The sequence below is a fragment of the Somniosus microcephalus genome, chromosome 11, assembly GCF_052327205.1.
Source record: "Somniosus microcephalus isolate GS21.2 chromosome 11, FLI_Smic_1.0, whole genome shotgun sequence".
Taxonomy (NCBI): Eukaryota; Metazoa; Chordata; class Chondrichthyes; order Squaliformes; family Somniosidae; genus Somniosus; species Somniosus microcephalus.
In genome coordinates, this window is record NC_140997.1 from 10315569 (window position 1) to 10797652 (window position 482084).

Genomic DNA, 482084 nt, shown 5'->3' on the forward strand with positions numbered 1-482084 from the left:
CAGACGCTCCTCCGATTGGTCAGTGAAGCTGCCCATCAGCCGTCGGGGGGGGGGGAGGAGGAGACGGTTGAGCCGTTTTTGAATGGCGTGAGCGCGCTACTTCCGGTTCCTGTTGCCAAGGGTTTCCTGCCGGCGGTAGGGCCGAGGCTGGCGACCAGAGCCCCGGTCTCGGAGTTTCGGGGCCTTGCCCGCCCTCCCCGGACAAATCACATCCTAGCCCCCCCTCTAACTACCTCGGGGCCTCGGCAATTAATCACCATCCCGCTTCTTCTCCCACCATTATGACTGGTTGCTGCGGCGACCCGGTCCCGGCCGGCGCCGCCGGATTTGCCCCCGTTGCTTCCTCCGCCGCCGCACTGCAGGCCTCGGTGTACCTGAGCACCTCGCTACCTCCCGGAATCTTCCTGTCTCTCTGGTTGGCCTGAAGCTGCTGCAGGGACCAGGATCTGGCATTTTGCGACCTGTGCGCCCCCCCTCCTCAAACCTTTTTTTTAACTGTTTTATTCTTTAAATTGCCCCATTGCATCTCCGCCCTGATTTGTATTGGTGTTTCCTTCCAGCAGTTTTATCTGAAAGAATGGATGGGACTTTCATTCATTTATATAGCACCTTTTCCTAACATCAGGACGTCCCCGAAACGCTGTACAGCCAATGAAGTGCTTTTGAAGTGTAATCACTTATCATGTAGGAATCACAGCAGCCAATTTGTGCACAGCAAGCTCCCACAAATAGCAATGAGATAACGATCAAATAACCTGGTTTTAGGTGTTTAGGCGGAGGGCTAATTATTAGCCAGGACAGCAGGGAGAACTCCCCTGCTCTTTGAATACAGCCATGGAATATTTTATTCTGAGAGAGCAGCTGGGGCCTTGGTTTAACATCTCATCCGAAAGACGACACCTCCAACAGTGCAGCAACCCCCTCAGTACTGCGCCGGAGTGTCAGCCTGGACTATGTACTTAAATCTCTGGAGTGGGGCCTGAACTTCCAACCTTCTGAGCCAGAGGCAAGAGTGCTACCCACTGAGCCATGGATCTGCTTATAATACAGCTTCCCCTTCAAGTTTACTGCACAACTAGTGTATGTGGACCCATGGCCAATATGAACTACCATGAGATGGTCCGCTGCCATCAACTGATTTCATTCAGAACCAAGTATGCATATGAATTTGACAGAGCAATACCAGTGATTGACCTTCTGTCAAGTTTAAAGCTTGCCCAAAATGCTTTTTTTTAAAGCAGCTCCAGTTTCAAGGTTGCACTTGCTGTTTCTGTTAAATAAATCCTGTTCTGCATGGTGCATAATTTTGTCCACTGGGAGATATTTACATATCTTCTTGCCTCTCAGATTTGTAGAGAAATGGCTCATGTTGGCAACTTGCCGCACAACCAATTCCTTATTTTCTTCACTCAGTGAGGGGAGGAATTGCAGGATAATCCTGCATCTTCTGCTGGCTCAACAAAATCTTCCCTTCCTCTTCCCTCGCCATCCCATAGGTGGGGATGTTAACTTTGGAGAAAGCTAATGAGCTGTGTGAAATGACTGGTAGAAGAGTTAAATCAGAAGTTAACGGTATTGAATGGTGCTGGAAAAGTCTTGGGTGGCCGCGAGTTGAGGTAGAGATTTTTAGCACATCAAATGTTCTGCCGTTCAATAAGATCATGGCTGATCTAAGACCTCCACTCCACTTTCACACCCGATCCCCATATTCCTTGATTCCCCTAGAGTCCAAAAATCTTATCTATCTCAGCCTTGAATATACTCAACAACTGAGCATCCACAGCCCTTTGGGGTAGAGAATTCCAAAGATTCACAACTCTCTGATTTTGTGATTACTGTGAGTTTGGGGAGGGACCTGATTATAACACAGGACAATATAGAAATAGGGAATGGTCTACTCCTGTTCCTATGTTCCTAGAAATAGGAATAGAAAGATTTAACATTCCTTTTGTATACCACCTTGTAACACCTCAGGAATAAGATAAGATGCCTGACATACAATGAATCACTTTCAGATGTAGTGGCTGCTGTCATGTAGGCAAAGGAAAATTCCAAACACGAAGAACAGCCGTGTTCCAATCATGAAGACCGTTACTCACCAGCAACTAAGTCGTGAGCAAGTTATACAATCCTTCACAAGTGAGCATGGAGTGTTTGACAGCTTCATAAACAGTGTCCCACAATGTATATGTGGGACTTTTGTGTTCGCAAGAATGGAGTGGAGGTTTCACCTTGGTACTGTATGGTGATTTTTTTTCTGTAGATGCGTTAGAGGCAGTCGCAGCAAGGGGGTGGTTTCCATGGTTACAGCTACCATTCAATGACCATGTAAGGAAGCACATGACTGCTTCAGATTTTTTTCAAACTATTGGTTTGTGTACAAGAAAGTAGTCCTAGCTTTAGTATCATATTGACGAGACAATCTCCATAGATGAGATAAGAAGTATGCATTGAATCCTAAACATTGTATAAAGAGCGTTGTCAATTTTCGAAATTCTGCCTTTTTATGGGACAGTTTAATTGATGGAGCCACTGGTACCTGAGTGGTTGAGTCTCACAGGAAACATCCAAATCTGTGGGAGTAGTGCAGAGAAAGGCCACAAGGCTGATGGTCCTTAGTCTCAGAGGACTGTGTTGTCCAGATAGGTTAAGAGAACCTGACATTCTACAACCTCGAAAGGAGGTGTCAGAGAGGATGTCTTATAGCAGTGCATAACATACCAAATGGAATGGAAAAGGTTCATTCAAAGCACTGTTTCAAGTTAAAGCATGACTGTAGGACAAGGGAACATAAAAAAAAAGAAACAACTTGCATTTATACAGCGCCTTTCACAATCTCAGGATGCCCAAATACTCTTTACAGCCAATGAAGTACTTTTGAAGTGTAGTCACTGTTGTAATGTAGGAAACGCGGCAACCAATTTGCGCGCACCAAGGTCCCACAAACAGCAATGTGTTAATGACCAGATAATCTGTTTTTTAGTGATATTGGTTGAGGGATAAATATTAGCCAGAAAACCGGGGAGAACTCCCCGCTACTCTTCTTCGAAATAGTGCCATGGGATGTTTTACGTCCACCTGAGAGGTCAGACGGGGACTCGGTTTAACGTCTCATCCGAAAGATGGCACCTCCAACAGTATAGCACTCCCTCAGTTCTGCACTAGAGTGTCAGCTTAGGTTTTGTGCTCAAGTCTCTGGAGTGAGACTTGAACATAAGTGCCAATTGGTAAAAGGCAAGTTCAGGACTGATGTTGGGAAGCACTTCAGACAAAGAGCATTTAATACCTGGGATGGTTTCCCAGATTGGGTAGCAGAGGCAAATACTTTGGAGTCATTCAATGGGCAGTTGGATGCTACGACAGAGAGACAGTAGGTTTCTGTGCAAGGATGAGCCAAATGGCCTTCCTCATTTTTTTTTCCATTCATGGGATGTGGGCGTCGCTAGCAAGGCCAGCGTTTATTGCTCATCCCTAATTGCCCTTGAGAAGATGGTGGTGAGCCACCTTCTTGAACTGCTTGAACATATAAATTGGCCAGAAAAAGCAGCAAACCTGAGGATTGGGAGCAGTTTAGGATTCAGCAAAGGAGGACAAAGGGATTAATTAAGAGGGGGAAATAGAATATGAGAGTAAGTTTGCAGGGAACATAAAAACTGACTGTAAAAGCTTCTATAGCTATCTGAAGAGAAAAAGATTGGGGAAGTCAAGTGTAGGTCCATTGCAGTCAGAATCAGGGGAATTTATAATGGGGAACAAAGAAATGGCAGACCAATTAAATACATACTTTGGTTCTGTCTTCACAAAGCAGGACACAAATAACCTCCCAGAGATGTCGGGGAACACAGGGTCTAATGAGAGGGAGGAATTGAATTAAATCAGTATTTGTAGGGAAATGGTGTTAGGGAAATTGACGGCATTGAAGGCCGATAAATCCCCAGGGCCTGATAATCTACATCCGAGGGTACTTAAGGAAGTGGCCGTAGAAATAGTAGATGCATTGCTGGTCATCTTCCAAAATTCTATAGACTCTGGAACAGTTCCCATGGATTGGAGGGTAGCTAATGTAACCCCACTATTTAAAAAAGGTGGTAGAGAGAAAATGGGGAATTATAGACCGGTAAGCCTGACATCGGTAGTGGGGAAAATGCTAGAGTCCATTATAAAAGATGTAATAGCACAGCACTTGGAAAACAGTGACAGGATCGGACAAAGTCAACATGGATTTACAAAAGGTAAATCATGCTTGACTAATCTACTGGAATTTTTTGAGGATGTAACTGGTGGAATAGATAAGGGAGAACCAGTGGATGTGGTGTATTTGGACTTTCAGAAGGCTTTCGATAAGGTCCCACATAAGAGATTGGCATGCAAAGTTAAAGCACATGGGATTGGGGATAAGGTACTGACTTGGATAGAGAACTGGTTGGCAGACAGGAAGCAAAGAGTTGGAATAAATGGGTCTTTTTCCGAGTGGCAGGCAGTGACTAGCAGGGATCGGTGCTAGGACCCCAACTATTCACAATATATATTAATGATCTAGACAAGGGAACTAGATGTAATATCTCCAAATTTGCAGACGACTCAAAGCTGGGTGGGCGTGTGTGCTGTGAGGAGGATGCAGAGAAACTCCAGTATGATTTGGATAGGTTGGGTGATTGGGCAGATGCAGTATAATGTGGATAAATGCGAGGTTATCCACTTTGGTGGCAAAAACAGGAAGACAGATTATTATCTGAATGGCAATAGATTGGGAAAAGGGGAAGTGCAACGAGACCTGGGTATCCTTGTGCACCAGTCGCTGAAGGTAAGCATGCAGGTGCAGCAGGCGGTTAAGAAGGCAAATGGTATGTTGGCCTTCATAACGAGAGGATTCGAGTACAGGAGCAAGGATGTCTTGCTGCAGTTGTACATGGCCTTGGTGAGACCATACCTTGAGTAATGTGTGCAGTTTTGGTCGCCTTATCTGAGGAAGAATGTTCTTGCCATGGAGGGAGTTCAGTGAAGATTCACCAGACTGATACCTGGGATGGCAGGAATGACGTATGAAGAGAGATTGGGTCGATTGGGCTTATATTCGCTAGAGTTTAGAAGAATGAGAGGGGATCTCATTGAAACTTATAAAATTCTAACAGGACTAGACAGACTAGATGCAGGAAGGATGTTCCCGATGGCGGGGGAGTCCAGAACCAGGGGTCACAGTCTAAGGATAAGGGGTAAGCCATTTAGGACTGAGATAAGGAGGAATTTCTTCACCCAGAGAGTGGTGAACCTGTGGAATTCTCTACCACAGAAGGCAGTTGAGGCCAACTTATTAAATATATTCAAGAAGGAGTTAGATATATTTCTTAAGGCCAAAGGGATATGGGGAGAAAGCAGGGACAGGGTACTGAATTTGGATGATCTGCCATGATCTCATTAAATGGCGGAACTGGCTCGAGGGGCCGAATGGCCTACTCCTGCTCCTATCTTCTATGTTTCTATGCTGCAGTCCGTGTGGTGAAGATATTCCCACAGTGCGATGAGGTAGGTCCAGGATTTTGACCAAGCGACGATGAAGAATCGGTGATATATTTACAAGTCAGGATGGAGTGTGACTTGGAGGGGAACTTGGAGGTGGTGGTGTTCCCATGCGCCTGCTGCCCTTGTCCTTCCAGGTGGAAGAGGTCACGGGTTTGGGAGGTGCTGCCGAAGCAGCCTTGGCGAGTTGCTGCAGTGCATCTTGTAGCTGGTGCACATTGCAGCCACGGTACGCCGGTGGTGGAGGGAGTGAATGTTTAAGGTGGTGGATGGGGTGCCAATCAATCGGGTTGCTTTGTCCTGGATGGTGTTGAGCTTCTTGAGTGTTGTTGGAGTTGCACTCATCCAGGCAAGTGGAGAGTATTCCATCACACTCCTTACTTGTGCTTTGTAGATGGTGGAAAGGCTTTGGGGAGTCAGGAGGTGAGACAGCCGCCACAGAATACCTAGCCTCTGACCTGCTCTTGTTGCCACAGTATTTATGTAGCTGGTCCAGTTAAGTTTCTGGTCAATTGTGACCCCCAGGACGTTGATGGTGGGGGATTCGGCAATGGTAATGCCGTTGAATGTCAAGGGGTGGTGGTTAGACTCTCGCTTGTTGGAGATAGTCATTGCCTGGCGCGAATGTTACCTGCCACTTATCAGCCCAGGCCTGAATGTCGCCCAGGTCTTGTTGCATGCGGGCATGGACTGCTTCATTATCTGAGGAGTTGTGAATGGCTCTGAACACTGTGCAGTCATCGGTGAACATCCCCATTTCTGACCTTATGTTGGAGGGAAGGTCATTGATGAAGCAGCTGAAGATGGTTGGGCCTAGGACACTGCCCTGGGGAACTTCTGCAGCGATGTCCTGGGGCTGTGATGATTGACCTCCAACCAGCACAACTATCTTCCTTTGTGCTAGGTATGACTCCAGCCAGTGGAGAGTTTTCCCCCCCCGATTCAGTTTTACTTGGATTCCTTCATGCCACACTTGGTCAAATGCTGCCTTGATGTCAAGGGAAGTCACTCTCACCTCACCTCTGGAATTCAGCTCCATTGTCCATGTTTGGACCAAGGCTGTAATGAGTTCGGGAGCCGAGTGGTCTTGGCGGAACCCAAACTGGGAATCAGTGAGCAAGTTATTGGTGAGTAAGTGTCGCTTGATAGCACTGTCGATGACACCTTCCATCACTTTGCTGATGATTGAGAGTAGACTGATGGGGCGGTAATTGGCTGGATTGGATTTGTTCTGCTTTTTGTAGACAGGACATACCTGGGCAGTTTTCCACATTGTCGGATAGATGCCAGTGTTGTAGCTGTACTGGAACAGCTTGGCTAGAGGCGCGGCTAGTTCTGGAGCACAAGTCTTCAACACGACAGCTGGGATGTTGTAGGGGCCCATAGCCTTTGCTGTATCCAGTGCGCTCAGCCGTTTCTTGATATCACGTGGAGTGAATCGAATTGGCTGAAGACTGGCTTCTGTGATGGTGGGGACCTCAGGAAGAGGCCGATATGGATCCATACCTTTGCGATGTGCATTAATACTAAGGAAAGGGCAAGTCTGCAACAAGGAAAAGTGGGGCGTGAGGTAAAAAGAAAAACAAATGGGGGGAAATAAAACTGAAGAGCTAAGTATTGTGTACACATGTTCAGAACATGTGAAACAAACGGTAATTGGAAACCTAGATGCTAAATGAAAAGTGTAATGCAATAGGAATAACAGTGCCTAAGGTGACCAAGGACATTGAGCAGATCAAAACAGAGACGCGTGGAGCCTACAGAAGGGATAGGATAGAACACTGCATAGAAAGAAATTATATGAGTAACCTGGGAGATGCAGCATAAACAAAATGGATTGAGGTCATTGATGCAAAAGAAAGTCATTGTTGGATGTTGGACAAGGAACAAGAGAAGATGAAATATGTTTAACAGATCAGGAAGGGTTGTAAACAGGCTAAAATATAAAAAGGAGAATCTCCACTATCCATTTAAGATGTAGGAAAACAGTGGAAGAAAAGTTAAGGTGTAGTGTTGGTTTCTTGAGGTAGTGCAGGATTGCTTCCCTACTCAATTTGCCAAAGAGTGAATGCAGGTGAAGGTTATTCTAGATGTAACCTTTAGTAATGGTTAATAACCAGGGGTCATAGATTAAAAGTAATTGGTAGAAGGTTCAGAGGGGAATTGAGGAGAATGTTTTTCACCTAGCGGGTGGTGAGGGTCTGGAAAGTTTTGAAAAAGGGTTTCGACCCGAAACGTCAACTCAAATTTCTCTCCACGGATGTTGCCTGACCTGCTGAGTTTTTCCAGCATTTTCTGTTGTTATTTCCTATAAAGATAGATCCTTTTCCGCCATTCTTTCGCTCTTTCACTCTCGCTCCACCAAGATCGACTTTACAAGAAGTACCAGAGGAAGAAGCCGCTAAGCGGAGCGATCGAGACTGACTGTGTGTGGTGGTAAGCATGGTCTCGAGTGTCCTAAGCCAGTAACCCGATATCCCAGGCGAGCTGGGTGAGCTGTAAGGGCTCAGAGTTTTTCTGAGAAGTGAAGTTTTTGGGCTATTCCGGGGTGGAAGCTTCGTTGGGTTCAGCCAGGCGAAGGGGCTTATGCGACTGGGTAATCCGTTGGTAGGGGTGGAGTTAGAGTCCACCATAGCAACAAGGGAATTACTGCATGTTATAGTCTTCTTCTTCTTCTTCTTCTTCTTAGGCAGTCCCTCGGAACCGAGGATGACTTGCTTCCACATTAAAAATGAGCTCGCATGTGACTGATTAGTCCAATGCGGGACCTACAGTCTCTGTCACAGATGGGGCAGACGGTGGTTGAAGGGGGCGGGTGGGTGGGGTGCTTGGGTTGACGTGCGCTCCTTGCGCTGCCTGCGCTTGGCTTCCGCTTGCTCCCGGCAAAGAGACTCAAGGTGTTCGGCGCCTTCCCGGATGCTTCTCCAGTTATAGTCCCCAGTTGTGTATTGTATGTACAGTATGTTGTTTGTAACCTGGATCTTATTCTCCACAGAGACAGTGATTTCGTTTAGTAGTGCATGTTTTAGCCAGTGTATGTTAGACCAAATAAATATAAGTGCGATTTTTTCAGCGAAGCATTCTTGTCCATGACTTATTCCATTTACACTCTGAATAATAATTCTCGGGTATAGAACTTTCGTAAGGCGGGGGCGATTCGAACCGTCCATCTAGCAATTGGGCTAGGATCAAAACCGCTTACAGAACTAGTCTGATAACCCAGCTCATTAACATCCCCAAGGATCAATCGCTGGACCTTTGTTATTCACAATGTATATCAATCATTTGAAAGTGGCAATCGAGAGAAAACTTTGCCAAAACTCCAAAATGGGAGGGTGCAGAGAATCAAGAGCAGGCTGATCAGGTGCAGTGGGGAGTTGGATTTAAATATTGCAAATGAAATTCACTGTCAACTAATGAAAGTTTAATAATGCCAAGGCTCAGAAACCCTGAGCCTTATAACCCTAAATCTGATCATCCTCAATCTAATAACTCTGATCCTCATACTCCAGAATCTGACTACCCACAACCTGATATTCATGAGGCTGGTAACCTTGTGCCCAAATACCCTGAACCTAATAACTCTAAGCCTGATACCGATGAGCCTAATATGCCTAACTAATGGTAGCACTCTCACCTCCCAGTCAGCAGGTCATGAATTCAAGGTTGACACTCCCTGTGCAGTACTGAGGGAGTGCCACACTGTTGGAGATGGCGTCTCTTGGATGAGATGTTAAACCAAGGCCCTGCCTGTCCTCAGGTGGACGTAAAAGATCCCACGGGCACTGTCAGAAAAAGAACAGGTGAGTTCTCCCCGGTGTCCTGGCCAAAAGTTAACCTTCAACCAACGTCACTTAAAAAAAACAGGTTATCTGGTCATTATTTCATTGTTGTTTGTGGGATCTTGCTGTGTGCAAATTGGCTGCTGTGTTTCCTACATTACAACAGTGACTACACTTCAAAAGTAATTCATTGGCTGTAAAGTGCTTTGGGACGTCCTGAGGTCATGAAAGGCGCTATATAAGTATAGTAGCTGAAGTGCCCGGCGGTGCCGAGGCTTTTTCGAGGGCATGTTGTTGTTGGAAGAGAGAGAGAGAGCGACTGGGGGGAAGAGAGAGAGCGACTGGGGGGAAGAGAGAGAGAGCGACTGGGGGGAAGAGAGGGCGGGGAGGGAGAGGGTGGGGAGGGGGAGAGGGCGGGGAGGGGGAGAGGGCGGGGGGGAGGGCGGGGAGGGGGGAGGGGAGGGGAGGAGGGCGGGGAGAGCGGGGAGGAGGGAGGGGAGGAGGGGAGGAGAGCGGGGAGGGAGGAGGGGAGGGAGGGGGGGAGGAGGGCGGGGAGGGAGGGGGGGAGGAGGGCGGGGAGGAGGGGAGGGGGAGGAGAGGAGGGGGGAGAGAGGAGGGGGGAGAGGAGGGGGAGGAGAGGAGGGGGGAGAGAGGAGGGGGGGAGAGAGACAGAGGGAAGGAGAGAGAGAGGGCGAGTGGCCCGCGGCCGCAAATGGAGCCAAGCCCCGAGAACAGGCGTGAGCCGGCTTGAGGCTGAGAGACGGCCACGCCCGGTTGCCGGGGTAACCCTTCCCCCCCTTCCGAGCCCCCGCCGCCCCGCACTCCACTCCCGAGAGCCCCGCCCGCCCCGCAGTCCCGAGAGCCCCGCTCTCCAAGCCCCACCCCGCCCCGCCCCGCCCCACACTCCCGAGAGCCCCGCCCACCCCGCACTCCCGAGAGCCCCGCTCTCCAAGCCCCGCCCCCCCCGGCCGAGCCGGCTTGAAGTCCGCCGATTGCGTCTGTGAGAGACGGCCGGCGGGCCCGGTTGCCGGGGTAACCCCGCTCACCAAGCCCTGGCCGAGATCCGCACTCCCGAGAGCCCCGCCCCCCCCGCCCGAGCCGAGCGCGGAACAGAGAGAGACGCCGCGTCTCAGCTGCTCCTGCTGCGCGCGCACCCTGACCCTCGTGGCTGACGCCGTTGCCCCGGGTAACGTGACACGGGGGGGGGCGGGGTGAGGAGCTTAGCAGACGCCGTGGGAGAATTACCTAGGTCGGGCCTGGTTGGGCAAGAAACACCCAGGCTTTCAGGCCTAACAAAAACGGGGAAAGGTAGGAAAAAGAATCTTCAGGTTAGAGAAAATATTTACAAATGAATGAAGTTTTTTTTTAAACAATGTAATAAATTCAATTTTATTTTGCTGGAAATGTATATTTGAAAAGAAAGACGCAGAAAGCAGGAAAAAGAATGGAAGCAAGATGGCGGCTACTCACCTCGGTTCAGAACGATAAGACCTCGAGGTTACTCTGTCGCTAATGAGCGGATAATGAGATGCTAATGAGCGGAATGTTGAAGGTTTTTCGGATACCGCGGGCGCGATTTTAGCCCGGCCGAAACGTAAATACGCTTAAGACCGTTTTGGAAAGGTAAGCTTTCTTTCGACGTAACGCACGCGTAGGTACGCTCTGTAACTTTCGAGCGCATAGCCCGACAGACGCACACGTGAGGATAGACAGACAGAAGGACAGACAGACAGAAGCATCCGTTTATATATATATAGATAGATGGCTTTCTTTTTTTTTCTAAATTTGACTCTTTTTTTCAATTAGCATTCATAATTCTTTGCATTTTGTTCCATATATTGGTCATAATTGCTAGAGAATGTGCCATTTTGCATTTTCTCTGTTGTTTGTTTCCTGTTGCCGATACTTTCCTGCAGTTTTCATGATTGTTGCTGCAATTTAAATAGCACCAAAGTGATGAAGATAGAAATTCCTTTTTGAGGTTCCGATAGCGCTGCATGAGTTGGATGGTTTCATGAGGTAGGCAACATATGATGGCGCAACTACATCATTATGTCCACCCCCATCACTATCCCAAGACCCACCTTTAGAGACATAACCCCACCTACCTGTATATGTCACAAGAGACCTGCCTTTGCTGCCTCCATTTCACAGGTGAATCTACCGGCTCCGACAAGCTGAGCTGCAGATAATCATCGCACAGGGGCAGGCTCAGCCCTTGGGCAAACATTAAACATTTCTGCCAGGGGATCCTTCCAAGCCTCCATCAAATGCCAAATCTAGTTGCCCCCATATGCAGCCACTTACCTTTAAGTGAACGCGTCCCTTTAAATCTGAGCTGCAGACGCAATGAGTTCCACGTCCGTTGTTGATTTTGATAAGAAAACTTTGCACACCACAACTTGCATTTATATAGCGCCTTTAACGTAGTAAAACGCCCCAACACACTTCACAGGAGCGATTATCAAACAAAATTTGACATCGAGCCACATAAGGAGATATTAGGATAGATGACCAAAAGCTTGGTCAAAGAGGTAGGTTTTAATGAGAGCTTTAAAAGGAGGAGAGAGAAGTGGAGAGGTTTAAGGCGGGAATTCCAGAGCTTAGGTATTAGACAGCTGAAGGCACAGGGTGATGAAAATCGGTGATTTGCAAAAGATCAGAATTGGAGGAACACAGAGATCTCGGAGGCAATGTTTCCTCCTAATTTCTTTTGGGTGCGTGGTCCCATTCACAGTTTCGTGCATGTGCGAAATTTAACATGGGAAAAGCTGGTCCCAGGCTGTGCGGGGACAGCAGAGAGCTGCCCGGCCGCTCAACTGCGCAACTTAGAGGGAACGTTGCTCGGAAGATTGTGGGGCTGGAGGAGGTTATAGAGATAGGGAGGGGCAAGGCCATGGAGGAATTTGAAAACAAGGATAATAATTTTAAAATCGAGCAAGATAAGATAGGTTGTTGGCACTGTGTGGAAGGATGCTGCCAACTGTGGGAGTGCGAGCGAGGAACAGGCCCAAGCAGATGGATCTAGAGAGCAGACTGAGGTAGAGGAACCAGCCATGGCATCCAATTATGTGTGATTGCTAAGGAAGTGGCTGATAACTAAAGCAGAATTGGGCGATCGCTTTGCACAACACCTCAGTTCAATCCGCAAGCGTGACCCTGAGCTTCCGATCGCTTGCCATTTTAATTCTCGGTCCCACTCCCACTCTGACATCTCTGTCCTCGGCCTCCTACACTGTTCCAATGAAGCTCGAGGAACAGCACCTCATCTTTCGATTAGGCACTTTACAACCTTCTGGACTCAACATTGAGATCAACAATTTCAGACCATAACCGCTGCTCCCATTGTTTCAGACAGCAACTGGTAATGATTCTGCTGTTGACATTTGCACCTCCTCTAGACCCATCAACTTGTCCCATTACCATCTCCTTTTACCTTGCACCATCATCCCTTTAGTCATTTACTCTCTCCTGCCTTCCAGCCACTCACAGACCATCCCTTTTGTTCTTTCCTCCCCGCTTTCCCTGCCCCTACACTTGCTTAAAAAACCTGTTCCATCTCCAACATTTTCCAGTTCTGACGAAGGGTCATCGACCTGAAACATTATCTCTTGTTTCTCTCTCCACAGATGTTGCCTGACCTGCTGAATGTTTCCAGCATTTTCTGTTCTTATGGCTAATAACTAAACCAGATGTCCAGCTGGAACTTTTCTCTGTGCTGAACAGAGTTGGCAGTTCCGGGGACCAACAGTTGGCACAAATCAAACCACAGCCAGAGATTATTTTGTGAAATGACTGAACTTTGTGCTGGACAGCTTGTACAGTACAGTCGTTTTGACTTTTAATAGTTGTTGTTTGATGTTTTATGGCATTTTAAGTGCTGCTGTGCCGTTTCATTGAAACACCGTTCAACTCAATTTATTCCCACTGCCAGCTAATTTCAATTTTATTTATATTTTTGCACAATAAGCCGCTTCAAATTAGAAGGAATAGACTGTGCTGTCCAAGCCTTTTGCAGTTCATTCAGGGAGAAAGGAAATCAAATATGTATCTCTCAAAATTCAAAAAATCCACAAGATTCAAAAACAGGGGCTGAGTGGGGAGGATATACCTGACATGCTTTCAAGTTAAAACTTCAGATAAATGTAAAGATTCTTTCCACATTGGAAACAAAGTTTATCAATTTAACGCAAGAGTTTCCTGAATTTCCTTTAGCTGTGATCGGACTGTCCGTTTGCATGGGTTACCAAACACGTTACCGTAAGCTGACAGATTTCAGGACAAAACCCCAAATCTGTGGTAAAAGATTTCTCCTTGCTGTGCATTTAAAATACATTTGCATAGAATAGCGCCTTTGAAATTTAACTCTTTCGCGTACCAGATTGTAATACATATTTTCTGCAACCTGAGGAAAATAAAGACTTGCATTTCTATCGTGCCTTTCACGACCCCAGGACGTCCCAAAGCGCTTCACGGCCAATGAATTACGCGGCAGCCAATATGCGCACAGCAAGCTCCCACAAACAGCAATGTGACCATTATAAATCTCATCATTCATCAAGAAACTACTCATGAAATAACACTGGACGGCCAGATGGTGGCGCCGTCCAAGGAGTATAAATACTCGGGCGTGGGCCCAGCTTGCCAGGGACATTTTGTAAGACAAGGAACTAGTGAAGTACAACTAGACCTCCATGTTCTGAAACAAGTTGATTAAAGCCTTGCTTTCTGCTCAAACCAAGTGCGAAGTGAGTTTTATTACATCAGTGACAATGACCAGATAATTTGTTTTTAGGAGCTGGTCGAGGGGTAAATATTGGCCCCAGGACACCTCCCCTGCTCTCCTTTGCAATCATGCTGTGGGATCTTTTACATCCACCTGAGAGGCTGAATCTGAAAGACAGCACCTCTGACAGTGCAGTACTCCCTCAGTACCACACGAGGAGCATCAGCCTAGAGTTTGTGCTCAAGTCTCTGGAGTGGGGCTTGAACACCCAATCTTCTGACTCGGAGACGAGAGTGCCACCCACTGAGCCACGGCCGACACCAACAAACTAGCAAGGTAACCAGTCACATCTCATATTTAAAATACATAAGCCCCAATATTAACCGAGCACTCCTCCCCGCAGCGAGAATGGGGTGAGTTCGAGTCGGATGCCCGATTTATACCCCGCCTGATTTTATGTTCTGTTGAACTCATATTCAGCACACATCCTTATTCCTCTCATAGATGCCAACCATCTGTGTTTGACATGGACAGTTAGCATTTTGGAGGCATTGTCTGCTTGTCGATGTTGGTGGGTGAAAATCAGGGTACAGAGCACCTCCCCACAAAGCATCCTTCCCAAACTCCCACCTCCTGTTATCACTGCGGCTGTAAGTGATTAACAACAACTTGTATTTATATAGCACCTTTAACATTGTAAAACATCCCAAGACGCTACACGTGAGCGATTCTCAAACAACATTTGACACTGATCCACAAAGAAATATTAGGGCAGGTGACCAAAAGCTTGGTCAAAGAGGTAGGTTTTAAGGAGCGTCTTAAAGGAGGAAAGAGAGGTTGGGAGGTTTAGGGAGGGAATTCCAGAGATCAGGGTCTAGGCAACTGAAGGCACATCCACCAATGGTGGAGCGATGAAAATCGAGACGATGCAAGAGGCCAGATTAAACATCACTGTACACTGGGTGGAGAAACTGGGAGCAACATATTTGTTTCGGGGGTGGGGGGGGAGGGAAGGGGAGAATTGTTGTGGGTGTGTGGCAGGATTGTGGAAAGGACAGGGGAAAAGTCAGGAGTAGTGCTTTCAGTGGAGGGCATGTGGGAAGAGAGGGAGAAGCTGAGGGCAGTGCCTGGGGGGAAGGGAAAAGGAAAGAAGGTGGTTTGGAAGGAGAAGGAATGCCAACATCCCATCATGTCTCTGAGAAAGGTCCCAAAACAGTTCACCCAAATTACTTTTGAAGTGCAGGCACTGTTGTGATGTAGGCAAGTACAGCAGCCAATTTACACACAGCAAGATCCCACAAATAGAAATAAGGTGAATGAACATCTAGATTATTCTGTTACATCTCTAACTTTTTCCAGTTCTGACGAAAGGTCACTGACCTGAAACGTTAACTCTGTTTCTCTCTCCACAGATGCTGCCTGACTTGCTGAGTATTTCCAGCATTTTCTGTTTCTATTTTAGATTTCCAGCATCTGCAGTATTTTGATTTTGTATTTTTTTTGTGTGTGTGTTTTTGGTTGAGGGAAGAACATTGGCCAGAGCACTTTTCCTATTCCTGTTCGGATAATGGTGTGGGATTTTTAACTTTCACCTGAACAGGTAGGGAGAACTTCAGTTTAACGTCTCATGCAAAACTTCCTCAGTACTGCCCCTCCGACAGTGCAGCGCTCCCTCAGTACTACTCCTCCAACAGTGCAGCACTCTCTCAGTATTGCCCCTTTGACAGTGCGACATTCCCTCAGTACCATCCCACCCACAATGCAGCACTCCTTCAGTATTGCCCTTCTGACAGCGCAGCACTCCCTCAGTATTGGCCCCTCTGACAGTGCAGCACTCCCTCAGTACTGTCCCTCCAACAGTGCAGCACTTGCTCAGTTTTGGGAGTCTCGTATCGGGCATGCAGACAATGTGACCTGTCCATCGGAGCTGATCGAGCGTGGTCAAAGCTTCAATGCTGGGGATGTTGGCCTGAGCAAGAACACTGACGTTGGTGTGCCTTTCCTGCCAATGGATTTGCAGGATCTTGCGGAGGCAGCGTTGGTACGAGACACCTCAACAAACGCTCTACTCAGAGCTCCGGCATGGCAAGAGAGCCCCAGGTGTGCAGAGGAAATGCTTCAAGGACACCCTCAAAGCCTCCTTGAAAAAGTGTAACATCCCCACCGACACCTGGGAACCCCTGGCCCAAGACCGCACAAAGTGGAGGAGAAGCATCTGGGAAGTCGCCGAACACCTCGAGTCTCTTCGCTGGGAGCAAGCGGAAGCCAAGCGCAGGCAGCGCAAGGAGCGCACATCAACCCAAGCACCCCACCCACCCGCCCCTTCAACCACCGTCTGCCCCACCTGTGACAGAGACTGTAGGTCCCGCATTGGACTCATCAGTCACCTGCGAACTCATTTTTAATGTGGATACAAGTCATCCTTGTTGTGTATGTAATATGTATGTTACTTTAAACCTATGGCCAGGGCGGCACTACTTTGTAGGGTGTAGTGATACCATAGTACCACTCCTGGCCATAGGGGTATAAATAGTACTGTGGGTACTGATCTCCCCTCAGTTCCCGCCTGTTGGTATTAAGTAAAGACCTACGTTGAATCTTCCAAGCTGTCTCTTCATTATTGGATTAAGTATAGACGCATACTTTACACTGGCGACAAGTAAGGTTCGAACTCACCAGTACACGGTGCAACAAAGGAACGGCAGCAGTACGGAGAGAGAAGGAGAGAGGCTTCTTACCAGCCAGCCTGCAGAGTCCACCGTCGACCAAAGGAAACCGCCCAGCACTCCAGGTTCGGGAGGAGCAGCAGCAACAGAGAGAGAGAGGGTTCCAACAGAAGCTGCAGCAGCTGAGAGAAGAGGCTGAACGGGCGCTCCAGCCACGGGGCAAAAGTCCACCCAGGGCCAGGTAAACTGAAATCCTTCCCGGGGAACGGGAGCTGCAAGGGCCAGAACGGGCAGGCGATCTGGGGAACAAACGGAGCCACGAGGACTAGCAAGCCACGAGAGGGGAAGGTCATTGTTAATAGCGGCGGTGGCAATAACGGGAGCTGCAAGGGCCAAAAATAACGACGCTGGAGAGAGGTCGTTAGCAGCAGCAGGAGAAAAGGCAGGAAAAACGCCATCTAGTGGACAAAGGCGGGAAAAGCTCTTCAGCAGTTTAAAATGTCTAAAGAAGGTTGGTTGTCAGAATTTGTTGAGGACACAGAAGAGTGGGATGCCTATGTCGAAAGGCATGAACTTTATTGCATAGTACACAAGGTGAAAGATGACGAAAAGGCAGCAACCTTATTAAATTTTATGGGGGCAAAAACATACGGTCTGCTGAGGAATCTTCTTACTCCAGAAAAGCCAGCAGACAAAACGTATGCCCAAATTGTTGATACGTTAAGGGAACATTTAAACCCTAAGCCACCATTTATAGCGGAAAGGTACCGCTTGTACAGACGCGGCCAAAGGAATGATGAGTCGCAGGCAGCCTATTTGGCTGAGCTCAGAAGGTTGTCCAAACATTGCCAGTTTGGAGCCTTTTTGGCGGATGCGATCAGAGACAGATTTGTCTGTGGCATGTTAAATAAGAGTACATGAAAACGGTTGCTAGCCAAGGAACAGCTCAGCCTAGATCAGGCGATTGAAATAGCATCGTCCCATGAAGCAGCAGCACAGGGTGCTGCTCAAATGCGACAAAACACAACCTGCTATGACACCCATGAGGTGACATTTCACAAAGGTAAATGCTACCGTTGTGGCAAAACCACCCACGACCAAAGTAATTGTTGGTTTCATGATAAAATATGCCGGCAGTGTGGGAAAAAGGGGCATATAGCGAAAGTTTGTCGGTCGGGTACGAAACCCAATAGTGGGGGCAGTCCGAGCAGTACCAAGGCAAGGACAAAAATACATAAGATGTCTGACAGTAGCTCAGACGAGTCACAGGAAGGCACAAAAGCAGAGTCTAAAGGTCTGGGATGTCTCAAGTTATATGGTGTAGACAAAACGGAGGACCACAGCACAATGTGGGTTAAAATGAAGGTAGCAGGCGTCGAAGTTAATATGGAGCTGGACACGGGTTCAGCCCTATCAGTAATTAATGAACAAGATTATAACAGGCTGTTCAAACGCATTCCCTTAAAGGATACGGAAATTAAATTAAAAACATATACGGGACAAAAAGTTTACCCGAAGGGAAAAATGCAAGTAACAGTTAAATACAACGGCAGAAAAGTGCCAGGACTTTATTTATACGTCCTACCAAACGGTGGACCACCACTTTTGGGTAGGGAATGGATAAGAAAAATCCATTTCGACTGGAAGTCAATACACGAGTTAAAAGTAGAGACCACCAAGGATGATACAACCATTACAAGCAGGCTGTCGAAAATATTGGCAAAAACGCCAGAGGTATTCCAACAAGGGCTGGGGACCTTAAAGGACATTAGAGCAAAAATAACTATTGCTCAAGACGCAAACCCCAAGTTTTGTAAGGCCAGACCGGTGCCTTACGCCATTCGGCCAGCTGTGGAAGCAGAACTGGATGCCTTAGAGAGTGCAGGTGTCCTTACAAGGAGTGAGTGGGCCACGCCCATCGTCCCAGTTATAAAGAAATCTGCAAATAACACACCGGGGGAACCAAAGAAGGTTCGCATTTGCGGGGATTTTAAGATAACTATTAACCCAGTCCTGCACATGGTACAGTATCCGCTGCCGCGGATAGAGGACATATTCGCATCGTTAGCTGGGGGTAGACACTTTACGAAGATTGACCTTTGTCAAGCTTATTTACAGATGGAGGTGGAACAGGACTCGAAAAAGCTCCTAACGATTAACACACACAAGGGATTGTACCAGTACAATCGCCTGGTATTTGGTGTGGCGTCCGCCCCGGCAATATGGCAGAGGACCATGGAACAGGTCTTACAGGGCATTCCAGGAACGCAATGCTACCTGGATGACATCCTGGTGACAGGACAAATGGATAACGACCACCTCGCTAACCTGGAGCGAGTACTTCTGCGGTTACAACAATACGGACTCAGGCGAACAAGCAGAAATGTGAGTTTTTCCAGGAACGTATCTCATACTGTGGTCACATTATAGACAAGGAAGGCCTGCATAAGTCCCCGGAAAAGATCAAGGCAGTAGTGAAGGCCCCGCCCCCTGAGAATGTATCTCAGTTACGATCATTCTTAGGCCTTATAAACTATTACCATAAGTTCCTCCCGAACTTATCGTCCATTTTACATCCACTAAATTCATTGCTGCAAAGGGGTGTCTCCTGGAATTGGGACGAAGCGTGTGAGGCTGCTTTTAAAAAGGGTAAACAACTCATTACATCAAAGGAAGTGCTCGCACACTTTGACCCAAAAATGCCAATGAGGTTGGCATGTGACGCCTCCCCATATGGTATAGGGGCAGTGTTGTCACACAAATTTCCCAATGGGACGGAGAGGCCAATAGCATTTGCCTCAAGGTTGTTAACTACAGCTGAAAGAAACTATGCGCAAATCGACAGGGAGGCCCTCAGTCTGGTGTGGGGTGTAAAAAAATTCCACCACTACCTACATGGGCAACGTTTCACACTACTGACTGATCATCAACCGTTGGTGTCGATATTTAATCCAACAAAAGGGGTGCCCCTGATGACGGGCCAAAGGCTACAGAGATGGTCACTGTTCTTAGGCGCACACCAGTACCTTATCGAATATAAGGGTACCAAACAGCATGGCAATGCGGATGGCCTGTCGCGGCTACCATTGCCTGCCGAGATCGAAGAGATAGTACAGGATCCCGTGGAAATATATCATACGGCTGTTATGGAACACTTGCCCATCACCAGCCAATGTATCGAGCGGGAAACACAGAACGACCCGACACTGGCAAGGGTTTACGAATTGACCGTGAAAGGCTGGCCGGCGCAGGGTGACGCATCATTGCCGGCGTTTTCGGCAAGGAAGGACCAGTTGTCCGTTTGCCGGGGCACATTGATGTGCGGAGCCAGGGTGGTGGTCCCTCAAAAATTACAACATAAAGTGTTGCGGGACTTACACGAAGGTCATCTGGGGGGTGTCAAAATGAAAAGCCTCGCCAGAGCCTACGTCTGGTGGCCCGGCATTGACAGGGACATCGAGGAAGTAGCAAAAGTGTGCCAAGGGTGCCAGATGGTACAGAACGTACCACCCCAAGCCCCACTACATCCGTGGGAGTGGCCCTCAAGGCCGTGGCAAAGGATCCACGTGGACTTCGCTGGGCCCTTCCTTGATGCGATGTTCCTTATTGTAGTGGACGCCCACTCAAAATGGCCGGAGGTCATAAAGATGTCATCAACGACAGCCGAAAAGACGGTCGCAGTCTTAAGGACCATTTTTGCCCGAAACGGGGTGCCCGAGCAAGTCTGTTCGGACAATGGGCCACAATTTGTGGCAGAAGAATTTCAAGCATTCCTAAAAAGGAATGGAGTGCGACATTATACGTCCGCACCATATCATCCGTCTACAAATGGGCTGGCAGAGCGCTTTGTACAGACTTTTAAAAAGGCCATCAAGGCGATGGGGGAGGAAAGGTTGCCACTACAACACAAGGTGGACAATTTCCTATTCGCGTACCATAATGCTGCACATACGGTGACCAACCAGGCCCCCGCCGTCATGTTCTTTAATAGAAGGTTAAGGTCTCACCTTGAATTGCTCAGACCAAACATCCGGAGAGATGTGGAAAACCGAGTATTTCGTAGGGCTCCTGACAGACAGACACGGAGCTTCGAGGTGGGGCAGCAAGTGTTGGCCCGTGATTATAGAAATGAAAAGTGGCGGTCTGGAACGATAAAGGCCCGCCAGGGACCTTTGATGTACACAGTGGATACAGGGGAAGGCATAATCAGACGACATGCTGATCAACTTGTGGAGTCCAGAAACCCAACTGATTCACTACCTCAAACGTCTCAGCACATTGCTAAAGCGGAATCACGGCCCAGCTCGTCGTTACAGAGGTCTCAGGATTGCGAGGAGTTCAGCACTCCAGTGATCTCCACGGCACAGGATGTGCCATCAGACACCGACGACTCCAGCGATGAAGTGGTGACGGAAGTACCGCCGCCTACACCGAGACCGACTAGAGAAAGACGTTATCCTAGTCGAGACAGGAGGCCTCCTCAGAGACTGAATCTATAACATGTTTCTTTTTATATATATATATATAGGTAGACAACTCTGATGTAAATATGTTATGTATATTGTGTTACCAAATGTTATTAGCCCTAGTTATGGTGCATCTGTTGACTTAATTGCACGGGTACGTTTTAATTAAAAGGGGAGGAATGTTGTGTATGTAATATGTATGTTACTTTAAACCTATGGCCAGGGCGGCACTACTTTGTAGGGCGTAGTGATACCATAGTACCACTCCTGGCCATAGGGGTATAAATAGTACTGTGGGTACTGATCTCCCCTCAGTTCCCGCCTGTTGGTATTAAGTAAAGACCTACGTTGAATCTTCCAAGCTGTCTCTTCATTATTGGATTAAGTATAGACGCATACTTTACAATCCTCGGTTCCGCCTAAGAAGGAGATAAGAAGAAGAAGACTTGCTCAGTACTGGCCCTCCGACAGTGCAGCACTCCCTCAGTACTGCCCCTCCGACAGTGCAGCACTACTTCAGTACTGCCCCTCCGATTGTGCAGCACTCCCTCAGTACAACCCCTCCGACATTGCAACACTCCCTCAGTACTGCCCCTCCATCAGTGCAACACTCCCTCAATACTGCCCCACTGGCATTGCAGCACTCCTTCAGTACTGCCCCACCGACAGTGTAGCGCTCCCTCAGTGCTGCCCCAAGGACATTACAGCACTCCCTCAGTACTGCAATCTGACAGTGCAGCACTCCCTCTGTACTGGCCATCCGACAGTGTAGCACTTCCTCAGCACTGCCCCACCGACAGTGCAGCGCTCTCTCAGTACTGCCCCTCCGATGGTGCAGCACTGCCTCAGCACTGCCCCCTCTGACAGTGCAACACTCCCTCAGTACAACCCATCCGACAGTGTAGTACTCCCTCAGTACAGCCACTCCGACAGTGCGGCACTCCCTCAGTACTATCCCTCCGACAATGTAGCACCCCCTCAGTACTGCAACACCGACAGTGCAGCACTTCATCTGTACTGGCCTCCGACAGTGAAGCACTCCCTCAGTACTGCCCCTCCGACAGTGTAGCGCTCCCTCAGTACTTCCCCTCCAACAGTGTAGCACTCCCTCAGTACTGCCCCTCCGAAAGTGCATCATCCCCTCAGAACTGCCCCTCCGACAGTGAAGCACACCTTCAGTTCTACCCCTCCAACTGTGCAGCACTCCCTCAGTACTGCCCCTCCGATAGTGCCGCACTCCCTCAGTACTACCCCTCCGACAGTGTAGCACTTTCTCAGTACTGCCCCACCGACAGTAGAGCAGAACCTCAATACTGCCACTCCGACAATTCAGCAGAGGCTCCCTCAGTACTGCCCCTCCAACATTGCAGCCCTCCCTCAGTACTACCCCTCCAACAGTGCAGCCCTCCCTCAGTACTGCCCCTCTGACAATGTTGCACTCCTTCAGTACTGACCCTCCGACATTGCAGCCCTCCCTCCGTACTTCTCCTCCGACAGTGCGGCGCTCCCTCAGTACTGCCCCTCCGACAATGTTGCACTCCCTCAGTACTGACCCTCTGACATTGCAGCGTTCCCTCAGTACTGCCCCTCCGACAGTGCAGCCCTCCCTCAGTACTGACCCTCCGACAGTGCAGCTCTCCCTCAGTACTGCCCCTCCGACAGTGCAGCTCTCCCTCAGTACAGCCCCTCCGACAGTGCAGCCCTCCCTCAGTACTGCCCCTCCGACAGTGCAGCGCTCCCTCAGTACTGACCCTCCGACAGTGCAGCCCTCCCTCAGTACTGCACTGAAGTGTCATCTTAGGTTATATGCCCAAAATCTAGAGAGGGATGTGAACACACAAACTTCTGACTTCGAAGTAAGAGCGGCACCCACTGAGACAAACAAATGGTTAATAACAGGCAATAATAGGCAATTTAGATTTTTTTAAATAAAAATAATTAAGACTTTTCTCACGCAGTAATAAATGATTTGCTGCAATTGGGAAAAATAAGCTTTAAACATTAAGGAAATAAATTAATTCACAAATGGTAAGTAGAAATTTATTTCAATAATATTGAGGGAAATCCATTTTTAGATGAAAAATGCACCAAATAAAGTGTCCAAGATCAACATTTGTGGAGGTTATATTGCAGATACTCTCACCTCAAAATCCTGTTCCTTTAAAACACAGACCTCACTTTTGGCTTTTACCTATTTAGGTTACAAGCCCGTGTCCCACTGCATTTTCAGTGTGGTTATATGTTTCCACATGCGGTAGGCTTCCATTCAGGGTAATTTTTGAGTTGGCAGCTTTTGGTGGTTTTGTAGTTTGGCACAAATGTCCTTTATGTACTTTTAAATTGTGTAGCACATAGCAAATATGGTTACTTCGAACACCTTTGGTAAATTATAGAGGAGGACCTATTGGAAAACATTCTGAGGGACAGGATAAATCTTCATTTAGAAAGACACGGATTAATCAGGGACAGTCAGCATGGATTTGTTAAGGGAAGGTCGTGTCTGATTAAACTTGATTGAATTTTTTGAGGAGGTAACAAGGAGGGTCGATGAGAGTAGCGCGTTTGATGTAGTCTGTATGGATTTTAGCAAGGCTTTTGATAAGGTCCCGCACGGCAGACTGGTCACGAAAGGAAAAGCCCATGGGATCCAAGGCAAAGTGTAATGGTCGAAGAATGTTTTGTGACTGGAAGGCTGTTTCCAGTGGGGTTCCGCAGGGCTCAGTACTGGGTCCTTTGCTTTTTGTAGTATATATCAATGATTTGGACTTGAATGTAGGAAGTATGATTAAGAAATTTGCAGATGATACAAAAATTGGCCGTGTGGTTGATAATGAAGAAGAAAGCTGCAGACTGCAGGAAGATATCAATGGACTGGTCAGGTGGGCAGAGAAGTGGCAAATGGAATTAAATCTGGAGAAGTGTGAGGTAATGCATTTGAGGAGGGCTAACAAGGCGAGGGAGTACACAATAAATGGTAGGACACTGAGAAGTTCAGAGGATCAGAGGGACCTTGGAGTGCATGTCCACAGATCCCTGAAGGTAGCAGGACAGGTCGATAAGGTGGTTAAGAAGGCATACAGGATACTTGCCTTTATTGGCCAAGGCAAAGAATATAAGAGCAGGGAGGTTATGCTTGAACTGTATAAAACACTAGTTAGGCCACAGCTGGAATACTGCGTGCAGTTCTGGTCACCACATTACAAGAAGGATGTCATAGAGTCAGAATGGCATAGAAGGTGGCCATTCGGCTCATCGAGTCTGTGCCAGCTCTCTGTAGAGCAATCCAGTCAGTCCCATTCCCCCGCTCTATCCCCGTAGCCCTGCAAGTTTATTTCCCTCAAGTGCCTATCCAGTCTCCCCTTGAAAACATTGAGTGACTCCGCTTCCACCACTTCCGTCGGCAGCGAGTTCCAGGTCCTCACCACTCGCTGCGTAAAAACGTTTCTCCTCACGTCCCCCCCTTTATTTCTTGCCCAAAACCTTAAATCTGTGTCTCCTAGTCCTTGTACCATCAACTAGCGGGAACAGCCTTTCCCTGTCTAGCCTATCCAAACCCGTCATAATCTTGTACACCTCTATCAAATCACCCCTCAACCTCCTTTGCTCTGATGAAAACAAATCCAGCTTCTCCAACCTGTCCTTGTAGCTAAGATCCCCCATCCCTGGAGCCATTCTGGTAAATCTCCTCTGCACCCTCTCAAGGGCCTTCACATCCTTCCTAAAGTGTGGTGACCAGAACTGGATGCAATACTCCAGTTGTGGCCTCACCAGCGCTTTATAAAGGTTCAGCATAACTTCTCTACTTTTGTACTCAATACCTCTATTTATGAAGCCCAAGATCCCATATGCTTTGCTAACCACTCTCTCAATATGACCTGCCACCTTCAGGGACATTAACTCCCAGGTCCCTCTGTCCCTGCACACTGTTTAAAACTGTGCCATTAAGTGTATATTGCCTCTCCCTGTTCCTTCTGCCAAAATGCATCACCTCACACTTCTCTGTATTAAATTCCACCTGCCCATTCTGCTAGCCTTTCTATGTCCTGTTGCAGTCAATTGATATCATCATCACTGTTTGCCACACCCCCAAGTTTGGTGTCATCGGCAAATTTAGAAATTCTACTCTATATTCCAATATCTAGGTCATTATATAATCAAAAAAAGCAGTGACCCCAGCACTGACCCTTGGGGAACACTACTGTCTACATCCTCCAGTCTGAAAAACAGCCATTTACCACAACTCGCTGTTTTCTGTCCTTAAGCCAATTCCTTATCCAAGCTGCCACTGATCCACCTATTCCATGAGCCTCAATTTTGTTAACCAGCCTTCTATGTGGTACTTTGTCAAACGCCTTCCGAAAATCCATGTAGACAACATCCATTGCATTTCCTTCATCAATCCTGTCTGTAATTCAATTAGATTTGTCAAACACAATTTGCCTTTTACAAATCCGTGTTGGCTCTCCTTAATTAGCTTAAACCTCTCCAGTGCCCGTTAATTTTTTCCTTGATTATTGTTTCTAAAACTTTACCCACCACTGATGTTAAACTGACTGGCCTGTAGTTACTAGGATTGTCCTTACACCCTTTCTTGAACAATGGTGTCACATTTGCCACTTTCCAATCCTCAGGCATCTAGGGAAGATTGGAAAATTATGGCAAGCCCTTCCGCTATCTCCTCCCCCAATTCCCTTAGCAACCTGGGATGCAAGCCAACTGGACCAGGCGACTTGTCCACTCTAAGCATACACAGCCTTTCTAGTACATCCTGTCTTATAAATTTTCACCCTTTCCATTGCTTCTACCTTTTCCACTTCTACCGATATTTTGTCAGCATCCTTATTAAACACCGATACAAAGTATTCATTGACTATTCTAGCCTTGCCCTGCACCTCTAAGCATATATCACCTTCTTTGTCTCTAATAGGCCCCACCCTGCCTCTTACTACCCGCTTACTGTTTACATGCCGGTAGAAGATTTTTGGGTTCCCTTTTATGTTAACCGTCATTCTACCTTCATATTCTCTCTTTGCCAATCTTATTTTCATCTTCACTTCCCCTCTCAACTTATTGTATTTGGTCTGGTTCTCCCTTGAAGAATTCACCTGACATGCATCATACACCCTTTTTTTGTTTCATCATCTTCTCTATCTCCCTCGTCATCCAAGGAGCCCTTGCTTTGGTTCCCTTACCCTTCCCTCTTGTTGGAATGTCCCTAGCCTGTACTTGGAACATCTCCTCCTTAAAGATCACCCATTGTTCCATTACAGTTTTTCCTGTCAGTCTTTGGTTCCATTTTACTCTGGCTAGATCCTTTCACATCCCATTTAGCCCTATTCCAGTTTAGAAGTTCCACTCTAGATTGTTCCTTGCTCCTCTCCATTGCTAATCTAAATCTTAGATTACAACGATCACTCATACTCAAGTGTTCTCCCACAGACACTTGGTCATAGAAACATAGAAGATAGGGGCAGGAGTAGGCCATTCGGCCCCTTGAGCCTGCTCCGCCATTTAATGAGATCATGGCTGATCATCCAAGTTCAGTACCCTGTCCCTGCTTTCTCCCCATATCCCTTGATCCCTTTAGCCTCAAGAAATATATCCAACTCCTTCTTGAATATATTTAATGAATTGGCCTCAACTGCCCTGTGTGGCAGAGAATTCCACAGGTTCACCACTCTCTGGGTGAAGAAATTCCTCCTCATCTCAGTCCTAAATGGCTTACCCCTTATCCTTAGACTGTGAGCCCTGGTTCTGGAATCCCCCGCCATCGGGAACATCCTTCCTGCATCTAGTCTGTCTAGTCCTGTTAGAATTTTATAAGTTTCAATGAGATCCCCTCTCATTCTTCTAAACTCTAGCGAATATAAGCCTAATCGACCCAATCTCTCCTCATACGTCATTCCTGGCATCCCAGGTATCAGTCTGGTGAATCTTCACTGCACTCTCTCCATGGCAAGAACATCCCTCCTCAGATAAGGCGACCAAAACTACACACAATACTCAAGGTATGGTCTCACCAAGGCCCTGTACAACTGCAGCAAGACATCCTTGCTCCTGTACTCGAATCCTCTTGCTATGAAGGCCAACATACCATTTGCCTTCTTAACCGCCTGCTGCACCTGCATGCTTACCTTCAGCGACTGGTGCACAAGGATACCCAGGTCTCGTTGCACTTCCCCTTTTCCCAATCTATTGCCATTCAGATAATAATCTGTCTTCCTGTTTTTGCCACCGAAGTGGATAACCTTGCATTTATCCACATTATACTGCATCTGCCATGCATCTGCCCAATCACCCAACCTGTCCAAATCATACTGGAGTTTCTCTGCATCCTCCAGGTCAACCTGGCCCACCTCATTCCCCAGCACCAGATTCAGCAATGCCTCCTTCCTAGTTGGGTCAAGAACATATTGGTCAAGGAAATTCTCCTGAACTCATTTCAGAAATTTCTCCCCCTCCTTTCCCTTTACCCTAGCATTATCCCAATTGATATTTGGGTAATTAAAGTCCCCCAATATCATCACTCTATAGTTCTTGCATATCTCTGCGATTTCCCTGCAGATTTGCTCCTCTACCCCCCTCTCACTATTTGGAGGCCTATAGAATATCCCCAATAGCGTGATCATACCCTTTTTGCTCCTCAACTCTAACCAAATGGATTCTGTCCTTGTCCCCTCAAGAACATCCTCCCATTCCAACACTACAATGTCTTCCTTAATCAGCACTGCCACCCCACCTCCCTTTTTTCCTTCCCTATCTTTTCTGAACACCTTGTACCCTTGAATACTATGTGCCCAGTCCTCACCATTTTTAAGCCACGTTTCTGTTATTGCCACACGGCTAATTGTGCTTGTAACTCACCAACCTTATTCACCACACTTTGTGCGTTTACGTACATGCATTTTAAACCCATTTTTGAATTTTTCGTAGTCTTTCTTAGTTTGCTCCTATCTAATATGGTACTACTTCCACCTCTAGTACTACTTTCTTCTCTAGTACTATCCAACACACTCACTATTTTATGCACCTTATTCCTCTTTTCTACTCCTATATGCTGGTGCCCATCCCCGTACTAAGCTAGTTTAAACCCTCCCCAACAGCACTAGCAAACCTCACCGCGAGAATATTGGTCCCGGCTCTGTTGAGGTGTAACCCGTCCGGCTTGTACAAGTCCCACCTTCCCCAGAAACGGTCCCAATGCCTCAGGAATCTAAAGCCCTCCCTCCTGCACCATCTCTCCAGCCACACATTCATCTGCTCTATCCTCCTATTCCTGTACTCACTAACATGTGGCACCGGGAGTAATCCGGAGATTACTACCTTTGAGGTCCTGCTTTTTAATCTCTTTCCTAGCTCCCTAAACTCTGCCTGCAGGACCTCATCACTCTTTCTACCTATGTCGTTGGTACCGATGTGGACCACGACCTCTGGCTGTTCACTCTCCCCCCTCAGAGTGTCCTGCAGCCGTTTAGTGACATCCTTGACCCTGGCACCAGGGAGGCAACATACCATCCTGGAGTTACGTCTACGGCCGCAGAAACGCCTGTCTGCTCCCCTAACCATCGAATCCCCTACCACTATCACTCTTCCACTCTTTTTCCCCCTCCCCGTGCAGCTGAGCTACCCATGGACTTGACTCTGGCTGCACTCCCCATCGCCCTCACCAGTACTCAGAAGAGAATACTGGTTGGAGAGCGCGATGCACTCTGGGGACTCCTGCACTACCTGCCTGGTCCTCCTCTTCTGACTGGGGGTCACCCATTCCCTCTCTGCCTGCATACTCTTAAGCTGCAGGGTGACCACCTCTAGAAACGTGCTATCCATGTAACTCTCAGCCTCGCGGATGCACCGCAGTGACTCCAGCCGCCGCTCAAGCTCCAAAATCCGGAACTCGAGTTGCTGTAGTTGGTGACACATCCCACACAAGGTTGGATAGGCTGGGATTGTTTTCTTTGGAACAGAAGAGGCTGAGGGGAGACCTAATTGAGGTGTATAAAATTATGAGGGGCCCAGATAGAGTGGATAGGAAGGATCTATTTCCCTTAGCAGAGGGGTCGATAACCAGGAGGCAGAGGTTTAAAGTAATTGGCAGGAGGTTTAGAGGGGATTTGAGGAGAAACTTTTTCACCCAGAGGGTGGTGGGGGTCTGGAACTCACTGCCTGAAAGGATGGTAGAGGCAGAAACCCTCGTCACATTTAAAAAGTACTTGGATATGCACTTGAAGCGCCATAACCGACAAGGCTACGGATCAAGTGCTGGAAAGTGGGATTATGTTGCAGAGCTCTTTATCGGCCGGCACAGACAAGATGGGCCGAATGGTCTCCTTCTGTGCTGTAAATTTCTATCATTCTATGATTCTATGATGAACCCTGATATTTAAAGTAAAGCTAAAACCCTTTAAAAATAAAACCCGCAGTACCACCCATTTCCTACTGGTGACGCTGTCGAGCTACTCGCCGCAGATCTCTGATACAATTGCGCCACTCACAGACACTCGGTGGTACTGCAGGACTGATATCAACCGCAAGATCCATTCAGAAAGAAGTTCCTCCATTACAGCATACAATTGTTGTATAAATGATTCCAATCATTTTCACCTCCACTACTCTATCTGGAAGTCCATTCCAAATGTTAGTTCTCTCTGTGAAGAACTGCCTAATATGTCCCACCTTTTATTTGTTTGCACCTGCGTCGCCTTGTGCTACAGCTGGAGTTTATAATAAAACCATGCTGTTGTTTTTAACATTGCAGCCAATAGAGATTCACAGCAGTTAAATGTCAGAAATCCATTGCAATAATCACTTTTAAAGCTGCAGCAACCACTTTTTTTGTGTACCGACCTGTTACTTGTCGATTTATAGCCGCACCAACAGGTGGCAGCAGAGTCTCAGTCTGTACCACCCGAAGCCACGCAGGTCCAGCAGGCTCAATCTGCAGAGAACCCTGCAACAACCTGTAAAACAACGTACAGTTTTTTTTTAATGCAATTGCAGCAACCTTTTATAAACTCTATCATTTAACTAACAGACAGCATCAAAGAGAAATAACAGAAAATGCTGGAAACAGCGAAATCCAGTTATGGTATAATCTCCAAAGCAAAACTATAGCGGTCACCCCGTAAGCAGCTTCTGTTTCCATCACATTATTCAGAAAACCTGTGAGGAGAGTCAGCCTGGCAGCAGCAATTATCTGCTGCCCTAGTGAAGAAAGAACTTGCATTTATATAGCGCCTTTCACAACCTCAGGGCGTCCCAAAGCGCTTTACAGCCAATGAAGTACTTTTGAAGTGCAGTCACTGTTGTAAATGTAGCAAAGGCGGTAGCCAATTTGTGCACAGCAAGCTCCCACAAACAGCAATGTGATAATGACCAGATACAGTAATCCCTCCCCAACCGCGGGGGGATACGTCCCTGAAAACCCCCCGTGGTTAGTAAAACCGCAGTTGGCAAATACTGTATAAATGTTCAAATAACACAATAAAAAAGAATATAAAAGCAATAAAATCATGTTATTTACCTTAATCCTAAATTAAAAACCGCGTATACGCAAAATTTACTGCCGCGGTTGGCAAAAGTTGTCGCAGAGAGGAAACCGTGTATACTTGAAATCCGCGTATGGCAAAACCGCGGTTGGGGCAGGATTCCTGTAATCTGTTTTTGTTATGTTGGTTGAAGGATAACTATTGGCCAGGATACTGGGGATAACACCCCTGCTCTTCTTCGAAATAGTGCCGCGGGATCTTTTACTTCCATCTGAGAGCGAAGACGAGGCCCTTTGTTTAACGTCTCATCCGCGAGAGTGCAGCACTCCCTCAGCGCTGCACTGGAGTGTCAGCCTAGATTTTTGTGCTATCTGGAGTGGGACTATGAACCCACGACCTTTTGACTCAGAGGTGAGGGTGCTACCCACTGAGCCACTGCTGACACTTAAAGGCTCAATCAGCACAAGATTTGGGTCACAAAAAAAAAAGTCAAATTTAAAAGGGGAAGAAAGGCATCTGAAAATCACGCAGGGAAAATATTTTTTTTAAGGAATAGAGAGGGTAAAAACCAGATACAAATTTATTCAGAACGAAAAAAACCTTAATGACGTACGGAAATATTTAAATTAAATTAGAAGCAGACATTGAAAGATATCAAAAAGCACTCAAAAAATCAACAGAGTTTGCATTTTTAATTTTATTTTTTAAAAAGGCGATGTATATTTTGGGTCAGTTACTTTAAGCATAACGTTAGACAGGAAGATTTTTCCAATGCCATCAAAGCAAAGTGCTTTCACTCTGACATAAAGTGAGTTTATGACCTGCAGTTTAAGTGAACAGTGCTCTTTCCAGTAACAGGATATGTGAGGAACCTTACAAGCAGCATGCATATTCAACCAGCTAGCACTCAGCTAATGGGCTGCTGATAAATTAGGAACGAGGGAGTGGAATTGATTTAGATGGCTATTATTTAAGATACTGAAGCAGATGCACAAGACATACATTATTCCAACAACTACTGAGTGGCTGTGTATCATTTTCTGCCACTTCACTACACAGTTCTGCCACTACGGAGGTGGGATCAGTGCAGTGCTGCTGCTGTTTTGGTGCGATCAACTAAAACTGTAATTGAACAAAAATACAACAAATGAACCTGAACAAATTAAATTAAAATTCCATTGCTGAGGGTGATGATGCTCTCCAGTCCCCGCGGTGCCCACCGGTCACGGATGGCCTCAAGCATGCCGGCGGACACCGCGTGCTCCATCTCCAAGGCCACCTGGACACGAACGTGGCTGCGGAATAGAGGCAGGGCAGTCGGACCAAATGACCCCCCCTCGACCGCCCGCTGCCTGGACCAGTTGATGGCCTCTTTGGCCAGGCCCAGGAGCAGTCCCTACGAGGAGGTCCCCCGACCTGCCCGCTCCCCTCCGCACCGGGGGCAGTGCAGTGCTGCTAATTGACCACCTACCAGAGAGCGATTAACTCATTTTACCGAGGCTTCTGACGGACATCCAGTGATACGCTGGGAATGCGCCAGAGTTTGAGGTCAGCGGCTTTTCAAGGGCTGCTCTTAAAGCTAGCCTGCTACTGAGGGCGGAGGAGAAATGGCTCCACCACCAGGACAAAGGGACCTGTCCTCTCTTGATGCTGTAGCTTGCATGGTCCTCCTGCAGAAGGTCCTCTATAGAAGGGCACTCTTATTTGGAGCAGAGGAGCATCAATCCAGTTAAGCGAAGTGCCAGAGCAGCCAGGATAATCGGTTGCAGAAAGCAAGACCTGCATTTCTGTAGCGCCTTTTAGGACATCAGGACATCCCAAAGTGCTTTACAGGCAGAAAAATACTTTTGAAGTGTGGTCACCCAATTTGTGCACAGTAAGGTCTCACAAACAGCAATGTGATAATGACCAGATCATGATCTGTTTTAGTGATGTTGGTTGAAGGATAAATATTGGCCCCAGGACACCGGGGAGAACTCCCCCTGCTCTTCCAGAACCAGGGGTCACAGTCTAAGGATAAGGGGTAAGCCATTTAGGACAGAAATGAGGAGGAATTTCTTCACCCAGAGAGTGGTGAACCTGTGGAATTCTCTACCACAGAAGACAGTAGAGGCCAATTCATTAAATATATTCAAGAAGGAGTTGGATATATTTCTTAAGGCTAAAGGGATCAAGGGATATGGGGAGAAAGCAGGGACCGGGTACTGAATTTGGATGATCAGCCATGATCTCATTGAATGGCGGAGCAGGCTCGAGGGGCTGAATGGCCTACTCCTGCTCCTATCTTCTATGTTTCTATGTTTCTTTGAATAGTGCCATTGGATCTTTTACGTCCACCTGAGAGGGCAGACGGGGCCTCGGTTTAACGTCTCATCCAAAAGACAGCACTTCCTACAGTGCGGCGCTCCCTCAGCACTGCACTGGGAGTGTTCATCTAGATTTTATGCTCAAGTCTTATGGAGTGGGACTGGAACCCATGACCTTCTGACTTAGAGGCAAAAGTGCTACCACTGAGCCACAGCTGACACCTGGTATAAGCAAAGATGAGTCTATGGGGACAGATGAGGAGGTAATTTGCTGGTATTAGAAAGTTTGTTACGGTAGATTTATATACCTACTTTATATAGTACTAGCTGAAGTGCCCGGCAGTGCCGAGGGATTTTTGAGGGTATGTTGTTGTTGGAAGAGAGAGAGAGAGAGAGCGGCTGGGGGGACGAGGGGGGGAAGAGAGAGAGCGACTGGGGGAAGGTGGGGGGGAAGGGGCGGGGAGGGGGGAAGGGAGGGGAGGGGGGAAGGGAGGGGAGAGGGAAGGGGGGAAAAGGGGGGAGGGGGAGGAGTGGGGGGGAAGGGAGGGGGGAGGGGGAGGGGGGAGGGGGGAGGGGAGGGGGAGAGGGGGGAGGGGAGGGGGAGGGGGGGAGGGGGGAGGGGAGGGGGAGAGGAGGGGAGGGGGAAGGGAGGGGAGAGGGAAGGGGGGAAAAGGGGGGAGGGGGGAGGAGTGGGGGGGAAGGGAGGGGGGAGTGGAGGGGGGGAGGGGGGAGGGGAGGGGGAGAGGGGGGAGGGGAGGGGGAGGGGGGGAGGGGGGAGGGGAAGGGGGGAGGGGAGGGGGGAGGGGAGGGGGAGAGGAGGGGAGGGGTGTGGGAGGTGGGGGAAGGAGAGGGGGTGAAAGGGAGGGGGGAGCCAGCAGACCCTCTCCCCTCTGCCGGCGATGGCTCCGCTGAGCTCCGTGCCGCCCCACGCACTGACATGCCGAGCGCAGCGCCCCGGTCAGCCCGAGCCCCGCCCTCCCGAGGCCAGGCCTGAGGCGGCTTGAGACGGCCGATTGCGGCTGGCCGGGCCCGATTGCGGCTGGCCGGGCCCGGTTGCCTTGGTAACCCTCCTCCCCTCTCCGCCTCCCGATCTCCGGGACTGGGCCTGAGCGGCTTGAGACGGCCGATTGCGGCTGGCGAGCCCGGTTGCCGGGGTAACCCTCTCCACTCCCCCTCCCCTCCCGAGCCCCGCCCCCCCCCCCCCGCTAACCTGCTCGCTTCCCTCTGGCCGCGCTCTGTGTGGAGGTGCGCGTGCGCTGTGCAGCGCAAGCACGAGGAGCTTGCAGTGAGCCCAGCCAGCCTTTACCAAGATGGCTGGCCGCTGGTTCGGAATCGGGCCCAGCGGGGGGGTGGGGGGTGAGGGGTGGGAGGAGCTTGCCACAAAACAATTGCCTAGGGTCCAGCATGGCTGGCAACAGACGCCCAGGCTTCGAGGCCTACCTGCAAAAACGGGGAAAGGTAGGAAAATTTATGAGATTAGATAAAAGATTTAGAAAGTAATTAACTTTTTTAAAAAACAATATGTGTTTTAAAAGCAACTTTTTTTTAAAGACGCAGAAAGCGGGAAAAAGAAATGAAAAGTTTGGAATCAAGATGGTGGCGACTCACCTCGGTTCAGAACGATAAGGCCCGCCCACACACGCACCGATTGGTCGGCCGTCAGGTCGCTCGACCGTACGATTGGTCGACCTCAACGTCACTCAATGCTAATGAGCAGATAATGAGCGAAATTGTGAACGTTTTTTGGATACCGCGAGCACAATTTTTGTCTCACCGAAACGTAAATACGCTTACAACCGTTCTGGAATCGTAAGCTTTCTTTTGATGTAACACACGTGTAGGTACGCTCTATAACTTTTGATTGTATAGCCGGACAGAGAGACAGAAAGACAGACAGAGAGCCATACCGTTTTATATATATAGGTTTCTTTACAATGAAAGCAAATAGCACTGTCAGCTTGGTTCAGCATCACAGAGGAAACTTGCCCAGCAGTCAGTCAACTATTCACCCACTTTCCAAATGCCCATGTTTTAATAGAGCACCTTGCACTAGTGCCAGATTTTTAAAAATAATAATTCTCGGGATATGGGCATCGCAGGCAAGGCCAGCATTTATTGCCCATCTCTAATTGCCCTTGAGAAGGTGGTGGTGAGCCACCTTCTTGAACCGCTGCAGTCCGTGTGGTGAAGGTACTCCCACAGTGCTGTTAGGGAGGGAGTTCCAGGATTTGACCCAGCGACGATGAAGGATCGGTGATATATTTCCAAGTCAGGATGATGTGTGACTTGGAGGGGAACTTGGAGGTGGTGGTGTTCCCATGCGCCTGCTGCTCTTGTCCTTCTAGGTGGTAGAGGTCGCAGGTTTGGGAGGTGCTGTCGAAGAACGCTCTGCAAACTCATGTCTAGTTCCCTACTCATGCATTCATTCACTTTCTCACACACATTCTCATCACTGCAGCTGAACACACTGGAACAATCTCACCATACAAGCTCCGACAATCCATGGCTGCTTTGGTGGCCGTGCCTTCTGTTGCCTAGGTCCTAAGCTCTGGAATTCCCTGCCTAAACCTCTCCGTCTCTCTACCTCTCTCTCCTCCTTTAAGACGCTCCTTAAAACCTACCTCTTTGACCAAGCTTTTGGTTACCTGCCCTAACTTATCCTTATGTGGATCGGTGTCAAATTTTTTTGTCTCAAAATACTCCTGTGCAGCACCTTGGGACGTTTTACTACGTTAAAGTCATAGTCATAGAGTTTTACAGCACAGAAAGAGGCCCTTCGGCCCATCGTGTCTGCGCCGCCCCTCCATCCCTGTCCAGTCTAATCCCATTTTCCAGCATTTGGTCCATAGCCTTGTATGCAATGGCATTTCAAGTGCTCATCCAAATGCTTCTTGAATGTTGTGAGGGTTCCTGCCTCTACCACCCTTTCAGGCATTGAATTCCACATTCCAACCACCCTCTGGGTGAAGAAGTTCCTCCTCAAATCCCCTCTAAATCTCCTGCCCCTTACCCTGAATCTATGCCCCCTTGTTATTGACCCCCCCACTAAGGGGAAAAGTTCCTCTTTATCTACCCTATCTATGCCCCTCATCATTTTGTACACCTCAATCAGGTCCCCCCTCAGCCTTCTCTGCTCCAAGGAAAACAACCCCAGCCTGTCCAGCCTCTCTTCATAGCTGAGGCGCTCCATCCCAGGTAACATCCTGGTGAATCTTCTCTGCACCCTCTCCAAAGCAATCACATCCTTCCTATAATGAGGCGACCAGAACTGCACACAGTACTCCAGCTGTGGCCTCACCAGCGTTTTGTACAGCTCCATCATAACCTCCCTGCTCTTATATTCTATGCCTCGGCTAATGAAGGCAAGTATCCCATATGCCTTTTTAACCACCTTATCTACCTGCTCCGCTGCCTTCAGGGATCTATGTACATGTACACCAAGGTCCCTCTGACCCTCTGTACTTCCTAGGGTCCTACCACTCATTGTGTATTCCCTTGCCTTATTTGTCCGTCCAAAATGCATCACCTCGCACTTTTCAGGGTTAAATTCCATTTGCCACTTTTCCGCCCATCTGACCAACCCGTTTATATCGTCCTGTAGCCTGAGGCTTTCCTCCTCGCAATTTACCACCCCACCAATTTTCGTGTCATCTGCGAACTTACTGATCATACCTTTTACATTCTCATCCAAATCATTTATGTAGATCACAAACAACACGGGACCCAGCACCGATCCCTGAGGTACCCCACTGGACACAGGCTTCCAGTCACAAAAGCAACCTTCGACCATCACCCTCCGCCTCCTGCCACTCAGCCAGTTTAGGATCCAACGCGCCAAGGCACCCTGGATCCCATGGGCTCTTACCTTCTTGACCAGTCTCCTATGCGGGACTTTGTCAAAAGCTTTACTGAAGGCGCTATATAAATACAAGTTGTTGTTGATTCTGCGATAGGTTTAGTGGGAGTCGGCAGGAATGGTCAATTATCCCATCACTGTCTGTGGGAGCTTGCTGTGCGTAATGTGGCTGCCGCGTTTCCTACATTACAACAGCGACTTCAGAAAGTACATCACCGGCTGTAAAGCGCTTTGGGACGTCCTGAGTCGTGAAAGGCGCCATATGAATGCAGATTCTTTCTTTATTTAATCTTAATTTCTATCTTTATACAGAGATTAAGCTGCATCCTGTAATCTGAGAGGCAAAGTCAGGGAGCAGACAGAAACACCCACGTGTTGCAGTAGCAGCTCAGACTGGGGGGGCGGGGAGGAAGATTCAAACCCGAGCCCCGCCTTCCAGCAGCTTGATTGACAGACAGGGCCCGCGGCGTGATTGGATACGGAAAACGTCAATCAATTGCGCGATGACGCAGGCGGGGTTTGCGTAGGGTGAAAGGTCGGAAAGATGGCGGCGCCCTGAGGCTGTCTTTCAGCGCCGCTGGAATAAAATAACCGGCGAGCGGTACCGGGCACGGGAGGGTGAATTTATTTTCTGTGACTGCGGGACGATGCTGGGGCGCCTCTGGGTGCGGGCCCGGGCTCCCGCCGCGCTCAGGCCCGGGCTTGGCTGCCAGGTGATGGCGGAGTGGAGGCGGCGCTACTCGAGGGCAGGTGAGCGAGTGGCACCGACAGACCGAGGGCCCGGAATCGAAGACAAGCTGCCAGCCCGGGCTCAGTGGGCAGCGCTCTCTCTCGCCTCTGAGTCAGAAGGTCGCGGGTTCAAGTCCCACTCCAGAGGTTTGAGTGCAAAATTCCAGGCCGACATTCCCAGTGCAGTGCTGAGGGAGCGCCGCACTGTCGGAGGTGCCGTGTTTCGGATGAGACGTTAAACCGAGGGCCTGTCTGTCCTCTCAGGTGAGCATAAAATCCCGCGGCACTATTTTGAAGAGGAGCAAGAAAGTTCTCCTCAGACTCCTGGTCAATATTTATCCCTCAACGAACATCACTAAAGCAGATTACCTGGACATCGTGGGACCTTACTGTGCAAAAAATGTCTTAAAATTGCATTTCTATAGCGCTCTTCATGACCACCGGACGTCCCAAAGCGCTTTAAACATAGAAACATAGAAGATAGGAACAGGAGTAGGCCATTCGGCCCCTCGAGCCTGCTCCGCCATTTAATGAGATCATGGCTGATCATCCAAATTCAGTACCCGGTCCCTGCTTTCTCCCCATATCCCTTGATCCCTTTAGCCTTAAGAAATATATCCAACTCATTCTTGAAAATATTTAATGAATTGGCCTCAACTGCCTTCTGTGGTAGAGAATTCCACAGGTTCACCACTCTCTGGGTGAAGAAATTCCTCCTCATCTCTGTCCTAAATGGCTTACCCCGTATTCTTGGACTGTGACCCCTGGTTCTGGACTCCCCCGCCATCGGGAACATCCTTCCTGCATCTAGTAGCAGCCAATGAAGTACTTTTGAAATGTAGTCACTATTGTAATGTAGGAAACGCGGCAGCCAAGTTGTGCACAGCAAGATCCCACAAACAGCAATGTGATAATGACCAGATAATCTGTTTTTTAGTGATGTTGATTGAGGGATAAATATTGGCCAGGACACCGAGGATAACTCCCCTACTTTTCTCCGGAATAGTGCCGTGGGATCTTTTATGTCCACCAGAGAGGGCAGATGGGGCCTCGGTTTAACATCTCATCCAAAAGACAACTCCTCTGGCAGTGCAGCACTCCCTCAGTAATGCAAAGGAGTGTCAGCTGAGGATTTTTGCGCTCAAGTCACTGGACCCACAATCTTCTGACTCCGAGGCGAGGGTGCTACCCACTGAGCCACGGCTGCCCACTTCAAAAGGACTTAATTGGCTGTAAAATGCTTTTGCCCGACCTGAGGTTGTGAAAGGTGTTATAGAAATGCAAGGCCTTTCATTCTATCCAAATCGACGTTGAGGGATGTGTAGAGTTGTCTCCTGTGCTGCACAGGATCATTACCAGTTGCAGTCTGTGCTTAGCATAAAAATGTCAGCCAGGGGGCAATCTGTACATGCCTGGCTGTCAGAACACTAATCTTATTACTTATTTGAGATTTAAGATTTCAATAAATGTTACTCATGGGCAATCTGGTGAGCAATTGAATAAGTTACTGATCCTGAGCCCTCCAACGCCATTCTGCATTGGTCTGAGTGACTGCGACGATCAGAATGCTGTTAATTCGGCAAACCCGATCTCCTTGATGATTTTAATCGGGGCAGAGGTATGTTAATTAGTTGTTCAACCGTTTCTCCGAGGGTCTCCGGGAATCAGCACAGAAGTCCCAGGAAATTATGGCTTGACTTGTGTAATGGGGTGTAAGTCACTCCCGCCATAATTTCATGTAGAGTTTTTGCGCCGTACGTCGTAGATAAGCTGTTGCTAGGGCGCAAGTTTTCAGCAGATTCAGGCCCGTATTTGTCTGATTGCTCTCTTGAATTTTGCTCTTTTCTAGGACGGAAGAAATTTTATCAGGACGTTGGCATTTCTCAAGGGGAAGGTAAGATTTCTGTTTACATGTCTGGTGCTTACGAATGAAGATTGTTTTTTTTTTAATGTTGAATCCCTTTCGTCCACATAACAGAATGACCCCAACCCCCCATCGTAAGCAAGTTCTCGGCAACTGTGCAGTATGATCGGACATAGAAACACGTCCATTCAGCCCAGCAAGCCTGTTCCGCCATTCAATTAGATCGGGGTGAGCTGTGGAGGGCCGCACACCAACGTTCCCGTTAAGCTGCACTGTCGTACAGTGGTTTGGAGGTTCTGCGCAGGCTGCTCAGTGGCTTTTAAATTAATAGCTGTGTAATTAGTACAATAATAAGCACACTTAAATTGCTCACCGATTGCCTAATGAGCGGAGGGTGTTCAGTTAGTGAATAAATGTGTTAACTAATTTACTAATTATCAGTTAGTATAAATAATCAGTGTTAAATAAATACATTTGAGATAATTAAAATGCTAATTGGTCAACACAAATCAGTTTTGCATTAATTAGTTAGGCGGTAGTTAATACCTGGTTAACAGGTATCATCCATCAGTCACCCCATTACTGGGGGTTGGGCCTGGGCTGGGGAGGGCTGGCCCTGCGCCCTCCTCGCTGCTGAACTCACCGGTTTCGGGGCCACGCTACCATCCGTAGAAGGCACTCACCCGGGGGGGGGGGGCTGTATTGGCGGGCTGTATTTTGCCTGCCACTGCTTTAGATCATGACTTATCTGTACCTCGACTGCATTTATCAGCCTTTGATCCACATCTCTCGTTACTTGTACCTAATAAAAATCTATTGATCGCAATCTTGAAAATTTCAACTGACCCCCCAGCATCCACATCCTTTTGGGGGAAATGTTCCAGATTTCCACTCCCCTTTATGCCGAGGGAGTGCAGTGTGTCCTCTGGAGTGCAGTGACGCTGTCCTATGGATGACGTTAAAACTGCCTATGGGCAGTGATAACCCAGGGAAATGTTCACGGAGGAGCAGGGTGCTCTTTCAGTGTCTCGGCCAACTTTCTTCCCGCAACAACATCAAAAATAGACTAACTGAGCCATTTATCTCATTGCTGTTTCTGGGACCTTGCCATGTACAAAGTGACGCTGTGTGTACCTGCATAATTTGCTCTGTGAAGCTCTTGAGGCCATTTCTAAGATATGATAGGGTGCTGTGTAAATGCTCTCAGTGTTGGGCACGTTACTCAGGAGCAATGTTCCCGCTAAGGTGCGCGCGTGTGCAGACCCGCAGTGATCTGAAAGGTCCCACGCAGGCCGCTCACCGGCTTTTCATTGTAAACACCCGGCATGCGCTGGAATTTAAAGGGACCACGCATTAAAAGAAACAGGCCACATGGAACAAAGCGCACCTTAGCAGGAACATTGCTCACACGTGCGACTAACCTGTCCGCAGAAATGTAACTAAAAGTGGTCAAAAACAAATATCTACATGGCCAGTCGGGTTTCTGCCTCTGCCACAGTACCGAAACGGCCCTCATCAGGGCCACAAATTACATCCTATGTGACTGTGGCCATGATAAACTATCCCTCCTCGACCTTTTCGACCTGTCTGCAGCCTTTGACCACACTATTCTCCCCCCAATGTCTCTCCTCTGTCGTCCAACAGGGTGGGACTGCACTCGCCTGGTTCCATTCTTACCTATTCAGTCGTAGCCAGGGAATCAGCTGCAATGGCTTCTCTTCCCACTCCCGCACCATTACCTCTGGTGTCCCCCAAGGATCTATCCTTGGCCCCCCTTCCTATTTCTCATCTATATGCTGCCTGTCATGAATCTGTAATTCATGAAGAAATGACTCATGAAATAACACTGGGCGGCCAGCTGGTGGCGCCGTCCAAGGAGTATAAATACTTGGGCATGGGCCCAGCTTGCCCAGGACGTTATTGTAACCAGGAACTAGTGATGTACTGTAACTAGAATCTCATGGTTGTGAAACAGTTGATTAAAGCCTTGTTTTATACTCAACCAAGTGCTTAGTGAATTTTCTTACATCACTGCCCCTTGGCAATATCATCCAAAAACACAACCTCAGGTTCCACGTGTATGCTGACGACACCCAGCTCTACCTCGCCACCGACTCCATCCCTCTCCCTGGCAACTGTCTGAGGCTAAACCAGACTGTTCGCAACCTTGGTATCATGTTTGACCCCGAGATGAGCTTCTGACACATCCGCACCATCACTAAGACCGCCTACTTCCACCTCCGTAAGTCACCCGACTCCGCCCCTGCCTCAGCTCATCTGCTGCTGAAACCCTCATCCATGCCTTTGTTACCTCTAGACTTGACTGTTTCAACGCTCCCCTGGCTGGCATCCCACACTCCACCCTCCATAAACTTAAGCTCATCCAAAACTTGGCTGCCCGTATCCTAACTCGCACCGAGTCCCGTTCACCCATCACCCCTGTGCTCGCAGACCTGCATTGGTTCCCGGTTAAGCAATGCCTCGATTTTAAAATTCTCATCCTTGTTTTCAAATCCCTCCATGGCCTCGCCCCTCCCTATCTCTGTAACCCCCCCCTACAGCCCTTCGATATTTGCGCTCCTCCAATTCTGGCCTCTTGCGAACCCCCGATTTTAATCGCTCCACCATTGGCGGCTGTGCCTTCAGCTGCCTAGGCCCTAAGCTATGGAATTCCCTTCCTAAACCTCTCCATCTGTCTTTTCTCTTTTTAAACACTCCTTAATACCTACGTCTTTGACCAAGCTTTTGGTCATCTGCCCTAACAAGGGCAGCAGACGCATGGGAACACCACCACCTCCAAGTTCCCCTCCAAGTCACACACCACCCTGACTTGGAAGTATATCGCCGATCCTTCATCGTCGTTGGGTCAAAATCCTGGAGCTCCCTCCCTCACAGCACTGTGGGAGTACCTTCACCTCACGGACTGCAGCGGTTCAAGAAGGCGGCTCACCACCACCTTCTCGAGGGCAATTAGGGATGGACAATAAATGCTGGCCTTGCCAGCGACACCCAGATACCATGAACGAATTTATAAAAAATAAAAAAATAAAAAATAAAAAAATCTCCTTATGTGGCTCGGTGTCAAGTTTTGTTTGATAGCACTCCTGTGAAGCTCCTTGGTATGTTTTACTACCTTAAAAGTGCTGTATAAATACAAGTAGTTGTTGTTGAACGTGCCAAGCAGGGTATGTGCAGTTAGTCAGCTGAAGGATACTTGCATCGTTGGTTAATCCTGAAAGCCCTGAAACACAATACTGAGCTGATTACTGAACTATTACCACAACCCCAGTACACTTGGTCTCGGGTATGAACAGAGCAAGTGACTTATTCTGGGAACTGGATTTATGAATCGTATTCCCTCAGAAAAGGATGTGTCCAAGGTCTATAATGGAAAATTGCATTATTAGAGTAGTCGCGTCAAGCTACACAGCAAGTGTAGAAGTTTATGGGATTTATTTCTGTGTAAATGGTAGCGTAGTGGTAATGTCACTGGGCTAGTAATCCAGAGGCCTGGACTAATGATCCAGAGACGGGAGTTCAAATCCCATCACGGCAGCTGGGGAATTTATATTCAGTTAATTAAATAGCTCTCTGGAATAAAAAGCTAGTATCAGTATTGGTGACCATGAAACTATTGGATTGTCATAAAAAAGCATCTGGTTCACTAATGTCCTTTTGTCAAAGGAAATCTGCCGTCCTTACCCGGTCTGGCCTATATGTGACTCCAGACCTACAGCAATGTGGTTGACTCTTAATGGCCCTCTGAAATGGCCCAGCAAGCCACTCAGTTGTAACAAACCGCTACGACACAAAATAATAAAAATGAAACGGACCACCCGGCAGCGACCTCTGCAAAGTCCTCCCTCACCAACATCTGGGGACTTGTGCCAAAATTGGGAGAGCTGTTCCACAGACTAGTCAAGCAACAGCCTGACATAGTCATACTCACAGAATCATACCTTTCAGCCAATGTCCCGAACTCCTCCATCACCATCCCTGGGTATGTCCTGTCCTACTCGCAGGACAGATCCACCAGGGGTGGTGGCACAGTGGTATACAGTCAGGAAGGAGTGGCCCTGGGAGTCCTCAGCATTGACTCCGGACTACATGAAGTCTCATGGCTTCAGGTCAAGCATAGGCAAGGAAACCTGCTGATTACCACCTACTGCCCTCCCTCAGCTGATGAATCAGTACTCCTCCATGTTGAACACCACTTGGAAGAAGCACTGAAAGTAGCAAGGGCACAGAATGGACTCTGGGTGGGGGGGACTTCAGTGTCCACCACCAAGAGTGGCTCGGTAGCACCACTACTGACCGAGCTGGCCGAGTCCTGAAGGACATAACTGCTAGTCTGGGCCTGCGATAGGTGGTGAGAGAACCAACACGCGGGAAAAACCTACTTGACCTCGTCCTACCTGTCGCAGATGCATCTGTCCATGGCAGTATTGGTAGCAGTGACCACCGCACAGTCATTGTGGCGACGAAGTCCCGTCTTCACACTGAGGACACCCTCCATCGTGTTGTGTGGCACGACCACTGTGCTAAATGGGATAGATTCAGAACAGATCTAGCAGCTCAAAACTGGGCATCCATGAGGCGCTGTGGGCCATCAGCAGCAACAGAATTGTATTCCACCACAATCTGTAACCTCATGGCCCGGCATATCCCTCACTCTACCATTACCATCAAGCCAGGGGACCAACCCTGGTTCAATGAGGAGTGTAGAAGAGCATGCCAGGAGCAGCACCAGGCGTACCTAAAAATGAGGTGCCAACCTGGGGAAGCTGCAACACAGGACTACATGCATGCTAAAAAGCAGAAGCAGCATGCTGTCGGCAGGGCTAAACGATCCTACAATCAACAGATCAGATCAAAGCTCTGTAGTCCTGCCACATCCAGACGTGAATGGTGGTGGACCATTAAACAACTAACGGGAGGAGGAGGCGGCTCCATGAATATCCCCATCCTCAATGATGGTGGAGCCCAGCACGTGAATGCAAAAGACAAGGCTGAAGCGTTTGCAACCATCTTCAGTCAGAAGTGCCGAGTGGATGATCCATATCTGCCTCCTCCTGAGGTCTCCACCATCACCGAAGCCAGTCTTCAGCCAATTCGATTCACTCCACGTGATATCAAGAAATGGCTGAGTGCACTGGATACAACAAAGACTAAGGGCCCTGACAACATCCCAGCTATCGTGCTGAAAACTTGTGCTCCAGAACTAGCCACACCTCTAGCCAAGCTGTTCCAGTACAACTACAACACTGGCATCTATCCGACAATGTGGAAAACTGCCCAGGTATGTCCTGTCCACAAAAAGCAGGACAAATCTAATCCGGCCAATTACTGCCCCATCAGTCTACTCTCAATTATCAGCAAAGTGATGGAAGGTGTCATCGACAGTGCTATCGAGCGGCACTTACTCACCAATAACTTGCTCACTGATTTCCAGTTTGGGTTCTGCCAGGACCACTCGGCTCCAGACCTCATTACAGCCTTGGTCCAACTATGGACAAAGGAGCTGAATTCCAGAGGTGAGAGTGACTGCCCTTGAAATCAAGGCAGCATTTGATCGAGTGTGGCATCAAGGAGCCCTAGTAAATCTGAAGTCAATGGGAATCGGGGGGGGGGGTGGAATTCTCCACTGGCTGGAGTCACACCTAACACAAAGAAAGATAGTTGTGCTGCTGGGGGGATCAATCATCACAGCCCCAGGACATCGCTGCAGGAGTTCCTCAGGGCAGTGTCCTAGGCCCAACCATCTTCAGCTGCTTCATCAATGACCTTCCCTCCAACATAAGGTCAGAAGTGGGGAAGTTCGCTGATGACTGCACAGTGTTCAGTGCCATTCACAACTCCTCAGATAATGAAGCAGTCCATGCCCGCATGCAACAAGACCTGGACGATGTTCAGGCTTGGGCTGATAAGTGGCAGGTAACATTCATAGAAACATAGAAGATAGGAGTAGGCCATTCGGCCCCTCGAGCCTGTTCCGCCATTTAATGAGATCATGGCTGATCATCCAAATTCAGTACCCTGTCCCTGCTTTCTCCCCATATCCCTTTAGCCTTAAGAAATATATCTAACTCCTTCTTGAATATATTTAATGAATTGGCCTCAACTGCCTTCTGTGGTAGAGAATTCCACAGGTTCACCACTCTCTGGGTGAAGAAATTCCTCCTCAATTCGCACCACAGAAGTGCCAGGCAATGACTATCTCCCAACAAGCGAGAGTCTAACCACCTCCCCTTGACATTCAACGGTATTACCATCACCGAATCCCCCACCATCAACATTCTGGGGGTCACCATTGATCAGAAACTTAACTGGACCAGCCACATAAATACAGTGGCAACAAGAGCAGGTCAGAGGCTGGGTGTTCTGCGGCGAGTGTCTCACCTCCTGACTCCCCAAAGCCTTTCCACCATCTACAAGGCACAAGTAAGGAGTGTGATGGAATACTCTCCACTTGCCTGGATGAGTGCAGCTCCAACAACAAGCTCGACACCATCCAGGACAAAGCAGCCCGCTTGATTGGCACTTCATCCACCACCTTAAACATTCACTCTCTCCACCACCGGCACACCGTGGCTGCAGTGTGTACCATCTACAAGGTGCACTGCAGCAACTCGCCAAGGTTTCTTCGGCAGCACCTCCCAAACCTAGAAGGACAAAGGCAGCAGGCACATGGGAACACCACCACCTCCACGTTCCCCTCCAAGTCACACACCATCCTGACTTAGTATATCGCCGATCCTTCGTCGTCGCTGGGTCAAAATCCTGGAACTCCCTACCTAACAGCACTGTGGGAGCACCTTCACCACACGGACTGCAGCGGTTCAAGAAGACAGCTCACCACCACCTTCTCAAGGGTAATTAGGGATGGGCAATAAATGCTGGCCTTGCCAGCGATGCCCACATCCTATAAACCAATTTAAAAAAAGGAAAAATGTACCGGGCTATGGGGAAAGAGCGGGGGAGTGGGACTAATTGGATAGTTTTTTCAGAGAGCCAGCACAGGCACGATGGGCTGAATGGCCTCCTCTAATGCTCTGATTCTCTGTGTCATACCGTTCCAAATTGCTTCCCCCGCCCCCGGCACATTAACAAGTTCCTGGAACGTAGTCTGGAGACACTGGTAGATGCAGATGTGGGGTTTGGACAGTTTGTTAACCTTTCCTCTTTTTGCTAAGGCAGATTCCTGCCTTTATGCACTGCTGCAGCACCAACCGCTGCGAGAACAATGCTCCGTTAAGATGTAAATCCGGGCAACAGGACCACACCCACAGAAAAAATGTTAATTGAAGTCTTCAGTATCACGGTTGGCTTCAGCTGTTGACAGATTTCAAGCTGAGTCAGACCAAAGTAACTTAATCTGCTCATATCTGATTTAAGCATTTGTATTCTATTCTACTTAAAATAATTCATATGAATTAGCCAGACCTGTGTTACGCTATAAAAAAAATATACAGATTCCTTTATTTCAGCGAGTTAATTAAAGCTCCAACAAGGGAACTATCAGTGAAAGAAAAGAAAGACTTGCATTTCTATAGCACCTTTCATGACCACCAGATGCCCCAAAGCACTTTACAGCCAATGAAGTACTTTTTGAAGTGTAATCACTGTTGTAATGTAGGAAATGCGGCAGCCAGTTGCGCACAGCAAGCTCCCACAAACAGCAATGTGATAATGACCAGATCATTATTTTTTTGTTATGTTGATTGAGGGATAAATATTGGCCAGGGCACCGGGGAGAATGCCCCTGTTCTTCTTCAAAATGGTGCCACAGGATCTTTTATGTCCACCTGAGAGGGCAGACGGGACCTCAGTTTAACGTCTCATTCGAAAGACGGCATCTTTGACAGTGCAGCGCTCCCTCAGCACTGCACTGGGAGTGTCAGCCTAGATTTTTGTGCTCAAGTCTCTGGAGTGGGACTTGAACCCACAACCTTGTGACTCCGAGGCGAGGGTGCTGCCCACTGAGCCATGGCTGACAGTAAACATATTTCTTGAAAGGCTAAAACCTGTCGTTGGGTGCAGTAGTGTAGTGGTCATGTTACCGAAATTAGTTTATTTGTTAAACTGTCTGAGCGTATGCATCAAGGATCAATGTTTACAACAAGAGAACTCTTGTGCTCACTGAACTATTTTTTCCACGGAGGCTGAATATTCCTGGTGAAGGTCTAACCCACCCCGTTATAGGATGGCTATTCCTCTGATTTTTGTAAGGGACCGTGTTTTTTGCTGTTGCAGGAGGAGCATTTGAGATAAACCTGGACTGCAGGAAGCTGAAGACGCCTCAGGGCAAGTTGTTCACGGTCCCCAGTGAAGCTCTGGCAATCGCTGTCGCCACAGAATGGGACTCTCAGCGAGACACGCTGCAGTTTTTCACCATGCACCTGGTAGAGTCCGGTTTTAATTGGGGTTTTTTTATCGACTGGAGTTCAGGAACTTCTTAAACCTGGCAATGTGGGCAGGTGAACTCATTGAAATAAAAACAGAAAATGCTGGAAACACTCGGCCGGTCAGGGCAGCATCGGTGGAGCGAGAAACTAGAGTTAACGTTTCAGGTTGATGACCTTTCATCAGAACTGGAAAAAGTTAGAGATGTAACAGATTTTAAGCAAGTGCAGAGGCAGGGAAAGAGAGGGGAGGAGAGGAAAGAACAAAAGGGAAGGTCTGTGATAGGGTGGAAGGCAGGAGAGATTAAATGACAAATGGGATGATGGTGCAAGGCAATAGGGGTTGGTAAAGAAACAAAAGGTGGGCCGAGAGGAGCTGTAAATGGCAACAGCAGAACCATTACCAGCACCTGCTGTCCAAAACAGTGAGAGCAGTGGCTATTGATCTGAAATTGTTGAACTCCATGCCCAGTGTGGTACGGAGCCACAAAGACCCAGGAAGGTCCCTGGTCTGTACTGATACCTGGGATGGCAGGAATGATGTATGAGGAGAGATTGGGTCGATTGGGCTTATACTCACTGGAGTTTAGAAGAATGAGAGGGGATCTCATTGAAACTTATAAAATTCTAATAGGACTAGACAGACTAGATGCTGGAAGGATGTTCCCGATGGCCGAGGAGTCCAGAACCAGGGGTCACAGTCTAAGGATAAGGAGTAAGCCATTTAGGACAGAGATGAGGAGGAATTTCTTCACCCAGAGAGTGGTGAACCTGTGGAATTCTCTACCACAGAAGGCAGTTGAGGCCAATTCATTAAATATTTTCAAGAAGGAGTTGGATATATTTCTTAAGGCTAAAGGGATCAAGGGGTATGGGGAGAAGGCAGGGACCGGGTACTGAGTTTGGATGATCAGCCATGATCTCATTGAATGGCGGAGCAGGCTCGAGGGGCCGAATGGCCTACTCCTGCTCCTATCTTCTATGTTTCTATGAGTTAGCCAATTGCACCAGGGCAGCGGTGGGGACATTATAATCGGCCGCAGTGTCCACGGACTGGGGAAGGGAATCAACCAGATGCCTGCAGGAAATAAAATACGCATTGGTGGTGGGTTAGGACAGGTTCAAGGTTGTGAGCGTTTCTGCTGCCTCTCCAGTTGGATAACCTGCCACGTGGGTGCGCTAGCATCTGCAACTCGTGGCCGTGTCAGCCGTGGCTCAGTGGGCAGCACCCTCGCCTCTGAGTCAGAAGGTTGTGGGTTCAAGACCCACTCCAGGGACTTGAGCACAAAAATATAAGCTGACACTTCAGTGCTGTACTGAACTGTCAGAGGTGCCATCTTTCGGATGAGACGTTAAACCGAGGCCCCGTCTGCTCTCAGGTGGACGTAAAAGATCCCATGGCACTATTTCAAAGAAGAGCAGGAGAGTTATCCCTGGTGTCCTGGCCAATATTTATCCCTCAATCAGCATCGCTAAAAACACATTATCTAGTCATTATCACATTGTTGTTTGTGGGAGCTTGCTGTGTGCAAATTGGCTGCTGCATTTCCTACATTACAACAGTGACTACACTTCAGAAAGTACTTCATTGGCTGTAATGCGCTTTGGGACGTCTGGTGGTCATGAAAGGCGCTGTAGAAATGCAAGTCTTTCTTTATCAGCAAGAGTCAGCGGCATCAGGGAAAGACGAGAGGATCGGGTTAGGGAAAAAAGGGTTCTACTATCAGAAGCATAAGTCTTTTTTAATAAAAAGAAGCCGGTTATCACTAATTTTTTTCAGGTGATCCCAAAGTGTAAGGGATAAGGTTTGAGAAAAGATTAACTATTGCAGTCCAGAGAGAAGATGTTGGGGGAAATCTTATTGAGATGTATTTCTCTAATTATTGTTACTATATAAAGGGTATGTCTAGCATGTGTTTATGTCTGCCACACCTTGGGTGCCATGCATGCAAATTTGCTGTATCACATTTCTTTATTATAAAAGTATAAGGAAAGCCAATCATTTGAAATGTGCAAAGAAACTTGACGGCAATTCAAAATATCTCACTGACACTGGAGTCAGAATGTCTGTAACCTCTGACCAATCTTACAAATCGCACTCTTGAAAAAGGTAAAGAAAGCCAGGCATTGCAACCTAGTTCTGACCTGTGGTCTGAAGAGCGCCTAAAGTCTGACTGGCGTTACTCAGTGTATACTGAATATGCTTAACAGCAATTAGACATTATGCATTCCATGACTTAATGGTCCTGTTCTTATAAAACAGTGCATCATCCAACTTACTGTGTCTGTGATTTTTCCCTCCACTCCTGATTTCATTCATGCCACTCGTGGTAGTTGCAGAGTGAAGGCCAGGAAAGGGGGAATTCACCACATTTATACGGTGCCGCACTAAGGGAGCGCTGCACTGTCGCAGGTGCCGTCTTTCAGGTGAGACATTAAACCAAGTTTGCCCTCTCAGGTGGACGTAAAATATCCCACGGCACTATTTTGAAGAAGAGCAGGGGCGTTCTCCCTGGTGTCTCTGGCCAATATTTATCGCTCAACCAACACCTAAAAACACATTATCTGGTCATTATCACATTGCTGTTTGTGGGACCTTGCTGTGCGCAAATTGACTGCTGCATTTCCTACATTACAACAGTGGCTACACTTCTAAAAAGTACTTAATTGGCTGTACAACACTTTGGGATGTCTTGAGTTGTGAAAGGCGCTATATAAATGCCAGTTTTCTTTCTTTCCTTACCACATCTTAACATCTCAAAGGCTTCACACTGTGACTATTATGTAGGAAAATTATGATAACCTGAAGCTAAACTGGGCAATATTCTCTTTGCTTAGACAACTTTATGCAACACCGCACTGGATAATCCCACACAAAGAACAAAAGAGCAGTTGATTAGTTCAGCTCTTAAGTACCTGGACACAGACACCGTCTGGTAAGTCATTTTTGCTGTGGGCAAGATTGTCGAATTTCTGCGAGCACTAATTGACTATACGCATAACTGATCTGGACTTGGGAATTGAAGGAACTATATTGAAATTTGCTTCTGCCACCAATTCCATTTTGGTTGATTAATTGTGAGGAGGACTGTGGAAAAACTGCAGGAGGACACAGATAGGGTGGGCAGATAGGTGACCAATGCAGTTCAATGGAGAAAAATGTGAATGAATATATTTTGAAAGTAAGACTTGGGAATGGAAAGGCATAGGAACAGGAGTAGGCCATTCGGCACCTCGAGCCCATTCCGCCATTCAGTTTAATCCATGCCCCAACTCCATTTACCTGTCTTTGTTCCCCTTGATACCCTTACGCAGCAAAAAGTACACTTTAAATGGTGAGATGTTAAATTAAGTAGTGGTGTGCAGACACATTGGTCATTAAAGGCGCCAACTTCAAGTAGATAAGGCCATTAGTTTTGTATCTGGGACACCGAATACAAAGCAAGGAGGTAATGTTGTACTTGTACAAGGCCTTAGCTAGGCTGCCGTTGGACTATTGTGTACAGTTTTAGGCACCCCATTATAGGAAGGATCTAAAGGGGATAGAAAGGATCTAGTGTATATTCTTGAGGACATTGCCAGGGATGCAGGGTTACAGTTATAGAAGAGAGACTTGAGAGGTTTGGGCTTTTCTGGTCTAGGACTGAGAAGGTTAGAGGGTGACCTGATAGAGGTCTTCAAGATTCAGATGGGTTACGTTAAAGTAAACCGTGATCGAGTGTTTCCACAGGTCAATGAGACGGTAGCAAGAGGGTAAGAATTTAAGAGAACCACAAAAAGAATAAAGGACAAAAGTTAGACTAAACATTTTTTACAGAGTATGTTTAGAATGTGAAATTCCCTGCCGCAAACTTTTGTTACAGCAGACTCCGTAAATCATTTTGGAAGGGTATTGGATGGTTGCTTAAATAAGAGAGTTGTTAAACGGTTTGGAGAGTGGGATTAGTCTGAACAACTCATGGAGAAAAACATTGGCACAGACTTGATGATCCGAATGGCTGGTTTCTGAGCTGTAATGTTCGGTGATCCCACGTTGTACCTTACAGTCAGGCTCTCGGCCAATATTTGACTCCCAAGCTTGGAAGGTTTTTGCATAGTGTTCTCGACAGGGTGTGGCATTGCACGTGTAAATGCCAGCACCCAGCTCACGGCGGGGTTGGGGGGTCTAGTCGGCCAGAATCCAGCCTAAACAAGTGGTGCGATAAAAGTGGCCGACTCGCAGTTATCGGTTTGAACCCTGGTCAAGGTTGACCCCTACAAATCCTGTAGGGAGAAGGGGTTCACTGGGATGAACATACGAACATGCAGACACAAGGTTAGGAGGGTGGTCAGAGGAGCAAAAAGACCTGGGGGGGGGGCGGAGGGTGTGGAAGAAGCAGAGTTGAAGAGACAAAACGTAAAGATAAAAAATTGTTTCAGTACTTGAATAGTAAGAGGGCAGCGAAAACCATAAAGATTTGCAAACAGCATGAGATCCAGTTGGATGCAGCATTGAGGTGCAGGGCCTTTCTTATATGGATGAGCTTAAACTGGACCTTCCTCGTCCACCCTTATTTGTGTTTGTTGATGTGCAGTTACAGAGTGGAGGAACCACCCGGCTTAGTGGAGATCCAGAGAAATGAATGGGATCCAGTCATCGAATGGATAGAAAAGAGGTGAGTGGAAGGGGTCGTCCTGGGTGCTCAATGTGGGACAGCAGTGGATCAATAGCACATCTCGTCTGCAACAAGGTAACCCCGTGTGCCGTGCCTGTTGAAGGGGAGAGCATAACGGGTCACGCAATTGGCGTATTAGTTAAGAGCTTTGGCGGGGAATTGCTTCAGCTGGTCAGCGGCCATACTGAGACAGAAGTCCTGCGATAGATTTCGGCCACTTTTGTCAGACAGAGACCGGGAGTCGCCCAGAGTAAAATGCAACCAGACATAGAAGCATAGAAGATAGGAGCAGGAGTAGGCCATTTGGCCCCTCGAGCCTGCTCCGCCATTCAATGCGATCATGGCTGATCATCCAAACTCAGTACCCGGTCCCTGCTTTCTCCCCATATCCCTTGATCCCTTTAGCCTTAAGAAATATATCTAACTCCTTCTTGAATATATTTAATGAATTGGCCTCTACTGCCTTCTGTGGTAGAGAATTCCACAGGTTCACCACTCACTGGGTGAAGAAATTCCTCCTCATCTCAGTCCTAAATGGCTTACCCCTTATCCTTAGACTGTGACCCCTGGTTCTGGACTCCCTGACCATCGGGGACATCCTTCCTGCATCTAGTCTGTCTAGTCCTGTTAGAATTTTATAAGTTTCAATGAGATCCCCTCTCATTCTTCTAAACTCCAGCGAGTACAAGCCCAATCGACCCAATCTCTCCTCATACGTCATTCCTGCCATCCCAGGTATCAGCCTGGTGAATCTTCGCTGCACTCCTTCCATGGCAAGAACATTCTTCCTCAGATAAGGTGACCAAAACTGCACACAATACTCAAGATGTGGTCTCACCAAGGCCCTGTACAACTGCAGCAAGACATCCTTGTTCCTGTACTCAAATCCTCTCGCTACGAAGGCCAACATACTATTTGCCTTCTTAACCACCTACTGCACCTGCATGCTTACCTTCAACGACTGGTGCACAAGCACACCCAGGTCTCGTTGCACTTCCCTTTCTCCCAATCTATTGCCATTCAGATAATAATCTGCCTCCTTGTTTTTGACGCCAAAGTGGATAACCTCGCATTTATCCACGTTATATTACATCTGCCATGCTTCTGCCCAATCACCCAACCTGTCCAAATCATACTGGAGTTTCTCGGCATCCTCCTCACAGCACACACGCCCACCCAGCTTTGTGTCGTGACATTAATACACTCAACTCGCTGATTTGTTTTGTTCAATACTAATCTATGTTTTTTCGAACAGATATAATGTTGTGATTGGCTCCTCCACAAATATCTTGGGACCGAACATTCCAAAGAAGTCCAAGGAGACCATTGAGCAACACCTCTCCTCGTACAATTCCTGGGCACTAGTAGGTGTGTGTGATCACTTGAGTCTTTGTCATAGCCGAATACTCTGGACCAAAAGGTAAAACTTAAAATAATGTTTCTCTTTCCCTTGCTCTAATGCAATGGCCTAATTGTCCTTGTAGCTAGGGCAGCAACCTCAACTTGCATTTCTGTGGTGCTTCACCTACAGCAAGATATCTCGAGGCATATTGCTTTGAGGAGGAGAAACAATAGACGGCTAGCGAGAGGGAAAATGGTGAGGATTCCAAACAGTGATGGACAGGAAAAGACCCTCTGGTCCATCCGGCCTGTCCCACGCAATTGTGATACCTTGTGTCTCACAATATATACACTCTCCACCCCACCCAAATGGGATGTAATGGGCTGGTGGTATGGTCGGAGGATTTTGAAAGGAAAGAGATGGGCTGAAAGGTGGGCAGGAGTCCAGTGGCTGAATGAGTGGCCACCAGGACTGGGCTGGAGTGGAGAGTAAGTAGTCACCCAGTGTCCGAGGAGTGGAGGGTACATACAAGCACGTAGGCTGGAGGAAAGCACTAAAGTTTTCATGTCTTCACGCTCTTCCCGTGGGGAGTAGTGTGAAGTAGAGGAAGGATTTGTAGGCTGATTAAATCTGACATGGACACTCCTTCCATGGTCGTAACCATCTTTATATAGGCTGATGGGCGGGTGGGAGGGTGGTGTTAGTCCTATACGGCAGGAGGGTTGTATGATCTCCCACAACCCATACAATGAGGAGGTCCTCTCCCTCAACCCCTCTGTTGTGTCGGTACCTTTCTACCTAGACACAATTTAGGACTCAGAACTCAGAGATTCAAACATGAAGTGCTTTATTGGAAGGAAAGGAAGTTCTGGAAAGTTCCGAACAAAGAGAGCTAAACTTAACCGAGAACACCCAACCATTTATCTCCTGTGACAGTGCCGCCACAGGTGGGAGGAGAACACACAATAGAACACAAAATACATAACACCCTACAACTGTAAATATTTTTGTTTGACTAGTTAGAGATTCCCATCTAAAGGATTGCACTATGGTTGAGGAATGAGGGATATTTGAGTGCAAAGTATTCACTCCTCACTTCTTTTCTGGTATGCCTTGTAATTTCAAATAAATGAGTAATTGACAATTGGGAGAAATCCTTGTTGAAATTACTGCCCTGCTTCTCCCTCCATGATGGTTTTGTTTTTGTAGGTCTGGAGTATGTCATCCATCAGCTGAAATCAGTGGTTCTTTCGTTAAATCTAATCGACCGAAACTTGGACGTAGAGAAGGCCGTGCTGCTGTCTCGACTAGAGGAACAATATCAGGTGTGGAATATGCCGCTTCCTCCCTCCCTGACTGACGTTGGTTTGGCTTTCTGTTTCTGCTTGCTGTGAAACAAAGCTTGGGTTGCATGTGGGCTGTTTCCAGGCTTTTGTGAATTCCCTCACCAAACCCGCGGTGCGATGGCTGTTTGGGTTTACAGTCATGACGACCCAGTGGAGAAGAGCGGGATTCTTTCTGGGTCGGTTTCACCGCGAGCTGCTCGGCCTGAAGTCTGGAGGTGTTGTGAGCAAGCTGAGGCCACACTCGCTTCTTGCGGGGTAACTGGGGATGCAGCTCGGTTTCTGATGAGAGATTAGCTTTTTTTAGCGCAGTTTTATTTGTTTTTTGAGGAGATATAAAATCTCACCACATCCTCCCTGGCTCGGCAGGTAAAGATCCCTGCCTGGTGTGGAACTGAACTATACAGCCCAGGAAGATCCCATGATTGATTTTTATTTATTCATTCATTCTTGTGATATGGGTGTCGCTGGCATTTATTACCCATCCTAGTTGCCCCTTGAGAAGGTGGTGGTGAGCCTTCTTCCTGAGCCGCTACGGTCCGTGTGGTGAAGTTACTCCCACAATGCTGTTAGGGAGGGAGTTCCAGGATTTCGACCCAGAGATGATGAATGAACAGCGATACATGTCCAAGTCGGGATGGGGTTAAAGGGTTTTGATAAAGGGTTTTGACCCGAAACGTTGACTCTAATTTCTCTCCACGGATGTTGCCTGGCCTGCTGAGTTTTTCCAGCATTTTCTGTTGTCAAGTCGGGATGGTGTGTGACTTGGAGGATCCCCAGTCTGTTGGGGCGAGGGAAGGGGGAAACAAATCAAGCCAGGAGCCTGCTCCTAACTCGCTGTCCCATGACCCCTGCTGGAAAGTGCACGGTGAGTTCAGGATCGCCCGCGGCTTTGGTGCCCCACCCACGGTTGAATAGCCTGTCAACACCCGCTGCCTAGGCTCATGCATAAATGATGCCAACTTGGATGGTGGCACCACTGGAATAGGAACCCAGTGGGAGTCAGGCCATACATGCTGAGACATGGGGATGGTAGTTATATAAAAATTCATCAGTATGTGTAAACTTTGAGAGTTGAATCGCAAATGTCAATTTCAACAGTGCAATCTTGTTAGACCTGCTCCTTTTAAGGCAAGCGTGTGGGGATGACCTTGGGTCTCAAACCTTGTGGCTGTGAATTGTGCCCTTCAGTGGTTGAGTGAGCAGGTTCCGTGTATTTAAACCGTAAACATACCCAGCCAACAAGCAAGTGCACTTGTTTGCTAATGTCCTTTATCTCGCACAGACTCTGCTAATCTTTCACACTGGTTGAGACTGTAACGTCTCTGTTATAAGCATAGAGGTGACTCTGTTTCTCAACCCGCCCTTTCTCTGTAGATCGAGTTTTGGGGAAACGTTGAATGGGCGCACGACTACGACCTCTATGAACTTCGATCCCGCACGGCTGCGGGAACCTTGTTCATCCATCTGTGTTCAGAGAGCTCCACCGTCAAACACAAACTGCTGCAGGACTGAAGCGACTGACTGTATGTTTGGCTCTTTCCTGTAATTGCTGGATTCTTTTCCCTGATGGGTACATAATAGTCTGTAATTTAAAAATATTAAAAATAAAAACATGTTTTGCCTGTTGAACAGTCCTGTTCATTGACTGAGGGAGTTGATGCCTCCTTTTTAAAAAAAAAAATCCTGTAAATGTTGAATTCATTAACTGATTTCATGAAACTTTAGAGATTAATTAATGATCATAAAGGGAAAAAAATTAACCTCAAGCTAACAAACGGTACTTCTATTCACGTGAACATGAATTTTAAAATAGTTTTGCACAGAATTTAAGGATTAAATGATTTTTCATAAGATTTTCTTCTCCTGCCAGTCCAGTACAGCAACACCCTGCCAGATTTTAAAATAGTGATCTAGGAAACATCATGCATCATTCTTAAGATAAGTGACAGTTGTGTGACTTGTTTTTGTCATTTTCCAATCACAGCAGCAGGTGGTGCATTCCACAGAGGGAACAGTCAGTTTTTCACCTTCCATTTTCATCCCAAGTATTATATGTTTTATTAATGTTCAGTGCATTCGCAGCAGGAACTCCACTTTGTCCCTTTCAGTCCATGTTAGCGTCCAGCGATGCACAGTCCCTCCATTAGCTGATTTTTGGGGGGGAATTTGGTGCTTACCACTGTTTGCAAATTTAAAAGGCACTTTCACTCCAGAAAGCTTGAAAATTGCTGTTTGGAATTCTCTTCCTAAACCCCTTAGTATTTTACAACTCTTCCCCGGCACCAAACCTACATCTTTGACTTTGCTTCAGCTACTTCCTCTAACTCTACTGTCACTTGGTGTCCAATTCCCCGCCCCCCCCCCCCCGGCCCCTTTTGTAAAGTGCTTTGAGAAGTTTTGCCATATTGTAGTCTCTATATAAAAGTGCCTTTTTTGGCATTGAGATCCAGCAACAGTACAGCAGGTTGGTTTCACGAGTTAACTTCACATTGAACTTGAGCACAGTGACAAACATGTGTTAGATGTGCTCCATATTGGTTCTGTGAAAGGGTAAGAGATTGGCTCCTGGAGATGGTAGGATTGTCGTCTGCTTGCCCACATTCCCATGAGACTGGGTCATGGTACAGAACAATTGTGAACAGAGAGCTCAGAAATCCTACGAAAATTACTGGGGTGCTCCATATCATCATAGAATGGGTTTGCTATTCCATCTCATCACTTCCTTTATACACACACTCTTCCCCAGTTTTCTTTTTCTCTTTCTATCGAGCTCTTGCTGAAGTGGGCTAGGGTTTCATCGGCACCCCCCACTGGTTCCTATCTAAATGACCACTGTTCACATGAGAGGGAATGTTGGCAGGCTATTCCACCTTGGGGTGATGCCATGCACCATTATGCTGTCACACACTTTAAACATGATAGTAATCTAGACTGGGAACTGACTCGTTCTCTCCCCGACCACCCACCCAAAAGAACCAGGAGATCAGCAAACTCGGCAAAGAGTGTTGATTCTCCTGTTCTGTGTAGCTTAGTGCCGCAGAGGGCGATGTGTGTGCGTGCGTGGTCAGTGTTAAGTTGATCCTTGAACCTGTTGCTGTGTACCAGGTCATTTTAAGATTTTCAAACATAAAAAATATTGCATTTACAAAACAGAAATGGAAACATTTTCTGTAATTTGAAGTTTTGCATCCTTTTAAAACAAAGCAGTCAATGCATTTGACTGATAATAAATGTCAATATACACAGATACTCAATCGAGCATTAAGTGTTGCAAAATGAGGGGCAGCAAGGTCAATAAAAGAAACCAATGGTCCTTTTTAGGTTTTTGAAAAATGTATAGGTTTTATTTTATTCACATTCTGATGTTTGAAGAAAACTCCAGACAATATTTGTCATTTTAAAATATGCCACTCTCTTGCCACAGAACAAAACGCGAGGATTGTGGGTTTTTAAAAAATGAGAAAACCAGGTCAAGGGACAAGGCTCATAGTTCAGGACTCCACCAAGGCTGAAAGGAGTAGGAGAGTATAGATGGGATAAATGAAGTACTGGTTAAGAAAGCAGCACCAAACCTGGGTTTTAAAAGCCTGCAGATTGTAGAAGGAAGGGAAGAATGAGGGAGGGGAGGAGTACTGGGAAGGAATGAGATAGAATAGATGTGCATGTGAAGTAATGCATGTTCTCCGGTACAATAACAAATGGTAATTTGCTAAAAGAGATGTGGCTTTAGAGGCTGCTACAAATACAGTCAGTTCGCGGGCCTGGGGAATTCCAGGAAAAAGGCTAACCAGGCAGGTTATGGTCAAGTCCCAGGGACACCTGCTATACTTTTGATGAGATAAGATTGTTTTGCAGCATGGGGTGCAGTGGGGTCATTGATGGGGAAGTATTGATTCTGCAATATCTCTATATCATAATTACTGATCAGAGAGGGGCAGTGATGGGAGTAGGGTAGCTGTACAGCCACCTTCATGTCGTGAGGGGGGAGGAAACAAAATTTAAAAAAATATTCCAAGTTAAATCTGGTTATACCAAAGCCTAGACAATAATATCAGAAGCTGTCGAAAGAATACAACACTCTCGCAGCAACACAAGGTTCTGGCAGCCACAGTCTACCACTCCCTCCCTCTTCACGTTACATGTAGGGATTAAGGCATGTCCTGAAGTTCAAGGAAATCCAGCTCATCACGCCAGTGGTTGACATAGATGTTAATTTCCAAAACTCGCTTGCGGTTACGGGTTATTTCGTCTACACGCAGCTGCAAACAAATATAAATAAGCACGTTACTGCGTTGCAAATGAAAACGTTTATCCGTTTATTCCCCACTCAAGGTATATTCTTTCCTGTGTAACCCTCCCTTCTCCAACCCCATAGTAAGAAAGACTTACATTTCTACAGCGCTTTTCACGACCACCGGACATTCCAAAGCGCTTTACAGCCAATGAAGTACTTTTTGAAATGTAATCACTGTTGTTAGGAAACGTGGCAGCTTATTTGTGCACAGCAAGCTCCCACAAACAGCAATGTGATAATGACCAGATAATTTGTTTTAGGGTTGAAGGATAAATATTGGCTAGAACACTGCGGATAACTCCCCTGCTCTTCTTGGAATCAGTGCCATGGGATCTTTTACTTCCACCTGAGAGAGCAGACTTGGTTTAATGTCTCATCCGAAAGATGGCACTTCTGACAGTGCAGCACTCCCTCAGTACTACACTGGAGTGTTAGCCTAGATTTTTGTGCTCAAGTCTCTGGAGTGGGACTTGAACCCACAACCTCCGACTCAGGCGAGGGTGATACCTACTGAGCCACAGCTGACACTGTACTCGCCTCTAATTGAGAAGGTGCTCAGAGACCTGTTCGGCCCATGTGATCGCCTGGTCTGGTTTTGATCGCCTGAGGGGGATGGAGAAGTAGTTTCCAGAGCATTTTTCCCTTATAGGCCTGGGTTCTTTGCCTCCCCCAGGAGATTACATGGCTGTGAGAGGAGAAAGTGTTTAGTAATGATGCTCCGACCATCATGAGGCTTGATGGAGCAGCTTGTCTTTTCCTGGCTGTCCCACTTTGTATGTTCTGTGTCCTACTAAAGATGCCCAGGTGTCAGTAAGGGATGTCCATACACAAAGGTGAGTTGACAGTTTTCCTGATTTGCCCCTTATTCCTCTCCTGCTATGGAAAGCACATGGCTTCCAGTTGGTGCCTGTCTAAACAGCTTCAGCTGAGATTGGAAACTAACTGGCTCATGGGAAGAAAAACAGCAGCATAGCCTTGATGTAGCTGCAAAAACATATGGATGAGACGTTAAACTGAGGCCCTGTCTAATCTCAGGTGGACGTAAAAGATCCCATGGCACTATTTCAAAGACAAGCAGGGGGAGTTCTCCCCAGTGTCCTGGCCAATATTTATCCCTCAGTCAACATCACTAAATCAGATTATCTGGTCATTAGCACATTTTTGTGGGAGCTTGCTGTGCGCAAATTGGCTGCTGCGTCTCCTACATTACAACAGTGACTACACTTCAAAAGTACTTCATTGGCTGTAAAGTGCTTTGGAACATCCTGAGGTCGTGAAAGGCGCTATATAAATGCAAGCTCTTTCTTTAAATCTAGGGCATTTATGGACATGATAGTCCCATGTCATGTATTTACTTTTCTGAGCTATCAGTAGTTACCCTATAGCTATTTTACGTAACTGGAAGTAATGTTCAATCACCATGCATTTTGAAGAGATGCTGGTTGCCGTAGTACAAATCAAGCTGGAGGGCTGTGCCTGTTCATCTGAACCGTACATAAAAACAAACGCACAGCTAAAGCACTCGGATTGTCCTTACCTTCTCGATCATATCCATGACCCAGCTATTTGCCCTCGTCACCATTGTGTCTTCTTGGTTGTCAATCTTAAGCAGGTGCAGGTCATGTGAAGCATTAACTGTATTGATGACTGTATCCTTATCTATGAAAAGCTGTAGAAAGAAACAAAGAAAACATTTTATGTGCTGAGAAAGCATCTCTTTGGAAATAAAAAAAAATATTTGCATTTATATAGTGCTTTTTAACATCTTCGGCATGTCCCAACGTGCTTCTCGACGAATGAATTACTTTTGAAGTGCAGGAGGAACTAATGATCGCTGCAGAAATGAACTGGTCTTTCTCTGGGAACAGTCGCTTGGCACTTAGTTTGTCATGTTGCCTTGACATGAGCTGTGGGCCGAGAGAGAGTTGGGTGGGTGGTGTTGGCTGTAAAATGATGACCAGAACAGGAGTGGCAGATTGGTCCCTGGTAATCATGTGAACAACACTGATTACCTGTCACATGGTTAGCACGGACCAATCAAAGCTGTGGGACATAGAAACATAGAAGATAGGAGCAGGAGTAGGCCATTCGGCCCTTCGAGCCTGCTCTGCCATTCAATGAGATCATGGCTGATCATCCAAATTCAGTACCCTGTCCCTGCCTTCTCCCCATATACCTTGATCCCTTTAGCCTCAAGAAATATATCCAACTCTTTCTTGAATATATTTAATGAACTGGCCTCCACCGCCCTCTGTGGCAGAGAATTCCACAGGTTCACCACTCTCTGGGTGAAGAAGTTCCTCCTCATTTCAGTCCTAAATGGCTTACCCCTTATCCTTAGACTATGACCCCTGGTTCTGGACTCCCCGGCCATCAGAAACATCCTTTCTGCATCTAGTCTGTCCAGACCTGACAGAATTTTATAGGTTTCGATGAGATCCCCTCTCAATCTTCTAAACTCCAGTGAGTATAAGCCCAATCGACACAATCTCTCCTCATACGTCATTCCTGCCATCCCAGGTATCAGCCTGGTGAATCTTCGCTGCACTCCCTCCATGGCAAGAACGTCCTTCCTCAGGTAAGGTGACCAAAACTGCACACAATACTCAAGGTGCGGTCTCACCAAGGCCCTGTACAACTGTAGCAAGACATCCTTGTTCCTGTACTCGAACCCTCTTGTTACGAAGGCCAACATACCATTTGCCTTCTTAACCGCCTGCTGCACCTGCATGCTTACCTTCAGCGACTGGTGCACAATAACACCCAGGTCTCGTTGCACTTCCCCTTCTCCCAATCTATTGTCATTCAAATAATAATCTGCCTTCCTGTTTTTGCCACCAAAGTGGATAACCTCACATTTATCCACATTATAGTGCATTTGCCATGTTTCTGCCCAATCACCCAACCTGTCCAAATCGTACTGGAGTTTCACGACATCCTCCTCACAGCTTACCCTCCCACCCAGCTTTGTGTCGTCTGCAAATTTGGAGATATTACATCCAATTCCCTCGTCCAGATCATTAATATATATTGTGAACAGCTGGGGTCCTAGGACTGATCCTTGCGGTACCCCACTAGTCACTGCCTGCCACTCGGAAAACGACCTGTTTATTCCAACTCTTTGCTTTCTGTCTGCCAACCAGTTCTCTATCCAAGTCAATACCTTGCCCCCAATCCCATGTGCCTTAATTTTGCACGCTAATCTCTTATGTGGGACCTTATTGAAAGCCTTCTGAAAGTCCAAATACACCACATCCACTGGTTCTCCCTTATCTATTTTACCAGTTACATCCTCAAAAAATTCCATAAATAAAATCTTATTAGCAGATCTCCCGTGATGTTGCTCATGAAGGGTTGCTGTTTTATAACAATAAATAATAATAGGGTTGTTAGTAAAAAAAAGCAAGAGGGAAAGTATTGTAGGAATTATGACATTTAAAGGAAGTGTGCTATATGCAAGACTTCCATTGAATAGTTGAATTATTCCAATATTGTAAATTGCTACATAATCACCCAACAGATTAATGTTGTAAATTATATAAACTTTAAAATTACAATGCAAGTACCTCAAAGGACAAAAAGTGTGCGTCTAATACAAAATGAAAAACATTCAACAGCATTTAAATGGTCATCCAATGTTTAACCTCTACCGACCTTTGAGTGGGACCAGGCAGACTGGCTGTACTTGAAGTCATGTGGAAGCTGGCTGCTGCATTTGGGATTGGGCGGGTCAGCGAGCTAACGGTTGGGCTTGGGATCGGTGGTGGGGGCGTGGCCGGAGCTGCAATACTGGGGTGAGCCTTAGTGGGAGGGAGCACGCAGAGCAGGATGGACCTTGTTGGCAGGAAAGGAGGCTGGGTAGAATAAGGGTTGGGGTGGAGTGTGTACTTGTAATGGTGGCTGAAACAAGGCTGAATTGTTATCTCATTGATCTGTGGCATCACATCAGATTGGAGCTGCTGGAGAGGCGGGTGTGTGGAGTGGAAGTGTCACAGACTTGCATAGCGTCTACAGCACAGAAACAGGCCATTCGGCCCAAAAGGTCCATGCCGGTGTTTATGCTCCTCCCACCCCTCTTCATCTAACCCCATCAGCATATCCTTCTGTTCCTTTCTCTCTCATGTCTTTAGCTAGCTTCACCGTAAATGCATCTAAGCTATTTGCCTCAACTACTGCTTGTGATAGTGCATTCCACATTTTCCCCACTCTTTGGGTAAAGAAGTTTCTCCTGAATTCCTTATTGGATTGATTCATGACTATCTTATATTTATGGCCCCTAGTTTTGAACTCTCCCATCACACCTGATGCCAGGGAGGGAAAGGGGAAACGAGATGGAGTTGGGCAAGTGGTGTTGGTTGTAAAATGATGCTCTCACACATCTCCAAGGAATCAGTTTCAGAGGAGCATTGGCAGAGCCTGTGTTCATGCCACCCACCCATGCTCCTGTAGGAGGCCAAGGGAATGGGAGAGAAAAAATATCTTTCAGAAATATCGAACGTTGCATTTTCTGAAGAATGCTCATCGCTCAAGGCTATAGAAAATAACATTTTTGCTTTTTCAAATATAAACATGGAACGTCATTGTGCAGGAAAAGCCCTAATCTTACTGCTCGGAGTTCATCTGGCATTTCCTCTTCCCCCTCATTCTTTCCCATCTTGTCATAACTGCTCATGGCGATTTCCAACATGTTCTCGTTGTAACGGTTCTCCATGTCGCGACATTGAGCTATTGTAGGTTATGTTAAGGTTCCAAGGACAGAAGTGGATTCTCATTTCATTCAGAAATGTATTGAAGACTTCTTCTGAAGGCACTGACTTTTGCTGGGTACTGTTTTGGGTTAGACCTCACCTAGGTGGCTACTTTTCACGAACGGCAGTGTGTCAGCGTGCTGCTGATCATGGAGGGTACAGATCCTGCCTGATCCTGTTCTAACCTGACATCCACACTTTCCAGCAGGAATCAACGGACAGCGATCAGACGTAGGAACCCTGACTGATCTTTCCCTTCCATAGCCTACACGGCCAATTGTAGTGTCTTAACTGTTGCCCCTGCTGAGACCAGATACTTCCACACCTGAGGTTTGAACCTAGGATCTTCTTGGTCTGTGTGGTTTAGTACTAGACTATATGGCCCACCTTCCTACTGAATATTGGGGGGAGCTCTGGTTGTAAGATACCCTAGTCATGTATATACATATATATATATACGTACGATTAGGATTTGGTTTAAACTCATATGATTAAGGCAAAAGCAAAATACTGCGGATGCTGGGAATCTGAAATAAAAACAGAAAATGCTGGAAATACTCACCAGGTCAGGCAGCATCTGTAGGGAGAGAAACAGAGTTAACGTTTCAGGTCGATGACCCTTCGTCAGAGTTCTGACGAAGGGTCATCGACCTGAAATGTTAACTCTGTTTCTCTCTCTCTCTACAGATGCTGCCTGACCTGTTGAGTATTTCCAGCATTTTTGGGTTTTATTTCATATGATTAAGGTTTCTGCTCTCTTTTTACTTATAACTGGCTTGTGGATTTGTACTGTAGCTAGAAATAATGAAATGGTTAAAGTTGTTCATTCCCAGGATGCTTTAGATCTTAATGTGTCAGGGTACAATTTAGCTGACTGCTGTTTAGCTTCTGCTGAAAGTGCAAGATTCGTGTCGGTTTGACTAAACTTTGTCAATAAATTGTGAAATGAGATGGGCCCAAGATAGCGATAGGATGCGGGTCAATGGGCCAAGATGATACCAAACTCGTGTTTTGTAGGAACTACCTCAGTTCTGGGGGTCTTGTTTACAACAAACTCTTGTCAGGCCACAATGAATCACCTCGGACAGTGTGCGTGACTAGAGGTCTATAAAGACCTTGAGCTTTTCTTCACAATTTATAGAGACAGGATCGAAAGATTCGATGAAGGTTACATCTCTACCTGGGGAAAAACGGGTTAGTTGCATTTATTTCTCTGTACAACTGCTGCTTAGAGACATTGCAAGTGCCAAAGACTTGGTTGAACAAATGAAAGGTTTACGTTGCAACCATATTTGGTGTCAGATTTGAATTCTCTTGCACTGTGTGGATTTTAACATAGCCATTTTGGAGGATACACAAAAGGTAGCTGCTGCATTGCATTTCTATGGGAAGAGAATGTGATGTTCCACAGAAAATGCTCCACATTTCACCCAATATGTGGCTAAATTAAAATGTAAGTTAATTGTCTGAAGAATCATATTAAATGTAGTTTGATATTGTATATATTATAGTACAAGCGAGTTTTTCATTGAAGGGCAGAAAATTGGAAGGAAGATTTGATGCAAGTCTAAAATTCTGAGCGGTGTGGATAATGTCCACATAAGCAGATTATTTAACTTGGACTGTGAGCGCAGAATCAGAGAATATAGCTTCAAAATCAGTAGGCCTCAAGGAAGACTAGAGATTAGACACACCTGGAGGACTGTGTACAGTTTTAGTTTCCTTAACTAAGGAAGGATATACTTGCCTTAGAGGGAGTGCAACGAAGGTTCACTGGACAGATTCCTGGGATGGGGGGATTGTCCTATGAGGAGAGATTGAGTAGACTAGGCCTATATTCCCGAGAGTTTAGAAGAATGAGAGGGGATTCATTGAAACATATAAAATTCTTAAGGGGCTTGACAGGGTAGATGATGGGAGGATGTTTCCCCTGGCTGGGGAGTCTAGAACTAGGGGTCACAGTCTCAGAATAAGGGATCGGCCATTTAGGACTGAGATGAGGAGAAATTTCTTCACTCAGAGGGTTTTGAATCTTTGGAATTCTGTACTCGAGAGAGCTGTGAATGCTCAGTCGCTGAGTATATTCAAGACAGAGATCGATAGATCTTTGGATACGAAGGGAATCGGGATATAGGGGATAGTTGAGGCAGAAGATCTTACTGAATGGCGGAGCAGGCTCGAAGGCCTACTCCTCCTATTTCTTGTGTTCTTAGTAGATTTTTTTTGTCTCAGACTAGTGGACACTTGGCAATAGTCGCTGATACTATGTCAATTAACATTCAAAAAAATTCTTTTTCCAGTTTTGAAGAAGGGTTCAACCCGAAACGTCAACTTAAATTTCTCTCCACGGATGTTGCCTGACCTGCTGAGTTTTTCCAGCATTTTCTGTTGTTATTTCAAAAAAATAAATATCTGATTAGGATCAGGATTAAAGGTTATAAGGATATGCTGAGATGACTATGCCACAGTTTTGCTGGAATATCTTTTGAGGATCAAGGAGCATTTATGCAGAACATTCCCTCAGGTGTCTAAATGGAATGGGTAGAGTCCATGACAGGGTAGCTTGTACCTGTCTTAATGGGATCAATGACCTTTTCTCATTCCACGCTTTCTTATGTACTGAAGTTAACTTTTGCTGACAATGAAGTGTTTACGTCAAAGGATATAGAGCTTGTACATTTTCAATGTAAGTTGAAACCATTTCTGAAATATTTCGTTCAAACTCCCTGGTTGTTTCCTGCAAAACCAAACAAAAAAACAAGGCATTAAAACCAGCAGCTGAAACACAAATATTGCAAACTGACAAGCATTTTGCTCCCCTCTCAAGAATCTCCCTAATACACTGACCTCACTGTATTGAAATCAAGACTCAGTCTTCTACTCTCTCTCATTCTGCCCAAGGGCTTCAAAACAGTGGAACTCCTTCACCTCCTTTAGCCCATTCCCCCTTCCTCCTACAATCATAGCTTTAAATCCCAAGCTTGGTCTTACCTAGTCACTACCCTCTGATGAGCAGGTCTTCTCTCTTACTCTTCAACCTTGATTTAGTCCTGCATTGGGGCTTTAGCCATTCACTTGCGTTTCTCAATAAAACATATATTTTTCCACTCGTTTATGGGAAATTTCAAGAGGCATGAAGAAAAAAAAAAACAAGCACCCAACAGCAAAACACTGCAGTGTGAGCCACAAGCACAGAGCTGCTGGAAATTCCCTGCAATGTCATGCCGCCAACTCCTACTCAAGCAAATAGAGTGGCCAGGTTCTGTTCATTTTTTATTGGGCGACAGTTAATGAGAAGGTTCAACATAAAATAAATACAGAATACTATACGTCGAGTACCTTGGTTTTATCTCCCTCCAGTTTCTGCCCCCACCTTGATAGTGGTGACTTATGCTGGGGTACTTCACAAGCACCAGCAACCCTCTGCTACCTCACCCAGCGGACATTGTTCAGGGGAATTCCAGACAATGCAGGTTGGCAATTCCGCCCCCCACCCCCATATCCTGGGTTTCAATCCTGTCCACGTCTGAAATCTGCACACTTGCACTTTCCAGTTGGAGGTCATTCAGGAACAGGGACCCTGGCTCATTGTTGCCCTCCCTAGTTCAAGGACACTGAGATCACCTTACCTCTGCCCTGCCATGATCAGCTCACTCAGAACAGAGCTCCTCAGTACCACACCATTGGTTGGTTTTAATATAATTAGATATTTGGGGGGATACACAAGACAAAGGGTAACTTTTATACTGAGTTTCTATGGGGAGAGATCGTGATGTTCCAGAATGTATTTGTAATTGCAGGTTGCTGATTTTATAGCAGGAATTATTTATTATCTGATTCAGTGAATGATACGAGGGCATGTCATTTGCTGAACCAAAGTACTGTACATTAGGGAAAGATAAGTGATTTGTTTTCCTAACTCGTTTATAACCTGCGGGCTATGTAGGATTAGATTTTACACCAATAAGCTAGTAAATTAAATCTTTGATAAAAAGAGACTTCTCGGGCATAAAAGGCGGCTGCCACAATGCCTCACACAGGAGTTGGATCCAGATTCACGCTTGTTCCCTCCACATGTTGAGCTCACAACTTGGAAGTATAGTGAACAGTGAGGAGGAGCGTGATAGACTTCAGGAAGACATAGACAGGCTGGTGAAATGGGCGGACACGTGGCAGATGAAGTTTAATGCAGAAAAGTGTGAAGTGATACATTTATTTGGTAGAAAGAATGAGGAGAGGACATATAAACTAAATGGTACAATCCTGAAGGGGATGCACAAACAGAGAGACCTGAAGGTGGCAGGGCAAGTTGAGAAAGCAGTTAAAAAGGCTTACGGGATCCTGGGCTTCATAAATAGAGGTATAGAGTACAAAAGTGTGGAAATTATGATGAACCTGTATAAAACACTGGTTCGGCCCCAACTGGAGTACTGTGTCCAATTCTGGGCACCACACTTTAGGAAGGAAGTGAAGGCCTTAGAGAGGGTGCAGAAAGGATTTACGAGAATGATTCCAGGAATGAGGGACTTCAGTTACTTTGATAGACTGGAGAAGCTGGGGTTGTTCTCCTTGGAGCAGAGAAGGTTGAGAGGAGATTTGATAGAGGTGTTCAAATTCATGAGGGATCTGGACAGAGTAGATAGAGAAACTGTTCCCATTGGCAGAAGGGTCGAGAACCAGAGGACACAGATTTAAGGTGATTGGCAAAAGAACCAAAGGAGACGTAAGAAAAAACTTTTTTACGCAGCGAGTGGTTAGGATCTGGAATGCGCTGCCTGAAAGGGTGGTGTCGGCAGACTCAATCACGGCTTTCAAAAGGGAGTTGCATAAGTATCTGAAGGAAAGAAATTTGCAGGGCTATGGGGAAAGGGCGGGGGAGTGGGACTAGCTGAAGTGCTCTTGCAGAGAGCCGGCACAGGCTCAATGGGCCGAATGGCCTTCTTCCATGCTGTAACCATTCTACGATTCTATGACAATCTTGGCCAGGTTGCTGAGGGCAGGGTGCTGCAGATGTCGTCTCAAAAATGAGGCATGCGAACCAACCTTTGAGCCAACAAGCAAGAAAACCAGCAAACATACTGCAAAAAACAAAATGCTAAATAAAGGTTGAAAGCCAAGGAACTGGTGCTCGATAACTGGGGCAAGTGCCTGAGATCCTGCGATTTTTCTGCACTTGCTGTGTGGACACAAATTGCCCGAGTACCACAACTTTGCATAACAAGTCTTGGAAGCAGTGAAAATGGCATTTTCTGAACATACTTGAATGACAACAAATCACTTCTCCTAACTAAAACCAGGCAGAAGGTGGTGTGGGCCGAGTCTCGAACTTTTCAGTTATAAGATGGCTCAGCTAAGAGTGGAAATTCAGAGTGTGAAGAATTATTGCTTCCAGCAATGTGTGAAGCAGCGAAGTAGTGACCAGACACTGTATTTTCTTCACGTTTAACCATCTCACTCATAACTGCAGTAAGGAATCAAATCTGATCCCTGGTCTGTCCTGAGTTCGCTGATTTCAGCTGGGACACCAGTGGGGTCACTACAATTGACCTGAGTGTTCCTGGACTGAAGAGGGGGGAAAAAACATCCAGGAATCCAATTCTCCATTGTCATCCTGACGTTCCTGCTGGGAAGTGCACATGTACATGTCGGGCAAGGGCAGGATCAGAGTTGGCTGTGACCACCTCATGGTTGAACAGCTCGTCAATGCTCAATGTGTCTTAGTTCACGCATGGAGAAAGTCCTTATGACTGAGGTGCTAGAGGCCAGCTAGCACCTGTAGACCTGTGGAACAGTACCTCAGTAAGCAATTAGCAGTGGAGGTTTAAACTTTTGTCATTTAATCACTCCTGTCCACCGCCCTATCAATGACCTTCCCCATTGGTTCGTTCCTCCCCCCACCCCCTTCTCCCTGACTCTGTACTTGCTTATAAACTGTTAAATCTCTAATTCTTCTAGTTCTGATGAAAGGTCATCGATCTGAAACATCAGCTCTGTTTCTCTCTCCACAGGTGCTGCCTGACCTGCTGAGTATTTCCAGCATTTTCTGTTCTTATTTTAAACTCTGTGGTAAACCACTGTCATACCTGTCTGTGTCTGTATGTGTATTCCACTAGGTACAGGTCTGGACATGCCTCGGCTGACTCCTCCCACTATTCCAGGTATATAAGTGACTACCTCCCAGTCCCTTAGTATTCTGGACGGGTCGACCACTCGAGACAAGACCTTCATTCTTTAGTTAATAAAAGCCTGATTGTTACTCGCTCAACTTCAGTCTTTTGAGTAATTGATGGCGCATCAATTTTATTAACTAAATTTTTTATAATGGAGAAGATCCTCACACCAGCATGCCTGGACCTGGACAGTCGGGAAGCGGACGCTTCCACCAAGTTTGCTCACTGGCTCACGTGCTTCGAGACATTCCTGACTGCCTCCACTGCGGTCGAAACGGATGCGGACAAACTGTCTGTCCTGTTCTCCAAGGTGAACCACCGAGTGTACTCAGTCATCCGGGATGCGACCTCGTACACAGCCGCCCTCCAGCTCCTCAAGACCCAGTACACGCGCCCTGTGAACGAAGTATACGCTAGGCACCTTCTGGGGAGTCGCAAGCAACAACCTGGGGAATCGACTGAGGAATACCTCCAAGCACTGTCCGTGCTTGGCCGGGCCTGTGGGTGTAAGGCGGTAACGCCCACTAAGTACACGGAGGAACTGATCCGGGATGCCTTCGTAGCGGGCCACAGGTCCAACTACACCAGACAGCGACTGCTGGAGCAGAGTGACCTCACCCTCGACAAAGCCTCCGACATCGCACTAACGCTGGACGCAGCCTTCCGGGGCATGGATGCCTACTCCTCTGCACCGTGGACGCCGCGGGGAACGACAACCTGGGACACGGTAGGACAGCCCCATAGCACCGTGCCACCCCAGCCACAGCCCAACAACGGCCCAACTACCGCAGCAGTGTCCCAAAGCCAGACAGCAGTATCCCAAGGCCAGAAATGCTACTTCTGTGGCCAGGCCAAACACCCCAGAGCGCGCTGCCCGGCGAAGAATGCAACCTGCTCGGGCTGCGGGAAAAAGGGACACTACGCCAGCGTCTGCAAGGCCAAAGCCACCCCGAACGCCAGCAGCGCCGCGTGTGGGCCGTGCGAGCCGCCATCTTGGGCCTCCCCAGCCATGTGCGAACCACCGCAGCAGCAGCCATCTTGGACGACTCCAGCCACATGGGAATCATGGGCGCCGCCATCTTGGACACCAGCCGGGACGCAGCAGACCGCCAACCCCCCCCCATCTGATACTCGCAGCGACACACCGACCCCTACGCTGGCCTCTGTGACGCTGGACCAAACGAGACCGCACCAGCTAGCTCGGTCCAAAATGGACGTTAAGGTAAACGGCCATGCAATAAACTGCCTTTTTGACTCCGGGAGCACAGAGAGCTTCATCCACCCCGACACGGTGCGGCGTTGCTCTCTCCCAGTCCTGCCTGCGCACCAGCGGATTTCTATGGCCTCCGAGTCCCAGTCAGCGGACATTGGCGGCTACTGCGTGGTGACACTAGTAGTAGACGGGACTGTGTTCAATAATTTTAAACTCCTGGTCCTGCCCGACCTCTGCGCTGCCGTTCTACTGGGGTTGGATTTCCAGTGCCACCTCAAAAGCGTTACGATGGCGTACGGTGGCCCCCTCCCCCCACTCACAGTCCGCAGCCAGCAGCCTCCAAATTGCCCGCCGCGCACTAGATGCAACCTCTCCACACTCAGAGTCCCACCCCCCCCACTGTTTGCTAACCTCACCCCCGACTGTAAGCCCATCGCCACAAAGAGCAGGCGATACAGTGCCGGGGACAGGGTTTTCATCAAAACCGAAGTGGAACGGCTCCTGAAGGAGGGGATTATTGAGGGCAGCTCCAGCCCCTGGCGAGCCCAGGTTGTGGTCGTTAAGACCGGCGAGAAACAACGCCTGGTCATCGACTACAGCCAAACAATAAACCGCTACACCCTGCTGGACGCCTACCCACTCCCCCGCATAGCTGACATGGTCAACCAGATCGCGCAGTACCGCGTCTTTTCGACCATTGACCTGAAATCAGCGTACCACCAGCTCCCCATCAGCCCTGAAGACCGCCAGTATACTGCTTTTGAGGCAAACGGCCGCCTCTATCACTTCCTTAGGGTTCCCTTCGGCGTTACCAACGGGGTCTCCGTCTTCCAAAGGGAGATGGACCGGATGGTCGATCAAAACGAGCTGCAGGCCACTTTCCCTTACCTAGATAATGTGACCATCTGCGGCCATGACTTGCAGGACCATGACGCAAACCTCGAGAAATTCCTCCGCACCGCCCAACTCCTGAACCTGACATATAACAAGGAGAAGTGCATATTCCGCACAGACCGCCTCGCCATCCTTGGCTGTGTTGTAGAACACGGGGTCATCGGTCCCGACCCGGACCGGATGCGTCCCCTTATGGAACTCCCACTGCCCCACTGCCTAAAAGCTCTGAAGAGGTGCCTAGGGTTTTTTTCCTACTACGCTCAGTGGGTCCCCTACTATGCAGACAAAGCCCGTCCGCTGATCAAGTCCACCTCTTTTCCCGTGACGGCAGAGGCCCGCTTAGCCTTCCACCGTATCAAGGAAGACATTGCCAAAGCCACCATGCACGCAGTGGACGAATCCATCCCCTTCCAGGTGGAAAGCGATGCGTCCGACTTCGCTCTGGCCGCCACCCTTAATCAGGCGGGGAGACCTGTGGCATTCTTCTCACGAACCCTCCAGGGCCCGGAGACCAGACACTCCGCGGTCGAGAAGGAGGCCCAGGCTATCGTGGAGGCTGTGCGTCATTGGAGGCACTACCTGGCCGGAAAACGATTTACCCTGCTCACTGACCAGCGTTCAGTTGCTTTTATGTTCAACAACAAGCAGAGGGGCAAAATCAAAAATGACAAGATCTTGAGGTGGAGAATCGAACTTTCCACCTACAATTACGAGATCTTGTACCGGCCTGGGAAGCTCAATGAACCCCCAGATGCCCTATCGCGTGGCACCTGCGCCAGCGCGCAGATCGATAGGCTGAGGGCCCTCCACAATGACCTCTGCCACCCGGGGGTCACCAGGTTCTTCCACTTCATCAAGGCCCGCAACCTGCCTTACTCCATTGAGGAGGTCAGGACCATGACCAAGAACTGCCAAGTCTGCGCTGAGTGCAAACCGCACTTTTATAGACCAGACAGAGCCCACCTGATAAAAGCCACTCGCCCTTTCGAACGCCTGAGCGTCGATTTTAAAGGGCCTCTCCCCTCCTCCGACCGCAATGTGTACTTCCTCAACATCATTGACGAGTACTCCCGGTTCCCGTTCGCTATCCCCTGCCCGGACATGACCAGTGCCACGGTCATTAAATGTCTGAACAGCCTCTTCACCCTGTTCGGTTTCCCCAGCTATATCCATAGCGACCGGGGCTCATCGTTTATGAGCGACGAACTCCGCCAGTACCTGCTCGCTAGGGGTATAGCCACAAGCAGGACCACCAGTTACAACCCCCGGGGGAACGGACAGGTGGAAAGAGAGAATGCAACTGTTTGGAAGGCTGCCCTACTAGCCTTAAAGTCTAGGGGCCTTCTGACCTCCCGCTGGCAGGAGGTGCTCCCCGATGCGCTCCACTCGATTCGGTCACTTCTCTGCACTGCCACCAATGCCACCCCTCACGAGAAAATGTTTGTCTTCCCAAGGAAGTCCACATCGGGGACATCGTTACCGCCATGGCTGACGTCCCCAGGGCCGGTACTACTGAGAAGACACGTGAGGGCCAATAAAACGGACCCCCTGGTCGAGAGGGTCGACCTCCTCCACGCCAACCCCCAGTACGCTTACATTGCGTACCCGGACGGGCGGGAGGACACAGTCTCCATACGAGACCTCGCACCCTCGGGGACCGCTGTAACCCACTACCCATTACCACCCCCCCCCACGACCCGATATCCAACCCCAGCAGCCGGCTCGCCTTGGACCGTCACCCATGAGGACTACACTCCAGGGCCCCAGCCTACACGGGACGCGACGCCGGAAGCTCCACCACCCCTGCCGTCGCCACGTCGATCACAGCGGCAGACAAGACCTCCGGAGAGACTCCAATACACGAACTTTTAAATACACTTCACCCCGCCGGACTCATTTTTAAACAAGGGGTGAATGTGGTAAACCACTGTCATACCTGTCTGTGTCTGTATGTGTATTCCACTAGGTACAGGTCTGGACATGCCTCGGCTGACTCCTCCCACTATTCCAGGTATATAAGTGACTACCTCCCAGTCCCTTAGTATTCTGGACGGGTCGACCACTCGAGACAAGACCTTCATTCTTTAGTTAATAAAAGCCTGATTGTTACTCGCTCAACTTCAGTCTTTTGAGTAATTGATGGCGCATCAAACTCCTCTGTTGGCCATAATATATCTTCTTTGAATTATAACAGGAAATGGTTTGCTACAATGAGAAATCAGTTTCTTACCTCCAGCTGGTCAACCAGTTGCATCTCCAGGCTCATCAGTTTGCTCCACAGCACATCAATCTCTGCCCTAAAATGCTTGATTTTACTCTCTAGAATTTGGGACTCGGTGATGTGTTGCATTTCATTAAAATGCTGCGGAGAAAATTGCAGTCAGCAGTTACCTTTGGACCAGAATATACTGGCTACTAAGAACATAAGAGCATAAGAATTAGGAGTGGGAGTCGGCCATTTGGCCCCTCGAGCCTGCTCCGCCATTCAATAAGATCATGGCTGATTTTCGACCTCAGCTCCACTTTCCCACCCGTTACCCATGACATAATAAAACTCACTACGCACTTGGTTCGAGTATAAAGCAAGGCTTTAATCAATTTGTTTCAGAACATGGAGGTCTAGTTGTACTTCACCAGTTCCTGTCTTACAAAATGTCCCTGGGCAAGCTGTGCCCACGCCCGAGTATTTATACTCCTTGGACGGTGCCACCAGCTGGCCGTCCAGTGTTATTTCATGAGTCGTTTCTTCATGATGATGAGATTTATAACAACCCACATCCCTTGATTCCCCAGGAGTCCAAAAATCTATCAATCTCAGACTTGAATATACTCAATGATTCAGTACTCTTTTACTTAAGAGCAAGTTTGATATATAAATCTCCAATCTGCAAAATAAATTGGATTCAATTGCAGATACAGGAAAGAAGAGCGTTTCTATGTATTAAAAAGTACACACTGCTGATTGCCACTAATTCCAACCACTATTGAGGTGGCAGGGCTTTGAAAAGTAAAGTAAGAGACCATACACAAAGAAAAACTGGAAAAGATGAAAGCGAGAGAAATAAAAAGCAAGCAGGAGAAAAAGTAAATGTACAGATATAGCAATGCGAAAGGAAGTGAAAGGAAAATAAAAATAGTTAAGGGAGAGGGAGAGAAAGAAAAGAGAAAAGAAACTACAAAAGAAAGCAAAAGAAAAAGAGGAGACAAAGCAAAGACAAACAAAAACATTGTAAATATTATTAAAGCACTGTCTTTGAATAAAGGAGCTCACATCAGGACCCCTGTTAAAATTCAACAACAATTTGTGTTTATATAGCATCTTTAACCTAGTAAAACGTCCCAAGGCGCTTCACAGGAGCGATTATCAAACAGAATTTGACACTGAGCCACATAAGGAGATCCTAGGACAGGTGACCAAAAGCTTGGTCAAAGAGGTAGTTTTTAAGGAGCGTCTTAAAGGAGGAGAGAGAGGTGGAGAGGTTTAGGGAGAGAATTCCAGAGCTTAGGGCCTAGGCAGTTGAAGGCACGGCCGCCAATGGTGGAGCGATTAAAATCAGGGATGCTCAAGAGGCCAGAATTGGCGGAGCGCTGAGATCTTGTGGGGTTGTAGGGCTGGAGGAGATTACAGAGATAGGGAGGGGCATGGAGGGATCTGAAAATAAATCAACCGGCAGCAAAGAATTATTATGAACATCTTTCTGCTTTGCTAGATCTAGTTTTGTATTTGTTTTAAACTGGCATCAGAGGAATATTTATTGGCTTTAAGAAGTGGACAATGAGAGGCAGTAATAGCCTATGCATATTTTAAGAGACTAAATTGAGGCTTGATGTACAAGGTGCTGAATACAGAATTTATCCCATACTTTTGGACATTAGAAAAGTTGATATAAAAAAAAAAATCACTCCCTTGAGTACCAATAAAATGGGCCTGTATAAAAGCAGGGCACTCATCTCCTGATGTAATATAATATTTATAAAAGTCATGGAGCTAAATGTGCATTACACACGTGACTATTGCTTGTCTTACAGGATCAGTTACTGTTACTTGTCTTACAGAATCTTATAAATATTGTATTGCATTGACAGCAATGCAGTAATCGTATGTCACAGAAAACATCTCATAGGGCATGGTATAGTATTAGGAAAGGAAAGGACTTGCATTTATATAGCATCTTTCACCGCCTCAGGAGATCCCAAAGTGCTTTACAGCCAATTAACTACTTTATGAAGTGTAGTCATTGTTGTAATGTAGGGAAATGTATTATTGAGGTTTCTGGTTTTAAGTTTAAACTGATAACACCTGACCCCTCCTCCACCCCCATTGAAGTTGGTGTTTGTTTCAATAACAGACAAAACACTAGGGGGTGATTTTGTCAACGGGGGCGCGGTTGGAGGCGGGACTGCTGCTTGTCAGGTTTTAGTCCCGCCTCCATCGACTTCTGGCCAACCCACGCTATTTTCCCTTGATTGACTTTGTTAAGCCCGCCCTGTGGGCTTAGCATGCCAATTAAGGGGAAGCCAGTTACAGAGAACGTCAGCGTATGACATTTCATCTGTCAAAAATTTTTGACAGATGAATTGTCATTGTTTGACAGCTCTGTGAAGCTGTCAAACACTGACATTCTATGTTGTTTGATGAGTCCTTGTATTCAAGACTCCTCAAACCTCTTTTGTTAGCAGAAATTAGAAGGTTGTTGCATCAGCGAATGCAGCAGCCATCTGACATCTCTGCCGGTGAGATGCGAGACTCTCCGCTTCCCCAACTGTTGAAGCCTGCAGGAAGAAACAAAGGTAAGTAACCATTTTCTATCACTTTTCACTCACCTCACATACTTACCTCTCCACACTTGCACCCATCACTTACCTTCACAGCGCACTTTTGCACCCATCCGACCCTCGCAGACCCACTGCTCGCCTCGGTGACCCTGGCGGGGTTCCCGACGTCGGGATGCCCGTGCCTCTGATGGAAAAATGGGGATAATCCCCTTCCCGCCTCCAGGAGACGGGACCCAGTGCAGGTTGGCTACCCGCCTCCTGGGAAGATGGCACGGAGGCGGGTTGGGGGCAGGATGGACACCCTCCCTCAGATTCTGCCATTTTCCCGGCAGTCCCGCCTCCCCAGGGCTGGCAAGATCGCACCCATAAAGTCAGAACAAAAAGCCCAAAGTGAGAAAAGGCCATTTGGACCATCAAGCCTACTCCATCCAGATCCATGTATGATCACTGCAGACTGGGCTTCCTACCCATGCCACCTGTGGATCTCCTTAACTCAAGAATAATAAGTTCCTTCCTTTAATTCCCCTGGGAAAAGATCAAGCAGGGCTGCTCATATCTCAGAGCTCTTTCTCAATAGATATTGACCCAGCTTCTTTGTAAAGGTGTCTTTTGACCCTTGTCTTGGGAGTCTACACTGCATCCTGTGGGGAAAAAGTTTATTAAAAGAAATTTGCTCAGAACTTGTTAATTTTGTACTTGTGTTCTCTAAAGAAAGACTTGCATTTACATAGCACCTTTCACATCCTCAGGATGTCCCAAAGCGCTTTACAGCCAATGAAGTACTTTTGTGGTGTAGTCACTGTTGTAATGTAGGAAATGCGGCAGTCAATTTGCGCACAGCAAAGTCTCACAAACAGCAATGTGATAATGACCAAATAGTCTGTTTTTAGGTGTTGGTTGAGGGATAAATATTGGACAAGACACTGGGGAGAATGCCCCTGCTCTTCTTCAAAAAAGTGCCATGGGATCTTTTACTTCCATCTGACAGTGCAGCGCTCCCTCAGTACTGCACTGGAGTGCAGCCTAGATTTTGTATTCAAGTCTCTGGGACTTGAACCCACGACCTTCTGATTCAGAGGCGAGAGTGCTACAGCTGAGCCACAGCTGATACCTCTAATTCTGTGTTCAGCAACCAAATCAAAAAGCTGGTTTACTTTAACTTATCTATGCCATTCAATATTTTAAAGCCCTGCATCATGTCTCCCTTCTGTCTTGTTCAACAAAAATAGGTTCAGCAGAAGACCATGTCAGCACATCGTCCCCTGTGGCCTATTGGGTAATAGCGCTGCCTAGTTGGGTTAAGAACCTACGGCAACCAAGAAGTTGCCAGGTGCGGTTTCTAGCCTGTGTCATGAATCTTATCATGACTCATGAAGTAACACTGGGTGGCCAGCTGGTGGCGCCGTCCAAGGAGTATGAATACTCGGGCGTGGGCCCAGCTTGCTCAGGATGTTTCTGTAACCAGGAACTAGTGATGTAACTAGAACTCATGGTTTTGAAACAGTTGATTAAAGCCTTGTTTTATACTCAAACCAAGCGCTCAGTAGTCTTTTTACATCAGCCTGTATTGCCTTAAGTGACCTCAGCTGAGACAGCAGTGCGGTTGCTACAAATGGCCTCAGTAGCTCAGTAGTAGGGGAAAAAAATTAACCAAGGCTCAGTCCCGATTGCTATCCAGTGATCCCTGTTGGAACGGGTACTAAGGCCAATTTAGTGTCCCAAATTCTGCCTTGGTTGAGATCTGCAAGCTCAGCATAGGCGTGGGTCAAACTTGGGATCTTGCTGGTTTGTATGGTTCAGTATCACGCCACCTGGTGCCTTTATCCATCAAGGGAGCCTGCAGACCTTTCAGAAAACTAATTGTATAAATTAAATACTTGATGGAAACTGGTTGAAAGTCTGTTTGTTTTACTTTGTGATTTTCCTCCTACCTCTTTGTTCATGTCCTCAAATTCCTTGATGATTTTTACTCCTCGTCGCTGGTTATCTTCATTTGCTTCTCGCAAGCATTCCAAAAAATGTTCCACTTCCTTCTCGCGCGTATCAAACCCTTTGAGTCCGTAGTCAAAGAGCTTCTGGCAAACATCGGTGAACCCAATCTTGTATGTGCCAAATCGTCAAGGATGCTGTCATGTGTGGATTATAAAGGATATCATATCGCAGGCCACATTTCTTTTTCTGAAATGTGACTGAAGCTAATAATTAAATTAATTGCCGTTCATTTTTTTTTGTGCCCATGCTACATTTTACTGCAACCATGCTGCACATCTTTGAGTTTCTGCGGAGTGGGTTCTCTGCCACAACAAACGATGAGCAGTATAATTGCAACTGGACCAGTGTCAGTTCAGCATTTGCATCAGGTGTAATACAGGGGGGTACCAGCTATTTTTGGTATTGTTTGCCAGTCACCTTCCAATGCCTCATCCAAGTGGTCACACTTTACGCATGAGTCTGGACAGTGAATGTTTGCAGCTTATTCCACCACACGGAGCAACCTTAGCTGAAACCGATCTTGTCTCCATCTGGCATCCACACACACCCACCTCTAACGGGGATCTCTGGGTAATGATCAGGAATAGGAACCCTGGCCGATTCTCTTCTCCCTAACCCAGGGCACAGAGACAGATTGTACGACTGCCCCTGCCGAGATCAGCTAACTCAGCACAGAGCGGTTATCACACGTGGGACTTTCCTGTTCTATAAAGGCTTGGCTACTCCATGTCGTAACCTGCTAACAGGCTGTAAAGTTAAAATTTAAAGAGCCGCTGGACTGTTAAAAAAGAGCAAGTGGCTCAGTTAATTCCTTTCCAACATTAGAAATGTCACCAGTGGAGGTTGCCCCAATAGCTCAGCAAGTTAATCTAATCAGCAGCCAAGTCATTTGAATCAGGCAAGTTTGAACGCAGTTCAGTCCTGAGCCAGAGCAACAGTAGAGGCGTTACGATTGCTCTCAGCACTCCTGATTAGGGAAGGTGCAATGATGCCCTGCTGGAAGACGACTGGGCTCAATGGGAGTGCTTGGAATTGTTTTGGTGGCATTGGGCTTTACTAACCACCTGCACAAAACTGTTCTTGTGTGTGACTTTGTAAACTCCAGTACGTTACCCATAGCTGTAAATATTAAATGAAGAGGGAGCAAACATAATAAGTTGGAGGTAACAGCAGTGCCCCTTTAACGTGCTCAATACATAAATAACACTTCAAAAGGGATATGTTTCCAGGAATTCTGTCACTCCAGGTAGCAGTAAAAGCTTTGGTGCTTCAGGATCTTCTGCGAACATACTGTTAAACAGACCGGGTCCATTCAGATATTCTACATAGGCGGCCTTAAGTAAAGAAAGGAGTTATTAAACCAAGAAAAACTCGCTCCACCGCAAGAGGAGACACAGACCAATTCTGAGCACAACTTCAACTTCTAGTGGAGTGATTAAAGAATCGCAGTGTGAGTGTTTACATTAGCAGTCTGGGTGTTCCTTGCTTGTAGAACAATTCTAGTACAGCGGAAAGCGCTTACCCCAACTGAGTGGTTAGACAAACCCACTGGACCTCCCAGCATGCCCTGTGTGCATAATTCTGCCACCATACTTTATGTTTTTGTGCAGAATTAATACCATTTATGCAGTATATAAAACATTGGGCTTAACGAGTTATCCAAATTATTTTTTTATCCAAACTGGATAATTGGATCCCTTTATGTAACATTTCCAATTTCTACACTTGATTTTTACTCTTAATCTTTTTCCCTTAGCTCTTAACTTAATATAGGAAAGCTACAAAATGGAAGCTTAGAAAGGCAAAAGAGGCAGTATGATGAACTTCACTTCAGTTTTCACAGAGAAGGTGCATATTGAAATTGTAGAACGAGAGGTGGGTTAGTGGAAGTTATTATTCAAGGCGCGATGGTACAAAAGAAGTTACTTCAACTTAAGGGACCTGACCTGGGATCAAACCAAGAATGTTCTTGGTCAGTAACAAACCATGCTGTACATTTATCTGCGCAGCCATCAGGTGAGGTGTTTTCATTAGCTGAGCTGACACGTGCAGGCAGGCATTACCCGGTTCAAGAATCTCCAAATTAAACTCCTGAGGAATCCACACAGATGCTTCTGTTTGTCCAATAATCGAGTGCACATTCTCTCCCCGTAGGGACACTGCCCACTTTGCCAAGTAAAGAGAGTTTAGGTGTCGGTCAGCAGAAGGTGCAGGCTTAAGGATCTCAAAAGGTAGTGTTGGAGTTTAATACGCTAACACTGCACAGTTTACCTGCACAGAGCACTGGTAAGTTTCCCACTGCTTGTCCAGGCAGGACCCCTACCCACTCAGGCTTTGGCTTTTAGGATTATCTGAACTGTGGGGGAGGAATCCCAGCCAGCGTTGATAGGTCTGCCCCTCCGGGTTCCATTAGTGAGCCACATCGGCTGGTCAATTAACAGTTGCCTGGTTACTGCAGACTCACCTGGCTCAGGTACCAGATTGTTTAAATCTACCACAGAGGGTGGTCTTAGTTCTCAACTTCCATTGCCAGACATGTCATCTTGGGGACCCCAAAGAGACCCGGCCTCCCCCCTGACCCCGACCCCATTAGGAGGGGAATTACATATGGCGGGCTACAGAACTTGAATTTCCATTGGAAGTGGCGAATTTGTAAATGCTCTGTAGCTTGTTCTGTTTTTAGTATAATCACAGAGATCCTGCCAATATGCAGGGTGATAGTCAGCAGCAGCATTTTTTTGATCTTTATGAAGAGTTTGCAGAAATTAGTTGGAAGAAAATAAATGATAAAATGCAAAATTAGACAGAACTCCAGTCTCTCATCAATATTGCAAAGTATCTGGTGAGGTTTGGAATTTCCAGTGTGATCATGGGATACGCAATAATGTAATACACGGGGAAGATGCCCGGCGACAACTCTGCCTCCAGATTCTCCACTCTGCACCTCCCTGTGAGAGGAAGTGAATCTGCTACCTGCAGAATGTTGCTGTGCATCAGTGCTCCAACTGGTTATGTCTCCACTTAATCCCAAATGCCTTTAATTTTCTCCCCTGAAGGTGCCGAATCATGCTGGAGTACAGTCAGTCCTCCCAAATTACCCTTCTTCGTGTGCGAGCCTAAACTGGGCATCGACAGGTTATTCAACTGTGGGGAGGCGCCACAACGGTGTCCGGTCCTGTCTGCACACAACATCCACACACAGGTGTAGTTTCCAGCAGAAAGAAGAGTAGAGGAGCTCTCCCCGGTAGGGAGGACTTAGGGGTGGAAAGTGTACTTGATTTAATTTCCCCTTCCAAGCCAATTTTAGTGCCTCCTTGATCAGTTGACGCAAACATTTATCGAAAATAAAGTAACCGTTACAAGGAACTGAACCTTTAAGAAAAATACTTAAGTGAAGATTTGATTGCCAATTGCACAGCTTAATTTACGATACAAGAAGTTTGCTTACCTTATGTAAAGCCAGCTCTTCTTCTTCCAACCTAATCTTTTCGTGCTTTTTAAATGTCGCATTTTCACGGTGCACCAAATTCGCAACAGCACTGTGATGCATTCCTAAAGCCATTTCTTTCTTTAATAAATAGAGATTTTTCAATTCATGACTTTTGCAAAACACATTTTCTTCTCTTCCACAATCTTTGATCTGCACGTGAGGCAGGTAATTGCTCCCAGATCTCTGCCAGTGTCATTGTAAAACTAGCTACCTCAAAAATGAAAGACTTGCATTTAAATAGCGCTTTTCATGACCTTAAGACGTCCCGAAGCACTTTATAGCCAATGAAGTGCTTTTGAAGATTAGTCATTGTTGTAATGTAGGAAATGTGGCAGCCAATTTGCGCACAGCAAGGTCCCACAAGGCGGCAGCGGTGACTGCAAGAGGCAGCAGAGACCAGGTAGGCCTCAGAGCGGCGGCGGCGGACCTGCGGGAAACTCGGCGGCGGCGGTGGCTACAAGAGGCAGCAGAGACCAGGTAGGCCTCAGGGTGGTGGCGGCAGACCTGCGGGAAACTCGGCGGCGGCGGTGACTACAAGAGGCAGCAGAGACCAGGTAGGCCTCAGAGCGGTGGTGGCGGACCTGCGGGAAACTCGGCAGCGGCGGTGACTACAGGAGGTGGCAGAGACCAGGTAGGCCTCAGAGCGGCGGCGGCGGACCTGCGGGAAACTTGGCGGCGGCGGTGACTACAGGAGGTGGCAGAGACCAGGTAGGCCTCAGAGCGGCGGCGGCGGACCTGCGGGAAACTTGGCGGCGGCGGTGACTACAGGAGGTGGCGAGGACCAGGTAGGCCTCAGAGCAGCGGTGGTAACTACAGGAGGTGGCGAGGACCAGGTAGGCCTCAGAGCGGCGGCGGCGGTGACTACAGGAGGCGGCGAGGACCAGGTAGGCTTACCAATCTCCAATCTCAGAGAGAGGGAGAGAAGTAAAAAGTAATCGAAGTGTGACGTCACCAGAAAGCAGGTAAGTGATTGGTTGGTGAGTATTTCTCGCTTTTTAAACTTTAACTCTGTGGTTTATAGTTTCTAAGCTCTCTGTGGTGTAGCGGGGACTGTTTGTAAACCAGGGCCCTTAAATATATCATTTAACTGTAGTGTAATTGGTGGGATTGATTTGATTTAATTTATTTTGAATGAATTAAAGGGTAAGTCATGACAGGAGAGCTCGGCCCCGTGGCATGCTCCTCCTGCGCTATGTGGGAACTCAGGAACATTTCCTGTGTCCCTGACAACCATGTGTGCAGGAAGTGTATCCAGCTGCAGCTATTGGCAGACCGCACTGCGGTGCTGGAGCTGCGATTGGATGCATACTGGACCATTCGCGATGCTGAGGACGTCGCGGATATCACATTTAAGCAGTTGGTCACACTGCAGGCAAAGGTTCCACAGGCAGAAAGAGAATGGGTGACCAACAGGCAGAGTAGTAGGCGCAGGCAGGTAGTGCAGGACTCCCCTGTGGCCATCCCCCTCTCAAACAGATATACCACTTTGGATACTGATGGGGGGGATGGCTTACCAAGGGAAGGCAGCAGCAGCCAACTTCCTGGCACCAGGGGTGGTTCTGCTGCACAGGACGGGAGGAAAAAGAGTGGGAGAGCTATAGTGATACGGGATTCTATTGTAAGGGGAATAGATAGGCGTTTCTGCGGCCGCAAACGAGACTCCAGGATGGTGTGTTGCCTCCCTGGTACAAGGGTCAAGGATGTCTCAGAGCGGCTGCAGAACATTTTGGAAGGGGAGGGTGAACAGCCAGTTGTCGTGGTACATATAGGTACCAACGATATAGGTAAAAACTGGGATGAGGTCCTAAAAGCTAATAGGGAGTTAGGAGGTAAATTAAAAAATAGGACCTCAAAGGTAGTAATCTCAGGTTTGCTACCAGTGCCATGTGCTAGTCAGAGTAGAAATAGAAGGATATTTCAGATGAATACGTGGCTAGAGGAATGGTGCAAGGGGGAGGGATTCAAATTCCTGGGACATTGGAACCAGTTCTGGGGGAGGTGGGACCAGTACAAAATGGACGGTTTGCACCTGGGCAGGGCCGGGACCAATGTCCTAGGGGGAGTGTTTGCTAGTGCTCTGGGGGAGGGTTTAAACTAAAATGGCAGGGGGTTGGGAACCTGAGCGGGGAGACAGAGGAAAGGGAAACGAGGATAAAAGCAAAAGACAGGAAGGAGAAAAACAAAAGTGGCAGACAGAGAAATCAAGGGTTTAAATCAAACATGGCCACAGTAAATAATAATTCTAAAAGATCTAAGAGCGTTAAAAAAACAAGCCTGAAGGCTTTGTGTCTTAATGTGAGGAGCATTCGTAATAAGGTGGATGAATTAGCTGCGCAAATAGAGGTAAACGAATATGATATGATTGGGATTATGGAAACCTGGCTCCAGGGTGGCCAAGGCTAGGAACTCAACATCAGGGGTATTCAATATTCAGGAAAGATAGGCAAAAAGGAAAAGGAGGTGGGGTAGCATTGCTGGTTAAAGAGGGGATCAACACAATTGTAAGGAAGGATATTAGCTCTGATGATGTGGAATCTGTATGGGTAGAACTGAGAAATACCAAGGGGCAGAAAACGTTAGTGGGAGTGGTATGTAGACCTCCAAACAGTAATGCGGAGGTCGGGGATAACATTAAAAGGGAAATTAGAGAAGCATGCAATAAGGGCACAGCAGTTATCATGGGTGACTTTAATCTACATATAGATTGGGCTAACCAAATTAGTAACAATACTGTGGAGGAGGAATTCCTGGAGTGTATACGGGATGGTTTCCTGGACCAATATGTCGAGGAACCAACTAGAGATCAGGCCATCTTAGACTGGGTATTATGTAATTAGAAAGGATTAATTAGCAATCTTGTTGTGCGAGGCCCCTTGGGTCGGAGCGATCATAATATGATAGAATTCTTCATTAAGATGGAGAGTGAAGTAGTTGACTCAGAGACTAGGGTCCTGAATTTAAATAAAGGAAACTACGATGGTATGAGGTGCGAGTTGGGTAGGATTGATTGGGGAATGTCACTCAAAGGGTTGACGGTGGATAGGCAATGGCAAACATTCAAAGATCACATGGATGAACTACAGAATTTGTTCATCCCAGTTTGGCATAAAAATAAAACAAAAAAGGTGACTCAACCGTGGCTAACAAGGGAAATTAGAGATAACATAAGATCCAAGGAGAGGACATATAAATTGGCCAGAAAAAGCAGTAAACCTGAGGATTGGGAGCAGTTTAGGATTCAACAAAGGAGGACAAAGGGATTAATTAAGAGGGGGAAAATAGAGTATGAGAGTAAGCTTTCAGGGAACATAAAACTGACTGTAAAAGCTTCTATAGATATGTGAAGAGAAAAAGATTGGTGAAGTCAAGAGTAGGTCCCTTGCAGTCAGAATCAGGGGAATTTATAATGGGGAACAAAGAAATGGCAGACCAATTAAATACATACTTTGGTTCTGTCTTCACAAAGGAGGACACAAATAACCTCCCAGAGATGTCGGGGAACATAGGGTCTAATGAAAGGGAGGAACTGATAGAAATCAGTATTTGTAGGGAAATGGTGTTAGAGAAATTGACGGGATTGAAGGCCGATAAATCCCCAGGGCCTGATAATCTACATCCTAGGGTACTTAAGGAAGTGGCCCTAGAAATAGTAGATGCATGGCTGGTCATCTTCCAAAATTCAATAGACTCTGGAACAGTGCCCATGGATTGGCGGGTAGCTAATGTTACCTCACTGTTCAAAAAAGGTGGTAGAGAGAAAACGGGGAATTTTGATAAGGTCCCGCGTAAGAGATTAGTGTGTAAAGTTAAGGCACATGGGATTGGGGGCAAGGTATTGACTTGGATAGAGAACTGGTTGGCAGACAGAAAGCAAAGAGTTGGAATAAACGGCTCTTTTTCCAAATGGCAGGCAGTGACTAGTGAGGTACCGCAGGGATTGGTCCTTGGGCCCTAGCTATTCACAATATATATTAATGATCTGGACAAGGGAACTAGATGTAATATCTCCAAGTTTGCAGATGACACAAAGCTGGGTGGGCATATGTGCCATGACGAGGATGCCGAGAAACTCCAGTATGATTTGGACAGGTTGGGTGATTGGGCAGAAGCATGGCAGGTGCAATATAACGTGGATAAATGCGAGGTGGTGTCAAAAACAAGAAGGCAGATTATTATCTGAATGGCAATAGATTGGGAGAAGGGGAAGTGCAATGAGACCTGGGTGTCCTTGTGCACCAGTCGCTGAAGGTAAGCATGCAGGTGCAGCAGGCGGTTAAGAAGGCAAATGGTATGTTGGCCTTCGTAGTGAGAGGGTTTGAGTACAGGAACAAGGATGTCTTGCTGCAGTTGTACAGGGCCTTGGTGAGACCACATCTTGAGTATTGTGTGCAGTTTTGGTCGCCTTATCTGAGGAAGGATGTTCTTGCCAAGGAGGGAGTGCAGCGAAGATTCACCAGGCTGATACCTGGGATGGCATGAATGACGTATGAGGAGAGATTGGGTCGGTTGGGCTTGTACTCGCTGGAGTTTAGAAGAATGAGAGGGGATCTCATTGAAACTTATAAAATTCTAACAGGACTGGACAGACTAGATGCAGGAAGGATGTTCCCGATGGTCGGGGAGTCCAAAACCAGGGGTCACAGTCTAAGGATAAGGGGTAAGCCATTTAGGACAGAGATGAGGAGGAATTTCTTCACCCAGAGAGTGGTGAACCTGTGGAATTCTCTACCACAGAAGGCAGTAGAGACCAATTCATTAAATATATTCAAGAAGGAGTTGGATATATTTCTTAAGGCTAAAGGGATAAAGGGATATGGGGAGAAAGCAGGGACAGGGTACTGAATTTGGATGATCAGCCATGATGGCGGAGCAGGCTCGAGGGGCCGAATGGCCTACTCTTACTCCTATCTTCTATGTTTCTAAACAGCAATGTGATAATGACCAGCTAATCTGTTTTAGTGACGTTGGTTAAGGGATAAATGTTGACCAAGACACCATTGAGAACTCCTTTGCTCTTCTTCGAAATAGTGGTTTGGGAACTTTAAAGTCCACCTGAGAGGGCAGACGGGGCATCGGTTTAACGTCTCATCCAAAAGACGGCACCCCTGACAGTGCTGCACTCCCTCAGTACTGCACTGGGAGTGTCAGCCGAGACTTTGTGCTCAAGTCTCTGGAGTGGGGCTTGAACCCACAATCTTCTGATTCAGAGGCGTTAGAGCCACGGCTGACACCTAAAAGGTGCGGGACGAGATTATCTCCTTCCCTGTGAGTTCCTGGCACCTCCCCACAGAGGCACGGCTGAGGTCTGGAATTCTGGATGGCAGATCCTTACGTGTTTGTCCACATTCCACGACCCCTCAGCACAGCATGTTGCATCTCTAATACTCTGCACCCTTTCAAAAACATGTTTTATTTATTTCCCTTCTCTGTCCTGCTTATAATAGTGATGGTGTATAGAAAGCATCATTACTTGCATCAAATGGTGTTATTAAAGCCCAGAATACAGTACAGCTGACTTAAAAATACTGCTCCTTTTCCTGTTCATTTCTCCCTGCCCTTCTTCATTGCCGAAAGATGTGGACTCCTTGCTGGGGTTACAGGTGCACAGTGGCCATCCATTTGTGAGCCTGGACATTGAATGTCAACAACAACAACAACAACAATAACTTGTATTTATATGGCGCCTTTAACGTAGTAAAACGTCCCAAGGTGCTGCACAGGAGTATTTTAAGACAAAAAATTTGACACTGAGCCACATAAGGATAAATTAGGGAAGGTGACCAAATGCTTGGTTAAAGAGGTAGGTTTTATGGAGCGTTGTAAAGGAAGAAGGAGAAGTATCGAGGTGGAGAGGTTTAGGCAGGGATTTCCAGAGCTTAGGGCCTAGGCAGCTGAAGGCACGGCCACCAAAGGTTGAGCGATTATTATCAGGGATGCTCAAGAGGGCAGAATTAGAGGAGCACAGGGGGTTGTGGGGCTGAAGGAGATTATAGAGATAGGGAGGGGTTTGAAAACAAGGATGAGAATTTTGAAATCGAGGCACTGCTTAACTGGGAGCCAATGTAGGTCAGCAAGCACAGGGGAGATGGGCGAACGGGACTTGGTGCGAGTTAGGACATGGGCTGCCGAGTTTTGGATGACCTCGAGTTTACGTAGGATGGAATATGGGAGGCCAGCCAGGAGTGCGTTGGAATAGTCAAGTCTAGAGGTAACAAAGGAATGGATGAGGGTTTCAGCAGAGGATGAGCTGAGGCAAGAGCGGAGACGGGCGATGTTACGGAGGTAGAAGTAGGCGGTCTTTGTTATGCTGCGGATATGTGGTCGGAAGCTCATTTCAGGGTCAAATATGACACCAAGGTTGCAAACAGTGGTTCAGCTTCAGACAGATGTTAGGGAGAGGGATGGAGTCAGTGGCTAGGGAATGGAGTTGGTGGCGGGGACCGAAAACAATGGCTTCGGTTTTCCCAATATTTAATTGGAGGAAATAGACTATTTGATCACAGGAGACATCACAGCTGAGCCCAACTTTCATCTTCCCTCATCAATGCCCATCCCCGGGGTTGTTGGAGAGCGATCAGGAGCTTTATTTCCTTTATTAGCCGAGGCATAGAATATAACAGCAAGGAGGTTATGCTGGAACTGTATAAAACACTAGTTAGGCCACAGCTAGAGTACTACGTACAGTTCTGCTCACCACATTACAGGAAAGATGTGATTGCACTATAGAGGGTACAGAGGAGATTTACGAGGATGTTGCACTGGAGAATTTTAGCTATGAGGAAAGATTGGATAGGCTGGGGTTGTTTTCTTTGGAACAGAGGAGGCTGAGGGGAGACTTAATTGAGGTGTATAAAATTATGAGGGGCCTGGATAGAGCGGATAGGAAGGACCTATTTCCCTTAGCAGAGAGATCAATAACCCAGGGGCATAGATTTAAAGTAATTGGTAGAAAGATTAGAGGGTAGTTGAGGAAGAGTTTTTTCCACTGAGGGTGGTAGGGGTCTGGAACTCACTGCCTGAAAGGGTGGTAGAGGCAGAAACCCTCATCGTATTTAAAAGATGATTGGATGTGCACTTAAAGTGCTGTAACATGCAAGGCTACAGACCACGTGCTGGAAAGTGGGATTGGGCTGGATCACTCTTTCTCGGCCGGCACAAACATAATGGGCCGAATGGCCTCCTTCTGTGTAAATGTCTATCATTCTATGAGGAGCTGGCCAATTTCTTTCCTTCTTAACTCGGGGCGCTGAGGCCAGTTGCAGCGTTCCACCGCTGCCGTGGCTGAGATCAGCTAACTCAGCGTAGACTGAGGATGGAACCTGGGCCCTTCCTGTTCTGAGTGGCTCATTTATTCACAGCCTGACCAACTGAGCCATTGGGGGAGCCTTTTCTTCTTCTTTAGAAGGACTGTTATCAAATCAGGCATGGCTGGAGTTGTGTGATTGGTGGCCCAGAAATCTAATTAGAGTGTTTACAAAGCATTTGGGGGTGGTGTTTGTAAAGAAAGTATTTATTGCATGTAGCCTGCAGTTTGGGCTTGGCTAGGGTTCCTCCTGCACCCAAATGGCCTGCGGTCTGGCCTCACATGAAGAATGGCGACCTGGGTGAGGCACTGGAGAATGGCTGCCATTGTTAGAACTGTACCTCAGCAAGGATTCAATGCAATTAGGAGAGGAGGAGGTTAGGGGAGAAAACTGGTGGAAACTTCGAGCTGCGAGTTTCTTGAATGCTAAAGATTTACATCATGCTTTCAACACAGAATATATTATCTAAATTACTCAGATTAGTACTACAGTACTTGGAATGCAAGACTGGTGGTTTAAAGTATTCATTAAATGGTCACGATGGAAATTCTTAAGACTAATGGCCTTCGTGTAGTTTGTTTTCCTTAATGGTACAAAAAGATTGGAACCCATGTAGAGATGCATAGACCTGAAGCCCTTCCATATCACTGCATGACAAAGAACATTGGGCACCATAATCCAAATTTATCACCCAAGATTTGGCTGCAATTCATTTTGTTTGAATAATTTCCCAAACTTACAAAGTTGGGTGTCAAATGTGTATTATGTTCAATCAAACAAATCCTTAATTGTACACAAGCAGCATCTCATTACAACATCAATTTCACCTCTGGCCCAGTGCTATTAAACACTTACTGTGGTCTTATCTATTAATCTGAAGTCCAGGTACATCAGATTAGGCAGGTAGGCAGGAATGTACATACTATACCGTTCATCTTCATAGATAGGATTCCCAGTCAGGTTCAGTGTGCGCAGCCTCTTAAATCTCCTTAGGTAGATAATCTGTAAGAATAACATTATTGTAATCTAGAAAACTGTGCAGAAATACTAAGTACTAAAAATGAAAAAGAAAACACAGACAAACCAGACAGAATATTGGGGGTACGATAGCAAAATACTGCGGATGCTGGAAATCCAAAATAACAACAGAAAATGCTGGAAAAACTCAGCAGGCCAGGCAACATCCGTGGAGAGAGAAATAGAGTCAACGTTTCAGGTCGAAGCCCTTCGTCAAGACTGAAAAAGCACAGGAAATGAAACAGATTAAAAGGCCAGTTTGGGGGCTGGGAAATGGGGATGAGATTGGAGGTGGTGGGAGGGAAGGATGAGCGCCACTTAAATCAACTTGCTTACCGATTCCAGATTACTGATGTGATTTTTTCCAATAGAGAAGATTTGCAGGTTTACTAACGAGTCCATGTTTTCAAAATTGGAAATTCTGTTACTGTACAGACTGAGGTCTTCCAGCTTAACCAGTTCATCCAGGCCTTCAATCATCTCAATGTTATTAAAGGACAAATCTAGAAGAAAAAAACCCACAATCGGGCATTTTTTTTTCCAATTATCCCCTCTTCTCTCCTTTGTGTACAGTTTAAGGGGCACTGTCAGCGATCCAGTATCTTGGCCAGGTGGCTCCTCTTCATGTGTGGAATTAGACAGTTACTAACCTCCATACTGTTAATCGACAGGATTGCTTTCTATCTTTGACTTTGCAATCTGATTGCTCCTGGACCAATCAGAAAGCAAAGAAGCATCGTACAATCGTACAAATACAAAAAAATATTTATTTTAGTGATTTTTTTTTCTTCCAAATTTTCCCTCCTTCACTTTCCCTCCCTCCTCTCAGAAGGCGTAACTCATGTTGGGGTTCGCTTTAATGGGCATTGGGTGCCCTCCTTGCCCAAGTGGCCTTTTTGCATGAACCTAAGCAGGAAGTGTTGGTTGGCTATCCCACCATAGAGGACGCAACAGTGAAGCCCAATTCGGTCTTCACTTGACGGACATATATACCCACTTTCCTGCAGGAACACATCAGTGTAACCTGATTGTAATGCTCCTGACTCACAGGAACAGGAATAGGTCATTCAGCACCTTGAGCCTGTTCCGCCATTCAATTAGATCATGGCTGATCTGTGATGTCCCTGGCTGAATATATATTTTTTTAAGTAAAAATATAGCTGAATGAAAACAAAGTCAAGGTGTGTGATATACTGAGTTCTCCAGCACTTACCTAGCCACACTAGGTTGGTCAGCGTGTTCAGTCCCTCAATCTTTTCAATTACGTTATTGTCCAGCTGGAGTTTGGTCAGTGTTTTGAACTGCCACAGATTATCAATCTTCAGTATATCTATACCAGGGAGATCAATCGGAGATTTTACATTAATAACATTTTTGAAACAACATAAAATGACAATGTAAAAATGAATACCTACGCAAATATTTTCTTTGAAGGCAAGACTCCTTTTCAAGGTAATTTCCGTTTACAATTTCTTCCAGTTGATTGACTGGATGTACATTTCAACGTTTCTGTTTTTATTTCAGATATCTAGTTGTTCTAAACTTATTTCCAGTTGTTCTCAATGCAGCATGCCTATGCAACCTCCTCCAGCCTTAAATTCCCACCCATGCCCCAAGTCCTTTGAGACTGGCTCTCCTTCACCTCACTGTTGGTGGTAGAGCCTTCAGCCACTTGGGCCCTACTATCTGAGACCTCTCCCTAAACCCCTCCACCTCGCGGTCTTTTAAAGCCTTCTTAAAAACCCATTTCTTAAATCAAGCTTTGGGTCACCAACTCTAACTCTCCGACTATGGTTCAGACTCTGTTCCTTCTCCCTCATGCCTCCCCCTCTATGCAACACTTTGAGACATTTTCTATGTTAAGTCTACTTTATAAATACAACTTGTTATTAACAATCACATGATAATCACAGGCCCTTCAGATCCAAGTGGGCTTCAGCAGAGGAATACATTTTTCATAATATATATATATATACATCTATATATATAAAAGGATACTTCTGTCTGTCATTCCGTCTGTCTGTCTGTCTGTCTTGAATTAACTCGAAAGTTATTGAGCGTACCTACACGTGCGTTACGTCAAAAGAAAGCTGACGATTCCAGAACCGTCCTAAGCGTATTTACGTTTCGGCCGGACAAAAATTGCGCCCGCGGTATCCAAAAAACGTTCAACATTCCGCTCATTATCCGCTCATTAGCATCGAGTGACGTCGAGGTTGACCAATCGTACGGCGGGTTCCTGGTGCGTGCGGCCGGGCCCTCCTACGGTCAAGTGACGGGACGATTGACCAATCCTACACTTCGGTGACCTGACGGTCCACCAATCGGTGCCTGTGTGGGCGGGCCTTATCGTTCTGAACCGAGGTGAGTCGCCGCCATCTTGATTCCAAACTTTTCCTTTCTTTTTCCCGCTTTCTGCGTGTTTCTTTTCAAATCTACATTTCCAGCAAAAAAAAAGTTGCTTTTAAAAGACAAATTGTTTTTTAAAAAAGTTAATTAATTTGTAAATCTTTTGTCTAACCTCTATAATTTTCCTACCTTTCACCGTTTTTCCAGGCCTCAAAGCCTGGGCGTCTGTTGGCCAGCCACGCCCGAGCTAGGCGCCTCCCGTCGCGATCGACAAAAGGCCAGCGATCGCCGCCATCTTTGTGAAGGCTGGAGGGGGCGGGCCTGAGCCGAGCGTCGCCACCGCCGCCATCTTAGTAAAGGCGGGCGGGGCGGGAGTCAGCTTCCGCGTCATCTTCTGCCCGGAGCGCGACTTGAGTCCGGCCGGGCCTCACACGGTAGGTTGCGCGGCGGCATCTCTCTGGTCTTGAAGCCGGCTCGGGCAGGGACATCGGGAGATCGCGGGGGCGGGACATCGGGAGATCGGGGGGCGGGACATCAGGAGATCGGGGACGGGAGATCGGGGGGCGGGAGATCGGGGGGCGGCACATCGGGAGATCGCGGGGCGGGACATCGGGAGATCGGGGGGCGGGACATCGGGAGATCGGGGGCGGGACATCGGGAGATCGGGGGCGGGAGATCGGGAGATCAGGGGGCGGGGCTCGGGGACTCCCCCTCCTCCTCCTCCCTCCCCTTCCTCGCCCCCTCCCTCCCCCTCCCCCTCCCCCCCTTCCTCCCCCCCTCCCCCTTCTCCCCCCCTCCCCTCCCCCCTCCCCTCCCCTCCCCCCTCCCTCCCCCCCAGTCGCTGTCTCTCTTCCCCCCAGTCGCTCTCCCTCTTCCCCCCCAGTCGCGCGCTCTCTCTCTCTCTCTCTCTCTCTTCCAACAACAACATGCCCTCGAAAAAGCCTCGGCACCGCCGGGCACTCCAGCTAGTAATATATATATAGCGCATTCTCTGGCAATCAACTGCAGATTGTTTATCAGTATACCTCCAGTAATTATACCACAAACTATAAACATCTTGTTCATCAAGGTCATGAAGGACAGTCACTGGTGCAGACCTAAAACATACTTTGGAAATCAAGTTGAAGATGAAGTACATCTTTGAAGTCAATGCCTTCCAATTGGGCTATCTGTCCTGCTTTTCCTGGTGGTCCCTGTTTCTTCACTGCCTCTTCAAGCATTTTATCATCTATGACGCTGGGCTCAATTGTTTTATACAGCCGGCTCATTTTGAATGGTTGTGTTCACTTAAAAAGAACACATTTTTTTTTAAACATACATATCAGAACAAATACTCAATTTTTGTATAACAGTATAATGAACAAACTACAAATGTCTGATGCTGCTGCGACTGTCGGAGGTTGTCACCTAGGATTAGGCTCAAACTCTGCCCTTCTGTGCAGAGGGGTAAAGCTGAAGGGCGGGTCACCCTCAGCTACTCTCACACGCCTCTCAGTGGATGATTGCACAACTCTATTTATAAGAGGCTCTGCACTCCACTTGCTTGTGGATAGGGTCTTGTGAAAATAAATGGTGTATCCTGTTTTTGTAAATGAGGCAATAAACAGGCAGAAGCAAATTACAAGGGGTCCAGATGATGCTTGAAATTTTTACGTGTTGCTATCGCATCCAGCAGATTTGTCTGCCTTCAATTTCCTGCGTTATCTCGATTAAGGAATGGAGATATACGTCTTTTGCTGCAGCCTTGCTGCTGAACTCTTACAAGTATTCACTGGCTCGATTGATAACTGCACCATGTAATGTAGTACTGACACGAAAGCAAAATACTGCAGATACGGGATATCAGAAATAAAAATAGAAAATGCTGGAAATACTCTGAATGCTGGAGTTTCTCCCTCTACAGATGCTGCCTGACCTGCTGAGTATTTCCAGCATTTTCTGTTTTTATTAATGTAGTTCTGAGCTGTACAGACCGGGAAGAATTGAGAAATTAAAACAAACGATGGAGTGATCAGTTTTTGAAGCAAGATTATTGACAACATGACTAAAATCAAATGTAGATCAGAATGTGTTATAAGGCAATAACATATTGAAGTGTTTAGATGGCGCTGTAAACCTTATTACTTTGTATATTACATCCATAAATTTATGTCTCAGCCAAACGGACTGAAATAAATTATGTAATTCACAGGATATAGTAGGGCAGGACATTATCTTTTCACCTCTGAAACCTCGGTTTCAATCCAGCCCAGACTCCTTTCTCTGCTATGTGTAACAAGCCTCTATGAAATGAGTTTGGGGTACATAGCCCATCTTCCAATAGGTCTGGATACACAGCACAAAACTACAACAACTTGAATTTATGTAGTAAAAGAAATCCCGGAGGCGCTTCAGAGAGGCAGGAGCAGACAGAAATGGCTGCCGAGCTAAAGGAGTTATTAGGAAGGGTAACCAAAAGCTTGGTCAAAGAGATGGGTTTTAAGGAGGGTCTTAAAGGAGGAGGGTTTAGGGAGAGAATTCCACAGCGTGAAGCTTAGATGGCTGAAGGGACAGACGTCAATGGTGGAGCGAAGGAAGTCGGTGGGGGAATGCCTTCTTCTTCTTCTTCTCTTAGGCAGTCCCTCGGAACCGAGGATGACTTGCTTCCACACTAAAAATTAGTTCTCGGGTGACTGATGAGTCCAATGCGGGACCTACAGTTTCTGTCACAGGTGGGGCAGACGGTGGTTGAAGGGGTGGGTGGGTGGGTGGGGTGCTTGGGTTGACGTGCGCGCCTTCCGTTGTTTGTGCTTGGCTTCCGCTTGCTCCCGGCGAAGAGACTCGAGGTGTTCGGCGCCTTCCTGGATGCTTCTCCTCCACTTTGTGCGGTCTTGGGCCAGGGATTCCCAGGTGTCGGTGGGGATGTTACACTTTTTCAAGGAGGCTTTGAGGGTGCCCTTGAAGCGTTTCCTCTGCCCACCTGGGGCTCTCTTGCCGTGCCGGAGCTCCGAGTAGAGCGCTTGTTTTGGGAGTCTCGTATCGGGCATGCGGACAATGTGACCCGTCCATCGGAGCTGATCGAGCGTGGTCAAAGCTTCGATGCTGGGGATGTTGGCCTGAGCAAGAACACTGACGTTGGTGCGCCTATCCTGCCAATGGATTTGCAGGATCTTGCGGAGGCAGCGTTGGTGGTACCTCTCCAGTGCTTTGAGGTGCCTGCTGTACATGGTCCATGTCTCTGAGGCATACAGCAGGGGGGGGGGGGATGCATGAGGCCAGTGTCGTAGGAATGGACAGTTCTGGAAGAGATGGTTGTAAGGCTGGAGGAGGTTACAGAGACAGGGACCCACAAGGCTGTGAAAGAATTTAAATGAGGGTGCTAATTTTATACTGCAGGTGTTGGGGTCCGGGACAATGTTCCCCCGAAGGTGTGCGGACGCGCATCAGTTGGGAGGTCCCACACAGGCCGCTCATGCAGTGGCCATGAAGCAAATTTAAAAGGGACCGCGCATGAAAAAAAAAATTGAGGGAACATTGGTCCAGGAGCCAATGTAGGTCAGCAAGAACAGGGTGATGGATGAGGCCATTATCATCTCTTTTCTGTCTTGGTGCCAGGCATGTGTTAAATCATGATTCTATAAATGTATTTTTTGAATATTGTACTGGGCCACAGCCATTCCATGGACTAACAACTAAGCGCAAAGTACTCATGTTTAGATCATAAGCTTCCTAATTTTAACATTACATTCCCTGGTATCATTCTTCTGGCTCCGCACAACACCACACACAATATTTCAAGTATCTTTTCTCCTCATTATTTTCCTTTTTTGCAATTAAAAGTCTAAGATAATATCACATGGGCTGAACAACGCAGAGTTGTATAAATGCATAATGCTGTAATTCCGTCATGTCCTTGACGGAGACCTGGCTATGGGGTGATGATATCGTCCCCCTAAATGAAGACCCCCGCCTGGCTATACCTTCCACCACTTGCCCCGCCCAAACCATCGCGATGGCGGTATGGCTCTTATCACCAAATCACACCTTGGTCTGTCCCCCTACTCCTCTGGCACTTTGTTATGTTCATAAATAAATAGACGTTTTCATTATGAACAGCTAGCTTGAGCTAGTCATTTATTCAGCCATGTGGACTAGTGTACAGGCATCCATCTTGACTAGTGCCTTGTGGGTAGCCCCTTACTAAACATACAGCTCCACCTAGTGTACCATTCTAGAATGATATGTTACTGATCATTACATCCTCCTTCCTTTGAGGTTAAACAAAATCAATATCAATCAATATCAATCAATCATAACGACATAAACATCTTCACAACAGTCAACACATTTTCAAAGCTTTACTTTATGAACTCTAAGCTTTTCATTCTTTTATTATAGTTTTCTTTGTACTCAAAGATTAAGTCTATCAGGCTTTTTTACTTCACGTGTGGATCTTCTCAGCACAGGTAAGTCTGATGTGTTTTCATGAGAGCCTGTATGTGTGTTTGTGTTAGATTGTTCTGGTGGTGAGTGACAAGATTCAGTTGCGGCATTGTCATCGATTTGCTCTTGGATAGTTTCTTGTGTTTTCAGGAGGGAACGGCGGTTCCTCCTGAGAATCTGTCCTTCCTCAGTTCTAACAGTGTATGACCTTGGTCCTACTTCCTCAAGAACTGTAGCTTTCCTGTTCCATGCATCTGGATCCTCAATCCTGACAACATCATCCCTTGTCAATGGTTTCAGAGTTTTGGATGACTTGTCATAGTGTGATTTCTGTTTCAGCTTTAACAGTTGAAGTCTCTGTCTCAGTTCCTTACTCTGCTTTTCTTTTGCACAGCAGGGTAGCATGGTGCGCAACTTGCGACCCATTAGGAGTTCAGCAGGTGAAGAACTACAGTCTAAAGGGGAGGCTCGGTAGCTCAGCAGGGCGAGATAAGGATCAGACTTGCTTTCTGTCGCTTTCTTCAGTAGCTGTTTGAGAACTTGAACACCTTTCTCTGCCTTACCATTCGACTGAGCATAGAGAGGACTGGATGTGATGTGTTGAAAGTCATAATGTGCTGTAAACTGTTGCCACTCCTTACAGTTGAAGCACGGACCATTGTCGCTAACGGCAATCCTGGGAATTCCATGTCTGGCGAAGATGGATTTAACATGCATTATGACACTGCTTGCTGATGTGCTTGAGAGCAGCGCCATCTCAGGATAGTTAAAATAGTAGTCAATCACTATTAGATAGTCCTTACCATTCAAATGAAAGAGGTCCATACCAACCTTTTGCCATGGTGCTGTTGGTAAGTCAGCTACTATCATTGGTTCCTTTGCTTGTTTGTTTTGGTGTTTCTGACATGTCTCACATATGCCTATCATGTTCTCAATGTCCTTATTTATGCCAGGCCAATAAACAGTGTCTCTTGCTCTCCTTTTGCATTTTTCAATTCCGAGGTGTCCCTCATGAATCCTTTTGAGCATGTCTTGACGTAGAGCCTGTGGAATAACTATTCTGTTCTGTTTTAGTAATAGTCCACTTGCGACACTTAACTCTGACCTGATGTGATAGTACTTTGGACAGGAACCTTTTGGCCAACCATGATGAATGTTCTCTATTACTGTTTGTAACACTGTATCTTTTACTGTTTCTTCTGCTATTTGCTTTGATTTTGTGTCTGACACGGGCAGCGCAGCAGTGACCATACTCACATGAACATCCACGTCTTCCTCAGTAGAGCTCACATGACTCATTGTGGGTGCTCGGGATAGTGCATCTGCTAACACTGTGTTTGCCTGGTGTGTAGATCAGTTCAAAGTCATATCTTTGCAGCTTCATCATGAGTCGTTGAATCCTTGGAGACATCTCATTCAGATTTTTTTTTTATGATGGCAACTGTGAAGGTGGGAAGTCCATATATGTAACCATGGAACTTTTCTAGTTCAACTACCAAGCCTAGACATTCCTTTTCAATCTGGGCGTATCGACACTCAGAATCAGTCATAGACCTGGAGGCATAGGCAACAGGCTTCCAATCTTCACCCTCTGCTTGTAGCAAGACCGCGCCTAGGCCATCTTCTGATGCATCCATTGACACTTTGATTCTCTTTGTTGGGTCAAAGAAGGTGAGTACAGGTATGGTTGTCAGCACTGTTTTGAGGTTCATCCACTCTTGTTCATGTCTTTCTGTCCATGCAAACTCATTTGTTTTATGTAGCAGGTCTCGCAGACAGGCTGTCTTGGCTGACAAGTTAGGAATGAATTTTCCAATGAAGTTTATCATCCCCATGATGCATAGCACTCCTTTTTTGTCAGTGGGTCGGGGCATTTTGAGTATGGCGTTTACTTTTTCCATATCTGGCTCTATTCCTTTACCAGATAGATTATCTCCTAGGAAAGTGACTTCCTGGACGCCAAACTGACACTTGGCTTTGTTGAGCTTCAGTCCATTCCGGCGTATGCTCTGTAGCACTTTAGTCAGTCTCTCATTGTGTTCTTTCAGTGTGGAGCCCCAGATGATGATGTCATCAACATAGACCCGAACTCCTTCCAGACCTTCAATTATGTGTTCCATCGCTCTATGAAAGATTTCAGATGCAGATATTATCCCGAAAGGCATTCTGAGGAAACAATATGGTGTGTTGAAGGTACAGTATTTGGTGCTCTCTTCATCCAGTTTTAGTTGCCAAAATCCTTGTGAGGCATCAAGCTTTGTGAAGTATCTGGCACCTGACATTTCACTGGTGATTTCTTCTCGCTTGGGAATCTGGTAGTGTTCACGTTTTATGTTTGCATTTAAGTCCTTTGGATCCATGCATACTCTTAGATCATTGTTCTTTTTCTTTACACATACCATGGAGTTAACCCAGTCTGTTGGCTCTTCGACTTTCCTGATGACTCCTAGTGTGGTCATTCTGTCTAGTTCTTTCTTGAGCCGTTCACGCAGGGGTGCTGGAACTCTCCGTGGAGCATGTACCACTGGTTGAGCATCCTCCTTTAGCTGGATCTTGTAAGTGAATGGTAGAACTCCAAATCCTTTGAACACATCCTGGAAATTACTCACTACAGAATCCACTGAGTCATCTGGTCTGCTTATGGCACAGTTTATACGGTAGACTCTCTTGACCCATTCTAAGTCCTCACAAGCTTTGTCACCTAGTAGTGAATCAAGTCCTTCAGCCACAACAGAAAACATGAGATGATGCACTTTGTCTTTGACTGTCACTTTAAGTCTGCATACACCTAAGCTATCTATTTTCTGTCCATTATAGTTCTTCAGTAGTACTGACTTTTTTTGTATTTTGGGCTTTTCTTTCATATTTTTAATGTCACTCATACTGATTAAGTTTGCTTTTGCCCCAGTGTCTAGTTTCAATGTAACTAATGCTCCATTTACCTGCAGTGGCATTATCCATTTGTCCTCTTTTACTGCATTAACTTTATGTTCAGCATTGTCCATACCTGAGGGCTGCACATTTTCTGTATCCTTTTCTATATTGTCACATGACACCATTCCTACAAAAAATGTCTCACTTAAATCAGTGCCCTCAATCACATTGACTTGTTGCCCTTTCTTTGTTTTTACTTTTGAAAAGCATTGTTTGGCAAAGTGATTCTTTCCATTACATTTTGTGCACATTTTCCCAAACGCTGGGCATTGTCTTGACTGGTGCTGGTAACCACAGCGTTTACAATTTTAAAATTCCATCCTCCGATTGCTTTGCATTTCTGTTCTGCCCATGTTTCTTCCCCTTGTAGGACACAGCACCGACAGCAGCACAGTCACTCATTACAGTCGCATCATTATTAATTTCACTGAAAGTCTTTGCGTGCTGCCGAGCTAGCTCACTGGCATGGCATATTTTCACAGCATCCTCCAATGTTAGTTTGGTTTCTCTCAACAAACGTTCCCTGACCTTTTTATCATGAATACCAAACACAATCTGGTCACGAATCATGGATGATTTCAGTTCAGAGAAATTACATGTCTGTGCTTTCAGTTTCAGATCAGTCACAAAGCTATCATTTTGCTGCTGTGTCCGTGAACGGAACATGTACCTCTCATAGGTCTCGTTCTTTTTGGGAGAACAATGTGTATCAAACTTCTTTAGCACATCATCCATTTTTTCTCTGTCCTCCTCTTGATCAAATACAAACGTATTAAATACTTCTATTGCCTGTGGGCCTGCAACCGTGAGCAGTAACGCTATTTTCCTTGCATCTGGCATCGTACCGAACCCGATGGCAGCAATATAGAGTTCGAATTGTTGTTTGAAAGTCCGCCAATTGCAGTCGACATTCCCCGTGAGTTTTAAACCCTCCGGTGGCTTCAAATTCTCCATGTCGCGTTTCACAGTATTCAGCAGATATTACCAATCCTGGTACCATGTTATGTTCATAAATAAATAGACATTTTCATTATGAACAGCTAGCTTGAGCTAGTCATTTATTCAGCCATGTGGACTAGTGTACAGGCATCCATCTTGACTAGTGCCTTGTGGGTAGCCCCTTACTAAACATACAGCTCCACCTAGTGTACCATTCTAGAATGACATGTTACTGATCATTACACTTTCTCCTCCTTTGAGCACCTCACTTTGTTCCACCCCTCTCATTTAAAATCCTCGTTCTCTACCGCCCACCCAAGTAACACGCCAAATTTCTCACCGAGATATCTTCACTGCTTTCCCCCCTCAGCCTCTGCACCGAGCGACTTCTCATCCTCGGTGATTTCAACCTCCATCTCAACTCATCATCTTCTCTCTCCTGAGTTCACTGCCCTCCTATGCTCCCTTAATCTCTCCCTCTATATAAACTCCCCAACCCATATTCACAGCCACCCCCTTGACCTTGCCATCTCATGTGGCCTCGTTAGTCCCATCGTGTAAATCACAGATAAAGCCATCTCTGATCACATCCTTGTATCGCTCTCCACCCACATCTTTCTCCCAATCCCATTTCCTTCTGTGTCTGCCCCTGGAAAAAACTCTCCCCCAAGTCACTTACAACTGCACTTCCAAATTCCCAACTGTCTAGCCTTTGGCCCTCCATTCACCTCGACATTTCTGCAGCTAGCAATCTGCTCAATCACACCCTCACCTCCACCTTTGATGCCCTTCTCCCCATAAAAACCATTACTCTCTCTCACCATGGTTATTCCCCTGGTACGGCCCTCATCTCCGCTCCCTTAAGTCCAAGGGACGCAGACTTGAACGTTTATGGCGGACAACTAGTTCAACCATTCATCGCCAGACCTGGCTGGACCAGATAAAGCACTATCGGGTCTCGGCCAAAACTGTTTACTTTTCCAGGATCATCGTGGATTGCAAAGATAACCTCCGGCTTCTATTCTCCACTACAAACCATCTTCCTGAACCCCTCTCCCCTGCCTCCTCTACCCTCACCTCCAACAATAAATGCGAGGAGCTCAGGGTTTTCTTTGTCACTAAGATTGAGACCATCCGTTCATCGGCCTCTGCCGCTTCCCTCCCTTCCCCTAGTCCACCGGGCCAAACTTCCCCTAAGGGTTCCCTCTTCAATAGCCCTGAACTCGCATCTTTCTCTAGTTTATTTTCTATCTCCCCTCATGCCTTCTCTGAGCTTAGCTTGAGACCCACCTCCTACTCCCTCGACCCTATTCCCACTAAACTGCTGACCACCCAACTTCCCATCCTGGGCGTTCTGACGAAGGGTCATTGATCTGAAACGTTAACTCTCTGTTTCTCTCTCTACAGATGCTGCCTGACCTGCTGAGTATTTCCAGCATTTTCTGTTTTTATTTCAGATTTCCAGCATCCGCAGTATTTTGCTTTTGTGTTTCCATCCTGGTCCCCATGTTAGTTGATATTGTTAATGGTTCTCTCCCCTCAGGTACTGTACCCCTCCCCTTCAAATCTGCCATCATCTCCTCTCTCCTCAAAAAACCTACCCCTGAGCTCCCTGTCCTTGCAAACTACTGCCTCATCTCTAATCTCCTTTTCCTCTCAAAAGTCCTTGAACGTACTGTCACCTCGCAAATCTGTGCCCATCTTTTCCGCAACTCCATGTTTGAATCCCTCCAATCAGGTTGCTGCCCCTGCCACAGTACTGAAGCGGCCCTTATCAAAGTCACAAATGGCATCCCTTGTGACCATGGTAAATAATCCCTCCTTGTCCTTCTCGACCTGTCTGAAGCCTTTGACATGGTGGACCACACCATCCTCCTCCCAACACCTCTCCTCTGTCGTCCAGCTGGGTGGGACAGCAATCACCTGGTTCCATTCGTATCTATCCAGTCGTAGCCAGAGAATCACCTGCAATGGCTTCTCTTCCCGCTCCCGCAGCATTACCTCTGGAGTCCCCCAAGGATATGTCCATAGTCCCCTCCTATTTCTCATTTACATGCTGCCCCTCGGCGACATCATCCGAAAATAAAACATCAGGTTCCACATGTATGCCAATGACACCCAGCTCTAACTCACCACCACCTCTCTCAACCCCTCCACTGTCTCTAATTTGTCATACGGCTTGTTTTTTGGATGAGCAGAAATTTCCTTCAACTAAATATTGGGAAGACCGAAGCCATTCTCTTCAGTCCCTGCCACAAACTCCATTCCCTAGCCACCTACTTCATCCCGCTCCTTGACACCTGTCAGAGGCTGAACCAGACCGTTCGCAAACTTGTTGTCATAGTTGACCGAGATGAGCTTCCCATCACATATCCGCTTCATCACCAAGGCCGCCTACTTCTACCTCTGTAACATTGCCTGACTCCGCCCCTTAGCTCATCTGCTGCTGAAACCCTCATCCATGCATTTTTTCTTCTAGGCTTGACTATTCCAACACTTCTCTGGCCGGCCTTCCATCTTCCACCATCCATAAACCTGAGCTTATCCAAAACTCTGCTACCTGTACCGTAAGTCGTACAAGTCCCGTTCACCCATCACCCCCGTGCTCGTTCACCTACATTGGCTCCCGGTCCTGCAACACCTCAATTTTAAAATTCTCAACCTTGTTTTCAAATCCCTCCATGGCCTAGCCCCTCCCTATTTCTGTAACTTCCACCAGCCCTACAACTCTCTGAACTCCTCCAATTCTGACCTCTTGAGCATCGCCGATTTTCATCGCGCCACCATTGCCAGCCATGCCATTTCAGCTGCCTGGGCCCTAAGCCCTGAAATTCCCTCCCTAAACCTCTCTACCTCTCTCTCCTCCTTTAAGACGCTCCTTAAAACCTACCTATTTGACCAAGCTATTGCTCATCTGTCCTAACATCTCCTTATGTGGCTTGGTGTCAAATTTTGTTTGCTAGCACTCCTGTGAAACACCTTGGGACGTTTTACATCGTTAAAAGGCGCTATATAAATGCAAGTTGTTGTTGTTGCAAATAACAGGTAAACTCTCCTGTCCCAGACATTAGCATCTACCACCTACCTGCAAATTGAAAAATTAATGAAGACATAATCACCTGATATTCAAATTCTGTGGTAGTTAGAATCAATACTTACCTTCACCATAGTTTTATTTTATTAATTTGACTGGAAATAACCATCTCATGTGTATTCCTCCTGCCTGGGCCCAAGCTTCACTTGGTTGCTAGGATACACATCACGTGACTGCAGCAGCATCGTATGGATTTCGCAGTGGGGTTTAATTAGTATATTTAAAAAAAAATTGAAATAAAAAACAAGCGACTTGAAACATAATTTTAACGGAGAGGAGGGTGGGCAAAAATAATTAAACTCCCCCTCCCTCTTCCTTCTCCTTCTTCTTTAAGACGAAGGCGAACTAACCTGATGAAAGGTTTGATTGACGTGGATGCCGACCAATAGATGTAAGGGAAAGGGCGGAGGAGGCGGCGTCCTGCGGGCCGCGAGCCAATCAACGTGGAGGATGGAGCGGGGGCGTGCCCGCGCCATCAAGCTGGGTTGAGGTCGGTGTTGACGTCACCGGCGTCCATTGGGTGCTCGGGGCGGGGAAGCGTCAAGATGGAGTTCTTCGTCGGCAACCCGTACAGTACTCCTGTCGGACAATGTATAGGTGAGCGCTTCACACCGCAGTCAGCCCCAACACCTCGCTCTGTCACCCTTCACTTTATTCCTGAAGTTAAAACAAAATATATGTTTGTTTTTGTTTTTAAAAATCAATCCCCTCACGCGGATGTCGCGTCATCTTTTTGCTATTTAATTTGCTTCTCGGTCTTTCTGGATTTAGTTTGGTTTTTTTTTTCTTTTTGTTAATTAAAAAAAATAACGAGGAAAGTACTCATTAGAGTGTTAAAATATTCTTGTCAGGGTGACGTAAAGGTTGCGGGTCTCCGCCCAAAGGAAAAAAATGTTTGTTTACATTTTTTTGCAATGTCATTCGAAAGCTAATCGGCCCAAAGTGGTTTATTTACATATATATATTTTTTTTTACAAATTAATTGATCAAGTTTTGCAGCTACTTAAGCGATTGAGGAGTTCAGAAGTAATCAGATTGCCCTCTCCGCCTTGGTCCTTGTTGGATGCTGGTCGCTCCTGACACCAGCTTGAACCATTTGTGTCAATGCATTCTTTTAGTCGTTTTGATTTTATTCTTCTACTTATGTCAACTTTACAAAAAAGCCTAATTCGTGTCGGTGTAGCAGCCGAATGAACGCAAGCGCTCATCCAAGATTAGAATTGCAACATATCATTCGTTTACTCCCAATTTTGAGAAATGCTGAGTCGTTGCAAAATGTCTTGGTGGATGACACACGCGTTTGGATGGTTGGACTGGATGTAAACTAAAGAACAGGTCCAAGATGCCTAAAGCAAAGACGACTGTAGTCATCACAGTGATTTGTTTTGGTTGCGCAAAGCTACCGCCAACCTTGTTGCACTTACCAAACGAGCTTTAATAAGCACCACAAGTGTGATACAGAATGCAAACATATAAAATTTTCCCTTTTCTCCCCCCAAAATTGAAGCATTAAAATCTGTTAAATAATACATCAAAATGAATACTTTAGGAGTGTCTGTTGTCTTGTGTGCTATACATTTCAGTGTGATTGTTGTATTATGTCAGCAAAATGCATAATTAATAATTTGCTATATTTTTATCATCAGTGGATAACAACTGTGATCTAAATAGGTATTGCTTAAAGGAAGTGTATATTTTTAGAGCTTGAAGGGATGTGTTTGGGTTTTGAATGCAAATTTTGTGTCCACATTAAGGAATTGTAGACCTTGTTAGTACTGCTGTTTTGGGGGGTGTAAGAGTCCTTTTTAAAAAAAAATGTTTGTCATGTTCTTTTTCTTTAAGCTATCTTTTCTCCTCTTAGTCTTGCTATGCTGTGCACCACACCTAATTGTGAGGGCTGGTGGGGAAGTAAGCTGACTCCAGGTCACTCCCTAGGACACTAACATGTTGTGTCACAGTGTAAAATGGCAGTGTTGGACCCGTAATGGCTGCCAGAGGGAGAAAAGGCGCATCCCACATTACTGTGCTAGATCCAAACTGTAGCCAGTGGTGAAAGGACAGTGTTAGCTGTTCAACTCTTTGTACTACCTAATGATCCCCTATGGAGAAGTGTTTCAGTTCTTCTCTATCTCTGCTACAGATACAGCATTGTGGGCACTAGTTTGCATTGCACTTTGTGGCACACCTTGTTGGTGCTCCAATACATCATGAAAATTGCTATTCTAAACTTGGAAATTATGTTTTTCTACAGATTTAATTGCCTAAGGAGACACATTAATCTGAAGGGAGCTTTCCTTTTTTTTTGCCAATTTGCTCCCACATCTCCTGAAGGTGTTGACTCCTTACTCGGGTATGGTTCCACAGGTACAGTCGCCCTCCCATACTGCCACTCAAGTGCCCATTGTTTATATGTGAGACTTGATGGTAAGTGTTGGCAGGCTTTTAGGCTGTTCAGGTCCTCACCTTGCATCTGCACACACATGCACTTCCAGTGGGCGTGAGTGGCCAGTAATTAGGAGTGGAAGCCTGGACAGCTTTTCCCCCTCTAACCCAGGAATGCTGATGTCAATTGTAGTTCAGATCAGCTCACTTTACACTGGTGTGGAACCTTTATAGTCTGCATAACCCAGCTACTCAGTAGATAACAGAAAATGCTGGAAATACTCAGCAGGCCAGGCAGCATCCGTGGAGAGAGAAACAGAGTTAACGTTGATGGGTCCCAGATCTGAAACGTTAACTCTGTTTCTCTCTCCACGGATGCTGCCTGGCCTGCTGAGTATTTCCAGCATTTTCTGTTATTTCAGATTTCCAGTATCCGCAGTATTTTGCAATTATACTCAGTAGATAAACTTGATCTATTGTAAAAGCTTACTTTTATGAGACCCAATAGTTTTATATAGAATGTGCCTTTTAGAATATATTCAGACGTGTTACCATAAAGGCAGTGCAGAGCAAAGACTTTCAAAATTCATACTTGTGCATTGGTTAAAGTTTTAATGTGAAGGCTTCCAAATGTCTAAATATAGCAACTGTATCTCTGTTTCTATACCTCATGAAAATAAATTTTCATCAAAATACGCTGCTTTTTGTGGTATATATCAATGATTTAGGCTTCAGTGTAGGGAGCATGATTAAGAAGTTTGCAGATGATACAAAAATTGGCCGTGTGCTTGATAAGAAAGAAAGACTTGCATTTATATAGCGCCTTTCATGACCACCAGATGTCCCAAAGTGCTTTACAGCCAATTAAGTGCTTTTTGAAGTGTAGTCACGGTTGTAATGTAGGCAGCCAATTTGCGCACAACAAGCTCCCACAAACAGCAATGTGATAATGACCAGATAATCTAGTTTTTTTTAGTGATGTTGAGATGGAGGGATAAATATTGGCAGGACACTGGGGATAACTCCCCTGCTCTTCTTTGAAATAGTGCCATAGGATCATTTACGTCCACCTGAGTGGGCAGACAGGTCCTTGGTTTAACGTCTCAGCACTGCATTGGAGTGTCAGCCTAGATTTAGTGAGGAAGATAGCTGTAGAATGCAGAAAGATATCAATGGACTAGTCAGGTGGGCAGAAAAGTGGCAAATGGAATTCAATCCGGAGAAGTGTGAGGTAATGCATTTGGGGAGGGCTAACAAGGCGAGGGAGTACACAATAAATGGCAGGATACTGAGAAGTGTAGAGGAACAAAGGGACCTTGGGAGTGCATGTCCACAGATCCTTGAAGGTAGCAGGACAGGTAGATAAGGTGGTTAAGAAGGGATACTTTCTTTTATTAGCCAAGGCATAGAATATAAGAGCAGGGTGGTTATGCTAGAACTGTACAAAACACTAGTTCGACCACAGTTGAGTACTGTGTGCAATTCTGGTTACTACATTACAAGAAAGATGTGATTGCACTAGAGAGGGTACAGAGGAGATTTACGAGGATGTTGCCAGGACTGGAGAATTTTAGCTATGAGGAAAGATTGGATAGGCTGGGGTTGTTGTCTTTGAAACAGAGGCGGTTGAGGGGAGACTTGATTGAGGTGTATAAAATTGAGGGGCCTACATACAGTGGATAGGAAGGACCTATTAGTTTTGTATTAGAATTGCTGATGTGAGAAATGGAAAATTCCCAGTGGAGGAGTTTGGGGAAGAATTGATTTCAAACAGCAATGCATAAAAAGGGGGGAAAAACTTGCTGCACTTGATCTTAGATCCCTCAAGATGCGGGTAGAAGGAGATTTATTTAGCATCTAACTCATAGCTGACCCACAAGCTTGATATTGACACTGGATGCCAAAAAGAACTCTTGAAATAATGGAGGCTTGTAAGAAAGGTACAGCAATAATCATGGGCAAATTTAATCTTCATATTGATTGGACAAATCAAATTGGCCAAGGTAGCCTCGAGGAAGAGTTCATAGAATGTATCCGGGATGGTTTCCTAGAACAATACGTTGTGGAACCAACCAGGGAGCAGGGTATCTTAGATCTGGTACTGTGCAATGAGACAGGATTAATAAATTATCTCATCGTAAAGGATCCTCTCGGAACGAGTGATCCTAGCATGGTTGAATTTCAAATTCAATTGGAAAGTGAGAAAGTTGGGTCTCAAACCAGTGTCCTGATTTTAAATAAGGGCAATTACAAAGGTATGAAGGCAAAGTTGGCTAAAGTGGACTGGGAAAATAGATTAAAGGGTAAGACGGTTGATGAGCAATGGCAGACATTTAAGGAGATATTTCATAACTCTCAACAAAAATATATTCCAGTGACAAGGAAAGACTTTGAGAAGGGAGAACCATCCGTGGCTAACTAAGGAAGTAAAAGATGGTATCAAACTGAAAACAAAGGCATACAATGTTACCAAGATTAGTGGAAGGCCAGAGGATTGGGAAATTTTTAAAAACCAGCAAAGGATGACTTAAAAAAACCGGAGAAGCTGGATTATGAGAGTAAGCTAGCAAGAAATATAAAAACAGATAGTAAGAGCTTCTACAGGTATATAAAAAGGAAGAGAGTAGATCAGTCTTCACGGTAGAAGACACTAAAAGCATCCCAATAACACATAATCAAGGGGCTATGGGGAGGGGGAAACTTAAAACAATCACTATCACTAAAGAAAAAGTATTCGGTAAAATAATGGGACTAAAGGTGGACAAGTCCCCTGGACTTGATGGCCTGCATCTTAGGGTCTTAAAAGAAGTGACTGCAGAGATAGTCGATACGTTGGTTGCATTCTGCCAAAATTCCCTGGATTCTGGAGAGGTCCCAGTGGATTGGAAAACCGCAAATGTAATGCCCCTATTTAAGAAGGGAGGGAGACAGAAAGCAGGAAACTATAGACCAGTTAGCCTAACATCTGTCATTGGGAAAATGCTGGAGTCCATTATTAAGGAAGCAGTAGCAGGACATTTAGAAAATCATAATACAGTCAAGCAGAGTCAGCGTGGTTTTATGAAAGGGAAATCATGTTTGACAAATTTGCTGGAGTTCTTTGAGGATGTAATGAGCAGCGTGGATAAAGGGGAACCAGTGGATGTGGTGTATTTGGATTTCCAGAAGGCATTCGATAAGGTGCCACATAAAAGGTTACTGCACAAGATAAGAGCGAACGGGTTGGGGGTAATATATTAGCATGGATAGGGGATTGGCTAACTAACAGAAAACAGGGAGTCAGGATAAATGGGTCATTTTCCGGTTGGCAAATAGTAACTAGTGGGGTGTCACAGGGATCAGTGCTGGGGCCTCAACTATTTACAATCTCTATATTAATGACTTGGATGAAGGGACCGAGTATAATGTAGACAAATTTGCTGATGATACAAAGATGGGTGGGAAAGCAAGTTGTGAAGAGGACACAAAGAATCTGCAAAGGGATATAGACAGGCTAAGTGAGTGGGCAAAAATTTGGCAGATGGAGTGTAATGTGGAAAAGTGTAAGGTTATCCACTTTGGTAAGAAAAAGAAAAAAGCAAATTATTATTTAAATGGAGAGAGATTACAAAATGCTGCAGTACAGAGGGACCTGGTGGTCCTTGTGCATGAAACAGAAAAAATTAGCATGTGGGCACAGCAAGTAATCAGGAAGGCAAATGGAATGTTGGCCTTTATTGCAAGGGGGCTGGAGTATAAAAGCAGGGAAGTCCCGCTACAACTGTACTGGGTATTGGTGAGACCACACCTGGAGTACTGCGTACAGTTTTGGTCTCCTTATTTAAGGAGGGATATACTTGCATTGGAGGCAGTTCAGAGAAGGTTCACGAGGTTGATCCCTGAGATGAAGGGGTTTACTTATGAAGAAAGGTTGAGTTTGGAGTTTAGAAGAATGAGAGGTGATCTTATTGAAACATATAAGATACTGAGGGGGCTTGACAAGGTAGATGCAGAGAAGATGTTTCCCCTCGTGTGGGAATCTAGAGCTCGGGGGCATAGTTTCAGAATAAGGGATTGCCCATTTAAAACTGAGATGAGCAGGAATTTCTTCTCTGAAGGTCATAAATCTGTGGAATTCTCTGCCCCAGAGACCTCTGGAGGCTGGGTCATTGAATATATTTAAGGTGAAGAAAGACAGATTTTTAAACAATATGGGAGTGATGGGTTATGGGGCGCGGGCAGGGAAATGGAGCTTGAGCCCAAGATCAGATCAGCCATGATCTCATTAAATGGTGGAGCAGGCTCAAGGGGCCAGATGGTCAACTCCTGCTCCTATTTCTTATGTTACCTGGCAGCGACATTCTTTAGTTTAACGAAAATCTGAGTACAAAAGCTTACTGAAAAAAATTGAAGGAAACTCTGAAATTTGTCTCCGCCTCATGAAAACGATTGAGCAAAATTTGATCCAGCATCCAGTGTACACTATTCCACATTGACCAGTTGCACATATGACAGTTTACATGATATCCCCATGACTCCGAACAGGACAGTGTTGTAGCAAGCATTTGATCATCTGTGTCTCTACTATGAATGAATGAGCTTGCATTTATATAGCTCCTTTCACGATCTCAGGACGTCCCAAAGCACTTAACAGCCAATGAACTACTGTTAAAGTGTAGTCACTGTTGTAATGTAGGAAACGTGGCAACCAATCTGCGCACAGCAAGGTCCCACAAACAGTAATGAGATAATGACTAGCTAATCTGTTCTGGTGATATTGCTTGAGGTATAAATATTGGTCAGGACACTGGGGACAACTCACCTGGTCTTCATCGAAATAGTACCATGGGTTCTTTTACGTCCACTTGAGAGGGCAGACAGGGTATCGGTTTAAAATCTCATCTGAAAGACAGCACCTCCCTCAGAACTGCACTGAAGTATCAGCTTAGATTTGTGCTCAAGTGGGACCTGAACCCACGACTTTCTGACTCGGAGGTGAGAGTGCTACCACTAAGCCACAGCTGATGCTGAAGTCTTCAATCCACTTCTTAACTAAGTACAGTTGTCTGCAAATGAGCAAATGTTTAACTTTATCTCACAGTGCTGTAAAGTAAATGATGTGAAGCTGTTACCTCTAGAGATAACTAAAAAGGTGGGTTTCTCTGGCTTCTCTGTGGGAGCACCACCCTAGCCTCAAATATACACACTTGTGATGACAGAAACCATTTTAGTTGGACAGAGACAGGCTAAATGTCTGATCTGTTCATACAGGTTAGAGAGAGTTTCCCTATATAGTTTTTTTTTTCTTAGGTCCTTCAATATATAGCAACTACGGTGGCTGCATATAGTTTTCCAGGATAGTAATATCGCTGATCCACGGGTGACTATTTAAAAAGTAAAGTTACTACTGGTGCCATAGTATTATGCAACACCTATCTCCTCCGAGTTTGAAGTTATAGTAAGTGAAGGAACTGAAAACAAATATGTTTTTAGTTTTGTTGGAAAATTATTTCTCTTGCAGTCATTTGCTACTATATTCACCTGCCCATAGATTTTGTAGTTATCTGCAACTTGTTTATAACTTGCAGTAACAGCATCACAACTGTCAAACCTGCAGTGCGAACAGTCTTGTTGAGGACACGAGTTGTTGTCTGCTACCAGAGGTGACCTCGGAGCAGATATTTGTAAAAATTCCATTACTAGTGATATTAAGAGGTTCTGCTGCAGTGAATTGGGATCGTGTTCCGCACTTCTAATTTATTATGCCAATGATAAACTTAGGATTTCACTTGGAGGGAAAGAGATTCTATCTGAAATGCTTGCTTCAAGGCTGTCTCTGACCAGCATGCTAACCTGACAGGTCTGAAGGCTGTTGTAAATGTACCGAATTTTCTGATTTTAAAAGCTTTATGCAGCAATTTAGATCCATGCAGTTACAAATAGAGATTCTTTGCAAACAATGACTCTTGTGCCAGAAATCCTTAATAATGACAGCACTAATGACTTACTCCAGTAAATCTGCCCACCAGTTTACAGAAAACAAGGCAACAATTGAATGGAGCTGTGCATGGGCTGGATTATCAGTTGACACGACTGTGCCTGCCATAGAACAGACTGTCTCATTTCTTTTGGCATTTACTTGATTTGTATTAAAAGAAGTAAGTGTAAAATCAACATGGCATTGGAAACTTTTATTCCTCCACAAAAACTTTTTGCATGTTTGTTAACAGATGTGACTTATTTTAAAGTAACTCGGTAGCTTAGTTTGTTAGCGCCCTTGTTACATAGTGCCAGAAAGTAGGCTTGTGCTGGTGAATGCACACTGCACTTGCAATTTTATAATTTGCTTGTAGGTTGAAACTGGAGCTGCATTGGCAAAAAATAAGAGGCTGTTGTGTTGAGCCAGTTTTGGTGGGTTTCATTTGATTAAAATCGGAACTTCCACTGATGTAATGGCAAGCAGCATAGCAGGATTTGTAATGGCAGAAAGACATGGCCACCACAAATATTCTAACATCCTTTATGGAATTTTTATTCGCCCTCAGTCATGGTTCTCCTCCCATCGTATCAACGTCCGTGTAGATTTGGGAGAGGGAGTAGTTCCCCAGTGCACCACATGTAAAACAGTAAATCATGTGCATGCACACTTTATTTTACATTAAGTTTTGATATACTGTTTGATTTGAAGAGCTTAATGAAAACTGCAGCAGCGACCTCCCTGCTGGCTTAATGGGTAATTGTGTGATGTGATACTAAACTGTACAGACCAGAAAGTCTGTGTTGAGTTACTTGATTTTAGCAGTTGGAGTGCTGAAGATTGCCTCCCCTCCATGGGCTAGGGAGAAGAAATAAAATCAGCCATGTGTTTCACTCTTGCTTGCTATCCAGTAACTCCTTATTAGATTGTGTGTGGACTTCAGGTGAGGACAAGATTGCGCTTGGCTGTGATGCCCGCTGCCATATGCTGTATAGGCAAGAATGGTAACTTGGTTGAGATATTGGAGGGCTGAACCCTCATCCCAGCAAGAAACTGAGCCTAAGGGAGAACAGGAAAGAGGTTTGGGGTTGGGGGAAATTGCATATGGTTGTGGCAGACTGTTGCATCCATTCACTCCTTTTTCTTGATTTGTTAACTGCTCTGGAGTATCTACCAGTGGTCTGTTTACGAAGGGGAATGCCGGGGGTCAGGAAGCAGATTGGCAGCCTACCCTCTTATCCAGAGACGGTGCACAAAATATCAAGGCAGCAGAAAATAGCTTTCGGAACAAGGATATTTCAACGATGATGATGCATCAATTCTCATTGCATGGGACTAATCTAATGTTTATATGACCTAGATTTTTCAGGACATTTCATAAAAGCATTTTCCCTTAGAGATGGGGGTGGGGAGGAAACTAGTTTATTTGATAGCATGTTCAAGACTAACCCACTCCACATTTTGTTGAAACATGGAGTATTCTGTACTAAATTTTTAAAAATTGCTGTCAATATGCCTGTAATAAATTAACAACCTGCAGTGTACAGCGTCTCTTTGATCTCTTATGTAGGTGAAGGAAAATCACAGCTTCAAAATAGCAGTTACTTTGACCGTGATTTGTTCCTCTACTCACGTATACACACGTCGTCCCTCCACCCAGGAGTCTAACATACTTTCTATTTATATATGAGGTTTATGACCTGTACCTGCTACATGAAGTTTTGTCACATCTGTTTGCAACCATGAGTTTTTAAACATTCAAGGACTTGAGAGGGCATAGACTTGATATTTAGAGCCCAAGTGTTGGATTACTAAAGGCATGTGATCTGTGTGTTCTTCGTCACACATTATTGTGCCAAACCGTGCAGTGTGTCTAGTTATACCAATATCAGAAGGTGCCAAATGGGAACTGAAACCTCTTATCAAAGCTATTCCATATATTAATTCCAGGACTGAAGCCTCAGCCCTAGTGCAGAATCAAGGACTCCAGATTCGATTCACTTGTGTCAATTTGATTTGGTGGTTGCCCTCATGTCTTTGAGCCATAAGGCGGTGGGTTCAAGCTCCACTCCAGGACTTGAACACGTTATCTAGCCTGACACTTCGGTGCAGTACCGAGAGAGTGTATCACCGTCAGAGCACATCTTTTGGATGCGACATTAAACCGAAGGCCCATCTGCCCATGTCATAAAAGATCCCATGACTGAAGAACAGGGTGTGCTCGCCTTCATTTATCCCAGAACTAACACCAAAACAGAGCAACTGATCATATATCTAACTCTGTTTGTGGGACCTAACAATATGCAAACTTGCTGACACGTTTGCACAACAGTGGCTACACTTCAAAAGTTAATTAATTGACTGTCAAATGATGAGATGGTTTAAAAAGTGCAAGTTATTATTTTTCTTTGCTGTGTTAGCTGATCTCGGCACCTTTTGGGATAGGGAGGGAAAAATCAACCACTTCTGATCATGATCCAGTGACCCCTGGTGAAAAGTGCGAATATGTGAAGAGGACTGGCGGTTCAGATGGCCTGCTGATACCTACTGTTTAAAGAAAGAAAGACTTGCATTTCTGTAGCGCCTTTCACGACCACCAGACATCCCAAAGCGCTTTACAGCCAATGAAGTACTTTTGAAGTGTAGTCACTATTGTAATGTAGGAAACACAGAAGCCAATTTGCATACAGCAAGCTCCCACAAACAGCAGTGTGATAATGACCAGATAATCTGTTTTAGTGATGTTGATTGACGGATAAATATTGGCCAGGGCACTGGGGATAACTCCTTGACTCTTCTTCGAAATAGTGCCATGGGATCTTTTTACGTCCACCTGAGAGCAGACGGGGCCTCGATTTTAACGTCTCATCCAAAAGACGGCACCTCAGGCAGTGCAGCACTCCCTCAGCACTGCACGGGAGTGTCAGCCTAGATTTTTGTGCTCCAGCCTCTGGAGTGGGACCTGAACCCACAACCTCTGACTCCGAGGCAAGGGTGCTACAAACTGAGCCACTGGCTGCAGGTACTAGAGGGTTGCCAGTGCCCACGGAACTGTACCCCATCAAGAGTCGGTGCCTTCTGAAGATGAGGGGGGAAAAGAAGAGAATGCAAAAATTAATTCCATCCATACTCATTCTGCAGGAAATTCTGTGGCATGGTTAATTTCTTAGTGATCCCACTGCATTCTTGCAAACCTCTGCACTGATTATATATTGATGATAACATCACTCTGAAATTAGTTTAGCTGAAGAAACAAAATTAAATGAAATGAAATAAAAGCTATCCGTCACTAAATTTGAAGTATAAAGACTGCAGTATAATTGAAATCAACAGAATGATCCATGAGCAACTGAATAGTCTTTCCAGAATAGATTGCAGATTATAGATGAGCCAACAGTGTAAAATGTGCTTTTGTCATTGACTTTGTCTCCATATATTTATTTGGATATTTAATTTCCCCTTTTAAAATAATAATATGCTCAACAGGTTCAACGTTCGAACTAAGACCCAGAAAGACTAGTGTGTAATCCATAAATCTAATATGCATATGTAGCATAAATTGAATTGTTATTACTCCTGTTAATGGAGTACATGACTTCTGTATTATTAATTAAAATCTGACATTTATTTATCTTAAATTCTCATCCCAATACTGTATGAGCCATCACTCCAGCACAGCAGAGACAAGATGATGAGAAAATGTGGATAAAGAAAAACCATTTCGCCATCCGGCCTTTTCCCTCAACAGACCTGTTCCATCATGGACTCTGCCCAATCTGTTTAATCTCCTTGACACAGCGTATGGACAATGGCTGGTTTGAGTTGCACGTTAACAATATTTTGCTTGAACTTTTAATTTGGAGTGATTCTGATCCCTGCTGTGCAGTGTAACCAGCGTATTACACCCAAACTTGCAATAGTCCTTTCAAATCAGAGTCTTGTTGGTCTTTTAGATTTCACTTATCAGGCTGGTGGACTGACCTATGTGTACAGGCAACCTTAAGATAAATAACCTCACCGATATTTGTTTTATTTACAGTCTTATTCTTATGGCACCTGTTTTCTTTATTAACAGAACGAGCTACAGATGGATCCCTGCAGACAGAAGACTGGGCTCTGAATATGGAAATCTGTGATATTATTAACGAGACTGAAGAAGGGTAAGAATTAAGCAGGGGTGCAGTAATATTTTACGATCCTTTTGTGTATCAGACAGGGAAAGTAATAAATGCTTGAATATATGAGTATTAAATATTTGGGAGAAGGAATGTATAATACAGTACCTAGGTGAGCTAACTTATGTGCTGCCTGTGGTATTTCTAATCCCTTCAAATACCCGATGGAGTGAACGTGCTCCCACTTGCAGAATTTGTTCCATTATTTCACATTGTTTGAATGTTCGATCTTTCTTCTGTTATGAGAACAATAGCTTAAATATTTCATACAGTTTCTCACTTACATTGAAATAGTTTTGCCACCCATCCAATTTTGGACAAGACAGTTTTTTAATTAGGCTGACTAGAAATTTCTAAAATACAAGCTGGTCATGTAGTCCTCTTTGAACGAAAGACCATTTTTCCAATTACTTCCATCATTTGCAACAATAATTAGTAATGTTAAGGTTTTCAATGACTTTTCCACCGTAACAAAGCAAACCTCAGAACTACAGCAATTATCCCACTTTATGCTTTTGCCCCTATCCCTTTTCTGTCAGTTTTAGACTTAACCAAAGGTGGGATCTCTACAATGATCAAAAAAGTCAATTTTTTCTTTCAGGTTGTAGATGGTTTAGCCTGGTTAAAGGAAACTTGATTTAAAAAAAATAGTTTTTAGTTCCTTCTTCCTAGCAGCTAGCTAAGAAACCATTTTACTTGGCCTATACCTGGTATGTTAGTTTATACTCTGCAAGGCTTGTTTTTCTGTACTGGCTTGTCTTTGGCCACCAATAGACCTTCTGTACACATTGTTCATAACAAAAATACATATTGCTGTAGTAACGAGGCCAAAGAATGCAGCACCACTGGTATAATTCCTCAAGACCATTCCTAATTGTTCTGGGTTACTGTTAAGGCTCTCTGATATTGCTTGTAATTTTGCTGTTCCTGTCTGGGGAGAGCACCTCCATGCATTATTCTCCATCTTTCACTTTGTTGGGTGCTGGTGGGCTGGGTTCCACCAGCAACGTGGAGACCCAGTTGCTGAATTAATCGAAACAAAAGGGACTGGCTGCTCGAGTTTACTCTTGTGATGTCAATTCCCCCAATCCAGCACATCCTTAGAACCACATTTTCCCCATATTTAGAGCCCCATTCAGGCTCGTACATGAGAAATAACAATGTGGGTAAGGTGCTGGCAGTGCTCATGCAAGTATACCCCAGAAACGATGAGAAAATTTGAATTTTTATTAAAATCCAGAATAAGAAACTCGTATTCCAAAAAGAAAATGCTCTTTCTGTGTTCTTGAAAGAACAATTGTGGTAGTTCAGAACTAAAGTAGGGTGGATGGAAGAATCCACAGTTTGGTTCCTTGTTATTTGTATCAAACTCATTCTGGACAGTTGGTTACAAGGCAAATGTTCAAGACCTTAAAAGTAACAAAAAATAAGCATAGTTAAGCGGGTTTGATGATATAAAATAATCCTATTACACGTTTAAATGACTCGGACTGTTTGGATTTTGCTATTGCCTAAGCCACTAACTGCTGTATTACTTGTTATCTGCCACCTGAAGTCACTGGTGCGTTTGCACTGTGCATTTCTTCGTTCCCAGAGTGTGGGATGAGTTGAAGAGACGGCCATAATATTTATTTTTGTCAACTGCTTCCACTATTAAAATTGATGTGCTGCATCCTGCTTAGGAGAATTGACCATTTTTTTTAAAGATTAAAAAATCCTCCCTTTTGTAGGCCAAAGGATGCAATCAGGGCTCTCAAAAAAAGGCTGAGTGGAAACAAAAACTACCGGGAAGTGATGCTTGCTTTAACGGTGAGTGGAAAAGAAAGAGTTGTATTTCTATACATCTGAGAAACATCTTAAGTGTTTGGCACAAAGTACTTTTGAAGTGCAGTCGCTGTTGTGTAGGCAAACGCAGCAGTTAATATGTGTAAGATTCTCACCTGCAACAATGAGGTGAATGACCAGTAAATCTGTTTTTGGGGGTGTTAGTTGAAGGACAATTGGTGGCCAGAACACCAAGAGGATTCCTGCATTGCATTGAATAGAGCCCTAGGATCTTTAACATCCAGGTGGACAGGGCCTCAGTATAACGCCTCGTTGGCATGATGGATGAGTAGCAATACTTTGTCCAATACACTCACTATTCCACGTGTGTGTGAAAATATTTTCTGCTTTTACACATGCAGGTACCCTTTCCACTGCAGTAACTCGGTGTATTTCAATGCTAGTCAGCCTTTCTCTCTCCCCTCCCACCCTGTTTCAGCAGCTACTGTTTCCCCCCCCCCAATAGCCCCTTGTAATAAAGTTGATTTTTACGAAACACAAGGGTTCTTAGATGACATGTGAGCCAGTGCTTGTTTGGATAATTACTATATGTGCCCAATAGGCTAAAGACATTTAAGACCAACTGTTTCTCCACTTGGGATTCCTTGAACTCTAAAATTAGTCTTTTGCAGATTGAATGTGGGAGTCTGAATGGGCTTTCAGAATCCAAGCTCTTGCAGTAGTTGCCAACATTAACAGCCTCCACTTATAGTGTCCTGAAACCCAATGAATAAAAAGTCGATTGTGTAACTTATTTGTCAGGGTTTTCAGTAAGATTCTTAAGAGTGGCATTGCAACTGGCAACTAACAGAATTATTGGCCCAGAAATTCGGGTCTCCGCGGGTGAGTACGCACTGGGTACTCACCCGTGGCCCCGATGGAAGTGCCGGTTTCCTGCATGCACTGCGCTGTGCGCGGGAAACCGGCACTTCCATTCCTCTGAAAGCAGGGGTTCAGAGGTCGAACGCGTGCGCGGGGGAGTCTGCGCGTGCGTTTTGAACTTACGTTTTTTTTACAGGTTTCTCCGGGAGGGTAAGTCTTTAGAATTTAGAAATGTAAAAAGCAGGCGTAAGGCCTGCTTTTTACAAGGTAAGTGGTCAATTAATTAAAATTAAAATATTTTTTCCACAGGTTTATTATTTTTAAATACTTTAAAGCAAGGTAAGTTTATTTTTAGCCCCGTTAGAATATAAAATTATTTTTTTCAAAAATTTAAATTATTGTTTAAAATAGTTATTTAATGTAATTTATAGTTTATTTAAAAAATGTGATTTAAAAAAAAATGTATTTGAAGGTTTACTGCTATTTTGGGGCCGTAGTATTTATAAGTCTTGACAGGTCTTCCTGTCAAGACTTATGAATGGGCTTTTCCCTCCTCTGATTGGCTGCCCATGGCCCACGTGATCCCAGGGGATGCATCGAACTAACTGCGCCCCTGGGACACGCAAGCACTGCGCGCCAGCAGCTGGGCCAGGCCCCGGATCGGAATTCCACAGGGCCCTACAGCTCAACTGCCGGCGCGCGAGGTAAGTGCAGGTCGGGGGCTTACTCCTGCGGGAAGCCCCCGACCCGAATTTCTGGGCCAATAGCTAATTCTACCACCAGCAATCTCTCAGAAGAACTTTGAGCATTTAAACAAAAAAAAAGCTGCTTCTACACCAGCACGTTTTATCGGTTAAGGTCAGAAGAAATGTTCTATCACGTGCTTGCTCTCAGATTAACCTGCTGCAAGATATTGAGTGAATGCTCTATGTTTAAGTTCAACAGATATCTTCATTTGTCTCCCTTTCATAATTAGATTTTGGAGACGTGTGTTAAGAACTGTGGTCATCGTTTCCACGTCCTCGTAGCCAGCCGTGACTTCATTGATGGCGTATTGGTAAAAATTGTCTTACCCAAGAATAATCCACCAGCTATTGTGCAGGATAAAGTTCTTGGATTGATACAGGTGTGACACAACATTTGCTTCTTCATTGTGTAAATATCTATTTATTCAAATACAAATAAATGTTTTGAGGACATCTTTCCCATTCGTGATGTTATATTTGGTACAAAGTATCAACAAAACACGACTAACTTTTTTTTAATAAAGTATAAAGATAAAGAAATCTAGTTGTTTACTGCAGTTACAGGAAACGTTGTTATATCCGGCACCGACGGGACCGAGCTGTTGCCGATCTATCAGAACTGCCGGACATACAAAGTTAATGTTGAAGCATACGGAGGTTTTCATCGCCGTATCTGACAACAAACACTGTTGCTTAGCAACAGCTTGTAAACAGTCGGTCCGTACCTTGGAAGCGTCTCTGTAGCTTAGCAACAGCTTCAGAGAGACTTTCCAGAGCCCGACTGTTGAAAACAAAGCCACGAGAAGAAAAAAAACCTAACAAAACGGCTCCTGATTTCTGCCGGTAGATCGAGGTTTCTGGACATACAACCTCCGGATAAACCAAAATTTCCTGTATTGTGAACTTGAGATAATCAGCTGAGGGGCCAACAGCCACCATTGTATAGAATTAGCCTCTAATGGACTTCAGGCCCAATTTAGACCATCTTTCCTGGGAATACCTGAGCAATAGATTTAAAGTGATAGACCAGGTTATCAGATAAATACAGGAAACTCTCGATTTACCGGCACCCAAACAACCGGAAATCTTGGTTAACCGGCAAAATTCAGGAGTAGGTTCAGTTAAGTTTTTCTTCATATTAATGGCCGTTTCTTGATTCTTGGCTGTGTAATCGGGCATTCCTGCACTTGTTGCTAAGCAACAGGGACGCTTGGTCTGCGGCCGAGGTTCCTGCACCTGTTGCTAAGCAACAGGGAAGCCTGGATTTGTTGCTGTGTACGGAGCTCTCGTACCTTTTAACTATAACTCTCTGTAATCCGGACTTTTTGATAAACCGGCACCACGCCGGTCCCGTTGGTGCCGGATAATAAAGAGGTTCCTGTAGTACAACTGCACATCAGACCCCATATTACTCACAAGAAACACCACGAGTGATCAGCTGGTGTGTCGTATACGTGGTTCATTGTTCAATGAAAGCCTTTAATTTAACTGCTCTTTAGCGAGTGCTAATTGGGTAATATTAGAATGGTCAAAGTGGCATTTCATCGACAGTTGCAGTGTTCTGCCACTGAGCTCCCTGTAAATGTGCAGTAGTGTGATACTGTACTAAGACATCATGGCCAGAAGGTCCCACGTTTGGGGGCTGATTTTTCTGGCGCCCCATCCCCCTCATTTTCTGCCTGGCTGCTGAACAGGCAAGGCATGCCCAAAGTGTACTGCGCTGTCAAGCTGAGCTGTACCCGGACTTCGTGTCGGCCCCTGTGCCAGGCCCACCACCAACTGCTTGGGACAGCCCTGCATTTCTGTGCCCCGAAACTGCAATCACACACAATTTTAGATGCAAGACTGGGAACATCCCCTGCAGCCTCATTAACAGCAGAATACTGGGTCTACACCTGTTGCAGAGGCAGGCCCTGCTCTGCTCCTTGGATGAAGCCGGGAATTCCCAGGCAACTTAAAAGGAGCAGAGATCTGACATAACAGGTCATCATAGGAAAATGTGCAGTCGCAATTATTAATCTTCCTTGTGTGTTGGAAAGATTCTGATGCATTGCTTGGTGTCTTCACTCCTAGGCTTGGGCTGATGCTTTCAGGAGTAGTCCAGATCTGACTGGAGTAGTTCATATTTATGAAGAGTTAAAGAGAAAAGGGATGGAGTTCCCAATGGCAGACCTGGATGCACTGTCTCCAATACACACACCAGGGAGAGTAAGCGTTAACATATGCCAGTGTGTTATCAGCTGGATGCTTCCACATACTGTATTGATTTGCGCATAGACTGCATTTTGTTAAAGGCAATTATGATCAGTTGTTGAAGCTGAGCATGCAGCCTATAGGTGAATTAATAGGTTACTTATGGCCTGGAAATGAGGCAAAAGAATGATACAAATGATTAGTACGTATATTTGTATCAAACTCCCTTCTCACTATTTCAATGGGAACATTAATGGGACGGGAGGCTGGCTTTTTTTTAATGGGAGAGGGATTTAGCTCAGTGTGCAGCCTATATGCGTGTCAATATGGTAATAATGCCTTCTGTGGTGTAGATTACATATTGCATCCAGTTATTTAAGAAAATTCACCAATCTGTGTTTATTCTATGGACATATCTGTTCCCCAGTTTATCTCCACCTTGATATTTTCAGAATAATGAAAATTATATTCTATCTGCTTGCAGAATTCCTCATAAGGACTAACTCTGCCTTTCATAATGGGGACAGTTGATAATCTTGGTTTGTGTGTAGAAGGCTCGAGTCGGTGATTTCCTTTTGAAGTGAGAAGGATCTGTTTCCAGATTGGTTGCCAAATTTCAAGTTATGTTTTAAAAAACCCATAGAATAAAGGCTGTTGCACTGCAATTGTTGAGCTTATCTTCAACTGGGGAAAAGATTTTTCTATTTACAAGTCTTGGGTCTTGGACATTTCTGAAATACAGTAACTGATGTTGCTTCTATGCATCCCTGGTGTAGCTAGAAATCCTCATCGTTCTCTGTACTCCAGAGGTTCTGTGCATTCCACGTTTGCTTAGGGATGCCTCCCCTTTCGATTTATGTCAGCATCATTGTAACTGGTCTGTTCTGTGCGTGTTTGTTCAGGATTTTTGGTAGATTTGATGCTGTGCTTTGAAAGTTTATTATGTCATTGCTGAAACACTTAATTAAAAAAGAGCACTCATTTTAAGAATGCACAGTGATTAAGCTGGACCAATGAGGGAATAAGGTTGCTTTGCTAGAAATTGGAAAATGTTTGTTAATGTTCATTCTGAACTTCATCCAAAAATGAAAGCTATTGGGGTTCAAAGTATTGTTACATGTTGCACTGAATATGTGTATATATGTATATATTTTTTCAATTGCAGGGTATTCCTGAAGTTGATCCTGCAATGAACAAACCGATACCTCCATCCCTGCAGAAAACCACTTCCACAAACAGCTATCCGCCTGCACCATCCACACTGACCGCCTATTCAATCCCTCAAGGCCTTCCAGCTGGACCAATTACTGCGAATGTTGAACAGGTGCAAAAATTGAGACTATCATGCCAAAGTTTGCTTACTTCAGTGTTTGTAGGACTCTCGGCTCTCTATCCACTCAGAGAGCAGAATAGTGGAGTATTTACTATTTTCAAAATCAGTGCAAATAATAATTGTATATTTTGACAGTTAACGAAACATTGTACATTCTGCCTCGGGCACCAATGGGTCACACATACTTTTAGTTTTAACCCCTCCTGTGGGGAAGGCACTACAGGGGTTGTTTTGAGTAGCACATTCAAACCATATCTTCCTGCTGGCTTTTGTAGTGGACAGCTCCGAAGATGTGATGCTGGGCCCATCATGTCTGTCTGTTACGATGCAATGTCAGAAAAATCTAGGTATGACTGGGGTGGTGCAGTAGGTTAGACCACCTCCTTCTGGTTTTTTAATTGTGAGTCTATTGTGTTTGCAATGTAACCTGTGTTGGCTAATCTAAGGGTTTACCCTTTGTTTTAAGTTGAGCCTTTTGTATGGCAGCTTGCCAGGTTGCGCAGCGAGCTGGACGTTGTCCGTGGAAATACAAAAGTCATGTCCGAGATGTTGACCGAAACAGTCCCTGGGCAGGAAAATCAATCGGACTTTGAGTTGCTGCAGGTGAGAATACTGAAGTTATTTGTGAGTTGCATTTTACACCACAGAGTGTTTCTACAGCATGGTACCAAACTGTAATTAAACAGAGATCCACATCTGGTTAATATCAAGGCTATTTCTCTAAATTTTAGATTGCTTCTAACTCATGAAATTTTCAAACTATCTACAGGTTCTCCAGTAAGACAACTTGGTAGTGCCTGCCGTACAATCTGCATGTGACCTTGTGGCTTATTCAGGAGTTTAAGCCATCTTTTCATACTGTTAGAATAAGTGACCTGAGGTTGCTGTTTTATTGAAGGGTGGCTGTTGTAAGTGCATTGGAACACTCTAGCATCTGAATCCAGTCCACACTGAAAGTCATAGAAATTAAAGCACAGAAGGAAGCCATTTGGCCTACGCTTGAACTGTTGCTGACTCTTAAAGTAGAGCTATCTACTCTAATTCCATTGCCTTGTCTTTTGCCAGTATCATTTACATTCATCCTTTTCAAATGCTTATCCAATTAAGATGAATGTCTTCTGTACTGTCAGCTGTTAGGGTCCCACAAAAATGGAGTCCGAAGCAGTCTTGCCCTCTGAGCCCATAGAGCAGAAATGCCCCATAATTCAGTACAGATCGTCACTAAATTGACAGGCTAACTCCAAAGCCAAAGGGTGACTGGTGTGAGAAATGAAAAAAATTCACACAGGTGGTTTGGAGTTGAGCGTTTTAGAGGCCATTCCTAATAGGTTTGACCCGACCCGGGACTGCTTGATATGATACCAAGAGAAGTTTAAAAAAAAAAGAAAACCCCACCTATTTTCAATTCCCTGTCGCTGATCTTCATTCAGCAAAATTCTTTTTTAAAGAAGCCTTTGTTTTATTGTGCATCAAGTGACAAAGAACTGGTTAACATGTCCTGTGCTCTTTCAACAAGGAACTGAACCGTACGTGCCGAGCGATGCAGCAACGGGTTGTAGAACTTCTCTCCAACGTAACCAATGAAGAGATCACAGAGGAACTTCTGCACGTTAACGATGATCTTAATAATGTCTTCATTCGGTATGAGAGGTGAGCGATTAGCTACCTGTTTTGTGCCAGTGATTTTCCTCATTTGCGACAGGTTGAGCATGAAACTAAACTATGTGTTGCACTTTGTTAGATCCGTGTGTTAATGAAGACACGGAATGCAGGAGTTGATTTAACAAGTGTTTACTGAACAAAGTCTGGAGGTGAACTAACTACACAAGACGCTACACAGGCTTATATACCCGAGTGGTCACTACTGGTACTACAGTATACAGGGGCTTCAAAAACATAGTTCCTCTTAAAGGTACATACACTGCACACTTCACCTCTGTAGTTCCCAAGTGTCACTAGCTAGTTCTGCCCTGCACACCGTGTGTGATGGTTTGTAGCCGCAACCATTAGAACTGCCAAACTTTCATGTTTTAAGACGTGATTACAAGAGAAGCTGCAACTATGAAACTATTTCCTCTGGAGCCGAGATGGACAAAAGGAGATTTGAGGGTTTAAAAAAAATTATTAACGTATTTCTGTATGGTGAATAGGAAAAGACTATTTTCTCTGGTTGGGGTGTCAGTGATGAGGGGTTATCAATGTAAAATAGTCACTAAGAGAACAAGGAGAGGTTAGCAGAAATTTCTTGACAGTGAGTTGTTGGAGCACGAAATGCTTTGCCACAGGGAGTAGTTAAGGCAGAGACCACTGCCTCTTTTAAGGGGAGGTGAATAAATATTTGAAGCGGAGGAAAATACAGGGTGATGGGGAGACAGCAGAGCAGTGGGATTTGTTTTTTATTGCTCCAGCAAAGAGCTCGCACAGATGTAATGAGCTAAATGCCCTCCTGCTGTGCTGTAACTGTTTACAGTTCTAAATCTCTCCCAGTCAGTATTCATATTTAGTCCTCTGTCCCTTGTGTGGAGAAGTTCAGATGCAGAATTAGTTAGCACCAGGGCAAGTTATTTGTTGTGACAACAAATTTCTTGTTTCGATCTATTCCGAAACCAGCATTTACACTGTCTCCTTGATATTAATGTGAAATACAGTAGTTGGGCAACAAATCTTTCTATATGTAGTAAGTGTAAGCATTTACAAGATTTGATATGGGATTTTGCACTCTGCCAAATTTTTCCCAATGATTTGCTGAACTGCAAGATGCAGAAATCTGACATGCCTGTTGGCACCCTGTTATAATGTCATCACATTTCTCTGCTCCCAACTACCAGATACAAATTGTGAGCGATCTCACTTTGTCTCTAGCTGAATTTTTTTTATGTCACCAAAGAAGCCTTACTGGTTTGCTTGTCAACATCTGCATAGATATTTTTGAAAATGCATGTGTTACTGTGGCATGATGGCACAGTGTATGGGTGTACCAACTAGCTGTGCCACATTATGCTGGGGAAGAATTTCCTAGAGGAGGTTTCCACTAAGTTGAGGCCAGAGCTTTCCTCCCAAGGTGTAGGGTCGGGGTGAAGGAACAGTGGTAAGCAAGATACACTGGTACAATAGTTACTGAGTTCCAGTCTATAAATGACGATTCAAGACAGGCAGAAACCTACGATAGGCTTTGTGGTTACTTATTTTTAGGGAACGTTGCGGGGCACTTGGGAACATAACCAAATGCGGGGGGGAGGTGTGGAGAGATATGTTGGGAGGAAAGAAGCAAAAAACAACATTGATATTATAGCCCAAGTGGAAGAAAGAAGAAAGAGTTGTATTTCTATAGCACCTTTCACGACCACCAGACATCCCAAAGCGCTTTACAGCCAATTAAGTATTTTTTGAAGTGTAGTCACTGTTGTCATGTATGAAACATGGCAGCCAATTTGTGCACCGCAAGCTCCCACAGACAGCAATGTGATGATGACCAGATAATCTGTTTTAGTGATGTTGATTGAGGGATAAATATCGGCCAGGACGCCGGGGAGAACTCCCCTGCTCTTCTTCGAAATAGTGCCATGGGATCTTTTACATCCACTTGAGAGAGCAGACGGCTTCGGTTTAACATCTCGTCTGAAAGACGGCACCTCTGACTGTGCAGCACTCCCTCCGTACTGCCTAGATTTTTGTGCTCGAGTCCCTGGAGTGGGACTTGAACCCACAACCTTCTGACTCAGAGGCAAGAGTGCTACCCACTGAGCCACAACTGACACTAGTGGTTCAGATCCTGTATCTAGTTTTGGTGTTTTATAAGGCACCAATGTGAGAAATGCCACTGCAAACTGAAACTCTTAACACTAAATAACCAAGCACAAGGATGCTGGGTTCGCGATTTCAGGTGCACATCCATGGGGACATGCTGGAGCCTTTGGCGCTAACAGCAGATAGATAGCCAAATGGCGCTTTGTAATTTTCCATGTCTTTTGTGCAGATTTGAACGATGCAGATCAGGACGTGGAACTCAGGACACAGAAGATGATGTAAGTGATGACCACACACTTTTTTTAAAAGCTGGTTTAAACGCAGTCATCTGCTGAACCAGGGTTGTTGGAGTTGGCATTAGGCTGTGTACTGCTTAATGGAACCCAATGTAATTTCTTCTGAATCTGTCTGTGTTTCCAGCAACCACAGGGAATTAATTTTGTGAGACATCTGTCCTTATCAGCTATCTCCAACTGCACCCTGTTACACTACCTGTTATATATGATCAATATTAAAGGTTTAATGCCTGTGTAAATTTTTGTGAATGCAGGGCTAAAGGGTTCTGGAGTTCTTTTGACCAAAATAAGTGAAAAGTGAAAGTCAAGTTAAATACAGATGCCAATTGTAATCAGAAAAATCTACAGAAGCTTTCAACAGGTGTAAGTTTTTAAGACGTCACACATTCTGTTTATTTCTCTCTTATTTCATCAGGTATTGAACGAGGTCACAGACACGGATAATCTAATAGACTTGGGCCCAGGGTCTCCAGCAGTTGTGAGTCCGATGGCTGGAAATACGACCGCTCCCACGCTGTCCTCACAGCTCGCCGGACTAGGTAAGGAGGCTGTTTCATTGTCTTTTAATTCAGATTCTCTAACCCGGCCAAGACTGGCCTGAATTCCCTGATTCCTGCTTGGAATCCAGTAAATAAAGCATTAGAATATGATCACTGTAGCCAAATGCAAAGAATTGCTGTGAAGAGTTGTTTGTCTGTCAGCTGATAACTTCAGGATTCGTGACTCCTTATGTGGATTAACCAATAACCCCAACTTGAGTTTAACATAATCTGACTGTGAGTTCCCTTGCAACCTTTTCCAGGGTGTTGGGCGGTTGGCACGTTGATCAGATTTCAGCAGACAAGGTTAGCCTGTGCAACCTCAAGGTCATCTGTGTTTCATTACTATCTGCAGCATAAAAAAAGGGTTGTGAACATTTTTTTTAAAAAAGACCCAAACCGATTGGTATTGTTATCTCAGTGTGCTAGAGGAGGCCTGTAGAGAAAATGTCTTGTGCCGAAGAGCCTACACTGACTTGCTCAATCATTTACTCTGTCTCTGTCTATCGATGGTGATCAGAAGCTGGATCCCTGTCTGATTTCCTCTCCAACCCAGGGATATTGTCCAATTATTGCACCCCTATAGGAACCCCAGCAGAGTTTGACTAACTCAGCCGAGACTGAAGATTAAACCTGGAGCCTTCTGGTTTGTTAAGCTTCGTACTTTGTCAGACGGTGTTTTTACTCCAGGCTATTAGTGAGCATTATGAAGCAATTTCCTCTAGTCCCTCTGTGTAGCAACATTGTAAACAATTGCTTGGTATTACTAGTGAGCACATTAGGTAAGGCATCTGACATCGGAATTAATTGCCATGTTATCAAAGAAAGAAAGAACTTGCATTTATATAGTGCCTTCCACAGCCACAGGACGTCCCAAAGCTCTTTACAGTCAATGAAGTACTTTTTGAATTGTAGCCACTGTTGTAACATAGGAAACGCGGCAGCCAATTTCCACACAGCAAGATCCCACAAACAGCGATGTGATAATGACAAGATAATCTGTATTAATGATGTTGGTTGAGGGCTAAATATTGGCCAGGGAACCGAGGAGCACTTCTCTGCTCTTCAAAATAGTGCCGTGGGATCTTTTTACTTCCACCTGAGAGGGCAGACGGGGCATCGGTTTAACGTCTCATTTGAAAGACGGCGCCTATATTTTTGTGCTCAAGTCTCTGGGGTAGGACTAGAACCCACAACCTTCTGACTCGGAGGTGAGGGTGCTAACAACTGAGCCATGGCCAGGTCCCCGCAGAGGAAATAATCTCTCATTTGTTTACAAATTCGCTACAAATAGCAATTGGAGGAAATGCTCCTCGCTGATGTCTTTTTTTTTAAAAACCTGAATTTCTGCCTATTTGACAAATTACATTGAGAGGCCCTAAAAACATAGAAACATAGAAGATATGAGTAGGAGTAGGCCATTCGGCCCCTCGAGCCAGTTCCGCCATTTAATGAGATCATGGCTGACCATCCAAACTCAGTACCCTGTCCCTGCTTTCTCCCCATATCCCTTGATCCCTTTAGCCTTAAGAAATATATCTAACTCCTTCTTGAATATATTTAATAAGTTGGCCTCAACTGCCTTCTGTGGTAGAGAATTCCACAGGTTCACCACTCTCTGGGTGAAGAAATTCCTCCTCATCTCTGTCCTAAATGGCCTACCCCTTATCCTTAGACTGTGACCCCTGGTTCTGGACTCCCCTGCCATCGGGAACATCCTGCATCTAGTCTGTCTAGTCCTGTTAGAATTTTATAAGTTTCGATGAGATCCCCTCTCATTCTTCTAAACTCGAGCGAATACAAGCCCAATCGACCCAACCTCTCTTCATACGTCATTCCTGCCATTCCAGGTATCAGTCTGGTGAATCTTCGCTGCACTCCCTCCTTGGCAAGAACATCCTTCCTCAGATAAGGCAACCAAAACTGCACACAATGCTCAAGGTGTGGTCTCACCAAGGCCCTGTACAACTGCAGCAAGACATCCTTGCTCCTGTACTCGAATCCTCTCGTTATGAAAGCCAACATACCATTTGCCTTCTTAACCGCCTGCTGCACCTGCATGCTTACCTTCAGCGACTGGTGCACAAGCACACCCAGGTCTCGTTGCACTTCGCCTTTTCCCAATCTGTTGCCGTTCAGATAATAATCTGCCTTCCTGTTTTTGCCACCAAAGTGGATAACCTCGCATTTATCCACATTATACTGCATCTCCCATGCATCTGCCCAATCACCCAACCTGTCCAAATCATACTGGAGTTTCTCTGCATCCTCCTCACAGCACACACGCCCACCCAGCTTTGTGTTGTTGCAAACTTGGGGATATTACATCTAGTTCCCTCATCTAGATCATTAATATATATTGTGAATAACTGGGGTCCTAGCACCGATCCCTGCGGTACCCCACTAGTCACTGCCTCCCACTCGGAAAAAGACCCGTTTATTCCAACTCTTTGCTTCCTGTCTGCCAACCAGTTCTCCACAAGATTGAATAAAGTTTGTTTTATTAGCTCTACCCTGATATTGGTGTAACTGCCACTGGAATATTAAATTTTTTTCAGACCTGGGTACAGATAGTGTTAGTGGCACCCTGAGCTCATTGCCCAACTGCAATCCGAATGCTCGCGATCCAGCTAACTTTGATATGTTTGCACAGACCAGAAGCAGTTCCCTGGCTGACCAGCGCAAAAAGTAAGTCTCTTGCTGACGTGTACCTGAGCATTTTACAGTCTGAACATGTGTGCGATGCTAGCTCCGTGTTAGTGCTGTAACTTCCCACCGGGTGCCTATGTACTGTGAATATTTGAAATGTTTATTTCTTGCTTGTAGTGTAACATATGAGGACCCACAGTCAATTGGAGGATTGGCAACTGCCCTTGATGTTCGGCAAAACAATGCAGCAGTGGTAAGAGTTTTAACTTTTTTATCTGAGTTGAAATAAACAGTTTTTTCCGTGTAAATGGTTGTTTTACTCATAGTGGTAAACTATTTTGGTATCGCAACTGAAAGACGGGTGATGTAAGCCATCCATACATAGTTTACTAGTGGTGCCAAATGTAAATGAAAACTGTAGTTGAGGAATTAGATTTAAAAGACGACCTTTTGTACCTTCAGAATTAGACCGTTGTTATTGCCTTGCATGTTGTGTGCTACTACAACTGGCAGCTGTAGTTTGCTTTCAGTTTAACCAATCATCCCAAAGATGCCACTAGATGTTGCTTTATTCATATTATTCATTCTGCTCAAAGTATGAAGCTCAGCTATTGAGTACTAAATAACCATGGCACTTCAATAAAATATCTTCTCCATTTGTACTGCTCTTGAGGCATAGGGCAGGTGAACAGTTTTAAGGCCACTGACTATTCTGTCTGAAGATTGCTGCTCGTAGCTAGAATCACAGAATCACATCACAGAATCCCCACAGTGCAGATAGAGGCCATTTCGGCCCATCGAGCCTGCACCGACACATATCCCACCCTATCCCCATAACCCCACGTATTTAATCCCCTAACACCGAGGGTCAATTTATCATAGCCATATCAACCTAACCCGCACATCTTTGGACTAAATCTTTGGAATAAATCAGCACAGGGTGAATGTCCCTTTCCTATACTCATGGGCTGTCTGGGAAGCACTGAGGCCTTCTCTTGACACCTGCCCAGTGTTACGGGTGAGATTGGTGCAAGGTTTGGAAAATGAAGGATGTAAACTCACCATTCCGTGGCACAGCACATAAATCTCCAATATATCAAACCGCTAGATAGTTCGTCATTTCTAAACACACGTGGTTTCTGTAATGTAACACCTGCAAAATTAAAGTATGTCTAATGGCTAAATATAATACAGCTGGAGAAATATGAGTAGCAGTGGGCTTTATGCTGTAGATTACAGAGCAGTAGGCTGCAGTTTTGAGTTGGTGATTCCCTAATTTTGACTGACTTGTCACAGGGGAGTTCAAGGGAGGAAAAAAATGTCTGTCAAATGCCTCTCCTCAGTTTATCCCCAACTCCCAGTTTCAAAGTGACAGCAACAATTACTGCTCACATTTATATAGCATCTTCCACATAATTAAACATCCCAAGACACTACATGTGAACAGTACTCGCCGAGCAGGAAGTAGGAGAGAAGTTAGGGGAGGGACTGAAGGTGCAATTGAAAGTTTTGAGGCGGCTTTTGAATGTAGGGAGAGAAGATGATGAGACTTGGGAAGATTGCAGGGGCATGCAGCAAAAGCTCTGCCACTGGTGGTGGAGCAGATGAAGAGGAGAATGTGGAGGGAGTGAGCTGCAACATAGGGCTGGAGAAGAATGCAGAGGTAGGGTATAGGGAGGTTAGACGACTGCTTGGCTTTTGGATGGTACGGGATATCTAATAGGAGAAAGTTGATGTGAAACAAAAATCTTATCGCCCCATTATTCTGACCCCAAACCTCCCGTATTAATTGATGTGTTTCTAAAGTCAAAACAGATTGTCGATCCAGCTTACGTGCAAGCTTTTATTTTGCCACCACGCACCCCTCGCCACTCCCCATGGGGGCAGGATCAAGTTTGGCGTGTGATCTATATGCAGGGTTGGCTTACTTGTTTTGTCAGTAAATAGTACTCCCATCAGCCCTTAAAGGATTAATGATGGCTTGTTCTGGGTTTCAGATTAGAGTTGGGTGCAATACTTTTGAGAACTTTTACTCCAAACCTACTTTTCTCTAACTTTATCTGTGCATTGTGTTGGCTATAGTAGACTTTGACTTTAGGTGAAAATAAGAATTGTGTAATTTGTACAATTTGATATGGTTTATTCAGTTCTACATCTACTTTATTACTTTAATAGAACCAAGGGTCAACAGTCTCAGGATAAGGGGTCGGCCATTTAGGACTGAGATGAGGAGAAATTTCTTCACTGAGGGTTGTGAATCTTTGGAATTCTCTCCCCCAGAGGGCTGTGGAGGCTCAGTCGTTGAGTATATTCAAGACAGAGATCGATAGATTTTTGGATATTAAGGGATATGGGGATAATGCAGGAAAGTGGAGTTGAGGTAGAAGATCAGCCATGATCTTATTGAATGGCAGAGCAGGCTCGAGGGGCCGAATGGCCTACTCCTGCTCCTATTTCTTAAGTTCTTATGTTCTTAATCAATGTGTGAAACTCCAGACATCTGAATGGACAGATTTGGATTTGAATATGAAAACTGGTCACTACAAATTCAATTTCTAGTTGTGTCAGCACTTAACATCACAGATCATCTACTCTTGGGGGGGTGCTGCTATTGATCTTGTACAGTATTCTGTCCACATGCCAGTTTTTAATTTTTAAAAATCTGATGGGCACTGGCTCTGTGACATCACAAGAAAACGATCACCTCACATGAATGATCCCAGTGATACAGTCTTTCCATCCTTATGGAATGTTCATTCTGGAACCGTATATATCGTTCTAATAGATTTAGGATCCCAGAGTAATTGTATGAAATTACATGCAAAAGTACAACTTCGCAAACTTTGTTTCTGGATAATTACCTGTGTCCTTCTTACGGATTGGTGAAGTTTTTTTTATGTGGATCATCATTACGCTTGAAGTGTTAATAATTGTTGCTCTAATTTTTCTGTCTGTGTTTCACTAACTGGCCGTTGTGTTTGTGGTTGTCTACTTACCCCCAGTTCACCAGCTGCTGTCAAAGCTGTTTAGATGAGCTTGACTTTAACCCATTATAATAATTTGTTGCTTAGGCAACCATAGTTTTTATCTGTTGGTAGTTGTCATGACAGGTGTTGAGATTTCATAGAATCATTGAATGGCTACAGCACGGAAGAAGGCCATTCGGCCTGTCGAGCCCGTGCCGGCTCTCTGCAAGAGCACTTCAGCTAGTCCCACTCCCCCGCCCTTTCCCCGTAGCCCTGCAAATTTCTTTCCTTCATATACTTATCCAACTCCCTTTTGAAAGCCGTGATTGAATCTGCCTCCACCACTCTTTCAGGCAGTGCATTCCAGATCTTAACCACTCGCTGCGTAAAAAAGGTTTTTCTTACGTCGCCTTTGGTTCTTTTGCCAATCACCTTAAATCTGTGTCCTCTGGTTCTCGACCCTTCTGCCAATGGGAACAGTTTCTCTCTACTCTGTCCAGACCCCTCATGATTTTGAACACCTCTATCAAATCTCCTCTCAATCTTCTCTGCTCCAGGGAGAACAACCCCAGCTTCTCCAGTCTATCAAAGTAACTGAAGTCCCTCATTCCTGGAATCATTCTCATAAATCTTTTCTGCAACCTCTCCAAGGTCTTCACATCCTTCCTAAAGTGTGGTGCCCAGAACTCGACACAATACTCCAGTTGGGGCCGAACCAGTGTTTTATACAGGTTCATCATAATTTCCACACTTTTGTACTCTATACCTCTATTTATGAAGCCCAGGATCCCGTAAGTCTTTTTAACTGCTTTCTCAACCTGCCCTGCCACCTTCAACGATTTGTGCACACATACCCCCAGGTGTCTCTGTTCGTGCACCCCCTTCAGGATTGTACCATTTATTTTATATGTCCTCTCCCCATTCTTTCTACCAAAATGTATCACTTTACACTTTTCTGCGTTAAATTTCATCTGCCACGTGTCCGTCCATGTCTTCCTGAAGTCTGTCGCTCTCCTCACTGTTCACTATACTTCCAAGTTTTGTATCGTCTACAGATTCTGAAATTGTGCCCTGTACACCCAAGTCCAAGTCATTAATATATATCAAGAAAAGCAGTGGTCCTTTCAGTCTGAAAAATAACCGTTCACTGCTACTCTGTTTCCTATCACTTAGCCAACTCCGTATCCATGCTGCCCCTGTCCCTTTTATTCCATGGGCTTCAACTTTGCTGGCAAGCCTATTATGTGGCACTTTGTCGAACGCCTTTTGGAAATCCATGTACACAACGTCAACTGCATTACCCTCATCAACCCTCTCTGTTACCTCATCAAAGAACTCAATCAAGTTAAACACGATTTGCCTTTAATAAATCCATGCTGGCTTTCCTTAATTAATCCACACTTTGTCCCTGATTACTGTTTCTAAAAGCTTCCCCACTACCGAGGTCAAACTGACTGGCCTGTAGTTGCTGGGTTTATCCTTACACCCTTTTTTGAACAATGGTGTAACATTTGCAATTCTCCAGTCCTCTGGCACCACCCCCGTATCTAAGGAGGATTGGAATATTATGGCCAGTACCTCTGCGATTTCCTCCCTCAATTCCCTCCGCATCCTAGGATGCATCTCATTGTCTTTGTAGAGGTTATTTACTGCAATGGCTCCATTTTTTCATTTTACATTTTTTATATTCAGAAATTGAGAAGGACCAAATGGATAAAGTAGAATGTTCAGACATGAAAGAGGAAATCACTGTGATGTGTGTGTGTCTCTGAAATGACCACAGTCCTCCCAGACCAACAAATAATGATGATGTTTGAAATACATCAGCATTTTAAGAATAATGGATAGATTTTTGGAGGCAGAGGGGAAGCAAAGTAATGGAAGAGAACAGCAAAATCTAAGGCTGATGCCACAGTGCGTACATAAGCCATCTGAACCATGAGGTTATATTAGTATCCCTCTCCACTTGTATCAATTAGATTGAACAGTTTTAATGCTTCAGAGTGTGCTTTATTATGTAATGCTGTTTAAAAAATATATATATATAATTTATTCAGAAAATCTGACATTTATTTTCCTAGTTGCAAGGACTTTTTGAGCTCTTCTCCCCTCCCTCATACTTTCTCCCCTTACCTCACCTCTCCTAAACACGTCAACTAGTGCTGGGGTAGTGGCAGCTCTCTGATACCTCACCCAAGTAACAATTCTCTACGTATGAGAAGTGAGTCCTGGCAGATTACTTGATTTGTGGAGGGGAGGGCAACACCATACTATCCTCCCAGCAGAGGTCACTAGATAGTGAACAGACGGGAGGAACTGTGGCTGACTTGCTCCTCCCCTTCCCCCCGCAAGCCCAGGAACAAATGCACTTGGGCTCATTGTAGTGTTCACACCACTTCGCCAGCTGAGTTAGTAACACATTAGAGAACTAAACAGAATGTGCTTGGTCTGTGCAGATCACGTTGTGATGCACTTACCTACTGAATAATAGGGGATGTGAATCTTAGCAGTGTTGAACGTGCTAAAGTGAAACTTGAATCATTTGAGTAAACTGGTAATGTGAACACTATTTGGTACAGAAATGCTCCTGTAGTCCTCGAGGGTTAATGGGAGCACAGAACTGTATTCAAGTACAACTTTTAATATCCTAGACCACGCCAGCTGCTATGTTGAGGTATGCAAGCATGACTTGGTAACGCGCTCCTCGGCACATGAAGATGCACTATAAGATCTGTCCCTGGCACAGTTATATAAGAATGCACATATGTGCAAACTTTTTCATCAGTCTCTCACTGGGAATTGCTTAGATTTTTGTTCTCAATAGTGATTGAGAACCAGCACTTCACCTTCAAAAGGAAACTTTTACCACAGCAATTTGCAATAAAAAATTTTATAGGGGACATGTATGTATTTGGGAAAAAAATATACACACACTAAAGCCCGGTTAAATGCACAGCCCGGTTAAATCCGCACTTTTGGAGTCCTGATTCTTCTGCTATTAACCAATGTTGAAATATACTGGTTAAGTGCACGTTGGTTGAAAGCACATCCTGTTCAAGTGCACAAATTTGTACTGTTTCTGATGGATGTTTAGAAGCTTACGTGCGTGCATTTGTGTCTCAATTCATTGTTCTGCTCGACCATGTAATCTGCTTATTACGTCAGTCAGCTTTCGCACTGAATCTCGGTCAGCTCATCGTTTTGCCAGTGGGTAGGGCTAGATAAATGATGGCTAGGGGATGTTACTTAGGCGAATAAGAGGCTGTTTATTTTTGATCTTGTATCAAATACAAACTAGCGAATGACCTTTTGTAATCCATGCATGACCATCCATTATTTTTATTACTTTGGGGTTTAAGGCCATTACTTTTGTGCAAGAATTTAAGGTTTTTTTTCAAAAAAGCTTAGCAGTGTGCAGCAAGGGTGTGCTAAAAGTATTCTGCGGTAATCTTATGTGGACTTCTCTTTAATTTGTCTTCTCCTTTCTTGGCTTTATCCTGATTTTTGTTACTGCTGGGCCTGTGGGAATGTTCTGTTACTGATGCAGCTGGACATTAGAGCTGGCAATCCAGACATCGAGCCTATAGACAAGTGGCTCATGACACAAGGAATGGTGAGCTTTCACCACATTGATCTGCTGTACCCCGCTAAACAACCACCCTGCCCTAACCACATCCTTACTGATCCTGCACTGCACAGTAAAAGACCAAGCTTCAGCATCAGACAGATGTGTGTTTCCTTACAGTGTAACATGCATAGATCTGAACTTATTTTGTGCCAGGGTACCATTCATTGAATAAGAGCTGTTTGTATTGAAGATTGCAGTGAGCTGAAGAAAAAAAGAAAAAAGTCTTGCATTTCATGACCACCGGACATCTCCAAGCACTTTACAGCCTATGAAGTAATTTTGAAGTGTAGTCACTGTTGTAATGTAGGAAACGCGGCAGCCAATTGGCGCTTGGCACGCTCCCACAGGCAGCAATGTGATCATGACCAGATAATCTATTTTTGTTGTTGATTGAGGGCTAAATATTGGCCAGGACACCAGGGATAACTCCCCTGCTCTTCTTCAAAATAGTGCCATGGGTTCTTTTATGTCCACCTGAGAGAGCACACGGGGCCTCGGGTTAAAGTCTCATCTGAAAGACTGCACCTCTGACCGTGCAGCACTCCCTCAATCCTGCACTGGAGTCCCACCTCAAATTTTTGTGCTCCAATCTCTGGAGTGAGACTTGAACCCACAACCTTCTGACTCCGAGGCGAGAGTGCTACCAACTGAGCCACTGGCTGACATGTTCGAGGTACAGTACATGAATTGTATGGCTTCTGTACTTGTACCAATGAATACTGACTCTTCCAATAGGAAAGACAGCTTGTCCCAGTCTTGGATACCACTTACGATAGCCCCACAGCAAACTGTGATACATGAGATGTTCATGAGGCATTACAGTACCAAATGAGAGTTTATTTTTCCTGTGTTTTCTCCTCTATTTTAGGGTTCAGTTTTACACAGCTTGACGTGAAGGACCTTGCAGTGGAAGATTTCTTGCAGTTAGTCACCCGGTGTCAGCATCAAGCATTTCCAAGTTAAGAATAGCGCAGCCCACTGCCAAGTCACCTTCCCTTTACCTTACCCCAACAATGTGTCTTAGCACCACCTGGTTGAATGTTTCCACTTCCCACGTCAGCAGTCCTTGTGGTCTCTGAGGGTGAGATTAGTGCCTAAATTAAAAAGAAAGCCTTTCATTTATATAGGGCCTTTCACAACCTCCGGACATCCCAAAACACTTTACAGCCAAATAAGTACTTTTGAAGTCGGAGTTATAACGGCACAGAAGGAGGCCATTCGGCCCAACGAGTCCATGTCGGCTCTCTGTAGAGCAGTCCAGTCAGTCCCATTCCCCCGCTCTATCCCTGTAGCCCTAGAAGTTTATTTCCCTCAAGTGCCTATCCAGTCTCCCCTTGAAAACATTGAGTGTCTCTGCTTCCACCATTTCCGTCGGCAGCGTTCCAAGTCCTCACCACTCGTGTAAAAAAAAAAAAAAAAAAAAGTTTTTCCTCACATCCCCCCACCCCCCCCCCCCCCCCATATCTCTTGCCCAAAACTTTAAATCTGTGTCCCCTAATCCTTGTACCATCAACTAGTGGGAACAGCCTTTCCCCGTCTAGCCTATCCAAACCTGTCATAATCTTGTACACCTCTATCAAATCACCCCTCAACCTCCTTTGCTCTGATGAAAACAAATCCAGCTTCTCTAACCTGTCCTTGTAACTAACATCCCCCATCCCCGGAACCATTCTGGTAAATCTCCTCTGCTCCCTCTCAATGGCCTTCACATCCTTCCTAAAGTGTGGTGACCAGAACTGGACGCAATACTCCAGTTGTGGCCGAACCAGCGCTTTATAAAGTTTTAGCAGAACTTCTCCACTTTTGTACTCAATACCTCTATTTATGAAGCCCAAGATCCCAAATGCTTTGCTAACCACTCTCTCAATATGTCCCGCCACCTTCAGAGACCTATGTGCATTAACTCCCAGATTCCTCTGTCCCTGTACTCTTTAAAACTGTGCCATTAAGTGTATATTGCCTTTCCCTATTCCTTCTGCCAAAATGCATCACCTCACACGTCTCTGTATTAAATTCCATCTGCCACTTGTCTGCCCATTCTGCTAGCCTTTCTATGTCCTGTTGCAGTCGATTGGTATCATCCTCACCGTTTGCCACACCCCCAAGTTTGGTGTCATCGGCAAATTTAGAAATTCTACTCTGTATCCCATTATCCAGGTCATATGTGGCCCCAGCACTGACCCTTGGGGAACACCACTATCTACCATCCTCCAGTCTGAAAAACAGCCATTTACCACAACTCGCTGTTTTCTGTCCTTAAGCCAATTCCTTATCCAAGCTGCCACTGACCCACTTATTCCATGAGCCTCAATTTTGTTAACCAGCCTTCTATGTGGTACTTTGTCAAACGCCTTCCTAACATCCATTAGACAACATCCATTGCATTCCCATCATCAATCCTCCCTGTTACTTCATCAAAAAATTCAATTAAATTAGTCAAACACGATCTGCCTTTTACAAATCCATGTTGGCTCTCCTTAATTAGCTTAAACCTCTCCAGTGCCCGTTAATTTTTTCCTTGATTATTGTTTCTAAAACTTTACCCACCACTGATGTTAAACTGACCGGCCTGTAGTTACTAGGATTGTCCTTACACCCTTTCTTGAACAATGGTGTCACATTTGTCATTTTCCAATCCTCGGGCACCTCCCCCGCATCTAGGGAAGATTGGAAAATTATGGCAAGCCTTTCTGCTATCTCCTCCCCCAATTCCCTTAGCAACCTGGGATGCAAGCCATCTGGATCAGGTGACTTATCCACTTTAAGCATACCCAGCCTTTCTAGTACAGCCTGTCTATCAATTTTCACCCCTTCCATTGCTTCTACCTTTTCCACTTCTACTGATATTTTGTCAGCATCCACCTCCTTAGTAAACACCGATACAAAGTGCTAATTGAGTATTCTAGCCTTGTCCTGCGATTCTAAGCATATATCATCTTCTTTGTCCCTAATAGGCGCCACCTCGCCTCTTACTACCTGCTTACTGTTTACATACCAGTAGAAGATTTTTGGGTTCCCTTTTATGTTAACTGCCGTTCTACTCTCATTCTCTCTTTGCCAATCTTATTTTCATCTTCACTTCCCCTCTCAACTTATTGTATTTGGTCTGGTTCTCCCTTGAAGAATTCACCTGACATGCATCATACACCCTCTTTTTTTGTTTCATCATCTTCTCTGTCTCCCTCGTCATCCAAGGAGCCCTGGCTTTGGTTCCCTTACCCTTCCCTCTTGTTGGAATGTACCTAGCCTGTAATTGGAACATCTCCTCCTTAAAGATTACCCATTGTTCTGTTACAGTTTTTCCTGTCAGTCTTTGGTTCCATTTTACTCTGGCTAGATCCTTTCACATCCCATTGAAGTTAGCCCTATTCCAGTTTAGAAGTTCCACTCTAGATTGTTCCTTGCTCCTCTCCATTGCTAATCTAAATCTTATAATACAATGATCACTCATACCCAATTGTTCTCCCACAGATATTTGATCGACCTGGCCCACCTCATTCCCCGGCACCAGATCCAGCAATGCCTCCTTCCTAGTTGGGCCAAGAACATACTGGTCAAGGAAATTCTCCTGAACACATTTCAGAAATTCTTCCCCGTCCTTTCCCTTTACTCTAGCATTATCCCAATTGATATTTGGGTAATTAAAGTCCCCCAATATTACCACTGTATAGCTTTTACATGTCTCTGTGATTTCCCTACCGATTTGCTCCTCTACCTCCCTCTCACTATTTGGAGGCCTATAGAATACCCCCAATAGCGTGATCATACCATTTTTGCTATCAACGCTAACCAAATGGATTCTGTCCTTGTCCCCTCAAGAACATCTTCCCTTTCCAACACTACAATGTCTTCCTTAATCAGCACTGCCACCCCACCTCCCTTTTTTCCTTCCCTATCTTTTCTGAACACCTTGTACCCTTGAATACTATGTGCCCAGTCCTCACCATTTTTAAGCCACGTTTCCGTTATTGCCACACGGCTAATTGTGCTTGTAACTCACCAACCTTATTCACCACACTTTGTGCGTTTACGTACATGCATTCTAAACCCATTTTTGAATTTTTCGTAGCCTTTCTTAGTTTGCTCCTATCTAATATGGTACTACTTCCACCTCTAGTACTACTTTCTTCTCTAGTACTATCCAACACGCTCACTATTTTATGCACCTTATTCCTCTTTTCTACTCCTATATGCTGGTGCCCATCCCCCTGCCAAGCTAGTTTAAACCCTCCCCAACAGCACTAGCAAACCTCACCGCGAGAATATTGGTCCCGGCTCTGTTGAGGTGTAACCCGTCCGGCTTGTACAAGTCCCACCTTCCCCAGAAACGGTACCAATACCTCAGGAATCTAAAGCCCTCCCTCCTGCACCATCTCTCCAGCCACTCATTCATCTGTTCTATCCTCCTATTCCTGTACTCACTAGAATGTGGCACCGGGAGTAATCTGGAGATTACTACCTTTGAGGTTCTGTTTTTTAATCTCTCTCCTAGCTCCCTAAACTGCTTGCAGGACCTCATCCCTCTTTCTGCCTATGTCTTTGGTACCGATATGGACCATGACCTCTGGCTGTTCACCCTCTTCCCCCCCCAGAATGCCCTGCAGCTGCTTGGTGACATCCTTGACCCTGGCACCAGGGAGGCAACATGCCATCCTGGAGACCCGTCTATGGCCGCAGAAACACCTGTCTGTTCCCCTAACTATCGAATCCCCTACCACTATTGCTCTTCCATTCTTCTTCCTCCCCCCGTGTAATGTAGGAAACGCGGAAGCCAATTTGCACACAGCAAGCTCCCACAAACAGCAGTGTGATAATGACCAGATAATCTGATTTTTTTGTGATGTTGATTGAGGGATAAATATTGACCAAGGACACCGGGGGTAACTCCGCTGCTCTTCTTCGAAATAGTGCCACGGGATCTTCTACATCCACTTGAGACATTAAACGGGGACGTTGGCTTAATGTCTCCTCTGAACTCACAACCTTCTGACTCCGAGGCGAGAGTGCTACCAACTGAGCCACAGCTGACGCATTACAGGGAGCCTTGTGCTGTCCGCCCATGCCCACTAAGGACTACCCAAACTCATTTCACATAGAACCATAAAGACCAACAAACAGGCTCTTATCCGAGTGCATAGATATTTGGGAAAACTAATAAAAGTCAACTGTCGGGTGCAGATTAGCCAACAGAAAATGCAGAAACCTATGTTCATTTTTCTGAGGGGGAGGAGAGAATGTTCTTTGCCAGACTTTGTGTTGGGCACCCTGCTCTCCACATTCATTTTGTGCAGTGATTGCAGTCATCTTCTGATTTAGGCTATGAATCAATTGGTCTTTTACTACCCAGTTTGGAATATAATTTAACAAGATTCCTTTTAACATCGTATTTATTAACTGTGTTAAGCCTACTAATTGTCTCAGTCCTAGTAGTAAATAAATAAAATAACATATTTTACATTATTTCAATAATAATTAACAATACATTTCTCATATTTGGGGGGAAAAAATGTTATTTCCTGTTGTATTTGATTGCAACCTATTTTGTTTTCTACTCCCCTGTGTCGTATGACTATGGCCCAGGTATCTTTATCTTCCCCACTCCTATCATTAATCAGCCCTCAGCTTCTCTAGCTCTCACCTCTTTCTGCTTTATATTCAGTGATGCTGTGTTCTTCACAATTCAACAGTGTAATTTAAATTGGACTTTTTTTGTTTCCTTCCCAAAAGATCATTCTTCATAATCATGTGCGTAGACGGAATCTGGGCCAGTTCTCGCACACGAGCACAGACCTTGCATTTCCTTCATACAGGAGTCATTGCAATGAACCTGATGTACACCTAAATCTGATTCCCGATTGCTAGTGTAACCATAGCTGCTTCTGCATTCCAAATCTGTCCCGGTAGAGTATCTGTGCCCCCAGTGTTGGATTTATGCTGGGAAAAATTTGAAGGCAGAACAATGTGAACTCTGGCTGGATTTGTTGCCGAATCCACTTCACAAAATTGGAATAATGGCATAGATAATGGATATTTGTGTGTATGGGCAGAGCCTTGTGATGTGTATGAGTACAAAGAAGATCACTGTGGAGGTGCCCTTCTGCAAGCCAGTGTAAATGGATCAGGTCCACTGGAGTCCACAATGTTGAATTGCTTTAACGAGCCTTGCTTAAGGTGGCAGCATACCAATGGCCTAGTAGTAGGTAAACACAGCACTCTGTACCCTACACCATATAGACCAGAAGGTCCCAAGTTTGATTTCTGGTCTCTGCAGTAGCTGGTCTCAGCTGAAGTAGTAGTTGAGGGTGCCACAACTTGCCTTTGATGCCCCCCATGCCTGAATAGCATGCCAACACTATGTCTAGGTTCACACATAAAGAAGGACCACTTGGTTGAGGCACTGGGGGCTTCAGTCACTGTCTTCAGAAGAGGAGAAAATTAAAGGGGGAGGGAGGAGATGATGTATAAATAAGTTGACTACAACAGATCCTTACAAACCTGGGACATGTAATATGCTCAAAATATTGTGCATTGTAGTGCTCTAATTACAAACCCAAGCTTTTAATTAAATTAATGTGACTTGGTCTAAACATATTTGAAAGCCTGAATTATTCAATCAAATTTTCTGGGCCTTTTGAATCTAAAACAGTGGTGCTCCAGTCATAATGTTAAGTTATCCCAAGTGCTATAGATTGGTCTATTTTGTGAAAGTGATAAAGAATTAAATTAATTTAATTCTTGAAGAATGCATGCATTCAGAATGTGTGTTTGTTTCTAGTATTTAATTGCGGGATGCACAACATTTCATTGGCCTCGAGCGGCAACGATCACTTGCCAGTTATTGTTTCCTCATTACTGAGTTTAATTTGTGTTTACGTGGGTGTTGTTCTGCACCAGCGTGCTGAGTGCAGGGATGAAGGCTTGTCTCCCCATTCCACTGGATTCCCAATCTCCAGCAGTGCTGTACTGGGAGATGCTGAGAGCAGGCCAGGCATCTCTCCACAAACAGAACAGAGGGAGAATGGGGCAGGGTGATTTTTACCAGCCGCTCTTGTGTATCTCCAAGCATCTAGCTAATAACGGTGGTGATCTGGGCTAAAACTGTTCTTGGTCGCAGAGGTACACAGCTGGTGTGTGAACCTGAATGGAAAGGAAGGGGTTGCCGGGGTGGGGGGAGGAAGAGATTCCATAACCCTTGATCGTTTGATACCCTCACCAAAAAACATCAGTGTTTGACAAGTGGAACAGTGCATCTGTAAGCTTTGCCATTCAAAAGAAAAGTTAATGGGTGGCTAATGTGACGTAACAGCTGTGTTGAAAGTTGCCGTCCCGGGAAGGTGTGAATCTGAGTTTAAACTGATGTGATAGCTAAACATGGGACAAAAATGGTAACTCTTTGTGGTGACTAACAATTTCCGCTTCAAAAACTCTCTGGCCTTTTGAATCATCTTCTATCTGGTGCTGTCTTTTGTTCCTCATATGCCAGGTGAATTCCGTACCCAACCTGCAATAGCATGTTGCTGTTTACCCCGTCTTTACTGCTCATGCTTCCTTTTGTTTTTGGTCCCCTCTAGCTAAAGCTACCGATTGAATGAAGGCTAAAATTTCCCCTTTTGTAGGCTGTGATTTTTCAAAAGTGCTTACAAATCTACTCAATGGTGGTGAAATTGGCCTTGGCCAGTAGCATGAAACGCGCCCCTAGCGAATCGGCAGTCCATTTTATGCTGCATTGAAGTCGATGGAAAAGACAATTGAGCGTCGTGTAAAACGGACTATCAGCGAGTTTCGTCTTACAGCCCAAGACCAGTTTCACCGCCAAAATCTTAATTCATTGATTTGAGAAGCACTGATTTGGCTGCAAAAGAAAAAATTGCTGTGAGCTTTCATTTTTTTTTCCAATAATACTGAATAATTGCAATAAGGTAATTCTGTCCTCCAGGGCAGGATCTGCTCAGAAATTTGTCTGGCCTACACTGTGTTTGTCCCCTTATTGCCATTTTGTGCAGCTGTGCAAAAGGGGGATACCACAACTTCACATTGTCGGTGATGAATTGTAGCTTGGTGCTGCTGCGACGCAGCTTTAAATCTTGGTGCATCTGAAATCCTGAATGAAGGAGCCTTGTCTGTGTGATGGTCGTTTAATTCCTGCTTTTGTAAAACCTCTTCAATGATGAACGTCAAGATGAAAGAACTATAGTAATTCAAGTCTTGAAACGGCACAGTGTAAACTTTAGTGTACAATTATTTTAATTGGGTTAATCTCCATGAAAATAGCGGAAAAAGGAATTTCATGGTAACGTATTCATTCATGTGCTAATATTCGCACAGCTTAGTAAACTAATTGTTTAAAAGATAAATAAGAGTGAAAACTCCCTGAATTTGAAGAGCTCTGTATTTTTATTACAGTTAAACACTGAGGTCTATTTCTTGAATTGATGCTCATCTCCATGAGGAGCAGATTATTAAGATCTTTGGAACAAAGTTTATATATTGTTTTTTTCCTATACATTCACTGTAGCTACCTGCATATGCGGTAACCTTCAATAATTGTTTATGGCTCCATCTTGGGAGAAAGTGTGTAAAACTTCCATATAACCCACCCCACACTACAAAGTTCTGACGTTAGACACATTGGGGGGAAAATTCATTAGCGACCATTTTGGGTCGCTAACATCGCCTGGGCGCTAAATTTAGTGCTTGGCAAAAAATAGCGCCAGCGATTGCTAACTTCAGTTTTAGTACCCCAAGAGGGAGGTGGAGCGCTAATTCAAGTGCTCCACTTCCTTCTTGGAGCGCTAACCCCGACTGTCGGGGCGGTGCGTTTTGCAGCGCTACGCACTGGGCTACTTAGCGCTGCCGCATGGAAGGACTCCTCCCCTCATTAAAGGGGCGGGCCCAAGCCCACAGCTCTGCAGGGCCTTACCTGGACCACCGGGGAGCGGGGTGCTGTGCCAGCATCCGGCTGCCAGATCACAGCACTGACCCCGCATTGAAAGACGCAACGGGCTGCGACAACTAAGTCTGTCGATTTTATTTTATTTTTTTTAAACTTTTCCCCGCCCACCACCTCCCCTTTACTTACCCCGCAAGCCTCCTGTTGCTCCATTGCTGCCCCCTGAATCGGTCGCTATCATCGCCTGCTGCAGATTCCGGGGACGCAGGCCAATTTTGCAAGCGGGGTGAAAACGGGGCACTGCACACAGTGATGAAGTCGTCATTGCCAGTGGAGCGGGGCGCTACCAGTTACCGCCACCGCTAAACTCCTGCTGAATTTAGCGGGAGTCATTAGCCGCGCCCGGGCGAAAAGTCGTTTGCGACCCGTTAGCGCCCCCCGAGGCACGAACAGAAGGTGCAAATGCACTGAATTTGTAGCCCATTCTCTTCTAATTTGCTCACTTTTTTAACAGAAATTGCCCCCTTTCTGTCAGAAAGTGCCTTAGTGCTCCATCATGCCTCTCCAAACATCATGGCTGACATTGGAACCTCGCTGTGTGGGGATCTGAGAGTGCATGCCATGCACGGTATTTTTAGAGCCTCAAAGTGCTGTACCACTCGCATTCCCTTTAGGAGTGTGCACTGATTGATTGACCCTTATAACACAGACTCCACCTGCAACTCGGGGCCATTCCCCGGAACAAAGCTACAAGCTAACACCAAGAGCAATGACCTAATTCTAGAAAGCCCATCATTAAGACGGCAGGGGACTCGATATCCCCCAACACAACTAAACCCCCACGGACTATTGGCAAAGCATCCCAGCTCCCAATCAATGCGCTGCTCCCCACACGTGTACTGATGGCGACCATATATTCTCATATAAATACTGAATGGATATATATATTTTGTGAAGCCATTCTCTTTTCTGAAGAAAACTTTTTTTAAAAAGAGTAGCCATATAAAATGTTTTCTCGAACGTATTCCTCATTATGAGGGTCCGCTCTGTGTGCGTCTCTCTAAAAGATGCCATTCGTTGGTTCATGTACATTCCATTTTCATAGCTGGATCTTGGTGTGTTTTTAATATAAATCCTGTTATTGCTGTGTTTATATTACTGTGCAGTGTTATCCTTTTTTTAAAATATATTTTGAATTTTTGCATTCCCATTTTAAGTTTTGTTCTATTTTCTGTGTTGTGTTGTACTTTGGTTGTCCGCTTTGGTTTGCCCGTCGCTGTGTAGATTCCTGTCGCACAGTCTCTCATGGACGACGTTGAAGAATGGCTCAGCACTGACGTGGTGAGGGGCTTTTTGCTTTTTTTTTTGTTTTGGTTTGAACTTTTCTCACTACCACTTTTTTCTCTTCCTTCCCCCCACCCCCCTCACCCACTTGCTACATCAGGAGTGAATACACATCATGAATGGTGCTTCTAGTAAAATTGTGTTTTTTTTCCTTCCTCCCTTTTTATTAAAAAAAAGAACTAAAATTCACTAGAATGTGAAATACATAGACTTACGATTTGAATTACATCCTGTTCTTTAAGTATTGGTCTGCAAAAGGATGTCCGGTCACTCGCTGGAATTTTGCCCAGCTGTCTGTAGGGAATGGGGAAGTCTGCCCCTGCCATGTGTGTGCATTCCGGAAGACCAATCTACAGTGTTCATGATGTCTCCAGGAGAAATTATGGGCTGTGCTGTGGGGGGAAGGGGGAGAGAAGAAGTGAGATCTATAGAAATACCAAATTAATTTGCTTACTGGCTCCAGTGCATTTGCACAATTGAGTATTGAAATATTTCCTACTGCAGACCAATTTTTCTTGTTGCAAAATGCTGTGGGCTCCCGCTTGATTTAATTGTATAAATCAGCACCACTCAACAAATCAAAAAATTGTACAGTCCATTGGGCGGGGGAAATTATTATTTGGATTTTTTTCAAAGTTAAAATTTCATTATTTTGTAAACAAAGGTCCCGTTTATGTCCGGTCCAAAGAGCTGCTGATTGACAATTGTGCATGGTGCTTTGGCAATATAATTGCTTCAAAACAAAAAAGCAGAGGCTTGAAGTGCTGACGTAATCTAATCGGAGAGATTTAATCTGATCCGAGATGTATTGTGCACAATACTTTCAGAACTGGAGCCAGTAATGATCAGAAAGTTGATTCTGATTTCAGCTATTGGGGGTGGGGGGCTAGAATTGGCCTCCGCACCCCAGAGTTAGGGATTAAACAGGGTTCCTGACTCCTATCCATCGACTCCTGGAAAGTGCATGTGTGTGGAAGTTCATTGTAAACAGGATCTGGTTCAACTGTGATGGATTCCATGATGAAATAGTCGATTGATATGGAGCGAGGCATGAAGCCATGGCCTTTTGGGTGAGGTACTGGAAGGCTCTTGGTGCCTGTGGAATTGTACCCCAGGAAGAAGCTGTGCCATGGGGATATAGAGATAGGGGAAGTGGATTTTAAAATATATCTGCGTCACATAATGTGTTACATTGTCCCGATCACCATGTGAGTTTAAACCAAGGGGTCATTAATTCAGGGGATAAGCCCAAGTCCCCAGAATAAACCCAACTTACCTCATTTTAGTATTGACATCTCTTTTGAGTGATTCACACTGTTGCAGCCTGCTTTATTCTAGGAGAGTAGATGTGCTAATACAGATTTAAAAATTCTGTGTAGCTCATTCTGTAATCAAGGTAATGCATATTAAAATATTTGTTTGAATTATCAGAAAGTTACAATTCAGTTGTAAATTGGGTGCACACTCTGGGGGCAGGTGGGAAAGTTGACGTGCAAGAGCATTATTTTTGGCAATGTCTTGTGGAGGAGAGTAATATTTGACATCTGGCTCCCGGGTGATGTATCACAACAGTTGGAGATTAGATCTCTAGTAGTGGCACCACAAAGTGGTGAGTTGTAGGTTTAACCTCTGTCTTTTTTCTCCCATTCACTCTGGACTACCACCACCCTCCTCTGAGTTCCCAATCCCAGCTGAGCTGTTGCAGGGAAATCCTTTGGAGATCGGGTGCATCTCTATTGTGGGGGTGGAGAGAGAGAGAGGAAAAATTGGAAAGAGTTTTCATGATGGGGCTGCTCTTGCATGTGTTTCCTGGGGGTGAATATGGGCCCAATATCCTCATATTGCAATCACGGCGTATAGAGTGGTGATGGATTATAGCCATAATCAGGCTGGAGACCTAAAACTGTGGCTTGGGAACAGGCTATATCCGTCTGCTTTTAAGCCCACAGGAAGAATGTGTCCTGGGAGGAAACCTTAAGCATGCGAAAGAGGGCAACATGCCCGCCAACCTTAAACTCAAGTATGGAATAATTAATGGCAGAACTGAACAAAGGAGTTCACGCTGATAAATATTGTACTATTTGTGTTGAATCAGTTTTGTTTCCAGCATATCTATTGATCATTGTTGTCTTAAAAACTGAATGAGCCGGGAGGTTTGTGTAACTAGATTTGATTTGCTAGTAGCCATTGGTGCCCTAGAATAACTTCCATCCTTGTACCCCAATTTCCTGCTACAGTCCCAGTCTTTAATTCACTCTCCCTATTTCATGGCTACTATTTTGCTTTTAAAAAAAATCCTATTATGTCTTACTGATATACAAGGCACTCCTATATAGTTAGACATTCAAAAAGCATGCATGAATGTTGCTGTGTACCCCCCTAGATTTTAATTATCGATGCAACATAAATTGCATCTGCTTGTAATTGCCTGTGTGAGAGAGAGAGAGATTACAACACCCTCACCCCAAAGTGAGATCCAGGTGAAAACCCCTGTTTCTCCTCGTATTGCATCCACTGTTCACAGACTGACTTTGGCTAATTGTAAACATAATTAGACCAAAGTCCTAAAACTAATGCCAAGGTATTTGTAACACGTCCTGTTGGAAGTTTCTGATAATAAAAGGGATTTGTTGATTTCATTTTTTTATTGGGGGTTGGTGGAAGAGAAAGAGTGACTCACACAGTGCTTGAGGCACAGAAACAGCCAGTATTGCTGCTTCCTGCCCCCATTATTTCGGAGCACAAATAAACACGGGGACATTATCTTGCCCTGGAACAAAATAAGTCATTTGGAATGAGATTTGCTCAGTCTGGTTTAAAAATGTGAGATGCGTCAATATAGATCACTCTGAACAGAATACAGCATTTAAATGAGATCTGATCTTGTCTCACTCTCTTTGATCATACAAGTCTCACCCTCTTACATTTCCCCAATATTAACAGTTTGTCCTTGTACTCTTGCTCAGTGGAGATCACATGCAGGGATGTGTGACAAAGATTGTACCCCAGCAATGTTGCTTTGTCCTTCTTGGAAGGTGAAAATAACAGACTGTAAAATACCTCCAAATTTACCCTCTGGTTTCCAAAAGCAGAAGCTTTCAATACGTTATCCCTACTTTAAAAAAGTGGCTGCAAATTTTAGCGTTGTCACTTAGTCTCTCAAATCTACCTACACTGGTTTGCTTGCAATGTGTGTGTGCATGCTTTTGTGGGATGCCTTGAACCAGTTGGTGGTATTACATTCTTTTGTCACACATTCTCTAAACAATCATGTAGGGTGAGGGTAATAAGAAGTCATTTAAATATTCAAAAGAAAACTCAAATTGCGGATTTTTTTCCAAGAAAATATACTAAATTCTGTTTCAGATTTTCGAGGGAGGGGGAGAGGTTAGACTGAAATGTTCTAGACATGTCTAATTTTGTTGATATCCGTGGGATATCCTCTAGCTGTGGGCAGGCCAGCTACTGGTGTTCTAATGACTGACTTTTTAATTTCAGAAGGGAGATGATGTAGAAGAAGGAGTAACAAGTGAAGGTGAGTTTCTGATCTGGTATCTTCATAGCTGTAATTTGTTAGCAAAAGCAGTATGTTGTAGATCAGCCTTTAATATACTAAGCTCATAAAGTGTGTTAATACATACGTTCAGGATTTCTTATCATGTTGTCTGTTCATAAACCCTAGAAATAATCAGTGAGGGCGGAGAGGTTGGAGCACCAACATGCTGCTCTGGTGATTCTCCACAGAGGTGAGTTCACAGGCTTGGCTGTGCCATTGGCAAAGAGGCTAAACAGAGTCAACACACTTTCCCAAAGGGAAGGAAAACTGGCAGGTGAGTCTCACTGGGCGACTCTCCCGTGCCCTCTGGCAGCTGCCTTGAGGGACATTTGCAGTGGCGTGGGAGCAGGTCACCTGCCCATGTTCTCACTGAGGGATGATGCATGGCAACGGGTTGAACCAACAAGAAAGAGCTAGCTGTCTTCAAGAGCACATCAAATCTTGCGTGGGTTTTATATATATATACATACTTTTTTTTTCAGAATTTGAAAAATTTTTGGAAGAAAGAGCGAAAGCAGCAGAGAGAGTCCCAAACCTGCCCTCCCCTCCCTCGAGCAACTCCACCCCTCCACCAGTGCCTGCTGCAAGTGTAAAGAAACCGGACCGTTCCAAGGATGTCCTCTTCGCTTTGTAAATAACATGCGTGTGTTTTTTTGCGTGTATGTATGTGGGTGTGGTTCATCTGTTATTGGGCAGGGTGCTGCTGCTGTACAGTTTGCTATGGCTTCTCAATATGCAGCTGGTGATGCACTTGAGGTATTTTGTGCATTTCCTTTATCCCCCCCCCACTCACTAATTCATAAACTGCCTTATTTTGGTGTGCACTCTTTGGTTTAAAACTGACAGACTGCTTTTTTTTTCTTCAAACCACTGGCTTTTAACGTTTTCCACAGTACAACGTATTATGTGCATATATAGCTAGACATGCAACATGTCCCTGCAGTTCATGATTATATATTGTTTTAAACCCACTACCTCCTGGAACAGTACGAGCCCAAAGGACCTACTTTCTGGTTAACCTGTGTCTCGCCAAAGGGAATTGAAAAAACTGGCTGCTTTGGCATTATTACAAAATGTTCATTCTTAAAACAATAACATTTCAACAAGTGTGCTTTTTAAAAAAATAAATTAAATTTTTTTTTAATCTTATAGTAAACTAGTTCCTCTGGCCAGAGTTCGTGCTGTTGGGACGTGGCACCTTGTACAGTGCAATAGGTATCTTAGAAGCTGTCTGTATTATAAGAGACATTAGAGAAATTCTGAAGTTTATTCTAATCTATAGTTTAGTGTATTGAACTATAGTAATTGTATTACACGTGTAACACTAAAATGCAGTGTGCTGCAGCTAGAACTGCACTGGGAAATATGCATTAAATGCAGTATGAACTCTGATGTAGCCCAAGAGAAGATACTGATTGTTGCGCGAGTAGTCACTTGTGCGTGCGTTCTATGAAGCCAAGTGGTGAGTTGGCAATTTCTGGATTTTGTGTGTATGTGTGTGGTCTTGTTTTATTTAGTTAAACCCTACTATCCTGGTGTGTGTCCGGGGCTGACGATTTTAGAGTAACTGAAAAGCATGTTTGTGCTACCTAGGAGCAGTGTTCCCTGTAAGCTACGCTTTGTTCTGCCGGCCTGTTTCTTTTAGTGCTCTGTTCCTTTAAATTTCAGCGCATGCGCAGTATTTACAATGGAGAAGCCGGAGAGCGACCAGCACGGGACCTTTTCCATTATCCGGCCACGCAGCTTAAAAGGAACATTGCCTAGGAGCTGTGTTATTTTCCTGGAGCCACTGTTGAAAAGACTCATCAATCCCTAGAAGGCACGGTTATAGGTTGTTAGACAAGATAACCATTTACACAGGGAGGCTTCACTGAGAAGTAGTCCACCTCCTGAAGTCAGGCCTATGTAAATCCTGCTGCTTACTTCAGGTTTGTTTGGTGGGGATAAGACAGAATGTAGGTCTGTGCCACTTCTACCGTCAAGTTTAAATGAGCTATGTACAGGGAAGGGAGGCCATTCATTCCATCGAGCTCACTTTTCCATAAAAACGTAGAGCCCTACTGCCGCAGCATCTAACTGTCTCTTGAATGATGAGGCCAGAGTTTTGTCCTCCATATCTGAAAGACAATTCCAAATATTAATCACTCATTAAGTGCTTCCTGACCTCAGTCCTGAACCTGCCTTTACCATTTTGTATCCCTGTCTCCTTGTCCCGTAGCTGTGCACCAGATTTGCCTTCTCTATTTTCTATAAGGTCCCCTCTCAGTCACCTCTTTTCAAGGCTGGAGAGTCAGAGCCTTTTCCTGCACCTCAGTCCTTTGGTGCTAGGATCAGACCTGTGTGTATTTTTTGAAGTTCAATGCTTTGGCAACTCCAGCCGTACATTTGTCCTTTGAATGAGTTGACCATAAGGTGACCGTCACAGTAGTAAGAGCGACAAGTGATGTAGGTAGAATGTTGGAGTATTTAATGCATTATCTTGCTGTTGATGATGGCCCTAATGCCTTTTATATTTTGACATGCTTTCAGGCTTTCTCTTTTTTTTCCCCAGTTTGTATAGTGATAACAGTACCTGAGGAAAGGTGTGCTGCTAAAAGCTGGTAATTATATATTCCAGTGGTATCACTAAGATTTCAGTAAAAGTTAACGATTGGTATGAATTTTTTCTACGGTGCCCCTTGGAACTGTGGAAAAACACCAGCACAGCAATTAGAGATTTTCTCTTTCCCAAATGTGGGTTGTTTCTACAGTGAGTATTTTGAACTTCAAAGCAAAAAGGGTGAAGTATTGGTCATTGATGGTGGGAGCAAGTTGAGCTGATGAAGTAAGAGTTTCACACATTAAAGTGCATTGGCTGAAAGTTTTTTATTTTTCCCCCCTAGTCTATTGGTAGCAGTGTCCTAAATATGTCGAGTGACAACACTGGATGCAGCCATCTGGGCCCTAAGCTCTGGAATTCTCCCCCTAAACCTGTCCACCACTTCACCTCTCTCTCCTCCTGTCAGAGCCTACTTGAAACTTACCAAGCTTTTATCTCACCTGTCCTAATATCTCCTCATTTTGGCTTGGAGGCAATTTTTGTCTTATTACATTCCTTGGGATGTTTTCCTACATTAAAGGCGCTATTTAAATGCAAGTTATTGTTGTTCAGTCTAATGAATAACGCTGCCTCTGGCACTTAAATTTATTTCCTGAAAAATCCATGGCATTCTACCTTCTTTGTCTAATACACTAAGAACCTTTTCGATTTCCCCCTCTTGCCCACCCCCCACCTTGTAAATCCAGGAAGCCATTTAACATCTGCAGGTGCTTTTACATTTGGTGCTTCTGTAGTTCGGATTGTGGGAGAGTGAGGTTCATGTGGTGAAACAATTCATCACTGCAACTTCACACACCTAGCTCCGTGGCAACTGCATCTGCTGGCTCCATTTTTACATTCACCTGTTTGTTCATTGTAAGATACAGACTTGGCCCACTTCACTGTCATATTCCTTGTCCTGTGGGGTGGGTAAAGAGCAGTCCATAATTTTTCTCACCACTGACGCAGTGCTGCATTTAATGTAATTTGACCAATTTTTGTCGACAGCCAGGTTTGCCAAATGCTGCTTCAAGATGACAAGCAGTGGGGAAGATGAAAGGCCCAACCTTTCACAGTGTTATAATTTTGAAAAGTTTATTTCTCCACAAACCTCTCAACTATTTTTAAATCAAAAATGAAATACTATGGATGCTGGATATCAGAAATAAAAACAAAGAATGCTAGAAACATTCAGCAGCTGGTCAGACAGCATCTGTGGAGAGAGAAAGAATCAACGTTTCTAATGAAAGGTCATCGACCTGAAACGTTATCTCTTGTTTCTCTCTCCACAGATGCTGCCTGACCTCCTGAGGGCTTCCAGCATTTTCTGTTTTATTTGAACTATTTTAAATGTTACCTTTACTGTTTTACACATTCTCATGCCCTAAATATTCTTCATTGCCAGAATATTTTGAACACCGAACAATACAAAGTAAAACAAAATAATTCAGAATCTCAGTTATTGAGTCTATACCCTCATACACAAATTAATGCAGTTGTGTGATGATTCAGTGTCTGGCTTGCATTGCAATTAAAAGTATATGTATCTGTGTATGGTATGGGTTAGTATATGTATGTTATGCATGGTTAGGTGGTTAGTAGTGTCCTCCTTTTGTAATGAAAAATCAACTCGTGAATCATATTTTTCACAATCCAGAATTACTAAGCTTAGTAATAAAAATAAATCCAAGGTTTTTTTTTCCTTCTATTGATCAGTGCTCAGACCCATCAAGAACTGTTGTAAGACTGACAAACTGTAGTTATGTGAGTATCTAACTCGCTGGTCTTGTTGTGTTTTTCATAGCTGAGGCACCAGTGTTTCAGGTACTGGTCTGTTGTTGAACACTATGGCTGTTAAGTTAGAGTTGTGTTGGGTTTTCGGACTTGGGTCTATTTCACCGTAGAAATACAAACACTAAGGAGGGCCATGTGGTTACTTATATTAAGCACCTTTATAATATGAAAGGGATTAGGATTAGGGAAGTTGCGAGATCTCTTTGCAGAGCTTTTTCCAATTAAAAATTGTCCAAATAACATTAACAGGCTTTGCTGGTAGAAGCTCTGTTTGTTGCGTCCCAGACTCAAAGGATCCAGGTGTACGTTGCTCAGCTTTTTGTGCGTCCTAGTTAATGTTTTGAGGGGCATGGGTGATGTAACTTCTGGAAAAATGGGTCAAAGCTAATAAAGCAGCAGAAGGAATCACCACAGTGACGGTGTGAATATTGTTTGATCCCATCCAGATCTGTTAAACTGAGGCCTTGGAGCCGTTTTGATCAGTGCAGATTCTTTACTCCCCATCTACAAGTTTGCTCCATCTCTCAGTTGAGCTGAGGGATGATTTAGAACGCAACCTCGTTTCTTTCCCCTTTCCGGGTGAGTGGGGTGGATTAAATTGGCATGGGATGCATAATCTACTCCCCGGTTTGCGAATTAAGCGCTCAGCCACATGAGCTGTCCAGGAGCTTAAAAAGAAATCGAGTTGCTTCAGTTTCCTTCCCATAACATTACATCACTGTAAAGTAATGATTATAGGGAAAAAAAGCTGGAAAAACAGCCCTGCAGATCTAGATAGAGTATTATACCATCCTGGAGGAACGCTGTTCAAATGTGTATAAAGAGGTTAGTAACTGTTAAATATTAATGTACAGTTCAATGGATTTATTGTAAAAAAAAATAACTCGGTTACAAAAAAAATTCTCAATGATACTTTGATAAGTAGACAATGTGTTGGTAGTATAAGGTATGTATAATTTGATAGCCTGCCAAACATGTTAATGTAACAAAAATGTGATGTGCACAAGCAACTAGCTACAATGGAATTCAAATGTACTGTTTCTGTTATTGTAGGGTAGTATAGTGTGTAACAGTGACACTTGTAGCATTAAACTCCTTTCGATCAATGGTGTTTAGTAACACCTATCTGATCATCTCAAACGGTGTAGTAATTACTAATGACATCAAGCGAATGGAGTTAACGTTGCCTCCTTAGTCATAGCCCCTCTAGGTGTTGCCATTTGCATAGTACGTAGCAGAAAAGTCCTTCTGATTTGCAAATCACTTCAATCGAGTGCTTGTTAAAGGAATAGGTTGAAAATGTGAGCATTTTGGAACAGTTAAAATGTACTTTCGCAAATCCTCATGAGTGCAGTGGTGAGTTTTCGATGCCAGCCTTTCAGCTTGGAAAATGGTTAGATGGTTTGGGGTTTTCTTTCATTTTTATCTGTTGAGATACACATTTCTTGAGTTGGTACCTTAAATCTACTGTAAATTTTCAGCTACTGTTAAAATACAAGGATTACCAATACTGCAAATAACGATTGGTTATCGTTACTAACCACTGAACGTAATGTAATGAGACGATAATGTGGGATAAACATTGTAAATATGGAACTAAATTGTTCACTTGTGTCTTGTGACTTCCTTAAAACAAAAACATACACCAGTGTCTAAAATTCATTTTACTGTTCACCATTTATAACCTTATTCAGAAATGCTGCTTAGCCAGAGAACATTGTCCTGTGGATGAGTTGGGACAAAAAGCGTTGTTTCTTATTGGGTACTGAGTAGCATACTTCCCTTTCTCCTCTGGATTTGGGGGGTGGGGTGGGGGGAAGAGATGGATATGACTGTTACCGGTAATAAGCAAAATGAATATCGATTGGACACCCTATTCAAAATAGTCACCAAGCTGCAACACAATCCTTCCCTACACCACCACCACCACCTTCCCCCCCCAACCAAAAAAACAGCACGTAGATTGTAGGTGAGGCGGATGGAAACGTTAGCTGGTAGGGGGTTCTTTTCTGAAGATGGGGTTGACTTGGCAGGGCAGTGCAAAGGGAGTTCTGAACTGGATTGGATCCAGTGGGAGTATTTGATCGTCCAGAATTCCAAGGGAGAATGGAGTGCTCAGATATCCAAAAGTAACACACTTTCCCTCCCCCCACATGATGAACTGTTGCTTTAGATGTTACGTCTAATCACAATGTTCTTTGTCAGGATGTGTAAATGGGGAAACAAATGTATAAACTGTAATTATTTACTAATGAATAAAATCATTTACAAATGCTCAGTAACTAAAGAACATCAAAGATGTGATGATGTGATATGTTATTCCACTTGTTTAGTTAAGTTTAGAAGAGGATGAGGAGGGACTGCAGTGTGAAATTCCCCCCACCCCTCCTTCCCCAAACAGACTGCAGTGAACACTCTTCTTCCACCACCCCCGCCCCCCCCCTCCCCCGAACATATAAAAATTATTGTGGCTTCTTAACTCTTCCCCAGTGGCATTTAATGCACACTCACTGCCTCCAGGTGTGTAATCCTGTTTTTTTTTTTTTACTATGAGGCTTAAAATTATAGACGATAGATTTTGGTGTGCATTTTTTCCCATTTTTGTGAAGAGGTATATTGTCCTTGTAACTCCTGGCTTAACCAGCCAGATTGTGAAATAAAACCTATTTCTATTTGAGGGTGTTCATTTGGACAGGTCTGGCCAGGGGTTTTACTTCTTCCTCTGCACACACATTTGGAGTTACCATAAGCATGCATGTGCAGTCGCTCCTGGGCAGCAGAGAATTAATCAGGGTACTACTTGACTAAAGTCCAAACTGTAGTGATCCCCGACCAGAAGCTGCAGTGTAAATGCAACCTCAGACTCCAATGTCCCACATAATTCTGTCAGGAAAGGCTTGACCCTTCATAAATAAGCACCCGTACTTCTTTAATGAAGCTGTCCCAGTGCAAGGAGTGTTTAGCTATCCATTTTTAAAAATTAATTTTCTCGAACTATCAGTTCTCAAGTTTTCCCTTTTAGTAAATGAAAACAGGAGGGGGATGAATTAAAGTATTAACCCGGTTTAGATCCGGGATCTCGTTCATTACAAGTAAGGTTCATGATCATCATTGACATTCGATGGTGGGTTGTTACTGCAGGGAAGTGATTGCTTTTTACAAAGGCTCGGTATACATATAACCAACTCAAAATTATGCAGCTTAACAGTGTAACCTCTTCAATTATACATTCATATAACACTATACATAACCGTGTAGGCTGTAAGAGCGAAACCCCTGTATGTTAGTCAATCAGCACAGGAGTGTGGTTTAATATTTATTTATGAAAATTTTAGCTTTTTGGGTTTAGTTTCTACATACGAGAATACACTTCTCATATACTTGTCCGTAACCTGGCGTTTCACTGACTTTGTGTTTCTGCAGACTTGTGAATTATGTCAGCCATCTGTGCAAGAATGGTATGAATGTGTGGTTTGTACTGAACTGTCCCTACTGCTTAAATTCTGTAGTGCTTGACCCTTGCATGTAATGTTATAAATAAACACTACTGGTGTGTGTACCCGTTATTTTTTTGCCCTAGTGTTCTGTTCATTGCTTAATTGTGGCACAGACCTGCGGTTGGAGCTGGTGCATTGTATTCTGAACGAGAAGGTTGATGTTTGAATCCAGTCTTTAGCAGATATTCAAGCTTTGCTGTTTCATTGAGGGGGTTTCAGCGGTTCTTAGCCCTGTATCTTACACTGTGGGCACGAGAGAGACGAAAAGGTATCTGGTGTCCATACTTCAAGCACCATTCAACCACAGTGTTTAACTTACCCGAAGGAGAACAGCATCAAGATGACAGTGTTGGAGATATGAATTGGAGAGGGATTGCGGTAAGTGATGGTATTCTCTCATTACCACACACGGGCATTTTCCCTTTACCTTCCTCTGGAAGGCAGTGACTCATCCTGGGGAGGGTTTAAAGTAAAATGGCAGGGGGTTGGGAACCTGTGCAGGGAGACAGAGAAAAGGGAAGCAAGGATAGAAACAAAAGACAGGAAGGAAAAAAGCAAAAGTGGAAGGCACAGAAATCAAACCGGGCCACAGTAAATAATAATTCTAAAAGGGCTAAGAGTGTTAAAAAATCAAGCCTGAAGGCTTTGTGTCTTAATGCGAAGAGCATTCGTAATAAGGTGGATGAATTAGCTGTGCAAATAGATGTAAACAGATATGATATAATTGGGATTACGGAGATATGGCTCCAGGGTGACCAAGACTGGGAATTCAACATCCAGGACTATTCAATATTCAGGAAGGACAGGAATAAACGAAAAGGAGGCGGGGTAGCATTGCTGGTTAAAGAGGAGATTAACACAATAGTAAGGAAGGATATTAGCTCTGATGATGTGGGATCTGTATGGGCAGAGCTGAGAAATACCAAGGGGCAGAAAACGTTAGTGGGTTGTATACAGACCCCCAAACAGTAATGCTGAGGTCGGGGATGGCATTAAACGGGAAATTAGAGACGCGTGCAATAAGGGCACAGCAGTTATCATGGGTGACTTTAATCTACATATAGATTGGGCTAACCAAATTAGTAACAATACTGTGGAAGAGGAATTCCTAGAGTATATACGGGATGGTTTCCTGGACCAATATGTCAAGGAACCAACTAGAGATCAGGCCATCTTAGACTGGGTATTATGTAATGAGAGGATTAATTAGCAATCTTGTGTGAGGCCCCTTGGGGAGGAGCGATCATAATATGATAGAATTCTTCATTAAAATGGAAAGTGAAGTAGTTGACTCAGAGACTAGGGTCCTGAATTTAAATAAAGGAAACTACGATGGTATGAGGCACGAGGTGGCTAGGATTGATTGGGGAATGTCACTCAAAGGGTTGACGGTGGATAGGCAATGGCAAACATTTAAAGATCGCATGGATGAACTACAGAATTTGTTCATCCCAGTTTGGCATAAAAATAAAACAAAAAAGGTGACTCAACCGTGGCTAACAAGGGAAATTAGGGATAGCATAAGATCCAAGTAGAGGACATATAAATTGGCCAGAAAAAGCAGCAAACCTGAGGATTGGGAGCAGTTTAGGATTCAGAAAAGGAGGACAAAGGGATTAATTAAGAGGGGGAAAATAGAATATGAGAGTAAGCTTGCAGGGAACATAAAAACTGACTGTAAAAGCTTCTATAGATATGTGAAGAGAAAAAGATTGGTGATGTGTAGGTCCCTTACAGTCCGAATCAGGGGAATTTATAATGGGGAACAAAGAAATGGCAGACCAATTAAATACATACTTTGGTTCTGTCTTCACAAAGGAAGACACAAATAACTTCCCAGAGATGTCAGGGAACATAGGTTCTAATGAGAGGGAGGAATTGAACGAAATCAGTATTTGTAGAGAAACGGTGTTCGGGAAATTGACGGGATTGAAGGCCGATAAATCCCCAGGGCCTGATAATCTGCATCCTAGGGTATTTAAGGAAGTGGCCCTAGAAATAGTAGATGCATTGCTGGTCATCTTCCAAAATTCTATAGACCCTGGAACAGTTCCCATGGATTGGAGGATAGCTAATGTAACCCCATTATAAAAGATGTAATAGCAGAGCACTTGGAAAACAGTGACATGATCAGACAAAGTCAACATGGATTTACAAAAGGTAAATCATGCTTGACTAATCTACGGGAATTTTTTGAGGATGTAACTGGTAGACTAGATAAGGGAGAACCAGTGGATGTGGTGTATTTGGACTTTCAGAAGGCTTTCGATAAGGTCCCACATAAGAGTTTAGCGTGCAAAGTTAAAGCACATGGGATTGGGGGTAAGGTACTGACTTGGATAGAGAACTGGTTGGCAGACAGGAGGCAAAGAGTTGGAATAAATGGGTCTTTTTCCCGAGTGGCAGGCAGTGACTTGTGGGGTACTGCAGGGATCGGTGCTAGGACCCCAGTGATGCGCCATCAATTACTCAAAAGACTGAGGTTAAGCGAGTAACAACCAGGCTTTTATTAACTAAAGAATGAAGGTCTAGTCTCGAGTGGTCGACCCGTCCAGAATACTAAGGGACTGGGAGGTAGTCACTTATATACCTGGAATAGTGGGAGGAGTCAGCCGAGGCATGTCCAGACCTGTACCTAGTGGAATACACATACACATACAGACAGGTATAACAGTGGTTTACCACACCCAGCTAGTCACATTTATATATATATATATATGATGATCTAGACGAGGGAACTAGATGTAATATCGCCAAGTTTGCAGACGACACAAAACTGGGTGTGCGTGTGTGCTGTGAGGAGGATGCAGAGAAACTCCAGTATGATTTGGACAGGTTGGGTGATTGGGCAGATGCATGGCAAATGCGAGGTTATCCACTTCAGTGGCAAAAACAGGAAGACAGATTATTATCTGAACGGCAATAGATTGGGAAAAGGGGAAGTGCAACGAGACCTGGGTGTTCTTGTGCACCAGTCGCTGAAGGTAAGCATGCAGGTGCAGCAGGCGGTTAAGAAGGCAAATGGCATGTTGGCCTTCATAGTGAGAGGATTCGAGTACAGGAGCAAGGATGTCTTGCTGCAGTTGTACAAGGCCTTGGTGAGACCACACCTTGAGTATTGTGTGCAGTTTTGGTCGCCTTATCTGAGGAAGGATGTTTTTGCCATGGAGAGAGTGCAGCGAAGATTCACCAGACTGATACCTGGGATGGCAGGAATGACGTATGAGGAGAGATTGGGTCGATTAGGCTTATATTCGCTAGAGTTTAGAAGAATGAGAGGGGATCTCATTGAAACTTATAAAATTCTAACCGGAGTAGACAGACTAGATGCAGGAAGGATGTTCCCAATGGTGAGGGAGTCCAGAACCAGGGCTCACAGCCTAAGGATAAGGGGTAAGCCATTTAGGACAGAGATGAGGAGGAATTTCTTCACCCAGAGAGTGGTGAACCTGTGGAATTCTCTACCACAGAAGGCAGTTGAGGCAAATTCATTAAATATATTCAAGAAGGAGTTAGATATATTTCTTAAGGCTAAAGGGATCAAGGGATATGGGGAGAGAGCAGGGACAGAGTACTGAATTTGGATGATCAGCCATGATCTCATTAAATGGTGGAACAGGCTCGAGGGACCGAATGGCCTACTCCTCCTCCTATCTTCTATGATATGGTTCCAAAACCACCACCAACTCTGTTACCTTGCCCAGTAGGCAGTTCTTTATGCATGAGCAGAACAGCAAGTGCTTGCAGGCAATTAGATCATGGGGGCATCACAATAGAGCTGGATCCTGCCCTGACCTAACATTCACATATGCCAGTGGTGCACTGACCATTTTAGAAGTGGGTAGGCCACACCTCGTGGGATTCAAGGACATGCTCCCCCAGGAAATCATTTTTGGCACTTCATTTGATGCATTTTGGAGTAGAATATAATATATTCTTCATAACGTGATGATTTAATCCAGTGGACTGAAGATAAAATCACTATAATGGTGGCTGTTATGTGTTGTAATTATTAGCAAAATATACATTAATTTCTTGATTTTACTTAAAGTTGTTTCTTGTTATAACACTTTTTTGGTTTCCGAATGAATGAATCATTGAACAACTACCCCATATCCATTCTGCATCAAATTAGATATCTAAACAAATTCACCTTGTTCTCTTTTCTGGCATCTTTAAAATTATTTTACGGCAGCCTTAAAAATATGCAGCCAATAAAAATGTAGAAGACAATGTTTTGTACATTGTACCTATTCGTATCCAGCAAATGGATTTACAACATGCAGCGTCACTTTCTCCAAGAGCACTTCTGGCCATTATTTGTGTTGCAAGCTCCTGATAAAGACTTACATAACACGATTACTGTGATCATAGTTTTGTATGGAATGGTCTATGCCGCACAGTCCAGGGCTATTTACCCTAACTTCAGCTTCCTGCAACTGCGTTTGAGCTTTGACAGAGCAGTCAATTAACATACCTGTGTCTTTCTCCTTCAGACACTATAGAGCACATTTCTCGTTACAAACTATAGAAATGATGCCAACATCTTGTTATAGGCTATGCTGTTATTATTTACACTGTGTGTATAACTCCACATCTGTCTGTATTAAAGGCCATTTGTCAATCTTGGACCCACTTTACCCAATCTATCCAAATCCAGTTGCAATGTTTTACTCTCAAGGTCCTGATTACCACACGATTTGGAGTCATCTGAAATTTAATTACCGTGCTGTCTGTACCCTCCACATCATTAATGGACAGCAAGGAACCAAACACTGACCCTTGGCACCCCATTTATGACTACTCTGTTGGCAAGCTACCTCAATTAAAACTACTCTTTGTTTATGGTTCAATAGTCCTATAATTACTTTGACAATGCCTGATTGTGTTGTGTGAAAAAAGCACATACTGATCCATGATTTTAATAGCAAATGTGGAACCCCCAATCCTGCAAATGTTGCAATTCTACAGTAATTGAAACTTGAATATTCTTAGATACATGCAGGTATGTTTCTTTCTAATGCATGTCTGTGTGTCAGTAAGAGATAAATGACTGATGCAAAGCAGAACCAAATGTTAAACAAGGGGGGCGATTTTATGACTGGGGGCGAGTTGGAGGCAGGACTGCTGCTTGTCGGGTTGATGTCCCGCCTCCATCGATTTGTGGCCAACCCATGCTATTTTCCCTTAATTGACCTTGTTAAGCCCGCCCAGCAGGCTTAGCAGGCCAATCGAGGGAAAGCCGGTTGCAGAACACATGAACGTATGACATTTCATCTGTCAAAAAATTTTGACAGATGAATTGTCATTGTTTGACAGCTCTGTGAAGCTGTCAAACAGTGACTGTGATAAATCCATGTAGTGAGACAAGGACTCAAAGAGGTGATATCGTAGAATTAGCACAAGTACTTTATTAACAGAGTAACAAACCTCATGCCTGCATCCTGGCATTTCACCTTTGCTGACCTTGACAGGAAGCAAACCTCTGACCTTAACAGGAAGCAAACCTCTGACCTTAGCAGCGGCATTGGCTATAGCACCACCTGGTGGATAACCTTAATCATAACATCCCAGATTACTATATCCCTCCCCCCTTCAGATTTCAGTATGAACTTCTTAACAAACAACCATTCCTGAGGGTCACATAAGGAGTCTCCATTCATCATGTTCCATACTTGACGAATCTAACAGTTCAGTATCAATCTCTCTGGTGGCTTGCAAGACCTTTGTGAACGTCTAACAGTAAAGTCCCTGCTCGTTTGTGGTGAAGCCACCAGCTGCTCCTGAGCAGTGCTCAGAGTATCTGACTCTGCAACGATGGTTTCCTCTTGATGAATAGGTTCCTGTGGAATTGGCTCTGTCCCTGGTGGTGGCACCAGAGATGCACTTGGATAACTGGGGGCAACCCTGTCTTCAGTCATTGCATCTGGAACCTTCATTTCAATTTCCCCTTGTCTGGGAATTATCTGATCTACATGTCTGCGTACTACCCTACCATCTCCCAACATGACCTTGTATGATACTGGACCTGTCATTGAGTCTATGAAGCCAGGAATCCACTTTGGTCCATAACTGAAATTCCTGGTAAGGACCGCATCTCCTTCTCCAAAACTTCGGCTCTTTGTTCTTTTGTCATGGTTCTCTTTTTGTTTGTTTTGTCTGTTTTCCATTTTCCTTTTTAGGTCTGGGTGGACAAGGTCAAGAGTGGAGCGTAGTCTACGACCTAATAACATCTTAGCAGGAGAGAGTCCTGTGGTAGATTGAGGTGTTATTCTGTAGCTGAACAGAACCCGTGACACTTTGGCTGCTAAACTCCCTTCTGCACTTTTTTTCATCATCTCCTTAAATGTTTGTACGGCTCCGCAAGTCCATTCGAGGACGGATGATATGGAGCCGAGGTCACCTGCACTATGCCATTTTTTCTCAAGAACTCTTTTGTTTCTGTACTCACAAAACAAGTGGCATTGTCACTCACCACGATCTCCAGTAGCCCTTGATTACTGAAGCTCCGACACAGGCAGTCTATAGTAGTAGTGGCGGAAGCAGAATTTACAGGTTAAACATCCATCCATTTGGAATGTGCATCAATGATTATGAGGAACATCTTCCCCATGAATGGACCCGCATAATCTAAGTGCAATCTTCTCCATGGTTTATCCGGCCACTCCCAGGGGTGGAGAGGAGCCGCTGCTGGTGCCTTCCGGTGTTCCTGACAAGTGCTGCATGTCTTGACTAGATTTTCTATCTCCTCATCTAGCTTTGGCCACCACAAGTAACTCCTAGCCAAGGCTTTCATACGCGAGACCCCAGGATGACACTGATGATGTTGCTCTAGGATAGACTGTCGTGCTGGCTGTGGAATAATCACTCGTGCTCCCCACAACACGCAACCATCCTGCACACTCAGCTCTGTTTTCCTGACACTGTAGGGTGTGAAGCCAGCCCCTTCCGGATGCTGTGGCCATCCCCTCACCACATATTCTCGAACTCTAGACAGTACTGGATCTTTACCTGTCCATGTTCTTACTTGCTCTGCAGTCACAAGTGACGTGTCAGTGTCCTCCAATGTCAAAACTCTGTCCTCTGGAGCTGCACGGATAGGTGTGCCTGGCAGTGGAAGATGGCTCAAGGCATCTGCGTTCCCATGGTACTTGTCCACCTTATAGACGATGACATACTCATATGCCCTCAATGTCACTGCCCACCTCTGGATCCGGGGTGACACCATCTGTGGAACTGCTTTCATTTCATTGAAAAGAGAGAGAAGAGGTTTATGATCGGTGCATATGGTGAACTTCTTGCCATATATGTACTTGTGGAACCTCTGTAACCCAAACATTACTGCTAACCCCTCTTTGTCTAACTGGGAATAGTTTCTTTCCGCTGGTGTTAGAGTTCGGGACATAAACCCTATTGGTCTTTCAGTTCCATCTTCCATGCAGTGTGAAAGAACTGCCCCCACCCCATAAGGTGAAGCATCACAAGAGAGAATGATGTCTTTCTCTGCATTGTAGTGAACCAGCACATCTGACGACAGCATCAGTTTCTTGGACTGTTCAAATGAAACCCCCTGCTCCTCTCCCCACTGCCACTGTGTCTCCTTGCGCAGTAGTTTGTGAAGAGGTGCTAACACAGTTGATAAGTTTGGTAAAAACCTGTTATAATAGTTCAGCAGTCCCAGGTAAGCTTTTAACTCAGCCACATTTGTAGGAGCAGGGGCGTCCTGCAGTGCTTGTACCTTCTCCTTGAGTGGATGGAGCCCAGTGGCGTCCACTCTGTGTCCCAGGAACACTGCCCCATTCCCCAGGAAAGTGCACTTACTCCTCTTGAGCCAGAACCCTGCCCTCTCCAATCTCTGTAGTACCTCTCTCAGAGTGCTCAGATGCTCCTGGTCGGTTCTTCCCGTCACCAGAATGTCATCCGGATAGATGGAAACATGTGGAATCCCTTGCAGTACACCTTCGATTGTCCTCTGGAAGATAGCTGGACTAGATGAGACACCAAACGGTAAGCGGTTATATGTAAACAAGCCCTTGTGTGTATTTATGGTGACATACTTCTTTGATTCGTCATCCAGTGTAATCTGCAAGTAGGCATGATTCATATCCAACTTTGTGAATTTCTTTCCTCCAGCCAGGTTTGCAAAGAGATCCTCTGTTTTGGGAATAGGATACTGCTCTAGTTTGGACACCCGATTGACTGTCAATTTATAGTCTCCACAGAGTCTTACCGAATTGTCCGGTTTTAAAACAGGTACTATGGGAGCTGCCCATTCCGAACATTTCACTGGCTCCAGTATGTTCTCTCTCAATAGACGGTCAAGCTCAGCCTCTACCTTTGGCTTCATGGCATAAGGCACAGGTCGTTGTTTAAAAAACCTTGGCGGTGCCTCCTTGTCTACATAAATCTTAGCTGGGGGCCATTAAATGTGCCAAGTTCCTCCTTGAACACATTTTCATGTTCACTCAACACTTCTTGCAAAGTCAACTGTTTGCCCGCATCTATTTGATGTACTGCTCCCCAGTCTAATTTAAGTTCTTTTATCCAGCCCCGACCTAACAGGTTTGGTCCAGTATCTGATACTATAACTACAGGTAGCTGTTCCACTGTGTCCCTGTGTTGCACAGTTACATTAGCTGTACCTAATGTCGCTATTTGTTCACCTGTATATGTTTTAAGATGCAGGGAGCAAGGCTTTAACTCTGGAACTTTTGCACGGTTCCACAATTTTGAGTACTCTACCTTGTTCATTATGGTCACACCGCACCCTGTATCCACTTCAAAGTTCACCTTAGAGTCATTTACTGTCAGTTGCAATGTGATAGGAGCCACTTTTGGAATGTTCTCTAACATGCTATACATTATGAACATGTCCTCTTCTTCCTCAGCTTCCCCGCTGATGTGGTGTGCTCCATGTTTTTTCACTTCTCTCGCTTGGTTTTGCTGTCCTCCCCCTTTTGGTTTGGATTCCTCCACAGGTGATTTCACCCTGCAAGCTCGTTTTATGTGTCCTTGTTTTCCACACTTGTAGCACTTTTCCTCCAGAAACCGGCATTCACTCGCCAGGTGATCGCCCTTGCATCTATAACATGCCTTCACATGCTCATGTTGTGGTTTCTGATGCATGTTCAACTTGTGCACAACAACCTGACCTGCAACTTGCGTAGCATTAGCTCTGTCTGAACCCTGTATTTCTTTTACATCTCGGTTCGCTGTCTCTATGGCTTGAGCAAGTTCCAATGCTTTTTCATAAGTAAGCCCAGTCTCGGATAATAATCTACGTTGCATTCGGTCATCCATAATTCCGCAAACTAGCCTATCTCGCAGCATTTCCTTCAGGTTGTTCCCATAATTGCAACCTTGTGCTAATTTACGCAATACCACTACATAGTCCATTACGCTCTCTTCCTCTTTCCTGTTCCTTGAATTAAACTTGAACTGCTGTACAATCTCACTAGGCTTAGGGTTGAAATGTTCTTTTAGCAAAGCCACTAATTCAACAAATGATTTGTCTCCAGGCTTTTCAGGACTGAGCAGATTCTTCATCAAACTGTAGGTTTGGCTTCCCACTGAACTAAGCAGAATGGTTTTCCTTTTTCCGGCATCATTTATTTCATTTGCTTCGAAAAAATAACCCAACACATCACAGTATTCCTCCCAGGTTTGTGCTTGACTATCAAAAGCGGAAACCGTTCCTACCGTGGCAGCCATGCTCTCTTCCAGCTGGTAGCTAACCGTAGCTCGTAATTTTGTTGTTTAAACGTCCTGGCAGACTTTTCTTCTTTATTCAGGGTCCTTTAGTTTTCTCATCGCCAAATGTGATAAATCCATGTAGTGAGACAAGGACTCGAAGAGGTGATATCGCAGAATTAGCACGAGTACTTTATTAACAAACAGAGTAACAAACATCTGAGAGAGGTACTACAGAGGTTGGAGAGGGTAGGGTTCCGGCTCAAGAGGAGTAAGTGCACTTTCCTGGGGATTGAGGCAGTATTCCTGGGACACAGAGTGGACGCCACTGGGCTCCATCCACTCAAGGAGAAGGTACAAGCACTGCAGGACGCCCCTGCTCCTACAAATGTGGCTGAGTTAAAAGCTTACCTGGGACTGCTGAACTATTATAACAGGTTTTTACCAAACTTGTCAACTGTGTTAGCACCTCTTCACAAACTACTGCGCAAGGAGACACAGTGGCAGTGGGGAGAGGAGCAGGGGGTTTCACTTGAACAGTCCAAGAAACTAATGCTGTCGTCGGATGTGCTGGTTCACTACAGTGACATTCTCTGCAGTTTGATGAGGTCTTGAATACAAGACCCCACCAAACTTCTTTCTTTAACAGAATTGAGATGGTTGTTGCATCTGTGAATGCAACGACCATCTGTTAATCCCAATGCGAAGGTCCGAGAGTCTCCGCATTCAAACCGACTGAAGCCTGCAGGAAGAAACAAAGGTAAGTACACTTTTAAAAACACTTTGCACTTACCTCAGATACTCACCTCTGTTGTGTCCGTGTGTTAATAGAGACACTGAAGGCAGGAGTTGGTTTCACAGGTGTTTACTGAACAAAGTCTGGAGGTGAACTAACTGATACAACACAATATACAGGCTTATATAGCCCGAGTGGCCATTACCGGCATTACAGTACACAGGGGGCTCTTAAAGGCACATACACTACAATTCCTCCCCTTTTAGCCAACCAGTACATAATATTTTAAGTAATCATTAATTACATGTTACAAGAACAATAATCTACACATTGCTGCAGTTAATCAATTATAAGTCAGTCTCTCTGGAGGCTTCCTGACTCGGTCCGGATAACGCCTCGGTGGTGTAGTAGTTTCTGGTGGTGTAGTAGGTTCTTTTAGCAAGGCTGATTCGGCTTGAATGCCAGTGTCGGGTTCATCGGGTTCCAGTATCACCGGATCGGAGGTAGATACTATGGGTATCTCTACTTCATCATTAGGCGTATAGAGTTGTGGTGTAGGTTGTCTCTTTTCAGATGACTCTATGATTTGGTCAGCATGGCGCCTTATTATGCTTTCTCCAATGTCCACGGTATACATCAGCGGTCCTAGTCGTGTGCAGATAGTTCCAGGCTGCCATTTCTCGGTACGGTAGTCCCGGGCCAAAACTTGTTGACCTATCTGGAAGGTTCTAGTTGGCCTTTCATTCATGCCTTGAAATTGCCGGTTCTCCACGTCTCTTCTGATGTTTGGCTTGATCAAATCCAGCCGGCATCTTAGGCTTCTATTGAAGAACATCATGGCGGGAGTTTGGTTTGTAACCATATGTGTTGCATTCCTGTATGCAAACAAGAAGTTATCCACCTTGTGCTGAAGTTTTATGTCTTCATTACCCATGGCATTTATGGCCTTCTTGAAGGTCTGGACAAACCTTTCAGCTAATCCATTGGTGGCGGGATGGTATGGGGCGGACGTGTAGTGCTTAACCCCATTGTTTTTTAAGAACTTCCTGAATTCTTCGGACACAAATTGCGGTCCATTATCAGAACAGATCTGTTCAGGCAGCCCATTCCTGGCAAATATGGTCCTTAATACTGTGATGGTTTTTTCCGTGGTGGTGGAGGACATCTTTATTACCTCCGGCCACTTGGAGTGTGCATCAACCGCGATTAAGAACATTGAGTCCATAAATGGACCAGCAAGTCGATGTGTACCCTTTGCCATGGAGATGAGGGCCACTCCCATGGATGTAGAGGGGCTTGTGGTGGAGCGTTTTGGACTTTCTGGCATCCTAGGCAGCTCTTGGTCATTTCTTCGATGTCTCCATCGATACCTGGCCACCATACAAACGCCCTGGCTAGGTTCTTCATTTTCACTCCACCCAGATGCCCCTCGTGAAGCTCCTTTAGAACTTTATCCTGGAGTTTGGGTGGAATCACCACTCTGGATCCACACATCAAGGTTCCTCGGCACACTGACAGCTGTTCTCTTCTTTGCGAGAATGCTGGCAACAGTCGTTCGCCATGTGCTGGCCATCCCTTCACTGTTAAATCGTAGACTCGTGAGAGAGTCGGGTCATTTCTAGTTTCCCTTTCAATGGCAGGATTTGTTACTGGTAGACATTCGACTATGGTAGAGTGGAACATCGCCACTGGGTCTACGGTAGGTGCCTCTTCTACCGTTGGCAACGGTAGGCGCGATAAACCATCAGCATTCCCATGCTGTTTTGATCCTTTGTATTCTATGTTATATTGGTGTGCCCCTAGAAAAAGGGACCACCTCTGTAGCCTTTGCGCTGTCATAATGGGAACACCCTTTTTAGAGTTGAATATGGAGATGAGGGGTTGATGGTCAGTCAACAAGGTAAAATTTTGTCCGTGTAGGTAATGGTTGAATTTCTTCACCCCCCACACCAGGTTGAGTGCCTCCCTGTCGATTTGGGCATAGTTACGCTCAGCTGAGTTCAATGAGCATGACGCAAAAGCTATCGGCCGTTCCAAGCCATCAGGGAATCTATGTGATAATACCGCTCCCACGCCGTAAGGGGATGCATCGCACGCCAGTCTGATTGGCAGTGATGGGTTGTAATGAGCCAAAACTTCCTTGGACGTGATTAAGTCTTTGCATTTATGGAAGGCACGTTTACAGTCTTCGCTCCATTTCCAAATTACTCCTGTTTGTAGCAGTTCATTAAGAGGGTGCAGAAGAGTTGATTAGTTCGGTAAAAATTTATGATAGTAATTTATTAATCCCAGGAACGACCTTAATTGTGAAACATTTTCAGGTGCTGGGGCTTTTATGACCGCTTCAATTTTTTCAGGTGACTTATGCAACCCTTCCTTATTAATTATGTGGCCACAATATGATATTTGATTCTGGAAAAATTCGCACTTGGGGCGATTTGCTCGTAGGCCCCGTTCTCTCAGCCTAGTGAGCACCTGCTCCAAATTGGCAAGGTGCTCGTTGTCGTTTTCTCCTGTTACAAGGATGTCGTCTAGGTAGCATTGAGTCCCCGGAATCCCTTGGAGGACTTGCTCCATAGCTCTTTGCCAGATAGCTGGAGCGGATGCCACTCCGAAAACCAGTCGATTGTACTGGTACAGGCCTTTGTGTGTATTTATCGTGAGATACTTTTTAGAGGCCTCTTCAACCTCCATCTGTAGATATGCCTGTGCCAAGTCAATTTTGGTGAAATGTTTCCCTCCGGATAGTGAGGCGAAAATATCTTCTATCCTCTGTACCGTGTGAAGGACTGGGTTTACAGTCACCTTGAAGTCTCCACAGATGCGAATTTTTCTCTGTTCTTCAGATTTATCATTATTCAACGTTTTCTTCATGACCGGGACGATGGGTGTTGCCCACTCGCTCCAATCTATTTTGGATAATACGCCTGCCTTTTCCAAATTCTCCCGCTCTGCCTCGACTGCTGGACGAATTGCGTATGGCACCGGTCTTGCCTTAAAAAACTTGGGAATTGCCGCATCTTCCACTTTTATTGAGGCGGTGATGCCTTTCAAGGTTCCTAGTTTCTCTTGAAACACTTCCTTGGCGTTGGCCAAGATGTCTTTTAATCGTTCAGGTATGACGTCATCATCATTTTTTTCCTTACTGGTTACCGTCAGTGCCTGAATGGAGTGCCAGTCTAAACGTATTTTCCTGATCCATTCACGTCCCAACAGCGGTGGACCACCATCTTGTAGAACGTATAAATACAACTTCTGTATTTCCTTGCCGTTGTATACAACAGGCACCCTTATTTTTCCTTTGGGGTATACTTTCTGCCCCATATATGTTTTCAAGATAATGGATGTGTCTTTTAAAGGTATATGCGGAAATAGCCGCTCGCAATCCCGTCGATTTATGATGGTCAGAGCTGATCCTGTATCTAGCTCCATTTTAACTGGGGACCCTGCTATCGTGAGGGTAACCCAAATGGTCTGGTAATCTTCTTTGGCAATTACATTATGTAATTTGAGACAGTTTAGTCTCTTGTTTCCGGAGTCGCTATCGCTCTTCTGGTCTTCGGAGCTACTGTCCATCATCAATTGTACCTTTCTGTACTTTTCTTTATTGATTTTTTTTTTCCTGTCCGTGGATTTTTTTTGTCCAGATCGGCATACCCGTGCAATGTGTCCAATCTTTCCGCATTGCCTGCATGCTTTGTCCTTGAACCAGCAGTCCCTCTGGTCATGGGTGGATCTGCCGCAGCGATAACATCTCTCGAAACCCTGTGTCATTTCATGGGTGCCGAAGTCCTGTGTCTTTTGCTGTATCTCTGCAGCTCCTCTTGCGGCTGCTTCGTATGATACAGCCATACTGAAAGCCTTGTCCAGTGTCAAATCTTTCTCAGAAAGCAGCCTTTTCTGTGTTCCTTCACTTAGGAGACCGCAGACGAATTTGTCTCGAAGATAATCTGCCAGTCCTGCCCCGAATTGGCAGTGCTTTGATAGCTTTCTTAATTCGGTGAGGTAATCAGCGTTACTTTCATTCTTGTGTTGATTCCTCTTGAAGAATTTGAATCGTTCCGCTATCAGCAGCGGTGTTGGGTTTAAGTGCTCCTGTAGGGTATCAACAATTTCCTTAAAATTCTTGTCCTTTGGTTTGGCTGGAGTGATTAAGTTTCGTAACAGCCCGTATGTCTTTGCGCCCATTAGATTTAGAAGTACTGACGCCTTTTTATCATTTTCTATTCATTTGCGGTGCAATATACCTCCACTCTTTCCACATATGTGGTCCAATCCTCTATATCGTTATCAAAAGCATCAATATTGCCAGCCTTAGGCATCCTGAAAAAAAAATGGCGCTTCCCGCGCTTTTCTTTCTTTCCTGCAGAAAAGATATGGCGCTTCCCCGCCGCTGCTGCCAATGACAACGCTGTTTTCCGCGTTTTTTTTTATTTACAGGTGGAGACTCGTTCCCGCCGGACTCTCTCTGCTAGGTCCGAACGCCGACCTGCTTGCAGCGCCGGCCGTCTCCCGAGTGCTCCCTCCCCGTCTGTTACTGCTTGCCTCCGCCTTCGCTGCTTGGCCTCGCTGCAGAGCCAGCCGATGGAGCCCCAGCCCGCCGCCCAGAAAGGATTATTGTAGTACCTGCCACCAGCTCGGCTAGCTGGCGAAACCACAGCTTTTTCCTTTTCTTGCTTTTCTTCGACTTTGGACGTCTGAGGAATCGATGTCCTTGAGGTGCTGCCGAATTGCAGGTAAGTCCATTTCCAATTCGTCGCCACTGTTGTGTCCGTGTGTTAATAGAGACACTAAAGGCAGGAGTTGGTTTCACAGGTGTTTACTGAACAAAGTCTGGAGGTGAACTAACTGATACAACACAATATACAGGCTTATATAGCCCGAGTGGCCATTACCGGCATTACAGTACACAGGGGGCTCTTAAAGGCACATACACTACAACCTCTACACTCTTGCACCCATCACTTACCTTCACACCACACTTTTGCACCGACCACACTTTTGCACCGACCCCCGCAGACCCACTACTCGCCTCGGTGACCATGGCGGGTTTTGGAGCCTTTGGGAAGCCCGCACTTGAGGGAAAAAAGGGGATAATCCTATTTTCTGCCTGTTTAACTACCTGTCAACAGGCAGTTGATAGGCTTTAATCCCTTCCCGCCTCCAAGGAGACGGGACCCGGCGCGGGACGGCTACCCACCTCCTGGGAATATGGCATAGAGGTCGTTTGGGGGCAGGTTTGCCACCCGCTCCCAAATTCTGCCATTTCCCTGGCAGTCCCACCTCCATACCCGCCTTCCCAGGGTTGACAAAAACGCCCCCATCGTTCCCTTCAGGTGTTTAAAATCATGAAGGGTTTAGTTAGAGTAAATAAAGAGAAACCATTTCCAATGGCTGAAGGGTGGATAACGAGAGGTCAGAGATTTAAGGTGGTTGTCAAAAGAACCGTACTCGTGGTTAGAATTTCGAATGCACTACCTGATAGGGTGGTGGATACAGATTGCCTTCAAAAGGGAATTGGATAAATACTTGAAGGAGAAAAAAAATGCAGGGATATGGGGAAAGAGCGGGCAAGTGGGACTAACTGAATTACTCTTCGAATGAGCTGGCACAGACTCTGGGCCGAATGGCCTCCTTCTGTGCTGTACTATTCGGTAATATTGCATCATGAAAAAGGTCAGCATGATGGCTGGACTGTGATGCAATATTGAGCTGCAGACTCACTCAAGAAACATGGAGTTTCACCACTAGCGAATGCCCTGAGCCACTAGGATGGGAAGGATTTAATACTGGTGACCAACGTGTATTCACAGTGGGGCTGTGCACATTAAAGGAATGGAATATAAACGGATCTCGCCCAGTTATGGAATGAAAGTGCAGGTGTTCGTGTTGTTTTGCAAAAGTAATTGGAAGGGAAAACAAGCTCAGTGCTACAAGGAACTCGTCAGACTCCAGACACACATGGACTAGCTTTTCTTTCCCCCTTCAATCACACCAGCATTTATTTTTATCTCGGCTCTAAAGTTAAAAAGAAATTTAAATTCAGACAGCCTTGTATTGCAAAGCAAACGCCATTCCCATAGAGTGACCTCGCAAGTCTTATTCTGAAATGTTGCTGCTTCAAGCTGACTGAAGTCTTTAACAATTATTAAGATTTTCACTATCCGCAGCATATTTTGCCTTTTGTTGAAATCTTCAACATAAGAACATGAAATAGGAGCAGGAGTAGGTCATTTGGCCCTTCGAGCCTGCTCCGCCATTCAATAAGATCATGGCTGATCTTCTACCTGAACTCCACTTTCCTGCACTATCCCCATGTCTCTAGATTCCCCTAATATTCAAAAATCTATCGATCTCTGTCTTGAATATACTCAATTGAACATCCACAGCCCTCTGGGGTAGAGAATTCTAAAGATTCACCACCCTCTGAGTGAAGACATTTCTCCTCATCTCAGTCCTAAATGGCCGACCTCTTATTCTGAGACTGACCCCTGGTTCTAGACTCTCCAGCCAGAGGAAACATCCTCCCTGCATCTACCCTGTCAAGCCCTGTAAGAATTTTGTATGTTTCAATGAGATCACCTCTCGTTCTTCTAAACTCTAGAGAATATAGGCCGAGTCTACTCAATCTCTCCTCATAGGACAATCCCCCCATCCCAGGAACCAGTCTGGTGAACTTTCGTTGCACTCCCTCTATGCCAAGGATATCCTTCCTTAGGTAAGGAGACCAAAACTGTACACAGTACTCCAGGTGTGGTCTCACCAGGGCCCTATATAATTGCAGTACAATATCTTTACTCTTATACTCAAAACCTCTTGTAATAAAGGCCAACATACCATTTACTTTCCTAATTGCTTGTTGTACCTGCATGTTAACTTTCAGTGATTCATGTACAAGGACACCGAGGTCCTTCTGAACACCAACATTTCCCAATCTCTCACCATTGTAAAAAATAGTCTGCTTTTCTATTTTTCCTACCAAGTGGATAACTTCACATTTCTCCACATTATTTTCCATTTGCCATGTTCTTGCCCACTCACTTAGCCTGTCTATATCCCCTTGAAGCCTCCTTGCATCCTCCTCACAACTTACATTACCACCCAGCTTTGTATCATCAGCAAACTTGGATATATTACATTTGGTCCTCTCATCCAAATTATTGATGTAGATTGTGAATAGCTGAGGCCCAAGCACTGAGCCTTGCGGTGCCCCACTAGTTACAGTCAGCCAACCCGAAAATGATCTGTTTATACCTACTCTCTGATTCTGTTTGTTAACCAATCCTCAATCCATGCTAATATATTGCCCCCAATCCCATGAACCCTAATTTTGTTTAATAACCTCTTGTCTGGCACCTTATCGAATGCCTTCATGAAAATCCAAATACACCACATCTACTGGTTCCCCCTTATCTATTCTGCTAGTTACAACCTCAAAAATCTCTTAACAGATTTGTCAAACACGATTTCCCTTTCATAAATCTGTGTTGACTCTGCCCAATCCTATTATTATTTTCCAAGTGTCCTGTTACCACGTTCTTAATAAAAGATTCTAGTATTTTCCCTACTACTGATGTCAGGCTAACTGGTCTGTAATTCCCCGTTTTCTCTCTCCTTCCTTTCTTAAAGAGTGGGGTTACATTTACTACCTTCCATTCCGCAGGAAACGTTCCAGAATCTATGGAATTTTGGAAAATGACAACCAATGCATCCACTATCTCTATAGCCTCCTGTTTCAAAACCCTAGAATGTAGGCCATCAGGTCCAGAGGATTTATCGGCTTTCAGTCCCATTAATTTCTCCAGTACTATTTTTTTTTTTTACTAATACTAATTTCTTTCAGTTCCTCATTCTCGCTAAACCCTTGATTCTCCACTATTTCTGGGAAGTTTTTTGCATCATCTTCCATGAAGATAGACACAAAGGGGTCGATTTTCCTGGAGCCATCAGGCGGGGTTTCAGGCGTGTGGGGGGGGGGAAATCCCAAATTCGGGGGTCCCGACACCATCCCGCCCAAAACCCCGCTCCACGCAAGTTTCAGAGGCGGCAGGTACCCGCCCCGCACTGGGACCCGCCGACCCCAGGCGGGAAGGGATTAGTGCCAATTAACTGCCTGTTAACAGGTAGTTAACAGGCAGTTTTTAGCCTAATCCCTATTTTGAGGGGTGTCGTGTGGGATTCCCGATGGCTCCAAACCACGCCAGGTTAGAGCAGGCGGGCCGTCGGGTTGAAGGAGTTGGAGGGGTCGCGATGTCGGTGTTCAGGTGAGTGATGGGTGCATGAGTGCAAAGGTAAGTGTGTTTGGTGTGTCTAAAGTGTGTAAAGAACTTTTACTTACCTGTACTTACCTTAACAGCCTTTCTTCCTGTAGGCGTCGGGAGCGCATCACTCAGCCGGCACTTAAAGCTGAATGGCTGCGATCTGTGAAAAGTGGCAGCCTTCAGCTTTGAGTGCTGCTGAGAGTTCTAACTGAGTCTGTGCAGAAGGACTCATGTTAGAACTCAGACTGTCAATGTTTGGCAGCTTCAAACAGCTGTGAAACACTGATATTTCATCTGTCAAGAACTCTTGACAGATGAAATTGCAGTCTGTGACATCACCTGTTGCCGGGTGGCCCTTAATTGGCCTGCTGAGCCCGCTGGGCGGGCTCAACAAGGTCAATCAAGGGAAAATCGCGCGGATTGGCCGGACGTCTATGTAGGTGGGTCTAAAACCCGAAAGTTGTAGTCCCGCCTTCTTCCCGACAGCTTCAGGAAAATCGACCCCCCAGTATTTTTTTAATTTCTCAGCCATTTCCTTATTCCCCATTATAATTTTTCCTGTCTCAGCCTGTAAGGGACCCACATTTACTTTCACTAATCTTTTCCTTTTTACATACCTATCGAAGCTTTTACAGACTGTTTTTATGTCTCTCGCTAGTTTACTCTCATATTCTATTTTCCTTTTAAGAACATAAGAACATAAGAAATAGGAGCAGGAGTAGGCCAATCGGCCCCTCGAGCCTGCTCCACCATTCAATAAGATCATGGCTGATCTGATCCTAACCTCAAATCTACGATCACTCTGCATCCACCCGAACCCATGTGATCTCCCGGGAGAGGCGAAAAACCAGATAAAGACCCAATGGCCAATTTGGGAGAAAAAAATCTGGGAAATTCCTCTCCGACCCATCTAGGCGATCGAAATTCTTCCAGGAGATCACTCTGTCCCTATATTTTCTACAGTACTTACCTTCTGTAAAGGCGATCTCCACCCCAGCCAGGAACAGGAATAAAACCATCTCCTGAAATCTAACAGAATTAGAACACAGTAGGAGCAGAACAAGGCTACACGGCCCCTGGGCCCACTCCACTACCCACAGGGCCATGACCATTCCGAACCCAGACTCATGTCCAATTTCCTGCCCGCTCCCCGTAACCCTTAATTCCCTTTACTTCTAGGAAACTATCTATTTCTGTTTTAAATTTATTTAATGATGTAGCTTCCACAGCTTTCTGGGGCAGCAAATTCCACAAACCTACCACCCTCTGAGTGAAGAAGTTTCTCCTCATCTCAGTTTTGAATGAGCAGCCCCTTATTTTAAGATTATGCCCCCTAGTTCTAGTTTCACCCATCATTGGGAACATCCTCACCGCATCCACCCGATCAAGCCCCTTCACAATCTTATATGTTTCAATAAGATCGCCTCTCATTCTTCTGAACTCCAATGAGTAGAGTCCCAATCTACTCAACCTCTCCTCATATGACCACCCCCTCATCCCCAGGATTAACCGAGTGAACCTTCTTTGTACTGACTCGAGAGCAAGTATGTCTTTTCTTAAGTATGGACACCAAAACTGTATGCAGTATTCCAGGTGCGGCCTCACCAATACCTTGTACAACTGCAGCAATACCGCCCTGTTTTTATATTCCAACCCCCTAGCAATAAAAGCCAACATTCCATTGGCCTTCTTAATCACTTGCTGCACCTGCATACTAACTTTTTGAGTTTCGTGCACCAGGACCCCCAGATCCCTTTGTACTACAGTACTTTCCAGTTTCTTGCCATTAAGATAATAACTTGCTCTATGATTTTTCCTGCCAAAGTGCATAACCTCACACTTTCCAGTATTGTATTCCATCTGCCAAATCTCTGCCCACTTACTTAGCCTGTCTATGTCCCTTTGCAGGTTTTTTATGTCCTCCTCACTCACTACTTTCCGTCCCATCTTTGTATCATCTGCAAACTTTGATATGTTACACTCGGTCCCCTCCTCCAAATCGTTAATATAGATTGTAAAGAGTTGGGGACCCAGCACTGACCCCTGCGGAACACCACTAGTTACTGGTTGCCAATCTGAGAACGAACCATTTATCCCAACTCTCTGCTTTCTGTTAGAGAGCCAATCCTCCACCCACGCCAGAATATTACCCCCAATCCCGTGATTTTTTATCTTGAGCAATAATCTTTTGTGTGGCACCTTGTCAAATGCCTTTTGGAAGTCTAAATACACTACGTCCACTGGTTCCCCTTTATCCACCCTGTATGTTACTTCCTCAAAAAACTCAAGCAAATTTGTTAAACATGACTTCCCCTTCATGAAACCATGCTGAGTTTGCCCTATTAAATTATGTTTATCCAAATGTCCCGTTACTGTCTCCTTAATAATGGACTCTAACATTTTACCAACCACAGATGTTAGGCTAACAGGTCTATAGTTTCCAGCCTTCTGCCTACTACCCTTTTTAAATAAGGGTGTTACATTAGCAGTTTTCCAATCTGCCGGGACCTTTGCTGAGTCCAGTGAGTTTTGGAATATTATTACCAATGCATCCACAATCCCTACCGCTACTTCCCTCAAGACCCTAGGATGCAAGCCATCAGGTCCAGGGGATTTATCCGCCTTGAGTCCCATTATTTTACCAAGTACCACTTCCTTAGTGATTTTAATTGTATTTAGTTCCTCCCCCCCTAGAGCCCCCTGTTTGTCCAGTGTTGGGATATTCTTAGTGTCCTCTACTGTAAAGACTGATACAAAATAATTGTTCAGTGTTTTTGCCATCTCCATGTTTCCCACCATTAATTTCCCGGTCTCATCCTCTAAGGGACCAACATTTACTTTAGCCACCCTTTTTCTTTTTATATAACTATAGAAACTTTTACTGTCTGTTTTTATATTTTTTGCTAATTTACTTTCATAATCTATCTTCCCTTTCTTAATCAATCTTTTAGTTATTTTTTGCTGTCTTTTAAAGACTTCCCAATCTTCCATTCTCCCACTAGATTTGGCTACCTTATATGCCCTTGTTTTTAGTCGGATACTATCCTTAATTACTTTACTTAGCCACGGATGGCTATCTTTTCTTTTACACCCTTTTTGCCTCAGTGGAATATATTTTTTTTGGAAGTTGTAAAATAACTCCTTAAATGTACACCACTGGTCATGTACCGTCTTACCCTTTAATCTATTTTCCCAGTCCACTCTAATTAATTCCGCTCTCATACCTTCATAGTCTCCTTTATTCAAGCTCAGCACGCTTGTTTGAGATCCAACCTTCTCACCCTCTAATTGAATATGGAACTCAACCATGTTATGGTCACTCATTCCAAGGGGATCCTTTACTAGGACATTTTTAATTAATCCTGTCTCATTACACAGGACCAAATCTAAGTTTGCTTGTCCCCTGGTCGGTTCAGTTACATACTGCTCAAGAAACCCATCCCGAATACACTCAATGAACTCTTCCTGAAGGCTGCCCTGCCCAATTTGATTTGTCCAGTTAATATGATAATTAAAATCCCCCATAATTATAGCTGTTCCCTTATTACAAGCCTCAACTATTTCCTGATTAATACTCTGTCCAACAGAGTTGCAACTGTTCGGAGGCCTATAGACTACACCCACTAGTGTTTTTTTCCCCTTATTATTCCTTACCTCCACCCAAACTGTTTCACTATCCTGCTCCTTTGACCCAATATCATTTCTCTGTATTATAGTGATTCCTTCCTTTATTAACATAGCCACCCCACCTCCTCTCCCTTCCTGCCTGTCCTTCCTGATTGTTAAATAACCTGGTATGTTTAATTCCCAGTCATGGTCACCCTGCAGCCATGTTTCTGTAATGGCCACAAGATCATACCCATGTGTCATTATTTGTGCCGTTAACTCATTCATTTTGTTACGAATGCTATGTGCATTCAGATAAAGAACTTTCAAATATGTTTTGTAACACTTAGTTCCTGTTTTTTCCCTTTTTAGTACTTTACTTTTTACTCCATACCTTCTGTCCCTTCCTGACACATTCTGTTTTTTAATTCCCCCACTGCTACCTAAGTCTATGACCTTCTCTGTTGTCATTTCTATTATTTGCTCTCTAGAAACCTCCCCCCCACTAATTAGTTTAAAGCCCTCTCTACAGCCCTAGTTATATGATTCGCCAGGACTCTAGTCCCAGCACTGGCCAAGTGGAGTCCGTCCCAACAGAACAGCTCCCTCCTGTCCCAGTACTGGTGCCAGTGTCCCAAGAAGCAAAACCCATTTCTCCCACACCAGTCTTTGAGCCACGCATTTAACTCTTTAATTTTATTTATCCTAGCCAAATTCGCTCGTGGCTCAGGTAATAACCCAGAGATTATTACCCTTGAGGTTCTGTTTTTTAATTTGACCCCTAGCTGCTCATACTCCTTTAACAGAACTGTCTTCCTTGTCCTATCTACGTCGTTTGTACCAACATGGACCACGACAACTGGATCCTCCCCCTCCCACTGCAAGTTTCTTTCCAGCCCAGAAGAGATGTCCTTAACCCTGGCACCAGGCAGGCAACACAGCCTTCGGGACTCCTGCTCTTGACTGCAGAGAACCCTATCTATCCCCCTAATGATACTATCCCCTACCACTACAACATTTCTTTTTACTCCCTCCACTTGAATGGCCCCCTGTACCACGGTGCTGTGGCCAGGTTGCTCATCCTCCCTGCAGTCCCCGCTCCCGCCCTCACAGGGAGTAAGAACCTCGATCCTGCTGGACAAGAACAAGGGCTGCGTCTCCTTCAACACTACATCCTGGATCCCTGTACCTTCCTCACTCGTAGTCACACCGTCCTGTCCCTGACCACGGACTACATCTGCAGTAATTAACTTCATAGGTGTGACCATCTCCTGAAACATAGAGTCCAGGAACTTCTCCCCCTCCCTGATGTGTCGCAGTGTCCGAAGCTCGGTCTCAAGCTCCATAACATGGAACTTGAGTTCCTCTAGCAGCAAACACTTGTCGCAGATGTAATCACCGTTAGCCTCAATGGGGTTCACCGGCTCCCACATCTCGCAACAGTAACACATCACCTGCTCCATTCTATATAATTAATTTAATTTCTTATTATTAGTTATGAAGACCCTGCCCGGATATATATGATAATATCACACCACTATTCAATAGGACTTACCAACTTAAAGGTATGAAAGAGAAGAGAAGGAAGAAAACCAACCAACCAGCTGATCACCAACCTCTTCCTTGAATACTGTCTGTGCAGCCTGTTTGGTTGACTCGTCTCGCTGCTCCGCCTCCGCAGTGCTGTCTAAGCCTGGGAGTGGGGAATAAAACAGAGCAAAAAACACACCCTCACCTCCCACTTGTCCGAACTCTCCCACTTAGCAAAACTCCAACAGCACTCAATGCACAAAGCACTCCGTGCACTGCACTAGCCCCTCCCCTTTTATACCCGGATTCTACTTCCTGTTTAAACTGCCCAAGAGTTTAAAAAACCCTTAAAAATTAAACTTACTTCAAATAATTGACTTCTTAACACACTAAAATTCACAAAATACACTTAAATGATTTTTCTCCCACTTAGCAAAACTCCAACAGCACTCAATGCACAAAGCACTCCGTGCACTGCACTAGCCCCTCCCCTTTTATACCCGGATTCTACTTCCTGTTTAAACTGCCCAAGAGTTTAAAAAACCCTTAAAAATTAAACTTACTTCAAATAATTGACTTCTTAACACACTAAAATTCACAAAATACACTTAAATGATTTTTCTCCCACTTAGCAAAACTCCAACAGCACTCAATGCACAAAGCACTCCGTGCACTGCACTAGCCCCTCCCCTTTTATACCCGGATTCTACTTCCTGTTTAAACTGCCCAAGAGTTTAAAAAACCCTTAAAAATTAAACTTACTTCAAATAATTGACTTCTTAACACACTAAAATTCACAAAATACACTTAAATGATTTTTCTCCCACTTAGCAAAACTCCAACAGCACTCAATGCACAAAGCACTCCGTGCACTGCACTAGCCCCTCCCCTTTTATACCCGGATTCTACTTCCTGTTTAAACTGCCCAAGAGTTTAAAAAACCCTTAAAAATTAAACTTACTTCAAATAATTGACTTCTTAACACACTAAAATTCACAAAATACACTTAAATGATTTTTCTCCCACTTAGCAAAACTCCAACAGCACTCAATGCACAAAGCACTCCGTGCACTGCACTAGCCCCTCCCCTTTTATACCCGGATTCTACTTCCTGTTTAAACTGCCCAAGAGTTTAAAAAGCCCTTAAAAATTAAACTTACTTCAAATAATTGACTTCTTAACACACTAAAATTCACAAAATACACTTAAATGATTTTTCTCCCACTTAGCAAAACTCCAACAGCACTCAATGCACAAAGCACTTTATCAATTTCTTGGTCCTCCTCTGCTGAATTCTAAAATCATCCCAATTCTCAGGCTTACTATTTTTGGCAACATTTTTAGCCTCTTCCTTGGATCTAATACTATCTTTAACTTCTTTTAGCCACAGTTGGACCACTTTTCCTGTGGGTATTTTGTGTCTTAAAGGAATGTATATTTATTGTAAATTATGTATTAATTCTTTAAATGCTAGCCATTGCTTGTCATACTTTTTTAATGTAATTCCCAATCTACTGTAGGCAACTCACCCCTCATACCTACGTAGTTTGCTTTGTTTAGATTTAAGACCCTATTTTCAGATTTAACTAAATCACTTTCAAACGATATATAAAATTCTATCATGTTATGGTCGCTCTTCCCTAAAGGCCCCTTTACTACAAGATTATTAATTAACCCTTTCTCATGGCACAATACTAGATCTAAAATAGCCTGTTCCCTAGTTGATTCCTCAACAAACTATCTTGCATGCATTCCATGAATTCATCCTCCACACTATTACTGTAAATTTGGTTTGCCCAGTCTATATGTAGATTAAAGTCCCCCATGATCACTGTATTACCGTTACGTGTGCCTCTAATTTCCTGATTTATACTCTGCCCTACATTACAACTGCTGTTTGGGGGCCTATAAACAACACCCACCAATGTTTTCTGCCCCTTGCTGTTTCTTAGCTCCACCCAAACTGATTCTACTTGATTTTCGGAGCTAAGATCCTTTCTCTCTACTGTCTTTATTCCATCCTTTATCAGAGCTACCCCTCCTCCTTTTCCATTTTGCCTATCCTAAAAGTTAAGTATCCTGGAATATTTAGTTCCCAACCTTGGCCACTTTGCAACCACGTCTCCGTTATGGCTATTAGATCAAATCTGTTCATTTCTATCTGAGCTATTCATCTATTTTGTTACGAATGCTTTGTGCATTCAGATATAGTGCCTTTAGCTTTGACATATTTCTATTTTTTCCTGACGTCACTGATGCCTTATTACCTTTGTTACTCTCGCTCCCTTCCTGACTCACACTACTTATTTTTACCCAAAACTCTGCTCTAGAGCCTTGCCATTTCTCTCGCTGCTTTTAAATTTACTCTTTCCTGAATCCTCCCATCCCCACCCCCTTCATTAGTTTAAAGCCGTCTACTGCCCTAGTTATTTGGTTTGGCGGGACACTGGTTTAAGTGGAGCTCGTCCCAACATAACAGCTCCCTCTTTCCCCAGTACTGCTGCTAGTGCCCCGTGAACTGAAACCCCTTCCTCCCACACCACTCTTTGAGCTATACATTTAAACCTCTAATTTGTTTGTCCCTATGCCAATTTGTGCGTGGCTTAGGTAACAATCCAGAGATTATTACCTTTTGAAGTTCTGCTTTTTAATTTGGATCCTAGCTCCTCAAACTCCTTCAGCGGAACCTGAAAGGTAACAACTTGTTTTATTTTGATCAGATGATCTTGGCGTGAGTTCTGGCAACAACGAGCGTGTATACACACCCCTTAGACAGATGTAGTTCAAAATCATTCTCACAGCAGGACCAGCTGGCTAACACTGGGCGACTTTCCCACAAGTGATGCAGCTAAATTTGGGAATTCGGTTTCCAGAGAGGCTGGTGGGAGGGAACCAACCCCCTCGATTCCACAGCATGTTGGAGCTTGGACTGTTCTGAGTTTCAAACACAGTATTATCTTTGGTTGACAAGTCACTGAAATCAGCCTTCTCAGAAATATCAAAAGACTGGGTCGGAAATCTTAAATTGTGTCAACAAGGAAATGCACCCCTGGGCAGATCGCATTGTACTTACAAGAGGAAGCTTTAATGAGACACACAAAGAAGAATGCACGTGGAAAGTTAACGACCTAAATGACTAATCTTTTTAGATAAGCTCATTATCAAGTCATGTGCACCCACTTAGTTCTGCTTCGTGTCTTACCACAGTGCAGAGTATTAGATGATCAAGATATCTTATCTGTTTTTTGGCTTGTAGAAATGAAAATAAATGTTCAATAGATTGTCACATATTAAGAAATGGATAGTTAACTGGACTACTGAGAATCATAATTTGGTGGCTTGAGAAATATCTTGGTCGCCTAAATTTACTGGCATTTTGATCCCTGCTCCTGCATAATTTGCGTTTCATGTTTCGCATTACGTTCAGGGCGACCAAGAATTTTTTTTTTTTTAAGTTTAAACTGGTTGCCACATGCCGAGGCCTCACTGTACTAACTGAGCAATGTCCTTGCTGCAATTTTACTGATTGATGGTTGAATGGGATGAAGCCGCTCTCTGGAATACATTGTTCGATCTATGATTTGTCCAATTTGCTCTGCCTTCTTGAAGCTCTGGGCTGTTGCTGGGACACAGTTCCACGTGTGCCAGTGGCCCTCTGATACTTTGAACAATTGGGCCATTCTTCACATGCCAGCTTGGATGTTGTGCGTCGTCAGAATATTTGAAGGGGGGTGGGAGGGGGGGCATCATAGTCCCAAATAGATACGTTCTAGTGGGAGGAGGGGGGGTCACTGACTAGCAGTTGGGACTGAGAACACGAGCTGACCACCCCATCCCCCAAACCAACCACCCTTCCTGTTCTTGGCCTGGAGGTGCTGAGTCCAAGTGCTGCACATTGACACAATTAAATTGGGCCAGAAATTCGGGTCGGAGGCTTCCCGCGGGTGCAAGCCCCCGACCTGCACCTACCTAGCGCGCCGGCCGTTGTGCTGAGGGCCCACGTGGGTTTCCGATCCTGGGCCTCCTCCAACTGCCGGCGTGCAGTGCTTGCGTATCCCAGGGGCGCAGTTAGTTCGAAACGTCCCCTGGAATCACGTGGACCATGGAGAGCCAATCGTAGCAGGGAATCTCTATCCATAGATTTGACAGGAAGACCTGTCAAATCTATGAAATAGAGATCGGCCCCAAAACATAACTAAAACTTCAAATAATATTTTTTTTAAATCACATTTTAAAAATAACTATAAATTACATAAAATAACTATTTTAAACAATAATTTAAATTTTGGAAAGAATTAATTACAGTTTTTAACAGGGCTAAAAATAAACTTACCTTTCTTTAAAGTATTTAAAAATAACAAACCTGTGGAAAAAATGTTTTAATTTTACTTAATTCACCACTTACCTTGTTAAAAGCAGGCCTTGCGACTGCTTTTTAAAAGCGTAGCTGCTGGAGACTTACCCTCCCGGAGAAACCTGTAAAAAATAATGGAAGTTCCAGGCGTACGCGCTGCCTCTCCGGCACACGCGTTCGACCTGTGAACTCCTTCTTTAAAGGGAACAGAAGTTCCGGTTTCCCGTGCATGCGCAGTGCATGCTCGAAACCGGCACTTTCGTTGGCCCTACGTGTGAGTACCCAGTGCGTACTCACCCGTGGGGACCCGAATTTCTGGCCCGATAATTGCAGATCCTTGTTACAAACTATCCGATGTAACAAAACCATGCACATTATCATGGTCCCTCACTAACGAACACAATATGTGAAATATCTGCACCCCTCATTTTATTGCGTATGTCTCCCACCACAAACTTATTATACCAAGAGGCTTCTAAGAGTGTCATTAAAGTAACTATTTCATCTAATTTAATATAAAACTTTTTCTTTTGAAATGCTACCTTTTGCTGCTGTATATTTAACTTCTTTCAATTCAGAACTGGGCAACCCCTATTTATTTTCAAAGATCCATTAAAATAACTAGTCTGTAAACAGCTCTGTAATTCACCTCCTAACTGTCAGTTATTCTAAAATATGGGACGTTGCACCAAAACAAGTCTTTTAAGTATATGATACGTTTGACTTACAGGTTGTGGGGTGGAATACGGAATAAAGTAGCAGTTGATCATTGAACAAAAGCTGTATGTGTATTGGACTTAACTCTGAGAATTGTATGCTTTGGAGTTCATTATCACCGTTAGATCCCATGCTGAACAGAGGCTGGCCCTTCTATGCAATCTTAAGTATATTTTACTGATTTAACTGGACAGCAAATGGAGTTTCAAATTACCAAGACAGCCTCAGCAATGGTGAGTAGAATCTTTTATGGAGAGGTATAAGGAGGGACAGCAATAAAACTGAAATTAATATGCTAAGTAATTGTACCCCAGGGTATTACAACAGTGCGATGGGCAATTATAGCACAGATACTGATTGTATAGTGATCTAATGTAGAACTGTTTACACTGTATCCATTGCAATAAGTGTTAGTCTTACCATTATGTAAGTGTGTAAATGATACAGCATTGATGAAATGGTCAGTCCATTGCAGCTCTGAGATTCATGTATTAGGGTAAAGTATTCATGAGATTCATGTATTAGGTCCAGTCATAGCAACATAAAATCTCAGATTCAAAGCTTGCAAATCTTATATGCCATTTGTAGACTAAAGGGGAAAAAATAACTATTATTTATATCGCACCTTCTCAGTCTGTCCAAAAAACACTTCAGAACTAATGGATTACTTTTCAATTGCAGTCAATTCAATTCAATTCAATTCAAATTGCTTTATTGGCATGACAAGGTACGTCTTATGTTGCCAAAGCACCGAACCCTGTCATGTAGGGAAACATGGCAGCCAAGTTGCGCACAGCAAGGTCCTACATGAATGACCAGTTTTTAGTGATGTTGGTTGAGGGATAAATACTGTCCAGGACACCGGAAGAACTTCCTGCTCTTCTTCGAAATTGTGCATGGAATCTTTTACGTCCACCTGAGAGGGCAGACGGGGCCTCAGTTTTACGTCTCATCCGAAAGGCGGCACCTCCGACAATCAGAGACCCACGTGTCTTGAGTCTTGTATGCTGCCATCATGCCTGCATTTAAAACTAAAAGCGCAATGCCAGACTCCCTCCCTGTGGGAATCGTAGGTCACCAGGCTTGATTGGAGGCAGCAGTGTGGAGGTCGCAGGTCTCGGGTCTTGGGAGAGTGGCCTAAGCGCACCACAGTTGGTGTTACATGCTGGTGCTCCAAGGCACGTCAGCAGCTTGCTAATTCAAATCGATGAATCCCTGTTACTTGAGCTGTCTCTAGGTTGTAGGTTGGGGTGCTGGGAGGGCAGCAGAGAAGCACATCCAAGACCTACAAGCACCACTGTCCCCTTTTTTCTTTTGAAATGTGCCAGCGACCCTTATCGAGCCCATCATGATGACAGGAATCATAGAATCTTACAGCTGAGAAGGAGGCCATTTGGCCCCTCGTGCCTGTGCCGGCTCTTTGTACGAGCTATCCAATTAGTCCCACTCCCCCACTCTTTCCCCATAGCCCTGCAATTTTTTTCCTTTTCAAGTACATATCCAATTCTCTTTTGAAAGTTATTATTGAATCTGTTTCCACCACCCTTTCAGGCAGTGCATTCCAGATCATAACAACTCACTGCGTCCAAAAAATTCTCCTCACCTCCCCTCTGGTTCTTTTGCCAATTATCTTAAATCTGTGTCCTCTGGTTACTAACCTTACTGCCAGTGGAAACAGTGTCTCCCTATCTACTCTATAAAAACCCCATATAAATTTAAGAACATAGGGACAGGAGTAGGCCATTCAGCCCCTCGAGTCTGGGCTTAACTGGTCTTGTTGGCTGTACAAAAACTGCCCCAAAAACAATCACAATTGCATGCTGTAAAACTTCTGAGATATTGTTAGTAAAAGAAAGAAAGAACTTACATTTCTATAACGCCTTTCATGACCTCAGGATGTCCCAAAGCGCTTTACAGCCAATTAAGTACTTTTGAAATGTAGACACTGTTGTAATGTGAGAAACGTGACAGCCAATTTGCGCACAGCAAGGTCCCACAAACAGCAATGTAATAATGAGCAGATCATCTGTTTTTCAGTGATGTTGGTTGAGAGATAAATATTGGCCAGGACACCGGGGAGAACTCCCCTGCTCTTCTTCAATATAGTTGCCATGAGATTTTTTTTTATGCCCATCTGCGAGAGCAGACGGGGCCTTGGATTATCGTCTCATCTGAAAGACGGCACCTCCAACAGTACAGCACTCCCTCAGTACTGCACTTAACTGTCAGCCTGGATTTTGTGTTGTCGCCTCTAGAGTGGGGCTCGGAGGTGAGAGTGCTACCCACTCTCTAGACACACCTGACATCTAGGATAAATTCAAAATAATTTTCCTCCCTCTCTAGCCTTGTCTCATCTCTCTAAATCATGGGACGTGTTCTTGCGGATTAAATGGTGCAATTAACTTAATTTATGCACGTACCCTGCAGGGGTTAACTCTCTAGTGACTCTACAGTGTAGATTTTAACCCGTGAGCCACCCGCCCGATTCTGCTGGTGGGAGGCCCGGTCCACTTTGAGGGCCAGGCAGCTCAGAGGTCAACCTGGCCAGCACGGAGGTAGGTCCAGGATTGGGGGGGTGGGAGGAAAGTGGCAGAGTACCCACATTATTCTTGTGGGGCCCGGAGGAGAATTCTTGCTCCTACTGGCCTCAGAACAATAATTCTTCACTTACCTTTTTGGGGTTCTCTTCCTGTTCGTCATTGGTCCGCCCAATTGTCCCTCGAAATTGCTTTGGGGTCCTGTGTATGTCCTGGGACCCTGATTTGCATACAGTAATGAGGCTCTCCTTTAAATCAGATGGGCACTAGAGCCATTCAGCAGAAGGCTTCAGTAAATATAAACAACAACTTGCATTTATATAGCGACTTTAAAGCAGTATAAAATCCCAAGGTGCTTCACAGGAGCATTATCCGTCAAAATGTGACACCGAGACACATAAAGAGATGTTAGGACAGGTGACCTAAAGCTTGGAGCATCTTAAAGAAGGAGAGAGAGGCGGAGAGGTTTAAGGAGGGAATTCCAGAGTTTATGGCCTAGGCAGCTGAAGGCACGGCCACCAGTGGTGGAACGATGGAAGTTGGGGATGTGCAAGGGGCCAGAAACGGAGGAGCGCAGAAATTTCTGAGGGTTGTAGGGCTAGAGGAGGTTACAGAGATAGGGAGGGGCGAGGGCATGGATTTTAACACAAGGGTGAGCATTTTAAAATTGAGGCGTTGCCGGACCGATTGGGAGCAGGGCGGTAAATTCACCACAGCAATTTTGACTCCATTCCCTGCCCTGTTACCACGAGATGGGTCGATTTTAAATTGGCCCTTATATTTGTAAACTGCACAATACTTCGGGAACTTGTGAGACATTGTCCAATTTTACAATCACCTAGTTATTTCAGAAATCCAGATTAGATGATGCAATCTGTGAGAGAGATTAGCTAACTCACTAGTTCTGGCCTGAGTGACAGACGAGATTGATTCCTGGGATGGCGGGACTGTCGTATGGGAAGAGATTGAGTAAACTAGGCCTGAATTCTCTTGAATTCAGAAGAATGAGAGGGGATCTCATTGAAGCATACAAAATTATTACAGGGCTTGATAGGATGGATGCTGGGAGAATGTTTCCCTTGGCTGGGGTCTTTAGAACCAGGGGCCACACCCTCAAGATAAAGAGTAGGCCATTTAGGACTGAGATGAGAAGAAATTTCTTCACACAGAGGGTGGTGAATCTTTGGAATTCTTTACCCCAGAGGGCTGTGGAGGCTCAGTCATTGGGTATATTCAAAACAGAAGTCGATAGATTTCTGACTAGTAAGGGCATCAAGAAATATGGCGATCGGGCCGGTGAATCTAGCTGAGGCAGAAGATCAGCCATGATCTCATTGAATGGCGGAGCAGGCTCAAGGGGCTGAATGGCCGACTCCTGCTCCTATTTCTTATATTCTTATGTCAAAGCAGTTCCACAGATAATTGTTCAAATACAGGAAATCATTGCTGGACATTTAGGCAAACATTGAAGGTCAATGCATGCCGTTGGACTTTATACACCGATTGGTATCACTGTAGGTTAAGGGAACAGAGCCACAAAGAAAGAAAAATACTGCGAATATTGGAAATCTGATTTTGTTAAAGGCACTATATAAATGCAAGCAATGTTCCCGCTAAGCCGCACGGCTAAGCATCTGCAAGGTCCCGCGCAGGCCACTCACCGGCTTTTCCACTGTAGATCATGCGCAAAAATGTGAGTGGGCCACGCAGTGGGGGAGGCAGGAGTCAGTGCAGCTTACGGGGGACGTTGAACGCGAGGTGTTGTTGTTGTTGAGGTTTGAGAAGTTTGGGCCTTTTTTTAACTGGAGTTGAGAAGGTTAAGAGGTGACCTAACAGATATGTTCAAGATTATGAAGGGTTTTGATAAAGTAAATAGTGAAAGATTGTTTCACCTGGTCTGTGAGACAGTAATGAAGCCACAAATTTAAAGTAATTACAGAAAGAATTAAGGGGCGGGGGCGGGAGTTAGAACATACATCTTTCCACACCGTGTGGTTAGAGTGTGGAATTCTCGACAACAAGTGTTGCTGAAGCAGATTCCATAAATTCTTTCAACTCAGAATTAAATAGTTGCTAGAAAAAATGAGCAATTTTAAAAGGCGTGTGCAGAACTAGGTAGCTCATGAGTTGAAAAACTTGTGCAGACTTGATGAGCTAAATATCAGGAAAGATTGAACAGGTTGGGGCTCTTTTCTCTGGAAAAGAGAAGGCTGAGGGGTGACCTAATAGAGGCTTTTAACATAATGAAAAGGTTTGATAGGGTAGACGTAGAGAAAGTCCAAAATTAGGGGCCATAAATATAAGATAGTGACCAATAAATCCAATAAGGAATTTGTAGAATTTACAGCACAGAAACAGGCCATTCAGCCCAACTGCTGCATGCCGGTGTTTACGCTTCACTCCTTTACCTGAAAAGTGGCGCGAATGTGGAACTTGCTGCCACATGAAGTAGCTGAGACAAATGACATTTAAGGGGAAGCTAGAAAAACACATGAGGGAGAAAGGATTAGAAGGCTATGCTGTCATGGTGAGATATAATAGGGTGGGAGGAGGCTGGTGTGCAGCATAAACACTGACATAGAGCAATTGGGCCGAACGGCCTGTTTCTGTGCTGTATATTCTAAGAAAGACTTGCATTTCTATAGCGCCTTTCACGACCACCGGATTTCCCAAAGCACTTTACAGCCAATGAAGTACTTTTGAAGTGGAGCCACTGTTGTAATGTGGGAAACGCGGCAGCCAATTTGCGCACAGCAAGCTCCCACAAACAGCAATGTGATAATGACCAGATAATCTGTTTTAGTGATGTTGGTTGAGGGACAAGTATTGGCCCCAGGACACTGGGGAGAACTCCCCTGCTCTTCTTCGAAATAGTGTCGTGGGATCTTTTACGTCCACTTGAGAGGGCAGATGGGGCCTCGGTTTAACATTTATGTAAATAGCCTCTTTTCTGCGTTGCACCATTTTGTGATTCCAAGGAATCAAGTTCATAGAATGGTTACAGCACAGAAGGAGGCCATTCTGCCCGTCGAGCCCGTGCCCTGGGTGAAACAAAAACCTACGCCCTCCCACTTCCGATTGCAGAAAGACACTCGATCGTTAACCATAAAAACCATCGAGCCCCAGACACCACGTGGGGCGGGTAAATCGGCGCGATGATGTAATCGCCACAGCCAAAAAAAAAGGGGGCGGGGCCCTCGGGGCGATGACGACCGATCACCCCACGCCGCAGCCGGCGCTGTGATTGGCTGCTTCACGCTGGTTCTAGCGGCACGCGGCCCAGTCCCGCCTCCCCCACCCCCCCGCGCGCTGGTGCCCACTCAACCGAACCTTGGGGCGAGCTGACGGCTGATTGGTGGGATCGGGCGGCCCGCGCGCGCCGCGCCCTCCGCGCCTCTGATCGCTGATTGGCCCGGCCAGCTGTCAATCAGGCGTATAGCGGTTTGGTGTGGGGGTGGGGCGGGGTCTGGTCGGGGTGCCGCCCCTTTCTATTTCCGCTAGCGAGTTAGGTTTGTCCTGGCGTTTATTGACATGGAGCCACGGCGGGTGAGCTCGGTGTAAACACGGAATCCAGCCTCCGCCCCCCGGGCCGGTTACACACACACACACACACACACACACACCCCTCCCCCCACTGTCCCCGCCGCAAACATGCCGTTTAACATGAATAACGGCGGGCAGCCACACACAGCCCCCGAGACGGCAATGATGTTCGAGGACTCGTCCCTGGACAACCTGGACCCGTCCCTGACCGAGAGCAGCGAGATCGACAGCGCGCTGCTCAGTGACATTGATGGTGAGTGGTCGGCAGGGCCTATGGGGGGCTGGGAAGGATCAATGGGTGTTGGGAAGGATCGGTGGGGGTTGGGAAGGATCCATGAGTGTTGGGAAGGATCCATGGGATTGGGAAGGATCAATGGGGGTTGGTGGGTGTTGGGAAGGATCGGTGGGGGTTGGTGGGTGTTGGGAAGGATCCATGGGGTTGGGAAGGAGCAATGGGGGTTGGTGGGTGTTGGGAAGGATCCAGGGGGGGTTGGGAAGGATTAATGGGAGTTGGTGGGTGTTGGGAAGGATCCATGGGTGTCGGATGGGCAGGTCCCATGGTGGTGTTGGGCAGAGCCTGGCAGCTGTGGGTATGTCAAGGCATCTATGGGCATAGTCTGGCAGTGTTGGCTGGCACCTGTGGGCATTGCCTGGTAAAACTGGGCACTGCCTAATGAGCTTTTTGGAGCATCCTAGGGATGAGCCTGGCATCTCTGGAACTTGGGCCCCGTGGCCATTGCCTGATGGGCATGGGCAGTCGTGGGTAGAATTAGGAATGTGTGGAATCGCTTAGCGAAACAATTGAAAGCATTTGCTTATCACTGGTTTAAAATTTGAGAGTGCTGTTCAAGTTATGCTAATATGTATAAAAAAATGTTATTTCTTGTACTTTCATGATTTTCGATAGATGTACATTATTTCAAATGGCATGTATTTCTATACAACTGTAAATGACTCCTGTAAATCCCGTGTCAGTACTGCTTCACCCATTTACTGATGTGCTTTTTTAGTCAATGTTGCTTGGCAGGCTTCTCCTTCTAATTTATAGCAATAACTTCGATAAACTTTTGAATGATACTGTATTCAATTTGAAATGAAATGTAGTTTAAGCAATGTCACAAAGCACAGACCGTTTTCAAAAGAAAGAAATAAGTTTACGAAAAATAATATTTAGAACTGAACTCTACCTTGAATTGCTGTGGGGCATTGGGCAAGGAAGAAAATGGTTTATATGTACACTTAATAATTAATATATTTATCTTGCCAAAACTTTTGACTTTTATATGAATCTTTTTTCAAAGTGGTGGGCGAGCATGCTGTTTGCCCAGTAGCATTGGCACTCTGCAGCTCTGGCATGGTTGCATTTGCTGAGTTGCGTGTTCAGTTTGAACCAAACCCCTTTCAGCCTCTCGGGCAGTGATGTCACGCCAGGGTTACTAGCGGTTATTGCCTTCTGCTGCTGGGGAATTCTCAAGTTCATCTACACGCTGATCTACTCTCAGACACGTACAGCATCTAGGAAACTTGGTGCTGGTGTAAATCAAAAGGGGCACTTTGTTTTTTGTATTTGCGTCTAATCCTTAATAAAATGTCAATTTTGTGGAGCCCTTTCTGATAATATTTTTAAAGCAAGAAATGTTAGGATGGTTCAGTATTTTAATTTAAAAAAAATCTTTTAATTTTCTGAAACTGTAATCATGTCGCAGTATTAGATGATAATTTTAAATGTCTCGAGTGTAGTTTGAAGGCTGGCAACTGATGGAATGAGCTTTAGGAGCAGGTGTCCGATAGTAACCTCCGGTTATTCACCTTTCTGAATTAATCAGTGCTCCTGGCATGTAGACTGTTAAAACAAATCCTTTCTGTCATGTCTGAGTGGTAAACCAAACATAGCGAGCGACCAGGGCACTGCAGCGATTGGTTCAACCAGATCACCTCATGAGGAAAAAAAAGATTCCAAAATCCGCCCCTCAATTTGAATACAGTCGGGGGATTTTTTTCCTTTGAGGGAGGAGGAGTAGGCAAGGAGTAAAGCAGTTGTGTTTCCTTACTGCTCTGCAATGTGGTTTCGCACTCGCACTGTTCCAAGAGGCTAAGCAGATAAGATCTTAGTGTTCTTGTGCATGACTGAAAATATTGCTCTTAACGTCGCAACTTAAACCTTGTGTGAAGTTTTGAACAGATGAGGTGTTGCAATGGACTGCACATTTGAAGGTAATGTAGTTTTACTGTTAAGTAAACTACACTAAGAGTGTAGTTTTACTGTTAAGGTTGAGGTGTATTGGTATATAAGTGACCTAAAGTTAACTTTATTATGATTGTGCTTTAACTTATGCAGGATAATATATTTTAAAACACTTTTTTAAAACTAGGTTGGTTTCTATTCCCTCAGCATATTTTACAAGATTGCTATATTTGATTTTAGATGTAGTTATTTCAGTTTTAGTATGTACAGGAAACTCTTTTAATTGGCACCTAAATATCCGGAAATCTCTCTTAACCGGCAAAATTCAGGAGTAGGTTCAGGTAAGTTTTACTTTATATTAGTGGCCGTGTAACCGGGGTTCCTGGATCTGTGGCCGTGTAACTGGGGTTCCTGCACCTGTGGCCGTGCAACAGGGACTCCTGGATCTGTGGCCGTGTAACTGGGGTTCCTGCACAAGTGCCGTGTAACCGGGGCTCCTGTACCTGTGGCCGTGTACGGGGCTCTCATACCTTGGTAAGTATACCTCTCTGTAATCCGGACTTTTTGATCAACCGGCACCGCGCCGGTCCTGTCGGTGCCAGATAAAAAAGAGTTTCCTGTAGTACTGAATGGCGTCAAAAACGCAATTAACTTTATTTTGAAAATGCAAGGCATTAAGCAATGCATTTGTGAAAGCGGACAGATTAATATTAAGGATAATATTTGTGCTGTTTGCTTGCAGTTGCAAAGTAAATTAATACTTGATTCAAGATCTGAAATACGGAGCATTGGCAGTAATCCAAAATACATGGGAGCCATGGAGTTAGGACAGTTAATGGCAATGGTATCCCCTGATACGGTTTAGGAATTGATTGTATTGAAAGAGCTGCCCTAATTTTAATTCTAAATTTAAGATGATTCAGATTTTTCTAATGTAGATTTTAATGAACAGAAACTACCTGCATTTATATAGCGCCTTATCACAACCTCAGGATGTCCCAAGACACATCGCAATTAATTAATTAGTTTTGAACTGCAGTCACCATTGTTGTGTCGGCAACTCTTTAAGTTTACGAAATTATTTTAGTGGAGCCCATCTGTAATTAGGGCAGAGTAAATGCTCCATTGTGTCTATGATAACTGCCATCAGCCCCCTTTTTTCTTCGCCATGTACCATAAGTAAAGTTAGCAACTTACTTATTCATGTAATTTGTGTTCTGCTTGATTTACAGATATGTTGCAGCTGATTAGCAACCAGGATGGAGAGTTCCCCGGGTTGTTTGACAACCACTTTGCCAGCACCCCACTGCAGGTTAGCAGTCCCCCCGTCCTGCCTAACCAGGGCTCGCTGAACTTGTCCCTCGACAGCCTCTTGGGGGATAGCGACAAGGCGCCAACCCCTGTGAAAATGTACCAGGGGCCTCCGCTCCATCCGCAGCTTCAGCAACCGCAGCTCCTTCAGGCCCCCGCTCCACAACATGTCAAGCAAGAGACTGCTCAGATGCCACAGGGCCAACAGCAGCAGCCTCTCAGGATGTCACAGAGTTTTACAGCCTCCCCGCAATCACAGGCAGAGTTTGTGCAGCAGCAGCAGCCCTTGCTGAGCTATCAGAATACCAATGGATTTACGGGTAATTGATTCTCATTTAGAATCGCATTGAACAAAGCTTGTCTGATACTTTATGGTTTGGGACTTTGATGCATAAGATTTGTATTTAACTGCCCCTTATCAGTTGAAATGTAATCATCTTTGCACGCTCATAAATGTGTGTGTTTTTCCTCACTATCTTAATCCTATTGTAAGATACAGTAATCCATAAACTATAGACATGATACTTTTAAACTGGGCTCACACTAATATTTGCTATTTCTTATCTGATGTGCAGTTAGCATGAATTAAAAGGCAAACATCAGCTTCAGATAGGTTCATCATAGTTGTGAAGAGGCAAGAAGTGTTGGCGAAGTAAAGATGCCCTGCTACTTGTTTTAGATGTTGGGTGTAACATAGAGCTGTACAGAATTGCAAATTATAGTCACTTATATTTTTCCTCTCATTTTCTTCCTCTTCTGAAGGCACTGAATTGTTCTGGCGTACAGTTCCATGGGCACATGCTACCCTCCGCTATGGTGCTTAAATGGTCATTCTTCATCTCTGAGCTTACCCTATTGGCAGGGTATTCGATTATTGCAGGGGTGGAGGGGGGCATTACAGCCGAGTCCAGTCTTTCTGGTCCTGGTGCTCCCTAATGTGAGGTTTCCAGCATCGGCCACTTGATGTGATCAGCAGTGGGAAATAAGACTGACTTTCCTATTTTTTTTTTGTCACCTCCTTAGTCCAAGAACAGTTAGACTGCCCCCTACTGACACCAACTAACTCAGCACCGACCAGGGTTGAACCTGGGGCCCTCTGGTCTGCACAGTTCACTTGCACAATAGGCAGTGCACTTACCAAAGAGGTAAGGTTAAACCTACATGAATAGTTAGTTAGGCCACAGTGAGAATACTGTGTCCGGTTTTTGGGTCCTTCGCTTTAGGAAGGATGTCAAGGTGGTGGAAATGGTGCGGAAGAGATTCACTCGGGTCATACCAGGGATGAGGGGCTTTAGTTATGAGGACACTAGAGAAACTAAGGGCTCTCTTCATTAGGACAAAGAAGGTTAAGCGGAGACCTTGAGGATAACGCGGGAATATCTATTTTCACTGCTTGGTGAGTTGGTAACTAAAGGGGCTACATTTAAGATTGTCAAAAGAATGAAGGGAGAAGATAGGAGAATTTTTCTTAAATAGTTGTCCCACCAGAAACAATGGAGGGAGCAGAATCCATGATGGATTTTAAAAAGGAAGTGGGTAATTATTTGAAGAAGAGATTTTTTAAAAGTATATAGGGAAAGGTCGTGGGAATAGGACCAAGTGAGAGGTGCGATGGGCTGAATGGCCGCTTTTCCTACCACCATAAAATTCTACCACAGACTGAGGCATCTCCTGAATAGGTATGATTTATTGAACTGCATGGGGTGAAAAACTTCATAGGTCTGAGGACTGTTGTCTCCAGAATATAATTTAATAAGTCTTGCAGTATAGGTATTTTGCCACTCCAGGAGCTGCTATTTCCAGTGCTCACTGAGGGGCTCCAGAGTCAGAAACTCAGTCCTTCACCAATGAACTTTGGCAGTGCATGCCAGGCTGTGGGGCCAGTCACAACAGGCTTGTTTCCGGTTACACATGCCCCCTTTCTAACAGGGGGTTGCCATCAGAAGCTCAGCCCCTGATGGATGGATATATATATTTTTGAAACCCGCACCGTCCCCCCTCATCTAACGCTGTTTGAGACCGACTGTAGCACCCGTGCCTCCGCTCTATCCGAGATCAGTGGTGATTGAATCTGGGGCCTTTCTGTTCTGTTGGGGCCCCAGTTCACAGTGAGCAAGCGTGTTTACCAACTGAGGTATGGGAGCAGTTGAGCCGACTGCATTGGGTGGTGTGTCTTGTATTTCCTTAGAGCTGTTTGACCTTAGCTTGCGTGGTCAGTTCCTGACGTGTGGGACTGGTGCACCCAGCAGCGACCCTAATATAACCATGCCACGTTGATTAAATCTGGCTGCTGGAAGACCTTTTTTTTTTTTACTGTGTCATCCTGGCAGCCTGTCTCACTAAATTTGTAAGTTTACACCAGGTGCCACCCCATATGCAAGTCCAGCGTGTCCGGGACTGGCAGCCGAAGCTGTCTTCTAAAGTCAACGTAAAAACAGCTTAAAATGGATTAGAAAGTTAAGGCTAAATATTAATTACAAATTTTCAGAGTGAGGTGCATCCTAGTGAGATTAAGATCGCTGTTTCACTAAACCCAGCATGCATTAATTGTAGACTGTTGAGTAATGTAGGCTATTAGTTACAGTGTTGCTAAACAAAATGCACGAACAAAAATCTTTTCTTTGTAGGAATAGTCCTGGTGTGGGAGGATCTGCTGTGTTGGAACGTGCTGCTTTTTTTGTTTCAGTAGCACTGGCTGAATTAAATATTTCGTTTGTCACTTTACTTGAGCAGAATTATTTTGAAAATGGGAATGAAACTGTTGTGCTGTGTGACTTTTGGTCGAGGGGGTCACCAACATCTGAATCCTCCCCACTACCATCAGAATCTAGCTAACTTAAATGGGCAAGAAAGGGTAGAAAATGGGTAGTTTCTCACATATATATCCTGTTACTGCCTTTAAGGAAAAATAAACACAATTTATACAGCTTGCATTTTTAAATGCTGGGAGCGGGCCCCAGGATTTTGCCTTTTAATTTGGTGACCATCACAATGCCACCTATCACTGGGAGCAACGCTAACATTCAGCTGTTGAAGTGCTCCCGATTAAAGGCGCCCAGACTAACAGTAACGGCGCATTCATGCGGGAAAGTCCTGTTTCCTGCACTTTTAAGTTTATCTTACTTGATAGAGTAAATGAGGAGACACTGTTTCCGGTGGCAGGAGGGCCAGTAACCAGAGGGCACAGATTCAAGATCATTAGAGAAAGGACCAGAGGGGAATTATTTTTTTACGCAGCGAGTTGTTGTGAACTGGAATGCGCTGCGTGAAAAGGTGGTGGAAGCGGATTCAATAATAGCTTTCAAAAACGAATTGGATGTACTTGAAAAGGAAAAAGTTGCTGGGCTATGGGGAAAGAGCAGTGGGGCGGGACTAATTGAATAGCTCTTTCAAAGAGCCAGCACTGTTACAATGGGCCGAATGGTCTCTTTCTGTGCTGTATGATTCTGTCTATGCCTTGAGACTTTTTACGATTCAGACTAGTATAGTTCAGCAGCATTTCAGAACCTGTCAGCATAAAAGACATTCAGAGAAATTCACCACTTTACAATTTGCATGAGGGCTTGGGTGAGCGCCAGACTTGTCAGAGTGGGACTAGACTACAGAGGGTTGAGGAGCAATGCCCCAATGTACAAAGCTGTTTTAAACTAGGTAAATGGACTGGAAAAAATTATCAGTGAAAGATTTCTTTTTGACAAGGTTAAACAGTCAGAGACCATTGAAAAATCCAACTGCATGCAAATAAAAAGAGCTTGTTTGGTCAGAACTTACTGCATAATTACGTTTTCCTGGCACGAACCTTGCAGTGTTTGTAAGTCACTGCGATTGATCAACCCACCATTGCTGATTCCAATCTGTAGCTGTGCTTTACACCCCACAAAACCTTGTTAAATACTGGTTTACCTAACGCAACCTTTATTTCCAGACAACCCGTGATTTTTCTTTTTGCCTTTTTGAAAGAAAAGACACTGTATTCTTGAAAGGTGTTTGAAAGAAAACATAAGTCTTTCCTCTTGACAGTTTCAAAAAATGTCAGTGATGACAGTCCGCTGGCCTGACGTCCAGGGCTTGCTTCTGAGTTCAGGCCACTTAAAGAAAAGATTCTGGTGCTGGTTGGAGCATTGGGCTCGGACAATTCAAGTTCAAATCCCAATGGTCTGATGCTTGCACCCAGGTTTCCCCCTTGGAGAGGGGTGGGTTTCAGCATAGAATCATACAGCACAGAAGGAGCCTGTTCAGGCTGTTGTGCCTCTGAAAGAGCTTTCCATTTAGTCCCATTCACATGCCCTTTTACATTTTCTTTTTCGGAAGCTGTTGTGGTTTCTGCTTGCAGTAGTGTTATAGGGCATTCCATATCGTAACAACCCTCTGAGTAAAAGGAATTCTCCTAACTTCTCTTGTACAAGCCTCCGAATAAAGACTGACTGGAGTGCATCTACAGTACAAGGGTGCCTCCTGGTGGATCAGCCAAGGAAGAGCTTCCTTGCCAACTCACCCCTGACTCTGAAATAATGGGGACTCATTACAAAAAGTATGCTTTTCAATTTTCCTTCCCCCAAGCAATGTGGGCCATTCATGGACTGAGGGAATGGGCAAGCAGCCTGCTGTAGAAGTGCCTTACTTCTTAGCTCTGGGTAATGACTCAATACACACTTGGATTCGTCAGATGGACAGGCCTTTTATTTAACTTGCAAGGGGAATCAGTACCTCCACTCAAGGGGTGAGGCTACTATTCCAATGATACGGCGTAAGCGTTCCATATTTATACAGTGTAACAAACAAGTTTGATTGACATTCCTTTGTTCCTCTATCAGGATACATTTTAGATTAATCATCAGGTAGAAATAACATATTGACAGAAGGATCCTGGACACATAAGTCAACCGTTAATCTATAACAGGGCATGAATCGTGTAACCGGAGGTCCTCTTTAATCATATATTGGGAGGCTAGCTTTGCTTACGGTCACAAGTTATCAGGTCATTGGTACATCAAAGGAACTCATTATTTCACTTCTACATTCTCATTAGGTGGGCAGACATCTGTTCTTGGCTGTAGTTCGAGTACGTGCAATAGCTCTAGTTACACATCGACACTTGCCCAGTGTCAAGTCTGAAAACTTTTACCCAGCAAGCACTTGAAATTAACCCCTTATATCATGTAGATTTCCTCACTGCTAGCATGCTTTCGTCAGTCTGTTTTGCACCTGGTCACTAGGAATGGCACAAGATTAGATTGGGTTGCTTTTCTCCAACTTTAAATAAAATGCTTAGGACTTTTTATATTTGAAGAAAATAAAACTGGTTGGCTTTTGGTCGGTGCTTAGCCAGAATCAACTAGGCAATGGTTGACAATTGATTGATCTCATCCGGTTCCCACCTTCAGTGAAATGGGCAGCCTGTGGGCCTTCGTGCCTTTTCAGAGGACATTGGGAGGAACTTTAACCTTAAAAAAAGAGTGGGTTTGGAGTGTGGAGGTAGTTAAATTGTTAAAAATGGGATTCTCAACCTGATCCCACCTCCAACCTGCCCACTTCCGGTTTTAACGGAGGCGAGACGGGAAGCAGGAAGGGGACGAGCGACCAACCCGCTCCCAGGGGGCGGAACGCCAATTTATTTAATTATTATAATAATGAGGCTGGAAGCCTCTGGTTTTTTTTAACCTCCACTTTGTTCTTAACGGCATGTGGAGGGATTTCACACAATTTGTGAAACCCGGCAGTTAAAGCAAGACGGGGACTGCTGGATCCAGGAGGTAAGTGCTGTTATATCTACCTCCTGGATCCAGGGTCCCTGCCTACCCCACGTCCTGCCATCGGAGACACCCCCCCCCCCCAGTGAGGGCTCCGATCTCCCCCCACCGATGATGGTGTAGCTGGCCCCGATCGTCTCTTCACCCACCCCGATCATCCGGCCCTGATCTCTGCCCAACCCCCCCCCCCCGCCCCCCCCCCGATCCTTTTAACAGCACGGCCAAATCGCTGGCCAACGCCCCCTCCCCCCGATCCTTTCCCCGGCTCGATCCCTGATTCCCCCCCCCCGCACAAAATTCCGGCCAATGCTCTTGGTAGATCAGGGAATTTCTTTTAAAACATGGGCTCTGAGACTCCTCAAAGTAAAGAGCTTGCATTGATACGGCACCGTTCACAACCTGAGGACATCCCAAGCATTTCACATCCAATTAGGTACTTGTGAAGTGTAATCACCGTTGTAATGTAGGGATGCGCGGCACCCAATTTGCGCACAGCAAGCTCCCACAAGTAGCAGTGTGATAATCTGTTTTACCGGCGATAGTTGAGGGATTAATGTTGGCCAAGAGAACGCCCCTACTCTTTGAAGAGCACCAAGGGTTCTTTCTCGTCTACCTGAGAGGGCAGACGGGGCCTCAGTTTAATGTCTCATGTGAAAGGCATTGCTTTTAACACTGCAGCATTCCCTCATTACTGCACTAATGTTCCGTGCTGAAGTCCCTGGAGTGGGGCTTGCACCCACGGTCTTCTGACTCACTGACGAGAGTGCTACTCCTGAGCCAAGGCTGGCACCTAACCAGGTCGTTTTACCCCCAGTAAAGTATCTTAAATTGAAGTTTAATTTTCCTTTTGGTTTTATTTTGTGTAGCACTACCACAGGGGATGGCTACCCAGCAGCTCCAGAGCCTGGCAGTCCCTCAGCAGATGCAGCCCATGACCATCCAGGCCCAGGCCCAGAATGTTTCTGCCCAGCACCTTTTGACTGCTGCAACAGCCAGTTCTATTCAGACAGTCTCGTCACAGCTCCAGCAAATACCGGTAAGTAACTTCAGTTGCTGGGAAAGACAAACCCGAGAGGGGAAGGAGGAGGAGGAGAAGAGTTGAATGTTGCAGAACCCAGATTCTGATTTCTGACTTAACAACTTGTACAGCAAGTGTAGAGAATTTTACAGGAAACTTTGTGCTATCCGGCACCGACGGCACCGAGCTGTTGCCGTTCCCTCAAAACTGCCGGACAAACCAGCGTTAATGTTGAAGCATACGGAGCTTTTCATCTCCGTATCTGACAACAAACACTGTTGCTTAGCAACAGCTTCTAAACAGTCGGCCCGTACCTTGGATAGTGTCTCTCTCAAGCTGTTGCTAAGCTACAGAGACTTTGCAGAGCCTGACTGTTGGGGGAAAAAAAGCCACGAGAAGAAAAAAAACCTAACAAAACGGCTCCTGATTTTTGCCGGTGGCTCGAGCTTGCCGGACATTTAGCCTCCAGATAACACAAAGTTTCCTGTAATTTGAAAATGACATTTGCATGTCTAGTCCCAACGGTTAGAAAAGTTATCACTGGTGAATTTCTGAATGTTGATCTCTTTCCCCCACAAGTCTGTCTTTTGGTGAGGTATGTCACCTCCACTCTCTACTGCAGCTTGGTTGACATTGGGAGTATGTCAGGAGCAAGATTGCCCCTATCCTAGCACTTCTGTTATAAAAAATGAAGACATCCTGTATTAATTGAGTGCACAATTCAGTTCCAGATGGGGAGTCGGCCGGGTGGGATGTGCACATTCTGGCACGAGGCCTGCCTCTAGGAATAGCTGACAGTTTATCTTTTGTGGATTCCCTGGAAGTACTGAAAGGAATATTGTGTAAAAGTTGGATTGTGAAATGAACCACGGCTACAATGGTAGCAAGTGAATGAAATAATAAACTGTGGATTGATGGCATTAAATCCAAGGGTAAAATCTGTTGTTTGGCTGTAATTCACGTTTTGATCGGCAGTTCAGTCACAATTCAATAATAATCAAATTATAGCAGCTTCTGAAAAACAAAGCTTTTTACAACAAGCTGTACATCTGAGAGTACTTTGTATACATGTTCAGTGAGTGATTTGTGCAGCTATTTGTCTGCTGTTATTGCTAGGTTGGAGACGGACAAAGCAACTGAGGACCTTTTGTTTGTCACGGGGAACTGGACAACAACAACGGCTTGTATTTATGTAGCGCCTTTAATGTAGTAAAACGTCCCAAGGTGCTTCACAGGAGTGTTATAAAACAAAGTTTGACACTGAGTCACGTAAGGAGAAATTAGGGCGGGTGACCAAAAGCTTGGTCAAAGAGGTAGGTTTTAAGGAGCGTCTTAAAGGAGGAAGGAGGCAGAGAGGTTATGGGAGGGAATTCCAGAGCTTCGGGCCCAGGGAGCTGAAGACACGGCCGCCAGTGGTTTGGCGATTAAAATCAGGGATGCTCAAGAGGGCAGAGTTCGAGGAGCACAGATAGCTCTTGAGGGTTGTGGGGCTGGAAGGAGATTAGAAATAGCTTCACACATGAAGACTTGCCATTTGACAGTGTACAGGAGGACATCCAAGACTTGTGGAATCCAACTTCAGCAAGCGTAAATACCTTCAGGTGACGGGGAGGGGAGAACATTTGCAAAAAGTCCTCCTGAAAACCATTTTTTCACAATTCCCTCACGAAATTTGGAACTGCTCGACTGACATGTCATCGATCATAGAACGCAGCCCAGAGAAAATGTTGCAACGGAGGGAAGTGGTGAAGCGATCGAGCAGAAATATAAAAATGTGGGTTGGTCTTGATTTTGTATCTGTATTTTTCTGCAGGTAATTTTCCAGCCTCAGTTCATTAAGGCTGACTCGTTGCTTCTGACAGCCCTGAAGCCGGACGGAAGTACTGTTCTGACATCAGTAAAGTCTCCTACCATATCGACTCTAGCAACTGCCACTACTCCCATTCAAACTGCATCCCTGCAAATGCCGGTAGGTAGACCACAGCTATCGGTATCATTGTGTTACATTGACTAGGAGACTAGATTTTGGTAGATCTTGTTAGTTAAAGGTCGAATTATTCCAAGTAAATGAATCTCAACCGTTTTAAATGCTTCTAAACCTTTAAAATAAGATTACTGTCTTCAGTTCACTTATAGGTATTTGTCATTGCTAATATGTGATGAGAGACTAAATAATTGTTCTTGAAATTACTGCTCTGGCATTCTGTTTGAGGAGATTTTCTACGATCTACAGGTGAAAGTAGTGCTGTATAATTTAGCAAAGGCGTATGATTTGATGTGGCAGTGGGAGGAGACCTGCATGATTGCACGTTAAACCCATATCAAAGTGTGTTTAGTGTTGGATTTGTTGCTATTTCATGCATACAAAATTTGAGACAATTAGGTGCAAGTGTGACACAGATTTGTGTATTTACAGTTGTGATAGTTTTAAGAGTGTTGGTAATCCAAATATCACACTTTGGACCAAACACCAACAAATCACAATTCCCTAAAATAAAGTACACAAAGAGGGAGAGCAAACCAGTCATTTCCTGCTAGTTTTTCTGAGCTTGAGATAGTCTGGCCCTTTAAGGAAAGCAGCAACCCAGCTGAAAAGCTAAAGAAACATTCAACCACAACAATAATTAGGCTTTTCTTGATCTTGGGGCCTATTTAGATCACTTGCCCCACAGAGGAGAGCAATGGCCTTAAATGGACAGGCCAAGTTAGCTGCTAAGTATCACAGCCAGGGGTCTGGAACATGTTATCAGTGGGCAACATCACAAGCGATCCACCAGCATGTTCTTAAATTGCGACAGTTGCGTGAAGGGCCAAAGATCACAGTGCACGCTACCTAAAGTTGAAATTGATTTCAGCACAAGACACAATGGTGTATTTAGAGTTTAGGTGGAACAAGGAGGCAAAGGATTTTTATTTAAATAATCTATAATACAAAGCTGACTTTATGTTGATTTAATAAAAAAAATGAAATATAGTGTAAATTTGTTCTCCTTATTGTCAGAATCTGTCCTGAGTTTGTTTATAAATTTTATATTCTCCAGGCTCTGGTCAGTGGAAACACAATTTTGACAACAGTCCCTCTGCTGGTAGATGCAGACAAACTTCCTATCAATCGCATGCCAGTAACTGGTAGACCTTGCAACGCACCGAACAAGGGGGAAAAACGCACGGCACATAACGCTATTGAGAAACGCTACAGGTCATCCATCAATGACAAGATTGTGGAGCTGAAAGACCTTGTCGTTGGCACTGAAGGCAAGGTAAAATACTCTTACTAAACTAAGAATCTGACCATTAACTGGAAAAATAGATGCATTAATCACACGTTGATGATACTTGATTAAATGGTCCCTTTTGTCTGTAATTTTTTGAAAAATAACAACAGTTTCCTTGTTGGATAAATATATTGCTTGATGGGGTGATGCTGAGCCATGCCAACCACTAAAGTCAGATCCCTGGTCTGTGCGGAGTTTGCCGCAATTAATTAGTTAGCGCATCCTTGGGTTAGAGTGTGGAAAGATAAGCCAGCGTTCCCATTTCTAATCACTATCCTGTGACCCATGCTGAAAAGTACACATTTGGATGCCACTTGAGGGCACAGTCCGGCTCCGCTATGATGCACCTGCTGTCAAATATCCTGCTGGCACTTGCTGTCGAGCCTTCTGTATCAAGAATGACCATTTGCGTGAAGCACCAGAGGGGTGCTGACACTTGTGGAACTAGACACTAGTGTGAATCAAGACCTTTAGGAAAGGAGGGGAAAACTAATAACATTCAAAAAACAAATCTTCAGCTCCTTTTTTGACCTTGTTGTACCTTCCCTTCCCCCACCCAGCCCTGATTGAAGGAGGCGTAAGGCAAGCAGGCAATCTGCAGCTACCTCTCGACTGATGCTGGTCAGTAACTATCTGGCAGTAGGTGCACAATAATAGTCTGGGCTGAAGCTTTCTCCAAGCTGTCCTTCCTTGCAAGGAAGAACGTTGCCTTCTTGTTAGGAGCTGCTCGGAATCTGACCCTCCCCGTGTGAGGAGTGGCGAAGGTGCAGTCGTGCATCCTAAGAAGCTGCGAGACTGGCTCACTGCGTGTGCCACAGGCCATCTGCTTCTTAGCCACCATTTTAATTTGTAAAATGTGAATTTGTAATATTTTGAAAACTGTTTTTTTTGTTTTCTTGCTTTGCCCTGACAGTTGAACAAGTCGGCAATACTGAGGAAAGCTGTCGATTATATTCGCTTCTTGCAACAAACCAATCAGAAGTTGAAACAGGAGAACCTGGTGCTGAGAATGGCCACCCAGAAAAACCGTAAGTGCTCAGTGACATGAATCTTGTCATTCATGTGGAAATGACTTATGAAATAATACTGGGCGGCCTGCTGGTGGCGCTGTCCAGGGAGAGTATAAATACTCGGGCACGGGCCCAGCTTGCTCAGGACATTCTTTAACAGGAACTAGTGAAGGACACAACTAGATCTCCAGGTTGAAAAACAGTTGATTAAAGCTTTGTTTAATGCTTCGACCGAGTGCCTAGTAGTTTTCTTAGTCACTCAGCGTGTCGCACACACATCAGATGGTTGGGACAGGGTGAAACTAGAATCTCGAGCAATTTGTTGTACTAATTAGGTGCAAATAAAATAATACCCGTTTCTATTTTGCTGTGGTTTGGGAGTTGGGCCATGAGCATGCTGGTAGCACACTGGTTGGTGTTTGTGATGCCCTCTCACACAAAGCGTTCACAGGTCTCAGGCCCCCCCCCCACCCCTCTCTCTCTGTCTCGGCACAGAAATTACAGAGACTGCGGAATACTTGGTCTGCCTATTTACCGAATAACACCAAAGTGGGGGGAGTAAACGGCAGGAACCTAAATAGTGGCTAAAAACGTAAATTATTAGTCACACTAAAACAAATATGATCTTAATTGGGTTTTGATTGGAAACTGTTTCTTAACAAGGCATATTTTCCTTTGATACTTGTATATTATTTGAAATAGATTAGCTACAGATTCCCAACATAGCAGATATTATACTATAGTCAATGTCCCGTGGTGTTGCACACTGGGCGTGAAGACCAAGTGTTGTCTTTAGGTTAGATAGCGGCGGATAATTGGAGCTGGCTGCGCAGATATAATTATTCCCCCTTTTTAAAGTCACACATTTTGCCCTTATTTTTATATTTCCATTGTAAATTCCTATGTCCACATTTTTGATGGCTGCTGCTTATGTAAGCTTGTCACACTGTAACTACACACTCTGGCCAGTGGCGACACTGCAGTGCCTCCAGTGGGGAGGATGGTGTAATTACAGCGTGACAAGTTTCATAGGCAGTTTCCATTGTAAAATGTGGACATAGAAATTTATAATGGGGGAAAGTTGACAGGAAGTGTGAGCAGGCATAAGATTTTTAATATATAGATTAGTGACATTTTAGTTGTAATATTATCAATCTTTGCTCTGATTTTCTTCTGTTCTTAAGGCAAAGTATACATCTTTGAGAAATGGTGTTTTGAATTGGTAGCTGTGTACTTCAGAGTTAGATGTTGCTGTTTGAATGAGTCTCACTTACACCAAGTATTATGTCCAATTTCAGAGTCTCTGAAAGACATTGTGGCTTCCCACGGAATAAATCTGGATGCAACGACGAATGGGTTCAAGCAGGACCCTGACCTGCTCACTCCACCACCGTCCGATGTCGGTTCACCGCCTCAGAACAGCCCATTCTCTGTGAGCAGCAGTGATTCGGAGCCAGACAGCCCATTTTTTGATGACACTAAGGTACTTGCGATTGCTGTCAGGGCGCTCTGTTATTTTCCCATTCTCAATTCAAACACAAAACTGCCACTTGATTTTTCTCCCTGCTTTTTCTAGCTTTGTGTTTCTTGTACCTCACTGCTTCTTTCCCCCACTGCTTGCTGGACTTGAGTTTCATGGTTGCCCATTGCCCTTTAGTGCCTTGGCCAGGCAGCCATTGAGCCTGGCGAGTGAGTGTCGGCAGGCTGTTTGGTTATAGGGCATTTCAGAGCTGAGCCTGATCTTGCCCTCCCCCAGAATAGCACATAGCAACAGGAGAAGACCATTCGGCCCGTCGAGCCTTCCTTCACCACTTTGTTATCCATAGTACAGGAAATTCTGGTTTAAACGGCACCTAAAATATCCGAAATTCTCTATTAACCGGCAAAATTCATACTCCGAAAACAACACCTCAATAACCAGAAATGTTGCCGAGTCCGAGTCTCCCGCGGTGGCCGAGTTAGTCAGTGGGGGGTAGTTCTCCAAACTGCCACTACTCAGCTTCTTGGCGCTGTCGGCAGTCCGAACACCTCAATAACAGGAGTCTGACTCTCCCGCACTGTATACAGTCGTTTACTGTATAAGTTTTGTTTTATTGTTAGGTAATTAAAGAGTTATGGATTACCGTACTGTACTTAAGCACCTTCCACCATCCATTTAACACAACATTCTGTAGGTGAGTACCCAATTACTGTATATTGCACATTTCTTGATTTTTTAAAATTTTTTTGTTAAAAATAGCCTTGGTAGATAACCCTCTCCGTCATCCGGAATTTTTAATCAACCGGCAACATCCTGGTCCCGTCGGTGCCGGATACCAAAGAGTTTCCTGTGACTGCCTTTTTTCCATGTCCCTTAATACCTTTACTTTTTAAAAAATATTCATTCACGGGATGTGGGCGTCGCTTGCAAGGCCAGCATTATTGCCCATTCCTAATTGCCCTTGAGAAAGTGTGGTGAGCCGCCTTCTTGAACTGCTGCAGTCCATGTGTGGTGAAGGTACTCCTACAGTTCTGTTAGGCAGGGAATTCCAGGATTTTGACCCAGCAATGATGAAGGAATGCTGGACGATATATTTCCAAGTCAGAATGGTGTGTGACTTGGAGGTGATGGTGTTCCCATGCGCCTGCTGCCCTTGTCCTTCTAGGTGGTAGAGGTCGGGGGTTTGGGAGGTGCTGTCAAAGAAGCCTTGGTGACTTGCTGCAATGGTGGTGGAGGGAGTGAATGTTTAAGGTGGTGGATGGGGTGCCAATCAAGCGGGATGCTTTGTCCTGGATGGTGTCGAGCTTCTTGAGTGTTGTTGGAGCTGCACTCATCCAGGCAAGTGGAGAGTATTCCATCACACTGCTTACTTGTGCCTTGTAGATGGTGGAACGACTTCCCAAGTAAGTATCTCCTATTTATAGACCTCACTTGACTGCATGTATGGCCTTCTGAGGCTGGGCATGCCACATTCTCACAACCTTATGCATGAAGCAGTTTTTCAACTGAACATCGAGATCGGGAGCAGGAATCTGGTTGGAATATTTTTCCTTTCCTTGACTTCGAGAGGCAGAGGGCAATTGTAGTACTTTAAATGCCCCAGCTGAGATCCGCTGTGGATTGATTACTAACGTAAAAAAAAAGTTCTCATTTCTCCTTGCCTGGTCAAACAGTGTCTCTGGGTTTCTTCCAGTCAAGCAGTCAGTAGGAATTTAAGCCACAAATGTCTTCACAACTTGTCTCACATTTCTGGAATGAGCTGGTGTTTTTTTGTTCCATCTCCATCTGGCAGCCCATCCAGTGCCCTAACAGCAAGCAAAACTCGACCAGCTCCTCTCAAAATCACAAGTACTGAAAATACAGTGAAAATCCATTGAGAGCACATCATTATAGAAAGAGGAAAGGGGCTAGAGTTGCTTGCACTTAAACCACTGCCCCACAAAGATTCCCAAAACAGTTTTAGCTTGGCTTGGTGTTCGCATTCTGGCCTCTGAGTCTCGCTGACCTACATTGGCTCCCGGTTAAGCAGCGCCTCGATTTCAAAATTCTCATCCTTGTTTTCAAATCCCTCCATGGCCTCGCCCCTTCCTATCTCTGTAATCTCCTCCAGCCCCGCAACCCCCCCGAGATATCCGCACTCCTCTAATTCTGTCCTCTTGAGCATCCCTGATAATAATCGCTCAACCTTTGGTGGTCGTGCCTTCTGTTGTCTAGGCCCTGAGCTCTGGAATTCCCTGCCTAAACCTGTCCGCCTCTTTCCTCCTTTAAGACGCTCCTTAAAACCTACCTCTTTGACCAAGCTTTTGATCACCTGCTCTAATTTATCCTTATGTGGATCGGTGTCAAATATTTTGTCTCAAAATACTCCTGTGCAGCGCCTTGGGACGTTTTACTACGTTAAAGGCACTACATAAATACACAAGTTGTTGTTGTTGAGTCAGAGGACTATGGGTTCAAGCCCCATTGCAGGGCTTGGGCATGTAATCTGCCCAAGACGAGGGCTGACAATTCAGTGCAGTACTGAGGGAGTGCTACATTCTCGGAGGTGCCATTTTTTTTTTGCATTGATGTTAAACCTAGGCCCTGTCTGCCTGTTCAAGTTGGATGTAAAAGATCCCATGACATTATCTGAAGAGGACCAGGGAAGTTCTGGCCAACATTTATCCCTCAACCAATGCCATCAAAATCAAATGAACTTGTGATTTATCCCGTTGATGTTTCTGGGACTTTGCTGTGAGCAAATTGGCTGCTGTATTTGTCCACATAACAACAGGGACTACACTTCGAAAGTAATCGGGACTTCCTGGGGACGTGAGAGGCGCTATATAAGTGCAAGTTCGTCCTTTCTCCACGAGGCGCGCCCTCAGTGTTGACCAGCGGGAGGAGAAGGACAATTGGAGGATTAAGGAGTCTGCGTCCGCTCACAACCCTGGTCTGATTTAAAAGCTGATGGTCTGAGAACCGGCCAACTGCACCCTCTCAGCTGGTAGAGTGAATCATTTGAATCCTTTAGGTAGCTGCTGTTGCAGTAAGGTATTTTTTTTTTTTTTTTAATGATATAATTTAACCTCAATTTGACCAGTGTGAGCACGGTGTAGCCATTTTGATTAGTTTGTTCAGGGGCTATCAGATGATTGATTTGCTTCATTTTTTTTTAAAAGCCCTGAAATATGAACTATTTTTAATAAGTTTATTCTCTAAGCAACGGTTATGTGCACTGCTGAAAAGTATAATCCTGACAAACTTGAACTTGTTCAGCGTGACATTCAAGCGCTGCCGAGGAAAATACCGAATCATTTGGTTACATGATGGTTCTTAATTTTTTTGAGCAATCTCCTCTGTTGCTGACGGGGGTGGGGGGGTTATTTAGAATGTTGTCTGTGGAGGCCAGCAGACCAGGGCTGAATAATGAGGATGGTCAATAATTCTGGCATTTGCCTAATAACATTTGGGAATTGGGGACCACTTATATAAATGGGCGCAGTGGAGTCCATGATATTGTGCATTACAGGAAACTCTCATTTAAACGGCACCTAAATATCCGGAATTCTATATTAACTGGCAAAATTCTCACTCCGAAAACAACACCTCAATAACCGGCAATGTTGCCGAGTCCGATCTCCTGCGGTGGCCGAGTTAGTCAGCGGGGGTAGTTCTCCAAACTGCCACTACTCGGCTTCTTGGCGCTGTCGGAAGTCAGAACGCCTCAATACCCTTGTAACAGGAGTCTGACTCTCCCGCACTGCCAGTAGTCTCTTCTGATCCGCCATTTTACAGGGGTAGTGTGTGTCTCCCGCGCTGCTGGTAGTCATTGCATTGCATTACCCTCAACTGGCAGTACTGTACTTAATCAAGCATCTTCCACCATCCATTTAACACAACATTCTGCCAGGTGAGTACCCAATTACTGTATACTGCACATTTCTTGATTTTTTAATTTTTCTTTGTTAAAAATAGCCTCGGTAGATAACCCGCGCCGTCATCCGGAATTTTTGATCAACCGGCAACACGCCGGTCCCGTCGGTGCCGGATACCAAAGAGTTTCCTGTATATACGGTTTCACAGAATCACAGAAACCCCACAGTGCAGATAGAGGCCATTTCGGCCCATCGAGCCTGCACCGACACATATCCCACCCGATCCCCGTAACCCCTACACCATCACATATCCCACCCTATCCCCATAACCCCACGTATTTAATCCCCCTAACACTAAGGGTCAATTTATCATAGCCAATCAACCTAACCCGCACATCTTTGGACTGTGGGAGGAAACCGGAGCACCCGGAGGAAACCCACGCAAACACGGGGAGAATGTGCAAACTCCACACAGACAGTCACCCGAGGCCGGATTCGAACCCGGGTCTCGGTTTGTGGAAGATGGGAATTTAATAGGTTGAAAGGCCTATTCTTGTTCTGTACTTTGTTCTTTATCTTGATAGTCTGCCCTGGGAGTGTGCATCAGTGCAGTGATTAGTCTGATTTACATTTTAAACTGATGGTGCATCCTATTGATTCTAGGTGTCCGTTAAACAAGAGCAGACGCTGCCAACCAGCGTTGGCATGTTGGATCGATCCAGGATGGTATTGTGCACCTTTGTGTTCCTTTGCCTCTCCTTTAACCCTCTGGCGTCGTTGATGGGTGGGGCGGATATCAGCAGGCCTGTGGAGGGTGGAGAATACTACGGAGCAGGCAGAAGCATATTGGGGCTTTCTGTAGAAGGTAGGTGTCTGAATGGACAAAGACAAATAATGAATCTATTCCAAGGGTTCCTTTATCTCTGTAGTCTAGGTTTGCACGCGAAAATTGGCCATTTGGGGGAAGCACCAGAGTGCAGGCAGCACCCATGGATCCCAAAACAAGCCAGTAAAAGAGAAGAGTATGAAAACTGGTGGTAGCATTGTATTCACAAATGTGACTAATTTGTAATATGATTTTTTATTCAATGCGTTTTCATTTCTATGTGATTAATAAATATCTGAGAAAATACACTAGTATCTGAGTCAGAGAGGTAGATGTGTGTGTGTGGTTTTTTTAGAATCAAGCTGAAAATGATTAAAGTGTCTCGCCCCACAAAGTAAACTTTCTGAATTGAAAGTATATCCAGCTGAGATTCCATTAAACCCAGAAATGGGAAAACAACCGGATATGAGGCCAGATGTGCTGGGAATGTGAGCGGAAAAGCAGATGAATGGAACCCGTGAGTGGTTCCAGGTACCGCACAGTGAAAGCAGGACTGCAGAAGGTTTTTAGAGATCATAGAGGGGAATTGGTGGTCAAATTGCACCCAGAATCTGCTGCTGTCCCACTTCTAGTCGGCAGTATAAAATGTCTGTCTCTGCACTGTTAATCAGCTGTGGCTTCCAGTAAACCATCTCGGGACTATGTTTCCTCTGAAGACCAGTTTGGAGGTGGTGCAAACTCAGTGACCATTTAGTACACCGCACGACCTGCTGTCTAATAGTTCCCATCAAAAAGGAAACCCAGTGTAGGAACAGTGTTTTATTGGCAGAGGTGTTCCTTCAGCTCAGGCTTAGTAAACAGGACAGCTCCTCTCGCAACATCTCAGATCAGAGTACTGCACCAGGTCCCATAGTGGTCCTGATGATTACTAAACCCAGTCCTGGCTATAGTAGGTGAAGTGCTTGCACAGTAATGAATACAGCACTGATATAAAGATGGTATTTTGGACTGATGGGCACTTAGCCCTGGAGGATTTAAGTAAAAGAAGAACATGTGTCCAAGGGAAGGTTAAAACAGAACAGTTTTAACTTAATATGGCGTTCTATAGGAAGAAAGGAATCGAAGGTTATGCCGATAGGGTTAGATGAAAAGGGGTGGGAGGAAGCTCATGTGGAGCATAGACACAGGCATGGACCAGTGGGGCCGCATGCTGTATATTCTATTGTAATGGGTACATTGCTGCTTCATGCTTGGCCTGAAGCTTAGAGCTAAGAGAATGGACACACCTCCTACTCTTAGCCACTGTCCCCTGTAACTAGCCAGGTGGCGTTGGGCACCATCCAGGGATGATTCTGCCCTGTAGTCTTCCTGTATCTTCCTGCTGGGACAGTCCACTCATGAAATTCAGGTTGGGAGGAAGTCGGAAGAGTGCAATTAGAGCCTGCAGCAGTCTCTGTTCTGTGGTACTGAACATGACGTCCTAATGCTCAGCATCACTGTATTATCATTTCAATTTAAAAACTCTTGACTGTTCTTAGTGTTAGTAGAAAGGGCTTGATTTGTGTTTCCAGTATAACAGAGAAGGGTTGCAATTCATATCACTTTATATATGGGGGGATAAAAATAAAGCTTATATCACAATTAGTTTTAATTTAAATGCCTTACTTTGCACTGTCTAGCTCAGAGACTCCTCAATGCCAGGTCCCTGTTAGTATTTTTTTTACAATCTTCTAATAAGTGGTAATTGACAACAGCAGTTTAAGTCAAGCGCCCTGCTCCTTCACATCCTGCTTTCCCTCTGCATGTCCCTCAGTGTTTAATTCTGCACCCTCCCTGTTATTTCCCTGTAGACAGTTTAAAAGAACGACAGAGAGGATATGAAAAAAATCAACCTATTTGATTTCAGCTTTCCCTTTTCACATTATGTGGAGTTGGATTAAAGATGGTGTTTTTCTGCATTTGCAGACTAAACTCCTCAAACACTCCCCGTAACACAGTGGCTCGTACGCTGCTGAAGGGCAGCAGGCATCGGATTGAATGGTGGAGATGCGAGGATGGATGAACATTCCACATTTTTGTTCTGAAACCTTTGGGGGAGGAATCGGGAATATTTGTGCAGGTTTCCCCTCAGTGGATTAAAGTACGAGTTGGGGTAGATTTTCCTTGGTCGGTCAAAGAATGGGCCGAATGACCCCTTGTTTTGTTCAGTGGTGCCTTACGTTAACGCTCTTGGAAATAACCCCACTGCCTAGCAAATAATGTTTTAATTTTTTTTTCTGGCAGATTCTTCCAGCTGGTTTGATTGGGTCTGGCCAACATTGATCCTCTGGCTAATTAATGGAATCATTGTCCTGCTCGTATTTATTAAGATCTTTGTCTACGGTGAACCTGTCACTAGGCTGCACTCCGAATCATCTGTCCTATTTTGGAGGCATCGCAAGCAGGCTGATCTGGACCTGGCAAGGGTAAGGATGATTTACCCTGGATAAGCAAACGGCTTAGGTTTGATGTGTCCCCTTTTTTATGGTGAAATTGCTTAAACACAAAGGGCTGAGGCGAATACAGATTTAGCATTCACTGCACGCTGTAAAGCCTGGGCCTTCTGCTTGTTTTTTTTTTCTCTGGAACGAGGTTGAAATTTTTGGTTCAATTCACAAAGTCGACATAATCCAAAAAGGATAACATTTCATTGTCCCTTCACAGATTCAAGTGCGGTTCTCTGAAAGTCCACACTGAGACAATTCCGCTGTTTCCCTTTTACTTCATTCAGTCCCCGGCCTTGCTCCTGGCATGTAAATCGCTCAATTGCCACCAGCAGTATTTTCCTTTTCTGTTTGTGTGAAGAATAGCTGTCTTGAACCATTTCCGAAATTTTCAGCAGCTAATTTACCCCATGGACACACATCAAGCCAGACCAGAATCCCGTGATAGGCACGTGGAGTTATTTTATGCCTGTTATGGTATCAGTATCTCTCTTACCAATAGATCCACAGTCTGAGGAAGTAAGTTAGTAGTGGGCATTAAAGGCTTGACATGTTGCACTTAAATTAATGGTATCTATTTCTATCGTATTGCACTCCAAAAAATCCCAAATACTATTTTTTTCATTAGGACTCCCTCTCCAAGGATTCATGACTCAATGCATCTCCCGTGCAGAGTTACAAACTTCATTATGATCACTCATTTCTAACTTCACTAATGCTGGTTGCCTTGGTGTTTAGATTCTAAATCATTTGACTCACATTGTAAAGTATTTCCAGTTAAGACATATCATGGTGAGCCAAACAGTTTGTGTGCCGGTCAGAAATAAAGTTTTGTAAGTTGCAACAGTGAGCCTCTATGGAGTCTATAGAGAGAAAATCAGCCGGGGTTTCTGCTCCTGATCGCAGTCCAGAATCCTACGTGCTGGAAAAGGTGTGCCCAGGTGCAGGGCGAGGCCAGAATCCGCCTCAGCTACAATGCCGCCTAGGGGTGATTAGCCTGCTGACACGCACTGTCTTTGGTCACGTGTGAAGGCTGTTCACTTGGAGGGATTCCAGCCCCCATGGAACTGCACACTGGCGGATCCAGTGGTTTCAGTTGAGATGGGGAGAAAATCGAGGATTTTTTTCTTAAAAAGAGAAGTAATGTTTTGAAATCTCAGTGGGGAAAAATAACAGTATGTTTTCCTTGTTTATTTTATTTAGGGAGATTTTGCTCAAGCTTCCCAGAACCTCTGGACCTGCTTGAAGGCGTTGGGGCGCACTCTGCCTACATCTAACTTGGATTTTGCCTGCAGCCTGATGTGGACTGTCATCCGGCACATTCTGCAGCGGCTGTGGGTCGGCCGCTGGTTCGCAGCACGGGCCGGAGGCTTCAGGCGGGACAAGGAGCTGAAGGACGACATGAGGAAGAGCACCCGGGATGCTGCGCTGGTCTACCACAAGCTGCAGCAGCTCCACATGACCGGTGTGTGTTCCGTGCAGAATTGAAAGCCTTTTGGAATAGCGACATTTGCATTGCGTGTGCAGTAACCAAAGCTAACGTAATGTTACACCAGATTAGTCTCAGCAGTTGGCACGGCAATCATTCTGACAACCAGACGGCTTCAGTAGTTCAGAGCAACACGAGAGAAAGAATAGAACTGACGGCTGGTTTACTTCACTGCGTGCTGCATCCGTTCGCAAGATGCTAGATAGCATCGAGACTGAGCTGGTTCAGCTGATAATGAATAGCACTACCCCTGCGCTACAGAGTCACACAGATCAGGACGATGCCAGGTTCAGGCCCTGGTCTGTGCTGAGTTCACTGGTCCTGGTTAGAATGACCCCTGCAGTGCTACAGCTGGCCTCAGTAAAGCTGGAGTGAGCAGGTTAAAAGTCCGCTAGGGTTCCCACTCGTGTTTACCCGTCCAGTGATCCCTGCTAGAAAATGCACACGTGGGTGAACTTTAGGTCAGGACCAGTTTGGGTTTGTTCGTGAAAGAAAGAAAATACTTGCATTTATACAGCGTCTTTCACGACTTTAGGACCTCCCCGAGTGCTTCACAGCCAGTGAAGTACTTTTTGAAATGTAGTCGCTGTTGGCTGTTGTAATGTAGGAAATGCAGCAGCCAAGTTGCACACAAGGTCCCAGAAGCAACAGAGCCGATGACCAGATAATTTTTTTTAGTGATGTTGATCGAGGAATGAAAATTGGCCAGGACACTGGGGAGAACTCCCCTGCTCTTCTTCGAATAGTGCTGTGGGATCTTTTACGTCCACCTGAGAGGGCAGACGGGGCCTCGGTTTAACGTCTCATCCGAAAGACGGCAGTGCAGCACTCCCTTCTGCAGCGGCTGTGTTTAGGTGGTCAGAACTGTACACAGTACCCCAGATAGACAGCAAAAGGCTTTCAAGTCAATGGCTGCATTTTGGTTTTTTTAAAGTAAGGGTACGGATCCTGTTCCTTTTGTCCCCAGTCTCTTGCTGGGCCGCATGCCCCAGACAGCTGGCAGGACTGACGGTCGACCGATGCCGGACGGGCATGTGACCGATAACAACTCTGCTCCAGACCTTCCCCCTGCTCGGCATGCCGTGGTAGCTGGCCTGGTATTGGAGCTTCAGTGGAGTGGCCAGGAAGCGGGGAAGAGTTCTAACCTACGTCCCTCCTCCCCACAGTACAGTGCACTGCACTGCCAACCAGTGCCTTGCTATTTGAAAAATCGAGACATCTAATTAAAGAGATAGAAAAGTTTAGAGGTGGGAGAACATTTGTTTGAAGTATTTCACCCTTATAGAAGAAAATAACTGTTACCAGGAATTTGTTTTTTTTTTTACAAGTATCAATTTTATTGTTGACATTCAGACTCTTCAGTATGGAGGTACAATTTTAAATGGACCCAAAGAAACCAAGCTGCAAGCTGCCTCCCGGTGTTGAGTGGCTCTAGAAAAGATTGCAGACTAGTTTCACCCTCCCCCTTTGCTGTTTGCAGTGAATCCACTCTGGATTACAGTGGGACGGATCCTGTAATTGAACTCATTGGAATGGCGTAGCACAAGGGAGACCCAGGTCAATGTCTGGTCTGATAGCTCAGTGGGTTAAATGATCCATGCAATGTGTTCCTGAGACATGCAGACCAGGAAGGTTCCCAGCATCGATCCCTGGGCTCTGTTCTCTGGGGTGAATCCCTTGGCCGCAGAGGGCAAAAATAGCAGCCAGGGTATCCGTTGGTTCCTGGCGGATGCTTCTTGAATGTGGGTGGGGACAGGATCAAGCACGGCTATGATGGCCCACTGAAAGATAAATAGCCTGTCAACGCTCGCTGCCCAGACATGCACACAGAGAGTGAGGGGGTCTACCAGAGGGAGGTCAGCACCTGTAGAACAGTACCCCAACATGAGCCTTCAAGAGTGGAGAGCAGAAATAAACTGTTTCTTCTTGAGGCCCTGCTATTACATATGGAAAGCTAACAGACAATCTACGTGCAGTGATTGCCAGCTACTGTGGGCTTTATTGGTGAGAGATGAGGTCATAGTCATAGAGCCATTAGGGCACAAAAGGAGGCCATTCGGCTCATCGAGTCCCTGCTGGTGTCTGCAGCAGACTAATAATTCGAGTGCCAGTACACTTGCCTCCGGAGCAAAGGATTGGGTTGGAGGGCCTGTCTGTCGCCCCAAACTACCTGCTTGAATGAAACTGGAGTCCATCCTCACGCTCAAACCTTAGCAGAGTTGCATAGAGAGCAGCTTGGCATCAGAGCTTCACCGCCTCCCCACAAGAAGAGTGGCGGGGAGGGGGAGAAAGGAAGGTAGTAAGTTGTAATTTTTTTAAATTAAAAGTCTTTTTGTGATCTCTCCATGTCGTTTTCTTCTGTATTGCCTCATTCACACACATGGATTTGTTATTGACGGCTGTCATTTCCCATAACTCTTAGGCAAACTGGGTGGCAGCCACTTGTCTGCGATTAACATGGCGCTGAGTGCAGTGAACCTTGCCGAATGTGCCGGCGATGCTGTCTCTGTCGCTACCATGGCAGAGATGTACGTGGCGGCGGCAATCCGCATCAAAACCAGCCTGCACAGGAGGTTCCACTTCTTGACCGTGAGTAGCATCTCGATAATCGTGCATTTCTCTCGTCTCTAACCCGAGCTTGTTGGAGTCTTTAAAATATCCTGTATTGAAAATTTTAAAGCAATAAGCACGAAGTCCCAGGTTCGATTCCCAGTGAGTACTGAGTTAGCTGGAACCTTCCCTGGCCTAGACAGAAGAAAAATCAGCCATGGTTCCTGCTTCTGTTTGCTGTGCAATGCGTTCTGCTGCCATGCGTGTGTGTGCATGCAGCGGATGGGGACAAGATTGGTCCGGCTGTGATGCCCCCCCATAGTTGGCCTGCTGAGGAGAGCAGGGAACAAAACTTGTAAGTAAAGCAGACAGCTCGTGACATGAATCAGTCATTCATGAAAGAAAGACTTAGGAAATAATACTGAGCGGCCTACGGGTGGCGCTGTCCAGGGAGAGTATAATTACTCGGGCACGGGCCCAGCTTGCGCAGGACACTCTTAACAGGAACTAGTGAAGGACACAACTGGACCTCCATGTTGTAAAACAGTTGATTAAAGCTTTGTTTAACGCTTAGACCAAGTGCCTAGTAGCTTTCTTACGTCACCTCGTACTATAGGTTTGAAGATAACTGCATCCAGCCCCATCACTGCTGTCAAATGAGAGGGACGGGGGGACCAGGTAAAGCACACCTGGAAGGAATAGGAGCAAGTGGATAATAGAATCATACAGCACAGAAGGAGACCATTTGACCCATTGTTCCTGTGCCGGCTCTCTGAAAGAGCGATCCAATTAGTTCCACTCCCCTCAGCCCTGTAAAAGGGAAAGACGTGAAAATGCAGGGGAGGTGGGGAAAGGGAAAGATATGCACGCAAGTAATGAGTGACGTAGATGTAAAGCCAGAAAAAAGGAGTGCAGCAGCATTCCCTCATTGTGCTATGTCTACCACACAATGCAAAATAAACCCCTGAGAGTAACTGTTCAGCTGGGGCACCAGAGAGGAGCAGCTGGACTGACCTCGAGCGCAATGGGCTAAAGATTGGAGATGCTTTATGGTCTGGGCAGTTGAGAGAGAGAGAAAGAAAGCAGTTAAGGGGGACCCTTTTTGAGAAATGTAAACTGGTAGATGGGGAAAACCAAAAATACATGACTTTAAAGTAAGATAGCAAAATACTGCAGATGTTGGAAATCCGAAATAACAACAGAAAATGCTGGAAAAACTCAGCAGGTCAGGCAACATCCGAAGAAGGGTCCAACCCGAAACGTCAACTCAAATTTCTCTCCACGGATGTTGCCTGACCTGCTGAGTTTTTCCAGCATTTTCTGTTGTTTTTGACTTTAAAGTAAGACAGGAGAGTAGGACCAGAGAACAAAACTTTAAATTATTGGAAAGTAAATTTAAAACTTGTATTGGGAAGGTCTGCTTTGCTGAAAAGTAACCCGCCAGGGAAGATAAAGGAGACAAAAATATTAAGGATGTTCAGAATGCAGCTGGATGCTATGGGATTGGAGGGATGGGAGACAATCGACTGGCTTTTTTCATCCATAATAATTTCTTTATCTAATGTTATTTAAAGTGATATTCAGGTAAATATTAGTCTTTTTGGACTGATTTATGGGGATGAGGATCCTCTCCACCAGAGAGGGTTAGAACTGAGCATATTTGCCTCCGCGACCATTGCAGGTAAAGACAAAGTGGCCTTTCTCGAGTCTGTGGCTGACACACTTCTTATGAAGGGTTCCACCCAAGCGTTAGTGAACCAGTCTTTTTCTTTCAAATGCTAAACAACCTGCAAGTGGCATTCAAAAGATAAGTGTGCAAAGTAATCCTAAAATCTGAATATCACAGCTGTCAAGTGCCGTACTGTGCTTGAATCCCTGCGCAAAATGCTTGCCCCATATACATGCTTAAGAGCAGCCACTGCACTTCAGAGTAATTCATTGTACGTGAAACGATTTGAGAGACGTGATGCGGCACTGAATAAATGTATATCTTTCTCAATTACATGTGTTAAATAGCACATGGGCTCCCATTAATGCACAGAAAAACACAGCAAATGTGGAGAAAATGGGTATGAGCTACAACTGGAGGATAGCAAATTAGGAAAGTAAATCGAAATGATAGCAAGACCGCACGAGTAACCTGCTTGTCTGAGAGAATGATGCTCCCTTCACCCCCGCCTCCATCTGTCTCCTGTTACAGTGGTCAGCGCTGTACTGTTCCTGTCCATCCGAGGGAGCCAGTGTGCACTTCACTGCATACGTTGTGATGGTGAAGGTTCTGTTATACTTACAGGGTAATAGTTGAGCTTTCTGAGTAGTCTAGCGGGTTTGTCAGAAATGGAAGCTCTCATTTTCTCGCCTATATCTATTTAGTGTTTTGGAAGAAATCTTTTTAGTGTTTTGATGGTATGTACCATTATCAGATGTACAGCCATTCCACCCCTCTCCCCCATATACGCCTGTACTTTCCCCTCACAGGCCCACCTGCTGTGGCTGAGGGGCAGAGAGACCTATTCCCAGACAGTGACTGATCCTCGTCAATGGATAGATGCCATGAGAATCGCAAGAACGGCCCTGACCAATTCCTCCACCTCCTAATGACCTTCCCCCACGACTGGCCTCTGCTCAGTGCCTCCCTGGTTAGTGTCAGGAACTCGGCAGAAAGTGGGGAATTAAACAGGACATCCCTCTGCTCTGCAACAGGTGGCTCTGTGGCAGAGGGATGCAGTAAACAGTGTTTCCTGTAGAGGCCTCTAGCAAAGTGGTTAAAGAAATGATCATATCTACAGAGCGATCGGAAGGTTTCACTCCTCATGAAATGCTCCCTGCTAGCTTACAGTGTTGGAGTCTAATACAGAGAGGTACGTTGGGTACATGAAAGTTTCATGTGTAATTCATTTTAAATTTTCTTGTGTCACTGCTGAAGGCACTGACATATACTGGGGTGCAGTTCTAAGGGCACTCGCACATCGTAAGTGTGCCCAAACGAGGAGTGCCAAGAGGCTGTTCAACTGAGGGGGGTGGGGGGTGGTAAAGCAGCACATCACAGCCGAGGCCTGTCTTATCCGAACACACGGGCGCTTTGCAGCAGCTGTTGCTGGATAGCGATCAGGAGCAGGAACCTTGACTGACTCCCCCTTGCCACTGTCGGCTAACTCAGCACAGATGGGGTCATTCAACATTTTATTCAGTGGCGTTTAGGGAGGTTATTCTCTGCTTTTATTGGTTAATTTGGTTATTATTCTTTCCTTATTTAAAGTTTGTATTTACCGTTGTATCGCAGCGCTTCTTCCTGAGCAGTGCTAGGCAGATCTGCCTGTCCCAAAGTGGTACCATACCACCTGCAATGAAATGGCTGTGCCACCCTCTGGGCCATCGATTCTTTGTCGATGAAGACTGGACTGTAAAAAGCGCCCCTAAAGACAGCATTTACAGTGTTACTGGAAACCCAGGTAACGATTTTGTTTGTTGGCAGAACAGCCAGTTCGGTGTAATGCTGTGTGTCACACGACAGGAGGGGGGTGTAATGGCACCTAGAGCTTTGTTATTTGTACGTTGTTTCTTTCTGGGTTTATTCCCCCCCTTCCTTTCCTGAAGGTCCTGACTCGTGCTGGGGTACAGTTCCATAGGCATCAGCGACCTTCCAGTACCTCACCTAAGTGGCGATTCTTGTGTGCGCCTCGACAGTGAGTGGCGGCAGGTTATTCGGGTGTGAAGGTTACCACAGCTGAGCAGGACCCTTACCTCCCCTGATGCACGCACACGTACACACACGGCATATACACACACACGTACATACACACACGGCATATACACACACACACACGTACATACACACACGGCATGTACACGTACACACACGGCGTGTACACGCACACACACACGTACACACACAGCATGTACACACACGGCATGTACACGTACACACGGCATGTACACGTACACACATGGCATGTACACATACATACACACAGCATGTACACACACACGGCATGTACACACACACACATATACACACACACATGTACACGTATACACACACACGTACATACCAGCAGAGCTCACTGGGACAGGAAGCCGAGTTGAATTTTTTTTTCATACTGTCATATCATCTTGTTTAATTTGGTATCGGAGCGAGTAAAGGAATGACAGAATTAAGACTGCATGAAAGAAGTACGGCCAAATATGCAGGCCTGCAAATACCAGATTTGTAACAACAGCATATAGTAGTATTAACCTAGAAGATGACCCAAGGCCCCTTACAGGGAAAATATAAATACAAAAGGAACGATCGGCAGGGAGGGGAGATTAGGAGGGGTGATTGAAGGTTTGGTCCACAATGATCAGCAGCGAGAACTTACTACCCACTATCCTTGAATTATCAGCCGCAGGTTGTTGCATTATTAAATGTCTGATGCAAAGCTATTTATGTTTCTCTCCTAGTCGATCCGTTGGCTCAGGTGACTCAGGCTTTCCGTGAACACCTGCTGGAAAAAGCGTTGTATTGCATTGCCAAACCAGAGAACAGCGAGCCAGTGACGGGAGAGAGAGGGTGAGTAACAATTATTACAGCTGGCGTAGTCTGCTGGTGTGTTGCATTGTTACACTGATGGGAAGAGAGGATGTAAGATGAAAAATAAAACTCAGCAGCTCCACCATCTGAAAAATGAAAAGACAGATCAATGCTTTATAAGATTTTTCAGCGTGCAGCTCATCAATTTCTTAGATTTTGTAAGCTGTCGCACTGATTTCTGGCCAAACTGCCTGTCGACGCATGCATGAAGAATGGACAACAACAACTTATATTTATATAGCACCTTTAATGTAATAAAATGTCCCAACTCGACTCCATTACCTGCTGAGCTATCGGGAGAGGTTTGTACCTCCTCCCAGACACGGTTTGTTTCGTATCAGTTTGTTCAATTTGGTTTTAGTCTAACCCTTTTGGAGTTCTGTGAGTTTGTATTTTGTGTTGCGGATAACCATATGGCCACTGAGACTTTACATCATGTGAAAGCAAGGGAAGGGTTTTGCTTCATCTGTCACTCAATCAGGGATATAATAGTTAGCAGGCAAAGAGTTTCAGGATTGGCACTCCTTGTATATATCTATCTTCTATCTATCTATATATATATAAACCGGTCTGTCTGTCCGGCTATACAATCAAAAGTTATAGAGCGTACCTACACGTATGTTATATCGAAAGAAACCTTATCATTAGGGGACTCTCGTAGGCGTATTTACTTTTTCGTCAGACAAAAATTGTTTGGACAGTATACAAAAAACGTTCAAAAATCCACTCATTAGCGGTTGACCAATCCTACCTCTCATTAGCGTTGAGTGACCTGCTGCTTGACCAATCCTACAGTTCACTCACCTGATGGTTGACCAATCAGTGCGTCACGGGCGGGTCCTAATCCTCCAGTCTCCCTAAACTTCGCCGCCATTTTTTCCATCCCCACAGGGACAGCAACAGCAAAAGAAACCCCCACATTGCGGCTCCCGATCCCGCTCCCGCCCCGCCGGAGCGGCAGGTAAGTTGGGCTCACTTGGGCCGTGCCTCGCAACCACTCGGCCCGACACACACAGCGGTCGGGGGAGCGGCAGCGGCCGGCCGTCAGCCGCGCGATCCGCGGGGGAGCTCAGCTCGGGTCCATCTCGGCCCTGAAGCGCTAGGCCCCGCATGGCCAGTATCACAACGGCACCGGGCCTCAGGCGCTAGGCAGGGAGAGGGGAGGGTGGGACAGAGAGAGGGGGACGGACGGGAGGGAGTGACACAAGAGGAGAGGGAGGGAGAGAGAGAGGGGACAGACACAGGCATGGAGACCGCGCCGCCCAAAATTGCCCTGGCAACGCTGGGCACCCCTGCTAGTATATATAAATAGCAGTCTTGTGTGAATTATATAATGTGCTCAGTTTTACAGAAGTGTATCAGTCTAGTCTCATTTTATAGTAATTCAGTAATCCTGTGTATTTATTAAATTAAATGTTCTTGCAGAATAGAGCAAGATCTTGTGCAGATGTTTACTATTTTCCCCCCAACTTTCTGTCACAGCGAATTTGCGGACGCTCTCGAGTACTTACAGTTGCTGAATGGTTGCTCTGACGCTGCTGCAATCACCATGCAGACCTTTGCTATCGGTTCCAGTATGGCAACTGTCACAGGTCAGCCTGCACACTTTCTTCTAAATCATATATTACAATTCTTGGCTCTTGGGTGTCACCCGAATGATAACCATTCCATTTCATCCAGTGTGTTACCGAGCCCTACGAATCGGGGCCGTGCTGCCCTGTGCCACCTTGCCCAAGAGACTCTTCTTCATGTGTGACTCTAGACAGCTAATGTTGGCAGGCTATTTGACATCAAAGGCTGTGCCTGGTCTTGCCTTCGCCCAATGTCGATACACATACACTTTCCAGCAGGAGACGGCAAATAGAAATGCTTGAATTTATTTTCTGGCCACATCCCAAGTCCAGGACTTTGATGGCAATTGTTGCATCCTTCCGGTCACCCGGCCTGAGATTAGCTATCTCCACACACACCAGGGTTGAACCTGGTACCCTCTGGTCCGTATAGCTTAGTACCACACCAGGCTATGCTAGTTCTGATGATTTTAATGCTGTCTATTCATTGTATGTACAGGCACTGATCCAGTAGCCAAGTGGTGGGCTTCCATGATTGTAGTTGCTATCAACTGGCTGCAAGGTGACGACGAGGCAGCAGAGCGACTTTACCCGGTGGTGGAATACATGCCGAAGACACTTCATGCAACAGAGTAAGTATCATGACCTGAATTCTCTCCATATAATCTCTTTTACAGTACATCCACTCAAAATATCTTCAACCATGTTGTTTTAGCTGAGAGTATTACCAGGCGAGCCAAACTGACACCTTAAATGCCTCACAGTTTAAAACCTGGTGCCTCATTTTATTTTGTGGGAGATGGATCTGAATCAGCACAAACTGCGCTGCACCAAAGCCACTAACTTCAGCTTGTGTGTTGTTGCAGTACTGGGTTGCTACCACTAAGTGGCTCTCTAACCGTACGATGCTGTTAACATTTCCTCTAGTGTCGGAAACCCAGTATTACTGAGTGGGATTGTTCATTCTCTCAAATTGGGTGAGTGATGGGGGGCGGAGTTACTCACCTGTGATCTTTTTGGAATGTGGTCAGAATTCTAGGCAGTGGATCCTTCTGCAGCGGATCAACATCTTGTTTATAGTTTGACTGCCAACCAGTAATGAGAATTGTGTGATTTTTAGCTACGCTTCTGTTTTGTTCTTGAAAACACTAGATAACTACAAGAACATTGTGTTTAACAGATTAGGGCCATCATATAACACAAGCTACATAATGATACAAGTACAGGTGGGAAAAGGAAAATCATTGGTTAAAAATATTTCCTACACAATTCGAAACCATCATTTCAATCTTGTTAAAGGCGTGGAGCTGGGCAACTGAGTGTTTAACCTGTGGACTTTTCATAGGTTACCTGCACCAGCTGGACAGATAAATGATACGCTATCTCCAGCAGAGTTTATTCGATGCACCCATCTGCATTATTAGTCGTGTGCCTCCTTGGAGAACCTTGCCTGATTCTTAAACGCTAATCTCTTGCAGGAGCCAGTTGCCAAAAGCAGCACTGTTCGCATTCAAGGCCGTGCGTGCCATGCTGGGTAAACAGGACGGTAGCCAGATGAGCCTCGTGCACTGTGAGAAGGCCGGTGGATACCTGAGGGACAGCCTCAATATGGCCTCTCCCACCAGCAACAGTATTGATAAGGTACGGAGACTCCTAGTGCGTGTGGGATAGATGATTGCAATAAAAGCAGAGAAAATACTGGACATACTCGGATTCTAGCGCTAACATCCTTCATTATGATGAGCAGCAGAATCATCATGGGCGTTGACAAACCTCGCTGTACGTTTTTAATATGCTCCCTAAACATCTTGTTATCAATGTGACGTACTTACTTTCTCTCTAATTAACCCCCTGGCCCGAAAAAATAAAAGTGTTCTCTTTTGGCAATCTAATAAATGATCAGCATTTTTGTGTTTGTAAACGTTATTTATATGGGGGAATTTGTGGGTAAGTTGCCCGCTGTATTTTTTAAAAAATTCCTCTCCTTTTTCCCAACTCCCTGCGTGTACAGGCTGCACCCAGGCTGGCTGCCAAGTGGTGTTTGGAGACCGCTCAGGCGTGACTCAGCCTTGCAATCTTCCCTCCTCCCTGCTGGGACACACTGCAGCCTCCACTCAACACCTTTCCATTTAAGCCTTTAAACAGCTTGCAGTTGCCATTAAGGGGTGAGTGCTCCTTATCTACTGATGCGTTTAGGCAGGAAAGTGTTAAAGAGCGTTTTGGTGTGGGAGGAAGCACTTGCAGTGTAAAGTACTTATCCCCTAATGTCTTGTACTAGCTGCATTTAAAATCTTTAAATCTGCCGTCACTTTCCTCTGGAGTATTTCTGCAGCTGATGATGAGAGGACATTTTATCTGAATACAGATGGAAAGGGGAGATGGGGGGGAAGGAAATCTAATCTCAGTGGGAGGTGTCTGCCTAGAAATAGTGATACTACTCCACACCAACCAGGAACTGCTGCTCTGTGCTTTTTAAAGCAGTGCCAGGCATGTCTTGCTGCTGCTGTACAGTAAGCCCAGAATACTGTGACAAACACTCCAGTGGGCAATGAGGGATCATAATTCAGTGTTTGTAGGCAGCTGCCTTCCCTTGCCATTCTCTTCCCCCCCCCCCCCCCACATCCTTGTCCCCAGTTTGACATCTTTGTTCCAGTTAAACATTGCCTAAGCTCACTCGATTCTGGCAGAAATTTGAAAGGCAGTGCGTTTCGTGCATGCGTGGGATGAGGGGGCTAGGCAGTTACTGGCATCCCTTGAGAGTATAATGGACATTGGGTTATATTTTCTACAGGGGCTAGGGAAGGTGGTTTTTTCAGATCAATGTGTTTAATTTCCCCCATGCGCCACCTGCTTTTTTTTCTGGCTGGCATATGCTGGGCTTTGGTTCCACAGATACCTTAGCTCTCTTGGTGCATTGTCCAAGGTCACTGTTCAGGTGTGAGCAAAGACGGTAAGTATCATCAACAACAGCAACAACGTGTATTTATATAGCGCCTTTAACGTAGTAAAATGTCCCAAGATGCTTCACAGGAGTATTATAAAACAAAATTTGACACTGAGCCACATAAGGAGAAATTAGGGCAGATGAAAGAGGTAGGTTTTAAGGAGCGTCTTAAAGGAGGAGAGAGAAGTGGAGAGGTCTATGGAGGGAATTCCAGAACTTAGGGCCCAGGCAGCTGAAGGCACGGCTGCCAATGGATGAGCAATTAAAATCAGGGATGCTGAAGAGGCCAGAATTAGAGAAGTGCAGAGTTCTCGGGGTGGGGGTTGCTGGAAAAGATTACAGAGATAGGGAGGGGCAAGGCCATGGGGGATTTGAAAACAAGGATGAGAATTTTAAAATCGATCAACAGGCTGTTCTAGCATAGAGCGGCATCACAGCACACTCTGATCCTGTCCTCACCGTGACGTCCCTATGTAAAACCAGCAGAAGTCACTGGGCATAATCAGCAGCAGGAGCCAGGGGCACTGTAGTCGAGCGTAGCACTCCCAACGCCGTCACAGCTGAGATCCGCTAACTTGGCACAGACCAGAGACCTTCCTGAACAGTGTGGCTCAAGACACATCACTGAGCTGTCAGTTACAGTCCCTGTCAGCTCGTCTGAAGCGGGGGAGAGGGGAGTAAACTTTGTTTTATGTACATCCCTGTACACTAGTATCCCCTGGAGTGTAATTCAAATCAGCTGTGCTGTCTGCACAGTTTATAATTCATTTCTACCCTAATGAGATGTAAGTATGGCATAGGCATGTAGTCAAGACCACTATATATGTAGTCACAGTTATGTATCTCGTATTCTGTGGTAATAACACAGCATTTTTTCCCTGCAAGTTTTTCAAACAAAAGGAGAAAGGACAAAAACATCACCGAGAAGTAGAATCCACTTGGTAATGGTCAAAACGCTCAGTGTATTTGTTTTTGCCTCATCGACCCCACTCTACTGAATGAATGGCTGCAGCTGTGGTGCATTGTAGTTGCATTGCATGTGTCCTCGATGTGCAATGCACCTGCAATGCAATACAGAGCCAGACCCTGACACCAGTTCAACAGAGCGTCCAAGAGGAAAAGCTGCAAACCTTAAAATCAGAGCTGACCAGTGTGTCATGATTGATATGTATTGTTTTTTGAGTGGTTTATTTCTGCCATTATTCATCTTTTCCCCTCTCTCTTGTCTGTCTGTGTATGTGTTTCTCTCTCTATATTAATGTTTTTATATACTGTTCTCTCATCTCCCTTCTTGGGTTCTTTCTGCTGGTTGTCAAGTGACTGAAATAGGCAACTTGCATGTGGAGAATCGTAGCTGCAACCTTGTGTCCCCACTACCCTGTACTGGGCCCCGAAATCAACAGCTTCTTTTACATGTTGGGTTTTGGGTCATGTTGAAAATGGTCACATTCATTGACTAAAAGAAGTTTTGAGTAAAGCAGCTATAAACTAAAATACATTAGCGTGAATATATGGAGCTGGCTATCTAGGAACCGTGGCTAAATAATTACGGAGCGTTAAGATACGCCCGTCACTTCAGTTACCACAGCAGCAGAGAGGTTTGTGAGTCTGAGCTTGTCTATTCTTTTTTCAGGCAGTGCAGCTCTTGCTGTGCGATCTCTTGCTCATCACCAGAACCAGCACGTGGCAGCAACAGATCAACGGGAGTCAGCCTGTGAGCTGCACGCACCAAGCATCCCCGTTAGAGCTGAGAGGCTTTCAACAGGACCTTAGCAGCCTCAGGAAGCTGTCCCAGACTTTCAGACCTGCCCTCCGTAGGGTAAGTAGGTTGTGAGATGGTAATTGCGGGGTGGGGAATGGGGTACTGGTGGGATTTATTTTTGAGGGACTTTACTAATCAAGAAGAGTAGCACTGGATTCTGCAGTGGAATTGTGGATTGCGTTCAGTGATCTTCCACTAGTTGAGTTACTGATCTTGGCCATGGTGCTGAGGGGAGAAATACTCAACGGAGGTTAATTGCTACTTAGAGGGAGGGAAAATCAAAGAGAGAGGCATCCTAAGAAGCCTATTTCAGGGCATTAATGGCAATGATTCAGTTGGAAGCTCTCAACCTCTGCGTCAGTAGGTTTGGAGGTTAATGTCCCATTTGAATGGAGAATATAATCTCTGCCAACACTTCAGTGCCATACTGAGGGAGTGCCAATTGTCAAAGGTGCATCTTTTGGATGAGATGTTAAACCAAGGCCCTGTCTACCTGTTCAGGTGGATGTCAAAGAAGCTGTGGCTCTGTTCGAAGAGCATGGGGTGTTCTCCCAGCGTCCTGGCCAAGACTCCTCCCTCAGCCAACATTACCAAAAACCGATTAACTGCTCAGTCATCTCATTTGTTAATTTTGAGATCTTGCTGTGCATAATATTGCTGCCAAATTTGCTTATCGAACAGTGACTACACTTTAAAAGTAATATTTTGGATATGAAACACTTTGGGAAGTCGCGATTAGGAGCTTCTTTTCACCCGTGCCACCCTCTGGGAGTGGAGTACGTTCCAGGTAAATAATTGTTTTTCCAAAGTAATATTTTGGATATGAAACACTAATTCAGAGGATAGTTTGATTTTTAACGGCAGGGTTTGTCCTAGACCTGATCAGTACTTGATTTAACAGTGAGTTATAGAACTAGTAAGAGAATCAGCTGTGACTCCGTGAAAACAAAAACACAAAAATCAACAGTGGGGAATCAATTGCTTATCATTAAATATTTTTTTAAAGATAACTTCCATCTAACTATGAATTATAATTGAACTGAAAGCAAATAGCGAGCAATACTGTTGGTATAGCAAGCTCCCAGTTCCACACCTTTCTTTTGGGTCTAGGATGCTGCAGCTTGTCTTCTTAATCCTGCCATTTGCTTGGACTCCGGGTAGTTTGGCCTCTTAATCTGGGATCCAGCGCTTATTAATTGGATCTTGTACTGGAAGGAATCCAGTCCACAGTTGACGTCTAGATACAGAGTGCAGGAATTGTTGGTCAGACCCTGGTGTAGGGCCAAGGGACATGATATATGGTCCCACCAAGGAAGAAAAGCCAAGGTTAAAAAAAACTTTTTTTTTTCATTCGTTTATGGGATCTGGGCATTGCTGGCAAGGCCAGCATTTATTGCCCATCCCTAGTTGCCCTCGAGAAGGTGGTGGTGAGCTGCCGCCTTGAACTGCTGCAGTCCATGTGGTGAAGGTACTCCCACAGTGCTGTTAGGGTGTGAGTTCCAGGATTTTGACCCAGCGACGATGAAGGATCGGCGATGTACTTCCAAGTCAGGATGGTGTGTGACCTCAGGGCGTCCCAAAGTGCTTTTCAGCCAGTGAAGTACTTTAAGTGTAGTCACTGTTTTAATGTAGGAAACGTGACAATTTGCGCACAGCAAGCTCCCACAAACAGCAATGTGTGATAATGACCAGATAATCTGTTTTAGTGATGTTGATTGAGGGAGAAATATTAACCAGGACACTAGGGGAAAACCCCCGTTCTTTGAAGTAGTGCCATGGGATCTTTTATGATGGGGCCTCGGTTTAACGTATCATTTTAAAGATGGCACCACCGACAGTGCAGCACTTCCTCAGGTCTTCAGGTTGTGAGGGGAAAGGCGCTCCACAGTCAATCTTCCCTTTAAGCTGCATGGCCGCACAGCACTCCAAGGAACCTGGCTTCTTGTCTTTTCAATGTAAAAAAACACATGCACGATATTTTGAATGGCCTGCACAGCCCCTTAAAGGGGCCACGCAGGGCCAAAAGAAATTACAGAGAACGTTGTCCACAGTTTTGAGGGAAGATGAGCTGGAATCGGAGATGATGTAACGAGTCTTAATTTCAACCCAATGACGAGACAGGGAGAAGGAAGAGAGTTATTTGGAGCTGAGGTGGAACAAGAGACGGAGGTTCAGAGGAGCACGGAGCACCGTAATGTTGATGAAATGCAATGTAATGATTAAGCTTTATTTATCTTTCAGGTGTTTCTGCACGAAGCGACAGCCAGGTTAATGGCTGGAGCCAGTCCAACCCGTACTCACCAGTTATTGGACCGCAGTCTCCGGAGGCGGGTCACGACCCCAGTACCCAAAGGTGGTAAGTAGCAGCATTTAGGGAGCAGTCATTTTGGCGTAGTCTTTTAATCCAATTTGTTACACCCTGTCTTCAAACAATTAGGTGTAAAAAATTAATTTCCACCCTTCAAATCGGTAAACTATAAACATGAATGTTGATGCTCAGCAGACTTCTGCGTTACAAAGACATTTGGGATTCAAGCTCGAGCTTTTTGTTTGGGGCCAGGTGCTCAGCCTCTTGGACTGTCATGTGTTCAGAAAAGTTCTTCTGCATAGTGGGTCATAAGGGTGATGCTTAGAGCATTGGGTACGGTAGCATCATGGTTATGTTACTGGACTAGTAATCCAGAGGTCCTAGACTATCGGAGACTATGGAGACATGAGTTCAAATCCCACCATGACAGCTGGGGAATTTAAATTCAGTTAATTAAATAAATTTGGAATTTAAAAAAAAGCTAGTGACTATGAAACTGGATTGTCGCAAAAACCCAATGTTCTTTCTGCCATCCTTACCTGGTCTGGTATATATGTGTTAGCCAGTGGCTCAGTTTGTAGCACCTTGAGTTAGAATGGTTGTGGGTTTAAGTCCCACTCCAGAGGCTTGAGTACAAAAGTCTAGGTTGACACTCCAGTGCAGTACTGAGAGAGTTGGCGGTGCCGTCTTTCGGATGAGACGTCCGCTCTCTCAGGTGGACGTAAAAGATCCCATGGCACTATTTTGAAGAGCAGGGGGAGTTATCCCTGGTGTCCTGGCCAATATTTATCCCTCAATCAACATAACAAAAAAACTGGTTATCTGGTCATTATCACATTGCTGTTTGTCAGAGTTTGCTGAGTGCAAATTGGCTGCCGGGTTTCCTACATTACAACAGTGACTACACATCAGAAAGTACTTCATTGGGTGTAAAGTGGTTTGGGACACCCAGTGGTCGTGAAAGGCGCTATAGAAATGCAAGTTTTTTTTTCTTAACTGCCCGCTGCAGTTCAAGAAGGCGGCTCACCACCACCGTCAAGGATTAGGGATGGGCAATAAATACCAGCCTTGCCATCAATGCCCACATCCCATGGACGAATAAAAAAAAAAAGCATGCAGCTCTTGGTGAGAGCAGTTTGCAGCCCTGCAGTACCTTGCTCAAATGGCTGTTCGTGGACACCAGAGTGTCAGAAGACTATTGAACCATAGAGGGTAGTACGATTTTACCAGACGTCCAACAGGATGGTGATCAGTACAGGAAACTCTCGATTTACCGGCACCCAAACAACTGGAAATCTTGGTTAACCGGCAAAATTCGGGAGTAGGTTCAGTTAAGTTTTTCTTCATATTAGTGGCCGTTTCTTGATTCTTGGCTGTGTAATCGGGGGTTCCTGCACTTGTTGCTAAGCAACAGGGACACTTGGTTTGTGGGCGGGCTTCTTGCACCTGTTGCTAAGCAACAGGGAAACTTGGATTTGTTACTGTGTACGGAGCTCTCGTACCTTTTAACTATAACTCTCTGTAATCCTGACTTTTTGATAAACCGGCACCACGCCGGTCCCGTCGGTGCCGGATAAAAAAGAGTTTCCTGTAGTGGGAGACCTGGCTGATTTTCCTTTCTCTCTGCTCACTGGTCCAGAGCCACTGAGGCAATTGTACCTGTCCCACCACCCCCTAGCTAATTCAGCCTAAAATGGGAATTGAAGCTGGGATCTCCCTGTTCTCTCTGCCTCAGTACCATACCCCATGGCTCATTTGTCCATCGAGAGGGCTTTATTTATTAATCAATTGGGTTGAATCTCTGTGCCCCCCAGGGGTTAACTGTCGGCTTATTTCTGTATTTCCTGCTCTGTTCGACAGGCGAGGCCGAGACGGACCCTGGCCGGCGGGAGCACGCTGAAGCACTCCTACTGGCATGTCGCTACCTCCCCCCGAGCTTCCTGTCTGCACCGGGGCAGCGAGTCGGCATGCTGGCAGAGGCAGCCCGCACACTGGAAAAGATCGGCGACAAAAGGACTCTCCACGACTGCCAGCAGATGATTATGAAACTGGGCAGCGGCACCACAGTCACCACGAGCTGAAGTGGATGTATTTTTTTTTAAAAGCGCCCACCCACACCCTAAAAGCACGGTGACTGTACATAGTATGCGCGCCCCCGGGTGAAGCAGCACTGCCCTTTTTATTTCGTATTAAAATAATGACCTGGTGAAATAAAAATCGTATTTTCATAGTTTAAAGAAACTGTACATATAAAAAATATTTATAATTTTTTAAAAAGACAGAAGTTGGGATGCAGCAAATTCATTTTTGTAGAATTAAAAGCACTTGTCTCTCTAGAAGCTTAGCTTCCCTTGTACTACTGCACCAATGATAAAGCCATTCTGGGCTGTATTCTGTGCAATATACTTTTATATGATTAAAATAACCCAAATGAAAGAATTATGAAAACAAAATCTAACGTGTCTTTTTTTACACTCGTATTTGCATAATTGTTTTTCAGAGCACTCGGGATTTTTCTGTCGTTTGGAAGGATGGGGTACTTGCAAGCAGAGTGCTCATTTTCAGTTTGGCTCAGTCAGTCGCACTTTTGGCTCTCGAGTTCAAGCCCCGCACCAGGATTTGAACACCGAGAGTGTGTTACTGAGGGAGTGCTGCATTGTTAGAGCTGCAGTCTTTGGGTGAGGCATTAAACTGAGGTTCTGTTTGGCTGGTTTTAGAGATGCACTGAGGAAGACGTTAAATGCCTATCTGCAACATCACACCTGCGCTGGTTTCCTAAGTTAGGTTACACTCCTACTGAGTATGTGTATCATTTGAAGACATTACTCTTGTCAAATTTCTACCCTAGCACAAACCTGTGTTTGGATATGCTGCATAGTTAGCAAACTGCCTTGGGGTTAGGCCACTGCAGATCAGCTTGTAGACCAATCCAAAGTTGTGGTCACCCCATCCCAATTCACATGAATGGAGCTGTAGGTGGCTTGCCTATGTCAGTTATATCATGGGAGCAGCCTAGAGGTAAGACTCTGTCACGATGGGCTGAATGGCCTCCTGTGCTGTATCATTCTATGACAACAACCATCAGAGTAGAAAATGGGCACAATTATTTAACATGAGCTTGAGAGTACGTTGGACAAAATGTACTACCCTCAACTTCCTGTCCCCTTTAAGGTAACAGAGAGTCCTGGCTTCTTCATCTCTTATTTTTGTACAATTACCTCTACATCCACATTAGCAATTCCCTTCATTATTTTGAAAAGTTCGATCAGACCTCTCAATTTATCTCTCCCACGAGACCGGGCATAGCTTCTCTTCATTGCTGAATAATCAAAACCCTACAATTGCCTTTGTCGCCTCTCTTTGGCTCCTTTCCACAGCCTCTGTATCTTTCCGTATACATCTTAAGGAGATGTGACAGTGGGGAGTTAGTGCTGTACAAAGTGCCTTCAGTTTTCAAGAGAAAGGCCTGCCTGCTCAGGGGACTGGGATTATTGTGCTGCAGTTTATATTTTAGCTTTAGTCAGGAAATGGTATGTCATTTGCACACTAATGTGGGCCAGTGGCTAAATGAGAGAGTTAAGAAACATGCTGTTTGCCAAAAAGCTAATAGTGCAGCACAGAACTTTCTGCTTCTACTCCGTTCCAAATTAGTTTTTACACTATTCTCTGTCTACTGATGCTTGGAGCCCATTTTTCTGATCCATTTCTTTCCCCCTCTGCCCCTCCCAGTGCTGGGCTAGGGTTCCACTGGTGTCATCTAGTCCTGCCCCCAAGAGGAGTCTTCATGTGTGAGCCTGGTCAGGGACCGATAGCAGCCTTATCGATTAGAGCATAGCCCAGCCCAATCCTGTCCTCACCACCACCTAATGGCCACACATGTTTGTTCCCAGCAGGAGTCACTGGATAGCGATCAAGGAAACCTGGAACAGGGAGGAGGCCATTCAGCCTCTCGAGCCTGTTCCGCCATTCAATTAGATCATGGCTGATCTTGTACTTCCAACTCCATATCCCTCGATACCCTTACCTAACAAAAATACATCAATCTCAGTCTCGAATATTTTAATTGACCCCCCCGCCGCCGGCCTTTTGGGAAAGGAAATTCCAAATTTCCAGTACAACCCAAGGATGTATCCTGTACCACTCCTTAATCCAGTGACAAAAAAATCGTGCAGGAGAAAAGACCTGTTCAATTATCCCAATTGGCCAGATTGCTTTCTGCAGCTTTTTATTCCTAAAAAGTGGCATTGCATTACAGGTACATGTACAGTACATTACATTACACATTGAAAGAAGGAGCTTAAAGTTGTGGGTCTCTTCCCAGTAGGTATCAGACTATCCAGACACCTCCGGTCCCATTAATTTTCAATAATTATCTTTATCACACTCGGGCCTACTGACAATTGCAGGAAAAACAATTCCTCCCCATCTCACATTTCCAGAGTTGACATTGGGAGTGTATCCATGACGATGCCTCCTTTGTGTTTTAAAAAAAATGTTACAAAAATTAATTTTGCAAACTCTAAATAAATAAACACTGCCAAGTGTGATAAAGGGAATACTCGCTGCCTCGTGAGTTACACAGTCAATCTCCCGCAGTACTTCACTTGGGAGACACGTGAGTATCCCCCCCTTTCCCTACTGTATAAAACAACCGGTGAAATGAAACATTTTTTAAAAACCCATGGCAAGGCAATCAGCTGTGTCCTTGTTTCAAAACGTATTTCATTACCTACTTTAACAAATTAGACTTTGTTTGCTCATCCATGAAGTTTTCTTTTATCATTTAATAGCAGTCTGCAGATTGGTATCATTTTCCCCTCCTCCCCCTCCTCTTGCATTCCCAGCAAAACACCCTGGATCCCACTTTGTAAGATTATCTACACAGCAACATTAAGACAATTGATGGTTTGGCGCTTCTCGAATTATCAGTGTTTACACAGGAGTCTTGCAGTTCAGAAAAACTCAGAACCAATTTATATTTACCCACCCAACCCCCAACCCACCCCCAGGAAAAAAATGCAGCGAAGATTCAATGGGGGAGAATGTACATTGACTGAGTCAATCCATTGGTGTCCTCTTGGTATTTCAGGATAGGTGATGCTGCTTCAGGGCGTCTAATCCTTCCATTCCTTTAACTGCACGATTCCATAATACATTCATTGACTGTTCTCAGTTTGCAGTCTGTATTTAACACCTTCTTGTGGGGTAATGTCACTTATCTTGGCACAGTGGAGCTTTCCTGCTGTTATAGTGTTTTAGACAATACACTCTAAAAGGAGAGGAACAAGAAATCAGTTACAATTTATGAATGACTAATAAATACAGGAGCATTTTAATACACGGTGGGCTGTGTACAGGAGCATTGTACCTAAACACTGTACTGCATGTAGGAGCATAATACCCCAGTAAGTATGGTGTGTTACTGTAAAGTGTTCACAGGATTCGTATCCCAATAATGTATGAAGGAATGCCAGTAACATTCTGAATCGATCCCATAGCACTATTGGAAGAAGAGCAGGGAGTTCTCCCCAGTGTCCTGGCCAATATTTAACCCTCAACCAACAACACTAAAACGTTTATCTGATCATTGCTGTTTGTGGGATCTTGCTGTGTGCACATTAGCTGCTGCGTTCCCCTACATTACAACAGTGGCTGCACTGCAAAGTGCAGACCCAACAGCAGCTCTCGAGACCCAAAGAAATCTGGTACTTAACATGAACAAGAGTCATCGAAGGCAGGAGCACTGTGCTTCGGTCGACAGTCCGCCCTCAGTGTAAAAGGACCGCCAGCCACCGGTACTCTACTCACTAAGTCCCGTGAGAGGCCGCTTTCTGTTAGTACACTGATGAACAGGCTGGGTTTCTTTTCTCTTGGAAAAAAGGCTGAGGGGTGACCTAATAGAGGTCTTTAAAATGATGCAAGATTTTGATAGAGTGGATACAGAGAGAATGTTTCCACTTGTGGGGAAAGAGCATAACTAGAGACCATCAATATAAGATAGTCACCAAGAAATCCAATAGGGAATTCAGAAGAAACTTCTTTACCCAGAGAGTGGTGAGAATGTGCAACTCGCTACCACAGGGAGTGGTTGAAGCGAATAGTATCGATGCATTTAAGGGGAGGCTGGACAAGCATATGAGGGAGAAGGGAATAGAGGGTTATGCTGATAGATTTAGATGAGGAAAGATGGGAGGAGGCTTGAGTGGAACATAAATGCCGGCACTGGCTGGGCCGAATGGCCTGTTTCTGTGCCGTATATCCTATGTAATCCTATGTAACTGTCAATTCCTGCACGGAACATTGATGAGGCTGGGAAAAGCTAGAGGTGACCCTGCAGCTCCTGATCTGGAACATTAAATTGTTGATTTCATCAATGAAAGCATCCGAGCTTTATTACCTCCGATGCGAGTTGCAAGTTCCAAATCTTTGATTAAAATGAACAACGGTATATAGGGCACACTGTAAGTAACTGCATACAATTCCTATTTTCTACATAAAACATATAAAAGTATTTCACCCTTTGGTGAACTTTCTGGCCAGTTTGCCTCAGTACCACACCAATCATTGCACTGAGCCATCAGAGGGAGCAACAGTTTTATTTTTAAAAAGGTCCTGCCGACAATCCCTTTTTACTTTTCAGCTTTTCTTTAATAAATTTACAGGCACTGCACGGTAATATTAAAATGAAGAGCAATTTGAACACTAGCAGTTTACTTTCTCTCCTGCAGTTTGGTGCTACAAGGTCGCCTTCTGTTTATACTGTAATTTTCACTTGGAAAAAAAGCTAAAAGGAAATCGTGCTGCTTTTGAAGCACAGCTCCCCAAACACATTTCTTTCCTACCTTATGCTTCGAGCACTTCATTGAAAAATTCTCCTCACTTAATTGGCAACCTGCGGGGAGAAGGGATGTGTGAAAACAGAAAGGAGAGCAATAATTATCGTAGGTCCGTCAGCATTTACAAAGAGACAAGATGAGGTAACGTTTTCGGGGCAGAGGGTCAGCCGTGGCTCAGCTTGCATCACTCGTGCCTCAGAGTGAGAAGGTTGTGGGTGCAAGGCCTACTCCAGGGACTTGAGCACATAATCTAGGCTGACACTCCAGTACAGTAGTGAGGGAGTGCCGCACTCTGAGGTGCCGTCCTTCAGATGAGATGTTGAACTGAGGCCCTGTCTGCCCTCCCAAGTAGACCGAAAAGATCCCAGGTGTCCTGGCCAATAATTATCCCTCAGACAACACCACTAATAAAATAGATTATCTGGCCATTATCACATTGCTGTTTGTGGGAGCTTGATGTGGAATAATTGGCTGCCACATTTCCTACATTACAACAGTGATTACACTTCAAAAAAGTACTTCATTGGCTGTAAAGCGTTTGGGGCATCCTGAGGTCGTGAAAGGCGCTGTATATGTGCAAGTTCTTCTTTCTATCAATATGCTCCATGCCTGCTAAACACTTATCTCTATTCTGACGTAGTTTGGTACCGAAGATGCACAGAAAATATCAGTGTTTAGGGTTAACAAGGCATAGAATGTATTATTGTGATTAGTTACAGATAACTTAATCTCTAAATGTAAACAATGTGTAACCTGGCCTAGAAAGCAGGTTGGTCTGACCTCTGTACAGACACAGTTAACTGCATTTGCAGGTTTAGGCTTTTTATTCTAGAAATAATGTAAAATGGAACCTAATATCAATAGATTCTTTTATTATTTTTCAATCATATAGTCCAGGAGGAGGCCATTCATCCCATTGTGCCTGTGTCGACTCCTTGAAAGAGCTATCCAATTAGTCCAATCCTCCCCCACCCTTTCCTCATAGCTCTGTGAATTTTTCCTTTACAAGTATACATCCAATTCCCTATTGAAAGTTATTATTGAATCTGCTTCCAACACCCTTTCAGGCAGCGCATTCCAGATCGCTGCATAAAAAAAAAAATCTCATCTCCCCTTCTGGTTCTTTTGCCAATTATCTTCAATCTGTGTCCTCTGGTTACCGAACCTCCTGCCAGTGGAAACAGTTTCTCCCCATCTGCTCTATCAAAACCCCTCACAATTTTGAACACCTCTATTTAGTTAGACAGAAAGGCACAGTGAGGATTAACCAACTTTGACAGTCGCTGTGAGATGGCGGTCTCCTTACCGGACTCAATGGCACAGATGTAATGGTATTTCTGATTGCACCCCTTGGTGTAGCAGCCCAGTGTGGCACCTGCCCGCTCGCACATAGAGCACCTCTGCAGAGAAAGAATAAATACAGGCCCGTAACGTTAATGATGTCCAGGTTTGTCTCCAATTCATCTTTCCTCTTTTACTGGAGCGAACGGATCTAAACATCACGTTCCAAAAAAAAAATTAACAAGTTAACAGCCTTGTTCTTTAGCCCTACAACCCGCCAAGATCGGCGTTCCTCTGACTCTGGCCTCTTCTGCATCTCCCACTTCCTTCGTCCCACCACTGGCGGCCGTGCCTTCAGCTGTCTAGGCCCGAAGCTCTGGAATTCCCTCCCTAAAACTCTCCCCCTTCTCCCTACTCCTTTAAATGCAGCTTAAAACCTACCTCTTTGACCAAGTTTTTCACACTTGTCCTAATGTCTCCTTATGGGGCTCGGTATCAAATTTTGTTCGATAATTGCTCCTGTGAAGCACCTTGGGACATTTTACAACATTAAACTTGCTATATAACTGCAAGTTGTTGTTGTTGCTGCCCCATGACTCAGCAGTGTTGCTAATGTCTCCCCCTTTGCCTCGGCCTCCAATTTCTGTCTGATTACGCCTCTGAAGAACCTTGGGACCTTTTTCTACACGAAATGGGCTATATAAAGTCGTTGTTATTGCCAACTCGCAGGATCCTACTGTGAGAATCGTGATTTTTGGCTGTTCGGCGAGTGTATCGAGAGATGATCAGTGTTAGATGGGCTGGGATCATTACTGTGGAAAGGACTCGCAGTCCAAAAGCAGTGATGGAGCAGAATGATACACTTGCCACCTAGCAGACGAATAATTCAAAGTGGCCTCAATCAAACATCCGCAACACAGGTGCAAGAACCGATATATTTAGAAAAAAATATTTCTTTAGCGTCTCTTGTTGACGCCAGATCTGATTTTTTTAAATCACTTTTTGATCACAAATTTCATCCCCAACCCCCTTTCCCTTACGATAGCAAAATACTGCAGATGCTGGAAATCCAAAATAACAACAGAGAATGCTGGAAAAACTCAGCAGGTCAGGCAACATCCGTGGAGAGAAATTTGAGTTGACGTTTCGGGTTGAAACCCTTCTTCAAAACTGGAAAGAAAATAAAAAGATCGAAGGCAAAGCTGCGATCGAACAAAAGAAGAAAAAGAGACAATAAAAGGTATGCGAAGCCAGATGAGATGGTAATGGGCCCGTGGAGACAAAAGGCAGCTAAGATTAGGTGTGAAGTGTACTGGCAGGATAAGGACAGCTGGCAGGTGAGAGAAACAAAAGGAAAGGAGGGGGGGGCGGGGGGGGGGAGAAAAAAAGGACCCAAAACAAAAGGGTGGAAAAAATTTAAAGGAAAAAAGTAATAGGGGCCAAGGTTATAATCTGAAATTATTGAACTCGATATTGAGTCCGGAAGGCTGCAAAGTGCCTAATCGGAAGATGAGGTGCTGTTCCTCGAGTTTACGTTGAGCTTCTGTGGAACAATACAAGAGGCCAAGGACGGTGAGGTCCGAGTGGGAATGGAGCGGTGAATTAAAATGACAGGCGACCGGAAGCTCGGGGTCACCCTTACGGACTGAACGGAGGTTGTCCGCAAAGCGGTCACCCAATCTGCGTTTGGTCTCCCCAATGTAGAGGAGACCGCATCGTGAGCAGCAAATACAGTATACTAGATTGCAAGAAGTACAAGTGAATCGCTGTTTCACCTGGAAGGGGTGTTTGGGGCCCTGGACAGTGGGAAGGGGGGAGGTATAGGGGCAGGTGTTACATCTCCTGCGCTTGCACGGGAAGGTGCCAGGCGAAGGGGAAGGGCTGTTAGGGGTGATAGAGGAGTGGACTAGGGTGTCTCGGAGGGAGCGGTCCCTACGGAATGCTGAAAGGGGAGGGGAAGATGTGTTTGGTGGTGGGATCACTGGAGGTAGTGGAAATGGCGGAGGATGATCCGTTGAATGTGGAGGCTGGTGGGGTGAAAGGTGGGGACAAGGGGAACCCTATCGTGGTTCCGGGAGGGAGGGGCAGGGGTGAGGGCAGAAGTGCGGGAGATGGAACGGACACGGTCGAGGGCCGTGTCGACCACGGTAGAGGGGAATCCTCGGTTGCGGAAAAAGGAAGACACATCGGAAGCACTGGTGTGGAAGGTGGCATCGTCGGAGCAGATACGGCGGAGGCGGAGAAACTGGGAGAATGGAATAGAGTCCTTACAGGAGGCGGGGTGGGAGGAAGTGTAATCCAGGTAGCTGTGGGAGTCAGTGGGCTTGTAGTGAATATTGGTCGATAACCTATTCCCAGAGATGGAGACGGAGAAGTCGAGGAAGGGAAGGGAGGAGTCAGAGATGGACCATGTGAAAGTGAGGGAAGGGTGGAAATTGGAGGCAAAGTGAATGAAATTGTCTAGTTCGGGGCGAGAGCAGGAAACGGCACCGATACAGTCATCAATGTATCGGAAAAAGAGGTGAGGGAGGGGACCCGAGTAGGACTGGAACAAAGATTGTTCCACATAGCCCACGAAAAGGCAGGCATAGCTAGGACCCATGCAGGTACCCATAGCAACACCTTTAATTTGGAGGAAATGAGTGGAGTTAAAGGAGAAGTTGTTCAATGTGAGAACAAGCTTCTGGCTTCGCATACCTTTTATTGTCTCTTTTTCTTCTTTTGTTCGATCGCAGCTTTGCCTTCGATCTTTTTATTTTCTTTCCAGTTTTGAAGAAGGGTTTCAACCTGAAACGTCAACTCAAATTTCTCTTCACAGATGTTGCCTGACCTGCTGAGTTTTTCCAGCATTCTCTGTTGTTATTCCCCTTTCCCTTACCACTGATACTTAATCAAAACCCAAGGGCCTACTAAATGTGACAATTTAATGAATCAGTGTTGATGAAAGGTCAGTTTGTTAAAAGACTTGGGGAAAATATTTGGACGTTCTTAGAAATTAATGAAATGGCTCCAAGTAAAACTACATCTCCTCTGCAGGAAATGTTAACACCATCTCGGGGTTTGGTGGGGGGGGGGGGGGGTTCGTGCTGTGGGAAGGGGGGTGTGAAAAGTAATCTGCGGTAAATCATTTTGGAAGCAGATTCAAAAATAACTTTAAAAAGGGAATTGGATAAATACTTGAAGAGGAAAATTTGCAGGGCTATGGGGAATGAGCAGGGGGGAGCGGGAGTAATTGGATAGCTCTTTCAGAGAGCCGGCACAGGCACAATGGGCCGAATGGCCGCCTTCTGTGCTATGTCATTCTATGATTCTATGAGGTGGAACAAAACCATGGCTCTGGAAGCAAGAAGATTTAACTTTAAAAAATTCATCAGAGCTCAAGACTATAGGACAGGTTGGTAAGTTATTGGCGCACAAGGGGGGAAACAAACTTGCTACAAGTGTTAAAGAGGGAAGAGAGAAAATATGCACTTGACTCTAAATCTTAAAATGATTTGACTCAGTTTTAGAATCGTACAGCACAGGAGGCCATTCGGCCCATTGTGCCTGTGCTGACACTTTGAAAGAGCTATCCAATTAGTCCCACTCTCCTGCCCTTTCCCTATAGCCCGATACATTTTTCCTTTTCAAGTATATTTAAGACACTCCTTAAAACCTACTTTGGTGTTCCCTCGCACACTTTGTTTTGTAGTCACTGTAGTGAGAGGCTGCAGTGCTAAGGAACGCAATCCTTCCCCCACTTGGCTACACCAAGCCCTCTCCCTAGTCTGCACCGCCCGAGGTTAGATGGATCCCAAAATGTCCATTGACCCCAAATGTTAGGTGAGCTCTATCGACAGCACTTTGCCTCTTCCTTTTTTTCCCTCCACTCCAAGCAATCCTGTGGTCTCTGTCTGGATGACACTAAGAATTAGATTCAGTTCTGTTGCTGTGGGCAGACATTCAATGGGGAGTAGGCTGAGACTGCATTCAGCTGTTCCTCAGGATCCTCCCATTAAAGCCGAACAAGGGGATTTCGACCCCTCACTTGAAGCTGGACTCAAACCCAGAATCAAGAGGTAAAGGGACATTAATCTAACCAGTTTACCACTCAAAAAATAACTTAAAAAGTTGCATCAAGACTGAATCAATATGTCTGGGAAATATGAAATAAAAGATAGATTTTATATATATTTATGACAAAACCGCAGCAAGTTAATTTCTGCGATACTTCCAGGATGCAGCATTTTCCCCTGTGATAATCTGGGTTTGATAGCTCACCATCTCGCTGGCCATTTCCACAGCCTCCTGTAGACCGTACAGCTTCCCTGCAGCCAGGTAGACTCCGCTTGTCCACACAGCACAGGCTCCGTGCACCCAGCTCTCGAAGGGGTCCAGAGGCAGTTCAGGAGGTTGCAGCTCCTCCTCCACGCCTGGCTTCTTCTTCACCTTCTTCGGCTCAGTGTCTTCGGCAGTTTTCTCGCAGCAGTAGCAGCTCAGCTTTTTGCACTTTTCTCTTGAACTAGTCCTAAGCGTATTCTGATCTTCCACCTCGGTTGCCTTCTCCAGGCCGGACGGGACCTTCTCCAGGCCAGACGGGACCTTCTCCTGGCCGGACGGGACCTTCTCCTGGCCGGACGGGACCTTCTCCTGGCCGGACGGGACCTTCTCCTGGCCGGACGGGACCTTCTCCTGGCCAGACGGGACCTCCGCCGTAATACTGACAGTACTCGCATTGTCTGAGTCGGCAACTTTTGATTCAACGGAGAGCATATCTTGTATCTCTTTGACTCCATTCTTTATCTCCAATTTCCCCTTGATGTGCTGGTTCTTTGTTACTGGTGGTATATAGTCCTCTGGATAATATGGTCCAAAAAGGTCTCCGAGCTCCTTGTGATTCTTAGGTCTTCCACATAAGCAGCAGACCAGATAGCCTTGCTTAGCAGAATCTAACACCACAGGTCCTGGTAACATAGCTGAAGATGTTGGCAATGTCTTGCTGACTGATACAGGGGCTTGTGAAAATGAAGACTTTTTCTTCATCTTTTGGAACCTGGACTGTTCCTCTGACAACGTGTTAATGATCGTACAGATGGACGATACCTCATTACTCTTCTCAACACGAATGTAAGGAGAAAAGGTCTTGGCTTTATTCTCTGCTCTTGGCATCTTATACGACACGTATTTTAGCCGTATCACTGGTTCTTTGGTTTCCACAGGAGGGAGGTTTCTTCTCTTCAGCTGGTTTTTACGTCTGTGGGCAGCTTTTGTGGTTTTGCTCCCTTTGAGGTGCTTTCTTCTCCTTCTGCCGCCTCTTCCAGCAGGCCTCTTGACTTTAGAATTATTCTTGGTTTGTTTGACTTTCTTATTCCCCGTTGGGTGGCTGCGCCTCTTCGCAGGAGGAAGACAGCTTTTCGGGGGAGTTTGCCTCTTCGGTTCCATGACATCCTGAGGATTCTCCAACTCTTCATTCGGACCCGGATCTGAAATAGAAGACAAAACCGAGGAAGGGGAGGCAAGCTGAGGAATATCGTCAGTAGTAGTTGTAAGCTTTCCCTCTTTCTCTTCCATTGTCCTTTCCTTCGGAGAAAGCTTCACACTTAGCTGGTCTTCTGCCTCAACACTTTCTGGCTGTGCAGTTACATTCACATCAGTCTTCACGTGAATACTGCTCTTCTCCTGAGTTCTTGATTCATTTTCCTCTTTGAGTCTCTTGGATGCGATATGGCATTTTTTATTCAACTCCACCAGGGCAATCTTTGAAGGAGCATCTTTGGCCGTCACTTTGCTTTGTTCAATCAATGCCTGATGCGCCTCATTGCTGGCGGTTTCAGCAAGTTTCTCTTCTTTTAGGGACAGTATCTCATCCAGGGTCAAACATGTCACATTGCTATCTGAATAATTACTACAGGCAAATGATTTTGAGTTTGGAGAGGTGATCTTTTGCACAATGGCCTCTAGTTTAAGGCCCCTGCCTTTCCGAGGGGGCAGAATTTTTGTCTTAGGAGGGGTCTTCAGAGAGACAACAGACTGGGTATTGCCGTCAGTGTTTGATGTTTCCTTACTGAGGCAATGTCCTGAAGTTCCTTCACAACTGGCACCTTGGGTGGGTTCATCAGTCATAGATTGGGCTGTTGGGTTACTTTCTGGAGGAGGACCAGGAAGTGGTTTCTGTTTCTCTGTCCTTGTATCGTTTGACTTCAACATCTGATGTTGCCTTTTAGCCGGGATCAGTGGAAGGGAACAGTAACCTTTTCTTTTCAAAGGGTGCGACAGGGGAAACCTTTGGTCCTCCTGTCCCCCCAGTCTTAAAGCTGAATTTCGTGCCTTTAATCTCTCGGCCGCCATCTCCCCTTCGACATAATCCAACGCCTCGTGTCTGGATGTCAGCTGTCTTTGAGTCCTTGACACCGAAGAGTTATTTCTGGTGGTCAAACATCGACTGGAGACAAGATTGCAGCTTTTTCGTTGTTTTACATCTTTTTGCAAAATCATTCCCTGAGCCCTAGTTCTGGCCCTCAATACAACAGATTTATATGAATTGGAGTCCTGGGTCAAGCACTCATGGCCCTTCAGCTGTTGATCCGGGTGGAGAGTGTAGGTGGGCCTACTGTGAGGCATGGTGTTGGTCCTGGTCAGGTGAGCTCGAATACTTGGATTGGGACCTTGCCTTTGAATCAAACACTTGTCTGAGTCCGAGAGCAACCTGTGCCTAGTGCTACAGCTCATTTCCCTTGGGCCATCTTCCCGGTGAGAGACCATTCCCTTTCTCAAGAGACTCCGGGACTGGACAGTCAGCTCAGTCTCCAGTAAAGCGGTAGAAGAGCGGGTGCACATTCTGGTGGGCAGGTTTTCCATGGATTCCGAGGCAGCGAACCCTTCCTGGGGGCCCTTACTTTTAGCTCGGTCTCTCGGTGGCCCCAAACATCTCAGTTTGGCCGGCACCATCTTGAGAGGCTGGACATTCTCTTCTGGTTTGGGCGGCGAATGGTCTTTGCCCCCGGGACCGGCCCCTTGCGTCGCTCTGGCCGAGAGTCTCCGGACTCTTGGACCTCTGCTGCTCCCTAACATCTTCGAGGGGCCGTTTTCTATTTCGGTCAGCGCCGAGCTGATTAATTCGGAGGAAAGTGCCGGCAAGCCCAGAGTCTCTGCGGCCGCCATGGGTTCGGGGACCTCTTCCTTCTGATTGTCTTCGCACTTCACGCCCTCTCCTTCGGGGTTCATCTCGGCTCTGGAAGGGTCCCCTTGAGGAACCTTTGAATCTGCGACTATTGCTGGTCCCACGTGGATAACCGAATGCCCCAGCAAGCGGGGTGCAGCACTAGAACCCACTTTATCCTCCCCTCTCTCGGTGCTATTTTGCTTTTCTTCTGTGCAACCACAGTTCCCTTCTGGCTGTGGAGGGACCACCTCCTTAACACAGTGTCGCGTGGGAGAGACATCACAGATGACGGATTTTCTTTCAGTGATGGCAGCAATAGCATCTAGTAGAACTGCATTTCCCTTTGATTCCATTGTTAGCTCCTCGTCTTCTGCCAATTTGATCCTCGATGGCCCCTTTTGTTCCACGGTGGGGAGCCTAAATTCAGAGTTGCTGTTTATCTTGTTCCCACTGTTCTCTGGATTTCTCTCCTCACCAGCTCCTCTTATCTGTTCCATCTCTTGGAGCAACTGCACAGGAGTCAAGTCCTTCTGTAAAGGTCTCTGCTCTTGTTTGTAGTTGACGTGGAATTTCTGAAGGTACTTTTTCTGAAGATCACATTGCGAGAGGTCGGCCTCCAGCTCCTCCCACTCCAGCAGGGGCTCCTTCCCTTTCTTATCGGGCAAATCGAGCTTTTCCAAATCCTGCGGAGGACCTGGAATCTGTGAGGAATAGCACTCGTGGTTACTGTTAGAGAGAGAGGACATCAAGCTATCTCTGTAATCTACTGCCAAAGGTTGTAATGGGTTTGTGGAGTCCATCCTATGGGGGAAAAGTTGGGATTCGCTGTAAATGTCATCACCAAAACCCTTCGTCATCATTGGACAATCAATCTTAACTGTCCCCTGGTTGCAATCCGAGGCAAAAACTTGTCCTTGGCTGGATCGTTTTGGGCGGATTAGGTGGCTGACAAAGTTCTCGCCACTGTACAGATTTAAGTGCGCCCCCTTACTTTCCTTGTCCCCCATAAAATGATTAAACTTGAGTTCTGTTTCCAACCTCTCCTTGAAAGAGTCCTTTAGAATGATAACACTGGAGGCTTTCGTGTCCTCCTTTGAAAACAGGATGGGTTGTCTATCGCCGGCCAGCTTCTCAAAGTCTGCGGATGTTGGGTAGCTTTCCCCGCTCTGCATTGAGTCGTCCGATTTGGACTCTGCAACCACGTCGCTGGGCGAGGTGACAGAACAGGACAGAATGGTGTCCAGGTTCTTCCTCAGAGCGTCCAGATTTGCAGAGCTCCTGCAGTGGCCGTGGAAGAAGTGAATTTTCTCCAGCTGATCTTCGGAGCTGCTCGAATATTCTCCTTCCTGCAGGTCGGTTTGCACCGACTGGGGTGTCCCCAGGGGTTCTTCAGAATACAGGTTTTCCTCAGAGCTCTTCAGCTCCTTTAATATCTCTGATTTTTTGGGCAAGCGTTTGCCCATCTTCCTATGAGGAGCGAGGCTGTTGGAAAGCAAGAGCTGTTGAACCGTTCTGGGGATGTTTTCGACCTGTGAGCTCAGAGCTATGAGGCTACTGAAAGCTCCATCTGACAGCAATTTCTCTGGAATTTTATCCTTGAGGAAGACCTTGCAGCTTCCACCCGGAGTCTTGCTGGAACTCTGTGTTGTAGAAGTCGCTGCCGATGGCATCATGTGAGAAACGTTACCTTTGATATCAGACGCCATGGTGCCACTCTCAGATTGCTGGCTGTATTGGAGAGTCTCAGGGTTGGCCATCAATGGAGAGGGGGTTGAGCTGTAAGATGGGGACCTCACCACAGTGGAAACAGGAGAGTGACTGGAAGTAGGGCTGAAGGTTTGATAGAACTGCTCAGGAGATTTTACGGGAGCATCGGTCTGGTAGTACACCTGGGGCGACTGACTTAAGAGGTGCAGCTTTGCTTGGTTGTGATACTGGAGGCTGTGCTGCTTGACCTGGGCGGCTTTGTTCTGCTCATAGCCCCCGGACTTGGCGATGGCCGCCTTGTACCCATAGCCGGCCTGGGTGGAATAGTCTGGAGTGGCCGCACTTTGCCTTTCGTACTGTGAATTTGCAGGCACTTGTGCGTAGCCTTCATACGAGCGGGCGGGGTGGCTGTAATCCTGGACGGTGGGGTAGGAGGTGGGCGAGGACTGAAAGGCCTGGTTGAACTGCGCTGGCCTGGCGACGTAGGGGGAGGCCTGTTGCATCAAGGGCTTGTGATGAGGCTGGTGCATGAAATGGGTCTGTTGAGCCGACAGGGCAGGCGGATTCCTAGTGGCATTGGCTTGCATGTGTTGTTGTTGGTAGGCGGTAACGCTGGCAGTGGAAGGAACAGACCCCTTAAAAGAGTCCTGGCCATATTGGGATAGACCTCCCACTGAAGAGCCTTGAGACCCCCATTTCGGAGCCTGCCCTTCGCTCTGATACTGTCTCGAGTATGCACCGCTTTGGTAAGTCGATACTGCACTTGAAGGTCTACCCTGTGGGTGCTGGGCAGAAACTTGCTTAACGCCACTGAAGTAATTGCCAGCGGTGTTGTTCCCGTAGCCCTGGTAAGACTGCTGGTTGTAATATTCCTTTGAGGCGATCCCATGGGCCTCGTAGCTTTGGGCAACCGGGTTCTGCTGCCGGTAGGTCTCCAGACGTGAGGAGTCAGCCCTGACCTGCTGGAAGTTCTGCTGGTTGCCTTGGAAACCCCCGGGATCTCGGAAGGACTGCATGGCCTCTTAGCTTGCGTCACTGAGCCCTGTGAACGGACAACAGCAAGAATTATATGAGAAGGTTAAAAACAATAACCAACTTCAGCCAATAAAACGACAGATAATGAACTCCAAAAGCTTCCTCTAATAGTTCTGATGTGGTATTGGTCCAAACAACTATAAAGAGTTCTCGATTCAATCTTGGGTCTGTGCTGGGTTTAGTTTTAATATTCTCTATTATACACACTGGGCCTGCAGTCTCTGCTATTCTCTATAATGCACACAGGACCCGCAGTCTCTGCTGTTCTCTATAATGCACACAGAACCTGCAGTCTCTGCTATTCTCTATTATACACACTGGGCCTGCAGTCTCTGCTATTCTCTATAATACACACAGGACTTGCAGTCTCTGCTATTCTCTATAATACACATAAGGACTGCAGTCTCTGCTATTCTCTATAATATACACAAGGATTGTGGTCTCTGCTATTCTCTATAATATACACAAGGACTGCAGTCTCTGCTATTCTCTATAATATACACAAGGATTGTGGTCTCTGCTATTCTCTATAATATACGCAAGGACTGCAGTCTCTGCTATTCTCTATAACATACACAAGGATTGTGGTCTCTGCTATTCTCTATAATATACACAAGGACTGCAGTCTCTGCTATTCTCTATAATATACACAGGGGCTGCAGTCTCTGCTATTCTCTATAATATACACAAGGACTGCAGTCTCTGCTAGTCTCTATAATATACACAAGGATTGTGGTCTCTGCTATTCTCTATAATATACACAAGGACTGCAGTCTCTGCTATTCTCTATAATATACACAAGGACTGCAGTCTCTGCTATTCTCTATAATATACACAAGGATTGTGGTCTCTGCTATTCTCTATAATATTCAGGGACTGCAGTCTCTGCTATTCTCTAATATACACAAGGAGTCATAGAGTCATGACGGCACAGAAGGAGGCCATTTGGCCCATCGAGTCTGTGCTGGCTCTCTGTAGAGCAATCCAGTCAGTCCCATTCCCCCACTCTATCCCCGTAGCCCTGCAAGTTTATTTCTCTCAAGTGCCTATCCAGTCTCCCCTTGAAAACATTGAGTGTACCCGCTTCCACCACTTCTGTCGGCAGTGAATTCCAGGTCATCACCACTCGCTGCATAAAAGTTTTTCCTCACATCCCCCCTGTATCTCTTTCCCAAAACCTTAAATCTGTGTCCCCTAGTCCTTGTATCAACAACTAGTGGGAACAGCCTTTCCCCGTCTAGCCTATCCAAACCCGTCATAATCTTGTACACCTCGATCAAATCACCCCTCAACCTCCTTTGCGCTGATGAAAACAAATCCAGCTTCTCCAACCTGTCCTTGTAGCTAAGATCCCCCATCCCCGGAACCATTCTGGTAAATCTCCTCTGCACCCTCTCAAGGACCTCCACATCCCTCCTAAAGTGTGGTGACCAGGTCTGGATGCAATACTCCAGTTGTGGCCCAACCAGCGCTTTATAAAGTTTTAGCATAACTTCTCTACTTTTGTACTCAATACCTCTATTTCTGAAGCCCAAGATCCCATATGCTTTGCTAACCACTCTCTCAATATGTCCCACCACCTTCAGGGACCTATGCACATTAACTCCCAGGTCCCTCTGTCCCTGCACACTCTTTAAAACTGTGCCATTAAGTGTATATTGCCTTTCTCTGTTCCTTCTGCCAAAATGCATCACCTCACACTTCTCTGTATTAAATTCCATCTGCCACTTGTCTGCCCATTCTGCTAGCCTTTCTATGTCCTGTTGCAGTCGATTGGCATCATCCTCACTGTTTGCCACACCCCCAAGTTTGGTGTCGTCAGCAAATTTAGAAATTCTACTCTGTATTCCAATATCCAGGTCATCAAAAAAAGCAGTGGCCCCAGTACTGATCCTTGGGGAACACCACCGTCTACCATCCACCAGTCTGAAAAACAGCCATTTACCACAACTCGCTGTTTTCTGTCCTTCAGCCAATTCCTTATCCAAGCTGCCACTGACCCACTTATTCCATGAGCCTCAATTTTGTTAACCAGCCTTCTATGTGGTACTTTGTCAAACGCCTTCCTACAATCCATGTAGACAACATCCATTGCATTCCCATCATCAATCCTCTGTTACTTCTTCAAAAAATTCAATTAGATTGGTCAAACACGATCTGCCTTGGCTCTCCTTAATTAGCTTAAACCGCTCCAAGTGCCTGTTAATTTTTTCCTTGATTATTGTTTCTAAAACATTACCCACCACTGATGTTAAACTGACCGGTCTGTAGTTACTAGGATTGTCCTTACACCCTTTCTTAAACAATGGTGTCACATTTGCCACTTTCCAATCCTCAGGCACCTCCCCCACATCTAGGGAAGATTAGAAAATTATGCCCTTCTGCTATTTCCTCCCCCAATTCCCTTAGCAACCTGGGATGCAAGCCATCTGGACCAGGCCACTTGTCCACTCTAAACATACCCAGCCTTTCTAGTATATCCTATCAATTTTGGCCTCTTCCATTGCTTCTACCTTTTCCACTTCTACCGATCTTTTGTCAGCATCCATCTCCTTAGTAAACACCGATACAAAGTACTCATTGAGTATTCTAGTCTTGCCCTGCACCTCTAAGCATATATGACCTTCTTTGTCTCTAATAGGCCCCACCCTGCCTGTTACTACCCGCTTGCTGTTTACATGGCGGTAGAAGAATTTTTGGGTTCCCTTTTATGTTAACCGCCATTCTACTCTCATATTCTCTCTTTGCCAACCTTATTTTCATCTTCACATCCCCTCTCAACTTATTGTATTTGGTCTGGTTCTCCCTTGAAGAATTCACCTGACATGCATCATACACCCTCTTTTTGTTTCATCATCTTCTCTGTCTCCCTCGTCATCCAAGGAGCCCTTGCTTTGGTTCCCTTACCCTTCCCTCTTGTTGGAATGTACCTAGCCTGTAATTGGAACATCTCCTCCTTAAAGATCACCCATTGTTCCATTACAGTTTTTCCTGTCAGTCTGTGGTTCCATTTTACCCTGGCTAGATCCTTTCGCATCCCATTTAGCCCTATTCCAGTTTAGAAGTTCCACTCTAGATTGTTCCTTGCTCCTCTCCATTGCTAATCTAAATCTTATGATACGATGATCACTCGTACTCAAGTGTTCTCCCACAGACACTTGGTCGACCTGGCCCACCTCATTCCCCAGCACCAGATCCAGTAACGCCTCCTTCCTAGTTGGGCCAAGAACATATTGGTCAAGGAAATTCTCCTGAACACATTTCAGAAATTCCTCCCCCTCCTTTATCCTAGCATTATCCCAATCAACATTTGGGTAATTAAAGTCCCCCAATATCACCACTCTATAGCTCTTGCCGATCTCTGCGATTTCCCTGCAGATTTGCTCCTCTACCTCCCTCTCATTATTTGGAGGCCTATAGAACACCCCCAATAGCGTGATTATACCCTTTTTGCTCCTCAACTCTAACCAAATGGATTCTGTCCTTGTCCACTCAAGAAAATCCTCTCTTTCCAACACTACAATGTCTTCCTTAATCAGCACTGCCACCCCACCTCCCTTTTTTCCTTCCCTATCTTTTCTGAACACCTTGTACCCTTGAATATTAAGTGCCCAGTCCTCACCATTTTTAAGCCATGTTTCCATTATTGCCACAACATCAAGGACTGTGGTCTCTGCTATTCTCTATAATACACAGGAACTACAGTCTCTGCTACTCTCCAATATACACAAGGACTGCAGTCTCTGCTATTCGCTATAATACACAGGAACTGCAGTCTCTGCTACTCTCCAATATACACAAGGACTGCAGTCTCTGCTATTCTCTATAATACACAGGAACTGCAGTCTCTGCTACTCTCCAATATACACAAGGACTGCAGTCTCTGCTATTCGCTATAATACACAGGAACTGCAGTCTCTGCTACTCTCCAATATACACAAGGACTGCAGTCTCTGCTATTCGCTATAATACACAGGGACTGCAGTCTCTGCTATTCTCCAATATACACAAGGAAGGCAGTCTCTGCTACTCTCTATAATATACAAGGACTGCAGTCTCTGCTATTCTCTATTTTCTATTATACGCACAGAACCTGCAGTCTCTGCTATTCTGCATAATATACAGGGACTGCAGTCTCTGCTATTCTCTATAATATACACAAGGACTGCAGTCTCTGCTATTCTGCATAATATACAGGGACTGCAGTCTCTGCTATTCTCTATAATATACACAAGGACTGCAGTCTCTGCTAGTCTCTATAATATACACAAGGACTGCAGTCTCTGCTAGTCTCTATAATATACACAGGGACTGCAGTCTCTGCTATTCTCTATAATATACACAAGGACTGCAGTCTCTGCTAGTCTCTATAATATACACAGGGACTGCAGTCTCTGATATTCTCTATAATATACACAAGGACTGCAGTCTCTGCTATTCTCTATAATATACACAAGGACTGCAGTCTCTGCTATTCTCTATAATATACACAAGGACTGCAGTCTCTGCTAGTCTCTATTTTCTATAATACGCACAGAACCTGCAGTCTCTGCTGATCTCTATAATACACACAGGGACTGCAGTCTCTGCTATTCTCTATAATATACACAAGGTCTGCAGTCTGCTATTCTCTATAATATACACAAGGACTGCAGTCTCTGCTATTCTCTATAATATACACAAGGACTGCAGTCTCTGCTATTCTCCATAATATACACAAGGACTGCAGTCTGCTATTCTCTATAATATACACAGGGACTGCAGTCTCTGCTATTCTCTATAATATACACAGGGGCTGCAGTCTCTGCTATTCTCTATAATATACACAGGGGCTGCAGTCTCTGCTATTCTCTATAATATACACAAGGTCTGCAGTCTGCTATTCTCTATAATATACACAAGGACTGCAGTCCCTGCTATTCTCTATAATACACACAAGGACTGCAGTCTCTGCTATTCTCTATAATATACACAAGGACTGCAGTCTCTGCTAGTCTCTATAATATACACAAGGACTGCAGTCTCTGCTAGTCTCTATAATATACACAAGGACTGCAGTCTCTGCTATTCTCTATAATATACACAAGGACTGCAGTCTCTGCTAGTCTCTATAATATACACAAGGACTGTAGTCTCTGCTATTCTCTATAATATACACAAGGACTGCAGTCTCTGCTAGTCTCTATAATATACACAGGGACTGCAGTCTCTGCTATTCTCTATAATATACACAAGGACTGCAGTCTCTGATATTCTCAAAAATATACACAAGGACTGCAGTCTCTGCTAGTCTCTATAATATACACAAGGACTGCAGTCTCTGCTAGTCTCTATAATATACACAAACCCTGCAGTCTCTGCTATTCTCTATAATATACACAAGGACTGCAGACTCTGCTAGTCTCTATAATATACACAAGGTCTGCAGTCTGCTATTCTCTATAATATACACAAGGACAGCAGTCTCTGCTATTTTCTATAACATACAGCGACCGCAGTCTCTGCTATTCTCTATTTTCTATTATACGCACAGAACCTGCAGTCTCTGCTATTCTCTATAATACACACAGGGACTGCAGTCTCTGCTATTCTCTATAATATACACAAGGACTGCAGCCTCTGCTATTCTCTATAATATACACAAGGACTGCAGTCTCTGCTAGTCTCTATAATATACACAAGGACTGCAGTCTCTGCTATTCTCTATAATATACACAGGGACTGCAGTCTCTGCTATTCTCTATAATATACACAAGGACTGCAGTCTCTGCTAGTCTCTATAATATACACAAGGTCTGCAGTCTCTGCTATTCTCTATAATATACACAAGGACTGCAGTCTCTGCTATTCTCTATAATATACACAATGACTGCAGTCTCTGCTAGTCTCTATAATATACACAAGGACTGCAGTCTCTGCTATTCTCTATAATATACACAAGGACTGCAGTCTCTGCTATTCTCTATAATACACAAGGACTGCAGTCTCTGCTATTCTCTATAATATACACAAGGACTGCAGTCTCTGCTAGTCTCTATAATATACACAGGGACTGCAGTCTCTGCTATTCTCTATAATATACACAAGGACTGCAGTCTCTGATATTCTCAAAAATATACACAAGGACTGCAGTCTCTGCTTTTCTCAAAAATATACACAAGGACTGCAGTCTCTGCTATTCTCGAAAATATACACAAGGACTGTAGTCTCTGCTATTCTCTATAATATACACAAGGACTGCAGTCTCTGCTATTCTCTATAATATACACAAGGACTGCAGTCTCTGCTAGTCTCTATAATATACACAGGGATTGCAGTCTCTGCTATTCTCTATAATATACACAGGGACTGCAGTCTCTGCTAGTCTCTATAATACACACAGGGACTGCAGTCTCTGCTATTCTCTATAATATACACAAGGACTGCAGTCTCTGCTAGTCTCTATAATATACACAGGGACTGCAGTCTCTGCTATTCTCTATAATATACACAAGGACTGCAGTCTCTGCTATTCTCTATAATATACACAAGGATTGTGGTCTCTGCTATTCTCTATAATATACACAAGGACTGCAGTCTCTGCTATTCTCTATAATATACACAAGGACTGCAGTCTCTGCTATTCTCTATAATATACACAAGGATTGTGGTCTCTGCTATTCTCTATAATATTCAGGGACTGCAGTCTCTGCTATTCTCTAATATACACAAGGAGTCATAGAGTCATGACGGCACAGAAGGAGGCCATTTGGCCCATCGAGTCTGTGCTGGCTCTCTGTAGAGCAATCCAGTCAGTCCCATTCCCCCACTCTATCCCCGTAGCCCTGCAAGTTTATTTCTCTCAAGTGCCTATCCAGTCTCCCCTTGAAAACATTGAGTGTACCCGCTTCCACCACTTCTGTCGGCAGTGAATTCCAGGTCATCACCACTCGCTGCATAAAAGTTTTTCCTCACATCCCCCCTGTATCTCTTTCCCAAAACCTTAAATCTGTGTCCCCTAGTCCTTGTATCAACAACTAGTGGGAACAGCCTTTCCCCGTCTAGCCTATCCAAACCCGTCATAATCTTGTACACCTCGATCAAATCACCCCTCAACCTCCTTTGCGCTGATGAAAACAAATCCAGCTTCTCCAACCTGTCCTTGTAGCTAAGATCCCCCATCCCCGGAACCATTCTGGTAAATCTCCTCTGCACCCTCTCAAGGACCTCCACATCCCTCCTAAAGTGTGGTGACCAGGTCTGGATGCAATACTCCAGTTGTGGCCCAACCAGCGCTTTATAAAGTTTTAGCATAACTTCTCTACTTTTGTACTCAATACCTCTATTTCTGAAGCCCAAGATCCCATATGCTTTGCTAACCACTCTCTCAATATGTCCCACCACCTTCAGGGACCTATGCACATTAACTCCCAGGTCCCTCTGTCCCTGCACACTCTTTAAAACTGTGCCATTAAGTGTATATTGCCTTTCTCTGTTCCTTCTGCCAAAATGCATCACCTCACACTTCTCTGTATTAAATTCCATCTGCCACTTGTCTGCCCATTCTGCTAGCCTTTCTATGTCCTGTTGCAGTCGATTGGCATCATCCTCACTGTTTGCCACACCCCCAAGTTTGGTGTCGTCAGCAAATTTAGAAATTCTACTCTGTATTCCAATATCCAGGTCATCAAAAAAAGCAGTGGCCCCAGTACTGATCCTTGGGGAACACCACCGTCTACCATCCACCAGTCTGAAAAACAGCCATTTACCACAACTCGCTGTTTTCTGTCCTTCAGCCAATTCCTTATCCAAGCTGCCACTGACCCACTTATTCCATGAGCCTCAATTTTGTTAACCAGCCTTCTATGTGGTACTTTGTCAAACGCCTTCCTACAATCCATGTAGACAACATCCATTGCATTCCCATCATCAATCCTCTGTTACTTCTTCAAAAAATTCAATTAGATTGGTCAAACACGATCTGCCTTGGCTCTCCTTAATTAGCTTAAACCGCTCCAAGTGCCTGTTAATTTTTTCCTTGATTATTGTTTCTAAAACATTACCCACCACTGATGTTAAACTGACCGGTCTGTAGTTACTAGGATTGTCCTTACACCCTTTCTTAAACAATGGTGTCACATTTGCCACTTTCCAATCCTCAGGCACCTCCCCCACATCTAGGGAAGATTAGAAAATTATGCCCTTCTGCTATTTCCTCCCCCAATTCCCTTAGCAACCTGGGATGCAAGCCATCTGGACCAGGCCACTTGTCCACTCTAAACATACCCAGCCTTTCTAGTATATCCTATCAATTTTGGCCTCTTCCATTGCTTCTACCTTTTCCACTTCTACCGATCTTTTGTCAGCATCCATCTCCTTAGTAAACACCGATACAAAGTACTCATTGAGTATTCTAGTCTTGCCCTGCACCTCTAAGCATATATGACCTTCTTTGTCTCTAATAGGCCCCACCCTGCCTGTTACTACCCGCTTGCTGTTTACATGGCGGTAGAAGAATTTTTGGGTTCCCTTTTATGTTAACCGCCATTCTACTCTCATATTCTCTCTTTGCCAACCTTATTTTCATCTTCACATCCCCTCTCAACTTATTGTATTTGGTCTGGTTCTCCCTTGAAGAATTCACCTGACATGCATCATACACCCTCTTTTTGTTTCATCATCTTCTCTGTCTCCCTCGTCATCCAAGGAGCCCTTGCTTTGGTTCCCTTACCCTTCCCTCTTGTTGGAATGTACCTAGCCTGTAATTGGAACATCTCCTCCTTAAAGATCACCCATTGTTCCATTACAGTTTTTCCTGTCAGTCTGTGGTTCCATTTTACCCTGGCTAGATCCTTTCGCATCCCATTTAGCCCTATTCCAGTTTAGAAGTTCCACTCTAGATTGTTCCTTGCTCCTCTCCATTGCTAATCTAAATCTTATGATACGATGATCACTCGTACTCAAGTGTTCTCCCACAGACACTTGGTCGACCTGGCCCACCTCATTCCCCAGCACCAGATCCAGTAACGCCTCCTTCCTAGTTGGGCCAAGAACATATTGGTCAAGGAAATTCTCCTGAACACATTTCAGAAATTCCTCCCCCTCCTTTATCCTAGCATTATCCCAATCAACATTTGGGTAATTAAAGTCCCCCAATATCACCACTCTATAGCTCTTGCCGATCTCTGCGATTTCCCTGCAGATTTGCTCCTCTACCTCCCTCTCATTATTTGGAGGCCTATAGAACACCCCCAATAGCGTGATTATACCCTTTTTGCTCCTCAACTCTAACCAAATGGATTCTGTCCTTGTCCACTCAAGAAAATCCTCTCTTTCCAACACTACAATGTCTTCCTTAATCAGCACTGCCACCCCACCTCCCTTTTTTCCTTCCCTATCTTTTCTGAACACCTTGTACCCTTGAATATTAAGTGCCCAGTCCTCACCATTTTTAAGCCATGTTTCCATTATTGCCACAACATCAAGGACTGTGGTCTCTGCTATTCTCTATAATACACAGGAACTGCAGTCTCTGCTACTCTCCAATATACACAAGGACTGCAGTCTCTGCTATTCGCTATAATACACAGGAACTGCAGTCTCTGCTACTCTCCAATATACACAAGGACTGCAGTCTCTGCTATTCGCTATAATACACAGGGACTGCAGTCTCTGCTATTCTCCAATATACACAAGGAAGGCAGTCTCTGCTACTCTCTATAATATACAAGGACTGCAGTCTCTGCTATTCTCTATTTTCTATTATACGCACAGAACCTGCAGTCTCTGCTATTCTGCATAATATACAGGGACTGCAGTCTCTGCTATTCTCTATAATATACACAAGGACTGCAGTCTCTGCTAGTCTCTATAATATACACAAGGACTGCAGTCTCTGCTAGTCTCTATAATATACACAGGGACTGCAGTCTCTGCTATTCTCTATAATATACACAAGGACTGCAGTCTCTGCTAGTCTCTATAATATACACAAGGACTGCAGTCTCTGCTATTCTCTATAATATACACAAGGACTGCAGTCTCTGCTATTCTCTATAATATACACAAGGACTGCAGTCTCTGCTAGTCTCTATTTTCTATAATACGCACAGAACCTGCAGTCTCTGCTGATCTCTATAATACACACAGGGACTGCAGTCTCTGCTATTCTCTATAATATGCACAAGGACTGCAGTCTCTGCTATTCTCCATAATATACACAAGGACTGCAGTCTGCTATTCTCTATAATATACACAAGGACTGCAGTCTCTGCTATTCTCTATAATATACACAGGGGCTGCAGTCTCTGCTATTCTCTATAATACACACAAGGTCTGCAGTCTCTGCTATTCTCTATAATATACACAAGGACTGCAGTCTCTGCTAGTCTCTATTTTCTATAATACGCACAGAACCTGCAGTCTCTGCTATTCTCTATAATATACACAAGGACTGCAGTCTCTGCTATTCTCTATAATATACACAAGGACTGCAGTCTCTGCTAGTCTCTATTTTCTATAATACGCACAGAACCTGCAGTCTCTGCTGATCTCTATAATACACACAGGGACTGCAGTCTCTGCTATTCTCTATAATATACACAAGGACTGCAGTCTCTGCTATTCTCCATAATATACAGAAGGACTGCAGTCTCTGCTATTCTCTATAATATACACAAGGACTGCAGTCTCTGCTATTCTCTATAATATACACAGGGGCTGCAGTCTCTGCTATTCTCTATAATACACACAAGGTCTGCAGTCTGCTATTCTCTATAATATACACAAGGACTGCAGTCTCTGCTATTCTCCATAATATACACAAGGACTGCAGTCTGCTATTCTCTATAATATACACAAGGACTGCAGTCTCTGCTATTCTCTATAATATACACAGGGGCTGCAGTCTCTGCTATTCTCTATAATATACACAAGGTCTGCAGTCTGCTATTCTCTATAATATACACAAGGACTGCAGTCCCTGCTATTCTCTATAATACACACAAGGACTGCAGTCTCTGCTATTCTCTATAATATACACAAGGACTGCAGTCTCTGCTAGTCTTTATAATATGCACAAGGACTGCAGTCTCTGCTAGTCTCTATAATATACACAAGGACTGCAGTCTCTGCTATTCTCTATAATACACACAAGGACTGCAGTCTCTGCTATTCTCTATAATATACACAAGGACTGCAGTCTCTGCTAGTCTCTATAATATACACAAGGACTGTAGTCTCTGCTATTCTCTATAATATACACAAGGACTGCAGTCTCTGCTAGTCTCTATAATATACACAGGGACTGCAGTCTCTGCTAGTCTCTATAATATACACAAACCCTGCAGTCTCTGCTATTCTCTATAATATACACAAGGACTGCAGACTCTGCTAGTCTCTATAATATACACAAGGTCTGCAGTCTGCTATTCTCTATAATATTCACAAGGACAGCAGTCTCAGCTATTTTCTATAACATACAGCGACTGCAGTCTCTGCTATTCTCTATTTTCTATTATACGCACAGAACCTGCAGTCTCTGCTATTCTCTATAATACACACAGGGACTGCAGTCTCTGCTATTCTCTATAATATACACAAGGATTGCAGCCTCTGCTATTCTCTATAATATACACAAGGACTGCAGTCTCTGCTAGTCTCTATAATATACACAAGGACTGCAGTCTCTGCTATTCTCTATAATATACACAAGGACTGCAGTCTCTGCTATTCTCTATAATATACACAAGGACTGCAGTCTCTGCTATTCTCTATAATATACACAAGGACTGCAGTCTCTGCTATTCTCTATAATATACACAAGGACTGCAGTCTCTGCTATTCTCTATAATATACACAAGGACTGCAGTCTCTGCTAGTCTCTATAATATACAGAAGGACTGCACACTCTGCTAGTCTCTATAATATACACAAGGACTGCAGTCTCTGCTAGTCTCTATAATATACACAAGGACTGCAGTCTCTGCTATTCTCTATAATATACACAAGGACTGCAGTCTCTGATATTCTCGAAAATATACACAAGGACTGCAGTCTCTGCTATTTTCAAAAATATACACAAGGACTGCAGTCTCTGCTATTCTCGAAAATATACACAAGGACTGCAGTCTCTGCTATTCTCTATAATATACAGAAGGACTGCAGTCTCTGCTATTCTCTATAATATACACAAGGACTGCAGTCTCTGCTATTCTCAAAAATATACACAAGGACTGCAGTCTCTGCTATTCTCGAAAATATACACAAGGACTGCAGTCTCTGCTATTCTCTATAATATACACAACGACTGCAGTCTCTGCTATTCTCTATAATATACACAAGGACTGCAGTCTCTGCTAGTCTCTATAATACACACAAGGACTGCAGTCTCTGCTATTCTCTGTAATATACACAGGGGCTGCAGTCTCTGCTATTCTCTATAATATACACAAGGTCTGCAGTCTGCTATTCTCTATAATATACACAAGGACTGCAGTCTCTGCTAGTCTCTATAATATACACAAGGACTGCAGTCTCTGCTAGTCTCTATAATATACACAAGGACTGTAGTGTCTGCTATTCTCTATAATATACACAAGGACTGCAGTCTCTGCTAGTCTCTATAATATACACAGGGACTGCAGTCTCTGCTATTCTCTATAATATACACAAGGACTGCAGTCTCTGCTAGTCTCTATAATATACACAAGGACTGCAGTCTCTGCTCGTCTCTATAATATACAGCGACTGCAGTCTCTGCTATTCTCTATTTTCTATTATACGCACAGAACCTGCAGTCTCTGCTATTCTCTATAATACACACAGGGAGTGCAGTCTCTGCTAGTCTCTATAATATACACAAGGACTGCAGTCTCTGCTATTCTCTATAATATACACAAGGACTGCAGTCTCTGCTATTCTCTATAATATACACAAGGACTGCAGTCTCTGCTAGTCTCTATAATATACACAAGGACTGCAGTCTCTGCTAGTCTCTATAATATACACAAGGACTGCAGTCTCTGCTATTCTCTATAATATACACAAGGACTGCAGTCTCTGCTAGTCTCTATAATATACACAAGGACTGCAGTCTCTGCTAGTCTCTATAATATACACAAGGACTGCAGTCTCTGCTAGTCTCTATAATATACACAAGGACTGCAGTCTCTGCTAGTCTCTATAATATACTCAAGGACTGCAGTCTCTGCTATTCTCTTTGATACACACAGGGACTGCAGTCTCTGCTATTTTCTATAACATACAGCGACTGCAGTCTCTGCTATTTTCTATAACATACAGCGACTGCAGTCTCTGCTATTCTCTATAATATACACAAGGACTGCAGTCTCTGCTAGTCTCTATAATATACACAAGGATTGTGGTCTCTGCTATTCTCTATAATATACACAAGGACTGCAGTCTCTGCTATTCTCTATAATATACACAAGGACTGCAGTCTCTGCTATTCTCTATAATATACACAAGGATTGTGGTCTCTGCTATTCTCTATAATATTCAGGGACTGCAGTCTCTGCTATTCTCTAATATACACAAGGAGTCATAGAGTCATGACGGCACAGAAGGAGGCCATTTGGCCCATCGAGTCTGTGCTGGCTCTCTGTAGAGCAATCCAGTCAGTCCCATTCCCCCACCCTATCCCCGTAGCCCTGCAAGTTTATTTCTCTCAAGTGCCTATCCAGTCTCCCCTTGAAAACATTGAGTGTACCCGCTTCCACCACTTCTGTCGGCAGTGAATTCCAGGTCATCACCACTCGCTGCATAAAAGTTTTTCCTCACATCCCCCCTGTATCTCTTTCCCAAAACCTTAAATCTGTGTCCCCTAGTCCTTGTATCAACAACTAGTGGGAACAGCCTTTCACTGTCTAGCCTATCCAAACCCGTCATAATCTTGTACACCTCGATCAAATCACCCCTCAACCTCCTTTGCGCTGATGAAAACAAATCCAGCTTCTCCAACCTGTCCTTGTAGCTAAGATCCCCCATCCCCGGAACCATTCTGGTAAATCTCCTCTGCACCCTCTCAAGGACCTCCACATCCCTCCTAAAGTGTGGTGACCAGGTCTGGATGCAATACTCCAGTTGTGGCCCAACCAGCGCTTTATAAAGTTTTAGCATAACTTCTCTACTTTTGTACTCAATACCTCTATTTCTGAAGCCCAAGATCCCATATGCTTTGCTAACCACTCTCTCAATATGTCCCACCACCTTCAGGGACCTATGCACATTAACTCCCAGGTCCCTCTGTCCCTGCACACTCTTTAAAACTGTGCCATTAAGTGTATATTGCCTTTCTCTGTTCCTTCTGCCAAAATGCATCACCTCACACTTCTCTGTATTAAATTCCATCTGCCACTTGTCTGCCCATTCTGCTAGCCTTTCTATGTCCTGTTGCAGTCGATTGGCATCATCCTCACTGTTTGCCACACCCCCAAGTTTGGTGTCGTCGGCAAATTTAGAAATTCTACTCTGTATTCCAATATCCAGGTCATCAAAAAAAGCAGTGGCCCCAGTACTGATCCTTGGGGAACACCACCGTCTACCATCCACCAGTCTGAAAAACAGCCATTTACCACAACTCGCTGTTTTCTGTCCTTCAGCCAATTCCTTATCCAAGCTGCCACTGACCCACTTATTCCATGAGCCTCAATTTTGTTAACCAGCCTTCTATGTGGTACTTTGTCAAACGCCTTCCTACAATCCATGTAGACAACATCCATTGCATTCCCATCATCAATCCTCTGTTACTTCTTCAAAAAATTCAATTAGATTGGTCAAACACGATCTGCCTTGGCTCTCCTTAATTAGCTTAAACCGCTCCAAGTGCCTGTTAATTTTTTCCTTGATTATTGTTTCTAAAACATTACCCACCACTGATGTTAAACTGACCGGTCTGTAGTTACTAGGATTGTCCTTACACCCTTTCTTAAACAATGGTGTCACATTTGCCACTTTCCAATCCTCAGGCACCTCCCCCACATCTAGGGAAGATTAGAAAATTATGCCCTTCTGCTATTTCCTCCCCCAATTCCCTTAGCAACCTGGGATGCAAGCCATCTGGACCAGGCCACTTGTCCACTCTAAGCATACCCAGCCTTTCTAGTATATCCTATCAATTTTCGCCTCTTCCATTGCTTCTACCTTTTCCACTTCTACCGATCTTTTGTCAGCATCCATCTCCTTAGTAAACACCGATACAAAGTACTCATTGAGTATTCTAGTCTTGCCCTGCACCTCTAAGCATATATGACCTTCTTTGTCTCTAATAGGCCCCACCCTGCCTGTTACTACCCACTTGCTGTTTACATGGCGGTAGAAGAATTTTTGGGTTCCCTTTTATGTTAACTGCCATTCTACTCTCATATTCTCTCTTTGCCAACCTTATTTTCATCTTCACATCCCCTCTCAACTTATTGTATTTGGTCTGGTTCTCCCTTGAAGAATTCACCTGACATGCATCATACACCCTCTTTTTGTTTCATCATCTTCTCTGTCTCCCTCGTCATCCAAGGAGCCCTTGCTTTGGTTCCCTTACCCTTCCCTCTTGTTGGAATGTACCTAGCCTGTAATTGGAACATCTCCTCCTTAAAGATCACCCATTGTTCCATTACAGTTTTTCCTGTCAGTCTGTGGTTCCATTTTACCCTGGCTAGATCCTTTCGCATCCCATTTAGCCCTATTCCAGTTTAGAAGTTCCACTCTAGATTGTTCCTTGCTCCTCTCCATTGCTAATCTAAATCTTATGATACGATGATCACTCGTACTCAAGTGTTCTCCCACAGACACTTGGTCGACCTGGCCCACCTCATTCCCCAGCACCAGATCCAGTAACGCCTCCTTCCTAGTTGGGCCAAGAACATATTGGTCAAGGAAATTCTCCTGAACACATTTCAGAAATTCCTCCCCCTCCTTTATCCTAGCATTATCCCAATCAACATTTGGGTAATTAAAGTCCCCCAATATCACCACTCTATAGCTCTTGCCGATCTCTGCGATTTCCCTGCAGATTTGCTCCTCTACCTCCCTCTCATTATTTGGAGGCCTATAGAACACCCCCAATAGCGTGATTATACCCTTTTTGCTCCTCAACTCTAACCAAATGGATTCTGTCCTTGTCCACTCAAGAAAATCCTCTCTTTCCAACACTACAATGTCTTCCTTAATCAGCACTGCCACCCCACCTCCCTTTTTTCCTTCCCTATCTTTTCTGAACACCTTGTACCCTTGAATATTAAGTGCCCAGTCCTCACCATTTTTAAGCCATGTTTCCATTATTGCCACAACATCAAGGACTGTGGTCTCTGCTATTCTCTATAATACACAGGAACTGCAGTCTCTGCTACTCTCCAATATACACAAGGACTGCAGTCTCTGCTATTCGCTATAATACACAGGAACTGCAGTCTCTGCTACTCTCCAATATACACAAGGACTGCAGTCTCTGCTATTCGCTATAATACACAGGGACTGCAGTCTCTGCTATTCTCCAATATACACAAGGAAGGCAGTCTCTGCTACTCTCTATAATATACAAGGACTGCAGTCTCTGCTATTCTCTATTTTCTATTATACGCACAGAACCTGCAGTCTCTGCTATTCTGCATAATATACAGGGACTGCAGTCTCTGCTATTCTCTATAATATACACAAGGACTGCAGTCTCTGCTAGTCTCTATAATATACACAAGGACTGCAGTCTCTGCTAGTCTCTATAATATACACAGGGACTGCAGTCTCTGCTATTCTCTATAATATACACAAGGACTGCAGTCTCTGCTAGTCTCTATAATATACACAAGGACTGCAGTCTCTGCTATTCTCTATAATATACACAAGGACTGCAGTCTCTGCTATTCTCTATAATATACACAAGGACTGCAGTCTCTGCTAGTCTCTATTTTCTATAATACGCACAGAACCTGCAGTCTCTGCTGATCTCTATAATACACACAGGGACTGCAGTCTCTGCTATTCTCTATAATATGCACAAGGACTGCAGTCTCTGCTATTCTCCATAATATACACAAGGACTGCAGTCTGCTATTCTCTATAATATACACAAGGACTGCAGTCTCTGCTATTCTCTATAATATACACAGGGGCTGCAGTCTCTGCTATTCTCTATAATACACACAAGGTCTGCAGTCTCTGCTATTCTCTATAATATACACAAGGACTGCAGTCTCTGCTAGTCTCTATTTTCTATAATACGCACAGAACCTGCAGTCTCTGCTATTCTCTATAATATACACAAGGACTGCAGTCTCTGCTATTCTCTATAATATACACAAGGACTGCAGTCTCTGCTAGTCTCTATAATATACACAAACCCTGCAGTCTCTGCTATTCTCTATAATATACACAAGGACTGCAGACTCTGCTAGTCTCTATAATATACACAAGGTCTGCAGTCTGCTATTCTCTATAATATTCACAAGGACAGCAGTCTCAGCTATTTTCTATAACATACAGCGACTGCAGTCTCTGCTATTCTCTATTTTCTATTATACGCACAGAACCTGCAGTCTCTCTGCTATTCTCTATAATACACACAGGGACTGCAGTCTCTGCTATTCTCTATAATATACACAAGGATTGCAGCCTCTGCTAGTCTCTATAATATACACAAGGACTGCAGTCTCTGCTATTCTCTATAATATACACAAGGACTGCAGTCTCTGCTATTCTCTATAATATACACAAGGACTGCAGTCTCTGCTATTCTCTATAATATACACAAGGACTGCAGTCTCTGCTATTCTCTATAATATACACAAGGACTGCAGTCTCTGCTATTCTCTATAATATACACAAGGACTGCAGTCTCTGCTAGTCTCTATAATATACAGAAGGACTGCAGACTCTGCTAGTCTCTATAATATACACAAGGACTGCAGTCTCTGCTAGTCTCTATAATATACACAAGGACTGCAGTCTCTGCTATTCTCTATAATATACACAAGGACTGCAGTCTCTGATATTCTCGAAAATATACACAAGGACTGCAGTCTCTGCTATTCTCAAAAATATACACAAGGACTGCAGTCTCTGCTATTCTCGAAAATATACACAAGGACTGCAGTCTCTGCTATTCTCTATAATATACAGAAGGACTGCAGTCTCTGCTATTCTCTGTAATATACACAAGGACTGCAGTCTCTGCTATTCTCAAAAATATACACAAGGACTGCAGTCTCTGCTATTCTCGAAAATATACACAAGGACTGCAGTCTCTGCTATTCTCTATAATATACACAACGACTGCAGTCTCTGCTATTCTCTATAATATACACAAGGACTGCAGTCTCTGCTAGTCTCTATAATATACACAAGGACTGCAGTCTCTGCTATTCTCTGTAATATACACAGGGGCTGCAGTCTCTGCTATTCTCTATAATATACACAAGGTCTGCAGTCTGCTATTCTCTATAATATACACAAGGACTGCAGTCTCTGCTATTCTCTATAATACACACAGGGACTGCAGTCTCTGCTATTCTCTATAATATACACAAGGACTGCAGTGTCTGCTATTCTCTATAATATACACAAGGACTGCAGTCTCTGCTATTCTCTATAATATACACAAGGACTGCAGTCTCTGCTAGTCTCTATAATGTACACAAGGACTGCAGTCTCTGCTAGTCTCTACAATATACACAAGGACTGCAGTCTCTGCTAGTCTCTATAATATACACAAGGACTGCAGTCTCTGCTAGTCTCTATAATATACACAAGGACTGCAGTCTCTGCTAGTCTCTATAATATACACAAGGACTGTAGTCTCTGCTATTCTCTATAATATACACAAGGACTGCAGTCTCTGCTAGTCTCTATAATATACACAGGGACTGCAGTCTCTGCTATTCTCTATAATATACACAAGGACTGCAGTCTCTGCTAGTCTCTATAATATACACAAGGACTGCAGTCTCTGCTCGTCTCTATAATATACAGCGACTGCAGTCTCTGCTATTCTCTATTTTCTATTATACACACAGAACCTGCAGTCTCTGCTATTCTCTATAATACACACAGGGAGTGCAGTCTCTGCTAGTCTCTATAATATACACAAGGACTGCAGTCTCTGCTATTCTCTATAATATACACAAGGACTGCAGTCTCTGCTAGTCTCTATAATATACACAAGGACTGCAGTCTCTGCTAGTCTCTATAATATACACAAGGACTGCAGTCTCTGCTATTCTCAAAAATATACACAAGGACTGCAGTCTCTGCTATTCTCTATAATATACACAAGGACTGCAGTCTCTGCTAGTCTCTATAATGTACACAAGGACTGCAGTCTCTGCTAGTCTCTACAATATACACAAGGACTGCAGTCTCTGCTAGTCTCTATAATATACACAAGGACTGCAGTCTCTGCTAGTCTCTATAATATACACAAGGACTGCAGTCTCTGCTAGTCTCTACAATATAAACAAGGACTGCAGTCTCTGCTGGTCTCTATAATATACACAAGGACTGCAGTCTCTGCTATTCTCTATAATACACACAAGGACTGCAGTCTCTGCTATTTTCTATAACATACAGCGACTGCAGTCTCTGCTATTTTCTATAACATACAGCGACTGCAGTCTCTGCTATTCTCTATAATATACACAAGGACTGCAGTCTCTGCTAGTCTCTATAATATACACAAGGACTGCAGTCTCTGCTAGTCTCTATAATATACACAAACCCTGCAGTCTCTGCTAGTCTCTATAATATACACAAGGACTGCAGTCTCTGCTAGTCTCTATAACATACACAAGGACCGCAGTCTCTGCTATTCTCTATAATATACACAAGGACTGCAGTCTCTGCTAGTCTCTATAATATACAGCGACTGCAGTCTCTGCTATTCTCTATTTTCTATTATACGCACAGAACCTGCAGTCTCTGCTATTCTCTATAATACACACAGGGACTGCAGTCTCTGCTAGTCTCTATAATATACACAAGGACTGCAGTCTCTGCTATTCTCTATAATATACACAAGGACTGCAGTCTCTGCTATTCTCAAAAATATACACAAGGACTGCAGTCTCTGCTATTCTCGAAAATATACACAAGGACTGCAGTCTCTGCTATTCTCTATAATATACACAACGACTGCAGTCTCTGCTATTCTCTATAATATACACAAGGACTGCAGTCTCTGCTAGTCTCTATAATATACACAAGGACTGCAGTCTCTGCTATTCTGTGTAATATACACAGGGGCTGCAGTCTCTGCTATTCTCTATAATATACACAAGGTCTGCAGTCTGCTATTCTCTATAATATACACAAGGACTGCAGTCTCTGCTATTCTCTATAATACACACAGGGACTGCAGTCTCTGCTATTCTCTATAATATACACAAGGACTGCAGTGTCTGCTATTCTCTATAATATACACAAGGACTGCAGTCTCTGCTATTCTCTATAATATACACAAGGACTGCAGTCTCTGCTAGTCTCTATAATGTACACAAGGACTGCAGTCTCTGCTAGTCTCTACAATATACACAAGGACTGCAGTCTCTATAATATACACAAGGACTGCAGTCTCTGCTAGTCTCTATAATATACACAAGGACTGCAGTCTCTGCTAGTCTCTACAATATAAACAAGGACTGCAGTCTCTGCTGGTCTCTATAATATACACAAGGACTGCAGTCTCTGCTATTCTCTATAATACACACAAGGACTGCAGTCTCTGCTATTTTCTATAACATACAGCGACTGCAGTCTCTGCTATTTTCTATAACATACAGCGACTGCAGTCTCTGCTATTCTCTATAATATACACAAGGACTGCAGTCTCTGCTAGTCTCTATAATATACACAAGGACTGCAGTCTTTGCTAGTCTCTATAATATACACAGGGACTGCAGTCTCTGCTATTCTCTATAATATACACAAGGACTGCAGTCTCTGCTAGTCTCTATAATATACACAAACCCTGCAGTCTCTGCTAGTCTCTATAATATACACAAGGACTGCAGTCTCTGCTAGTCTCTATAACATACACAAGGACTGCAGTCTCTGCTATTCTCTATAATATACACAAGGACTGCAGTCTCTGCTAGTCTCTATAATATACAGCGACTGCAGTCTCTGCTATTCTCTATTTTCTATTATACGCACAGAACCTGCAGTCTCTGCTATTCTCTATAATACACACAGGGACTGCAGTCTCTGCTAGTCTCTATAATATACACAAGGACTGCAGTCTCTGCTATTCTCTATAATATACACAAGGACTGCAGTCTCTGCTATTCTCTATAATATACACAAGGACTGCAGTCTCTGCTAGTCTCTATAATATACACAAGGACTGCAGTCTCTGCTAGTCTCTATAATATACACAAACCCTGCAGTCTCTGCTAGTCGCTATAATATACACAAGGACTGCAGTCTCTGCTAGTCTCTATAATATACACAAGGACTGCAGTCTCTGCTCGTCTCTATAACATACACAAGGACTGCAGTCTCTGCTATTCTCTATAATATACACAAGGACTGCAGTCTCTGCTCGTCTCTATAATATACAGCGACTGCAGTCTCTGCTATTCTCTATTTTCTATTATACGCACAGAACCTGCAGTCTCTGCTATTCTCTATAATACACACAGGGAGTGCAGTCTCTGCTAGTCTCTATAATATACACAAGGACTGCAGTCTCTGCTATTCTCTATAATATACACAAGGACTGCAGTCTCTGCTATTCTCTATAATATACACAAGGACTGCAGTCTCTGCTAGTCTCTATAATATACACAAGGACTGCAGTCTCTGCTATTCTCTATAATACACACAGGGACTGCAGTCTCTGCTATTCTCTATAATATACACAAGGACTGCAGTCTCTGCTAGTCTCTATAATATACACAAGGACTGCAGTCTCTGCTATTCTCTATAATATACACAAGGACTGCAGTCTCTGCTAGTCTCTATAATATACACAAGGACTGCAGTCTCTGCTAGTCTCTATAATATACACAAGGACTGCAGTCTCTGCTATTCTCTATAATATACACAAGGACTGCAGTCTCTGCTAGTCTCTATAATATACACAAGGACTGCAGTCTCTGCTATTCTCTATAATATACACAAGGACTGCAGTCTCTGCTATTTTCTATAATATACACAAGGACTGCAGTCTCTGCTAGTCTCTATAATATACACAAGGACTGCAGTCTCTGCTATTCTCTATAATGTACACAAGGACTGCAGTCTCTGCTATTCTCTATAATATACACAAGGACTGCAGTCTCTGCTAGTCTCTATAATATACACAAGGACTGCAGTCTCTGCTAGTCTCTATAATATACACAAGGACTGCAGTCTCTGCTATTCTCTATAATATGCACAAGGACTGCAGTCTCTGCTAGTCTCTATAATATACACAAGGACTGCAGTCTCTGCTAGTCTCTATAATATACACAAGGACTGCAGTCTCTGCTATTCTCAAAAATATACACAAGGACTGCAGTCTCTGCTATTCTCGAAAATATACACAAGGACTGCAGTCTCTGCTATTCTCTATAATATGCACAAGGACTCCAGTCTCTGCTATTCTCGAAAATATACACAAGGACTGCAGTCTCTGCTATTCTCTATAATATACACAAGGACTGCAGTCTCTGCTATTCTCTATAATATACACAAGGACTGCAGTCTCTGCTATTTTCTATAACATACAGCGACTGCAGTCTCTGCTATTTTCTATAACATACAGCGACTGCAGTCTCTGCTATTCTCTATAATATACACAAGGACTGCAGTCTCTGCTAGTCTCTATAATATACACAAGGACTGCAGTCTCTGCTAGTCTCTATAATATACACAGGGACTGCAGTCTCTGCTAGTCTCTATAATATACACAAGGACTGCAGTCTCTGCTATTCTCTATAATATACACAAGGTCTGCAGTCTCTGCTAGTCTCTATAATATACACAAGGACTGCAGTCTCTGCTAGTCTCTATAATATACACAAGGACTGCAGTCTCTGCTAGTCTCTGTAATATACACAAGGACTGCAGTCTCTGCTATTCTCTATAATATACACAAGGTCTGCAGTCTCTGCTAGTCTCTATAATATACACAAGGACTGCAGTCTCTGCTAGTCTCTATAATATACACAAGGACTGCAGTCTCTGCTATTCTCTATAATACACACAAGGACTGCAGTCTCTGCTATTCTCTATAATATACACAGGGACTGCAGTCTCTGCTATTCTCTATAATATACACAACGACTGCAGTCTCTGCTAGTCTCTATTTTCTATAATACGCACAGAACCTGCAGTCTCTGCTATTCTCTATAATACACACAGGGACTGCAGTCTCGGCTATTCTCTATAATATACACAGGGACTGCAGTCTCTGCTATTCTCTATAATATACACAAGGACTGCAGTCTCTGCTATTCTCTATAATATACACAGGGACTGCAGTCTCTGCTATTCTCTATAATATACACAAGGACTGCAGTCTCTGCTAGTCTCGATAATACACACAAGGACTGCAGTCTCTGCTATTCTCTATAATATACACAGGGACTGCAGTCTCTGCTATTCTCTATAATATACACAAGGACTGCAGTCTCTGCTATTCTCTATAATATACACAAGGACTGCAGTCTCTGCTAGTCTCTATAATACACACAAGGACTGCAGTCTCTGCTATTCTCTATAATGTACACAGGGACTGCAGTCTCTGCTATTCTCTATAATATACACAAGGACTGCAGTCTCTGCTAGTCTCTATAATACACACAAGGACTGCAGTCTCTGCTATTCTCTATAATATACACAGGGACTGCAGTCTCTGCTATTCTCTATAATATACACAGGGACTGCAGTCTCTGCTATTCTCTATAATACACAGGGACTGCAGTCTCTGCTATTCTCTATAATGCACAGGGACTGCAGTCTCTGCTATTCTCTATAATATACACAAGGACTGCGGTCTCTCCTATTCTCTATAATACGCAGGGACTGCAGTCTCTGCTATTCTCTATAATACACACAAGGACTGCAGTCTCTGCTATTCTCTATTTTCTATAATACGCACAGAACCTGCAGTCTCTGCTATTCTCTATAATACACACAGGGACTGCAGTCTCTGCTATTCTCTATAATATTCACAAGGACTGCGGTCTCTCCTATTCTCTATAATACGCACTGGACCTGTGGTCTCTGCTGTTCTCCATAATATACAGGGACTGCAGTCTCTGCTATTCTCAGTAATACACACTGGGACTGCAGTCTCGGCTATTCTCTATAATATGCACTGGGACTGCAGTCTACTATTCTCTGTATTATTAAGGGACCTGCAGTCTCTGCTATTCTCTCTAAGTGAACATAGCCTTGTAAAAGTACCCCTTATAGAGACAAAGAAGCCCTGTATCTATTACTGAAGAATAACATGCCCTCTGTACCTCTCATGGAGATAGCAGGCGTCTTTTCTATTACAATGTGATTGCCGACTCTGGATGTTAGAACAGCAGTTTGGCTGTGCCTGATTTCTAGTCAGCTGCCTCTCTGCTCCTTCAAACCTGATACCAGGGACCCATCACTGTATTCATTGCCTTGTCACTGTGCGGCTGCCTGTGTGTATCATTAGCATTTTAATCTTTCCAAAGTACATTAGTACGTGCGCTCAGAGAGGGGAGTCGTGCTGATGGTGATAACCAACCAAATGCACTGAAGAAGACAGCCACCAATAAAGCTTCTGCCTGGACTCATTTCCACCTCACAGAGCAGGGATTTACACCGGAATTGAAGGATAATTTTTTTTTATTGTTCAGATCATATATATCTTTTTCTTTTCCATATAATATTTCGTGTTGGTCAGGGTTGAGAGATGCCAGCCCCGTGGGAGAGAGCTGGGGGAGGCGGCAGTGGTGGAATACTGTCTGTATCAAGCACTCCCAGCCAGGGTAAGACACGGAGTCAAGCTCCAGTTCTACTCTGCACCAAGCTCAGGGAAGCGTCCTCCACTGCACCAGTGGAACATTCTTCCCATCTGTTCGACTCTTTGGGGACACAGGAAGGTTCAGGGCAGGAAGAGACTTTTGCAGACCACTCAACTGGCCCCACAGGTCAACAAGTAACAAGTAACCCTTAAGGTGTCAGCTGTGGCTCTCGGGTAGCACTCTCGCCTCCGAGTCAGAAGAAAGACTTGCATTTCTATAGCGCCTTTCATGACCACCGGACGTCTCATAGAGTCATAGAGTTATACAGCACGGATAGAGGCCCTTCGGCCCATCGTGTCCGCGCCGGCCATCAAGCCCTGTCTGATCTAATCCCATATTCCAGCATTTGGTCCGTAGCCTTGTATGCTATGGCATTTCAAGTGCTCATCCAAATGCTTCTTAAATGTTGTGAGGGTTCCTGCCTCCACAACCCTTTCAGGCAGTGAGTTCCAGACTCCAACCACCCTCTGGGTGAAAAAGTTCTTCCTCAAATCCCCTCTAAACCTCCCGCCCTTTACCTTGAATCTATGCCCCCTAGTTATTGACCCCTCTACTAAGGGAAGAAGCTCCTCAGCATCCATCCTATCTATGCCCCTCATAATTTTGTACACCTCAATCATGTCCCCCCTCAGCCTCCTCTGCTCCAAGGAAAACAAACCCAATCTGCCCAGTCTCTCTTCATAGCTGAAGCGCTCCAGCCCCGGTAACATCCTGGTGAACCTCCTCTGCACCCTCTCCAACGCGATCACATCCTTCCTGTAGTGTGGCGACCAGAACTGCACACAGTATTCCAGCTGTGGCCTAACCAGTGTTTTATACAGTTCCATCATAACCTCCTTGCTCTTATATTCAATGCCTCGGCTAATGAAGGCAAGTATCCCATATGCCTTTTTTACCACCTTATCCACCTGTTCTGCCGCCTTCAGGGATCTGTGTACTTGCACACCCAGATCCCTCTGACCCTCCGTCTTGCCTAGGGTCTTACCATTCATTGTGTATTCCCTTGCCTTGTTAGTCCCCCCAAAGTGCATCACCTCGCACTTTTCCGGGTTAAATTCCATTTGCCACTGTTCCGCCCATCTGACCAACCCATCTATATCGTCCTGCAGACTGAGACTACCCTCCTCGCTATTTACCACCCTACCAATTTTTGTATCATCCGCGAACTTACTGATCATACCTTTTACATTCATATCCAAGTCATTAGTGTAGACCACAAACAGCAAGGGACCCAGCACCGATCCCTGTGGTACCCCACTGGCCACAGGCTTCCAGTCACAAAAACAACCTTCGACCATCACCCTCTGCCTTCTGTCACTAAGCCAGTTTTGTATCCAATGTGCCAAGGCACCCTGGATTCCATGGGCTCTTACCTTCTTGACCAGTCTCCTGTGCGGGACTTTATCGAAGGCCTTACTGAAATCCATATATACCACATCCACTGCGTTACCCTCATCCACACACCTAGTCACCCCCTCAAAAAATTCAATCAAATTAGTCAGACATGATCTTCCCTTGACAAAGCCATGTTGACTATCCCTGATTAATCCTTGCCTCTCCAAGTGGAGACAAATTTTGTCCCTCAGAATTTTTTCCAATAATTTTCCTACCACTGATGTTAGGCTCACTGGCCTGTAGTTCCCCGGTTTTTCCCTACTTCCCTTCTTGAATAATGGTACTACATTAGCGGTTCTCCAGTCCTCTGGCACATCCCCTGTGGCCAGAGAGGTCCTGAATATATGTGTTAGAGCCCCCGCAATCTCTTCCTTTGCCTCACACAGCAGCCTGGGATACATTTCATCCGGGCCTGGGGGTTTATCCATTTTTAGGCCAGCTAAAACCGCCAATACCTCCTCTCTCTCGATGTGAATATGTTCGAGCATATCACAGTCCCCCCGCCCTATTTCTATGTCTACATCGTCCTTCTCCATAGTGAAAACAGATGCAAAAAATTCATTTAGAACCCCTCCTACATCTTCCGGCTCCACACACAGATTGCCACTTTTGTCCCTAATGGGCCCTATTTTTTCCCTAGTTATCCTCTTACCCTTAATATACTTATAAAACATCTTAGGATTTTCCTTTATTTTGCTCGCCAGTGTTATTTCATGGCCCCTCCTTGATCTCCTCATTTCTTTTTTAAGTATCCCCCTGCACTTTTTGTACTCCTCTAGGGCTTCCTCGGTCTTTAGCCTTTTGTATCTGCCAAAAGCCCTCCTTTTTTTCCTAATCCATTCTCGTATATCCCCTGACATCCAAGGTTCCCTGTGGTTTTTGGAACCACCCTTGACCTTTACGGGAACATGTTGCCATTGTATGATCCCAATCTCCCTTCTGAAAGCCTCCCATTGCTCTGATGCGGATTTTCCTACAAGTAGCTGATCCCAGTCCATTTTGGCCAGATCCTGCCTTATCCTATTAAAATCAGCCTTCCCCCAATTTAGAACCTTTATTTCCGGCCCATCCCTGTCCTTTTCCATGACCACCTTAAATCTTACCATATTATGGTTACTGTCACCAAAGTGCTCACCTACTAAGTCTCAAAGCACTTTACAGCCAATGAAGTACGATTTGAAGTGTAGTCACTGTTGTAATGTAGGAAACGTGACAGCCAATTTGCGCACAGCAAGCTCCCACAAACAGCAACGTGACAATGACCAGATAATCTGTTTTTGTTATGTTGGTTGAGGGATAACTATTGTCCATGACACCAGGAATAACTCCCCTGCTCTTCTTTGAAATAGTGCCATGGGATCTTTTACGTCCACCTGAGAGCAGACGGGGCCTCAGTTTAACGTCTCATCCGAAATACGGATTGGTAGGGTTGTCAATCCTCCAAGATTGATCTGGAGTCTCCAGCGATGACCTGGCGTCTCCAGAAGGTTGTCGGGTCAAGCCCCGGTGGCATAGTGGTTAGCACTGTTGCCTCACAGCGCCAGGGACCTGGGTTCAAATCCGGCCTCGGGTGACTGTCTGTGTGGAGTTTGCACATTCCCCCTGTGTTTGCGTGGGTTTCCTCCGGGTGCTCTGGTTCCTCCCACAGTCCAAAGATGTGCGGGTTAGGTTGATTGGCTATGATAAAATTGACCCTTAGTGTTAGGGGGATTAAATGCGTGGGGTTACGGGGATAGGGTGGGGTAGGGGTTACAGGGATCGGGTGGGATGTGTGTCGGTGCAGGCTCGATGGGCCGAAATGGCCTTTATCCGCACTGTGAGGTTTCTGTGATTCTGTGAATGTTACCTGCCACTTATCAGCCCAAGCCTGAACGTCGTCCAGGTCTTGTTGCATGCGGGCATGGACTGCTTCATTATCTGAGGAGTTGTGAATGGCGCTGAACACTGCAGTCATCAGCAAACATCCCCGTTTCTGACCTTATGTTGGAGGGAAGGTCATTAATGAAGCTGCTGAAGATGGTTGGGCCTAGGACACTGCCCTGAGGAACTCCTGCAGCGATGTCCTGGGGCTGTGATGATTGACCTTCAACCACCACAACCATCTTTCTTTGTGCTAGGTGTGACTCCAGCCAGTGGAGCGTTTTCCCCCCCGATTCCCATTGACTTCAGATTTACTAGGGCTCCTTGATGCCACACTCGATCAAATGCTGCCTTGATGTCAAAGGCAGTCACTCTCACCTCACCTCTGGAATTCAGCTCCTTTGTCCATGTTTGGACCAAGGCTGTAATGAGGTCGGGAGCCGAGTGGTCTTGGCGGAACCCAAACTGGGCATCTGTGAGCAGGTTATTGGTGAGTAAGTGCCGCTTGATAGCACTCTCGATGACACCTTCCATCACTTTGCTGATGATTGAGAGTAGACTGATGGGGTGGTAATTGGCTGGGTTGGATTTATCCTGCTTTTTGTGGACAGGACATACCTGGGCAGTTTTCCACATTGTCGGATAGATGCCAAACATTGTCAAAAGAAAGGACTTACTTTAACATAATGCCTTTCATGACCTCAGGACGTCCCAAAGTGCCTTTGAGGTGAAATCACTGTTGCAATGTTGGGAAATGTGGCACTCAATTTGTGCACATAAAAGGTCCCACAAACAGCAATATGATAATGACCAGATAATCTATTTTTAGTGATGTTGGTTGAGGGTTAAATATTGGCCAGGACACCGAGGAGAACTTCCCTGCACTTCTTTGAATAATGCCATGGAATCTTTTACGTGCACCTGAGAGGGCAGACAGGGCCTCGGTTTAACATCTCATCCGAAAGACGGTGCCTCTGACAGTGCAGCACTCCCTCAGTGCTGCACTGGAGTGTTAGCTTAGTCTCTGGAGTGGAACCTGAACCAACCTTCTGACTCACTAACAACTGACCCATTCAGCACCACCCCACCCCCAGTATGCTCTGCCATTATCAGCCCTTAAGGCCCCAGGCTCTGCAGTTCTCTCCCTCTCTCCCCTCCTTTTAGACCCTCCTTAAAACCCACCTCTCTAATTAAGCTTTTGGTCATCTATCCTAATATCCCTGAGGGCTTGGTGTCCATTTTTGCCTGATTACATTTCCTGTGAAGGGACATTTTTCAATGTTAATGGCGTCATATGGCAACTTGCTGTTGTCATTATGTTAAGAACCTCAGTCAGAGTAACAGAGCGGTTTAAGAATGAAAATATAGAAAGAACTTGCATTTATATAGCACCTTTTCCTACATAACAACAGTGATTACACTTCAAAAAGTACTTCATTGGCTGTAAAGTGCTTTGAGACGTCCCGTAGTCGTGAAAGGTGCTATATAAATGGAAGTCTTTCTTCCATTCACGACCTCAGGGTATCCCAAAGCGCTTTACAGCCAATTCATTACTTTTTATTGAAGTGTAGTTACAGTTGTAGGAAATGCGGCAGCCAATTTGCGCGTAGCAAGCTCCCACAAACAGCAATTAGATAATGACCAGATAATTTATTTTTAGTGATGTTGGTTGAGGGATTAATATTGGCCGGGACACCAGGGAGAATTCCTCTGCTCTTCTTTGAATAGTGCTGTGGGGTCTTTTATGTCCACGAGAGGGCACACAGGGCCTTGGTTTATGTCTCATCTGAAAAACAGCACCTCCAACAAATCAGCACTCCCTCAGTACTGCACTGGAGTGTCAGCCTGGATTTTGTGTTAAAGTCTGTGGAGTGGGGCTTGAAGTGCCAGGCAATGACGATCTCCAACAAGCGAGAGTCTAACCACCTCCCCTTGACATTCAACGGTATTACCATCGCCGAATCCCCCACCATCAACATCCTGGGGGTCACCATTGACAAGAAACTTAACTGGACCAGCCACATAAATACAGTGGCAACAAGAGCAAGTCAGAGGCTAGGTATTCTGCGGCGAGTGTCTCACCTCCTGACTCCCCAAAGCCTTTCCACCATCTACAAGGCACAAGTCAGGAGTGTGATAGAATACTCTCCACTTGCCTGGATGAGTGCAGCTCCAACAACACTCAAGAAGCTTGACACCATCCAGGACAAAGCAACCTGCTTGATTGTCACCTCATCTACCACCTTAAACATTCACTCCCTCCACCACCGGCGTACCGTGGCTGCAGTGTGTACCATCTACAAGATGCACTGCAGCAACTCGCCAAGGCTTCTTCGGCAGCACCTCCCAAACCCGCAACCTCTTCCACCGAGAAGGACAAGGGCAGCAGGCACATGGGAACACCACCAACTCCAAGTCACACACCATCCTGACTTAGAAGTATATCTCTGATCCTTCATCGTCACTGGGTCAAAATCCTGGAACTCCCTCCCTAACAGCACTTCACCACACGGACTGCAGCGGTTCAAGGCGGCGGCTCACCACCACCTTCTCAAGGGCAATTAGGGATGGGCAATAAATGCTGGCCTTGCCAGCGACGCCCACATCCCATATATGAATTTTAAAAAACAGAGATGGGGAGGGGCAAGGCCATGGAGGGGTTTAAACACAAGGATGAGAATTTTCAACAGGAGGCATTAGGGGACAGGGAGCAAGAGAGTCAGCAAGGACGAGTTTGATGGGTGAGCGGGACTTAGTGCGGGCAGGACATGAGCAACAGAGGTCAAGTTTAGACGTTGAGGAATGAGACACGCGCAAGGGGAGTGTCAGTGTAATCGAGAATGGCAGGAACAAAGGCAGATAATAATTTCAGTGGTGTTTGGGCTGGGGTAAGGGTGGAAGAGATCCATGTGGTGGAGGCGGGCCATGTGGCGGAGGTGGAAGTAGGTGGTCTTGGTGACGGTAAGGATACGGATTGGAAACTCCGCTCAGTATCACAAAATAAGGGGCAGTTTACTATATAGGGCACATCCAATTGGAACTGGGTTGAGACTAACCCAACTCTGTTCACATGCATCCCTTATAGGCAACAGAGGGGAGATGTTCATCCAAATCAGTCTCGGATGAATTGAGAACCCAGTCATGGAGATGAATAGTCAGTGTCCAACCAAATACTCCAAATGGGCATTTCTACATCACCCCACACACCCCTTATTTTTGAGGGTGATCTCTCCCTCTATTTTCTCCTGCTTTCTCAACAATACTTTCCACCATTTACAAGGCACAAGTAAGGAGTGTGATGGAATACTCTCCACTTGCCTGGATGAGTGCAGCTCCAACAACACTCAAGAAGCTCGACACCATCCAGGACAAAGCAACCTGTTTGATTGGCACCCCATCCACCACCTTAAACATTCATTCACTCCACCACCGGCACACCGTGGCTGCAATGTGTACCATCTACAAGATGCACTGCAGCAACTCGCCAAGGCTTCTTCGGCAGCACCTCCCAAACCCGCGACCTCTTCCACCTAGAAGGACATGGGCAGCAGGCGTGGCAGCAGGCGCATGGGAACACCACCACCTCCAAGTTCCCCTCCAAGTCACACACCATCCTGACTTGGAAGTATATCGTCGTTCCTTCATCGTCGCTGGGTCAAAATCCTGGAACTCCCTCCCTAACAGCATTGTGGGAGTACCTTCACCATACGGACTGCAGCGGTTCAAGGCGGCGGCTCACCACCACCTTCTCAAGGGCAATTAGGGATGGGCAATAAATGCTGGTCTTGCCAGCGACGCCCACATCCCATGAACGAACAAATAAAGAAAATTGCATCTCCCCAGAAACCTCCATATACTCCCTCTGTACACAAACTACCCACACAGAATGATACAGCACAGTAGGCCATTTGGCCCCTCGTGTCTGTGCCAGCTCTTTGAAAGAGCTATCCATTTAGTCCCACTCACCTGCTCTTTCCCCATAGCCTTACAAATTTTCCCCTTCAAATATTTATCCAATTCCCTTTGGAAAGGTATTATTGAAACTGCTTCCACCACCCTTTCAGGCAGTGCATTCCAGATCATAACTTGCTGCGTTAAAAAAAATGTCCTTATGTCACCTCTGGTTCTTTTGCCAATTACCTTAAATCTATGTCCTCTGGTTACCGAGCCTTCTTCCACTGGAAAGTTTCTCTTTATGTACGCTATCAAAACCTTTCATGATTTTGAACACCTCTATTAAATCTCCCCTTAATCATAGATAGTACAGCACAGAAAGAGGCCATTCGGCCCATCGAGTCTGCACCAACTCTTTCGAGGAGCAATCCAGTTAGAGCCACTCTTTTCCCATATCCCTGCATTTTTTTCTCCTTCAAGTATTTATCCAATTTCCTTTTGAAGGTTGCTATTGAATCTGTAACAACCACCCTATCAGGCAGTGCATTCCAAATCCTAACCACTCGCGTAAAAAAGTTTCCCCTCATATCGCCTCTGGTTCTTTTGCCAAACACCTTAAATCTGTGCCCTCTGGTTATCGACCCATCAGTTCTCTTCTCTGCTCTAAGGACAACAACCCCAGTTTCTCTAGTCTCTCCATGTAACTGAAGTTTTTCATCGCTGGTACCATTCTAGTACATCTCCTCTGCACCCTACACATACTCACTGTACACACAGCTGCCTGTGTAGTAGATACAAGCACCCCCAACAGCAGCAGCGCTGAGGCAAATCATGCCTGGGCGCCTGTTAGATTAAACCAGCGGAGTGAATGCTGGTGGTTTTTATCCCCACAGGAGATCTTTTAATAAAATGCAGTCTGATTATTAAAAGTCGTGTCACAGAGGAGGTGCATGCAGACCACTTAACTCGACTGAGCAACACATGGAGCTGGGCTGGTGTCAGGCCCATGCAGATAATGGACACAGTGTGGGGTCAAGGTCAGCATTAGCGCTTTACCCGAAGCAGATGAAACCACTCATCCAGCCTGGGAGGCCGGCTGTAAAATTGCCTGCACACAGATAGAATACACAATGATCAGCGGCAGGCTTAAAGATCTCTCTCTCGGTGAAGGAGAGAGAAAAAAAGAGGGAGACACACAGAGACAGAGACAGAGAGCCAGACAGAGAGAAAGAAAGAAAAAGACAGACACACTTTCATTTATATGGTGGGGGGGGGGGGGGGGGGTAACAACAGCTCACGGTCTGGATGCAGCTGATGAAGCCTCAACAATTCCCCCCCCACAACCCCTAAGCAGAGTCCTTACTCTCCACCCCTGCTCATTTGTTCCTCCAATCTATTGGGTCGGTCTGTTTGTTTTGGGGTCTCCCCCCACCCCCGGTGCTGAGCTCCACTCGAAGAGTCCCAGTAAAATACCTGACATTCCCCAGAAATCAAGTGACGAGAGTTTTTTAAAAATCTCAGCTATTTTTAACTCCCAACGTCTGAACAGAATCTAATTAATAATCTCAACACAGAAACACTCGCTAAAGTGAGGTGACAGATTGCAAAGGCAACATTCTCTCTCACAGAGGATGACCAGTCTTGTCAAAGCAGGTTTATATATATGCTGTTAACTTCCTTTAAAAAGGAGCTGGATAAATGCTTGGTTGAGGATGGGAGTGCGGGTTGGATTGAGTTGGTACAGGATTGAGCTGCTCTATACTCTCGGGGGAAGAGAAACATCACCCAGGGAAAACAGTGGGGGCTCAGCTCATTAATGGAGGGGTCGGTGTGGGTATTGGGGGATTTGTGTGACCATTTTGCAGAGATAGCCTTCAGGAGATTAAATGGGTGAGAGGGAGATGAGTGGGGGGGGGGGGGAGAGGGGGAAAGATGGAGGGGAGGGGGAGAGAGGCGGGGCGAGGCTGATGTGGAGGGAGAGTAGAAGGGTAGAGAGGGTGAGGGAGAGAGGAAGGGGGAGAGGAGAGAGAGGCAGGCCGAGGGGAAAAGGGTGGGGGCGAAGAGAAGCAGGCCGAGGGGGGAGAGTGAGAGAGGGATGGTGAGTGGGGAGGGAGAGAGGATAGAAGAGAAAGTGAGAGGGGTAGAGGGTGAGGGGAGATAGTGAGAAGGAATGAGGGGAGGGAGTGAGAGGGGTAGAGGGTGAGGGGAGACAGTGAGAAGGAGTGAGAGGGGAGGGAGTGAGAGGGGTAGACAGGCAATGGGAGGGGAGAGAGCAAGAGGGGTGAGGGTAATATGGAGTTTATCAATGTTCCCAGACATAAGCCCACCAGCGGGGCAAGACCATGTGGAGAAAACAAAGTCGTACAACCATTAGAAATGCGTTGCTGGGATTGGGGGGGTTAATTTCCTCCCTCTTCCCATTTCAAATCTGAGCCTCACTGAGCAGGGAAACAAAATTAAAAGGGCAGTTTACATGGGCAGGTCCCGGCACCTGGCTGGAGGAGTCATTCCCAGTGCTCTGGGAGAGCCCCTTCCCCTCAGCCCCAGAGATGCCAGATCAGGCAACGAAAGAGAGGGTGATTTACTCCCCTCCAAAAATAATTAGTTTCTGACTGCAGGACACAGTGCATCGCAGTGTGGAGCAGTTGGAAGCCTTCATTGGCCCCAGCGCCATGGGGGAACTCAGCGAGGGCTCCTGCTCCTGCGGCCGTAAAGTACAAGTGCGGACGTCTAGGCAAAGCAGAAGTGGCTGCGATGTCCCCCCCCCCACCCAAATGGTCAACCACTCCCTATTCTTTGGAACAGAGGAGGGGAGAATTAATTGAGGTGTATAAAATTATGAGGGGCCGAGATAAGAGTGGATATGAAGGACCTAGTTCCCTTAGCAGAGAGGTCAATAACCAGGGGGCATGGATTTAAAGTAATTGGTACAGAAAACTCTCAATTTACCGGCACCTAAATAACCGGAAATTTCTGTTAACCGGCAAAATTCAGGAGTAGGTTCAGGTAAGTTTTACTTCATATTAGTGGCCTTTCCTGGATCTGTGGCTGTGTATCAGGGTTCCTGCACCTGTTGCTAAGCAACAGAGGTACTTGGTCTGTGGCCGGGGTTCCTGCACCTGTTGCTAAGCAACAGGGAAGCCTGGATTTGTTGCTGTGTAAGGAGCTCAAGTACCTTTTAACTATACCTCTCTGTATTCCGAACTTTTTGATAAACCGGCACCACGCCGGTCCCGGATAAAAAAGAGTTTCCTGTAGAAGGATTAGAGGGGAGTTGAGAAGACCTTTTTTCACCCAGAGGGTGGTGAGGGTCTGGAACTCACTGCCTGAAAGGATGGTAGAGGCAGAAACCCGCGTCACATTTAAAAAGTACTTGGATATGCACTTGAAGCGCCGTAACCTACAGGGCTACGGACCAAGAGCTGGAAAGTGAGATTAGGCTGGATGGCTCTTTTTCGGCCTGGCACTGACAGGATGGGCCGAATGGCCTCCGTCTGTGCCGTAAATTTTTATTAGTTTACTATGAGTGGGACGAACTGGATTGCTCTTCCAAAGAGCCGGCGCAGACACGATGGTGCCGAATTCTATGATTTGGGCTCTCGCACAAAAACCAACCAAAAAAAACCGGTCTAAAGCAAAAATACTGTGGATGCTGGAAATCTGAAATAAAAACAGAAAATGCTGGAAATACTCAGCAGGTCAGGCAGCATCTGTGGAGAGAAGCAGCGTTAACGTTTCAGGTCGATGACCCTTCGTCAGAACTGGCGAAAAACGGTCACTTAGGTTGATGTACGATAGCAAAATACTGCAGATGTTGGAAATCCGAAATAACAACAGAAAATGCTGGAAAAACTCAGCAGGTCAGGCAACATCCGTGGAGAGAAATTTGAGTTGACGTTTCAGGTTTGACCCTTCTTCAAAACTGGAGAGAAAAGGAACTAGATCGAAGGCAGGGCTGCGATCGGACAAAAGAATAAAAGTTGATGTGCTTGGGGACCGATGGAAGTGGGTGGGCCTTGCGATGCCTCCCCTGGTCAAATAGCTAAAGGCTCACTCCTTAAGGACAAGATCCTCTCGATCGAAGCGAGGCGACCACCGCAGCAAAAATCCCGCCTTCGGGGAGTGTGAGCAGACAACAGGCCGCCCTCCCCATAGCAACGCGCACGAGGAACAATCCCGGGGGCACGTGCACGTGCGCGGCGGGCTCGCGACTGCAGCTTCGCAGTGGGAGCGCGCGCGCACGAGGAACAATGGGGGGAGCGCGAGCATGCGCGCTCCGGGTTTGCGGCTGTGCAGTGGGGCGGGCGCGCGCGCGCGCACGCGAGGAGGTCACGTGCCGCCGATCAGTCCGCGCTTCAGGGCGCTGACCAAAAAAAACCATCCACCAGGGCTCGATAGATGGACAGGCAGGCAACCGTGCTGGGGCTCACGGCAGGTTTAATGCGCTATAAATAAGAGCGTCTGCAGCAAATTAATTTTACAGCCCCTCCATCACTCTCCCTCAGCGAGCCCTGCCGCAGACTCTGCTCATTGCCGAGCACCCCGAGTCCAATCGCTCACACACACACACACCTTAAAGGGGCAGCCCCCTCCCTCAGCCCAGTTCCTCCTTAAAGGGGCAGCCTTCTTCATTACAGCTCCTCCTTAATTTCCTCCTTTAAAGGGCCAGCCCATTTCCCCCTTAAAGGGAAATAACAACAGAAAATGCTGGAAATACTCAGCAGGCCAGGCAGCATCCGTGGAGAGAGAAACAGAGTTAACGTTTCAGGTCTGGGACCCTTCATCATAACTGGAAAAAGCTGGAGATGTAACAGATATTAAGCAGGTGCAGAGACAGGGGGGTTAGGAGGGGAGGAAGGAATAGAAAGAACACCCTGTGCTTTTGTAAGAGGCAGGAAAGATAAAATGTTGCAAATGGGAATGGCAAAAATCATACTGCATGAAAAATGGGGGCAGGGATAATTATCTGAAATTGTTAAACTCAATGTTGAGTCCGGCAGGCTGCAAAGTGCCCAATTGAAAGATGAGGTGCTGTTCCTCGAGCTTACGTTGAGCTTCATTGCAGCAATGCAATAGCCCGAGGACAGAGAGATCAGAGTGGGAGTGAAGCAGTGAATTAAAGTGACAGGCGACCGGAAGCTCAGGGTCACCCTTACGGACTGAACGGAGGTGTTCCGCAAAGCGGTCACCCAATCTGCGTTTGGTCTCCCCAATGTAGAGGAGACCGCATCGTGAGCAGCGAATACAGTATATTAAATTGCAAGAAGTACAAGTAAATCGCTGTTTCACCTGGAAGGGGTGTTTGGGGCCCTGGACAGTGGGAAGGGAGGAGGTAAAAGGGCATGTGTTGCATCTCCTGCGCTTGCACGGGAAGGTGCCAGGTGAAGGAGAAGGGCTGTTGGGGGTAATTGAGGAGTGGACCAGGGTGTCGCGGAGGGAGCAGTCCCTTCGGAATGCTGAAAGGGGAGGTGAGGGGAAGATGTGTTTGGTGGTGGGATCACGTTGGAGGTGGCGGAAATGGCGGAGGATGATCAGTTGACTGTGGAGGCATCCTGACAAACTGCATCATAGTATGGTATGGCAGCTGTAGCTACTATGACCGGAAAGCCCTGCAGCGGGTAGTCAAAACTGCCCAACGCATAACCGGCTACCGACCATAGAGCACATATACCAGAAATGCTGTTTACGGAGGTCACGGTCCATCATCAAAGACCCTACCCACCCCAGCCACAGTCTGTTCGCCCTCCTGCCATCTGGGAGACGCTACAGATGTATTCGCACCCGTACGACCAGATTTAGGAGCAGCTTCTTCCCCAGGGCTGTCATCCTACTGAACTCCACAAATAAACTCTAAAGCCTGCACATCTGCCAATGCACTTTACTATGGTTATGTTTATGTTAATGTATTACAAGCCAAATGTATGTTGAATGTTTAAATGTCTTAATCTAAATGTACACTCTCGGGAGCCGCAAGCCTACATTTAGTTGTACTGCACTTGTGCACTAACAATGACAATAAAAGTTGATTTGATTTGAAGGGGAACTCTATCGTGGTTCCAGGAGGGAGGGGCAGGGGTGAGGGCAGAAGTGCGGGAAATAGAACGGACACGGTCAAGGGCCGTGTCAACCACGGTAGAGGGGAATCCTCGGTTGAGGAAAAAGGAAGACATGTCGGAAGCACTAGTATGGAAGGTGGCATCGTCAGAACAGACGCAGCGGAGACGGAGAAACTGGGAGAATGGAATAGAGTCCTTACAAGAAGCAGGGTGGGAGGAAGTGTAGTCCAGGTAGCTGTGGGAGTCGGTGGGCTTGTAGTGGATGTTTGTTGAAAGCCGATCGCCAGAAATGGAGACGGAGAAGTCAAGGAAGGGAAGGGAAGAGTCGGAGATGGACCATGTGAAGGTGAGGGAAGGGTGGAAATTGGAAGTAAAGTGAATGAACTTATCTAGTTCAGGGCGAGAGCAGGAAACAGCACCAATACAGTCATCGATGTACCGGAAAAAGAGGTGAGGGAGGGGACCTGAGTAGGACTGGAACAAAGAATGTTCCACATATCCCATGAACAGGCAGGCATAGCTAGGGCCCATGCGGGTTCCCATAGCAACACCTTTAATTTGGAGGAAGTGAGTGGAGTCAAAGGAGAAGTTGTTCAGTGTGAGAACAAGTTCAGCCAAGCGGAGGAGGGTGGTGGTGGATGGGGACTGGTTGGGCCTCTGTTCAAGGAAGAAACGGAGCGCCCGAAGGCCGTCCTGGTGGGGGATGGAGGTGTAGAGGGATTGGACGTCCATGGTGAAAAGGAGACGGTTGGGGCCAGGAAACTGGAAACTGTTAAAGTGACGGAGGGCATCGGAAGAGTCGCGAATGTAGGTGGGAAGAGACTGGACAAGGGGAGAAAAAAGAGTCGAGATAGGAAGAGATAAGTTCCGTGGGGCAAGAACAGGCTGAAACGATGGGTCTACCAGGGCAGTCCTGTTTGTGGATCTTGGGAAGGAGGTAGAAGCGGGCTGTGCAGGGTTGGGGGACTATGAGGTTGGCGGCCATGGAGGGAAGATCTCCAGAGGAGATGAGGTCAGTGACACACTTGGAAACAATGGCTTGATGTTTGCTAGTGGGGTCATGGTCCAGGCGGAGGTAGGAGGAGGTGTTGGAGAGTTGGCATTCAGCTTCCGCATGGTAGAGGTCGGTTCGCCAAACAACAACAGCACCACCCTTATCAGCAGGTTTAATGATAATGTTAGGGTTGGATCGGAGAGAACGGAGTGCTGCAAGTTCAGAGGGAGGTAGGTTGGAGTGAGTGAGGGGAGCAGAGAAATGGAGACGGCCGATGTCACGTCGGCAGTTGGCAATGAAAAGATCTAGCGAGGGTAAGAGGCCAGAGGAAGGGGTCCAAGTAGAACGAGAATTTAGAAAGCGGGAGAAAGGATCAGCCGTGCGGGGGGAAGACTCCTGACCAGAGAAGTGGGCACGGAGACGAAGGCGACGGAAGAAGAGCTCAGCATCATGCCGAGCTCGAAATTCATTAAGATGGGGGCGTAAGGGGATGAAGCTCAGGCCTTTGCTGAGGACTGATCGTTCGGGGTCAGAGAGGGGAAGATTAAAGGGGATAGTGAAAATACGGCAGGGGGTGAGATTAAAGGGGCAGCCCCTCCCTCAGCCCAGTTCCTCCTTAAAGGGGCAGCCACCTCCCTCAGGCCAGTTCCTCATGTCCTGGTCAATATTTATCCCTCAATCAACATCATTAAAACAGATAATCCGGTCATTATCACATCGCTGTTTGTGGGATCTTGCGCAAATTGGTTGCCGTCTTTCCTACTTTACAACAGTGGCTACACTTCAAAATGTATGCTGTAAAGCGTTTTGGGACGTCCGGTGGCGGTGAAAGGCGCTATATAAATGCAAGTCTTTTTTTTGCACAGTTGGGGACACTACAACAGTTCTCAGGGTCAGGAAAAAGGAGAGGTTTTATTCTTCAGTCTGTTCCTGGTGCCCTGGAAAGTGTGTGGGGGAGGGTTTGTGGGGGTTTGTAACGTGAGAGGTGTGTTGCCCCGCACCTTCTTTAGGTGAGATGTTAAACCGAGGTCCTGTTCAAGTTGAGGCTAAAGATCCCCTCATAACAGAAAAAGTAATCTGGTTACTGATCCTTCCCGCCAGTGGATACCGTTTCCAAATCTCTGGACTGAGTGACTGAGCAGTACAGATCTGCCAGGTGGCTGGTTTGATTCCCCAATCTGTCCCAGGTTAGTGGAGCTCATGTCAGGATAGAGGTCCGGCAGCAAAAATTGACCTCAGTGCCACTGGACTTGGGGGTGGCGGAGGGGCGGGGCGGGGTGGGGGGAGAAGGAGAAACGTCAGCCGGGCTTCCAGCTCTTCTTAATGGGCAGCGAGTGGGTGTTGAGTTTGAGCCTGGTGCCCACTCAGTTAAGAGATGCCAACGACATTCTTAGAAACATACCCCAGTTTGAGTCAGCACCTTCACAGGGGGGCTGGGGACTGAAATGGGGGAGGGGCGGGGACTGAAATGGGGTGGCGGGGACTGAAATGGGGGGGCGGGGGACTGGAACGGGGGCGGGGGCGCGGGGGGGGGGGGAGAATACTTTCCAATACCAATAATCAATCCCCTTTTTTAAAAACGTAGTTCTCCAGGACCGAACATCCAAGGTTGTGCTGTGAGGAGGATGCCGAGAAACTCCAGTATGATTTGGACAGGTTGGGGGATTGGGCAGAAGCATGGCAGATGCAGTATAATGTGGATAAATGCGAGGTTATCCAGTTTGGTGGCAAAAACAGGAAGGCAGATTATTATCTGAACGGCAATAGATTGGGAGAAGGGGAAGTGCAACAAGACCTGGGTGTCCTTGTGCACCAGTCGCTGAAGGTAAGTATGCAGGTGCAGCAGGCGGTTAAGAAGGCAAATGGTATGTTGGCCTTCGTAGCGAGAGGATTCGAGTACAGGAACAAGGATGTCTTGCTGCAGTTGTACAGGGCCTTGGTGAGACCACATCTTGAGTATTGTGTGCAGTTTTGGTCGCCTTATCTGAGGAAGGATGTTCTTGCCATGGGGGGAGTGCAGCGAAGATTCACCAGGCTGATACCTGGGATGGCAGGAATGACGTATGAGGAGAGATTGGGTCGATTGGGCTTGTATTCGCTGGAGTTTAGAAGAATGAGAGGGGATCTCATTGAAACTTATAAAATTCTGACAGGACTGGACAGACTAGATGCAGGAAGGATGTTCCCGATGGTCGGGGAGTCCAGAACCAGGGGTCACAGTCTAAGGATAAGGGGTAAGCCATTTAGGACAGAAATGAGGAGGAATTCCTTCACCCAGAGAGTGGTGAACCTGTGGCATTTTCTGCCACAGAAGGCAGTAGAGGCCAATTCATTAAATATATTCAAGAAGGAGTTGGATATATTTCTTAAGGCTAAAGGGATCAAGGGGTATGGGGAGAAAGCAGGGACCGGGTACTGAATTTGGATGATCAGCCATGATCACATTGAATGGCGGAGCAGGCTTGAGGGGCCGAATGGCCTACTCCTGCTCCTATCTTCTATGTTTCTATGTTTTAGATCACTGAGAGTTAAAAGCTAACGTTTCAAAACACCACCAAGTAAACACCAGTTAATCCATGCCAGGAATCACAATACAAGAGACTTTATAATCCTCTGCATGGTTGCTAGGGTAGCCTGGTTGCTAGGAGCCTGATCTTTTACGTGCATTTTTTGCTCAGATTTTTTTCATGTTCTTTGCTGTTCCGCCCCCCACTTCTGTAAATCGGTGATGATATCAGTGTAAACCCCCACCTGATGGCACAGGGAAAAATACCAAGCGCCACCGAGAACGCCATCTTCATGCAACTATTGCCTTGAACAGACAGTCCTCTGGGAGTGCTTTATAAATAGCCACACATACCTCGAGTGTTATTGATTCTGTATATCTCAGCAACAAGCCATAGGTATCCTAGATTCATGTTTAAAAAAGAAATGGGAAAAGCTACTGCCTTGTGTGATACTGAGGCAAACAGACAAGGAAGATCCCAGGTTTAAACCGTGGTCAGTGCTGAGGAAGGAGCATCTAAAATACAAGCTTTTAACCCTCGGTGGTCCACCACTCAAAACTTTGACTACCCGGCTATGAAATATGAATTAACAACAACTTGCATTTATAGAGCGCCTTTAACGTAGTAAAACGTCCCAAGGTGCTTCGCAGGAGCGATTATCAGACAAAAAAAATTGACACCGAGGAGATATTAGGTCAGGTGACCAAAGGTTTGGTCAAAGGCATGGCCGCCAAATGGTGGAGCGAAGGAAGTCAGTGATGCAACAACAGGCCAGAACTGGAGAAATACAGAGTTCTCGGAGGGTTGAAGGAGGTTACAGAGATAAGGAGGGGCAAGGCCATGGAGGGATTTGAACACAAGGATGAGAATTTTAATTTGAAGCGTTGCTGGACCGGGACTTGGTGCAAGTCAGGATTACAGGCAGCAGTTTTGAATGAGCTCCAAGTTTCTGGAGAACGGAGGATGAAATGCCGGCCAGGAGACCATTGGAATAGTCGAGTCTGGAGGCAACAAAAGCGTAGATGAGGGTTTCAGGCAGGCGATATTACGGAGGTAGAAGTAGGCAGTCTTAGTGATGGAGAGGATGTTGGGTCGGAAGTTCAGCTCTCGGTCAGATATTATGCCGAGGGTGTGAACAGTTCCAAGCGAGGAGAGGCAAGGATCGCCCAACAGCCGACAGTAGAGGGGTCGCCCACCAGCCGACAGTGGAGGGATCGCCCCCCTCAGCCGACAGCCCAATGATGTACCCCAAAATGTTACAATAAAACAGAGAAAATCTTCACAATAACTAAAGTCAGATCAGTTCAAACAGACTGCACCAGCACCATGGAGAGATCCCACACTCTCTCTTTCTTTGGCTTTCAGACTACTTTTCTTTCTGACTCTCCCTCTCTGCATCTGGCTAGGTTTCTCTCAGCTGATCTCAGCAGGTCTCCTCTTTCTCCAATACACTCTCATTCTCTACCTGTATGACCATCACTCTCTCTGGCTTCCCTCTCAAGAAGTCAACCTCTGCCCTCACGCAGTCTTCCTCCCTCACACTCACTCTCTACATTTGTCTTTCCTTCATTGTCTCCATCTATATCCCTCCCTCACATTCCCTCCCTTTCTGCCTCTCTCTCTCGCTCTCACATTCTGTCTCGTATTCTCTCTGCCTGTCTTCTCCTATACTCTGTCTGCCTCTCTGACTGTCTCTCTCCCATACTCTCACCGTCTGTCCCTGCTTCTGTCTATCTCCCATACGCCCACTCTGTTTTTGAGTCTGTCATTATCTCATACTCTCACTGCCTGTCTGTCGTTCTCTCTCTCCCTCTCGCTCGCTCTCCGTTTCCACATTGCTGCAGTTGAACTGCTCTTGCATCCTGTAGATGCTCCAGGAATCACGTCTCTTCCTCATTATCCTGCTGTGTGTCAGAATGGAGCCATCTGTTGCACGTAATCAAATCAGCAACACAGACAGATGCAGACTTACTCACTGATGGGAGTACACTGCTCCCTCCACTGAAATCTTACCGTATACAGATTTACTTTTTTTTTACACCCCTCCAGGTGCTTGACTCTTGCTGGGATACAGTTTCACGACCCGTCGGTGACCCTCCATTACTTTCAACCTATTCCAAGTTAGTGATTGTGGCCGCGATATTCAACTGTGGGGGGCATCAGCACTGAGTGTTATCCAGTCCTCACTGGACATACACACATGCACCCTTTACAGCAGGAGTCACTAGAGGGCCATCACAATTTCCCTCTCCGTAGCCCGGGGCACTGAGGCCAACTGTGATGCCCGTCCCACCATCCTGGCTCAGATTGGCACAGACCGTTGACCAAATCGGCCTTGGGGGGGGGGGGTGGGGGTGCCTTTGTGGACTGTGTGGCTCAGCACCATGCAGTCGAACCATTCGCCCACCAAAAGGGCCACAATTTAATTCTTTATCAGCAATATACAACAACTTGTATTTATATACATTAGAAATATCACAGAGAAGCAGCAAAATCACGGCCCAAACTTTCACCAAGGATTTCCCCGCACTGAGGTAAGTTTACAAACTAATTGTTTAACCCTTCCCCCCTCAACCGCTCGACACAGACCATTTGAAGTTTCCTAATCACCATGGCAACAGCCACATAATTTATAATGGTTGCCTTGACCTCACTTGGGTAAATTATTAAATTGCTGGATTTTGTGAGCAGTGTCCAGCACTTCCATTAGTTCTGGACATCTAATAGACTCATACAGCACAGAAGGAGGCCCTTTGGTCCATCGTACCTGTACCGGCTCTTTGAAAGTGCTGTCCAATTAGTCCTGCTCCCCTGCAAATTTTTCCTTTTCCAGAATTTATCCAATTCCCTTTTGAAAGTTACTATTGAATCTGCTTCCAGATCATAACAACTCGCTGTGTAAAGAAAAACTCTCTTATCTCCCCTTCTGGTTCTTTTGCCAATTATCTTAAATATTTGTCATCTGGTTACTGACCCACCTTGCTAGTGGAAACAGTTTCTCCCTATTTACTCGATCAAAACCATTCCTAATTTTGAACACCTCTACTAAATCTCCTCTTAACCTTCTCTACTCAAAGGAGAACAATCCCAGCTTCTCGAGTCTCTCCAAATCCTCAATGGTTTCACCAATAACACCAGCAATAGGGTTATGAAGCAGGGAGGTGGAGTTTAATTTAACCTTCAGTTAACTTTATTGAGAGGGATGGCAGATAACAGTTGCCTCCATAGTGCCTATGGGTCATCTTGCTGGTCACTCCAGCTCTGGGAGAAAGGGAATCTTTATTTTTTAATAAAGTATAATCATCAGACTCCAATAAAGTCAACAACATGAGTCACAGAAGTGGGAAAGAAACCTCTCAAATATTTCCAGACAACCCATTTAATATCTGGGCCTGTGACAGCTCAAATCCACACACGCTGAGCTTGATGAAGGATCCATTCCATGCAAGTTAACAGAAGGACTTTAAAACACATTTTTAAAAATTGCTACATAAATAAATAATTTGATCTTTGGCTCAGCAGAAGATAATTTTTGTCATAGAAAATATATTTTTCTAAGTGAACACCATGGAAGGAAGTGATTGATGATTCAATAAACAGACCAAATTGAGGCTAACTTATAAAAGAATATATTTATCTTTGAGCAAGAGTGACCAATGAGGTAGCGCATAGCCACTGCGCAGACATCTGACTATTGCAATGGAAGTCGTCTGGTTATAGAATTGAACTTGTCCCAATGTATATCATGTGGGGTACTAAACACCGAGGCTGAATTTTAATTTGAGGCCAGTGAAGTTATTGAAGGTCAAAGGTTGCCAATTAAGCTCCACTTGTCTGGATCACCCCTGGGGTTTCCACCTCCGTAACATCGCCCGTCTCCACCCTTGCCTCAGCTCATCCGCTGCTGAAACCCTCATCCATGCCTTTGTTACCTCTAGACTTGACTATTCCATCTCACTCCTGGCTGGCCTCCCACATTCTACCCTATATAAACTTGAGGTCATCCAAAACTCGGCTGCCCGTGTCCTAACTCGCACCAACTCCCTGCCTAAACCTCTCCGCCTCGCTACCTCTCTTTCCTCCTTTAAGAGGGTCCTTAAAACCTACCTCTTTGACCAAGCTTTTGGTCACCTGCCCTAATTTATCCTCACGTGGCTCGTGTCAAATTTTTTGGATTATAATACTCCTGTGCAGCACCTTGGGACGTTTTACTACGTTAAAGGCGCTATATAAATACGAGTTGTTGTTGTAGGGTTGCCCACTTGCCAACCTTTCAGGATTTGCAAATTAATCTCCAGGACACTGCTGTGAACAACACCTGGGAGAAAAATCACAGGGGCATTTTAAAAAAAACTGGGTTTTTTTTCCCCATTTTCTTTGAACATTTCTGTTTATTAGTTATAAAAGTATTGGAAATGGGGAATGACGACAGTCAAGCATCAGCCAATCGGGTAACGAAGAGTCTGTTCGCTTTCCGATTGGCCGTGGGAAGGCGATGGGTCGCGAGGATGGACGTGTCGGGCAGCCAATGGCGGGAGTGCGGGGGCGGGGTGGTTGGAGGTCATGTGATGAAACTTCCAGGAGTGCGTCCAACCAGAGTTGGCAATGCATTTCACCCCCCTGATTGCTGGCGATATACCTTTAGGAACAAAAGTTGGGGATCAACGGATGTCCAGGACTAATGGAAGGCCTGGCCACTGCTAACAAAATCCAGCCATTAATAATTTACCTGAGGAAAAGCAAAGACAACCATAATAAACGATGTGGCTGTCTCCATGGTGATAACTCTCCAGGGAAATCTCAAACAGTCTGCCAGGGAAAGGGGCGGTTATGGGGCACGTCCAGGTATTCTGCTAAAGACTAGTGCCAGTTTAGGGTGAACAGGTACACAGCCACATATCAGAAAGCACAGGAACATGTTCTACATACACCTACATTATGCCAACCCTCCAGGATTGTCCGTGAATTAAAGATTAATCTCTTAGACACTGCTGCAAGCAACCCAGGAGAAAAATCATGGGGGAATTTAAGAAATGATGCATTTTGTTCTAATTTTCTTTGAACACTTTAGTTTTTGCATAAAATTTACGGCACAGAAACAGGCCAACTCTCTACAAACGCCACAGTTTAGTGGAAATGGGAGAGGAGGGCAAGGAGGCCTTTAGGTAGTACCGTATTAAGTATCAGCTTGGCTCATTGGCAACGCTTTGATCTGTCAAAAAGGTCGTAGGTTCAAACCCCACTCCAGGTCTTGTGCAGATAATTCAAACCACACTCCAGTGCAGTACTGAGGGTGTGCTGCATTGTCAGAGGTGCCGTCTTTCAGATTAAGATGCTAAACTGAAGTCACGTCTGCCTGTTCAGGTGGGAGTAAAAGATCCCACGGCATTATTCCGGTGTCCTGGCCGACATTTATCTCTCAAACAGTGCCAGTAAAACAGATTACCTGGACATTATCACATTTCTGTTTGTGGGACCTTGCTGTACACAATTCGGTTGCTGTGTTTGACGGTGGAACAGCGACTGCACGTCAAAAGTAATCAATTGATTGTGAAGCACTTTGGACGTCTCAAGGATGTGAGATATAAATGCAAGTCCTTTCCTATCAGATTTCTCAGAAACATCTCAAAGTGCTTTGCATACAGTGAATTACTTTGGAAGTGCAGTGACTACTATGTTTACATAGAAACATAGTAGGAGCAGGAGTCGGCCATTTGGCCCCTCGAGCCTGCTCCCCCATTCATCTAAACTCAGTACCCTGTCCATGCTTTCTCCCCATATCCCTTGATCCCTTTAGCCTTAAGAAATATATCCAACTCCTTCCTGAATATATTTAATGAATTTGATGTAGCTATGGTTCTCCTTTGGTTGCTTTTTGGTAGGGATAGGAACAGGAACAGGTGGAGGCTATTCAGCCCCTCGGGCCTGTTCCACCATTCAAGTAGACCATGGCTGATCTGCACCTCAAACTTCATTTCCCTGCCTTTGCTCCATATCCCTCGATACCCTTACCCAACAAATATCTAGCGATCTCAGTCTTGAAAGCTCCAATTGTCCCCCAGCACCTACAGCCTTTTGGGGGGGAAAAGGGATTTCCAGATTTCTACCACCCTTTGTGTGAAGAAGTGCTTCCCCATTTCACTTAAGGGGCTTGGTCCTTAATTTTAAGATTTTGCCCCCTTGTTCTTGATCCCCCCATCAGGGGAAATACTTTCTCTGTATCTAACCTATCAAATCCTTTTACCATTTTAAACATCTCAATCAGATCACCCCTCAATCTTCTATAGTCAAGGGAATACAAGCCAAGTTAATGCAACCTGTCCTGATACTCTAAGCCCTGGTATAATTCTGGGTTTAGGTGTCCCTTTTATTGTCTCCCTCACACAGCTTTACCGCCCACTGTGTTTCTCAATTATTCTTGTCTGCCTTGTCCTATTCTTCCCTCCCCTAGTTGTGGTTGTATCTCAATTTCCTTGTGATAAAGGGATTCTAATCGCCTATTAATTTGGCACTTGCTCTGCAGTATTCCTTATTCTTTCAGAATGCCTCAGATTGATACCCGGGATATCCTGATTTTCTGACGAAAGGGTCATCGATCTGAAACGTTAACTCTTTCTCTCTCCACAGATGCTGCCTGACCTGCTGAATATTTCCATCATTTTCTATTCTTTTATCCTGATAATTGCTCTCTAAAATGTTTCTACCATAACTTTGTATTGCTAATCATTAAAGTTTGTACTCTTGTCTTGTTTGGATTTGTTAGTTATCCAAAATGATTTTTTTTTGCAATGTGCATTTGTTTTATTTCTACCAAAATTATAGTTTTATTTTTAAAAAAGCTAGCGGCTGCTGTGGTTCTTTTGCTAATTCTATGGATGCTGGGATAGTTCTGTCTCTTATTAGCATTCCCTTGCTTTCTCTCATTAGACAGCAAGGAGAGGGAATAGAGCAGAGTCCCAGCTCTGCCAACATCTCCCAGCCCATAATGGAGTTCACAGACACTTGGAGTAGGAGGCATGTCGAGGGTCAGAGGTGAAGTGGAGGCAATGACAAGGGTCAGAGGCGAAATGAAGCCATGTCAAGGGTCAGAGGCGAAATGAAGCCATGTCAAGGGTCAGAGGCGAAATGGAGCCATGTCAAGGGTCAGAGGCGAAGTGGAGGTAAGCCAAAAGCAGCCGCTGGACCAAATTAAGAGCGCCACTGAACATATGAAGCAGCAAGTTGATCCCTTAATGCAGGGTATCAGATTTGGGCTCTTGGTATCCTTCCCCTCAGTCACAGGGACTGGAGCTGGTGAGGGTGGCAAGAGACTACTGAAGATGGCACGGTGTCTTGTGTAGGTCTGTAATATCTTGGGTAAGATTTCAAATCCCAATATTTTGACAAAGGCGAGTCAAGAGGCAGAAATCCAGAGTTTCTAAGTTATTCTCCAACCCCTGCCCCTTTAAGCCACATTGGCAGTTTGCAGAAGGAATTTATTTTGTGCAAGTGTTTATTATGGTGACAATTTAGAGCTCGGAATCTTGATCTGTGCCTCTGTTTCTTTGCTCTTCTTCCCTCTCTCACCAGCCCCAAACTGACCAGAGGCACACCCACAGATACAGAGTTCGGGGGAGGGACGGTGAAAAGGATGTCAGGCAATTCTGAGATCTGGAAAGGCTTGGGGGCACCATAAACCATGCCAAAAATGTTTGGGGGGAGGGGGCGGGCGGGCGAACACACTTTTCCCCAATAATTCCCTCTCCAGTACCTAATTTTCTTACCTTTGATTGTTTACATTAAAGCAACTTTATTGTAAGTTGTGCATAAAGCAGGAAGAAATTGACCTATTTGAGCACCTTGATAGCTTAATGAGTACATGCGCTGCCCATTGTGGTGCTGAGGCATACAGACCAGGAAGATCCCAGGTTTGATCCACAGTCTGTGTTGAGTTTGCTGGTTTTAGCCTATAAAAGGGGGTTCTGCAATTGATCAGAGTGCCCCTTGGCTGGGGGTGGGGGGGGGGGGGGAAGAGAGAGGTGAAATCAGCTAAGGTTCATTATCCAGTGACTCTCGATTAGGTTTGGCTGTGATTCCTCCCACAGTCAATCAGCCTGCTGACATGCACTGTCTAGGGCCACACACTTGAATAATGACAACAAGTGTTGTGAATCTTTGGAATTCTCTACCCCAGAGGGCTGTGGATACTCAGTCGATGATTATATTCAAGACTAAGAGCGATAGATTTTTGGGTACTGAAGGAAATCAAGGGATATGGGGATAGGGCGGGAAAGTGGTGTTGAGGTAGAAGATCAGCCATGATCTTATTGAATGGCGGAGCAGGCTCGAGGGGTCGAATGGCCGACTCCTGCTCCTATTTCTTAAGTTCTTATAATGGCCTTTGAGTCCGGATGGTCAGTGCCTTCTGGAACCCCCACCCACAACTGGAAAGGGTTAAAAAGAGACAGATGTTAGTTTTGTATTGGTGGAGTCCCTTACCTTGAAGGCTCTGAAAGCCAGAATACAACCTATCATTCTGTTCAAAACTGTCCTTGGGTGGGGGGAAAGAAGATGGCTGTCAGGATGGGTGGCATGAACTTTGAACCCTGTCACAAGGCTGACAGGCATACACTTAACAAAATTCTTACACCTTTCATCTGGCTATGGGTTAAAGAAAGAACTTGTGCCTGTCACAACCTCAGGACGTCCCAAAGCGCTTTACAACCAATTAATAACTTTTTTGAGGTGTAGTCGCTGTTGTGATATTGGAAAGGCGGCTGCCAATTTACGCACAGCAAGCTCCCACAAACAGCAATGCGATAATAACCAGATCATCTGTTTTTTTTTAGTGATGATGGTTGAAGGATAAATTTTGGCCAGGGTACCAGGAAGAATTCTTCTTCAAAATAGTGGCCACGGGATCCTTTACATCCACCCGAGACAGGGCCTCGGTTTAACATCTCATTCAAAAGACGGCACCTCTGACAGTGCAGCACTCCTTCAGTACTGGCACTGGGAGTGTCAGCCTAGATTATGTGCTCAAGTCTCTGGAGAGGGACTTTAACCCACAACCTACTGACTCTGAGGCGAGAGTGCCGCTACTACGTTTCGAACCGCCCTCTGGGGGTGTTTTGAGCTTTGCTATCTAGAAGGACTCTGCCCGCGGCACTCCATTAACAGTCGACAGCCAACGTAAAGGGCACAATTTATAACCTCGAGTAAACAGAGTTGCATTGGTTGCATTTCATCACCTGCTAATTCTATGGAAAAGGCACCAGGTTCCTTCCCCCTCCAAACCCCCATCAGCAAGAGTGACATCGATAAGCTTCTGGGTCGTGCCTTGGCAAGCTGTGTAACACGTTGCCCTAATATTTCGCACTGTCAGGTTAATAAACAACTCTGCATTTCTTCAACCTGGCGCACTGTTCCAAATGCAATATATAATACTAATATATACACGCACGCACACACATATATATTAAAAAAATGACTGCTTACATTAAATTCCTCCTCCCCTCCATATCTCTGCCAATGCCTCTTCTTAAGACAGACAGCCTTACACTTAAAGCCAGTAAAAAAACATCTGTGGGCTGCAATTTGCATTGCCAACCCTCTAGATATGAGCAGACAGGTTACCCTATAAGAGCCTGTCTGTATACCCAGCAAGAGAGACTGCATCAACCAACAGCAGTCAGCCAAGGGGCCTCTGCTCTGTTCAAAGACACGCCAGAGAGAAATAAGAGCGAGAGAGAGAAAGCATTGCAGAGAAAAAAATGATTAAAAGCCAGACAGACTTACATCGGTTGTCTCTCTCTGCAGTTTTTGACAAGATTTCTCTCTCCACACAATCCTTCCCCCTGCTCCTCTTAAAAGACATTAGACTTTGAAATTGACAATATTGGGGGGGGTGGGTGGGTGGGTTGAAATGACCAGCTGATTCCTACTGCAAAAGGAAATCGAACATCCAAAGCATGCGTTAGAGAGACAGGAAAAACAGCTACCACTAGCCACTTCGGATATGGGCTCTGAGACGGTGATTCTGATCAGGATCGGCTCCGATTCTCCCCCTACGCCGCCCCCTCTCCCTCCCCAGAGCCAGTCAGACGCATTAATTCACAGCAATCCCTTGCCCCCCGGGTAGGTGCTTCTTTTTGTTGTTTGTTGTGGGCACTGCTAATAGCTTGCAAGATTTACCTGCAGTCATTTTCTGCTTCCCAGGTCTTCTTTATCTGTTCCACAGGGAATGTGTGTGTGGCAGAGAGAGAGAGGAAAAAAAACAGAAGTTGGGGGGGGGGGGGGGTGGGTTGGGGGGTAGAATCCAAAAAAACACAATCCAGATCCTTCAGAAATCCACAGAGAAATGCAGAATTTTTATTAACTCTTCATTCTTTCTGCGCAATCTCAGCAGCCATATTGTTCAAACTCACAGGCAGAGAGAGAGAGAGAGAGAAAAACAATTAAAGACCGATGGCACCTGAATGGATGGGTACTAATCTCTGAAGTCCACCCAGTGCAGGTTTTTTTTTCACATGGCTAAGTCCCACATAGCTCACAGCTGGGGCAGGGGAGGGCGGTCCTTGTGAAGAGGTACTTCCCCTTGTCAGGTAGACTCCTCTCTCTCGCACACACACACCACAGACGCAGTTCAGCTTGTGCCTTGCCAGCAGCGGTCCTAATCTCATCTCTGCTGTGTGGTTGTGCTGGGAATATGAGAATAGAGAGGAGGAGCTCAACTCGGACCTGCTCCAAAAGCTGGTGACCAGCTCCCCATCCTAATGAGGTTTCTTTCTTAATGAATTATAGATGTTCTAATTAGAAGTGCAAGGCCCGTTAGATTAATTCACCATTAATCCACCATAACTGCGTTTGTTTAAAATGTTAATGGATGCCCTTAAGGGGATTTATTGTGAGTAAAAAGGGTGCTGTCCTGTCACATTTTCCAAAAAATACACATTCTGAGAATGGAAACTAATATCAATTTATTGAAGGGAGGCAGATCCAGTTAGTGTCCCATAAAACATTCCTGATTCAATACAAAATTCCAAAGGATCAAACCCCTTCTCATTCACTCCTAAATTATACAATTTAAATAGTCGAATACCCTCCGATTCACTCCTATTGCATACAATTTAAGGACCAAATCTTTTCCCTTTCACTCCCATTGTATAGAATTCTAGTGGACTAACCTATTTTCATTCAGGCTCATTGCACAAAATTCCAATACACCAAACTCCTTCACATTTGCTCCTGGACTAGAAAGGGGCCATGTCAGCCAGGGTTCCTTCCTACTTCTGATTATTATCCCGTGACATATTATTAAAAGTCTTGCGTTGGTTTGCACTTAATGTGCACAAACCCTAGGGCCTAGAAATTCATTGTAGCCACTTTTGGGGCGGTAAAGTCGGGCGGCCGCTGAAGTTTGCGCCCGCCGCCAAATCGAGGCCACTTCTCCGATATTCATTAGCTTCGCCCTAAGAGTTTGCTCGAGCGCTAAAACTGGCGCTGCACGCCTCTCTTTAGGCGCTAAGCCGGTGGGCCGGGGCACTAAACCGGAAGTTGGGCGCAGGGCAGGTGCGGCGAGCTGCTGATTGACGGCAGACACTCTGGATCCGGTGAGCTCTTAAAGGGGGAGGGTGGATTTGTTTTTTTGAAAGGCCGACACTGGTGTATTTGTGGTTTTGGGGAGGGTTTCTCTCCATCAGTTTGTTATGTGTTCCCGGCACACCAGTCCTCCTCCTCCTCCTCCTCCTCCCTCCCAGCCAGCCAGCCAGCCGTACCATTTCTAGTACAGGAGGGCCCTTTAATTTGCGCTCCCCGCGGCCCGCATCGGCTGTGTACCGTTCCACTTCACAGTCGTTAGGGCCGCCCGGCGCACAATGGGCTGGCGCGAGTGAAGTTCCGGTTCGGGGCGCACAAAGGGCGTTGCACGACGAAATGACGTCATGATCTGCGCGCGCAGCAGGGCGCGCGCTAAGACTTTGCGCCGGTGCTAAATGTGTACTGAAGTTGGGGCGAGGCGCAGATCGCGCTGCGCCCGGGCGCTAAGCGCCTAGCGCTCGAGATCTACTCCTCCTAAGGCGCTAACGGCTGGCGTGCCCAACTGAATTTCTAGGCCTAGGTGTCCTACATCAGGTGAAACAGGAAACTGAGGCCAAGTTTGCCTGCTTCACTGGTTCAGGGCTATGTTATAAAGGTCCCAAGGCCATAGTGGAAGAAGAGCAGGGAGGTTGCCCAATGAGCTAAACCAATATTCATCAATTAACTACCACCAAAAAAAAATCAACAGGGATTTCACCTCACTGCTGTTAGTAGCATCTTGCTGTGCTCGAAATGGCTGCCACATTTGCTTTTGGGCCACTTAAACGAGCAATATAAATGGGTCTGAGAGGCAATCAGATGTACTTCTGGACACAGAAGGGATTGAGAAGGTGGGGTTCAGATCAATCAAAAGGAGGCAGCTCATTTCCTTGTTCTCAAATTCTTAAAGTTTTGCTTTAGATGTCATTGAGTCTGCTGCAACCCAGTGTTCCTAGCGGGTTAAAGCACAAAATAAACCAGATCACTATCACGTTACTAATTGTACATCTTGCACAAATTGCAGGATTATTGTTACATATTCCTCCTGGTCCTTGGCAAGGTTTCAGACTCGACTGTGGGCAGTAGAACATGGTTGAAGAAAAAGGTGAGATACAGGGAATGTGAGAGACAGACAGAGAGTGAGAGAGACACACACTTTATCCCAGAAGCCATGAATTGGACACCGGGGGTTAATTTTGACTTTGGGTAATAGTGTAAAACGGGCGATAGTGTAAAACGGGCGATAGCGTAAAATGGGCGATAGTGTAAGACGGGCGATAGCGTAAAATGGGCGATAGTGTAAAATGGCCAATATTGGATCGTTATACATTTACCCCAATTTTCATTTCCATTGAAGTCAATGGGAATGAGGTGTACAAAGGGCGGCTGAGCCAATATCATCCGTTTTTCACTATCGCCTGTTACACTATCGCCCCCAGGGAGTGTATAACGGGCGGCTGAGCCAATATCATCCGTTTTTCACTATCGCCTGTTACACTGTCGCCCCCAGGGAGTGTATAACGGGCGGCTGAGCAAATATCATCCGTTTTTCACTATCGCCTGTTACACTATCGCCCCCAGGGAGTGTATAACGGGCGGCTGATTTGACTCCCTCAATTTTCCACTGGGAAAGTCAGGTTAAAATTACCCCCAAAATGTTAACTTAAAGTAATATATTAAAAAAATTCTCCTTAAAGCCAATGGCACAGATAATGAAATAGTTTCACAGCGAGTATAAATCTTAATTTAATCACTCCAATTTCTGAAGAGGAATTCTAGCCATGGGTTATGGGAGGAAATTATTAATTTTTGAACTTTCAGGCAGAAAATCATATTTTAAGGAATTAGTCACCTTGTTTTGCATTTTTTTCTTCTATTTAAGATATGTTAGGCTACTTCCTGCTCTCTCTGACCCTCGGTGTCTCTGTGCCCACACCATCTCCAATCAACATGGGTGACCCTCCTTACCATTTTTCACTTGCTTTTACTCTTATATCCTTGAGATTGTATAGTGACCAGAGCAAGCTCGGGACTAATTCAGAGCTGGTGTCAGGCGTGGCTCAGTGGGTAGCTCTCTTACCTGGGAGTCAGAAGATTGTGAGATCAAATCCCACTCCAGCAACTTGAGCATGTAATCTAGGCCGACACTGCAGTGCAGTGCTGCGGGAGTGCTGCACTGTCGGAGGTGCTGTCTTTTGGATGAGACATTAAACCGAGGCCTTGTCTGCCCACTCAGGTGGACGTAAAAGATCCCATGGCACTATTTCGAAGAAGAGCAGTTCTCCCCGGTGTCTTGGCCAATATTTATCCTCCAACCAACTTCACTAAAACAGATTATCCGGTCATTATCACATTGCTGTTTGTGGGAGCTTGCTGTGCGCAAATTGGCTGCCGCGTTCCTACATAAAGAAAGAAAGACTTGCATTTCTATAGTGCCTTTCATGACCACTGGAAGTCTCAAAGTGCCTTTCAGTCAATGAAGTACTTTTTGAAGTGTAGTCACTGTTGTAATGTAGGAAACGCAGCAGCCAATTTGCGCACAGCAAGCTCCCACAAACAGCGATGTGGTAATGACCAGATAATCTGTTTTAGTGATGTTGATTTGTGGGATAAATATTGGCCAGGACACCGGGGAGAACTCCCCTGCTCTTCTTCAAAATAGTGCCATGTGATCTTTTACACCCACCTGAGAGGGCAGACAGAGCTTCGGTTTGACGTCTCATCTGAAAGACAGCACCTCTGACAGTGTAGCACTCCATCAGTACTGCACTGGGGTGTCAGCCTAGATTTTTGTGCTCAAGTCTCTGAAGTGGGACTACGAACCCACAACCATTCTGACTCTGAGGCGAGGCTGCCACCCACTGAGCCACGACTGACAATTCAAAAAGTACTTCATTGGCTGTAAAGCGCTTTGGGACGTCCTGAGGTGGTGAAAGGCGCAATTTCTTTCTTTCTGACCCTCCTTCCAATTTTCCACTTATTTTCAAATCCCTGAGACTGTACAGAGTTTCAGCCCAAGTTCATGGCCAATACAAAGTTGAGCGTTAGCTGCTTGCACCTTTCCAGAAGCATGCTACGTCACTTAAGTGAAATCCAAATCCTGTGGCACAATTTTAACTATTTAATTAGATCAGGCCCATGGGACTTCAGAGCTTCAAAAGTCCAGTCCATATTTTTCGGGCAGCTTTTCTCTTAAGTACCCAACAATAAAGGTAATTATAAGGTTCAAAGAACAGATTAATTTTGCCGAAAGCAGTTAACTTCCTTAACTACAGCACTTTGCGTTCTTGTCCGGTGGTTGCCGTCCTCTTGAGCTGGGAGCTTTTCCATTGATCCACGGATAAACAATCGGAAGCCCATTTCATGGCCAGCGTTCAGGTAAGAACTCAGTCACCTTGGATCGAGACGCAACTATCTGATGGGAATATTAGACACCCATGGGGAACTGGACCGTACCCTGCTGGTGCTGACTTGCTCCGGCTGTGGTGTCCGTCAACTGGCTTGCTGGAATCAAGTATGTTGGTTCCCTATGGACCCATCTGTGTGTGCACCTTAACAGGAACTTGGGCAAAGTTGCACCGGAATATTTAGAGGAGAATGATGGACACAACACGAGGCAAATCTCACAAATCTTACAGCACAGAATGAGGCCATTCGGCCCTTCGTGCCTGTGCTGACTCTTTGTAAGAGCTGTCCAATTAGTTCCACTCCACCCACTCTTTCCCCATGGCCCAGCAAATCAAAGGAGTGAAGCTTGAGCAGTCGTTCAAGGTCACTTGCAAGTTCCGATGGGTGTTGAGCCTTTCGAACCACGAAGATCCCTGCTTTGGATCTTTGCCCAGTGCTGAGGCAGACAAACTCAACTGGGCCTAGAATTGTTTTCAGCACCCCTTGGGCTAGGGGGAGGGGGAAAAACCATTAGCCCTGGCCCCTGATCTTGATCATTCTCCATTGATCCCTTTGGGGAAGGAGGGCACACGGGGACGCTGGCAGAGGATAGTGTTGGACTCGGGCTATGTTGTCTACAGTAGCCAAATAGTCCGGCAGCACTCACTGCCTGGGTTGACACATGACTAATGGGCCTCTTGGGCCAGGTACGGGAGAGTTGCCAATGCCCATGGAACCATGTCCCAAACAAAAGTCAGTGCTTTCAGAAAAGGAGCATAGAAAAAAAATACCCTTCCAAAGAAGGGTATTTATAGAGCGCCTTTCACAACCTCAGGATGTCCCAAAGCGCTTTACAACCAATGAAGTTCTTTTGGCGTGTAGTCACTGTTGTAATGCGGGAAACACAGCAGCCAATTTGCACACAGCAAGCTCCCACAAACATCAATGTGATAATGTCTAGCTAATCTGTTTTAGTGATGTTCGTTGAGGGATAAATATTGGCCAGGACCATGGGGAGAACTCCCCTGCTCTTCTTCGAACAGTACCACAGGATCTTTTACATCCACCTGAGAGAGCAAACAGGGCCTTGGTTTAACATCTCACCCAAGAAGCAGCACCTTTGACAGTCCAGCTCTTCCCTCAGTACTGCCCTGGAAATGCCAGATTGGATTTTGTGCTGCTTGAACCCATGACCTTTTAACTCAAAGGCAAGAGAGCCATTGACTGAGCCATGGCTGACACCTTCAAACAGGGAGAAGGGCAGGTTTCATTATCTCTTTCTGGATGATAGTTTCTTATTTTAATTGCCAAGCTACCTGTCTTACAGTAATATTATCGCTTCCAGCTGTGTTGTTCCTTTGAAGTAATGGGTTAAGCCTCACTGAATGCTTATAACCCAAGTGTCCAATTGACAAGATGGAAAAAATTTCCCACGAGCAGTCTTTAACAGAATGACCCCTGATGTGGCATTGACACAGGAGCCCCATTTCCCTGCTGCTCTGCGTGTGTGCTCCTCAGTTCTCATTTCACTGAGGTTACACATTACCATAGAAACTTCCGGTTGGAACCAGGCAACAGCAGGCAGATCACAAGCTGCTAACAATACATTAGAGATTTCTGATTAAAAGCCAAGCCGCTGCCGCCTGCAGAGATGACACTGGTAAAATGTCTCACATTATGAAGCCATGTTTCTCTTAATGCCGTCCAGTAGAGCTATATTTCCATTTTAGTTTTTTTTGTCCCATCGTAGAATTTTACATCACAGGAACAGGCCATTCGGCCCAACTGGTCTGTGCTGGTGTTTACGCTCCACACCAGCCTCCTCCCACCCCTACTTCATCTCATCTCTTTCTGAACGAGCTGATTTATTCTTGGGTATGTTTCATGGGGACCAGAAGCTTCCCCCCCCACCCCCAACCCCCGCAACCCCCAGTACCTAATCCTGTATGGTCATTCTCCATATGAGCCTAGATAGGAACATAGGAACAGGAGTAGGCGATTCAGCCTCTCGAACCCGTTCCGCCATTCAGTTAGATCATAGCTGATCTGTATCTTATCTGCATCCTTGGTTCCGTAACCCTTAAAATACCCTGGCCTAACAAAAATCTGTCAATCTCAGTTTTGAAATTTTAAATTGACCCTCAGCCTCAACAGCTTTTTGGGGGAGAGAGTTCCAGATTTCCACTACCCTTTGTGTGAAGTAAGTAATGTTCAATGCAGAAGGCTATTGTGCCAAGCCTGATCTTAAAAATAACTTCCATGTATATATCATTGTTACAAATGTCAAGTCTGGTTTCGAAGCCTTCTTGGGTTCAGCGTCTCTCCGGTAAGTGGACCCCACAACTCTTACGATCAGGAGTTTACCTTGAGTGCCCGATATCCAGTTGTACAATAGCACAACCTGGGGCTGTAACAATAATACAAAAGCAAAATACTGCGGATGCTGGAAATCTGAAATGAAAACAGAAAATGCTGGAAATACTCAGCAGGTCAGGCAGCATCTGTGGAGGGAGAAACAGCGTTAATGTTTCAGGTCGATGACCTTTCTGACGAAACGTTAACTCTGTTTCTCTCTCCACAGATGCTGCCTGACCTGCTGAGTAGTTCCAGCATTTTTTGTTTTTACTGCTGTAACAATAAAGTCTTGCGTTAAATAAACTGGACACTATCATCTCACACGTGTCACCACATGTGCCTCTCCTGTCTTCCAATAGGTGGATTAATTAATACAGTAGTGAGATGTTGACACTCCAGTGCCAGTACTGAGGGAGCACTGCACTGTCGGAGGGGCAGTACTGAGGGAGCGTCGCACAGTCGGAGGGTCAGTACTGAGGGAGCACTGCACTGTCGGAGGGGCAGTACTGAGGGAGTGCTGCACTGTCGGAGGGGCAGTACTGAGGGAGTGCTGCACTGTCGGAGGGGCAGTACTGAGGGAGCGTCGCAGTGTCGGAGGGTCAGTACTGAGGGAGCACTGCACTGTCGGAGGGGCAGTACTGAGGGAGTGCTGCACTCTCGGAGGGGCAGTACTGAGGGAGTGCTGCACTCTCGGAGGGGCAGTACTGAGGGAGCGTCGCACTGTCGGAGGGTCAGTACTGAGGGAGCACTGCACTGTCGGAGGGTCAGTACTGAGGGAGTGCTGCACTCTCGGAGGGGCAGTACTGAGGGAGCGTCGCAGTGTCGGAGGGTCAGTACTGAGGGAGCACTGCACTGTCGGAGGGGCAGTACTGAGGGAGTGCTGCACTCTCGGAGGGGCAGTACTGAGGGAGTGCTGCACTCTCGGAGGGGCAGTACTGAGGGAGCGTCGCACTGTCGGAGGGTCAGTACTGAGGGAGCACTGCACTGTCGGAGGGTCAGTACTGAGGGAGTGCTGCACCATCGGAGGGGCAGTACTGAGGGAGCGTCGCACTGTCGGAGGGTCAGTACTGAGGGAGCACTGCACTGTCGGAGGGTCAGTACTGAGGGAGCACTGCACTGTCGGAGGGGCAGTACTGAGGGAGCGTTGCACTGTCAGAGGGTCAGTACTGAGGGAGCACTGCACTGTCGGAGGGTCAGTACTGAGGGAGCACTGCACTGTCGGAGGGTCAGTACTGAGGGAGCACTGCACTGTCGGAGGGGCAGTACTGAGGGAGCGTCGCACTGTCAGAGGGGCAGTACTGGGGGAGTGCTGCACTGTCGGAGGGGCAGTACTGAGGGAGTGCTGCACTGTCGGAGGGGCAGTACTGAGGGAGCGCCGCACTGTCGGAGGGGCAGTACTGAGGGAGCACTGCACTGTCGGAGGTGACATCTTTCAGAAGAAACGTTAAACTGAGACTTCAGTTATGACCCTCTCAGATGGACATAAAAGATCCCATAGCACTATTTTGAAGAAGAGCAGGGGAGTTATCCCCGGTGTCCTGGCCAATATTTATCCCTCAATCACCATCACTGAGAAACAGATTAGCTGGTCCTTTCTGTATGAACATTGAATGTGTTTCCTATAATACAAGTGACTACACTTCAAAAGTACTTCATTGGCTGTAAAGTGCTTTGAAAGGCGCTATATAAATACAAGGTTTTTTTCATAGCCATGCAAATTTTTCCTTTTTAAATATATATTCCTTTTGAAAATGACTATTGAATCTGATTCCACCACCCTTTAAGACAATGCATTTTAAATCATAACAACTCAGAGAAAAAAAAAATCATCTCTTCCCTGGCTTTTTTGCCAATTATCTTAAATCTGTGTCTTCTGGTTACCGACACTTCTACCAGTGGAAACAATTTCTCCCTTTCTACTTTATCACAGCAATTCATAATTTTGAACACCTCTATTGAATCTCCCCTTAACCTTCTCTGCTCTAAGGAGCACAATCCCAGCCTCTCTAGTCTATTCACATAACTGAAGGCCCTCATCCCCTGGGACCATTCTAGTAAATCTCCTCTGTACCCTCTCCAAGGCCTTGACATCCTTCCTAAAGTGTGGTGCCCAGAATTGGACATAATACTCCAGCTGATATCTATCCAGTGATTTATAAGGTTTTCATAATATTTAGTTGTATAAAAAGTGTATTTTTTTTTTTTTAAAGGGAATGAACTTTGGGGGTTGCACAGTGTTGAGGAGACACACATCAATTGTACCCACCATAGACATGGAGACAAAGAGATTGGTCTGGTGGAAAAGCATGTTCAAGTTAAGCTTGCTGCAGATTTTTACCATCTCCTTCATCGTTCTTCAAGCCTTGCTCATATTGTACTATTACATGGGCAGAAGGGTGGATATCAGGCTGAATTTTATGCCCCCCTTTGGTCACGCCAAACCCGAGGCCAGTAACCTTACTTATATCAAAAGTTGCCGCCTATGCTTGGTGCAAATGGAGAGAACAAAGAAGATCCGTGAGGTCTGCAGCAATCGCAAGTTTCCCTTCTGGGGGAAATCCAAATCTTTTGAGGACTTGCAAAAGAGCGAGCTGTCCAACTTCATCACCAACAACAGACAACAACTTATCTACTGCATCAACCTTCAGGTGGCAAGCACTCATTGGAAAGAAGTGCTGTATTTGCTGAATAAAAAGTTCGAGCAGCAGGCTCGAGTAAAGATGCCCTGGTCCATCGATGCCTACTTCAGGAGATTGCAGAAGCAAAGGCCATTTGAAAAATGGGTGCTCCGGCAAAACAATGTCAAATTTCTTTTAGTCCACCATCCATTCGTACGGTTGGTTTCAGCGTACCGAGATAAGATCGAGAACCCAGACAAATACTTCTATCGCTATTCTTTCCACATGCTCAAGTACTATGGGAAGATGCCCAATCCCCCAGCTACTGTCCAGAAAGCTCGTAAAGCAGGAATCAAAGTTACCTTCTCCCACTTCATTCAGTACCTACTGGATCCCAGGAGACCGCAGGGACAGTTATATAACCACTGGTGTCCAATTTACCAACAGTGCCACCCTTGTCAGGTAAAATACAATTTTATTGCGAAATTAGAGACCTTGGACACTGATGCCAATCACTTGCTCCAACTATTGGGTGTGGACAAGATTCGCTTCCCACCAAAGTATTTGAAACAGACGACCATTAACGATTTGGCGCAATGGTTTCGAAACATTCCCATGGCTTGGAGGCAAAAGCTGTATAAACTTTATGAACCTGACTTTGTTCTCTTTGGGTACTCAAAGCCCAAGAGTCTGTTTCCTGATAAAGAGCAGCACAAAGCAATCTCTCGTCCTTAAGGATGTTGCTGCAGAATTGATTAACCTATCTCTACATAATGTGTTTCTTTCCCCAAAAATTGGTAGTAAAATGTATGATTGAGACGTGCTATTTGTGATAATTGAACAATAAATGAATACTCCCATCTATAGAGTGCCACATCACATTTCCAATAAACAGCAGTGAGATGAATGACCAGTTGATCAGTTGTTTTTTCAGTGATGTCAGTTGAGGTTAGAATGTTGTCCAGGACATCAGCAGAACTTCCTGATCATCTTCATATAGTGCCGTGGGCTTCCCTCCAACATCCACTGGAACAGGTAGACAGGGCCTCGGTTTTAATGCCTCATCTGAACGACTTATACTTCACATATTTCTAGAGCAGTGTATCACAGAATCACAAAATCACAGAAACCCCACAGTGCAGATAGAGGCCATTTCGGCCCATCGAGCCTGCACCGACACATATCCCACCCGATCCCCGTAACCCCTACACCAACACATATCCCACCCTATCCCCGTAACCCCACGTATTTAATCCCCCTAACACTAAGGGTCAATTTATCATAGCCAATCAACCTAACCCGCACATCTTTGGACTGTGGGAGGAAACCGGAGCACCCGGAGAAAACCCACGCAAACACGGGGAGAATGTGCAAACTCCACACAGTCACCTGAGGCCGGATTCGAACCCGGGTCCCTGGCGCTGTGAGGCAACAGTGCTAACCACTATGCCACGTAGTTGGATACAAGTTACAAACAGTACTTTGCAGGATGAATGACATTATTATGGAAGCTACAAGAGATGTGGGCGAGATATCTCTATTTAGGGCAGGGTAGTGGCAGGTTGGAACTTCCACCCTCTACCCCTGACCCCGCTGTAAGCCCGATCCATTTTCCTGGATTAGAGTTACTTAGCTATGCAGTGCAGGCACCCAGTGGGATTCCCATTGAAGATCTCTGCTGCTTAAAGGGGCAGAAAAATTCCTGAAGGTGGAAATGGAGCCAAATAAATGCCAGTTGTTGTTGTTGCTATCCAGTGACCACTTGGGGTGAAATGTGGACAGCAGACTCAGTTTAGATACCCTCCACCATCAAATTGCCTGTTGATACTCATTCACCCGCATCCATGCCTTTGTACCCTCTAGACTTGACTATTCCAACGCTCTCCTGGCCGGCCTTCCATCTTCCACCCTCCATAAACTTGAGCTCATCCAAACTCTGCTGCCCGTATCCTAACTCGCACCAAGTCCCGTTCACCCATCACCCCCCGTGTCCTAACTCGCACCAAGTCCCGTTCACCCCTGTGCTTGCTGACCTACAACGCCTCAATTTAAAAATTCTCATCCTTGTGTTCAAACCCCTCCAAGGCCTTGCCACTCCCCATCTCTGTAACCTCATCCAGCCCTACCACACTCCGAGATCTCTGCATTCTCCAATTCTGGCCTCTTGCGCATCCCTGATTTTAATCGCTCCACCATTGGCGGCCGTGCCTCCAGCTGCTCAAGGCCCTGAGCTCTGGAATTCCCTCCCTAAGCCTCTGCCTTTCTACCTCTCTCCTCTTTTAAGACGCTCTCTCTTTGACCAAGCTTTTGGTCATCTGTCTTAATATCTCCTTATATGGCACGGTGTCAAATTTTGTTTACGCTCCTGTGAAGCACCTTGGGATGTTTTACTAAGTTAAAGGCACTATATAAATGAAAGTTGTTGTCAACTTAGTTCACAAGTGAATTGTCTGTTGAGTGACGTATTGGAGAGAGATGAGCACTCAAAGTAGATTCCAACTTGAGGGAAAAAACACACTACAACAATGACTACACTTCTATAGTACTTCTTTGGCTGTCAAGCACTGTGGGACGTCCTGAGGTTGCGAAAGGCGCTAAATAAATGCAAGTTCTTTCTTTTAATGACAATGATGGGACCTGCCAATCTAGGCAGGGTCTGACACCATGAGTTAAGAATCCCCATGTTTAAAGATTAATTAGGTTAGATTCTATTTGAATACACATATTAAATATATACAATGAAATTCTTTAAACAGTACATAAACATTGTTAAAATATGAAAAAGTTTATTTCAAGTTTCTATTTACAATAAAAATTTAAAATAAATCTTATGTTACAAAAATACTACACAAATCATCATAAATACAACAATTGAGAAGAGTCTGAAAATATCATAAATATCCCCCCCTCTCACTATAAATCGCAAGGCACAGGTGATTAGAAAACATGCTAAAACATTCAAATAGGAGTGTTCAAAAGGTATCACATTAACTTCTTAACCTCATTTTCTCATTGCAAATCCCCCATAAACACCAATATACAGCTCTTTCACACTACCAAAGCCTCTCTACCACCTACAAGTCAGGAGTGTGATGGAATACTCTCCACTTGCCTGGATGAGTGCAGCTCCAACAACACTCAAGAAGCTCAACACCATCCAGGACAAAGCAATCCGCTTGATCGGCAGCCCATCCACCACCTTAAACATTCACTCCCTCCACCACCGGCGTACCGTGGCTGCAGTGTGTACCATCTACAAGACGCACTGCAGCAACTTGCCAAGGCTTCTTCGGCAGCACCTCCCAAACCCGCGACCTCCACCACCTAGAAGGACAAGGGCAGCAGGCTCATGGGAACACCACCACCTCCAAGTTCCCCTCCAAGTCACATACCATCCCGACTTGGGGCATATATTGCTGTCCCCTCATCATCGTTGGGTCAAAATCCTGGAATTCCCTACCTAACAGCACTATGGCAGCACCGTCACCGCATGGACTGCAGCGGTTCAAGAGGAAGGCCCACCACCACCTTCTCGAAGTCAACTAGGGATGGGCAATAACTGCCGGCCTTGCCAGTGACGCACATATCCGGAGAATTAATTAAAAAAACTCTATGTACACTGCTTCCAAAACACAGAGAAAAATGTCATGAAGCACAGAAATGAGAAAGGTAACAAGTACTTTTTATCAAAAGTATTTACCCTCCGATGATAGGCACCTAATCCATCTCCTCTCCAGTACATTTCTAAATCCTGCACACTGTCCTTCACTTGGCCATTTCCACTGTGATATGTTAAATACCCATTGAGCACGGCATCACAATTTAATTTCCCGCCCCCTATGCAAGGAGCTAGCCGGTGTCCGCACTCTGCGTGGCTCACACGGGATCAAATACGTGTCCTGTCACACAGTAACGTTACGTGCTAGTGCTGCGTGACACTTCCGAGTGGCAAGTATCCAAATCAAGCTCATGAAAGTCCAAATCAGACGCAACCTTTCCAAATAGTATTCCTACTTTGCAGGATTTGCGTCAGCTTGCAGTTTATGCACCAAACGGTAGAATCTTTTCAAATGCTGCATATAGTGACAGGCCGCACCTGTGGAGAGAGAAACAGAGTTAACGTTTCAGGTCAATGACCTTTCGTGAGTTCTGATGAAAGGTCACCAACCTGAAACGTTAACTCTGTTTCTCTCTCCACAGATGTTGCCTGACCTACTGAGTATTCCCAGCATTTTCTCTTTTTACTAAATCAGTGATGTTTTATATATTTTTTTGTAAAAATAGGATTAAGCTCTCCTTAACAATTAGCCATCCCATACACCATGATTTCTGCAGTTCTATAAGCCTACCAAACTCGCCCATCTCCCTCTCGACTCCCCCACCACCTCCACACATGTTCAGATTGGCGGACTCCTGGAGTGGAAAAATCCACCTCTAGAAGTTGGAGTCCTGACGTTTCAGTGGCTGTGATGGTGAAACAACAATGACATCGTCAGAATCGTCCGATTCCACTTCTCCGGATGGCTGAGGCAGGTTTCGGCTGGACCTCGCTGGAAGTGAAGAAAACCACGTGTGTTGTTGGCTGCCAAACACTTTTATTTAAACTTTGTAAGAGTAGGAATAGACTGGATGTTGGGCGGTTCCTCCTTTTCCAGGGAATTGTGAGCCACTGGACTACATTGCCGGCTGGTGTGGTGGCTGCTGACTCTCTGCCTTCAAGAGGGAGCTGGACTGGTTCCTGACTGCGGCAGAGATCGCATCGTATAGAAGGTCAGTGTCTTTATAGGCAACACTTGGTCCGTGTGACCCCCTGGACTGGTTTCCATCGCCTGAGGTGGGTTGGACAGGAATGTTCAGAGAATCTTTTCTCTTATTGGCCCTGGGGTTTTTCCTCTGTTTTTTGCCTTCCCCAAGAGATTACATGGCTGCGGGGAGTGGTGGAGGAGAGCCTGTTGACATGAGACTCACCCTGGGAGCAGGCAAGGTCATTGTTTTAGACATTTTCTGGTCTATTTCCAACCACCGAACCCATAGAGGGTTCTTCCCCCCCACCCCCAGCATTTCAAGGCATGCGGCACATCTGTGGCAATGACCTGTCTTGCGCTTGGTGTGTTCAGTGTCGGTGACGGAGTCCCTAACGATAACCTTCGAGACACCGCGAGATTCCTAATAGATACCTTTAACATGGCGAGCCAGGTTTGGTAATTTCTTGGCTATTATCTGCGGAGGGCTTTACGGTGACATTTAGCACCTTCTTTGCCAAGACCCTTGCCTCATTTACCAGCAGACACCTGGTGCCTGTGGAACCGAAGACTAGTAAAGGGTTGGCATCTTCGGGAGAGGAAGAGGGGTGAAAATTAGGTGAATAAAGGAGGAAGAATCGGTTTGTAAAGGAATTGAAAATAAAAATACCTGTGACCCAAGTGCGGGAGTACTTACCCGATGAAAGTCTATTTGGTGAGATTTTGAGCTTCTTTAAAGGTTCTGTCTCTTCTTGGTCTTCATCCTCGAATATATCCTCTTCTATTTCATCACTCCATTCATCGTCTTTAAGGTACCCTGCAAAAATACATAGAATTTACAGCACAGAAACAGGCCATTCGGCCCAACAGGTCTATACCAGTGTTTATGCTCCACGTGAGCCTCCTCCCACCCCTCTTCATCTAACCCGATCAGCATATCCTTCTATTCCTTTCTCCCTCATGTACTTATCTAGTTTCCCCTTAAATGTATCTATGCTATTTGCCTCAACTACTCCTTGTCGAAGCGAGTTCCACATTCTCACCACTCTCTGGGTAAAGGCGTTCCTCCTGAATTCCCTATTGGATTTATTAATGACTATCTTATATTAATGGCCCCTAGTTCTGGTCTCATAAGAACGTAAGACGTAGGAGCAGGAGTAGGTCATTTGGCCCCTCGAGCCTGTTCCGTTATTCAATAAGATCATGGCTGATCTGATCTTGGCTTCAACTCCACTTCCCTGCCCGCTCCCCATAACCCTCAACTCCCTTATCGTTCAAAAAATCTGTCTATCTCCACCTTAAATATATTCAATGACCCAGCCTCCACAGCTCTCTGGGGAAGAGAATTCCAAAGATTCACGACCCTCAGAGAAGAAATTCCTCCTCATTTCCGATTTAAAAGGGTGCCCCCTTATTCTGAAATTATACCCCTAGTTCTAGATTCCCCCATGAGAGGAAACATCCTCTCTGCATCTACCCTGTCAAGCCCCTTCAGAATCTTATATGTTTCAATAAGATCCCCTCTCATTCTTCTAAACTCCAATGAGTATCGGCCCAGCCTGCTCAACCTTTCTTAATAAGATATTTATCTCCGGAATCAACCTCGTGAACCTTCTCTGAACTGCCTCCAATGCAAGTATATCCTTTCTTAAATAAGGAGACCAAAACTGTACGCAGTACTCCAGGTGTGGTCTCACCAACGCCCTGTACAGTTGTAACAGGACTTCCCTACTTTTATACTCCATTCCCTTTGCAATAAAGGCCAACACTCCATTTGCCTTCCTAATTACTTGCTGTACCTGCATGCTAACTTTTTGTGGTTTATGTACAAGGACCCCCAGATCCCTCTGTACCTCAGCATTTTGTAATCTCTCCCCATTTAAATAATAATTTGCTTTTTTATTTTTCCTACCAAAATGGATAACCTCGCATTTTCCCACATTAAACTCCATCTGCCAGATTTTTGCCCACTCACTTAGCCTGTCTATATCCTTTTGGAAATAACAACAGAAAACGCTGGAAATACTCAGCAGGCCAGGCAGCATCCGTGGAGAGAGAAACAGAGTTAACGTTTCAGGTCGAAGACGTTAACTCTGTTTCTCTCTCCACGGATGTTGCCTGGCCTGCTGAGTTTTTCCAGCATTTTCTGTTGTTATTTCGGATTTCCAGCATCCGCAATATTTTGCTATTATATCCCTTTGGAGATTCTTTGCATCCTCCACACAATTTGCTTTCCTACCTATCCTTGTATCATCAGCAAATTTGGCTACATTACACTCAGTCCCTTCATCCAAATCATTAATATAGATTATAAATAGTTGAGGCCCCAACATCGATCCCTGCGGCACCCCATTAATTACAGTTTGCCAACCTGAAAATGACCCATTTATCCCGACTCTCTGCTTTCTGTTAGTCAGCCAATCCTCTATCCATGCTAATATATTACCTCCAACCCCATGAGCTCTTACCTTGTGTAGTAACCTTTTATGTGGCACCTTATCGAATGCCTTTTGGAAATCCAAATACACGACATCTACTGGTTCCCCTTTATCCACCCTGCTCGTTACATCCTCAAAGAATTCCAGCAAATTTGTTAAACTTGATTTCCCTTTCCTAAAACCATGCTGACTCTGCTTGACTATATTATGATTTTCTAAATGTCCTGCTACCACTTCCTTAATGATGGACTCCAGCATTTTCCCAATGACAGATGTTAGGCTAACTGGTCGATAGTTGCCTGCTTTCTGTCTCCCTCCTTTCTTAAATAGGGGCGTTACATTTGTGGTTTTCCAGTCCGCTGGGACCTCTCCAGAATCCAGGGAATTTTGGTAGATTACAACCAATGCATCCACTATCTCTGCAGTCACCTGAACGCCATCGGGTCCAGGGGACTTGTCCACTTTTAGTCCCATTAGTTTGCCTAGTACTTTCTCTCTAGTGATGGTGATCGTTTTAAGTTGCCCCCCACTTTGATTATCCATTATTGGCATGCTTTTAGTCTCGCCCACAAGTGGAAATACCTTCTCTACGTCTATCCTATCAAACTCTTTCAGAATCTTAAAGACCTCTATCAGGTCAGCCTTCAGCCTTCTTTTTTGAGAGAAAAGACCCCTAACCTGTCCAATCTAGGTACAATCTCTCAGTTCTGGTATCATCCTTGTAATACACGTGGTCATTTAAGTTATGAATCAAGGTAGTGTGATGTGCAAGTTATTGGAGCCACACATAGCGGCTTGGGGATGGGGGGAAGCCAGGTTTAATCAATTCTACCTGGCTACACTGAGTTCCCGAGCCATGTTGCTGAATGGAGGTGCTTGGCCTCCAACTGCAAAGAATGGGTGGCAGAGAGGGAATAATTATTCTGGTCTGACGCAGGGAAGCTTAGCATAGGTTTTAACAGGAGAGGGCCATACTCTCTACAGTTTAGAAGAATGAGAGCTGATCTCATCGAAACATACAAGATTCTGAGGGAGAATGACAGGGTAGATGCTAAGAGGCTGTTTCCCCTGGCTGGAGAGTCTAGAACTAGGGGGCATAGTCTCAGAATAAGGGGTCGGCCATTTAAGACCGAGACGAGGAGGAATTTCTTCACTCAGAGCATTGTGAATTTTTGGAATTCTCAACCCCAAAGGGCTGTGGTTGCTGAATTGTTAAGTATATTCAAGGCTGAGATAGATTTTTAGACTCTAGGGGAATCAAAGGATATGGGGACCGGGTGAGAAAGTGGAGTTGAGGCCACGATCGTATTGAATGTCGGAGCAGGCTCGAGGGACCACTTGGCCTACTCCTGCTCCTCATTCTTACGTTCTTAATGAAGTGTAAATAAAGAAACTACAAGCGTCAGCTTAGCTCAGTTGGTAGCACTCTCACCGTGGGAGTCAGAAGCCTGTGGGTTCAAACTGCACTACAGGCCCGGGCAAATAATCTAGGCCGACACTTCAGTGCAGCACTGGGGGAGTGCTGCATTGTCAGAGGTGCCGTCTTTCGGATGAGATGTTACTCCGTCTCTCTCTGTTCAGATGGATGTAAAAGATCCCGTGGCACTCTTTGAAGAGGAGCAGGAAGTTCTGCGGGAGCCTTAGCCAACATTCTTCCCTCAACCAATGCCACCAAAAAGAACATTTACTTGCTGTTTGTGGGACCTTGCTGGGTGCAGAATGGCTGCCGTGTTTCCTACATTACAACAATGACTGTGCTTCAAAAGTGATCCACTGGTTGTAAAGCGTTTTGGGGCATGCGGAGGATGTGAAAGGTGCTATATAAATGCAAGCTCTTTCTTTTACATAACTTCAGATGAGTGGGAATGAAACTTGTCACCATTATAGTATTAACCTTTTGCCAAGGCACTACTTATCCAAAGGCTCTCACTTTCTTAAATCCTTGAGGGCCTTGGTAAGGATCCTACCCCAAATTAAATCTAGAAAAGAAACTGGTATGTTGGCCTTCGTAGCGAGAGGGTTTGAGTACAGGAACAAGGATGTCTTGCTGCAGTTGTACAGGGCCTTGGTGAGACCACACCTTGAGTATTGTGTGCAGTTTTGGTCGCCTTATTTGAGGAAGGATGTCCTTGCCATGGAGAGAGTGCAGCGAAGATTCACCAGGCTGATACCTGGGATGGCAGGAATGACGTATGAGGAGAGATTGGGTCGATTGGGCTTGTACTCGCTGGAGTTTAGAAGAATGAAAGGGGATCTCATTGAAACTTATAAAATTCTAACAGGACTAGACAGACTAGATGCAGGAAGGATGTTCCCGATGGTCGGGGAGTCCAGAACCAGGGGTCACAGTCTAAGGATAAGGGGTAAGCCATTTAGGACGGAGATGAGGAGGAATTTCTTCACCCAGAGAGTGGTGAACCTGTGGAATTCTCTACCACAGAAGGCAGTAGAGGCCAATTCATTAAATATATTCAAGAAGGAGTTGGATATATTTCTTAAGGCTAAAGGGATATGGTGAGAAGGCAGGGACAGGGTACTGAATTTGGATGATCAGCCATGATCGCATTGAATGGCGGAGCAGGCTCGAGGGGCCGAATGGCCTACTCCTGCTCCTATCTTCTATGTTTCTATGTTTATTAACCTTTTGCCAAGGCACTACTTATCCCCAGGTGGGCAGAAGAAACACTTCAAGGACACCCTCAAAGCCTCCTTGAAAAAGTGTAACATCCCCACCGACACCTGGGGATTCCTGGCCCAAGACCGCACAAAGTGGAGGAGAAGCATCCGGGAAGGCGCCGAACACCTCGAGTCTCTTCGCCGGGAGCAAGCGGAAGGCAAGCGCAGGCAGCGCAAGGTGCGCACGTCAACCCAAGCACCCCACCCACCCGCCCCTTCAACCACCATCTGCCCCACCTGTGACAGAGACTGTAGGTCCCGCATTGGACTCATTAGTCACCTGCAAACTCATTTATAGTGTGGAAGCAAGTTATCCTTGGTTCCGAGGGACTGCCTAAGAAGAAGAACTTATCCAAAGGCTCTCACTTTCTTAAATCCTTGAGGGCCTTGGGAAGAATCCTACTCCAAATTAAATCTAGAAAAGTACATAAGAACATATGAAATAGGAGTAGGCCATTCGGCCCCTCAAGCCTGCTCCACCATTCAATAAGATCATGGCTGATCTTCTACCTCAACTCCACTTTCCCGCCCTATCCCCATATCCCTTGATTTCCTTAGGGTTTGAAACATTCCTCTATAAAGAATGGGATTGGGAATAGAAAAGTGCTTATTTTAGCTGGAATAACCAAGGCTTCCGAACTCTGTAACAAGCGCGAATAGTGCAATTGGCTGTCGTCAGCGCCTGAATATCTCTAAGTGTAGGGTAGGTGCAAGCTGGTGAGGGGCTTTACTAGGTCACAATAAACCCGGCTAACTTTGGTGGAAGAAAGGTTGCTAGCCTACGAGCCAGGAGCTTTCTACACTTACCAGAATACTTCAACCGTGACTGGGCATCACTGGATTTCCTCGCTGCGATTGAGGTCTCTCTTGTGTCTCCAGCAGATCTGCCCTTTCTTTGCTCAGCACCATGAGAGACAAAGAGATAAAACAGAAGCAAATGGCAACTTTCCTTTAGACTTTCCAGATTTAGAAAACAACAAATAAGAACAGAAAATTCTGAAAACCCACAGAAGGTCCATCAACATCTAAAAGACAGAAAGAGGTTTTAGTGCTTCGGTTATTTGAATCCTGGTAGTGAAGGTCACAGTGCATCAACTGGCATCTGAAAGAGAGGACAGGTTCATGTCTCTCCCCAAATAATTATGGATGAGGAAGGACATTTAGCCTGTCTTAGTTTGTGGGAACCAGAAAGAGCCTAAAGTCCATCCTCTGCAGCATCCAATTATTTCTTAAATCATACCGGTGTTTTCACCTCCACTACTCTATCTGAAATCCATGACAAGTGTTGATCACTCTGTTAGCAAGAACTTCTGGATATCAATCCTAAATTTTCTTTTTACTCGTTTGAACATGTGTGCTCTTGCTCTACTCTCACAATTTAATATAAAGTAATTTTTCCATGCCTTTAATTATCTTGTGTACCTCTAAGATCACTGTTCAATACCCCAAGTATCTCCAGTCTTCCCTCACAACTCAGACCTTTGACACAGGCTCGTGGCTCTTCTCTGCACCATCTCAAACATGCAAAAGTCTCCCTTATGTCTCGGTGACCCGAGCTGGACTCAAGATGTGGCAGGAGCACGACACAGTTTGACCACCTATTCTTACTTGCAGTCTACTGTTTTGGCTAGATATCTCAGTGGACATGTTTAGCGTTGAGTCTCCCTTTTAACTCCATCAACACCATTTTTCCTTCCTATGTGCCGTACTTTAAATTTGTCAGCATTAAATTTCAGTTGCCATTGCATATTTTCTCCAGTTCATTCTGTAATCTCCGAGTTGCCTCTTCCGATTCCACATCACCTCCTAGTTTGGTATTGTGAAAATTTGACCAGTTTGTGTTGGGTCGCTGTGTCCAACTCATTGATGTAAATTTTGAAAGCTCAGTAGCGATCCCTGGGACACCTCACTCAGTACTTCCCGCACCCCAACATAACTACTCTTATAAGTGTTTTTGCTTTCTACCCTTCAGCCAGGTTCTTATCCATTCCCGCGATTTACCTTGATTCTTCACGGGGAAGAGCTTAACCAAAAGCCTTCCGTGTGGAACTTTGTCAAATGCCTTTTGGAAGTCTAAGAATGCAGCGTTGTAGGGCTTTCCACAGTCCATTTGGGTTGTCACTTCCTCAGAGATGTCAAGGAGGTTGGTCAAGCAGGACCTTGCCCTTCCAAACCCATGTTGACTGCGGTTTACCAGGTTATTGTTGTACAAATAACATCAAGTTTACTCCTGATAACAAATTCTATTGTTTTACACAGAACTGAAGTAGGACTAATGGGTCTGTACTTGACATCCCTTTGGAACATGGTTACCATGTTACCCTGTTTCCAATCTTCTGGTACATTCCCAGTATCTAGTCACTCCCTTACTATGATTTTCAATGCTTCACAAATCTCCTCCCTAGTCCTTCTTAGTCCTCTGGGATAAATATCATCTGTCCCTGGGGATTTGTTTGTTTCAGGACAGAACAGTTCTGATGCAGGCCTCCATCTAACTTGCCTTTCTCCTTCTGACGCTCTCCCTACACTCCTAAATATAAGCAAACTGGATCTGCCGTCAGATCGCGTGCAAACTGAACACGGAAAACCGGCCCCGTGTGGCTGCGCCTCTCCACAATCAGGCCTCTGTATTGGGCAGCAGAGTTCAGCAGACCTGTAAGGAGAGATTTTCCTGGTTGCACTGCATGGCCTGGGCGCAGGGAATATGGGAAAAATCGGGCGGGCTCCTTTACACGTGTGCGCACCAACCTGTCTGATCTTCCGATCTGGGAAAATCTCCCTTATAGAGACCGACAGCTGACCTCACATGTAAACGGAAGAGCACCGTGCAAGGAGGCTGTTCTCCAGATAATGGAACAAGCCTATTTATGCAAAGCCCCACTCTTACCTCCCTCTGAGGTATTGCGTCCGAGTCAGATGAGCCCTGAAGGAGGACTGGATGAAGGAGACGGCCTCGTCTCTCTCATCCTCTGCCAGGAGTTGATGCTGAGTGCTGTTGCTGTGAGAAGCTCGAGGACTCTGGAAGAAATGATCACGTCAATATAGAAATACACAGAACTGCTCACAATCACATAACATTTACATTCGGCCCAAATGGTCTATGCCGGCGTTTATACGCCACACAAACCTCCTCCCATCCTACCTACTTCATCAATCTGCATAACATTATATTCCTTTCTCCCTCATGTGCTTATCTAGCTTCCCCTTAAATGCATCTATGTTATTTGCCTCAATTAATCCTTGTGGGAGCAAGTTCCACATTCTTGCAACTCTTTGGGTAAAGAAGTTTCTCCTGAATTCCCTATTGGATTTATTAGTGAGGATCATATTGATGGCCCCTAGTTCTGGTCTCCCCCACAAGTGGAAACATCTTCTCTGCATCTAATTGTAAAGCCAGGACCATCAAGTAGGAAACTCATCCATTTTAGTCCAAAAACATCACTGACTGCAATGTGCAAGTCTCAGCTTTGCCCCGTTGGTATCACTCTTGCCTCAGAGTCAGAAGGTCGTGGGTTCAAGCCCCGCTCCAGGACTTGAGCACAAAATCTAGGCTGGTGCTTTAGCGCAGCACTGAGGGTGTGCTGCACTGTCAGAGGTGCCGGCCTTCAGAGGAGACATTAAACGCAGGCCTTGTCTGCCTGCTCAGGTGGAGGTAAATGATCCCATGGCTTTGTTCCAAGTGGGAGTTCTCCCGGGGTCCTGACCAACACCATAAATAATAGATTATCTGGTCATTCATTCACTTGCTGTGTGTGGGACCTTGCTGTGCACCAATTGGCAGCTGAGTTTGCCTATATAACAGCGACTGCACTTCAAAAAGTAATCCCATCAGTTGCAAAGTGCTTTGGGACGTCCTGAGTTGAGACTACACAAACTCATTTCACATTGGAACTTAGCAAACAGACACAAGATTAGTTCTTTAGATTTTATATCAATGGCGAGATCTGTAACGATGATAATGGAAACATTCTCCTCACAATAATGGGTCTGGTTAAGACAGTAAGATTTCGGAAATTCTTGGAAGGTGTTAAATACCTTGTTCCTTCGAGGGGAGGCAACGGGTGTTTTCTTCAGACGTACAGAGTGCATTCCCTCGAGCTTCTGCCGTGCTAAATGCCCCCGTGCAGACGCTTGAATCACAGTAATTGCCTAGGGACAACCAGAAGGGTAGAACGTTGATCCTAGAAAGCTTCAGGTCCACTTTAAAGCAGAACCCGATAGTGTTAAGTCCGTGAATGATTGAGACACGGACCAGCAGGAGTGAAAACAAACAAATCTTTACTGGTGGAAGTCAGTAGTGAAACTAAACAACAGAGGCTCTCTAGCGCCTTTTATACAGGGGTGGTCACTGCCGGTACTGCAGTCTGAGACCAGTTATTCTCTTATAAAGGTACATATACAACATATAGAATTTCCACCCTGGCTGGTTTTAATGGATAATCTTGCTTCCTTAATTTCGGACATGATCTTTTTTTAAAAAAAGAACTGTTAATTAAGGTGTTAGTGTTGGAAAAAAGAACGTTTTCATTTTTAAGGAACTACCATTGGTTTCAAGCACTTGCACCACGGTTCAGCTGCAGAGTAAAGTCCTGTATTCTGTCCCAGAGGAATATCCCGTAACCCCACCCTCACATACCGAGAGTGGTTAAACTTATCGACAGTGCAAACCCTACCTCCAGTTCTAGAACAGTAGAAGCTTACATACGAACAGGAGGAGGCCATTCAGCCCCTCGAGCCTGTTCCACCATTCAATTAGATCATGACTGATCTGCATCTTAACTTCATCTACCCGCCTTCGTTCTTTAACCAATGTTTATGTCCCATTGCTTGCGTAGCTCTGCACTGCTGTGCATCTGACACTGGTTCTTGGGAAGGTAAAGGTGTCTTTAATTGGCGGTTTAAGTCAACCCCTCTGGGAAGATTTAAATAAGGTTGGATTAGCCTTGGGGCTAAACAAGTTTGCCTTTTCCCAGTATAAAGCAGACTTGACATTAGTAGTTTGGGTTATCTGATACTTGGGCTGACTATTATGTGATTTTGTCCATGCTAACTGGGAGTAATAAATTCTTCTCCAGACCAATTATTTTGAGTTCTTTCATACCTAGAAAATAAATATCCTACTTTGACTTCAGAATCATCATTTTATTTCATTTTCTTGGTTTCCCCAACACTAACACCAAGCGTGGCTGAGAGTACAAGCATTCTACTCTGCATCAGCTACTAGGAGTTGCTGGACAATGACTTGGGACTTCCTCTCCCTGCAGGGAATGCCTGGTCTCCACTTGGTGCCTCTCTGTAGTAACAAGGTTTAGATCAGGAGCTTAGCTGGGTGTGAGCTGGGGTGGGTGGTGGTTGGGATCGGACATATGTCCCACTGCTCTGTGATGCTACACATTGGGACTCTGTCACAACACTTGACGTGACAGTGACACGGATCTCAGAGCAGGGTGAGGGATGTGGTATCAGGTATCACTCGGAATCTGTCGGTTTCATTGTGTCCGAGAAATTTACACAAAACTCGGGTATTTAGGCAGCAGATCACACTACAACAAAGGGAGGGAAGGGGTTCAAAAGTCTTGAAGTCTTATTATCTTAATATTGTTGTCATAAATCTCATCATCGAGGAACTACCTATGAAATAACACTGGATGGCCAGCTGGTGGCGCCGTCCAAGGAGTATAAATACTCGGGCGTTGGCCCCAGCTTGCCAGGGACATTTTGTAAAGACAAGGAGCGAGTGAAGTACAACTAGATCTCCATGTTCTGAACCAAGTTGATTAAAGCCTTGCTTTATACTCAAACCAAGTGCGTAGTGAGCTTTATTACGTCGATTGTATTTAGTTACAAATTTTGACATTACTCAAAATATTGTTCTCTATTTGGTACAGGGTCAAACTTACCTCGTCCATGTCTATGTCTTCTTTCTATACAGGTTAAAGGAAAAAAAGAACATTGAAGCTTGCTTATAATTATAGGAAATTGACTAAACCATTCTCAAAACCTGTAACTCCCCAAAAGTACATCCTCCATATTGATTGACAAGACAGTTCTTCTTTCACAAATAGCTATCAGAATGTGCCACACGCCCACCTTGCACTGATAAACCATCACTGTCAAATGTTAAACATTAAGACACAATTGTTCTGGGGTGTGAAGGATGGAATCGGCGAGTACTGTAACACTGTGCAGCCTATTCCGAGCTCCACAAGGAAGAGCCAAGTCTACTCCTCGAGACTCTTAATTAGAAAATACAGAGTGGATTCGCATCAATTTCATCACCTCTTCCGAGTCGTCTGACACTACCTTGACCACACAAAGCTTTTTACATATAGAATTACATAGAATTAACAGCACAGAAACAGGCCATTCGGCCCAACTGGTCTATGCTGGCATTTATGCTCCACACGAGCCTCCTCCCACCCTACTTCCTCTAACCCCATCAGCATATCCTTCTATCCCTTTCTCCATCGTGTACTTATGTAGATTCCCCTTTAAGGCATCTATGCTACTCGTCTCAATCAGTCCATGTGGTAGCGCGTTCCACATTCTAACCACTCTCTGGGTAAAGACTCTCCTAAATTTTTTATTGGATTTATTAGTTACTATCTTATATTTATGGCTCCTAGTTTTGGTCCCCCCACAAGTGGAATCATCTTCTCTGTGTCCACTCTATCAAACCTTTTCATCATTTGAAAGACCTCCATTAGGTCACCCCTCAGCCTCCTCTTTTCTAGAGAAAAGAGCCCCAGTCGGTTCAGTCTTTTCTGATAGTTATAGCCTCTTAGTTCTGGTACCATCCTTGAAAATCTTGTAAAAGGCTCGGAGGAAAAGACTTTCCAGCATTTAGTCGCATGAGTACCATCCAATTATGCTCAGTTTGTTCTAATTTGATCTTCCTCTGTCACAAAGAATTACACTCATGAAGCCCTTAATTATTTACCTGGACTATCAGAACTCAGGATTATGATTGACTAGGACATGCTTACAGCATAGCGTCAGAGGGTAGCACTCTTGTCTCCGAGTCAGAAGGTGTGTATTCAAGCCCCACTCCAGGACTTCAGCACATAACTTCAGGGAAGTACCGAGGGAGTGCTGCACTGTCGGAGGTGCTGTCTTTCGGATGAGACGTTAAACCGAGGCCCCGCTTGCCCTCTCAGATGGACGTAAAAGATCCTATTCAAAGAAGAGCAGGGGAGTTCTCCTGGTTTCCTGGTCAGCATTGATCCCTCAAACAATACCACAAAAAACAGATTAACTGGTCATTCATCTCACTGCCGTTTGTGACCATTGCTGGAGCAGAATGGATGCTTCTGCTGGCTATATTCAATGTATCGAAGGACCTCTGTGAGACTGAGCTCCTGGAGTGGAGCCTCGTTAGATGGGAGCGCGAGTCGGAGACAGGGCTATAACAATACAGCTCTCACTAGTACTTCGATCTAGCTGCAGTCCAGGGGCACAGGCTCGCTGAATTTGCCCTCGTATCTAAACTTGTTCATGGTAACTTAAAGATTGGAATCCCTTTATCTGTCTTGTTGCATTAGCAAAGAAGCCACAATATACAACGTAGGGGCAGAAAATCCAGCACTGAAGCAAATCCTGAACTTAGAGGCTCCAATTCCAAAGGATCAGACTCTGCTCACCAGCTCTGTCACTGTGAAGCCTGTGTATGCACAATTATAAACCAGCACATCATTGTCTACCAGTCAGTCAGGTTACTCAGTTTCAGGCAATGGAAACCCTCCTATTTTTTTAAAATCACCAGGTGAAGGACCAAACTCCATAAATCAGATTGAAAAAATAAGTTGATGGAAGATGAGGCAAATCAAGTAAAACGATTAGGTGCTGCCAAGCTCTGGTTTTTAGATTGTAGGGGGAAGGGAAGTCTAAGGGAGGTGAGGAATTCCACCGGTTTGAGTCTTAGGGGAAAAAAATGAGGTAAAATAGGGGGGAATGGTGGGGAAGATCGAGGAAGCTGGGATACTCAAAAGTAGCCAAGACTTGACTCCTCCCATCAAACGCTCCAGTAAAATCACAAATAATGGAAACCGCCATTAATGTTATTGGGGAAACCCTGTCACAGTCAAAACAATATAGTGTCACCTTTTCTCAGTGGGTAGCACTCTCACCTCTGAGTCAGAAGGGTGTGGGTTCAAGGCCCGCTCCTGAGACTTGAGAGCACATAACCTGGGCTCATACGCCAATGCAATGCTGAGGGAGTGCTGCACTGTTGGAGGTGCCGTCCGACACTCGAGATCTTGTAATGAGGCCCATTGTGTCTGCTCTGGTGGTTCAAGGGGACTTTAAAGATCCCAATCTGAGGAATAGCAGAGCATTGTGGCCATACAGCTCATAGGAACATATGAACAGGAGTAGGCCATTCAGCCCCTTGACGATAGCAAAATACTGCGGATGCTGGAAATCCGAAATAACAACAGAAAATGCTGGAATAACTCAGCAGGCCAGGCAACATCCGTGGAGAGAAAATAGAGTCAACGTTTCAGGTCAAACTCTTTGTCAAGACTGGAAAGGCACAGGAAATGAAATAGATTGAGAGGCCAGGCTGGGAGAGAACAAAGAGAAGTGAAGAGACATTAAGAGGTATTCAAAACGAGACGAGATGGTGATAGGACTAGTGGAGACTAAAGATGGCAAAAGGTGTGAAATGTGCTGGCAGAATGGGAGACAGCTGCCATGTGGGAGAGAGAAAAGGGGGGGGGGGGAAAGGGCCAAAACAAAGGTGGGGATAAAAAATAAGTAAAAATGTAATGGGGGCCAAGGTTATGATCTGAAATTGTTGAACTCGATATTGAGTCCGGAAGGCTGCAAAGTGCCTAATCGGAAGATGAGGCCCCTTGAGCCTGTTCCGCCATTCTATTTGATCATGGTTAATCTGTACCTCCACTCCATTCACCTGCCTTCGCTCCATGTCGCATTGCTGTTTATGGGATCTTGCTATGCGCAAAATGGCTGCCACACTTACTTCCAAATGAACAGTTACTGCACTTTAAAATAATTCATTGCATAAGAAGTGCTTTGAGACATTTCTGACAGATGTGACAAGCCACTATAGCAATGCTAATCTTATATTTCAGTACGCAAATGAACACTCATTTGCAAAATAACAACAGAAAATGCTGGAAAAACTCAGCAGGCCAGGCAACATCCGTGGAGAGAGAAACAGAGTTAACGTTACAGGTCGAAACCCTTCAGGTTTCGACCTGAAACGTTAACTCTGTTTCTCTCTCCACGGATGTTGCCTGGCCTGCTGAGTTTTTCCAGCATTTTCTGTTGTTATTTCGGATTTCCAGCATCCGCAGTATTTTGCTATCTCATTACAAAAGCTTTTTTTGCAAACAAATCATGCTAATGCAGTATCAGCTGTCTGTACTTTCTCCCAACACATGGTGATTAATACAACCCTCATGAAATTAAAAATTCTCATCCTTGTGTTCAAACCCCTCAATGGCCTCGCCCCCTCCCTATCTCTATAACCTCCTCCAGCCCCACAACCCTCCGAGAACTCCACGTTGCTGGCCTCTTGTCCATCCCTGATTTTCTTTGCTCCACCATTGGTGGCCGTGCCTTCAGCTGCCTAGGTCCTAAGCTCTGGGATTCCCTCCCTAAACCTCTCCACCCCTCTCTGGTCCTTAAGTCGCTCTTTAAAACCTACCTCACCTGTCATAATATCTCCTTATGTGGCTCAGTGTCGATTTTTGTTTGATTACGCTCCTCTGAAGCGCCTTGGGACGTTTTACTATGTTAACAGCGCTATATAAATGCAAGTTGTTGTTGCGATATGATTGGGTGACAGTCCTCACTTCGACCCCCCCCGATGCTGTCTACGATCAGTCTTTACCTGATTCAGATATTGGCGCCAGTGCTTCTGGATTGTTCTTGCTGCTCGCTCTCTGCTGCCCTCCTGTTTCCAATGACCGGAACGAGCAGAAGCAACCTGGGTGGACTGGCGACTCCTGGCCACACCTGGAAGGGACTGATTGCCTGCGCTGTGTACCTGTGAGGACGGCAGTGTTGTTAATGTCCCCACAGACTCACGAAGCCGCGGTTTACAATCAGTGACATACAAAGCCCAGTGTCGTGTTTGAAATGGCGTCGGTCTGTGCTTGTGTTTTTCTCTGTAGTAAAAAAGCACTTGACATTAGATTCATCGAAAAGCTTTTGAAGGTGGGAGCCTGATGGCAGCCTGTTGCGCCAACCACTACACATCCAGCCAAGCCTACCCTGCACTTCTTCCATCTCTCTCCCATGTGCATCAGGACTGATGGTGCTGAGATGTTCAGTGCCATTCACAATTCCTCAGATAATGAAGCAGTCCATGCCTGCATGCAGCAAGACCTGGACGACATTCAAGCTTGGGCTGATAAGTGGCAGATAACATTCGTGCCACACAAGTGCCAGGCAATGACCATCTCCAACAAGCGAGAGTCTAACCACCACCCCTTGACATTCAACGGCATTACCATCACCGAATCCCCCACCATCAATATCCTGGTGGGTCACCATTGAACAGAAACTTAACTGGATCAGCCACATAAATACTGTGGCTACAAGAGCAGATCAGAGGCTGGGTATTCTGCAGTGAGTGACTCACCTCCCGACTCCTCAGAGCCTTTCCACCATCTACAAGGCACAAGTCAGGAGTGTGATGGAATACTCTCCACTTGCCTGGATGAGTGCAGCTCCAACACTCAAGAAGCTCGACACCATCCAGGACAAAGCAGCTCACTTGATTGGCGCCCCATCTACCACCTTAAACATTCACTCCCTCCACCACCGGCGTACCGTGGCTGCAGTGTGTACCATCTACAAGATGCACTGCGGCAACTCGCCAAGGCTTCTACAACAGCACCTCCCAAACCCGTGATCTCTACCACCTAGAAGGACAAGGGCAGCAGGCGCATGGGAACACCACCACCTCCAAGTTCCCCTCCAAATCACACACCATCCTGACTTGGAAATAAATCATCGTTCCTTCATCGTCGCTGGGTCTAAATCCTGGCACTCCCTCCCTAATAGCACTGTGGGAGTAGCTTCACCGCACGGACTGCAATGGTTCAAGAAGGCGGCTCACCACCACCTTCTCAAGGGCAATTGGGGATGGGCAATAAATGCTGGCCTTGCCAGTGACGCCCACATCCCAGGAACAAATAAAAAAAAGATGTATGAGAACACATGCTACAAGTTGGGTTATCCATTGGGCATCTCCTACACTGCCGCGTTTCCTACATTACAATCATGGCTACATTTCAAAAGTACTTCATTGGCTGTAAAGCGCTTTGGGATGTCTGGTGGTCGTGAAAGGCGCTACAGAAATGCAAGTTCTTTCTTTCTAACCACCACCCCACCCCTCCCCCCCCACTCCCTAGCTGGGAACCTCCTCTCCAGTTTTACCTTGGCAAGGTCATTGCTGCGCTTCTTCATTCTCTGATGATCTTCCAGCTCTGTTTCCAGTTGCTTTATCCTTTCCGTCAGACCGTGGATCTCTCTCCTTCAGTACAGGACAGATCAAGTTTTCACTCTCGTTGCAGTAGGAGATTAAACTCTTAAGATTCAATGATTACAATCCCTGGCCTGTTGTACCTCTGGAGTACAGTTACAAATCCAGCCCACCCTTTTTTTCCTGTCTACAATAGGCCTGGAGGTGAAACTGGTCTAATGGCCTTTTTATATTCCTGCAGGTTCTGGGTGTGAGGAGGGTTAGCTACTTGCTTCTGCTCCGACACATTTATGGAGTGAACTGGCTTCGGCCTCTGTGTAGATTGGATCTCGCTGTCCAACGCATGCACGGGTCCCCTTTCCTAGCGCTGCAACTGGTTCGGCGCTGCACTGCACTGGGAATTGGACGATGGTATAAGCACGATGAAAATGGGAACCAACCCAAGGTCAATGAGACTGGGAGGAACATGTGACGGCGGAAGCAGCTAGTATTGATTCATTCAAATGCAAATGAAATAGATTTCTTTCAGAAAATAACATTTTGGGATCCAGTCTATGAATAATTTGAGACATGACATGTGGTAAGTGCTTGGGAGGAAAAGGTGATTTTGGACCTCTGGTTCCCGAAGCTCTCCACCACTGGGGTTTTCCTCACCTCATATCTGGGTCTGTTGTAAACTCATTGATAGAGATTGATTGCTGTGATTAGTCAACAATCAGAGGGGAGATAAGGAGAAATTTTTTTATGCAGCGAGTTATGATGATCTGGAATTCGCTGCCTGAAAAGGGTGATGGAAGCAGATTCAATAGTAACTTTCAAAAGGGAATTGAATATGTACTTGAAAAGGAAAAATTTGCAGAGCTAAGGGGAAAGAACAGGGAAGTGGGACTAATTGGATAGCTCTTTCCAAGAGCCAGCACAGGCACGATGGGCCGAATGGCCTCCTTCTGTGCTCTATGATTCTATGAACTCCATTATCATTGTATCATGAGACTACCGGGATAGTAGAAGGCGAAATAGATGGTCCTTGGTCTTTTTTCGTCCAGCAGTTCCTAAATTTCCAACATGAGCTTCTGGTTGAACATGCTCAGTTAATGGGAGTTCATTAATGGTTGTCCCAAAGCAGAAAGATTCACCTGTATTGTTAGAAAGAGCGCACTCACCTGTACTCCTCGGGGGGTTTATCAGCTTGACTTGCCCTGAGTCTCCGCAGCTCCTTCTCCATCACTGACTTTTCTCGAATCTGTTGCTTCACTTCAGCACTGCAGAGCAAACACACGGTCAGGAGTCAGTAGGATATACAGATGCAGAGGGGTTGGTTACTCTGTCCTCTCATCTCCTGGTCGTGGCTTTCAAACAAATAAATACTGAGCTGATTGACTGAGCAGTTGTCGCAATATAATTGGTCTTGCAGTCTTTGGCTGGGGAGGTCTCACTCCCGAATGTTTTCCAGCGCCCCCCGAATCCCCTCCCCTTGGGGAAGATGTGTGGAAATTCACTCCCTACATTATATTAAAAAAAGACCTGCATTTCTTTAGTGACTTTCATGACCTCAGGTCATCCCAAAGCGCTTTACAGCCATTGAATTACTTTCTGAAGAGTAGTCACTGTTGTAATGGAAACGCGGCAGCTAATTTGCGTACAACAAGCTCCCACAAATAGCAATGCGATCTGGTTGTTTTGGTGTTGAGGGATAAATATTGGCCAGGACACCGGGGCGAACACCCCTGCTCTTTCTTCGAAATAATCCCATGGGATCTTTTACATAGACCTGAGAGAGCAGTCGGAGCCTCGGTTTAACGTCTCATTCGAAAGACGGCACCTCCGACAGTGCAGCACTCCCTCAGTACTGCACTGGGACTGTCAGCCTAGATATTGTGCTCAGGTCTCTGGAGTGGGGCTTCAGGCTCCCTTCTCCAAGATACTCACTCCTTGGTGGCTAGCTGGCTTTGCAGATTGCTGCGATCCTCCTTTAGTTTCTTCACCAGTTCCCGGAGGCGGCCACACTCCTGCTGATGGTCGACCTGCTGCTGCTCTTGTTGCTGCGTTCGGTCCGTGGTGCATACAGCCCGCAGGAGCTTTTCCTCCGTGTCCCTGCTACTTGTCCTGGACAGTGGGCTGGCGAACTCCTGATCACCGACTTTCTGTGAAATCCAAGCAAGAAACAGCTTCATTGACAGATGGTTCCCTCTCCCCCAGTAACACAGCGGCCCTGTAAACTCCATTGACTTTCCCTGAAACCTTAGCAATGCTACACCCACCTTCTCCAGCTCGAGGACCCTTCTCACCAGCCTCTGTTTGTTCCACTCACTGTAACCTGAAAGGGAAAGTGTACAGAGTGTGAGGGAAGTACATTGCGGTGTGTGATATTGATAACAAAAGCTTACACGATTAAATAGCAGACATAGGAACTTCATAGAATGCATTATCATGTTTATTATTGATATTGCATATTGCAATTTGATACATCACAAGATATTATAGTTACAGCTGTACAGAGCTCTGGTTAGACCCCATGTGGAGTACTGCGTTCAGTTCTGGGCACCACACCTCACCTCGGGAAAGATATACTGGCCTCGGAGGGGCTTCAGTGCAGATTCACCAGAATGATACTGGGGCTAAAAGGTTTAAATTATGAGGACACGTTGCATAGACTAGGCTTGTATTCCCTTGAATATAGGAAATTAAGGGGTGAACTAATTGAGGTGTTTAAGATGATTGAAGAATTTGATAGGATAGATAGAGAGAAACTATTTCCTCTGGTGGTAGAGTCGAGAACAAGGGAGCATAACCTTAAAATCAGAGCCAGGCCGTTCAGGGGTGAAGTCAGGAAGCACTTCTTCACACAAAGGGGAACAGAAATCTGGAACTCTCTCCCTCAAAAAGCTGTTGAGGCTGGTGGTCAATTAAAAAAATCAAAACATGAGATTGATGAATTTTTGTTAGGCAAGGGTATTAAGGGATACGGAACCAAGGCGGGTAGATAGAGTTAAGGTACAGATCAGCCATGATCTAATTGAATGGCGGAACAGGCTTGAGGGGCTGAATGGCCTCCTCCTGTTCCTATGAATGCAAAACCCATGTTAGTCCGGCACCCAATGACGCAGCGCAGCTGGGCTAACAGAGGGCAGCACCGAGTGGAAAATGGAGGCTCCCTGTACCTCCACTTCTTGTGAGGACATCACTCACATCAGCAGAATCAGCGTTCGAGCCAGAGTGCCAAGCGGGAATTGAAAACTCGTGTGGTGAAGGCAGGGGGAAGCAGTAAAGAGTTGCACAACGCCTACCTCGGCCTGTGCTGGATGCGGAAGAGCTGCGGGGTGCTTGGTCCAGGTCGACCTTCAGAGCTTTATTCTCCTCTTGTAGGTGTTTGAGGCTTTTGGATAATCTGAGGATGGTGGAGTTGAGCATTTTCTGCTGTTTCTGTGATTCTCTGCTCTCTGCTATCGACCTGCAAAAGAAAAAAAAAGGATGTAATTACTAATTGCAAGCCAAACGTTACACTTGTAGTTGTGTTTCCTTTATGTCTCCATCTTCCTTGTAGTTTGGAAGGTAGGCTCCCCACATGACTGCCGGACAAAAGATGAGTGGCTCAGTGGGTAGCACTCTCGCCTCTGAGTCAGCAGTTTGTGGGTTCAAGTCCCGCTCCAGGAACTTGAGCACAGAATCTAGGCTGACACTCCAGCGCATTGCTGAGGGAGTGCTGCACTGTCGGAGTTGCCGCCTTTTGGATGAGACGTTAAACCGAGCCCCCCTCTGCTCTCTCAGGTGGATGCAAAAGATCCCGTGGCACTATTTCGAAGAAGAGCAGGGGAGTTCTTCCCGGTGTCCTGGCCAATATTTATCCCTCAATCAACACCACTAAAACAGATTATCTGGTCATTATCACATTACCTTTTTTGTGGGATCTTGCTGTTCGCAAATTGGCAGCCGTGTTTCCTACAACACTAACTGCACTTCAAAAAGTACTTCTGTACTCTGCCATCAGGTCCAGGAGATTTGTTGGCTTTTAGTCCCATTAATTTCTCCAGTAGTTTTTCTTCACTAATATTAATTACTTTAAGTTCCTCACTCTCAATAAACCCTTGGTTCCCCACTATTTCTGGTACGTTATTTGTGTCTTCTACTGTGAAGACAGACACAAAATATTTATTTAACCTTTCTGCCATTTCCTTATCCCCCATTATAATTTCTCCTGCCTCTGCCTCTAAAGGACTCAAGTTTACTTTTGCTAATCTCTTCCTTTTTACATACCCATAAGGCTTTTACAATCTGTCTCTTGCTAGTTCACTCTCAAAGTCTATTTTCTCCCTCTTTATCAATTTCTTGGTCATCCTTTACTGATTTTTAAAACGCTCCCAATCCTCAGGCTTACTACTCTTTTTGGCAACATTGTCGGCCTCTTCTTTTAATCTAATTCTATCCTTAATTTCTCAAGTTAGCCATCGTTGTACCACTTTTCCAGTGGAGTTTTTATTCCTCAAGGGAATGTATACTCGTTGAGGATTATGAATTATTTCTTTAAGTGTTTGCCTTGCTTATCTACCATCATATCTTTTCATCTAATTTTCCAATCTACCTCCGCCAACTCGCCCCTCATGCCTCCGTAATTGGCTTTGTATAAATTTAAGACCCTAGTTTCGGACTTAATCACATCACTCTCAAACTCAACTTGAAATTCGATCATATCACTCTTCCAGATGATGATTCTTTACTATAAGATTACTAATTAACCCTGTTTCATTACACAATACTTGATCTAAAATAGCCTGTTCTCTAGTTGGATAAAATCATAGAATCATAGAAATTGTGTCTGTGCCGGCCGAAAAAGAGCTATCCAGTCTAATCCCACTTTCCAGCTCCTGGTCTGTAGCCCTGTAGGATACGGCACTTCAAGTGCATATACAAGTACTTTTTAAATGTGATGAGGGTTTCTGCCTCTACCACCCTTTCAGGCAGTGAGTTCCAGACCCCCACCACCCGCTGCGTGAAAAAAAGTTCTCCTCAACTCCCTTCTAAACCTCCTACCAATTACTTTAAAGTCTATGGTTCCTCGACATATTGTTCTACAGGTGATGTCTCCCCACCGTAGCCCGGGGACACAGATCCAAGAGTGGCACCACAGTGGCCGAGATACGCTAGCACGGCACAGACTGGTCAGTCCGGATCTCTGACACGCTGCCTTCACCCACCGAACTGGCACCAATTCCCCCAGTGACCAAATCAAATAATTTGGTTTCAGCTCACTTTTTCTCTGCTGTCTCGTTGTCGGTTAACAGAAGTCGGAGTCTCTGAATCTAAAAAAAAACAAAAAGTATTTGCATAAAACAGAGAGATAGTAAAACGTAGAAGTTTTTTTTAAGTGATTAGGAATTCTTTAAGGACTCCCCTCTCCCCGATGGCTGTGTGCGAATACATTGTGATACGGTCTCGTGCCATACAGAATAGAAGGCCCCAGCATCGGCCTCTAACCTGTGCTGATTTACTGGATCTCAGCTGGGCAGTAGCTCTGGCTCTACAATCAGCCTCAAAGCTTCGAGACTGGTGTTGGAGGAAGATCAGCCCGGGTTTCTGCTCTTGCTGGCTACCCAGTGACTCCTACTGACAACTGTGTGTGTGTATATCTGCGTGCATATGTGTGTGTGTGTGTATATACATGTGTGTACACGTGAGTGCCAGTGTGCGTGCACATGCGTGTGCACATGCGTGTGCACATGCGTGTCCGGAGATGTGTGTGTGTGTGTATGAATGTGTGTGCATGTGTCTGTTGTGGACATGGTGAGAGGACAGTAGCGTATGTAAATGATTATGCTATTAATGATGCCTCCACCCTCAGGGTTGAATTGCCTGTCCACACTCAGCTCTAGGCTCACGAATAAAGAATGGCTGCTTGGGCTGCATTACCGGCACCCGGCTACCGACCATAGAGCATATATATCAGAAACGCTGCCTACGGAGGGCACGGTCCATCATCAAAGACCCTACCCACCCCAGCCACAGTCTGTTCGCCCTCCTACCATCTGGAAGACGCTACAGATGCATTCGCACCCGTACGACCAGATTTAGGAACAGCTTCTTTCCCAGGGCTGTCATCCTACTGAACTCCACAAATAAACACTAAAGCCTGCACATCTGCCAATGCACTTTATTATGGTCATATTTATGCTAATATACTGCAAGCCAAATGTATAAATGTATGTTGAATGTTTAAGTGTCCTAATCCAAATTGTACACTCTCGGGAGCCGCAAGCCTACATTTCGTTGTACTGCACTTGTGCACTAACAATGACAATAAAAAGTTGATTTGATTTTGATTTTGATTGATTTGAGGGCAGCTGGTGTGAAAGCTTATCGACAGAGCCAAGGAGCACACCAGGGAAAATCAAAAAAAAAAATCTCATAACTAGATCTTTTCTACTGCTTTTTAAAAAAAAAAACTTTCCACAAAAGGGGATTAGCTCGTCTTGTTTTCGTTAGAATAGCGGAGATTAGAGGGTGATTCGATAGAGGTGTTTAAAATGGTGAAGGGATGGGACAGAGTAGATAGAAACTTCCAGTGATTGAGGGGATCCAGAATGAGGGAATATATGTATTACAAGATTAAATGTGAGCGACTTAGGACAAAAAGCAGGAGAAACCTTTTTACACAGAAACAGGCCCTTCGGCCCAACTGGTCTATGCTGGCGTTTGTTGCTTCTGAATTCCTTATTGGATTTATTAGTGACTATCTTGTATTTATGACCAACGTTCCCCCTAAGCTGCGCGGTCGCGCAGTGATTGGGAGGTCCCGCGCAGGCCGCTCACCAGCTGGAAAAGATACCGCGCAGCAAATTTAAAGTAACCACGCACCTAAAATAAAAATGAGAGGGAACATTGTTTATGACGCCTCGCTTTGGTCTCCCCCACAAGTGGAAACATCTTCTCTACGTCTACCCTATCGAACCCCTTCAGAATTTTAAAGATCTCTATCAGGTCACCCTTCAGTCTTCTCTTCTAGAGAAAAGACTCCAGCCTGCTCAGTCTTTCCCGATAGTTATTGCCTCTCAGTTCTGGTATCTTTTTTGCACCTTCTCTGGTGCCTCTATAGCCTTTTTGTAATACAGGGTATGGAGACCAGGACTGTGCACAGTACTCCAAGTGTGGTCTAACCAAGATTCTATACAAATTTAACAGAATTTCCCTGCTTTTCAATTCTATTCCACTGGAAAATGTACCTGTGCTTGGTTTGCTTTTTTATGGCCATTTGTTAAAAGCTCCTGCCACGTAAAGTGTTGTTTCTTTAAACTCAGTAAAAATACCAATGAACAAGTAGAAGATCACAAAGCACAGCTCATAAGGGTGGATGGGAAAACTTTCTGCTCATCAGACGCCCTGGCATGTTATAAGCAGCGAATTGTCAAAAAAGAGCCAAGACCCTACTGCGAGCCCACCTCCTCATAGTACGTCTCCATGGCAATCTTCATCTCCTCAATGTTAGTGGTCTTCAAGTCAGTTTGAAGTTTGCTGAAAATTAGAATGAGAAGCTGGTAAATAAAATCCGGAGTGAATATTGACACCACTATGTCAGCCAATGAGTTGGAGGTGGGGTGGGGTGGGGTGGGACTTGTGACTGCAACAAACAGAGACTCCCGAGTGCAGCAGGATTATTTCTCCAGCAAAATGCAGCGAGCGGAGTATTGTTGTGCATAAAAATCAATCCCAGTCACTTACAGCAGTACTCCAGGCGTGATTGAATCATCTCCATTCTGGCTGGGGCTTGTGGCGTCACTGTACGCAGCCAATAAAATAACCCATGGAAAGCCAAACATTTTTCCAGGAATAATCCCGAACTAGCTGCAACTTCCCTCGAGTACAAAAGATTGAGGGGTTTAAAATATTAAAAGGCTTCAATAGGGTAGACAGAGAGAAACAATTTCCTCTGGTGGGGGAACCAAGAACGAGGGGACATCATCGTAAAATTGGAGCTCGACCATTCGGGAGTGAAATCAAGAAGCAGATTTTCACACACAAAGGGTAGTGGAAATCTGGAACTCTCTCCCTCATAAGGCAGTGGGTGCTGGGGGTCAATTGGGCCTTTCAACACTGAGATTGATAAGATTTTTGTGAGGTAAGGATATCAAGGGATATGCATCAAAGGTGGATAAATGGAGTTGAGGTGCAGATCAGCCATGATCTAACTGAATGGTGGAGCAGGCGCGAGGGGCTGAATGTCCTACTCATGTTCCTATGTCCCTATGGAACAGGGGCTACCAGAATGCGCCTAAACATCAGGGTTTTTCTTTTTACATTCAAGTACCTGGTGGAAATACAGTAAACAAGAGGTCTATTTCACAATCCAAGGATCACGGGCTCAAGCACTGGCGCCCCACGATACTGAACTAAGCCAGCCTTGACCCAGATGAGGTTTGAGCCCAGAGACTTGAGCCCCATAATCCAGTCTGAGGAAATGCTGTGCTGCCGGAGGTGCCGTCTTTCGGATGAGATGTTAAGCCGAGGCCCTGTCTGCCCTCTCAGGTGGACGTAAAAGATCCCATTGCACTATTTTGAAGACGAGCAGGGGCATTCTCCCTGGTGTCCTGGCCAATATTTATCGCTCAACTGACATCACTAAAAAAAAGATTATCTGGTCATTACCTCATTGCTGTTTGTGGGAGCTTGCTGTGCGCAAATTGGCTGCCGCGTTTTCTACATTACAACAATGACTACACTTCAAAAGTACTTCATTGGCTGTGAAGCGCTTTGAGACTTCCTGAGATCGTGAAAGGCGCTATAGAAATGCAAGTTCTTTCTTTCTTTCTTTAGGAACTTGGGGCTAGCCAGATGAAGATGAACTCTGTGGAGAATAGTCTCTTCTGGGGCAATAAGGACACAAGATAAGCCAAGGATGAGAATAGACCACATTTAGCCCTACCCTTTAGCACTTTAACTGTCCAAATTATGGCAGGTCGAACTTCTTGTACTGAAGCAAAATTCCATGTTGAAGCCCCGTCTAAATGTGTAGACGCTGCAACAGCAAAACAGCAGTAATGTCTTCAATCGTGAGCGGTGAGTTTTTGCTGCCACTCTAAAACTTTTGACGGTTGTTTCAGAAGGACAGGACCCTGCTGCACTTTCAGCATGTCCCAATTCTCCGTTCCTCAGACTCTGGCCTCTTGTGCATCCCCCGCATCCCCACCCCACCTTCATCCTGCCACCTTCACCCCACCATTGGCTGCCGTGCCTTCAGCCGCCTGGACCTCACGCACTGGAATTCCCTCCCTAACTTGAGCACAAAAATCTAGGCCGACATTCCCAATGCAGTACTGAGGGAGGGCTGCGCTTTCGGATGAGATGTTAAACTGAGGTCCCGTCTGCCCTCTCAGGTGGACGTAAAAGATCCCATGGCATTATTTCGAAGAAGAGCAGGAGAGTTATCCCCGGTGTCCTGGCCAATATTTATCCCTCAATCAACATCATTAAAAAACAGATTATCTGGTCATTGTCTCATTGCTGTTTGTGGGACCTTGCTGTGTGCAAATTGGCTGCTGCGTTTCCTGCATTACAACAGTGACTACACTTCAAAAAATACTTCATTGGCTGTAAAGTGCTTTGGGACATCCGCTGGTCGTGAAAGGCGCTATAGAAATGCAAGTTTTTCTTTCTTTCATAAATCCCTCTGCATCTCCACCTCCTTTAACACCCTCCTCTTTGACCAAGCTTTTAGTCACCCCGCCGAATAGCTCCTCCTTTGGCCGGGCCGCGGTTTCTTGATAACGCCTGTGTGAGGCACTTTGAGACTTTTTTCTGTACATTAATGGTGCGACATGAATGCAAGATGTAGTCGTTGAACTGTTTGCAAGGACTGGAAGCTGTTGTGGGTCTTGTGCGCCACCTAGTGTCAAGCCAAGGGTTCAGCATGAACATGTGTGTCCAAGTCACTGTGTGGAACAGAAACATAACCCGTCAACCCTGCTCCCCAAACCTCTACCTAGAATCTACAGCACAGAAACAGGCCATTCGGCCCAACTGGTCCATGCCGGTGTTTAAGCTCCACACGAGCCTCCTCCCACCCCTCTTCATCTCACCCTATCAGCATATCATTCTATTCCTTTCTCCCTCATGTAATTATCCAGCTTCCCCTTTAATGTATCTATGCTATTCGCCTCAACTACTCCATGCGGTAGCAAGTTCCACATTCTCACCACTCTCCTGAACTCCCTATTAGATTTATTGGTGACGATCTTATACTTATGGCCCCTAATTTTGGTCATCTTCTCTACATCTACCCTATCAAACCCCTTCATAATTTTAAAGACTTCTATTAGGTCACCCCTCAGCCTTCTCTTTTCTAGAGAAAAGAGCCCCAAACAAGGCTCATTTCTGGAGTGTAATTCTGTAAATTCCTAGTGCCGGGTAATATTATGGTGTGAAGGTGGGTAGGTGAGGGTAGACCAATTACTGGTAATCCAGAGAACGCAAGTTCAAATCCTGAGAATTTGAATTCAGTTTAAAATCAATTAATAAACCTGGAAATAAAGAGCTGGTATCAGTAAAAGTGACCATGAAGCTGTCGGATTGTCGTAAAAGTCCAAGTGTCAGCTGTGGCTCAGTGGGCAGCACCCTCGCCTCTGTGTCAGAAGGTTGTGGGTTCAAGTCCCACTCCAGAGACTTCAGCACAAAAATCTAGGCTGACACTCCCAGTGCAGTGCTGAGGGAGTGCTGCTCTGTCTTTCGGATGAGACGTTAAACCGAGGCTCCGTCTGCTCTCTCGGGTGGTCATAAAAGATCCCATGGCGCTATTTCAAAGAGCAGGGGAGTTATCCCTGGTGTCCTGGTCAATATTTATTCCTCAATCAACATCACTAAATTATCTGATCATTATCACATTGCTGTTTGTGGGAGCTTGCTGTGCGCAATTGGCTGCTGCGTTTCCTACATTACAACAGTGACTACACTTCAAAAGTACTTCATTGGCTGTAAAACACTATGGGAAGCATCGTGAAAGGTGTAGCTTTTGTTCTTTCAATTGTTTCACTACTGTCCTTTAAGGAAGGAAACCTGCTGTCCTTACCCGGTCTGGCCTATACGTGACTCCAGTCCCCACACCAACTGCCCTCTGAAGTGGCCTAACAACCCACTCGGTCGTATCAAACTCAAAGGCAAGTAGGGATGGGCAATAAATGCCGGCTGTGCCAGCGGCGCCCACATCCCGAGAATGAATAAAAAAATCTATGAAAAGGGGTCAGGCCTAGGGTTGCCAACTCTGGTTGGGTGTATTCCTGGAGGCTTCATCACATGACGTTCCACCTCAAACCGCCCCGCCCCTACACTCCCGCCATTGGTCTATCCTCCAGCTGCACCGCCTTCCCACAGCCAATTGGAAAGAGACCAGACTCTTTGTTACCCGATTGGATGATGCTCGACTGAATATATTCCGCTAAAAGGAAAGAACAAACTAAACACTAATGAGAGTCTAAGGATGAATAAAGACATAAGGGAACAATTGGGGGTAAGGAAAGAGTACATAGACAGCATGATAAGAGAGAATACGAAGGGATTAGGAGAGAAGTCAAAAAATAATTAGGAAGGCATAGAGGAACTATGAAATTAAATTATCAAGGAACAGAAAACAAAATAGTAAAATATTTTTCAGGCACACCAATAAAAAAAGAAAGGTTGGGATGGGAATAGGACCATTAAGGGATAGTCAGGATAATACCACAGGTAACAATAGAGAGATGGCAGAAATATTAAATCATATTATTTCGCTTCGGTATTTACCAGGGAGATAGAACAGGTGGACCTGACATTGGATGATGAGATGAGTAATGAGATAAGTGCATTTAAATAAAAAAAGGGGATATATTAAATAAACTAATCAAACTCAAAGAGGATAAAACTCCTCGTCCGGATGGATTGCATCCACACATTTTAAAAGAAACTAGGGAAGAGATAGCGGAGGCATTACTACACATATTTAATAATTAGGTAGAGGACTGGTGGATAGCTAATGTATAATACCGATATTTAAGAAGGGGAATAGAACATTTCCAGAGAATTATAGATCGGTGAGCTTAACATCGGTGGTAGGAGAAATAATGGAATCCCTACTAAAGGAGAGAACAGAAGAACATCTAGAAACCCAAAATATAATAATGAATAGTCAGCATGGATTTCAAAAGGGAAAATCTTACTTGACCAACCTTATTGAATTTTTTGAAGAGGTAACAGAGAGAGTAGACAAGGGTAACGCAGTAGATGTAATTTATCTAGATTTTCAAAAGACCTTCGGTAAGGTACTCCATAATAGACTGATGAATAAGGTCAGAGAATGCAGAGTCAGGGGACAAGTAGCAGAATGGATTGCTAGCTGGCTTCAAGACAGAAAGCAGAGAGTGGGAGTAAAGGGTAGCTATTCAGAGTGGCAGAAGGTGGGTAGTGGTGTTCCACAAGGATCAGTGCTGGGACCACTGCTGTTCACAATTTACATTAATGACTTAGACTTTGAAATCAAAAACACAATATCTAAATTTGCGGATGATACCAAATTGGGGGGAGATAGTCAATACTGAGGAGGACTGCAACAAATTACACGAGGACATTAATAAACTTGCAGAATGGGCAAATAATTGGCAAATGAAGTTCAACACAGATAAATGTGAGGTATTACATTTTGGTAGGAAGAATAGGGAGGTCACTTATCACTTGGAGGGTCCGAGTCTAGGTGGGGTAGAGGAACAAAGGGATCTCGGAGTACAAATACACAAATCACTAAAAGTTGCGACACAGGTTAGCAAGGCCATAAAAAAAGCAAACCAAGCACTAGGGTTTATTTCTAGAGAGATAGAATTGAAAAGTAGGGAAGTTATGCTAAACCTTGGTTAGACCACACTTAGAGTACTGCGTGCAGTTCTGGTCGCCATATTATAAAAAGGATATAGAGGCACACCCGGAGAGGGTGCAGAGAAGATTTACAAGGATGATACCAGAAATGCGAGGGTATACATATCAGAAAAGGATGAACAGGCTGGGTCTCTTTTCTCTTGAAAAAGGCTGAGGGGTGACCTAATAGAGGTCTTTAAAATTATGAAAGATTTTGATAAGAGTGGATACAGAATGTTTCCACTTGTGGGGAAGAGCATAACTAGAGGCCATCAATATAAGATAGTCACCAATAAATCCAATAGGGAATTCAGAAGAAACTTCTTTACCCAAAGAGTGGTGAGAATGTGGAACTCGCTGCCACAGGGAGTGGTTGGAGCGGATAGTATAGATGCATTTAAGGGGAGGCTGGACAAGCATATGAGGGAGAAGGGAATAGAGGGTTATGCTGATAGATTTAGATGAGGAAAGACGGGAGGAGGCTCGAGTGGAGCATAAACGCCGGCATGGACTGGTTGGGCCGAATGGCCTGTTTCTGTGTCGTATATCTTATTTTATTCCCCATCTCCAATATTTTTTAAATTAATGAATGAAAGTGCTCAAAGAAAATGAAACAAAAAACACAATTTTATATAACACCCCTATAATTTTTCTCCTGGGTGTTGCTGGCAGCAGTGGCCTGGAGATTAATCTCCAATTCCTGGAGACTCCAGGACAATCCTGGGGAGTTGGCAACCCTCGTCAGTCCACCATTGGCGGCCATGCCTTCAGCTGCCGAGGCCCCAGGCTCTGGAATTCCCTCCCTAAACCTCTCCGCCTCTCTCTCTTCCTTTAAGACACTCCGTAAAATCTACCTCATCATCTGCTCTAATGTCCCCTTTTGTGACTCGGGTGTGAAATTTTGTTTGATAATTGAAGTAGCCAAATTACCATTATACCTTAGTTTGTATGTTACCCAAAGGCATAATTAGTTTTAATGTTAGAATATGTATAATGCAACACCGATGTACAAGGTGGAGATAATGGGTTAATCCCTACCCTGAGTTAAACGATATAGAGGTCTGTATTTCCTTTCCGTTTTACTACATTAAAGGCGCTATATAAATGCAAGTTGCTGTTGTTGTTGGGCCAAAAGCCTTTTCCTGTTGTTGGAAGTTGCCTTGTTTTAAATTTTCCCCTCCCTCTATCAGAAGCTTTGATGCAAATTATAACAATATAAGAGTCAAGTCTTGGACTGACTCTGGAGCATGTGAGATTCTCAGAGTTAAAATGGCAGGAAGTGGGGGATGGGGGCTCACAAAATGTAGTACAAAGGGCGATGAAGAGACTAGATGATAAAAAAAAAACAACTGATGTCCACTGAGTGAAGTAAGAGGATTGCGATGTATCTTACTTTAAGACGCTGTCTTTCTCTTTACACTGCTGCTCCAACTTAAAGATTCTCTGCTTTAATCCATTAACAATCTGGGGGAAGAAAGAAAGGGCAGAGATGTTGAGAATGAACACTTAGTGGAGTTTTGGGGGTACGGACTCTGCAGGATCTGTCTCACACAGGGAGTTAGGTCCTTCAGGTGAGGCATTAAACGTCTGCCTGTATGGAGATGGATGTTAAAGCTATAAAGGGTCTGCGATTCTGCAATGCCGAGATTAGAAGTACCAAAGGGTAATCTTCATCCAAACCCATTTGGTGATCTCAGGTGGACTGTTCTGAGACAGGCAGAAGGGGCTTCTCAGATCACATTTATTCCCTGGCCTCTGTGATATGATCTGGTCAGTCTTGTGCCAAATTTGCCTGTGCAGGATTGGATTGGATTGGGCGGGGGCATGTGGTGCCCTCCACAGTGGAACAGCCCGTTACCACTCAATGTCAAGGTTCACACGTAAGATATGGGTGAGGTACCGGGCAGCTGAAGGTGCCCATGGTACTGTACCCCGGCGAAAGTGAGTGCATTCAGAGGAAGGGTGGAGAAAATTGGAAGACCATTTAAAAAAAAATCAAATACATCGGAAGTAATCACATCACTTACAACTTGATCTAAATCCTGTGGTAAGATTACTGGCTGCAATCTCTTCCCTGCTCTTCTTCGAAAGGCACATAACCGGGAGTTCTCCCCGGTGTCCTGGCCAATATTTATCCCTCAACCAACATAACAAAAACAGGTTATCTGGTCATTATCACATTGCTGTTTGTGGGAGCTTGCTGTGCGTAAATTGGCTGCCGCGTTTCCCACATTACAACAGTGACTACACTTCAAAAAAGTACTTCATTGGCTGTAAAGCGCTTTGAGACGTCCAGTGGTCGTGAAAGGCGCTATAGAAATGCAAGTCTTTCTTTCTTCTTTCATTCTGTTTAATTTGAACTGTTGTTTTGTGATTTACTGACAGTTCTACAACCACAATGTTTCAAGTTTGGTATGAATTTTCTACACACGTAAAAAAACACACGTCGAGATCTGTTCCGGCTAAAAGCAAAATGATGAGCGTGATTGCTCGACAAATACATTTACAGAACAGTGGAGGGCTGCAGCTGTTTAAGGCGTAAATGTGGGACACGGGGTGGGTACCCATGCTGCAGGTGCTCCCGTACCCAGTGATTGGGGCCCGAGCAGGAGGAAAGAAAACATCAGATGATCCACCTCAGGCTGCTCTCCTGTGCCTCCTGGTGGCCCGGCATTGCAGGCTTGGGGGTCCTTTCAGCCAACAGGAGAGAAGCAGAAACATCTCAAACTTGCAGGAGAAAATCTGTGAGTGCATTTACAGCAAATAGAAATAATGAAATCTTCAAGCTGGCTTAATCTCAACCACCTAGAGGGACGAGAGCAAAAGGTGCGTAGGAACATCACCTCCTCCAGGTTCCCATCCAAGTCACAATATCCTGACTTTGGAGATGTATCGGCCGATCCTTCATCGTCGCTGGGTCAAAATCCTGGAACTCCCTGCCAATGTTCCCTTTAAGCTGCGCAGCGGTCTGGAACTCCCGCGCAGCCAGCTCACCGGCTTTTAAATGCAAAAACCGCACCCACGTGGATTTTTGAATGGGCCGTGCAGCTTGTTAAAGGGGCCGCGTGGCCCCAAAAAAATTCAAGGGAACATTGCTCCCTACCGAACAGCACTGTGCGAGCACCTTCACCACACGGACTGCAGCAGTTCAAGAAGGCGGCGGCCCACCACCACCTTCTCAAGGGCAACAAGGGATGGGCAACAAATGCCACCCTTGCCAGCGACGCCCACATCCCGAGAATTAATTTTTTAAAAGTTATTTAAAAAATCTAAAATGACAGACATGATGAGAGGATAATCTCATCTGTGTTTTGATAGGAGATTTACAGTCGTATGTGAGACATATAAATATAATTCTCGATCGAGTACAGGGGCTTTAAAAGGGATGAGAGGCGCAGGCTTCAGGGAAGGTCTTACCCCACTAGTGTCGTTCTTTTTATCGATCAAACTCCTGGCATATTCCGAACTCTGTAAGACAAGAAAATGCACAGGCAGATTACAGCGCCGATACAAACGGCAGTGTCATTTGTTGAAATAAAAATCTTTTCTTGGGAATATCTATCATGAACTTGCAAGACCCCCATCCTGAGTAATACTATCTGGCCATTCGTTCATTTCTTGCTTATGGGATCTTGCTGTGCGCAATTTGGCTGGTGTGTTTACCTACATAACAACAGTGACTGCCCTCCACTGCACTTTGATCCATCGCCTCCGAGTCAGAAAGTTGTGGTTTCAAGCCCCAGTCCAGAGACTTGAGCACATAATCTGCATATGTAAACATGTCATGCTGTAACTACACTCTGCTGCCAGAAGTGGCGCTGTAGCACATCAGTTTTGCACCTCCTACCTCCTCATCTTCTACTATAAAGAAGCTCCTCTGCTACAACCAACTCTACTTCCCTGGTTCCCAAATAGTGCCAAGTTTTGCTATAACATAAAATCAAAGTATTATACAAAATAAGGACGGAATGTATGAATTTAAAATGGGACTAAATTGCGCCTGCTTCCCTGGGTCCAATTATCCCCCCAGCCCTCTAATTCCGCTTCATCAGATGACTAAACTTGGGACATGGGATATCAACTCGCAATTTTTTTTTAAATGACGTGATGAAAAAATATATTTATATTTTAACATCAGATCGATAAATCTCACGGAGTGATAAGGAAAAAACTAAAAGTAGTCACGCAGGTTGATAGGCCATAAAAAAGCACTGGGGTTAATTTCTAGAGGAATAGAATTGAAAAGCAGAGAGGTTATGTGAAACTGGTATAGAACTTTGGTTAGACCACACTTGGGAGTACTGTGCACAGCTCTGGTCTCCATATTACAGGAACCTCTTTATTATCCGGCACCAACGGGACCGGCGTGGTGCTGGTTTATCAAAAAGTCCGGATTACAGAGAGGTATAGTTAAAAGGTACGAGTGCTCCGTACACAGCAACAAATCCAGGCTTCCCTGTTGCTTAGCAACCTGTGCAGGAACTCTGGCCACAGACCAAGCGTCCCTGCTGCTTAGCAACAAGTGCACGAACCCCAGTTACACAGCCACAGATCCAGGAACAGCCACTAATATGAAGTAAAACTTACCTGAACCTACTCCTGAATTTTGCCGGTTAACAGAGGTTTCCGGTTATTTAGGTGCCAGTTAAAAGAGAGTTTCCTGTACAAAAAGGATATAGAAGCACTGGAGAAGGTGCAAAAAAGATACCAGAACTGAGAGGCTATAACTATCAGGAAAGCCTGAACAGGCTGGGGCTCTGTTCTCTAGAAAAGAGAAGCTGAGGGGTGACCTGATGGAGGTCTTTAAAATTAGAAAGGGGTTTGATAGAGTAGACGTTGAGAAGATGTTTCTACTTGTGGGGGAATTCAGATCTAGAGGCCATAAATATAAGATAGTCACTAATAAATCCAATAGGGAATTCATGAGAAACTTCTTTACCCAGAGAGTGGTTAGAATGTGGAACTTGCTACCACAAGGAGTGGTTGAAGCGAATAGCACAGAGGCATTTAAGGGGAAGCTAGATAAGTGCATGAGGGAGAAAGGGATAGAAGGTTATGCTGAAAGAGTGAGATGAAGAGGGGTGGGAGGAGGCTCGTGTGGAGCATAAACACTGACATGGACCAGTTGGGCTGAATGGCCTGTTTCTGTGTTGTAAATTCTATGTCATTCTATGTAACCCGATTAGAACACTGGCTGTATTGAGTGCGTCTCATTTACCTTGGAAGGGTCCAACAGCTGTTCAATCTGTTTCTCTTTTCTGCTGTTCTCCTCCTCTGATCGTCTTAGCTTTGTTTTCAGGATATCGTTCTCAGCCTTGTGGGCTTGAATCATCTGTGGGGGGTGGAGGGGATTTGGAGGGAACCACAATCACATTGAGGGAAATCAGTCACTGACTGCTTGTAATGGATGGTCTGAACTATGTGTATTCCCTCAGACTCTCTACACGTTTACATCACAAGTAATAACTTTGATATATATTTTTCCTCTGCTCTGTTCTCAAAGGATTTGACTCCATGCTGGGGTATTGTTCCTTAGGTGGTATCAGCTCAGGGAGCAATGCTGCTGTTTATTGAATAGCGCCATAGGAACTTTAACAGGTGCCAGCTGTGGCTCAGTGGGTAGCACTTTCTCCTCAGAGTCAGAAGGTTGTGGGTTCAAATCCCACTCCAGAGACTTGAGCGCAAAATCTGCCTATGTAAACTTGTCACACTGTAATTACACGCTGCTGCCTGAGGTGGCGCTATTCCTTAGGTGCCCTCCTATACTTTTCCCTAAGTGCTCATTATTCATGTGTGATAATGAGTGTTGGCAGAATATTTAACTGTCCCGGGGGGTGGGAAGGAGAGTGGGAGGGGCACAGCCAAGCCAGATTCATTCCTCACATATGCATTTAAAAAAAATTAGTCATTCTCTCAAAGCGGGCATCACTGGCAAGACTGGCATTTATTGCCCATCCCTAGTTGCCCTGACAATGTGATGGCGGGCCGTCTGCTTGAACTGCTGCAGTCTGTGTGTTGAAGATGCTCCCATCACACAAGTCGCATTAAACTGAGGCCCCCATCTGCCCTCTCAGGCGGATGTAAAAGATCCAACGGCATTATTTCGAAGAGTTCACCCTCTGTGTCCTGGCCAATATTTATTCCTCAACCAACATCACTGAAACAGATAATCTGGTCATTATCACATTACTTTTTGTGGGAGCTTGCTGTGTGCAAATTGGCTGCCACGTTTCCTACAACAGTGGCACACAGCATCCAGCACCGCTACAGACAGTGTTTAGGTTTGCTGCTGGAGGCGGCACTGGGCATCGTGCAGTCTCCATGCTGCAGGGGGCAGCGTCCCTCCCCTCCACCCCGGGTTTTATTCTCACTGTAGTCTCTAGCAGCAGTGCTGAAACATAAAAGCGCTCGATTTCCATCTTCAATCATGTTCGTTACAGGAACCCCATCAACTGTAAACCGGCGAGGAGCCTCTGACCCCCAGCATGGCAGCACTCACCTTCTTCAGTTCAATTATCTCATCGTACATGTCCTCTTTCTCCTTGTAGTCGGGCGTGCCAGGGACATAACCTACAGAACGAGGGGGAGGGGGAGTGAGGGGGGGGCAATGAGAGGGGGAGGAATGAGAGAGGGGGGAATGAGAGAGGGGGGAATGAGAGAGGGGGGAATGAGAGGGGGGTGAGGGGGGGAATGAGAGGGGGGGAATGAGAGGGGTGAATGAGAGGGGGGGAATGAGAGGGGGGGAATGAGAGAGGGGGGAATGAGAGGGGGGGAATGAGAGGGGGGGAATGAGAGGGGGGGAATGAGAGAGGGGGAATGAGAGAGGGGGAATGAGAGAGAGGGGAATGAGAGGGGGGGGAATGAGAGGGGGGGAATGAGAGGGGGGGAATGAGAGGGGGGGAATGAGAGGGGGGGAATGAGAGAGGGGGGAATGAGAGGGGGGTGAGGGGGGGAATGAGAGGGGGGGAATGAGAGGGGGGGAATGAGAGAGGGGGGAATGAGAGAGGGGGGAATGAGAGAGGGGGGAATGAGAGAGGGGGGAACGAGAGAGGGGGAACGAGAGAGGGGGAACGAGAGAGAGGGGGGTGAGGGGGGGAATGAGAGGGGGGGAATGAGAGGGGGGGAATGAGAGAGAGGGGAATGAGAGGGGGGGAATGAGAGGGGGGAATGAAGGGGGGGGAATGAGAGGGGGGGGAATGAGAGAGGTGGGAATGAGAGGGGGGGAATGAGAGAGAGGGGAATGAGAGAGAGGGGAATGAGAGGGGGGGAATGAGAGAGGGGGGAATGAGAGAGAGGGGAATGAGAGGGGGGGAATGAGAGAGGGGGGAATGAGAGAGGGGGGAATGAGAGGGGGGGAATGAGAGGGGGGGGAATGAGAGAGGGGGGAATGAGAGGGGGGGAATGAGAGGGGGGGGAATGAGAGGGGGAATGAGAGAGAGGGGAATGAGAGGGGGGGAATGAGAGAGGGGGGAATGAGAGAGGGGGGAATGAGAGAGGGGGGAATGAGAGGGGGGGAATGAGAGAGGGGGAATGAGAGAGGGGGAATGAGAGAGAGGGGAATGAGAGAGAGGGGAATGAGAGAGAGGGGAATGAGAGAGAGGGGAATGAGAGAGAGGGGAATGAGAGGGGGGAATGAGAGAGGGGGGAATGAGAGAGAGGGGAATGAGAGAGGGGGGAATGAGAGGGGGGGAATGAGAGAGGGGGAATGAGAGAGGGGGAATGAGAGGGGGGGAATGAGAGGGGGGGAATGAGAGAGGGGGGAATGAGAGAGAGGGGAATGAGAGGGGGGGAATGAGAGGGGGGGAATGAGAGGGGGGGAATGAGAGAGGGGGAATGAGAGAGGGGGAATGAGAGGGGGGAATGAGAGAGGGGGGAATGAGAGGGGGGGAATGAGAGGGGGGGAATGAGAGGGGGGGAATGAGAGAGGGGGGAATGAGAGAGGGGGGAATGAGAGGGGGGGAATGAGAGAGGGGGGAATGAGAGGGGGGGAATGAGAGAGAGGGGAATGAGAGAGGGGGGAATGAGAGAGAGGGGAATGAGAGGGGGGGAATGAGAGAGGGGGAATGAGAGAGGGGGAATGAGAGGGGGGAATGAGAGGGGGGGAATGAGAGGGGGGGAATGAGAGAGGGGGGAATGAGAGAGGGGGGAATGAGAGGGGGGGAATGAGAGGGGGGGGAATGAGAGGGGGGGAATGAGAGAGGGGGGAATGAGAGAGAGGGGAATGAGAGGGGGGGAATGAGAGGGGGGGGAATGAGAGAGGGGGAATGAGAGGGGGGGAATGAGAGGGGGGGGAATGAGAGAGGGGGGAATGAGAGGGGGGGAATGAGAGAGGGGGGAATGAGAGGGGGGGAATGAGAGAGGGGGAATGAGAGAGAGGGGAATGAGAGAGAGGGGAATGAGAGAGAGGGGAATGAGAGAGAGGGGAATGAGAGGGGGGGAATGAGAGAGGGGGAATGAGAGAGGGGGAATGAGAGAGGGGGAATGAGAGAGGGGGGAATGAGAGAGGGGGAACGAGAGAGGGGGAACGAGAGAGGGGGGAACGAGAGAGGGGGGAACGAGAGAGGGGGAACGAGAGAGGGGGGAACGAGAGAGGGGGAACGAGAGAGGGGGGAACGAGAGGGGGGGGAACGAGAGAGGGGGGAACGAGAGAGGGGGGACGAGAGAGGGGGGGAACGAGAGAGGGGGAACGAGAGAGGGGGGAACGAGAGAGGGGGGAACGAGAGAGGGGGGAACGAGAGAGGGGGGAACGAGAGAGGGGGGAACGAGAGAGGGGGAACGAGAGAGGGGGAACGAGAGAGGGGGGAACGAGAGAGGGGGAACGAGAGAGGGGGAACGAGAGGGGGGGGGAACGAGAGAGGGGGGAACGAGAGAGGGGGGACGAGAGAGGGGGGAACGAGAGAGGGGGGAACGAGAGAGGGGGAACGAGAGAGGGGGGAACGAGAGAGGGGGGAACGAGAGAGGGGGGAACGAGAGAGGGGGGACGAGAGAGGGGGGAACGAGAGAGGGGGAACGAGAGAGGGGGAACGAGAGAGGGGGAATGAGAGAGAGGAGAGAAAATGGGAAAGGGGATGAGAGATGAGAGAGAAAATGAAAGAGAGTATGAGAGAGGAAAAAATGAGAGAGAGACAGAGAGTTAACACAAACAGTAATGGATGGTTACTGTTGAACTGAGTTACAGGGTTTCTCAAACATCACGTGGGGGAGGCCTCGGCCGTGGAATGGACAGAAAAGGCCAAAACCACGTCATCATTGAAGAATGAGTTGGATGCTGTGATGTGGGGACTGTTCCTTCTTTTTGGATGAATGAGTTAAGATGAGCTTCATGGCCTGTTATCCGTAGTCACATTGTGACCTGGTCTGTTGTTACTCACTTATTCATGTTGGAGAACAGGGAGCAACAGGCTGAAAAACCCTTGCGGGACTTCCACCCAAAGTGAAACGCTAGATGAAAAAGGACAGTTTTTCTCTATTTGGGCCCATTATTAAAGGGAGAGAGGTTCCTGCAGGATACTCACCGTTACTGGCTGACCGGGAATGCTTCGGCTTTTTCATACCGAGGGCATCTTTCAGATATTCTGGTGTACTCGTGTAGCTCAAGCTGCGACTGCACCCGGAGTCGAACTCAGACTTCAGCGACTGGGACAGAGCTGCGGGAACAATTGTTTTAAAGAAATGACAAGAGTGAGGATTATTCCAATTCATGTGCTCACAACACTCTACCCTAAAGTCTTACACCCAGCCAGCCACGCTAGCACACAAATACACACATGTACACATACATACACAGACACACACACGCACACACACACACACATACACACAGTGGGCCGGGTGACCTTTCCCGTGTTGAGTCAAATTAAGCTGCAGCCACTCCAGTCAATTCTGTCAATTCCTTTAAGTCTCAGCTTTGCAACCACACTCGCCCCGGAACCCAGGAGCGGGGACGTTTGAGGACGACAGGATCAGGCTTGGCTGCGATGCCTCTCATGCCCGAATAGTTGACTGACATTCTCTGTCTAGGGAGAGAGGGAGGGGAGGCGGGTGAGAGAAGGGAGAGAGGGAAGGAGAGGAGACTGGATGAATCCATACTGCAGTCACTTACCGACACCCTGCCTGAGCGATGCCACCCACAGCTCTCTCGGCACCCTGGCCGATGGATTTTCCACATGCATGGTCCCGGTGCCCTTCAATGACCTCCACACTGCTGCCTTCCTCGGATGCAGGTACATGTTTGAGAGATATGGGGATTCTGCAGGAAGAACAAGGTGAGATTCTGTCAGCAAGCAGGGATGGATGATGCCCTGGGCAGCAGTACCTTATAATAATATAGCATGGCTTCTCAACCTACAGGGGTCAGCAGTGGCTCAGCGGTAGCACTCTCGCCTCTGACTCAAAAGGTCATGGGTTGAAATCTCCCTCCAGGGACCCGAGCACATAATCCAGGCCGACAGTCCAATGCAGGGCTGAGGGAATGCTGCACTGTCGAAGGTGCCATCTTTCAGATGAGACGTTATTCCGAGGCCCCGTCTGCGCTCTCGAGCGGACGTAAAAGATTCCATGACACTATTCGAAGAGGAGAAGCAGAGTGCTCCAATATTTATCCCTCAACCAACATCACTAAAAACAGGTAATCCAGTTATTAGCACATTGCTGTTTGTGGGAATTTGCTGTGTGTAAATTGTCGCATTTCCTAAATGACAACAGTGACTACACTTCAAAAGTACTTAAGCAAAATACTGCGGATGCTGGAAATCTGAAATCAAAATAAAAAATGCTGGAAATGCTCAGGTCAGGCAGCATCTGTGGAGAGAGAAACAGCAGAGTCCACAGCAGCTGTTGATGATTCTGACATTCCCATTTGCATCTCCTCTTGACCGATCTTTTGTTTCTTTGCTTGTCCCATTACCATCTCCTTTTGCCTCGCACCATCATCCCTTTTGTCTTTTAATCTCTCCTGCCTTCCACCCTATCACAGACCGTCCCTCCCCCCTTTTCCAATGGCAGGAATGACGTATGAGGAGAGATTGGGTCGATTGGGCTTATACTCGCTGGAGTTTAGAAGAATGAAAGGGGATCTCATTGAAACTTATAAAATTCTAACAGGACTAGACAGACTAGATGCAGGAAGGATGTTCCCGATGGTGGGGGAGTCCAGAACCAGGGGTCACAGTCTAAGGATAAGGGGTAAGCCATTTAGGACAGAGATGAGGAGGAATTTCTTCACCCAGAGAGTGGTGAACCTGTGGAATTCTCTACCACAGAAGGCAGTTGAGGCCAATTTATTAAATAATATTCAAGAAGGAGTTGGATATATTTCTTAAGGCTAAAGGGATCAAGGGATATGGGGAGAAAGCAGGGACAGGGTATTGAATTTGGATGATCAGCCATGATCTCATTGAATGGCGGAGCAGGCTCAAGGGGCCGAATGGCCTCCTCCTGCTCCTATATTCTATGTAGGGTTGCAAAGGGGTGGAAAGTTTCCGGTAAATTTCCGGAAATTTTCCACAGGAAGTTTAGCTTGGGAATTTTGCCCAAAAAAGCACATGCTAGCATAATACTGTTTTTTTTGTATTTCTTTCTTTTTTTTCCCCACAGGTCCTCTCTTAAAATTACTAACAGAGATGGAATCTTAATTATTAAGGAATTTCTTAATCAATATATGTTTATCTTCTTACTTGGCTTGTTTTAATAATTACAAGTTTTGTGTGTGACTGTGAACAAATGTGTCCTGATTGGTTGGATGAGTGGATGAGTGATTAGCTCCCTCTATTTGTAATATTTGCATATCGAATTGTGATTGGCCTGCAGGCATCTGTAAGACTGCTATAGTTTTTTTAAGATCCAGGTTAGGGGTCTTGAGGGAAGTCATTTTGTTTTCTGCTGATGTTGTGATGATGCAGTAAGTAAATCAGACTTTATACCAAATAAACCAGTTACTTGTTGAACTCTGTTGTCCTTCAATTTAAAATATACAAAATAATACACTATTGGTGATGTAGCGTCGTGTGTGTACAGGTCATGCTTCCATCACATGGAGCATCAGCAAAAATGTACTCACCCTGTTGCAATCGTGCTGATCGACCGCAGTTCGACACAGAGATGAATGCCCTTTATTTCTCTGCATAGAACAATGCCACGTTTACCGTCGGATGTGTGGAAGCATTTTACCCCAGGCATTAAAGATGGAAAGACTGTGTACATGTGCAAACACTGTAGAAAGCCATATGTAAAGAATGCCACAAAGATGCAACAGCATTTATCCAACGATCTTGGATCACAAAAGGTCTTTGCAGTAGTTACTGACAATGCTGCGAATATGAAGGCTGCTTGGGCTCAAGTGGAGGAGGCCTACCCTCATATTACATCTATTGGGTGCGCAGCTCATGGGCTTAACCTGCTCCTCAAGGACATCATGGGTTTGAGAACCATGGAAGCACTGTACAAGAGAGCCAAGCAAGTTGTTAAGTATGTCAGGGAAAAACAGGTAGTTGCAGCAACCTACAACTCCAAGCAAATGACAAAGAACAAGAACACCACACTGAAGCTGCCCAACAACACTAGATGGGGTGGTGTTGTCATAATGTACAACAGCCTTCTGGAGGGTAAGGAGTCGCTGCAAGAAATGGCAATATCCCAGTCTGGGGATATGGAAACCACCATCAAGAAAATACTGCTGGATGATGTGTTTTGGGAGAGAGTGGTTAGCAGCCTTAAACTACTCTCACCAGTAGCATCTGCAATTGCTCAGATTGAAGGAGATGACGCTGTCTTGTCAGATGTTCTCAGGCTTTTTACTGATTTAAAAGAACAAATCAGCATTGCCCTACCCACATCCCTGCTGCTCAAAGCAGAGGAGAAGGCAATTGTTCAATTCATACAGACGCGTCAAGAATTTTGTGTCAAGCCGATTCATGCTGCAGCATACATGCTGGACCCAAAGCATGTTGGGAGACCAATACTTTCTGGAGAACAGATCAACAGTGCTTACAGTGTGATTTCTACCCTCTCGCACCAACTCAATCTGGATGTGGGCAAAGTTCTGGGAAGTCTGGCAAAGTTCTCTACCAAGCAAGGTCTTTGGAATGGGGATGGGATATGGGAATCATGCAAGCATATCAGTGCACATACCTGGTGGAAGGAACTTTGTGCATCTGAGGCCCTGTCACCTATTGCATCGGTGATACTCCAAATCCCACCTTCATCAGCGGCCTCTGAACGAAACTGGTCACTTTTTGGGAATACGCATACAAAGGTGCGCAACAGGCTGACTAACAAGAGACTGGAGAAACTGGTGGCTATCCGGGCGAACCTACAACTTATTGAGCCAGATACAGAAGTGTCCACCACACAGCTAGACACTGACACAGAGGAGGAAATGGACACGTCAGAGCCAGAGTCAGAGAATCAGGAGGAGCAATGAGGAGTCGAAGACTCAGAAGACTCATGAGTAGAAGACTCAAAGGGACAAAATAAGGACAAATTACAGGCTAAATAAGCTGACGCTCTTTTTATTTTATTTTAGATGGGTCCTTTTTGTGGGGGTTCAATAAAGTTCAAAATTATAACCTAAATAAAGTTTTGAAAGCCTGTTTTTATTTGTATGGAACAGTATGTCTATTTTGACGACAAAAATATAAGGGTCAGAGACAAAAACCATCAGTGTGCAAAAAAACGCTAAATTCCCATAAATTCCCGAAAATTCCCATGGAAAGTTTCCTCTTTTAAAAATTCCCAGAATTTTGCAACCCTAATTCTATGTTTCTATGTTTCCTGCCTCTGCACTTGCTTAAAACCTGTTCTATCTCTACAGCTTTTTCCAGTTCTGATCCAAAGTCATCGACCTGAAACGTTAACTCTGCTTCTCTCTCCACGGACCTGCTGAGTATTTCCAACATTTTCTGTTTTTACTTCAAAAATACTTAATTGGCTGTAAAGCGCTTTGGGACGTCTGAGGTTGTGAGAGGCGTGAAAGCAATGCAAGTCTTTAGTGGCATTTAACATGGAATACGAGCAAACCAACAAACAGAAAAGCCAGCATTTGGGCTGTGGGGCACAAGATCCATACCTGGGATCCTTCACACGCTTTGCTGCCCAATTTCACCCATGAGCCTGTGGGTTTTACACTGAACTCCATGGAGATCAATATCGGGCAGAGGGTAAACAGGTATTCCACCTGATCCCGTGGGATTCCATCCCGGCCAGTTAGGTTAAAATTACCCCCATATTTTCTCTCTCCCCCACCCCACCCCACCCCACCATCCTTATATAAAGTAATGGTTTCGGGAGGGGAGAAAATTGGATGGAAAAATATACCAAAGATAGGACATAAAAACAGCTGCATTTGTGAACTGAAATTCTTGTTACTCACTTGGGGACATGGGTGGTTTATTTGATTTCTTCTTCTTGGGTTTCTAAATATGGAAAACAAAGTGCGTCAGTAAATTAACTTTTAAATACTTCCCTTTGTTATTTAGCTGTGGCTCAGTGGATAGCACTCACGCCTCTGAGTCAGAGGTTGTGGGTTCAAGTCCCACTCCAGAGACTTGAGCACAAAATCTAGGCTGACACTCCCAGTGCAGTACTGAGGGAGCGCTGCACTGTCTGAGGTGCTGTATTTCGGATGAGACGATAAATCGAGGGCCCCGTCTACTGTCTCAAGTGGACGTAAAAGATCCCACGGCACTATTCGAAGAAGAGCAGGGGGCGTTCTCCCCGGTGTCCTGACCGATATTTATCCCACAACCAACATCACTAAAACAGATTATCTGGTCATTATCATGGTTTGTGGGATCCTGCTGTGTGCAAATGGCTGCCATGTTTCCTACATTACAACAGCGACTACATTTCAAAAAGTTCTTAATTGGCTGTTTGGGACGGCATGAGATAAATGCAGGTATTTTTTTCTTTTTTTTAATTCCGATTAGTACCCTTCGAGGTTTTTGAAACCTTAGGGTGACTCTCTAGTAGTTACTCCGATTACATTTGCAATTAGCTGCTCAAACTAGCCCAGCCTCCCCGCTTACTTTCAACAGTGACCCTCTGCTGTGGGTCATGTTAAAACACAGATTTTCAGACTGGGGCCTGGGGTGGGGACAGTGAGGAGATTCCATGCGATTCAAAATGTCGTTTGATTTCACCCCGGCCGTTTGTCCATCTGGGGCCTGACATTTCCCAAGCCGCAAGCCCACCATCTTGAAAATCGTGCATTTCATATTTGATTCTGTATTTGTTGACTTACTCGCACAATATTTATGTCGTTCTATAGCAGTGAAAAATGTTTTCTGCAATGATAGAAGTAGTTTTCATTTGGGCAACTGACAGTGTCTTTCAGAAGGAGCTCTGGAGCATGTCAATCTTGGCCGGGGGGGGCGGGAGGGGAAAGAGAGGGGAGTTTCTAGGCAGTGTGTCAATATTTACCGGTGATTCCCAGGAGTGTGTCCATATTTACGGGTGATTCCCAGGAATGTGTCAATATTTACAGGTGATTCCCAGGAGTGTGTCAATATTTACAGGTGATTCCCAGGAATGTGTCAATATTTACAGGTGATTCCCAGGAGTGTGTCAATATTTACAGGTGATTCCCAGGAGTGTGTCAATATTTACCGGTGATTCCCAGGAATGTGTCAATATTTACCGGTGATTCCCAGGAGTGTGTCAATATTTACCGGTGATTCCCAGGAGTGTGTCAATATTTACGGGTGATTCCCAGGAATGTGTCAATACTACAGGTGATTCCCAGGAGTGTGTCAATATTTATGGGTGATTCCCAGGAGTGTGTCAATATTTACGGGTGATTCCCAGGAATGTGTCAATACTACAGGTGATTCCCAGGAGTGTGTCAATATTTACGGGTGATTCCCAGGAATGTGTCAATATTTATGGGTGATTCCCAGGAGTGTGTCAATATTTACGGGTGATTCCCAGGAATGTGTCAATACTACAGGTGATTCCCAGGAATGTGTCACTATTTACGGGTGATTCCCAGGAATGTGTCAATATTTACCGGTGATTCCCAGGAGTGTGTCAATATTTACAGGTGATTCCCAGGAATGTGTCACTATTTACGGGTGATTCCCAGGAGTGTGTCAATATTTACCGGTGATTCCCAGGAGTGTGTCAATATTTACAGGTGATTCCCAGGAATGTGTCAATATTTACGGGTGATTCCCAGGAGTGTGTCAATATTTACGGGTGATTCCCAGGAGTGTGTCAATATTTACGGGTGATTCCCAGGAGTGTGTCAATATTTACAGGTGATTCCCAGGAATGTGTCAATATTTACGGGTGATTCCCAGGAATGTGTCAATATTTACGGGTGATTCCCAGGAATGTGTCAATATTTACGGGTGATTCCCAGGAGTGTGTCAATATTTACAGGTGATTCCCAGGAATGTGTCAATATTTACAGGTGATTCCCAGGAGTGTGTCACTATTTACGGGTGATTCCCAGGAGTGTGTCAATATTTACAGGTGATTCCCAGGAGTGTGTCAATATTTACGGGTGATTCCCAGGAGTGTGTCAATATTTACAGGTGATTCCCAGGAGTGTGTCAATATTTACAGGTGATTCCCAGGAGTGTGTCAATATTTACGGGTGATTCCCAGGAGTGTGTCAAAATTTACGGGTGATTCCCAGGAATGTGTCAATATTTACCGGTGATTCCCAGGAGTGTGTCAATATTTACGGGTGATTCCCAGGAGTGTGTCAATATTTACAGGTGATTCCCAGGAGTGTGTCAATATTTACAGGTGATTCCCAGGAGTGTGTCAATATTTACGGGTGATTCCCAGGAGTGTGTCAATATTTACAGGTGATTCCCAGGAGTGTGTCAATATTTACAGGTGATTCCCAGGAGTGTGTCAATATTTACGGGTGATTCCCAGGAGTGTGTCAATATTTACGGGTGATTCCCAGGAGTGTGTCACTATTTACCGGTGATTCCCAGGAGTGTGTCAATATTTACGGGTGATTCCCAGGAGTGTGTCACTATTTACGGGTGATTCCCAGGAGTGTGTCAATATTTACCGGTGATTCCCAGGAATGTGTCAATATTTACAGGTGATTCCCAGGAGTGTGTCACTATTTACGGGTGATTCCCAGGAGTGTGTCAATATTTACGGGTGATTCCCAGGAGTGTGTCAATATTTACGGGTGATTCCCAGGAGTGTGTCACTATTTACAGGTGATTCCCAGGAGTGTGTCACTATTTACGGGTGATTCCCAGGAGTGTGTCAATATTTACGGGTGATTCCCAGGAGTGTGTCAATATTTACGGGTGATTCCCAGGAGTGTGTCAATATTTACCGGTGATTCCCAGGAATGTGTCAATATTTACGGGTGATTCCCAGGAGTGTGTCAATATTTACCGGTGATTCCCAGGAGTGTGTCAATATTTACGGGTGATTCCCAGGAGTGTGTCACTATTTACCGGTGATTCCCAGGAGTGTGTCAATATTTACAGGTGATTCCCAGGAGTGTGTCAATATTTACTGGTGATTCCCAGGAATGTTTCAATATTTACCGGTGATTCCCAGGAGTGTGTCAATATTTACCGGTGATTCCCAGGAGTGTGTCACTATTTACGGGTGATTCCCAGGAATGTGTCAATATTTACAGGTGATTCCCAGGAGTGTGTCAATATTTACAGGTGATTCCCAGGAGTGTGTCAATATTTACAGGTGATTCCCAGGAGTGTGTCAATATTTACAGGTGATTCCCAGGAGTGTGTCAATATTTACCGGTGATTCCCAGGAGTGTGTCAATATTTCCAGGTGATTCCCAGGAGTGTGTCAATATTTACAGGTGATTCCCAGGAGTGTGTCAATATTTACAGGTGATTCCCAGGAATGTGTCAATATTTACGGGTGATTCCCAGGAATGTGTCACTATTTACCGGTGATTCCCAGGAGTGTGTCAATATTTACAGGTGATTCCCAGGAATGTGTCAATATTTACAGGTGATTCCCAGGAGTGTGTCAATATTTACCGGTGATTCCCAGGAATGTGTCAATATTTACAGGTGATTCCCAGGAATGTGTCAATATTTACAGGTGATTCCCAGGAATGTGTCAATATTTACCGGTGATTCCCAGGAGTGTGTCAATATTTACGGGTGATTCCCAGGAATGTGTCAATATTTACGGGTGATTCCCAGGAGTGTGTCAATATTTACAGGTGATTCCCAGGAGTGTGTCACTATTTACGGGTGATTCCCAGGAATGTGTCAATATTTACAGGTGATTCCCAGGAATGTGTCAATATTTACGGGTGATTCCCAGGAGTGTGTCAATATTTACCGGTGATTCCCAGGAGTGTGTCAATATTTACAGGTGATTCCCAGGAATGTGTCAATATTTACGGGTGATTCCCAGGAGTGTGTCAATATTTACCGGTGATTCCCAGGAGTGTGTCAATATTTACAGGTGATTCCCAGGAGTGTGTCAATATTTACGGGTGATTCCCAGGAATGTGTCAATATTTACAGGTGATTCCCAGGAGTGTGTCACTATTTACGGGTGATTCCCAGGAGTGTGTCAATATTTACGGGTGATTCCCAGGAGTGTGTCAATATTTACGGGTGATTCCCAGGAATGTGTCAATATTTACGGGTGATTCCCAGGAATGTGTCAATATTTACCGGTGATTCCCAGGAGTGTGTCAAAATTTACGGGTGATTCCCAGGAGTGTGTCAATATTTACGGGTGATTCCCAGGAATGTGTCAATATTTACGGGTGATTCCCAGGAGTGTGTCAATATTTACAGGTGATTCCCAGGAGTGTGTCAATATTTACAGGTGATTCCCAGGAATGTGTCAATATTTACAGGTGATTCCCAGGAATGTGTCACTATTTACAGGTGATTCCCAGGAGTGTATCAATATTTACAGGTGATTCCCAGGAATGTGTCAATATTTACAGGTGATTCCCAGGAGTGTGTCAATATTTACAGGTGATTCCCAGGAGTGTGTCAATATTTACAGGTGATTCCCAGGAATGTGTCACTATTTACAGGTGATTCCCAGGAGTGTATCAATATTTACAGGTGATTCCCAGGAATGTGTCAATATTTACAGGTGATTCCCAGGAATGTGTCAATATTTACAGGTGATTCCCAGGAGTGTGTCAATATTTACAGGTGATTCCCAGGAATGTGTCAATATTTACAGGTGATTCCCAGGAGTGTGTCAATATTTACGGGTGATTCCCAGGAATGTGTCAATATTTACAGGTGATTCCCAGGAGTGTGTCAATATTTACAGGTGATTCCCAGGAATGTGTCAATATTTACAGGTGATTCCCAGGAGTGTGTCAATATTTACAGGTGATTCCCAGGAGTGTGTCAATATTTACAGGTGATTCCCAGGAGTGTGTCAATATTTACAGGTGATTCCCAGGAGTGTGTCAATACTTACGGGCGATTCCCAGGAGTGTGTCACTATTTACGGGTGATTCCCAGGAGTGTGTCAATATTTACAGGTGATTCCCAGGAATGTGTCAATATTTACGGGTGATTCCCAGGAATGTGTCACTATTTACGGGTGATTCCCAGGAGTGTGTCAAAATTTACGGGTGATTCCCAGGAGTGTGTCAATATTTACCGGTGATTCCCAGGAGTGTGTCACTATTTACGGGTGATTCCCAGGAGTGTGTCAATATTTACCGGTGATTCCCAGGAATGTGTCAATATTTACGGGTGATTCCCAGGAGTGTGTCAATATTTACGGGTGATTCCCAGGAATGTGTCAATATTTACGGGTGATTCCCAGGAGTGTGTCAATATTTACGGGTGATTCCCAGGAATGTGTCAATATTTACGGGTGATTCCCAGGAGTGTGTCAATATTTACAGGTGATTCCCAGGAGTGTGTCACTATTTACGGGTGATTCCCAGGAGTGTGTCAATATTTACAGGTGATTCCCAGGAGTGTGTCACTATTTACGGGTGATTCCCAGGAGTGTGTCAATATTTACGGGTGATTCCCAGGAATGTGTCAATATTTACGGGTGATTCCCAGGAGTGTGTCAATATTTACAGGTGATTCCCAGGAGTGTGTCCATATTTACAGGTGATTCCCAGGAGTGTGTCACTATTTACGGGTGATTCCCAGGAATGTGTCAATATTTATGGGTGATTCCCAGGAGTGTGTCAATATTTACCGGTGATTCCCAGGAGTGTGTCAATATTTACGGGTGATTCCCAGGAGTGTGTCAATATTTACAGGTGATTCCCAGGAGTGTGTCAATATTTACAGGTGATTCCCAGGAGTGTGTCAATATTTACAGGTGATTCCCAGGAATGTGTCAATATTTACCGGTGATTCCCAGGAGTGTGTCAATATTTACGGGTGATTCCCAGGAGTGTGTCAATATTTACGGGTGATTCCCAGGAGTGTGTCAATATTTACAGGTGATTCCCAGGAGTGTGTCAATATTTACAGGTGATTCCCAGGAATGTGTCAATATTTACAGGTGATTCCCAGGAGTGTGTCAATATTTACAGGTGATTCCCAGGAATGTGTCAATATTTACAGGTGATTCCCAGGAGTGTGTCAATATTTACGGGTGATTCCCAGGAGTGTGTCAATATTTACGGGTGATTCCCAGGAGTGTGTCAATATTTACAGGTGATTCCCAGGAGTGTGTCAATATTTACAGGTGATTCCCAGGAATGTGTCAATATTTACGGGTGATTCCCAGGAATGTGTCAATATTTACAGGTGATTCCCAGGAGTGTGTCAATATTTACAGGTGATTCCCAGGAGTGTGTCAATATTTACGGGTGATTCCCAGGAGTGTGTCAATATTTACGGGCGATTCCCAGGAGTGTGTCAATATTTACGGGTGATTCCCAGGAGTGTGTCAAAATTTACGGGTGATTCCCAGGAGTGTGTCAATATTTACAGGTGATTCCCAGGAGTGTGTCAATATTTACCGGTGATTCCCAGGAGTGTGTCAATATTTACGGGTGATTCCCAGGAGTGTGTCAATATTTACAGGTGATTCCCAGGAGTGTGTCAATATTTACAGGTGATTCCCAGGAGTGTGTCAATATTTACGGGTGATTCCCAGGAGTGTGTCAATATTTACAGGTGATTCCCAGGAATGTGTCAATATTTACGGGTGATTCCCAGGAATGTGTCACTATTTACCGGTGATTCCCAGGAGTGTGTCAATATTTACGGGTGATTCCCAGGAGTGTGTCAATATTTACCGGTGATTCCCAGGAGTGTGTCACTATTTACAGGTGATTCCCAGGAATGTGTCAATATTTACAGGTGATTCCCAGGAATGTGTCAATATTTATGGGTGATTCCCAGGAATGTGTCAATATTTACGGGTGATTCCCAGGAATGTGTCACTATTTACAGGTGATTCCCAGGAATGTGTCAATATTTACGGGTGATTCCCAGGAGTGTGTCAATATTTACAGGTGATTCCCAGGAATGTGTCAATATTTACGGGTGATTCCCAGGAATGTGTCACTATTTACCGGTGATTCCCAGGAGTGTGTCAATATTTATGGGTGATTCCCAGGAGTGTATCAATATTTACAGGTGATTCCCAGGAATGTGTCACTATTTACAGGTGATTCCCAGGAATGTGTCAATATTTACAGGTGATTCCCAGGAGTGTGTCAATATTTACGGGTGATTCCCAGGAGTGTGTCAATATTTACGGGTGATTCCCAGGAATGTGTCAATATTTACGGGTGATTCCCAGGAGTGTGTCAATATTTACAGGTGATTCCCAGGAGTGTGTCACTATTTACGGGTGATTCCCAGGAATGTGTCAATATTTACAGGTGATTCCCAGGAATGTGTCAATATTTACGGGTGATTCCCAGGAGTGTGTCAATATTTACGGGCGATTCCCAGGAATGTGTCAATATTTACAGGTGATTCCCAGGAGTGTGTCAATATTTACAGGTGATTCCCAGGAGTGTGTCAATATTTACAGGTGATTCCCAGGAGTGTGTCAATATTTACCGGTGATTCCCAGGAGTGTGTCAATATTTACAGGTGATTCCCAGGAGTGTGTCAATATTTACAGGTGATTCCCAGGAATGTGTCAATATTTACGGGTGATTCCCAGGAGTGTGTCAATATTTACAGGTGATTCCCAGGAATGTGTCAATATTTACAGGTGATTCCCAGGAATGTGTCAATATTTACAGGTGATTCCCAGGAGTGTGTCAATATTTACGGGTGATTCCCAGGAATGTGTCAATATTTACGGGTGATTCCCAGGAGTGTGTCAATATTTACGGGTGATTCCCAGGAGTGTGTCAATATTTACAGGTGATTCCCAGGAATGTGTCAATATTTACGGGTGATTCCCAGGAATGTGTCACTATTTACCGGTGATTCCCAGGAGTGTGTCAATATTTACGGGTGATTCCCAGGAGTGTGTCAATATTTACGGGTGATTCCCAGGAGTGTGTCACTATTTACAGGTGATTCCCAGGAATGTGTCAATATTTACAGGTGATTCCCAGGAATGTGTCAATATTTATGGGTGATTCCCAGGAGTGTGTCACTATTTACAGGTGATTCCCAGGAGTGTGTCAATATTTACAGGTGATTCCCAGGAATGTGTCAATATTTACGGGTGATTCCCAGGAGTGTGTCACTATTTACAGGTGATTCCCAGGAATGTGTCAATATTTACAGGTGATTCCCAGGAATGTGTCAATATTTACGGGTGATTCCCAGGAGTGTGTCAATATTTACAGGTGATTCCCAGGAGTGTGTCAATATTTACGGGTGATTCCCAGGAGTGTGTCAATATTTACAGGTGATTCCCAGGAGTGTGTCAATATTTACGGGTGATTCCCAGGAGTGTGTCAATATTTACGGGTGATTCCCAGGAATGTGTCAATATTTACGGGTGATTCCCAGGAGTGTGTCAATATTTACAGGTGATTCCCAGGAGTGTGTCACTATTTACGGGTGATTCCCAGGAATGTGTCAATATTTACAGGTGATTCCCAGGAATGTGTCAATATTTACGGGTGATTCCCAGGAGTGTGTCAATATTTACGGGCGATTCCCAGGAATGTGTCAATATTTACCGGTGATTCCCAGGAGTGTGTCAATATTTACAGGTGATTCCCAGGAATGTGTCAATATTTACAGGTGATTCCCAGGAGTGTGTCAATATTTACAGGTGATTCCCAGGAATGTGTCAATATTTACGGGTGATTCCCAGGAGTGTGTCAATATTTACAGGTGATTCCCAGGAATGTGTCAATATTTACGGGTGATTCCCAGGAATGTGTCAATATTTACAGGTGATTCCCAGGAGTGTGTCAATATTTACGGGTGATTCCCAGGAGTGTGTCAATATTTACAGGTGATTCCCAGGAGTGTGTCACTATTTACGGGTGATTCCCAGGAATGTGTCAATATTTACAGGTGATTCCCAGGAATGTGTCAATATTTACGGGTGATTCCCAGGAGTGTGTCAATATTTACGGGCGATTCCCAGGAATGTGTCAATATTTACCGGTGATTCCCAGGAGTGTGTCAATATTTACAGGTGATTCCCAGGAATGTGTCAATATTTACAGGTGATTCCCAGGAGTGTGTCAATATTTACAGGTGATTCCCAGGAATGTGTCAATATTTACGGGTGATTCCCAGGAGTGTGTCAATATTTACAGGTGATTCCCAGGAATGTGTCAATATTTACGGGTGATTCCCAGGAATGTGTCAATATTTACAGGTGATTCCCAGGAGTGTGTCAATATTTACGGGTGATTCCCAGGAATGTGTCAATATTTACAGGTGATTCCCAGGAGTGTGTCAATATTTACCGGTGATTCCCAGGAGTGTGTCAATATTTACGGGTGATTCCCAGGAGTGTGTCAATATTTACGGGTGATTCCCAGGAATGTGTCAATATTTACGGGTGATTCCCAGGAGTGTGTCAATATTTACAGGTGATTCCCAGGAGTGTGTCACTATTTACGGGTGATTCCCAGGAGTGTGTCAATATTTACAGGTGATTCACAGGAATGTGTCAATATTTACCGGTGATTCCCAGGAGTGTGTCAATATTTACAGGTGATTCCCAGGAATGTATCAATATTTACGGGTGATTCCCAGGAGTGTGTCAATATTTACGGGTGATTCCCAGGAGTGTGTCAATATTTACGGGTGATTCCCAGGAATGTGTCAATATTTACGGGTGATTCCCAGGAGTGTGTCAATATTTACCGGTGATTCCCAGGAGTGTGTCACTATTTACGGGTGATTCCCAGGAGTGTGTCAATATTTACGGGTGATTCCCAGGAGTGTGTCAATATTTACGGGTGATTCCCAGGAGTGTGTCAATATTTACGGGTGATTCCCAGGAGTGTGTCAATATTTACGGGTGATTCCCAGGAGTGTGTCAATATTTACAGGTGATTCCCAGGAATGTGTCAATATTTACGGGTGATTCCCAGGAGTGTGTCAATATTTACAGGTGATTCCCAGGAGTGTGTCAATATTTACAGGTGATTCCCAGGAGTGTGTCAATATTTACAGGTGATTCCCAGGAGTGTGTCAATATTTACTGGTGATTCCCAGGAATGTTTCAATATTTACCGGTGATTCCCAGGAGTGTGTCAATATTTACCGGTGATTCCCAGGAGTGTGTCACTATTTACGGGTGATTCCCAGGAGTGTGTCAATATTTACAGGTGATTCCCAGGAGTGTGTCAATATTTACCGGTGATTCCCAGGAGTGTGTCAATATTTACAGGTGATTCCCAGGAGTGTGTCAATATTTACGGGTGATTCCCAGGAGTGTGTCAATATTTACAGGTGATTCCCAGGAATGTGTCAATATTTACGGGTGATTCCCAGGAATGTGTCACTATTTACCGGTGATTCCCAGGAGTGTGTCAATATTTACGGGTGATTCCCAGGAGTGTGTCAATATTTACGGGTGATTCCCAGGAATGTGTCAATATTTACGGGTGATTCCCAGGAGTGTGTCAATATTTACAGGTGATTCCCAGGAGTGTGTCACTATTTACGGGTGATTCCCAGGAATGTGTCAATATTTACAGGTGATTCCCAGGAATGTGTCAATATTTACGGGTGATTCCCAGGAGTGTGTCAATATTTACAGGTGATTCCCAGGAATGTGTCAATATTTACAGGTGATTCCCAGGAGTGTGTCAATATTTACAGGTGATTCCCAGGAATGTGTCAATATTTACAGGTGATTCCCAGGAGTGTGTCAATATTTACGGGTGATTCCCAGGAGTGTGTCAATATTTACAGGTGATTCCCAGGAGTGTGTCAATATTTACAGGTGATTCCCAGGAATGTGTCAATATTTACGGGTGATTCCCAGGAATGTGTCACTATTTACGGGTGATTCCCAGGAGTGTGTCAATATTTACAGGTGATTCCCAGGAGTGTGTCAATATTTACCGGTGATTCCCAGGAGTGTGTCAAAATTTACGGGTGATTCCCAGGAGTGTGTCAATATTTACAGGTGATTCCCAGGAGTGTATCAATATTTACAGGTGATTCCCAGGAGTGTGTCAATATTTACAGGTGATTCCCAGGAGTGTGTCAATATTTACAGGTGATTCCCAGGAGTGTGTCAATATTTACGGGTGATTCCCAGGAGTGTGTCAATATTTACGGGTGATTCCCAGGAATGTGTCAATATTTACGGGTGATTCCCAGGAGTGTGTCAATATTTACAGGTGATTCCCAGGAGTGTGTCACTATTTACGGGTGATTCCCAGGAGTGTGTCAATATTTACAGGTGATTCCCAGGAGTGTGTCACTATTTACGGGTGATTCCCAGGAGTGTGTCAATATTTACCGGTGATTCCCAGGAGTGTGTCACTATTTACGGGTGATTCCCAGGAGTGTGTCAATATTTACGGGTGATTCCCAGGAGTGTGTCAATATTTACAGGTGATTCCCAGGAGTGTGTCAATATTTACGGGTGATTCCCAGGAATGTATCAATATTTACAGGTGATTCCCAGGAATGTGTCAATATTTACGGGTGATTCCCAGGAATGTATCAATATTTACAGGTGATTCCCAGGAATGTGTCAATATTTATGGGTGATTCCCAGGAGTGTGTCAATATTTACCGGTGATTCCCAGGAGTGTGTCAATATTTACGGGTGATTCCCAGGAGTGTGTCAATATTTACAGGTGATTCCCAGGAGTGTGTCAATATTTACAGGTGATTCCCAGGAGTGTGTCAATATTTACAGGTGATTCCCAGGAATGTGTCAATATTTACAGGTGATTCCCAGGAATGTGTCACTATTTACAGGTGATTCCCAGGAATGTGTCAATATTTACGGGTGATTCCCAGGAGTGTGTCAATATTTACAGGTGATTCCCAGGAGTGTGTCAATATTTACGGGTGATTCCCAGGAATGTGTCAATATTTACGGGTGATTCCCAGGAGTGTGTCAATATTTACAGGTGATTCCCAGGAATGTGTCAATATTTACAGGTGATTCCCAGGAGTGTGTCACTATTTACGGGTGATTCCCAGGAGTGTGTCAATATTTACAGGTGATTCCCAGGAGTGTGTCAATATTTACAGGTGATTCCCAGGAGTGTGTCACTATTTACGGGTGATTCCCAGGAGTGTGTCAATATTTACGGGTGATTCCCAGGAGTGTGTCAATATTTACGGGTGATTCCCAGGAGTGTGTCACTATTTACCGGTGATTCCCAGGAGTGTGTCAATATTTACAGGTGATTCCCAGGAGTGTGTCAATATTTACTGGTGATTCCCAGGAATGTTTCAATATTTACCGGTGATTCCCAGGAGTGTGTCAATATTTACCGGTGATTCCCAGGAGTGTGTCAATATTTACAGGTGATTCCCAGGAGTGTGTCAATATTTACCGGTGATTCCCAGGAGTGTGTCAATATTTACAGGTGATTCCCAGGAGTGTGTCAATATTTACGGGTGATTCCCAGGAGTGTGTCAATATTTACAGGTGATTCCCAGGAGTGTGTCAATATTTATGGGTGATTCCCAGGAGTGTGTCAATATTTACAGGTGATTCCCAGGAATGTGTCACTATTTACGGGTGATTCCCAGGAGTGTGTCAATATTTACAGGTGATTCCCAGGAATGTGTCAATATTTACGGGTGATTCCCAGGAGTGTGTCAATATTTACGGGTGATTCCCAGGAGTGTGTCAATAATTACGGGTGATTCCCAGGAATGTGTCAATATTTACGGGTGATTCCCAGGAGTGTGTCAATATTTACAGGTGATTCCCAGGAGTGTGTCAATATTTACAGGTGATTCCCAGGAATGTGTCAATATTTACAGGTGATTCCCAGGAGTGTGTCAATATTTACCGGTGATTCCTAGGAGTGTGTCACTATTTACGGGTGATTCCCAGGAATGTGTCAATATTTACCGGTGATTCCTAGGAGTGTGTCACTATTTACGGGTGATTCCCAGGAATGTGTCAATATTTACAGGTGATTCCTAGGAGTGTGTCACTATTTACGGGTGATTCCCAGGAATGTGTCAATATTTACAGGTGATTCCCAGGAGTGTGTCAATATTTACAGGTGATTCCTAGGAGTGTGTCACTATTTACGGGTGATTCCCAGGAATGTGTCAATATTTACAGGTGATTCCCAGGAATGTGTCAATATTTACGGGTGATTCCCAGGAGTGTGTCAATATTTACCGGTGATTCCCAGGAGTGTGTCAATATTTACAGGTGATTCCCAGGAATGTGTCAATATTTACAGGTGATTCCCAGGAGTGTGTCAATATTTACAGGTGATTCCCAGGAATGTGTCAATATTTACAGGTGATTCCCAGGAATGTGTCAATATTTACAGGTGATTCCCAGGAGTGTGTCAATATTTACAGGTGATTCCCAGGAATGTGTCAATATTTACAGGTGATTCCCAGGAATGTGTCAATATTTACAGGTGATTCCCAGGAGTGTGTCAATATTTACAGGTGATTCCCAGGAGTGTGTCAATATTTACGGGTGATTCCCAGGAGTGTGTCAATATTTACAGGTGATTCCCAGGAATGTGTCAATATTTACGGGTGATTCCCAGGAATGTGTCACTATTTACCGGTGATTCCCAGGAGTGTGTCAATATTTACGGGTGATTCCCAGGAGTGTGTCAATATTTACGGGTGATTCCCAGGAGTGTGTCAATATTTACGGGTGATTCCCAGGAATGTGTCAATATTTACGGGTGATTCCCAGGAGTGTGTCAATATTTACGGGTGATTCCCAGGAGTGTGTCAATATTTACGGGTGATTCCCAGGAATGTGTCAATATTTACGGGTGATTCCCAGGAATGTGTCAATATTTACGGGTGATTCCCAGGAATGTGTCAATATTTATGGGTGATTCCCAGGAATGTGTCAATATTTACAGGTGATTCCCAGGAGTGTGTCAATATTTACAGGTGATTCCCAGGAGTGTGTCAATATTTACAGGTGATTCCCAGGAGTGTGTCAATATTTACAGGTGATTCCCAGGAGTGTGTCAATATTTACGGGTGATTCCCAGGAGTGTGTCAATATTTACAGGTGATTCCCAGGAGTGTGTCACTATTTACGGGTGATTCCCAGGAGTGTGTCAATATTTACAGGTGATTCCCAGGAATGTGTCAATATTTACGGGTGATTCCCAGGAATGTGTCAATATTTACAGGTGATTCCCAGGAGTGTGTCAATATTTACAGGTGATTCCCAGGAGTGTGTCACTATTTACAGGTGATTCCCAGGAGTGTGTCACTATTTACGGGTGATTCCCAGGAGTGTGTCAATATTTACAGGTGATTCCCAGGAGTGTGTCACTATTTACGGGTGATTCCCAGGAGTGTGTCAATATTTACAGGTGATTCCCAGGAGTGTGTCACTATTTACAGGTGATTCCCAGGAGTGTGTCAATATTTACAGGTGATTCCCAGGAGTGTGTCAATATTTACGGGTGATTCCCAGGAGTGTGTCAATATTTACGGGTGATTCCCAGGAATGTGTCAATATTTACAGGTGATTCCCAGGAATGTGTCAATATTTACGGGTGATTCCCAGGAGTGTGTCAATATTTACAGGTGATTCCCAGGAGTGTGTCAATATTTACAGGTGATTCCCAGGAGTGTGTCAATATTTACAGGTGATTCCCAGGAGTGTGTCAATATTTACGGGTGATTCCCAGGAGTGTGTCAATATTTACGGGTGATTCCCAGGAATGTGTCAATATTTACGGGTGATTCCCAGGAGTGTGTCAATATTTACCGGTGATTCCCAGGAGTGTGTCACTATTTACGGGTGATTCCCAGGAGTGTGTCAATATTTACGGGTGATTCCCAGGAGTGTGTCAATATTTACAGGTGATTCCCAGGAGTGTGTCAATATTTACAGGTGATTCCCAGGAGTGTGTCCATATTTACAGGTGATTCCCAGGAGTGTGTCACTATTTACGGGTGATTCCCAGGAGTGTGTCAATATTTACAGGTGATTCCCAGGAATGTGTCAATATTTATGGGTGATTCCCAGGAGTGTGTCAATATTTACCGGTGATTCCCAGGAGTGTGTCAATATTTACGGGTGATTCCCAGGAGTGTGTCAATATTTACGGGTGATTCCCAGGAGTGTGTCAATATTTACCGGTGATTCCCAGGAGTGTGTCAATATTTACGGGTGATTCCCAGGAGTGTGTCAATATTTACAGGTGATTCCCAGGAGTGTGTCAATATTTACGGGTCATTCCCAGGAGTGTGTCAATATTTACGGGTGATTCCCAGGAATGTGTCAATATTTACAGGTGATTCCCAGGAGTGTGTCAATATTTACAGGTGATTCCCAGGAGTGTGTCAATATTTACGGGTGATTCCCAGGAGTGTGTCAATATTTACGGGTGATTCCCAGGAGTGTGTCAATATTTACAGGTGATTCCCAGGAGTGTGTCAATATTTACAGGTGATTCCCAGGAGTGTGTCAATATTTACAGGTGATTCCCAGGAGTGTGTCAATATTTACAGGTGATTCCCAGGAGTGTGTCAATATTTACAGGTGATTCCCAGGAGTGTGTCAATATTTACAGGTGATTCCCAGGAGTGTGTCAATATTTACAGGTGATTCCCAGGAGTGTGTCAATATTTACAGGTGATTCCCAGGAGTGTGTCAATATTTACAGGTGATTCCCAGGAGTGTGTCAATATTTACAGGTGATTCCCAGGAATGTGTCAATATTTACGGGTGATTCCCAGGAGTGTGTCAATATTTACAGGTGATTCCCAGGAGTGTGTCAATATTTACAGGTGATTCCCAGGAGTGTGTCAATATTTACAGGTGATTCCCAGGAGTGTGTCAATATTTACGGGTGATTCCCAGGAATGTGTCAATATTTACAGGTGATTCCCAGGAGTGTGTCAATATTTACAGGTGATTCCCAGGAATGTGTCACTATTTACGGGTGATTCCCAGGAGTGTGTCACTATTTACGGGTGATTCCCAGGAGTGTGTCAATATTTACAGGTGATTCCCAGGAGTGTGTCAATATTTACGGGTGATTCCCAGGAGTGTGTCAATATTTACAGGTGATTCCCAGGAGTGTGTCAATATTTACAGGTGATTCCCAGGAGTGTGTCAATATTTACAGGTGATTCCCAGGAGTGTGTCAATATTTACCGGTGATTCCCAGGAATGTGTCACTATTTACGGGTGATTCCCAGGAGTGTGTCACTATTTACGGGTGATTCCCAGGAGTGTGTCAATATTTACAGGTGATTCCCAGGAGTGTGTCAATATTTACGGGTGATTCCCAGGAGTGTGTCAATATTTACAGGTGATTCCCAGGAGTGTGTCAATATTTACGGGTGATTCCCAGGAATGTGTCAATATTTACAGGTGATTCCCAGGAGTGTGTCAATATTTACAGGTGATTCCCAGGAATGTGTCAATATTTACAGGTGATTCCCAGGAGTGTGTCAATATTTACAGGTGATTCCCAGGAATGTGTCAATATTTATGGGTGATTCCCAGGAGTGTGTCAATATTTACAGGTGATTCCCAGGAATGTGTCAATATTTACGGGTGATTCCCAGGAGTGTGTCAATATTTATGGGTGATTCCCAGGAATGTGTCAATATTTACAGGTGATTCCCAGGAATGTGTCAATATTTACAGGTGATTCCCAGGAGTGTGTCAATATTTACAGGTGATTCCCAGGAATGTGTCAATATTTATGGGTGATTCCCAGGAATGTGTCAATATTTACAGGTGATTCCCAGGAATGTGTCAATATTTACAGGTGATTCCCAGGAGTGTGTCAATATTTACAGGTGATTCCCAGGAGTGTGTCAATATTTATGGGTGATTCCCAGGAGTGTGTCAATATTTACCGGTGATTCCCAGGAATGTGTCAATATTTACAGGTGATTCCCAGGAGTGTGTCAATATTTACCGGTGATTCCCAGGAATGTGTCAATATTTACCGGTGATTCCCAGGAGTGTGTCAATATTTACCGGTGATTCCCAGGAGTGTGTCAATATTTACCTGTGATTCCCAGGAGTGTGTCAATATTTACCGGTGATTCCCAGGAGTGTGTCAATATTTACGGGTGATTCCCAGGAATGTGTCAATACTACAGGTGATTCCCAGGAGTGTGTCAATATTTACAGGTGATTCCCAGGAGTGTGTCAATATTTACGGGTGATTCCCAGGAATGTGTCAATACTACAGGTGATTCCCAGGAATGTGTCACTATTTACGGGTGATTCCCAGGAGTGTGTCAATATTTACAGGTGATTCCCAGGAATGTGTCAATATTTACGGGTGATTCCCAGGAGTGTGTCAATATTTACGGGTGATTCCCAGGAGTGTGTCAATATTTACCGGTGATTCCCAGGAGTGTGTCAATATTTACGGGTGATTCCCAGGAGTGTGTCACTATTTACGGGTGATTCCCAGGAGTGTGTCAATATTTACAGGTGATTCCCAGGAATGTGTCAATATTTACGGGTGATTCCCAGGAGTGTGTCACTATTTACCGGTGATTCCCAGGAGTGTGTCAATATTTACTGGTGATTCCCAGGAATGTTTCAATATTTACAGGTGATTCCCAGGAGTGTGTCAATATTTACGGGTGATTCCCAGGAATGTTTCAATATTTACAGGTGATTCCCAGGAGTGTGTCAATATTTACTGGTGATTCCCAGGAATGTTTCAATATTTACAGGTGATTCCCAGGAGTGTGTCAATATTTACAGGTGATTCCCAGGAGTGTGTCAATATTTACAGGTGATTCCCAGGAGTGTGTCAATATTTACGGGTGATTCCCAGGAGTGTGTCAATATTTACTGGTGATTCCCAGGAATGTTTCAATATTTACAGGTGATTCCCAGGAGTGTGTCAATATTTACCGGTGATTCCCAGGAGTGTGTCAATATTTACAGGTGATTCCCAGGAGTGTGTCACTATTTACCGGTGATTCCCAGGAGTGTGTCAATATTTACGGGTGATTCCCAGGAGTGTGTCAATATTTACCGGTGATTCCCAGGAGTGTGTCAATATTTACAGGTGATTCCCAGGAGTGTGTCAATATTTACAGGTGATTCCCAGGAATGTTTCAATATTTACAGGTGATTCCCAGGAGTGTGTCAATATTTACTGGTGATTCCCAGGAATGTGTCAATATTTACAGGTGATTCCCAGGAGTGTGTCACTATTTACCGGTGATTCCCAGGAGTGTGTCAATATTTACTGGTGATTCCCAGGAATGTTTCAATATTTACCGGTGATTCCCAGGAGTGTGTCAATATTTACCGGTGATTCCCAGGAGTGTGTCACTATTTACGGGTGATTCCCAGGAGTGTGTCAATATTTACAGGTGATTCCCAGGAGTGTGTCAATATTTACAGGTGATTCCCAGGAGTGTGTCAATATTTACAGGTGATTCCCAGGAGTGTGTCAATATTTACAGGTGATTCCCAGGAGTGTGTCAATATTTACAGGTGATTCCCAGGAGTGTGTCAATATTTACGGGTGATTCCCAGGAATGTGTCAATATTTACAGGTGATTCCCAGGAGTGTGTCAATATTTACAGGTGATTCCCAGGAGTGTGTCAATATTTACAGGTGATTCCCAGGAGTGTGTCAATATTTACAGGTGATTCCCAGGAGTGTGTCAATATTTACAGGTGATTCCCAGGAGTGTGTCAATATTTACAGGTGATTCCCAGGAGTGTGTCAATATTTACGGGTGATTCCCAGGAATGTGTCACTATTTACGGGTGATTCCCAGGAATGTGTCAATATTTACGGGTGATTCCCAGGAGTGTGTCAATATTTACGGGTGATTCCCAGGAGTGTGTCAATATTTACGGGTGATTCCCAGGAACGTGTCACTATTTACCGGTGATTCCCAGGAGTGTGTCAATATTTACAGGTGATTCCCAGGAGTGTGTCAATATTTACAGGTGATTCCCAGGAATGTGTCACTATTTACGGGTGATTCCCAGGAGTGTGTCAATATTTACGGGTGATTCCCAGGAATGTGTCACTATTTACGGGTGATTCCCAGGAGTGTGTCAATATTTACAGGTGATTCCCAGGAGTGTGTCACTATTTACGGGTGATTCCCAGGAGTGTGTCAATATTTACGGGTGATTCCCAGGAGTGTGTCAATATTTACAGGTGATTCCCAGGAGTGTGTCACTATTTACGGGTGATTCCCAGGAGTGTGTCAATATTTACAGGTGATTCCCAGGAGTGTGTCACTATTTACGGGTGATTCCCAGGAGTGTGTCAATATTTACGGGTGATTCCCAGGAGTGTGTCAATATTTACGGGTGATTCCCAGGAGTGTGTCAATATTTACGGGTGATTCCCAGGAATGTGTCACTATTTACGGGTGATTCCCAGGAGTGTGTCAATATTTACCGGTGATTCCCAGGAGTGTGTCAATATTTACAGGTGATTCCCAGGAATGTGTCACTATTTACGGGTGATTCCCAGGAGTGTGTCAATATTTACGGGTGATTCCCAGGAGTGTGTCAATATTTACGGGTGATTCCCAGGAGTGTGTCAATATTTACAGGTGATTCCCAGGAGTGTGTCACTATTTACGGGTGATTCCCAGGAGTGTGTCAATATTTACGGGTGATTCCCAGGAGTGTGTCAATATTTACAGGTGATTCCCAGGAATGTGTCAATATTTACAGGTGATTCCCAGGAATGTGTCAATATTTATGGGTGATTCCCAGGAGTGTGTCAATATTTATGGGTGATTCCCAGGAGTGTGTCAATATTTACCGGTGATTCCCAGGAGTGTGTCAATATTTACAGGTGATTCCCAGGAATGTGTCACTATTTACGGGTGATTCCCAGGAGTGTGTCAATATTTACGGGTGATTCCCAGGAGTGTGTCAATATTTACAGGTGATTCCCAGGAGTGTGTCAATATTTACCGGTGATTCCCAGGAATGTGTCAATATTTACGGGTGATTCCCAGGAGTGTGTCAATATTTACGGGTGATTCCCAGGAGTGTGTCAATATTTACGGGTGATTCCCAGGAGTGTGTCAATATTTACGGGTGATTCCCAGGAATGTGTCAATATTTACCGGTGATTCCCAGGAATGTGTCAATATTTACGGGTGATTCCCAGGAGTGTGTCAATATTTACCGGTGATTCCCAGGAGTGTGTCAATATTTACGGGTGATTCCCAGGAATGTGTCAATATTTACGGGTGATTCCCAGGAGTGTGTCAATATTTACAGGTGATTCCCAGGAGTGTGTCAATATTTACAGGTGATTCCCAGGAGTGTGTCAATATTTACCGGTGATTCCCAGGAGTGTGTCACTATTTACGGGTGATTCCCAGGAATGTGTCAATATATACAGGTGATTCCCAGGAGTGTGTCAATATTTACAGGTGATTCCCAGGAGTGTGTCAATATTTACAGGTGATTCCCAGGAGTGTGTCAATATTTACCGGTGATTCCCAGGAGTGTGTCACTATTTACGGGTGATTCCCAGGAATGTGTCAATATTTACAGGTGATTCCCAGGAATGTGTCAATATTTACGGGTGATTCCCAGGAGTGTGTCAATATTTACCGGTGATTCCCAGGAGTGTGTCAATATTTACGGGTGATTCCCAGGAATGTGTCACTATTTACGGGTGATTCCCAGGAGTGTGTCAATATTTACGGGTGATTCCCAGGAGTGTGTCAATATTTACAGGTGATTCCCAGGAGTGTGTCCATATTTACAGGTGATTCCCAGGAGTGTGTCACTATTTACGGGTGATTCCCAGGAATGTGTCAATATTTACCGGTGATTCCCAGGAGTGTGTCAATATTTACGGGTGATTCCCAGGAGTGTGTCAATATTTACAGGTGATTCCCAGGAATGTGTCAATATTTACAGGTGATTCCCAGGAGTGTGTCAATATTTACAGGTGATTCCCAGGAATGTGTCAATATTTACAGGTGATTCCCAGGAGTGTGTCACTATTTACAGGTGATTCCCAGGAATGTGTCAATATTTACAGGTGATTCCCAGGAGTGTGTCAATATTTACCGGTGATTCCCAGGAGTGTGTCACTATTTACGGGTGATTCCCAGGAGTGTGTCAATATTTACGGGTGATTCCCAGGAATGTGTCAATATTTACAGGTGATTCCCAGGAGTGTGTCAATATTTACAGGTGATTCCCAGGAATGTGTCAATATTTACGGGTGATTCCCAGGTGTGTGTCAATATTTACGGGTGATTCCCAGGAGTGTGTCAATATTTACCGGTGATTCCCAGGAATGTGTCAATATTTACGGGTGATTCCCAGGAATGTGTCAATGTTTACAGGTGATTCCCAGGAATGTGTCAATATTTACAGGTGATTCCCAGGAATGTGTCAATATTTACGGGTGATTCCCAGGAATGTGTCAATATTTACAGGTGATTCCCAGGAGTGTGTCAATATTTACGGGTGATTCCCAGGAGTGTGTCAATATTTACGGGTGATTCCCAGGAATGTGTCAATATTTACGGGTGATTCCCAGGAGTGTGTCAATATTTACAGGTGATTCCCAGGAGTGTGTCACTATTTACGGGTGATTCCCAGGAGTGTGTCAATATTTACGGGTGATTCCCAGGAGTGTGTCAATATTTACAGGTGATTCCCAGGAGTGTGTCACTATTTACGGGTGATTCCCAGGAATGTGTCAATATTTACGGGTGATTCCCAGGAGTGTGTCAATATTTACGGGTGATTCCCAGGAATGTGTCAATATTTACGGGTGATTCCCAGGAGTGTGTCAATATTTACGGGTGATTCCCAGGAGTGTGTCAATATTTACAGGTGATTCCCAGGAGTGTGTCAATATTTACAGGTGATTCCCAGGAATGTGTCAATATTTACAGGTGATTCCCAGGAGTGTGTCAATATTTACAGGTGATTCCCAGGAGTGTGTCAATATTTACAGGTGATTCCCAGGAATGTGTCAATATTTACAGGTGATTCCCAGGAGTGTGTCAATATTTACAGGTGATTCCCAGGAATGTGTCAATATTTACAGGTGATTCCCAGGAGTGTGTCAATATTTACAGGTGATTCCCAGGAGTGTGTCAATATTTACAGGTGATTCCCAGGAGTGTGTCAATATTTACAGGTGATTCCCAGGAGTGTGTCAATATTTACAGGTGATTCCCAGGAGTGTGTCAATATTTACAGGTGATTCCCAGGAGTGTGTCAATATTTACAGGTGATTCCCAGGAGTGTGTCAATATTTACAGGTGATTCCCAGGAGTGTGTCAATATTTACAGGTGATTCCCAGGAGTGTATCAATATTTACGGGTGATTCCCAGGAGTGTGTCAATATTTACGGGTGATTCCCAGGAGTGTGTCAATATTTACGGGTGATTCCCAGGAATGTGTCACTATTTACGGGTGATTCCCAGGAGTGTGTCAATATTTACGGGTGATTCCCAGGAATGTGTCACTATTTACGGGTGATTCCCAGGAGTGTGTCAATATTTACCGGTGATTCCCAGGAGTGTGTCAATATTTACAGGTGATTCCCAGGAATGTGTCAATATTTACGGGTGATTCCCAGGAGTGTGTCAATATTTACGGGTGATTCCCAGGAGTGTGTCAATATTTACAGGTGATTCCCAGGAGTGTGTCAATATTTACGGGTGATTCCCAGGAGTGTGTCAATATTTACGGGTGATTCCCAGGAGTGTGTCAATATTTACAGGTGATTCCCAGGAGTGTGTCAATATTTACAGGTGATTCCCAGGAGTGTGTCAATATTTACCGGTGATTCCCAGGAATGTGTCAATATTTACGGGTGATTCCCAGGAGTGTGTCAATATTTACGGGTGATTCCCAGGAGTGTGTCAATATTTACGGGTGATTCCCAGGAGTGTGTCAATATTTACGGGTGATTCCCAGGAATGTGTCAATATTTACCGGTGATTCCCAGGAATGTGTCAATATTTACGGGTGATTCCCAGGAGTGTGTCAATATTTACCGGTGATTCCCAGGAGTGTGTCAATATTTACGGGTGATTCCCAGGAATGTGTCAATATTTACGGGTGATTCCCAGGAGTGTGTCAATATTTACGGGTGATTCCCAGGAGTGTGTCAATATTTACAGGTGATTCCCAGGAGTGTGTCAATATTTACGGGTGATTCCCAGGAGTGTGTCAATATTTACGGGTGATTCCCAGGAGTGTGTCAATATTTACAGGTGATTCCCAGGAGTGTGTCAATATTTACAGGTGATTCCCAGGAGTGTGTCAATATTTACCGGTGATTCCCAGGAATGTGTCAATATTTACGGGTGATTCCCAGGAGTGTGTCAATATTTACGGGTGATTCCCAGGAGTGTGTCAATATTTACGGGTGATTCCCAGGAGTGTGTCAATATTTACGGGTGATTCCCAGGAATGTGTCAATATTTACCGGTGATTCCCAGGAATGTGTCAATATTTACGGGTGATTCCCAGGAGTGTGTCAATATTTACCGGTGATTCCCAGGAGTGTGTCAATATTTACGGGTGATTCCCAGGAATGTGTCAATATTTACGGGTGATTCCCAGGAGTGTGTCAATATTTACAGGTGATTCCCAGGAGTGTGTCAATATTTACAGGTGATTCCCAGGAGTGTGTCAATATTTACCGGTGATTCCCAGGAGTGTGTCACTATTTACGGGTGATTCCCAGGAATGTGTCAATATTTACAGGTGATTCCCAGGAATGTGTCAATATTTACGGGTGATTCCCAGGAGTGTGTCAATATTTACAGGTGATTCCCAGGAGTGTGTCAATATTTACGGGTGATTCCCAGGAGTGTGTCACTATTTACGGGTGATTCCCAGGAGTGTGTCAATATTTACCGGTGATTCCCAGGAGTGTGTCAATATTTACGGGTGATTCCCAGGAATGTGTCACTATTTACGGGTGATTCCCAGGAGTGTGTCAATATTTACGGGTGATTCCCAGGAGTGTGTCAATATTTACAGGTGATTCCCAGGAGTGTGTCCATATTTACAGGTGATTCCCAGGAGTGTGTCACTATTTACGGGTGATTCCCAGGAATGTGTCAATATTTACCGGTGATTCCCAGGAGTGTGTCAATATTTACGGGTGATTCCCAGGAGTGTGTCAATATTTACAGGTGATTCCCAGGAATGTGTCAATATTTACAGGTGATTCCCAGGAGTGTGTCAATATTTACAGGTGATTCCCAGGAATGTGTCAATATTTACAGGTGATTCCCAGGAGTGTGTCACTATTTACAGGTGATTCCCAGGAATGTGTCAATATTTACAGGTGATTCCCAGGAATGTGTCAATATTTACAGGTGATTCCCAGGAATGTGTCAATATTTACAGGTGATTCCCAGGAGTGTGTCACTATTTACAGGTGATTCCCAGGAATGTGTCAATATTTACAGGTGATTCCCAGGAGTGTGTCAATATTTACAGGTGATTCCCAGGAATGTGTCAATATTTACAGGTGATTCCCAGGAGTGTGTCAATATTTACCGGTGATTCCCAGGAGTGTGTCAATATTTACGGGTGATTCCCAGGAATGTGTCAATATTTACAGGTGATTCCCAGGAGTGTGTCAATATTTACAGGTGATTCCCAGGAATGTGTCAATATTTACGGGTGATTCCCAGGAGTGTGTCAATATTTACGGGTGATTCCCAGGAGTGTGTCAATATTTACCGGTGATTCCCAGGAATGTGTCAATATTTACGGGTGATTCCCAGGAATGTGTCAATGTTTACAGGTGATTCCCAGGAATGTGTCAATATTTACAGGTGATTCCCAGGAATGTGTCAATATTTACGGGTGATTCCCAGGAATGTGTCAATATTTACAGGTGATTCCCAGGAGTGTGTCAATATTTACGGGTGATTCCCAGGAGTGTGTCAATATTTACGGGTGATTCCCAGGAATGTGTCAATATTTACGGGTGATTCCCAGGAGTGTGTCAATATTTACAGGTGATTCCCAGGAGTGTGTCACTATTTACGGGTGATTCCCAGGAGTGTGTCAATATTTACGGGTGATTCCCAGGAGTGTGTCAATATTTACAGGTGATTCCCAGGAATGTGTCAATATTTACAGGTGATTCCCAGGAGTGTGTCAATATTTACAGGTGATTCCCAGGAGTGTGTCAATATTTACGGGTGATTCCCAGGAGTGTGTCAATATTTACAGGTGATTCCCAGGAGTGTGTCAATATTTACGGGTGATTCCCAGGAGTGTGTCAATATTTACAGGTGATTCCCAGGAATGTGTCAATATTTACGGGTGATTCCCAGGAGTGTGTCACTATTTACGGGTGATTCCCAGGAGTGTGTCAATATTTACAGGTGATTCCCAGGAGTGTGTCAATATTTACAGGTGATTCCCAGGAGTGTGTCAATATTTACAGGTGATTCCCAGGAGTGTGTCAATATTTACAGGTGATTCCCAGGAGTGTGTCAATATTTACAGGTGATTCCCAGGAGTGTGTCAATATTTACGGGTGATTCCCAGGAGTGTGTCAATATTTACAGGTGATTCCCAGGAGTGTGTCAATATTTACAGGTGATTCCCAGGAGTGTGTCAATATTTACGGGTGATTCCCAGGAGTGTGTCAATATTTACGGGTGATTCCCAGGAGTGTGTCAATATTTACGGGTGATTCCCAGGAGTGTGTCAATATTTACCGGTGATTCCCAGGAGTGTGTCAATATTTACCGGTGATTCCCAGGAATGTGTCAATATTTACAGGTGATTCCCAGGAGTGTGTCAATATTTACCGGTGATTCCCAGGAGTGTGTCAATATTTACAGGTGATTCCCAGGAATGTGTTAATATTTACAGGTGATTCCCAGGAATGTGTCAATATTTACCGGTGATTCCCAGGAATGTGTCAATATTTACCGGTGATTCCCAGGAGTGTGTCAATATTTACAGGTGATTCCCAGGAGTGTGTCAATATTTACAGGTGATTCCCAGGAGTGTGTCAATATTTACGGGTGATTCCCAGGAGTGTGTCAATATTTACGGGTGATTCCCAGGAGTGTGTCAATATTTACCGGTGATTCCCAGGAGTGTGTCAATATTTACCGGTGATTCCCAGGAATGTGTCAATATTTACAGGTGATTCCCAGGAGTGTGTCAATATTTACCGGTGATTCCCAGGAGTGTGTCAATATTTACAGGTGATTCCCAGGAATGTGTTAATATTTACAGGTGATTCCCAGGAATGTGTCAATATTTACCGGTGATTCCCAGGAGTGTGTCAATATTTACCGGTGATTCCCAGGAGTGTGTCAATATTTACGGGTGATTCCCAGGAATGTGTCAATATTTACGGGTGATTCCCAGGAGTGTGTCAATATTTATGGGTGATTCCCAGGAGTGTGTCAATATTTACGGGTGATTCCCAGGAGTGTGTCAATATTTACGGGTGATTCCCAGGAATGTGTCAATATTTACAGGTGATTCCCAGGAGTGTGTCACTATTTACGGGTGATTCCCAGGAGTGTGTCAATATTTACGGGTGATTCCCAGGAATGTGTCAATACTACAGGTGATTCCCAGGAATGTGTCACTATTTACGGGTGATTCCCAGGAGTGTGTCAATATTTACGGGTGATTCCCAGGAATGTGTCAATACTACAGGTGATTCCCAGGAATGTGTCAATATTTACGGGTGATTCCCAGGAGTGTGTCAATATTTACAGGTGATTCCCAGGAGTGTGTCAATATTTACGGGTGATTCCCAGGAATGTGTCAATATTTACCGGTGATTCCCAGGAGTGTGTCAATATTTACGGGTGATTCCCAGGAGTGTGTCAATATTTACGGGTGATTCCCAGGAGTGTGTCACTATTTACGGGTGATTCCCAGGAGTGTGTCAATATTTACGGGTGATTCCCAGGAGTGTGTCAATATTTACAGGTGATTCCCAGGAGTGTGTCAATATTTACGGGTGATTCCCAGGAGTGTGTCACTATTTACCGGTGATTCCCAGGAGTGTGTCAATATTTACTGGTGATTCCCAGGAATGTTTCAATATTTACCGGTGATTCCCAGGAGTGTGTCAATATTTACCGGTGATTCCCAGGAGTGTGTCACTATTTACGGGTGATTCCCAGGAGTGTGTCAATATTTACAGGTGATTCCCAGGAGTGTGTCAATATTTACAGGTGATTCCCAGGAGTGTGTCAATATTTACAGGTGATTCCCAGGAGTGTGTCAATATTTACAGGTGATTCCCAGGAGTGTGTCAATATTTACGGGTGATTCCCAGGAGTGTGTCAATATTTACGGGTGATTCCCAGGAGTGTGTCAATATTTACGGGTGATTCCCAGGAGTGTGTCAATATTTACGGGTGATTCCCAGGAGTGTGTCAATATTTACAGGTGATTCCCAGGAGTGTGTCAATATTTACGGGTGATTCCCAGGAGTGTGTCAATATTTACAGGTGATTCCCAGGAGTGTGTCAATATTTACGGGTGATTCCCAGGAGTGTGTCAATATTTACAGGTGATTCCCAGGAGTGTGTCAATATTTACGGGTGATTCCCAGGAGTGTGTCAATATTTACAGGTGATTCCAAGGAATGTGTCAATATTTACAGGTGATTCCCAGGAGTGTGTCAATATTTACAGGTGATTCCCAGGAGTGTGTCAATATTTACAGGTGATTCCCAGGAGTGTGTCAATATTTACGGGTGATTCCCAGGAATGTGTCACTATTTACCGGTGATTCCCAGGAGTGTGTCAATATTTACGGGTGATTCCCAGGAGTGTGTCAATATTTACGGGTGATTCCCAGGAGTGTGTCAATATTTACGGGTGATTCCCAGGAGTGTGTCAATATTTACAGGTGATTCCCAGGAGTGTGTCAATATTTACGGGTGATTCCCAGGAATGTGTCAATATTTACGGGTGATTCCCAGGAGTGTGTCAATATTTACAGGTGATTCCCAGGAGTGTGTCAATATTTACCGGTGATTCCCAGGAGTGTGTCACTATTTACGGGTGATTCCCAGGAATGTGTCAATATTTACAGGTGATTCCCAGGAATGTGTCAATATTTACGGGTGATTCCCAGGAGTGTGTCAATATTTACAGGTGATTCCCAGGAGTGTGTCAATATTTACGGGTGATTCCCAGGAGTGTGTCACTATTTACGGGTGATTCCCAGGAGTGTGTCAATATTTACCGGTGATTCCCAGGAGTGTGTCAATATTTACGGGTGATTCCCAGGAATGTGTCACTATTTACGGGTGATTCCCAGGAGTGTGTCAATATTTACGGGTGATTCCCAGGAGTGTGTCCATATTTACAGGTGATTCCCAGGAGTGTGTCAATATTTACCGGTGATTCCCAGGAGTGTGTCACTATTTACGGGTGATTCCCAGGAATGTGTCAATATTTACCGGTGATTCCCAGGAGTGTGTCAATATTTACAGGTGATTCCCAGGAGTGTGTCACTATTTACGGGTGATTCCCAGGAATGTGTCAATATTTACCGGTGATTCCCAGGAGTGTGTCAATATTTACCGGTGATTCCCAGGAGTGTGTCAATATTTACGGGTGATTCCCAGGAGTGTGTCAATATTTACAGGTGATTCCCAGGAATGTGTCAATATTTACAGGTGATTCCCAGGAGTGTGTCAATATTTACAGGTGATTCCCAGGAGTGTGTCAATATTTACCGGTGATTCCCAGGAATGTGTCAATATTTACGGGTGATTCCCAGGAATGTGTCAATGTTTACAGGTGATTCCCAGGAATGTGTCAATATTTACAGGTGATTCCCAGGAATGTGTCAATATTTACGGGTGATTCCCAGGAATGTGTCAATATTTACAGGTGATTCCCAGGAGTGTGTCAATATTTACGGGTGATTCCCAGGAGTGTGTCAATATTTACGGGTGATTCCCAGGAATGTGTCAATATTTACGGGTGATTCCCAGGAGTGTGTCAATATTTACAGGTGATTCCCAGGAGTGTGTCACTATTTACGGGTGATTCCCAGGAGTGTGTCAATATTTACGGGTGATTCCCAGGAGTGTGTCAATATTTACAGGTGATTCCCAGGAGTGTGTCAATATTTACAGGTGATTCCCAGGAGTGTGTCAATATTTACAGGTGATTCCCAGGAGTGTGTCAATATTTACGGGTGATTCCCAGGAGTGTGTCAATATTTACAGGTGATTCCCAGGAGTGTGTCAATATTTACGGGTGATTCCCAGGAGTGTGTCAATATTTACCGGTGATTCCCAGGAGTGTGTCAATATTTACAGGTGATTCCCAGGAATGTGTCAATATTTACGGGTGATTCCCAGGAATGTGTCAATATTTACGGGTGATTCCCAGGAAAGTGTCAATATTTACAGGTGATTCCCAGGAGTGTGTCAATATTTACAGGTGATTCCCAGGAGTGTGTCAATATTTACAGGTGATTCCCAGGAGTGTGTCAATATTTACAGGCGATTCCCAGGAATGTGTCAATATTTACAGGGGATTCCCAGGAATGTGTCAATATTTACGGGTGATTCCCAGGAGTGTGTCAATATTTACAGGTGATTCCCAGGAATGTGTCAATATTTACAGGTGATTCCCAGGAATGTGTCAATATTAACAGGTGATTCCCAGGAATGTGTCAATATTTATGGGTGATTCCCAGGAATGTGTCAATATTTACCGGTGATTCCCAGGAGTGTGTCAATATTTACAGGTGATTCCCAGGAATGTGTCAATATTTATGGGTGATTCCCAGGAGTGTATCAATATTTACGGGTGATTCCCAGGAGTGTGTCAATATTTACGGGTGATTCCCAGGAGTGTGTCAATATTTACAGGTGATTCCCAGGAGTGTGTCAATATTTACGGGTGATTCCCAGGAGTGTGTCAATATTTACCGGTGATTCCCAGGAGTGTGTCAATATTTACGGGTGATTCCCAGGAATGTGTCAATATTTACGGGTGATTCCCAGGAGTGTGTCAATATTTACAGGTGATTCCCAGGAGTGTGTCACTATTTACAGGTGATTCCCAGGAGTGTGTCAATATTTACGGGTGATTCCCAGGAGTGTGTCAATATTTACAGGTGATTCCCAGGAGTGTGTCACTATTTACAGGTGATTCCCAGGAGTGTGTCACTATTTACGGGTGATTCCCAGGAGTGTGTCAATATTTACAGGTGATTCCCAGGAGTGTGTCACTATTTACAGGTGATTCCCAGGAGTGTGTCAATATTTACGGGTGATTCCCAGGAGTGTGTCAATATTTACCGGTGATTCCCAGGAATGTGTCAATATTTACAGGTGATTCCCAGGAGTGTGTCAATATTTACAGGTGATTCCCAGGAGTGTATCAATATTTACGGGCGATTCCCAGGAGTGTGTCAATATTTACCGGTGATTCCCAGGAGTGTGTCAATATTTACCGGTGATTCCCAGGAATGTGTCACTATTTACGGGTGATTCCCAGGAATGTGTCAATATTTACAGGTGATTCCCAGGAATGTGTCAATATTTACGGGTGATTCCCAGGAGTGTGTCAATATTTACAGGTGATTCCCAGGAGTGTATCAATATTTACAGGTGATTCCCAGGAATGTGTCAATATTTACGGGTGATTCCCAGGAGTGTGTCAATATTTACGGGTGATTCCCAGGAATGTGTCAATATTTATGGGTGATTCCCAGGAGTGTGTCAATATTTACAGGTGATTCCCAGGAGTGTATCAATATTTACAGGTGATTCCCAGGAATGTGTCAATATTTACGGGTGATTCCCAGGAATGTGTCAATATTTACGGGTGATTCCCAGGAATGTGTCAATATTTACAGGTGATTCCCAGGAGTGTGTCAATATTTACGGGTGATTCCCAGGAATGTGTCAATATTTACGGGTGATTCCCAGGAATGTGTCAATATTTACGGGTGATTCCCAGGAATGTGTCAATATTTACGGGTGATTCCCAGGAATGTGTCAATATTTACGGGTGATTCCCAGGAATGTGTCAATATTTACGGGTGATTCCCAGGAGTGTGTCAATATTTACAGGTGATTCCCAGGAATGTGTCAATATTTACGGGTGATTCCCAGGAATGTGTCAATATTTACAGGTGATTCCCAGGAGTGTGTCAATATTTACAGGTGATTCCCAGGAGTGTGTCAATATTTACAGGTGATTCCCAGGAGTGTGTCAATATTTACGGGTGATTCCCAGGAGTGTGTCAATATTTACAGGTGATTCCCAGGAGTGTGTCAATATTTACAGGTGATTCCTAGGAGTGTGTCAATATTTACAGGTGATTCCCAGGAGTGTGTCAATATTTACGGGTGATTCCCAGGAATGTGTCAATATTTACAGGTGATTCCCAGGAATGTGTCAATATTTACAGGTGATTCCCAGGAGTGTGTCAATATTTACAGGTGATTCCCAGGAGTGTGTCAATATTTACAGGTGATTCCCAGGAGTGTGTCAATATTTACAGGTGATTCCTAGGAGTGTGTCAATATTTACGGGTGATTCCCAGGAGTGTGTCAATATTTACGGGTGATTCCCAGGAATGTGTCAATATTTACAGGTGATTCCCAGGAGTGTGTCAATATTTACAGGTGATTCCCAGGAGTGTGTCAATATTTACGGGTGATTCCCAGGAATGTGTCAATATTTACCGGTGATTTCCAGGAATGTGTCAATATTTACGGGTGATTCCCAGGAATGTGTCAATATTTACGGGTGATTCCCAGGAATGTGTCAATATTTACAGGTGATTCCCAGGAATGTGTCAATATCTACGGGTGATTCCCAGGAATGTGTCAATATTTACGGGTGATTCCCAGGAGTGTATCAATATTTACGGGTGATTCCCAGGAGTGTGTCAATATTTACGGGTGATTCCCAGGAGTGTATCAATATTTACGGGTGATTCCCAGGAATGTGTCAATATTTACAGGTGATTCCCAGGAGTGTGTCAATATTTACGGGTGATTCCCAGGAATGTGTCAATATTTACAGGTGATTCCCAGGAGTGTGTCAATATTTACGGGTGATTCCCAGGAATGTGTCAATATTTACGGGTGATTCCCAGGAATGTGTCAATATTTACGGGTGATTCCCAGGAATGTGTCAATATTTACGGGTGATTCCCAGGAGTGTGTCAATATTTACAGGTGATTCCCAGGAATGTGTCACTATTTACAGGTGATTCCCAGGAGTGTATCAATATTTACGGGTGATTCCCAGGAATGTGTCAATATTTACGGGTGATTCCCAGGAATGTGTCACTATTTACGGGTGATTCCCAGGAGTGTGTCAATATTTACGGGTGATTCCCAGGAGTGTGTCCATATTTACAGGTGATTCCCAGGAGTGTGTCACTATTTACGGGTGATTCCCAGGAATGTGTCAATATTTACCGGTGATTCCCAGGAGTGTGTCAATATTTACCGGTGATTCCCAGGAGTGTGTCAATATTTACGGGTGATTCCCAGGAGTGTGTCAATATTTACAGGTGATTCCCAGGAATGTGTCAATATTTACAGGTGATTCCCAGGAATGTGTCAATATTTACAGGTGATTCCCAGGAGTGTGTCAATATTTACGGGTGATTCCCAGGAGTGTGTCACTATTTACAGGTGATTCCCAGGAGTGTGTCAATATTTACGGGCGATTCCCAGGAATGTGTCAATATTTACAGGTGATTCCCAGGAGTGTGTCAATATTTACCGGTGATTCCCAGGAATGTGTCAATATTTACGGGTGATTCCCAGGAATGTGTCAATGTTTACAGGTGATTCCCAGGAATGTGTCAATATTTACAGGTGATTCCCAGGAATGTGTCAATATTTACGGGTGATTCCCAGGAATGTGTCAATATTTACAGGTGATTCCCAGGAGTGTGTCAATATTTACGGGTGATTCCCAGGAGTGTGTCAATATTTACGGGTGATTCCCAGGAATGTGTCAATATTTACGGGTGATTCCCAGGAGTGTGTCAATATTTACAGGTGATTCCCAGGAGTGTGTCACTATTTACGGGTGATTCCCAGGAGTGTGTCAATATTTACGGGTGATTCCCAGGAGTGTGTCAATATTTACAGGTGATTCCCAGGAGTGTGTCAATATTTACAGGTGATTCCCAGGAGTGTGTCAATATTTACAGGTGATTCCCAGGAGTGTGTCAATATTTACGGGTGATTCCCAGGAGTGTGTCAATATTTACGGGTGATTCCCAGGAGTGTGTCAATATTTACCGGTGATTCCCAGGAGTGTGTCAATATTTACAGGTGATTCCCAGGAGTGTGTCAATATTTACAGGTGATTCCCAGGAGTGTGTCAATATTTACAGGTGATTCCCAGGAGTGTGTCAATATTTACGGGTGATTCCCAGGAATGTGTCAATATTTACAGGTGATTCCCAGGAGTGTGTCAATATTTACGGGTGATTCCCAGGAGTGTGTCAATATTTACGGGTGATTCCCAGGAATGTGTCAATGTTTACGGGTGATTCCCAGGAGTGTGTCAATATTTACAGGTGATTCCCAGGAGTGTGTCAATGTTTACAGGTGATTCCCAGGAATGTGTCAATATTTACAGGTGATTCCCAGGAGTGTGTCAATATTTACGGGTGATTCCCAGGAATGTGTCAATATTTACAGGTGATTCCCAGGAATGTGTCAATATTTACGGGTGATTCCCAGGAATGTGTCAATATTTACGGGTGATTCCCAGGAAAGTGTCAATATTTACAGGTGATTCCCAGGAGTGTGTCAATATTTACAGGTGATTCCCAGGAGTGTGTCAATATTTACAGGTGATTCCCAGGAGTGTGTCAATATTTACAGGTGATTCCCAGGAATGTGTCAATATTTACAGGGGATTCCCAGGAATGTGTCAATATTTACGGGTGATTCCCAGGAGTGTGTCAATATTTACAGGTGATTCCCAGGAATGTGTCAATATTTACAGGTGATTCCCAGGAATGTGTCAATATTAACAGGTGATTCCCAGGAATGTGTCAATATTTATGGGTGATTCCCAGGAATGTGTCAATATTTACCGGTGATTCCCAGGAGTGTGTCAATATTTACAGGTGATTCCCAGGAATGTGTCAATATTTATGGGTGATTCCCAGGAGTGTGTCAATATTTACAGGTGATTCCCAGGAGTGTGTCAATATTTACGGGTGATTCCCAGGAGTGTGTCAATATTTACCGGTGATTCCCAGGAGTGTGTCAATATTTACGGGTGATTCCCAGGAATGTGTCAATATTTACGGGTGATTCCCAGGAGTGTGTCAATATTTACAGGTGATTCCCAGGAGTGTGTCACTATTTACAGGTGATTCCCAGGAGTGTGTCAATATTTACGGGTGATTCCCAGGAGTGTGTCAATATTTACAGGTGATTCCCAGGAGTGTGTCACTATTTACAGGTGATTCCCAGGAGTGTGTCACTATTTACGGGTGATTCCCAGGAGTGTGTCAATATTTACAGGTGATTCCCAGGAGTGTGTCACTATTTACAGGTGATTCCCAGGAGTGTGTCAATATTTACGGGTGATTCCCAGGAGTGTGTCAATATTTACCGGTGATTCCCAGGAATGTGTCAATATTTACAGGTGATTCCCAGGAGTGTGTCAATATTTACAGGTGATTCCCAGGAGTGTATCAATATTTACGGGCGATTCCCAGGAGTGTGTCAATATTTACCGGTGATTCCCAGGAGTGTGTCAATATTTACCGGTGATTCCCAGGAATGTGTCACTATTTACGGGTGATTCCCAGGAATGTGTCAATATTTACAGGTGATTCCCAGGAATGTGTCAATATTTACGGGTGATTCCCAGGAGTGTGTCAATATTTACGGGTGATTCCCAGGAGTGTGTCAATATTTACGGGTGATTCCCAGGAATGTGTCACTATTTACGGGTGATTCCCAGGAATGTGTCAATATTTACAGGTGATTCCCAGGAATGTGTCAATATTTACAGGTGATTCCCAGGAGTGTGTCAATATTTACAGGTGATTCCCAGGAGTGTATCAATATTTACCGGTGATTCCCAGGAGTGTGTCAATATTTACCGGTGATTCCCAGGAGTGTGTCAATATTTACAGGTGATTCCCAGGAGTGTATCAATATTTACAGGTGATTCCCAGGAATGTGTCAATATTTACGGGTGATTCCCAGGAATGTGTCAATATTTACGGGTGATTCCCAGGAATGTGTCAATATTTACAGGTGATTCCCAGGAGTGTGTCAATATTTACGGGTGATTCCCAGGAATGTGTCAATATTTACGGGTGATTCCCAGGAATGTGTCAATATTTACGGGTGATTCCCAGGAATGTGTCAATATTTACGGGTGATTCCCAGGAATGTGTCAATATTTACGGGTGATTCCCAGGAATGTGTCAATATTTACGGGTGATTCCCAGGAGTGTGTCAATATTTACAGGTGATTCCCAGGAATGTGTCAATATTTACGGGTGATTCCCAGGAATGTGTCAATATTTACAGGTGATTCCCAGGAGTGTGTCAATATTTACAGGTGATTCCCAGGAGTGTGTCAATATTTACAGGTGATTCCCAGGAGTGTGTCAATATTTACGGGTGATTCCCAGGAGTGTGTCAATATTTACGGGTGATTCCCAGGAGTGTGTCAATATTTACAGGTGATTCCCAGGAGTGTGTCAATATTTACAGGTGATTCCTAGGAGTGTGTCAATATTTACAGGTGATTCCCAGGAGTGTGTCAATATTTACGGGTGATTCCCAGGAATGTGTCAATATTTACAGGTGATTCCCAGGAATGTGTCAATATTTACAGGTGATTCCCAGGAGTGTGTCAATATTTACAGGTGATTCCCAGGAGTGTGTCAATATTTACAGGTGATTCCCAGGAGTGTGTCAATATTTACAGGTGATTCCTAGGAGTGTGTCAATATTTACGGGTGATTCCCAGGAGTGTGTCAATATTTACGGGTGATTCCCAGGAATGTGTCAATATTTACAGGTGATTCCCAGGAGTGTGTCAATATTTACAGGTGATTCCCAGGAGTGTGTCAATATTTACGGGTGATTCCCAGGAATGTGTCAATATTTACCGGTGATTTCCAGGAATGTGTCAATATTTACGGGTGATTCCCAGGAATGTGTCAATATTTACGGGTGATTCCCAGGAGTGTGTCAATATTTACAGGTGATACCCAGGAATGTGTCAATATTTACAGGTGATTCCCAGGAATGTGTCAATATCTACGGGTGATTCCCAGGAATGTGTCAATATTTACGGGTGATTCCCAGGAGTGTATCAATATTTACGGGTGATTCCCAGGAGTGTGTCAATATTTACGGGTGATTCCCAGGAGTGTATCAATATTTACGGGTGATTCCCAGGAATGTGTCAATATTTACAGGTGATTCCCAGGAGTGTGTCAATATTTACGGGTGATTCCCAGGAATGTGTCAATATTTACAGGTGATTCCCAGGAGTGTGTCAATATTTACGGGTGATTCCCAGGAATGTGTCAATATTTACGGGTGATTCCCAGGAATGTGTCAATATTTACGGGTGATTCCCAGGAATGTGTCAATATTTACGGGTGATTCCCAGGAGTGTGTCAATATTTACAGGTGATTCCCAGGAATGTGTCACTATTTACAGGTGATTCCCAGGAGTGTATCAATATTTACGGGTGATTCCCAGGAATGTGTCAATATTTACGGGTGATTCCCAGGAATGTGTCAATATTTACAGGTGATTCCCAGGAATGTGTCAATATTTACGGGTGATTCCCAGGAATGTGTCAATATTTACGGGTGATTCCCAGGAATGTGTCAATATTTACGGGCGATTCCCAGGAATGTGTCAATATTTACGGGTGATTCCCAGGAATCTGTCAATACTTACGGGCGATTCCCAGGAATGTGTCAATATTTACGGGTGATTCCCAGGAATGTGTCAATATTTACAGGTGATTCCCAGGAATGTGTCAATATTTACGGGTGATTCCCAGGAATGTGTCAATATTTACAGGTGATTCCCAGGAATGTGTCAATATTTACGGGTGATTCCCAGGAATGTGTCAATATTTACAGGTGATTCCCAGGAATGTGTCAATATTTACGGGTGATTCCCAGGAATGTGTCAATGTTTACGGGTGATTCCCAGGAATGTGTCAATATTTACGGGTGATTCCCAGGAGTGTATCAATATTTACAGGTGATTCCCAGGAGTGTGTCAATATTTACGGGTGATTCCCAGGAATGTGTCAATATTTACGGGTGATTCCCAGGAATGTGTCAATATTTACGGGTGATTCCCAGGAATGTGTCAATATTTACAGGTGATTCCCAGGAATGTGTCAATATTTACGGGTGATTCCCAGGAATGTGTCAATATTTATGGGTGATTCCCAGGAATGTGTCAATATTTACAGGGAATTCCCAGGAATGTGTCAATATTTACAGGTGATTCCCAGGAGTGTGTCAATATTTAAGGGTGATTCCCAGGAATGTGTCAATATTTACAGGTGATTCCCAGGAATGTGTCAATATTTACGGGTGATTCCCAGGAATGTGTCAATATTTACGGGTGATTCCCAGGAGTGTGTCAATATTTACGGGTGATTCCCAGGAATGTGTCAATATTTACGGGTGATTCCCAGGAGTGTGTCAATATTTACAGGTGATTCCCAGGAATGTGTCAATATTTACGGGTGATTCCCAGGAATGTGTCAATATTTACAGGTGATTCCCAGGAGTGTGTCAATATTTACGGGTGATTCCCAGGAATGTGTCAATATTTACAGGTGATTCCCAGGAATGTGTCAATATTTACGGGTGATTCCCAGGAATGTGTCAATATTTACAGGTGATTCCCAGGAGTGTGTCAATGTTTATGGGTGATTCCCAGGAATGTGTCAATATTTACAGGTGATTCCCAGGAATGTGTCAATATTTACGGGTGATTCCCAGGAATGTGTCAATATTTACAGGTGATTCCCAGGAATGTGTCAATATTTACGGGTGATTCCCAGGAATGTGTCAATATTTACGGGTGATTCCCAGGAATGTGTCAATATTTACAGGTGATTCCCAGGAGTGTATCAATATTTACAGGTGATTCCCAGGAGTGTGTCAATATTTACGGGTGATTCCCAGGAATGTGTCAATATTTACGGGTGATTCCCAGGAGTGTGTCAATATTTATGGGTGATTCCCAGGAATGTGTCAATATTTACAGGGAATTCCCAGGAATGTGTCAATATTTACAGGTGATTCCCAGGAGTGTGTCAATATTTACAGGTGATTCCCAGGAATGTGTCAATATTTACAGGTGATTCCCAGGAGTGTGTCAATATTTACGGGTGATTCCCAGGAGTGTGTCAATATTTACGGGTGATTCCCAGGAATGTGTCAATATTTACGGGTGATTCCCAGGAATGTGTCAATATTTACAGGTGATTCCCAGGAATGTGTCAATATTTACAGGTGATTCCCAGGAATGTGTCAATATTTACGGGTGATTCCCAGGAATGTGTCAATATTTACGGGTGATTCCCAGGAGTGTGTCAATATTTACGGGTGATCCCCAGGAATGTGTCAATATTTACGGGTGATTCCCAGGAGTGTGTCAATATTTACAGGTGATTCCCAGGAGTGTATCAATATTTACGGGTGATTCCCAGGAGTGTGTCAATATTTACAGGTGATTCCCAGGAATGTGTCAATATTTACGGGTGATTCCCAGGAATGTGTCAATATTTACGGGTGATTCCCAGGAATGTGTCAATATTTACAGGTGATTCCCAGGAATGTGTCAATATTTATGGGTGATTCCCAGGAGTGTATCAATATTTACGGGTGATTCCCAGGAATGTGTCAATATTTACGGGTGATTCCTAGGAGTGTGTCAATACTTACGGGCGATTCCCAGGAATGTGTCAATATTTACGGGTGATTCCCAGGAATGTGTCCATATTTACAGGTGATTCCCAGGAGTGTATCAATATTTACGGGTGATTCCCAGGAGTGTGTCAATATTTACGGGTGATTCCCAGGAATGTGTCAATATTTACGGGTGATTCCCAGGAGTGTATCAATATTTACAGGTGATTCCCAGGAGTGTGTCAATATTTACGGGTGATTCCCAGGAATGTGTCAATATTTACGGGTGATTCCCAGGAATGTGTCAATATTTACGGGTGATTCCCAGGAATGTGTCAATATTTACAGGTGATTCCCAGGAATGTGTCAATATTTACGGGTGATTCCCAGGAATGTGTCAATATTTATGGGTGATTCCCAGGAATGTGTCAATATTTACAGGGAAGTCCCAGGAATGTGTCAATATTTACAGGTGATTCCCAGGAGTGTGTCAATATTTACGGGTGATTCCCAGGAATGTGTCAATATTTACAGTGATTCCCAGGAATGTGTCAATATTTACGGGTGATTCCCAGGAATGTGTCAATATTTACGGGTGATTCCCAGGAGTGTGTCAATATTTACGGGTGATTCCCAGGAATGTGTCAATATTTACAGGTGATTCCCAGGAATGTGTCAATATTTACGGGTGATTCCCAGGAATGTGTCAATATTTACAGGTGATTCCCAGGAGTGTGTCAATGTTTACGGGTGATTCCCAGGAATGTGTCAATATTTACAGGTGATTCCCAGGAATGTGTCAATATTTATGGGTGATTCCCAGGAATGTGTCAATATTTACAGGTGATTCCCAGGAATGTGTCAATATTTACGGGTTATTCCCAGGAATGTGTCAATATTTACGGGTGATTCCCAGGAATGTGTCAATATTTACAGGTGATTCCCAGGAGTGTATCAATATTTACAGGTGATTCCCAGGAGTGTGTCAATATTTACGGGTGATTCCCAGGAATGTGTCAATATTTACGGGTGATTCCCAGGAATGTGTCAATATTTATGGGTGATTCCCAGGAATGTGTCAATATTTACAGGGAATTCCCAGGAATGTGTCAATATTTACAGGTGATTCCCAGGAGTGTGTCAATATTTACAGGTGATTCCCAGGAATGTGTCAATATTTACAGGTGATTCCCAGGAGTGTGTCAATATTTACGGGTGATTCCCAGGAGTGTGTCAATATTTACAGGTGATTCCCAGGAATGTGTCAATATTTACAGGTGATTCCCAGGAATGTGTCAATATTTACGGGTGATTCCCAGGAATGTGTCAATATTTACGGGTGATTCCCAGGAGTGTGTCAATATTTACGGGTGATTCCCAGGAGTGTGTCAATATTTACAGGTGATTCCCAGGAGTGTGTCAATATTTACAGGTGATTCCCAGGAATGTGTCAATATTTACAGGTGATTCCCAGGAATGTGTCAATATTTACAGGTGATTCCCAGGAGTGTGTCAATATTTACGGGTGATTCCCAGGAGTGTGTCACTATTTACGGGTGATTCCCAGGAGTGTGTCAATATTTACAGGTGATTCCCAGGAGTGTGTCAATATGTACGGGTGATTCCCAGGAATGTGTCAATATTTACGGGTGATTCACAGGAGTGTGTCAATATTTACAGGTGATTCCCAGGAGTGTATCAATATTTACGGGTGATTCCCAGGAGTGTGTCAATATTTACAGGTGATTCCCAGGAATGTGTCAATATTTACGGGTGATTCCCAGGAATGTGTCAATATTTACGGGTGATTCCCAGGAATGTGTCAATATTTACAGGTGATTCCCAGGAATGTGTCAATATTTATGGGTGATTCCCAGGAGTGTATCAATATTTACGGGTGATTCCCAGGAATGTGTCAATATTTACGGGTGATTCCTAGGAGTGTGTCAATACTTACGGGCGATTCCCAGGAATGTGTCAATATTTACGGGTGATTCCCAGGAATGTGTCCATATTTACAGGTGATTCCCAGGAGTGTATCAATATTTACGGGTGATTCCCAGGAGTGTGTCAATATTTACGGGTGATTCCCAGGAATGTGTCAATATTTACGGGTGATTCCTAGGAGTGTGTCAATACTTACGGGCGATTCCCAGGAGTGTGTCAATATTTACGGGTGATTCCCAGGAGTGTGTCAATATTTACGGGTGATTCCCAGGAATGTGTCAATATTTACGGGTGATTCCCAGGAATGTGTCAATATTTACGGGTGATTCCCAGGAATGTGTCAATATTTATGGGTGATTCCCAGGAATGTGTCAGTATTTACGGGTGATTCCCAGGAATGTATCAATATTTACGGGTGATTCCCAGGAATGTGTCAATATTTACGGGTGATTCCCAGGAATGTGTCAATATTTACGGGTGATTCCCAGGAATGTATCAATATTTACAGGTGATTCCCAGGAATGTGTCAATATTTACGGGTGATTCCCAGGAATGTGTCAATATTTACGGGTGATTCCCAGGAGTGTGTCAATATTTACGGGCGATTCCCAGGAATGTGTCAATATTTACGGGTGATTCCCAGGAATGTGTCAATATTTACGGGTGATTCCCAGGAATGTGTCAATATTTACGGGTGATTCCCAGGAGTGTGTCAATATTTACAGGTGATTCCCAGGAATGTGTCAATATGTACGGGTGATTCCCAGGAATGTGTCAATATTTACGGGTGATTCCCAGGAGTGTGTCAATAGTTACGGGTGATTCCCAGGAGTGTGTCAATATTTACGGGTGATTCCCAGGAGTGTGTCAATATTTACAGGTGATTCCCAGGAATGTGTCAATATTTACAGGTGATTCCCAGGAGTGTGTCAATAGTTACGGGTGATTCCCAGGAGTGTGTCAATATTTACAGGTGATTCCCAGGAATGTGTCAATATTTACGGGTGATTCCCAGGAATGTGTCAATATTTACGGGTGATTCCCAGGAGTGTGTCAATATTTACGGGTGATTCCCAGGAGTGTGTCAATATTTACCGGTGATTCCCAGGAGTGTGTCAATATTTACGGGTGATTCCCAGGAGTGTGTCAATATTTACCGGTGATTCCCAGGAATGTGTCAATATTTACAGGTGATTCCCAGGAGTGTGTCAATAGTTACGGGTGATTCCCAGGTGTGTGTCAATATTTACCGGTGATTCCCAGGAGTGTGTCAATATTTACAGGTGATTCCCAGGAGTGTGTCAATATTTACCGGTGATTCCCAGGAATGTGTCAATATTTACAGGTGATTCCCAGGAGTGTGTCAATAGTTACGGGTGATTCCCAGGAGTGTGTCAATATTTACAGGTGATTCCCAGGAATGTGTCAATATTTACGGGTGATTCCCAGGAATGTGTCAATATTTACGGGTGATTCCCAGGAGTGTGTCAATATTTACGGGTGATTCCCAGGAATGTGTCAATATTTACGGGTGATTCCCAGGAATGTGTCAATATTTACGGGTGATTCCCAGGAATGTCTCAATAGTTACGGGTGATTCCCAGGAATGTGTCAATATTTACGGGTGATTCCCAGGAATGTGTCAATGTTTACAGGTGATTCCCAGGAATGTGTCAATATTTACGGGTCATTCCCAGGAGTGTGTCAATATTTACAGGTGATTCCCAGGAATGTGTCAATATTTACAGGTGATTCCCAGGAATGTATCAATATTTACGGGTGATTCCCAGGAATGTGTCAATATTTACAGGTGATTCCCAGGAAAGTGTCAATATTTACGGGTGATTCCCAGGAATGTGTCCATATTTACAGGTGATTCCCAGGAGTGTATCAATATTTACGGGTGATTCCCAGGAGTGTGTCAATATTTACGGGTGATTCCCAGGAATGTGTCAATATTTACGGGTGATTCCTAGGAGTGTGTCAATACTTACGGGCGATTCCCAGGAGTGTGTCAATATTTACGGGTGATTCCCAGGAATGTGTCAATAATTACGGGTGATTCCCAGGAATGTGTCAATATTTACGGGTGATTCCCAGGAATGTGTCAATATTTACGGGTGATTCCCAGGAATGTGTCAATATTTACGGGTGATTCCCAGGAATGTGTCAATATTTATGGGTGATTCCCAGGAATGTGTCAATATTTACGGGTGATTCCCAGGAATGTGTCAATATTTACGGGTGATTCCCAGGAATGTGTCAATATTTACGGGTGATTCCCAGGAATGTGTCAATATTTACGGGTGATTCCCAGGAATGTGTCAATATTTACGGGTGATTCCCAGGAATGTGTCAATATTTACGGGTGATTCCCAGGAATGTGTCAATATTTACGGGTGATTCCCAGGAATGTGTCAATATTTACGGGTGATTCCCAGGAATGTGTCAATATTTACGGGTGATTCCCAGGAATGTGTCAATATTTATGGGTGATTCCCAGGAATGTGTCAGTATTTACGGGTGATTCCCAGGAATGTATCAATATTTACGGGTGATTCCCAGGAATGTGTCAATATTTACGGGTGATTCCCAGGAATGTGTCAATATTTACGGGTGATTCCCAGGAATGTATCAATATTTACAGGTGATTCCCAGGAATGTGTCAATATTTACAGGTGATTCCCAGGAATGTGTCAATATTTACGGGTGATTCCCAGGAGTGTGTCAATATTTACGGGCGATTCCCAGGAATGTGTCAATATTTACGGGTGATTCCCAGGAATGTGTCAATATTTACGGGTGATTCCCAGGAATGTGTCAATATTTACGGGTGATTCCCAGGAGTGTGTCAATATTTACAGGTGATTCCCAGGAATGTGTCAATATTTACAGGTGATTCCCAGGAGTGTATCAATATTTACAGGTGATTCCCAGGAGTGTGTCAATATTTACGGGTGATTCCCAGGAATGTGTCAATATTTACGGGTGACTCCCAGGAATGTGTCAATATTTATGGGTGATTCCCAGGAATGTGTCAATATTTACAGGTGATTCCCAGGAATGTGTCAATATTTACAGGTGATTCCCAGGAGTGTATCAATATTTACAGGTGATTCCCAGGAATGTGTCAATATTTACGGGTGATTCCCAGGAATGTGTCAATATTTATGGGTGATTCCCAGGAATGTGTCAATATTTACAGGGAAGTCCCAGGAATGTGTCAATATTTACAGGTGATTCCCAGGAGTGTGTCAATATTTACGGGTGATTCCCAGGAATGTGTCAATATTTACAGTGATTCCCAGGAATGTGTCAATATTTACGGGTGATTCCCAGGAATGTGTCAATATTTACGGGTGATTCCCAGGAGTGTGTCAATATTTACGGGTGATTCCCAGGAATGTGTCAATATTTACAGGTGATTCCCAGGAATGTGTCAATATTTACGGGTGATTCCCAGGAATGTGTCAATATTTACAGGTGATTCCCAGGAGTGTGTCAATGTTTACGGGTGATTCCCAGGAATGTGTCAATATTTACAGGTGATTCCCAGGAATGTGTCAATATTTACGGGTGATTCCCAGGAATGTGTCAATATTTACAGGTGATTCCCAGGAATGTGTCAATATTTACGGGTGATTCCCAGGAATGTGTCAATATTTACGGGTGATTCCCAGGAATGTGTCAATATTTACAGGTGATTCCCAGGAGTGTATCAATATTTACAGGTGATTCCCAGGAGTGTGTCAATATTTACGGGTGATTCCCAGGAATGTGTCAATATTTACGGGTGATTCCCAGGAATGTGTCAATATTTATGGGTGATTCCCAGGAATGTGTCAATATTTACAGGGAATTCCCAGGAATGTGTCAATATTTACAGGTGATTCCCAGGAGTGTGTCAATATTTACAGGTGATTCCCAGGAATGTGTCAATATTTACAGGTGATTCCCAGGAGTGTGTCAATATTTACGGGTGATTCCCAGGAGTGTGTCAATATTTACAGGTGATTCCCAGGAATGTGTCAATATTTACAGGTGATTCCCAGGAATGTGTCAATATTTACGGGTGATTCCCAGGAATGTGTCAATATTTACGGGTGATTCCCAGGAGTGTGTCAATATTTACGGGTGATTTCCAGGAATGTGTCAATATTTACGGGTGATTCACAGGAATGTGTCAATATTTACGGGTGATTCCCAGGAGTGTGTCAATATTTACGGGTGATTCCCAGGAGTGTGTCAATATTTACGGGTGATTCCCAGGAGTGTGTCAATATTTACAGGTGATTCCCAGGAGTGTATCAATATTTACGGGTGATTCCCAGGAGTGTGTCAATATTTACAGGTGATTCCCAGGAATGTGTCAATATTTACGGGTGATTCCCAGGAATGTGTCAATATTTACGGGTGATTCCCAGGAATGTGTCAATATTTACAGGTGATTCCCAGGAATGTGTCAATATTTATGGGTGATTCCCAGGAGTGTATCAATATTTACGGGTGATTCCCAGGAATGTGTCAATATTTACGGGTGATTCCTAGGAGTGTGTCAATACTTACGGGCGATTCCCAGGAATGTGTCAATATTTACGGGTGATTCCCAGGAATGTGTCCATATTTACAGGTGATTCCCAGGAGTGTATCAATATTTACGGGTGATTCCCAGGAGTGTGTCAATATTTACGGGTGATTCCCAGGAATGTGTCAATATTTACGGGTGATTCCTAGGAGTGTGTCAATACTTACGGGCGATTCCCAGGAGTGTGTCAATATTTACGGGTGATTCCCAGGAGTGTGTCAATATTTACGGGTGATTCCCAGGAATGTGTCAATATTTACGGGTGATTCCCAGGAATGTGTCAATATTTACGGGTGATTCCCAGGAATGTGTCAATATTTATGGGTGATTCCCAGGAATGTGTCAGTATTTACGGGTGATTCCCAGGAATGTATCAATATTTACGGGTGATTCCCAGGAATGTGTCAATATTTACGGGTGATTCCCAGGAATGTGTCAATATTTACGGGTGATTCCCAGGAATGTATCAATATTTACAGGTGATTCCCAGGAATGTGTCAATATTTACGGGTGATTCCCAGGAATGTGTCAATATTTACGGGTGATTCCCAGGAATGTATCAATATTTACAGGTGATTCCCAGGAATGTGTCAATATTTACGGGCGATTCCCAGGAATGTGTCAATATTTACGGGTGATTCCCAGGAATGTGTCAATATTTACGGGTGATTCCCAGGAATGTGTCAATATTTACGGGTGATTCCCAGGAGTGTGTCAATATTTACAGGTGATTCCCAGGAATGTGTCAATATTTACGGGTGATTCCCAGGAATGTGTCAATATTTACGGGTGATTCCCAGGAGTGTGTCAATAGTTACGGGTGATTCCCAGGAGTGTGTCAATATTTACAGGTGATTCCCAGGAATGTGTCAATATTTACGGGTGATTCCCAGGAATGTGTCAATATTTACGGGTGATTCCCAGGAGTGTGTCAATATTTACGGGTGATTCCCAGGAATGTGTCAATATTTACGGGTGATTCCCAGGAATGTGTCAATATTTACGGGTGATTCCCAGGAATGTCTCAATAGTTACGGGTGATTCCCAGGAATGTGTCAATATTTACGGGTGATTCCCAGGAATGTGTCAATATTTACAGGTGATTCCCAGGAATGTGTCAATATTTACAGGTGATTCCCAGGAATGTGTCAATATTTACGGGTCATTCCCAGGAGTGTGTCAATATTTACAGGTGATTCCCAGGAATGTGTCAATATTTACAGGTGATTCCCAGGAATGTATCAATATTTACGGGTGATTCCCAGGAATGTGTCAATATTTACAGGTGATTCCCAGGAAAGTGTCAATATTTACGGGTGATTCCCAGGAATGTGTCCATATTTACAGGTGATTCCCAGGAGTGTATCAATATTTACGGGTGATTCCCAGGAGTGTGTCAATATTTACGGGTGATTCCCAGGAATGTGTCAATATTTACGGGTGATTCCTAGGAGTGTGTCAATACTTACGGGCGATTCCCAGGAGTGTGTCAATATTTACGGGTGATTCCCAGGAATGTGTCAATAATTACGGGTGATTCCCAGGAATGTGTCAATATTTACGGGTGATTCCCAGGAATGTGTCAATATTTACGGGTGATTCCCAGGAATGTGTCAATATTTACGGGTGATTCCCAGGAATGTGTCAATATTTATGGGTGATTCCCAGGAATGTGTCAATATTTACGGGTGATTCCCAGGAATGTGTCAATATTTACGGGTGATTCCCAGGAATGTGTCAATATTTACGGGTGATTCCCAGGAATGTGTCAATATTTACGGGTGATTCCCAGGAATGTGTCAATATTTACGGGTGATTCCCAGGAATGTGTCAATATTTACGGGTGATTCCCAGGAATGTGTCAATATTTACGGGTGATTCCCAGGAATGTGTCAATATTTACGGGTGATTCCCAGGAATGTGTCAATATTTACGGGTGATTCCCAGGAATGTGTCAATATTTATGGGTGATTCCCAGGAATGTGTCAGTATTTACGGGTGATTCCCAGGAATGTATCAATATTTACGGGTGATTCCCAGGAATGTGTCAATATTTACGGGTGATTCCCAGGAATGTGTCAATATTTACGGGTGATTCCCAGGAATGTATCAATATTTACAGGTGATTCCCAGGAATGTGTCAATATTTACAGGTGATTCCCAGGAATGTGTCAATATTTACGGGTGATTCCCAGGAGTGTGTCAATATTTACGGGCGATTCCCAGGAATGTGTCAATATTTACGGGTGATTCCCAGGAATGTGTCAATATTTACGGGTGATTCCCAGGAATGTGTCAATATTTACGGGTGATTCCCAGGAGTGTGTCAATATTTACAGGTGATTCCCAGGAATGTGTCAATATTTACAGGTGATTCCCAGGAGTGTATCAATATTTACAGGTGATTCCCAGGAGTGTGTCAATATTTACGGGTGATTCCCAGGAATGTGTCAATATTTACGGGTGACTCCCAGGAATGTGTCAATATTTATGGGTGATTCCCAGGAATGTGTCAATATTTACAGGGGATTCCCAGGAATGTGTCAATATTTACAGGTGATTCCCAGGAATGTGTCAATATTTACGGGTGATTCCCAGGAATGTGTCAATATTTACGGGTGATTCCCAGGAATGTGTCAATATTTACAGGTGATTCCCAGGAATGTGTCAATATTTACGGGTGATTCCCAGGAGTGTGTCAATATTTACAGGTGATTCCCAGGAGTGTGTCAATATTTACGGGTGATTCCCAGGAATGTGTCAATATTTACAGGTGATTCCCAGGAATGTGTCAATATTTACAGGTGATTCCCAGGAATGTGTCAATATTTACGGGTGATTCCCAGGAATGTGTCAATATTTACGGGTGATTCCCAGGAATGTGTCAATATTTACAGGTGATTCCCAGGAATGTGTCAATATTTACGGGTGATTCCCAGGAATGTGTCAATATTTACGGGTGATTCCCAGGAATGTGTCAATATTTACGGGTGATTCCCAGGAGTGTGTCAATATTTACGGGTGATTCCCAGGAATGTGTCAATATTTACGGGTGATTCCTAGGAGTGTGTCAATACTTACGGGCGATTCCCAGGAATGTGTCAATATTTACCGGTGATTCCCAGGAGTGTGTCAATATTTACCGGTGATTCCCAGGAGTGTGTCAATATTTACGGGTGATTCCCAGGAGTGTGTCAATATTTACGGGTGATTCCCAGGAATGTGTCAATATTTACGGGTGATTCCCAGGAATGTGTCAATATTTACGGGTGATTCCCAGGAATGTGTCAATATTTATGGGTGATTCCCAGGAATGTGTCAATATTTACAGGTGATTCCCAGGAATGTGTCAATATTTACGGGTGATTCCCAGGAATGTGTCAATAATTACGGGTGATTCCCAGGAATGTGTCAATATTTACGGGTGATTCCCAGGAATGTGTCAATATTTACGGGTGATTCCCAGGAATGTGTCAATATTTACGGGTGATTCCCAGGAGTGTGTCAATATTTACGGGTGATTCCCAGGAATGTGTCAATATTTACGGGTGATTCCTAGGAGTGTGTCAATACTTACGGGCGATTCCCAGGAGTGTGTCAATATTTACGGGTGATTCCCAGGAGTGTGTCAATATTTACGGGTGATTCCCAGGAATGTGTCAATATTTACGGGTGATTCCCAGGAATGTGTCAATATTTATGGGTGATTCCCAGGAATGTGTCAATATTTACAGGTGATTCCCAGGAATGTGTCAATATTTACGGGTGATTCCCAGGAATGTGTCAATAGTTACGGGTGATTCCCAGGAATGTGTCAATATTTACGGGTGATTCCCAGGAATGTGTCAATATTTACGGGTGATTCCCAGGAATGTGTCAATATTTACGGGTGATTCCCAGGAATGTGTCAATATTTATGGGTGATTCCCAGGAATGTGTCAATATTTACAGGTGATTCCCAGGAATGTGTCAATATTTACGGGTGATTCCCAGGAATGTGTCAATATTTACGGGTGATTCCCAGGAATGTGTCAATATTTACGGGTGATTCCCAGGAATGTGTCAATATTTATGGGTGATTCCCAGGAATGTGTCAATATTTACAGGTGATTCCCAGGAATGTGTCAATATTTACGGGTGATTCCCAGGAATGTGTCAATAATTACGGGTGATTCCCAGGAATGTGTCAATAGTTACGGGTGATTCCCAGGAGTGTGTCAATATTTACGGGTGATTCCCAGGAATGTGTCAATATTTACGGGTGATTCCCAGGAATGTGTCAATATTTACGGGTGATTCCCAGGAATGTGTCAATATTTATGGGTGATTCCCAGGAATGTGTCAGTATTTACGGGTGATTCCCAGGAATGTATCAATATTTACGGGTGATTCCCAGGAATGTGTCAATATTTACGGGTGATTCCCAGGAATGTGTCAATATTTACGGGTGATTCCCAGGAATGTATCAATATTTACAGGTGATTCCCAGGAATGTGTCAATATTTACGGGTGATTCCCAGGAATGTGTCAATATTTACAGGTGATTCCCAGGAATGTGTCAATATTTATGGGTGATTCCCAGGAGTGCATCAATATTTACGGGTGATTCCCAGGAATGTGTCAATATTTACGGGTGATTCCTAGGAGTGTGTCAATACTTACGGGCGATTCCCAGGAATGTGTCAATATTTACGGGTGATTCCCAGGAATGTGTCCATATTTACAGGTGATTCCCAGGAATGTGTCAATATTTACAGGTGATTCCCAGGAATGTATCAATATTTACAGGTGATTCCCAGGAATGTGTCAATATTTACAGGTGATTCCCAGGCCAGGAATGTGTCCATACTTACGGGTGATTTCCAGGAATGTGTCAATATTTACAGGTGATTCCCAGGAATGTGTCAATATTTACAGGTGATTCCCAGGAGTGTGTCAATATTTACCGGTGATTTCCAGGAATGTGTCAATATTTACGGGTGATTCCCAGGAATGTGTCAATATTTACGGGTGATTCCCAGGAGTGTGTCAATATTTACGGGTGATTCCTAGGAGTGTGTCCATATTTACCGGTGATTTCCAGGAGTGTGTCCATGTTTACAGGTGATTCCCAGGAATGTGTCCGTATTTACGGGTGATTCCCAGGAATGTGTCCATATTTACGGGTGATTCCCCAGGAGTGTGTCCATGTTTGTCAGTGACCCCTCGGAGTGTGTCAATGTTGGTGGGATATTCTCAGGGGTGTATCAACATCTGTGAAGGTAAGGGAGGAGAGTTTGTGGGCTGTGTATCAACTTCGGTGAGCAAAGGGCAGCACTCACAGCGCGGAGATGTACAAGTCACAAGGTGGGCACCATTACCTTTTCCACATCGGATTCATATGTAACAATGGACAGTCCATCCTCTCCCTGAAACAGAGAAACAGCACATCATTGGGCTTGGATTGAACTTCATCCCATTGGAAGGCAGCTCTCCCTCTGCTTCCTAGTCACATTCCAATATGGGTTTTACTATTCCCTCTCAGTCAGGCGCTCATGGGTTCAAGTCCCACTCCAGAGGCTTGAGCACATAATCCAGGCTGACACTCCAGTGCAGTACTGAGGGAGGGCTACACTGTCACAGATGCCGTCTTTCAGATGAGATGTTAAACTGAGGCCCCGCCTGCCCTTTCAGGTAGACGTTAATGATGCCATGGCCACTATTTCGAAGAAAAGCAGGGGAGTTCTCCCTCTGCATTACTTCAGTAACACGCAGTCACTCCCCAACCTAACCCCTCCCCTATCCTCTGCGCATTTGGCTGCCGTGTTTCCTACATTCCAATAGCGCCTACACTTCAAAAGTATTTCTGTGGCTGTAAACTGCTTTGGGGCATCATGAGATCGGGAGAGGTGCTTTAGAAATGCAAGTCTTTCTTTCTTTCTAACCTCAAAAGAGCACCTTACTGCACCAAATGGGAAGCACACAAGGGGCTAAAACAGAGGCGGTTTTGTGCTGTGGGCACCACAAGGAAACTGGGTTGAGAGTCCCCAACACTTGACCCTTACAGTCAGCGGACAAGGGAGACTTTCACCGCATCAGTCTGGGTTGGACTTGAAACCAGGTCCCGGAGGTGAAAGGACAGTCTGCCACCCAATCCCATCTTCACTCCGTTATATTCAGTAGTGTGATGTGGAATAACACCTTGTCAGATAAATATCTTTTTTTTTGGTCACTGATCGCTATGCAATGACATCTGCATTCACGGTTAACAACAGGCTCCACATTTAATTCAGTAACAAACTACAGTAGATTATCAGGTTACATTACAATTTATATTTTATCAATTTTGTGCTTCAAACAGTAACTGAGGTAAAGCAGCACAGGTGAACCTGATCCTGATCTGAGCCTAGTCGACAGCAGGGAAGTAAAGGGAGAGGATGGGGGAGGGGGACGGGGAGAGGGGGGGAGGTAGAGGGATGGGGGGGGGGGAGGTAGAGGGATGGGGGAGGGAGGTAGAGGGATGGGGGAGGGAGGTAGAGGGATGGGGGGGTTGACCTGTGGAAAATATCAGGGCATCAGGGAGAATTTCTACCAAAAATTCTCACAAATATGCCCTGAATTCAGAAATCTGAATGACAACCAAAAACTCCCATTCCTACTGGGAGAGGAGAGAAGCTGTGTAACACTGGCGGCACACTATGTTACAGCTTGCCATGAACAGAGGGACAACCAGTAAACTAAGAAAAGAATATATATAAACAATGCGAATGTATATTTATACACTCAGGGATATACCTGTTTATACACTTTATGAATAGAACTGCGTTTATGTGCTCAACCATAAATGTATTTTGATGCTTTGGCAACATAAGATGTAACTTATCATGCCAATAAAGCGATTTGAATTGTGAATTGTTAGGGATGGGGGGGGTGAGGGATGGGGGGGTGAGGGATGGGGAAGGGGGGGAGGGATGGAGGAGGGGGTAGGGGGTGAAGAATGGGGAGGGAGGAGGGGGTTGAGGGATGGGGAGAGGAGTAATGGGGGGGGGGCGGCGGGAAGTGTTCATTCGGGCCGCACTGAAACCCGCGATGACTCGGCCCGGTGCCGCCTCTCACCCCCAGATCCTCCTCCGTGCCGTCACTCAGCGACATGGCTGCAGCTCGGGCTCGGGGCGGCTCTTCACCGCCTCGGCCTGGATCCGCTCCCGCTCCGGGTGTTTGACGGCGGGGCTATAGCAACGGGAGGGAGTCCCCACACCGCTGGCCGACAGACTGCTTACCCGGAGTGAGAGTGTGTGACTGTAAGTGAGTGAGTGAGTGTGTCAGTGTAAGTGTGAGAGTGATTGTGAGAGTGAGTGTGGCAGTGTACTCTTTTGGTTATGCAGTAAACAAATAAACTGTAACTTAAAACATTGAAGGAAACTTAATAAATTAAATTAAAATTCCATTGCCGGGGGTGATGATGCACTCCAGGCCCCGTGGCGCCCACTGATCGCGGAAGGCCTCGAGTGTGCCGGCGGACACTGTGTGCTCCATCTTCAGGGCCACCCGGGCGTGAACATGGCCGCGGAAGAGAGGCAGGCAGTCGGGCCGAACAACCCCCTTGACTGCCCGCTGCCTGGACTAGTTGATGAACACTTCAGCCAGGCCCAGGAGCAGTCCTGTGAGGAGGTCTTCCAATCTGCCCGCTCCCCTCCGCACTGGGTGACCATAGATCAGGAGCATGGGACTGAAGTGCAGTCAAAAATCGAGGAGCAGCCCCTTCAAATAATGGAAGAGGGGCTGCAACCTCTCACACTCCATATATACATGGAACACGGACTCCTCCAGGCCGCACAAAAAGCAGGAGGTCTGGGAGTCTGTGAAGTGACTTAAAACTTTATTGCAGATGACTGCTCCGTGCAACACCCTCCAGGCCAAGTCCCCAATAGATAAAGGGAGGACTCCCGCATAAAGAGCCCTCCATTGGGGATCCCCGCCTTCTCCGGATGGCAAGATGGTGCGCCAAGGTGTGTCCGGATGGCAGGCGAGGATGGCAAAATGGAGGGTGTGCAAGAGCAGCCCATACAGGAAACCCCTCCATGCAGAATGGAAAGGCACAGAGGGGATTTCCCAGAGACGGCTCAAGTTGTGAGGCGCCGGCTCCCAAGAGGGGTTTCGGGGCTGGGCGCCGATGAGGAATTCCATCCGAACGGGGGTCAGTTTGGACGGGATCACCCCACATGCTTGAGCCTCCTTGATACACCTAGTGGAGTCAGGGCCCAGTGCCACTTTCAGCGACTCGATGGCTTTGGCTGCAAGCCAGATGTTGGCCTAGGACAGGCGTTGCGCCAGCTCCTCTGGCACCATCCATCCCGCTCCTCCGCCATCAAGTAGATCCCCGACTCTGGTTACCTTGTCACACACAGACCTGCCCTCCGCCAGCCAGCTGAACCCTTGTTCATGGAGATGCGGATTCCTGAACAGCGGCTCCCAAAGGACAGCCGCCACTCCTGATGGGGGGAACTCCGTCTGCAAGTGTGGCCGTGTAAGTGTGAGCGTGATTGTGGCAGTGAGTGAGTGTGAGAGTGATTGTGGCAGTGAGTGAGTGTGAGAGTGAGTGTGTCAATGTAAGTGTGAGAGTGAGTGTGTCAATGTAAACGTGTGAGTGAGTGTGACCGTGTAAGCATGAATAAGTGTGTTAGTGTAAGCGTGAGAGTGAGTGTGGCAGTGTGAGAGTGAGTGTGGCAGTGTAAGTGTGAGAGTGATTGTGGCAGTGAGAGTGTGTCAGTTAGTGTGAGTTAGTGAGTGAGAGAGAATTAGTGCATTAAAGAGAATAAAATAAAGAGAAGTGTGGGTGAGCAAGAAGTGCAAAATTGACTAGGAAATGTGTAAAAGTGAGAGAACAAATGTGAGACTGAGAGAATTTAAGACTGTGAGAAAAAAATGAATGGACAGGACAATCCCTGAACATTTCCAGTTAAAAAGCTAAAACAGTCTCCCATCACTTGCAAATGTTGCCGCTGGGAACACAACAGTGTTGTTCTTATCCCTCAATGACAGGTTGTGGGCCTTTTTTTTACTCGTTCCTGGGTTGTGGGCATCATTGGCAAGGCCAGCATTTATTGCCCATCCCTAGTTGCCCTTGAGAAGGTGGTGGTGAGTCACCTTCTTGAATCGCTGCAGTCCGTGTGGTGAAGGTGCTCCCACAGTGCTGTTAGGGAGGGAGTTCCAGGATTTTGACCCAGCGACGATGAAGGATTGGCGATATATTTCCAGGTCAGGATGGTGTGTGACTTGGAGGGGAACTTGGAGGTGGTGGTGTTCCCATGCGCCTTTTGCCCTTGTCCTTCTAGGTGGAAGAGGTCGCGGGTTTGGGAGGTGCTGCCGAAGAAGCCTTGTCGAGTTTCTGCAGTGCATCTTGTAGATGGTACACACTGCAGCCACGGTACGCTGGTGGTGGAGGGAGTGAATGTTTAAGGTGATGGATGGGGGTGCCCAGCAAGCGGGCTGCTTTGTCCTGGATGATGTCGAGCTTCTTGAGTGTTGTTGGGGCTGCACTCATCCAGGCAAGTGGAGAGTATTCCATCACACTCCTGACTTAGAAACATAGAAGATAGGAGCAGGAGTAGGCCATTCGGCCCCTCGAGCCTGCTCCGCCATTCAATGAGATCATGGCTGATCATCCAAATTCAGTACCCTGTCCCTGCCTTCTCCCCTTATGCCTTGTAGATGGTGGAAAGGCTTTGGGGAATCAGGAGGTGAGACACTTGCCACAGAATACCTAGCTTCTGACCTTTTTAACAATGAGTCATAGAGTCATACCGGCACAGAAGGAGGCCATTCGGCCCATCGAGTCTGTGCCAGCTCTCTATAGAGCAATCCAGTCAGTCCCATTGCCCTGCTCTAACCCCGTAGCCCTGCAAGTTTATTTCCCTCAAGTGCCTATCCAGTCTCCCCTTGAAAACACAAGAGGGTTCGAGTACAGGAACAAGGATGTCTTGCTGCAGTTGTACAGGGCCTTGGTGAGACCACACCTTGTGTATTGTGTGCAGTTTTGGTCACCTTATCTGAGGAAAGATGTTCTTGCCATGGAGGGAGTGCAGCGAAGATTCAGCAGACTGATACCTGGGATGGCAGGAATGACATATGCAGAGAGATTGGGTCGATTGGGCTTGTACTTGCTGGAGTTTAGAAGAATGAGAGGGGATCTCATTGAAACTTACAAAATTCTAACAGGACTAGACAGACTAGATGCAGGAAGGATGTTCCCGATGGCTGGGGAGTCCAGAACCAGGGCTCACAGTCTAAGGATAAGGGGTAGGCCATTTAGGACAGAGATTAGGAGGAATTTCTTCACCCAGAGAGTGGTGAACCTGTGGAATTCTCTACCACAGAAGGCAGTTGAGGCCAATTCATTAAATATATTCAAGAAGGAGTTAGATATATTTCTTAAGGCTAAAGGGTTCAAGGGATATGGGGAGAAAGCAGGGACAGGGTACTGAATTTGGATGATCAGCCATGATCTCATTGAATGGCGGATCAGGCTCGAGGGGCCGAATGGCCTACTCCTGCTCCTATCTTCTATGTTTCTATGTAACACCAAGTGTCTCCGCTTCCACCACTTCCTTCGGCAGCGAGTTCCAGGTCATCACCACTCGCTGCATAAAAAAGTTTTCCCGCACATCCCCCCTGTATCTCTTGCCCAAAACCTTAAATCTGTGTCCCTAGTCCTTGTACCATCAACTAGTGGAAACAGCCTTTCCCCGTCTAGCCTATCCAAACCCGTCATAATCTTGTACACCTCTATCAAATCACCCCTCAATCTCCTTTGCTCTAATGAAAACAGTCCTTTGGGATTGTTCCTGGTTGTATTAGGATCTTCGTTAATTGTGTTTTAAATAAAGAAACATTTATTATTAAAATAAACACTCCGATGTTTTTGAAAACTTTGAAATGATTGCTGCAAACTGTAGATTTAAAGATACAAGAATCCCAATAAAGTCCCGTTAAATCTGTGGAGTGTCCGCGAAGTTCATGTCAACTCCGCGCCAGTTTCAGTCGGCCCGCGGAGCCAATCGATTCCTCGCCATCTCCCTGCTCGGTATCGAAGGCGATACCTGTAGCAGGCGCATGCGCCGTGGAACCGATACTTGTGGGCAAAAATCGTAAAGAGGCGATAGGCAAAAATAATATTTCACAGAAAAAGGTCTTAAAACAATGAAGGGTATATAAAGAAAAAGTTATAAAACTTTATAAAAAGTTAAAATAAGTTTAAAAAAACTTGGGGCAGGGGAAGAAATTTTAAAAATTATTTATTTATTTTTCTTCTGTTTATTATTGAGGAAATCACATGGCAGCTTTCGAGCTCACATGATTCGGACATGGAGTCGGAGATTAACGAAGGTAAGAGGGGACAGGGGAAAAGTTTGTTCTTCAAGGGGGGGGAAAGTTAGATTTTTTTTTCTCCCTCCCTGACTTTTAAGAAGTAAAGTTGTGGGTTTTGTGTTGAAATGTTTCTCTCAGTCCCGGGGCTGATGTCACTTTTACACCGAATTGTGGGATGAATGAAAATACCCGGGAGATGCCGGGCTTCGAGCCGGAGATACAACTTCTCCCCTTGGGACCGAGGAGCTCCCCTTTCCCCCCCCCACCGGGGTCTCCCCTCCCCACTCCTCATTGACCCGAGTTCCCATTAACGTGGCAGTCTGTGCGGCTGCAGCAAGTAGCGGAGCTGTGAAGGCAACAAAGTTACACGCAACCCCCTGAGGTTAGAAAAGTGTCCAAAGGGAACTTGTTCCCGAGCGCTTTGCGCTGTGCTCAGATAACCTGTGGACTACATACCGTAATACGGGCTGGAGACTAATTGTTGGAACATGGGGACTGCTAGACGACAAAAAAAAGACCACGGTTCATCCAGTTCGCTTTCTACCATCCTGGTGGCTATACACTGAGAGTTGTTGACTAATTGTAGCAATCAATCTCTACATATATATTTTGCCCACTTGCAGGGTTGTGTGTACAGTTGTGTGGGATGTGTTATGTTATCTGCCATTTTTACACAAAGTTGTGCACGACTTAGTGCAGAATTGTGTGCGCACAGTTCCATTTTTACACAGTCATACAAGCTTAGTTTTGCATACCCATTCAAAAGTATTAAATATCTTGCATCTTAAAAATAATTCTCTTTCAAACGAATCCCTTTTTAATGTCATCACATTGTTGGGACAGGGAGAAAAAGTTAACAGCATTTTACTGCCCCCCCCTCCCCCTCCCTCCGTGCTGAAATTTCCTGTTTGTTGCATGTTGCAACGAAAGAAAGCTTGTCTCTCTCTTGTCTTTCATTTAAAAAAGGGAGTGAAGTCAGATAATTGCAGGCATGAGAGCAATGCTTAGAAGTTGGGTACAAGTATTGTGCTTGATGTCTTGTCTCTTCCTCCCCTGCCTGTCCTTTGGGATGTTTTGCTAGGTTAGTGCTGTTCTGTGATCTGTCTATATATTCAATTTATCATCTGTGTAAGCCCATTGACTACACTTCCATCACACTTTGGGAATTCAGTCTTGTTTAATCTGCAGGTGACTGCCCTGAAACTACCTACAGCATCACTGTGTACAATTAAAGTGTTACAGCAGACAAAAACACTTTTTTGTGCAGTTATTGTTGTGACTTATGGCTTAAAAAAACGGATTGTTTAGGCTATATGCTGCAGTGTGGTTGGTAAGGAAACATTTGTTTAGCACATGTATGTCAAGGAAATGGCTGGTTTAATATTTCCTTATGGCTGTATAAGGAATGGGGATTGTTTTGCAGAGCTGGTTTCACTATTGCCTGGCGTCTCGGTTTAACACTGCACTGCAATGTCACAGCTGCTCTTTTCTCCTGCTTTTCCTCACTCCTGTCTTGAAGGTGTTGACTCTGGCTTGGGTATCAGAACTGGGTCTTTAAGACCGAGGTCCATCTAGTTCCCCTTCTACCATCCTGCCAGTCATATGATACAACGATAATGGAGTTGTTGACTAATCACAGCGCTCATTCTCTATCAATGAGTCTACAACCGACCCAGACACGAGGTGAGGAAAACCCCCAGTGGTGGAGAGCTTTGGGAACCAGAGGTCCAAAATCACCTTTTTCCTGTCAAGCACTTACCACATGTCATGTCTCAAATTACTTGTACTGTGTCCTAAAATGTTATTTTCTGAAAGAAATGTATCTAATTTGCATTTGAATGAATTAACACTAACTGTTTCCACCGTCTCTTCAGGGAGCCTGTTCCACAGATTGACCACTCGCTCTAAATATTGTTTCTGTAGATGAGTTTTGAATTTACCCCCTTCAAGCGCAGGCCATGCTGGTTCTACTGTTCCGGATAAGGTGAAACAGCGTGTCATGGTTGACATTATAGAATCCCTTCAGAATCCTAAAAACAGCAATCATATCACCTCTCAACCTTCTTCTCTTTTTCCAGTGAGAACATGCCCAATTGACAAAATTGCTCTTCCCCAGTGCCATCCAGCCTGCAGTACCTTGCGCAGTTCCCTGTTTTTCATGCGTGAGTTTAGAGAGAGAGAGTGGAAGGACGGTTTACAGCTGATCCCTGGTCCTGTCTTTGCCTGACGCCCAACTGCGGTTTATATTTTCTTGGGTCTCTGTGGTGTAGTGGGGACAGTTGGTAAATAAGCGCCTAGAGTATATCTTTAACTGGTGGTATTGTATTGAATTAATTTAAATTAATTAAAGGGGTAAGTCATGCCAGGAGAGCCCAGCCCCGTGTTATGCTCCTCTTGCTCTATGTGGGAATTCAGGGACGCTGCCAGTGTCCCTGATGACCACGTGTGCCAGAAATGCATCCAGCTGCAGCTACTAACGGGCCGTATTGAGGCGCTGGAGCTGCGGATGGATGGGTTGTGGAGCATTCATGATGCTGAGAGGGTCGTGGATTACACGTATGATGAGTTGGTCACGCCGCAGGGTAGGGCTGCACAGGCAGAAGGGAAATGGGTGACCACCAGGCGGAGCAGTAGAAGCAGGCAGGTAGTGCAGGAGACCCCTGTGGCCATCCCCCTTTCAAACAAGTATACCAATTTGGATACTGTTGAGGGGGATGACTCGCCAGAGGAAGGCAGCAGCAGCCAACTTCCTGGCACTGGGGGTGCTTCTGCTCAGGAAGGGAGGAAAAAGAGTGGGAGAGCAATAGTGGTAGGGGATTCTATCGTAAGGGGAACAGATTGACGGTTCTGTGGCCGTAGACGTGACTCCAGGATGGTTTGTTGCCTCCCTGGTGCCAGGGTCAAGGATGTCACTGAACGGCTGCAGGGCATTCTGAAGGGGGAGGGTGAACAGGCAGAGGTCGTGGTTCACATTGGGACCAACGACATAGGTAGGAAGAGGGATGAGGTCCTGCAACAAGAATTTAGGGAGCTAGGTAGCAGATTAAAGAGCAGGACCTCAAAGGTTGTAATCTCTGGATTACTCCCGGTGCCACGTGCTAGTGAGTATAGGAATAGGAGGATAGAGCAGATGAATGCGTGGCTAAAGAGTTGGTGCAGGAGGGAGGGCTTTAGTTTCCTGGATCACTGAGCCTGCGAGGAGCATTTGTAATAAGGTGGATGAATTGGCTGCGCAAATAGAGGTAAACGAATATGATTTGGTTGGGATTATGGAAACGTGGTTCAAGGATGGCCAAGACTGGGAACTCAACATCCAGGGGTATTCGATATTCAGGAAAGATAGGCCAGAAGGAAAGGGAGGTGGGGTAGCATTACTGGTTAAAGAAGGGATTAACACAATGGTAATGAAGGATATTCGTTCTGATGATGTGGAATCTGTGTGGGTAGAATTGAGAAATACTAAGGGGAAAAAAACATTAGTGGGAGCGGTATATAGACCTCCAAACAGTAAGGCGGAGGTTGGGGATGGCATTAAAAGGGAAATTAAAGAAGCATGCAATAAGGGCACAGCAGTCATCATGGGTGACTTTAATCTACATATAGATTGGGCTAACCAAATTAGTAACAATACTGTGGAGGAGGAATTCCTGGAGTGTTTACGGGATGGTTTCCTGAACCAATATGTCGAGGAACCAACCAGAGATCAGGCCATCTTAGACTGGGTATTATGTAACGAGAAAGGATTAATTAGCAATCTTGTTGTACGAGGCCCCTTTGGTTGGAGCGATCATAATATGATCGAATTCTTCATTAAGATGGAGAATGAAGTAGTTGACTCAGAAACTAGGGTCCTCAATTTAAATAAAGGAAACTACGATGGTCTGAGGAGCGAGTTGGGTAGGATTGATTGGGGAATGGCACTCAAAGGGTTGACGGTGGATAGGCAATGGCAAACATTCAAAGACCGAATGGATGAACTACAGAAGTTGTTCATCCCAGTTTGGCATAAAAATAAAACAAAAAAGGTGACTCAACCGTGGCTAACAAGGGAAATTAGGGATAGCATAAGATCCAAGGAGAGGACATACAAATTGGCCAGAAAAAGCAATAATCCTGAGGATTGGGAGCAGTTCAGGATTCAGCAAAGGAGGACACAAATAACCTCCCAGAAATACCGGGGAACATAGGGTCTGATGAAAGGGTGGAACTGAAAGAAATCAGTATTTGTAGGGAAATGGTGTTAGGAAAATTGATGGGACTGAAGGCTGATAAATCCCCAGGGCCTGATAATCTACATCCCAGGGTACTTAAGGAAGTGGCCCTAGAAATAGTAGATGCATTGCTGGTCATCTTCCAGAACTCAATAGACTCTGGAACAGTACCCATGGATTGGAGGGTAGCTAATGTTACCCCACTATTCAAAAAAGGTGGCAGAGAAAAAGCAGGGAATTCTAGACCGGTAAGCCTGACATCAGTAGTGGGGAAAATGCTAGAGTCCATTATAAAAGATGTAATAGCAGAGCACTTGGAAAGCAGTGACAGGATTGGACAAAGTCAACATGGATTTACAAAAGGTAAATCATGCTTGACTAATCTACTGGAATTTTTTGAGGATGTAACTGGTAAAATAGATAAGGGAGAACCAGTGGATGTGGTGTATTTGGACTTTCAGAAGGCTTTCGATAAGGTCCCGCATAAGAGATTAGCGTGCAAAATTAAGGCACGTGGGATTGGGGGCAAGGTATTGACTTGGATAGAGAACTGGTTGACGGACAGAAAGCGGAGTTGGAATAAACGGGTCGTTTTCCGAGTGGCAGGCAGTAACTAGTGGGGTACCGCAAGGATCGATCCTAGGACCCCAGCTGTTCACAATATATATGAATGATCTGGATGAGGGAATTGGATGTAATATCTCCAAATTTGCAGATGACACAAAGCTGGGTGGGAGGGTATGCTGTGAGGAAGATGTCATGAAACTCCAGTACGATTTGGACAGGTTAGGTGATTGGGCAGAAACATGGCAAATGCACTATAATGTGGATAAATGTGAGGTTATCCACTTTGGAGGCAAAAACAGGAAGGCAGATTATTATTTGAATGGCAATAGATTGGGTGAAGGGGAAGTGCAAAGAGACCTGGGTGTTCTTGTGCACCAGTCGCTGAAGGTAAGCATGCAGGTGCAGCAGGCGGTTAAGAAGGCAAATGGTATGTTGGCCTTCGTAGCAAGAGGGTTCGAGTACAGGAATAAGGATGTCTTACTACAGTTGTACAGGGCCTTGGTGAGACCACACCTTGAGTATTGTGTGCAGTTTTGGTCGCCTTACCTGAGGAAGGACGTTCTTGCCATGGAAGGAGTGCAGTGAAGATTCACCAGGCTGATACCTGGGATGGCAGGAATGACGTATGAGGAGAGATTGTGTCGATTGGGCTTATACTGACTGGAGTTTAGAAGATTGAGAGGGGATCTCATCGAAACCGATAAAATTCTGTCAGGTCTGGACAGACTAGATGCAGGAAGGATGTTTCTGATGGCCGGGGAGTCCAGAACCAGGGGTCATAGTCTAAGGATAAGGGGTAAGCCATTTAGGACTGAAATGAGGAGGAATTTCTTCACCCAGAGAATGGTGAACCTGTGGAATTCTCTGCCACAGAGGGCGGTGGAGGCTAGTTCATTAAATATATTCAAGAAAGAGTTGGATATATTTCTTGAGGCTAAAGGGATCAAGGGATCAAGGGATATGGGGAAAAGGCAGGGACAGGGTACTGAATTTGGATGATCAGCCATGATCACATTGAATGGCGGAGCAGGCTCGAAGGGCCGAATGGCCTACTCCTGCTCCTATCTTCTATGTTTCCAAGCAAGGGTCACGATACTGATCTGGAGATTTGCCCTTCTCCCGCCCCCAGTTGGTGCCACTCTCGCGATCAGCTAACTCCACGCAGCATGAAGATTGCACCCGAGTCCTTCCTGGTCTGTGTGGCTCAGCTGATGACGCTTTTTAGCTGCTGAAATTCAATTCAATTCAATTTTATTTGCCATATGTAACTAGTACAATGGAATGCTTACTCCCCGTGGGGACACGTCAGCTATTCTTACAGCGCCGTGTTCAGAAAGTCAATTCTTTGGCATCCAGTGGCAGTGGGAAGGAGTAAGAGGAAGCTCCCTGCTTCATTTTTGCGTATTTAAGATCATCAGCTACAACAACGGCTTGCATTTATATAGCGCCTTTTAATGTAGTAAAGTCCCACGGTGCTTCACAGGAGCGTAATCAGATAAAAATTGACACCGAGCCATGAGAGATATTAGGACAGGTGACCAAACGCTTGGTCAGAGAGGTTTTGAGCAGCATCTTAAAGGAGGAGAGCGAGGCGGAGAGGTGTATGGAGGGAATTCCAGAGCTTAGAGCCGAGGCAGCTGAAGGCACGGCCGCCAATGATGGAGCGGGGGATGCACATGAGTCCAGAGTTGGAGGAACGCGGAATTCCCTGAGGGTTGTAGGGCTGAAGAAGGTTATGAAGATGAGGAGGGGCGAGGCCTTGGAGGGATTTTGAACACGAGGATGAGCATTCTACAGGGAGATTGGTTGCTTGCCCTGAAAAATGTGCTATTTGATAATCGTCCCCAGACAGAATGTGGCCATCAAAGTATCTCCTTTGCTCTGTACTTAAACCTTCTTGCAAAATGTCAAATCAGTCTGACCTCTCTTACTGGTGATGGCTGGAATTATTGAAATTGCTTCTGTGGCAATTTTTATTGTCGCACATTGACGTTTTTGTGAACCAAATAGAAGTACAAAGGGTTAGATTGGAGTCTTTTGCATAATGACTCAATCCTGCACTTGGTGTACATTTAACATGTCGCAGTGCTGAAAGTGTTTTACACAGCATGTAATGAGCATACATTAGGCCCTGTGATGTGATTGCACAGCGTGGTGGATTGGTACAAGAATGATTTGTGCCTTTTCTTTCTCCCCATACATGCTGGCAGATGGGGCCTCGGTTTAACATCTTGGCCAAAAGATGGCACCTCTGGCAGTGCAGCACTCCCTCAGTACTGCACTGGAGTGTCAGCCGAGATTATGTGCTCAAGTCCCTGGAGTGAAACTTGAACCCACAGCCTGCTGGTGCTGCACTGTCGGAAGTGTTGTTTTTTCGGATGAAATATTGAACAGACGGGGCCTCGGTGTTCTTGGGTGGATATAAAGGATCCCATGGCACTATATCGAAGAAGAGCAGGGGAGTACTCCCTGGTGTTTGGCCAACATTTATCCCTTAACCAACATTACAAAACAGATTATCTAGTCGTCATTCTCATTGCTGTTTGTGGGTTCCTTTGGGTGTGAATTGGCTGCCGTGTTTCCTACATTACAACAGTGACTACTACACTTCAAAAAGCTGTGAAGCATTTTGGGATGTCTTGCAGTCGTGTAAGGCTTTCTTTCTTTGAACACTGATTCTCTTTCTTACGCTAGGTGATGTGCCTCCCTATTACCGAGAGGTCTATGAAGCCATTTGCTGTAAACAGGAGAACCAAGTGCGGAGGAGTGTCTTTCACAAGCTGTTGAACAGGACTGAGCTGCCACCCATTGTACAGAACCAGGTAATGCAGCAACTCCCCAGCAAGCACTGACACACGGGATGTTTGAGTGTGCAGAGGATATTGGATACACAGCAAAAATTAATGGAGTGGGTTTTAAGTGATTAATGGAGTGGGTTTTAAGTGGTTAATAGATACCTGGGCGTGTTTGAGGTTGGAAACTAATTGACTGGGGGGGGGGGTGGTGAGGGGTTAAACACATTATATAATGGACACTGGGGAATGAGACTGGTTAACCCACAGTACTGGGGTATGAAATATTGACCAGTGACCTATGGACTGAGTCAATATTTTTTGTACATCTCACCTGGCACTGGAGAGGTGGGGGATACACAAGAAATATTCAATGAAGGATTTGGCCAATGGAAACCATTTTGAAGATAACACTGGCCATTGTTTAGTGCTGGAGAGGTGATTGTAAATAAACTGTTCACTTTCTCTCGCCAACTTTTCTCCGCGCCCCCCCCCCCCCCCCCCCCAATGGAGTTCTCGCCTTGCTGGGACTTTAGAAGGTTTATAAAATAATGGCTTGTTGGGAGTGTTGGACAGATAGTGGGCAATAAATATTCTCTACTAAATGTAATCAGGATCGAGGCATCACATCAGTGGCATTTTGTTGCGTTGCCCTGCCTGTGTCTCTCTGCCTGGCACAGGGTCCCCGCCACTGAAAGTGGGTTGTCCTCTTTGGTCACCAAGAGGCTTGAGTTAGCACCCAAGGAAGGACCGCTGCTTTTCTTGGGCTACGGGGTGTGCTGCCGCTCTCCAAAGCCGGTGGGGTTTACTCCAGGAGCCAAGTGGAATGGAGACTTGGGTCTGCGGTCAAGGGGTAATCTCCCAGAGTTCCACCATTTTGATAGTGAATGTGGGATGGTGAATGGGTTTTACACACCGGCACAGGAGTAGGCCATGCTGCCCCTCGAGCCTGTTCCATCATTCAGTGAGATCGCAGCTGACCTGTATCTCAACTTCATTTACCCGCCTTGCTTCTGTAACCCTTAATCTCATTCTTGACATTTTCAATTGACCCCCAGTCTCGACAACCTTTTTGGGAGGTTGGAGGAGCGAGAGTCCCAGATTTCCACTACTCTTTGTGCAGAAGTGCTTCCTGACATCACCCTTGATTTGCCTAACTCTAATTTTAAAGTTATGACTCCTTGTTCTGGACGCCCCACAAGAGGAAATAGATTCTATCTACCCATTCAAATCCTTTAATCATCTTAAACACCTCCATAAGATCACCCCTTAATCTTCTATTTTCAAGGGAATACAATCTTTGTCTATGCAGCCTGTCCTCATAATTTAACCCTTGTAGCTCCAATAGATAGGTAATAAGCAGACGGTTTAACCCCCCCCCTTTGAAATGGTACCACCGACAGTGCAGCGCTCCCTCAGTACTGCACTGAAATTCAGCTGAAATTATCTGCTTTCGTTGTGGAGTGGGGCTTGAATCCACAGTCTTCTGATTCCGATTGCTATCCACCTGAGCCACGACTGCTAAGTGTTAGAATCATAGAAATTTACAGCACGGAAGGAGGCCATTTCGGCCCATCGTGTCCGCTCCGGCCGACAAAGAACAATCCAGCCTAATCCCACTTTCCAGCTCTTGGTCCGTAGCCCTGTAGGTTACGCCACTTCAAGTGCACATCCAAGCACTTTTTAAATGTGGTGAGGGTTTCTGCCTCCACCACCCTTTCAGGCAGTGAGTTCCAGACCCCCACCACGTTTGTTGTTTGGCCATGTAATTTTCCTGGAATCAACAATGAGAACCGTGCATGAATATGGACGCTGCCTCGTCTATGAAACTAGTCTATGCACATGATACTGTGCAAAAATAATTGTGAAACAAAAGTGGGTGATAGCTGCCCCTTTTTTTTTAATGTGAACGGAGTATTTTTACACAGCGAGCTATGATGATCTGGAATGCACTCCCTGAAAGGGTGTTGGAAGGAGATTTTAATAATGACTTTCAAAAGGGGATTGGATAAATACTTCAAGGGGAAACATTCGCAGGGCTATGGGGAAAGGGCAGGTGGAGTGAGACTAATTAGTTCTTTCAAAGAGCCGGCACGATGGGGCGAATGGCAGCCTCCTGTGGTGTATCGTTCTGTTACACATGACAAAGGAAGTTCTGCAGCTTTTTACGTTGCTTCTTTTGTAATGAATCTACTAACTGTTCGGATGCGCTATGTGGAGAAATTCAACTTGTGTAATCGCTTTCCTCCTCCTCCCCCCCTCCCCCAAACCCCCCGGCAGTGCGGACTTCTTGGTGTTTTCCTGCTTATCTGATTGCTTTGCTGTGACCAAGGCTGAGTTTAAAAAAAAAAAAAAAAAAATGTTTTTAAAAAGCTTGTAGACCGGACTGGTTAACCCACAGTAGTGGGGTGTAAAATATTGACCAGTGACCTATGGACTGAGTCAGTATTGTTGAATAGCTCCTCTGGTATTGCTTTTACTGGAGAGATGGGGGGAGGGGGGCAAGCGCAAGAAATATTTAATGAAGGATTTCCCAATGGAAACCATTTAAAGCTAACACTGGCCATTGTTTAGAGCTGGAGAGCTGATTGTAAGTAAACGGTTGCATTGACTTTCGCAGCAACTTTTCACTCCTCCCCATTCAATGCAGTTTGCTCCTTGCTTGTTGCCCCATTTGGTTTCCCTCCCATCATCCTTCTCTCCCATTGCTGCTCCTCTTTCTCCAACCCCTTCCCCCAGAGCACTGAAGCTAGTTACACTGCCCTTTCGGATGAGACGTTGAACCGCGGCCCTGTCTGCGCTCAGGTGGACGTAAAAGATCCCATGGCACTATTTGGAGTCATGGCCAATATTTATCCCTCAATCGACGGTGCTTAAAAAAAAGAAAACCTGATTTTCTGGTCATTATCACATTGCTGTTTGTGGGAGCTTGCTGTGCGCAAATTGACATGGGCCGTCTTTATTTATATAAACCTGGTAATTATTGCTACTTCACAGTAAGAATATTTTAGACATTTTAGTATTTTCTCGAGTGTTTGAATCTTACCTTAAACCATGTCTGTGGGGTAAGGGTTAAGGGTAAGGGGGAAGAATCTCCAGTTACCTCTTCGTGTGGTAGTAGTTCTCTCTCCAGGATCCTTTTTTATTTGCTTATCCCAAGTGTTTAGCACATTAAAATGTAACAACATTTCCTACATTGCAACAGTGACTACACTTCAAAAAGTACTTCATTGGCTATAAAGCGCTTTGAGATGTCCGGTGGTCGTGAAAGGCGCTATATAAATGCAAGTCATTCTTTCTTTAATGAGGGGCTAACTGGGATTGTCTGACTCCGCACAGACCTAGAGATTGAACCTGCGATCTTCCTGTTCTGTATGTCTCAGCTACTCATTGGATGGACTGGCTGGTCTGTCAGGAAGTCTGCGTTGTGTATTTAAAGTGAGTCTGTAAAATGCTGGTATAGAACCAGGAAGGGGGGGGGGAAAAAGAAAGAACTTGCATTTATATAGCGCCTTTCACCACCTCCGGATGTTCCAAAGCGCTTTACAGCCAATGTAACGTAGGAAACGTGGCAGCCAATTTGCACACGGCAAGCTCCCACAAACAGTTCTGGCTTTGACTGACATGAATCAGTCATTCATGAAAGAAAGACTTAGGAAATAATACTGAGCGGCCTACGGGTGGCACTGTCCAGGGAGAGTATAAATACTCGGGCACGGGCCCAGCTTGCGCAGGACATTCTTAACAGGAACTAGTGAAGGACACAACCAGACCTCCATGTTGTAAAACAGTTGATTAAAGCTTTGTTTAACGCTTAGACCAAGTGCCTAGTAGTTTTCTTGCGTCACTGACCATGGGCGAGTTTGTTGGCATTAGGTGCCAAAAATTGGAAGAGTTCCATTCCCCAACATTGACGCCTAGACTTACCGCCACAGCACCCCCGCCCCCCCCCCCCCCCCAAACCAGGTCACAGGAAAAACTCCATAAATTTTGCTATTTCATTTAACGAGTGAGTTTTCTTTGGATGAGGTGGGGGGGGGGGTGGTGGAGTTTGTGGATGGGGTGAAAAAATTCAACCCCCATATTGGGTACCTGCATTCTACAGCGAATGACTGCTTCTGTGTGCTGTGGTTCCAGATTGCTGAGATCGTAGAATCCAAGGAGGAACCCATCACAAAGTCGGCTCTGTACAGAGCTCTGGTGCTGATTGCTCTGGCTCAGCAGGGGAAGCAGCCTTCTGCCAAACTCCTGGAGAACGTCACGCAAGGTACGCAGAGTTTCCCCAGCGGTTTCCTCGGAGGCGGGTCAACCAGAGGGCAAAGTTGTGTACTAAACGTTAACAATTTATTAAAAAAAAAAAAAAAAAATTCATTCTGGGGATGTGAGCGTTGCTGGCAAGGCCGGCATTTATTGCCCATCTCCAGTTGCCCTGAAAAGGTGGTGGTGGGCTGCCGCCGCCTTGAACCGCTGCAGTCCGTGTGGTGAGGGTTCTGGATCTTACACTTGCTGCAGAGGGCGCTGCCACCGGTCTGCGACCCAAGTGACCCCCAATGCTGTTCTTCACCAGCCTCTAGGAGGCGAGAGAGAGCGTATCCTGGTGAAGACTCCCAAATCCCATGTCTCCTCTTGCAGTGGTGCAGCTGAGGATTGGGAATTCCAGTGCGAAGCAAATTTCCCTCTCGCCCTCCTGGCATTGGCGCCTACTCCTTGCATGTTTCTGAAATGTTTTGTAACATTGTCCATCCAGGACAAAGCAGCCTGCTTGATCGGCACCCCATCCACCACCTTAAACATTCACTCCCTCCACCACCGGCGCACCGTGGCTGCAGTGTGTACCATCTACAAGATGCACTGCAGCAACTCGCCAAGGCTTCTTCGGCAGCACCTCCCAAACCTGCGACCTCTTCCACCTAGAAGGACAAGGACAGCAGGCGCATGGGGAACACCACCACCTCCAAGTTCCCCTCCAAGTCACACACCATCCTGACTTGGAAGTATATCGTCGTTCCTTCATCGTCGCTGGGTCAAAATCCTGGAACTCCCTCCCTAACAGCACTGTGGGAGTACCTTCACCGCATGGACTGCAGCAGTTCAAGAATGCGGCTCACTGCCACCTTCTTCTCGAGGGCAATTGGGGTTGGGCAATAAATGCTGGCCTTGCCAGAGACACCCACATCCCAGGAACAAGTAATTTTAAAAAAATTTACAAGGAGAAATTTGCAGGTCTGTGGGGAAAGAGCGGAGGGAGTGGGACTAATTGGATCGCTCTTTCGACAAGCCGGCACAGGCACGATAGGCCGAATGGTCGTCTCCTGTGCTGTATGATTCCGTTCCATGTACCTCCCAACTACAGATCGTACGAGCTGTGTACACTCCCATGTAAACACTGATCCGCCTGTGGTGCGTGCATCGCAGAAGAGCGCAATGCTCTTTGTGCAAGACGCGCACATTGTTTATATGACTGCTGTCTGTTCCATGTGGTGATGTTAAAATAAATGTCCAGCCCTCTGAACCCATGTTGGATCAGTGAGTGAAGACGTTTGTGGTTCTGGTACTGAGTCATGCAGAGCGTAAGTGTGCTGATTCCAGCTGGGGTCGTGGTTTGCAGGGGGCGTGGCTACATTTAACCTCCACACCCCTGGACTCTGGGTAAAATCAGCCTGTCGATTCCTGACCAGTGACCCCTGCTGGTCTGTGTGTGTCTCTGGATGAGGGCAGGATCAAGCTTTGCAGTGATGCCCTCTGTAGTCGCATAGCCCTGTAGACCTCGGGTGAGGTGCCAAGAGAGCTGCTGGCACTTGAGCAATTGCACCCAGCATGTGTCCGCACCTTCAGTTGGAGTAAACTTGGGCGGAGGGACAATAAGTTTATAGTGCACGATAATTGCGGAGAAATACAGTGTCGGATGGGAGTGAATGGTCTTTTCTCTATTGTGTGCTGTGAGACCAGGAGGTTATAGGAACCTGTGCAAACGTTCTAAGCCTACAGTGACTGCAGAGAGGATGAAAGTGTAGGGACCAGACTGAGGGGGTGGTCGGCATTCCCTGTGCTTTTTTTATTATATAACGAGCTGCTTTTTCCCCCCCAAGAGTATCCGAAGCCTCAGCTGGGTGACCCAGGTGAGCTGGAGTCAATCCGGATGCAGGCTCAGGAGAATCCCATCCTCCTGTCACGGACGCTACAGGACCTGTTGCACATCGACACGGTGCAGGTGGAACTGATTCCGGAGAAGAAGGGTCTGTTCCTAAAACATGTGGAATATGAAGTTTCTAGCCAGGTGAGTTCGGCCAAGGGTTTGATCCGTCATTGGCCGGCTGTTGGTGTTCTGGTCTTTCCTTCCAGCGATCTTTAACCTTTAACCCCTCTCCTCGCTGACCCAGTCCACCAGTGCCTCGATTTTTTTAAATTAGCATTCTTGTGTTCAGATCCCTCTATGGTTTCGTCCCTCCTGATCGCGGCAACCTCCTCTAGTCCTGCAACTCTCTGGCTTCTTGTGCAACCCCCACTTCCTTCGTCCCACCGTTGGCGGCCCTGCCTTCATCCCGTCCAGGCCAATGTTCCCTCTAAGCTGCGCAGCAATAGGAAAGGTCCCGCGCGGGCCGCTCACCGGCTTCCCCATTGTAAATACCGCGCATGCGTGGAAATTTGAAGGGACCGCACGCGAAGGGAAATGGGCCGCGCAGAATACAAGCGCAGCTTACAGGCAACATTGGTCTGGGCCCCAAGGTCTGGAATTCCCTCCCTAAACCGCCTCTCCCTCCTTAAAAATTACTGCTTTGACTCGGTGTCATTTTTTTACTACTTTTTACAGGAGCTATAGAAATGCAAATAGTTTTAAAAGCTGAAGCTTGGTTTCACTGAACCGCGGCCTCTTGATTTATCTCGTCTTTTCTCTCTCCATTTTAACCTTGGTGGTTCCCTACAGTACGGACCTTGATCCTCCACCTTGCTGTCCCTGTTTAAGTCTCTGCTTTGCCCGTGCTGGTTGTCAGTAAGCTGATTGCTTCGCTGGGTGTCATAGTGCAACCCTCCCTCTTTTTTTTTTGACGTGTGATTCTGTGGCGTGTTTATTGTATTTCCTTCCTAAGGCAGGAAAGAACAACCTCAGGACGTCCCAAATCACTTGACAGCTAACATAAGGACTTTTGAAGTGTAGTCGCTGTTGTAATGTAGGAAACGCAGCAGCCAATTTGCACACAGCAAGCTCCCACAAACAGCAATGTGATAATGAGCAGATCATCTGTTTTTAAGCGATGTTGGAGGAGGGATAAATATTGGCCCCAGGACACCTGGGCGGGTGGGGGTAAAGAACTCCACTTCTCTTCTTCGAAATAGTGCCATTGGATCTTTTACATCCACCTGAGAGCAGACGGGGCCTCAGTTTAATACCTCCTCTGAAAGACGGCACCTCCAGTAGTGCAGCACTCCCTCCGTACTGCGCTGGATGTCGGCATGGATTTTGGCAAGTCTCTGAAGGGGGGGACTTGAACCCACAATCTTCTGACTTAGTGGGTCAAAGGCAGGTAAATGGAGTTTGAGGTACAGAGTGGCCATGATCTAATACAATGGTGGAATAGGCTCATTGGGCTGAATGGCCTGCTCCTGTTCCTGTTGGCAAGCGGACGTCAGATGAGACGAGAAACTGACTTGGCCGTAACGATGTGTCGCATCTCAGTCCAGTAGCCACCTGGCACTTGCTGGACTGGCTGTGGAAGAGTGGTGCAATTGTCCCCCAGTGTATAGTTCATCACCTTTTTTAGGAATGGGGGGGTTGGGGTGAAGAAGAGGAAGAATAGAAGGTGTGTAACAAAGAAAATCTCAAACTATCGCTTTCCTTTTTCCTTTCAGCGATTCAAGTCGTCTGTTTACCGAAGATACAACGATTTTGTGGTGTTTCACGAGGTGCTGATCCAGCGGTTCCCGTATCGGATGGTGCCAGCATTGCCGCCAAAGAGAATGCTAAGAGGTAAAAGTTTGGTGTGGCGATGTGGTAAATGTAATTGTGAAACTGGGAGCCTGCCCAGAAGTGTCTGGACGCGATGCTCTGGCCATCATGGTGTGTGGGGCAGGCCTGATGGACCAACTGGCCTTTTCCTGCCCATCAATTTTGTATATTCGTATGTAACTTCCTCTGCTTCCACTGCCTCCTTGGTTGGACAATCCCAGTTGGTTACAGCCCTCTGCTTGAAGTAGTTGTAGCTGAACTGTGTGTTCACCGTTTTTGGGTCTGAATGGAGTGTAATATTTCACTAAATTTACATCTTCAGCCTAGTGGCCAAAGCATAATCCCTGAGGGATGTGGATGGTCAATTGTTGAGTATATTCAAGACTGAGATCGATTAGATTTTTGGACACTATGGGGATCGGGCGGGAAAGTGGAGTTGAGATAGAAGATAAGCCATGATCTTATTGAATGGCGGAGCAGGCTCGAGGGCCATATAGCCGACTCCTGCTTCTATGTTCTTATTGAGCAAGATTTATGCTGACGCCCTGTACAAATTCTTGTTGGTGTTGAGCAAATGGTTCCGTGGAGCGTTGCATCGATGCCCTTGAATTTCTAGTCCTGCTCCTTCTCCCTCTTTTACCAAGAAGCTTTGGCCCACAGAGACGACAGAGTTGTGGGCGCAGAATCGTGGCTCCGCTCGATGGCACAAGGTTGTTATGTTCATTAATAAATGGACATTCTTATTATGAACACAGCTAGCTTTTGCTAGTTACTTTATTGAGCACATGTGGACTAGGTACTGTATCTGTAGAGGCTTCCATCTTGACTGCTGCCTTGTGGGTAGCCTAGTGCCTCATGGGTAATGTAGTCTTAATATAATACAGCTGGGTAGTGTAGTCTTATACACACAGCTCTACAGCTCCACCTAGTGTCCACTATAGAATGACATGTTATTGATCATTACAAAGGTCAATGGTCCTGTTGAACGCATCGCATTCACATTCACCGTGCCCTCCTCTTCAAGTCTGCTGCTTTGTAGTAGAGTTTTTAAAAAAGAATACTTAATGCCTGGAATTTTTAGGAACGTTGGCTGGTTCGCTCTGTGTTTACTGTATTTTTGAGAGTTTGTTGAATGGATTTGAACTCTTTTTTTCCCCCCCCCCTCAGCTGACCGTGAGTTTATTGAGTCTCGGCGACGAGCTCTGAAGCGTTTCGTTAACCTGGTGGCTCGTCACCCCTTCTTCTCCGAAGATGAGCTTCTGCAGATCTTCCTGTGCTTCAGTGGCCCTGTGAGTAGTGAGCAGAACGATGCCGCGAGTTGACCTATTCGCACGCGAGAAGGTTTCCTGGAAGTGTCTGGCTGGAGCGTTGCGCAGCATGGATTGGTGAAGGGGTGCACGAATAATGTCTTCACCACCCCCCCCACCCACCCCCTTGCTGCTGAGTCCCTGATCTCAGCTGAGGTGTTGAGTGAAGGCCAAGCAGCTCCCTACCAGGGCGTTGGGGGGACACACACACGGACGGACAAGGAATATCCCGCTCGGGAATCCTCACCATGCCACTGATGCCCACCTTGGCTGCAGAGGTGTGTGGGGCCCAGTGGAGGACCCGAGAGAGGAGAAAATCTCCTGGAGCTGTGGTTGATGCAACCTCGAAGAATAGTACAAGTGTGTTGTAACATCTCAATGCCTCCACTCGGTAGTTGTAGTGATAAGGTCGGCATGACTACAAAACGGAGTGACCTAAAATTAGAATTTTCACAACCCCCGCCCCCGCCATGCTCTTCACCACAATGGGCACACTGAGAGTAACATTTCCATTAATCAAACGGTTATTTTGCTCAGTTACTGGTTACTTAGAATAGTGTCTGAGCTTGTTACTACATGATGCTTCATTCATTAATTTGAGTTGTTGCTGACAAGATATTTCCTCGTGTCTTTTTTTAATAAAACAGTTTCCCAGCTTGGCACTTCTAATGTCCTTTTAGGGAAGGACACTTGCTGTCCTTTATCCGGTCTGAGCCTATATATGACTTTAGTCACACACCAATGTGGCTGACTCTTAACGGCCCTCTGAAATGATCGAGCAAACCACTGCGTTGTACGAAACCGCTACATGCCACACAGACTGCAGCAGTTCAAGAAGAAGGCAGCTCGCCACCACCTTCAGCCAACTCGGGATGGGCAATAAATGCCAGCCTTGCCAGAGACATCCCGAGAATGAATTTACAAAAAAAGTTAATTGAAGATTGACTCTCTCCTTGAAATAGGATTTTAATGATTTTTCTCTTTTATTTATTTTTATTTTTTTTAAAAAGGATGTTCAGAATAAGATTCGGGAGTCGTTGCGAGGAGTGGGTGATGAGTTTATGACATGTGGAATAGCAGCAACAGCCAAGGTAACGATCGGAGCTCTGCTGTTGTAGGTGTAAATGTTTCCCTGGCTGATCCAGCGACGTTTAGTGTACTTGCAGTGCTGTCACGAGGGTTTCAGTGAAGTTAACGGTGTGATCTTCACACCACATCCACTTGCAAAGCAACCAAGAGTATAATTACAGCTCGCGTCCTTCCAAACTTGGATTGTCTGCAGAGAGCATCCTGGACTCTATAACATTAAGTACTGTTGGTTACGGATCACGTCACGAGTGATGGGAGCAATTTGAGGTCATTCAATCAAGGGTGTCGCGCAGGAAGCCCAATGCACAACCTGAAAGGATCTGTATTCAGGGTTGAGCTCTTGGGCTGGCTCGATGGTACATGGGAACGGGAATTGGCCATTCAGCCCCTCGCGCCTGCTCCGACATTCAGTTAGATCATGGCTGATTCGCACCTTGACTCCATTTACCCGTCTTTGCTCCATATCCCTTGATACCTTACCCAACAGAAATCTGTCGATCTCCGTCTTGAAAGCTCCAATTGTCCCCCCAGCACCCTCAGCCTTTTTGGGGGGGGAAGAGATTTCCAGATTTATGTTAAATAAATGACCAGATCATCTGTTTTTAGTGATGTTGATTGAGGGATAAATATTGGTCAGAACACCGGGGAAAACTCCCCTGCTCTTCTTCGAATAGTGCCGTGGGATCTTATACGTCCACCTGAGAGAGCAGACGGAACCTCAGTTTAACGTCTCATCCAAAAGACAACACCTCCGACAGTGCAGCACTCCCTCAGTACTGCACTGGAGTGTCAGCCTAGATTATGTGCCCAAGTCTCTGGAGTGGGTCTTGAACCCATGACCTTCTGACTCGGGTGAATAGGTAGTGCTGGTATTGTGGAAAGGTGAGATGGAATAGGTTGACAACTTGAAGGGACTTTTATCCGACCTGGTGTTTATTATCCTAACATAAAGTCAGTATGATATTCTATAACTGCATGTTTCGTAGAAGGAAGTGCCCAGCTTTCAATCGTTTCATTGAAGGAAAAAACAAGTGTTGTTGGTGTGTTAATTCCACGAGGTCAATAAGTTTACATTAACTCTCCACCACCCCCCCACCCTCTTCTCCCCAACAAAATGCAGGAACTGCTTCCTCCTGATATCCAGGCTCAGTTTGGTGCTAGCAGGGAGCTGATCCGCAACATTTACAACAGCTTCCATAAACTGAGGGACCGGGCGGAGCGAATGGCGTACAGGTCTGCCGAGAACGCCACTGATCTCCTGCTCTTCGGGAAGGAGCTGAGGCAAGTTTTGAGACTTTCCGCAACGCAAGTTCGGTTATGTCGCGTTCTACTTGCTGTTATTGCACCGTGTCTCTGTGGATTTGCAGTAAACTTTTTTCTTTTCCCCACTCTTTCCCACCCCCCCCCCCCACTTTCCCTCAGCTCAGTGGGGAGACATCTGTCGGTGTCGCTCTGATTTCTAGGGCGGGCCTCTTGCCACAGAGCACAGCTGGGCACAGCTTTCAAACCTGCTGCACTGTATTCCGGCAATGCTGAGCAGAGGGAAGCAATGTATCTCCGCTTGGAGGGTGGTGAGAACTGAGTTGGGTAGCTGGTGACAGAGATCACGTGGACGGAGCAGTCTAGCCCTCTCAGTTGCAAAGTCAGGTCAGACAACGAAGGAGGAAAAAGTACAGATGAAAATGGGGTCAACTTGCTTGGGATATATCCCATGGTTGTGGCGGTGGTGGGGGGTCTTTGCACGTTTTGCAGAAAGCAAACTGAAAACATATTGGGGGAGCAGGGTGGAGTTACATAGAAACATAGAAGATAGGAGCAGGAATAGGCCATTCGGCCCCTCGAGCCTGCTCCACCATTCAATTCGATCATGGCTGATCATCCAAATTCAGTACCCTGTCCCTGCTTTCTCCCCATATCCCTTGATCCCTTTAGCCTTAAGAAATATATCCAACTCCTTCTTGAATATATTTAATGAATTGGCCTCCACTGCCTTCTGTGGTAGAAAATTCCACAGGTTCACCACTCTCTGGGTGAAGAAATTCCTCCTAATCTCTGTCCTAAATGGCTTACCCCTTATCCTTAGACTGTGACCCCTGGTTCTGGACTCCCCGACCATTGGGAACATCCTTCCTGCATCTAGTCTGTCTAGTCCTGTCAGAATTTTATAAGTTTCAATGAGATCCCCTCTCATTCTTCTAAACTCCAGCGAGTATAAACCCAACCGACCCAATCTCTCCTCGTATGTCATTCCTGCCATCCCAGGTATCAGTCTGGTGAATCTTTGCTGCACTCCCTCCATGGCAAGAACAATCTTCCTCAGATAAGGCAACCAAAACTGCACACAACACTCAAGGTGTGGTCTCACCAAGGCCCTGTACAACTGCAGCAAGACATCCTTGTTCCTGTACTCGAACCCTCTCGCTACGAAGGCCAACATACCATTTGCCGCCTTAATGGTATTGAAAATGTATTGGGGGAGCAGGGTGGAGTTGCCTAATAGAAGCTTGTTCTTAGCTATTGTACTACTTTGGCAGCTATTGGCCCAGCCAGGTTTTAGAGGGGTGCATCGCAAGCTGTGGTTGTCATTGCCTTATTTCTTGAGCAGGGAAACAGTCCCAGTCAAGCCAGCAAGAGTTGCGTTCAGTGAAGGAGTGAGCAGGAGTTAATTTATCAGGAGTTCAGAGGCCTGAGCAGTGATTGATTGTGGCAACAAAACAGGCCAAGAAAGTGCAGGCCAGAGAGGGGACGTGGAAACAATAGAAAGCAAGTGTCTCGCCGGGCCGTGTGATTGGAAACAGCTGCAGTTTGCTTGTCTTGGCAGGAGTGGGTTTTTGGAGAACTTTAAGTTGCAGGGTCAGTAACTGAGGCTCAGAATAGCAAACCCCCCCCCCACTTCCCCAGGAGAAGCTCGGGGGGCCATCCTGAAGTTAGCAGAGAAATGGTTCTGGCACAGCACAGGAAGGAAATGTTTGTGCTGATGGAACTCAAATCTCCCGCAGACTGAGAGGGCTGATTGAAGCTGAGGAAAAATGGGACTGCGTGCACTGATTTTCAAGTGGCAATCGAGGTCCCATTGTCTTAAAGTTTAACTTGTGTTTGTTTGCCACTATATTAAAATAAGGAAGAACTTGCATTTATATAGCGCCTTTCACAACCTCTGGGCATCCCAAAGCACTTTACAGCCAATGAAGTAATTCTGAAGTGTAGTCACTGTTAAATACACAAACAATTTACCACAAGTTCATGGCTTAGTTTGAAAACCGTAGGCGTGACTTGATTTCTAGTTTAAAAAAAATATATACATTCTCGGGATGTGGGCGTTACCGGCGAGGCTGGCCTTTATTGCCCATCCCTAGTTGCCCTTCAGAAGGTGGTGGTGAGCCGCCGCCTTGAACTGCTGTGGTGAAGGTGCTCCCACAGTTCTGTTCGGCAGGGCGTTTGGGGATTTTGACCCAGCGAAGATGGATGAAGGAACAGCCAATATACGTTGGGATGGTGTGCGAGTTGGAGCTGATGATGTTTTTGTGATTTGTTTCTCAGAACTCCTATAACTGTTTAAATTTTGTTTCCCCCCCCTTCCCCCACCTTCCTGCATCTCAGCACCCTGGGCTCTGACACAACACCGGTTCCTTCATGGGCATCGGCGGCAAGCAACACCTGGGGTACACTGAAGCAGGCCCTTAAAGGCTTATCCGTGGAGTTTGCATTACTTGCCGATAAAGCTGCTCAACAGGTAAGTCCAGTAATTAAATACTGCCTTGCGCCACTGGGCAACGAAGGAAGAAAGATCTGGCGTTTGTGTAGAGCCTTTCAGGACCTCGTGAAGTGCTTTACAGCCAATGGAGTGCTTTTGATCGTAGAATGGTTACAGCACGGAAGGAGGCCATTCGGCCCGTCGAGCCCGTGCCAGCTCTCTGCGAGAGCACCTCGGCTAGTCCCACTCCCCCTGCCCTTTCCCTATAGCCCTGCAAAATGTTTTCTTTCAGGTAATGTAAGGTTGGGCAAGAGATACAGGGGGTGGGGGGGATGTGAGGGAAAAACTTTTTTACGCACCACTCGCTGCCGACGGAAGTGGTGGAAGCGGAGACGCTCCGTGTTTTCAAGGGGAGACTTGGATGGGCACTTGAGGGAAATAAACTTGCAGGGCTACGGGGATAGAGCAGGGGAATGGGACTGATTGGATTGCTCCACAGAGAGCTGGCATGGGCTGAATGGCCTCCTGTGCAGTTATTACTCTATGGTCCCAGAAACAGCAGTGTGATAATTACCAGATCATTTTTTTAAATTTTTTTTTTTTTTTAAGTGATTTTGGTTGAGGGTTAAATATTGGCCAGGACTCTGGGGAGAACCCCCCTGCTCTTCTTAATAGTGCCATGGGATCTTTAACATCCACCTGCGAGGGCAGACGGGGCCTCCGATTAACGTCTTGTCCGAAGACGGCACCTCCGACAGTGCAGCGCTCCCTCAGCACTGCACCGGGAGTGTTAACCTCAATTATGCGCTCGGGTCTCTGGAGTGGGACATGAACCCACAACCTTCTGACTCCGAGGCGAGAGTTCTAACCACTGAGCCACAGCTGACACGGTTTAATACTAATATCGCAGAGTGCAATTGCATCCATGTATTTGGGAACTTTGTACCCCAGGGCCAGTAACAGTCTGACTGGAGGTCCGTTGACAATATTGAGCACTCCTGCACTACACCAAGCTTCTGGTGTGACTTTCAACGTAACATTTAGAGGGCGACTTGTGTGCACCTCCCAGTGGCTAGATTAAGAGTGACGTGTAGTCACCGGGACCATGATGGCAAATTGGCCGCGGGTGACGAGTGGATCAGAGACCGAGAAGAAGGGACAAATGAACTTTAATTGGATTGCAGAAACATGTTGCACAGTTTTTAAATTTGCTTCCATTCCTTGAACAGGGGAAGCGAGAGGAGGAGGAAGTTGTGGAAAAACTCAACCTCTTCCTGGATTTATTGCAGTCCTACAAGGTCAGTGATCCCAATGTGAAGTGTATTTGAAGCATTTCTAAGCTGCATTCCGAACGGGTCAGCCAGAATCTGGAGCCGGGTTAATGTTTCGGATATAACCCTTGGGAGTTCACACCACGGGTTACACCCGGGCTGACTGGTTGTGTGTTTCCAGCGGGCAGGCTGGTCTGGCCCACTGACCGCTGGGGCCCCGCTGACCACTCTCCGGCCAGCATTGGTGACCGCCTGACCAGCTGGCAGGAGGAAGTGTAACATTTGCATATTGAATTATCATTGGCCCGCAGGCATCTGTAAGGAATACCTATTATATTCACGCGATCACATGCTGAGTTGTCATTGGCCTGCAGGCATCTGTAAGGACTACTATTGTTTGGAAGACCCAGGGGGTCCTGACTCCATCTTGTCCACACAGTGCTGTATTGATTGAGAAAGCTTACAGACCTGATGCTTCATTAAAAGAGTTTAAACTAATACTCCATTGTCCTGCAATTTATTATTTTTGTACAAAGTGTGAAAACAAGACAGGAAGGCTCTGATGGATCTACAGGAGGAGACAAAACGGGAATTGTTTCATCAGTTATGGGAATGCGATGTAATTTTGGAGGTGCTTTAATCGCCCACCTCCCCCTTTGTAAGTTTGAGTTGAGCCGCCAGTGTTTGGATCTCTCGCCAGTAATCTCCCCCCCCACCCCGTGTCCGTCTCTTGTTTTCAGGACTTGTGCGAGCGTCATGAGAAAGGTGTCCTTCACGAGCACCAGCGAGCGTTGCAGAAATACACCTCCATGAAGCGGCAGATGATGAGCGTAACTGTGCAGACCAAGGAGCAGCTTTCTGTGGAGCAGCTGGAGTCCCGAATCGTGCAGGTGCTCTGCTTCTCTCTTTCACCTTTGCTGTCGTAGGCAGGTCTGGTCGAGAGAAGTTGAGCGTAGCCCTCCCGTGTCTTGTCAAAATTGCCTTTTCTTCATGTGGGAACCCAGACAGTTGAGTATAGGTTGGCTCTCGGCCTGAAGGTGGACCACCCCCCCCCCCCCCCCACCAACAAAAAGAAGAGGTGATTGGCTGTTGGTTAGGCGTAGAGAAGCAGACTGAAAGAAACGGGGTCTTCGTGGTCATCTTGAAGTGCGTGGATGAGTTGAAGATTTAATGATTGCACTGCGAGTACTGGGTGTTGTGAGCACGGAGGGTGTGTACCGGGAAGCAATTTGAACGTGGAGTAGAATTCTCCAAGTCCAACCCTGCCCTTGATATCGAGAGAGCGATCAAAAGTAGTTCTTGTCACTGGCGCTGCGGTTCCCAAGTTCAGGGCTCCTTCAAGGAAGTAAATCGGTACTGGTGGTTGAAACTTATAAAATTCTAACAGGACCAGACAGACTAGATGCAGGAAGGATGTTCCCGATGGCGGGGGCGTCCGGAACCAGGGGTCACAGTCTAAGGACAATGGGTAAGCCATTTAGGACTGAGATGAGGAGGAATTTCTTCACCCAGAGAGTGGTGAATCTGTGGAATTCTCTACCACAGAAGGCAGTTGAGGCCAATTCATTAAATATATTCAAGAAGGAGTTAGATATATTTCTTAAGGCTAAAGGGATCAAGGGATATGGGGAGAAAGCAGGGACAGGGTACTGAATTTGGATGATCAGCCATGATCTCATTAAATGGCGGAACAGGCTCGAGGGGCCGAATGGCCTACTCCTGCTCCTATCTTCTATGTGTCTAAGTATGATGTCGAGCTGGAGTTTTACAATGACTTGCATTTATATAGCGCCTTTAACATAGTAAAACGTTCCCAAGGTGCTTCATAGTGTTATCAACAAAATCTGACACCGAGCCACATAAGGAGATATTAGGGCAGGTGACCAAAAGCCTGGTCAAAGAGGTAGGTTTTAAGGAGCGCCTTAAAGGAGGAGAGGGAGGCGGAGAGATTTAGGGAGGGAATTCTAGAGCTTGGGACCTAGACAGCTGAAGGCACGGGCTGCCAGTGGTGTGGTGAAGGGAGCCGGGGATGGGGATGTGCAAGAGGCCAGAGTTGGAGCGCAGAGATCTGAGAATTGTAGGGCTGGAGGAGGTTACAGAGATAGGGAGGGATGAGGCCATGGAGGGATTTGAAAACAAGGATGAGAATTTTAAAATTGAGGTGTTGCCGGACAAGGAGCCAAGGAGCCAATGTAGGTCTATTGAAAGAAAGATCATGGGGGGAGGTGCGATGAGGAGTTTTGATGTTCTAGGAAAGAATGAATTAAATGAAGACATTTAAGGGGAGAGGTTTGATTATTTTGGAAATAGTGGAAGAACTAAGCAGGATAACATCCTATAGACTAACCCTTGAAGATTTGCCACAATGTGCGATGGTCCTTCTGTCTTCCAATCCTCCCCACTCCCGCCCTTTCTGTGGAGCAGTGGTCCTCGCTAAAGCCATAAACACTTATTTAAAAACAGCCCCGAGTTGGAGTTGTTATAATGGTGGTGGCCTCTCATCAGAGCGGCAATAAACTGCTGGTAAATCCCGTTGTGCGAGGGGGGCAGGTGGAAAGTTATTTCCAGGATAGAGTGCGGTCGTAGTCTCGGACTGTTCCTTCTCCAATTGATGTCGCCTTCAACAGTGATCTCGTATTTCAGCAAGAGAACACGATCCTGACCATGGAACTCCGGAACTACTTCTCGTTGTTTTGCCTGCATCAGGAGACTCAGCTCATCCACATCTACCTGCATATCACCTCCCACGTGCTGACTGCCTTCATCGATTCCCAGATCCAGGGGCACAGAGAGGTACGGCCAGTCCTGCATGTTCTATTCCCTCCCTCCCTCCCTCCCTGGATTGCAGTTCCGTGGGCACCAGCTGCCCTCTGGCCCATATGGCCATTCAAGTGCAGACCCAAAAGTGTTTGGCTATTCAACTGCATGGAGCATCACCACCGAGTCTGATCCTTTCTACACAGTTTTGACAATGCTCGACAATTCCCTCAATAGATCTAAATGGCTGGTGGCCCTGGAGGTTCCTATTTCACCGTAACATTTAGTGTTACAGGGTGTTGCAGTAGATTAGCATCCCCTTCATAAGAACATAAGAAATAGGAGCAGGAGTAGATCTTCTACCTCATCTCCACTTTCCTGCACTATCCCCATATCCCTTGATTCCTTTAATATTCAAAAATCTATCGATCTCTGTCTTGAATATGCTCAATGACTGAGCCTCCACAGCCCTCTGGGGTAGAGAATTCCAAAGATTCACCACCCTCTGAGTGAAGAAATTTCTCCTCATCTCAGTCCTAAATGGCCGACCCCTTATTCTGAGACTGTGACCCCTGGTTCTAAACTCCCCAGCCAGGGGAAACATCCTCCCTGCATCTACCCTGTCAAGCCCTGTAAGAATTTTGTATGTTTCAATGAGATCACCTCTCATTCTTCTAAGCTCTAGAAAATATAGGCCTAGTCTACTCAATCTCTCCTCATAGGACAATCCCCCCATCCCAGGAATTAGTCTGGTGAACCTTCGTTGCACTCCCTCTATGGCAAGTGTATCCTTCCTTAGGTTAAGGAGACCAAACTATACACAATACTCCAGGTGTGGTCTCACCAGGGCCCTATATAATTGCAGCAAGACATCTTTACTCTTATACACAAATCCTCTTGTAATAAAGGCCAACAGACCATTTGCTTTCCTAATTGCTTGCTGTACCTGCATGTTAACTTTGTGATTCGTGTATAAGGACACCCAGGTCCGTCTGAACACCATCATTTCCCAATCTCTCACCTTTTAAAAAAAAAAAAATACTCTGCTTTTCTATATTTCCTACCAAAGTGGATAACTTCACATTTTTCCACATTATATTCCATTTGCCATGTTCTTGCCCACTCACTTAGCCTGTCTATATCCCCTTGAAGCCTCCGTGCATCCTCCTCACAACTTACATTACCACCCAGCTTTGTATCATCAGCAAACTTGGATATTTTACATTTGGTCCCCTCATCCAAATTATTGATGTAGATTGTGAATAGCTGAGGCCCAAGCACTGATCCTTGCGGTACCCCACTAGTTACAGCCCGCCAACCCGAAAATGACCCGTTTATTCCTACTCTCTGTTTTCTGTCCGTTAACCAATCCTCAATCCATGCTAGTATAATACCCCCAATCCCATGAGCCCTAATTTTGATTAATAACCTCTTGTGTGGCACCTTATCGAATGCCTTCTGAAAATCCAAATACACCACATCCACTGGTTCCCCCTTATCTATTCTGCTAGTTGCAAGCTCAAAAAGGTCTGACAGATTTGACAAACACGATTTCCCTTTCATAAATCCATGTTGACTCTGCCCAATCCTATTATTATTTTCTAAGTGCCCTGTTACCGCGTCCTTAATAATAGATTCTAGCCTTTTCCCTACTACAGGAAACTTTGTGTTATCCGGAGGCTAAATGTCCGGCAAGCTCAAGCCACCGGCAAAAATCAGGAGCCGTTTTGTTAGGTTTTTTTTCGTCAGGCTCTGCAAAGTCTTTCTGAAGCTGTTGCTAAGCGACAGAGATGCTTCTAAGGTACGGCCGACTGTTTAGAAGCTGTTGCTAAGCATCAGTGTTTGTTTGCGGATAGGGAGCTGAAAAGCTCCGTATGCTTCAACATTAACGCTGGTTTGTCCGGCAGTTTTGAGGGAACGGCAACAGCTCGGTCCCATCGGTGCCGGATAGCACAAAGTTTCCTGTACTGATGTCAGGCTAACTGGTCTGTAATTCCCCGTTTTCTCTCTCCCTAAATAGTGGGGTTACATTTGCTACCTTCCAATCTGCAGGACCGTTCTAGAATCTATGGAATTTTGGAAAATGACAACCAATGCATCCACTATCTCTATAGCCACCTCTTTCAAAACCCCTAGGATGTAGGCCATCAGGTCGTGGGGATTTATCGGCTTTCAGTCCCATTAATTTTTCCAGTACTTTTTTTTTACTAATCTCTTTCAGTACCTCATTCTCGCTAGAGCCTTGGTTCTCCACTATTTCTGGGAAGTTTTTTGCGTCGTCTTCCGTGAAGGCAGACACAAAGTGTTTGTTTAATTTCTCTGCCATTTCCTTATTTCCCATTATATTTTTTTCTGTCTCAGCCTGTAAGGGACCCACATTTACTTTCACTAATCTTTTCCTTTTTATATACCTATAGAAGCTTTTACAGTCTGTTTTTATGTCTCTCGCTAGTTTACTCTCTCACTCTATTTTCCCTTTCTTTATCAATTTCTTGGTCCTCAGACTTGCTACTCTTTTTGGCAACAAAGCCTCTTCCTTTGATCTCACACTATCTTTAACTTCTCTTGTTAGCCACAGCTGGACCACTTTTCCTGTGGAGTTTTTGTGCCTTAAGGGAATATATATTTGTTGTAAATTATGTATGAATTCTATAAATGCTTGCCATTGCTTGTCTACCATCATACATTTTAATGTAGTTTCCCTATCTACCGTAGCCAACTCTTCCCCTCCCACCTAGTTTGCTTTGTTTAGATTTAAGACCCTAGTTTCGGATTTAACTAAATCACTTTCAAACTCAATATAAAATTCTATCATATTATGGTCATTCTTCCCTAAAGTCCCTTTACTACAAGGTTATTAATTAGCCCTTTCTCATTGTACAATACTAGATCTAAAATAGCCTGTTGCCTAGTTGGTTCCTCAACATACTGATCTAGAAAACTATTTTGCATACATTCCATGAATTCGTCCTCCACACTATTACTGCAAATTTGGTTTGCCCAGTCTATCTGTAGATTAATGTCTCCCATGATCACTGTATTACCCTTGTTACATGCGCTTCTAATTTCCTGATTTATTCTCTGCCCTACATTACAACTACTGTTTGGGGGCCTATAAACAACTCCCACCAATGTTTTCTGCCCCTTGCTGTTTCTTAGCTCCACCCAAACTGATTCTACTTCTTGATTTTCAGAGCTAAGATCCTTCCTCTCTAGTCTTTATCCCGTCCTTTATTATCAGGGCTACCCCCTCCTCCTTTTCCATTTTGCCTATCTCTTCTGAAAGTTAAGTATCCTGGATTATTTAGTTCCCAACCTTGGCCACTTTGCAACCACGTCTGCGTTATGGCTATTAGATCATATCTTTGATACCATTTTGAACTGTTGGTTGAATTGGTAGTTACTGGCTTGTGATTTGTGTGTTCCTCCCTCTCCTTCCCCCCCCGCCCCCCAAACTCCAGATGAGTGAAGTGTGGAATGACTTAAAACCGAAGCTGGGAGGCCTGCTGCCCAACGGAATGCCGTCACCCCCCCTCTCCCCGGGGAATTGGCAGAGCCCAACCTCCTTTTTCCCGCAGTGACTCGCGACGTTCCTGTGTTTCCGATGGACAAGGATGAAGATCAATATTTTTATTTTTTTCTTCTTCCTCCTCCTCCTCCATAAAACATTTCAGAATTGTTCCCTACAAAAGAGGGTTCTCCTCAGTTTGGTTTGAAATTGGTTATCTGAGCCTCGGCTACACAAAGTTAGTGATTGGAAAGCCAGCCCACTTGTGACGGCCCACCTGCTCTTGCGTGCGCAGGGATGTTGGGCTGTCGAAATGACCTGGTTTTTTCCTTTCTCTGAGCTGTTGCGGTATAGATTTATGACCAAAGTTTGATGCATTTGGGAGCATGACTGCATTGAAGCAATCGGCAAATTGTCTTGTTCAAAGAGTTTAAAAAATTTAGATTGATCCTCTTCAATTATCCACAGTGCATTGGTTTGGGGGGGTTGGTGACACAGCTTTGTGTGGGAACTTCCCCCTGTCAAAGTGGGGATGGAATCCGGATTACCCTGAGCTGTGCTGTATTCTAACCTCCTGCCTGCTCCATATAACCTTGCAGTGATTCGAACAGATGTTATCCTTTTCTTTGTTGGGAGCAGTTACGTCATTCTCTAGCTCGACCTGCTCGAGCAGCGGTGGTGGGTGTGCTGGTTAATTGCGACCACCTCTCTGGGTATGGTTCTAATCCTGGTGGGGAGGAGGGGGGGGGGGAAACCAAGTGACACTTGATTTCGTAGACCTGACGGGACAGTCTGCTAGCAGCAGAGGTTCGATTCTCTCTTGGGGACTGTGGCGAGACAGAACCGGTCCCGTTGCCCACTTTTTTTTTTTATATAAACAGTTTGTTCCCATCGCTTTCCCCCCTTTCCTCTCCTCTCAAACCAGTAAATACAGCTGAGGGACCTGATTAGAGAAGCCGTTGGCTCTGGGTTTACTTGACGCTGATGGGAGCCTGGTTTTAAAATGGACTCTCTTTTTTTGGGGGGGGGATTTGGAGATCTTGCTCCCAACTGCAATCTGTGCAGCCTGGAGGGGGGTCACTCGGACCCTGAGCCGATGTGGAGTTAATGGCCTATTGGCAACTGCACCGGATGTGGACTTGCACTGGTTTTAGTGTGAATGCACTTAACAATCTTGTTCTGATTGAAACACTCCATTGCATCAGCTATTGAACTGCACGTGTCTAAAGAATTTTATGAAGGTTGCTAAAAAAGAAAACCAGTGTTTGTGAGCAGAGACGTGGTGTTGTTAGCATGTGGTGGTGTATGACATTTAGCTTCATTTCTCCCCCCACCCGCCTCTCTAACTGCAAGGAGGTTCTGCTCTGCAAGGTTAAGGTTAACTTGTTGGCTGCAGAGTATATGTAATCGTTGGTGTCCCTTGCCAAATTGGAGTTGTAGCTTTTTTTTTTGTTTTGTAACTCCACGTCTAGATTTCCACTTCAGTGCGGTGGGCTGGAAGCTCAACTTTTTAGCAGTCGCATACCCAAAATACCTTTGGACCCCGCCAAGGGTTTTTGGGACAGCGGCTGATGCGCTGGCCCCTGAAAGCACGACAGGAAATTCCAACGTATTCATGGAACAACAAGCCCTTCCTTTTTTTTTTTTAAGTTTCAGGAATTTTCGGTAGGAATTGGCCGATTCCTCGGAGATTATTAAAAAAATAATTTGAAGGATTTGTAAAATGGGGATAATCTGGTTGTATAAATAGAATAACAAAGTGCTGGAAACACACGGTGGGTTCATCAGCATTTTAAAAAAAAGGTAAAAGACAGGTGTTGACCTTTTTAGACCAAACACAGAAAGACTCCACCTGGATTGTTAACCAGTCTCCACAGATCGCTGTGTATTTCCACCATTTGAAATGCAATAACTGACGAGAGGGTAACGCGTTGTCAGAACTGTTTACAAGCTCCTTAACTGGCTGAGGTGACCTAAATCTCGAGAGACGATTTCACGTAGATCATCAATGTCCCCTCAATCCTGAGATCTTGCAAAAACCCAAAAACAAAAACCGATTTGCTTCCTGCCATGCTGTAAAGTGATTGATTCTATTCCGCACGTTTTCTGCTCCAGTTTGTAGCTGCTTGCTTAAATCCCTCGCGTTTTGGTGTTCATTGGCAGCGAGGGGAGGGCAAAACGGTGAAGCCAACCTTCGGGAAACGAGCAGACCTTGGGTGGGTGTTGGATGGGCTCGTGCTGTCACTGTAGGGCCCTGGAGGGTAGGATTAGAAAGTTGAACTTGGCGAAAAAGCATTTACTGTATTTTTGTCTTGAACTGGTTTGGAATCTGGTCAAACTCCGTGGTCTCCAAATCTCCTCGCCTTCCCCCCAACGTGGAGGGGGAGAAGTTGACCAATCCCCTAAGTTTGCCATGGATGAGGGGGGTGAGGGTCCTTGTCGCTGGATTCGAGGAAGGCAGGGAACCTCTTTAATTGTATAAACCTGGTAATAATTGCTGCTGGCATTATCGTTCACTGTAAGAATACTTTAGAGTATTTTCTCGAGTGTTTGAATCTTATTTCAAACCATGTCTGTGGGGGAAGGGTTAAGGGTAAGGGGGAAGAATCTCCAGTTACCTCTTCGTGTGGCAGCAGTTCTCTCTCCAGGATCCTTTTTATTTGCTTATCCAAGTGTTTAGCACATTGGAATGTAGCCAAATTTCCTACATTACAACGGTGACGACTCTTCAAAAAGTAGTTCTTTGGCTGTAAAGCACTTTGCGACGTCCTGAAGTCGTGAAAGGCGCTATAGAAATGTACATTTTTTTTTCTTTCTCTGTTTCTCTCTTTCGCGCTTTCTGATGGTTGAAACTTGTAAAATATGAACACGGAGGGACTGAAGCGTCCTTTGGGGTTTTTGGTTTGAAACGCCTCCAGTTCATGGAAAGATGTCACCTTGTCCTTGCGTGGCGAGATACGCCAGAGAAATACATGCAGCACGATGCTTATTCTAACTACAAAATAATGGACTTTTCTGCTCACCAGAATGGTGGCGCGTGGGTTCCATTCTGTTCTTTCCCTCCCCTGCTTGGTTCCTGAAATTCCCTCCCCCCCCCCCCCCCCCAACCCCCCAACCCTTGCTTTGGGTCATGGCCAAGGCTTCTCGCCCTGGGGCAGGAAATTGAAAGAGGTGGCGGCGGCGGTTGTAAAGTCATCGGGCTCTTTTGAAGTGTTCCCTAATCCTAAACCACGGGTTAACCGTTAATTGATTTAACTATCGACCATCGATCGATACAGGTTTCACCATGACTTCAGGAGGATTGTCTAGGCTCTGGTATTTTGTACAGCGGGTTTATCCTATAATCTGTACAGTGTTCACTGGCTGACAGTGACCTGCTCCCCACTCCTCTGCCAGTGTAGCTCCGACCAGCTGCCCATTTTGAAATGGGTGACATGCAGTCATAGGTGACGTGTTGCTGCGGGTTTTAATTTCTTATTTTGCAAACGGGGAAACTCCGTTTCCGTTTTGTGCACTGAATCGAAGTCCTGTTACTAACTTCTGCTTTTTAAAAAAAAAAAAAAAAAAAAAAATCCCCTGGCACTACATTTCCAAGAAGAACAGGGGAGTTCTGGCCAATATTTATCCCTCAACCAACATTTCTTTGTTTTAAACAAAGAAACAAAACACAGATGATCTGGTCATTATCTCATTGCTGTTTGTGGGACCTTGCTCTGCGCAATTTTGGCTGCCGCGTTTCTTGCAGGACAACAGTGACTGCACCTCGGGCAAAGAAGTACTTAATTGGCCATGAAGCGATTTTGGGCGTCCTGCGATCGTGAAAGGCGCTCTACGAATGCAAGTCTTTTTACACGGGAGAGCAGAATAAGACCCAGTGAATGTTTCTCTGTTACTGACTGGTGGGGTGGGGGTGGAAACTAGCTGTCCTACAGACACCTTTAGCAGCTTTCGTTACCCAGTTGTGATCGTGTTGCTGGCTGCAAGCTCGGCGCGGGGTGGGGAGGAGTGCTATTATCGCACCCCATGTTGAGCCACAGAAAGCTCCTCCGGCAATTAGTAAAACTTTATTTTTTTTTTGCGCTGTGCCATTTCTTGATTACAAAGGGGTCAGGAATGCCAACCTTTCGCGGTCTGCTGTTTGTGTATTTTTACCCAGCGGTGGCAGGATGGCTTTGAGATTGTGCGGAGAGATCCTTTTGTCACCAAGTCTGTGGCTGCTCTCGGCAAGTAGGAAACATCCCACTTTGGAGGAAATTGGCGAGAGGCGCCAGGAATGCGATATCGGAGGAGCAGTCTTTTTTTTTTAAATAACTGCTTGCAGAGTCCTGAAGTAGGGAGATGCCTCTGTCCCCACACCCCGATGTGAATTTGAACCCCCAATTGAAATAGCAGTTTTGTTTGAGACAAGCCCATTAATCAGTTTGCCTATTGACACCACTTGTGTCAGCCAATGATTTGGAGGCGGAGTGGGACTTGGGGCAGGACTCCACAGCAAACATTTTACTTTTACAGCAAAGTCTAGTTACTCAGCAAACAGTGTCTATTTAAACCGCACTACAGCAGTCGACAGAGTCTATTTTTAAAAAAGTCTCTGCGAACTACAGCAAACAACTCGTGACCGAAACTGCAGCAAAGTCTCCCTATTTAAAAGCAGGGTGATTTCTCCAGCAAAATGCAGTGATTGGAGGATAGTTACACATTACAAATTGTGTGCAGAAAATCAATCCCAGTCACTTACAGCAGTGCGGTCTCCAGGCGTGTTTGACGGGGGAATTACCCAATCATCTCCATTCTGGCCGGGAATAGTGGTGTCACAATATGCAGTCCCTGTTAATCGGGAGACTCCAAAGTAATGGCCTTAAGTCTCTGGGCAATATGCCCCTCTTCCTGGGGACTGGGCGGTACCAATTGCCCTTGCACCTCTGGGGCCTCTCATTCAAGTCCAGTCCAGTTTGCCTGTGAGACTTCTGTTCCATTGTCTGGACTGGATTTGAATGTAAAATGAGTTTTGGGCAGCCTCAATTCAGTTCACGATAGAAACTATATCTAACCTGGCATTAGAAATTGACCAACCTCACTCGAGAGGTCCCAGAACTGGGTGTTTATGAACTTGAAACCTCCCACTGTGCAGCCAGGGGTGGTGGTCTTTTGAGGTTGAATCTGACATATCTTGTTTGGGCAGAGGGACCCTCGTTCTGTAACTAGACCTGGCAGTGCTTGACTTTGTTCCCAGGTGAATGTACCTAATCCCCAAAAAACTTCACGAGCAGCCAACGAGGTTTCTCACTATGATTGGGAGGGGAAAAAACAGTGTCTGTTTTAAGTAGCAGGGAAGAGCTGAACTATTATATCAAATGAGAGTGTGCTTTATAGTGGGTTGCATCAGATTGGTCAAAGAAAAAGTGTTGATCGCGATACGCGTGTTTGCAAAAGGGATAAGACCCTGCAATGCATTTTCTGAGCAATATACATCTCTCTAACATGATTTTCAAAAATGATTGTGTGGCACTTGATCTCCCAGTCGGGACCGACTCTCTGTGGGTTGGGAGCTGAAACTGGTTTCGTCACCATGCTCGTTCCTGTCAGTTGCTGTTCTTTTAGAAGCAATGAACATTTTTTGGGGGGGAAGAGGGGGGAGAGGAAGGAGAGAGTTGGTGGCACAGGAAATTGTGCTCAGTGTGAGATGTTTACGTGGAAGGACGTTGACTTATAAATGGTTCTTGCTAATCTGGAGAGTTAAGTGCTGATCATCTACATAGTATATGTTTATACGGCAAGTTATTATACAATCTCTGCTCGATCGGTTGGAGGGGTTTAATTTTGATGCACTTTACTGAATAACATTTGTTGTCTTTGCAGATTATTAATGTATACAGAATATGAAGCAAACTCATTGGTTTGCAATATATATATATATTTACTGTGTATAAGAATTGTATCTACAATAAATTATATAATAAACCTCGAATTGTGTGTCTTTTCTAAGCAGCAGTAACAGGACAGCTGAAGTTCAAAAATTCAGATTTAATTTTTTTGCGTCTTAACCTAACAACTGAGTAAATGAGAACAGCCCCTGATACAACAACATGGTACAAAAACAAGACTCCATTAAGTGTGTGGGACAGATGCAACAATCAAAAAGAAAACTTGATTAGACTGCTACAGAAAGGGTGCTAAGTTTCCGGTCTTTGTGCCCTGCAATGGGGAGGAGCTTGGAGATAAATGGAACCTCCACGTGTTTGAAGACCGTGGAGAGGATAAATTGTTTTTTTTCCCCGAGGAGGGGCAGATGGCGGTTTTGAATTGGAAAGATGATTATTCCAATTAACATGGGGTTCAGCAAGGGGAGCTGAGGGAGAAGAGGGTGGAGTCATGGCTAAGAGGAACTTTTGAGAAGGTGGGTGTGAAACTGTAAAGATCCCTGGGTTTAAATGGGGTGGGAGCATTTTTTTTTAGTTGTTCATGGGATGTGGGTGTCACGGGCAAGGCCAGCATTTATTGCCCTGGAGGAGATGGTGGTGAGCCATCTTGAACTGCTGCAGTCCGTGTGGTGAAGGTACTCCCACAGTGCTGTTAGGGAGTTCCAGGATTTTGACCCAGCGACGATGAAGGATCGGCGATATACTTCCAAGTCAGGATGGTATGTGACTTGGAGGGGAACTTGGAGGTGGTGGTGCTCCCATGCGCCTGCTGCCCTTGTCCTTCTAGGTGGAAGAGGTCGTGGGTTTGGGAGGTGCTGTCGAAGAAGCCTTGGTGAATTGCTGCAGTGCATCTTGTAGATGGTACACACTGCAGCCACGGTACGCCGGTGGTGGAGGGAGTGAATGTTTAAGGTGGTAGATGGGGGTGCAAATCAAGCAGATTGCTTTGTCTTGGATGGTGTTGAGCTTCTTGAGTGTTGCAGGAGGAAGTTTGGAGCAGTGAGTGGGAGAAAACTGAAAAGCCACTGACTGTGTCATCCTTGGAATCGACGACAACAACAACTTGTATTTATATAGCGCCTTTAACAAAGTAAAACGTCCCAAGACACTTCACAGGAGTATTACTTGACACCGATCCACTTAAGGAGAAATTAGGGTAGATGACCAAAAGCTTGGTCAAAGAGGTAGGTTTTAAGGAGCGTCTTAAAAGAGGAAAGCGAGGTAGCGAGGCGAAGAGGTGTAGGCCGGGAATTCCAGAGCTTCAGGCTGAGGCAACAGGAGGCACAGTCGCCAATGGTTGAGCGATTATAATCAGGGATGCGCAAGAGGGCAGAATTAGAGGAGTGCTGATATCTTGGGGGTGGGGCGTTTGTGAGGCTGGAGGAGATTACAGAGATAGGGAGGGGCAAGGCCATGGAGGGATTTGAAAACAAGGATGAGAATTTTGAAGTCCATTCTATGAACTGTCTCTCTTTTGTGTCTAATGTGACTGTATGCTTCGGAGAATGTTTGGAATGAAGTAGATTACACTCTAGATCTAACCTGTATATTACAATATGATGGATGGTGTTCATTCCAACTCGCCAATCCCTTACTGAAGAAATCCATGAGTGTGTCACATTTGGTGTTTGAGGGTGGAAGGGTTGAGGGAGAAGGGTTTAAGGAAGCAGTTAGTTATTTCTGTGAAAAAGAGCCTGAGGATCCAGCATCTTCCCTACTACTGATCTCAGGCGAACTGGTCTATAGCTCTTGGCGGGTTGTAGGGCTGGAGGAGGATGTAAAGGAACTGGTAATGTCTTAGTTCCGATCAGAACTTTAGCTCATCAGCTTGTGGTATCTGAGCAACTGATCTGCAAGCAGCAGAGACGCTTCTTTAAATAACCCATTTAAATGGCAGCTGGAAACACAGCTTTTTATAATGTTTTGGGGAAGATGAGCGTCAAAATTAATCACTGACTGGAAAATCCCCTCTAACCAGATTGGAGATGGAGTTTGTGGAGCATGTTATGATGAGCCGGAATGCGCTGCCTGAAAGGGTGGTGGAAGCAGATTCAATAGCAACTTTCAAAAGGGAATTGGAGAAATACTTAAAGGAAAAAAATTGCAGGGCTGTGGGGAAAGAGTGGGACTAATTGGATAGCTCTTTCAAAGGGCCGCCACATCCATTCTATCAACTTTGTGTCTTTGTGCTGTCTAATGTGACCGTACGCTTAGGAGAATGTTTGAAATTCAGTAGATTACACTCTAGATCTAACCTGTATTACAATATGATGGATATTCATTCTAATCTAACTCTCCAACTCTTTAGTGAAGGGATAGTGGAAAGAACAAAGCCCCTGGTGAAATATTCTGCCCTCCGTATGCTCCATCACCACACCGTTTCTTTGTGTACCCTTGAAAATATATTTGATGGTCAGTATAATTTCTTCCAGATTTTACTAACGCACCACAAGAAGGCAGGGGGAATTCTGATCTCTCTTTTTCCCCCCCTCCCCCCCTCCCACTTACAGCTTAACAGCACTGCGAGTTTAAGATTTGGCTTTGAACAGATGTCAGCTGAGGTACTGTTGTCTGGTAATGTTCCATCAACAATGCTTTAAAGTGGAAGATGGATGTTGTGTGTCTACAAAACCCCCTGCAGTCCCCACATTCCCTCAAATTATCTGTCCTGAAGACACACACTGGTGTTGAGGTGTGGTTCCACAGGCCAGTAGTTCTCCGGTACCTCTTCAATCAGGCCACCTGGTCTGTGAATGTGGACTGTTCGACCACAGGCGGCAGCGCACCCACTCCTAATCCGTATACATTCCAGCAGCACTTTCTTTTTAATGCCAATCACGCTCTAAGTTTTCTCCCTATGGCAATGAGGGCACCTGGCTCTTCACTGACCAGGCCTCCGCCAACACCAGTGGGGCACGGACTGCGAGAGCATGGGTGGGGCCCACAACTATTCTGGGGTGGAGTGGGCGGGGGGAATTCCCTGGCCAGGGACGTCAGTGTGGGGGTGGGTTGGGGGAGATTCCGGTCACAAACCCACATCCCCTGCTTCCTCTCTGCAAGCTGCAGTTACGACCCTCTGTGCCAGAGTGCGGTTAACAACTTTAATTTCTTCTGCCTTTCCTCCCTTCGCTGTATGTCGCCTACACCCTACTCTGGAGGAGTGAGAGACCCGAGACGAGGAAGCTGTCTTCGGCCATTCAGCCAGGGTGTGCACTTCACCGAGACAGGAAATTTACTCTTTCCTTCCCTCCTCCCAGGATTTATTTCACTTCTTGTGGAACGCTCAGATGTCAATACCTTTTTTGACAGCTGGGATCAGACTCTGATCTCCTTGCTGAGGTCAACCCGAGAGAAACACAGGCGACAGAGGAAATGAACCAGTACTTGCGGTCAGTGAAATACAGTTTCTGTTTTACTCTTTGAAATTCTGCTGCCCTCTACCTCAACCTCTGCCCCCAAATCAGCGAGAGGGGAGAGGGAAGGGAAGAATAAGATGTGGGGTTGAATGCAAGAGGAGCTAACTTAAGAACAAATGCTGCACCACAACAGATTCCCAGATTATAATAAAGAAGATTGGGTTTACAGTCTCTCATTCCATGCCGACTTTTTCAAACTGTGTTTTTATGCAAAGACTTGGCACAGTTTCAGAATAGAAAGATAGAGAGAATGCTGGCATTGGGTCGAGAGCCAGATTGACGAAATTGCTGCTCTTGTGCACCATCTAGTGGGCAGTTCCAGGGCAGCACTTCCAGTGCTTGTGGCGGGGCCAAGTGGAGAAAATGCCTCAATGTCAATAAAAAATGTACCTACTTATACTTGGGAGATTCCTTCTTTAAAAAAAATTCAGTGTTATAAAAAAGAAAACCGATTTGATTATAATCATGGGTACAAATTACAGTCTACTTTTGTTTTTTTTTACCAAACGCGAGATATTTTATATTACAGCGAATGGATCATTCAATTTAAATGGAAGCTGAACTGATCAGATTGGCAACATCCAGGAACAATCCCCATCAAATCTTTGCACGTTCTGTGATTGGCTCCTCAGGTACCAGTGTTGTGTGTAAATACCCAGGAACAGTGGAGAAAAAGGTTGCTGTCTTTACTTGTGACACAGTCAATGGGCTTCCACTTGTGTCCAAGGCTTCAAATTGTCCAACTCTCTTTGCTTTTGTAAGGCGGAAGGGAGGTGGGAATACTCCGCAGGAGAGGTTTTCCTTGATCTGTTCCCGGGGATGCGATGGACTGCCTGGGTGCAGGGAATATCAACACAACAACAACTTGTTATAGCACCTTTAATGTAGTAAAATGTCCCAAGGTGCTTCACAGAAGTGTTATAAAAGAAAATTTGACACCGAGCCACATAAGGAGGTATTAGGGCAGGTGACCAAAAGCTTGGTCAAAGAGGTAGGTTTTAAGGAGCGTCTTAAAGGAGGAAAGAGAGGTTTAGGGAGGGAATTCCAGAGCTTAGGGCCCAGGCAGCTGAAGGCACGGCCACCAATGGTGGGGCGATTATAATCGGGGATGCGCAAAAGGCCAGAATTAGGGAAGCGCAGATATCTCGGGGAGGGGGGGGTGTTGGTGTTGTGGAGCTGGAGGAGATTATAGAGATTGGGAGATTTCGGAAAATCGGGCGCGTTCCTTGAACAATGTGCGTTCCCACCCCACCAGATTATCCAATAATTGCTGTGCCGAGGCGTTTCAGTGCAGCAAGGTGCTGACCCAGGATAAATTAGGGTTGCCAACTCTCCGAGATTGCCCCGGTGTCTCCGGGAATTTAAAGATTAATCACTGCAGCGAGCGACCAGGATGAGAAATTATTGGGGCGTCAGCTGGTTGAGACAAGTCAAAAATCATCCAATCGGGTAACCAATTGGCTCTCTAATTGGCGTGTCGGGCGACCAATGGCGCGAGTGGGGGGGGGGGAGCGGTTGCAGGTGAGAGATCGCATGATGAAACCTCCTGGAATACTTCCAACCAGAGTTGGCTACCCGAGGTTAAATCGCCTCGTAAAACCTCCAAAAAAAAGTGTAAAATTATCAGCAGGATTTAATCCTTCCACTGAGAGAAAAGAAAATTGCAACAGCTGTTGATAACCGTTTGCTACACTGTGTGTTTCAACATTTGTTAAACCTCCCCCCACCCATCCTCCTCCGCCCCTGTATATCGGCGTGCACAGTGTCGGAATCAGGTCGCCTCGTCAGCTGCCAGCTCGTCCACTTCCTGCAGCGTGTAGTCCAGGATGGTGTTGTGTCCTTCGAACTTGAAATAACCCTTGAACAACTTTTTCTGAAACAGCAGGGGGAACCAGATGATGTCGTCGGGCCACATGGCGTCAAACGGGATCTTGTCCATGTCAAACCACTGCGGGCGCATCTCTGTGGAAAGCAGTGGATAGGAGGTGGAGATTGCTGAACAATTCAAATTCAGTTTGGCAAATCCAAAACAAAATAAAGCGCTGAATGATTGTATCGGGCTTAACAACAACTTGTATTTATACCGCGCCTTTAACGCAGTAAAATGTCCCGAGGCGCTTCACGGGAGCCGTGATCAGGCAAAACTCGACACCGAGCCACATAAGGAGAAATTAGGACACGTGACCAGAAGCTTGGTCAAAGAGGTAGGTTTTAAGGAGCGTCTTAATGGAGGAGAGGGAGGTGGCGAGGCGGAGAGGTTTAGGGAGGGAATTCCAGAGCTTGGACCCTAGGCAGCTGAAGGCATAGCCACCAGTGGCGGAGCGATTATAATCAGGGATGGCCAAGAGGCCAGAATTGGACGAGCGCAGAGCGGAGGGTTGTAGGGCTAGAGGAGGTTTCCGAGATAGGGCAGGGCGAGGCCATGGAGGGATTTGAACACATGCTTACTACGCCCCAAAGCGCTTCGCAGTCAAAGAATGACTTTTGAAGCAGAGTCATTACCTTCCGATTCCGTTGGTTCCCCTTGGTAACTGTCCGTACGGAATATGTGAACATCCATGAGTTCCGTCTCACCGACAAATTCAAACTTGATCTGTCCGATTTTTTCCAAGCTCTGCGTAGTCAGACTACTCTCCTCCCATAATTCCCTGAGGAAGGAAGTACCTTTACTTTAAAGACAAATTAAAAAGAGGATACAAAAGAACACTTCTGATGGCCAGAGCACAGGAAACACGAACAGGCCATTCAGCCCCTCGAGCCTGTTCCGCCATTCATAGAGTCATAGAGTTATAACGGCACAGAAGGAGGCCATTCGGCCCATCGAGTCCGTGCCGGCTCTCTGTAGAGCAATCCAGTCAGTCCCATTCCCCCGCTCTATCCCCGTAGCCCTGCAAGTTTATTTCCCTCAAGTGCCTATCCAGTCTCCACTTGAAAACACGGAGTGTCTCCGCTTCCACCACTTCCGTCGGCAGCGAGTTCCAGGTCCTCACCACTCGCTGCATAAAATTTTTTTCCTCACGTCCCCCATGTATCTCTTGCCCAAAACCTTAAATCTGTGTCTCCTAGTCCTTGTACCATCAACTAGTGGGAACAGCCTTTCCCCGTCTAGCCTATCCAAACCCGTCATAATCTTGTACACCTCTATCAAATCACCCCTCAACCTCCTTTGCTCTAATGAAAACAAATCCAGCTTCTCCAACCTGTCCTTGTAATTATATCATTTAGATCATTCAACTATTCTAATTATTCAATTAGATCATGTCTGATCTGTACCTCAACTCCATTGAACAGCACTGAGAGCTGCATTCACTAACACACAGATGAATGAGAGGCCAACAGTTCCTCTGATGCCTCATGGTTAAAGGTAGCATGATACTGAACCCCCCCCTGCCAGACATAAAGGCTGCGGATTCAAACTCCTGTCTGCAATGAACTAGCTGGGGTATTGTGTCCAATTCTGGGCCCCACACTTTAGGAAGGGTGTCAAGGCCTTGGAGAGGGTGCAGAAGAGATTTACTACAATGGTACCAGGGATGAGGGAATTCAGTTATGTGGAGAGACTGGAGAAGCTGGGATTGTTCTCCTTATAGCAGGGAAGGTTAAGGAGAGATTTAATACAGGTGTTCAAAATGATGAGGGTTTTGACAGAGTAGATAGGGAAAAGTTGCTTCCTGTGGCAGGAGGGTCAGTAGCCAGAGGTCACGGATTTAAGATAATTGGCAAAAGAGCCGGAGGGGAGATGAAAATTTTTTTTACACAGCGAGTTGCTGTGATCTGGATCTGAAAGGGCGGTGGAAGCAGATTCAATAGTAACTTTCAAAAAGGAATTGGATAAATACTTGTAAAGGAAAACATTTGCTGGGATATGGGGAAAGAGCAGGGGGGAGTGGGACTAATTGGATAGCCCTTTCAAAAGAGCCGGCACAGGCACGGTGGGCCGAATGGCCCTCCTTCTGTGATTCAATGATCTGAGCTGGGGCACTAGAATTTGCCTGAGTACACCTATACCAGAGAGGGGGAATCAGCCAGGATCCACGCTCCTGATCACTGTCCAGAGATCCACACTGGAACGAATGGATGTGTGTGGATCAGGACAGGATTGGGTTAAGAACATAATAAGAACATAAGAAATAGGAGCAGGAGTCGGCCATTCGAGCCTGCTCCGCCATTCAATGAGATCATGGCTGATCTTTTGCCTCAACTCCATTCACTGGCCCTATCGCCATATCCCTTGATGCCCTTACTAGTCAGAAATCTATCGACTTCTGTTTTGAATATACCCAATGACTGAGCCTCCACAGCCCTCTGGGGGAGAGAATTCCAAAGATTCACCACCCTCTGTGTGAAGAAATGTCTTCTCATCTCAGTCATGAATGGCCTACCCTTTATCCTGAGGCTGTGGCCCCTGGTTCTAGACTCCCCAGCCAAGGGAAACATCCTCCCAGCATCCACCCTATCAAGCCCTGTAATAATTTTGTATGCTTCAATGAGATCCCCTCTCATTCTTCTGAATTCAAGAGAATACAGGCCTAGTTCACTCAATCTCTTCTCTGGTTCACTGTTCTAGGCTTGAAGATGGCGGCTGGATGCCCTCCTGTGGGTTTGTACCCCAGCGAGAGTTAGCATCTTTTTCAGGGGCTGGGGTGGGTGGGGGGGGAAGGATGTAAGAAAAAAATAACTGATAGAAAGCTCCACAAATGTTACCTCTTTGCTCCTTGCTCTATGGTTTCCCCAGGCTGCACTTTGCCTCCGAAGCCATTCCACCGGCCGGCCCCAAACCCCCGTTTCTTCATCCCCAGGAGGATCTGCTGCTGCCTGACGACCATCACGAGGGTCAGTAGCTTCGTGGCGACCATCTCTCCACAGCAGCGACTGCTCAACAGCTGGCTCCAGGTCAAGAAGAAATGGGTGTAAAACAGCTTTGATACACCAATCAACTTGCATTTCTATAGCGCCTTTCATGACCTCAGGACCTCCCAAAGCACTTTACCTCCAATGAAGTATTTTTTGAAGTGTGGTCACTGTTGTAATGTAGGAAGCGTGGCAGCCAATTTGCGCACAGCAAGCTCCCACAAACAGCAATGTGATAATGACCAGATCATCTGTTTTAGTGATGTTGGTTGTGGGATAAATATTGGCCCCAGGACACCGGGGAGAACTCCCCTGCTCTTCTTAGAAATAGTGCCGTGGGATCTTTTACGTCCACCTGAGAGAGCAGACAGGGCCTCAGTTTAACGCCTCCCTCAGTACTGCACTGGGGTGTCAGCCTAGATTTTTGTGCTCAGGTCCCTGGAGCGGGACTTGAACCCAAAACTTTCTGACCCAGAGGCGAGAGTGCTGCCCACTGAGCCACGGCTGACACATAGTAAAATAGTTTGACATGGTAAATCGTCCCAAGGCACTTCACAGAAGCATAATCAGACAAAAAATTGACACTGAGCCACATTAGGAGCCATTAGGACAGGTGACCAAAAGCTTGGTTAAGGAAGTGGATTTTATGGAGCGTCTTAAAAGGAGGAATGAGAGCAGTAGAGAGGCGGAGAGATTTAGGGAAGGAATTCCAGAGCTTTGGGCCCAGGCAGCTGAAGGCACGGCCACCAATGGTGGAGCGAAGCAAGTCGGGGACGGGCAAGAGGCCAGAATTGGAGGAACGCAGAGTTCTTGGAAGGTTGTTGGGCTGGAGGAGGTGACAGAGATAAGGAGGTGGTGAGACCATCGTTCAATCATTAACTCCGGTAGCGCAATACCACAGCCTCACAATCCATTGTGTGTAAAAAAAAAAAAAAATCTCCTGCTCTCTGGAAGGCAGTGGGATGTGAGAGGGTAAGTAAAGAAAGAACTTTCACGACTTCAGGGTGTCTCAAATGGCTTTACAGCCAATGAAGCACTTTTTGACGTGCAGTCACTGTTGTAATGTAATCTTATCAATGGAAATGCAGCTTCCTGAGTCAGGAGCAAAGGGCAATGGTTAGAACACCAGGACAAAAGCGAAATACTGCGGATGCTGGAAATCTGAAATGGAAACAGAAAATGCTGGAAACACTCAGCAGGTCAGGCAACATCTGTGAAGAGAGAAACAGAGTTAATGTTTCAGGTCGATGACCTTTCGTCAGAACTGGAAAAAGTTAGAGATGTAACAGATTTTAAGCAGGTGCAGAGACAGGGAAAGAGAGGGGAGGGAAGAACAAAAGGGAAGGTCGGTGATAGGCTGGAGTGATTAAATGACTAAAGGGATGAAGAAAGAAGACTTGCATTTATATAGCGCCTTTCACGACCACCGGACGTCTCAAAGCGCTTTACCGCCAATGAAGTACTTTTGAAGTGAGGTCACTGTTGTAGTGTGGGGAAACGTGGCAGCCAATTTGCGCACAGCAAGGTCCCACAAACAGCAATGTGATAATGACCAGATAATCTGTTTTAGTGATGTTGGTTGAGGGACAAGTATTGGCCACCGAGGAGAACTCCCCTGCTCTTCTTCGAAATAGTGCCATGGGATCTTTTACATCCACCTGAGAGGGCAGGCGGGGCCTCGGTTTAACGCCTCATCCGAAAGGCGGCACCTCCGACAGGGCAGCACTCCCTCAGCACTGCACTGGGAGTGTCAGCCTGGATTTTTTGTGCTCACAACCCTCTGACCCAGAGGCACGAAGTGCCACCAACTGAGCCCCAGCTGACACTGATGATAGTACAAAGCTGGTAATGGGACAAGTTAGAGAAACAAAAGATGGGTCAAGAGGTGTAGATGGGAACGGCAGAAACATCCACAGCGGCCATGTGAAAAAAATAGGGGCAGAGGTTATGGTCTGAAATTGTTGAACTCGGTGTTGCTCTTCTGGTGTGATGAATAAACAAAAACTGTAAGTTAACAAAAATGAAACTTAACAAATTAAATTAAAATTCCATTGCCGGGGGTGATGATGCACTCCAGGCCCCGCGGTGCCCACCAGTCAGGGAAGGCCTTGAGTGTGCCGGCGGACACCGCGTGCTCCATCTCCAGGGCCACCCGGGCGCAAAGGTGGCCACGGAAGAGAGGCGGGCAGTCGGGCCGAACGACCCCCTCGATCGCCCGCTGCCTGGACCAGTTGATGGCCACTTTGGCCAGGCCCAGGAGCAGTCCCACCAGGAGGTCCGCCGAACTGCCCGCTCCCCTCCGCGCCGGGCGACCAAAGATCAGGAGCGTGGGGACTGAAGTGCAGCCAAAAATTGAAGAGCAGCCCCTTCAAAGAACGGAAGAGGGGCTGCAACCTCTCACACTCCATATAAACATGGAACACGGACTCCTCCAGGCCGCAGAAAAGGCAGGCGGCCTGGGAATCCGTGAAGCGACTTAAAAATTCAGTCCGTAAGGGTGACCCCGAGCTTCTGGTTGCCTGTCATTTTAATTCACCGCCCCATTCCCACTCAGACCTCACCGTACTCGGGCTCTTGCATTGTTCCACGGAAGCTCAACGTAAACTCGAGGAACAGCACCTCATCTTCCGATTAGGCACTTTCCAGCCTTCCGGACTCAATATCGAGTTCAACAATTTCAGATCATAACCTCGGCCCCTATTACATTTTTACTTATATTTTTTATCCACACCTTTGTTTTGGCCCTTCCCCCCCCCTTTTTTTTCTCTCTCCCACATGGCAGCTGTCTCCCATTCTGCCAGCGCATTTCACACCTAATCTAGAGCCGTCTTTTGTCTCCACTAGTCCTATCACCATCTCGTCTCGTTTTGAATACCTCTTAATGGCCCAGAAATTAGGCTCGGGGGCGTGCCGCGCATGCAAGCCCCCGATGAGCACTTACCCGGCGCGCCTGCCGTTCGGCTCCCGGGACACTTGCAATTCCTGTTTTCAGTTGATTACTCCCGGGCAGCGTCTGACGTCACGCCGCCCAGGAGTGCAGCCAGCGCGAAGCCTCGAGCGTGGAGTCTAAGTTAGACACGCCCCTTGAGGTCTCCTTAACATAGGCCACGCCCCCAATTTTTAGCACAAGCTGCAAAGCAAGTCTACATGCAGAGCAGCATTTTAAAGACATTTTTTGTATTTTTATTAATCTTTAGGTAACTTTTATAAAGTTTTAAATACTTTTAAATTATTTTGAAGAATATAAAGTAGTTTTAAACAGAATTAAAGTGTAGTTATTTTGATGAGCTGGCTGGGATCACGTGGGCACTGGGCAACCAATGGGAGGTTGCAAAAGTTCATTCATGAGTTTGATAGTAAGAACTGTCAAACTCATGAAAATTCAGGGCGCCCAAAACAGCACTTAAACTACAAGTAAAAGTTAAAAAACATCCCACTAAATAAATGAACTATGAATAACTGTAAAAAAACTATTTTAAACAATTAATCAAATTTAAAATTTTTTTTTTTTTTTTAACAAATAGGGTCTAAAAATACACTTACCTTACTGTAAATTCTTTAAAAATAATAAACCTGTGGAAAAAAAATTCTAAATTGTATTAATAGACCACTTACCTGTAAAACTAAGTACTTACGTCTGGTATTTTCAAGCGTAAAAACCGGAGGCCTTTACGCACGGGCAACTCTTTACAAAAAAAGGAAATTCAGCGCGCACCCGCTGCCTGATACGTCGTACGCGTTCCGCCTCTTAACCCCTTGGTTCAGAGGAACAGGAAATGCCGGTTTTCAGCACATGCGCTGTGCATCCTGAAAACCGGCACTTCCATCGGGCCCACGCGTAAGTACACCGTCCGTACTCGCGCGTTAGGACCGGAATTACTGGCCTAATGTCTCTTCACTTCTCTTTTGTTCTCTCCCAGCTCCTATACTGGCCTTTTAATCTATTCCATTTCCTGTGCTTCTTCAGTCTTGACAAAGGGTTGTGACCCGAAACGTTGACTCTATTTTCTCTCCACGGATGTTGCCTGGCCTGCTGAGTTTTTCCAGCATTTTCTGTTGTTATTTTAAAATTTTATTGCGCGGGACTGCTCCGTGCAACACTCTTCCAGGCCAGGTTTGAACTCGGTGTTGAGTCCAGAAGGCTGTAAAGGGATGAGGTGCTGTTCCTGGTTAGAACGCCCAGGATGTAGCCAATGGGACAGACAATGTATCCATTGCGACTTTTGATGAATGAAAGATTTGCTCCAGCGGTGAGCCCGGGACAGGTACCTGGTTGATTGACAGCTCGCACCTCCTTGGCAGGCTGCGCTTCCCTTCACACCTGGAGCGGGGCCGCGGGCTGTACACCGACTCCAATCGAGCGCCGGCGATTCGAATCGGATCTCGCCGGCAGCTGCGCGCCAGGAGAGTTACACTCAATGCACGCCGGCCGGCAACAAAAAGTGAGAGAGAGAGGAGGCTGGGAGGGAGGAAGCAGCCCCGGCTTTGAAAGCAGCGATCCCGGTTATTACCGAGTGCAATTTCTGTGCAATTGAATAAATTACAAAAGGGTCGCTGGCTGAAATGCATTTGGCACAGAATTTTATTTCTGTATCGCAACTATTTGAAAATCGAGCGAATGAGTTCTAAATGTGTATATTTATTTTATTCTGTATTTTATTAAGGAGCGGGCGGTTCCGGGAGAGATTGTAACGTTGATTTTGTGCGGTGAGGTTTGGGGAGCCCGGGGTCAGTGTTTGTAGCCGGACTCTGAGCGCTTTCATCTCCTGGTTAATGTTCCAGCTCCCTTTGAGAACTCTTGTCACAGCACCGACTGGTAAAGGCCCGGTTTGTGATCTGTATTTATTTAAAGCACTTAATCTCCCCATCGAACATTGGTATCATAATCTGACACTCGCCGCATCCTCTCTCTCAAGTGTCCCAACAACAACAACTTGCATTTATATAGTGCCTTTAACGTAGTAAAACGTCCCAAGGCGCTTCACAGGAGCGATTATCAGACAAAATTTGACACTGAGCCGCATAAAGAAATATTCGGACAGGTGACCAAAGACTGGGCCAAAGAGGTAGGTTGTAAGGAGCGTCTTAAAGGACGATAGAAAAGTGGAAAGGTTTAGAGAGGGAATTCCGGAGATTAGGCCCGAGGCAGCTGAAGGCACGGCCGCCAATGGTGGAGCGAAAGAAATCGGGGATGTGTAACAGGCCAGAATTGGAAGAGGGCAGAGATCTCGGAGAGTTGTAGGCAGTGCTCCCCGTAAGCTGCGTTTGTTCTGCGCGGCCTGTCTCTTTTAGTGGGCGGCCGCTTAAAATTTCTGCGCATGCGCGGTATTCACAACAGAGAAGCTGGTGAGTGGCCTGTGCGGGACCTTGCGGATGAATGTGCAGCTTAGAGGGAACATTGGTTGTAGGGCTGGAGGAGGGTACAGTGAGACCGTGCTTTCCACACAACCAATCACTGACTGAGTCTGCTTGCTGTTGCTAGGTGACCAAACTAGATTTAACCATCCTTTGTTTCTTAACCTGTCCCATTACCACCTCCTCTTGCCTTGAATATCTCTTAATGTCTCTTAATCTCTCCTGCTTTCTATCCTATCACTGACCTTCCCTTTTGTTCTTTCATCCCCTCCCCCTTTTCCCAGCCCCTAAACCTGCTTTCCATTTCCTGCTTTTTTTCCAGTTCTGACGAAAGATCATCGACCTGAAACGTTAACTCTGTTTCTCTCTCCACGGATGCTGCCTGACCTGCTGAGTATCTCCAGCATTTTCTGTTATATTGTAGATTTAACCACCAGTGAGACTACCCCCTGTTCCATCGCCACTGTTGCTGAGACCCTCACCCATGCCTTTGTCATCTCCAGGCTTCACAACTCCGGCACACTCCTCCCTGGCCTCCACCCTCTCCTCGCTGGTCTCCCGCGTTCCACCCGCCACAAACTGCAACTCATGTCACCCGCACCCTATTCCTCACTGAGTCCTGCTCCCCGATCAGCCCTGTCCTTATTGACCGGCATTGGTACTACGGTAAAGGTGCTATATAAATGCATGTTGTTGTTGTTGTTGCCCATACCCTCCGCTCTGCTGAGGTTTCCATCTCACTTGACCTGTTGCTGAGTGGAAGCTGTCCGGGGGTGGGGGGAGAGAAAAGGCAGAGGGAGCGATGATGGAATTAGGGAGAGAAATGGAGGGAGTGCGACCCCTGGAATTAAAAAACAAACAAAAGATGTCCTGAAAGTATTAAGGTGTGTCTCTTCTCCCCATCATTAGACAGGGTGATATGATCTCTCGGGTCCAGCGTCGTCTGTTTCACACAACAGCGGAACAGCTGAAAAAAACTCCGGCCGAGCAGAGGTGGTTGTCAAGGCAACTGAGGGACCCGTACGTGAAATCCGCCCGGCAACAAAACTACCGCTGCCGGAGCGCGTTTAAGCTGCTGGAGATTGACGAGAAGCATGGCATCCTGCGGCCCGGGATCAGCGTGATTGATTGTGGCGCAGCACCTGGCGCCTGGAGCCAGGTCGCGGTTCACCGGGTCAACGCCACCGGCTCCAGTGAGTGATGTAGAACAGAAGCTGTCACATCTGTGGCAGGGATGAACCCTGGGGCGGGGGGGAGGGAGGTCTGCGGGCTGATCAAATTCCTGTCTCTCTCGGGCTGTGCGTACTTGTTGCTGCAAATGTCTCAAGCACACTGTATTCATTTTTTTCCCTGTAAGTCTACTTGTTGACTTACGAGCATGCTTTTTCTGTTGCTGTTTAATAAACGTTTCCTCCAATGAATAGCTGGCACTGTCATTTAGAGTTTAGGGCACGGGGCTGTGTCAGTATTTTCAGGGGGTTCCTAGGATTATGTCAGTATTTCATGAGCTCAGGATGTCCCAAAGCACTTTACAGCCAATGCAGTACTTTTGAAGTGTAGTCACTGTTGTAATGTAGGAAACGCAGCAGCCAATTTGCATACAGCAAGCTCCCACAAACAGCAATGTGATAATGACCAGATAATCTGTTTCTTAATGATGTTGGTTGAGGGATAAATATTGGCCAGAACAGTGGGGAGAACTCCCGTGCTCTTTTTCAAAATAGTGCCGTAGGATCTTTTACGTCCACCTGAGTGGTCAGACAAGGCCTCCGTTCAAAGCCTCATCTGAAAGGCGGCACCCCTCCTCCGACAGTGCAGTGAAGGGATGGGGAGAAAATAGAAATGAACAAACAGTCCTACAAATTGTCAGATTGCAATCAAAGTTCCCTTGAGCATAAACAGTCTTTGTCGTTCAGAAGCATCAGCTTTTCCTGCAGCGTTTTGCTAAAAAAGTAGATCTCCCGACGGCTCCTTCCTGTGCAGGCTGCTTTAAAGTCTGCACTGGAGTGTCAGCCTGGATTTTGTGCTCAAGTCTCTGGAGTGGCACTTGTACCCACAACATTCTGACTCCAAAGCGAGAGTGCTACCAACTGAGCCACGACTGACACCTTCTCTAACCATATGCCTCCTCAGAATGCCACTTGAGTGAGGTACCAGGCTGCAGATTTCTTGCACTCCACATCCTTCCCTTAGCAGAACAGGTAAAATTAAAAATAACCGAATCACTATGGAAGTGTCTAAGAATGTGTCCGCTCTTGACTGAGGTTGGTTTAGATGAGGGGAAAAAGAAAGACTTGCATTTATATAGCGCCTTTCATGACCACCGGACGTCTCAAAGCTTTTAAGAACATAAGAAACAGGAGTAGGAGTCGGCCATTTGGCCTCTCGAGCCTGCTCCGCCATTCAATAAGATGATCTTCTACCTCAACGCCACTTTCCTGCATTATCCACATATCCCTTGATTCCCTTAATATCCAAAAATCTATCGATCTCTGTCTTGAATATACTCAACAACTGAGTCTCCACAGCCCTCTGCGGTAGAGAATTCCAAGGATTCACCACCCTCTGAGTGAAGACATTTCTCCTCATCTCAGTCCTAAATGACCGACCCCTTATTCTGAGACTGTGACCCCTGGTTCTAGACTCCCCAGCCAGGGGAAACATCCTCCCTGCATCTACCCTGACAAGCCCTGTAAGAATTTTGTATGTTTCAATGAGATCACCTCTCATTCTTCTAAACTCTAGAGAATATAGGCCTAGTCTACTCAATCTCTCCTCATAGGACAATCCCCCCATCCCAGGACAATCCCCCCATCCCAGGAACCAGTCTGGTGAACCTTCGTTGCACTCCCTCTATGGCAAGTGTATCCTTCCTTAGGTAAGGAGAACAAAACTGTACACAATACTCCAGGTGTGGTCTCACCAGGGCCCTATATAATTGCAGTAAGATGTCTTTACTCTTATACTCAAATCCTCTTGTAATAAAGGCCAACATACCATTTGCTTTCTTAATTGCTTGCTGTACCAGCATGTCAACTTTCAGTGATTCGTGTACAAGGACACCCAGGTCCCTCTGAACACCAACATTTCCCAATCTCTCACCTTTTAAAAAATTCTCTGCTTTTCTATTTTTCCTACCAAAGTGGATAACTTCACATTTCTCCACATATGTTTACCATGTTCTTGCTCACTCACTCAGTTTGTCTATATCCCCTTGAAGCCTCTTTGCATCCTCCTCACAACTTACATTCCCACCCAGCTTTGTATCATCAGCAAACTTGGATATATTACATTTGGTCCCCTCATCCAAATCATTGATATAGATTATGAATAGCTGAGGCCCAAGCATTGATCCTTGCGGTACCCCACTAGTTACAGCCCGCCAACCTGAAAATGACCCATTTATTCCTACTCTCTGTTTCCTGTCCGTTAACCAATCCTCAATCCATGCTAGTATATTACCCCCAATTCTATGAGGCCTAATTTTGTTTAATAAGCTCTTCTGTGGCACCTTATCAAATGCCTTCTGAAAATCCAAATACACCACATCCACTGGTTCCCCCTTATCTATTCTGCTAGTTACAACCTCAAAAAACAGATTCGTCAAACACGATTTCCCTTTCATAAATCCATGTTGACTCTGCCCAATCCTATTATTATTTTCTAAGTGCCCTGTTACCACGTCCTTAATAATAGATTCTAGCATTTTCCATACTACTGATGTCAGGCTAACTGGTCTGTAGTTCCCCGTTTTCTCTCTCGTTTCTTAAATAGTGGGGTTACATTTGCTACCTTCCAATCCGTGGGAACCGTTCTGGAATCTATGTAATTTTGGAAAATGACAACCAATGCATCCATTATTTCTACAGCCACCTCTTTCAAAACCCTAGGATGTAGGCTATCCGGTCCAGGGATTTATTGGCTTTCAGTCCCATTAATTTCTCCAGTACAATTTTTTTACTAATACTAATTTCTTTTAGTTCCTCATTCTCACTAGAGCCTTGGTTCTCCACTATTTCCGGGAAGTTTTTTGCGTTTTCTTCCGTGAAGACAGACACAAAATATTTGTTTAATTTCTCTGCCATTTCCTTATTCCCCATTATAATTTCTCCTGTCTCAGCCTGTAAGGGACCCACATTTACTTTCGCTAATCTTTTCCTTTTTACATACCGATAGAAGATTTTACAGTCTGTTTTTAAGTCTCTCGCTAGTTTACTCTCATATTCTATTTTCCCTTTCTTTATCAATTTCTTGGTCCTCCTTTGCTGAATTCTAAAATCATCCCAATCCTCAGGTTTACTACTTTTGGCAACATTATAAGCCTCTTCCTTTGATCCTCAATATACTGATCCAGAAAACTATCTTGCATACATTCCATAAATTCGTCCTCTACACTATTACTGCAAATTTGGTTTGCCCAGTCTATATGTAGATTAAAGTCCCCCATGATTACTGTATTACCCTTGTTACATGCACCTCTAATTTCCTGATTTATACTCTGCCCTACATTACAACTACTGTTTGGGGACCTATAAACAACTCCCACCAATGTTTTCTGTCCCTTGCTGTTTCTTAGCTCCACCCAAACTGATTCTACTACTTGATTTTCGGAGCTAAGATCCTTTCTCTCTACTGTCTTTATCCCATCCTTTATTATCAGGGCTACCCCTCCTCCTTTTCCATTTTGCCTATCCTAAAAGTTAAGTATCCTGGAATATTTAGTTTCCAACCTTGGCCACTTTGCAACCACGTCTCCGTAATGGCTATTAGATCAAACCTATTAATTTCTATCTGCGCTATTAATTCATCGATTTTGTTGCGAATGCTTCACACATTCAGATATAGTGCCTTTAGCTTTGACTTATTTCTATTTTTCCCTGATGTCACCTTAGTCACTGATGCCTTATTACCTTTGTTACTCTCTGTCCCTTCCTGACTCACTCTGCTTATTTTTACCTAAAACTCTACTCTGCTCTAGAGCCTTGATATTTCTCGCACTGCTTTTAAATTTACTCTTTCCTGAATCCTCCCACCCTCCTTCATTAGTTTAAAACCCTGCCTACTGCCCTAGTTATTCGGTTCACCAGGACACTGGTCCCAGCCCGGTTTAAGTGGAGCCCGTCCCAACGGAACAGCTCCCTCTTTCCCCAGTACTGGTGCCAGTGCCCCATGAACTGAAACCCGTTCCACCCACACCATTCTTGGAGCCACGCATTTAAACCCCTAATCTATTTGTCCCTATGCCAATTTGCGCGTGGCTCAGGTAACAATCCAGAGATTATTACCTTCGAGGTTCTGCTTTTTAATTTAGATCCTAGCTCCTCAAACACCCTCAGCAGAACCTCATTCCTAGTTCTACCTATGCCATTGGTTCCTACGTGGACCACGACAACTGGATCCTCTCCCTCCCACTCCAAGTTCTCCTCCAGCCGCGAGGAGATCTCTTTAACCCTAGCACTGGGCAAGCAACACAACCTTCGGAACTCTCGGTCACGGCTGCTGAGAACAGTATCTATCCCCTTGATTATACTGTCCCCTACCACAACTACATTCCCTTTCACTCCCCCTACTTGAATGGCCTCCTGTACCATGGTGCCATGGTCAGCTTGCTCATCCATCCTGCAGGCTTTTCCCTCATCCACACAAGCAGCAAGAACCTCATACCTATTGGACAAGGGCAAAGGCTGAGGCTCCTCCAGCACTGCACCTGGGGTCCCCTTACCTGCCCGAGTTGCAGTCACACCCTCCTGTCCCTGACCACTAACCAGACCTGTACCATTACCTAACCTAAGGGGTGTGACTGCCTCCTGGATCAAAGTGTCCAGGTAACTCTCCCCATCCCTGATGCCCCGCAATGTCTGCACCTCAGACTCCAGCTCGAAAAGTCTGAGCTGAAGTTCCTCAGGATGCAGGCACTTACTGCAAACATGGTTGTCCGGGATCACAATGCTCTCCAGAAACTCCCACATGCTGCAGTTGCGGCACACCACCTGCACTGCCATCCCTATATGACCTTGTTTTATTTAATGTAATTTAATTAAATTTGTAATTGGGTAACTTAGTTTACAGTGTAGTTTCTTGACTACTTTCTTGATCTAGATTAAGTTATGGGTACTGAAATTAAATATCTACCTGTAACACAAAGCACGACAAGTAGTTTAGGCAAAAAGCAGCAACTCCTTCTCTCTCTTCTCCGAATTCCCACTCTTTCCAAATTCCCAAAAACACTCTGTTTAAGTACACTCCGTTTTGTGCAGACCGCAGGTAATGAAGTACTTTTGAAGTGTCGCCACTGTTGTAATGTAGGAAACGCGGCAGCCAATTTGCGCACAGCAAGCTCCCACAAACAGCAATGTGATAATGACCAGATAATCTGTTTTAATGATGTTGATTGAGGGATTAATATTGGCCCCAGGACACAGGGGAGAACTCCCCTGCTCTTCTTCGAAATAGTGTCATGGGATCTTTTATGTCCACCTGAGAGAGCAGACGGGGCCTCGGTTTAACGTCTCATCCGAAAGACGGCACCTCTGACAGTGCTGCACATCCTCAGTACTGCACTGGAGTGTCAGTCTAGATTTTTGCGCTCAAGTCTTGGGGTGGGATTTGAACCTACAACCTGCTGACTCAGAGGTGAGGGTTCTACCAACTGAGCCACTGGCTGATGAATTAGTTATTGATTAGTGTGTGGGGTAAACAGGGAAACGAGCCTGTCTCAAAACATAAAGCATCTCCCTTTATTTATTCTGGTTTGTTGATTTTCATTTCATTTCCCCTCTCTGCAGATCCAGAGGCTCCCGTGGGTTTTGTTGTGGGCGTCGACCTTTTACACATCCCCCCACTGGATGGCGCTATCTTCCTGCCTCATTCGGACCTCCTGGAGCCCGCAGTTCAAGCCAGAATACAGGAGACCCTGCCGGCGGGAGAGGCTCAGGTGATCCTCAGCGACGTGGCACCGAATGCCAGCGGCATCCGCGAGCTGGACCAGCAGCGACTCGCCGAGCTGTGCCTGGGCGTCCTGGAGCTGGCCGGGAGGGTCCTGAGTGCCGGCGGCACCTTGCTCTGTAAATTCTGGGATGGGGCTAACAGCCGCCCCCTCCAAAACCGACTCACTGAATTGTTTGGAGAGGTGAAGACTTTAAAACCCTCGGCGAGCAGGAAGGAGTCATCGGAGATCTACTTTTTAGCAAAACGCTACAGGAAAAGCTGACGCCTCTGGACGACAAAGACTGTTTATGCATAAGCGAACTTCCATTGCAATCTAATAATTTGTAGGACTATTCATTCATTTATATTTTCTCACCATCCCTTCACCAGCTCTCCCCCCTCATGCCCAGGCTGATAGTCCGCCATCTATTTCTTGAACACTGCTACACTGTAATCCGTTGCGAGGAGATGCTCAGGAGCCTGGGCTATTTTTCCCTCTGTTTCTCAAGAATAAAAATTCACCCCCCCAGTGTTTAGTCAGCCAACTGACTACAAATGAAGGACTTGATAAGAAAGAACTTGCATTTATAGAGTGCCATTCATGACCTCAGGATGTCCCAAAGCGCTTTACAGCCAATTAAGTATTTTTGAAGTTTAGTCATTGTTGTAGGAAACGTGGCAGCCAATTTGCGTACAGCAAGATCCCACCAACAGCAATGCGATAAGTGTTCATCAGATCATCTGTTTTAGGAAAAAGCAAGAAAGACTTACATTTTTGTAGCCCCTTTCACGACCACCGGACGTCTCAAAGAGCTTTACAGACAATTATGTACTTTTTTGGCGTGTAGTCACTGTTGTAATGTAGGAAACACAGCAGCCAATTTGCGCACAGCAATGTGATGATGACCAGATAATCTGTTTTAGTGATGTTGATTGAGGAATGAATATTGGCCAGGATACCGGGGATAACTCCCCTGCTCTTCTTCAAAATAGTGCCATGGGATCTTTTACGTCCACCTGAGAGAGCAGACAGGGCCTCGGTTTAGCGTCTCATCTGAAAGACGGTACCACCGACAGTGCAGCACTCCCTCGGCACTGCACTGGGAGTGTCAGCCTAGCTTTATGTGCTTGAGTCCCTGGAGTGGGACTTGAACCCACGACCTTCTGACTCAGAGGCGAGGGTGCTGCCCACTGAGCCACGATTATCCAGTTGCCATGTCGTGCTACCACAACGTGTTCTGTTGGCCCATTGTTTATATCTGATGCAGAGTATTATTATCAGACATTTTACTGTGAGCTTCACTGATTGGTATATGCTGCTCAGTAAGCAAGGACTCAAACCCATACATGGCAGTTGTCCAATGATCAGGTAGCCTTTAAATGTCATCCTTGGCTCAGTGGTAGCATACACCAAAGCCTATTATTTAAAGAAATATTGTGTGATCTCTCCTTGTGGAGTATATAGGTTAGAAGGTCCCAGGTGTGATTCCAGGTGTGTGCTGACCTCAGCCAGAGCGGCAGTAAGGGGTGGCACAATTGGCCTCAGTGCCCCTGGGCAAGGGTGGGGAATAATCAGCTGTATTCATCACCTCGTGACCCCGGATGGAAAGTGTGGGCATCAGGTCAGGACAGGATCAGGCTCAGCTGTGATGCCTTCAGTAGTTGAATAGCCGGGCAACACTCATTCTAGGTTCACAGGCACTGGAAAGCTCTCGCAGAACCGTACACAACACGTCTAAAATGCATTGAGACATCTTCCTGCCGCTGAGTGCTGCAGAAGCAGAAGCCGCTGTCATGTTAGGTGTCAGCCGTGCCTCAGTGGGCAGCACTCTCGCCTCCTGAGTCAGGAGGTCGTGGGTTCAAGTCCCACTCCAGAGACTTGAGCACAAAATCTAGGCTGACACTCCCAGTGCAGTGCTCAGGGAGTGCTGCACTGTCAGAGGTGCCGTCTTTCAGATGAGATGTTAAACCGAGGCCCTGTCTGCCCTTTCAGGTGGACAGAAAAGATCAGGGGAGTTATCCCCGGTGTCTTGGCCAATATTTATTCCTTAACGTGACTAAAACAGATTATCTGGTCATTATCACATTGCTGTTTGTGGGAGCTTGCTTTGTACAAATTGGCTGCTGTGTTTCCTACATTACAGCAGTGAGTACACTTCAAAAGTACTTCATTGCCTGTAAAGTGCTTTGGGACGTCCTGAATTTGTGAAAAGCGCTGTGTAAATACATGTATTTCTTTTCACGCTATTTGCATTAAAATGTTATATTATTTATCTTTACTTCAACCATTTTCTTATTCAGCTGTGGAAACTGCATATATTTATTCCAGCTGTGTTATACAAAAATCAAGACACAATTGTAACAACGATTTTCTTGTAATATTTGAAGTATCTGCAATCTATCTAAAGTAAATTATTTTGGCTTCAAAGTCTGAATCACAATATATTCAATAATGCTAGAAAATGCACCAAAAACACAATCATAGAATGTGTATATATAAACAACTCCTTTATTCAGTCACTAATGCAATGCCTCATGTCTCTCAAGGGAGCTAGATAACAAAGGGGTGGAAGCTATGCCACACTTGTATAAAGCTCTGGTTAGACTGCATCTGGAGCACTGCTTTCAGTTCTAAGCACCGCATCTCGGAAAGGATATATTGGCCTTGGAGAGGGTACTGCGCAGATTCACCAGAATGATACCGGGGCTAAAAGGGTTGCATAGACTTGGCTTGTATTCCCTCGAGTATAGAAGATTAAGGGGTGATCTAATTGAGCTGTTTAAGATGATTAAAAGATTTGATCGGATGGAGAGAGAGCAACTATTTCCTCTGGTGCAGAGTCCAGAACAAGGGGGCATAACCTTAAAATTGGAGCCAGGCCGTTCAGGGGTGATGCCAGCAAGCACGTCTTCACACAAAGGGTAGTGGGAATCTGGAACACTCCACCAAAAAGCTGTTGAGGCTGGGGGTCAATTGGAAATTTAAAAACTGTGATTGATAGATTTTTGTTAGGCGAGGATATTAAGGGATATGGAACCAAAGAAAGACTTGCACCTTTCACGACCACCGGACGTCGCAAAGCACTTTACAGCCAATGAAGTACTTTTGAAGTGTAGTCACTGTTGTAATGTGGGAAACACAGCAGCCAATTTGCACACAGCAAGCTCCCACAAACAGCAATGTGATAATGACCAGATAATCTGTTTTTGTTATGTTGGTTGAGGGATACACGTTGGCCAGGACACTGGGGATAACTCCCCTGCTCTTCTTCAAAATAGTGCCATGGGGTCTTTTACATCCACCTGAGAGAGCAGTCGGGGCCTTGGTTTAACGTCTCATTCGAAAGACAGCACCACCTCCGACAGTGCAGCACTCCCTCAGCACTGCACTGGAGAGTCAGCCTAGCTTTATGTGCTCAAGTCGCTGGAGTGGGACTCGAACCCACAACCTTCTGACTCAGAGGCGAGGGTGCTACCAACTGAGCCACTGTTGACATGGAAGTAAGCTACAGATCAGCCATGATCTAATTGAATGGCGGAACAGGCTCGAGGATCTGAATGGCCTCCTGTTCTTATGTTCCTACATATTCAGGGCTGTTTTTGTTATTTGAGTTGTCAGCTTGTTTAAAGCTGTTCCTCAGCTTTGTTACTTTCCTAAATTACATAGAATTATATAGAATGTACAGCACAGAAAGTGGCCATTTGGCCCAACTGGTCTGTGCTGGTGTTCATGCTCCACACAAGCCTCCTCCCACCCTTGACATATATGATGCTGTATTGGAACTATAGACTCATTCCAGGTGGTGAGCTATGATGGGCCAAATTACCTTCCTCATCTCTATCTAGTGGGTTCTTTTCTCAAAAAAGAGAAAGCTGTGGGGTGACCCGATAGAGATCTTTAAGATTATGAAGCGGTTTGATAGGTTCGATGTAGAGAAAGTGTTTCCACTTGTGAGGGAGACCAAAACTAGGCGACATAAATATAAGATGGTCACTAATAAATCAATCCAATAGGGAATTCAGGAGAAAGTTCTTTACCCAGAGAGTGGATAGAATGTGGAACTTGCTCCCACAAGGAATTGAGGCAAATAGCATGGATAAACATTAGCTGCACAGGCACGATGGGGTCCAATGGCCTCCTTCTGTGCAGTAAAGTTCTTTGATTCTAGTTCTACAAAACACAAAAGGGAGAAAGGAATAGAAGGTTAAGCTGAAGGGTGAGATGAAGAGGGGTGGGTGGAGGCTCATGTGGAGCATGAACGCCGGCATGGACTAGTTGGGCGGAATGGTCAGTTCAACAACAACAACAACTTGCATTTGTATAGCGCCTTTAACGCAGTAAAACGTCCCAAGGTGCTTCACAGGAGACAAATAAAAAGTTCTGAGGAAAGGTCAGGGGGACCTGAAATGTTAACTCGGTGTTTCTCTCTCTCTCCACAGCTGTTGCCTGATCTGCTGAGTATTTCCAGCATTTCTGTTATATTTCCGGCCAGTTTCTGTGCTTTACATTCTGTGTGTGATTAGAGTGTGAGGGGAGGGTGCTACTATTCGGATCATTACGGTATTGTGTTGGGGTTGTGGGTGCGCAGCGATTAGGGGGAGTGCGGTAAGACCTTGGCGCTCGGCTGGAGATCTCGCGGGATTGGGGGAGAGGAGCGAGCCGGCGAGGAGGGAGATCCAAGCGCGAGCGGCGGCCGGCCGGTGGACAACAGGTGGTGAGCGTGCGCCCGGCTCAGGCCTCAGGTAACTCAAGGCCTCACCCCAGAGTGACAGCCGGATCCGGAGACGAGGGTTTATTTTGGAAAGACAGGTTCATTCTAGTGGCGACTGTCAAGTAAAATCGGACGCGGACCCTCAGCAGCTCCGACCGGGGGGCGAGGGGCCAGCCCGCTCCCAACCGACCTTTAAATTCCCGTCAGCTGCTGACAGAGGCTGGACTTGACGGTAAAGCTCGGGCAGCGGGACGACACTGGCGATGTCCCCCCTGCCTCCCCCTCACACTGCCCCCCCCCCGCCTCCCCCCCTCGCACTGCCCCCCCCCGCGCCTCCCCCCCTCACACTGCCCCCCCCCTCACACTGCCCCCCCCGCCTCCCCCCCTCACACTGCCCCCCCCCCCGCCTCCCCCCGCTCCCCCCCGCCTCAGCCCCCCCGCCTCCCCCTCACACTGCCCCCCCTCCCCCCTCACACTGCCCCCCTCCCCCTCACACTGCCCCCCCTCACCTGCCCCCTCCCCCCCTCACACTCCCCCCCTCCCCCCCTCACACTGCCCCCCTCCCCCCCTCACACTGCCCCCCCTCCCCCCCTCAATGCCCCCCCTCCCCCCCTCACACTGCCCCCCCTCCCCCTCACACTGCCCCCCCTCCCCCCCTCACACTGCCCCCCCTCCCCCCTCACACTGCCCCCCCCTCCCCCCCTCACACTGCCCCCCCCTCCCCCCCCTCACACTGCCCCCCCCCTCCCCCCCCTCACACTGCCCCCCCCCTCCCCCCCCTCACACTGCCCCCCCTCCCCCCCTCACACTGCCCCCCCTCCCCCCCCTCACACTGCCCCCCTCCCACACTCCCCCCCCCCCCCCCCCTCACACTGCCCCCCCCTCCCCCCCCCTCACACTGCCCCCCCCCTCCCCCCCCTCACACTGCCCCCCCCTCCCCCCCCTCACACTGCCCCCACCCTCCCCCCCCCCTCACACTGCCCCCCCCCTCCGCCCCCCCTCTCACTGCCCCCCCTCCCCCCCTCTCACTGCCCCCCCCCTCCCCCCCCTCTCACTGCCCCCCCTCCCCCCCCTCTCACTGCCCCCCCCTCCCCCCTCTCACTGCCCCCTCCCCCCCCCACACTGCCCCCCCCTCCCCCCCCCCCACACTGCCCCCCCTCCCCCCCCCACACTGCCCCCCCTCCCCCCCCCCCACACTGCCCCCCCCTCCCCCCCCCTCACACTGCCCCCCCTCCCCCCCCTCACACTGCCCCCCCTCCCCCCCCTCACACTGCCCCCCCTCCCCCCCCTCACACTGCCCCCCCTCCCCCCCCCTCACACTGCCCCCCCCTCCCCCCCCCTCACACTGCCCCCCCTCCCCCCCCCTCACACTGCCCCCCCTCCCCCCCCTCACACTGCCCCCCCTCCCCCCCCTCACACCTGCCCCCCCCCCCCCCCTCACACTGCCCCCCCTCCCCCCCCCTCACACTGCCCCCCCCTCCCCCCCCCTCACACTGCCCCCCCCTCCCCCCCCTCACACTGCCCCCCCTCCCCCCCTCACACTGCCCCCCCTCCCCCCCCCCTCACACTGCCCCCCCCTCCCCCCCCCTCACACTGCCCCCCCCTCCCCCCCCCTCACACTGCCCCCCCCTCCCCCCCTCACACTGCC

The 482084-nt window shown here is 45.5% G+C and overlaps 10 protein-coding genes across 31 annotated transcripts; 6 read left to right on the top strand and 4 right to left on the bottom strand.

Annotated features, from left to right (window-relative positions):
* The first annotated feature begins 37317 nt into the window (after positions 1-37317).
* Positions 37318-56771, top strand: atpaf2 (ATP synthase mitochondrial F1 complex assembly factor 2). Its single transcript, XM_086000180.1, has 8 exons — positions 37318-37554; positions 39383-39427; positions 47651-47799; positions 50638-50735; positions 52374-52454; positions 53710-53822; positions 55006-55121; positions 56517-56771. The coding sequence occupies exons 1-8, from the start codon at positions 37452-37454 to the stop codon at positions 56652-56654; spliced, it is 843 nt and encodes a 280-aa protein (XP_085856306.1). The 5' UTR covers positions 37318-37451; the 3' UTR covers positions 56655-56771.
* A 1693-nt stretch (positions 56772-58464) lies between these two features.
* On the bottom strand, positions 58465-105100 carry drc3 (dynein regulatory complex subunit 3). 2 transcript variants are annotated; one of them, XM_086000178.1, is made up of 13 exons: positions 104844-105100; positions 94498-94675; positions 92254-92370; positions 91377-91543; positions 90879-91025; positions 82678-82797; positions 80448-80563; positions 79169-79340; positions 74692-74823; positions 66855-66921; positions 64043-64170; positions 60974-61105; positions 58465-59401 (listed from the first exon to the last, which is right to left on the bottom strand). In XM_086000178.1, exons 2-13 carry the CDS (start codon positions 94655-94657, stop codon positions 59291-59293), a joined length of 1569 nt encoding a protein of 522 aa, XP_085856304.1. In that variant the 5' UTR covers positions 94658-94675; positions 104844-105100; the 3' UTR covers positions 58465-59290. The 2 variants fall into 2 exon arrangements, with proteins under 2 accessions (XP_085856304.1, XP_085856305.1); XM_086000179.1 differs by lacking the exon at positions 94498-94675.
* Positions 105101-105265: 165 nt separating this feature from the next.
* On the top strand, positions 105266-159762 carry LOC147110309 (TOM1-like protein 2). Of its 10 annotated transcripts, XM_086000185.1 has the most exons (17): positions 105266-105375; positions 117192-117276; positions 119022-119100; positions 120914-121063; positions 122757-122891; positions 124042-124200; positions 124696-124812; positions 125726-125859; positions 128186-128234; positions 128668-128791; positions 131350-131479; positions 131618-131693; positions 137954-138019; positions 148209-148265; positions 151767-151803; positions 151951-152014; positions 152307-152437. In XM_086000185.1, the coding sequence occupies exons 1-17, from the start codon at positions 105324-105326 to the stop codon at positions 152311-152313; spliced, it is 1521 nt and encodes a 506-aa protein (XP_085856311.1). In that variant the 5' UTR covers positions 105266-105323; the 3' UTR covers positions 152314-152437. The 10 variants fall into 10 exon arrangements, with proteins under 10 accessions (XP_085856311.1, XP_085856307.1, XP_085856314.1 ...); XM_086000181.1 differs by lacking the exon at positions 151951-152014 and having other exon boundaries at positions 152307-159762; XM_086000188.1 differs by lacking the exon at positions 148209-148265.
* Positions 159763-194631: 34869 nt separating this feature from the next.
* Positions 194632-237512, top strand: srebf1 (sterol regulatory element binding transcription factor 1). Of its 3 annotated transcripts, none has more exons than XM_086000192.1 (19): positions 194632-194920; positions 198085-198483; positions 204780-204949; positions 206745-206900; positions 207973-208191; positions 209120-209234; positions 210515-210699; positions 215217-215418; positions 217663-217844; positions 219066-219327; positions 221774-221940; positions 225185-225353; positions 226345-226453; positions 227957-228066; positions 228545-228677; positions 229524-229686; positions 232623-232808; positions 234993-235107; positions 236920-237512. In XM_086000192.1, exons 1-19 carry the CDS (start codon positions 194776-194778, stop codon positions 237138-237140), a joined length of 3408 nt encoding a protein of 1135 aa, XP_085856318.1. In that variant the 5' UTR covers positions 194632-194775; the 3' UTR covers positions 237141-237512. The 3 variants fall into 3 exon arrangements, with proteins under 3 accessions (XP_085856318.1, XP_085856319.1, XP_085856321.1); XM_086000193.1 differs by lacking the exon at positions 194632-194920 and adding an exon at positions 196103-196881; XM_086000195.1 differs by lacking the exons at positions 194632-194920; positions 198085-198483 and adding an exon at positions 199227-199308.
* Positions 237513-239267: 1755 nt separating this feature from the next.
* On the bottom strand, positions 239268-305397 carry rai1 (retinoic acid induced 1). Its single transcript, XM_086000196.1, has 5 exons — positions 304910-305397; positions 247437-253066; positions 243202-243295; positions 241902-241951; positions 239268-240328 (listed from the first exon to the last, which is right to left on the bottom strand). The coding sequence occupies exons 2-5, from the start codon at positions 253038-253040 to the stop codon at positions 240305-240307; spliced, it is 5772 nt and encodes a 1923-aa protein (XP_085856322.1). The 5' UTR covers positions 253041-253066; positions 304910-305397; the 3' UTR covers positions 239268-240304.
* Positions 305398-309547: 4150 nt separating this feature from the next.
* Positions 309548-315573, top strand: LOC147110312 (carbohydrate sulfotransferase 12-like). Of its 2 annotated transcripts, XM_086002253.1 has the most exons (3): positions 309548-309670; positions 312394-312500; positions 314245-315573. In XM_086002253.1, exon 3 carries the CDS (start codon positions 314248-314250, stop codon positions 315385-315387), a length of 1140 nt encoding a protein of 379 aa, XP_085858379.1. In that variant the 5' UTR covers positions 309548-309670; positions 312394-312500; positions 314245-314247; the 3' UTR covers positions 315388-315573. The 2 variants fall into 2 exon arrangements, with proteins under 2 accessions (XP_085858379.1, XP_085858378.1); XM_086002252.1 differs by lacking the exon at positions 312394-312500.
* Positions 315574-317414: 1841 nt separating this feature from the next.
* On the bottom strand, positions 317415-416013 carry iqce (IQ motif containing E). 2 transcript variants are annotated; one of them, XM_086000197.1, is made up of 23 exons: positions 415863-416013; positions 414128-414175; positions 363193-363235; positions 358927-359073; positions 358340-358471; positions 355324-355394; positions 354043-354156; positions 352242-352292; positions 350218-350288; positions 343394-343466; positions 341211-341260; positions 339251-339414; positions 338225-338280; positions 337893-338107; positions 337127-337225; positions 335918-336014; positions 334365-334520; positions 330409-330432; positions 328544-328657; positions 327396-327526; positions 325316-325401; positions 320092-320211; positions 317415-319202 (listed from the first exon to the last, which is right to left on the bottom strand). In XM_086000197.1, exons 1-23 carry the CDS (start codon positions 415896-415898, stop codon positions 319087-319089), a joined length of 2214 nt encoding a protein of 737 aa, XP_085856323.1. In that variant the 5' UTR covers positions 415899-416013; the 3' UTR covers positions 317415-319086. The 2 variants fall into 2 exon arrangements, with proteins under 2 accessions (XP_085856323.1, XP_085856324.1); XM_086000198.1 differs by lacking the exon at positions 334365-334520.
* Positions 416014-419799: 3786 nt separating this feature from the next.
* snx8a (sorting nexin 8a) lies at positions 419800-453556 on the top strand. The gene is made up of 13 exons (XM_086000199.1): positions 419800-420131; positions 427586-427713; positions 431821-431950; positions 433773-433960; positions 435532-435649; positions 436796-436917; positions 437946-438026; positions 439145-439305; positions 441625-441757; positions 442948-443016; positions 443730-443879; positions 445633-445782; positions 449208-453556. The coding sequence occupies exons 1-13, from the start codon at positions 420110-420112 to the stop codon at positions 449325-449327; spliced, it is 1572 nt and encodes a 523-aa protein (XP_085856325.1). The 5' UTR covers positions 419800-420109; the 3' UTR covers positions 449328-453556.
* Positions 453557-459122: 5566 nt separating this feature from the next.
* nudt1 (nudix (nucleoside diphosphate linked moiety X)-type motif 1) lies at positions 459123-467832 on the bottom strand. 4 transcript variants are annotated; one of them, XM_086000200.1, is made up of 4 exons: positions 467712-467832; positions 463296-463474; positions 461094-461239; positions 459123-459424 (listed from the first exon to the last, which is right to left on the bottom strand). In XM_086000200.1, the coding sequence occupies exons 2-4, from the start codon at positions 463445-463447 to the stop codon at positions 459189-459191; spliced, it is 534 nt and encodes a 177-aa protein (XP_085856326.1). In that variant the 5' UTR covers positions 463448-463474; positions 467712-467832; the 3' UTR covers positions 459123-459188. The 4 variants fall into 4 exon arrangements, with proteins under 4 accessions (XP_085856326.1, XP_085856328.1, XP_085856329.1 ...); XM_086000202.1 differs by having other exon boundaries at positions 463296-463478; positions 467712-467795; XM_086000203.1 differs by lacking the exon at positions 467712-467832 and adding an exon at positions 467078-467320.
* On the top strand, positions 467197-478003 carry mrm2 (mitochondrial rRNA methyltransferase 2). 5 transcript variants are annotated; one of them, XM_086000204.1, is made up of 3 exons: positions 467197-467280; positions 469707-469990; positions 475583-478003. In XM_086000204.1, exons 1-3 carry the CDS (start codon positions 467219-467221, stop codon positions 476005-476007), a joined length of 771 nt encoding a protein of 256 aa, XP_085856330.1. In that variant the 5' UTR covers positions 467197-467218; the 3' UTR covers positions 476008-478003. The 5 variants fall into 5 exon arrangements, with proteins under 5 accessions (XP_085856330.1, XP_085856334.1, XP_085856335.1 ...); XM_086000208.1 differs by lacking the exon at positions 467197-467280 and adding an exon at positions 467792-467884; XM_086000209.1 differs by lacking the exon at positions 467197-467280 and adding an exon at positions 467903-468073.
* The last annotated feature ends 4081 nt before the right edge of the window (positions 478004-482084 follow it).

What these genes read in the sequence shown, in the direction of transcription:
- srebf1 (XM_086000192.1), top strand. Translation starts at nt 194,776, where the DNA reads ATGCCGTTTAACATGAATAACGGCGGGCAGCCACACACAGCCCCCGAG. An exon ending in CACAGCTCCAGCAAATACCG is followed by an intron (nt 204,950 to 206,744) that starts GTAAGTAACTTC and finishes ATTTTTCTGCAG; the next exon opens with GTAATTTTCCAGCCTCAGTT. An exon ending in CCAGTGACGGGAGAGAGAGG is followed by an intron (nt 226,454 to 227,956) that starts GTGAGTAACAAT and finishes TTTCTGTCACAG; the next exon opens with CGAATTTGCGGACGCTCTCG.
- atpaf2 (XM_086000180.1), top strand. Translation starts at nt 37,452, where the DNA reads ATGCTGGGGCGCCTCTGGGTGCGGGCCCGGGCTCCCGCCGCGCTCAGG. An exon ending in GCGGCGCTACTCGAGGGCAG is followed by an intron (nt 37,555 to 39,382) that starts GTGAGCGAGTGG and finishes GCTCTTTTCTAG; the next exon opens with GACGGAAGAAATTTTATCAG. An exon ending in ATCGAATGGATAGAAAAGAG is followed by an intron (nt 52,455 to 53,709) that starts GTGAGTGGAAGG and finishes TTTTTCGAACAG; the next exon opens with ATATAATGTTGTGATTGGCT.
- drc3 (XM_086000178.1), bottom strand. Translation starts at nt 94,657, where the DNA reads ATGAGCCGGCTGTATAAAACAATTGAGCCCAGCGTCATAGATGATAAA. An exon ending in AAGAGCTGGCTTTACATAAG is followed by an intron (nt 80,564 to 82,677) that starts GTAAGCAAACTT and finishes TCTTTACTTAAG; the next exon opens with GCCGCCTATGTAGAATATCT. An exon ending in ACAGAATTCCTGGAAACATA is followed by an intron (nt 79,341 to 80,447) that starts TCCCTTTTGAAG and finishes ATTTGGCACATA; the next exon opens with CAAGATTGGGTTCACCGATG.
- rai1 (XM_086000196.1), bottom strand. Translation starts at nt 253,040, where the DNA reads ATGCAGTCCTTCCGAGATCCCGGGGGTTTCCAAGGCAACCAGCAGAAC. An exon ending in TGGAAATGGCCAGCGAGATG is followed by an intron (nt 243,296 to 247,436) that starts GTGAGCTATCAA and finishes CTTTCTCTGCAG; the next exon opens with AGGTGCTCTATGTGCGAGCG. An exon ending in CATCTGTGCCATTGAGTCCG is followed by an intron (nt 241,952 to 243,201) that starts GTAAGGAGACCG and finishes TTCTCCCCGCAG; the next exon opens with GTTGCCAATTAAGTGAGGAG.
- mrm2 (XM_086000204.1), top strand. Translation starts at nt 467,219, where the DNA reads ATGCCGGTTTTCAGCACATGCGCTGTGCATCCTGAAAACCGGCACTTC. An exon ending in CACTTCCATCGGGCCCACGC is followed by an intron (nt 467,281 to 469,706) that starts GTAAGTACACCG and finishes CCCCATCATTAG; the next exon opens with ACAGGGTGATATGATCTCTC. An exon ending in GGTCAACGCCACCGGCTCCA is followed by an intron (nt 469,991 to 475,582) that starts GTGAGTGATGTA and finishes CCCTCTCTGCAG; the next exon opens with ATCCAGAGGCTCCCGTGGGT.
- snx8a (XM_086000199.1), top strand. Translation starts at nt 420,110, where the DNA reads ATGGAGTCGGAGATTAACGAAG. An exon ending in GGAGTCGGAGATTAACGAAG is followed by an intron (nt 420,132 to 427,585) that starts GTAAGAGGGGAC and finishes TTCTTACGCTAG; the next exon opens with GTGATGTGCCTCCCTATTAC. An exon ending in AGATCCAGGGGCACAGAGAG is followed by an intron (nt 445,783 to 449,207) that starts GTACGGCCAGTC and finishes CCCAAACTCCAG; the next exon opens with ATGAGTGAAGTGTGGAATGA.
- LOC147110309 (XM_086000181.1), top strand. Translation starts at nt 105,324, where the DNA reads ATGGAGTTCTTCGTCGGCAACCCGTACAGTACTCCTGTCGGACAATGT. An exon ending in AAGTTCTTGGATTGATACAG is followed by an intron (nt 121,064 to 122,756) that starts GTGTGACACAAC and finishes CTTCACTCCTAG; the next exon opens with GCTTGGGCTGATGCTTTCAG. An exon ending in AGAAGGAGTAACAAGTGAAG is followed by an intron (nt 151,804 to 152,306) that starts GTGAGTTTCTGA and finishes TTTTTTTTTCAG; the next exon opens with AATTTGAAAAATTTTTGGAA.
- nudt1 (XM_086000200.1), bottom strand. Translation starts at nt 463,447, where the DNA reads ATGGTCGCCACGAAGCTACTGACCCTCGTGATGGTCGTCAGGCAGCAG. An exon ending in ATAGAGCAAGGAGCAAAGAG is followed by an intron (nt 461,240 to 463,295) that starts GTAACATTTGTG and finishes TTCCTTCCTCAG; the next exon opens with GGAATTATGGGAGGAGAGTA. An exon ending in GGAACCAACGGAATCGGAAG is followed by an intron (nt 459,425 to 461,093) that starts GTAATGACTCTG and finishes CCCTGCACCCAG; the next exon opens with GCAGTCCATCGCATCCCCGG.
- iqce (XM_086000197.1), bottom strand. Translation starts at nt 415,898, where the DNA reads ATGTCGCTGAGTGACGGCACGGAGGAGGATCTGGGG. An exon ending in AAACCCCCCGAGGAGTACAG is followed by an intron (nt 336,015 to 337,126) that starts GTGAGTGCGCTC and finishes CCTGTACTGAAG; the next exon opens with GAGAGAGATCCACGGTCTGA. An exon ending in GCAGCAATGACCTTGCCAAG is followed by an intron (nt 334,521 to 335,917) that starts GTAAAACTGGAG and finishes CCGTCCTCACAG; the next exon opens with GTACACAGCGCAGGCAATCA.